General features: G+C 36.3%; 26 protein-coding genes, 6 long non-coding RNA genes and 2 pseudogenes across 80 annotated transcripts; 15 read left to right on the top strand and 19 right to left on the bottom strand.

The window, feature by feature from the left end:
- Positions 1 to 6581: 6581 nt before the first annotated feature.
- LOC127519813 (natural killer cell receptor 2B4-like) lies at positions 6582 to 17485 on the bottom strand. Of its 6 annotated transcripts, none has more exons than XM_051907425.1 (6): positions 17294 to 17485; positions 10656 to 10985; positions 10180 to 10497; positions 8912 to 9028; positions 8675 to 8742; positions 6582 to 7700 (listed from the first exon to the last, which is right to left on the bottom strand). In XM_051907425.1, exons 1-6 carry the CDS (start codon positions 17340 to 17342, stop codon positions 7650 to 7652), a joined length of 933 nt encoding a protein of 310 aa, XP_051763385.1. In that variant the 5' UTR covers positions 17343 to 17485; the 3' UTR covers positions 6582 to 7649. The 6 variants fall into 6 exon arrangements, with proteins under 6 accessions (XP_051763385.1, XP_051763384.1, XP_051763386.1 ...); XM_051907424.1 differs by lacking the exon at positions 17294 to 17485 and adding an exon at positions 11355 to 11792; XM_051907426.1 differs by lacking the exons at positions 8675 to 8742; positions 17294 to 17485 and adding exons at positions 8566 to 8650; positions 11355 to 11791.
- Positions 11797 to 174998, top strand: LOC127519897 (uncharacterized). Its single transcript, XR_007931946.1, has 4 exons — positions 11797 to 11936; positions 13056 to 13194; positions 14087 to 14187; positions 174885 to 174998. It is a non-coding gene; the product is annotated as an uncharacterized LOC127519897 (long non-coding RNA).
- Positions 21721 to 26317, top strand: LOC127519793 (zinc finger protein 239-like). Of its 3 annotated transcripts, none has more exons than XM_051907375.1 (3): positions 21721 to 21975; positions 23164 to 23319; positions 24519 to 26317. In XM_051907375.1, the coding sequence occupies exons 2-3, from the start codon at positions 23268 to 23270 to the stop codon at positions 25520 to 25522; spliced, it is 1056 nt and encodes a 351-aa protein (XP_051763335.1). In that variant the 5' UTR covers positions 21721 to 21975; positions 23164 to 23267; the 3' UTR covers positions 25523 to 26317. The 3 variants fall into 3 exon arrangements, with proteins under 3 accessions (XP_051763335.1, XP_051763336.1, XP_051763338.1); XM_051907376.1 differs by having other exon boundaries at positions 21966 to 22101; XM_051907378.1 differs by lacking the exon at positions 21721 to 21975 and adding an exon at positions 21982 to 22009.
- Positions 28242 to 36980, top strand: LOC127519768 (zinc finger protein 501-like). Of its 4 annotated transcripts, none has more exons than XM_051907308.1 (4): positions 28242 to 28307; positions 30643 to 30680; positions 31765 to 31922; positions 32511 to 36980. In XM_051907308.1, exons 2-4 carry the CDS (start codon positions 30664 to 30666, stop codon positions 33707 to 33709), a joined length of 1374 nt encoding a protein of 457 aa, XP_051763268.1. In that variant the 5' UTR covers positions 28242 to 28307; positions 30643 to 30663; the 3' UTR covers positions 33710 to 36980. The 4 variants fall into 4 exon arrangements, 3 of the variants coding, with proteins under 3 accessions (XP_051763268.1, XP_051763269.1, XP_051763266.1); XR_007931889.1 differs by lacking the exon at positions 28242 to 28307 and having other exon boundaries at positions 30382 to 30680; positions 32511 to 36126; positions 36684 to 36980; XM_051907309.1 differs by lacking the exon at positions 28242 to 28307 and adding an exon at positions 30382 to 30548.
- Positions 36691 to 38679, top strand: LOC127519787 (gastrula zinc finger protein XlCGF8.2DB-like). Its single transcript, XM_051907366.1, has 2 exons — positions 36691 to 36865; positions 37038 to 38679. The coding sequence occupies exons 1-2, from the start codon at positions 36790 to 36792 to the stop codon at positions 38087 to 38089; spliced, it is 1128 nt and encodes a 375-aa protein (XP_051763326.1). The 5' UTR covers positions 36691 to 36789; the 3' UTR covers positions 38090 to 38679.
- Positions 42019 to 48556, top strand: LOC127519772 (zinc finger protein 234-like). 12 transcript variants are annotated; one of them, XM_051907319.1, is made up of 4 exons: positions 42106 to 42162; positions 43022 to 43094; positions 46621 to 46752; positions 46861 to 48556. In XM_051907319.1, the coding sequence occupies exon 4, from the start codon at positions 46866 to 46868 to the stop codon at positions 48159 to 48161; it is 1296 nt and encodes a 431-aa protein (XP_051763279.1). In that variant the 5' UTR covers positions 42106 to 42162; positions 43022 to 43094; positions 46621 to 46752; positions 46861 to 46865; the 3' UTR covers positions 48162 to 48556. The 12 variants fall into 12 exon arrangements, with proteins under 12 accessions (XP_051763285.1, XP_051763284.1, XP_051763274.1 ...); XM_051907322.1 differs by having other exon boundaries at positions 46621 to 46782; XM_051907323.1 differs by lacking the exon at positions 42106 to 42162 and adding exons at positions 45753 to 45819; positions 45885 to 46016 and having other exon boundaries at positions 43024 to 45321; positions 46621 to 48556.
- LOC127519790 (SLAM family member 5-like) lies at positions 52225 to 67178 on the bottom strand. Of its 3 annotated transcripts, XM_051907369.1 has the most exons (6): positions 66889 to 67178; positions 66415 to 66744; positions 65865 to 66176; positions 65623 to 65745; positions 64294 to 64373; positions 63771 to 64172 (listed from the first exon to the last, which is right to left on the bottom strand). In XM_051907369.1, exons 1-6 carry the CDS (start codon positions 67073 to 67075, stop codon positions 64134 to 64136), a joined length of 1071 nt encoding a protein of 356 aa, XP_051763329.1. In that variant the 5' UTR covers positions 67076 to 67178; the 3' UTR covers positions 63771 to 64133. The 3 variants fall into 3 exon arrangements, with proteins under 3 accessions (XP_051763331.1, XP_051763330.1, XP_051763329.1); XM_051907371.1 differs by lacking the exons at positions 63771 to 64172; positions 64294 to 64373; positions 65623 to 65745 and adding exons at positions 52225 to 54639; positions 56980 to 57103 and having other exon boundaries at positions 66889 to 67155; XM_051907370.1 differs by lacking the exons at positions 63771 to 64172; positions 64294 to 64373; positions 65623 to 65745 and adding an exon at positions 52225 to 57103 and having other exon boundaries at positions 66889 to 67158.
- LOC127519801 (uncharacterized) lies at positions 67577 to 72835 on the bottom strand. Of its 3 annotated transcripts, none has more exons than XM_051907392.1 (7): positions 71168 to 72835; positions 70999 to 71049; positions 70432 to 70776; positions 69882 to 70190; positions 69343 to 69462; positions 69187 to 69254; positions 67577 to 68661 (listed from the first exon to the last, which is right to left on the bottom strand). In XM_051907392.1, exons 1-7 carry the CDS (start codon positions 71202 to 71204, stop codon positions 68611 to 68613), a joined length of 981 nt encoding a protein of 326 aa, XP_051763352.1. In that variant the 5' UTR covers positions 71205 to 72835; the 3' UTR covers positions 67577 to 68610. The 3 variants fall into 3 exon arrangements, with proteins under 3 accessions (XP_051763352.1, XP_051763353.1, XP_051763354.1); XM_051907393.1 differs by having other exon boundaries at positions 69882 to 70178; positions 71168 to 72833; XM_051907394.1 differs by lacking the exon at positions 70999 to 71049 and having other exon boundaries at positions 71168 to 72799.
- LOC127519889 (uncharacterized) lies at positions 76813 to 80138 on the bottom strand. Its single transcript, XR_007931936.1, has 2 exons — positions 78853 to 80138; positions 76813 to 78626 (listed from the first exon to the last, which is right to left on the bottom strand). It is a non-coding gene; the product is annotated as an uncharacterized LOC127519889 (long non-coding RNA).
- On the bottom strand, positions 83554 to 92911 carry LOC127519853 (CD48 antigen-like). 2 transcript variants are annotated; one of them, XM_051907516.1, is made up of 6 exons: positions 92659 to 92908; positions 91657 to 92511; positions 91182 to 91511; positions 90427 to 90705; positions 90201 to 90320; positions 83554 to 83848 (listed from the first exon to the last, which is right to left on the bottom strand). In XM_051907516.1, the coding sequence occupies exons 2-6, from the start codon at positions 91697 to 91699 to the stop codon at positions 83796 to 83798; spliced, it is 825 nt and encodes a 274-aa protein (XP_051763476.1). In that variant the 5' UTR covers positions 91700 to 92511; positions 92659 to 92908; the 3' UTR covers positions 83554 to 83795. The 2 variants fall into 2 exon arrangements, with proteins under 2 accessions (XP_051763476.1, XP_051763477.1); XM_051907517.1 differs by lacking the exon at positions 83554 to 83848 and adding an exon at positions 88368 to 89999 and having other exon boundaries at positions 90201 to 90226; positions 92659 to 92911.
- On the bottom strand, positions 94969 to 124106 carry LOC127519824 (SLAM family member 9). Of its 8 annotated transcripts, none has more exons than XM_051907451.1 (6): positions 123945 to 124106; positions 122326 to 122664; positions 121870 to 122166; positions 119890 to 120006; positions 119711 to 119778; positions 113354 to 114424 (listed from the first exon to the last, which is right to left on the bottom strand). In XM_051907451.1, the coding sequence occupies exons 1-6, from the start codon at positions 123988 to 123990 to the stop codon at positions 114371 to 114373; spliced, it is 921 nt and encodes a 306-aa protein (XP_051763411.1). In that variant the 5' UTR covers positions 123991 to 124106; the 3' UTR covers positions 113354 to 114370. The 8 variants fall into 8 exon arrangements, 7 of the variants coding, with proteins under 7 accessions (XP_051763415.1, XP_051763416.1, XP_051763417.1 ...); XM_051907452.1 differs by lacking the exons at positions 119711 to 119778; positions 119890 to 120006 and adding exons at positions 114648 to 114715; positions 114855 to 114968; XM_051907453.1 differs by lacking the exon at positions 113354 to 114424 and adding an exon at positions 116678 to 119460.
- On the bottom strand, positions 104521 to 106822 carry LOC127519844 (uncharacterized). Its single transcript, XM_051907503.1, has 5 exons — positions 106580 to 106822; positions 106073 to 106402; positions 105392 to 105688; positions 105159 to 105281; positions 104521 to 104977 (listed from the first exon to the last, which is right to left on the bottom strand). The coding sequence occupies exons 1-5, from the start codon at positions 106620 to 106622 to the stop codon at positions 104925 to 104927; spliced, it is 846 nt and encodes a 281-aa protein (XP_051763463.1). The 5' UTR covers positions 106623 to 106822; the 3' UTR covers positions 104521 to 104924.
- LOC127519871 (SLAM family member 5-like) lies at positions 145016 to 155336 on the bottom strand. The gene is made up of 3 exons (XM_051907541.1): positions 155015 to 155336; positions 145503 to 145802; positions 145016 to 145388 (listed from the first exon to the last, which is right to left on the bottom strand). Exons 1-3 carry the CDS (start codon positions 155298 to 155300, stop codon positions 145234 to 145236), a joined length of 741 nt encoding a protein of 246 aa, XP_051763501.1. The 5' UTR covers positions 155301 to 155336; the 3' UTR covers positions 145016 to 145233.
- LOC127519865 (T-lymphocyte surface antigen Ly-9-like) lies at positions 164590 to 170933 on the top strand. The gene is made up of 5 exons (XM_051907529.1): positions 164590 to 166194; positions 166863 to 167153; positions 167767 to 167877; positions 167974 to 168038; positions 168121 to 170933. The coding sequence occupies exons 1-5, from the start codon at positions 165915 to 165917 to the stop codon at positions 168151 to 168153; spliced, it is 780 nt and encodes a 259-aa protein (XP_051763489.1). The 5' UTR covers positions 164590 to 165914; the 3' UTR covers positions 168154 to 170933.
- On the bottom strand, positions 174562 to 178916 carry LOC127519785 (uncharacterized; annotated as a pseudogene).
- Positions 178917 to 182029: 3113 nt separating this feature from the next.
- LOC127519803 (gastrula zinc finger protein XlCGF8.2DB-like) lies at positions 182030 to 185648 on the top strand. Of its 2 annotated transcripts, none has more exons than XM_051907397.1 (3): positions 182030 to 182118; positions 183085 to 183248; positions 184729 to 185648. In XM_051907397.1, the coding sequence occupies exons 2-3, from the start codon at positions 183194 to 183196 to the stop codon at positions 185646 to 185648; spliced, it is 975 nt and encodes a 324-aa protein (XP_051763357.1). In that variant the 5' UTR covers positions 182030 to 182118; positions 183085 to 183193. The 2 variants fall into 2 exon arrangements, with proteins under 2 accessions (XP_051763357.1, XP_051763356.1); XM_051907396.1 differs by having other exon boundaries at positions 182034 to 182118; positions 183082 to 183248.
- A 55-nt stretch (positions 185649 to 185703) lies between these two features.
- LOC127519845 (gastrula zinc finger protein XlCGF8.2DB-like) lies at positions 185704 to 187205 on the top strand. Its single transcript, XM_051907504.1, has one exon. The coding sequence runs from the start codon at positions 185704 to 185706 to the stop codon at positions 186547 to 186549; it is 846 nt and encodes a 281-aa protein (XP_051763464.1). The 3' UTR covers positions 186550 to 187205.
- A 1132-nt stretch (positions 187206 to 188337) lies between these two features.
- Positions 188338 to 199147, bottom strand: strip1 (striatin interacting protein 1). 3 transcript variants are annotated; one of them, XM_051907239.1, is made up of 21 exons: positions 198963 to 199147; positions 197362 to 197431; positions 197183 to 197257; positions 196898 to 197032; positions 196674 to 196794; positions 196530 to 196598; positions 194769 to 194875; positions 194521 to 194648; positions 193815 to 193997; positions 193518 to 193738; positions 193368 to 193433; positions 193229 to 193292; positions 192244 to 192315; positions 192085 to 192159; positions 191890 to 191987; positions 190214 to 190340; positions 189807 to 189907; positions 189585 to 189651; positions 189401 to 189505; positions 189097 to 189301; positions 188338 to 188976 (listed from the first exon to the last, which is right to left on the bottom strand). In XM_051907239.1, exons 1-21 carry the CDS (start codon positions 199065 to 199067, stop codon positions 188726 to 188728), a joined length of 2445 nt encoding a protein of 814 aa, XP_051763199.1. In that variant the 5' UTR covers positions 199068 to 199147; the 3' UTR covers positions 188338 to 188725. The 3 variants fall into 3 exon arrangements, with proteins under 3 accessions (XP_051763199.1, XP_051763201.1, XP_051763200.1); XM_051907241.1 differs by having other exon boundaries at positions 196530 to 196592; XM_051907240.1 differs by having other exon boundaries at positions 188338 to 188973; positions 198963 to 199143.
- Positions 199148 to 199920: 773 nt separating this feature from the next.
- Positions 199921 to 203582, top strand: LOC127519911 (uncharacterized). Of its 4 annotated transcripts, none has more exons than XR_007931966.1 (3): positions 199921 to 201275; positions 201377 to 202785; positions 202870 to 203582. It is a non-coding gene; the product is annotated as an uncharacterized LOC127519911 (long non-coding RNA). The 4 variants fall into 4 exon arrangements; XR_007931965.1 differs by having other exon boundaries at positions 199921 to 201782; positions 201868 to 202785; XR_007931964.1 differs by having other exon boundaries at positions 199921 to 202615; positions 202693 to 202785.
- Positions 203583 to 203647: 65 nt separating this feature from the next.
- LOC127520221 (myosin heavy chain, fast skeletal muscle-like) lies at positions 203648 to 204634 on the top strand (annotated as a pseudogene).
- A 41-nt stretch (positions 204635 to 204675) lies between these two features.
- On the top strand, positions 204676 to 205988 carry LOC127520220 (myosin-7). The gene is given in 5 exon segments (XM_051908163.1): positions 204676 to 204857; positions 204939 to 205062; positions 205146 to 205232; positions 205689 to 205820; positions 205968 to 205988. Coding segments are annotated over 5 exon segments (546 nt in total).
- Positions 205989 to 206129: 141 nt separating this feature from the next.
- cacna2d2b (calcium channel, voltage-dependent, alpha 2/delta subunit 2b) lies at positions 206130 to 241512 on the bottom strand. 2 transcript variants are annotated; one of them, XM_051907233.1, is made up of 38 exons: positions 241203 to 241512; positions 237516 to 237597; positions 230900 to 231016; positions 230761 to 230820; positions 230147 to 230191; positions 229650 to 229773; positions 227715 to 227846; positions 227540 to 227597; positions 226354 to 226404; positions 226182 to 226281; positions 225834 to 225995; positions 224856 to 224966; positions 224588 to 224666; positions 224353 to 224402; positions 222800 to 222889; positions 222622 to 222687; positions 222465 to 222539; positions 220382 to 220456; positions 219280 to 219351; positions 219003 to 219074; positions 216886 to 216947; positions 216722 to 216798; positions 216570 to 216630; positions 216373 to 216470; positions 215008 to 215098; positions 214867 to 214929; positions 214688 to 214791; positions 213809 to 213907; positions 213614 to 213705; positions 213448 to 213495; positions 213284 to 213355; positions 212043 to 212195; positions 211874 to 211926; positions 211644 to 211699; positions 211141 to 211267; positions 210947 to 211056; positions 210721 to 210803; positions 206130 to 208590 (listed from the first exon to the last, which is right to left on the bottom strand). In XM_051907233.1, the coding sequence occupies exons 1-38, from the start codon at positions 241298 to 241300 to the stop codon at positions 208489 to 208491; spliced, it is 3270 nt and encodes a 1089-aa protein (XP_051763193.1). In that variant the 5' UTR covers positions 241301 to 241512; the 3' UTR covers positions 206130 to 208488. The 2 variants fall into 2 exon arrangements, with proteins under 2 accessions (XP_051763193.1, XP_051763194.1); XM_051907234.1 differs by having other exon boundaries at positions 211141 to 211264.
- A 1533-nt stretch (positions 241513 to 243045) lies between these two features.
- On the bottom strand, positions 243046 to 344150 carry LOC127520219 (uncharacterized). Its single transcript, XM_051908162.1, has 54 exons — positions 343830 to 344150; positions 338798 to 338926; positions 331100 to 331201; positions 327368 to 327472; positions 325116 to 325220; positions 323182 to 323266; positions 319936 to 320131; positions 318013 to 319840; positions 315769 to 315939; positions 315143 to 315316; positions 314798 to 314968; positions 314108 to 314281; positions 313721 to 313894; positions 313412 to 313582; positions 312133 to 312306; positions 310269 to 310439; positions 309505 to 309675; positions 301320 to 301493; positions 301005 to 301175; positions 300687 to 300857; positions 300281 to 300454; positions 299945 to 300115; positions 299637 to 299807; positions 298024 to 298197; positions 297724 to 297894; positions 297408 to 297578; positions 297002 to 297175; positions 291866 to 292036; positions 291387 to 291560; positions 287785 to 287958; positions 287512 to 287685; positions 287244 to 287417; positions 286716 to 286889; positions 286449 to 286607; positions 278650 to 278732; positions 266849 to 266947; positions 263552 to 263627; positions 262701 to 262760; positions 261573 to 261677; positions 260447 to 260531; positions 259178 to 259373; positions 257255 to 259082; positions 256540 to 256710; positions 253603 to 253776; positions 253240 to 253410; positions 252631 to 252804; positions 251685 to 251858; positions 250682 to 250855; positions 250154 to 250327; positions 248139 to 248312; positions 247487 to 247660; positions 245547 to 245708; positions 245133 to 245263; positions 243046 to 244674 (listed from the first exon to the last, which is right to left on the bottom strand). Exons 2-53 carry the CDS (start codon positions 338854 to 338856, stop codon positions 245140 to 245142), a joined length of 11331 nt encoding a protein of 3776 aa, XP_051764122.1. The 5' UTR covers positions 338857 to 338926; positions 343830 to 344150; the 3' UTR covers positions 243046 to 244674; positions 245133 to 245139.
- LOC127519762 (zinc finger protein draculin-like) lies at positions 271150 to 277493 on the top strand. The gene is made up of 2 exons (XM_051907295.1): positions 271150 to 271365; positions 274594 to 277493. The coding sequence occupies exons 1-2, from the start codon at positions 271335 to 271337 to the stop codon at positions 276087 to 276089; spliced, it is 1527 nt and encodes a 508-aa protein (XP_051763255.1). The 5' UTR covers positions 271150 to 271334; the 3' UTR covers positions 276090 to 277493.
- Positions 305786 to 309498, bottom strand: LOC127519922 (uncharacterized). Its single transcript, XR_007931976.1, has 2 exons — positions 308315 to 309498; positions 305786 to 308169 (listed from the first exon to the last, which is right to left on the bottom strand). It is a non-coding gene; the product is annotated as an uncharacterized LOC127519922 (long non-coding RNA).
- A 3826-nt stretch (positions 344151 to 347976) lies between the features above and the next one.
- On the bottom strand, positions 347977 to 365291 carry LOC127519789 (uncharacterized). Of its 2 annotated transcripts, XM_051907368.1 has the most exons (7): positions 365143 to 365291; positions 362895 to 363224; positions 357316 to 357440; positions 355107 to 355266; positions 353742 to 354056; positions 351955 to 352066; positions 347977 to 349203 (listed from the first exon to the last, which is right to left on the bottom strand). In XM_051907368.1, the coding sequence occupies exons 1-6, from the start codon at positions 365186 to 365188 to the stop codon at positions 351972 to 351974; spliced, it is 1071 nt and encodes a 356-aa protein (XP_051763328.1). In that variant the 5' UTR covers positions 365189 to 365291; the 3' UTR covers positions 347977 to 349203; positions 351955 to 351971. The 2 variants fall into 2 exon arrangements, 1 of the variants encoding a protein (XP_051763328.1); XR_007931892.1 differs by lacking the exons at positions 355107 to 355266; positions 357316 to 357440.
- Positions 365292 to 370989: 5698 nt separating this feature from the next.
- Positions 370990 to 373109, top strand: LOC127519850 (SLAM family member 5-like). 2 transcript variants are annotated; one of them, XM_051907512.1, is made up of 4 exons: positions 370990 to 371250; positions 371385 to 371711; positions 372172 to 372465; positions 372697 to 373109. In XM_051907512.1, exons 1-4 carry the CDS (start codon positions 371202 to 371204, stop codon positions 372855 to 372857), a joined length of 831 nt encoding a protein of 276 aa, XP_051763472.1. In that variant the 5' UTR covers positions 370990 to 371201; the 3' UTR covers positions 372858 to 373109. The 2 variants fall into 2 exon arrangements, with proteins under 2 accessions (XP_051763472.1, XP_051763473.1); XM_051907513.1 differs by lacking the exon at positions 371385 to 371711.
- A 9900-nt stretch (positions 373110 to 383009) lies between these two features.
- si:dkey-182g1.6 (uncharacterized) lies at positions 383010 to 389641 on the bottom strand. Of its 5 annotated transcripts, none has more exons than XM_051907358.1 (7): positions 389173 to 389641; positions 388010 to 388330; positions 386715 to 387011; positions 384919 to 385230; positions 384565 to 384687; positions 384010 to 384091; positions 383010 to 383635 (listed from the first exon to the last, which is right to left on the bottom strand). In XM_051907358.1, exons 1-6 carry the CDS (start codon positions 389216 to 389218, stop codon positions 384027 to 384029), a joined length of 1164 nt encoding a protein of 387 aa, XP_051763318.1. In that variant the 5' UTR covers positions 389219 to 389641; the 3' UTR covers positions 383010 to 383635; positions 384010 to 384026. The 5 variants fall into 5 exon arrangements, 4 of the variants coding, with proteins under 4 accessions (XP_051763318.1, XP_051763317.1, XP_051763316.1 ...); XM_051907357.1 differs by having other exon boundaries at positions 383010 to 383638; positions 389173 to 389640; XM_051907356.1 differs by having other exon boundaries at positions 384010 to 384042; positions 389173 to 389638.
- A 193-nt stretch (positions 389642 to 389834) lies between these two features.
- Positions 389835 to 408272, bottom strand: si:dkey-182g1.2 (uncharacterized). Of its 2 annotated transcripts, XM_051907313.1 has the most exons (11): positions 406917 to 408272; positions 400139 to 400468; positions 397706 to 398026; positions 397476 to 397595; positions 395344 to 397207; positions 394448 to 394777; positions 392867 to 393253; positions 392622 to 392726; positions 391936 to 391995; positions 391008 to 391325; positions 389835 to 390817 (listed from the first exon to the last, which is right to left on the bottom strand). In XM_051907313.1, the coding sequence occupies exons 1-5, from the start codon at positions 406960 to 406962 to the stop codon at positions 397158 to 397160; spliced, it is 867 nt and encodes a 288-aa protein (XP_051763273.1). In that variant the 5' UTR covers positions 406963 to 408272; the 3' UTR covers positions 389835 to 390817; positions 391008 to 391325; positions 391936 to 391995; positions 392622 to 392726; positions 392867 to 393253; positions 394448 to 394777; positions 395344 to 397157. The 2 variants fall into 2 exon arrangements, with proteins under 2 accessions (XP_051763273.1, XP_051763271.1); XM_051907311.1 differs by lacking the exons at positions 397706 to 398026; positions 400139 to 400468; positions 406917 to 408272 and having other exon boundaries at positions 397403 to 397595.
- Positions 400490 to 408837, top strand: LOC127519887 (uncharacterized). The gene is made up of 2 exons (XR_007931933.1): positions 400490 to 401350; positions 408297 to 408837. It is a non-coding gene; the product is annotated as an uncharacterized LOC127519887 (long non-coding RNA).
- Positions 408838 to 409181: 344 nt separating this feature from the next.
- Positions 409182 to 411016, bottom strand: LOC127520218 (uncharacterized). Its single transcript, XM_051908161.1, has 4 exons — positions 410941 to 411016; positions 410506 to 410730; positions 409895 to 410182; positions 409182 to 409815 (listed from the first exon to the last, which is right to left on the bottom strand). Exons 1-4 carry the CDS (start codon positions 411014 to 411016, stop codon positions 409631 to 409633), a joined length of 774 nt encoding a protein of 257 aa, XP_051764121.1. The 3' UTR covers positions 409182 to 409630.
- A 4545-nt stretch (positions 411017 to 415561) lies between these two features.
- On the bottom strand, positions 415562 to 418308 carry LOC127519868 (uncharacterized). Its single transcript, XM_051907535.1, has 4 exons — positions 417745 to 418308; positions 417008 to 417322; positions 416700 to 416834; positions 415562 to 416056 (listed from the first exon to the last, which is right to left on the bottom strand). The coding sequence occupies exons 1-4, from the start codon at positions 417791 to 417793 to the stop codon at positions 415839 to 415841; spliced, it is 717 nt and encodes a 238-aa protein (XP_051763495.1). The 5' UTR covers positions 417794 to 418308; the 3' UTR covers positions 415562 to 415838.
- A 1881-nt stretch (positions 418309 to 420189) lies between these two features.
- Positions 420190 to 423542, bottom strand: LOC127519905 (uncharacterized). The gene is made up of 3 exons (XR_007931957.1): positions 423438 to 423542; positions 421384 to 421692; positions 420190 to 420612 (listed from the first exon to the last, which is right to left on the bottom strand). It is a non-coding gene; the product is annotated as an uncharacterized LOC127519905 (long non-coding RNA).
- Positions 423543 to 427567: 4025 nt separating this feature from the next.
- On the top strand, positions 427568 to 442819 carry LOC127519752 (uncharacterized). Of its 2 annotated transcripts, XM_051907271.1 has the most exons (8): positions 427568 to 428276; positions 431928 to 432272; positions 434970 to 435293; positions 436772 to 436867; positions 437612 to 437935; positions 440605 to 440916; positions 441084 to 441404; positions 441492 to 442819. In XM_051907271.1, the coding sequence occupies exons 1-8, from the start codon at positions 428231 to 428233 to the stop codon at positions 441527 to 441529; spliced, it is 1806 nt and encodes a 601-aa protein (XP_051763231.1). In that variant the 5' UTR covers positions 427568 to 428230; the 3' UTR covers positions 441530 to 442819. The 2 variants fall into 2 exon arrangements, with proteins under 2 accessions (XP_051763231.1, XP_051763230.1); XM_051907270.1 differs by having other exon boundaries at positions 441084 to 442819.
- Positions 442820 to 445501: the final 2682 nt, after the last annotated feature.

Genomic DNA, 445501 nt, shown 5'->3' with positions numbered 1-445501 from the left:
GGGTTTAGAGAATGGTCCGAAAAAGAGAAATTATCCAGTGAGCGGCAGTTCTGTGTGTGAAAATGCCTTGTTGATGCCAGAGGTTAGAGGAGAATGACTGCTTTGGGCTGATAGAAAGACAACAGTAACTCAAATAAACATTTGTTACAACCGAGGTCTGCAGAAGAGCATCTCTGAACGCACAACACGTCCAACCTTGAAGCAGATGATCTACAGCAGCAGCAGAAACACCGGTGTCACTCCTGTCAGCTGAGAACAGCAAACTGAGGCTACAGTTCACACAGACTCACCAACACTGGACAATACAAGATTGTAAAAACATTGCCTGGTCTTATTTTTTTCAGGTAACAGATAAAAAATATTTTGATACACAATATTAGTCTTCACTGAATGTGTTGATAGTTCACAGCTGTCTCTGTTCTGCCCACATCCAGCAATGATTTCTGTTAGAGACGGAGAGAAACATTCATATCACAAATTAATAAGTAATCTGATCTATAACTAAAGCCCTGTTGAATAAGCTGTAACTGAGAACCAGATTTAAATTTAACAAAATATCCATGAGCCAAATGATGAGTGGTTTCATTCGCAGCTCTGCATTAATTTTTCCACCAATGTGGGCGAAAGTAGCCTATAGTATACTCTGACAGAGACTCCCACACAGAGTGATCAGATAAAGTGTTCACTGACCTGTGGCAGATCTCTCATCTGAAGACAGTAGATGATCTGTGTGTATTCAGACTCTGTGATTGTCAGATCTACAAACACATTAATATGTGGATCAGTGTGAGGAGAATTTGTGTATTTAACATCAGTATCAGACACTCATCCTGCTCTGATCAGCAGTTATGAGTAAATAAAATAATGTTTCCTTTGACATCAGAATGGGTTTGTGCTGCCATCTAGTGGAATATGATGGCAGACAATGTACAACATTTGAAATTTAAATGACTTATTGTAAGTGTACTTCCGTTTTCATATAGAGTTGAAAATTTAACTTGTAAGTAAACATGAATGTAAAATTTTAGTTGCATTTACAGTTGAATACTTCTCAATTGGTTTTAACATAAATTGCAGCACATTTTTTTTGACACTTTTCACCCAGAAAGTCTCACTGAATGAGTCATTTAATAAATAAAGTAACACTTGCCCTCTTGTGTTACTTGTTTTCAGTTCCTGCTGTTAAAGTATTTCACCAACACAACTACAGCTATGACCAGTATCACTAAACCAGCTGATATCAGTGGAATAAGATGTGACGACTGAATGACATCTGTAATGAATGAAGAGAAAACAGTAATACATATAAATGTAATTGATTCTTGCAATGACTCGATCAAAACACCATAGAACGCTGTAGATCTCACTATAAACCATCATCATGAAATAAAGATATTTAATTTGATGGAAACAGAAAAGACAAGTGGTGGGTACACAAATCAAGTACTTGAGTAAAAGTACAGATACGTATCATAAAATATGACTCAAGTGAAAGTTTTTAAGGCTCCTTTTCAATTTTACTTGAGTGAAAGTACAAAAGTACTGATTGATGAATGTTTATTTTGTAATTTATATAGGCCACTTTATAATATAATTTTATATTATATATTTTATATAATCCTATTTCTCAAAATAATTATGTCAAATATGTCAAATAGCCAGCACTAGTCAGTATGGATGGAAGATTAGTGGATGCAGATACATAATATGTAATGTGTATTGACAAACAATATAAAAACTGATGAAAAAACTGGCAAATAAAAAATTGCTACAGCAGTGGGAAAGATGAAAATGCATGTGTTATTTTAATTTGTGTAAGAGTTGCACGATTGAGAATCAAGATTTTTTGGTTTGTTTGTTTCAAATAGATATGATGATTCTCCCATGATTCAGAACAGACAACTAAACAAAACTGCGTATAATTATTTACTAGAGGACAAAATATTAATTGCTGCAGTCTATTTAAAAATATTCAATTTAATTTAATTATTTAAAAAATGGGTGAATCTTTTGAATGAATCAATCAATGTCAAATACATTTTGCGTCACTTTGGCGCCTCCTAGTGGCGTAACGATGTAATCGATACAACCGTTATTTGAAGCGGCAAGTTAGTTTTAATTTAAGATTTAGTTCAAAAACAACTGACCTAAATATGATTTTCAGTTACAATAATTAATCCTAAAATTCAACATTAGTAGGTTGACGGATCACTGAATCAGTGAGTTGTTGACTCGAGAACAGCTACAATACGATCAGTCCAATTCGAATGAATTGTGATTTGTGAACCGATTTAACAGGATGATTGAAAAGAATCAGTTCGTGCACGAATCGGACACCGCTTTTGCGTCTCTGACCGTGTGACGATTTCTTCATTTTAAAATAATGAGTAACGATATGTTTTATGAAATTTAGTGGAGTAAAAAGCACGATCTTATGCTTTGGAATGTAGTGAAGTAAAAGTAAAAGTTGATCAAAATAAAAATACTCGAGTAAAGTACAGATACTTGAAAAATGTACATAAGTATAGTAACGAAATAAAAATACTTCACTGTCCACCACTGCTAGAGTGACAGAATCTCCCTTCAGTCACTGACTTCACTCCATCTGGGTCACCAAACACACCTGGGGAAAAAAACAAACAAGTTGTTACAAGTTAAACAAACAAACAAACAAACAAGTTAAATAAAAAAACATTTAAGATTAAATGCAATATTTATGAAGATTAACTAGCACAAAATAATGCACTAATGGAAAGGGATTTGAAACTAATAGCATACTGTTAGGAATTGTCCCTGAACAAATAAACAAATAAAATAGAAACATGACCTGAGTTTTAACTCACAGTTCTTTTTTCAGATGATGTTTATTACGTACCACTCGATAGCAATAAACACAGATAGAAGAAAGATGCACTGTGAATCATTTTTCTGAACTTCTCGAAATAGGATCTAGGAGTTTACGCTGCACTTACATGCTCTCTCTCTCTCTCGATGACACAACCGTTTATTTGTGACCAGATATAATCCACTTCCTCTCTATTTGAAGGCACAGAAGTTTGCAGGGAAGTGCTGGTGAACTTTAGCTATTGAGTTTAGTGTGATTTTTTTATCCTAATTTCTGTACTTTTTCATAATTTACCAGTTTTTACCAAGAGTTCTTGCTTCCACATTACATCAGCATGCTTTTTCTCAATGTCTGTCAAAATTAATGAAACAGTAGATCATTGGATGCTTATGGAGTTCATCCATAATTCTGATCGTCTGTTTTGTTGCATCTCAAACTATCTTATTGTTGAGTTGAATAATTTATAAAGGGCCCATCAGTTCAATTTATTTTTATAGCGCTCTTGACATTACGCATTGGTCCAAAGTCGGTTTTCAAGAAGAGTGTTTTTAAAATGTTGGTGCCAGTGGAATGTTGATTTGTTTATGTAATGTACATAAGAAGGAAAACTTTGAGGACCCAGGGTTTATCTGGGTAGCCCCACACTCTTATCCTCTTTACACATTTTTAAACACATTTATACGAAGCATGCACACATAAAGGTTGTCTAATATTATATTGGATTATTTTATGTGTATTCAATACTCTATTATTGTTAAAGATCCCTTAGGGTCAGGCACAGCACACACTGAGGGACGACACTCGATCAAATGTGACTTTCTCACCAACATAGAATGGTAGTATGCTATTCCAAACAGTGACAATGTATGACCCCTAGACCACCAAGAAACCATAACAGCTTTATTCTTATCAGTTAACATCTAGAGGTTTTTTTTTTCCTTTGTCACTTTGGGTTCTGGTAGGTCACCATTTCCTTCACAGCTAAGGCACATGTTCAACCAAGGAAAACAATGCCAACAGAAGCAGGCAGTGGAAACAGCATATGAATCTCAACAATGGTGATAAAAATAAATAAACAGCTTCACACCACAATGCATGCTGGGTATCACCATAGGACAAAACTCCAAATGTACAAGTGCTTGCTGTGAAACACTATTGCAATTGCTCAAACGCAAATTATTTTAAAGACATAAAAGTGTCAAGAGCCCAACTAAAAACACTGACCACCATGATGGTGGCATAATTTTTTGACCAATAAAACACCAACATCTAAACCTCTGTTAATTCTCAATAAGAACTTCTCAATCAGTTGTAGTTCTTGTGTTTATCTTTTCTTCAGTGATTCTGCTTGTTAACAGCAGGTGTTCATCATTAATATTTAATCATTATTTAATTAATTGCTTAATTATCTCATTAACTTTAACTCTGCTTCAGTGTTACTTTAACACTATTTAGAGAGGGGACCATATGCACTCTGAGCAGAGTTGATTTAACTCTGTGGACTTTACTGTGTATGTATTCTAGTTCCCACAAGCACAAAGGCCTGGTAAGGAAGTTTCACAAGAGCTTTTGTGCAGAAGCCGTTCAACCGACTCATACACCTTATACACACTAACACTCAAGTGCACTCTTGTGTGCTCAAGATACATCAAACCACCTGCTGCATTCAACAACAACAAAACGCTCAATGCCCACACTCTGACCTAAATAGTTCTGACCACAGGTAACATTTTGACTCTGAACCCGACTAGTAAAAGCTGTACTAAAGGCACAAAGCAGCTCGTGTTTATTCTACGTTTAAAAAAGAGGCCTTATTCCCAGTCGCTTCAATGCAAAAGCACCAAGAAAAAAAATCATTTTTGTTATAAGCATGTCAAATTTAATATTTTTATACAAAATACTGTAATTCATGTTGTAGTGGCAATGCTGCAATAGCTATATTTTCGGCATATGAGATGTATCAAAAATTGCTGCAATGAAAAACAAAACTTGACTTCCCTCAAAAAGAACAAATATAACCTGACTAAGCAGTCTGAGTGACATAAACTCACCGGCCACTTTATTAGGTACACCTTTAGTACTGGGTTGAACCCCTTTTGCCTTCAGAACTGCCTTAATTATTTTTGGCATAGATTCAACAAGGTGCCTCAGAGATTTTGTTCCATATTGACATGATCGCATCACACAGTTGCTGCAGATTTATGGGCTGCACATCCATGATGCAAATCTCCCGTTCCAGCACATCCCAAAGGTGCTCTATTGGATTGTGATCTGGTGACTGTCAAGGTCAATAATTTTAGTCCAGTGAACTCATTGTCATGTTCAAGAAACCAGTTTGAGATGCTTTGTAACATGGCGTGTTAACCTGCTGGAAGTAGTCATCAGAAGATGGAACACTGTGATAAAGGGATGGACACGGTCAGCATCAATACTCAGGTAGGCTGTGACATTTAAATGATGCTCAGTTGGTACGGAGAGGCCTAAAGTGTGCCAAGAAAATATCCAACACACCATTACACCACCAGCAGCCTGAATCGTTGATACAAGGCAGGATGCATTCATGCGTTCATGTTGTTTAGACCAAAGTCTGACCCTATTACCTGAATATCGCAGCAGAAATTGAGACTCATTCACGACAATGGAACCGGAAGTGCTAATCTGCCAACTCGTTTCCAGGCTTTGTCCTACAAAAATACATCATCCTTCCAGCACTCAATTAGCTCTTATATTTAGATGGCGAGACTAATGTTGCCTTCACATGCTATCAGAATTATTGTAAGTATGAGTTTCCTAGTTAAAAATTGGACATGAATGCCCAGTCATATTTACTACAGGGAAGTTCAGGGATAATTTTGATACCCAAGTTTCCAAATTGGGTGAGCAATAAACTTTAAACATGGCGGATGGAAGAAGGATTGCTGCTGTGATTGCTATTCTTTATTAGTTCTTTCCACAACAGTTACATCACCTTGTTGTTAAAGTAGTGCATATTTACAAATATGAATAATCATTTGAAATGTATTATAAACATTTAAAATAGTCTGTATTTGACCGAAATTCCAGAATTGTCAGCTAGATAGTGTGGTGAATTTTTAGGCCTATATGGTTGACAATCAATGGTATTGCTAAATAAGTGTATAGGCCTATACAGTTCAAGTAGTGTTCAAACTGAAAATTCAAAAAAAAAAAAAAAAAAAAAAGAATATGCATCCTTTAAATAGGCCTACCCGGATAATGCATTTAACCAAAAAAAATTTCATTTGTGTGGAATGTTAGGCACTTTATGCACTCAACTGTGGAGGGAGACTCAAAATAACCAAATAAACTTCATGCACTAGACAGCTGGATAGTACAAGTGCATAGTGTGTTAATTGGGACACAACTTTTGTCCATACTTCAAAAATCTACCAGAAATAATTACCATCCAGGGACTTTGGCATACTCTTTTAAACATACAATGCTTTGGGACACACTTATTCTAATCTCACATACTACTTAGGATGGATAGTACGTACAGTACACTTGGACGCAGGGCTGCTTCAAGCTCGAAAAGTTGTCGAGCTCTGCTCCAACTCCTTCAAGTGTCACTGACATGAACTCACCCAATTATACAACTGACAGAGTTTACACACACTTTTGAGTTATGTACTAATCAAATAAATACTGTATATTAGTCCTTCCTTTAGAATATGACAAATTTTACCTGCTTGGACAGAAGTCAGTAAAAAGTAAAAGATTAAATTTTGTGCTAGAAAAGTTTTATTGGCACAACACTTATTAAACAATGTTTACACATGGAGTGTTCACTAGATGGTGAAAAAATACCAAAGGGTTTTGTTAAGATTGACATGTTACTACTCTATGACTTAAAAATAGTATTAGCATGTAAGTGTGAGTAGGGAACACTACACAAAACACTGAGGATAAGTGCACTTTAAGAACAGTTTTTACATAAAAAGCATTTTTTTTTTTCCTGCTGAGCTCAAAGCAAGCATCTTAAGGATGCAAAGATTCCTGCATTGAGCTCAGCTTTCATGAACATGTCCAATCTGACAAGCTTAACAACTAAACTAACTTTTTATAAAATGAGCAAACGACACAAGTTATCTGTTAGCATTGTCATTCATATTAATGGCAGTTTCTCAGCTGGAACAGGAATCAGAAGAGCAGAAACCGGATGGTGTCCAAAACATGATAAATTCAAACTTCACACTAATCTTGTGAAAACAACCAAATTTTTAGCTGGTGCTTAGAAATGCTGGTCTTAATATAAAAGATAGAGTAAATAACACATTTAAGAAAATATTGGTCCAAAAATCTATCAATAAAACATACAAAACATATATAAAAATGTACACAAAATGTACAAATATATATATATATATCAGGCATGTGATCAGGTAGAGATAAAAAAGTAGGAAAATCCGGCCACGTCCCCGTCAGGACATTTTTAAAAGAGCTGAAAGCAGTTTTTGTTAAGGTTGATGTGTAGTGCTACAGCAATTGACTTAATTGAGAGTAATATGATTGTGTATGTGTGCTTATAATATACAGCATGTATTGAGCTCACAGTTAAAATCTCAAAGAAGGGTGGAATGTTTCCATTAATGGAGCTGAGCTTGCATGCACATGTCTTGTCTAACAGGTAAGCAGCTAACTGCAAAACAAGTTAGAGCAGGATGGAAGGTCACTGTAGGACTAAAATGGATAACACTGTGCTTTGTATTAGTCACAGAAAATGTTGAGAAAAATGTCTCAAATAAAATAAAAACAGCATTTTTAACATGGACATGCAATGAATATGTCAAGTTAGATTAATACTCGAGTATATGATGTGGTCTTCTCCATTAGCTTTCTGAAAGAAAACAAAACATGAACAGAAATTAAAACATGTAAAATTAAAACAATGTGTATATGTGTGTATGTATGTAGGTGTGTGTATATATATATATATATATATATATATATATATATATATACACACACACACACACACACACACACCAACAGTCTGTTAATTTTCTTGTAATTCTTTTTTACTCTAAACGCAGTATAAACTGAAATGTGTCTCAAAAACAATGGTTGAACAAAAAGACAATTACAAGCACAGGACATGATAGCAGGAAAACATGATGACCTGTTTAAAAAGACTTTCTTAAGTTACTAATAACTTCTACCAAAAGGGGGTGCCTTCAAACATAGAATCACTTTTGCTTTTTGAATGACTTTTTTGGAAATTTTTGGGGCCTTATTAACAACACTTTCATTTTTGTTTGTTCATTGTTAATCATTGCTGGAGCTGCAAAATGTCAGCTGGTGGTTCCAGCACTGTTTTTCTTGCATTTGATAAAGCTGCCATTGAATCATCCATCCAGGGTTGATAAGAAATCCATGCTTTTGTGATTTCATGACTTAACACAATGCATCACTCTCTGAGTCTCTGTTCCAAATGACTGTGGTTTTTCAGACATGTAATCATGGTATACTGTTAGCTCCCTAAACCCTACTGGGCCTAAGAAATGAGAGCACATGTTTGTATGCTGAATTTCAAGTTTCTAAAGTTGTCTGATGTGGTACTGTGCCTTGGGGATGCTACTGTGCAGATTTGAAACCTAAGCCTAAGAAGTGCAAGCAAAACAGACATTAAGCAAAATAGAGCGCTTAAAAATATCTTAATTGTCTAAGGCCACATTATGCAAATAAAAAGTATGAATGCTTACATCAGCACAGGATGACACAGCTACTGCTTTGACACATAAGCGCAAACGGCTCTTTTCTGAGCATCTGTGGTAAAAGCTGAGGTTTCTGCACACAGATATAGTGTCTTACCGTACTGTGAACACTGCGAGCACGAAATGTTGTTTCGGTATAACATACCTCTTCCTCACAAGTCTGGACTGTTTTAATAATAATAATAATAATAATAATAATAACTACAAAATTAGTCTGAAATGGTGTTATAACATCTTTTTAAAACGGATATTGTGGCACATTTTTTGAACACTTAATTTCACTTATTTTTGAAAATTGAATGTTCATATCATTGATGAAAAAAGTATTACTTGCCATTTTGTGGTTGTGCTTGTTTGCTCTTCCTTCTGAAAAAGATTATTGCCGCCACAGCTAATACAGCCAGTATCACTAAACTAACCAATATTCCCACCCAATGTGATGACTTCAGTTCTGTAATGAACAAACAGAAAATAGTAATAATTATAAATAAATCCTGCAATGTTTGATTTCAACCAAGACATTGTTGAATGCCACAGAGTCAGGGGTGTCCAAACTGCGGCCCGCAGATGAATTTTAAACGGCCCGCAGCTTGTCTATTAAAATATGTGGCCCGCCATGCATAATTTACAAATCGTGCAGTTTCAAAAGGTGGCAGTACTAGATTTTAGGCCAGGGAAACAACACAAAATGAAACAGCGCTACTTTTGCTTAAAACTCACAAGGCGACTCACAAGCTCACAAATGTGTTTACTTGTCTTGATCACACAACCACTAAACAGCCAGTGAGAAGTGTTCGAGTTCGGAGTAGAGGTCTCAGGTACAAGCTGGAAATCTCTCTGTGATTTAATTTAGTTTAAAGCCAGTTGAAACAGCGCTGACTTAAATCAACAACACTAACGTGCAAATCAGGTGAAACAATGAGCCGATCCAGTTAGAATACTGTTCAACCAACAATTCAACAACATTTATCATGGATTTACTGTGGTAACACTAACTGTAACCGTGGTATTTTGTCAGAAATGTAGGTTAATAACTCATTTTATTTTAATTTTTAATGTAGACATGTATTAAATGAGTAATAAAGGCCAAATTACAGACTATTTTTGTCATAAACTTGCAGTTTTGTGCATTCGTATTTATATTAAATGTGTTTATAGACTAAATACCATAAAGCCATTCTAGATATAGAAACAATATTTTTACTTTTTACCATGTAGTGAGGTGCCATGTGTGGTTTTACCTGCGGTGATCTAATTGGAGTACTTTTTAATTTAAATAAGAGTAGAGTTCTAACTCAGTAATATTATTTAAATTTCACCCTTTAAAAACGAGGTTGTTAAAAGTTTTACAGATATTGTTTGTGTAATAAATTTACATCTCTGTGTCCTATCTAAAGCTACTCTACTGTCTATATATATATAAAAAATAGAAAAGGAACCGGCCCAGATGTGTCCACAACATCGAATCTGGCCCCCTTTTAAAAAAGTTTGGATACCCCTGCCATAGAGCTTATCTCACTTAAAATGTCTCTGTTGGAAATCTGTTTTAAACTAAATCTACAATCACTAATTACATAATCAATAATATCACTGCTGCCGTACCTGAACATGTGTGAGTCTGACAGAGTTGACTGATGTTGTCTAGATGTTTGGTCTGGTTGCTGATGGGATTGTTGATCACACAGCTGTAGGTGTTTTTATCCTGATATTCCACCTCCAGAGATAGAGAGAGACTGATGCTGAGATCAGACACATTGATGCTGGACAATAAACTGTTTCCTTTGTACCAGGAGAGAGTCACATGACTCACATTCACAGCTGAACACAGCAGTGAACATTTGGGCACTGATGAACGTTCAAATGATGAAGATGATGAACAGTTTGAAGAGTCTCTGATTATGACAGGAATCGGTAGATGAGCTGAAAAACATGAAAAATGGTTCAGGTCAGGAGCAGCACATTCATTTAATAATCATCTCAGCAATCACAAAACATAAAAAGCTGTTTATTTCCAACCCTCAATCCCCCATCACCACCCCACTATCTTGATTTATTGATCGTTGAACACTTGTACTCACCATAGACATTAACACTGAAACTCCTGTAGGAGATATTTCTGCTGAAGATGCTCAGTTTATAAAGTCCAGAGTCTGTGGTTCTGATGTTTCTGATGGTCAGAGATCCAGACTGACTGTCCATTCTCAGTCTGCCACCAAATGTCACATTACTGTTATGCATATAAACACTCTGTCTGTGGATTTCTGCTATACGAGTCTCTGAACTGCCAAGTCTATAAACCCACAGTATCTGATCATCCTTCTGTACTTTAACATCAGTGTTTAGAGTGACAGAATCTCCCTCCATCACTGACACTGATTTCACTTCATCCATATGAACACCAAACACACCTGAAACACAAACAGAAACATTTTTTTTTAAATTCAGGTATTAACAGTTTTAGAGGAAATTACATGGCAAAACCAACAATTGCAGAGTTTATTAACTCAAACACATGCTCATAATAATATACCATTATACAAAACATATTTGTTTTACAATTTTAACACAATTTCTTCATGAACTGAACTGGAGTCTGTTGTTTACTCTTTCACACGTTATGTTTTCCAGATGTTGAGTTTCAATGCTGAACAACATTCAAACATGTCGACACAAGCATGCTTTCCCCCCTGATTTCGCATTTCCTCCACCCTTACTAAAAGATAAAATGGCTACTTTTGGGAGTGAAACTACATTTAATAAAAGCGATAAACACTTACCACGTGAGAACCAAATCCACAGGCAGAAGAAGAAAGATTTATGAATCATATTCACAGTTCCCTGAATATCCGATCAAAAAACTCCTCATGATTTAGTAGAGCGCGTTTGTTTGATGAAATCCAAAAATGCGTTTTTTTTAAACTATGAAAATCCAAGTAGAAACAAAGACCATTTCGAAGAATTAGCTTAATAGTCCTAAAAGCTGTGAATTCAGTATCGTTTTCGCTTCTCAAGTTGGGATACACAAAGCCCGTTATGATGAGGGTACATGAGTTCCAGCTGGTAAAGTTCATTGAAATATAGCCTATAGGCCTATTCGCGATTCATTCTTCCATTAAAAAGGCACGTTTTTGCAGAAAAAAAAAAAAAAATGAAGAAATACAAAACCCCAAAACGCTACTTCATGATTTCAGTTTTCAGACTTCCAGATATCGTTAACTTTGTCTGGAAAAACGCCCCGCCCCTCAGGGTCCTCCTATTATTGCCTGAGTTCAGTTTAAGTTTTAAAGAGGCGTCTTTACAGTAACTACGAGCATTAGAGGAAAATTAGCTCATTCATCGACACAAACAGGATGGAGACTGTGAGTTGGGACTGTTATAGTGCAGATTTTTTACATGATTATGTGTACTTTGTTCTACTTGTGGTTTGTAGCTCTTCTCTAAGCATTTCAACTCCTTCCTGTCATTTTCCTGGCAGCAAGAAAAAGTATCAACTGACTGTAAACATTTTTCCTGCTCACATCAGCTCTGCTATCTCTAATCTACCAAATACGACGGGATTTTAATAGTTTTTATTATTTGCATATCAAACAAATCTCAAAGCTGCTGCTCAGCTAATAAATGACAGAGTCGGTTGACAGTTGTTCGAGTCTGAGAAAAGACAAGGAAATGTTGACATTATGACAAAGAAATACAGTGTTTAATATCTCAGCACATCCTGCAGCACAAGAGGCCATTAAATCCAATATATTTGAGATGTCAAATCAGCGCACAAAAGTTACATAAACTTATACTGAATAGTTTATGTCATTTTACTTCTATAGCCACTAGTTCACACTATCGAGTGATTTTCTGACACTTTGGGTTTTGGTTGGCCACTATTTCCTGTACAGGAATCTAGTTATGTTGAAAAGTGTGTATGATTAATGTTTGTGCATGTGGGAATAACAGACAGCACTATTCCTGTGTCTAACATACTTTTAGGAAATTCAAACGACACATTAAAAGGATGCTGTTTTGAACTCCATCCATAATGTTCACAGTCCTGTTCTACCAATTCGGATTTACAAATGCATCTGCACACATGCATCATGGTGTATTGTAGGAAATGTAATACAAAAATTCAGTGTTTGTTCATTGTATTTAGTCTCAGTCGACTCATTGTTCTCACTGAAGGTAGCATAAGGTCAAGGTCAGCCACCGTCCTCAATGCAGACTTTCATGACTTGCATGACTTCAAGTTTATGTAAGAGTTTCCTTCAGCTATATTTTCTCATCTCTAGCTTCTTCCGCTTCTTTCAGTTCTCAGCTCAGTGTTTTGCACTTTTCGTAACATCAAGTATGTTTCTGTTCAAGTCTACAGCCAGTAATTTTTTACAGCATATATACACGATTTCAGTTAAAAGTTCATCTTGTTCTGTTTTAATGTATACATATGATTAAGTATGTTGTTTTAATGTAATGCAACACATTTCTTTAAGTTGCAGGCCGTGGGTTCATCTGCAGACCTTCACCCACATGCAGCATTTCCACAGCACCTTTTGCATCTCATATCTCCAATAATAGACACCGTACCACATCTGACCAAAGATCACATACATCTCCTTCTGAGCGGAGCAGGTAACGTGTCACAGTACAGCATCTCGCATTCGATCTGTGCGTTAAAAAAGTACTTGTGCAGGACTGCAAAATAGAAAAAAAGCAGATAAGAAGCATTTTGTGGTAACAAAACAGGTAACGCTTCACTATAAAAGAACATGCAACCATTAAATCCTCTAGATATTTAAAAGAATACTTTTCATTTATATTTATTGATTTAAAAATCGATTTCCTCTAGAAATACAGCACACTGTATATCACTCCAAAGTTTCCTAAAAAGCCTAAAAAGGTTGAATCTAACCTGCAAAAATGGCAATTTATGACGTCAGAAATCTGAATACATTAATACATTAAATGAACATAATCAGCAACTTTTTTTATAGTAACTTGCATTTAGTTTTAATGTCAAAATGTGAGTGATTTGTAGATTTTTATATTCTAAAATGAATGAAAGAATCTATCTCAGTCATTGCTTTTGGGTGATTCGGTTGCTTCTGTGACTCACTGATGCTCTTCATCTAGACTAAAGAATTGGTGTTAGCGATTAATGGCACATTAAGAACTTTACTGTTAAATAAACATTAAAAAAGCTTTTTACAGTGATGTTTTTTTGTCTTGACTGTGAGTCTTGAATGTGAGCCAGGGCCATATGATTTATCACTACAGTTTAGATTTAAAATGATAAACTCTTGATTTCTGTGTTTATTATTGGTACATATGACTTGTGACAGACTAACTGGAACAAGCCACATCCTGTAAACACTCTTGAAATGCATGTGACCAGGAGGGGCATGTAAATGACAATCCACAAATCCATTACTTCTGCTTTAGTGGTTTATGACTATACAGCATTAGATGGTCAATCTGGGATATTGAATCCAGGCCTTCGTTTATCACAAGTCTTTGTTTGCAGAATAAGTGGCAGCTCGTCAACCTTCATGGCAGCCGAGCAGAAACTGAGATCTGATGTTTTGTTCAACCTCTCAGCAACAAGCAGCTGCTGTTTTAATACAGGTACAATGGGTCACCCTGGATGACAACTGACCTATATTACCTTCATACAAAGAGATGTCTGATGCGGGGAGTGTTATTCCCCTACAATAACACAAAACATCTGCTGTATATAAAGTGAAGCCATAATAAAGCATTAGAGAAGAATAGGGGACCACTAGGGGGCATTTACATAGAACTTGTCTCTTTGCAGGTTTTTAACAGTTTTTCTATGTAAATGTGCACTTCTTTGATCATTGCAGAAATTGGCAGAGACCCATAAAAAAATAATTGGTATATGGTTTTAAATCTGTCTGTAGCCTCCGGTGGTGTTTGTTTAATATAAACTCAAATGTATAACAAATCTGCTGCCTGAGGATTTCAAACACAAAGAATTTTAAACAAATTTTATTTTATTTTATTATATATATATATATAAAATTGATTGATGCAAATCTCTTCAGGTAACTGCTAAAAAATACACAAATTCATTAAATAGTCATTTATTACACAAATTGGCAATATTAAAAATAATATTAAATCTATAATACAAAAGACAATATAATTCAGTGACTCCTACAGGAACTCTGAATCCAAGTGATATTTTCTTCATATCTGCCTTTTGAGTTTCACCATGTGTTGATAGTTCACAACTGTCTCTGTTCTGCCCACATCCAGCAATGGTTTCTGTCAGAGACAGAGAGAAACATTCATATCACAAATTAATAAGTAATCCTAATCTGACCTATAACTAAAACGCTGTTAAATTGGCTGTAACAGAGAACCGGATTCAGAACTACTTCTAACACAATATACATGAGCCAAATGACAAACGGTTTTGTAAGTGGTTCTAAGTTCATTCAAATGTTGGGATACCACACTACATTCCCTCAACTATTTTTTAACGGTGCACCATTACTGAATGTAAAGCGGGATCAGTGTAATCTGACTCCCAAGTGAATGATTCTTATAAGCCGGTTCATTTCGGTGAATCAAAAACATTCAGGGCAACCAGTCTAATCTGATTCCTACCGAATGACTCGTATGAGACGGTTCTTCTCGTTGGATCAAAAACATTGAAGGCGACCAGGGTAAAGTCATTCCGAATGAGTGACTCTAATATTCTTTTTAGTGAATTTAAAAATACAGTGCATCAGTCCGACTCCAAAATGAATGATTCTTATGAGCCCAATTATTCAATTCCATTTTTTTCCTCTACAAACATGAAAAAGTAATTAAAATGTTTGTGTAAACACTCCTTTTTTAATAGATTTAGATTAAGACAAACAACAAAACTCATTCTCTCTCGCCCTCTCTGAATTTAAGATAATTGAGATCATTTGGAAATATAACAGGTCATCTATTAATCACGAATGTGAGATTAATGTCTGTCATATTTATTTACAATGATTTCTGTCCACTGACCTGTGGCAGATGTCCCATCTGAAGACAGTAGATGATCTGTGTGTATTCTGACTCTGTGATTGTCTGGTCTACAAACACAAAACGTGTGGATCATTGTGAGGAGAGTTTTTGTATTTATCATCCGTTTTACAACAGACAACAACAGACCGTTTTTTTTTTTTAAAAACAGACATTGTGGTACATTTTTTGAACACTTAATTTCACTTAATTTGAACCCTGAATGTTCATATCTTTGATGAAAAAAGTATTACTTGCCATATTTTGTTGCTTGTTTGCTCTTCCTTCTGAGAAAGATTATTGCCGCCACAGCTAATACAGCCAGCATCACTAAACTAACCAATATTCCCACCCAATGTGATGACTTCAGTTCTGTAATGAACAAACAGAAAATAGTAATAATTATAAATGAGTCCCGCAATGTTTGATTTCAACCAAGACATTGTTGAATGCCATAGAGCTTATCTCACTTAATATCTCTGTTGGAAATCTGTTTTAAACTAAATCTACAATCACTAATTACATAATCAATAATATCACTGCTGCCGTACCTGAACATGTGTGAGTCTGACAGAGTTGACTGATGTTGTCTAGATGTTTGGTCTGGTTGCTGATGGGATTGTTGATCACACAGCTGTAGGTGTTTTTATCCTGATATTCCACCTCCAGAGGTAGAGAGAGACTGATGCTGAGATCAGACACACTGATGTTGGACAATAAACTGTTTCCTTTGTACCAGGAGAGAGTCACATGACTCACATTCACAGCTGAACACAGTAGTGAACATTTGGACACTGATGAACGTTCAGATGAAGAAGATGATGAACAGTTTGAAGAGTCTCTGATTATGACAGGAATCGGTAGATGAGCTGAAAAAAATGAAAAATGGTTCATGTCAGGAGCAGCACATTCATTTAATAAATATCTCAGCAATCACAAAACATAAAAAGCTGTTTATTTCCAGCCATCAATCCCCCTTTCTCCACCCCACTATCTTGATCATTGAACACTTAGTTGTACTCACCATAGACATTAACACTGAAACTCCTGTAGGAGATATTTCTGCTGAAGATGCTCAGTTTATAAAGTCCAGAGTCTGTGGTTCTGATGTTTCTGATGGTCAGAGATCCAGACTGACTGTCCATTCTCAGTCTGCCACCAAATGTCACATTACTGTTATGCATATAAACACTCTGTCTGTGGATTTCTGCTATACGAGTCTCTGAACTGCCAAGTCTATAAACCCACAGTATCTGATCATCCTTTTGTACTTTAATATCAGTGTTTAGAGTGACAGAATCTCCCTCCATCACTGACACTGACTTCACTTCATCTATATGAACACCAAACACACCTGAAACACAAACAGAAACATTTTTTTTTATTCATGTATTTTTACAGTTTTAGAGAAAATTACATGGCAAAACCAACAATTGCAGAGTTTATTAACACAAACACATACTCATAATAATATACCATTATACAAAACATGTTTGTTAACAATTTTAACACTATTTCTTCTTGAACTGAACTGGAGTCTGTTGTTTACTCTTTCACACGTTATGTTTTCCAGATGTTGAGCTTCAATGCTGAACAACATTCAAACATGTCGACACAAGCATGATTTCGCATTTCCTCCATCCTTACTAAAGTATATAAAATTGCTACTTTTGGGAGTGAAACTACATTTAATATAAGTTTCACTTACCACGTGAGAACCAAATCCACAGGCAGAAGAAGAAAGATTTATGAATCATATTCACAGCATATTCCTATTTTTGCCCGAGTTCAGTTCAGTTAAGTTTTTAAAGAGGCGTCCAGTAACTATGATATGAGCATTAGAGGAAAATTAGCTCATTCATCGACACAAACAGGATGGAGACTGTGAGTTGGGACTGTTATAGTGCAGATTTTTTTACATGATTATGTGTAGTTTGTTCTACTTGTGGTTTGTAGCTCTTCAACTCCTTCCTGTCATTTTCCTGTGAGCAAGAACAAAATATAAACTGAATGTAAACATTTTTCCTGCTCACATCAGCTGCTATCTCTAATCTACAAAACACAACGGGATTTTAATACAGATTTTGTTATTTGCATCAAACAAATCACAAAGCTGCTGCTTAGCTAACAAATGACAGAGTCGGTTGACAGTTGTTTGAGTCTGAGAAGACAAGGAAATATTGACATTATGACAAAGAAATATAGAGCTATGCAGCGCAAGAGGCCATTATAATCCAATGTCTGAGATGTCAAATCAGTGCACAAAAGTTAAATAAATTACATAAATATTGAAAATTTTATGTCATTTTACTTCTATAGCCACTAGTTCACAATATCGAGTGATTTTCTGACACTTTGGGTTTTGGTTGGCCACTATTTCCTGTACAGGAATCTAGTTATGTTGAAAAGTTATGTGGGAATAATAGATAGCACTATTTTTGTGTCTAACATCCTTTTAGGAAATTCAAACGACACATTAAAAGGATGTTGTTTTGAACACTATCCATAATGTTCACAGTCCTGTTCTGCCAATTCTGATTTACAAATGCATCTGCACACATGCATCATGGTGTATTATAGGAAATGTAATACAAAAATTCAGTGTTTGTTCATTGTATTTAGTCTGATACAGTCTTGACTCATTGTTCTCACTTCAGTATAAGGTCAAGGTCAGCCACCATCCTCAATGCAGACTTTCATGACTTGCACGACTTCAAGTTCATGTAAGAGTTTCCTTGAACTATAGGCTATCTCTCACCTCTTCTGCTTCTTTCAGTTCTCAACTCACTTCTTTGCATTTTCCATAACATGTGAGTAGGTTTCTGTTGAAGTCTACAGCCAATCATTTTTTACAGCACCTGTTCATGGTTTTAGGTAAAAGTTCATCTAAACTTCTTGTTCTGTTTTAATGTATACATGAGATGAAGTATGTTGTTTTAACGTATACACATTACAATGCAACACATTTATTTCTTTAAGTTGCAGTCCGTGGGTTCATCTGCAGACCTTCACCCACATGCAGCGTTTCCACAGCACTTTCTGCATCTCATATCTCCAGTAATAGACACTGTACCACATCTGACCAAAGACCACATACATCTCCTTCTGAGCGGAGCAGGTAATGCGTCACAGTGCATGAAGCATTTCGCATTCGATCTGTGTGTTAAAAAAGTACTTGTGCAGGACTGCAAAATAGAAAAAAAGCAGATAAGAAGCATTTTGTGGTAAGAAAGCAGGTAACGCTTCACTATAAAACACAAAAAAATGTGGATAAAAGTTTGTGTATTTAGCGTCAGTTTTTCAGCTCATCCTGCTCAGATAAAATGCTCTGAGTAAATAAAGCAATTTTGTTTCCCTTGACATCAGAATAGGTTGTACTGCCATCTAGTGAAACAGTGGCAGACAATGTACAACGTTTGAAGTTTAAATTACGTATTGTAAGTGTAAACTCTTAAAAATAAAGGTTCTTTATTGGTATCTGTGGTTTCATGAAGAACCTTCAACATTCACAGAACTTTTGCATTACACAAAAGCTTCTTTATATTGAAAAAAAAGGTTCTTTAAATGTTCCTCACACTAATAAAAAATAAAGGTTATTTTAAGAACTGTTCACCAGAGGTGGAAAGTCTAGGGGTCAGAAAGTAAAAGTCCTGCCATATTTTTATTCCACCCACTGAAGCGGTGTTAAAGTTAATGAGATAATTAATTGAGTGATGATTGACCATTATTGAAGACACCTGATGATAAGAAGCAGAATCACCAAAGGAGAAAAATCACAATTTTAAGTCACCATCGTGGAGATCAGGATTTGCTTTAGTTGAGCTCTTGACCCTTGACTTTTTAATATTATATTTTGCTTCGCTGTTATAACTGAGATACAATAGCTAGACAAGCAAAGAAAAAAGGTGATCAGGTGTTGGTTGTTTTATCATAATCATTATTTGACCTGAATCACCAAACTAATTTAGAGCCCAATCTCAGAGTTAGATTTACATTATTGATTACAGCAGCACTGTGATTCTACAACAGAAGATCAGCTTTTACAATACAAAAGATTTCTTAAAAGTTGTTCTGATTAAAAAAAAAAAAAAAAATCTGTTTCATTTAGAGACACAGACATCAAGAATCAGCCTGTGACTCTCAACAGTGGTGAGAATAATAAAGCATGTTGCAGTGCATTCTGGGTGCCACCAATCAAAATTCATCCATAGCTCCCATCATGCATTGCTGCATGAATAAATTATGAGCTGAATTGTCTTAATAATTTCCTTTATTCTCATTATTTAATTTTTGCTGTTGTTATGTGACTTTTTATTAGCTTGTTTTCTAATGTTCAGAGTTGGGCTCTAAATGAGTTCAGTGATTCAGATCAAATAATGATTATGTGAAAACATAACCAACACCTGATCATCTTTTCTCTTTGCTTGTCTGGCTGTTATAACTTAGTTAAAACAACCAAGCAAAATGTAATAATAAAAAGTCAAGGGTCAAGAGCCCAACTAAAGCAAACCCTGATCTTCATGATGGTGACTTAAAAATGTGATTTTCTCCTTTGGTGATTCTGCTTCTTATCATCAGGTGTCTTCAATAATGGTCAATCATCACTCAATTATTTATCTCATTAACTTTAACACTGCTTCAGTGGGTGGAATACAAATCTGGCAGAAAAAAACAAAAAGTCCATGAAAATGAAACTAACTAAACATAATTGTGACACACCTTCCGGGAAGGTGTGACTTCGCGTCGTAAGAGAAGAAATAAGGGAGGGATGGATGGTGGGGTAGGGTGGCCCTTATTTTTGAACTTTTGAAATCTTCTGCTTTCACCCGCCCAGTCAACTTTCCTTCATGAGAAATGGAAGATTGGAGTACGTTTAGGGTGTGCTCAACAAAATTGAAATTCCGTCTTAATGACCATAACAGCACATAATTAATAATTATACAAGACCATTAGTAAATGTTGAATTAGTTTAAAAACGAGAACACAGTGTTGTTAGTCTTGAAATGTTAAATTACAATGCTGCAGATGAGAACTGATCTTTGAAAAATTGCGATCTGATCTAGATCATGATGACAGTCCACCATATCAACATGTAAGTTCTCGCAGACGTAAAAGCAGAATGTTAAAAAATTAAATTGTAAAGAAAGTGAACAAAACTGAGATCTGATCTAGATATTTACAGTCAGGACTTACTAAGCATGCAGTGAAAAATTAGCACTGAAAAGGTGTGGACAGTTATTTTTGCAGCTGACACTATTTGTAGGAGTTTCCCTTTTAGGTACAAAATTTATGGGAGGAAGACTATTTAAATGAATCACGCAACGCAATTTACTAATGTTTACTAAGGTTACACTTGTGATTACATGTCATCTGGATTATGTGAATTCAAATTCACGTCATTTCATATTTACATGCAATGCAGGGATTCCCCAACTTTTTTGCCAGCTGAACCTCTTTGACCTATTATATTTACTTGAAGTATCCACTGAGATTTAAAGTTAATAAGTTAGGTTAATAATAAAATTAAGTCCAGTAGAGTTAAATTCACGGTTCTCCAACGTATGTTACTGGTCGCATGAAGTTAGGCCTAAACAAATAAAATATTTTAGTTGTGTTATTGTTTTATATTGTTTTATTGTGATTATTTTACATTTATGATTTAATTACTAGCTTTTCATTAAACTCACAAAAACCCTGCAGCTCCATCACAAACCCCAGTCTGAGAAACCCTGACATATGTAATATTTAATGCACTTCATGTCGTTTTTCTTTGTATTTTTATATCAATATGGTACAAGATTATCCTATTCAAATCAATGTGATAAACGAGTTGGGTCAAAAGTAATCAAAAAGTAGTCAGATTATATTACCTTAAAAAAATGCGTAAAATTCTGAATTACACTTTTAAACTTAAGTATTGGGTTTTAACTTACTGAAATATCTAACGATACAAAAAAAAAAAATAAAGCAGTTAAAAATGTTGACATATCTTGCTAAGATGCGATTATAGTTTATTATAAGCAGAAATAGACCATGGTGAAAATATTTAGACAGATTGTGAACCCTGTTTTGTTTTAAGACAGTTGTTCTAGTACAAATGCTGCTCTTCACCTGCAGCTGTCACAGTTGCTACACAAGAACAGTCCTCTGTAGGCTGGAGTCCCATTTAACAACACTCAGTCCGACCTTCGCGGACTTCAAAGGATGCAGCCTTTGAATTGGGACATAGCCTGGATCTCAATGTGCATATCCAAATATGTGACATTAGTAATATTAAGGGTGGATAGTATGCACATTGGGATGCAGGGATAGCTTTGGTTTTTGATAAGTTGTCGAGTCGCAGTGATGACGTCGACCATAACGCCATCAGTCAGCATCTAGTCTTCTGAGGTGAGTCGAGCAGTTCACGGTGCAGCCTAGTAAAGTAACTATAAGATTTATGTATTTTTCCATCGGGTACAGCACTATTTTTACGTCTTTTCTGGCGACGGAAATAAACAGTTAGCAGGAAACGATGTATGTCAAATTCAGGATGGTTTTGCGTGTTTTGCGTTTTTCTTTGTACGTGTTTGGAGCGATTATGTTATTGTTTCCGCCGAATGTCATTTGTCAGTATGAACGTATGGAAGTGAGGGGATGGAAAGGGAAACCGATCTGAAATTTTATTCTACCTCTATTTATCTCATGACATTTACCTTTATTATTATCATTAGGATGAGGTTTTATGAAAATTGCTAGTTTGTGCACACTTAGCCTAAATTATGTAGTTCCTTTATTCTTTTGTAGGTATTAGAAAATCGAACTAGACTATATTTAGGTTTCGACTCATTTTGGACTGGTTATGCTTAGATTTATTTATTTACCTGTAACTTTTCATGAAATGCAGAAAGGAAGCAGAAGAATTGCTGTTAAGTGTCATGTGTATTTCTTTTGATGTAATATTTTATATATCTCAGATTGTTAGAAATACTATTATAGAGCACTTTTACGCTCATTCAGCATATATCTTGATTCAAATAATCTGTTTCTACCACAATCCTTTGAATAAAGTGAGATCTCTGCTGATGATGCTTTATTAACAGAGCAGTTTCACCTCGTTTATTGTGCTAATGTCTTCAGATCACCTCTAAACTGCCACTTAAATCTCATTTTATTAGTCAGCAGATTAAGCCAGACTGAACAAAACAATCACCACATTCAAGATTTCTTCACAGAATTGTATTCATTACAGTCTCTGATACATGTTTCATGGAACAACAATAAAACACTTAAAATCAATGACCAAAAAGTCTGCTAAATGACAAGTTGAATGAAGTTGGGATTTTAATTGTAGTATTTATTCATAATTTCAATATTTGTTTGTTTGTATGACTATACTTTAGATAAAGGTAAGAATAAAAAAATAGATAAAAATGTTAAAAATTGATAGAATATAATTGTAGAATATATTTGCTTTAAAAATACATTCAATAACTTTACCTTTTGACAGATGGATATACACAAAATTTAAATACTTAAAATGTGTGAATTAAAATAATCATTTTTAATAACTTATTTAATTATTTTTAATTTTACTAGATCTGCTCTGACTACTACACAGGAATTCCCCTTTTGTGAAGCTTCTTCTACAACAATTCACCAATAAATGCTGGAATATTTCCATTAGCTTACAAGTGAAGAACATGAATGATCCAGAACCCTACAGAATAAAACATGAAGATATTGAAGAACAAGGTTGGTGTTCATTCTTGATTCTTCATTAATGATGCTGAAGAACATTAAGGTTATAAAACTGTAAGAAGTTCATCAGATTTAATGGTTGTAGTTAGAAAATTCATAAGAGCTGTGAAATAGCAAAGGAGCAAATAATATACAGGACACTTTCCAAAAAAAGTGGTACAAAATGAGGCCTAAAACTAAGCTTTCTTTTCTTTAGTTGTAAACAAATGTAGTGTAAAGAGGTTTGAAAAACATTCATATTGATTGATAAAATCAGTGGGTCAGACTAGATAGGAACTGTTTTATTTTATACCTGTTTCACAATCATATTACTAAAATGCCTTGCTTAGTAACTCTTTTTCAGCCATTGACATTGAATTTTTCATCATTTATGAGACAATGGCTGCGTCCGAAATCGCATACTCCCTTGAGTAGGTACTTATTTTGAATAAGTAATTACTTCACAACAGCTAAAAAAATGCATTCTATATAGTATGAATGTAATCTGGAAGTACTACATTCGCCATGCTGTCATTATCATGTGACCTACCAGCGTCAGTTGGGATAGTTAAGTGTCCATTGTATGCACACTTCAGAATCTTGCTGGAAGAATTAGGTCATCCGGGTACTTTTTGCCTATTTTTCTTATGAGTACTGTTAATTCGGACAGACTTCTTCTTTAATCACATACTGTTTTTCTCCTACTATATAGTAGGGAAGTATGCGATTCCGGATGCAGCCAACATTTCCTGCCATTGATGGAATTTTCTGGCTTACGTGTATTCACTTAATCATTGTTCTGAATCTGATTCGCATGTAGTCTTTGAAAAAGTCAATTTTCAAGTAATAAAAAATAACATCCCAAATAATTTCTGGTGGGTTGAGGGCGAATGAGATAAATCATTAATGTGTTGATTTTACTAAAGACACAGAAGTCTCATTTCATGATAAAATGCAATGAAAGTGCATCACTCATTTACTTTCATTTTCAACAACAACATGTATCTCTTAAGGGAAAAACAGAAAACTTGCCTCGAGCACATCCTGGAGGTCATTATATAAAACACAAAGTGAAAAACCTGAGATATTGCTTAATAACTTAACAGCTTTAATTAAAAATATACACAAGCTTAATTTTTTTATAGCAGTTTCTGCTACTTTCTGCTATCATATCAATGTTCACCTGTATTCTTTTTTTCTCTCTTTCGTTTTAGACCAGAAGGAAGAATATGAAGAGAGTGAAGAATTTACTGAAGTTAAGGAGAAACAGGATGTCAAATCTGTAAAACAAACGTCAAGCCTCACACTGAAAAGAAGAGCCAAACAATCTTTTACCTGTACTCAGTGTGGAAAGAGCTTTTCATACAAACAAAATCTGAAACATCACACAAGAGTTCATAGTGGAGAGAAACCTTTCACGTGTGATCAGTGTGGGAATAGTTTCACACGAAAAGGATCTCTTGAAGATCACATGAAAATCCACACTGGAGAGAAGCCACACACATGTGATCAGTGCGGGAAGAGTTACAGACACGCAAACACTCTTAAATCACATCTGCGTTCTCATTCTGGAGAAAGACCATTTGCCTGTGATCAGTGTGGTAAAACGTTTTTAAGGGCTGAATCCCTGAAGAGCCACTTGAAAGTTCATACAAAGGAGAAGCCTTATGTTTGTTCTTTGTGTGGAAAGAGTTTTAGTCGACTGAACGCTTTTAAATTACACCAGAAAAGACACAGTGGCGTAAAGAATCACATATGTTTTGATTGTGGAAAATCCTTTATTAGAGATGCTGAACTGAAACAGCACCAGAAGACTCACACTGGAGAAAAACCTTACAAGTGTTCACACTGTGGGAAAAGTTTCAGTCAGGCAGGACACATGAAAATACATGAGAGGATCCACACTGGAGAGAAGCCGCACACATGCGATCAGTGTGGGAAGAGTTTTGCACATGCAAACACTCTTAAATTACATTTGATTTCTCATTCTGGAGAAAGACATTATAACTGCGATCAGTGCAGTAAAACATTTGTTAGGGCAGATTGTCTGAAGAACCACCTCAAAGTTCATAGAAAGGAGAAGCCTCACATGTGTTCTTTGTGTGGAAAGAGTTTTACTCAGCTGGTTGCCTTAAAATTAAACCAGAAAAGACACAGTGGTGTGAAAAATCATGTGTGCTTTGATTGTGTGAAGACATTATTACAGATGCTGAACTGAAATTGTACCAGAGAATTTACACTAGAGAAGAGCCTTACAGCATCTACAGGAGCCACGATAAAAAAGAAAGGCTGTATTACTGTGGGAAGATTTTTAGTAAATTAGCTTCTCTACTCAGTCATACAAAAAGCAAATTTCTAATGCATTAAAAGCTCCCTTACATATAAACTATATAAAAGTAACTGGACAAAGAACCGTCATCCAATGTTGCCAACAATTTCATCCTTGTGATTAGATCTAATTACTTGACCACTTCAGACATATTTACCAAATGCAGATGAAAGATTTACTATAATGATGGGGAAATATTTTATGATTTTGGTGTGTATAAAGGTGATTATTATTTTGTTATTCCTAATGCCATTACCATTTGCACATGTAAAGTATTACGTTCTAAATGAGGTATCATTAAATAATTAATATTTTTGCACACATTTGTTTTTGGTTAATGCTAATTTATAAATACGCTTTTGTCCATTGTTAGATTGTGTTCTCATTTATAAATCACTTCATAACAATTTTTAAAATTGTATTGTTATATGTAGAAATTTACATAAGATTTAAGTGTTTTAAAATTATTGTTAATTCATGTTAACTATAATGTAATATTTACAGAATATGATTCTCCAATGCACATTTATGAGAGCACCATGACGCATGTGTGTTGGGTTGATGCGAGAGATGTGTCAGCACAACGTGTGTGTGTGTGTGTGTGTGTGTGTACATGAGGTATTGTGTGAATGCGCATTGGAGATAACATTTTGTAAAGTGGTAATTTTTTTTTTTTTTTTTTTTTTGCACAAACAACGCATTTGCATCGCTTCATGAGGTTAAACCACTGGAGTCACTGGATTACTTTAATGATGTCTTTACTATCTTTCTTGGGTTTGAAAGTGGTAGTTGTGTAGACTGTCAATGGAGGGACAGAAATCTTTGATTTCATTAAAAAGATCTTTGTTTGTGTTCCGAAGATGAACAAAAGTGTTACGTGTTTGGAATGACATGAGAGTGAGTGATTGCAGGATTAGTTTACTTTCAAATAAAAATCAGCCCAAGCTTTACTCACCCTCAAGCCATCCTAGGTGTATATGACTTTCTTCTTTCTGATGAACACAATCGGAGATATATTAATAAATATCCTGACGCATCTGAGCTTTACAATGGCAGTGAAGAGGGATCACGAGTATGAGCTGAAGAAAGTGTCTCCATCCACAACTATCCATTATCAACATACTCCACACAGCTCCGGGGGGTTAATAAAGGCCTTCTGAAATGAAGCAATATGTTTGTGTAAAATATTTAACTTCCGCTAGACCGCCTTCTGTATTCAATGTATGAAGAAAGTGTAAAACTCTAGCAGTTCAAAAAGCTTACGATACGTCCTACACCTTCCCTATTCAACTTACTGAAAACTGGTGCAGTTGATTTTTATTTAAGATTGCGTTGTTGGAAGTCAGTTTGTTTGCGCTCATCTCTTTTTTTTTCTGTTCTCTTCTTAGTGCTTGCTTGTTAACTGATGTGTTACGGCTGAGATTATACTATATTTAATGTATACAAATTTTGTGGCCCAGATAAGGGCCACAGGAACATGGTTGGGAATCCCTGATTTAGCCTGCAGTAAAACACTACATTTCATTCCAAGTCATCTGAGAACATACCAGAGCATTGTGTCATATGGACTGATTTTATGGTGGGATATATAGTTCATCTTTAGTTAGGGTGACCATATGTGCCATTTTCCCAAGACGCGTCCTGTCCAGGATTTCTAAATTGCCTAAAATGGCTTGAGCCCTTGCCTCTTTAATCGTGAAAGTGGTCATATCGATGCACCCCGGAACGCGATTTAGGAACGCGATTTCTACACGGAGGTCTGTGCAAGCCACTGTTCTTATTGACAGTCTTCATGCAATGCAGTGCTTTGACCGGTCACCGTAGATCCAGCCTTCTCGCAAGCCACGATTGGTCGATTATGTATAATGCACACTATTGGTCAAATTATTTTTCATTTATTACCTTCTGCAAATATGAAAACAAAACCAAAACTGGGACATTTTTGGGACACGCGTCCTGGGAAAATGGCACATATGGTCACCCTATCTTTAGTGATATTAAACTGTCCCTGTATAGAAAAGAACTGTGTAAAAATTCTCCAAAATTCTGTTTGCTATGGACACCAATTATAACGTAAAGAAGAAACAGTCATTCCTTACGGCTGAGGATTAAAAAAATAAATACCATTTATATTTCTGTATATTGTATTATATTGTTAGTAAGTGATGAGAGAAAATTGCTCTGTGCATCGTGAGCTGGTGTGTTATGGTGAAGTGGTTTGCGGAGCAGATGTGATGGGCCGCTCTGTGCCAGAAAGTCCAGTGCCACTTTTACTTCTATTCCACCCCTGCTTTCAAAGGCTCCATATTCTGCTTGAATCAAAATAAATAATTGAATAATTTTAATCATGAAAGCTAATTTATTTTTGGGCTTTCGATCTTTTAAATTTCTTGGTATAGCTTTTAAATGCCTAATAAATTATATTTCACCCCATACATGACTTAAGTGGCCGTCTGTCTGTGATTCAATATCGCAATCCAAAATTCATTTGAAAACGTTTGTTCTGACAAGCAGCTCGACTCAGAGTGGAATTCTTTATTATTCCTAATTATTTTTGTTTCATATTTGTTTAGTATCTGTTTTGAGGATTTGGCGCATTTTTGATAACGTACGTTGTTGCCTCGCAGTGATGACGTCACCACTAACGCAGTCAGTCAGCCTCGAGTCTTCTGAGGTGAGTTGAGCAGTTCACAGTGCTGCGTGTATTTATTTAAATATAAAGTAGAAAATTGGCTTAAGCAGCCTTTAAAGGGGTGATTTATGTATTGTTTCTATTGTGTACCCCTCTATTTGTGCGTCCTTTATGGCGTTTACCGATGGAAATTAACTGTAAATGAAGCTGTCAACGATGTAACGTTATATGTGTTAAATTCATTAATGATCGATTTTGTGTTTTTCTTTGTTCGTGTGTTTCGTTGTGTGGAGCAATAATATTATTGTTAGCGAATCACATGTCGAAGTGTCACTTTCTGTTAATGGTGTAGCCCTAATTCCTTAATTGCTGTGTAGATATTAGAAAATCGAACTAGGCTATATTTAGATATGGACGTATTATGCTTAGATTTCTTTTTACCTGTATCTTTTAATGGAATGCAGAAGAACTATATATATATATATATATATACAGGTGCTGGTCATATAATTAGAATATCATCAAAAAGTTGATTTATTTCACTAATTCCATTCAAAAAGTGAAACTTGTATATTATATTCATTCATTACACACGGACTGATATATTTCAAATGTTTATTTCTTTTAATTTTGATGATTATAACTGACAACTAAGGAAAATCCCAAATTCAGTATCTCAGAAAATTAGAATATTGTGAAAAGGTTCAACTTTGAAGACACCTGGTGCCACACTCTAATCAGCTAATTAACTCAAACACCTGCAAAGGCCTTTAAATGGTCTCTCAGTCTAGTTCTGTAGGCTACACAATCATGGGGAAGACTGCTGACTTGACAGTTGTCCAAAACACGACCATTGACACCTTGCACAAGGAGGGCAAGACACAAAAGGTCATTGCAAAAGAGGCTGGCTGTTCACAGAGCTCTGTGTCCAAGCACATTAATAGAGAGGCGAAGGGAAGGAAAAGATGTGGTAGAAAAAAGTGTACAAGCAATAGGGATAACCGCACCCTGGAGAGGATTGTGAAACAAAACCCATTCAAAAATGTGGGGGAGATTCACAAAGAGTGGACTGCAGCTGGAGTCAGTGCTTCAAGAACCACTACGCACAGACGTATGCAAGACATGGGTTTCAGCTGTCGTGTCAAGCCACTCTTGAACAACAGACAGCGTCAGAAGCGTCTCGCCTGGGATAAAGACAAAAAGGACTGGACTGCTGCTGAGTGGTCCAAAGTTATGTTCTCTGATGAAAGTAAATTTTGCATTTCCTTTGGAAATTAAGGTCCCAGAGTCTGGAGGAAGAGAGGAGAGGCACACAATCCACATTGCTTGAGGTCCAGTGTAAAGTTTCCACGGTCAGTGATGGTTTGGGGTGCCATGTCATCTGCTGGTGTTGGTCCACTGTGTTTTCTGAGGTCCAAGGTCAACGTAGCCATATACCAGGAAGTTTTAGAGCACTTCATGCTTCCTGCTGCTGACCAACTTTATGGAGATGCAGATTTCATTTTCCAACAGGACTTGGCACCTGCACACAGTGCCAAAGCTACCAGTACCTGGTTTAAGGACCATGGTATCCCTGTTCTTAATTGGCCAGCAAACTCACCTGACCTTAACCCCATAGAAAATCTATGGGGTATTGTGAAGAGGAAGATGTGATATGCCAGACCCAACAATGCAGAAGAGCTGAAGGCCACTATCAGAGCAACCTGGGCTCAATAACACCTGAGCAGTGCCACAGACTGATCGACTCCATGCCACGCCGCATTGCTGCAGTAATTCAGGCAAAAGGAGCCCCAACTAAGTAATGAGTGCTGTACATGCTCATACTTTTCATGTTCATACTTTTCAGTTGGCCAAGATTTCTAAAAATACTTTCTTTGTATTGGTCATTAGTAATATTCTAATTTTCTGAGATACTGAATTTGGGATTTTCCTTAGTTGTCAGTTATAATCATCAAAATTAAAAGAAATAAACATTTGAAATATATCAGTCTGTGTGTAATGAATGAATATAATATACAAGTTTCACTTTTTGAATGGAATTAGTGAAATAAATCAACTTTTTGATGATATTCTAATTATATGACCAGCACCTGTATATATATATATATATATATATATATATATATATATATATATATATATATATCAGTGGTGTGCGGTGGTGTTTTAAAATGAGGAGGCAAAGTCCTTGATTTTTTTATATATATTATTTGTGAGCTAATGTTCAGCTTTTCTTTTTAATAGTCCATTTATTTTCAGCAGTCATCAAGCTTGTACACACTGGTCAGTGGTCACAGACATGAAGATGTACCTTTAATTTCCCCAAGCTGAGTGCTCACTAAAAACCCTGCAGTCATCATGTTTTCTGCCATTTCAGGTTTGCTTTTGATGTGACATAATGCGGTATCTAAGGGGGTGAGTTGTTTACTTACTTTTTAATTAGTCTTCACATTAATATGCCATCGGTGTCTTCATTCAGGCCAATTCGACGAGAACGTGCACGGAAACAAGAGGTGGGATTTATCGCACAAACCAATCATATCCAATCATATCCAGTCATAGCGTGATGGAGGCATTGCCTCCTCTTACATGACTTTCCCCCATTCATTCTCAATTACCCCCCACTAAATCCACCGCACGCTTTAGGGGTTCTGCTTTATTTCTATGAGCTGAAGGGAGGCACTATAAACACAGACTCCCCGCTGTAACTGCACCTGCGGGTGTCGCTGTTGGACAGTGTTTCTTTAGAAAAATGAGTGACTTTTACACTTTTTAATGTCAAATTTTGTAATATTTGCGTTGTTTTATTTTTGTAATACAGATTATTTTCTCATCCAGTTTTTTTGAAGAGGCACTGCCTCCCTTGACTCCTCAGAGGAAACGCTGCTGATATATGTATTATAATGCATAAAATAAATATACGAAGAAGTGTAAAAACAAAGCAAATAATAAATAGATACATAAATACTGAATGAATCAGTATTTGAATGAATCGGCTAAATTAATGATTGTACTCACTCGTTAAGACTTGCCGACACCTATTTATGTTTTTACCTCATTTATTGTGCTAATGTCTTCAGATCCCCTGTAATATGCCACTTAAAGCTCATTTTATTAGTGTCAGCAGATTAAGGCAAATTAAACAAAACGCAATCACCACTTTTGATATAGATATAAATTTCTTAACAGCATTTATTTCATTACAGTCTCTAATACACGTTTCATTTAGAAACAAATCACTTATTGAACAAAAACTCTGCTAAATGACAAGATAAATGAAGTTGAACTCAGTTGGAATGTTATTTTAATGGTGTTATTTATAATTTAAATATTTCATTGTTCATATGATGATACTGTAGAATATGTGAATTTGTTTTAAAAAATAAATTCAATAATTTTACCTCTTGACAGATGGATAAACACAAAATTTAAATGCTTAAAATATGTGAATTAAAATCATTGGTTTAATAACTTATTTAATTATTTTTCATTTTACCAGATCTGCTCTTCGTACTACACGGGAATTTCTATCTTGTAAAGCTTCTTCAACAAAATTTACCAATAAACGTCGGAATATTCCCATCAGCCTACAAGTGACGAACATGAATGATCCAGAATCCTGCAGAATAAAACATGAAGATACTGAAGAACTAATAGGTTGGTGTTTATTCTTGATTCTTCATTAATAATGCTAAAGAACATTAAGGTTGTAAAACTTCAAGCAGTTCTTCAGATTTAGTCGTTGTACTTAGAAAGTTCATTGGAGCTGTGAAATAGAGCAAATTTGAAAAAAAAAAAAAGCACTTTCCATTTAAGTGGTATAAAATTAAGCTTAAAACTCAGTTTTCATTTCTTTAGTTGTCAACAAATGGTCAGTGAAATGAAGTTTCAGACATTGATATTGATTGTTTACATCAGTCGGTCAGACTAAATATTATAGGTGCTGTTTTATTTTATATCTATTTCACAACCATATTACTAAAATATTAAACAGTTTTCAACCTACATTAAATGCAGTTGCTCAAACATCAAATATTTCTTACAACAAAAGTCTGCAATTTGTGGCTGAAATATTTTAAAAATAATAATTGGAAGATCAGTATGCAAATAAATGCATCAAAATAATTTTTATAGCAGATTTTTGCCACTTTCTTCTGTCATATCAGGGTTCACTTGTGTATTCTTTTCCTTCATATTGCTCTGTATGATTTACTGAAAATCAGACCTGTTTTAATTTCATTTTAGAAATGACAGAAGAAAACAAGGAGAGTGAAGAATTTACTGAAGTGGAGGAGAAACATGATGTCAAATCCATAAAAAAATCTTTGTCGAAAAGAAGTTCCAAACAATCTTTTACTTGCTTTCACTGTGGAAAGAGTTTCTCATACAAACATAATTTGAAACATCACATAAGGGTTCATAGTGGAGAGAAACCTTTCACATGTGATCAGTGTGGGAAGAGTTTCACACAAAAAAGAATCCTTAAAGAACACATGAAAATCCACACTGGAGAGAAGCCGTACACATGCGATCAGTGCGGGAAGAGATTCGCACATGCAAACGCTCTTAAATTACATCTGCGTTCTCATTCTGGAGAAAGACCATATAACTGTGATCAATGTGGTAAAATGTTTTCAAGGGCTGAATGCCTAAAGAGACACTTGAAAGTTCATAAAAAGGAGAAGCCTTATGTTTGTTCTTTGTGTGGAAAGAGTTTTTGTCAGATGGGTGCATTAAAAATACACCAGGAAAGACACAGCGGTGTGAAGAATCACATGTGCTTTGATTGTGGAAAGACCTTTATTAGAGATGCTGAACTGAAACAGCACCAGAGGACTCACACTGGAGAAAAACCTTACAAGTGTTCACACTGCGAAAAGAGATTCAGTCAGGCAGGACACATGAAAATACATGAGAGGATTCACACTGGAGAGAAGCCGCACACATGTGATCAATGTGGGAAGAGTTTTGCACATGCAAACACTCTTAAATTACATTTGCTTTGTCATTCCGGAGAAAAACAGTATAACTGCGATCAGTGCAGTAAAACATTTGTTTTGGCAGTATCCCTGAAGGTCCACCTGAGAGTTCACTCAAAGGAGAAGCCTTACATGTGTTCTTTGTGTGGAAAGAGTTTTAGTCAGCTGGGGGGTTTAAAAATACACCAGAAAAGACACAACGGTGTGAAGAATTATGTGTGCCTCGATTGTGGGAAGACCTTTATTACAAATGCTGAATTGAAACTGCACCAGAGAACTCACACTGGAGAAAAACCTTACAAGTGTTCACACTGTGACAAGAGATTCAGTTGGTCAGCATGTCTGAAAATACACGAGAGGAGCCACACTGGAGAGAAGCCGTATCACTGTCCTTCATGTGGGAAGAGTTTTAGTAAATTAGATTCTCTACGCAGCCATACAAAAAGAAAATGTCCATTGCAATAAAAGCTTCCTTCCATATAAATCTTTCCTAGCCAGCTGCAACAAGTGTCTGGACAAAGAACCGTCATCCAAAGTTGTCAGTGAGATTCTGATGCACAAAACGAGGCTATGACACTTTTAAGTGAGACGTGTGTCTGATATACTGTATATAAATAACATGAAAAAATACACTTTAAAAACACTCATTGGGACACTTTAAAAACATCCAATTCTTATTCCAATGTAGGCCATTTGGGAACACAAAGTCTGATGTGCTTTGTGTTTCATGCTAAGTGTTGCACTGTTGTCATTTAAATGCATGAGGCATGTCTCATCAGCTCAGTTAACAAACATATGCTGTGAGTTTCAGCTTTCAAGCTTACTCATTCTGGAGAAAGATCATTTAACTGTGATCAGTGTGGTATTTTTGTTTGTTTGTTTTTTTTTACACAAGAAAACACAGTGGTGTGAAGAATCACATGTGCATTGAGTGCGAGAAGATTTTTACTACAGATGTTGAAGTGAAACAGCACTTTTTTGTTTTTGTTTTTTGCACAAAGCACTCACGTCACTTCACAAAATTGAGGTTAAACCACTGGAGTCATAAGGATTACTTTAATGATGTCTTTACCATCTTTCTGGGGCTTGAAAGTAGTAGTTGCGTAGCTGTCAATGGAGGGAGAGAAAGCTCTCAGATTTCATCAAAAAAATCTGTATTTGTATTCCGAAGATGAACAAAAGTCGGAAAAACTGCAAATCACAAATCAAACCACTGTGTGTACCAGTGGAGCTTTGCTGACATCTATTGCAGAAAAATTGGTACAGCTCCCAATTTTTTAAATAACATAGGCCTACATTTTCGCCTTGCTGTGACAATGTCACCACTAGTGTCATCGCTCTTTGATGTGAGGCGAGCATTAAAGTCACCAAGAAATAAAAATTGACAATTCTTATTTTTATAGAATATTGCATATTTATTCTAAATGATTTATCTGTGCACATTTATTATTTTCTATAATCCATGTGCCCTTGTAATCTTTATTCGAAATATCATCTCCTCCCTCTTGCGTAGATTTATACAATCATAAATGCAATTTTGATTTCTTGGTGACTTTAATGCTCACCTCACATCAAAGAGCGATGACACTAGTGGTGACATTGTCACAGCAAGGCGAAAATGTAGGCCTACGTTATTTAAAAAATTGGGAGCAGTACCAAATTTTCTGCAATAGATGTCAGCAAAGCTCCACTGGTACACACAGTGGTTTGATTTGTGATTTGCAGTTTTTCCGACTTTTGTTCATCTTCGGAATACAAATACAGATCTTTCTGATGAAATCTGAAAGCTTTCTCTCCCTCCATTGACAGCTATGCAACTACTACTTTCAAGCCCCAGAAAGATGGTAAAGACATCATTAAAGTAATCCTTGTCACTCCAGTGGTTTAACTTCAATTTTGTGAAGTGATGTGAGTGCTTTGTCTGTGCAAAAAACAACAACAAAAAAGTGCTTTTTTTTTTTTTTTTTTTTAAATCAAAGTGTGTTTTTCCACCATTTACTAGAATATGATGGCAGAATAATGGACAAAGTTTGAAGTTTAAATGACTAACTGTACGCCATCTGTACTTCAAACATTATTTTAGTAAGACAGTTGGTTAATTCCCATGGGTATTTGTTTTCATATACTGAATTTCTCCAAAAATTCCAATTGCCAGTTAAACCAAGAGAGTTGCTGTTGTTCTTGACGCGATTCCAAAGAGCGTGACATTACTTTTAAAGAACTGTAGTTCAGTGGAAATCATACATGCTCGTCGAACATGTACATAAGAACTGTACGCCATCTGTACTTCAAACATAGTTTTATAAATGAGCAATTTACGCTGTATATAAAAATGAATTTAAACAGCATATATTGATCTGTTTTAACAAATGGCTTGGGTATAATGAGAATTATTGTAGCCTTCTAATTTAACAAAGAAAAACAAGATAAGACACATGACAGTGCTAAACATGGGAGACATGCACTAGATTTTAAATCTAGTCTATAGCGCCCTCTAGTGTCTGACTCATATAAACTCGATGTCTAAGATGCTTTTAATAGTTCTCGCTGAGCATTTCAGTTAGGCTACATGGCGTTTAGACAAAGTGACAATGCTCCTTTTGTTGTTGTGTTGTTTTAAATACTTTTTTATTTTATTATTATTTTTGGGGGGGTATTTGTTAAGTTTTTTATAAACTGATTTCGTCTCGTGGTGATGACGTCATCGCCAAGTCAGTTGCGAGTCTTCTGGAGTGAGATGAGCTGCGCGCGGTATATTTACACAAATATAAAAATATATATTTTTAGTTACATTGTTAAAATAAAATATATACTTTAAGCGTTACTGCTAAGTACTTCTAGCCTGTGAGGAGCGACACGCGATGTTTTAAATCCATCACGAGGTACAAAAAATGCGAGAATGTTGCAAAGTCCCTTTTAGACTTTGATGTGGGTAAATAAGAAAGATTTGACTCTGGAAACATTAAAATATTGCTTTGTGGTACAATTTTAACGAAGGTTTTATGATCGCTGTAGTTTCTAAACATTCAAAACAGTAACAATTTATTGATCTAATACCTTTGTTGTTATTAACATAGTTATTATTTAGATTGAAATGTACACAACTGCTGTACGTATGTTTACCTATTGTACTATACTGCCAACTGCTCTAAAAATGGGTGTCGTTTGTCTGTTTTGATGTATTTTTAATGTTTTATTCATCTCAAAACTACTCCCCACTTTTGATATCTACTATAGTTACATCTCTTAAGCATTTATTCAAGTGTAGTCTTTTATGTAGTCTTTTAGGCATGTTACATGTAGAAACAGCAATAACACTAAAAAGAAATGAGCAAATACTCAGCTAAGTGACCAGTTAAATTTGTGTTATTTATTGTTGCTTACAAATATGTACATTTATTTCGAAGTTTATTTATTCTTTCCTTTTCTTACATTATAGTTGGATTGTCCACCCAACAGTTCACCTCCTGTGAACCTTCTCCCTATGACATTTCAACAATAAAAGCTGGAATGTTCCCATCAGCCTACAAGTGAAGAGAGAGTTTATGAAAAAAAACTTTGAGAACATGAGTGATTCAAAACCCTGCAAAATGAAACATAAAGATACTGAAGAACAAAAAGGTTGGTGTTTTATTCTTGATTCTTCATGCTGAAGAACATAAAATTCAAGAATTCATGGAAAGCTGCAGGGACATGAAATTAATATATAAAAATAATAAAAATGATTATAATATTGTATAGCAGTTGTCTACTTTCTGCTTTTACACCAGATTAAAACTTCCTTTCATTTTAGTCCTGGTGAAAGAGAATGAAGAACTGAGTGAAGTGGAGGTAAAAAATCATCATGTCAAAACTGGAGAAAAATCTTGCTCACAGACTAAAAGTAAATTTTTATTGGAAAAAAGAGCCAAAAAATCTTTCACCTGCCCTCAGTGTGGAAAGAGTTACACATTAAAAGGAAGCCTTAGGGATCACATGAAAATCCACACTGGAAAGAATTTGCACACATGTGATCAGTGCGGGAAAAGTTTCACAAAAAAAGGAACCCTTAAGGATCACATGAAAATCCACAGCGGAGAGAAGCCTCACACATGTGATCAGTGCGGAAAGAGTTTCACATTAAAGGGAACACTTACGGATCACGTGAAAATCCACAGCGGAGAGAGGCCGCACACGTGTGATCAGTGTGGGATGAGTTTCACGAAAAAAGGATCACTTAAAGAACACATGACAATCCACACTGGAGAGAAGCCACACATATGTGATCAGTGTGGGAAGAGTTTCAGAAAGGCATGCACTTTTAAAATACACCTGCGTTGTCATTCTGGAGAAAGACCATTTAACTGTGATCAGTGTGGTAAAAACTTTTTTAGGGCAGATGCGCTGAAGGACCACATGAAAGTTCACACACAGGAGAAGCCTTACACGTGTACTTTGTGTGGAAAGAGCTTTAGTCAGTCAGGTACTCTAAATTTACACCAGAAAAGGCACAATGGTGTGAAGGATCATATGTGCTTTGATTGTGGGAAGACTTTTGTTAGAGATGCTGAACTGAAAAAGCACCAGAGAATTCACAGTGAAGAAAAACCTTACAAGTGTTCACTCTGTGACAAGAGATTCAAATGGTCAGAATATCTAAGAATACATGAGAAGATCCACACCGCAGAAAAACCTTACAAGTGTTCACACTGTGACAAGAGATTCAAATGGTCAGATTATCTGAAAAAACATGAGAGGATCCACACTGGAGTGAAGCCGTATCACTGCCCTCCATGTGGGAAGAGTTTCAGTCAATTATCTTCTTTACGCAGTCATACAAAAAACAAATGTCTGAAATCACAATAAGTAGTTCACCTTCAGATCCAGCGCATTCATACTGCGTCCTCACCAAACAAGACCCAATAATGCATAGAGCAATAAAATCTGTCTCTTCTATATAAATCTGCCCCAACCAGCTGCAAGAAGTGACAACACATCAAAACATCATCCGAGTTCAGACCAGCGGTTTCAAGTGTGAAATTAACATCAACCCCATGATGGTATTTCTCCAAAATAAACAATATCTAAAAAATATCTTTATTATGAATTTTGTTCAATTTATATTCTAATTTCTTATCCATATGTATCACTATTGAGGGCTTTTCACACATCATTCTAAACACCCCGGGTAAAGGAACGTTTCACACTTGTAATTTAGCACTGCTATTTACCCAAGGTTATGAAACCCTGCTCCGAAGCAGGTTTAGCACTGCTTTTGGGCTGTTAACCCCGCATTGTGGTGCCAGTTTGAAACAATGCAATGTTAGCAACGGACAACTAATAACATGCCTCATATTCATGTGATTTGGACATTCATGGAAACACCACGTTATATAAACAGTAGTTTCAGTTTGAGGGGGGAAATATCAAACGAATAAAAAAATGCGACAATTGGAGTTGAATAAGAGAGTTTCATTCTTGCCTTTATAGTCTGAAATGTCCATTCAGGAAAACTTGACAGTAAATTCACCCATGTTTAATATGAGAATGCTCAACACTAGAGCCCTTATGTAAGCAAATTGCGTGTGGCGTTCATCCAATCAGTGACAAATATGCAAATAAGGACATTATTTTGTTTGATATGTTATTTTGTAGATGTTTTCCCTGCAAACAAGCCTGAGAATTTGCCCATTTGCCCCTGAGAATTTGCTCATTTGCCCCTGAGAATTTGCTCATTGGCAAAACGTTGGCCCCTTAGCGCTGGCCCTGCACGAGCAGCCCTCATTTAATCTCCAGGAAGCTTTAGCACTGTTTTATTGAAAATAATAAAGTTTGAAGTCACCGTTATGGAGGTAAGGCTGCTGTAACTGTGTGATTATGAAGCACATTTGTTACAGCAAAAGTTGCATGAGAAATTTTGGTCAGATTGTGAAGGTTACTTATTGATGATCCAGATCTGCAGGAAAGACTTTCTGGCTCAGCTGAGACTCAAACCAGGAACCTTCTTGTTGAGAGGAGACAGTGTTTCCCACTGAGCCACTTGTGCTGCCCTTAGACACAGACATAAATCAGACTTTTTTTTTCATGTTTGTATGTAAAATAAATTCAAATAAAACATTTACAGGTACAAAACTGTTTGGATAGATGCTGTGTCTGTTGTACATTTCAGCATCTATCCAAACAGAGTTTTGTACCTGTAAATGTTTTATTTTACATACGAACATGAAAAAATATCTGTCTGTCTATGCATGCGTGCACAAGTGTCTCAGTGGGAAACACTGTCTCCTCTCAACAAGAAGTTTCCTGGTTCGAGTCTCAGCTGAGCCAGAAAGTCTTTTCTGCAGATCTGGTTTCCCTCACAATCCAAAGATGTGTGAGTTACAGATGATAAGTTATCTAAAGGTGTGAACGTGTGTTTTACTACCTATGGATGGATCCGTGGTTGTTTTTTTTAACCTTGTACGGAGGTTCCATGAACGTCTATATCGGACGTGCAGCAGACGTCTTTTCAACGTATGACTTTTGTGACAAAGACATTGAAAAGACGTCTTCCGGACATAACTTTGTTTAGTGGGAAGCAACTAGCTCCAGCTCAGGACCAACTTAGGACAATCATAAACCAGCTCAAACCAGCTAAGGACCAGCATGCATTGCGGGTCACTTCATGACTTTATTAGCAGAAAAAAACACATTATTTAAAAAAGGAGGTAATTTGTAACCCTAAGGACCAAGGGGGACTTGAGATCTTAGATTATAGTATACTTAATGACACTTTCAAAATGAGTATATTTAATACTCTAGGAGGCATAGACTTTTTGTTGAAATGTAATTTTCTGTCAACAAAATTCCTGTTAAATTGGCCGTTTTTCACAGACCAGCCTTGCTAGCATGGAAATTGGTATATAAGCACAATTTTTCACCCAAAATTATTTCATATGGAATAACAAAGTCATACTATTCAAAAACAAATCATTATTCTATCATACTTGGTTTAACAAAGGTATTTTTAGTAAGACAGTTGGTTAATTCCCATGGGTATTTGTTGTCATATACTGAATTTCTCCAAAAATTCCAATTACCATTTAAACCAAGAGTTGCTGTTGTTCTTGACGCGATTCCAAAGAGCGTGACATTACTTTTAAAGAGCTGTAGTTCAGTGGAAATCATACATGCTCGTCGAACATATACATAAGAAGTGTAAACAAATGTAAACCAAATTTTTCACATTTTATAAATGATTCTAAATTATATGTAAATCTTTTGGAACAAACCAAAAACAAAAAAGCACTGAAAACATGTAATGCTCTGAAAGCACTGAAATTTATGTACTTTTTTTCTTCCTCTTTCCTTTTTTCCCTGGCAGCTAATGTTAATGTGACAATGTGAATATGTAATACCTCTTCTTCTTGTGGCACTGAACGGTCTAACTCTACAATACTACATAGTTCACAGTCTTTGTAATGTGTTTCAGTACATCATTTGTAACATTTATAATGTGTTTAGAAACAATTAAACTCTCTAGAGCACGGGAAAGAGACAGAACTTTTTTATTTCCTGTTGTTAGAGGAGTGGGCCTAACCTCTAGGGAAGTGCACACCCTGGGAGGAGGGGAATGCTTATTTGAACTAATTTAGGAAATATATCAGTTGTGCAAATGACAATATTTGTGTATCTTTTGTCTGTATGTTGTATTCATTGACTGTTTTTAAACTCTTGCCTTAAACTATCATAGGAATTTGCTGAAATGTATTGTCAAAGGAGTCAAGGGTTAGTTTTACAGAAAATGGTATGTTCCAATTAACTAAAGGCGGGAACATTTTTGTATTTAAGTGTGTTCAGAAGTGAGAAAGTGTTTTTTTTTTTTTTTTTTTTGGAGCTTAATGCAAAGGTTGGTAATGCTGTGCAAGTATGAGAAATTTTGGTCTCCAACAGTTAGTGAGAAAAGTTGGTGCTAGTTTTTTAGATTGTTTTTGTAACCTTTGTTTTTATTTTTGCTCATATTCACTGTTCTATAGATCGTGTTGACTTCCTTGCCTTTAAAGTATTAAACTTCCTTTGGAACAACCTTCTAGTGTGGTTCTCCTTGTGACCACTCGGGTCTCTATCGTATGTTTCTACTGTAAATATATATTAAACTATTATGGGTTCACCTTCAACACTTTTAGAATCTTTACTTTTAAAAATAATTTTAAAAATCATATTTTATGATTTATTTTCACAAAAAAATTGCTTCATAAATGTTCAATACAAACATTTATTTTTTCTGCAATATTATGGGCGTAGTGGAATTTTTTTTCTTAAGGTGTGCCTTTAGCCCTGTTGTACCCTATCACTCTCAGTTCATTTACTCTCTGAAGGAAAGTAGAGCATTTTTTATAGGCCTACATGTAACTGTTCATTTTCATATCAGCAGAAAAAAATAATAATAGTATTTCTATGCTGGTGACACCATTGCCTTGTGCATGGGGGCTCAGGATCACATTTATGTACAAAATATTTCCAAGTAATTGTACTCTTACTGTCACTGATTACATAAGTACATTATGATTTCAGTGTTTTTACAAGGAAAATAAATGTCATCATTGCCACAACTTCAAATTTAGTCATTTTAAGCCTCAAAAAAATCCTGCTGGGACTGACTGCTTGAAGGATATCTCATTATAATTATATATTATAGACTTTTGACTCAATATATATTTTTTATTAATTTTAGCTATTCTAAAAATATATATTACAACAATTGTATTAGATGAAATAAATATAAAAGATTATACACAGATTACAAAAAGTGTAGAGTTTGCCATACTAGTAGATGTGACTTTTATTTTGACAACGGAAATCGTGGGTTTACGCGTCTACACGCGACCGTAATTTTCGCCTCGCAGTGATGACGTCACCGCTACGCGCGTTCTCTCCCTCAGTCAACGAAGTCTTCTGAGGTGAGCTAAATTACAGCGCTTTGTATATTTACACAATCATGACAAAAAGTTTGTATAAGCAACATTTTTAGCGATCCTTAACTGTCTAGTTTTCATTGGATTCAGCGCTATTTGAGCGTCTTTTCTGGCGTCCGACCCAGTTTAACTCTTTATTATAGTGCAGTTTTATCGTCTTTTTCAGAATATTTGTTGACTTGAATTGTCTGAAGTCTTTTTTATCAATAATTATCTGATTATTGATAAAATGATTATCTTTTTATTTCATGTCAACAGCTCCTGTTTTCTCCTCATGAATTAGATCACTTGTAAATTGTCTTTAAATCTCTTGTAAATTGTCACTTAAAAATAATTTCATTGGTGCAACAGACTGAGGCAAACTATGATCAACATTTTTTAAAACTTAAAGGATTAGTTCACAGAAAAATGAAAATTAGGTCATTAATTACTCATCAGCTCAGTATTGGCAGAGGCTGTTCACAATAATCAGCACGATGCATTCGTGTGATGCTGACGCAGGAGCCGGCCAATGAGTCGGCGATCTAAGTAATTTTCAAACTACTGTGCAAGATATTTAATAAAAAATTGTACCTCACCTTCAGCATTATGATTATTTTACCTGCGCCAGACAGAAATTGAGATTTTTCCGCTGCATGTCATGCCAAACCTCTCACGGCAGGCGCTCGTCAGCATGAAATTGGCCTTTGTAGAGACCGCCGATCAAACTTTCCAAAGCGATTATCGGCCGATAGTGACATTTTGATATAATATTAATGGAAAGTTTAAATTAACACATAAAAGCTTAAAACGTGTAACTCAATAACTGATTTATTTTTGCTGATCTTCTGCTCCCATTACACAGCAATTAACCTTCAGTGAAGCTCCTCCCACAGGAATTCACCAAAAAATGCTGCAATATTTTCATCATCTTACAAGTGAGTTTTCAGAACATGAATGGTCCAGAACACTGCAGAATAAAACACAAAGATACTAAAAAATTAAAGAGGTTGATGTTTATTCTTGATTTTTCATTAATGATGTTGAAGAACATTAGTGTTGTGAAACTTCATCAGATTTTATTGTTGTTTTTAGATTAGTCATAAGAGCTGTGAAATAAGTTAAAATAGCAAGTACTTTAGGGACACTTTCTTGGCAATTGGAAAAATAAATTGAAGTGGTGGATTTACAATCCCCTCTTTTATTATATAACAAATAGAGAATCATTCCTTAAAACCATTGCATCTATTCTAGAATTAAATGTTTTAGCTAATGTCTGTAGTTAACATCTGAGAAGTCTCTAATGGTCCTTTACAGGGGTCTTGAGCGTAGTTGACATGATTTTTGGCCTATATGTGAACAACACTCCAGACGATTTCAGACCCCTTTAGAGCGAACCGAACTGAGACCATCTAGGCAGGTGGTCTGGGTACGGTTCGCTAAAAAATGTCCATTGTGAATACAAATCAGTTTGGGCTCACTTGATTTTTCTATACGTGAATTTCAATGTAGTTCATCAGATGCCTCCGTACAAATCGGCTGTTCATCATGGCTGCTTCTTTTAGCAGACTTGCCACACCTTTTTCAAATTCAGTCATTTTAGGCCTCAAAAACCAGAAAAGTGTCTCGCTAAATCCTGGTGGGACTGACTGCTCGAGTGATATCTCATTATAATTTTTTCTGGCTTTGACTATTGACCATTTGAATCAAACCATGGTCTTATAACAAGCTACCAAGTCATGAATTATTCATTCACAACGTACACTTGTTTATTGTAATTTCAACCACTTCCAAACTGTTAGATGCGGCTGCGTGCCTTGCCAGTTAAAATGGTTTTACGAGCGCACACACCTAAAGCGCATACAGAGAAAGCCAGCTGTCACAGCGCATGTACTTAACTAAATATCATTAGTGTCTTATTGCATTTAAAGTGTTTAAAACACACAAGGTTCACATAAACAGTTGCTTTTGTCTTAAGTGAATGAAAGAAATCATGTATCTGTATCACTATATTGTGCATTACTCTAGTTCTTAAATTCACATCAGCCTAATATAAGAATCAGTAGAACCTGTATACATATTATTCATACAGTGAAGAATATGCAGTTTTATTTTTTCATTTGATGATCTCTTTTCTTACTTGAATGCTGCTTTTTGGTGTACCTGCTTTACCTGAAAATTTAAAGCAGTTTATTTCATTTGCATTATTGTATTTGTCCTATTGTTTTTTAAATATGCTGATGTTATCATCGTCTTCTGCAATAAAAAAACATGATTCAAGGAAAACAATTCAAAATTAATGTTATTTGCAAAGGTGGATGTGTGATATAGTGCAAGAATATGGATGTAGTATTGCAATAAAAAATTGTTTTTTTGCGCAAAAGATAAATTTTCAACAGAATTTGTAGCAATGTTGTTTTACTTCATTATAGAAGTAATAATTAATAATAATAATCTTTACAAACAAATACCTTGGTTAAGCATATACAGTGTAAGTGAATGGAATAAAATTTTGCCATAAGGTCAGCCATTAAACACTTAACTGGACTACATCCAAAAAACAACAGTATGAACACAAAGAGGTCTGAGACCACATTCCAAAAATGAATCTGAGCCCTCTTTCAGGGACAAGGACAGTGTGAACATAAAGAGATCTGGGTCTTGGTCCACGTTAGGGAGCCTGAGTTCGGTTCTTTTAAAGAGGACTCAAGTGTGAAAACACCTTAAAGGATTAGTTCATCCAAAAATGACATTTCTGTCATTAATTACTCACACTCATGTCGTTCCAAACCCGTAAGATCTTCGTTCATCTTCAGAACACAAATTAAGATCTTTTTGATGAAATTCAAGAGGTTTTTTTTATCCTCAATAAAAAGCAACAAAATGACCACATTCAAGGTCCACAAAAGTAGTAAAAACATTGTTAAAATAGTCAATGTGACTACAGTGGTTCAACTTTAATGTTACGAAGCAAGGAGAATACTTTTTTGTGCGCAAAAACAAAACAAAATAACTTGTCAAACAAATTTGTCTCTCCCCTGTCATTCTCCTACGCTGTTTATGTTGCAGCGCTTCCAGGTTCTACGATGCTGTTCACATGAGGAGCAGGACACATGCGTGTGATACTGATGCAGGAGCCGGCCAATACTGAGTCAGCGTTCCGATGTAAAACCTGGAAGCGCTGAACGTAAACGGCATAGGATAGGAATGACACAGAAGAGAAGATATTGTTGAATAAAGTCGTTATTTTTGTTTTGCTTTTGCACACAAAAAGTATTCTTGTCGCTTCATAAAATTAAGGTTGAACCACTGCAGTCATGTCGACTGTTTTAACAATGTCTTTCGTACCTTTCTGGACCTTGAAATTGGTGGTTAAATTGCTGTCTATTGACCCTTCGCTATGAGTTTGATTGACAGGCGATCTAACCAATCATAACCCTGAATCCACCGTTATGTCTGACAAAGCATTTAGGGGAGTTAGTAGATTAACGTCGGTGAACTTGAAAAATGGTTTGTAATAACATCTTTTCGCGGTTGAAACAACATTCCTTCTGATGTTCATTCATGTTTATTTGATGTTATAAATTAACTAGTAGGAAGAGATGATCGGTTCACGAGCCGCTTGAACTGAGGTGCTACAGCGATCTGTCACGACACAAAATGGTATTTACTGTTTAATATCAAAAGTAACCTGCTTCTGTCTTGTCTGTCGGGCTTGTCCGACATAGCAACAGTAACTAAAGGTGGCGGGTCTTTGCAAACGGTCAATTGAGAAGTCAGCTATTAGATTTCATCAAAAAATATCTTAATTTGTGTTCCGAAGATGAACAAAGGTCTTACGGGTGTGGAACGACACGAGGGTGAGTAATTAATGACAGAATTTTCATTTTTGGGTGAAATAACCCTTTAAATAAACATCATTTGCAAACTTTGTCTTCAGTAAACTCTCTGTCAGCTGATCAACTGAACCTCAGATTTCACTCCTGGTCTTCCATGAACATATTGATCTCATCAAGGGGGAAACAATGCATTCCCCAACAAAATATAGTAAAACCAATATCACATGATTTGAATGTGTACACAGAAATCTCTCTGTCTGTCTGCATAGAAATCTGCCCGTCAGAACCATGTATGACAACCAAATTTAATTCACTTTCACAAAGCAAGTCTTTAAATACTAGGATAAACGTTCATAGCAAAGCAACACTGCAAGGTTTTGTAAATGTAGCCATGATGGTAATATAAAATTTATTGCCAAATTTCTACTGGTTTATCTGTAAACCAAATCATAATTTAATTAATGTTCACCTTGAATGGCATGTTATCAGATTTATTAATGTTTTATTTATTTTTATAATTTTGTCACAAATACATGCTGACAGCACTATTTTTAGTAATTAAAGCAAAGCAAGTTACCCTATCTGTGAACACTGTAATCTGTGAACTCTGTGTGAATCAATCCAGTGTGTTTCCTCGCCTATGGTGTGAGACGCTGATAATATCCAGGATCGCTGTGACCCTACATAGGATAAGCGATTTGGAAATGGATATATATATCAGATTTCAGAAAATATCTGAAAAAAGGAGAAAAAATAGGTAATGGCTTCATTCTGATATTACATCAAGGTAACTTTTTTTGTCCTTTCCCTTCTCATTTTTCTACATTTTATGATTACTGAAAATTTAACTTTTCTTTCATTTTAGACCTGATGGAAGACAACAAGGAGAGTGAAGAACTGAGAGAAGCAAAGGAGAAACATCATGTCAAAACTGGTGAAAAACATTCAAGTCACTCACAGACTGAAAGCAATTTATTGAAAAAATCTTTCACCTGCCTTCAGTGTGGGAAGAGTTTTACAGAAAAAGCAAGTCTGAAGAGACACATGAAAATCCACGCTGGACAGAAACCACACACATGTGATCAATGTGGGAAGAGTTTTGTACAACAAGGAACCCTTAAAATTCACATGAAATTCCACACTGGAGAGAAGCCACACACGTGTGATCAGTGTGGGAAGAGTTTCACGAAAAGAAGAGCCCTTAATGTACACATGAAAATCCACACCGGGGAGAATCCGCACACATGTGATCAATGTGGGAAGAGTTTCACAAAAAGAAGAGCCCTTAATGAACACATGACAATCCACACTGGAGAGAAGCCGCACACATGTGATCAGTGTGGGAAGAGTTTCACACGTGTAAGCGCTTTTAATTTACATGTGCATTCTCATTCTGGAGAAAAACCATTTACCTGTGATCAGTGCGGTAAAACATTTTTTAGGGCACGTACACTGAAGGACCACATGAATATTCATACACAGGAGAAGCCTTACATGTGTTCTTTCTGTGGAAATAGTTTTAGTCAGCTGAGTAACTTAAAAGTACACCAGAAAAGACACAGCGGTGTGAAAAATCATGTGTGTTTTGGTTGTGGGAAGACCTTTTTTACAGATGGTGAAGTGAAGCGGCATCAGAGGATCCACACTGGAGAAAAACCTTACAAGTGTTCACACTGTGACAAGAGATTCAATCGATTAGGTTCTCTGAAAACACACGAGAGGATCCACACTGGAGAAAAACCTCACAAGTGTTCACACTGCGACAAGAGATTCAGTCAGTCAGGACATCTGAAAATACATGAGAGGACGCACACTGGAGAAAAACCTTACGAGTGTTCATTCTGTGACAAGAGATTCAGTCAGTCAGAATATCTGAAATTACATGAGCGGTTCCACACTGGAGAAAAACCTTACAAGTGTTCACACTGCGACAAGAGTTTCAAATGGTCAGAATATCTGAAAATACATGAGCGGATCCACACAGGAGAAAATCCTTACAAGTGTTCACACTGTGACAAGGTTTTCAGGCAGTCGGGAAACCTGAAAGCACATGAGAGGATCCACACTGGAGAGAAACCTTACAAGTGTTCACACTGTGACAAGAGATTCAGTCAGTCAGGAAACCTGAAAAAACACAAGCGAATCCATACTGGAGACAAGCTGTAACATTGCCCTCCATGTCTTCTTATCTTCTTTACTCAGTCATACAAAAAACAAATGTTTGAAATCACTGCAAGTAGTTCACCTTCAGATCCAGCACATTCAAATGTGATACTGTGTCCTGACCAAATGTGACCCAATAAAACATTGAGCTTAATGAGCTATAAAATCTCTTCTATATAAATCTGCCCTAACCATCTGCAACAAGTGAAAGGACAATGAAACATCATCTGAATTTGTTACAGAGTTCATCTTCATGCAGTTTCAAGTGTGAGATTCAGATCAACTCAAAGAGTTGTGAGTTGGCGTATATGTAATCTCTTTTCCCTTCAAGATTTGAGCTGACTCCTGCTCTTGACATTGTAAACAGCTTTCTTTCAAATAAAAATGTCTTCGATTGATTGGCTGTACTCCCTCTATATGCTTCACTTTTAGTTTAATTTACTCTCTTTCATGAAGGAAAATAGAGCATATCCCTGCAAACAAGCCTGCACTGGCCCTTTACGGGCCCACTTAGGGCTGATAGCGCAGGGCCCCTGAGAATTTGCTTATTGGCAAAACGTTGGCCCCTTAGCGCTGGCCCTGCACGGGCAGCCCTCACTTATCCTCCAGGAAGCCTTAGTGCTGTTTTATTGTAAATAATGAAGTTTGAAGTCACCATTATGGAGCTAATCGCTTGCTTTAGTTGGGCTCTTGACTCTTGACTTCTTAACTTTAATGTTTCTTTGGCTGCTGTAACTGTGTGTTTCTGAAGCACATTTGTTACAGCAAAAGTCGTGAGAAGAAAAACTGATCTGATGATTGAGTTTAATCTCTGAGGACATTATTTAGATTTAATAATTTCACATTAAAGTTCTCACAACTTTTCAGTGCAGTTTTCGTAATCTACTGTTGATTTCGCCTCCAATAATCAAGAATATATAGTGCACTCACTCGCTTCAGCGTTTAGCCAGCTCACTGTTTTTTGCATATTTATACAATCATGAAGATAATTTGCTTTGCCAACATTTTTAAAGTAGTGATTGTTGTGAATACTGTAAAATTAAGTACATACTCAGTGAGTATGTACGCAGCTTGTGTATAGGGTGCAGTCGCCTCACAGTGATGACGTCACTACTAGCGTGTTCTCCTATGCTGCGTTCCAGACGAGATTGTACATAGGAATATCCCAAATTAAATGTCCCACTTCAGACCTCAGTGTGTTTCAGTCAATCACGTCACATTCACATGTTGACAATGTGATGTCGCCACGAAACGAGAGCATATTGTGTTTTTCGGTCAATTATGACAAAAAATAAAAATAACAATCGCTATGAAAACAGCTGATGAAAAGCAAAAACAAAGGTACCATTATATAAACTTAATGTCTAATGTTAAAGTTTGTTTTTACGTTTATGCTCATTTGTTAAAGTTTCTCCATGATTTGAGGCATTTAAAGACAACTTTAAAATTTTATTTAAATCCTTAAAACAACTGAATGAGGAGTGCCTTAAAGCTCTCTAAATTACTGGCAATATATATGGATTAAATATGGACGAAAATACTTTTTGTGCGCCAACAAAAACAAAATAGCGACTTTATTCAACAATATACTGATGGGCGATAAAGCTTCGAAGCTTTACGAATCTTTTTCGAATCAGTGGTTCGGAGCACGTTATAAAAAAACCGCCAAAGTCACATGAACTATTGAAATTTTGAAACACTTATAACGTAACGAAGCCTCATGTTTTTAACCACTGATTCGAAACAAAAGATTCGTAAAGATTCGAAGCTGCATGAAGCAGTGTTTTGAAATCGCCCATCACTACATTGTTAAATAAAGTCGTTATTGTGTACTCACATTAACTTTTTTAATATGTTTTTAGTACCTTTCTGGGCATTGAAAAAGAAAATGATCTTGCTGGCAATAGAGGCCTTACTGAGCCATCGGATTTTACCAAAAAGATCTTTGTGTTCTGAAGATGAATGAATGTCTTACGGGTGTGGAACGACATGAGGGTGAGTAATAAATGACAGAATTTTCATTTTTTGGGTGAACTAACCCTTTAAGAAATTTCTCATGTAGGTTTTTTCCTATGTGTTCTATATAATGTCCACTAGGAGGTGATCTAGGCAAATGTTTTCCTGAAACGGTGAAATGCGAGTTTGTGTCTTTATTAAAAGCAGCACATTCATGATTTAACTCTCATCAGCCTGCGACCCACCCGCAATTAATTGGAATGTTATTTTTTATTACCCGACCCACGGATTATCCGCAGCGTAATATCACTAGTGTGGGTCCATGTACATGCTGAGTCAGATCAAAAGTGTTAAGAACAGTCATGAGTTCTTTTGCAGTAGCCTACTGGATTCAGCATTGTCAATGTGAATGTTAAAATCCCCAGCAATAGTCAAAATCAGAAGAGATTGCTGATAACAGTTCTGTAAAATCGTCAATAAAGGCTGGAGAATATTATGGAGGCCTGTAAATAATGATCAGTAAATTGCGTGGAGCACCTTTTATTGATTACAAAGGACAAGTAATCACCAAATGGCACTTGCTTGCATTGACAGACATCTTTAAATAGAGCAGCTACACCTCCACCTCTCCTAACCACTCTGCAGACATTTATGAAAGTGAAGTTAGGAGGGGCTGTTTTATTGAGGACTGTTGCACTGCAGCTGTCTTCTAGCCACATTTCATTTAATGAGCGGATGTTTAAAAGTGCCAACTTAAAACTGTCAGTTTTTTGACCCCACAGCAATCTCAGATTGATGTTTATTAGGTAGCAGATTAGATGAGTTTGTTGTACAATTTGAGAAGGCTTCAGACTATAAATCCAGGGTGTTTTCTCACCTAAGGCTAGAGACACTGATCTCCAGGATCGTTGTGACCCTACATAGGACAAGCGATTTGGAAATGGATGGATGTCAGATTAAGATAAAAGCTTAAATATCGTACACATGTGATCAGTGCGGGAAGAGTTTCCCATACAAACTGAGTCTTAAACTTCACATGAGAGTTCATAGTGGAGAGAAGCCATACACATGTGATCAATGTGGGAAGAGTTTTGCACGAAAAGGACACCTTAAGGAACACATGAAAATCCACACTGGAGAGAAGCCACACACACGTGATCAGTGCGGGAAGAGTTTCAAGATAAAAAGATCCCTTGATGAACACATGAGGATACACACTGGAGTGAAGCCGTTCGCATGTGATCAGTGTGGAAAGAGTTACAGAAAGGCATACAGTTTAAAATTGCATCTGCGTTCTCATTCTGGGGAAAGGCCGTTTTACTGTGATCAGTGCGGCAATACATTTTTTAGGGCAGATGCGCTGAAGGACCACATGAAAGTTCACAGACAGGAGAAGCCTTAAACGTGTTCTTTGTGTGGAAAGAGTTTTAGTCATTCGGGTACTCTAAATTTACACCAGAAAAGACAATGGTGTCAAGGATCATATGTGCTTTGATTGTGGGAAGACTTTTGTTACAGATGCTGAACTGAAACTACACCAGAGAATTCACAGTGTAGAAAAACCTTACAAGTGTTCACACTGTGACAAGAGATTCAGTTGATCAGATTATCTGAAAATACATGAGAGGATCCACACTGGAGAAAAACCTTACAAGTGTTCACACTGTGACAAGATATTCAAATGGTCAGATTATCTGAAAAAAACATGAGCGGATCCACACTGGAGAGAAGCCATATCACTGCCCTCTGTGCGGGAAGAGTTTCACTTATTTATCTTCTTTACTCAGTCATACAAAAAACAAATGTGTGAAATCATGTAAGAATTCATCTTCAGATTCAGCATATTAAATGTGACACTGTGTCCTCACCAAACAAAAAAACAAATAAAACTATAAGCAATAAAATCTATCCTATATAAATCTGCCCAAACCAACCACAACAAGCGACAGGACAACGAAACATTGAGTTCTTACTCTTTACTATAGTTTAATTTATCTGTATCTTTCATATTGTAATATAGTTTGGGCGAGCACTTTTCCTACTACTCTTCAAAAAATGTTTATCCTTATGAAACGTTTTGTTAGGATTGCAACCCGATAAAATGCATACAATTCATCTGCTACTTTATTTCAGAAACTTCAGGTTCTTACCATTTATGATATTAACATTTCTCAAATTTGTGTTTTCATTTATAAGATCAGGTGAAGGTAACATTCCAGAGCAATTTCAGATGTAAATTCACAGGTTCACTCACTGTCACTTAACTAGTCAATTCCATATTAAATTATGGAATGGTTTGTCCCATCTAGCAGAAAAATGTTCTTCTTTAATATGTTATAAAAGATGTATAAAGAATCATTTTATTGCTGCTTTGTAGTTATGCTTTTTTGTTTTTTGATGTTTGTGTATTTTATGCACCCTATATGGTTTGTTTTTGGGTTTTTGATATAAGTTGTAATTAACTTGTTGCAGTCATATACATTTATATATTTTTAATTTAGTTTTTTCTTTAATTTCACGACGAATTTCTTCTTTTTGTTGTTTAGGTGGAGGCTTTAAATAAGCCCTTTCAGGTTTTCTGCCTGCACAGTATATGGATTGTACTTTTTGTTTTTATTGTATATATTTTATATTTGTGCAAATAAACTAAACCAAAAACATCATCTGAAGTTGTTACAGTGAAGATCGGTGGTTTCAAGTGTGAGATTCAGATCAACTCAGACATGGGAGTTTCTCCCAAATCAACAATATCTAATGAGTTTTATTCTTGTATAAGAGCTTACTTCATGATATAATTCAAATTATCATGCTTTATTATGATTTTTATATTTTGTTTAATTTATATTTAAATATCTTATAATAGTTGAGGGAAGTGGATTCTTATGCTCCATCACATTCTCTTTGCCTTATTATATTCTTTTAGTCCATGTTTAAGCAGCATTTATTAATCTTTTTGGCTAAAGGCTTTAATTGCCTTACAGTGGCCTTGTTATGGCTGTTCTCATTGCATTTACAGTTTTGACCAGCAGGTGTCGCTAGAGCACAGTGTTCCGAGACCTTCAAAATTCAAAGCATTTTCTTCAGTCGACTCCCTTTCTGCAATCACTATTCTGCAGGGTGTTTGGAGTTCTAAATGATGGATTGGTTTTGCTTTGACAGTTACTGGTGTGTAGTTCATTTCTTCTGTGGCTACAACAATGCATCTCTGTGAAATAGTGATGTCAATGTCAGAGTAGAAATATACTCAAGATGTACTCTCTAATATAATGCTTCTGTACAGTTCTCTAGCATGAAAAGCATGTGCCTGCCAGAGAATGCTAAGAACATATCGCTGCAGCCCAGAGACCTCCAAGTGGAAGGAAGCCTATGCTGCAAGTAGGCAGAGACCCTCAAGTTGACCTTATATACAAACCGTTTGGACATGTGGTGCTCACATCCAGCTCCACCTCTCTAGATGTCATGGGTTGACCTTGACCTAGTCCAGCTCCACCTCTGTGTATCTAATAGGTGAAGGGATAGAGTTATGGGTAGGGTTAGGGTGTGGTTGGACCTTCTAGCTCCACCTACTAAAATTACATATTGAGAAGGGCAGCATTCCAGTTTTCCCGCCTTGAAGAACCAAACCTGTTGAAACATGTCCTGTTGTGCAGGAAAACTGCAGTAACTCCTGAAGTGATAGTTAGATTAAAGCAAGCTGGTTTTAATGTTAACTCGATGGAAGAATTCAATTCATTATTATTTTTTTGTGTAGTTTGGGGTTTGTTACATTAAAAGCTATCAGGGACTAGATTGTTTTAGGTTTGAGAAAATAGTATAAGAAAAGTGATTTAATAACAAAAGCTTTTAATAATAAAAAGTGAAATAAAATTGTTGATTGTGAATTCCATTCAGTACAATGTCCATGAAATAATGCTGAAATATTGTGAAACGCTGTTGCTTGTTTTTAAGGCAGCTGTAGCACAAGCTCAAGCATTCATTTCAGGTCTAGACAGGTTTTTTAAGCTTTGTAGATAGTTCTTGTGGGTTTATGAAGCTGTTTTTGACTCCACTCTTTCGCAGATCATTGAGGAACATATTAACTGACAATAACACGACAAAATGGCAGTGTGCAAATAAATAATTAAATAATACATTTTTACATTCTGCTTCAGTGGTTCTCAACTGGTTTCATTTCCAGACCCAAATTTTACATCAGAAATGGTTATTAATACCAAAGTCAAAGTAATAATACTAGAAATTCTACTATGGGTTAAGTTATAGTAATGCTTTCATCCATTTTCAAAACAACGTGTCCTCCCAAACTATTTCACTTACAGTATTCATGATTACAGTAAGATTAGTACCATTTTAATATTTGCATGCAGCATTGCTTCTCTCTGAGCAATATTTGGGTCGTGAGCCCCCAGTTGAGAAACACTGCTTTACACTGCAGTGAACCTGAATTATTGTTGACAAAATATTAAAAGTAATTTTGCTCCTTAGCTCATCACAACACTTGAGTACACTATGTCATCTTCTTCATTGCCTTTCTGTAAGAAAACACAAAAATAAAATCAGGAACAGCATTGATACCACAGCTACACATGCAAAACTGGATAAAGAGGTAAAACTTTCAGAAAATGTCTGTAAAATTACAGACAGAAAATCAATCATAAACTGTTAACAAAGTTGAAAGTAAGATGTTCTGCTCCCAAACTGCCGTTTTGCCTGAAATTTCTCTTTCAAGAACAGTGACGACTGATAACTTGACTCTAAAAACCAAAAAGATGTTCATCTATCCCTTTAATTCTCACCCAGTCTCACTCTTAATTACAGAGTCTGTGAATCTACATTCTTTTGTGTGTCATCATTGCAGAAGTTCAAAACATGACTGTTTTTGTGGCTCAGTGTCAATGAATGGTCCTTTTATACTGGAGAGGAAGTTCTGAGAGGGGCATTATGCCTAACAATGATGTTTCCTATAAAATCAGAATCCAAATCCCTGAACGAGATGGTTCACGCATCCGTCCAAACTGACAAATGACAAAAGAAAAAAAAAATGGTAGCAGAACATCTCACAACTGAGATGTCTATGAAAAATGAACCAAGTTTTCATGCATCTAGTCAATCTGGAACATATATGACAAGATCTGCACACTCATGATGTGTGATCATGCAAGTATATGCACACTACGAAGATACAAAAAAACAACAACTCACAAATCACAAGATTTTAGACATGATACAGTATAAGCAGCAAAGACAACAGCAACAAAGTCTCGCTTTTGATGCTCAATCAAAAGGAGTAAAACAGCATCTCTATAAGTTACGTATAATATCAACAGGGTTGCCAGGTGTTCACAACAAAACCCACCCAATTGCTACTCAAAACTAGCCCAATCGCGTTTCAGGCGGTAAAAATTGCGTTCCAGAGGGTAAAATGCGCATAAATAACATGTTATTTGTGGTCACTTCAACCCGTGGACATGAAAAACAACCCTCAGAAATAGTGTAAAAGTAGTCCAATTCCACGGGAAAACCACTGAACACTGAATATCAATATCAACGAAGCTTGATAGATTATATCTATTTTCGATAATAGTGATTAGAGTAATTGTGTCCTGTCTGATCTTCACAAAACATCCATATCTGGACATAAATATAAACAGCCAAGTAAACTAAAAATGGTTAATTTATTTACATGTGGCCATTTTGTGTCATTGTTTGGCAAGTACAAAGAGCAGGTGTTTGATGTAACATCACTGCAGTAGCCTACAGGGAAATTTACAACAATGCAAAAACATGTTGATGTAAATGACATTATTTTTTTAAACATTTTTTTAAAAACATTTATTCCTCAGAGTATATATGATGGAAGCTTGTTTCCATCACAGAATAAAAAATAAAAAAGGTATTTGCGACTTTTTATCTCACAATTCTTACTTTTTTCTCGCAATTGTGACTTTTTTCTCAGATATGTGAGATATAAACTCGCAATTTTGAGAAAAAAGTCAGTCTTTTTCCCCTTTATGAATCAGACTTTATATCTCGCAATTGTGAGTTTATCTCACACAATTCTGAGAAAAGTAGTCAGAATTGCACGTTATAAAGTCAGAATTGCAAGTTTATATCTTGCAATTTTTACTTTTTAACTTGCAGTTGAGTTTATATCTCACAATTAAAAAAAGTCAGAATTGTAAGATAAAAAGTCTCAATTATCTTTTAAATAGTTTTATTCCGTGATGGAAACAAGCTTCCATAGTATATGGCTTCTTTTCTTTTCTTTTCTTTGAGTGATTTGCAATCACAGGTAGAACAGGTTTTTTTTCCTTCTGTTAACTGAAAAACTGGTGTTTTTTTCAGTCTGTTGCTGCCGAGTTATTTGTCCTACTAATCTATTCCTATCCAGTCAGATTTGTAAAGATTTGAAAAACATAGTAAGAGGTGTAGATGAAACAGCCAAACCCTGTTAAGTATACTTATAGGGGTGTTCACATGCTTGTGATACAGATGACATCTTTAAATGAATCACTAGCATTAAAGCCAACATCATCTATAATTCATCTTAACATAGAGCAGAATCTTTGCTTAGGCTATGATAAGAAACAAGCAAGCACAGACAGGCAGTGAGATTTCATTTCTGAATGATCGTGAATGATAAATCAATGCACTGGTGCTGAGCTTCGTACAGGCAGGCAGCGAGACACAAATGCACACAGAAGTACTGTATCTTACCGTGTGGCGTAAATGACGTGTACAGAATGTTGTTGTAGCATAATGTATTTCTTCACTTTCAACTGTTTTAATAATAATCACATTTTAACTGTAAAAATTATACATAAACCTGAAATGGTGATACACAGACTCATTTCAACTGCAGTAATACTTGCCGCTTTGTGGTACTTGTCTACGGTTCTTGAAGTACCAGATCCCTCCACAAACTGCAGTTATGGCCAGCAATAACAACACACCAACTACCACTGGTATAGTATAGAAACGGTGCCTCTGTTCTGTAATGAACAAACAGAAAATAGTATGCAGCATACATTAGTCCTGCCAGTCTGACGAGACGCAAGAAAGGAGGATCAGGGTGATAAATTAATCTATTACACAACTGGAGAAACTCTTAACTATTTAGCTTGACATGATGCTGACCTGCCTTTGTTCAGAGAGTTTTAACACCAGGTGTTTAATGTAATGTAAGCCCTAATAGGCACACAAAACACAGTTAAAGAAAATTATTCAAAAATACTGACACTGTGTTAAGGTTACAGCTCACAAAGATAAACCTACACAATATTCCAATCAATACAGGTCAGGAGACTGTAATCTCAGTGCTGACGTACCTTCACATGTGTGACAGAGTCCACTGGATGTGAGATGTTGTGTCTGGTTTCTGATGGGATTGTTGATCACACAGCTGTAGGTGTTTTTATCCTGATATTCCACCTCCAGAGGTAGAGAGAGACTGATGCTGAGATCAGACACACTGATGTTGGACAATAAACTGTTTCCTTTGTACCAGGAGAGAGTCACATGACCCACATTCACAGCTGAACACAGCAGTGAACATCTGGACACTGATGATCTTGATGATGATGATGATGATGACGACAAACAATTTGAAGAGCTACTGGAAATGACAGGAATGGGTAGAGGAGCTGGAAAACATGAATGAACATGTAGGTTTTTTTTTTTTCAGTATTATTATTATAATCAGAAATCAATAACAAAAATAACATGATGCAGATGTTTTCTTGCAAGGCTAATCAAAAAGAAACCAAAAATGTAAATGCAAGGCTGAGAAAAAAAGAAATGCCTGCATCTAAACTAAGACACTGATTGATCATTTAAACAGCTATTGTGCATATCATCTTATTTCTTATTTTGACAATTTGTAGGTCAATTCGGCTGCAATTTTGGGCATTTGAAATGAATTGAATTACCATTTTAATTCTGCATTAATTAAACTATTATTGAGCACACTGAGTTCAGTCTATAATTAAAAAAATAATAATCAGTAATTATAGCATTTGTGACATAATTCAGTTTACTCACCATATACAGTAACAATAAATCTCTTCAGTGTTTTTCTACTGCTGATGACGGTCAGTTCATAAAGTCCAGTGTGTTCAGATCTGATGTTCCTGATGGTCAGAGATCCAGTTTCATTGTCCATCTGGAGTCTGTCTCTGAATATCCCATCATTACTGAGAAATATATAGTTTATTTGGTCTCTTTTAAAGATTTCAGCTATTCGAGTGTTTTGAGGTCCAAACGTCCACACTATCTGATCATCCTTCTGTACTTGAACATCAGTGTTTAGAGTGACAGAATCTCCCTCAGTCACTGACACTGACTTCACTTCATCCTCAACACAAAACACACCTGAAACACAGGTAATCAAACAAAGGAATACTATTTGTTTTTGTAAATAAAGAAGGAAGGACGTTTTTTTATATATATAAATTAAGTCAGAAGAGTTTAAATATGGTGTTTCTAACTTAAAAACAAACTCAACAATATGAATGACAAAGCATTTAAAAAGTACAAAATGTATTTTCACGTGTATTTACACTACATTTGTTGTTGGGCTGTTCCAGTCCTGCCCGCGTCGCATGAAATTAAATCCGACTTACCATTTGTGATCAGAATGCATAGACGTATGAAAGCAGTGATTAAAATCATATTCCTCAAAAGATGTCCAAACGATTTCTGATAAATAATGTCCTCATAGCGCTGTTGAGAACGTGTTTTCAAGCGGATAAACAACGATCTGTCCTCTTCAAAACTTCAGTGCTTCTCCCTTCACACAGAGGAAGAGATGACGAAAGACTCTAGCGTTGCTGCAGCAATACTAAACAGCGCTTACAGCGTTTATAGAAATGTAAATAGATTATTTGAAGAACTATTTCATTTCACCATAAAATTATATGTGACGAAAAAAAATCTTTGTGCAATATATCACTATAATAACGTCTCAGCTAGAATCTAGAAATCTAGTCAAAATCTGGCATGAACTGTTCCATTAAACGTTGTTTTTTTTTTTTTTTTTTTTATGCAGAAATAGAGAAAAAAAAAAAAACCACATATTTTTAGGCTGGACCACCTAATGTGCGGGCCTAAGCGAGCGTTTCTATGGCAACGCTTCTAGCTCCAGCAAATTGGCGACTGGCTTTTTTATTTAAAAGGTGGAATTTTTTTCCGCGATATTTCGCGTTGCACTTTCTCCCATTCATAGAAATACGAGTGCACCATATTGGTATATCTGAAGTCTTTGAATATATGCACTTGTTTATTTAAAAATCCCCCTATAGTCAATATCCCTGAAAAGTCATCTTTGATAATCAAAATGTCATATTTAAACTTTTTTTTTCCCCCTGTGAAAATAATTTCTTCATGTCTTAAAATAGCTTGATTGTAACTCTACACCTTTGCTTCATTAAGTAAATCCCATGAATATGCAAATTAGTCCCCGTCTCCTCTCAATCACAGCAGCTCAGAGATCCACTCGGTCAACTTTACTGTAGTAAACGCTGCATAATGGAAAGTGGAAATAGCTGCTGGTTTATTATGTTTGAACCAGAACTGATTCTGAAGAAGTGGAAGAGCACATGAATTTGCACATGGTTTGTCTAAAAATTTTCATTTCTTGATTTTCACCGCAGAGGGTCTTTAAAAACATACAAGATCAAAAAATATGGCCAATATTGTTTTTATTTGCATGAAACCATGTAGATTGGAAAAAAGAGAATGAAATTCATTTATTGAACTCAGCGAATGCCAACGTGTTCACACTTTCTAGAGATTTTTGACACATTGGGTTCTGGTAGCCCACTATTTCCTGTAGAACAATGTACAAGTAGCCTAGAGTAATGTGTTAAAGCTGTGTTTATCAGAATTAACAGATGTGTGATTGGTACCGAATATAATTCAAATAAATGGTTTCAGGCCTAACCACTGCATACAGTTATTATTAAAAGGAGACTAAGGCTGAAATCGGAACTGCATACTAGCATACTACACTTATTATTTATACCATAGAAAGATGTTGTAAAAGTACTATGAGTAGTATTATGTAGTATGGATTCAGCAATAGAAGTTTAAAAAATAGAGGAAAGTGCGCTATTCTGAACTAGGATATCTGTACTCATATGCCACCTGATGTTTTGGAGATCAAGGCTGAGCATTTAATGAATCTTTAACATCATACATTTAGCATGAAGCCTGAATATACTGATATAACTGACCTGAAAATCTCACATTATGAAGAAATACAGAAAAAAAAAGATTTAAAAATTAAATTAAACAAAGTACATTTTCAAACGCTTTTTGTGGAGGTCATGCAAACTTGAGCCTGAGAACAGAAGTGGCCCACTGCCCAAATGCACAAACACCAACCACATACATCCCATAATAGACAAGCTATCACTGAACTGCTGTGCATTTACCGAAAACATAACAAAACCACATCGGTTCAGTGCATGTGTAGACCCCTCACCTATATAAACCAGGCCACAGCGGATCTCGCTCTGACTCAGAAACTGAGTGTGTCACAGTGCATGAAGAAGAGTAAAAAAAAACAAAAACAAAAAAAAAAAACCCACCTGAGGCCTTGAGCATGTCCACTGAGCAGAAAAAAAACTATGTAAAATACCTTTTTTGTGTGTCTTTATCCTTATATCTCAAGGAAAACACCTGTTTTTCCAGCTTTCTGTATGGGCAGTGAACTTTAGATGCACATCAAGGACGTGGGAACGATTTAAGAAGGTGGTAAGACAAATGAATCCTTTTGGGAACATTCAAAATTTATTCATCCCCGGAGAAATAATGTTTTTGCATCTTCTGTTAAAAAATGGCATTTTAGTATCAACAATTTGATTACAAAATTAAATAATTTTAATTTAATCAAGCTCAAGGCCAGTTACTGCATTTTAGCAGTATGAAACTGATCAAAAAAGTACGTGCACGTGTCGCTCTGGTTGTGTTTTTTGTCATAACATTACTTCAAAGTTCTCCTGTTATAGACCTCCATGTTCAGGTTAAAAAGTTGTGAGAATAATATTTTCAAAACATCATTGCTGGATTAAAATCCGTTACTGACTGGCCTGGTGTTAAAAAAAGAAAAAAGCATTTAGCTGTTTATCATGTCATGGCAGTTATTTACTGTAAATTATACACTCTGACGTTTATCTCCAAACTGTTAAGTCAGCGTCAGATGATAGCCGTTTATCATGTGGGCTTGTTGCATCAACTGCTTGGCTTCAGTTTTTTGGTTTTTTTTCCATTGACGCTTGGATATTTTAACTCTCTATATAATTTTTTTACACTGCCTTGGTACACCACAACTTTCATAACAACATGTTAACTCAGACTTTTTCATGATGAAGAAGCAGTTATCTTTTTTTCTCTCTGGTCTTTCCCGTAATGCATTAGCTACTTGATAGCAGCTTTTATTTCACTCAGATGATTCACTAAAGCTCTTCACTCAGACGATCACAGGGCTTGATTACTTCCTACTGACTGGATTTTCATCTCTAAAAAGGATAGTTGAAGTTCCCCGTTTTTGATCTGAGTTCTCTAAAATCTTATAAATATTTTCATGACTGTGACAGTTGGAATAAAAACCACAGCATATTTAAAGCAAAGTAACTCTCTTTGAGAGTTGTTACATGAAGACATTGCTACATTTGCTAATATAAACCTGAAATCATTTGTAGGCTTATATTAAATTGTAGTCAGTCAAACAAACAGTCAAACTTTGCCATTTCAGCTCTGAGAGATTCATTTACTCCCTCCCTCTATTTCGGTTTCTACATCTTTCCATCTCCTACTTACAAACCACATCCTGACCACACTGTCAAGAGAAAGAGAATCAGCACGTGACTATAAAATGATAAATAACCAAAAAGAAACACTTATTTCAAATATTACATAGAATAGTTTTATCTCATTTTTTTTGTAATATTTTGTCATATTATTTACCCAACCCTACAATACATATGGAGAAATAGGATTTTGTCTGTGATAGAGTGCATTTGCATGAAATATAGTATATATGATAAGCCAAAACATTATGACCAGTCACAGGTGAAGTGAATATCGTTGATCATCATCTAACAAGGCTGCATATTAAGGTCTAGGTAGATTAGATGGTAAGCAAACAATCAGTTCTCATAATCAACGATTTGGATGCAGGACCAGGGCCAAATTGTTATGGCAAGGTGACTGGGTCAAAGTTTCTCTGACACGTCAAGGCTTGTGTGTTGCTCCCAGTCAGCAGGGGTGAGAATTTACCAACAGAGTCTGATGAGGAACAAACCACAAACCGGAACTGGACCTTGGAGCAGTGGAAGAAGGTCGCCTGGTCCTATGAGACCCATTTTCTTTTACATCACATGTCCACTGTGTACATGTGCTCTGTTTACCTAGGGAAGTGATGGCAGCAGGATGCACTGTGGGACGACGACAAGCCAGCGGAGGGATTGTGATGCTCTGCGATGTTCTGCTGGGAAACTCTGGGTCCGGGTATTCACGTGGATGTAAATTTAATAACTACCTAAGCATTGTTGCAGACCAGCTCCACCCCTTCATGACAATGGTGTTTCCTCATGGAAGTGGCCTTTTTCAGCAGGTTAATGCACCCCGCCACCCTGCACACATTGTTCAGCAATAGTTTGAGGAACATGATGAAGAGTTCAAGGTGTTTCCCTGGCCTCGAAATTCCCCAGATCTCAATCTAGTTGAGCATCTGTGGGACGTGCTGGTTTGATCCACAGCAGCTCCACCTCGCTAACTACAGGACGTGAAGGATCTGCTGCTAATGTCTTGGTGCCAGATACAACAGGACACATTCAGGGTGGGTCAGAGCTGTTTGGGCAGTGCACAGTCATATTAAGCAGGTGGTCATAATGTTTTGGCTAATCAGTGTATTATCTACCTTTTTCCTATGCCCCATGATGCTTTGCGCAAATTATAGGTGTAAGTTCTGTTAAACTGTAAACAATTAGTGAAAGATTTGCTCTTTTTTCATATTGTTACAGTGGAATACAAAAGGAAAAAATAAAATGATCATGAGGAAAAGAACGCAGTGATGAAAAGAGCTCTTGCCATAGATATTATTTTTTGTCACATTAAAATACCAAGCGTTACGTTATTCTCTTGAAGTCTAAAAACAGAACATGAAGGACATTTTACAGCTCATTCTGACGGATAAGGATTGTTAGTAGCGCAAACTTATAATTTGAAATAATTTATTTTAGTCTTTTTGAGTGGGACTTCCCCAAACTGAAAGTGCCACCCATTAATCTAAAATGCTGTAGGCTCGTTACTTAAAAGGTGGATTTAGTTTCAGGGTTTCTTCATGAGTGCATGTTTTACGGAAATTCAGATGGTGAGCAATAACAAATCCAGTCTCATTATCTGCTTCCTTCTATATCTTCCCACAGACTTGTGTATCATTTCTGTCAAATGACTATTCATGAGAAATGTAATAGCATCATCTCATTGTGCCTGCATTAAATCACTCTTGTCGTGTGTCTTCTCACAGTACAAAGGTCAGTAAAGTGATATGTGCACCTGGAGTTTATTTGTACTAGCTGGAATCAATCCACACATATCAAACATCTCCATCTGGTCTGCAGCTCATGATGATATATAATCAACAGAAATAAAATGTGCGAGGAAAGGGAGGGCTTTATTTCCAAACCATCACACAAACTGAATCTACAATAAAGAACAAAGTCCTAAAGGGCAGAGCAGCTGTCACGCAACTCAATGGAGCTTTTTATATGAGGTTTCAGCTTGGAGAAAAAACACGTGTGAATGGTGGAAAGCACCCATCAAACTGTATTCGGCATTATTTCATTAAACTCTAAACCTCTACAGGTGTAAAATGATCACAACCAATGCTTAGAAAGCATCTTACAAAGATTGTTGTTTGTCTTGATGTTCTTCTCTCCACTTTTACTGGGAATTTAGAAAACCATTCTCTTGAGATGTGCAGTTCGTTATATATTGAGTTTCACTGTTGTCTGTTGTTCACAGCTGCCACTTTTTGTCCACACCCAGTAAGGCTCTCTATAAGAAAGAAACATTCACATCATAATATAGATAAACTTCAAAGCTGACAGGAAGTAGGCCTTCATCTATTCATAAATGTGCGATATTTCAAGTAAAATCAGTAAAAGTGTTTGCTGACCTGCGGCAGATCTCCCGTCTGAAGACAGTAGATGATCTGAGTGTATTCTGACATGATTTGCTCTTCTGTGATTGTCAGGTCTGCAAACACAAAGGTGTGAGAGGAAATTACAGTTGAGTTGAGTAATAAAAACGCAATCATCTCTGCAACACTTTTACAACATTTCAAATCCCTCAGTTCTCACCATCACTGAAAAGCCAAACCTATGTTGATTCTTGTTTTATTACGAGTTCTGTCATATTCTCTTTTTGCCAGCAGACTTTCCTCTGTTCGGTGTTTGTTTAAAACAGGTGATTTCCCGGAGTTTCGAGATTAGCTGCTTCATGTCAACTTTTCTCGCTCGTTGTGACAACTAACCTATGCTACTCTCATACCTTACATGCTTCAAAGTAGCCGGAGTAACTGTCCTCTATTTACAGATATAGGCAGGAACACACCGACGGTCGGCCGTAGGGCAGTTTTTGTTCGTTGGCCGACTAAGTTTTCTCAGTGTGTTCCACACCGTCGGCTTAAGTTGGTCCTCGTCGGCTTTTTTTTCAGCTGATTCGACATGTTGAATCGGCGTCGGAGCTCGTCGGTCAGTCAGGCCATCTGATCATACTGATTGGCTGTTCAGCTACTGCCACCTGCTGGTACGGAAAGACTAATCTTATGCAGGCGCAGAACGGACATGCTACTTGGCCGTCGGCTGTCGAGCATTGGTTTGGTGTGTCAAGACAACTTTGGACCCAGACGCTGCCGACATGAGCCAACCCCGCAGTCTGCTTTCGTCACCACTAGTTTGTCGGCGTCGGCTTGGTGTGTTCCTGCCTTAAGACGAGACACGCACAGGCGAGTGATGTATGTATGCAATTTCCCGCGAAAACCCTCCGGTCAGGTCTAACATACAGTATAAACACTTATAATAAGCTTACCATAGTGAATCAGGGTGAGACAAAAACATGTTTTGGAAGAAGGGTTGATGACGTAATTGAGTCATGTTGTTAATTTTGAAAAAAAAAAAAAAAAGGTTACATAGTGCACCTTTACCATCAGTATGTTCTGTTGTTTCCTGCCATCTAGTGGAAAATAATAACATGAAAATGGACAACAATGGGAGTTTACATGACAGTGCTGAGAATTGTATTGAGAACTTGTAATACATTTTTATTTGTTTTCCCACCAAAAATACAATTATATGCATTTAAATAAACATAAACCATTTTATAAATTTAATAAAATGTTTTATATTATTTAATGTTATATATTTAATCATTTTTATATATATAAACAAAAGCGTATTAATATAATGCCATATGGCAAACTTTGTCAGTTGTTGGTAATACTTGCCTTTTTGCTGCACTTGACAGAATTTCCTGCAGCAACCGTTAATCAGTATAACAGCAGACATGAACACCAACAGACACACACAGACTGTTATTATCAGAGTAAAATATGAACGATGTCTCTGTTCTGTAATAAACATAGAGAGAAAAACTTTCAGTCTTTCCATTATGAATTCAGACATTAAAAATGACAGTCTATAAAAAGAAAATATCAGTCCTACAAAGAGGAATGATATGTTGACGTACCTTCACATGTGTGACAGAGTCCATTGGCTGTGAGATGTTGAGTCTGGTTTCTGATGGGATTGTTGATCACACAGCTGTAGGTGTTTTTATCCTGATATTCCACCTCCAGAGGTAGAGAGAGACTGATGCTGAGATCAGACACACTGATGCTGGACAATAAACTGTTTCCTTTGTACCAGGAGAGAGTCACATGACTCACATTCACAGCTGAACACAGCAGTGAACATCTGGACACTGATGATCTTGATGATGATGATGATGATGATGAACAATTTAAAGAGTTACTGGAAATGACAGGAATGGGTAGAGGAGCTGGAAAAAATACAGACAACAAACAAAAATAGGCCTAATGAATGTCAAAACAACTCAAATGAAATGATGCAGATCATTGTCTTAATCTTTCGAGTAATTGTCGAGTCTGAATGTATACTTTCTTGGAAAACAAATAAAGCAAAACATTGACATGTAAACGTGAAGCTGAGAAGAAACACAGGATGTGTACAATATAATACTAATAACATTTGTGACATGATTTATATAATTTACTCACCATAGACAGTAACAATGAATCTCTTCAGTGTTTTTCTACTGCTGGTGACGGTCAGTTCATAAAGTCCAGTGTGTTCAGTTCTGATGTTTCTGATGGTCAGAGATCCAGTTTCATTGTCCACCTGGAGTCTGTCTCTGAATATCCCATCATTACTGACAAATATATAGTTTATTTGGTCCCTTTTAATGATTTCAGCTATTCGAGTGTTTTGAGATCCAAATGTCCACAGTATCTGAAGATCTCTCTGTACTCGAACATCAGTGTTTAGAGAGACAGAACCTCCCTCAGTCACTGACACTGACTTCACTTCATCCTCAACACAAAACACACCTGAAACAGGAAACAAAAACAAAACAAAAAATACCTAAAGAGTGCAGTTTGAATTAAATAGTTTAACTCAGAAGAACAAGTCAAACATAAAATAGAACATAGTTAAAATCCATAAATACGTAAAATTAACTGAAATCCACTTACAATTTGTGACACACACACATAGACAGAAGACGGCAGCGTTTGACATCATATTCAAAATGGCTCTGAAAGCGACAAACTCCTCGTGTTGCGGTGTGATGAACAAACAACTACACACCCCACTTTCTAAAACTCTCAAACAGAATTGTAAAATCCTGAACAAAGTAGAACACACTGACCATGCAAACATCTAAGAAACAAAACGGTTTGTTAAGTAAGCTACTGACCTAAAAAAACAGACCAAAGATTTTACCGCAGATGTTGGCGTCAGACAGCATGAAACGTCACATAAAAAAAAAAAAAAGACAATAGATAGCCTACTTTTTCTGATTTTAGAGGTTTGAAATAATACATATACTACTTATTTTAATACACAAGCAATCTCAAGGATGTTTAACTTTTCCATGCCCAATGTCAATCTGGGTATCAAACTGTTACTTCTTCTCTTGTATACAAAAGAAGGAGAAAAAACCCTTCCTGTAAAATCAACCCACTGTGAAGTTAACATAGAAACAACAAGATTCATCGCACAGCCAAAAATAATGTCTGATTCTGATATTATAAACAATGGAATTAATGCCCATGAATTGCATGCACTACTTGATGAAGGCCTCTGCTTTACCACCTCATCTCTTCTCAGTGCGTCCAACACACACAAGTTATTGGAGACAAACACAATCAGTACAGAGTGAAAGTTCAGAAATGTTTATTTTGAAGCAAATACGCAAAACACAGCATATACAATAATAACATATATACATACATGTATTTATAATAATACTGAAAGCTTTGTAAAAACACTTTATCATGACATTACATGCGACCAGTATTTAATGTCACTTAATAGCAAAAAAACTAATAATCGCTGCAATAATCGCCTGGATCAAAGCATTCAGTAGTGAATGTCTCTGAATCTTCTTGCGTGATGATTGCATTACCATGTTTAAATTCACACACAGTGTGCATCATATACAATATGACAGTGTTGGGGGTAACACATTACAAGTAAGTTGAGTTACATAATCTGATTACTTTTCTCAAGTAATAACTAATGCATTACTTTCAATAATGCATTATATGTATATGCTTTTGCCCCTCAGGATGTCCAGTTACAGCTACAGTAACAGTAGAGACTACCTTGACCATGATAAGCAGCCAAATCCTGTGCGTAATCTCACAAACTGTCAGTAGAGGGAGCCCTTTACTACTACACATATTCAACAGGCTACTAAATGCATTTTGCTCTCATTACACATTATTCCTTAGTGAAACCTTGATGGTTGCATCTACTTTTCTGAGTTTACTTCCTTCTCTTTATCTCTTTTTGTCCTGTGATTTGTAATAGGATAGTATCATGTGGATGGCTGTATAATAACTAATACTAAGCACACAAACCATCTCTACTCAAGACTAGACATGACAGTTGTTATGAAGTCTAGCCAGGTGCAAACAAGATTGAGGTAAATGTGGTGTCTAATGCACTTGGCAGCAAGCCCCTCCAATAGCAGGACACCATATTGTCTGTAGTTTCTTTGGTCTTTCTTTCTTAAAAAATATCAAATTCTTTAGAGAGTACTTATTACACGCAACACTGAAATACAGTCACTTGCAGTAAACAGCGGCAGCAATGCATTTGAGGTTTAGCTTTGTTCAATTCTGACATGTGCTTCAACATGCTCTGTCTGTCCTTTAATGACTAAGCTCTACAATAACAGACTGTTATTATCATCTAAAAGCAACTCCTGAATACTCTGTCTGATCCCGTCCATCAGTCTCCTGTAAGAAAAGAAAGTCAAGAGAGAGATGAGAGAACAGAGCTGATACTACTATACATTCTTAAAGGAAAAAGATGAAAGAGCGAAGTCACAAAATAATATCAGCTATAAAGAAAATGTAGCACAAATGTTCCATGAAGACTGTTAAAATAGGGAAATAACTATATTAGTGTATTCAATGTATCACTATCAATATAATCCTAAATCCAGTCAAACGAGAGCTTCATTATCATGTAAGAACATGCACAGAATCCACAGAAGAACTGAACTGAAGCTGAGTCACATGTAATGCACTTAAAACCCACAGCATATCATAAGGGGGATGTGAGAACTCATTATGTTTAAACATGGTAAAATTATTTTTTTTATTACTAAGGCCACAAGCATCAGCACAATAAGAACAATTATTCATGACGTCTGAGTGTTAAATTATGCAACATCAAGCAGATACGCAAACAAACAATACTGACTCGTTTCTTTTTCTACCAGCAGACAAAGAGATTTGTCAATAACACTCGTATCTTACCGTATCTGAAGCTCGGTGTGTGGTAAATGTCACATCAGTATAACTGACCTGATCCTCAGTAGGCGGAGCTGTTTAACAATCAATTTAGAAATTTAGACATTTGTTGGCACTACTTATGCACAAAAAGATACATTGCAATCAATCGCTAATACTTGCCTTCTTTGCTTGTTTGTTTCGCTCGTTTGTAGTAACAATACATCAACACAACCCCCACTATGACCAGTACCAGCAATAAAACAATGATCAGTTCTGTGAGAAATGAATGTTGACTGTCTCCTGAAATGCATAAGAGAACAACAGCCATTACTGTAAGTATAAAAATGATGAGTATAAAAATACAAAGGGATCGAGCAACTTAATTAGACACAGGTGAAAACAATGGGTAACCATGGAAACAAATCAGCACATACTAGACACTATGGAAACCCATAAATATAACTAAATAAACACAGGAAACTCAAACTCAGACATAACAGAAATAGAAAAACTTCAAAATCTCAGAACAGAAATGATAAAACTTGGTAGTGACAATCAAAATATAAAATGTATGTTATGTAATGGAGAAAATGCCTCTCAAATGCATTAAATAACACATGCACCGAATAGGGTGTGATTAGTAAAATGCTTGAATGTGTACATTGCATGTTAATGTGAGTTCACGTACAAGATGCAGAGTTTGTTGAATGTTGACACACCTGGACATGTCCGACAGAGATCAGTGATGTTGAGGGGTTTAGTCTGGTTGGTGAATGAATAAGACACCACACAGCTGTAGGAATCATCCAGACACTGAATCTCCAGAGGTAGAGAGAGACTGATGCTGAGATCAGATGCACTGATGCTGGCCAATAAACTGTTTCCTTTGTACCAGGAGAGAGTCACATGACTCACATTTAACGCTGAACACAGCAATGAACAATTCTGACCTGATGATCTTTCTGATATTGAAGGTTTTTGTGGAGAATCACTGATGACAGGAACAGGTAGAGGAGCTAAAAAAGGAGCTTTTTTTTTAGGAAGAATCAGTCATAAAGATGTATGTAAAGATTCTCACTATAAAAAGCAATGCATCTTCAGATGCTCCAAAACTAATGAGGCATGAACAATGGCAACTTGACAGTTTTTGAAATACAAGATAATAGAATTTTTTCACTGCAAAAATTCTTCTCAAGAATAATTCCTGACACTAACAGCCTTCAATCATTCACATACTAGACGTCAATAAAGAATTTACAATTTACTCACCATAGACAGCAATATTGAAAGTCTTCTCTTTGACCACTCCAATAATGATCAGTACTTTATAAAGTCCAGAGTGTAATTTGTTGATGTCTGTGATGGTCAGAGATCCTGTCTGGTTATCTACCTGTAGTCTGTCTCTGAATCTCTCATTGTTCTCTTTATAATCATATATAGAGATGATCTGTTTATAGATTTCAGCTATACGAGTCTCTGAATTGTGAAGTCTAAATGTCCACAGTATCTGATCATCTCTTTGTATTTCAGTAACATCCGTGTTTAGAGTGACAGAATCTCCCTCCAGCACTGATATTGTCTCTGTTGTTTTATCTGCATAAACTCCAGACACGCCTGGAAGAAAATGCACAGCACAACAGTAACATATTATCACCTCAGATATCTTTCAGAGTTTATTTGGAAAAAGACAGAATAAAACACCACTATAATTTCTTAAATCTAAGAGTTTAAACAAAGTACATAAAAGCTAAAGGCTACAACAAAAAAGCATTGAGCTTCATCCTGACTTATAGTACACTGCAACCTAATGAATAAGATCTTACTAAATCATTTTACCATTTACTGTTGAGTCGGTTGGCTGAGGCTGCTGCTGTGTCAACTTTAAAACTACAAAACATTTTAAAAGTTTAATGAAACTGACAAACAATTACATAAATAAACCGTGAATTATGATACAGGACCATGCAAAATTACAATAACTAAATAACAAAAATGCATAACTTACCTCCTAAAAGCCATAAGCAAACAGATGTGTAAACCATCTTCTTTAAATAGTTTATAGCCTAAGCATAAAACGCAACATTATACAACAGTATTCTAGGTGTTTGGGGCAACGAAAATGAAATGCCTCTGAAAACGGTTCTCCAGTTAGGCTATTATGCTACATCCAAAATACGTACGTGGCGCCCCTGCTTGCAGTTTTGCCAGATTGGGCGGCTTCCGGCCCCGCTTTTGATCGGTGGACCGGAGAAAAATGCGTTAAGCGGGTGGAGAGGCTGTTTTTTTTTTTTTTTTAATAACTGGTGCAGAGAACAATGTATTTTTCCTCCAAATGCTGGGCTTGATCAGTTTTGCATTATCTTCTACAATATGTATAAGTTAAAGAAGTTAAAGCGCAACACAAAGGTAAATGCATTGTTTTTGTTGTTCTTTTTTGTTGTTGTTGTCGGATTATCGTACATTATGTATCAATGAATGACACATTTTTGGCTGGCATGAACGTGTGTGAAATGCCTGCTAATTACGTTGCTTATTCCGATCACTTATAGCCTACTTTTTGCACTTAAACTGGCTTATTCTTGCTCTTGCTCTTGAAAATGATGCATGTGCTATTCCGAGAGTTAAAGTAATCGGTTAATTTCTTGATTGCCGTTTTGACAGTTTCTACCTGGACATTTTAGTCATGTTTGCTAATTCTCTTTAATGTATTTTGCCCCTGTTTTGCCTGGGAAATTGATTTATTTTTATTTTATTTTATTTTCTCTTCTCATCATTACTTTGTTTTAAGAAGATAAAAATGGTACGTACAAACCTTGATTGACATGCAATAAAATTCTATCACATCATTATCTCAGTTAAAGTCCGCTTGAAATCAAAATGGAAGTTTTTTGGCTTTAAGTATGACTGTGTGCCATGATATGTGCCCGTGCTGGCAAAACGAATCACAACGAGCACATTTTCAAAAGAGTTGTTGTTATTTTCACATTCTCTAAAACCTTAACATTAACCCTTCCACACTTAAGTTTAAACTAATTTTGGTTGACCCTCCCAGTGTGAGTTTTTCAAGGCGACCGTTATTTAGAACGTATCATTTTATTGTTTCCATGGTGACACATCATTGCTTGTCATGTGACACACCGCAGCCACAATAGCACTGTATAACTGATGTATTTTTTTTTCCTTTTTTATTCAAAATATTCACAAACTTGTTCACTATAACATGAAATATGTGATATTCCGACTGTCAAATATGTGCAAGTGGATGTGTTTTGTTGTTTAAACACCTTCATAATGATCACATTAGTTGAGCTGTATGTGCGATGGGCGCCACCATGTTAGTTTGCAGTTCAGAGAATCGCATCTGTTAGATTTACAAATTCTACAATGCATAAAAGTAAGTGGCCGGTGAACTGGTAGAAGAATAAAGTAAACTTTGCAGTTACTTACACTATGTGTATCTGATATGAATAAACACGTTGTCTAATTATAATGGAAAGGATTGTTATTGCCGCTTCTATAGACATAAGTGTGTATTTTATAAACTTTAAATGTATTGTTTTGTTAGTTTTTAAGTGTATTTAAATGTCTAAAACCTAAAATATACATTATGTGGTTGAAAACACTGCATATTTGTGATATATGAAAAACACTGAGCGTGTCTGTCTCTGGCTCAGCGCCAGCAGAAGCATGAAAGAACATTTGAATTTGGCAGTTGATCACATGACTCACTGAACGTTCTAATCACACCGGTGTTATCGTAAGCTCCAGGGACCAGCCTAGACTGATCACACCGGTGTGATTGTACGCGTCAAAGGCTTAATGAAACACACAGCCTATATATTAAGACCTATTGTACCGCACGGGTCTATGAAAGGGTCTTCAACTGGGGGTCTGCCAATTAATGTTTGATCACATATAATTTTTTTGTTAAAAAATAAATAAAACATGGGTAAAAACACCACAAAGTCTAATTTAAATATAAGCACCCTTAAACAAAAGCAAGAGTACCCTCAAATGATACTGTAATATAATTTTATTGGCGAAACAGATTTGGCAAACACTGCATTGTGTTTTTGAGTTTGCGCTCTGGAGAATGTGAAATGTTCCGATTTACAGCATGTTCTTGCAGCGGTGAGAAATGTAGCCAATCACAAACATGTTTGTTGTTCTCTTGAACGCAATGTCCAATCAGAGGTGTTTAAATTTTAATTCAATCCTTTCATCGCTCAAATTGCCAGAGTTTTTGTTCAGTGCTGAGTTATGCTCGCTCTCGCTAATCTTCTCATTAACAAAGAAAGACACAATGTAAGTAAGAGAATCATTATGCAGTAGACAACTTTATTGATTTTAATGGAACATTGTGAGATTGTGAACTGAGATGAGTGACAGCTTTTTAGTGATTGTAAAGTGAGTGCTCTTTTGCGCTTTCAAGGCAATATAGCTATAATCCATTGAATAAGTGATTATTTTTATGCTGTTAAGAGGACCGATGGCCAATTGCAAGTTTTGGAAGTGACATCTACATATAAATGCAGGATTCACTCTCAAATTGCAATTGATAATAACTATAGCACAAGGCAAAAATGTAAAAATGAATCATTTGTTTCGAATCAGTACTGTATCAAACTGCCAAAGTCACGTGAACTATTGATGTTTCAAAACACTTATGACGTAACAAAGCCTTGTTTACTGAAATCATGTGATTTTGACGCTCTGAACCACTGATTCAAAACAAATGATTTGTAAAGCTTCAAAGCTTCATGAAGCAGTGTTTTGAAATCGCCCATCACTATATATTGTTGAATAAAGTCGTTACTTTGTTATTTTTGGTGCACAAAAAGTATTCTCGTCGCTTTATAACATTAAAGTTGAACCACTGTATTCACATGAACTGTTTTAAAGATGTTTTTAGTAGCATTGAAAAAGGGAGTGTTATTGCTGGCGATGCAGGCCTCACTGAGCCATCGGATTTTATCAAAAATATCTTAATTTGTGTTCCGAAGATGAACGAAGGTCTTACGGGTGTGGAACGACATGAGGGTGAATAATTAATGACATCATTTTCATTTTTGGGTGAACTAACCCTTTAATAATGTGCTTAATATGTAGCTCTATTTGACAGATTTTGAATCGGGTATCCCTGCTCTGTGTCTCAATCGCCTTAGGAAAACATTGCCCTGAAAAACATTGAAGACCCCTGATCTAATATAATGTTCACAGATGTTTTTCCCCAACAGTTAAACAAACGTTCACTTAAAAGACCTATTATGCCCCTTTTTACAAGATGTAGTCTCAGGTGTCTTTGTGTCTGTGAAGTTTGAGCTCAAAATACCCCATGGATTTATGGATTTTTTATTATACCATATGTTTTAACTGGCTATTTTTGAGTGGGAGAAAAATGAGCTGATTTGGTGTCTGTACCTTTAAATGCAAATGAGCTTGTGCTCCTCGCCCCCTGTGATTCCAATACACTGAGGCATAAAGAATACAGGAGAAGCTCACACAGAAAATATAACTCTCAAATATAACTCGTCAAAAATATCGATATTTCGATATGTAACAAAACGATTCCAATACTCCTTTTCTGCAGTATCGATACAAATGCACGTTCTTGCTCTCCTCTCCGACAGCAAGTTGACAAACCCTTCTCCTCTCATTCAGTCGTCTCATTCACTCCGGTTAAATAGCATTGGTGTGACTGGGTCTGAATTTCGGCGCAGGATTGCGCATAATTCTACTCATTCCCGCAGATTTCGCGCTCACATTTCTCATTTCTGAATACTACTGTTAGACCTACCTGAAAAAAATAAAGAAGTCTATTTTATTTGTATCTTAATTCTATTGCATTTATTTGTGCTATTGTTAGCCATTTGTTTATTTGTTCTTATTTTATTACAGTTTACTTGTCTTTTTTAAATCAAACTTCCTTGTGCTGTGTGTAAGCAATTGAAACAAAATCACAGAGCGGGGTCAGTGCATGCTGAGGTGCACAGTGCGCAGAAGTCGGCAACTTTCTGCAGAGTCAATAGCTACAGACCTCCAAACTTTGTGTGGCCTTCAGATTAGCTCAAGAACAGTGCGTAGAGAGCTTAATGGAATGGGTTTCCATGGGCTTGGCCCCTTAGTTCCAGTGAAAGGAACTCTTAATGCTTCAGCATACCAAGACATTTTGGACAATTTCATGCTCCCAACTTTGTGGGAACAGTTTAGGAATGGCCCCTTCCTGTTCCAACATGACTGCGCCCCAGTGCACAAAGCAAGGTCCATAAAGACATGGATGAGTGAGTTTGGTGTGGAGGAACTTGACTGGCCTGCACAGAGTCCTGACTTCAGCCTGATAGAACACCTTTGGGATGAATTAGAGACTGCGAGCCAGGCCTTCTCGCCAACATCACTGCCTGACCACACAAATGCGCCTCAAGAAGAATGGTCAAAAATTCCTATAAACACACTCCTAAACCTTGTGGAAAGCCTTCCCAGAAGAGTTGAGGCTGGTATAGCTGCAAAGGGTGGGCCAACTCCATATTAAACCCTATGGATTAAGAATGGGATGTCATTAAAGTTCATGTGCACTTAAAGGCGGCATGCCAAAACTTTTGGCAATATAGTATATATACCTCTGTTTGTTTGACAGTTATCAGCATCCCTCCTCCACCCCATCTCCTCACTTCTATCTATCTATTATTACCACATCCAGGGGAAGTACTCTGGGTTCGGGCCAAAATTCTGAGCTCGGAGCCCTCCCCCCAGACAACAGGCCAAATACGCTAAACTTTACTCTATTTAATTATATGTATATGTTGTGAATTAATTATATGTTGTGAATTAATAGACGCTGAAGCTGTGTCTGAAATCGGTCACTTGTTCACACATTTACTATTTTCTATATGGTGAATGGCACAGTGCACTAAATAGGGGATAGGGAACAGTGTAATAGTAAATAAGACAATAGTAAATAATGTAAATATGCTTTCCATTGGGGCAAATGAAGTCTGGTTTCACGCTAGTGTCATGAACCGCCGCAGCGAGCGCACAGTCTGCTCCAGTCCAGAGACATGACATCACAAAGCGGATCATACGAGTCGGTGCATACCAGAAAACTTACCGGACCCATTTGAATTTTGTACAGAATGCTGTATTAAGTGATATGGAGGAGATTAAGAGGAGAAATGGTTACACTGTAAAAAAAAAAAAAGATTGTTGGTTTAACTTAAAAAAGTAAGTTACGTGGTTGCCTTAAAATATTAAGTTCATTGAAATTAAAAATTTGGGTTTAATGAACAGAAACTCAAAATATATATCTGAACCACATTAATTACCTAAGGTGATTTGACAAAAAAAAATAAAAATTGTGATAAATTAAATTTTTTTTTTTTTTTACATAAAGGTCATATTCCACGTGAAGGATAAAGATCATGACCTGCAAAGCCGATTTAGCTTCATACCATAAACGCTGTTGTATTTATATTTTCAACATTAGTTTGCAGTAAGGCTGTTTACTCTGATGCTAAAGTTGAGGGACAATCCACCCTGCACTGAAACCCACCAAACCACCCACCCACATATATGCATGTACCCTATACAATCAATAGCCTTAAGACCACAGAACATCTCACTCTGACTCAGTAACTTAGTTGGAAAGTCTCAAAGTGCATGAAAAGCATGTTTATTTTGATCGCTGTAAACAAACAAACAAACAAAAAATACACAGTATATTCAAGAAATGTGCAACACAAAATGCACAAAACTGAGAAATTAAGCATTGCAGAGTATTTACATTTACAATTTAAATTTAATTACATTTATTCCACTTTATTTGTAATTTACATTTGTGATGTACAACTGTTTCATACTAAGAAAGTCAATGGGATCCAAAACTACTTTGACCCCCTTTGACTTTAATTGTTCTTAGAAAGAAAGTCATACAAGTTTATAACGGTTAATTTTTTGGTGAACTGTACCTGTAAGAGAATGGAAAAAAAAAATGCCTGTGTTGTGTGACTGACATTTCCTCCATCTCTCACTTACAAAAACCACATCCTTTGAAACTCTTGTGAAGTCATGTCACAAAAAACCATAAACCTATCACATTCTCAAAAAAATGTTGTCTTTATAAAAACATATACAACAATACATTATACCTTTATTTTTTTACTAAAACCATTTAAGCTAACATTAAACAAAATGAAAACAATAAGTAAAATACATAAATAGTCAATTTCATATTGTAGAAGAAAGAACATTGGTTTTTCATGCATTTGACATTAAAATATTGAAATAATAAATAATATAAACCATTTCATATTAATAACAGGTTAGGTTATATAATAATGCCTTGGGAAATATGTTTTAATATATTTTAAGTAAGACAAAACAAGCAACAAAATAAACTAAAAACTTTAGGTCAAATACTGAATAGACACCATGAGAATTGATAAACATAAATGGAAACAGCATGAGGTCAATCCATGCTACAAATGCTGAGTTCAGAGTGAAGAGAGTCCTCCTCTGCTGTCTCTAAAAATGTGCAAAAACATGTTTATCAGTCAGTTATTGCACAAGGTGAACCCTTCAGCTCTATGAAAACGGTTATGCAAATAACTTTTAAGATCCAAGTGAAAGTTTCATTTCTCAGGCTGCTAACAATTTAAAAGTCTATTATGCAAAAGCAGTTATGCAAAGTTTGTGCAAAACAACCATGAAAAACAACAACAACAAAAAAAATTCCATTCATTTATGTCATAAAATCTAAATGTACAATCTAAACTTATTCCAACTGCAATTTCTCTTCGAGACATACGTACAGATAAAAATTCATAAATGAACTGATGAAAATGTGCATCACAATTAATTATATTTTAATGACTAATAGATGGTGCACAAATTGTATTCAAAAATTGCATTCAAATCACATCAAAAATTGAAACACCAGGTTTTTTGTTTGATATTTAGCTACTGAAAGCTTTTAAAGACTTGCATGTTTACAGGCTCACATCGACCTACAAGACCAAAACAGCCCTTATGGAAACTACCATGATTTTAATTAAGTAACCACATAATTCCACCATACCTGCAGTAAAACGATGTACAGTATATGCTGATATACACAGTAACTAAACTTTTACCATGACATTTGTTGTAAAAGCATGACAATAACAATGTTAATGAATTTTGTGAATATTTTATTTATAATAACAAAGGCAATGAGGTTGTCACGAGTGCACCGGTCCTCTTTCACTGCTACGCTACCTCACTCACACTCTGGACTACAATTCCCAGCATCCCTCCTGGTTCTCACCTGCACTCATTCAGCCATCATCCACATCTGCATTTGATCTTCACCTCATCCAGACACACATATAAGCACACACTTCGCCTATCCTCACTGCCTGGTCTCAAGGCTCAAACGGTTTTTCCAGCTTTTTTTTTTCTCCCTCCTGTGTGCTACTCCTTCATGTTTCCAGCTAGGGATTGAGAAATGAAGCCTCTTAAAGCTCATCTCTAGTTGTTTCTGGAAAAATGTTCCATTTTCTGATAATAAAATTCACATATTAACGTGCTGCAAATAATTCAATGTAATAATAATAAGTAAATGGTGATCTAATTATTTTATATTCTTTATACTGCTTATATGGCAGAATATATGGTCATATAATATATGTTAGTAAATGGACTTGAACTTCCATAAACCTGTAAAATAGTGATCTGGGTTCCCAAACATCCCGACAGTGAAGCATTCACGTGACTGGAAATAAAGAGAAGCTACGTTTTTCGTTGATCACGTGTCTCTCTGAAAACAATACACACTTTGAAGCTTTAGTGTCACATAATCTCCAGCGTCTCCAGTTCGTCTACCTGTGTGTATTATAAGATTACCTTACAGCTATCAAGTCGAGGTGTGTGTATCCTCATGTCATCTCTTCTCATTCACGATCTCCACCATCAAACGGCAAAAACTGTAAACTCTATTACGATCCTGTTATCTTCACAAACTACTTTATTATTTAGGCTAACCGTTTTTTACCATCTGCTGCAATAATGTAGATCCTCATTTCCACTAACTATCGGTCTGAGTCTGATATCTCGTAACAGTAGTTTATAGTCATATAATTTATAATGTCAACAGAATATAAGCGTTAGTTACTCACCCACTGACTGCAAAACAAACAGGAAATAAAACTAACCGTTTATGATCATGTGATAGAAAGAGACCAATGAAAAAGGAAAAGGGGGGGAAAGAAAACAACCCTCGTATCTTATCCAGCCGCAGCCTATGTTGAACACACATATTAATTTCAGGAGGAGCATTAATGTAACCTAATCATCAGTCTGACTTTTTGTTGTTCTAATATTACATTGTACATATAGGCCTATATATATTTAAATAGCCTATACAAATCTGTATCAAAACGTTTTGTTTTGTTTATGTTTACAGGCCATCTTTCTGATCAACTCTCTCAAAAACACATTTTCCCATCAGGTTTTTTTAGTTATGTGCTGTCTTACTGAACTTTACCAGATAAACGAAGCTTTTCGACACTTTAAATTAATGGAATCAATTGCTTCGGAAAATGATTCCCTGTTTCGAAGCGTTCGAAACGCGACACGCTGGTGACCCCTGCTGGTCAGAAAAGTGAAAATGCAACAAAAAACTCAGCACATAAATGCATAAAAACACCTTTTACAAACACATTGCAAATGTTTTATTGAGAGTATAATCTATTCTGTGTAATTTACAAAGCACCTAATAATATGAAATGTCTGTATAAAAGGTTTTATAGGCATAACCATTGAAATTTCAACACGTTTCGAAACAAGAAAAAAACTCGTTTACTGAAATCACGTGACTTTTGCAGTTTATTTGATACACGCTCCGCATCACTGGTTCAAAACAAATGATTCCCAAACGTTTCAAAGCAAATAGTGTTTTGAAACGCCAATTTGATAGGCTGGTTTTTAGAGGTCCTTCAGTAAGACAGGTAGGCTATACAGAGACACCACCAGTGGGCGATGTTTTCAAATCTAACCACAGGCGCATTAAATAGATGTGTTAAAGGATTAGTTCACTTCAGAATTAAATGAAAAGTAATTTCCTGATAATTTACTCACCCAATGTCATCTAAGATGTTTGTCTTTCTTTCTTCAGTCGAATGAGATTATACAAAAGAGTATACATTTTGTAGTTAGTGAATAAAACCTTTGAATAAGATGAGTCTGAAGACGGACAAATAGTTCACAGTGATCAACATGGCGGCATTATATCCTCTTTGAAGCAAGTGGAATCAGCAGACAATACAAGTTGGACAATGACATTTGTGGATAAAGGAACAATTTTAATCAATGATTTATTGGTGAAGCAAATACAAAAAACATACGGATGAGATCTCAAGAGAGAAGTGAAGTACAAGTGTCATAAGTCTTAAGTGATGTAGCGAGTACTGCAAGATAACAAACAAGTTAAATATAGATAGATATGGGCCTCACTCGGAATTAGGTCAGTGTAAAGTTTTCTTGTTATTGTGGTTACACAAGGCCCTTCGCCCTCTTTTAAGTTGTCTAGAAATACTTTTACACCTGCACGAAATAAGAAAATAAACCAAGAGTGATACATCGGATATGGAGCGGACACTAGTTGAAAAATAATTGCAATAATTAATCGGCAATCAAACATGATATAGCTAAATGATAATGGAAATCATAAGCATACTAAATTATATAAAAAGAGTGTATTAAATCCATAATAAAATAACAATACTTCTTTTGTATTTTCTCATTCATCTCAACTATTTTCATTTCTTAAAAATCTTTAAGTCATATTGTAATCACCGTAAACATATGAAGTTCCTCTGATGTTGCTGAGGATCAGTAGTTTAAGTCCAGAGTGTTCAGATCTGATGTTTCTGATGGTCGAGATCCAGTCTGACTGTCCACCTGGAGTCTGTTTTTGAATTTCACATTACTGTTATGAATATTAATAATCGGAGTGATGATCAGTGGTGTCAGATCTGAAGACGGTAGATGATCTCTGTGTATTCTGACAGGTTTTTCTGATCTACAAACACAAACACATGGAGATTTTCAGTGTTTTTAACATCAGGTGCTGCTTTCTGACATTTCACACTGATACATATTTATATTCTATAATAAGCATACTTTTCATTTTAGAACTATTAAAATGTTTACATCATGTAAAATGTTTACAAAATGTTTACAAAATGTCAGTTAGTAATAATAGTAATACTTGCCCTCTGGTTTTTCTTGGCTGTATTTCCTGCAGCAACAGTAAAACACACATGCAGAAATGAGCAGCAGCAGCACACAAACTACTGTTATAATGAGTGTGAAATGAAATGAATTCTCTGTCATTTCTGTAATGAACAGAGAAAATAGAGTGATGTCCAGATGTTGAGTCTGGTTGCTGATGGGATTGTTGATCACACAGCTGTAGGTGTTTTTATCCTGATATTCCACCTCCAGAGGTAGAGAGAGACTGAAGCTGAGATCAGACACACTGATGCTGGACAATAAACTGTTTCCTTTGTACCAGGAGAGAGTCACATGACTCACATTCACAGCTGAACACAGCAGTGAACAATGTGATGATGATGATGATGATGAACAGTGTGAGGAGCCTCTGGTGATGACAGGAACAGGCAGAGGAGCTGGAAGAGATGACTGTAAAAAAAACTGAAGAAAAAAAAACACTTTTTTGGAAGTTTTACTTCCAAAATTTGAGATAACTTTTTTAAATTTTGTCAATTCAAATAGACTGGGTAAATAAACTGGTTTACTTAAATCTAAACATATTTTTTTACAGTGTAGACACTAGATTATAAATACAGTATAATTTCTTAGATTTATTATTGATGAAGTGTCTGAAGATTTTTAATAATTTCAGATCAATAAATGGAAAAATATGCACAGATTTGTCACAATAACTTCAAGATACTAAAGAAGAGAATCTGAAGCAGTTATTTTCAAAATTATAATTGATTTCTAAATTTATAATTAATTATAAAATTTGATGGATATTTCTGACTACAAGAAAAAATCCAATAGTAACACAGGAAGGTGAGTTTCTTGATGCATTTTCTTTTAGATTCTCTCTTTACAAAACAGTACCACATTAAAATAGTCAATTTTTTAATTAAACAATTAAATATGACATAAAATAATTCATTTTGTAGTTCCCTATAACCAATAAATAAAAATTATCGTAAGACATATTTTACTGTCTCTGCCGAACACTAAACTCATACATCAGAAAAAAAGTAAATTTTCACTTTACTCACTGTAGACAGTAACATTGAATATCTTGTCTGAGTTCCCTCTGTCGCTGCGGATCTGTAGTTTATAAAGTCCAGTGTGTTCAGTTCTGATGTTTCTGATGGTCAGAGATCCAGTTTGACTGTCCATCTGAAGTCTGTCACTGAAGTATCTTTTACTGCTAAACATATCAATGTCCTTCTTATAGAGTTCAGCTATTCGAGTCTCTTTAGGTCCAAACATCCACAGTATCTGATCATCTCTCTGTACTTCAGTAACATCAGTGTTTAGAGTGACAGAATCTCCTTCAGTCACTGACACTGACTTCACTTCATCTGTATCACCAAACACACCTAAAAAAGATAGTATTTTCAGACAAAGACTTTATATAATCTCATTTCCTGGAGTTTAATCATGTATAAGAGGTAAAACATGCATTTTTATCTCTTGTGGAAATGAATTTGTGTTTAAATAAATGCTTCTTTTTGCTGATTAAAAGTATGAAGAGTTTCTCACCGCTCAGGACAAACAGGATCAGAGCGCACAGATGAGAGGACATCGTGACAGAAACAAACGTCCAGCCGAGAGTCACTTCAGACACAGAAGAGCCACTTCCTGATTAAAAAGTTCAGCTAATTCTCAAGTCTAGATTACTAAACCAAAATCAAACTGGTTTTAGTCATCTTTGTCTCTGTCTGTGCTCTGTTGACTAAGTTCAATGTATTCTTTATCTTCCTCTTAATATTTCAGAAACTCACTGTGCATCTCAGACATAAAATGTTTCTTTCACAACATCATTCTGAATTGCTCTTCTTTAGAAAACTCTTATTTCAGGTTATTTCTGAGTCTAAGAGGTTCTCAGAAGGTTTGATTGTGTTTGTGAGAATAAACGGCACGTCTCACACTCTCATGAACACAAACACACATCTCACATATCCGGCCAGAACATTAAACCACATGCGCTCAGTTCAGTTTACTGACCTCAATAACACAAGATCTGACGACAAAACATGCTGTCAACATGTGCTGGAACTTCATGATGAATCTCTTTCAAATGTTTTGAATAAGTCATATACTGATTGGCTGAACATTAAATAACATTTAATTAAGGCATCATAAAACACCAAAATGAGAAATCAAAGGTTTATTGATTTAATTGTGTCTGTTTTAGTACAATTCATATTTTAGTAGGCAGATTCATCTACTGGCTGTAAGTTACATGTTGAACACATTTAATTTCATTATATCAGATGCATTTTACACTTTTATGTTAATGCACAAATCTAACCTAAAAACCTTGTTGTTTGTTAAAAACCGCATTATGTTTTTGGTGAAGTCAGTGTTGAATGAGGAGATGATCAGTGGTGTCAGATCTGAAGATGGTAGATGACCTCTGTGTATTCTGACAGGCTTTTCTGATCTACAAAAATGAACACATGGAAATTTTCAGTGTTTTTATCATCAGGTGCTGCTTTGTGACATTTCACACTGATCTCATATATTATAAATTATTATACGCATACTTTCATTTTAAAACTTAAAATGTTAATAATTAAATTTTGGATTTTTGTTGTAAAACTAATTTGCATATAAAGAGTATTTATTTGTCCTGTCAGTTAGTAATACTTGCCCTCTGGTTTTTCTTGGCTGTATTTCCTGCAGCAGCAGTAAAACACACATGCAGAAATGAGCAGCAGCACACAAACTACTGTTATAATGTGCATGAAATTTAATGAACTCTCTGTCATTTCTGTAATGAACAAAGAGAAAATGATCAATCCTTTTAGTCAGACTTCATCTAGAAATTATGAACTGCGCATTTAGAAATATTAAAAATATGTTAAAAGTGTTGCTGTTGATGTACCTGAACACGTCCGACAGAGATCAGTGATGCTGAGGTGTTTAGTCTGGTTGGTGAATGAATAAGACACCACACAGCTGTATGAATCATCCAGACACTGAATCTCCAGAGGTAGAGAGAGACTGATGCTGAGATCAGACGCACTGATGCTGGACAATAAACTGTTTCCTTTGTACCAGGAGAGAGTCACATGACTCACATTCACAGCTGAACACAGCAGTGAACAATTCTGACCTGATGATCTTTCTGATACTGAAGGGTTTTGTGGAGAATCACTGATGACAGGAACAGGTAGAGGAGCTAAAAAAATTATTTTAGGATGAATCAGGTAATGAACAAAAAAAGGGTAGCTGGCCACACACTGAATTCAATGAAGACTGGAAAAAATGAGGCATAATCAATGACAAATTGATGCATAAGTTATTGATATAAAATAACAAAAATTATTTTAAATTGACCAAAGATTCTTCTTAAGATAGGCTTATTCCTGACACTAACAGACTTCAATCATCCACATACGAGATCACAATAAAGAAATTATGATTTACTCACCATAGACAGCAATATTGAAACTCCTGTGTTTGACCACTCCATTCATGATCTGTACTTTATAAAGTCCAGAGTGTGATTTGTTGATGTTTGTGATGGTCAGAGATCCTGTCTGCTCATCTATCTGTAGTCTGTCTCTGAATCTCTTATTGTTCTCTTTATAATCATATATAGAGATGATCTGTTCAGAGATTTGAGCTAAACGAGTCTCTGAATTTTTAAGTCTAAATGTCCACACCATCAGATCATCTCTCAGTATTTCAGTAACATCAGTGTTTAGAGTGACAGAATCTCCCTCCAGCACTGATATCATCTCTGTTTCATCTGTATAAACAGAAACACCTGGAAGAAAACAGTCAACAACAACAAATCACAGATTATAGTTTTGAAAAAAACAAAAACAACAGCAACAAAAAAAAAGAAAAAAAGTATCATGATGATGTGAACTTAAAGTGTGCTCTTTGTTATGAATGGCCATTTTTGTGGCTGTGCATTTTTAAAAGAGCACCTATAGGATGCATTGCTGCTGATGATCTGTTTTTCAAGGTCAGAGGGATTGATTAGATAAGATTAGATAGATAAGAGTCCTTTTCTTTCCTCTGACACTTTAGAAACATCCTGTAACAGTTCAAATTCATCTAGCTAGATAGATTGATATGGAATTGTGCAGCACAAGTCAAAAATGTTTGATGAGTTTCATTATAAACTTTCTAAACAAAATTAATATAAATAAGAATGAGCTGCCAATAATTTACCAGTAAGGACTGTATTTGTGAAAGGAGCTAATGACTGGTGCTGTGTTTTTATTATAAAATTATGTAAAATATTGCTGTTGAAAAACAAATAACTTTGCTCAGTTGTAGCTGTAATAATATGGACAAAACAGATTTGGCAAAAACAATCCAGTGCGTATTTGTGTTTGAGCTCTGAAGAACATCACGTTTCTAATTACGTGTTTTTGCAGCGGTGAGCAATGTGTCCAATCACAGACATGTTTGTTGATCAACAGGCAGTCAGGGGTGTCTAATATAGTCAGAATACACTGACCTGTCAAAACACCAGAGTTTTTTTTTGTCAGTGCAGAGTTGTGCACACTCGCAAATCCTATCATGACATGATGTAAGTAAGAGATTCATTGTGCAGTGTAGACAACTTCATTGAAGTTTCGGAAGTGACATCCACACATAAATGCGGGATTCATTTTCGAAATAGCAATGATTGACGGACATAGTAATAACCATATGGACTGGACAAAAATATGACATGTCAAAATAGATACGCATCGAGCAACGTAAATGCAGACTAATAGATTCATAGAAAAATCTTCAAATTTTCGTATCAATATTTTTGAAATTTCAATTATTTGTAAAAGTAAATCTTAAATGTCTCACTGTACCCTGTTGTTATGGTGGAGCCGTTGCAGACACATTACATCTGCACTTTATTACAGCATCCTCACTAATTTCAGAAGCACCAACAGTATCTGATTCTGGACCCGGGCCTGCCCATAACCATAACTCACTGACCTGCCTGCGTTCACAGTGCAAGATAAGTGGGAGAGAGGAATGGGAATAAATTGAAGGACGGTATTAACATTAAGGTGCATGACATCTTACGCACATGCTTAGGGGCACAACTGAACATCCGGTTGTCATTGGCATGTGCCAGCGGATAGTGGAATGTGCCACTAAAAATTGTGACATTTGCCAATTGTTTCATGTGCCACTGACATTGTGCGGAGCGTGACGCTGTATGCTATAGGACCTCCAATACACATGCCACTGTCTGCTGTGCATTATGTAGAGTAGATGGTGTAACATATGCACTTAACAGCAGAACGACATTTAATAATAAGTTGCTTTCAAACATAGGGTTTATTACATCCCAGAGTTATTTTTTACAACAACTATTAGGCTTCTTTATTTTATATATGCCTCATGGCCCCTTGTGTATTTTTTTGTTCATATTTATTATTGTAATTTTCTTTTTTATACATCATTTTTTACAGTGTATTTAAATACATATTGTAAATACACATTTGTTTTTCTAACTCAACACATTGACAGTTCAGCTGTGTCATCTGGAATTATAAAAGAACTATTTAGATTGATAGCCACAACAACAAAAAAGAAATGTTCTAATTAAAGTGGTACGAACCAGCAGGGACATGTGCCACCGAATTGACACTTACCAATCAGGTGTTTCACATAATTGTAAACTTGCCTTAGAGAAAATGCCATACCATTCTGAAATTAATTATGAAATCTGGCACTGACCATTCAGAAGTGTGTTGGACCTTGAGACTGGCTCTTCACAAAGCGGTGTAGGTCTGTAGACAGACTACTATTAAACTGGATGTCTATTATCTATATTTATTTAGATCAATATCAGACTGTGATTAGGCCTACTTGGTTTTGTTTTTGCTACCATCTAACTCACAAATACACCACCTGTGGATCTACCTCAACTGTCGTACGTTTTAGTTTTATTGGTTTATCTTTTATTTTAGGATTTTGTCACTCTTTGTCAAGATCTCACACTTACCGTTTACTGTTGGTGAGCTGGTCGAATACGGTATTTTCACCGTATTTGACTGAAGTTGCTGCTGTGTCAACTTAAAATCTGCAAAAGATTTAAACAGTTCAAATAAACTGTCAAAAATGACATAATATAATATTCATACTATATATAAATGAATATATTATATATGACTACAAAAACTGAAGACAAACATAAAGGCATAACTTACCACCTAAAAGCCACAAGCAAAAATAGATAAATGTGTAAACCATCTTCTTTAACAGCTCAAATTTGGAAGCATAAAACTTGCAACCACTTCTGATGGAAAAGCGAAAGAGGTTGACTAACAGCAGACTTCATTCGACTCGATCGTGGTTGGGGCGGCGCAAGGGTTAGGCTTCCGAGGCTTAAGCCCAAATGTTTTTAGCAGCTAAAGCCCCAAATGTTTTTACCTATTTCTCAAATTTTCATGTCAGGAAATTTTTGTCAATTAAAAGAATTCAGCGCTGCAAAAAAATCTGCTGAAAACTTTTGTTAAAGGATTAGTTCACTTTAAAATGAAAATTACCCCAAGGTTTACTCACCCTCAAGCCGTATATGACTTTCATCTTTCTGATCAACACAATCGGAGATATATTAATAAATATCCTGACACATCTGAGCTTTATAATGGCCAACGAGTACAAAGGTGAAGAAAGTGCATCCATCATCCATCCATAAATGTACTTCACACGGCTCCGGGGGTTAATAAAGGCCTTCTGAAGCGACGCGCTGCATTTGTGTAAGAGAAATATCCATATTTAAGAAGTTATAAAGTAAAATATCTAGCTTCCACCAGACCGCCTTCTGTATTCAACTTACAAAAAAAGCGTAACTGACGTGACATAACATTGTATTTCTAGTTTCAACATTAGTTTGCAGTAAAGCTGTTTACTCTGATGTTAAAGTTGACAAGCTGCTCTTCACCTAAGCTCTCCAAACCACACACATGCAAACCCCATACAATCAATAGTCTTAGAGAAGACCACAGCACTTTATCTTTATCAAAACAACATTGGCCCACTTTGACTTACATTGTATGAACAAAAACACTGAGACATTTATCAAAATATATTCTTTATGTTTCACAGAAAGAAATTCTGAAATTTATGACAGCATGAGGGGTAGCAATAACATAATGGTCATTTTTGAGTGAACTATCCCTTTCAAAGAATGAAAAAAAAAAATCTGTGTTGTGTGTGACAGTTTACATTTCCTCCATCTCTCACTTTCAAACCACATCCTGTGAAACTCTTGTGAAACTGCTACAAAAAAAAGAAGAAAAAACAATTCTCAAAAAATTTGACATTAAAAACAATAATTATACATTTAATTTTTTATTAAAGTAATTTAAACTAACATTAAACAATTTGGAAATTGAGTAAAAATGCATAATAGTAAATGTTATGGTGTAGATGAAAGTAGGTGAAAGAGGACAAGTGGTTTTTCATGCTTTTGAAATAACTAATATAGTCAAACATGTTATATAAAATGCTTTGGGAAATATTGTGAATATTTGAAATGTTTTATGATACTTTAAGGGACTGTCATTTTGATTATGACAAAATTGTAAATAAACTTTTAGATGTAGTGATTTGCAACCAGGGCGTTACAGCAAATTTTCAAGGGGTCTCAAAATAACTGAAAATGGGGGGACTGTGGATAATGGGCAACCTTGAGTCAAAGAGGCTGAAAATCACTGCTTTAGATCTCAAGTTCTTGACATGTAACACTCACAGGTCACTTTATCATGTAGTGATTCATGCACATCATTTTAGTACTCGATTACACGGCTGTGTTTTGTTAGATTGTTGATGCAAGTGGAATCAGCAGACAGTACAAGTTGGACATTGATATTTGGTGATGAAGGAATTATTTTAATTAGTGATTAATTGGGGAAGCAAATAGAAGAAGAACACAGATGAGATTCTCAGGAGAGAAGTGAAATACTAGTGTAACGTCATTCTGAGTTTAGCATCTGCACGTGGTTACTATATGTCACAAATGATATAATGAGTACTGCAAGATAACAAACAAGATAGAGATAGATAGTTAGTAGATAGATATGGGCCTCTCGGAAGAAGGTCAGTGTGAAGTTTTTTGTTATTGTGGTTACACAAAGCGCTTCGCTCTGTTTCAGTTGTCTAGAAATACTTTTAAACTTGCACAAAACAAGAAAATAATTAAACCAAGGGTGATACATAAACATGATATGAATCAGAAACTAGTTGAAACATAATGCAATAATTAATAGGCATCCAAACGATGTCAAATGATATAAATGATAATGGAAATGAAAAATTATAAGCATACTAAATGATATAAAAAGAGGGTATTAAATGCATAATAAAATAACAATACTTCTTTTGTATTTTCTATATTTTAATCACCATAGACAGTAACATTGATTCTCTGAGGATCTGTAGTATAAAGTCCAGTGTGTTCAGATCTGATGTTTCTGTCAGAGATCCAGTCTGACTGTCCATCAGGAGTCTGTTTTTGAATTTCACATTACTGTTATGAATATTAATGATGAGTGATGAGTGGTGTCAGATCTGAAGACGGTAGATGATCTCTGTGTATTCTGACAGGCTTTTCTGATCTACAAGCACAAACACATGGAGATTTTCATCAGGTGCTGCTTTCTGTCATTTCATAATGATATATTTTATATTCTATAATAAGCATACTTTTCATTTTAGAACTATTAAAACATGTTTAAAATTCAATTTAGGCTCTTAGTTGTAAAACTAAATTGCATAAAAAAGTATTAATAATAATTATTAATAATAGTAATACTTGCCCTCTGGTTTTTCTTGGCTGTATTTCCTGCAGCAACAATAAAACACACATGCAGAAATGAGCAGCAGCAGCACACAAACTACTGTTATAATGAGTATGAAATATGAATGTGTGATCATATCTGTAATAAACAAAGAGAAAATGATTGCTCCTTTCAGTCAGACTTCATCTTGACAGTACTGTACATTTCAAAAGCAAATAAGTTGAAAATGTTGCTGCTGACGTACCTGAACATGACCGACAGAGTTGAGTGATGTCCAGATGTTGAGTCTGGTTGCTGATGGGATTGTTGATCACACAGCTGTAGGTGTTTTTATCCTGATATTCCACCTCCAGAGGTAGAGAGAGACTGATGCTGAGATCAGACACACTGATGCTGGACAATAAACTGTTTCCTTTGTACCAGGAGAGAGTCACATGACTCACATTCACAGCTGAACACAGCAGTGAACAATTTGATGATGAACATAAAGAGTTACTGGTAATGAAAGGAATGGGCAAATGAGCTGGAAAACACCAAAGAACAGATTTATTAGTATATATATATTATATATATTATTGATGAAGTATCTGAAGATGTTTAATAATTTTAAGTCAATAAATGGAAAAAATATGCACAGATGTGCCACAATAACTGCAAGATACTAAAGAAAAGAATCTGACACAGTTACTTTGAAAGTTATAATTGATATCTGAAGTTACAAATATTTGTAAAGTTTGATGGATGTTTCTGAGTACGAAAAAATCCAATAGTAACACAAGAGGAGAGTTTCCTGATTCATGTTTTTTTTTATTTTTATAAATCAGTACTACACTAAAATAATGAAATTATTTTTTAATCAAACATTTAAAATATGACATAAAAGTAACATCATTCATTTTGTAGTAACCAATAAATAAAAATGATCATCAGTGATGTTTTTCTGTCTCTGCCGAACACTAAACTCATACATCAGAGAAAAAGTACAATTTATTCACTCACTGTAGACAGTAACATTGAATCTCTTGTATAAAGTTCCTCTGTTGCTGATGATCTGTAGTTTATAAAGTCCAGTGTGTTCAGATCTGATGTTTCTGATGGTCAGAGATCCAGTTTGACTGTCCATCTGAAGTCTGTCACTGAATATCTTTTTACTGTTAAACATATCAATGTCCTGCTTATAGAGTTCAGCTATTCGAGCTTCTCGAGGTCCAAACATCCACAGTATCAGATCATCTCTCTGTACTTCAGTAACATTAGTCTGTAGAGTGACAGAATCTCCCTCAGTCACTGACACTGACTTCACTTCATCTATCTCAACTCCAAACACACCTAAAAAATATAATATTTCCAGACAAAGACTTTATATAATCTCATTTCCTGGAGTTTAATCATGTATAAGAGGTAAAACATGCAGTTTTATCTCTTGTGGAAATAAAGAAATGAATTTGTGTTAAAAGTATGAAGAGTTTCTCACCACTCAGGACAAACAGGATCAGAGCGCACAGATGAGAGGACATCGTGACAGAAACAAACGTCCAGCCGAGAGTCACTTCAGACACAGAAGAGCGACTTCCTGATTAAACAGTTCAGCTAATTCTCAAGTCTAGATTACTATATCAAAATCAAACTGGTTTTCGTGGTGTTTGTTCTCTGTCTGTGCTCTGCTGACTAAGTTCAATGAATTCTTTATCTTCCTCTTAATATTTCAGAAACTCACTGTGCATCTCAGACATAAAAATGTTTCTTTCACAACATCATTCTGAATTGGTCTTCTTTAGAAAACTCTTATTTCAGGTTATTTCTGAGTCCAAGAGGTTTGTTTGTGGTTGTGAGAATAAACGGCACATCTCACTCTCATGAACACAAACCACATGCGTTCAGTTCAGATGCTGCATTTACTGACCTCAATAACACAAGATCTGACGACAAAACATGCTGTCAACATGTGCTGGAACACACACAACTTCATGATGAATCTCTTTCAAATGTCTTTATGCAATAACTTTCAATTAAATTATAAGAGGAAATAAACTTATATAAAGTTCCTCTGCTGATGACAATTACTTTATAAAGTCCAGTGTGTTCAGATCTGGTGTTTCTGATAGTCAGAGATCCAGTTTGACTGTCCATCTGGAAGCTCTTCTCAAATGTTGTGCCAGTGGCATCTAGATGTTCTGTCTGTGGATTTCAGCTATGCGAGTCTCTCGAGGTCCAAATGTCCACAGTATCTGATCATCTCTCTGTACTTCAGTAAGATCAGTGTTTAGAGTGACAGAATCTCCCTCCATCACTGACACTGACTTCACTCCATCTGAATCACCAAACACACCTAAAGAGATTATATAAAAGTTTACCAGACACAAAATTATGTTATTTATACAGAGATGATCTATTAAACAAACTCTGTGTCAGTAAACACTCCACATATACTAATAAAAAGTGAACAAACTATAAAAGTAATTTCATATTTACTCACCGCACAGGAAGAGGAACAGATGAGAGAAAATCATTCTGATTGACACTTTACTCAACTACAACAGAGCACATTTAAACTGTGAGCTGATCTTTCACACACTGATGTTCTCATTATGAGGTTTATATGTGTTTGAGAAAACAAACCACACATTTTACACTCACATATACACACAATCGTGTTTTAACCCACATCTACACAATACATGAAAACACGTACATTGAACTCAGAGCGCAAGTCTGACTCTGAACGTCCAAACACAGTTGAAGATTGATGGTCATTACTGTTGTGACACTGACCTCTGCTGGGGAGAATGAGTTATTCTAGTGGCTGCAACAGGAGCTAATAATATTCGCCGATTATTACTCTTCCCTCCATCTGGTTGTTAGTGTAGCATAAGGTGGGGAAAATCATAATAATAAACGTAATCAGTACAGAGAGAATGTTTCAGAAAAGACTTTATTTACAGTCAATTTACTTCATTAATTAAAAAGAGAATTTAGTAGAGCTCTCCTTCAAGAGATTCAGATTCACCAAAAACTATAACTCTTACAATTTCAAAAACAGTTTTACAAGCATGAGTTTTGATGATACTATTCTCACTGGATTGGTAACAGCCCTGTCTTATGATTCTAATTGAATTTACTGATTGCATTTCAGAAATTGACATAAAAGATGATACATACATTTAAATAAGATTAGAATTCAAAGACAGCAGTAGCCTATATCATTTTATAGAGATACTGATGCTGTTTCCTGGTCAACCTCTACATCTGAGCTTCACAATCAGTGCAGAGAGAATGTTTAATAATGTTTGTTCAGTAAATACACAAGCCACTTCTTGCCTAAAATATCTAGTACAAAAAAAAAAAAAAAAGGCTCAAGAGCCAAAAAAATAAAAATAATAATAAAGAAGTGACAGGCAGCCATTGGGCCTCAGCACATTGCTAAAATTACTACACTCAAACAATCTGAATAAAGCTAAAACTAAAATCAGTCACATTAAATCACTTGAACTGGGTTTGTCACATTGAGACTCCTAAACTGAGATACTCGTTCAGATGTTACTGACGTTTATCATATTTTCTCAAGAGCTTCATCTGGTGTCCATAAATTAACCGCATTATACAAACATAAATAATACTGATGGACATTGCAAAAACTTTTTGTTAAATAGTGCACTATTTACCATGTTTTACATTACAACACCTTTGAAAATAAAAACTAAATGCATCACATTCATCAAATTCCTACACAGTTTACACCACATGACATCAATAATGTAAAGAATCTGAGATTACCATCTTAAACTGATAATTTACAAATACTGTTAGGCAGCAATAAATTAAAAATTACCTGTATTAATGATCTTGTCTTTAGTATAGAGCAGAGCTTTTGAAATGATTCAGTCAAATTATTTAAACTTTTGAAAGATGCTTTTTGTCCCACAGACAGTGGTTATAGTTATCTACTAGCAGAGGCTAACATGACCATGCTAACCAGCCAAACCCATTATAACATTGATTCCTGTAAGTCTCTCATACAGTCGGCAGAGGGAGCCATTAACACACATACAGTACTGAACACATTTGGCCTCATAATATGTGTATGGAGTCTCTGAAAAAAAGTGTCATATCCTTTTATCAGTTGTGTATTCTCCAGACATGTGTTCTTTCTTAGTAAAGATTCAGTTCTTTTAGAAAATGCTTAAAAATGAAATGCTGAAATTCAGTCATCAGTAGCAAACAGAGCTTCAATCAGTGCATTTGTACTTTAACTTTGAGGTTTTGAGCTTTGCTACATACTGACATAAACCTCAACATGATCTGTCCTGTAATAAACTGATCTGTATGATAAATGATCAAACAGCCTGAATATTCATCATCTGAAAATGACTTCTGAATACACCGTGTGATCTCGTCCATCAGCCTCCTGTAATGAAATGAACTTTCATAGGGATGATTTCATTACTCATTTCACAAAAGAAAACAAGCATCAGCACATTAAGAACAATTAAATACAGATTTATTTTTTTTAAATTGTGTATTATGTGAGTGTTTTAATTATATAACATCATGTACATAAAAAAAAAAGTAGACAAGACAAACAAATAAACTGTGGGCTACTTTCATATAAGAGAATAACATACGTATCTTACCATATCTGGAGCTCTGTGTTTAATAAATGTTGCTTCAGTATAATCAACCTCTTCTTCATTAGTCTGAGCTGTTTAATAATAATGTATACAATAAAAAAAAAGAACATTTAAAAAACTGAAATGGTGGTAACAGGATTTCTGAGGACTACTTTTGCAAGTTTATTTGTTTGTTATACGTAATACTTGCCGTCTTGTTTTTCCTGTGTGTATTTCCTGCGGCGACAGAAGATCAACATGACAAAAACAGTGAGCTGCAGCAGTAACAACAGAGATACAACAAGCAGAAAAGAAGTTTGGTTGGATTCTGCTGTGGATAAAACACAAACAGTCATTAAGCTACTGTAAGTGAGTCTCAACAAAGATGAAAAACAGCAGGTCTTAACTAATGCAATTAACAGTTATTTTGATGATCAGTTATTAATCCGTAATTTATGATTAACAAGACAAAAAAAAAAAATCTGTATTGAAAAAGCATATTATTCCAAATCTTGCTCAGTGTTCTCCTCCAAACTGAATAGCTATATCCCAGTTAACAAATTAGTTATACAAATGTTGTGGAAACACTGATTTCTGAAACATTAAAATCTCCAGTTTTCTTGTCATGATTAGAATGTCATTTAAAAGGTTACATAATGTTAGTACAACATTCTCCTAACTGTACTGTTACTCACAGTACAACATTCTTTGAACGTTTATTTGTAATTTTCCAAGAAGGTCAACATTAAAATTCATCAAGAACAAAATGGATGCTTCAAACATGTTGTTCTCAGAACATTTTCTCTCAACATATATCAAATATTAATAATGTTATACGAACATTCTATAAATGTTATTTAAAGAATGTTTTATCTTAACATTTACATAACCTTAAAACATTAACCTTAACCTTAAACATTAGTGAAAGACAAGATGTGGGAACTTTTCCTGTTAGCTGGGATGCTATATATTATGTGCTTTAAAACGCTTACTTTATAAAACAAAAGAGCAACTTTTCATCTGTTTGATGCGAGTACACACTCGACCATCTATGAAGGCTTGCTGTTAGTATGAGCTTTTCTATAAAATTAAAATTGAGCTCAAATGAAATTCTATAATTTATAGTTAAGAATATAACCTTCATATAATGTGCTCGGAAACCCTGTCTCAAATGCATTTAACAGCACATGCATGTAAACGGCGTAATTATTCAAAATGCTCAAATGTGTGAGAGATATCACAAGTTCAACCATCAAACATTTGAAAGATAAACCAGCATGACATTAACAGGACCAATTATGGACTCTAAGGGTGTGGTCACACTTCTAGTTCGGTTCGCTTGGTTCGTTTGTTCTGGACAAAAAAAAAACAAAAACATTTAGACCATCTTTTCAGCGGCCTCGGTCCGCTTGTTTGGTGTGCACCAGGGTTCAGATGGCTGCGTTCACACTTATTCAAACTGCACTAACAGAGCAATCGCACCAGGGTTCATTTTAATCCAGTCAAACATGCCAAATGTGAACACACCCTTAAGAGGGCTTTCACACTGACAGTTTAGTTCAAAACAGCATGAAAAAAGCACACTGTGATACCAAACCTGGAGCTAGAGGTGGCCTGAGTTCGGTTACAATGGAACTGTTTCATGATTCAGGTGAAAGTGAAAACGACTCGGACACAGTAAATGTGTAAATGTGCCCAGTGTGAAAACCCCCTAATACTGACGTACCTGAATTTGGCTGACAAAGTTCACTGATGTCCAGATGTTGAGTCTGGTTTCTGATGGGATTGTTCAGCACACAGCTGTAGGTGTTTTTATCCTGATATTCCACCTCCAGAGGTAGAGAGAGACTGATGCTGAGATCAGACACACTGATGCTGGACAATAAACTGTTTCCTTTGTACCAGGAGAGAGTCACATGACTCACATTCACAGCTGAACACAGCAGTGAACATCTGGATGATCCTGATGATGATGAAGAATTTTGCAAAGAGTCTCTGATAATGACAGGAACAGTCAGAATACCTTAAAAAACATGAAAGGAAAACATATTTCAGAAACAATCATTTACAGATATGTGTAAAGATCCTCAATCATCATAGATCAATAAATACAAATGCACATGGTCAGATTTGAATTTGATTTAAAATGAAAACTTTTTAACATGATTAATTCAGTTTACTCACCACAGACAGCAATATTAAAACTCCTCTGTTTGACATCTTCTTTCCTGATCAGTACTTTATAAAGTCCAGAGTGTGATTTGTTGATGTTTGTGATGGTCAGAGATCCTGTCTGCTCATCTATCTGTAGTCTGTCTCTGAATCTCTCATTATTCTCTTTACTATAATATACAGAGATGATCTGTTTATTGATTTCAGCTATAACAGTGTCTGAACTGTTGAGTCTAGAAGTCCACAGTATCAGATCATCTCTCAGTATTTCAGTAACATCAGTGTTTAGAGTGACAGAATCTCCCTCCATCACTGATATCATCTCTGTTTCATCTGTATGAACTCCAGACACACCTGGAAATAAAGAGTCAGCACAACATAGTCACAGATAATCATCTCAGATATCTTTCAGAGTTTATTTGAACTGAAAATAAAACTCCTTTATAATTTCTTAAACCTAACACAGGTTTCTATTGGCTTTTGTGCGACTTAATGTGACAAAAGCCAGTAGAACCCTTTATAATAAATTATTTTTCTACACTGAATGCGGCACAACGTGACAAATCCCTGACAGTAAACTGATGTCCAGTTCAATTTCAGATGTACTCTGAGCACTTTTGCTATTTCTGACACCAGTACAAATAGATATGCAATGATCGCTTTGTCTCATGCAGTGTAGACAGCCTCTAGCTGCTGTGAGACACGGTGTAAGAATTTGTACAAAAAAAACTAAAGGTAGAGCAAAAGTACAAAGCTTCATCCTGACATCTCTGGTCTAACAATACTGAAAAAAGATCACTTAAAGGGACAGTTCACCCAAAAATAAAAATACTGTCATCATTTATTCACCCTCATGTCGTTCCAAACCCGTATGACTGACTTTCGTATGTGGAGCACAAAAGTTGTTATTCTGTGTTTTCCTGTTATTCTGTGATCCCAGCATTCTTCAGAATAACTTCTTTTGTTTTCCGCAGAAGAATAACGTCATACATGAACAACATGAGGGTGAAGAAATTATGACAATTTTCTCTAAGAATAAATTCCATAGGTTATATATAAGTCAGACTTTACACAACCACAGTTGGTGAGCTTAAGATCTGTTTCAAGTAGGGATTTGGCAAGGGAAGTTGCTGGTGTGTCAGCATTAAATCTGCAAAACATTTAAAGGTTGAATGAAACTGATGAAAAAATCATCAATAATGATCATTGTACAAATAGCCTTATATTAACCAGAGAAAAATAACTTCAGTTTAAATAACTTTGAAATGTTTGCTTAAACTTTACATTTTTACCTGAAGCAACTTTCATTGCATTTAATTGGCTATAAACATTTTATCAGTTAAAACTGAAATATAATAATAACCATTTGATGTAACATTAATAATCAGTCAGATCCCCTGTTTTTGACCCCCAAAAAGTATATTCTGTCACTATTACACTCTCGTTGACCCCTACGCAGAAATTCAGTGAACAGTGAAGATGAGGCACTTTTAATTCACATTAATATTATTTTAACAAACAGGCTAAGCAAAGCACGGTCCCAAAGAATACATGTTTCCAATCAAACTTTAGGCTACTGGAACAGTCCGACTGAAGAAATGTATAGGCTACTACAAAAATTGAAGCCATATAGGCTAACTTACCACCCAAAAGCCATAGACAAAAACAGAAAAACGCATGAACCACCATATTCGTTAATATCCCAAACAGTCTGGAAGCCTAAAACGCAACATATCTGAAAACAAAAAGGTCTGTAAACCACACAGAAAAAGCGCTGTCTCACTAAAGCACCTCCACTGATTGTGTGTTTGTTTCTTCAGCTGACCGTTCATTGATTGAATCTCCTCCTCTCCAGGAAGCCGGTGCTATACACCAAATAAATTAAACTTTTTGACTGAATGAGGATGCAATTTGAGTAATTTTCCTATTTGAATATATGCCATATACTTTTGCCTATGAAGTAGATGTTCACGTACAGTTTTATTCTGAAAAATAATTAAATAGGCTACCAAATAAAGACTGTTCTGCCTCCACCTTTTTATTTTAGAGTTGGGAAGGTTATTTTTAAAATGTATTTCACTAAAGATTACAAAATACATGCTTTAAAAAGTAATTTGTTAAGTATTTCGTTAGATTACTCGAGTTTTGTAACTTAATCTATATAATTTAGAATGCTTTGGAATACTAATAAGGTATGTAATACTAAGGGTCCACCAAACATAAGACTTAGTTTTCCACTGCATATTATTTTTAACTGTTTTATCTGTTTTCCACAGTATTTCTTGAAGGAAATAAATGCAGACAACCTAAAAATAATTGATGCAACACAATGCATTAAGAGCTGGGGTGTGTAAACTTTTTGGATTGCAAGAACGGTACATTGTAATTATTTTGTCTTCCGGGAAACATGGAAGTATTAGCTTCTGAGGGCAGTACTAAATGCAAAAAAAAAAAAAAAAAAAAAACGGTGTTCTGAAACAACACGTAAATGCAAACGCTGTTAAAACAATAAAGATTGCTAATTTAATATAGACTACATGTATTTCTGTTGGAGGTTTTACAGGTATATGTGCACATGAGCCTGGAGGAATTCACCACTAATGCAGTGCAAATGTGAACGCATCAGCTTTCTTGCTATAAGCAGCTGTGTGCGTATTTTATTTTGTGTATCTGAGAGGCTACATAAAAGGCATTAGAGTCAGCAACCACAGAATGCAACTGAACACATTTACTTTTACAAGCACAAAGATATAATCTCGCTTCACACTTTCAAGACATTGTTTTCACATTTGAGGAGTTGTCGATATATGACAATATTTCCTGTAGCTTTACTTCTTTTTGCTATAATTGTGACATCTGTTAAATTTACACTGACACTAATACTTTAATGAGACTCAGATTAGAGTTACAGCTGAGTCACGTTCCTCACGATGTCTAATGTTCTTCCTGGGCTGTATTGAGAAATAAGAAAGTCAGGCAATCAATTAAATAAACAAGCATGTGGAAAGCAAGTGTCCAGATGACAAATATAGATAAAAAAAATTCCTCAAGCTTTCGTGTGCTGTAACTTTTTTAAAGCTTTTAAAACTTTTTATACAGCTTGTATATTTTTGTTGACAGAATTCTTTGCTTTGCATGACTTTTTTTCAGGTTAATTCAAACAGATTCCAGTATTTCGACCACATTTTGAACAAACTTAATTTGACTGATTCTGCATCAAGTTTGATTATCCTGACCTGCAAACTGATTTGGCTCTGGATGGTGAACTGCTGTACTTATAGCTCAAAACATCAGTTGTGAGCCTGTAAGGCTGTTTACTCTGTTTGAGTTGATGGACAAGTTGCCTTTCAGCTAAACTCAATAACCCCCCCACACAAACGTAACTGCTTAAAGAACACACATACAATAAACACCCTTCAGTCAATAGCCTGCATAAACCACAGCATATCTCACTTTGACTCAGAAACCCAGCTGGAAAGTATATCAAGGTGCATGATGACCCTCATGCGCTTTGCAAAAAAACAAACCAACCCGAGGATGCAGAATGGCACAAATGAAACAGCAGACAGCAATTGTTCCACTCATTCTGTTTCAACGTATGAACCTCAACAATGGTGACAAAAATTCAGATCAACTCTGAGAAACACAAAACAAGCTACAAAAGTCACAAAAATAAGCTTTTTGTTGATTGTCACCATTGTTGAGGTTCATACGCTGATTCTTGATATCTGTGTGAGTCTAGATGATTGTGTAGAACACTAGAGCTTCTATAACATGAAATTACTAAATCTAAACAAAGTTTTTAGAGATTGGATCAGTTTTTCTTCTTGCAATTTTCACTATAACAAATATGTTTCAGAGAAACATTGAAGTTAAGAAGTCAAGGGTCAAGAGCCCAACTAAAGCAAGCGCTTACCTCCATAACGGTGACTTCAAACTTTATTATTTTCAATAAAACAGCACTAAGGCTTCCTGGAGGCTAAGTGAGGGCTGCCAGGGCCGCAGAGGTGGAAAGTCCAGGGGTCAGAAAGTAAAAGTCCTGCCATATTTTTATTCCACCCACTGAAGCAGCGTTAAAGTTAATGAGATAAATAAGTGTTTAATTGGGTGATGATTGACCGTTATTGAGGATACCTGATGTTAACAAGCAGAATCACCAAAAGAGAAAAATCACAATTTTAAGTCAATTTTAAAACTATTTTATTTTTTGCTGTTTTTATGTGACTTTTTAGTAGCTTGTTTTCTAATGTCAGGGTTGATGCTTATCAGAATATGTTGCTTGTCACCGTCGTTGAGATTCATACACTGATTCTTGACGTCTGTGTGTGCCTAACGCAAAGTTATTTATTTATTCATTAATTAAGGCAGAGCAACTTTTAAAAAAATATTTTGGATTATATTAATAAAGCTGATCTTCTGCTCTAGAATCACAGTGCTGCTGTAATCAATAATGTAAATCTAACTCAGCGATTGGGCTCTAAATGAGTTCAGTGATTCAGATCAAATACTGATTATGTGAAAACACAACCAACACCACCCAATCATCTTTTCTCTTTGCTTGTCTGGCTGTTATAACTCAGTTAAACAGCCAAATAAAACCTAATATTAAAGACTCGATGGTCAAGAACTCAACTAAAGCAAACGCTGATCTCCATGATGGTGTCTTAAAATTGTGATTTTTCTCCTTTGGTGATTCTGCTTGTTAACATCAGGTATCTTCAATAATGGTCAATCATCACTCATTTAATCCCTTAATTATCTTATTAACTTTTACACTACTTCAGTGGGTGGAATAAAAATATGGCAGGACGTTTACTTTCTGACCCCTGGACTTTCCACCTCTGAGTTGATAAAATGTTTATATGTGAATATATTTAAAATCTTAAATTAAATCTGTTCATTATATAAAGCCGGGGACACACTTAATGATTGTAAAGCCGATTATGAATGTAATTTGATACGACTGACCATGCCCAAATGCGCCGAGTCAGAGCCAGTTGCGTTCAGTTGTGTTTATAGTCAGCATTTAAAAATCATATAGTGTGTTCAGTTCAGTCTTAGAATGTTTCAGCTAGTCGTTAAGTGTGTCCCTGGCTTAAGAGATCATATCTCTTCAGAAAATTTGGACTCTCAATTCATATGGATTAATTTTACAATCTCTTTATGAACTTTTTAAAGCGTCAAAGTGGTAGTTGCATAGCTGTCAATGAGGGTAGAAAGCTCTCAGATTTCATTAAAAAGATCATTATTTGTGTTTTGAAGATGAACGAAAGTCTTACGGGTTTAGAATGACATGAGGCTGAGTAAATTTCGGACTTTTGGGTGAACTAACTGTATACATATCTAAAGAACAAACCCTTTAATGTCTTTGTGGTTAGATTTGAAAACATTTCCCTCTCGTGTTCAGATGTCAGTCCAAATCCAATTTTTGTGCATATCCAATTGAAATCCAATTAGATTTAGCAAGTGTGAACAACAACACACACACAAAAAAAACATACATGAAATGTGATTTTTAGAAAGAAAGTTGCCGGACGTGCAGAAAATGACAATATAACGGAGACATGTTTTGAAACCAGAAGACAAACATATGCACATAAACACCCTGCTCTTCTCATTATAACGTTCATTTGTGGATGCGACAAAACCACATGTTTAAGACATACACTTGATTTGTTCATTTACCAGCAGAATAAACCACACGCTTTGAACAAAGACCCCTGATTTTCTGACCTCAATAACAGCTCAAAATTTTCCACCAAGGCATTTCACCTGCATGTCTTTAAAAAAAAACACACCGCAGTTCAGTTGAGTTGTTTGTGCTATAACTCTCAAACTTTGATACACAGAGGCCACATTTGTCTACTACAAATAAAACTTACTTGGACGTGTACTGCATAATCACAGATTAGTGAGTTAATGTCAAATACAAAGAGTTTCGTTGTTACAACCTACCCCACTACCCCAGCTAACAGAATTTTGTTATAAGAACATTCTTTAAACATTCAGTGTTGGTTCTGGGAACATAAAAAATGTCCAGTTTTCTTGATGTTAGAGGAACGTGTTTTATAAGGTTTGATGTTCCTCAAATGTTCTTTCAACTTAATTTTGATTTAAAATTCAACGTTCTAGGAATTGATTTGTAACATTCCAAGAACATAAAAATGTTCCCTTAATGTTAGTAGAATGTTGTTTAAAGGTTAGTATGATTTTCCTGAAACGTTCTTTCAATCATTCAAACACCTGCTGTGAACAAACACTGAAAGAAAGAGAAATAAGAACACAAACTACAATTTTCTTCAGCCACAGCCTTAGATGAACTGAAGATAAAAGACATTAAATCTCTGAAGATCTGATTAAACAACTCCACAAACAGCATTACCAGCTTCACTTATTACTAACCAGACTGACTTTATGTCACAGGTCAACATACAACTTTCTTAGTTCCTAAAACAGTAAAAGAAAACATTTACATGTGTACAAGGTATTACATGTTGTCTTTTAATAGTGAATAATTGAATAAATTAATAACCCAGTTCACAGTGAACAAAATCGCTGCATTATATCCCGTTTTAATATCGTAAGTCAGATTATTATGATCACAGACAGTGATAAATTCACAGAAGATGATGTTTAATAAGATGATGACCTTCAGTTATTTGATTTACTCACCATATAGTCACACTAAACTTTCATACGAGATCCCAGTGTTGCTGATGATCAGTAGTTTATAAAGTCCAGTGTGTTCAGATCTGATGATTTTTGATGGTCAGAGATCCAGTTTGACTGTCTATATAAATCTTCTGTCTGTGGACTTCAGCAATACGAGTCTCTAAACTGTCATGTCTATAAGCCCACATATAATCATCTCTCTTTCTTTCAGTAACATCAATGTTTAGAGTGACAGAATCTCCCTCCATCACTGACACTGACTTCACTCCATCTGTTTCACCAAACACTCCTAAAGATCACATAAAAATACCTTATTATCAGACAAAGACTAATCTAGAGACTAAATATAATCTAATTTTCTGGAGTTTAATCATTCATGTCTAAAAGGTAAATCATTCATTTGTTTTTACCTCTCATGGAAATGCATTTGTTCAAATAAATGCTCTTCATTTACTGATTAATAAGAGTTTCTCACTGCTCAGGACAAACAGGATCAGAGCACACAGATGAGAAGACATCAAACTCTTATTTGAGTTGTCAAAGTTATTTTCAAAGTTATTATTTAGGATTGTTTGTGTTTGTGAGAATAAACGGCACATCTCACACTCTCATGAACACAAACATCTCACACATCCGGCCAGAACATTAAACCACACGCGTTCAGTTCACTTTACTGACCTCAATAACACAAGATCTGACAAGACATGTGCTGGATCACACGCAATATAATCACGAATCTCTTTTAAATGTCTTTGAATGTGCTATATTTTACACAATATTGATTAAAATTATTAAAATATATTGTATACAAAATACAATACATTGTTTTAAATCAGAAAAGACTTAATTAACTTTATATAATGTTTAACATAAAACACTCACATGAGAAATGTTTTGAAAAGGTTTATTCTCAGCACTCTCGTGTGTTTGTGACACTGTTTTAGTACAATTCATTTTTATTGGGCAGATTCATCTGTAACTGACTCTAAATTACATGTTGAACATGTTTCATTTCACTGCATCAAATGCATTTTACATTTTATGTACATGTTGTTAAAGTATAAATCTGTAATCTTGTTAAGCTGCATCTTTTATACTTTTGGTGATTTATTGATACAATTTCATCAAACTGTGAATGAAAAATTATCTGTAATAACAATTCATGTTGTGATCCAGTTTAGCTTGATCTCTGGAAGCAGATGTACATGAAGCTTCATCATGAATAAAATGAATCGGTTATATTGGATGTAAAATCATGAGACGTGGGGATCATGAGTGATGATCAGTGGTGTCAGATCTGAAGACGGTAGATGATCTCTGTGTATTCTGACATGCTTTTCTGATCTACAAACACAAACACATGTCATGGAGTTTTTAATTTCTGACATTTCATATAATATATTTTAAATTATATATTCTTTTCATATTAAAATAATTAAAAATGTTTTAAAAAATAATTTTGGATCTTAGTTTTAAAGCTAATTTGCATATAAAGACTGTTTTTGTCTCTAATAGTACTACTTGCCCTCTGTTTTTTCTTGGCTGTATTTCCTGCAGCCACAGTAAAACACACATGCAGAAATGAGCAGCTTCTGCACACAGACTACTGTTATAATGGCTATGACATTAAATGAACTCCTTGTAATTTCTGTAATAAACAAAGATAAAATAGTCAATCATTTCAGTCTGACTTCATCTAGACAGTATGAACTGCATATTTAGAAAGAAAATAGGTTGAAAATGTTGCTGCTGGCATACTTGCAAATGTGTGACAGAGTTCCTTGGATGTGAGATGTTTGGTCTGGTTTCTGATGGGATTGTTCAGCACACAACTGTAGGTGTTTTTATCCTGATATTCCACCTCCAGAGGTAGAGAGAGACTGAAGCTGAGATCAGACACACTGATGCTGGACAATAAACTGTTTCCTTTGTACCAGGAGAGAGTCACATGACTCACATTAAACACTGAACACAGCACAAAACATCTGGACACTGATGATCTTAATGATGAACAGTCTGAAAAGTCTCTGGTTATGACAAGAGTGGAAAAAAAGGCTGGAAAACATAGTAAAAAAAAAAACATTTTTTTAAAACAAGGATTACTTACCAAATTTGAGATAACTTTTTAAAATTTTTCAATTCATGTACACTGGGCAAATAAACTGGTTAAACAGTAAATTCTATTTAGTTGTTTAAAATCTAAACAGATTAACAGATCTAAACCAATATAATTTTGGATTTATTATTGAATAATTGCAGATCAATAAATGGAAAATATGCACAGATGTACCACAATAATGTCAAAAAGTTGCTAAAGAAGATAATTAGTTATAGTTAAAATAGCTATTTTCAAAGTTATTGATTTCTAAAGTTATAAATATTTGTAAAATTACAATTGTAATGGATGTTTCTGACTACCATTTTATTCACTTTACTCACAATAAACAATAACATTGAATCTCTTGTATGAAGTTCCTCTGATGCTGATGATCTGTAGTTTATAAAGTCCAGTGTGTGCAGTCCTGATGTCCATGATGGTCAGAGATCCAGTTTGACTGTCCATCTGGAGTCTGTGTCCAAATAGCTCATCACTCTTATTTATATCAATGTTCTGGTTATATATTTCAGCTATACGAGTCTCTTGAGGTCCAAAAAACCACACTATCTGATCATCTCTCTGTACTTCAGTAACATCAGTGTTTAGAGTGACATATTGTCCCTCTCTCATTGACACTAACTTCACTTCATCTGTCTTAACACCAAACACATCTAAAAAAGATATAAAAATATATTATTATCATACAGAGACTTAATATATTCTCTTTCCCTGGAGCTTAAATCATTCACTTCTGAAAGTCAAGACATCTTTTTATCTCTTCTGGAAATGCATTTGTGTTTAAATAAATGCTGTACATTACTGATTAAATTGTATGAAGAGTTTCTCACCGCTCAGGACAAACAGGATCAGAGCGCACAGATGAGAGGACATCGTGACAGAAACAAACGTCCAGCCGAGAGTCACTTCAGACACAGAAGAGTGACTTCCTGATTTAAAAAGGCAGCTGTTCCTCAAATCTAGATTGCTAAACCAAAAGCAAGTTGGTTTTAGTGGTCTGTGTTCCCCGTCTCGCTCTCTAGACTAAGTTCAATGTATTCTTTATCCTCCTCTTAATATTTCAGAAACTCTCACTGCGTGGGACACAAACACACATCGTCAAACATCAGCTGAACATCCGGCCAGAACATTAAACCACATGCGTTCAGTTCAGACGCTGCATTTACTGACCTCAATAACACAAGATCTGATGACAAAACATGTGCTGGATCACATGCAATATAATCATGAATCTCTTGCAGATGTTTTAATTAAGTGATTAAAAAAAAACAGGGTAATCTTATAAATAAAAAAAGATTGTCTGAACTTTAAATAACTTTCAATTAAAGCATTAAACTCCCACATGAATTGTCGGATTTAGTACAATATTGATCATAGGCAGATTCATACAGTTTTTTCTAAATTACATGTTGAACATGTTTCATTTCATTTCATTATATCAAATGCATTTGACACTTTTAATGCATAATGCATTTAATGTCCTGTCAGTTGTAGTAATACTTGCCCTCTGGTTTTTCTTGGCTGTATTTCCTGCAGCAGCAGTAAAACACACATGCAGAAATGAGCAGCAGCAGCACACAAATACTATTATAATGCACTGTAAGTGATATGTTCATTGCACTCAAATATTACCGAAATGTGGTCATTGTGTCCGTTATGTGGACACAATGACTGAAACAGAACTCAAACTGAATGAGTTATAGAAAATTATAATTCCCAGCATAATAATTGGATAATAATTGTATAAGTAAGTTCATAGTAATAATATGCTCATATTATTAGCATATAATAAATATTAGTTTGTAAATTTAAATGGTAGTTGGTTTCTGCAAATGAAATGAGGTTTTAATTTAGTGCATGGTATCTTTACAGTAACATACTGTAGATTACAGTAAATAACTGTACAATCAACAGTAAATTACTGGCAACAGTGTGCTTAAAATAACAGTCAAACAACTGGCAGCAGTGGCTGCTGAACAAAAAACGTAAATACAGAAATATTTCACATGTATTTCCTGAATTAATTCAAATGACTGGCAGCAACAGAACATTAAACTGACAGATCTCTCAAGATCTCAGCATCTTTATGTACTTCACACTAAAGTTCGCATTGAGAGGTTTAGTTGTTGATGTCTTATTGAAAAAAAGTTACCATTATGGTGTTCAGTGTTTTCTCACCATAATGTTAACAACAACAACAAAACAGTTGTTGATGTCTTATTGTAAAAAAAAAAAAAAAAAAAAAAGTTTGCTTTAGGTTTAAAGTAGCTTTGGGGCATCAGTGTTAAGACAATCCAGTCTTCTGAATTTTTTTGGTCATTACACAGACAATGTTTTAAGCAGTTTATTTAGGGGCACAGAGACATCAATAATCAACATATGAATCTCAACAATAATGTCAATCAGCAAAGCTTTTGTTGTGACTTTAGTAGCTGGTTTTGGGATGTTCAGAGTTTTTTTTTTTTTTTTTTTTTTGATTGTCACCATTGTTGAGATTCATACGCTGATTCTTGATGTTTGTGTGAGTCTAGATAATCATGTCGAAACTTTTTATAAATAATACTTTCATAGAATCTTTCAGAGTATCACAGCACTGAGTATCACAGCACTGCAGTAGTAATATTAAACAATTTAATCATAAGAGATTTTGACATCAGTGAATCAGACCACTAAACAATGACTATAACATCACCAAAAAGTGACCAACAACATCTGATCATAGTTTATCTTTTTTGCCATAACAAATGTGCATCAGAGACAGTTACAGCAGAAAACGAAATAATAATGTTAAAGAATCAGGGGTCAAGAGCCCAAGTAAAGCAAACACTGATATCCATAATGATGACATCAAACATTAATATACTGATATTTTCAATAAAACATCCACATCTTCACTTCTGTTATTTCTCAATATAAACATTAGTATTAAAGAAATACTGTCTGGATTGTAATAAATGAAGATACTGAGATTTTGAGAGATCCATTACTGTTGGGATTTAAAGGGTTTCTGTTAAGTTTTGTGGGTCACCATTGTGCGGAAGAGTAGAGCTTCTGCTTCAGTCCAGGATGAGCCAGAAAACACTGATGTTATGCAGCATGTTGCTGTATTTAAAAGGCAGTAACTGCGTTATATAGTGTTACACAGCGATATATATATATATACAGGTGCTGGTCATATAATTAGAATATCATCAAAAAGTTGATTTATTTCACTAATTCCATTCAAAAAGTGAAACTTGTATATTATATTCATTCATTACACACAGACTGATATATTTCAAATGTTTATTTCTTTTAATTTTGATGATTATAACTGACAACTAAGGAAAATCCCAAATTCAGTATCTCAGAAAATTAGAATATTACTTAAGACAATACAAAGAAAGGATTTTTAGAAATCTTGGCCAACTGAAAAGTATGAACATGAAAAGTATGAGCATGTACAGCACTCAATACTTAGTTGGAGCTCCTTTTGCCTGAATTACTGCAGCAATGCGGCGTGGCATGGAGTCGATCAGTCTGTGGCACTGCTCAGGTGTTATAAGAGCCCAGGTTGCTCTGATAGTGGCCTTCAGCTCTTCTGCATTGTTGGGTCTGGCATATCGCATCTTCCTCTTCACAATACCCCATAGATTTTCTATGGGGTTAAGGTCAGGCGAGTTTGCTGGCCAATTAAGAACAGGGATACCATGGTCCTTAAACCAGGTACTGGTAGCTTTGGCACTGTGTGCAGATGCCAAGTCCTGTTGGAAAATGAAATCTGCATCTCCATAAAGTTGGTCAGCAGCAGGAAGCATGAAGTGCTCTAAAACTTCCTGGTATATGGCTGTGTTGACCTTGGACCTCAGAAAACACAGTGGACCAACACCAGCAGATGACATGGCACCCCAAACCATCACTGACTGTGGAAACTTTACACTGGACCTCAAGCAACGTGGATTGTGTGCCTCTCCTCTCTTCCTCCAGACTCTGGGACCCTGATTTCCAAAGGAAATGCAAAATTTACTTTCATCAGAGAACATAACTTTGGACCACTCAGCAGCAGTCCAGTCCTTTTTGTCTTTAACCAAGGCGAGACGCTTCTGACGCTGTCTGTTGTTCAAGAGTGGCTTGACACAAGGAATGCGACAGCTGAAACCCATGTCTTGCATACGTCTGTGCGTAGTGGTTCTTGAAGCACTGACTCCAGCTGCAGTCCACTCTTTGTGAATCTCCCCCACATTTTTGAATGGGTTTTGTTTTTTACAATCCTCTCCAGGGTGCGGTTATCCTTATTGCTTGTATACTTTTTTCTACCACATCTTTTCCTTCCCTTCGCCTCTCTATTAATGTTATTAGTGACACAGAGCTCTGTGAACAGCCAGCCTCTTTTGCAATGACCTTTTGTGTCTTGCCCTCCTTGTGCAAGGTGTCAGTGGTCGTCTTTTGGACAACTGTCAAGTCAGCAGTCTTCCCCATGATTGTGTAGCCTACAGAACTAGACTGAGAGACCATTTAAAGGCCTTTGCAGGTGTTTTGAGTTAATTAGCTGATTAGAGTGTGGCACCAGGTGTCTTCAATATTGAACCTTTTCACAATATTCTAATTTTCTGAGATACTGAATTTGGGATTTTCCTTAGTTGTCAGTTATAATCATCAAAATTAAAAGAAATAAACATTTGAAATATATCAGTCTGTGTGTAATTAATGAATATAATATAAAAGTTTCACTTTTTGAATGGAATTAGTGAAATAAATCAACTTTTTGATGATATTCTAATTATATGACCAGCACCTGTATATATAGTTCTGTAATGACAACTCTTGAAGTGTTTGGCATGGTAATGGGTATGACAATGTAGATGTGTTTGGTCTTGGCGGAATAGGTCTGCTACGTTGCTGCTGCTGCAAAGCAAGTATGGGACTTGATATTGCCAATGCATTCACGACACGTTGCTGTGAGCAAGTAAGACATGCTGCTGTTGTACAATATAGCTTACATGAATAACTCGTAGCAGATCTATACAGGTGGAGCTGGGGAAGGTGGAGGGTTTCTGAAGCGCGTTGCACTGCTAAGCAAATGCTAACTCATGTATTTAAAGACTGAGCAAGCAAGCTCATTGGCTACTAATACACCAGGAACCAATCATCTGTGTCCTATAGATAATGATGTGATTATGATCAGGTTGAGTTAAAGGACCTATTAGCCTGCCCATTAGAGTTTCATGCCAGAACTTTGTATTTACATTCATTCATGCATGTAATTAATTCAGCATATACCTATAAAATTACAGTGTTTTTCTTTAAATGTTTTTTAAACTAGGATGCTTTAATTTTATGGTTTCTGTTTGGCAGCTGTAGCTGACATTCATTGACCTTTTTTTTTTTTTTAACAGTGTAGATGTGGCACAGTTTTGGGTTTTCTGGTTTACTTAAGGCTGAGAATCAGTACCAACACTAAAACCTATTTAGGCCCAGTGCAGGGCCAGTTATGGGTTAATATTTGGCTGAGACTCAGGCCAGTTATGGTACATATGTGGCCCTTGTCTTCCAGATCTGGGGCACTCCAGGGGCATGCATGTGGGCCGAGGGAAAAGGGGCCATGTGAACAGAAAAACACATTTCACATTCAACACTGAACACACCAGTGAACATCTGGACACTGATGATGATGATAATGATGAAGGACAGTTTGAAGAGTTACTGGTGATGACAGGAATAGGCAGAGGAGCTGGGGGAAAAAATAACCATCAATGTCAGTTTGATCTGTGAATAAATGAATGGATACTGGATACTAATGTGAACTAGTAGGCAGTGGACATATTTTGTTTTAAATGTCCTCAATCAAGTTTATTGTGATCAGCTGATTAGTCTGACTAAATGTACATTAAAAATATGAACTTATACATGATGTTTGTAATATAACTGACCGATATTAGAGAAATTTTAGATCACAGTGAACTCACACTAAACGAACAGAATGAGAGTTTAACACAATGATTTCACAGCGGTCTCACATGAGCTCACAGTATGAGCACACAGTGAGTGCGCTGTGAGGTTACACTTTTAGCTCACTGTGACCTCATCATGAGTATACTGGGAGCTCATGGTGAGATCAAATTGTTGGCTGGGTAGAGTGACAGAACTGACGTCACTTTATCTGTATCACCAAACACAACTGAAGATCATACAAAAGTTTTCCAGACACAAAATTATATTATTATATACAGAGATGATCTAGTGCACAAACTATAAAAGTGTTTTCTATTTACTCGCACAGGCCGAACAGGAACAGAACACACAGATGAGAAAAAGTGATTCTGATTGACATTTTACTTCAACATAAAACTGTTATGAGAGCACATTCAAACTGTGAGCGGATCTTTCACACACTGATGTTCTCATTATGAGGTTTATATGTGTTTGAGAAAACAAACCAAACATTTTACACTCACGCACAGACACACTTTCGTGCTTTAACTTACATCTACACAACACACAAACCACATACATTGAGCTCAGAGCGCAAGTCTGAGGGCCCTATTTGAATGATCTAAGCACATGGTCTGAAGAGCATGTTGCAGGTGCACTTGGGCGTGTCCGAATCCACTTTTGCTAGTTTAATGATAGAAAAAATGGTCAGCGCGGCCGGCACATGGTCTAAAAGGGTTGTACCTATTCTCTTAATGGGTCATGGGTGTGTTTTGTGTGTAACGTGCATTAAACCAATCAGAGTGTCATCTTCCATTCTATTTAAAAGCCAGTTGCGCTCACACCATGGCAGATTGCTATTTATATGGCAGAATTTGCAAGCGGAAAGACTGAACGCTTCTCCAGAGAGGAATCCTTTTATTTTCAATATTTAAAAATGTTTGTAAGCTGCTGCGCATCCCTGTGTGTGTAACAAGCAGAGTGTATGTGCGTTGTGCACCTGCCTGTAGGCGCATATTACTAACGCAACCTTTAAATAAAAAAAATAAATAAATACAGCACCATTGACTTTAGACCAAGTTTCAGTTGGTCAGTGGCGCAGTCGTTTTCAGTTGCCTCAAAATAGCAACACACCAACAATGTGCCTGAACACACCTCGTTTTCAGACCAGCACACCCATGGGTGAACAGATGGGCATTTGCTATTTAAACAACGTTGCAACGTGAAAATGATAACTGCATTGGGCTGAAACTAGCAAAAAAACACTTGTGTCACGCCTGGCGTTGCATTGCACCGGGTTTATGATAGAGCCCTGAACGTCCAAAGACTGAAGACTGATGGTCATTACTGTTGTGACACTGACCTCTGCTGGTGAAAATGAGTTATTTGATGTGGATGTGTCTATGTGCAAAAGATTTCAACAGAGTTCTAGTGGCTTTAGCAGGAGCTAATAATAATTATTTTTTAGCTCTTTATTACTCTTCCCTCCATCTGGTTGTTAGTGTAGCATAAGGTGGTGAAAATCATAATAAATGTAATCAGTACAGAGAGAATGTTTCAGAATAAGACTTTATTTACAGTCAATTTTCTTCATGAATTAAATAGAGAATTTAGTAGAGCTCTCCTTCAAGAGATTCAGATTCACCAAAAACTTCATTATAACTCCTACATTTTTTTTACAAGCATGCTGATACTATTTTCATTTAAATGATAACAGCTGTGTCTTGTGATACTAATTGAATTTACTGATTAAATTTCAGAAATAGACATAAAAGATGACACTTTTTGGTAAACTGTGTATTAAATACAAATAAATCTATTCTACCTTCACTATTAATGTTTTAAACAAATGCTTAAGGTCTCTTGTATCTGCAGTTATGGTTTTTGAAGGAATATGGGTGTTTTTTTAAAAATATACAGGGATTCAAAAATGATAAGAGCCCTTTTTTGTTCTACAGCCATTTTCAGGTAAATTGGGACTGTGCAATTGGTAAAGTGGGACACATTTTCATCAAGTTTGTGCTTGGATAATAAAATTGCTTACAACAGGATATTGTACAATTATTTTTTTTTAATAGAAATTTTCCAAAATGTAGAATAATAACCTTATAAAAACATACATAATAGCGGATTGTGCTGATGATGTTTCATGCACAGCTCTGGGTTCCTTTTTTAAAATGTTTTGGAACCAGTAATAGCCTGCTTTGTTTTTGGTTTCAGAAAACCATTTCATTCCATTAGCTTTTCTATAATCAAAAGCTTTTTTTGCACATTTTGTTTTTTTTGCATCTTTTAAAACTTTTGAAAGATGCTTTTTGTCCCACAGACAGTGTAGTTATGGTTATCTACCAGCAGAAGCTAACTTAACCATGCTAAACAGCCAAACCCATTATACGTCTCACAAACAGTCGGCAGAGGGAGCCATTAACACACATACAGTACTGAACACATTTAGCCTCATTTTACATGTGTATGAGAGCCTGAAAATCCCTGAAAAAAGTAGCATCTCTTTTTATCAGTTGTGTATTCTCCAGACATGTGATCTTTCTTAATAAAGATTCAATTCTTTTAGAAAATGCTTAAAAATGAAATGCTGAAATTCAGTCATCAGTAGCAAACTTTGAGGTTTAACTTTGCAACATACTGACATAAACCTCAACACGATCTGTGCTGTAATAAAATGATCTGTATAATTAAAATAGTCTACATGATCAACATCTCAAATAGACTTCTGAATACACCATCTGATCTCGTCCACCAGCCTCCTGTAATGAAATAAACTTTTTTTTATTTCATTACTCATTTCACAAAAGAAAACAAGCAAGCACATTAAGAACAATTAAATACAGATTTTTTTTTAAATTGTGTATTATGAGTCTTTAATTATACAATATCATGTATATAGAAAACAAGTACACACAAACTTTACTAGCTTTAGCAAGCTTTCATATAAGAGATTTAGTGTAGAGAATAACAGGCATGTCTTACCATATCCTGAGCTCTGTGTTTAATAAATGTCACATGAGTATAATCAACCTCTTCTTCATTAGTCTGAGCTGTAATAATAATTTATAAAATAATAATAACAAAAAACATTTAAGAAACTGAAACTGAGGTTACATGATTTGTTGGCATTTCTGAGAACTACTTTTGCAATAAAATATTAATTTTCCTGTTGTACATAATACTTGCCACCTTGTTTTGCTTGTGTGTATTTCCTGCGGCGACAGAAGATCAACATGACTACAACTGTGAGCAGCAGCAGCAGCAACAACAGAGAAACAACAAGGAGAAATGAATGGCTGGATTCTGCAATGATAAAACACAAACAGTCAAAATGTTATAAATGTTCAAACGCTGAATAGTTAAAATGTCCTGTTTTCTTGTTGTGAATAGAACATTATTTAAAAGATTCTAATGCTACAGCACTCACCTAACCTTATTTTTACTCACAATTTATCAATCTTTGAATGTTTATTTGTAATATTCCAAGAAGTTCAACATTAAAATTAAGGACAAAATGAATGTTCCAAAAATGTTATTCTCAAAATGTTTTCTCTCAACATTATGAGAACGTTCTTCAAGTAAAAACAACATCATAAAGACGTTCCAATAACGTTGTTCTAAGAACTTTTCTCTCAATATCATGACAATGCATAGCAAACATTAATAATGTAATATATTACAAAACATTACTAAAAGTTGTGGGAACTTTTCCTGTTAGCTGGGATGCCATACATTGTGTGCTTTAAAAAGTTACTTAATACAACAAAAAAGCAGCTTTTCGTCTGTTTGATGCGAGTACACACTCGACCATCTATGAAGTTTAATGAAGACTCAATTGCTGTCAGTACGAGCCTTTGTACAAAATGAAAATTGCACTCAAATGAATTTATATATTTTATAGTTAAGAGTATGACCTTTAATAAAAACATTTGAGAGATAAACCAGCAGCAGCAGGACATTATTATTAAGATCAATTATGGACTCTAAGGAAACTTTCACACTGGCAGCTTAGTTTGAAACAGCATGAAAAGAGTGCACTGTGATACCAAACCGGGGACTATTGGAGGTTTGATTGCAATAGAAGTGTGGCACGATTCAGGTAAAAGTGAAAGCGACTCAGACACAGTTAATGTCCCCAGTGTGAAAACCTCCTAATACTGACGTACCTGAATGTGGCTGACAATGTTGATTGATGTTGTCCAGATGTTGAGTCTGGTTGCTGATGGGATTGTTCAGCACACAGCTGTAGGTGTTTTTATCCTGATATTCCACCTCCAGAGGTAGAGAGAGACTGATGCTGAGATCAGACACACTGATGCTGGACAATAAACTGTTTCCTTTGTACCAGGAGAGAGTCACATGACTCACATTCACAGCTGAACACAGCAGTGAACAATTCTGCTTTGATGATCTTTCTGATGCTGAAGGGTTTTGTGGAGAATCACTCATGATGACAGGAACAGGTAGAGGAGCTACAAAACATGAATTATTTAAGTTATCAGAAACATTCAAGTTTTGAAAAACATGTTTATTTTATTATTTCCTGGTGTATTCACAATTAAAATATGACACAAAATAACCTAATTAATTTAATAGTTCCCTTTAACCATTAAATAAAAATGATCAGTCATTTTTTGACTGCTGATCACTATTTTTATGAGAGATTTATGACTACTGAATACATATTTTATGACTATCTCTGTGGTCCAAAACGTCCACATATCTTATAATCTCTCTGAATTTCAGTAACATCAGAATCTCCCTCCATCACTGACAATTACTTCATGCCAACTGTGAACTGTATCAACTCCAAATACACCTGAAGAGCACATGTTTCCCAGACAAAATTTATACAGAGATGATCTATTAAAGAATCTAGTAAAGAAATTATATGTCAGTAAACACTCCACATAGCCTATAGATACTGATAAAAAGTTCACAGACTATAAAAGTAATTTCTATTTACTCACTGCACAGGCTGAACAGGAACAGAACACACAGATGAGAGGAAATCATTCTGATTGACACTTTACTCAACTTCAGCATAAAACTGTACATCACAAAACAAGCTACTGTCACAACAAAACAACAGCAAAATAAAAGCAAACATGAACAATCAATAAAAATTACAGGACAATTCAGCTGCATAATTTATTCATGCTGCAATGAATGATGGGAGCCATGGATGAGTTTTGATTGGTGGCTCCCATCATGCACTGCAACATAAAGCACTTTGTTTGATTGTCACCATTGTTGAGGTTCATATGCTGATTCTTGATATCTGTGTGTTTTTTTTGTTTTTTTTTAAAGAACTTCAGATTGTAATAGCACAGCTGGATCACAAGCTGTAACATCAGAGATTTACTGTAATAAAAAACTAATAAAGCTTCTATATAACCAGTTAATAATACTTGATGTGACCAGTGATTCAGGCCATTACACGATGATAATGTCATCATCAAAACACAACCATCGTGACCTAGCCTGCGTTTTACAAAGCACTGTAAGCCTAAGTTGTTTGTCAACTAATGTTTACCATGCTTTTAGGAAATGCAGACCAGATCATGTTTTCCCTAGCCATAACATATGTGCTTTACAAACACAAAGTGGAAGCAGCCAACTAATAATAAAAATTAAAGGGTCAAAAGCCCAACTAAAGAAAACACTGATAGCCATCATGGTGACTTGAAACTGGTTAATAATAAGTGTAATAATGTTTAATGGCTGGAAGTCAGTTGTAGTTGTTGTGTCTCTCTCTGTTCTCTTCTTGATATTTCTCTTTACTTCAGCGATTTGGCTTATTAACATCAGGTGTCACTACTAATGGTCAATCATCACTTAATTATTTCATTAACTTTAACACTGCTTCGGTGTTACTTTTAACACCCTATAGTGTTGACACATGTACACTGAGTGCAGTAAACTGTAAAAATAAGGTGGATAGGCATGCGCGTTTGGTGCAAGTGCTCTGTAAAAGAATGTGAAGGCGCGTAGTCTTTCTTTACAAAGTTACATCGTCTGGCATGCGTAATACAGCGTTTTTAGTAATTTTCGCAGATCCGTGTGAACGGGGATAGATTCGATAACATGTCATCTGTACAAAGAAAAAAAACTTTTCCGTTTTAGTACATTGTTGTCGTGTAAACGTACCCTGAGCGGTGTTAATTTAATACTGGGGATTTTGCTGTGTAGTAGAGCGCTTCTTCAAGAGATTCAGATTCACCAAAAATTTCACTATAACTCCTACATTTTTTACAAGCATGAGTTAGCACTTTTTTCATTGGATTGGTAACAGCCCTGTCTTGTGATTCTAATTGAATTTGCTGATTAATTTTCAGAAATTTACATAAAGGATCATTTTATAGAGATATTGCTGGGTTGCTGTTCCCTGGTCAACCTCTACATCTGGGCTTCACAGTCAGTGCAGAGAGAATGTTTAATAATGTTTGTTCAGTAAATACACAAGCCACTTCTTGCCTAAAATATCAAGTAGCCTACAAAACAAAAAATACAAATAAGAAAAAGGCTTAAATGCCACAAAAAAAGGGTAGTCATTAGGCCTCAGCACATAGCACATCATAAAATTACTATACTCAAACAATCTGAATAAAGCTAAAATTAAAATCATCAGTCACATTAAATCACTGGGTTTGTCAGATTAGAGACTCCTAAACTGAGATACTCATTCAGATGTTACTGACGTTTATCATATTTTCTCATTATACAGACATAAATAATACTGATGGACATTGCAAAATCTTTTTGTTAAATAGTGCACTATTTACCGTGTTTTACATTACGACACCTTTGAAAATAAAAACTAAATGCATCACATTCATCAATAACATCACATGTTGCCTAAGTACCTGGACTGAAGAGTTCACTACTTACTGAATGCAACCTTCTTTCTTGTCGATTACATTACATTGTTTAATGTGTAAATTCCTACACAGTTTACACCACATGACATCAATAATGTAAAGAATCTGAGATTACCATCTTGAACTGATAATTTACAAATACTGTTAGGCAGCAATAAATTAAAAATTAACTGTATTAATGATCTTGTCTTTATAGAGCAGAGCTTTTTAAATCATTCAGTCAAATTATTCAAACTTTTGAAAGATGCTTTTTGTCCCACAGACAGTGGTTATGGTTATCTACTAGCAGAGGCTAACATGACCATGCTAACCAGCCAAACCCATTATAACATTGATTCCTGTAAGTCTCTCATACAGTCGGCAGAGGGAGCCATTAACACACATACAGTACTGAACACATTTAGCCTCATACGTGTACAGTCCCTAAAAAAGTGGCATGTCAGTTGTGTATTCTCCAGACATGTGGCCTTTCTTAATAAAGATTAAATTATTTTAGAAAATGCTTAAAAATGAAATCCTATGCAGGATATTTAAGACAATATTGTCTGATTAGATGGCAATACTGTTTGCCAAATCTCAGACCTCAAATACATAAAATATTACCCATTATAGACATAGTTTTTGAAGTAAAGAGTAAAGGAAACACTGTACAGTACTTACTGAAACAACCAGTTCTTTATTTACCCTTGTAAATAAAGTGAAAATGTGAAAATGTGAAAAGGTGAGTTCTCACTGAAAGGTGAGGAGTTTGCATATATGTAACTTTGAGGTTTGACATTGCTACATACTGACATAAACCTCAACATGATCTGTCCTGTAATAAACTGAGCTGTATGATAAATGATAAAACAGCCTGAATAATCATCTTCTCAAACGACTTCTGAATACACCGTGTGATCTCGTCCACCAGCCTCCTGTAATGAAATGAACGTTTATAGGGATGATTTCATTACTCATTTCACAAAAGAAAACAAGCATCAGCACATTAAGAACAATTAGATACAGATTTTTTTTTTTTTAATTTTGTATGATGTGAGAGTTTTAATTATATAACATCATGTACGTAAAAAAAACAAGTAGACAAACAAATAATCTGTAAGCTATACTTGCTTAGCAAGCTTTCATATAAGAGATTTAGTGTAGAGAATAACAGGCATGTCTTACCACATCCTGAGCTCTGTGTTTAATAAATGTCGCATCAGTATAATCAACCTCTTCTTCATTAGTCTGAGCTGTTTAAGAACATTTATAAAACTGAAATGGTGGATTTGTTAGCATTTCTGAGCACTACTTTTGCATATTTTATATATATAGTTTATTGTTTGTTTGTACGTAATACTTGCCCTTTTGTTTTGCCTGTGTGTATTTCCTGCGGCGACAGAAGATCAACACGATTACAACTGTGAGCAGCGGCAGCAGTAACAACAGAGATACAAGCAGAAATGAAGTTTGGTTGGATTCTGCAATGATAAAACACAAACAATCATTAAGCTACTGTAAGTGAGTCTCAACAAAAATGAAAAACAGCAGGTCCAACGGGCTAAAATCTTAACGGATGCAACCAACAGTTATTTTGACGATCAATTAATCTGTAAATTATTTATGATTAACAAGACAAAAAATATATTCTGTATTGAAAAAAACATATTATTCCAAATCTTGCTCAGTGTTCTCCTCCAAACAAGCTATATCCCAGCTAACAAATTAGTTATACAAACGTTGTGTAACACTAATTTCTGAAACGTTAAAATCTCCAGTTTTCTTGTCATGATTAGAATGTCATTTAAAAGGTTACATAATGTTAGTACAACATTCTCCTAACTGTACTGTTACTCACAATACAACATTCTTTGAACAGTTATTTGTTCAATATTAACATTCATCAAGTACAAAATGGATGCTTCAAAAATGTTGTTCTCAGAACATTTTCTCTCAACATATATCAAATATTAATAATGTTATACAAACATTCTATAAATTTTATTTAAAGAGTGTTTTATCTTAACATTTACATAACCTTAAAACATTAATGAAAGACAAGATGTGGGAACTTTTCCTGTTAGCTGGGATGCTATACATTATGTGCTTTAAAAATGCTTACTTTATAAAACAAAAGAGCAACTTTTCGTCTGTTTGATGCGAGTACACACTCGACCATCTATGAAGGTTAATGAAGACTCGCTGTTAGTACGAGCTTTTCTATAAAATTAAAATTGAGCTCAAATGAAATTCTATAATTTATAGTTAAGAATATAACCTTCATATAATGTGCTCGGAAACCCTGTCTCAATTGCATTTAACAGCACATGCACATATACGGCATAATTATTCAAAATGCTCAAATGTGTGAGAGATATCACAAGTTCAACCATCAAACATTTGAAAGATAAACCAGCATGACATTAACAGGACCAATTATGGACTCTAATGGTGTGGTCACACTTGTAGTTCGGTTCGCTTGGTTCGTTTGTTCTGGACAAAAAAAAAAAAAAAACATTTAGTCCTGGTCCATACTGAACTTAAAGGCATAGGGATACGTTCACAATCTGATTGGTTGGCTTTAATTACATATATTTCGTGACAGAACTTACTGAACATCCAAAGCAATGCTGTGTGCTGGCCTAAATGCACTCTTTGTATGTGCTTAGTCTAGATATGATGGTATTTTGACCAGCTGAGAACTTGTGAAGAGCTTAAAAAAAAAAAAGAAAATGTGTAAATGAGTCAAAACAGCATCAGGAATCCCTCCGTCACACACACAAACCAAGATCTGCTGCGAGGAGAAGCGGTTCTGATGCCTGTACCGAACTCTGATGGCAACATTGCAACTATAACGAGAAAAAAACAGGTAACAGGTCCTTTTTAGGGTCTTCTTGTGACATCATGTCCTGTTTTTGGTATGTTTACATGTCTTTGGTCCGTGTTGCGTTCATATTTCATTCAAAACACACCAGAGATCGTTTGGAAGCAGACTGAGACCCATCTTTTCAGCGGCCTCGGTCTGCTTGTTTGGTGTGCACCAGGGTTCAGATGGCAGCGTTCACACTTATTCAAACCGCACTAACAGAGCAATCACACCAGGGTTCATTTTAATCCAATCAAACATGCCAAATGTGAACACACCCTTAAGAGGGCTTTCACACTGGCAGTTTAGTTCAAAACAGCATGAAAAAAGCACACTGTGATACCAAACCTAGAGCTAGGAGGTGGCCTGAGTTCGGTTACAATGGAACTGTTTCATGATTCAGGTGAAAGTGAAAACGACTCGGACACAGTAAATGTGTAAATGTGCCCAGTGTGAAAACCCCCTAATACTGACGTACCTGAATTTGGCTGACAGAGTTGAGTGATGTCCAGATGTTGAGTCTGGTTGCTGATGGGATTGTTCAGCACACAGCTGTAGGTGTTTTTATCCTGATATTCCACCTCCAGAGGTAGAGAGAGACTGATGCTGAGATCAGATGCACTGATGCTGGACAATAAACTGTTTCCTTTGTACCAGGAGAGAGTCACATGACTCACATTCACAGCTGAACACAGCAGTGAACATCTGGATGATCCCGATGATGATGAAGAATTTTGCAAAGAGTCACTGATAATGACAGGAACAGTCAGAATACCTTGAAAACATGAAAGAAAAACATATTTCAGAAACAATCATTTACTGATAGTGTAAAGATCCTCAATCATCATAGATCAATAAATACAAATGCACATGGTCAGATTTGAATTTGATTTAAAATTAAAACCTTTTAACATGATTAATTCAATTTACTCACCATAGACAGAAATATTGAAACTCTTGTGTTTGACGTCTTCATTCATGATCTGTAGTTTATAAAGTCCAGAGTGTGATTTGTTGATGTTTGTGATGGTCAGAGATCCTGTCTGGTTATCTATCTGTAGTCTGTCTCTGAATCTCTTAGCATTCTCACTATCATATACAGAGATGGTCTGTTTATAGATTTCAGCTATAACAGTCTCTGAACTGTTAAGTCTAAATGTCCACATTATCAGACGATGTGTCTGTAATTCAGTAACATCAGTGTTTAGAGTGACAGAATCTCCCTCCATCACTGATATTGTTTCTGTTTCATCTGTATGAACTCCAGACACGCCTGGAAGAAAAGAGTCAGCACAACATAGTCACAGATAATCACCTCAGATATCTTTCAGAGTTTATTTGAACAGAAAATAAAACTCCTTTATAATTTCTTAAACCTAACACTGCATCCACACCGGATGCGAGCTGCATGATTTAATGCGACAAAAGCCAACAGAACCCTTTATAATAAGTAATTGTTCTACACTGGATGCGGCACGACATGACAAATCCCCGACAGTAAACTGATGCCCAGTTGTATTTCAGATGTACTCTGACCACTTTCGCTATTTTCTGACACAGGTACAAATAGATATGCAACGATCGCTTTGTCTCATGCAGTGTAGACAGCCTCTAGCTGCTGTGAGACACGGTGTAAGAATTTGTACAAAAAAAACTAAAGGTAGAGCAAAAGTACAAAGCTTCATCCTGACATCACTGGTCTAACAATACTGAAAAAAGATCACTTAAAGGGACAGTTCACCCAAAAATAAAAATACTGTCATTATTTATTCACTCTCATGTCGTTCCAAACCCGTATGAATGACTTCCGTATGTGGATCACAAAAGTTGTTATTCTGTGTTTTCCTTGTCAATACAGTGAAAGTCAATGTTGTTTGGACCCCAATGTTCTTCTTTTGTTTTCCGCAGAAGAAAATTTTAATTAATAATAACCATTTGATGTTACATTAATAAGCAGTTGCCCTATTGATCCCCTATTGTTGACCCAAAAAAGTATATACTGTCACGATTACACTCTCGTTGTTAAATATGGGTTTATTCTCTTTGATGCTACTGTATGAATCACTTTTGTTGAATGTAAAAAAAAAGAAAACTACAAAATTCTTCTTTTGTGTTCCACTAGCACAAATTTGGAACTTACCAAATTATTAAAATGTGCATTTTTGGGTGAAACTATTCTTTTAAAGTGATCAAATATCGCATGTACATGAAGTTTTATATATTTAGTAAATATTTTTTATTTCAAAATGCTGTAAATTGCACTTTATAATAGCCTATATGGAAGTAAAATTTCATTGTGTCGTTAAAGCCGTTTTGAGTGAACTGGTCCTTTAACATCTCAGGAACAAAGGTTTGTTTTCAAACTCTACGCAGAAATTCAGTGAACAGTGAAGATGAGGTGCTTTTAATTCACGTTAATATTATTTTAACAAACAGGCTAAGCAAAGCACGGTCCCAAAGAATACATGATTCCAGTCAAACTTTAGGCTACTGGAATAGTCCGACTGAAGAAATATACACTACAAGAATTGAAGCCATAAAAATATAACTTACCACCCAAAAGCCATAGACAAAAACAGAAAAACGCATGAACCACCATATTCGTTAATATCCCAAACTGAATGGAAGCATAAAACGTAACATAACTGAAAACAAAAAGGTCTGCAAACCACACAGAAAAGCGCTGTCTCACTAAAGCACCTCCACTGATTGAATCTCCTCCTCCTCTCCAGGAAGCCGGTGCTGTACACCAAATAAATTAAACTATTTGACTGAATGAGGATGCAATTTGAGTAATTTTACCTTTTCAATATATAGCTACCATTTAGCCGATTTTTGCCCTATAAAGTAGACGTCCACGTACAGTTTTAGAATTATTAGATTATTAAAAAATAATAATTAAATACCATATAAAGACTATTCTGCCTCCGCCTTTTTATTTTAGTCATTTATAGACTACTTTTGAGTGAAGACCAGAATACACTTGCTTATACTCAAGCATCATTTCCGTTTGCATATATATATCCTTTGCCTTATTTCTGTCTGAGGATTTACAGATATGTGAAAAAAAATCACTATATATTTTATATATATATATATATATATGAAATAAAGAATAGAATAATGTAGAATGTAAATAAAATATTTGTGTGGCCAATTTTGTAAGGTATATACCTATTTTACCTGGTGTATCTATGATAGGCTACATAAAAGGCCAGCTGTGAAATTATTGGAGTCGGTAACCACAGAATGAAATTAAACACATTTACTTTGACAGACACAAACATGCTTCACACTTTCAAGGTATTGTTTTCACACTTGAGAAGGTGGTAGTTGTTGATATGAGCAAGGGTGATGACATTTATTTATATATTTTGTGTGCTGTAACTTTTTTTTTTTAAAGATTTTAAAAACAAAGTTTATAGCTTGTATATTTTTGTTGAAAGAACTCTTTCTGCATGACTTTTTTCAGGTTAATTTAAACAGATGCTAGTATTTTGATCAGGTTTTGAAGAAATGAAACCATTTCAGTTAATTCTGCATTAAGGCTGATCATCTTGACCTGCAAAACATTTGGCTCCAGATGGTAAACTGCTGTATTTTAACTCAAAACATTAGTTTTAAGCCTGTAAAGCGGTTTACTCTTTTGAAGTTGATGGACACACACACACACGCACGCAAGTGCTTACAGCACACCTACCACATGCAATAAATAGCCTTCAGCCAATAGCTTGCATAGACCACAGCACATCTCGCTTTGACTCCAAACCCAGCTGGAAAGTATGTCAAGGTGCATGAAGAACATCTTTCTTCTTTGCAAAACAAAAAAACAACAACAAAAACAAAACTGAGGTTATGTGCAGAATTGCACAAATGCAACAGCAAATCCAATGAAATAAAAAATCCACAGTTTTTCAAATGGCGACATACTTTGCATAGATGAGATCAGCTTTGGCAGTTAGCGCTTTGGATTTGCATGTACGTTTGTGATTGCTGTTTGGCCTGTTGAAAACAAGCTTGTTCTTATTTGTCACAGCCATGCAGGATCAGCATGAACTTTAAAATTTAGCAAGAGTTTGTAGTGGAAAACCTTCACATCTGTAGCAGTTTACTAACTAATGAGAAAAAACTGAATACAAGGAAGATTACTCAATAAAAATAGTTACTGAATATTATCTGTAAGTTAAATATTAAAAATGATACTTATTTATAAATTATTATTACTCTCACTGCTCTCTTTTAATATATAAGTCTACAGCAAATTATTTAAATGTTTAACACATTATTGATAAATAATATCAGAGAAAAGCATCTTAATATCAGGAAATGGCTCCATGCTGGTATAAACAGATAACATTTTGTCCACAACACTAAAAAATGTTTACAGTAAAATTTTAATTTCCTGAATCATCAATGTGTAGGCTCTTTTTCTCAGCTTCAGCATAATAACACCGTGGGTTTATTGCATACAGGTTTAATTCTGCTGACACAATGTTTGACAAAGTATCATAAGACTCATATCATATCAGCCATGACAGTCTTCTAAGACAACACACTCTCATGAACTGGAATAATATTTTTCCTGCATAGTATGTTGAAGTTAAGGTCGACTTGAAACAGAAGTAATGATAATCTTTTCTCCTCTATTGTGACGTATATCCGAGTGAAATGGCATCTCAAACAAGAAAAAATGTTGGGCGGGACTTGATTTTGTCCAGGGTGATTTGATTTGATTGGATTGTTGTGTTTTGGTCAATCTCATATGAGTGACAGGTTGTCCCGTCCTGCGCCAGTGCACTACCACAATGGACATAGCAAAAATGACTCAACTGACTCTATTTATTGCATGTGGTGTAGCGAAAATGGGCATAGCTCAGTTGAGTCATTTTCGCTATGCCCATTTTCGCTATACCCCCCTTCAAGTTTACCACCTAAGCAACCAGCCACAGTGGAGCAAACTATTTCATTTTGCATTTTGATTCTGACATTCAATCATTTTCACACATGAACTGGCACCTCTGAGTCCAGACCTTAAATTCACTGAAAGTCTTTGGGATGTGCTGGAGGAGACTTTACAGAGTGCTTGACTCTTGCATTGTCAATACAAGATTTTGGCCAAAAACTGATGCGCCTCTTCATGGAAATAACATCACAACATTTATTTCCATAATTTTTTAGCCAAGATCTTGTATTGACAATGCAAGAGTCAAGCACTCTGTAAAGTTTCCTCCAGCACATCCCAAAGACTTTCAATGAATTTAAGGTCTGGTGCCAATTCATGTGTGGAAATGATTCACTCTAAAAAATAACTGTTAAAAAAACAAAACAAATTTACACAGTAAAATTCCGTTTTCCATTGAAACAGTAATATACCGTATAATGCATTCTGAGTAATATTATTAGTCGTTTTCGAGAAAGTATAAGCTACCTATAACCTATAGGCTATAGGCCACTTTCTCGAAAATGACAAATATTACCCAGAATGCATTGTTTTAATGGTATATTGCTGTTTCAATGGAAAGCGGTATTTTACTGTGTAAATATGTTTTGGGTTTTTTTTAGTCATTTTTTAGAGTGTTCCTCATGCTCCCTCCCGACCATTCCTTCACAAAATGAATCTTGACATTGTCATCCTTGAATATAGCCATGATAAGTCTTCATACATGGTTGTTTAAGAAATGAAAAACTACACACTCCATCAATTAGGGTTTAAAGAACTGTAGCCAAACATATAAACATGCTAGAAACATAATAATCTATTAAAATTAAATTTAAACAGGTTTTTTTTTTTTTGGCCGGGAGAGTATAAAGTAATAAAGACATCTAAATGATATGATAACTGATTCTAAGTGGACAAGCATTGCTTTACTTTATGAGGATGGAAAACCCATGTCTGTGGGTTGCGTGACTGTTTGCATCGCCCCTTTACTTGTTTATACACCACATCCTGTGAAACCATTTTAACAACTTGGGTCTTGTCATGTCACATCAACCAAAAAAATAACAACAAACAAATCAAAAAATAACAACATAATCCAATCACATAACTGGGTCATTCTCCAAAAAAAAAAAAAAAAAAAGACTTAAGTTCAGCTTTCCTCCATTGTCCATCAGTAATTTTTACCAGGGTTGTACTTAGTACTAATGTAGTAAGACAGTGATATTAAACGACCAAATTCAGTAGGCTATACACCTTATTAATGATGCATACTATGTACACAAGCAGATGAAACCAGAATATAAACGCAACACATACTCGTTAAATGATTTTCATTATTGAGAAAACAGCATTTGGTGCATTGTGTTCATATTCTGGGCTCATCTGCTTGCTTGAATATAGTATGCATCATCAATAAGGTGTATACTGAATATGATCTTTTAATACCACTGTTTAATACATTAGGCACTTTTTTTTGATGTTGAGCATTTTAGAATGTCCTGCTGTTTTTAGTGATTGAAATGCAGCAGCTGCTGAATATAGATCACAAGTGTCCAAAACTGTCTTTGTTTTACTTCCTATCAGATGATATCAGTTCTGTGGATGTTTTGTCCTCCAGGTCTCTGCACCAGTCACGTGACTGAAAGATATTGCAAATGAGTTGCAAATGTAGAAGTGGTGAAAGGGTGTGGTTGGGGAGTTATCGGAGCCTTGTTCTCATCAGAGACGCTTTCCTGAACATTCACATTGGCTGCATCCGAAATCACATACTCTCTTGAGTATATACTTATTTTGAATAATTAAAGAGTATGTTCTATAGTGTGAGTGTGTGTATGAATGTAACCCAGACATAGGCTACTACATTCGCCATGTTGTCATTATCATGTGACCTACCAGCGTCAGTTACATTGCTTCACTGCCATTCACAAATCCTCTCCTGTGGCCTCGATGGATAGTAAAGTGTCCATCGAATGCACACTTCAGAATCCGAGTACTGTGAATTTGGGCATATTTCTTTTGTCACATACAGTTTTTCGCTTATTAGGAAAGTATGCCATTTACTCTGCCCCATTAGTATCTTCCCAACCCGGACCCATTTTTTTTCCATGAGCACTTGACTGAATCCTGTTGATGTTTTCCCAATATTAAAAAAAAAAATAATAAAAAATTCCAGACACCACATTTGGTGGTTTCAGTCATTCAACTTCAAAACACATCACAATACAATGGCCCACCTGCCGTCTGTGTACATTGCAGATGCTCTGTTGGGGGAAGGGTATTTCCCAAACCTGCGGGGCATCTAAAATTACAGATCAAATGAACATCATGCACACACTCCTAAAAATAAAGGTTCCAAAAGGGGATTTTCACAGTGATGCAATGGAAGAACCATTTTTGGTTCCTCAAAGAACCTTTCAGAGAACAGAACCTTTTTTTTCTACTATATTTGTCCACTATAAAAAACAATGTATGGGTTCCATGGATGTTAAAGGCTCTTCATAGAACCATCAATTCCAATAAAGAACCTTTATTTTTAAGAGTGAAAGCAAAGTCTTTTTGTGTGAATGTCAGATACATGCCCAAAAGGGCAGTTTTACAGACCTCAGTAAGGGAGAAAACCATATTTAAATTTAAACAAATCTGTGAGGGACAGAAGAGGCTCTATTGATCTACATTTTATAAAGCTGACCAAAGTGAAGAAGGAAAATAAAAGTGAAGGTAGAGGGGACATATCTGTGACTCATTTGATTATTTTATTCACAATGACAAAGGAAATGTTGTGCGTGTTCACTTACAGTGTGTCATAACAAACTCTTTTCAATATACAAAATATAGAAGTAGGCGTCTAAGCTTTATTGACATAATTCACTTTTTCACATTGACCTTTTAAATGGGCATTATATTCAAATGAACAAAAATGAACTCTAACATTTAAGATTTTTAGTTGTTTATTAATTATGAAAAACAATAACAACCAGATCCCACTGTTCCTAATTTTTCTGTTCCTAACTTTTTAATGAGTTTACAAGTGAATATAATCCTTAAGATAAGGGGAAAACACATTTAAAGCTACAGTCTGTAACTTTTTTTGGTTAAAAATGATCCAAAATCAATTTTTGAGCAAGTACATAACCAACAGGTGTTCAAAACTATCTCCTTACCATAGCCTGATTCACAACGGTAAGCTTATAATAATGTTTTCTATAATAAGAGCAGTACTGGTGGGTTTCGGCAGGAAATTCGAGCATGCAGCTGTTCGTCTTTGCTTCATTATGTCATGTCTGCATGATCACAGAGCATACATGTTTATATATTCTTAATCTTGTATTGTGCTTGGCAGGATTATATGATCATGCTTCTTTCAAACAATAGTTTCGAACTCCATTGAAAGTCATCTATCATTGGTTTGTTGTCATAACACATTTCGCATATTTTGAAGTGTGTAAATCTGTCTCAGAGGGTTTTTTGCATTTGTTAATTGGGGTTACAGGGAGGCGTATACAGAAACAGCATCATAAAAACATGTTGAAAACATCGCCCCCTGGTGTCCATTTACGTCCTATTTTACTGAACTCCAGAAGATCCAGAAGACGTCATAAACCACCCACCTCTCAGCAGCCACACCCACGAGAGCACACAACCAATCAGATCACAGCTTCAGTGAAACCACAACACTGGACAGAGTCTGAGGAAAGAAAAAGAACACACACTTTAACTCTTTCAGTTGTGTAAAGAGCACTAACATTAATGTTGATGAAGCATACCTGAAAATGTCTGACAGAGATCACTGATGTTGTTTTAAAATGTTTTATCCCCTCACGCAATATCATTTTAAACAGATATAGATCAATAAAAAAACAAAATGTAATTGTAAAATATGTAAAATGTAAAATACACACTTGAATGACCCACTTCACCACATTACATTACATAGCAAAAAAATAAATAAATAAATAAATAAATACAGACAAAGATGAGAGAAGTTCATCATGCTGGAAACCTCATTAGAAAATCTCACGAACTTATCTGAGCTTCACGCTGATCGTTCACACACTGCTGTACTCATAATGACTAAACTGTCTATTTATCACACGCCATCTTATGCTTTGTTCATTTACCAGTGGAATAAACCACACGCATTGAACAAAGACCCCTGATTTACTGACCTCAATAACAGCTCAACATTTTCCACCAAGGCATTTCACCTGCACGTCTTTAAAAACAGACACTGCAGTTCAGTTGAGCAACGACAAACTTTTATGAAATGTCAAATTGTAACTTGATTCATCCATATATGAATTAGTTCAACCAGTTTAACATCTAAAAAAAAACTTTTTTTTTAACACTTTTTGATCTACAAACACCAACACCAGTTGATTCAGTGCGTTCTGTCATTTCTGAATCATTGTTTAGATGAGCTGAAGGACAGACTGACCCTCTCGTCCTGTCCTTTTTGTGCAGATGAAACATCACAGCACAAATCACCAGAAACACAGCTGAGAGAGAAATCAGCACATGCAGAAGAGAAGATACTCTGACTGAAATAACGAGAAACCATTATGATGAACTAAATATAGCAAAGTAGAAATAGTTTTGATCTCATTTGTCTTTACAGTCATCATCATCACTCACATACCTGCACATCATCATCATCATCACTGACATACGTGCACTTTCACCATGCTTCTGTTTTTCAAATAATATCACACATAAGATGAAATCAACAGCTGCACAAGTATATTGGCTGAAGCCCTTGTAGGTAGGCTGTAGATTATTCTAACTGTACATAGAGATTTTCACAGAGGAAAAAAAACCCTGCTGAAAAAAACTATGGCCGTTTCCACCTGGTATTAAAGGTCACTTATTATGCTAAATCCACTTTTACAAGTTGTTTTGATATATAAGTGTGTGTTGGCAACAACCACCCTACAATGATAAAAAAACACCCACTCCTTTTTTTTTTTAAATCCCTATTAAACCAAAGCAGTCTCATTAGACAAGCCATTTTGATTCTCTGAGGAATGTGACATCACATTCCTCTTGCCCCGCCCACGGCCACTGACTGACAGTCCTGTATTACCATAGTTTCCGCCCTCAGCTAGCTGTAGGCTGTCCGCCATTTTCTCTGCGCTCAAGCAGCTGTAGCAACAACAATGTCAATGTCTCAAAGTAATTGAGATGTTTTGTTGTTGGATGTAAGAGTGAACATAACAGTCTTCATTAACTGACATCCGGGGCCCGTTCTTCATACGTCGCTAACTTGGTTAGCTGGATTTGATTGATGACGATTTGGCATGATCCTGGATTGTTCGGTTCTTCGATGCTCATCCTGGACTTGCTGCCATAGCAACAGGTCCGTAAGCTTAAACCTGCTCGGGAGCAGGTTTATTTCATGTAAACAGGATTAGATTGCATCTTTTTAAGTGGAATTGATACTTAAAATCTGTTAATTTACTGCTAATTCATTTCAAGAGTACTCTACTTATCCAGGGACAAAAATTTAAAATGATAATAATTTACTAATTAATTTGAAAATAATATTATAATGTTGTGTATTCTATAATACTATAGACACAGCCAGTTTTACTCATTGAAATTTATTAGTGATGGAATAATTACTTTACAATATGCTTGTATAGTCATTATGAGCTGTGCATTAATTTGAATTGTGAAAACTATTATGGGAGTGGCTTGATGCTTGCTTTGAACAAATTTTTAAAAAATAAGAAGGATCATGAAAATGGCAAGTTATTTTTTATTTAGTACTGTCCTTAATAAACTATTTCACATAACAGTTGTTTACATAAAGTCCACAAGAGAAAAAGAATAGCAGAATTTATAAAAATTACCCCATTCAAAAGTTTACATACCCTTGAGTCTTAATACTGTGTGGTTACCAGGATGATCCACGACTGTGTTTTTTTTTTTTTTATGTTTTGTGATGGTTGTTCATGAGTCCCTTGTTTGTTCTGAGCAGTTAAACTGAGCTCTGTTCTTCTGAAAGATCCTTCAGATCCTGTAGATTCATCAGTTTTACAGCATCTTCTGCATATTTGAACCTTTCAAGCAGTGACTGTATGATTTTGAGATCCATCTTTTCACACTGAGGATAACTGAGAGAGTCAAAACTATTACAAAAGCTGCAAACATTCACTGATGCTCTAGAAGGAAACATGATACGTTAAGAGTCAGGGGTGAAAACTTTGAACAAGAAGTTGATGTGCAAGTTTTGTTTAAAGAACATATTAAGTTCTGCCCTTTGGAAGCTACAAAAGATACTTACATGTTTCCCAGAAGACAAAAGTACAATTTATTCTGTTTATCCAATTCAAAAAGTTTACATCCCTGACTCTTAATGCGTCATGTTTCCTTCTGGAGCATCAGTGAATGTTTGAACCTTTTTTAATAGTTGTGTTTGAGTCCCTCAGTTGTCCTCAGTGTGAAAAGATGGATCTCAAAATCATACAGTCACTGCTGGAAAGGGTTCAAATATGCAGAAGATGTTGGAAAACCAAAAAATCTGCAGGACCTGGAGGATTTTTCTAAAAACAGAGCTCAGTTTAACTGCTCAGAACAAACATACTGACTCATGAACAACCATCACAAAAAAAAAAAAAAAAAAGAAAAAAAGTTGTGGATCATCCTGGAAACCACACAGTATTAAGAATCAAGGGTGTGTAATCTTTTGAATGGGGTCATTTTTTTTCTTGTGGACTTTACATAAACAACTGTTATGTGAAATAGCTTATTCAGTACAGTACTAAATAAAAAAATAATATGCAGTTTTCATGATCTTTCTTATAAAATGATTAACATTTTTATAGATTCTGCAAGGGGTATGTAAACTTTTGAGCTCAACTATCTATCTATATATATATATATATATATATATATATATATATACACATATATATACACACATATAGATATATACACACATATATATATATATATTACACATACACACACATATACAGTATCTCACAGAAGTGAGTACACCCCTCACATTTTTGTAAATATTTTATTATCTTTTAATGTGACAACACTGAAGAAATGACACTTTGCTACAATGTAAAGTAGTAAGTATACAGCTTGTATAACAGTGTAAATTTGCTGTCCCCTCAAAATAACTCAACACACAGCCGTTAATGTCTAAACCGCTGCCCACAAAAGTGAGTACACCCCTAAGTGAAAATGTCCAAATTGGGCCCAAAGTGTCAATATTTTGTTTGGCCACCATTATTTTCCAGCACTGCCTTAACCCTCTTGGGCATGGAGTTCACCAGAGCTTCACAGGTTGCCACTGGAGTCCTCTTCCACTCCTCCATGACGACATCACGGAGCTGGTGGATGTTAGAGACTTTGCGCTTCTCCACCTTCCATTTGAGGATCCCCACAGGTGCTCAATACGGTTTAGGTCTGGAGATATTAGCAAGGCAGAGGTCGTCTTGGTGTGTTTGGGGTCGTTATCATGTTGGAATACTGCCCTGCAGCCCAGTCTCCGAAGGGAGGGGATCATGCTCTGCGTAACACGATGGACCATCCACAGAGTGTTTCCTCGATGGGGCTCTCAATGGAAGCGGCACAGACTGAGAGATGTTCAGGACGAGGAGACGGAGGAACAGGAAGCTCAGAGAAACAGCTGGAGAAGCATGTGTCGCCCCACTTCAGGATCTCGCCGGTCTTCCAGGAGATGACTGGGTTGTGCTGCTCCAACCAGGGACGCCCTAGTATCATGTCAGCGGTGGATTCCTCCAGAACCAGCAGATGTAACTGTTGCACATGGAGGATTCCCACTTGCAACTGGATGGGCCCAATGCACCGATGTACTGATTTCCTGCTGAGAGGCTTCCCGGTCACTGAGTGGATATCGTAGGTAGACGGCGTGGCCGTGGTCTTGAGCTTGAGTTGCCGGCAGATGGCGCCGGAGATGAAGTTGCCTGCTGAAACAGAATTAAGGAGTGCGACCACTGGAAGGGAAACATCAGCAGCAGTAAGATTTACAACAGTGGTGAGTGGTTTCATCTTTGTTATCAAGGGAATGATGGCACTCACCATGGGATGAGAAGGACGGATTGGGCATGTGGAGATTACATGCCCAGGAGAAGCACAGTACAGGCACAGATTCTGGGTCAGCCGCCTCTGCCGTTCAGAAAGGGTGAGCCGGGAATTTTCCAGGAGCATGGGTTCGTGAGCTGGTTCTGGAGGGCTGACGGATTCTGGTCGACGGGGAGCGATGTTAAATAGTGACTGGCCCTGGTGTTCTTCAAGACACGACTGTATACGAGTGGCGAAGCGGATGGAGAGTTGGATGAACCGTTCTAGCCCGATGGAGTCCTCGTATGCAGCGAGATGCAACCGCACTCAAGGGTCCAAACCTTGACGGTAGGTTGTTATCAGAGCCTGTTCGTTCCAGCCACTCGAAGCTGCTAGCGTTCTGAATTGCAAAGCATAATCATTTACTGACATTGAACCGTTTCAAATTGTACAGTTTCTCACCAATTGAAGAGTTGGTTGCAGGCTTTCCGAAGACCTCCTGGAAATGAGCGACGAAACCCGAGTAGGACTGGGTAACAGGGTTGTTTTAGGACCAGATGGAATCGGCCCATTGAAGTGCTTTGCCTTGTAACTGTGAAATTATGAACACTACCTTAGAGGTGTATGTGGGGTAATAGTGTGGTTGCATCTCCAGGACCAGCGCACATTGTAGGAGGAATCCGCTGCAATCCTCTGCCGATCCAGAGTAGGGTGCTGGTTTGGCCATGGGACTGGCGTGCATGGGTGGTGAAGGAGTGGTGGTTGTGTTTGTAGTAGTGTGCTGTGATTGGTGGGTGTTGGAGCCTGGCGTGTCTGTGACAAGAATAAAGTTTCATAGTTAACTACTTTAGTTACCATGAATTAAGAATGAACAATACTTCTACAGCAGGTGTTAATCTTTGTTAATGTTAATTTCAACATTTACTAATACATTAAAATCAAGAGTTATTTGTTAACATTAGTTAAAGGAACACTCCACTTTTTTTGAAAATAGGCTCATTTTCCAACTCCCCTAGAGTTAAACAGTTGAGTTTTACCGTTTTCGAATCCATTCAGCCGATCTCCGGGTCTGGCGGTACCACTTTTAGCATAGCTTAGCATAGTTCATTGAATCTGATTAGACCGTTAGCATCTCGTTAAAAAATGACCAAAGAGTTTCAATATTTTTCCTATTTAAAACTTGACTCTTCTGTAGTTACATCGTGTACTAAGACCGACGGAAAATGAAAAGTTGTGATTTTCTAGGCCGATATGGCTAGGAACTATACTCTCATTCCGGCGTAATAATCAAGGAACTTTGCTGCCATACCATGTCAAGTTTTAAATAGGAAAAATATTGAAACTCTTTGGTCATTTTTTTAGTCACCTTCCATCATCATGATTTATTTACAGCTTTAAACTGTAACGGTTTAACAGTTTTGTCTGTACATCACAGCAGTGGAACAGAATTCAAGATTCCTGGTGGCAACAGCTCTTATAGCACTGGTGCTGGTGGTCATAGCTGCAGTTGCAGGTTTCATTTACCGAAGAAACTAAACAACCAGGAAAAAGTAATTACATGCAAAAATACATAAGCTTGAACATATTTTATTAATTTTAAATAGTGATTAAAAGCGAAATTTTAATCCATGTCTGATTATTATTAAACCAGTCAAGATTCATATTGAAGAGATGCATTATGCTGAAACAACATTCTCTACACATCGACTCCAGAGTACGGTAAGATAACTGAGCCTTTTCTGCCTGTATAAACCCTCAACCCCTCATCTTAATTTTAATTCTGATTCTGTTTTCTTGCAGGATGTTGTTGCAGAAGATCACACATTGTACTCAACTGTTGTGATATGAATTTAAGATCCAAAAGACATAGTCACTTAATATTTACCTTTGTATTTCTTACTTTATTTTATTTTACTTGTATTTCTTACTTTATTTTATTTTATTCAACAGTAGTGTTCAGTGGTATGGCAGATTTCCTGATTGTTCTGTCTATTCTTTGCACTTTAAGTTATTTAGTTTCCTTTAACACCATTATTATTGTATCTTTCTCTATTTTATATCTCTAATTATATATCTCAAACTTAGGTGTAAGTGTTAATTGATTATTGTTTATTACTAATTCGTTATTTTCAGTTGATTATTCACTGATGCCTAGAGTCTTGTACCAGCCATGGAAGTGGATCTCACAAACTCGTCTTGGTCAGTAGACAGACTGGCAGCTCCCTGTGTTTCCCCTTCTAAATAGTAGTTTGATTCATCTCAATAAATCATTATACAACTAATTAGAGCAACATTTTCAATAGTCAGAGGTTATACTGTAAACATGCACATGTGAATAAAGTCCTCTTCTCTACTCTGTTAAAAGTGATGTAAAGGATGTTAAATGCTGCCCCCTACAGCACACAGAGAGTAACTACTCATTTACACAGAATAAACCACATTCAAGTCTGAACTTCCAAAGTGGTTCATTACTGTTGTGATACTGACCTCTGCTGGTGAAAGTGAGTTAATGAATGTACATGTTTAAGTCTACAGTATAAAGTGCTGCTTAGATCTGCTCTACTAATGTCTTGTAAAAACTGGTTGTAACTTTTTACACTAATGTCTGGTTTCTATTTATTTATTACAGTATCCATTAAGAATTTATGTTGTAAATGGATGGAGGCTGTTGTTTTTATTTTGATTTGGCTATTTACAGCTGAAATGTAATTTTTCAATTGTTTTAATGCTAATAGTTATACTTATATATAAAGGGAATTACAGTTTTGGTCTAATAAAACCCTTGTGATCAAAAAGTTATAGTTTATTTTCAAATTTACACAAGAACAAATTGTAAAAGCAATATTAGTGTTGCATAGCTTAATCGAGGTTCTTCTGGTGCTGCCGATTGTCACTGTATAATATCCAGAGTCACTGAATCTGATGTTTGTGATGGTCAGAGATCCAGTTGGATGCAGCTTCAGTCGGTCTCTGAATCTCCCATCAGCAGCACCACCATACATATAAATGCTGGGTTCAGAGACTTCAGCAATATGTGAATTATCAGGTTCATACTTCCACGTTATCTGATCATTTCTCTAAAAAGTACACTCACCATGAACACATAAAACAGGACAACAAGCTCCACAGGAATTTTTTTTTTTTTTTTTTTGAAAGACTGACTAGTTTAGTGGCTTAAGCAGAGCACATAACAAAGGTGAAAATCTTCAGTCTTCAACAATCTGACTTATTTACACATATTATTATCAGGATGAAGTTTTAATCACATCCTGCAACTGAAACTATAACCACATCTTGTTTTGAGCAATTTGAAAGCAGCTGATTTTGATACTATCACTAATATGGGAGTTAAAAGGGACACTGAACCCTTATGGTCAATGAAAAACAAAATAAAGTACAGGCTATGTGACAGTATTTTTCATGAAAATACATAATTTTATTCTAATAATGGCATAGGAGACCACATGGTAAATGTGATAAGTAATTTGTCAAAAAAAAATAATAATAATATTAAATTATTTCAAGAGTTATGATGATTTATGAATTAGGCTGAATATTTTCAGATACATTATAGTCTATGTATCTGAAAATATTCAATAGTTGGTGCTCTCATAATCTATGATGTAAAAAGTCAAAAGCTTCTATCCCTTTTCCCCAAAATGATTGGTATGTGTGGGCCACGAGGGATAAAATGAGCAAATAATCCAGCAGTGAATTTATCCAGGTTAGACTGGCCTATGAGATGATTTCAAAAGCACAACACAACTACTTGTTAAAAATGTGTGAACATAAGCTTGAGCAAACATGCCTAGACAGACCGGTGTGGCTGCAAACATGATCTGGTTCCCCCACTTGTACGTTATATTCCAGTCACAGCAGTCACGACAGTCAAAGTTAAAGAGAGGATACTGAGAAACAGAGTGCTAGAGCAATGCTTCAACAAACCAGGTATGTGTAACCCTTATTTTCTGCTGTGAACGTTCCAGTCTCTTCAGCGTAGATAACATAAATAAAACACGGGTTGCAATGGTGATGATTTACGTTTCTTTCTTTAATCAGAAGTATCGGCATAACAGCATGAACAGCTGCCTAACTCACTCACGTACAACTCGCTTCTTCTCTTTTCCAAAGCTCGCTTCCTTAAAGGGGCCGAGGCACAAAATAACTTTCTAATATATACATAAAACTCTGCATAAGACACATGATGAAAATATATGAAAACATTTCTAAATAGATTATTAATGTCTTAACATCCACATCAAATTTTTTTTCTTTTTTCCTTTTTTAAAAAAAAAATAATAAAACCATGAATTAACAAACTAAAATAAAATAATGAATTAAACTGAAACTAAAATAAAATTATGAATTTGAAGTCCCCCTGTAGTCAATTATTTTATCCCTTAAAACTCATCTTTGATCACCAAAATGACATATTTAAAAAAAAAATAAAGTGAAAAAAATTCTTCATGCCTTAAAATAGCTTGAATGTAACTCTACACCCTTGCCTCATTTAATATACACGGATCGATGAATATGCAAATTAGCCCCGCCTCCACTCGCTCACACCAGCTCGGAGAGTCTAGTGTTGCTATAGTGACGAGCAATTTGTTGTTTGTGTTGTGGATATTTAAGAAAAAAGCTTGCTTCGCTTCGTATATTCAGTTTCATTTCTGACGCTTAAATTGTGTTTTAAATTATGAATTTCTGCAAAACGGTCTGAATCCACTTGCATTTCTTTGGACTGCTCTCTCAATGAATCCCCTGAAGCGATTTTTCACTAAAACAGACAGTATCGAGAGAACAAGCAGCCGTTTTCCTCTGTGAACTAAATGGATGTTTGACAATTTCGTTGCTTTTTGGAGTTCAGATTTAAAAAAAAACATTCAGATGAAATCCTGCAGGCACCCGTGCCTTCTCCGTACATGAAATAAATGCACATCCTTGAATAAGCGCGGATTTCCAGCGTATTTACTTAAAGTTATCAGGTAGGCTAATATCTATGGTTTGATCCATTTCAGAGGCGGACAAAATCAGAATTTATAATGGACTGAATAGCTCTCTCAGAACTTGACGTGCGATTCCACACTGACTGACATATGCACACGAATCCCGGTCACACAGACACGCCCAGAGCAATATTGTTTTAGTTATGTTTTATAGTATTAAAATATTTCGAAGGACAAAAACATGAACTTTATTGGCTTTACTTCAAGTCAGCTGTCACTTTACTTTGGCGCGAGCCCCTATGCGCTCGCACACTTGGCACAGCCCTTGCGACGGTTCTGTCATTAATTAGTATGAATTAATATAGATAGCCTTTTGCTTGACTATGTTATCAAACAGCTAATAATGTGTTGCTAATGTTACACACACCGTTCCTGTTCAGTCAAACAGCTGCCTTCTAACAATCAGTATCCTTACAAACGCTTTGAACAACTCAGAACGTGGAGAAGGGCATATAGTTCATCATAACATCGTAATAGACTCGCTATATTGCTAAATCTACACAATTTTTCATATCAACAGAAAATATACCGGGATAACCTGGCTTCTCTCGAGACTCCTGCTTTAGAGCAGTCATAGTTAATGATATGCTAAAGCCTACCGGCACATTGTTGTGATTGGTTACAAGGTAGTCTGTGATGTCACAAACACCACCGATTTCAAACCGCGGGTTTTAGACTGTCTTTGGTTTACTGCAGTTTCAAAAATAAAATACTCAGCAATGGTGCTGACTTATGAATTTGCACATGGTTTGTCTTAAAGCATATTAAAAACACTTTGGACATATAAACAACATTAAAAACTTAATTTTTACCACTGGGGGATCTTTAAGGTTACATATGTAACAGGGATAACAGGTTCATCGATTATGCGACCATTATGAAACAGCGCTGAGAAACGTTCAAGTTCGGTGCAGAATTCTTCGTTGCAAACAACACATTTTTAGATGATTTAAACTAGTTTAAATCCAGACAAAACCGCGCTGACATTCTCAACAGCAGCAGAAACGTTATTCCACGAAAGATTAGATGGCTTACTTTTTACCGTGGTAGAGAAAAGTAAGTAGGCTATCTGCTTCGTCACATTTTCCTCATTGCCAGCTTCTCATTATAAGCTCAGATGAAATTTGTCTGTGAAACAGAACATTTTATTCTTTAGTGCATTCTCACTCCATGCATCAAACTTTTGTGTCCCCTAGCTATAATTAACATAGGCTAGCATTAATTATTAGGCTATAGCAAGAAGCAATGAATAATTTTGCCTTTGGTTATCATGATCTACAAATGTATGATATATAGGCTAGAAGAACAGTTAGTTAACTTTAATAATTACTAGTTCCACCATCTGATGTTAGTCTGGACCCACTGCTGAAAAGCGGTACAGAAAACTGGAGTGGCAATGCCTTTTCTATAGGGCAAGTTGCCACCCCATGCCAAGAGATGCTCACTGCAGAGCCAAACGACTTCCAGCTCCCCCTATCTAAAGTCTCCTGTTCATCATGAATGGAACTTTTTTTCTAGTCCAGGACTCCATGCTATAGCTCCACCTGTGGGCTGTTCCAACTCTGCTGTGAGATTTTCACATTTCTGACGTCACACTTGACTCATTGGACGACCGCCGGCCGCTTCTCGAGCTCGTGGTTTTATTACAGATTCTTCCTCTTGGGCTTCACTGGACTCCTTGAATAAGTGCAGGCTGAGAAAATATCACTTTTCACTATGTTTGGCAGGATATTTGTTTTGTGTCGATACTTATTTATTGTAAAAGGTAAGAATATTTTTTCCCAATATCCATGAACTTTTTAGGTAAATGGTGCAGTTTGACACTTATTGGGACCGATAGCCTGTTTGCTTACGAATATGTTGGGTCTCTGCACGCATAAAATGTGACTGTTTTGATTGAGCTAAGGTGTTAGAGTTTAAGAACTGAATGTTTGTACATTGATTGATCTAAACTGAGTGTTTGATGGATTAGTGATAGATATATCTGATAGGATTTTGTTTCATTGTTTCATTGTCATTCATGAAATTGTAATAGGCCTAATAGCATATTCGCGAAACATTTAATGAGCACTGCGTAATTGTGTTTAAGCATCAAAGGTTTCTACAGACTTGAGCAATCAAGCCAATGTCTGTTGATATCTTAAACGCACTTGCCGGTGTTGGGCCGATTCCGATTTCTGACCCCGGCAGATTATTACCCCCATGAGCCCACAGTATAGGTAGGTTTAGGATTTGGTGTGGGTGGTCAACCAGGTAGCCTCAACGAAGGGGGTAATAATTTGGCAGGGAATTAAAATTTGACAAACCTGTTATGGTCGGTGTTTGCGTGTAGCCTACGACAGAGGCTGTCAGTCTGTTTTGTATACTTCAGTGGTATCAGAATCTCTTTTTGTAAAGCAAATTTTGTGAGCAGAAAATCAGCATATTAGAATTATTTCTGAAGGACCATGTGACACTCGAGACTGGAGTAATGATGCTGAAAATTCAGCTTTGCCATCACAGAAATAAATTACATTTTAAAATATATTCAAATAAAAAACATTTTAAATTGTACAAATATTTCACAATATTACTGTATTTTGGATCTAATAAATGAAGCCTTGGTGAGCAGAAGACACATTTTAAAAACATTAAATATCTTACCGTTCAAAAACTTTGGACCGGTAGTTTGTACCACAAAAGGCCACCAGGTGGCACCTGCAATCCATTTTAATTTTCTTTGGTGGATGCTCTTCTCACAACTTAATACTTACATAGCGCCAAGGTGATGATACGCGGGGCAAATTTTTGAGCAATGTTGCCATCAACGGGCAACCAGGTGAGAGACAGACTCCACGACCGATCTAAAATATCCAGATAGACATTCTCAATGGGTAGTGCCCAAGCAACATCGCTCGGCAACACTGCTCAAAAATATTGCCCTGTGTATCATCACATTCACTTCTATCAGTGGTCAAATATGGAACCTGGAATGTTAGATCTTTCCAATTATATGTTTTATCAAGATTAAAAAAAAAGTGCAAAAAAGTGCTGTTGCAAAGCTAAAAGGATTTAAAGTAGGCCTGCAGTTTTCGTGATCACATTGTCTTAATGAAAAATTCAGAAAATGAATTTTAAGATTTCAGACTTTTAAATGTTACCTTGTTTATGACGATTACTTAAATTAGAAATTAGAAAACATGCCAATAAATGTACGAACACACCACAGTTAATAGATAAATATAGCGAAGCAGTCTCCGGGTGTTAAAATACAGAGGCTAGTGTAAAAAGTGAATAGCCTTTGTGAATAGTTTCTATTCATCCAAAACTAACTTCCCTCAGTCTCGTTGACTTGGATGTACGTCATTGCTTACATTGCACGAGTGCCCACTAATGGCGGAACCCTTGCAATGGGCTGGTTTATGGAGCTGCCTGAAGTGTACATATGAAGTACAGGTGCATCTCAATAAATTAGAATGTTGTGGAAAAGTAAATTTATTTCAGTAATTCAACTCAAATTGTGGAACTCGTGTATTAAATAAATTCAATGCACACAGACTGAAGTACTTTAAGTCTTTGGTTCTTTTAATTGTGACGATTTTGACTCACATTTAACAAAAACCCACCAATTCACTATCTCAAAAAATTAGAATACTTCATAAGATCAATAAAAAAAGGATATTTTAAACAGAAATGTCAGGCTTCTGAAAAGTATGTTCATTTCTATTCACTCAATACTCGGTTGGGCCTCCTTTTGCATGAATTACTGCATCAATGTGGCGTGGCATGCAGGCGATCAGTCTGTGGCACTGCTCAGGTGTAATAGAAGCCCAGATTGCTTTGATAGCAGCATTCAGCTCATCTGCATTGTTGGGTCTGGTGTCTCTCATCTTCCTCTTGACTATAGCCCATAGATTCTCTATGGGGTTCAGGTCAGGCGAGTTTGCTGGCCAATCAAGCACAGTAACACCATGGTCATTGAACCAGCTTTTGATACCTTTGGCAGTGTGGGCAGCTGCCAAATCCTGCTGGAAAATGAAATCAGCCTCTCCATAAAGCTTGTCAGCAGAAGGAAGCATGAAGTGCTCTAAAACTTCCTGGTAGATGGCTGCTTTGACTGGACTTCAGAAAACACAGTGGACCAACACCAGCAGATGACATGGCAGCCCAAATCATCACTGACTGTGGAAACTTCACACTAGACTTCAAGCAACATGGTTTCTGTGCCTCTTCACTCTTCCTCCAGACTCTGGGACCTTGATTTCCAAATGAAATGCAAAATTTACTTTCATCTGAAAAGAGGACTTTGGACCACTGAGCAACAGTCCAGTTCTTTTTCTCCTTAGCCCAGGTAAGAAGCTTCTGACGTTGTCTTTGGTTCAGAAGTGGTTTGGTACGTGGAATGACAGTTGTAGCCCATTTCCTGAAGACGTCTGTGTGCGGTGGCTCTTGATGCACTGACTCCAGCTTCAGTCCACTCCTACTGAAGCTCTCCTAAATTCTTAAATCGGCTTTGCCTGACAATCTTCTCAAGCCTGCGGTCATTCCTTTCACTTGTACACCTTTTCCTACCACACTTTTTCCTTCCAGTCAACTTTCCATGAATATGCTTTGGCACAGCACTCTGCGAACAGCCAGCTCTTTCAGCAATGACCCTCTGTGGCTTACCCTCATTGTAGAGGGTCTTGATGATCGTCTTCTGGACAACTGTCAAGTCAGCAGACTTCCCCATGACTGCTGTTGGAATTACTGACTTAAACCCAGTATTTATGCCCTGAGAATGGTAATTTAATAGAACTTGAAATTAAACATTCTAATAATTTGAGATACTGATTTTTTGATTTTGATGAACTGCAAGCTGTAATCATCAAAATGAAAACAAAAAAGTCGGGAAATATTTTACTTTATGTCTAATAATCTAGTTTTTATGTACGCTGGGAAAAAAAGGAAGCGGCGAAAGAAGGGAAAAGAGCTTGAGGTAAGCAGTTTTAAATTTTAGCACCATGTCGCATTGAGTAGACGTAGACGTCAGTAGACATAGGTCGATGCAAACACACTGTGCGATGATCATACTGAATTTCTGTCAGAAAATGATCGTAGACTAATTTTGGTCGCAAGACCACGAAAACAGCCGTCTTTGACCCTCTCTCACTGTATGACACAGGACCACCAATTAAAGCCCCGGGTATACTTCACTTTCCGCGCCCAGACGCGTCTCGCGTGCAGTCGCTTCCGCGCGTCCTTCAAAGTATACTAAACCACGGATGCGCGCGGATGACCGAGTTTGACACATGCGCAGTACAATTTTTCTATACTCTTACCAGACATCGTGTCATCACCGGGACGTTAGCTGGGCAGGATCGGAGACGAAAAACAGTGCATCCACCATTGCAACATAGTTCAGAAGATACACCAAGAGAACAAGAAACAAAAACGATGGAGAAGGCATGCTTCTCGGTTTACTCGTCTTGTTTTTGAATCGCGCTTTACAGTTTCTTCTTCAACGACTACACATTGTGCTCAGTACAATTTGGGCTGCACGCGGACGGGGTGTGCAGCCGGCCGCGAGCCCTCCGCATGACGGAAATTATGTCATGCGGACGGTGCACAAACGTGGACGGCCGAAGTATACCCGGGGCTTAAGAGCCACGATCACAGAAATCGCCACAATTGTTTCATGATGGCAATCTTTCGTCTGGGACAGCCAAAAATCGTGCAGTGTATCCCGGGCTTTAGATTAAATACTACATGGCCACCAGATGTGTATATGCCATATGCAGCACAAATTAATTAACAGCCAAAATGTGTAGGCTACATTCACATTCAAACAACTTCATACTCATTATAAAGAAAATGAATATCCAAAAACATTAAAAAGTCGTTAAGGGACTGATGGTGACATTTCTGCTCTCAGTTTATGTCCAACACTAACGGATTTGAAGTGATCAACTAATAGAGCAACAGTAGCCACGCCCACAACAGCAGAGATGACCAGTCGGATCACAGCTTCGGTAGAACCACAACACTGAATAGGGTCTGAGGGAAGAAAAAAACTGAACTGAACTTTCCATTTCAACAAGCTTTTTCTTTCAGGCTTTCTTAACCACAGATTAGCTCAGTAAATTAACAGTAACATCACTGCTGCTGTACCTGCACATGGTTGACAAAGCTGCATGATGTCCAGATGTTTGCTCTGGTTTCTGATGGGATTGTTGATCACACAGCTGTAGGTGTTTTTATCCTGATATTCTACCTCCAGAGGTAGAGAGAGACTGATGCTGAGATCAGACACACTGATGCTGGACAATAAACTGTTTCCTTTGTACCAGGAGAGAGTCACATGACTCACATTCACAGCTGAACATAACAATGAACAATTTGATGATGATGATGATGATGATGAAGAACATTGTGAAGAGTCTCTAATGATATTGGGACCAGGTAGATGAGCTGGAAAACAACACAGAAGGAACAGAAAGTTCACAGAAGTGTTTTGTAGCTATCAAAAAAAAAAAAAAAGTTGTAAATGTGTTGAATTAGTGTTAACACAAAGTTGCTGTCCTTCAGATAAGACTTACATACAGGATAAACCTACATGTCCTCAGCTTTTTGCTGTGCAATTATAGAAATGATACCCCCTTCATGATGGTAAACTTTCAACACTTTCTGTGAAATAAGCACCCCTAGACAATATTAGAGACTACTTTTAGCACTCTCTCACTAATGCTCCCTATATGATATTGTAGAATGCAGTTTTCTCATAGAAGTCAGCACTGTTTGCACTATTTGTGTAATTAACACCAACCTATAAAACCTGTGGAAAGCTCCCAGTAAATAGAATTTCATTGAAAAAAAAAGTGTGTATGTTTATTTGTTTATTCTCTTGATCATAGCAGCAGTTTATTAAATGAAAGAAAAGTGTTTTACAACCAAGTATGCACAGTGTAGGCCAATGCACTTCTGGGATTTAAAGGAATTGATTTAGGAGTCTGAATTGTCGTGGTTCCTTTATTAAGCTGTGCAAATTGTGGTCAGCACTAATGTTTTTGGTGTTACCTGATTTCAGACATAATCAGTTAGTTAGTTCCAGTCCTCATATTTGATTGGCAGTGGGACTTTTAACTAATTTGTTTTCACTATATGTTTGTTCAGGTAGGTCATTAGTGCACTGTAGTGGGCATTTCCAGTCAGGTTTCTTTCTCCAGGCTACAACGTTCCGCCAGTACAGGTGGTGACAAGAGACTTTATGAGTGTGAGTCATTGACTCACGTTTCACAAACTGAGATGACCCATTTCCACAGTTATCAACACCTAGTTAAGTTTTTTTGTATTCTCATTCTTTCAATATGCATTTATAGCATAATACTTATTAGGCTACCTTGGCAGTAAAAAAAAAAAAAGAAGAAGAAAAAAAGTAATGCTGCTGCACGGGTGTTTCTAATACAATGGCTGAGGGAGTGATGGAAAATTTGACATTTATTCTCTCTTCTGATGGCAGTAATCAGGGGCACCTTTAGATAACCAGAGGCCATTGGGCTACAGCATTAAAGAAAGCCCAAGAAAAATATAACTAGGCCCTTATTCAATATGTAGACATTTAGATTTTTGTGCTCATAACTAGAAATTTTTCTTTACCATTTTTTTCTTGAATAAATTATATCTTTTTTTTCATCTCTCTTGATTCACATTGTTTTTTTATTTATTTATTTATTTTAATCAAGGCCAGTTTTGAGAATGATTGAGAATTTGAGTGTTAAAATATCGACATCGGCTGCAGCAGGATGCAACCAATCATAAGTAGTCTATAACTATGAAACTTTGAGACTGAATGATGACCGTCACCACGGTCTTACCTTGAATGACGGCATTCTGCTAGCTCTCCTCGAGACCTAATGTAAACAAAGTCAAATGACTGACCCCAAGAGGTTGGTTCCCTATAAAACATCCGGGTGAAGCGAACACTTCCTCTTGCCTGGAATGCCTCAGTTCATCCCAAGTGACAATAGATGGTGACGGTCATCGTTCGGTCTCATAAATCCATAGTTATAGACATGACTTACGATCTATTTCGACCTCACTCAGACCGTCACCACGGTCTTACCTTGGATGACTAATGCCATTAAGGTCACGAGGAATGGAAGCCTCCCCTGCTTTACATCCCTCTTTAGTGGCCAAAAGCAGAATTGTGGATCCAAGCGTAACTGGGTCTGCCACATTGACCCTGGTAACTGGTAAGCTCTGGCTGGAATATGCTTGTGCAATAGTGTCTACTATCCAATGTGATTGATGCTGTTTTGAGGCTGGTTGTCCAACACTTTTTTTTTTTTAAATCAAAACCAACAAAGAGCTGAGTGTGTGAATGTCTTAAGATGTAAGTGAGATCACACTCCGTACTTGAAAGACCAGGGTCAGGTTGAAACTCTGCCAGTTCGATTACCTGATTGATTGTGCAAGGATTTAAAATCTTAGGCAGGAAAACCAGGTTTGACCATAGAGAGACCCCTGAATAGTCTGCTTTCCACCTCAGACAGTCTTCACTTGATAACCCTTCCACAATACTGTAAAAATGAGAAATAGCCGCAACATAAACTCTTACTGTGTTGACTTTTCTTCCTGAGTCTAAAAGTGACTGGAGAAAGCATAAAACAGAATCAAGACCACAATTAATGGGATCCAGTGGGTTCTGTCCTGACACCAGTTAGAGAAAAAATGCCATTTGTTTGAGTAGTTATCCCAAGTGGAAGGTGCGTTAGTAAACATGCGTTTACTATTTCGGGTATGTAGATTGCTCTGAGAGAGGCAAGTCTGTGGTAGGCCCAAAACAGAAGTCTCTTGGTTTCCTGGATGCAGCGCAATGACCTGATGCGAAAGGCCAAAGAGGAGGACCTTGAATTGATATGCTTGGCCTTGGAAAGCAAAGTGAAGAAACTTCTTGTGATCTGGATGAATAGACACATAAAAGTATGCATCTTTGAGGTCTAGTGTTGTAAACCACTCGTCTGGTTCCATAACCTCCAAGATTTGTGCAGTGGTCAACATCTTGAATGGCAACACTTTTATGTACGCATTCAGACGTCTTAGGTCTAAGATGGGTCAGATTCCACCATCTTTTTTGGGCACAAGGAAATAGTTCAAATAAAACCCATTGTGCTGTTCGGACTGCTGGACTGAGTCCTTGACCACAGTCAAGTGGATCCCCGAAAATAGTGGAGGTCGTCGCCGGAACTGGATTCATTATCCATTCTTTACCGTAGTAAGTACCCATTGATCTGAGATTTTCCCCTCCCAGCTGTCCAGGCATAGCTGGGAACAGATTCCGGCAAGCCCCTGGGGTTCCGTTTCCTTTGTGGTGCATCTCTGATCAAGGTACGAGAGTGAGCCATTTGTGTGTACCGTGGTGCTTGTCTGACGCTTCTGCTGTTGTCAAACCTCCCAAAAATTCCTATTTTGTCTTTTGTCAAACTCCCATGGTCCTGGTCGACTAAAATGAGGAGACTGAGGCGGCTGACAGCATTGATATGACTGTCTAGTTACCTTTGCAGGAGCAAATGTGCGTTGTACTGATTCTCTTCTACTCCGTGCTTGCTCTGCTTTATCAAGCATCGTCTGGGTGAAACACACGCCCTGGTGTGACTGGCATGTACGTCAGTTCCTTCCTGATAGTATCAGGCAGTGAGGTCTGTGCTAACCAGATCTGTCTACGAGAAAGTATTGCAGATGACATAGAGGCCCCAATGTCCCTATGCAAGCTGGGCATGCGTAACCAGGGCTGCATCAACCAAACCCATAATGTCCCGATCATTCAGACTTATAAGTTTCCTTAAAGAAGCCAAAATTATGGCTAAGGCATTACCAGATCGGGCTGCACGTGTGGCTGAGTTGTAGGTTCGACACACTAATTTATCGGCCTTTTCACACTCTTTCCGGGGACACCGTGGGTCATCAGTCACCCGGTCTGGGCCCAAGGGTGTTTTAGGATGCCATTTTACGGTCCACCGCTGGCAAACCTCCCATGCCCGTTTCAGCATTGAACTGGGGTGCAGCTTTGGGGTTATTCCAAGCTTTACTCAGCATTTGTGAATAGTCTTCAGTAACAGGGATCAAAACAGAGGGTTGAGACTGGGAGACCCCAGCCCACACTCCTTGCACCACTGGTGCAGTTGATGTCTCAGCCTGCATTTCCAGATCTAAAATTTTTGCAGCGCTAAGTATTTGGGTAAGAATGTCAGGTTGTGTACTATCCCTATCATTAGCAGAAGACTTGGACTCACCTCCTTGATCTTCTTCACTCATATCCTGATCACTACTACCAAAAAGGAAGTAATGAGCATGGAGAGAAATAGTGTCAGGGATGTTACCTCTTTGTCCCTGATATGAAGGGAGATTGTCTTCAGAGATAATAGATGGAACTGAGTGCCGTTGTGAGCTTAACCCCATATTCTGGGGTCCAAAGCGATCCATTTTCCCAGCCAAATCTTGTAAAGTTGCTAGAATTTGCATCTGGGTGTCAGCTTGAGTGTCTGAAGCCCTTGACCTTTTTTCATCAGAACAGCCAGGATGATCCTGACCTTCAATAGGAGAATGTTCCTTTCTTCATTTAAGGGAGCGTGCATCCACAACTGATTCTGATGCCTGGGCTCCTCTATCACAAGCTGCTCGCTCGAAAAGGCTTTAGCAATATAGCAATAAACCAAAGAAATAAACATAATTTCACTCAGCCACTGTGAACAGTGGAGTCACATATGTGATTAAGTTTATAAATTATTACTTTTTATTTACTTTTTTTTTTAAATGAGGAAGTGTAAACACCTGTTCTATACGCGAACGCACTGATCAAAACAGGTGATAAAGTCCCCTCTGCTGCAAACAGCAGAACAGTGGGTAATTAAATAATCCAGCAATTAATCCTCTTTTTAACTGCTGTTAATAGAGCAAAACAGTAATCACGCTTCCCAAGCGTCGGAATATAAACCCTACAAAACAAATATAAATACGAATTAACCCACGTAAACTTGTAATGTAAACAGTACCAACCACTCACCTGAAATATAGAAGAAAGGGAAAAAAAATTACCGCAATCCTCAGGTCACCAGGCACCTGCACTATAGTGACAGATTGAATGGGTAAGATTTCCAAATATCAGCGTATACACGCGGATTCTCCAAACAGGTCTCAGAAGTGGCGAGAAAGGCAAAGAGGAAGTGTTCGGATGTTTTATAAGGAACCAACCACTTGGGTTCAGTCATCTGACTTTGTTTACATTAGGTCTCGGGGAGAGCTAGCGGAATGGTATCATTCAGGTAAGACCGTGGTGATGGTCTGAGTGAGGTCAAAGTAGATCGTCGAGAGTAGCCGCGTGCAGTCGGGGAGGAGCTGAAAATGGAGACGTGAAGTCGGACACTTTCTGCTTCCCGTAGTGATGCTCGCGCTGCATTTGCACAATTTTATCACAGCTGAAGTAAAATAAATGCAATATTTGACTAATACACTGTTTCAGAGACATTTTCATTCAATACCTTATGTACTGCTTACAGCATCTGTTTTTACAAGAATAAAGTTCAACATAAGCATATAATATTTAAATACCAATGTAGTGGAGTCTATATTTTTTTATCTGTTTTATTTTGATAAACATGATACAATATAACATTGCGACGACATGAAAAGAGCTTTAACTGTTATAAAAGTACAGATTTGTGAGCATTAGTGGAACTGAAGGCGTGAGAATAAACTCGAAACACACATGATCATTGTCATGCGGTGAATCCAGCCAATCGTGGAACAGCTATATCGTCATCTGAGCTTGTGCAGCTGCTCTTGAGAAACTGCACTGGGGTGCGTTTCCCGAAACCATCGTTAAGCCCAAAGTAATCTTCGGCCGCTAGTGCTGTAGTAGTCCATTTTTCTGTTGTCTCGGATTCGTTGGTATTTGCTCTCGGACTTGGTCATTGGTCTCGCCAAAAGTTCTAGTTGGTCTCGACCGACTCCAGCAGGTCAGGCTCACTACTTTCCTATTCCGAGCCGATCCGTTGTTACCAGCGGCGCCGCAGGCAATAACGTCAGCTGCGCGTTCTTGCTCTCTTCGCTCTGACGGTGAAGTGACACATGCGCGGGCGCCTCTTCTCTCTCATCTCATTCGCTCCGGTTCCTGCAGGTTTCGTGCTCACACCAAAAGCGCGCGCACCACTGATCTATATTAGTGGAGCGAGCAAGCCACGCTCAGTCTCAAACAGAGGCAGAAGTCAAACAGAGTCACAAGTACCAAAATGAATGTCTTACTGGGCTTAAAAGGTCAAATACATACAAGATTATGTCAAAATGCCCGTCTTGGCGATTATTCAGATAAACAGTCAGTTTTGGATCGTTAAATAGCTAAGAAAGAGAACGCATGTTGTGTAACAGTATTTTGGGTCCGTTCATAAACTCTTAAAGGGACAGCAGTCCAATATTTCTGCTGCTGTCTGTCATATTATTTAAAGAACAAAAGACAAAGAAAATCACTTTCTGCTCTTGACTGAATACATTTTATAACTTTATTGGTAAGAATAAATCTGTATTTAATATTTACAATAAGGAAAACAGAAATTAAGGTAACCACTGTAAAATAACACTAGATGTGTTATTTTACATTTGTTAACTTTAATTTCTGTAGTATTTCTTGAATAAAAACTTCCTTAACCTGAAAAACTTAGTTTCATAGCTCTCTATGCTACTGCAATTATTTGTGCTGTTGTTTGTAACATCTAGTTCCAACGAAAGCCACAGCAGAACTGCGACTCACATCCTGAGGTGAATAACACCTAGTAACACCTGAAGTGAATTTAAAAACAAAACAGGCAGCTAATATGCACACTTAATTATTAGTTTATTTATCGCAAGTCATCCTCATTGCAAAAAACCCCACTGGTTTATTATTTTAGTTACTTTGTAGGCCTACTATGGATTCTTTAGGACAAGTAATAAGTTCAAGAATGGGAACATGTCATTTTTTTTAGTGACACCTGTATTTTTTTACATTTTCCATTGGTAGCCAAAAATGTGATTGTTACACTATAATAAAAAAGACTGAAAATGTGAAGTTGCACTTCAGCTTTATGTGACTTTAGTGAAATTAGTGAACTATAACTAAAGTAAATAAAATGGCCTTATTTAATCCTAGAGTGTTGCACATGCTTTTTGATCATTACAAATAATAATGCGAAATGATTATCTTACAATAGAAGATATGCTGTCTCTCGCATCACATAAATTATCAATAGTTATGCACGTGGTCTTGAAGAGCATTCTTTTTTTTCTGTTTCTGTCTTGACTGTCTCATTTGGACTCTGTCTTGACTTGGACTCGAACCTCTTTGGACTCGGTCTCGACTAGTCCTGGACTTGGACTTCTCTTGGACTCCACAAAGATGGACTTGACTACAGCCCTATCGGCCGCACACCCCGTCCGCGTGCAGCCCAAATTTCGAGACCGCGTGGATGGTGCGCGTACAACAGCGCGTGTGCAAGCAGGACAGAGGAGTCTACTAGGTGGCAATACACACAGTACTGAGCACAATGTGCAGTCGTCGAAGAAGAGTGTGGAAAGAGCGATTCAAAAACAAGACGAATAAACTTAGAAGCATAACCTTCTCCATCGTTTTTGATTCATGTTCTCTTGGTGTATCTTCTGAACTGTTGCAATGGTGGATGCACTATTTTTCTTCTCTGATCCTGCCCAGCGAATGTCCCGTTGATGACACAATGTCTGGTAAGAGTATAGAAAAAAATGTACTGCGCATGTGTCGAACTCGGTGATCCGCGCCCACCTGTGGTCGAGTATAAGGATGAAGGATGTGCGGACACGTGTCCGGGCGCGGAAAGTGAAGTATGCCCGGGCCTTAGTCATCTATGGTTGTAAGTCCCATTGAACTCTATTGATAATGACGGAACTTGCAACCACAGTTTGCTTTGGGAAACGCACCCCTGGCTGACTCAGCCAACATATCTCGAATTGCTCTCGCTGTATTTTGATGCCATCCCAGATAGCAAGCAATGATCGAAAAATGTTAAATCATTGTTAATGTGTCAACGTTAATTGCACTGAATCAATAAATGAATCAATGGTGACATGCTTCATGCTGCAATGCATGCTGGGAGTCATGAGTTGTATGGTGGCTTCCAACATGCATTGCGGCATGAAGGATGTCACCATTGTTGTGATTCATATGCTGATTCCTGATGTTTGTGTGTCAAAATATATTTTTTCCCATAATGTATTTTAAAAAAAAATTAGAATGGGATCTGTGGCAAGAAAGTATTGTTGGTTAATATAATATTTTAATAACAAATAACCACTTTTGGTCAGGAACAACATTCAACTATTCTGCTTTACGATGATAGCTAAATCACTCGATCATTTTATTTCTGGCTTTCTTTGAAACTAATTATGTGTTTTGGTAAACACTGTTACAAAGACCACAAACTCACACAAAAAGCCAAGAGTCAAACTGCCCAACTAAAGGAAACACTGATCACCAAAATGGTGACCAAACATTTTCAATAAAACATCAACATCTAAACCTCTGTTAATTCTCAAAAAGATCTTCTGCTGAGATCCTGAGAGATTTATTGTCTTCTTTTATCTTCAGTTGATTTCAGGCTGTGTGGCTTTAAGTCAGTTGTAGTTGTGTTTCATTTTCTGAGAGTTCAAGCATGATGTTGAACCAACATCACATTGTAACACTGATTCAATGCCATTTTATTTTTGTTGAAATTTCAACATTTTTTCAACATTAATTGCGGGTGCAAAAGTGATATTGATTCAATACGGTTAACATTGACACATTAACATTGATTTAACATTAATTCAAACATTGCTTGCTATCTGGGATACATCACAGTCACGTGGTGTCGGCGCTGTCTCAAGTCTGACAAAATTTCTAACCGGCATGCACTGTTTCAAGTCAGCTGCCGATCGGTCTGTGCAGCTCTGCATGGAGTCAAACAAGCCTACAAACAAGGAAAACACATGGCAAAAGGGGCACATGGCAAAACTGGAAACATAACAATGAGATATGACTAAACTTCAAGATAACACATGAAACAGGAACAAAACCAAAACTATCATGTGTTTTGAAATCGGCCATCACTAAATAATTCGTTATTTTGTTTTTTTTTGGCGCACCAAAAATATTCTCGTCACTTTATAATATTAATATTGAACCACTGTACTCACATGAACTGATTTAAATGTTTTAGTGCCTTTATGGATCTTGAGAGGGGAAATGTCATTGCTCCCTATGTAGGCCTCACGGAGCCATCGGATTTAAACAAAAATATCTCAATTTGCATTCCGAAGATTAACGAAGGTCTTACAGGTCTGGAACGGCATGAGTGTGAGTAATAAATGACAGAATTTTCATTTTTGGGTGAACTAACCCTTTAAGCACTGCAAGCCATGGTCGTTTTATCTTGTCTGTCCGCAGTGCGTTCTGTGCCAGACAGGCATTCTTTCTGGGTTTCAAGATGATGATGAATATATATAATATTTGAGACCCATAATTGTTTTAGGACTGATTTATACCTCTGCATGAAAAAGTTTGGAAATCCCTGTTTTAGAGAATAAGACACTGAAACCCTTGTATCAGACCCCACCACCGATGATGGTTAGATTAATGTACTCACCATGAACAATAACTCTGAACATCTTGTCTGAAGTCCTTCCATTACTGATGATGGTTACTTGGTAAAGTCCAGAGTGTTTTTTTCTGATGTTTTTGATGGTGAGAGTTCCAGTTTGATTATTCATCTTCAGTCTGTTTCTGAAAATCTCATTACTGTCATATGTTGGGTTGTCCTGCTTGTAGATTTCAGCAATACGAGAGTTTTTAGGTCCAAACCTCCAGAGTATCTGATCATCTCTCTCTATTGCAGAAACACCAACATGTAGGGTGACAGAATCTCCCTCCATCACTGATATTGTATTGTCGGCATCTGAAGTCCTAAATGTACCTGAAACATGATGCAGATACACAGCTAGCAAATAGAAAGTTTACACAAACTTAGATTTGGACCAGTGCAAGCTTAAAAAGTAGCAGGTTTCTATTGTGTTTAAAAAGACGAATCCAACAGGAAATGGTTTCACTCTTCTTGTAATGACCTTAAACTAATGTTTTCACCACAGGTTTATCAAAATTCAACAAGGAAAGGAGCTCACACACTTAATGGTAGAAATTTTCTTACAAAAAAATATTAAGAAGCCAAATGCAAAGACAACATTTTTTCATTTACATCATCATCAGTGTCATGTACACTACAGGTTTAGAAATGTTGCAATAATCAGTATAACCGCACCAAATACTAGAAAGCACACAAAGGGTTTAGATTATCTGTTATTGAACTTCATAAGTGAAAACAAAATGCATGTAATTGTAGGTATAGTAATAGTAAGTAAGTTATAGTATAATGATAGTAAATATAATAGGAAAATCTCACCCTGTGCAGAGATCAAAAACAAGATGAATATCCACATGCACATTTTTGTAGGACTGTTGAGTTTCTGTAGAGTTAGGTGGAGTAGAGCAGTTTCAGTCAATGAATGCAACAGTTCTTTACTGCTACAAGGTGGTTTCTGAAATCACCATGAGATCAGACCACAGTGGGTGTTATACTTCAGCAACCTCTGACACACTAAAAGAGCAGTTTATTCTTTTGAGCACATTTCAAAAGCAACAATGATTGTTTTCATTATCATTTCTGTCTGTGAGAAAAAAAGTTACATTTTCCACAAAAGTATTTTAGCATGTTTTATATTTTATATTAATTTTAGCATGTAATGTTTTGCACCTGTTTATATGTCGTGAGAGAAGAAACAGTGTTACCCACTACTGTGGTTAGAGGTTCTCATCTACCTCCTGTCCACAAGTGAAACAACAGGCACATTTTCCATCAGACACTTTGTAGAGTTTTCTTAAAGCACTTTTCTTACACTGGCAACATGAAATACCTCAATAATTCATTTGGATTTAACACTTTATATTTAAGGCCGGCTTTGCTTAGGTTTTTAATTATACTTTTTTCTATCTGTGTGTGTGTGTGTGTGTGTGTGTATAATAAATATATATATATATATATATATATATATATATATATATATATATATAACTGTAATAATCTTTATAGAGCAGCCTGTACTTAATTGTTTTACAGAAGGGCACAGTATAAAGAATTATGGTTAAAGTTGATAAAATGCATCTTCTGGAGTTTAAACTAGCAATCACTGTTAACCACTAAGTCACCACTATTATTGTATCTAGGCCTGGTTTCACAGACAGGGCTTAGATTAAGCCAGGATTAGGCTTTAGTTCAATTAGGACATTTAAGTAGCTTTTTTTTTTATAAATGTGCCTTAGAAAACAAAACACATTGCTGGTGTGCAGATAGAGATAAAACAATGGCACTGAAATATTTTAACATTTGTCAGCGCAAGTTGCTTTCAGTTAAAGCAGCTCAAACATGCTTCTTTAAGCCTTGTCTCTGAAACTGGGGGCAAATGTTTTTGCATGCTACTGGGAGAGAGACTCTGATTGTACCTCTGTTTAAATATTTATGACAATGTTCAGACATATAATCAAACTTTGAAATAATCTAGCACAAAGATCTCTGTCATTATTTCAGTTGTCACCACTTCCGTCTGGTGATGTGTGGGCGTGTTGAGCTCAGTGGAGCTGAATGTAAGCTTCAATGTTTGTTGTTGTTAGGGCCTGAGCACCGATGGTGTGAGGATCCTGTTGTAATTGTTCAGTCAATTCTTCTTCTTCTCTGAAATGAATCACATTTTTGAGGGCCTAAACATGCTCAAAAACTCATGAAACTTTGCACACGCGTCAGAAGTGGTGAAAATTTACATCTGATATGGGTTTCAGAATTAGGTGTGGCAAAATGGCTCGATAGCGCCACCTACAAAATTTCAATTAAGCATCCTTCTCACTACGTTTCACGGACAAGTATGAAATTCGGTAGACAGATGTAACAGCCTAATACAAAAAAGTCCCTGGGTGCAAAATCTGAAAAGCCAGCAGGAAGTGAGATATTTTGAATTTTCTCTGCAAAATTTTTGCAGTTTTTGCCATTTCCAGTAACTCAGGCATACAATGTCCGATCTGCCCCAAACTTCACATGTGTGATAAGAGTCCTGGTCTGAAGACATCTACATGCCAATATTCAATTAGTTATTGCACCACCTGCTGGCAACAGGAAATAGCATGCTTTACACTGTAATTTACTCCCAGAAACACATTTAAATATGCCATGAAGTAACAAACATGCTAGAAACACGTTAAATCTGCAACACTAGCACTGCAACGCTAAGTGCTAATGTATGCAATTAACGCCACGATACAGGAAGTTGTTGCAACCCGGGTATAGGGGAGAGCGGGGCACAACCTAATGCTTTTTTGACTTTCTCAGTTTGTGTAAATGTACTTAGGGTTCAGATCATTTCTTTTGTTCCACATTAATTTCACACGTGTCTGGTACAAATATGTGGCTTTGTTTCATTAATACAGTGTATACTTTTTTCTTTATTTACCCCGAAAGAAGGGAAGGGAAATGTGACAACATGCCCCATAGGTGGGGCACATTGTAACATGTGATGGGGCACATTGTAACATGAACATATGACAACTAAAAATGTTATCTGATTTAATTAAAAAAATATACACGACAAACTAAAATATTTTGTCAATAAAAGACAATTATTATTTTTTTCATATAAAATAATGGCATTTTTTTAGAAATTCAGATTTAAATAACTTTGTGGTTTGACAGTGAACACTCTCACAGAACACGAGATAAATAGACGAGCCAGTACAAATGCTGTAAATTTCTTGAAATAATATTTTCTGAATGTTCAGGTTCTTCCTCTCAATCTTTATTCACCTTTTTTCCATGGTTTCTCAACAGATATTCATAAAAGTTGATTATGCCAGTTGTATCGTAACTGTATAGAATAGAATAGTTCTAATAGTGGAGCACATTGTAACGCAGAGTTACAACGAACCCTATCTGCGCAACTGGAATTTAAACCTGGTTAGTGTCTTCTGCTAGTTAGTGAAGCATTAAAGAACTACCCAAACTGCTAAACAACAGATTGGAGTTTAAAATAATATCAGATTTGTCTCATTTTAAATAAACACAAAAAATATAGATGAAAAATTATCTTAAGAAATTTACTTTTGCTATTGTTAAATAAATGTTCAGTGATATCTTCCAAATATTTCTGAATTTTGGCGCAATTTTTTCTATATATATTGTCGATATGGCAACTAGTAAATATGCTAAGTTTCTTCATGCTAGCGTGTGTGGAAGTATTTAAACCATGCGTGTTACAACTATATATATTTTGTGCCCCGCGCTCCCCTACAATGTCTGATCTGCTCCAAACTTCACACGTTTGAAAAGAGTCCTGACCTGAACACATCTACATGACAATATTCAGTTATAGTAATAGCACCACTCACTGGCAACAGGAAGTGACATGTTTAACACTGTGATACTAGCTACATACTAAAATATGCGATTGAGAACTATACATGTTAGCAACAATTAGCTGAGTGCTAAAGCATGCTATTATCATCATGAAACAGGAAGTTGTTGTAACTCAAGCATACAATGTCCAATCTGCCTCAAACTTCACATGTTTGATAAGTGCCCTGGCCTAAAGACATCTACATGCCAAAATTTAGTCATATTCATAGTGCCACCAGCTGGTACCAGGAAGTTTGGCAAATACAAATGACTGACGTTGTCCTCCTATATTTATATAATTAAATGCATATTGCCCACTGTGCTCGGTTTTCTTAAAACCACCGGGTGGTGGTGGCACGGGTCTGAGGGCCCTTTCATCACTGCTTGCAGCTTTAATTGTTGTTGTTGTTTTACTTTTATATATTTAGTAATAAACTGAGATTCTGAATTATACATACTGTACTCCCAAAATTTTGCAGCGTGTATGTAGCTGTTTTAGTTTTTTTTTTTTCAACTGTTTAAACACATTTTCAAAACTTTGCCTCTTTTTTTTCAAAACTTTACACACAAATCCAAGAATTGCACACACAAAATGCAAAATGCCTCACATCTCTTGCAAAATGAAGCACTGCATTCAAAATATCACAAACACATCTCAAAAGCAAACATTTGTCTTACGTTGCAAACACATTTGCCATAATATTTTATTTTTGGATATATCATATACACACAGTTATTCAAAACCTAAAGCTCTTCTTTCATGAGCTCCTATGTACATTTCTGTACAAGATTGAAAGTAATTGGCAGAGAGATGTTGAAAAATTCACGGTAAACAAGAAAGCAAGATTGAAACCAAACTATTTATTTTTCTACTGTAAGCATTTGTGGTTGTGAATACAGTATTATACAGTACAAAAGAAAAGAAATACATCAACCATGTGTAGTTGAAACATACATCAACCATGTGTAGTAGAAACATTGGTTGTGTTTGAAAAAGGAAATCAAGATACTTCCTGTTAGAATTTTGTGTTACATAGAGAATTGTGTGTTGTGTTTTGCAAAAAGTGTTTTGTGAAATTGAAAACTGAGTCGAGGGCCAAGAATTAGTGTATGGTTTTGCAGATTTGGTGTGTGGTTCTGCTGTTTGAGTGTCAGGTTTCAGAAATTGTGTCATGAGTAAGGATTTTGTGTGTAAGCAGTTGAAAAAAAAACCTGTAAAGTAACAGATTGTCTAAAAACCAAATTCAAATGTCAAACTCCTCTAAAAATCAGCTGCTGCCGAAGTTTCAGGATATTGGTTTGAGTAGTCTGAACATGATTTGTAACTCTTTTTTTTTTTTTTTACAAAGCCTTTTCATCAAAGTTACTTGAAAATCTCTAGTCTCTCTTAATTTCAACAGTTTTTGTTTTGAACATAGTGCATACTTAGTGCATTTGTTTTGAACATAGTGCATACATAATTTTTTTGGCTAGGTGTTTTGATTGTTAAATAAAACTCTTTTGACACTGTATACTTTCAGTAAAAATCCAGTTACATTTTACACCCATTCATAATACTTTTATTAGACAAATGTATAGCCTACTTCATGACACGCCTGTCACTCACACGCCAGTGAGTGAGTCGGTGTGCTTACAGGGAGGACATGGTTGGGAAAGGAATAACATGCAGAGATCGTATTCAGAACGACTTCCTGTAAACACAGCCTTATAAGGAAGGAGATTCTCCGTAGGAGTTTTCCAGTCTAATTGGCAGAGCAAACAGCGCCGGCTTCCACATGTGTCCTATTCAACGTGAAAGTCAGTAAACGGGCTGAGCGGCTGTCAAGAACTTCATGTTAGCCTAATAAGGATGATGTGCAAAGTAGTTTTCTTCTGCCTCTGTCTATCGTTTAAAAAAGGTAAAGTGCACTTTTAATTCGTAGCCTAATTCTTGTTGTTTTAGCAGATGCAGAGACTTTTTGGGGGGCTGGTAACACTAAACAGCTAATCTTGTTGGATAAATAAGGACACCGCTGAATTAAGTTTTAAAAATGAGTCTTTCCAACAGTGGTGCGATACTGATGTTATACGTGGTTAGAGGGTGTGAATTGTGGAATTGTTTGACTCGTAGGCTATAGACAAAGTTTAAAATTTGTATAGGCTATAGTTCATTGCAGCACCTGGTTCGGGAAAATAAATGCTGAAATTAAGTGATATTCTAATTGTTTTTAGCGACGATTTGTTAGTGTTGTATCCAGACCAGCTGATTTAGATGTACACTGTTAAATTCTCACGCATACACGTGATGCATTAAGGTAAAGTTTTCGTCATTTGACATTACTCAACTTAACCGGTGCTGATATGAAGTCAACTCGGTCTCCTTTATTTATAGTCTATCGCTTTATACAATACAGGGCTGCGTTAAGTTGATCGTAAAGCAATTGCCACTAATGGTCTCTACGAACAACTTGCACTACTTTTGGGAAACGCAGCCCATATTTGAAACTATATTTTATACAATACAGCTTTGAAACAATCTGTATATTTTTATACAACATGCTGTCAAAAACGAAGTCATGTGTCCTGATAATGCCACACCAGTTTGTAATATCTTCACTATAGCCTACTGACAAACATCTTTCACTACTTGAATTTAGGAAATATCAGTTTGTGTATTTTTGATGAGATATATATTCAAATCTATATAATTTCTCGGTCATGTGACCTGACGATGTTACACCAGGTGTAGAGCTGCACGATTCTGGATAAATTGTGAATCATGTTGTTGTTGTTTAAAATAGAGATCACGATTTTCCCACGATTTAGTTTTTTAGTAGACAACTAAAAAAAATGTAATTTACTACAAGTTCTGACAAAATGCTAGGCCAAGTTACTTTCAAATGATGATTAAATGTAGCCTAGCTATTTTGATCACTACTGTAGATTTTTTTTTTTTTTTTTTTTTTTTTATCCGAACTATAAATCTTTACCAAAGTACTTCTTTGATAATTTGACTTAATTATAGCCTAATGATATATTGTGTGGTTGAAAAGACTGTTTGTGAAGCTGTTTAATACCTGTACATGTCAAATGCTCTCTCTGGATCAGTGGCAGATTTAAATGTTTGCTGTGATCGCACAGGAAGGTATAAATCTATAAAGACATGGACGAATCACTGCCATTAGGAATAAGATGGGTTGAGACGAGTTCACAGTCTTTGAGGGCCATGGGCCAGCTGTTCAAAAAGTTTAATCTAGACTACGTAACCATGTTTTGCTGTCCAGGATCAGATATCCATCCCCAAACATCCAGGGTGAGGCAAAATTCAGCCCTGGGACTGGACCCACATTACCACACCCACACAGCCCCACCCACAGACACACGCATTCCCAGGTGAAATAGAGCTTGAACCATGAATAAATAGAATCCATGAACTTGATAAATGTTGCAGATATGTTAACGATTGGCAAACAAATGCCTTTCAACTCGCGTGTGCAAAATTCAGAATTAAACGAATGTGCTGCAATTTACAAATGGGTACATTTTCGTGATACAATTTTTTTTTTTTTTTTTTTTTTTGTATCAGTGTGTCATAATTTGCGCAATGCAACAAAGATGTGCATTTGTGGATCAGGTGACACGTGCGTTCATTGACGTCTTTTGAATCTATCTCATTTGATTCATATTATTTTTATTTTTTTATTTTTTTCTCGCGGTTTTCAAGCATTTCACAACCCACACACAAACAACTACCAATGAATAAGCCTGGTGCTGATTATTAATGTGTGCACAACTACCCATTTATTTAACAAATTCACAAATGTGTTTTTAAGATTTTAACACATTTATTGACTGTATACTGATGAGAATGTTTCACGAAGAACAGTCTTTTTTTAAATAGACATTTTGGAAATGTCTTCAAAATGTTTATGATTTAGAACTATAGCCTATCTGCTTTTTGAAAGATACTTATCAGATGTTTGCACACAATAGTTAAAATGTGATGCCTTTTAGACATCTTGGAGAAGCGGATTCTAGCATAATAGTGGTTTGTCAAATTCTGTCTTTTAGTTATTCTGTACTTCTCCCTTTGAGACTGTATGCTATCTGATTGGTCCCTGCTTTGCTTGACAAAGTTGCTAAACTTGTTGTTAATGCAAGCAAACTAATCAAACTAAACACAGCTAGGCAATTTTGGATAGTTACTGGTCTTTTAGGTTGCTAGACTGTTGATCTGAATGGCTGTCAGGGTATTGTTAGATGGAGAGATAGATTGCTTTGTCAAGTTACCATAATTTTCAGATTAGGTCACTTGGTGTTTGTATCTTGTTTTTATTTAATGACTTGACATTTGATACCCTGCAGATTTTTGCACATGGTTTGCCATATTGGAGACTGAGTGAAAGAGTTTTACCTTGCCTAATGCATTCAGTAAATTTAGTTATAGCATATTTCATACACGGGTAATTCAAAGTGCTTTACAAAAAAATTATTTTAAAATGGTTATCATAAAAAGGTTAAATACAAAAAAAAAAAAAATCAAAATTTAAAAAAAAAATATGAAAATTAAATAAAGGTAATCTATAAGTAAATTCATTGCATTTCTGGTTAGAGAGCAGTCCACTTGGGTAGTCGATTTGGAGAGTTAGTCTGTCAACTGTAGCAAACAGTAAATGTGTTACTGATGATTTTTTGCAATGCAAAGTCCCATACTGTATGGATGGTTCAAAATTATTCTTAATTATACTTAATTTGTGTTCTGAAGATGAACGAAGGTCTTACAGGTTTGAAACGACATGATGGTGAGTAATTAAAGGATTAGTCCACTTTCAAATACATTTTTTTTTTTTGATAAACATTCCAGGATTATTCTCCTTATAGTGGACTTCAATGGCCTCCAAACGGTTGAAGGTCAAAATTACAGTTTCAGTGCAGCTTCAAAGGGCTTTAAACGATACCAGACGAGGAATAAGGGTCTTATCTAGTGAAACGATCGGTCATTTTCAAAATAAATGTAAATGTATATGCTTTATATAAACACATGATCACCTCCAAGTGGTTCCTGTAATTTTGACCTTCAACCGTTTGGAGGCCATTGAAGTCCACTATAAGGAGAATAATCCTGGAATGTTTTCATCAAAACCTTAATTTCTTTTTGACTGAACAAAGAAGGACATGAACATCTTGGATGACATGGGGGTGAGTAAATTATCAGGAAATTTTATTTGAAAGTGAACTAATCCTTTAATGAGAGCAATTTCATTTTTGGATGAACTAACCCTTTAATGCATAAACAATAGGGAACTGCACTAGCCAGACAGGATTTAAACTTTGTTGGCTGAAGACCCAGGTTTGGTTTCTCAGAGCAGAAACAAAAGCTGAGGCTCTCTGTGTTTTTCCGTTGTCTCTCGGCATGTTCATTGGTAAATTGCATGAACTTATTTTGTCCATTAGATTGAAAGATCTGGGGGAAAAAAAAAAAACATAAATTTTCCCACACATAGACCCTCCTCCCGAAGAAATCAGGACAGAATTGGATAAAAGGTATACAAAAGAGGCAGATTAAAACAACAGGTGGAAACGGCCATGTGTCTCCCTTTTCTACTTGTGATTCAGTCGACAAAATGAATCTTAATACCAGGTGGAAACGGCCTTAGACAAGTATAATCTGTCTCAAGACCCACCAAAACAAATTTAAAGCATGAATGTGGGGTGGGGGTGGGGGTGGTTTGGCAGGCATTAGTTATCTTTAGAGCAGTTTTTATTTTCCTTGTCATAGTATGAATCCTCAAGTTTAGTTGCAATACAAAAAAAAAAAATTGATAACGATTAAAATAGCACCCTAATGGCTATGTTGAAATGATGTGCATAACTGAGCAGTTTCAATCTCCTGCCTCAACATATATCAACAAACAAATTTTAAAGAAATGGGGGAAAAAAGTAGGTTACTGTAAGCTCAATCTTAACCAAAAGTTTGATATGACAAAAATCTGAATATAAAAAATAACAGGCTAATAATTGTATATGATAGTAGGCCTACAACTGTAAAAGTTCAATACTAATATTTACAGTTCAATTTCTTTATTTACAGAGAATAAACTATCAAGCTTGTCCTGGCATGTCTGGAAATTTTTGCCCACATGTATAATAACTTGAGTGACAGACTGGTGGTTTGTCGGTATGCTGTGACGTTAGTCCTTATTTAAATCCGAAATTGGTGCTTGGGGCAGGCAGTAAGAATGTGATTCTCTAAAATTGTGACAACCCATGGGTCTTGGTCCCTGTTTATGCCATTGGTATGTATTCTCTGCTGTGTCAGTTAATTTTGGAGTCTCTATTGCAGGTTTATCTATATAGACTCGCATACTAGAGGCTGTTTACAGGGTGGGGCTCTCCTGTCTGTTCTGATTGGGGTGGCACTGCTGCAAGTTGTTTTTTTTTTGTTGTTGTTGTTTTTTTTCCTCTCGAGTGATTTATCCTTTTTTACAGTCAAAAATCCAGTCCGTTTTGGTGTCAGAGCCGGTATAGCCAACTACAGAATGTTTGAGCACTGTTTGTGCTCCGTCAATCTGGAACCAAATAGAAATACTAAAGGGAAAATGGCAAAACACGTAGTGCAGAGCAGAAGCATCTGAATGGTAACAGAGCCAGAAGCAAAAAATAAATACACGAACACATCTCTTGCTTAATTTAGTGCAAACCTGTTTGTTTAAAGTAAACATTATGTCACAGTATAGATTGGGTGTAGGGTGTTTAATGCAACAGGCTATTTTTTAATGAGTAGATGTCATGGCGATCAGGAAAACATTAAGAAAATTATTGTACTATCTAGTAATTTCTCTCATTCATAGTTTTATTCATATTGACTAGCCTGATCTGCTTGCCTCATACATCATAAATAAATGTAATTCCGGTTAAATTACAAACTGCATTAAATAATTGATGAGCAAATGTATATACTGAATTTTTTGGGAATTATTATTATTATTATTTTATTTTATTTATTTATTTATTTTTTCCTAAATCTGTTTCAGGAGTGTTTGGTGTTAAGACGGATGGAGTGAAATCAGTGTCAGTGATGGAGGGAGATTCTGTCACTCTAAACACTGATGTTCAAGTACAGAGAGATGATCAGATACTGTGGGTTTATGGACCTCAAGACTCTCGAATAGCTGAAATCCACAGACAGAACATCTATGTGCATTATAGTGAGATGTTCAGAGACAGACTCCAGATGAACAGTCAAACTGGATCTCTGACCATCAGAAACATCAACAAGACGCATGCTGGACTTTATAAACTACAGATCATCAGGAGCTCAGGGACAAAGAGGAATAATTTCACAATTTATATTTATGGTAAGTTGAAGATTTCAATAGATTTTTGACAGCCTCGTCATATTCATGTCATATCATATTGTCGTTATTATTCATAAAGACTTTGTTTCTGTTTCAATCAACATTGTATGAAACTGACTGCTTAATTTCTGTTGATAGTAAAAAAAAAAAAAGTACATTTCAGATTTTATCTGCTGCCTGTCTTTTATTATTGTTCATTTTATGAATGAAAGTTGCTTTAATAAGTGCAAATGAAGTTAGATGCTATTTACACTCTTCAAATAGTAGATAATTTTGTATACATATAAACAATTAGCGACAAATGATTACATTTAGTGTAAATAGTGATAGTTGTAAGGAACCACCCGTCGGCCCAACAATGGAATCCAAAGGTGGGGGCGAAGGTATAATGCATGTAGGTCTTTTCAGCATTCTAGTGATGTTAACCTAATCTCAGTTTTCACTTAGTTTCAATTTTACTTTAGTGCCGAGCTTAATCTGACTCCACTTTCGAATGATTATTGAATTTAGATTGTGTTACTAATTAGGAACTAATAAAATAATAATTATGCATTAATTTATAAAGTAATATGCTAGTTATGGCTATAATCTGGGTGGAGTTTGCAATAGCCAGCTTGGCTTTTAAATTTAAAAACAGCAGCATTTATTGTTTGGACTTTTCTTTCCAGCTCCTCTGCCTGTTCCTGTCATCAGTAGAGACTCTTCACAATGTTCTTCTCCAGAATCATCAAATTGTTCATTGGTGTGTTCAGCTGTGAATGTGAGTCATGCGACTCTCTCCTGGTACAAAGGAAACAGTTTATTGTCCAGCATCAGTGTGTCTGATCTCAGCATCAGTCTCTCTCTACCTCTGGAGGTGGAATATCAGGATAAAAACACCTACAGCTGTGTGCTGAACAATCCCATCAGCAACCAGACTCAATATCTGGACATCAGAGGACTCTGTCACACATGTGCAGGTATTGACTGGTCTGTTATCCTGTAATTGTTATAAATGAATCAGAGTTGTTGTGTTTTGTAACTTTTAGTTCATGCCTATTAACTCTGATCTACAATATATTCTAATTTATTCCAAAATTTAGCAAAATGTACTTTCAGCAGATTTACAGCCGATCCTAGTAAATTGATGAAATATTTTTTTCATCTTATACAAATGTTATGATAAAAATAAAATGCTGTAAAGAATGTCTCTCCTCCTAAATTATAAATGAGAACTGTGTGTTTCTAACTAGCAAGTAGCAAATCATGGTCTGATATTGTGTATTTAAAAAAAGTACGAGGGTTTTAATTTGTCCCATGCTTCCTTTAAAAACATGCTCATGTCTCTCTGAAGAAGTGTAGCCCAACATGTTAGGTGTCACTGTGTGTGTGTGTGTGTATATATAATATATATAATATAATATAATATAATATTTTATATATATATATATATATATATATATATATATATATATATATATATATATATATATATATATATATATATATATATATATATATATTTACAGATATAATATATATTTACAGATTTAACAGATTTTACGGTTTAACAGTTTTGTCTGTACATTACAGCAGTGGAACAGAATTCAAGATTCCTGGTGGCAACAGCTCTTATAGCACTGGTGCTGGTGGTCATAGCTGCAGGTTTCATTTGCCTAAAAAAATGTAAACAACCAGGAAAAAGTAATTACATGCAAAAATACATAAGTTTGAACATATTAATTTTAAATGGTGATTCAAAACAAAGTTTTAATCCATGTCTGATTATTATTAAAACAGTTAAGACTGATGATGAAGAGATGCATTATGCTGAAACAACATTCTCTACACAACTCCAGAGTACGGTAAGATAACTGAGCCTTTTCTGCTTGTATAAATCCTCAACCCCTCATCTTAATTTTGATTCTGGTACATTTTTTCTTGCAGGAGGTTGTTGCAGAAGAACACACATTGTACTGAACTGTTGTGATATGAATTTAAGATCCAAAAGACTTCTGTTACCAGGGGCGTTTCCTCTGTGGAGGCAAGGGAGGCAGGCAGGCAGGCAGGCAGTGTCTCCTCAAAAAAAACTGGACAAGAAAATAATATTATAAAAATAATATATTTATGGGGGGTATAATCCGTTATGATTAGATATGATTGGTTCATGCGATAAATCCCACCTCTTATTTTTGTGCACATTCATGGATCGGCCTGAATGAAGATAATGATGGCATTAATGGGAAGATTAATTAAAAAGTAAGCAAACAACTTTGATATCACTGCTTCATGTCACGTCAAAATCAAACTTGAAATGGCCTAAAAACATAATGACTGTGGGGGTTTTAGTGAGCAACCGGCTTGGTAAAGTTAAAGGTATATCTTTGTGTTTGACCAGTGCGTACAACTGTAACAGACGTAGTCTAATAAGAGCTGTGCGTGTAAACCTCAAATTGATTAATCTCAATAAATCTTTACTACCAAGCTAATCACCAGTACCCAGAACTAGTTGTTACACAGTCCCCAAATGGATACATGAACAAACAACTGAATTTGCATGCCTTGTGGGGAACAGGAGGGATCCCTAAGCTATCATTTGTTTTTTGTACATATGAGATCATTGTATCAGTTACACTGAGATATTCTGAATAACGCCAAACATGAAGCTTACTTGAATTCATGAAGAGCATTATCTTGCCTATACCTTCACAATTGGGCTGTGGAGACAGATGTCTGTATGTTAATTCTGCAACAAAAAAAACCTCTGTCAAGCTCCAGAAGTTTGCAGATGACACAACAGTCGTTGGCAAGTCATTCAGGTTCCTGAGAACCACCACCTCTCAGGACCTGAAGTGGGAAAATCACATAGACGCCATGATGAAAAAGGCCCAACAGAGGTTATACTTCCTTCACCAGCTTGGGAGCTGCTGAAACCATTCTATTCCACCGTAATTGAGTCTGTCCTGTGTTCATCTAAAAGTGCCTGGCTTGGTTCAGCTACCAAATCAGACATCAGTGGCCTGTTGCATGAAGCTTGTTTAACAAACTCTGAGTTTCAGAGTAGGTTTGCAGTTGACAAATCCAGATAAATCCAACCTGGTTTAGATCAGGATCAACTGTTGCACAACGCTTGGTATAAACTTTCTCTGTCAACTCAGGTTTAATCCAGAGTTTGCAAAGTGCGTGCACCTGAAAGTGTGACACGTGCGGCAAACAGCCAATCACACGGAACAAGGAGAACGTCAGTTTGATTCACTTCTCACAAGAGAGCCGCGCAATTCATGTCGTTTCCGAAGATTAAGAGATCATTATGAAAAATATGAAATAAAACGCATTTACAAAGCAGGAATAAACACTGATGCAGTGAAAGTTTGAGAAGGCAGCTGAAAGAAAATATCTGACTATATCAATGCATGTGAATTAAACAAATAGACCAAATAATTAATATAGTTTCACAAAGAGCTCAAAAGAATACATGTAAACTTAATCTGTTTAAAAGCTTTATATATTATGCATGTATTATATTTAATTTAAAAGCAAAGTTTAATATTGTCAATTAATATAATCGGCCTAATTATATGAATAGGTCATGAATTATTCATAATTTTAATTTATTTAATATAAATATAATGAATAATTAACAGCAAATGTTGAGAAATTTTGTCTCTAAAATGTTTTCACTATAAACTGATTTAATTAGGAGCGAGAGATACAGGAGGAGTGGCTTTATTGCATCAGACATGTCACTTTACTCACAGCTGATTGGTCGAGTTTGGGTCTGTGATCTCTAACTCAGAATAAAACCTGCTCCGGAGCAGGTTAGCCATGTAATGTCAGTTACCATAGCAACAAACCCTGCTAAAAACCAATCCACCTTCATAAACCTGAAAAACCAGAGTTTGCTCAAACTAATCTTGAACTTACCTGGGTAGAAACTGAAACCGGCTTTGTGCAACAGGCCACAGGAGACTACAACGTATAGTCAGGATGGCTGAGAAGATTGTTGTCCCCCTGCCCACCCTCCAAAATATTTACACCTCCAGAGTGAGAAAAAGGGCTAAGAAAATCACTTTGGACCCCTCACACCCTCAGCCCACTTTGTTTTCGAACTGTTGCCCTCCGGCCAGAGTTACAGAGCACCGAGCATCAGAACAGCCAGACACACGAACAATTTTTTTTCCCCCCCCTAGGCTATATTACAGGGTTTTTTTTTTTTAGTGTATGGTTTGCAGATTTGGTGTGTGGTTCTACTGTTTGAGTGTCAGGTTTCAGAAATTGTGTGACAAGTAAGGATTTTGTGTGTAAGTTGAAACTCTCATAACTGTACATTGTCTACCATAACTGTACATTTGTGCATAACACCTAAAATTGTATATCTGTAAAATACATAATAAACTGTATACTTGTAAATAAATAACATCTGTACATTCATTAAAACTATGTATTCACTAAAACTTTTCTCTATATATTTCTACTACTGTATTATATTGCGTTATTTAATTTTTTGTTTCTTATATATTTCATTTCTATTGTGTAATTCCTATGTATGTCTGCACCAGGGGCAGACATTATAAACCTTCAGGGCTTTTGAAAAATTACTTGGGGCTTAAGCCCAAGAAATCACCCCCTTGCTCCGCCCCTGGTCTGCACTATCATATGTGTCTACACTGTCTGTACTTCTGCACTGGAAGATCCTGTCACCAAGACAAATTCCTTGAGTATGTAAACACACTTGGCAATAAAGCTCATTCTGATCCGGATTAATAAATAATTTTTTTGTCTCTCTCAAGATCAAAGCAGCTGAGGTTGTTCCAGCTATACAACTTGTTCCAGCCATAAAATTAATTCAGTAGGCAAAAACAAATGTGTTCAATTTTGTAGGCCTCTCACTGTTGACATTTCGGTCAAGACAAACATATAAATTGTTGCCTGTTTGTAGTCTTTGTATATTTTGAAAAAATAAATAATATAAATAATATAAAATAACTCGTGGATGTAATGAAAACAAAATGGTTCATGAGTTGGTGGAAGAAAGCAATTTCTACAAGACAATCACTGGTGTCCTCACTTGTGGTAGAGATTGTAATATTTTATGAGTTTCCATCAGGCCATTCAGGAGATTCACAACAATTACTGTCACATTAAGACACAAACCATCCATGATGTGCACTTTACATGTACATGTGAATAAAGTCCTCTTCTCTACTCTGTTGATAGTGATGTAAAGGATGTCAAATGCTGCCCCCTACAGCACACAGAGAGCACACATTTAAAAAAAAAAAAAAAAAAAAGTCATATTTGATAAACATACATAATACAACAAATAGGATGGCAATTGATGTGATTAAGCATTATTGTGATTCAAATAATATTAAATTAGCATACCTGTTGCTCACTCATTAAGTCATGCAAACTTCTATGGGATCAGTGGATAAAAAATGACAAATGTGCATTAGGCTTTTTCAGTGTTTTTGTTTTGTTACCTCATCCAATCTTCTGGATTCTCTCATTTTCACCCTCCATGTCCCCAGCTTTATCATAGTCCATAGTGCTGAAGAGCTTCTAAAGCAGTCTGAAGATGTTCAGGTGAGCAGCTGCTTGGTGTTCTATAGACTGTGTTCATGCACTGCTAGATTGCATCTGTAATAAGGGCAATATAAATTCATAGTGAAGAAAACAGATGTAGAGGAACTATGAATGTGTCGGTTCAAATGAACACTCAGTTTTGTCCACTGATTGGCATTAAAACCAAGTTTTATTTTCTTGAATGCAGAGGTTAAAAGCCAAAAAGGTCTTAAAATAATGTTCTATTGACTTCATATATTTATTTATGAATGTTTACCAACATATCAAATAGTTCAAAATATGGTACTACAGAACAGGCCATCTAATAGGCTACATCACTTCTAAAACAGACTTCTGATATGGTTGCCTTTATATTAAATTATCGGTTCAAATGGCATGTTCAGAAAAATAAGCATGAAATTTACATTGACAAATTGCTGTCTGGATACAGAGGCAGACAAGAGAAAATCATTTTGATAGATGCTTCATTACACCCTGTTGTTCTCATTATAATGGTCTTTTGTGGTTGTGAGCCCTACTTTTCAGATTCAGCAGATTAAACTACATGTCTGAGCTCAGACACCTCACCTGTTATGAAATCATGATTTCACCTCGAAGGCCTTTATTAACCCCCTGGGGACATATGGATTCATTTTTTTATGGATGGATGCTTCTTTGTTTTTTTTTCTTTTTTTTTTTGTCTTCAGAATTTGGGCTGCCATTCACAACCATTATAAATTTTAGAGGACTAAGGATATTTTTAAATATATCTCAGATTGTGTTTGTCTGATAGAAGACAGTCATATACACCTTGAGGGTGAGTAGATCATGGGGTAATTTTCATTTTTGGGTGAAATATCCCTTTAAAGTTAAAGCTGCAGAAATTTTTGAGCAAGCAAAATCAATTTTTGAGCAAGAAAACAGCCAGTATTCAAAACTATCTCCTTACCTTAGCCCGATTCACAACGGTAAGCTTGTAATAATGTGTTCTAATTTGAGTAGTACTGTAGGTTTCTACGGGAAATACGAGTGTCTGTTTACATATGGAGTCCTGGCTAGTAGGCTATGTGAGGATGCTGCAGGTGACGGATCATTTATAGCCTTTTCTCACAGCAGCTGGAATAATTAAAATGGTGTGCATGGTAATGAAACACGTGTAAGTGACTGAAGCTAGATTATGTTCCAGTTTTAAATGTGCATCTGATTACAGATACATGTGATTACATTATACTTACAAAAGCTTTGTATTTCAAAGAGAACAAGTTCTAAGGAACATTAAATTGCTTTTTAAAGAAAGGACAATTTCTTTAGTTAAAATTCGAATGGTATGGCAATTAGAGATTAGCCTAGACCAGGGTTGGGGAACTTTGATCCTGGAGGGCCGCTGTCCTGCAGAGTTTAGCTCCAACCCTAAATAAACACACCTGAAGCTAATCAGGGTCTTCAGGATTACTAAAGTTACAGGCAGGTGAGTGTTTTTTCAGGGTTGGAGCTAAACTCTGCAGGACAATGGCCCTCCAGGATCAACGTTCCTCACCCCTGGCCTAGACTGTACAGAAAATCTTCAGATAACGCTAATACACATTAAATACATAGTCATGCAATGTTGAAAACATTAACAATTTAAGAATAAGGTATAACAATAATAATAATTTGCATGATTTGACGTGATCTGAGCTAACTTTGCGATCGTTAGATTAAATCACCACTGGCAGTGCGATTTATTGTAAATCTTTTTATTTTCTCAGTTGGTCAGAACAAAAGTGGCAGACTTATTACTTGTTCAGCGAAACTTCTTATTTTGGACTTATTTCCGAGACATAGTATCTGTAATTCTGAAGTACAGTGGATATATCCACACTTGTGCGTTGACTGACAGCCCATACACTGCAAGACATTAGATTCATCCATGCTGAGGGGCCGTGCCGATGCACAACTCACGGAAGATAATTCCGTAAATAACTGCAATTGCAGATTTCAAACAGAGACGGCGACAAAGAGGCGAAACTTACGGACTGCAGCTAAGAGAATAACTGATTGATTGATTGATTGATTGATTGATTGAATCAGTTGTCTGACTCATTCAGATCACTAGATCACTGTGCTCCACAGAAGAAAAACAGACCAAAGGTGCATTCACGCCGTATCATAATTGCTGTAACTACGAGATTCTGGCTCGTAAAAAGCGTTCATGTCCTCATAGAGCTCGTAATTACAGTAAGCTGGGAGTTTTCTGAAAGCTCCCACATGTACCACGTGGCCGCTGTACCACCTGACCGCTGTAGATTCATTTAGGCGTTGATAGTGGTGCCATAGAAACACATAATTTCCAGTCAAAGGACGTGAACAGCTCCGAATATAACGTCACGTGTTGTCATCTCAAGATTCCGGTAAATACAAGGTGGTGTGAACGCAGCACAACTATCCCTTTAAATATAATTTACTGTTGCATAGATGCATTTAATCTTTCTGATACTTCAGTGTTTCAATTTTCATTTGTTTATTTATAACATTTCCAGACTCCACAGACACAATGAGGAGGAAGATATGCTTTAAAAAAGAATATGAAATTTGCAACACAAGAGTTCCTACAATATACATTTATCCACACAGCATAAAAAAATCCAAACAATAGTTCAAAATATAAGTGTTTTTGAACTCTATTGATAGGATGCTGATATGATGATATGTAAACTGACATTGATATGCAAAGCATAGAGAAAAACTCTTCTAATCAGTGCATCATTTGTAAGAGTTGTTTAACTTCGCCACCTAGTGACCACATGGGAGAATACATGATTAATCAGTGAGGAACTGATGGTGGTCTGTTTCCTCATCTTCTGTTCAACTTTCATCTGAAGTGATCAACCAATACAGCAACAGTAGCCACGCCCAACAGAGCAGAGAGGACCAATCGAATCACAGCTTCAGTAAAACTACAACACTGGACAGAGTCTGAGAGAAGAAAAATAAAAACACTAAATCATTAGTGAGCTCAATACCTTATAAAAGTTTTTTTTTTTCCTAAATGATGCATCACTGCCTGGAAATTACCATGCATTGACATAACCAAACAGGCTTGACAGAGTTCACTGATGTTGGCCAGATGTTGAGTCTGGTTGCTGATGGGATTGTTGAGCACACAGCTGTAGGTGTTTTTATCCTGATATTCCACCTCCAGAGGTAGAGAGAGACTGATGCTGAGATCAGACACACTGATGCTGGACAATAAACTGTTTCCTTTGTACCAGGAGAGAGTCACATGACTCACATTCTCAGCTGAACACAGCAGTGAACATTTGGACACTGATGATCCTGATGATGATGAAGAACAGATTGAAGAGTTACTGGTGACGACAGGAAGGGGAAGATGAGCTGGAAAACATGAGAATTTTTTATTTTATTTTAGGACCACCAATTATTAATAAAAGACATAATACATAATTTTAAACACATCAAGATTTTCCAGAATAAATGTAACAAGATATTAAGACAATGTGTGGATATTAATTGGAAAATTAATGGTTCTGACTAGATTTACTCACCATAGACAGTAACATTGAATCTCTTGAGGAAGATCCGTCTGCTTCTTCAGACATGTACTTCATAAAGTCCAGAGTGTTCAGATCTGATGTTTCTGATGGTCAGAGATCCAGTTTGATTCTCCATCTGGAGTCTGTCTCCAAATATCTTATTACTCTTAAACATATAGATGTTCTGATTATAGATTTCAGCTATGCGAGTCTCACGAGGTCCAAACATCCACCGTATCTGATCATTTTTCAGTACTTCAGTAAAATTAGTGTTTAAAGAGACTGAATCTCCTGCAGTCACTGACTTCATTTCATCCATATCAGTGCCCAACACACCTGAAGAACACATAAAAATACATTATAGAGAGACTTAATATAATCTATAATTTCCTAGAGTTTAATCATACTTCTAAAAGGTCAATTTAATCTCTTGTGGAAAAGCATTTGTGTTTAAATAAATGCTCCACGTTTGCCGATTAAAAGTATTAAGAGTTTCTCGCCACTCAGGACAAACAGGATCAGAGCGCACAGATGAGAGGACATCGTGACAGAAACAAACGTCCAGCCGAGAGTCACTTCAGACACAGAAGAGTGACTTCCTAAAATGTGCAGTTATTTCCTAATTCTAGATTATTAAATCAAAAGCCGTCTGGTTTTAGTGGTCTGTGTTCTCTGTCTCGCTCTCCAGACGAAGTTCAATGTATTTTTTTTTATCTTCCTCCTAATATCGCAGAAACTCAGTGTATCTGTCACAACCTGTGTGTTATTTTTATTATTATTTCATTCTCTGTATGGACTACTTGCACAACTGTTTCCTTATTATTACGGCTCAGGCGTTCAGTAACAGCATTCAGCGCATAGACAGTTACTCAGGAGAATGCAGATTATTACTGCATTTTAGGGCTGTAAGTTGAGTGAAACAATTGATCATGTTCTTTGTGTTAACATGAATTATACTGAACCTGCTGAAATGTCCCTATAAATATATTTTCCTTCACAAATGTGCATTCTGAATATTAAATAAATATATTTTTGCCCAATAACCTGCAGCAGCCCAGCACTTGTCTTCTCATTAAAAGTGTTTTTCACTTACTGATCATATTTCATACCTGTTGAGTTTCCAAAACAAAACTTATAACCTTTAAAATAGCATAATAGGGGCACTTTACACAGCAAAATCCTCAGTGTAAAATTAACACTGCTGGGGTTTATATGAGTCCACACCCAGAGTGTGAAAAGGTAACACTGAATCAGTATTGAAGTTAAGTAGATAATTAAGTGATTAATTAAGTGATGAACACCTGCTGTTAACAAGCAGAATCACTGAAGTAAAGAGAAACACAAGAACTACAACTGACTTCAGTTCCAGCCTTAGATTAAATCAACTCAAGATAAAACAAGACATTAAATCTCTCAAGGTCTGATTAAAAAACTCCGCAAACAGCATTACCAGCTTCACTTATTACTAACCAGATTTACTTTATTTCTGTCAGATGTCTACAGCAGTTCTTAATGAGAATTAACAGAGGTTTAGATGTTGATGTCTTATTGAAAATAAGAACTACATTGGACCATACATTTATTTGTATTTATTAAACTGGAGATACTGTTCAAATACTTTATATATGAAATTTAGCCGATTTAAAAAAAATCTGTTTAAAGATGATAAACAACACTGCAATACAGTTACTGCCTTTTAAATTAATCAACATGTAGCATATTAACAACTCTTGTAGGTCTCCTTCTGGACTGAAGCACAGGCTCTACTCTTCAGCACAGTGGTGACCCACAAAACTCAACAGAAACATTTAGGCCTACGTTTTTGACCAACGTTTTCCACTTCTAATGGCATTTCTAGCGAGAAATTACTATTGTAGTAATTAAATATTTGGTAAGTTCTCACCAAAGCTCTATTTTTCTATTTTCTATATTTCTCTATTTTGCTGTAGATTGTTAAACTGTTACGCTGCCTCAGAAGTCTGTCCAAAATCAGTTTTGTGAGGTACCTTTGTGCGCAAACGCTGCCTGCAGTGTCACTGCCTATACGTTTTCGGATGCAGCCCAGGAGAGTAAATGTTGACTGCCTTTACAATTACCGGAGAAGTGGGAACGATATGTGTCGCTCGAGACCATTATGTTTTGTCCAGTGACGAAGATAGACAGCCATGCTTATTTGTGAACTTAGTTCGACAGTGGGGATGGTATAGGAGCGCTGGCCTTTGGTTTTTCCTCTGCTTACCTCGGATGTCTGCTTACCAACACTGACATATGGCCCTTTGTCTCTGCCTAACTGCCGTGAGTTTGGAGAAGGACATTTATCTTTTCAGTCGATATGCGATGCACACTTTTGCCAAGCATTTTTCATACTTACACAAGAACATATTGTAAAAACAATATTAGTATTGCACAGCTTAATTTAGTTATGTAGATTCATTTGCTTATAACAGCACATACATACAGTAAATACATGTGAACATACATTAATTATTTCAGTTTTCATTTATTTATAACATTTCCAGACTCCACAAAATATTTAATAAATATTTGCTTTAATAAAGCATATATATATATATATATATATATACAGAAATTTGCAACACAAGAATTACTACAACACACATTTCTCTATATAGCACACATAAAAAAATTAAATTAAGACTTTAATGGGACTCACCTTGATCACTTGGAGTTTGACTCGCTTCGATTTCTGCGATTGTAGTAATGACAGGTGATGTGACATGTGCTTTAAAACACAAATAAACAAATTAAAGAGACACTACAAAATTCATGTAAGAAAGAGAAATAAAGGTTAAAAAGACAATGTGACAGTGATATTTAACTCACCATAGACAATAACCAAGAATATCTCCCGCGAGGTTTTTCTGGAGCTGCCGATTGTCACTGTATAATATCCGGAGTCACTGAATCTGATGTTTGTGATGGTCAGAGATCCAGTCGGATGCAGCTTCAGTCGGTCTCTGAATCTCCCATCATCACCAGCATACGTAGAAATGCTGTGTTTAGAGACTTCAGCAATATGTGATTCATCAGGTCCATACTTCCACGTTATGCGATCATTTCTCTGAATGTAAGTAACATCACTGCGTAGAGTGACAGAATCTCCCTCCATCGCCGATATTATCTTTATTCCATCTGCTTCGACATCTGAAATATATATTTACATAAAAAGTGTAAATACAATTGTGGTTTGAGAGCCATGGCTAAAAATGTTTAAAATGTTTTAAAAAGGAAGTGTACATCAACAGAAAATGTTTTGTTCTTTTTTCTAGAATTAATATGTTCTTAGTTACCATCATTTTTCACTGCATGTTCTTAAATATGACAGTTACCGCTATTGAACTGCAACACAAATTCTAGATAGCATGAAAGCCAAGAGATATACCAGATAGCCTAGAGATTCATCAATGCACTTGCAAAACACATTTATTAGAAGCAGAATAACTAATAATAATAATAAAAATTTACGCTTACCATGAACACATATAAAACAAGTCAACAAGCTCCACAGGAACATTTTTGAAAAACTGACTAGTAGAGTTTAGTAGCTTCAGCAGAGCACAAAAATATATGTCTGATAACCTTCTCACTGTTTTGAGAAGGTTTCCACTGAAAATGACCACAAGATCAGAACCATTGGGGTCCTAAACAGTCGCTGACTTGCAGAGTATTATCAGACTGAAGGTTTAATATCAGGTCATCATCACACACCCACTGCAACTGAAACTAAAGTAACCACTTCTTGTTCTGAGCAACTTTCAAAAACAACAATGAAAGGTCTTGTGTTACTATGACTATCAATATTAGTGTACTATTACTATTGCAAGCCATATAGCAAATAACATCTGGCCTAGTTGTGGCCCACATCTACCACATTCTTCTGGCCTACATACCGCATGGAATGATGCCGATAACTCAGCCTGAGTGTGGCTGGCAATTGCATACATTTCCTGGTCTCATCTGGGCCAACTATGGCACATATGGCTCAGTTCTGGCAGTGGCAAAGGTCACATGGGCCACATCTGGGCCATACACAGCAAGTTACAACTCACTCTAAAACCGGCTTCATGTGTGTGGGTCAGATACGGCCCCTATGACCTTTCTCGCTGCCAGAACTGAGCCATATGTGCCACAGTTGGCCCAGATGAGGCCTGGATATGTATGCTATCTGGAAAAGTTCAACTCCAAGAAATTTTATATATAAGTACACTAAAGGCACAATATATAAGATTTTTGGATTAAAATATCCTAAAACCACTATAACCATTTTATATATTTTGTTGACTTGTGTACGTACATTATCCCAAATGTTTCCAAGAATTTTAACCAGGACACAGACCGTGTCCGTGCGTCGCCTATCAATGACATCATAACCGCGTTACCCTTGTTTTCCGGTTTTATTTTGTAGAAACCATGGAAACACCAAAGACGATTTAGTATATTATGTGTTTTATTAGACAGGTGAGCAACTATTTGGATACATTTATAGACAGAAAACTAATTGTTATATAGATCAACACAGTAAGTCTTATTGTTTAAATCTCGTTTTCTTGATTTACCGCGAGTACCATGTTTTACCATGCCTAATATCGATCTAGCTTACTGCAGTGTGCAACAAGTGTCTCATAGTAGCTGCCGAGCGAATGCAGAGTAGCATTGTAACAACTTTCAACATGCAAATGTGATGAAATGATCTGATAATATGATAAAACAGCGCTGCTTTACCCCACATATGCTTGACAGGAAGCGACTGTGGCATAATAAAAGCTCCACTGCTCTCAAGCCGTGTGTCACGCTCGTCTCTCATTAGCAATCGCTCCAGTAGCCTCATTCTGCTCCAACGGCTTTCAGCCACACCCAGCTTCATACTGCAGTAATGTTAATAAATCTTTAATACATTAGCTCATCCATGAATATGATTTCTGCCCGAGTCCCGTCGGATTCTTTCCACTGGCTGTAGACGTGAAGACAACACCTTCCATGATTCTGCGAAATCAAGACGTCATCAAGCTACTCCTTTGTTTTCAGTAAGCGACCTCTAGCGGCAAAAATTACATATTGTGCCTTTAATAATGAAAATAATCAATGTAGTAACTGAGAAAAAATGTGTTTTCTTTATAGAACTACATCTATATAGATTTTTAGAATACAGTCACAGATGTTACAATATATTTATTTCCAGAAATATTTGGTTCCAGTGGTTGGCAGTAACATGAATGTTTATGATATTTCAGAGGACGTGTCCTTGAGACAATGTGCAAACGAATGGAACTTAAAATATTGATGTACACACCTCAAATCACAACTTTTTAATGGATTATTTTAAAACAGTAATAAAGTTTCAATGTTCACACGGGTATAGCCAAGACCAGACAAGTGCTCCTCAGCATTAAATGCTAGAATGAGTCGGTCTTGTAAGTGCGCATTGCTACATCACATGTTCCCGCCCCCACGGTCACGATGTGAAAATACTATCAAAACTTCATTTTGGAAAAATGCTTTGTATTAAAAATGTACTGCTATCTATTAATGCAACAGTGAATAACAACTGTCTGTGGTGTCCCAGTGGATTACATGATTGACAATTTAGTGTTAAGTGATTAATTTACACCAAAACAAAAGATAACATGTATGCCAAACATTATTTTTGTCTTACATTTCATAATGAACTCAGATAAGCTCAGTGCCGACTCGTTTTCTATCTGTTCTTTTTCATCAATTGGAATGTGTGTAAAGGATTGTGGTTGATTTAAGGACGCAAAGGATACACCTGATATCCTTCGGAATGAGCTGAATGAAGGATGCAAAACGAAGGCCTTCCAAGGATCCTTCAAATAGATACAGCCTTCAGCAGCGCTTAATGTCTTGGCAGCTGAGATATGCAGACTTCCTTTTGAGAATCACCCATTGTGAGAATCAGTGCGCCCTGATTTTCACAGTGTATTGTGGTACTTTTTAAGAAGCAAATGTTTCAATAGGATTTTGTGATTTAAACAGCCCTTAAAATGGAAGATTCCCTGATCAGTGCCCAGACTGCTGAACTAGGGAGCTGATTGAGACGCACCCAAACTCAGCGCACAGCATGAAAAGGAACAGAGGATGAAAGGAAATCATTCTTACGATATTCTGGATAAAAAACTCTACACAGTAGGGGAAAAAACAAACTTGCATTCAGCTCTGAACAATTCTGAATGTAGGACTACAAAGACAATTGAAGACTAATGGCCTGTATTAAAAGGACAATGACCTCTGCTGGTGAAAGTCAGATTTAAGATTCAAGATTTATTAGTCACCTACAGAATACAACTTGCAGTGAAATTGAAACCAGGTAATCTACCTAGACTGTGCATATAAATAGCAGATAAATTGGTAAAAAGAAAAAAAACGTAAGAATGAACAATAAAACAAAATAGCAATAATTATTTAATAAGATTTGAGCAGTCAAATACAGGGAATGTGAAAATAAATCAATAAATAAACAAACAAACAAATAAATAAATGTAAGTCGTAGAGAGAGTAATGTGGGGCTCAGTTAGCCTACTGGTTGTGGATGTGATACACATGACTGAGATTGAATGAGATTACTTTTCGTCTAAAAACCCAATTTACATGTTATTTAATTGGTTCTCAGTAAATATCAAGTCAGAAAAATGAAAAGCACTCAGTTTTTACACTGTCTTCATCGACTTACATAAAAATCAGCGCGGCTTTACTTTTTGTTTTGTTGTTTTTGTCGGTTGGTGGGTTGCAGTTGATTTTGCCTCTACGTGATGACGTCATCGACGCCAGCGCGCTCGCGAGTTTTCTGAGGTGATTTGAGCAGAGAAGGGTGAGTTTCGTGTTTACTATAAAATACACTTTATAGTTTAAAAAAAAAACATTTTCAGATGGTTATTTCTGTGTTGTCCATCGGATACAGTGCTATTTCTTTTTCGTTTCTGGTGTTTGCTGGCTGAATAGGCTGTATAGAAGGCAATCAAGCCAAGGAATCAAGCATGTGAGGAACGTAAAATCAAAGACTGACTTTGGGTGAAACCCACCATGTCGCGATTGATTTTGTATGTTTGTGTATGATTGTTAAGAACGAAAATGTTACTGAATGACACATTATCTTTTTTTAAATGGGTTTTATCATTGCTAGCACACATACAAAATCGTAGTAAATGAATGGTACTAAGAAGCAATATTTAGATTCATATGGACTTATAAGCAGCTTTATGGTATTTTCTTTACACGTAAAATAATTAAACGGTCTCCCACACAGAAAGGAGGCAGAAAAAATAATAAAGTCAGATCTGTGCTGATGATCCTGTAAATTGTTTCAGAAGTGTCGCTATTAACAGAGCTGCTGAAATGCCTCTATATTTCATGTCAAATGTTTTTTTTTTTTACCTCGTTCATTATGCTGATGTCTTCAATCACCTGTAAACTGCCACTTAAAGCTCACTTTATTGGTGTCAACAGACAAAAACAAACTACACCATTGCCACTTTTGAAATCTACACAATATAGGCTGTAAATCTTCTGTTATTATTTATACATTTTTATATTTGAAAATGAAATCTTTTAATTATGCTATTTATTTATACTTTCCTTATTCTTTGTCCATTTGTTCATATGGCAAGAGTAGTTTATATTAGATCAACCCACACACAAAACAGAAATACATAGAATGTGAATTTGTAACTTTATCTATCTATCTATGAAAATGTAAACACAAAACACTGAATGATTAAAATGTGTGTAATAATGAAAACAGTTTAATAACATAACAGATTATTTTTTATTTTAGCAGATCTGCTGTTCCTACCACAGAACTTGAAGCTCCTCCCACAACAGCTCACCAATATATGCTGGACTATTCCCATCAATCTATAAGTGAAGAAGAGAGTTGAACAGAGAACATGAGTGATCCCGAATCCTGCAGAATGGAACATGAAGATACCGAAGAACAAAGAGGTTGGTGTTTATTCTTGATTCCTCATTAATAATTAATGAATATTAAATTCATAAATCGTGTAGTTAAAAAGGCCACAAGAGCTGTGAAATAACATAGTTTAAGTATCAAATAATATACAGCACACTTTCTATGAACTGGGTACAAACTGGAGCCTGAAACTGAAATCTTTTCTCAACAACTGGTAAATGAAAGGAGTTGTAAATGAAAAAATTGGCTCAGATAATATCTGAGCAGTTTTATTTACATTTCTTTTACACCTGGTTTAGAATTTTTTCAACTGTTACTAAAATTTTGAAGGTCATAAATTAAGAAAAACCTGATTTATAGTTAACTTCAATAGTTTTATTATTAACTCTTTCCCCGCCAGCGTTTTTGAAAAAATTAGCTAGCCATCATTTTCACAAAATTTTCATGGCCCCCAGAATATTTTGTTGTATGAATATCTGAACATGCAATATGTCAAAAGAAAGAACAGAACCTCTGCTTTTAGACAACAAAAAATGTTTTATTCCAGTTTCATAAATACTTTTTTATCGACACTTGAATGTGGGTAAGTTTCATAAAAAAGCAACATTTAGAGCAAAAAGCTGAGAAAATTCAGTTTTTGTCAAAAAACACATCTGGATCATATTCAGAACAACAGTCAAAACATAGATGGAGTAGATCGAGTCCATCAACACCCCTAATGCTTGCACAGTCCTATAGCTCGTCCTGGGTCGACATTTCATTCAGTATCATTCAGCAGTTTTGCTTTATATGCTGTTTAATATTAATGATAACATTATTTTACATATGTATATGATTACATATGAGATTGCTTTTTTTTGTGTCATCTTTGCCTGTGTTTTGATCCGGAGATTCAGTACTCAGAAAATGTGTTTATAGCGCCCCCTACCATATAACACCGTAAACACGGAAAGACGGAAAATTACATCAATGGTGGGGAAGCGTTTTCTCACAAATGATGGACATTTCTGTCAGTGGCGGGAAAAGAGTTAACTTCAATTTGTCTTAAATTATAGAAGTTATTCAGAAGTAATTTTTAAACTTTTGGTAACATAGTTGATGAATGCAGTCAAAACAGTTTGTGTAAAAGCTAAGTTTGGGTTGAGATTCAATGGGTCAATGCTAATAACTGGAAAATTCAAAATTGATTTTTCATGAACTGAATTAAATACCTGAGAGACTGTGCCAGAAACACTGAATTTGTGCCTATATTTAAAAAAAAAACAGGAAGATCAATGTGCCCAATTCATGGAAAATTCTAGGAACATATAATTGATTTATAAAAAAAAAAATTAAATTTATTGTAAAATTGTATTGCGGTTGTCTGTGTTCTTCTGGTGTTACATTAGCGTTCTCTATGTCATTTCCCTTTTTTTTTTAATGACATACAGAAAACTCCCTCATGACTCTACATAGGACAAGTGGTTTGGAGAATAGATGAATAAAAATATAACTTTTTTTATTTTATTTCAGACTTAATGGAACAGAATGAGGGGAGTGAAAAACTGGGCAAAGGAGATGAGAATCATCATCATGTTAAAACCGGAGAAAAATCTTTGAGGAGGGCCAAGAATCACTTAAAAATCCACACAGGAGAGAAGCCTTTTACATGTGATCAATGTGGGAAGAGTTTCGCACAAAAAGGAACCCTGAAGAGACACATGACAATCCACTCTGGTGAGAAGCCTCACACATGTGATCAGTGTGGGAAGAGCTTCACATACAAAGAACACCTTAAGGGACACATAAAAATTCACACTGGAGAAAAGCCGCACACATGTGATAAGTGTGGGAAAAGTTTTATACATAAAGAAAACCTTAAGAAACACATGATAATCCACACAGGAGAGAAACCGCACATCTGTGATCAATGTGGGAAGGGTTTCACTCAAAAACAAACCCTCAAAGAACACATGAGGGTCCACACTGGAGAGAAACCGTACCCATGTGATCAGTGCGGGAAGAGTTTTGCACAACAAAGACATCTTAAGGTACACATGAAAACACACACTGGAGTGAAGCCATACACATGTGATCAATGTGGGAAGAGTTTTGCACGAACAGAACACCTTAAGGGACACATGAGGATCCACACTGGAGAGAAGCCGCACACATGTGATCAATGTGGGAGGAGTTTTGCACGAACAGAACACCTTAAGGGACACATGAAGATCCACAATGGAGAGAAGCCGTACACATGTGATCAGTGCTGGAAGAGTTTTACACATGCAAACACACTTAAATTACATCTGCATTCTCACTCGGGAGAAAAACCGTTTTACTGTGATCAGTGTGGGAAAACTTATTTTTCTGCATCATCCCTAAAGGTCCACCTGAAAGTTCATTCAAAGGAGAAGCCTCACATGTGTTCTTTGTGTGGAAAAGAGTTTTAGTCTACCGAGTGGCTTAAAAATCCACCAGCAAAGACACAGTCGAGTGAAGAATCATATGTGCTTTGATTGTGGGAAGACCTTTGTTATTTATGCTGAATTGAAACGGCACCAGAGAATTCACACTGGAGAAAATCCTTACAAGTGTTCATACTGTGACAAGAGATTTTATCAGCCAGCATCTCTGAAAACTCATGAGAGGATCCACACTGGAGAGAAGCCATACACATGTGATCAGTGTGGGAAGAGTTTCACACAAATAGGAAACCTCAAAGTTCACATGAAAATCCACACTGGAGAGAAACCGCACACGTGTGATCAGTGTGGGAAGAGTTTTACACTAAAAGAAGGCCTTAAGGAACACATGAAAATCCACACTGGAGAAAAGCCGCACACGTGTGATCAGTGTGGGAAGAGTTTTACACAAAAATCAAGCCTCAATGAACACATGAAAATCCACACTGGAGAAAAGCCGCACACATGTGATCAATGTGGGAAGAGTTTTACACAAAAATCAAGCCTCAATGAACATATGAAAATCCACTCTGGAGTGAAGCCGCACACATGTGATCGGTGCAGGAAGAGTTTTACACATGCATACACTCTTAAATTACACCTGCGTTCTCATTCTGGAGAAAAGCCATTTAACTGTGACCAGTGCGGGAAAGCTTGTTTTTCAGCATCAAACCTAAAGGTCCACATGAAAGTTCACACAAAGGAGAAGCCTCACATGTGTTCTTTATGTGGAAAGAGTTTTACTCAGCTGAGTACTTTAAAAGTACATCAGCAACGACACAATGGTGTGAAGAATCATTTGTGCTTTGATTGTGGGAAGACCTTTGTTACAGATGCTGCACTGAAAGTACACCAGAAAATTCACACTGGAGAAAAAGCTTCCCAGTAATCACACCATGACAAGAGATTTGATCAGTCAAGACCTCTGAAAACACATGAGAGGATCCACACTGGAGAGAAGCCACACACATGTGGTCAGTGTGGGAAGAGTTTCACATAAAAAAAGGATACCTTAAGATTCACTGGAAAATCCACAGTAGAGACAGACCACATGATTTACACATGTAAGCACTCTTAAGTTACATCTGCATTCTCATTGTGGACAAAATCCATTTAACTGTGATCAAAACAGAAAAGATTTTTGTGGTATTATCCCTGAAGAACCATGTGAAAAAGTTTGTACAAAGGTGAAGCCTTGCATGTGTTTTTTCTCTGATCTTCCTACTGAGTGTGAAACTCTGTGAATGTTTACATGTCTTTAGTTCTCATGACTAGGTGCTACTTAAACCATTTGGGATACTGCTATCTTTAATATAATCTTAAGGATTATCTACTAGGTTTGCTGGAGCTTGCAGTTAGGGGTAATTCCCAGGATTGCCTTTAGATGCTTTGGTTAAGTGGTCATTTCTGAGGCTGTGTGTAAGGTTAACGTCTTTAATGACTGCCCACTGAATGCCTATAAAATACAATGTGTCACTGCCTTAGTTGGACTTTATGACTGCAGCATCAAACAGCACATTCTCAATAAAGAATCTTTGCTTCTGAGTTTCCTACAGTCTTTTAACTAAAATTGCACCAGAAAATTAACACTAGAGAAAACCCTAAAGTTGTACACACTGTGAAAAGCAGTGGTGGTCTAGACCATAGAAACTCAGCTCAAATGAATCTATCAAGTTGATTTTGAGAAGTTGGCTAATCTTGTATTGTGGTGTGATGAGCAGTGATGAACGTTTCTAACATCTATGCTAGGGCTACACATTTAGGACAAATTATAATTGTCGCTTAATTCCCTTGATATTGTAATTTTTGATTTACAACAAAATACTTTTTTGTGAGTGGCAACTGCATGTCATATGTCGATTTCACATATCCAAACTGGCCAATACAGGATGGTGTAACTGAATAGAAATCAATAGAAATGCCAATGATAATCACACAAAGAAGAGTTCTGACCTTCGGTTATTCACTTCACTCACCATAGACAGTAGGGGTCACTGCACAGGATGCGCTGAGAGACGTGCACTTTGTTTGATGTTGCTGTGCGGAGTCTCGCCCGTCGGTATTTTCCTTACAAATGCTCTACAAAGGCATCGTTCATGTCGTTTGGAATGCAATGGACTTATATATTTAAAATATGAAACTCACTTACAGAAGGCTGCTTTTAATTTCAAATGCTGTCGCTTGTGAAGAGTGCTCGCGCATGCGGCTGAGCGCGACTCCATTTAAATGGTTTGAGTTTGCGTCTCAAAATGGCTTTATGACGCAAAATTAATGTAGCCTATACACAGCCAGTTTTGTCTTACGGGATTAAATAAACAGGACAAACCGCATCACTTATCGTATTTCAAAAGATAAAAGCGTGAATGCAACTTATTAGATCTCCCGCTATCCATGATGTAACAATCAAACGACAGTAAACATGAGAAAGAAAACGTTCAGATAATCTTAAATACTGAAAACACTCTTTGATTATTGTATGCAATATGTTTTATTGCTCCTCTGTATTATTTGCTACTTGTATGTTTTGAAGTTATTAGTTTAAAATTCTTAACATACAATTGTTTGTAATTATTTTAAAAAGTAGGCCTTATTATAATTACTAATGTAAGGATTTTAAGGTTTTGAGTTGCTTTTTCCTAACTTTGACTTTAAACCCAAATGACAAAAACAACAATGGTTCAGAGAAGATTGTTGTATTGCATTTAGTACTGTATACAAAGCCATACAATGAAAAACACATCAAAACACTCCAGGATAAATACAGTCTTTCACAATAAGATCAGATTTAATACTCAGTTATAAAGAATCAATAAATCAAAAGCAGCAAAAACAAACATAAAAATGACCTCTTAGCACCTCTGGCTAACAAAGTTCCCTTTCTAAGTGTAAAAAACAAAACAAAACAAAATAAATGCAGATTTACTACAGACGAGCCGTTATATTACACAAACAGACACACAGGAAATGGTCCCTGTTGTTGAACTCTATGAAGCGTAGTGTTGTTAGAAGAGTTTTACTCTGGTAATGGTCATTTTCACAATTGCATTAAAACGCATTACAGGCATTCACTGCAGGAGCTCTTCCCAGGAAATTGGTTTGGAAAAGACCTCACGCTCCAGCCAGAGGTCATAGTTCATTTGGAAGTCTTCTGGAAGGTCGATCCGCTGTCCAAGCACACTTTGCAGGCAGTTGTCCACCGGGAGGAATTCCGGGTTGCTCTGGGTCTTGTCATAGCGTCGGCTGTTGAACCGTTCAATGTTGGCACGTAGGGCGCATTCTTCTGCCTGAAAGTCCCAGGGGCGAGCGTCCAGGTCTGCTGTCGGATACAGAGGACAGGTTTAATTCTGACACCTAGGGGTTACTAAAATTTTAGGTTTAATAGTGACACATCAAATTGTTTAGTGAAGATCCCAGTCCAGTTTCTTAATCTACTCACCGTTTCCATAGGCCCAGTCGTCGTTGAGGCGATGGCGCACCTTCTGGTATATCGCTGACATGGTTTTCATGTTGCTCTTCCTCCATTGCCGCCCCAGATACTTCGTCTGGACTTTGAGCAGCTTGAGAACATAGAGCTGCATCATGGCCTGCTTAACCTTCAGCGCCCTCTTCAGGATTGGAGCCGATTTGAACACCACCAACATCTAGAAATAAGCAACATTTCAGATGACCACTAATGGATGGCTCTCTCCAGGTACATTAGATGTTCTTGATTTGCATGCTTGGTTTGTGTAGGATCTTACCATGGTCCTGGAGTGCTTCCATTTGGTGAGTTTATTGAGGATGCGCAACAGATTAATACAGGAGAACAAGTTCCTCCAGCAGAACTGATTATTATCACCAGCTTCCTGTAATCAAAACGCATCAAACAGCTCAAAGACTAGCTCATATGAGCTTCAGACACATTCCAGTGTGTATTTTTCTCACCAGACTCTCAGCGGTGAGCTCCGGAAGCTCGTGAATGACGCAGTGCGGGAAATCCAGAGCCGAGATACTGCCAAAGAGATATGACAGATGTCACTTCCCATAATACATCACATGAAAAATTAACATCGGTTAAAACGAGTGCAAAGAAGTAATGCACTCTTCATGCTCATGAACAGATATTTTGTGAATTTGAAATGAACAAAGGTTGACTTGAAGTTTCACCTGTTTTTAGCAGTGATGTAGGACATAATGTTCTGGTTGAAGAACTTCAGGATCAGCGGGATGCAGTTGGCAAACACCAGATGCTGCGCCATGTACTCAAACTGCAGGAAAAAAATTGCGTCAACATCCTCACAAAATAAAGGTTTTACTTACAGCTGTTTTACTATAATTATGGAGCCCATTAATAGTCAAAAATATAAAAATATCCTCATTACTATGGCGCAAGCTGTCAAAAAGGGAGTCGGACCTCACTATTTAAAAGGCTTACAAATGCCTCAAATCACATTTTGTACAATATAATAATAATAATGTTAAATGGTTTGTGTGAGTTAGATGTAGGGTTATGGTTAGGGTAGAACAAACATCTACAAAAGCTCCTCACAAGCTTCAAAAACGTGTTTGTGTACCTGATAGACATGGTTGAGTTTGAAGTGTTTCAGTAGCAGCAGCAGTATGGCTGAAATGGCTTTGACGATGATTTCTTTATGGCGATTCACATCTACGCCCAACTTCATACTCTGAAGAACCGTAGTGCTAGAAAGAGATACCAGACAGGCCATTGTCTATAGTTAATAACAGAGTTGTATGAAGCACAGCTTACACAAAAGTCACTTTCAAACCAAGCAGCTTTCTGTTGTTTAGTGCGTAGAATTCATGTGACCTTGAAACTTGAAAATAAGCAATATTTGCATGAAATGGAACTTTTTGGATCACATGGATTCGTATTGGAACAAAAATTCCCAACGGTAAATGTGATCACAACTTTAGTACAGATAAGTCTATGAAAAGTGGTAAAAATACAATTACACAGCTTAGTGACATTTTAGTTTTTGTATTCGTGTGAAACTCACAATCAAAAACAACATAGTTATATATATTATAGCTTTACATCTAGTGATGGGCGATTTCAAAACACTGCTTCATGAAGCTTCGAATCAGTGGTTCAGAGCGTGTATCAAAGTTTCAAAACGTTTCGAAACACTTATGACGTAACGAAGCCTCATTTACTGAAATCACGTGACTTTGGCAGTTTGATACATGCTCCGAACCACTCATTCGAAACAAAAGTTTCGTAAAGCTTTGAAGCTTCATGAAGCAGTGTTTTGAAATCGCTTATTGCTAGATATTGTTGAATAAAGTCGTTTTTTGTTTTTTTTTGGTGCACAAAAAGTATTCTCGTTGCTTCATAACATTAAGGTTGAACCACTGTAGTCACATTAACTGTTTCAAATATGTCTTTAGTAGCTTTCTGGGCATCTGAAAGTATTAATTATCTTGCTGTCAATGCAGGCCTCACTGAGCCATCGGATTTTATCAAAAATATCTTGAATAAAATATCAGATTATAGCCTGCCAATCAAAAGGGGGTGGAAAAAACATGTTTTTGAGACTGCAACTCATACTGTATGTTAAGAAAATCTCTCGTGTTGAATGTAGGACAATTTAACATTACAATAACGCATTAAGAGTTAAAAAAAATTGTGACATAAACCTCTAATATTATAGTTATATTATAGTAACCTCTAATGAGAGGATTCCCTGTACAGTTTGCAGCATTATTTGGGAGAGTTGAAAAATATAGTATCAGTATCAACTCTAACTAATAAAATGACAAAACCACAACAAAATTACTAAAACATTAAAATGTAAACAGAACATATAAAAAATGAAAAAAAGGATTTAATATATTAATAAAAGCTACAACAGTATCTCAATGATACTGAAATAGCCCTGATTTTAGGTACACTCACATTTGACCAATCACAATCAATTATTCCAGAGCGAATGTCATGAATATTTATTACCCAGGAGATATTTTTACAGCATCGGATGACATGAGCTCAATGTTGCCATGGCAACCAAGTTGAGCAGTGGTGAGGGGAGTTTGTGTTTGGATATGACTCACCGATTCAGCTTCAAGCACACACACAGACTCAAGTTGTTAAGAGAATCACTTTGATTCAGTGAGTCAGTTGTATGACTCATTCAGATCATTAGCTTACAAGCTCCACTGAAGAATCATTCAGTTTCATTCACACAAAGCACAACTACATCTGCAACTGTTCTGTTTAACAGTGTCTTACGGCATTTCCTCGGGCAGCACGTCTGCCAGGATGTTGATTGAGTCGGTCTTAGCTTTGGATGTGGGAGCAGCAGCCAACAGGATCTTGAGCAGTGCGATCTGAACATACACACACACACACACACACAAAAGGTCTGTCAGAATGAGTTTGTTCCAAATGCAGTGCAAACTGGTGTGTGAACTGACAGTCTCTCACCATATACTGTGGTAAACTGGGTAAAATACCCTGGTACAAGAGCTCTGTGGCACACAACTCCAGCTCTTCCTCACCCTGAACACACAAACAGACACAGAGGGTGTATTCAACTCATCATCAGATGGCATTTTGCAGCTGTATCAGTGTATGGACACTCACGCCAGACAGAGGGGTCTTCTGATACTCCTCTTCTTTAGCGATCTGGACCTCAGCGATGGACACATACTTGTGCTAAAACAAACACAAACTAAATGTTACAATGTACACAAATGCATCTCATTAGAACAATGAGACACAAGAGCAAGTGTTACAGTGATTTTACCATAGTTAGAATGTGTAAAATCAAACAACAGCTTGTTGAAATGGTTTACTGCTTTTACAAAATGGTAACAACAGTAATATGATGAATAAAGTAATTATATGATGTAATATGATGTTCAATAAATAGTTACATTAATAATATTAATCAATAATCACAACAAACAATTTTTACACCAAATAATATTATTTGTTAGTCTTACAATTTTAACTAATAAAAAATTTAAATTGATTTATGACTAATACAAATTTTCACTTAATTTTATTTTTACAAAATACAAAATGGTTACGAATATTTTATTAATTAAATTGAATTAATAATTTTGTTTATAATACTGATAACAACAACAACAATACTACTACTTATAATAATATTCACAATAGTTCTTCCACCAAGGAATATTATTCATTAGTCTTACAATTTTAACTAATAATGGACATTTGACCAAAATAATGTTTTTTTGGTTGTGAATATTTTATTATTAATTTAAATTTTAACAAATATTTTATGGAGGACTAAAAATGCCTCTTAAAAAGACAATGAAAGAATCAATGATCAATTTGTTCATTAAAAAGTAAAAATTTGAATAAAACACAAATGACAAATAAGACATTTAAAAATTTTTTATATAATAATAACAAACAGACAAAATTTAAATAAGTCAGACTGATTATTGGGCTTGCCTAATTCAATCAGATTTAACATAAAACTATTCATTTCATAATCACACTTTGACAAATCAAAGTAAGTAATAGTGTGTGAAGAAAGGGTGGGGTTATGTTAATAAGTCATAGGTGATGTGGTGTTAGGGGCATGGCCAAGTACCTGTTTGAGAGTTCTGATGCTTTCGTGTATGGGTCTGGGCAAACCGACCACTGTATCCGTGTCACTGCAACACAAACACAAACATGCATCACTGAGGCTCACAGGAAATGAGCAACAGAGTAGCATACAACAGACTCACTTTCCCAGCGTGTAACCGATGAATTTACTCCTGCTGGACTCCAGGAAGTTCTCAATATCCTTTTCCCTGTTAAAATGAACACAGATACAAACTTATATTTGATAAAACCATCAAAAAAACCACATCAAACGGATGAAGTCGAGTTTCTACCTGACTTTCGGAGCCCACGGCAGACCCTTGGGAAAACAGACCCTCTCAGAGGGGGGGTGCGGGATGGGTGGCGGCATGACCTCATCGCGCTCCAGCGGGAAAGGCTCCGACTCTAGAGAGTTGTCATTGTCGTCGTTTTCCTCTTCGTCCTCACGGGTGTCATCGGCTTTATATGGGTCCTTCTCGTTAAACGCGTCCAGATTGTCCTGCTTTATAAGAGCCTGAAGAAACAGGGTTCATTTTATCATTTTATTTTCCACTCCACAGGTTTTCATCAAATATCTATGCGTCAGTGACCTTGTGTTCTCTCCGGGCACGTCTCTGTTGTTGCTCAATCAGGTCAGAGGCGGACGCCGGCGGGGACGCAGCTCTCATGCTCCGCACCACACGGATACTGTCCTCTGGCAGCGGCGGGAGACCCAACGCCACCCGTTTACTGACCTTACAGCACTGCAGCTGCTCAAACCCTCCCAGAGTGAACTGGGATGCGACAGAAAACACACAGACCATAAACCATAAACACTAGGGCTGTTTAATTCTGAAACTCCAATTCCTGGTTCTGGAATCAACAGTCAATTCCAAAAAAATAGATTTCTCACTGTTGTTTTCCAATCACTTAAAGAATTATTATTTTTTTTTTTAATGTTCACCTCATCTCACTGAGACAACATAAGAAGGCTTACCTAAAGTATTCATTGAGCATTATCAGCATCTATCATCTCTTAATGTATTCAACATTAAAAAAAAAAAAAAACCATCCAAAAGTACTGGTTCACGAAAATGCATCAGACCTTGCATCACTATTAGCGAGTGGCTGAGAGGCCAATTAATAATTAGCTCTATTGAACTGAAAAAGGCTGTTAAAGAGAAACAGATTCCCTTTGATAGAATCAATTCCATCCTTCATGTCTTGGAATTCTTTTTGGAATTGATTCCCAGCTTTAATAAACACAATAATCTGTCTAAATCCAAAAATTCAAGTTAAGAGCTCTGTCAATCTAACCAGGATGGTCTTCCAGAGCAGCAGCAGGACTTTCTTCATGGGGAAATGGGGCGCGTGGCCACTGCAGAACTTGGTCACCATCCCGAACAGCATGACGGAGACGGGCTCGTGGTTATAGAGAGGAGAACCTGCCAGGAAGCATTACAGGGAGATTCACAACATTTCTACTTTTCCACACTCAACACATATCTTCAAACAAACCATAATTTTTCAGTTAATCTTACTCTCTAACTGAAACACACACTGACCTAGTTCAGATTTGAAGGTTTCTCTAATGGTTCTCCACTCTGGACTGTCTGTGGCTTCTTCACGCTGGATGGTCTCCACCATCAGATACATGATGTTCAGCAACACCCTGAAAACACACGCATGCACAGGGTTATGGAGGACTAGGAGTGCGTCTTAAAGGGATAGTTCACCCAAAAATGAAAATTATCCCATGATTTACTCACCCTCAAGTCATCCTAGGTGTATATGACTATCTTCTTTCAGGTGAACACAATCAGAGATATATTTAAAAATATCATTGCTCCTCACATTTTGAAGCAAAAAAAAAAAAAAAAAGCATTCATCCATAATCAAAGTAATCCATACGGCTCCAGAGGAACGTGTTTTTGTAAGAAAAATATCCATATTTAAAACTTCTAAAATTCAAATAACTAGCTTCTGGCGGACGTCCATACGCAGAATGCGCAAATCAGTTTGCGCCAAATGAGTAACCCCCTGACGCAGTGTATGACGAAGGGTGTAAGACAGGGGTGGGCAAACTCGGTCTTGCAGGGCCACTGTCCTGCAGAGTTTAGCTCCAACCCTGATAAAACTCACCTAACTGTAGCCTTCTAGTGATCCTGAATGAATTGATTAACTGGTTCAGGTGTGTTTTATCAGGGTTGAACCTAAACCCTGCAGGACAGTGGCCCTCCAGAACTGAGTTTGCCCACCCCTGAAGTAGTAGACTTAAGACGCCTCTCGCGATTCAAACAAATAGGGCTGTGCAACAAACTCAAGCAACTCTTATATCAAAACTCTTATATCATTCTCGTTTTAGACTTCTAATTTGTTTTGCTCTATCCTATGCGCTTCCGCATTCGTCATTGCGTCAGGTAGGAGGTTGCTCTTCCGCCGCAAATCAATGCGTACAGCCGTCTGCTGAAAGCTAGTTATTATAGTTAATAAAATTTTAAATATGGATATTTTTCTTACAAAAACCAGAAGGCCTTTATTAACCCCCCTGGAGCCGTATGGATTACTTTTATAATGGATGGATGCATTTTTTTCCCCTTCAAAATAACCATTACAACCATTATAAAGCTGGGAGGAGCAAGGATGTTTTTAAATATATCTCCGATTGTGTTCGTGTGAAAGAAGATAGTCATATACACCTAGGATGGCTTGAGGGTGAGTAAATCATGGGATAATATTTATTTTTTGGTGAACTAACCCTTTAAAAGGTGCATTATATAATATTAACAGCTAGCGGTTAAAATGGGTACTGCAGTCCAAATTCGAAATATTTGATATATAATACTGTTTCCCCCACCTCCTCAGGCTTGACCCTAACGTGGGTTGCCAGATTGAGGACACGCAACAGGAATGAGCGCAATTGACAATAGAAAGTGATGAGCCTTGCGCTGTAAGTTGATCAATGTATATGTTTGCAGTGTTTTTATTCCTGAGGCTTTTTAGGCCAGGTAGAAAACTGCGATCTCTGACCCAGTTTGTTTGCTGGCTTCCTTGGCTGTGTTTTCTGCTAACTATCAACCCGGTGTGTCGAAATACTATTGGGTAAATTTGCAGAGGGCGGGATCACCCGGACCAAAACAAAAACAGACATTCCAACACATAACACACATTTTTATGGTGCCCGTAAGGGGACATGGTGATGGGAAAAAAAATGAGATGTGAGGAAAAATAATAAGTCAATGCTTTTAAGTTCTTTCACAAATGTCACACGGAAAGTGCGCGGACAGCTGAAGTCTACTAAATGCATGTAACGAGTAGTGTCGTACCTGAGGTCAGTGCTGTCGGCCAGTGAGATGGCGGGTTTCCTGACCGCACTGCTGCACGCAGCACTGTTACTGAGAGACATTTAACAGAGTTATTTAAGTTTTCACATGTGTAATATGATTGTTTGTATGTGCAGTTCATCTCACTCAATCTCCATGTTGAGCAGCTCCACTAGCGCAGTGAACGCTCCCACATCCAGCAGCAGGAAGACGTTATACCTCATCCAGTGCTGCACCTCCAGTTCTGAAGAACACTCACCAAATGTACCTTAAAAAAACAAAAAACAAAAAAAAAAAACACCATCAATCCAAGTCAGAGCTTATTAACACAAGACTCAATCAAATTAATGCATATATAATGGATAGTTTACCTTGAGCCATGTACAAGATGGCTCTGGCAACTTTTAATCGGCGTTCTCGGCCGATCACGTCCAGTCCGTCCAGCAGACGCATGGCATGAGCTCTGTGCTGAACCAAATCCAGTTCGGTCCATTTCTGATCGGGCACTGCAAAAGCACATGAACATGCTGTTTTGTGACATACTGATCAGGCAAAAATTCACATCTTAGATGCACAAAAACAAAATTTCAATAATGAAACATGAGTTTGTCTAACTATGAAACAATCGAGTGAAAAATAACTAGATCAGTACTTACTATGAGTGTGGAAATCTTCTTCGAAACACTTTCTGTTGAGTAGAAACTCTGGTCCCTCTGTGTAACTGTACAACTCTACAAACAGCAAGGAAAACAATGCGTTATTGTAGTCTGCAGCTGGTTAATGAAGGCTGATATTAGTACAGAAGAAATGAACAAACCAAACAAATCACTCTCACCTGACAGTTCGATTGTCCATTTATCGGAATCTGAATATTCAAACTCCAAATCGGGAGCTTCCGATAATCCCTGAGACACAAACACTGAGTCAGTGTAACTGTCCCAACATGAGCTGACAATTCAGTCATTGATAACGGGACAACATTTAAAGACAGACAGAATAGGCTGCATTTACATTACATGGTTCAAATGACCCAGTTCCGATTTTTCCTCTCATGTGGCACAGATCGCATATGACCCACAAACGTGTAAGCAGGAAAAAAGCACATTGATTCAGATATTCTCAGATCAGTTAAATCTGATACATGCATTTGCGTCTGCCATGTAAGTGGACAGATCAGATATTCTCGTCAATGCAAATTGTACGTCATTGAAAACGTGACAGTGGCTAATGACATCAACTCAGGTAGACACCAACCGCAATCACATGACTCTTTTCAGTGCCGCAATAGAGAACAAAGGCTCAAACCACTTAAGAGACCAATGTTTTGCTGACCTTTGAAGATGGTGCGGAAATTGTGCAGTTTTTACTCCCTTTTCGGCCTAAGCTTTTCCAAATCAGCATGTCTACCTTGGGTTGTTTCGCCAAGTGTATAGTGTAAATGCAGATATCAGATTTATTTAAAAGTGCACTTATAAAAAGTGTATTTTTAAATAAATCTTTAAATTTAACATTATTACAAAGTACATTTTAAATTATTGTTTTAATAATCTTTTGTTGTGCTTTAAAGTACATTTATTTTGCTGTATTGACTAACAGTTATTTGATACTGCATTTAAAGTCAATATATTTTAAACGCACTACGTTGCAACTTCCTCATTAGAAATATGTAATTCCTAATATATTTAAATACATGACATACAAGTTTCAATAGAAATGACATTAAAGTATATTTTAGTGTACCATAAATGCTGTACATTCAGCAGTACACTTTAACCATATTTCAAAGACAACAGAATTATGAAATTACATATAAAGAAGTCTTATTTAAGCATGCTGAAAAACACAATCTTACTATAATACATTTTCATCTAATTGCAAATAACATGCAAATGCGTGTCCGAAAACATTACATTTATTCCGGACTCAGGTCTATATTCTTTTAAAGTATAGTATTTCCGTAACAAGTGCTCTAAGTCTGCTAAAGTGTACTTTTTTCACAAGAGCAGACAGACCGATGTTCCTCAGTCAGTCAGCTGATTATCTAGTGTTAAATAATAACCGATCAGGATCAACACGAAGAGAGATGAACTTCACAATGCATCATTATTAATGGACGATATTAATTACATTTATCAATCTTTTTAATGTGTTTTTTCATTAACGAATAATAATAGTGGTTTCATTATGAATATTCAAAAATAACTGTTTAATTAAGGAGTTAATTAATTACTAAACATAGTTCATGAATAATTCAATTCTAATATTTGATTAACGATGCTCTTTTCATATTATGAACTGTTGTTTATTCAATCAGCGTTGTTTAATCACTTTATACGTTTTATTTTTTGAATTACTGATGATTATTGCTAGCATTGCTGTCAAAACAAACATTAGACTGCAATCAAACGGATTTAAACAGCTTCGTTTGACTCTTACCTCAGAGTCTTTCCTCTGATTTCTGGTGAACTCGCCTCGCATTTTATTCGGCAGCATTTGATTTTGTTTCTGTTTGTTGTTAGCACTTAATCCGACACCCTCCATCTTCACCGCACTTCCTGCTGCCGCTCACCTCTCGCGCTACTTGCATACATCTCGCGATGTTACAGCCTGTGGCGTAAGCGGCCACTGACGTGATGTTTCAGACTCAGATTTTAGTTAATATAATTATAATTAGTTAAGCATGTTTTATTCACGCAGATACTTTTCATAATATTTCAGGTTGCAGGACATTCCTTCAATGTAAAACATTTGATGTGCGAAAAAATCGGTGCTCACAAAAATAATTTCGTTTATTTTAGTTTGTCATTCCAGCCATATTCAGTTAGACAGTTGAGATGAACAGGCTACTGACAGGACAACTGACACACGGTAAATAATACGCAATGAATATAACACTCAACACAAAAATTAAGTATGAATATAGTGTAGCCCAGAGCCGTTCAACGTAGGTGTAGCCTACATTCATTGCAAAGTGTAGCAGGAAGCTATTAAAGATAATTATGAAGAGTTTGTACGATGAGAAATTAATATTTTACTCCTGTTAAGGGTTCAGTTACATTACCTATATAGGCCTATATTTATATATGTTGTTGTACAAATTTAAGCATAAATCATATTATTGATGGTATAATTCATTTAATTTTAATGAATAATTAAGTGATTTTTAGACTTTTATTTAGGCCTAATACTTTTTTAAGGGTTTGTATGATGAGAGATTAGTGTTAATTTAAGGGTTAGGCTACTTAATTCAATTTCATGTTTAACAGTTAGGCTACATTTATATTTTTATATGAATTACTTTTTTATATTTATGCATTTGTTGTACAAGTTTAAGTGTAGGGCCTATATCATAGAGGTGGATCAATTCATTGAATTTTATTTCACCAATATAAATAACACGCGTAAAAGAGAAGTTACACCTCATCCAATAACATTTAATGGTTCTATTTGTGGATTTTTCGGCTGTACATTAAAGATCACAGTTAATAAAACAGATGCGAATCCATTTTTGGTATGTGTCTGTGAAATACTCCACTGACACCAGAGCTCTTCTCCACAGCTCTGCGGCACTTCATAAAAATCCTCGACAGGACATTTGGCACATAAATTCTGCTATAAATTACACAACTCACATGTTGAAACCTTTCTTTAACTTTTAAACACTATATATTTTATATATTCACTATAAGATATATTGTTTAATTTGAATCAGTGAGCACTGTGGGATGATGAATTGTCTACTGACTTGATGGCAGATCCACTTTTGAGATTTTATCACCATGAGAGTATGTGACTGTTCAGGAATCTGAAACCATAGACATCTAAAAGGATGCAAAATATTTTTATAGCCTGAAAAAAAAAAAAGCACAACCAACTCTATTAATATGTATTCATTAATTGTTTATTAATGAATCATGATAATCATTTAAATCATTTTAATTTCACAGTACACAGCATGAATGGTGTGCAAATGCATATCAGTTGTTTGTAATGCTTGTTATTTCTGTTTTAAAAACAGTATGTGAGATAGATTGTTAACTGAGTTACCACAATAAATAAATTAAAATATTATGACAATGCTAAGTTATTAAAACACTAAATGTCAAAGCTGTTTTGCAAGTAAGTGATTAGTAATTGGGTTAAACTCAACATTAACGAACAATATTACATTTAATAATACTTAATAGAAAAGTTAGTGTACAGTCACATTGTTAGAAATATCAACTATGATTTATTAAATAAAATAATGTCATTCTTATTTAATTTGTATATGTCTGTAAGGCCAGTGATAATTAATAAAAGTATAAAAAAAAATGTAATAAATTAATAAAAAAAAATGTTAATTAAAGTTGCTAAGTGTTGCCATTAACTTACTGTATATGAAGGACACGAGGAGTTAAATACGTTAATGACAAATAGAGGTCTATAAATGGGTAGCCAAGTGGCACAACCTATAGAGCAAATTCACATGACCAAATAGAGTGTGAGCTTTCTGCTGAGTTCACTTAAACATCTCTATAAAAGAGGCCGTCTGAAAGTTCCTCAAGACCTGACAGGGATCCATCCACGGTAAGATAAAGTTCACATACAAATGCATATTCTACAAACTATATTCTGCATTGATTCTTTGGACTTGTACACATTTTAAAATCTTGCAAAGAAGATTAGACACATTAAATATTTTATCAACTACTTCTTTATTTTCACAGATCATACATCACTTCTCTGTACTAGGGCACTGAAAAAAAGGTAAAAATGTGTTAAACATTTTTATGAATCTGCTGGCATTCACAGAAAAAGAACATGTTTCAGTGAAAATCATGATTTTTTTGTTGTTGTAACACTAACAGGAACTCGCTGTCATGGGAGATGGTGAAATGGAGTGTTTTGGCCCGGCGGCCATTTTTCTCCGGAAGCCAGAAAAGGAAAGGATTGAGGCTCAAAACACCCCGTTTGATGCCAAAACGGCCTACTTTTTGTCAGAACCCGAGAACATGTACCTGAAAGGTACTCTTGTTAGTAAAGAAGGTGGCAAGGCTACAGTCAAAACCCTGTGTGGGAAAGTAAGTCCAAAAAAGAGACTGCAATTGTCCATCATATTCCAAATAAGCTGTTGAGTTATAAAATGTTGTTCATTCTCAGACCCTCACAGAAAAGGAAGATGAAATCTTTCCCATGAACCCACCCAAGTTTGACAAAATTGAGCCCGCTGTGCTCTATAACCTCAAAGAGCATTACGCAGCATGGATGATCTACGTAAGTCACATAATACTGTATTCTTGGAAATAAAGAGTGATGGGAATAAAGGGTGGCAAAAATCTGGATTATCTCTCCATTTCAGACCTACTCTGGCTTATTCTGTGTCACCATCAATCCCTACAAGTGGCTGCCCGTGTACGACGTAGTTGTGTGACTGGATACAGAGGCAAAAAGAGGATTGAAGCTCCACCCCACATCTTCTCCATCTCTGACAATGCCTACCAGTTCATGCTCACTGGTCAGCTATTCAACATCTATATCTGTCTGAATGTGCAGCTTTAAAATCAACATGAAATCAAAACTGACCTGGCTTTCGTAAAACATATCCCTGGAATTGTTGGGCATGGTATTCCTACAAGACAAAAATATTTGACATCAATAATGTGCTTTTACAAATCACATATATTTATTGATTTTAATATCAAGTCAGGTTTCATGTATGGAATCTATCACCCACTTTCCACCATGCAATTAATTCCGAATGGATAAAATAAAGCCTTGTTTCATGTTGTTTATGTTTCATGTTGAATAAATTGTTGATTTATTGTGCAGCTAATCCTAAATGAAACAAAGTTCAGATCTAATTTGAATATAAATATTCTTACAGATCGTGAGAACCAGTCTGTCCTAATTATTTAAGTTATGATTCTTCAGACACTTTATCATTTTTTTTTTTTTTTTTTTTGTATAAAAAATTGCTTTACCATATTATCGTTTCACACTCCAGCGGAGAATCTGGTGCAGGAAAGACCGTCAACACCAAGCGTGTTTTCGCGACAATCGCAGTGTCTGGACAGAAGAAGGCAGAACCTGTCCCAGGCAAAATGCAGGTGACTACACTTAATAAAAAACAGTCAAAGTATAAAGAACTTTTCTACATAAATTAACATACTTTTACACCCACCAGGGGTCGCTAGAGGATCAAATCATTGCTGCCAACCCTCTGCTGGAGGCTTATGGTAATGCCAAGACTGTGAGAAATGACAACTCCTCTCGTTTTGTAAGTCGATGAGGTCATATAAAATAAATTTTTGCATTTCATTAAACCCCTGCAAAAAGTTCTGAATCATTTACTTCTCCTTAGGGTTAATTTATCAGGATTCACTTCAGATCCACTGGAAAACTGGCTTCAGCTGATATTGAAACTTGTGAGTCATGCTTTTTTGAGACAAAAATGTTTTTTAGTTGGGATGACAAACTGCATATTCAAAGTCAATGTTTTATGTAAAAGATCTGCTGGAAAATTCAAGAGTAACATTCCAGTTGTCTGCTGAGAGGAGCTACCATATCTTCTACAAGCTCATAACTGGACACAAGCCAGAGCTGCTTGGTGAGAAATCTACAGTATTTTGGTGTAAAAACCCCATGAAATGTCTGATGAGCAGTCTTATTGCTTATAGCCTTTAGCTTTACCAAACATTTTACGTTACAGCCTGGAAAAAAACTGATTTAAAAGCAACAAGACACTTTAAAAATTCATAAACTCCAGCCACTTACTTCACAACCAATCGATGGTCAGGTAAAGAAACAATGCATAAGCTTTAATGCAATCAAAAACACAGTTTGCTACTTGTTATTGCTAGTTGGTGGCACCTGGTGTTAGGTAAATATTCTTCTGATAGGACAAACTAACAAAAAAAAAAAAATGGACTTTGGATTTCATGGGGTTCTTAAAACAGAAAACAGTAGTCATGTCTTGGAAAGCGATTAACAGTGAATTTGATGCTTTAGAGACACCGCTTATCACCACCAACCCTTATGACTATCCAATGATCAGCCAGGGTGAAATCACTGTCAAGAGCACTGTAATCAAACGGTTGTAAGGCAGTGGTCTCGAACTCAGTTCCTGGAGGGCCACAGCCATGCAGAGTTTAGCTCCAATCCTGATAAAAACACCTGATCCAGCTAATCAAGGTCTTTAGGATTACAAGAAAATTTCTCCAAAAGTTGAGTTGGAGCTGGTTGGAGCTAAACTCCGCAGGGCTGTGGCACCCCAGGAACTGAGTTTGAGACTGATAAATACGAGACTGATGCCATCCAACGCACCGAGGAGCTTGAGGACGCCAAGTATGTAAAACATTTAAGTGAATGATTGCACAAACGACATTGAATAGACTAAGACATAACACTTTCCTCAGGAAAAAGCTGGCCCAGCGTCTACAGGAGGCTGAAGAATCCATTGAGGCTGTAAACTCCAAGTGTGCCTCTCTGGAAAAGACCAAACAGAGACTGCAAGGTGAAGTGGAAGACCTCATGATTGATGTGGAGAGGGCAAATGCATTGGCTGCCAAGCTTGACAAAAAACAGAGAAACTTTGATAAGGCAAGAAAGTAGTGAATCATCTACAAATCTACGCTTACATCCATGGACCTTCTCATGTATCAGTGGCCCTATTTCTTTCTCAGGTGCTAGCAAATGGAAACAGAAGTATGAAGAAAGTCAGTCTGAGCTGGAAGGTGCTCAGAAAGAAGCCCGTTCTCTTTTCAAAATGAAAAACTCCTATGAAGAAGCTCTTGACCAGCTGGAGACCCTAATGAGGGAGAACAAGAACCTACAACGTGTGTGAACCAAACATGTACATTCAAACTTTTCAAATACAGATGATAAAGACAGTAATGTATTTCTGTTGTATACACAGAGGAGATATCTGACCTGACTGAACAGAGAGACTGGAAAGACCATTCATGAGCTGGAGAAAGCCAAGAAGGCAGTGGAATCAGAGAAAGTTCAAACTGCTCTTGAGGAAGCTAAGGTGCTGTATTGGTACTGTTCATTTTGGTTAAAAATGTCTATAACAATGCAAAAAAAAAAAAAATTGACTACTTTTTCTATTCTACTTTTAATATAACAGATCTTTAAAAAGGGTGTCTTACAGTTTAGTTAATCTTATATGGCTCTTTCTTTTAAGGCCACTATGATGGCTGAGGAGCTGAAGAAGGAACAGGACACCAGTGCCCATCTGGAGAGGACGAAGAAGAACCTAGAGGTGACTGTCAAAGACTTACAGTACCGTCTGGATGAGGCTGAGAATCTGGCCATGAAGGGTGGAAAGAAACAGCTCCAGAAACTGGAGTCCAGGGGTAAGTTCACAAAGAGAAACAGAAAGAAAAATGTCCCAGTGCAGTTACCGCCATGTCCAGTCAATTAGTGAAGTGGACTAACTTTATTAAAGGTACGTGAGTTGGAGGCTGAAGTTGAAGCTGAACAGAGACGTGGTGCTGACGCTGTTAAAGGTGTGCGCAAGTATGAGAGAAGAGTGAAGGAGCTTACTTACCAGGTACTTCCTATCTGTGCAGTGGAATCAACAGATTGAACAATTTACAGTGCTGGATATGGTTTTAAACCATTTCACCTTTACAGACAGAGGAAGACAAGAAGAATGTGACCCGACTGCAGGATCTGGTCCAGCTGAAAGTGAAGGCCTACAAGCGTCAGGCTGAGGAAGCTGTGAGTGATAATTCTTTGTCATAGCATAAACTTTCATGCTGATTTGGTCTCCTTTCAAAGCTTGATGATAGGGAAAACTTTCATAACCAATCCTGAAACTTTAAACATTCTTTTGAATAATTTTGAGCTTTCTTATTTGCTGCGGTCAGGGTTTTGGAGATGGGGAATGTTGTTAACAAAATGGCCTTTCCCTTATATAAACAAAACCTTTCTTAACAAGGGCTCATAATTGCACCTACTGTTTAAAATAAACAATTGAAAAGTGCATATTAACACATAAGCTACCTGTGTTAGCAGTGCCAGTTAGCTGGCCACGTTATTTACCACATAAACAATCCCAAGTTAGTTAACAGTAGTTCCTTACTGAACTAAGCTTGATTACCTTTATATGTAGTCACAAAAGAAGTGAAAAGATCCCAGATTCTAGTAACCCAACATTTGTTCTCACACAAACAGGAGGAGCAGGCCAACACTCACCTGTCCAGGTACAGGAAGGTGCAGCATGAACTGGAAGAGGCTTAGGAGCGTGCTGACATTGCTGAGTCTCAGGTCAACAAGCTGAGAGCCAAGAGCCTTGATGCTGGGAAGGTGAGCGCCACCTACCGTCTCTAATCTGAAACAAATTTTACTGAATAAATTTATATATACTGTATATATATATGTAAAATATAAACAAATAAATAAAAATATGAAAATAAAAATATTAATAACTAAATTATTTCTTTTTCTTTACAGGGCAAGGAAGCAACTGAGTAAAGCCTCAAGCCTAGATCACCACAGGAAGTAATCATAAAATATGATTACTTGCAATTGTTTGTCTGCTGTAATAAAAACCTGCTGTTCTCTTTCATGATCAAATACATATTTCTAGAGTAAAAAATAAAAATCCATACAAAGTTGACGTGAAAAATATGAATGTCTTTATCTCACCAATTCTCTTATAAACATCTCCCAGAAGTGAATAACACAATATGATACAAAGTTAGCCTTTCTTGATAGATTTGTGCCATCTGTACAAAATGAAGTGATATGGAAGACCGCAGAAAGGGAGGAAAAACCCTTTCACATAGTTAACAAACATCTGCAGAACAACAAAATAAAAAAAACAAACAAAAAAACAAAAGAATTAAAACATTCCTATTCACATCATTTAAATTCATTGTAACACAGAGAGAATTTTACATAAAGACAATAGTATAAATACTCTTATTGGCATTAAATAATTCTGTTAGAACACTCATAGCTCACATACAAACATTAAGCCGATATTCAAAGACAAGCCTGAATCAAAGTCATCCAAAGAAAGCGGCTCAATACTGATTTCATGCTCTCCTTACACTAATTCAGTAGCGCTCACTTGCATTTCAGCGTAGTCGATATAATTCAAAGTATTGCTCAAGCCATTACGATACAAAACACGTTGAGCGAAACCCTTTCAGTCCAATTCAGAAGAATCTCAGTCCAGTCTGATTCATTTGGAAGTACAGTTGTTTTGGAAGTGTGGCCACATTGAAAGATGAAATACCACAAACTATTTTTTTTTTTTGTCTAAATGGACCTTTGTTAGAGATAATCACTGAAAAGCAACAAAACATCTGCGATAAAAACCAAAACATTTCAAAAGCATAAAAGCGTCTCAAAATTCACACTTGATACATTTCGCAAGCAATATACATACCATCTTTTAAAATAAATAAAAATAAATACATATCGACCCTTCGATAGCATCTATGGACTCAATGAGAAGACAAAATTGGTCCATCGAATGGCTATAAGGGTCGAGTGTCCTTCCAGTAAATGTCCTCAAATTACTATGAAGTTTAATAGCAGTTATCATTTTTTCCCAGCATGCAGCAGGACAGCGAGACATCAGCTTGCATTCCATTTCATTAAAACACATGGTAACACTTTACGACAAGTTTACATTTGTTAACATTAGTTAATGTATTAACTAACATGAACTAATGAACCTTATTGTAAAGCATCACCAAAGACACTGAACTAGATCAACTCAGTGTGGAATAACCATATTTACATAAAAAAATTTAAAACCATTTGAATGCCTTTCTAAAGACAGAATCAGTAGAACATGTATAGTAAAACCCATACTGAACGCCAAAGGACTGTGCGCAGGTGAGTCTCACGAGAAATCACCCCAAAATTAATAGAAAAACACCCCAAAAAATTATAAAAAGAAAATGAAGAGTACTTGTAGGAACATTTTTTTCATATATATTTTTTTTACTGAATTAGATTAAAAAATTATTTAAATAATCACAAATTAAGGCAGTATAACAATTCCTAAAATCTTAATTTTTTTTCCACATTACGGTAATGATAAAGTTTTTTTCATTACAGTAATGAGAATTGTAAGGAAAATGTGCTTTATTATTATTTTTTTTTTAAATCTTAATGGTCCTCAAAATATGCTTCATTTTCTTTATGAAATCTTTTTTCTTTTGATTTTGGGGTGAAATAGAAACGTTTGCCATGTTTCGTGACATTCACCCTTATACTGTAAACCAAATCAAGTTAACATTCAATACCGTGTCTTTCTCCAGCATTCATTCAGGGTCAGTCGAATCCACGTCCAGTGCTATTGTTGGTCCATTTGGACAAGTGCGCCAAGGCACTGTTGGGTAACAAACCAGGCAGCAGTTTTTGTACACAATATATGCCCTTAAAACATTCGACAAAGCTGTAAATAAACACAAAACGTAACTGAAATTTTTTTCTTCTTTTCCTAAACAAAGCAGTTTGCGATAATACGGCATTCTCTTTTGGCAAGGAAGCCTCGAACAAAATATTTCAACGAAAGCGGCGTGTCCCCCGCGTTTGAGCATCCACATATATCAGGGTTTGGCACTAAATCCAGAACAAAGCAAGACTTAAATAAACACTCAATGCGAGATTGTGATAATAACCGTCAAAACTTGTGTCGTGTTTCAGGTCCTTTCCTGTTTTTGGATTTGGCAAGCAAAAATACTTCACGGCAGCAGAAAGGTTTTTTTTTTTTTTTGTATGTTTTCCTAATATAAAGGTGAACGATTTAAGACAGTTTCGTTTTTTTCTTTTGGATCTGCAGAATGTCAGGGGTTACTAAGACACATTTTCCCATCATGCTCTGCTGTAACGGCACACAGCTGGAATGCACCTCACGATGAGACAGAGAGCTGGAAAATCAGAAGGATGTCAGGAGAGGACCGGAGCGTCGTACGGATGAGGGACAGGAACACCAAAGGCAGTGGGACTCAGATTATGATCGTAGAATGAGGTAAAGTGACAATAACTGAATCCAGAGCAGAGCTCCCATTGGACAGTGTAAAGAATGAGCGCTCCCACACTCAGACGTGTTCTCCTGCGGGAAACACAGAACATTCAGCTCAACGTTCACTATAAACTCACTATCACAATGCCAGGATGTTTGTTGCTGGTTGCTAGGGTGTTGCTTTCTGTTCCAAGTGGTTTTAGTGCATTGCTATGTGGTTGCTTGAATGTCCTTGGTAGTTGCTAGGACAATGTTATGAGGTTGCTAAGGTGTTCTGGGTGATTGTCAGGATGCTGCTATGTGATTGATTAAGTGTTCTTGGTGGTTGCTAGGACAATGTTATGAAGTTATTAGGGTGTTCTGGGTGGTTGCCAGGATGTTGCTATGTGGTTGTTTAAGTGTTCTTGGTGGTTGCTAAGACAATGTTATGAGGTTGCTAAGGTGTTCTGGGTGATTGCCAGGATGCTGCTATGTGGTTGATTAAGTGTTCTTGGTGGTTGCTAGGACAATGTTATGAGGTTGCTAAGGTGTTCTGGGTGATTGCCAGGATGCTGCTATGTGGTTGATTAAGTGTTCTTGGTGGTTGCTAGGACCATGTTATGAAGTTATTAGGGTGTTCTGGGTGGTTGCCAGGATGTTGCTATGTGGTTGTTTAAGTGTTCTTGGTGGTTGCTAGGACAATGTTATGAGGTTGCTAAGGTGTTCTGGGTGATTGCCAGGATGCTGCTATGTGGTTGATTAAGTGTTCTTGGTGGTTGCTAGGACAATGTTATGAAGTTATTAGGGTGTTCTGGATGGTTGCCAGGATGTTGCTATGTGGTTGTTTAAGTGTTCTTGGTGGTTGCTAGGACAATGTTATGAAGTTATTAGGGTGTTCTGGGTTATTGCCAGGATGCTGCTATGTGGTTGATTAAGTGTTCTTGGTGGTTGCTAGGACAATGTTATGAAGTTATTAGGGTGTTCTGGGTGGTTGCCAGGATGTTGCTATGTGGCTGTTTAAGTGTTCTTGGTGGTTGCTAGGACAATGTTATGAAGTTATTAGGGTGTTCTGGGTGATTGCCAGGATGCTGCTATGTGTTGTTTAAGTATTTTTGGTGGTTGCTAGGACAATGTTATGAGGTTGCTAAGGTGTTCTGGGTGGTTGCCAGGATGTTGCTATGTGGTTGTTTAAGTGTTCTTGGTGGTTGCTAGGACAATGTTATGAGGTTGCTAAGGTGTTCTGGGTGATTGCCAGGATGCTGCTATGTGATTGATTAAGTGTTCTTGGTGGTTGCTAGGACAATGTTATGAGGTTGCTAAGGTGTTCGGGTTATTGCCAGGATGCTGCTATGTGGTTGATTAAGTGTTCTTGGTGGTTGCTAGGACAATGTTATGATGTTGCTAAGGGGTTCTGGGTGATTGCCAGGATGCTGCTATGTGGTTGATTAAGTGTTCTTGGTGGTTGCTAGGACAATGTTATGAAGTTATTAGGGTGTTCTGGGTGATTGTCAGGATGCTGCTATGTGATTGATTCAGTATTCTTGGTGGTTGCTAGGACAATGTTATGAGGTTGCTAAGAGGTTCTGGGTGATTGCTAGGATGTTGCTATGTGGTTGCTTAAGTGTTCCTGGTAGTTGCTAGGGCAATGTTATAAGATTGCTAGGATGTTCTGGGTTGCTATGTAGTTTCTAGGGTGTTCTGGGTGGTTTGCAGGAAGTTGCTATGTGGTTGCTGGAGCATTCTGGGTGGTTGCCAGGTTATTGCTATGCAGTTTCTTGGGTGTTAGAGCTAGTTGAAAGACATTCCTATGTGATTTCTTGAGTGTTCTGGGTGGCTGCCAGGAGAGTGGTATTTGGTTGCTAGGGTGGTTGAGGTAGTTGCCAGGGTGTTTCTATGTGGTTGCCCAAGTGATCAGGTAGGTTGCCAGAATGTTATGCGGTTGCTAGGGTGCCCGCCAGTGTGTTGCTATTAAGGGTGTTTTGGGTAGTTGCCAGGACATTGTTTTGTGGTTGCTGGAGTGTTCTGGGGGTTTGCCAGGACGTTGTTATGCAGTTCCTAGGGTGTTCTGGGTGACTGGCAGGACATTGCTAATGCTATGCAATGTTCTGGGTAATTGCTAGGATGTTCTGGATGGTTGCCAGGATGTTGTTATGTGGTTACATTTTAAAAATAATCTTTACAAAATATCAAATAAAGAAGCAAACAAACAGTGTTTGATCAGAGCAACAGAGAACGCTTCACCTCCAAGTTGTAGTCGAAGCATTTGTCAGGTCCTTTCCGATAGCGGGCAGAATTTAACACATCACATGGGTTCTCTTCTTGAGCTGGAGAAGAAAACATTAAGGAAATGCCACAAGCTCTGTCTGTCATCCATCCATCAATCAAACAGACAATAGAGTATTTCAGGGTTAAAAGCAGATCTGTTAGTGTTGCTCTGTGAGCAGGGGATCATGGGAAGGAAGGATACACTTTGTTCTGACAGGTAGGAGTTTCTCGATCTCGCAAGAGCTGCAAGGCAGCGTCTCAGCCACCACAAACAGCAGGTTTGTGTTTTCTATACGCTTGGCGTGGAACAACCTGACAGAAAAAGTGTTTGTGTTTAGAAAAGTGTTTAAATGTGTTTAACAAAGGATGTTTGCACACACACAAACACACACACACCTGGAGCAGTTCCCACAGTCCTGCAGCACGTTGAAGGAGTTGGTGGTGTTGGTGAAGTAGAACTGACTGTGAACCGTCACGCAGCTGCTGCTCCCTTTAGTGTCTGAACTCTCAGCCCAGGCGTCTACTAGAATACAAAAATGGGTATAATGCAACCCCACAATGCCCAAAGCTCATTTATAAATGAATTCTATGAAGTATCAATAGACAATGTCTAATTAAAATCTGTGCGCTGTTATCATTAGTTTAGCAACATGTTAATGTTATTTGTGTGATGCACATTGTTGCTTTTAATCAGCATTTCAGATGTTGAATCACGGTTAGAATGCGGCTTTAAAAGGTCTTGAGGAGAAAAACATCTTAAACCAGCCTAAGCTGGTCTTAGCTGGTCTCCCAGCCTAAACAGCTGAAACATGCCCAATAAAACAAGCCAACAGACCAGAATGACTGGTTTAAGATTTTTTTTTCTTTTAAAGATATGACAAAATCAGAGAAACACAAACCTGTGGTGAACCAGCTGCTGTAGATAAGTCCATACAGGAACTGCTGGAGAACAGACCTGAAAGAGACCAGCGACATTAACGCATGGGGATCTGAAACAACATTATCAAGACATGAACTGATTTACCAAATCAGAATGTCATTTATTGTATATGACGTAACACATATCTACTGAATGTTGTTCTAACAACCAACAGGGAATGTTTTAGCAACGTTCTCCAGATGTACTCACCACGCCGCTGCTGACGTCCACCAGGCCAGACTGAGAAAATCAGCAATGGAGGGCTAATGACAAAAATACCAAAATACTGCTGCATTTTATCAGTTTTCCTACATGAGATTCAAATGGACTGTAGCATATTTAATCAATATCTTTCAACATGAACGAATCAGTTTCTCACCACGTAGAATCCTCTGTGCGCGGCTCCCGTGTGGCTGCTGGCCGTCGGCTCGCAGGCCGACTGATACTGGAAAGTCTGATGGCGTGCGTAGATTGAGTTGTTATAGAGGGCGAACATCAGGTAGGGGTCGACCTCGCCAAAAAACAGTCCCACCTGAGCCAGACGTGGACATAAAGAGGTGCTCTATTTAAACTATGGCTCACAGCAGATTAATAATGAAACATGAAACATGATTAATCTCAGGAATCTTGTAGGTTTTTGTAGTTAACACAAATGTGAATAATATATTAAACATATGACAATGTATTACAATGTATACCCTATATATATATATATATAACATTCCCTGTTATTATTAATATTTATTTTAAAATAAAATGAATATTAAATAAAAAATATATATATAGTGTGGAAGCTAAAGTATAGCGAGCTTTACTGCACAACATGGAGGCGTTGGCGATGATCACTTGCATTTCTTCAACTTAAAATACTTTGTGATTTTTGGTCATACAGATCAGAGTAATACATAATTCCAAACTGTAAAAGGTTACTTTTGTGTAAACTCACAACAACAACAAAACGTTGTGCTTTTGTAAAATAAAGAAAACAAACAGGATGCGCTTTCTGCTTTCTCTCGGTCTCGCTGAACTGGAGCGCGTCACATAAATGAACCGAAACTCAGCATATAGGCTTCTTGCCTCACAGACTTGAGAAATACATCTATAGAAAGCTTGTAATGTCTACTTTTAAATTAACCAATCGAAAACAAATACTGTCTGTATATAAATACTCTTTCTGTATGAAAGGTGCATTTCTCTCAATAGGCGCGTCCACTGTGGAGATGAAGAGTCAGCATTGTCAACTTCATCTTTGCAGCCGACTCAGAAAACACTAGTTTATTAATATGCAATTAAACTGTCTCCTAGCTATTTTTTCCAACACAATTCATAATCATTACTTTTACTAGCGCTTTGTGTCAAGCTTTATGTGTGCGCTTGAGAGCGGAACAGGCATATATTCCACCCCCAATATATATTTAAGTTATTAAATTAATTTAAACATGCAATTAGTCAACTAATGGCTTAAATGAACGACTACTAGTCAACTAGAAAATTTTTTAGTTGAGGGCAGCCCTAGTGAAAACACTACATTAGATATAATATAATATAATATAATATAATATAATATAATATAATATAATATAATATAATATAATATTTTTGGTGTTTCGGCGCATCTACCTTTTTCCAGTGATCTCTCTGATTGGACATCACTAGGAAACCACCATCATCAATCAGGTAACACAGCAAATCCTGAAACACACATTCAAAACCAGATTAACAAACACGCGTACAGCCAAGATGATCTGTTATCATGTAGGGATTAAGTGTGCAGGTTTTCTCACATCACTGTTCACTTCACAGTCCATCTCACAGGATCTGGATGGGCCGCACTGCTCAACACAAACAGGAAGTTACAACATCTCACCACACTCATGCCAGTACAGATGAACATAATGTGAGAGGGGTGACACTTTTCTTCCATAGTTCCTCTTTTCCAAAAAATCTTACCTTATGTGCTGCCTGTCTGCTGTCTGATACGTTGCTGGCGAGGATCTTGAACTTGTCAACCCAGGCCTCTAAATCCAGCTTAACGCCAACCACTAATAACAGGAAAACATGATAAAGATCATCAGAGTACAATGTGATTTTAAACCTCCTGGTTAAGATTTATCAGCTTTGTGTCAAATTTTCTGAGAAACACACCAGCAGGCTTCATGGTTTTGCCTCCAATCACGACCTCCACAGCGGTGGTGACCAGAATCCCCACAGTGCCGTTCTCTGAGATTAACAGATCATCCATTGCTAGACACAAACAGAAGAGTCATTAAAACAGGTGAAAAACACTCATACAGGGCTGAATATCATCCATACTAACGTATAAAGTCAATGGGAAAATCAAAATGGACTTTATTAGTTTCTTAACAAATGTTCCTGATTTTATTGCACAAAAATGTCTTCATAATCTTTAGTAATTACTTGTGCAACTTCTGAAACTGGTATGAAATGCCTACTTTTTACCATCTAATCAATTTGTAGACCCGTCCAACTTTTTTATTTTCTTCATTAATATCCTTACGATCAGAAATATTTCACAGTTAAATGGGTTGCAGACATCATTTTATAGATGACTCTGTTCTTTTATGGTCGATAGTTATGATTTTGCAATAGTGTTTGCCCAATATGGGCTCATATCTACAAAACAGGGTAGCTGATAGCTGTTTTAATGATGATAAATTTAAAATCCAATTTAATTAACAATAACAAAAAAAATAATAATTCATTTTCATAACATTTACTCAAAAACATATAAAAAAATTGCAAATTTTTTTTATTTATTTCAAAAATTATTTTAAATGATTAAATAAAATTGTAAAAATTATTATAAAAAAAGATACATTTTTAAATTCAGTTTCGTAAAAAAAAAACTATTCTCTGACATACTGTAGATACCAGTACATTTTGCGGCAGAGACAGTTATTGTTATAAATGAAAAAAAAAAAAAATATATATATATATATTATACATTGGTTGATTTATTGGTCTGCCACTTTTTGCTTAGTGTATGTAATTTATTGGGCTCACAGGTTCGTGTTGGTGCTCTAAAGATGTAGCCTTTGTTGTCCAGACTGCGACGGAAGAAGTTTGAGTTCAGAGGCTCGGGGTCCTCGTCCCATGATTCAGCAGCCCTGAAACACACACACATATTACGAAGCTTCTTGTAATTGTAATGTCATTACAGTACCAGTAGCATCATCACTCACATGTTGGGGTAAACGCGTGTGACGCCTCCATTGGTGGATGCGAACAGCGCCAGGAAGCCGTACCTGTAGAAATCAGACTGTCAGATGAATAGTTGAAACCACTTAAAGTAAGTCAACAGACTCTGATGGGTCTGATCTTACGTGTTGAGGTCCTTGTTCTGCCAAACGCGTGTGGCAAGCTGCCAGAGGATCCCAGAATCCAAGATCAGGTTATGAATGAGACCCTGATCACCTGTGAACACAGTTAAAAACATTAAACTATGATGGATTCAAATGCTTCAATAAATTCATCCAAGTCTTCATGAGAAAATATAAAATGGTCTATTAAGACTTAGCTTTAGTTCATGAGGATTCATTATTTAAAGCTGCTGTAATTAGTTATTGAGCAAAATCAAGACAAAAGCACGCACATCACCGGCAAAAATATGCTCAAAGATGGGTGCTCGACCAAAAAAATGAATGAAAAACAGAAAAAAGTCAGCACACCACTGCGTACTCAAAACGTAACCTGTGTGAGTCTTAAATTAAAAAAATTTCGCTTATTTTTGGAACTTTGGTGTGCTGACTTTTTTCTGTTTTTCTGTAATTAGTTATTGCAAATATAATACTTTCATTGTGGGTGCTGTAATACATACTGTATTTTTTTTTTTTGAGATGATGTAATAGCAGACCTGTCACATTTAATAATCAATACTAGCTATAATAATAAGTAATCAGTGCTGTTATATGTAGTCATTAGCTGTAATATTTAGAAATCAATATGTATTAATCAATATAGTCATATTTAATAAAAGCTGTAATATTATTTAATATTGTAACACTGAAATATTTAGCAATCAATATTGTACTATTTAATTAGAGTTGTAATATTTAGAAATGAATGCTGAAATATTAATACATATACTGTAATATTTAATTAAAGCTGCGTATTTAGTTATCAATGCTGTAATATTTATTGTAATATTTAATTAAAGCTGTAATATTTAGTAATCAATACTGTAATATTTAGTGATCAACACTTTAATATTTAAAGCTGTATATATATATATATATATATATATATATATATATATTTACTGTAATATTTAATTAGAGCTGTATTAGTAGTAATAAATGTCATTATATTTAATTAGCCCTGTAATATTTAGGAATCAATACTGTAATATTTAATAATAAACGCTGTATTATTTAGTAACAGTATTATAATATTTATTAGAATTGTATATTTAGTAATAAACGCTGTAATACTTATTAATCATTACAGTAATATTTAATTAGAGCTGTATATTTCGTAATCAATGCTGTAATATTTATTTATCAATTTTGTAATATTTAATTACAGCTGTAATATTTCATAATGAATGCTGTAATTTTTAATTAATAGAGAACTAAAAAAAATAACTGTTGCTATCATGTTTAAATATAGATCTGTAATGTTTAACAATAAGTGCTGTAATATGTTATAATCAGTGCTGGGCTGGTGTCGTCCAGGTGAAGGTTACTCACAGTCTTCAGATTCAGGTGAGATCTCCACCATCAGAGACAGGAAGTCCGCCAGGAACTGTGTGTTATTCTCAGCCATCTGCAGACGCTTGCAGTATTCTCTACACAAAGAAAGAGAGAGAGAGAGTTAGTGAACACCCATACATCTGCACAGTAATATCTAACAGAGGAAATATCATAATGGATCTATGTGCACAAACCTGGGGGCCAGAAACACGTGACCGGCAGACTCAAAAGAGTTCGGCAGCAGAGACTGTAAATCTGAGAGAGGTGCAGGAGAGATTATTTAGGATGAAACATCAGGATTGCTAATCTTACACAAGACATCATCCGTATTAAACGAAACACTCACACTGCAGCTGTAGCATGACATCACTGAGATCAGCCTGGATGTAATATTCACTGTACGGAGGAAGCACCAGACCCAGACTGCAGAGGGCGACACATTAAACAAACAATGAGTTCAGCATGTTTAACGTCAAACTGTACGATCAGAACAGCCGAATCGACTCATACCTGTAATCAGTGTCGTTAATTGGTGTCCAGGAGTACATGCGTATGACCTCATCAACGTAGCGCTGCAAGAAAACATTTGATTATTAGTCATTTTCACACAAAGTTTTAACAGTGTATTGATGGCGTTTACTAAGATGTAGCAGAAAATTGCACAGATCTCTTCCAGTCTGCTGTATTTTCTTTCTCAGGGGAATGCAAATCTTTTGCGAGTGATAGCTAACTTTATTTGGGGGAATGCAGTTTGTGAGAGCGAAAGCAACGTTTCTCAGGGGTATGCAAAACTTTTGTGAGCAATCACAACATTTCTTGGAGGAACTCAAAGGATTTGCGAGCAAACGCAAAATTTCTCAGGGGAACGCAAAACTTTTGCGAGTTTTACCAATTGCAAATTTTCTTAGAGGAACTCAAAGGTTTTGAAAGTGATCTCAAACTTTCTTGGGGGAAAGCAGTTTTTGAGAGTGAACGCAAAGGTTTTGCAAGCGAACGCAAAGTTTCTCAGGGGAACACAACATTTTTGCGAGCGATCGCAAAGTTTCTAGGGGGAACGCAGTGTGGGGAGCTGCCAGAGGATCCCAAAATCCTAAGATCAGGTTATGAATGAGACCCTGATCACCTGTGAACACAGTTAAAAACATTACATTATGATGGATTCAAATGCTTCAATAAATGCATCAAAAAGTCTTCATGAGAAAACATAAAATTGTTTATTATGACATGGTTTTAGTTTATGAGGATTCATTATTTAATTAAAGCTTTAATTAGTTATTGCAAATATAATACTTTTATTTCATTATGGGTGCTGTAAATAATTTTTTTTGAGATGATGTAATAGCAGACCTGTCATATTTAGTAATCAGTACTAGCTGTAATATTAAATAATCAATGTCATAACGTAGTCGTTAGCTGTAATATTTAGAAATCAATATGTATTAATCAATATAGTCATATTTAACGTAATGAAATATTTAATTAGATCTGTAATATTTAGTAATGATTGCTGAGATATTTAGCGATTGATACTGTACTATTTAATTAGAGCTGTAATATTTAGAAATGAATGCTGAATTCATGCTGTTTAATTATAAATGTTTTTGAGAGTGAACGCAAAGGTTTTGTGAGCAAACGCAAAGTTTCTCAGGGAAACACAACATTTTTGCGAGCGATCGCAAAGTTTCTCAGGGGTATGCAAAACTTTTGAACGATCACGTTTTGCAAGCGAACATGAAGGTTTTGAGAAGGAAAGTAAAGTTTCTCAGGGGAAAGCAAAATTTTTGTGAGCGAACGCAAAGTTTCTTATTAGAACACAACATTTTTGTGAGCGATCGCAAAGTTTCTCGGCAGAATGCAAAGGTTTTGAAAGAGAACACAAAGTTCCCTTTCGAATGGGAACTCGCACTGCATCCTCTAGTGGACACTACGGGGAACGCCCCAGAGTGTCCACTAGAGCACTTTGCATGTCTCCATTCTGTGACACACCCCTTTCATCTCTTGGAGTCTCTACTAATGAGCTGATGACCTGGATCAGGTGTGTTTGATTAAGGAGACATGCAAAATCTGCAGTGTTGGGGTGCCTCCAGGAGCAGGATTGGGAACCACTGCCCTAGAGGACACAGTGCCTCATTCCCTTTCTCAGGGAACCATGGTTACATGCGAAACCTGAGACATTTCTCGGGGGAATACAAAAATTTTGTGAGAGAAGGCAATAGCATTGAAATAGATTTTTTCCCCTTTAGCGGCTCCATATAAAATGTAAGTATTTCATATTAATTTTAACAATGAAATGTATCTAGATTTTAAAATTTTCACGCAAACATGCAAATAAATTGATTTGTGGTTTTAAGCTGTACTTTTATGTAAAAACTGGAGTACTATCTAACTACATGCTCAAAAACATGTACTTTAACATTAGTGGTGAAGTATATAATTATATTGCATATGTGGGCCATAACGCAATTATGCAAATTGGCAAGCAGCTAATTAATGACATCGTTTGGGGCATCGTAGACATGTACATTTGAAAATTGAATCTGTAATTTTGAGCCATTTATAGAAAGTCATGTCCCAGATATCACACATGTCCTGGTTTCATCTGACACATTAATTGCACACACACTTGCCTCATCCATTGATTTAATTAGTGTTTTGATCGTCATCTCTCCTGATCGGCCATCAATCATTTGCCGACGAATCTGAAAAGGATAAAAGGCAAGTTATCCATGAGCTCCTGCTGATTTAACATAAATGATCAGACAAATGATTCAGCCAAACATCATATTTAACACATGAAGTGAGTGTGCCAGTGCCGCCCACACTGAAAACGAATCATTTATTATGAACAGCACAGAAATATGTGAGTTCATTTGAGGACAATTAGTGCTTTAGACTAGTAAAGACCTCCTGTTTGCTGCTGTCTTCTACTTCTGCGTCCAGGAAGTCCAGTGTCACCGGCTCTGGCAAATCCTCCTCCTGCAATGAAACAAACATAAGAAAAAAACAGTGTTATTGTCGTTAACTAAAACTAAAACCACTACAAAAACATGTTCGTGACTTGAAATGAAATAAACAGTAACTGAAATAAATTATTGTTGCCAAGGCAACCAAAGCAATGTAGTTGTCAAAGCAATGTCTATTTTTATTTAGCTTAAAGGGATAATTCTCCCAAAAATGACAATTCTGTAATCATTTACTCTCATACTCATTTACCCTCAAGTTGTTCCAAGCCTATATGAATTTCTTTCTTCTGCTGAACAAAAAAAAAAAAGATATTTTGAAGAATATGGGTAACTAAACAGTTGGTGGGCCCCATTGACTTCAATAGTATGGTAAAAAAAAAAAAAAAATACTTTGACAAAGGCAAGTGATTGTGCAGTCATAAATCTCATATATATTTAGATTTATCTTTCTTGACCTGCACCTCGGAGGGTGTGCGTTTGTTTATGTCTTTTTTTGATTAAAAAAAAAAAAAAAAATACTATGGAAGTGAATGGGGCCCAACAACTGTAACCGAAATTCTTCAAAATATCTTCTTTTGTGTTCAGCAGCAGAAAGAAATTCATTAACAGGTGAACAGAATTTTCATTTTTGGGAGAAATATCCCTTTACGAACTAAAATAACTAAAAGTAAAATAAAAAAATAATTAAAAAAAACTAAATAGACATAAAAAAAAATAAATGGACAAAAACGCACAACAAAATAACTAAAACTTTAACTCAAATTAAAACGGAAACCATAAAAATAAAAACTCATTAAAAATATTAATAAAAAAAAATATATCAATGATACTAAAATAACACTGAGACAAGCACACAATCATGAGTATGAAGAATCTCACAAAACCAGTCAAGAACATATCTGGCTCATATTGCATTCCCTAAAATAATAAAAAAAAACAATGGGATTTTTGGGTATTATGTTAATGAAAATGAAATTATTAAAACACAAATGAGAGTGATTGTTTAGTCATTTTGGTTTGCACACAGACAATCAGACTCTCACTCGAGGCTGCAGGTTCGGATGCATGAGCACGTATCCATTTGGGTCAATGGCGAAGATGTATCCATTTGCTCCCAGCTACACACAGAGAACGAGAAAAAGAGTCTGTGATGATGTTTCCTGTTTCTCATATTGAAAAGGTAAAAGACTAGTGCGAAACAGAAGTTTTCATATAGCCACTGGGTAACACAATTACAATATACACTGATGAGCCAGAACATTATGACCAGTCACAGGTGAATATCATTGATCATCTTCTAACAAGGCCACATATTAAGGTCTGGGTAGATTAGATCGTAAGCAGAAAATCAGTTCTTGTAATCAATGTTTTGAATGCAGGAGAAATGAGCAGGAATAAAGATCTGAGCAACTTTAACAAGGGCCAAATTGTTATGGCAAGGCAAATGGGTCAAAGTTTCTCTGAAACGGCAAGGCTTGTGTGTTGCTCCCAGTCAGCAGTGGTGAGAAGTGGCCAGAAGATGGACAAACCACAAACCAGCGACAGCATCAGAACTGGACCTTTGAGCAGTGGAAGAAGGTTGCCTGGTCTGATACTTTAGGCAAAGTTCTGCTGGGAAACACTGGGTCCGGCCAGTCATGTGGATGTAAATCTGACACTTGCACCTACCTAAACATTGCTGCAGACCAGGTACATTCCTTCATGACAATGAAGTTCCCTGGTGAAAGTGGCCTCTTTCAGCAGGAAAATGAACCTGTCACATTGCACACATTGTTCAACAGTGGTTTGAGGAACATGATGAAGAGTTTAAGGTGTTGCCCTGGCCTCCAAAGTTTCCCAGATCTCAATCCAATTGAGCATCTGTGGGATGTGCTGGGCCAACAAGTTCGATCCACAGTGGCTCGACATCACAGCCTACAGGACTTGAAGGATCTGCCTTGGTGGGTCAGCGCTGTTTTGGCAGTACGCAGAGGACCAACGGCATATTAGGCAGATGGTCATAATGTTTTGGCTCATCGGCATTTGATATAAATCAACAGTCGCAAATAAGACATGCACAAATTTGCTAATATTAAATGCATTAAATAATTATTTTTTACAATTTACTAAAAGGCCACTCCAAATATCTGATAAAATGGTAATCATGCTTTAACCTTTAACCTAAAGATTGTGAAACAAACACTTTTATTGATTGGACAAGCAGTCTTTAACAATATAATATAATATAATATAATATAATATAAAATAATGTTTTATCAGTTACACAATTTTTTTAAAACCTCCTTATCCACATTTAGAAAAACACACAAATACATATAGATGTTTACAATATAATATAACGTCATGTTTACAATGTAATATAATAAATTATTGTTAAATCAGTTACATACATTTTTAAAAAACCTTAGCCATTTAGAAAAAAAAACATACAGTATTATGTTTTTAATATAATATAATGTAATATAATAAAACATTAATATGATTTATCAGTTACACAATTTAAAACCTCACTAACCATTTAGAAAAACATATAATACAAATTATGTATGTAATATAATATAAAAGAATATATGTTTATAATGTAATATAATAAATTAATACATATTTTATCAGAAATATGTATTATCACAAATTTTTAAAACCCTTAACCATTTTATCAGTTACACACATTTTTAAAAACCTCATTGACCACATTTAGGAAAGCATTAATAATATAATATAATATAATATAATATGTGACCCAGGACCACAAAACCAGTCATAAGGTTCAATTTTTTGAAATTGAGATTCTTTACTCAATATCCTAATGATTTTTGGCAAGAAAAATAGATAATTTTGACCCATACAATGTATTGTTGGTTATTGCTACAAATATACCTGTGCGACTTATGACTGGTTTTGTGGTCCAGGGTCACATATAATATAATATAATATAATATAATATAATATAACATAATATAATAATTTCAAGTGTTTCATGTGGTAACATCTAACTTTTTTGTTGTTTTTTTTGTTTTTAAGGCATAAACAAAATTGAATCAACCTAAAATGGCTACACCAACAAAACTAAAAGTTAAAAACAGCTCAAGACAACAACTGCAGGTTGTACAGTGTAAAAGACTTTACCTTGTACTGTGGTGTGAGTCTCTTCAGCTCATCCAGATGAACGTCGACCCCCATCACCCCTAAAATCAGCTGATTCTGAACACACAAACACTGACATCAATGATCTGCACACAGCAGAGTTCAGCGTGATGATGATCCATCAGTAATCGAGCATCACCTGAGAGTTTCCGTCTACGGTGAGGTTGAAGACTGGCATCGTCCCCGTCACCACCAGCCCCAGACCCTGTAAGCGAAACAGAAACTCATGTTTCTTGTTTTATGAGGCATCAGAGTACGATGGACCCAGAGCAGCCCATATGTTTCACAGACAGCATGCGGGCCGAAGCGACTCTCACCAGAGCATCCTGATAGACGTTGGTCCATTGCACCTGTTTGGCACTTCTGCCTGCCAGAACCATGGGGCGGCCCAGTACGTCCAGATACTCCTGTGACACACATTCATTTAAGCATTTTACCTTTCTGAAAATACCACCATTTGTGTCTGAATTAAGGCCGAGAGATTTGGCCAAATAAAATAAAATATATTTGATCTGAAATAAAAAAAATTTTTTTGCCATTCTGAGAAACCATAATAATTATATGCGCCACTACAACAATACATACTAATACTTACTTGATGCACACAAATTGCATAAAACAAATTATTAAAATAATTTGTTGCTCTCATACTTACAAATTGTGAAACAAAGAACATTTTTGTGTAAAGCACAGGTTGTATAAAATTCATCAACTAAAATAAATCAACTTTAGAACTCAAATGTTGTGTTTGCTGTGAATATTGAATCAATTTGTATCACACTATTAAAGAGTCTCTGATTTGTGAGATGCGAGACAATATTTTTGAGTGAAGCACATATGCCGTGTAAAACAAATCAATTACGAATCGATTTGTTGAAATGGACACTTTGAACTGATTCACAGAAATTAATAAAACGTGCCAGCTCAAATGTTGTTTGAATCAGTATGAATCACACTATTAAATTGTTTTGTTGCTCTCAAACTTGTGGGCTGCGAGACAATAAACATTTTTGAGTGAAGCAAATACGTAGTATAAAACAACTGAAACAAACACATTTTCACTGAAATTAATTAAATGTACTAACTGAAATGTCAATCAGTTTGAATCATGGGTGTTTTGTTTCTCACAGTATTCTTGCGAGACAACAAACATTTTTTAGTGAAACACTTCATATAAAACAAATCAGTTACAAACTGATTAATTGAAACACTTTTTCATGAATCGATTAACTAAAACACTTTTTCACTGAAACAAATTAAATGTACCAACTCACTGACTGAATTGTGAATCAGTTTGATTCATACTATTAAAGTGTTTTGTTTCTCACATATACTTGTGAGACAACAAACATTTTTAGTGATGCACGTAATATAAAACAAATAATTTATCGATTAATTAAAACACTTTTTCACTGAAATTAATCAAATGTACCAACTCACTTACTGAATTGCGAATCAGTTTGAATCATACTATTAAAGTGTTTTATTTCTCATATTCTTGTGAGCTGTGGGACAACAAACATTTAATGAAGCATGTCACATAAAACAAATCAATTAAGAATCAATTCATTAAAAATGAACAATTTGAACTCATTCACAGAAACGTATCAAACTTATCAGCTCTAAGATTGTTTTTACTACTGAATCTTCAGTTACACTATTAAAGTGTCTCATATTTGTGCTAGACAATGTATAATTGTGAAAATAGCCTCTTGTCTTTAGTAACCTTGACTAAATAAACCAAGGCGCATTAAAAATCATAAAACACATTCATAATGTTGCTAAATTTGATATTGCCAGCCATAACAGGGAAACCTGCACACATTAATGTGTGTGTGTGTGTGTGTGTGTGTGTGTGTGTGTAACTCACCTGGGTGTTAATCCTTATAGCACAGATGGAGCGGATCTCAAAATAGTATCCTGCCGAGACAGAGAGACACTTAGTGTGATGTCACATGTAATTTCTGTATATTTCAACATGCATCAGCATATAAATCTACTCATAGCATCAATGTAAGGGCAGATTTTTTTTTTTTTTGGAAAAAGTCACATTTTCACAGGAAAAATCTCCACTAGCATCTTTTCCAAATGAGTACATGTCTCACCCTTATTAGCACATGCGATCCACTGCAGTGGAGTGACATCATAATTGTGCTGCCCCACCGAGAACGTGAACACACGGACCTGCAGAGACCATCACATATCCCACAATTACCCCGGCAAATTAGACAGGAAACAAGCTGTTTCACTGGAGGAAAGGGCTAATTATGAGGAACATGCACTTCCAGAAGACAACAGCAGAGCAGAAACACAAGACGCTCAACATAGAATAAAGATATAAATCATATCATGTCAGGAAAGTGATGATCAGACCGTCTTATTGGGCCAGTTATACTGCTCAAAGATGTCCTGAGCTCGGTCCTCCCCTCCGTCAGTAAATAACATGATGATTTTATTGCAGTTGGCTCGAGGAACATTTGTCTTCTGTGTGAGAATGAGAAACAAAAAGAGAGAAGATTATAATACTGTGTCCAAACCAATAAATCATCACATCTCTTTAATTAAATGAGCTGTGATTTTGTCACAGTCTGGTTTGTATTTCTATTGCGTCAAGCTGGGTAGCTCCGCCCACAGTAAAATCTCATTGGTCCAAATTCCCGCAAAAAGCAGGTGTATGTTAAAGACATATTCTGGAACCAGTACAAGTTAAACTTAATCTGCAGCATTTGTGGAGTGATTTTTTAATAAATTAAATTCTACTGGGTCAAAACTGACCCAGGATGTCAAAAAGTATATGCAGATTTTAAAGGCAACATGAGAATAAATCATTATTATTTTTTACAGTCGTTTTAGGTTTAAGGTGTTGAGTTATAGAAATTGTCTGTTAACACTCATACTGTTCAGATCTTTTTGATTGTACTATTAAAACAGTGAGTAGTTTTAAAGGGTTAGTTCATCCAAAAATGAAATTTCTGTCATTAATTACTCACCCTCATGTCGTTCCAAACCCATAAGACCCTTGTTCATCTTTGGAACACAAATTAAGATATTTGTGATGAAATGCAAGAGGTTTTTTAATCCTCAATAAAAAGCAAGAAATTACCACATTCAAGGCCCAGAAAGATAGCAAAGACATCGTTAAAATAGTCCATGTGACTGCAGTGGTTCAATCTTAATGTTATGAAGTGACGAGAATACTTTTTGTGCGTAAAAAACAAACAAAAATAGTTACTTTTTTCAACAAATTCATCTCTCCCCTGTTTTTGGGTGAACTAACCCTTTAAGTTTTTATAAGCCACATATTACGCCACAAATGCTGTCGATTAACTATAAAATTATGTTCAGACTCACGTTGAGCAGCTGGTTGAAGGCGAAGTGAAAGCCGGATTTGTAATCGGTGGTTCCTTTGGCCTGCATCTGCTGTACTGCCTCTTTAAAGATCTTTTTATTGCGTACATTTGCCTGTACCAGGTGCTTAAAGCAGGGCACCACTGCCTCGGCCTTCTCATTGAACTACAACAGAAAGAGACAGGAAATACAGCTCAATTAAATGTACAGGTTCATGAATTAAAACAAAAAACAAAAAAACAACTAACTTAGTAGCCTTACATAACAGGATTTTAAGAATATTTTATCAGTCGATTAACAAAAGGGTCAATCCAAAAAAACTTTATGGTATGTTCAAAATAGCGCACTGACCCTAGCCACATTGACATAATCGTCGTCAGAGAGCGTGTCGAGCATCTCTGTGACTGAAGCTTTGATGAGTTTGAGAGTGAGTCCACTGACGCTGCCGCTCCTGTGGACGGAAAAGATGTCAATGTTGAATAAACAATGCAAACGCACAGCACAAAAGCACGCACATACTCACACATCTACCAGGATGACCATGTCTTTCGGCGATGACGCTCCTTGAATGTACCTGAGGAAAACAGAGACACAAGTTTGAGTATCAAAATTCCCTAGGCCACGCCCACAAACTGACCAATCAAAGACAGCCAACTGTTTCTATAGATGTCTATAGATGAATAATCTTATTTAGGTTGATTTTACAGTTTGACATAATTCAATGTCTCCAAATTAATATTATCATCATGCATAATAAAGGTGACGTTGCTGCCTATGTGTGCTTCAGAAACCCTCAGATTTCATCAAAAATATCTTAAATTTGTTCCCAAGATGAACAAAGGTCTTAAAGGTTTAGGACAACAAAAAGGTGAGTACTTAATGACAGAAATTACATTTTTGGCCAAACTAACCCTTTAAGTTGAAGTACCAAAATAAATAACACTAAGTAAAAACTATATAGAAATATTTAAAAAAAATGCAAAATTCAATTATTTCTTTGAAGAAAGCAGCTGCGATGTGCCACGCATTATGTAATCACACTGGAAAGGTTACGCATGAAGTAGGTGGAAGTACTGAGGAAGTGTTTACAAAGTGAACGTGCAAAAAGACTAAGTCAAACAGCCTTTACCAAAAAAAGTGTAAAACAACAATGTCGGACGATTTTGAAGTTAGAGGAGTACTTCTGCCTACGTCACGCATGACCTTTCCAACGTGATTACGTAATGCGTGGTGCATCGCAAAGCTAGTGCAAGACGAGCATTTGTGATTAAAAAGTATATTATTTTTATTTTCGTTTCGCTAGATAAGATCCTTATTCCATGGCTGGGATCGTGTAGAGCCCTTTGAAGCAGCAATGAAACCGCAATTTGGACCTTCAACCCGTTGAACCCTGTTGAAGTCCACTTATATTGGAGAAAAATCCTGGAAGGTTTTCCTCAAAAACCTTAATTTCTTTTCGACTGAAGAAAGAAAGACATAAACGTCTTGGATGACATGGGGATGAGTAAATTATCAGGAAATTTTAATTCTGAAATGAACTAATCCATTAAGTAGCAGTTTATTTCATTAATATTATGTAATTTGCACGTACAGTTTTTTAAATATACTTTTAAGATTTGAAGTACACTACAAGTGCAAATTCAGTACAATTAAGTACACGTTTTTCAAAAGGCAACTTATTGTATCTAAAGATACAGAAAGTGGTTTACCAGGGTCTCCGTCGCACGTCATAAAGGTCTATCTTATCCGGCGCTCTCCAGGGAGCAGCTAAAACGTGAAATGTAACATAAAAGAGCATATTCGGGTAATAATATATTTATGCAAAACAAACTGTGATCGGTTTTCAATCAGATACAGAAATGTATGCACAGGTGAGCATGGTACCTGGGTAATATCTTGTGACCCCCGTGGCACTTCCAAATGCTTGCCAGAGTAACGACGGGTCATCTCTGCTGTTCTCCATGAAGACTCGCTCTAATGCTTGTGTCCAGTTCAGCTCATTCAGAATTACTGGAGCTACAGACAGACAGACATAATATAACTAGGGCTGTCACTAACGATTATTATGGCAATCAAGTAATCAGATTATTTTGATGATTAATCGAGTAATCTGATCATTTTTTGTGGTAATAAAAATAGACCTAAGTGAACAATAGCTTTTAAAATCACTTAAAATACATGTATAATAACAGTAAGGCAGTAATAATTGGTTAAAATAAAATATCAAAAGCAAGTAATCATATGGTTTTATAGAACAGCACTGTTAAAATACGTGACGTAATATACATATACACAATGCCTGCATAGGGCGCTAACAGCCTGGATTGTTGTTGTTACACTTTACACACCAGGATCAAATTCTTGTTTAATATTGGCCAAACATTTAGTTCAAATATATTTGGCCAGAGAAAAATTCTACAGCAACTGTAATTTATAGAACAAGAACATGTGGACATCACAACATACAAACTCAGAGCAATGGTTTAAACTTTTATTTTGAAATCTTGATGAACAACTTGCATATTTAGAAGCATTTTGATGTATTCTCCTGTGTTGGCATAGGCTTATAAATGATTTACGTTACAAATCTGATGAAATGGCGCACGTTGCGTTTCCAGAATAACATTATAAGTAACCCAAACTCAAAGCATATGCAGAGATGGAGTTTGTTAAATGAGCAGCTGAGACGCGCTCCACGCATGTAAATGATAACAGTGCAACACTTTGCTATGAAACACAAAACATGTCAGACTTTATATGTATTCACAAATGCACGTTATAGGAAACCCCAACAAACAGCGCAGAGACTGAGTTCACGTTGAGCAGCATTTACTGTGAACGGAGCCACTCTGACACGCTGGAATAAACACGTAACCTGCACACATGTAAATAATTAAAGTGCCACGATTCACTCTGAAACCCGCAGTGCACATATTTATTTAATGGAATCGCAACCTTTGTGATTTCACAATAGCATTATGCTATATTATGATTTTTAAATGGTTTTACAATATTGTGCAGCCTTAGAAAATGGTCTAATAATGTAGTTTATGGATTCTTGTCCATGGAATGTACCACTATTTTCACGGTAAATTGCAATCGAGATTTTTTTTTTAAACTGAGCACTCAAATTTAATTGAGGAATTGTGACAGCCCTAATTACAGCATTCACATAAAATATAGGTGGATAGAAAAATGCTGGATGAAAAAGCCAAGATACACATAAATTCTAAAAAATGTGCAGCAAAAATATGTTCTCAATTAAGGGGGATAATTTTTGATCCAAATAACAAGACGTGTATAACCTATTATGGAAACACATTTGCCGAATAAATCCCTCGATGTGCAACAAAAAAAAAAAAAACTCAGGCAAATGACTTTGCCTCAACAGAGAATGTGATAGGATAACTGGACTAACTAGCGGACCAAGCGCATTGCACAGCATCTCAAATGTTGGTTTGGTCTTCATTAAAAGTCTGTGATTTGGTGATTTGGTATAATCACCTCCCAAACCGTCTCACTCGATTACATTCCCAAATATCAGTCATCTGTCTCAGATAATATGATAGCATTTATTACATTTTGTCTGCGCAAATCATTTATGATATACGAAAAAAGAGCTTTGGGGAAGCCTCTGATTACAGCAACTTCCATTTTCTATTACAGATATTTTGCGCTAATTTCGCAGAAAGTGATTTTGAGAATGGCAAAAGTTTTATGCGATATTCTAAATTTTGTGCATATGTTAAATCCGCAACTTTGGATGGAAACATAGCTATTGGCTCTTAGAGATATAATAGCATCAGACTGGTTCCTCACCGCCTTTGTAGATGTCTGTGGGGATCTGGACGGCAGTGTGTGAGAAATTCACATGATTCTTAAAGATCGGGTCATACACGAACTCCAGTTTCAGCGACATCTGAGAATCGATGTCCTCACCATCCTGATGAGAATAAACCATATAATCAGATACATTCACACACGCATATTACATATGAGTCCATCGTTTCAGCTTGAGTTTGATTGTCAAAATCATAGTCATATGGTGATAAATGAATATGCAAAATAGTAGTTTCGAAGTTAGAAGTTTGAGCAACTAGCTTCTAAAAAGAAATTGTGTATGAATGCATGAATATTTCCTATAAACATGCCAAGAAAGCGTCATTTTCAATTTTCATTAACATTACATATGCTTTTTCTAAAATAGTACAAAATGTTTCATAGAGGCCCACTTTCTAAAGCATGTAAATCTATATATTAAAAACTTTTACATGTTTTTCACATCGGCGATAGATAGAGATGTACTCAGTACTCACATAGTCCATCTCTGCTTTAGAGTTATAATATTCAATATTTTCCTCCTGAAATAAACACACAGAACAAAAATACAAAAATCTGCTGTTTAAAATCAGTTTGTGTATTTGAAGAATCAAATACAGATGTCCTCCACATGACAAACGCTCATTTAAGCACAATTCACTCATATGAGCATGTGTGTTGTCATTCGAGCTGAACATCTCTAATGAATCAAATCAGTCAGAAAAACGAGATGTCACAATCTATTGGGCTTAAACAGACCCTCCAGCTACAGACTCACAGAAATCATGACTCACAGCGAGTGTGTGTAAAGCTCGTATCTGGATCAGAGATACACGGATGTGAATATGAGAGGACAAGGTGCATCAAGGATATACACAGATGGAAAAAATGGAAAAAGGAGACAGAATGAATCGTTCTATTTGTGCGATTCATTTTAATGAATCAGTTGAAACAACATGGGAATCATCGTCTGAATCAACTTGGATCACACATGCAAAAGCAATGTTAAAAGTGAAATGTAAAACTGTGTGAAGAGTCTGGAAAAAGTGCAAAATTATTGCGAAATGCACACTGAGTCTAAAAATTAATAGTGCTGTTAAAACCACCTGACCTTGATTCCATCCTGCCAGCGATGATCTTTCTGAAGACGCTCTGCTTCACTCGCCAGTTTCTGACGGAAAGCACAGATGAGAATCGTCAAGGGTAATCCTGAAGGAAGAGCGTGTGTGATTGTGTGCATGTTTTCTTACCTCGAGTGCTTTGCGTTTCTTGGCCAGCAGTCTCTCAATGTCAGTTGCTACTTTTTCTACAATGTCTCGAGGGTTGTTTCTGACCAAACTGAACTGTCTTCTCTTCTCACTGTAGATCTGAAACAACATTAACATCCCTTTGATATATATATATATACAGTGGGTACGGAAAGTATTCAGACCCCCTTAAATTTTTCACTCTTTGTTATATTGCAGCCATTTGCTAAAATCATTTAAGTTCATTTTTTTTCCCTCATTAATGTACACACAGCACCCCATATTGACAGAAAAACACAGAATTGTTGACATTTTTGCAGATTTATTAAAAAAGAAAAACTGAAATATCACATGGTCCTAAGTATTCAGACCCTTTGCTGTGACACTCATATATTTAACTCAGGTGCTGTCCATTTCTTCTGATCATCCTTGAGATGGTTCTACACCTTCATTTGAGTCCAGCTGTGTTTGATTATACTGATTGGACTTGATTAGGAAAGCCACACACCTGTCTATATAAGACCTTACAGCTCACAGTGCATGTCAGAGCAAATGAGAATCATGAGGTCAAAGGAACTGCCTGAAGAGCTCAGAGACAGAATTGTGGCAAGGCACAGATCTGGCCAAGGTTACAAAAAAATTTCTGCTGCACTTAAGGTTCCTAAGAGCACAGTGGCCTCCATAATCCTTAAATGGAAGACGTTTGGGATGACCAGAACCCTTCCTAGAGCTGGCCGTTCGGCCAAACTGAGCTATCGGGGGAGAAGAGCCTTGGTGAGAGAGTTAAAGAAGAACCCAAAGATCACTGTGGCTGAGCTCCAGAGATGCAGTCGGGAGATGGGAGAAAGTTGTAGAAAGTCACCCATCACTGCAGCCCTCCACCAGTCGGGGCTTTATGGCAGAGTGGCCCGACGGAAGCCTCTCCTCAGTGCAAGACACATGAAAAAACACCTGAAGGACTCCAAGATGGTGAGAAATAAGATTCTCTGGTCTGATGAGACCAAGATAGAACTTTTTGGCCTTAATTCTAAGCGGTATGTGTGGAGAAAACCAGGCACTGCTCATCACCTGTCCAATACAGTCCCAACAGTGAAGCATGGTGGTGGCAGCATCATGCTGTGGGGGTGTTTTTCAGCTGCAGGGACAGGACGACTGGTTGCAATCGAGGGAAAGATGAATGCAGCCAAGTACAGGGATATCCTGGACGAAAACCTTCTCCAGAGTGCTCAGGACCTCAGACTGGGCTGAAGGTTTTCCTTCCAACAAGACAATGACCCTAAGCACACAGCTAAAATAATGAAGGATTGGCTTCACAACAACTCCGTGACTGTTCTTGAATGGCCCAGCCAGAGCCCTGACTTAAACCCAATTGAGCATCTCTGGAGAGACCTAAAAATGGCTGTCCACCAACGTTTACCATCCAACCTGACAGAGGAGAGGATCTGCAAGGAGGAATGGCAGAGGATCCCCAAATTCAGGTGTGAAAAACTTGTTGCATCTTTCCCAAAAAGACTCATGGCTGTATTAGATCAAAAGGGTGCTTCTACTAAATACTGAGCAAAGGGTCTGAATACTTAGGACCATGTGATATTTCAGTTTTTCTTTTTTAATAAATCTGTAAAAATGTCAACAATTCTGTGTTTTTCTGTCAATATGGGGTGCTGTGTGTACATTAATGAGGAAAAAAAATGAACTTAAATGATTTTAGCAAATGGCTGCAATATAACAAAGAGTGAAAACTTTAAGGGGGTCTGAATACTTTCCGTACCCACTATGGGTACGGAAAGTATTCAGACCCCCTTAAAGTTTTCACTCTTTGTTATATTGCAGCCATTTGCTAAAATCATTTAAGTTCATTTTTTTTCCTCATTAATGTACACACAGCACCCCATATTTACAGAAAAACACAGAATTGTTGACATTTTTGCAGATTTATTAATAAAGAAAAACTGAAATATCACATGGTCCTAAGTATTCAGACCCTTTGCTCAGTATTTAGTAGAAGCACCCTTTTGATCTAATACAGCCATGAGTCTTTTTGGGAAAGATGCAAGATTCAGGTTGGATGGTAAACATTGGTGGACAGCCATTTTTAGGTCTCTCCAGAGATGCTCAATTGGGTTTAAGTCAGGGCTCTGGCTGGGCCATTCAAGAACAGTCACAGAGTTGTTGTGAAGCCACTCCTTCGTTATTTTAGCTGTGTGCTTAGGGTCATTGTCTTGTTGGAAGGTAAACCTTCGGCCCAGTCTGAGGTCCTGAGCACTCTGGAGAAGGTTTTCATCCAGGAAATCGCTGTACTTGGCCGCATTCATCTTTCCCTCGATTGCAACCAGTCGTCCTGTCCCTGCAGCTGAAAAACACCCCCACAGCATGATGCTGCCACCACCATGCTTCACTGTTGGGACTGTATTGGACAGGTGATGAGCAGTGCCTGGTTTTCTCCACACATACCGCTTAGAATTAAGGCCAAAAAGTTCTATCTTGGTCTCATCAGACCAGAGAATCTTATTTCTCACCATCTTGGAGTCCATGCGGGCTTTCATGTGTCTTGCACTGAGGAGAGGCTTCCGTCGGGCCACTCTGCCATAAAGCCCCGACTGGTGGAGGGCTGCAGTGATGGTTGACTTTCTACAACTTTCTCCCATCTCCCGACTGCATCTCTGGAGCTCAGCCACAGTGATCTTTGGGTTCTTCTTTACCTCTCTCACTAAGGCTCTTCCCCCACGATAGCTCAGTTTGGCCGGACGGCCAGCTCTAGGAAGGGTTCTGGTCGTCCCAAACGTCTTCCATTTAAGGATTATGGAGGCCACTGTGCTCTTAGGAACCTTAAGTGCAGCAGAAATTTTTTTGTAACCTTGGCCAGATCTGTGCCTTGCCACAATTCTGTCTCTGAGCTCTTCAGGCAGTTCCTTTGACCTCATGATTCTCATTTGCTCTGACATGCATTGTGAGCTGTAAGGTCTTATATAGACAGGTGTGTGGCTTTCCTAATCAAGTCCAATCAGTATAATCAAACACAGCTGGACTCAAATGAAGGTGTAGAACCATCTCAAGGATGATCAGAAGAAATGGACAGCACCTGAGTTAAATATATGAGTGCCACAGCAAAGGGTCTGAATACTTAGGACCATGTGATACTTCAGTTTTTCTTTTTTAATAAATCTGCAAAAATGTCAACAATTCTGTGTTTTTCTGTCAATATGGGGTGCTGTGTGTACATTAATGAGGGAAAAAAATGAACTTAAATGATTTTAGCAAATGGCTGCAATATAACAAAGAGTGAAAAATTTAAGGGGGTCTGAATACTTTCCATACCCACTGTATATATACATTGATATATATATATATATATATATCATATATATATATATATATATATATATATATATATAATCAATCATATATATATATATATATAAAATCAATCATATATATATATTTCAATCATGACTCTCTGAATAGTTTTAGCATGTTATTGAATATGGCTTGTTAATATGGTACTGCCGTTGATTATTGCTGAATATATGGACTTGCTACTGCTAATAGATACACAGCAAGTCTGTGAGCATGTAAGATATGCTGCTGCTGCATAAATAGACATACATAAATCCCGTAGCAGATCTAGGCAGGTGAAGCTGGGGGAAGTGGAGGGTTTCAGAGGAACTCTGATAGCGCACTGCAGAACTAGCAGCATACAGTCAGAACTACACTGCAGCATACAGTCAGATGACAGATACAGCCAGTCACAGCACAGGCAATCCACACTCCAATCCAGAAGGGGGCGTGTGCGGTAATGCAACGCTGTTTGCTAACCACCACAACAGGAAAAAGAGCAGAAGTAGAGACAATCTATGCACCAACCCAAAACAAGTGGTCAGATGGCGCTCAAGAGCTTGCTAGTAGCCTATACGCTGAGTTTTGATTAATTTTTGTGATGCACTCCACAAGCTTTACTGAAGCTTTCAGCACATTTCACAGATGCTCGATTGGATTGAGATCTGGGGAATTTGGAGGCCAAGTCAACACCTCAAACTCATTGTTGTGCTCCTCAAACCATTCCTGAACCATTTTTGCTTTGTGGCAGGGCACATTTTCCTGCTGAAAGAGGCCACAGCCACCAGGGAATACCGTTTCCATGAAAGGGTGTACATGGTCTGTGACAATGCTTAGGTAGGTGGTACGTGTCAAAGTAACATCCACATGGATGGCAGGACCCAAGGTTTCCCAGCAGAACATCGCCCAACGCATCACACTGCCTCCGTCGGCTTGCCTTCTTCCCATAGTGCATCCTGGTGCCATGCATTCCCCAGGTAAGTGACGCAGCCATCCAGATGATCTAAAAGAAAACGTGATTCAACAGACCAGGCCACCTTCTTCCATTGCTCCTTGGTCCAGTTCTGATGCTCACGTGCCCACTGTTGGCACATTCAGCGATGGACTGACTAGTCTGTGGCTATGCAGCCCCATACGCAACAAACTGTGATGCACTGTGTATTCTGACACCTTTCTATCCGAACCAGTATTAACTTCTTGAGCAATTTGAGCTACAGTAGCTCGTCTGTTGGATCGGACCACACGGGCCAGCCTTCCCCACGTGCATCAATGAGCCTTGGCCGCCCATGACCCACAACAGTTCCTTCCTTGGACCACTTTTGATAGATACTGACCACTGCAGACCGGGAACACCCCACAAGAGCTGCAGGTTTGGAGATGCTCTGACCCAGTCGTCTAGCCATCACAATTTGGCCCTTGTCAAGCTCGCTCAAATCCTTACGCTTGCCCATTTTTTCTGCTTCTAACACATCAACTTTGAGGACAAAATGTTCATTTGCTGCCTAATATATCCCACCCACTAACAGGTGCCGTGATGAAGAGATAATCAGTGTTATTCACTTCACCTGTCAGTGGTCATAATGTTATGCCTGATCAGTGTATATATAAAACCCTTGCTGAATAAAAGTATTATAAATATATTGCTTACCCCCAAACTCTTAACGGTATATTTATATACCATCAAGAGGACATTCATCAGCTGAAGGAAACAGCGAGCGAGCTGCATGTTTGTTTTGTACATTATTAATGCTCATCGCTGGGAAACCCGTGTAACTTCCTGTCAGATGTGACGCACTAAAAATAAACTCATTTTACAGTGATTTCTCCTCGTGTAAATGAGTGTTTGCGCTCCAGCGTGAGGTGTGAGACAACAGCTGCTGTAACCCAGTGGCGTGACTTAAGAAGACGAGCCTCATTAACCCGGTAAATAACCTCTGAGTCCAGAACAAGAGCTGTTTAGAGCTCAGATCAATACAGGAACATCAAACACACGCTCACTTACACACTGACAACTTGAGCCAACAGACGCTGCATTAAAACTAGACAATGAGTCAAGATGAAACCCATGAACTTGTTATTCCAAAAAAAAAATGAAAATAAACCAATAATATCTTAGCACCTGGTTTTAAAATATGCAAACGTGATATGAGCACAAAATTAGAGCCAAATGCGATTTGCTTGCCACAATTTCCCAGCCATCTCTTCTCTTCTCTGATTATGTGTTTACTAGAATGAGGGCGGGACAACTTGTCACTCACTTGAAATCCACCAATAGCAAACAACAACCATCCAACCAGCCAATCAATTCCCCATGGACAAAATTGGGGCCTGGCCTACATTTTTTCTTGTTTGAAAAGCAAACTCAGATATACGTCACAATACATTAAAAAAAGACTATTGCAACTTCAGTTTCATGCCGACTATGCGGTGTATCAAATAAATCAACTTATTTGTAATTTGTACTTGATTTAGTCTCATAGTCATGAGAATGTATTTTATTTTACTTTCAGTTTTTCCAATTATGATGCTAGTCCTGACTACTCTGAAATGCATCACATCATAAAAATGTAACGAATTATGAGTAATATAGTATTTCATGCTGAAAATGTGAAAAATGTTAAAAATGCAAAAGGAAATCTGACAGAAAAATCCTCTGCATTGAGCGCATGAGCACATCTCACACAGACTTTCACTGATGAAAGTCGAGGTCAGAGGTCAAGTGTTAGAGTCAAGAGCATTAGCTCAGGGTCAGGATAGTTCAAAAGACATGGCGATCACATGGAGTGTATTTCGGCTTTATTTTTAATCTCAGCTCTAGAGGTTTTCATCAGAAGATCCTTAGCCATTATTAGAAACATGTTTACCTCAAATAATAATAATATTAAAAATAATAATATGAAGATGACCGGACAAATAATACAACTACAAAGGTGCTGTCATATGCCTGTATTGATCATCAGCAGTGAAGCGTTCTGTCTACAGCACTGTGGCATTCTGGGTAAATGAATGACTTTAGCATCAGAGGGGCGAACCATCTGTTCTCTCTCAGTGATGTGAGCAGACACACAGACACACACACACACACACACACACACACAAAGAGCTTCAGGATGCATTCAGACGCTGCAGCCTCTCAGTGGTGGAATGGCAGGATCATTATATTCTCCAGCACGGATTTTGTGTCTCAGTTCCTCATTGTTTGTGGGTGTTTGACATGCGAGCCAGACCCACAGTAATGAGCAAACGCTTGACAGAGATACTGGAAAAGCCACACACACAGTCTTACCCCCTTCAGTTGCTGAGCGCCGCTGATGTGCTGCAAGACTCTGTCAATCTCCTGTTCAATGCGACGAGCCCAGTGCATGATCCTACACAACACAAACAACACAACCGTTACACAACAGGAAAAAAAAAGAAAAAAAAGTACAGTTTTGCTGTAGGTTTCATGACAGACATCAGTGATTTATATCACTGTAGCTGAATATATTATTATTTGTATGCTATTCTTACTGGAAATTCAAAGAAATGGACTTGTTTGGATCGCGTTTAGCAACAAGCAAGCGCATTCTCAGCAATGCACGTGTGGTGAATTATGGGAGCAAAAAGTGTCGAAAAGTTGTGAAGTACTGAATTTCAAGTTGATTATTAAAGTATTAGTTCACTTTAAAATTAAAATCACCCCATTATTTACTCACCCTCAAGCCATCCTAGGTGTATATGACTTTTTACTTTCTGATGAACACAATAAGAGTTATATTAATAATCACCCTGATGCTCCCAATCTTTATAATGCCAGTGCACGGAAATCACCTGTTTGAAACTCAAAAAAGTGCATCCATCCATCATAAACATACTCCACAAGGCTCCGGCGGGTTAATAAAGGCCTTCTGAAGCGAAGCGATGCATCTGTGTTAGAAAAATATCCATATAATGTATAAAAAATATCCATATTTAACACGTTATAAAGTAACCTCCAGACCTCCTTCCATATACAACTTATGAAAAACGCGTTTTGTAAGTTGAATACGGAAGGCGTAGGACGTAGCGTTAGCATTTTGAACTGCGTGAGGTGTTACACTTTCTTCCTAAGTTGAAGAAGGAAGGCAGTCTGGCGGAAGCTAGTTATTTTACTTTATAACAAGTTAAATATGGATATTTTTGTTACACAAATGTATCGCTTCGCTTCAGAAGGCCTTTATTAACCCCCCAGAGCTGTGTGGAGTACGTTTATGATGGATGGATGCACTTTTTTGAACTTCAAACAGGTGATTTCCGTTCAGTGCCATTATAAAGCTTGGGAGCATCAGGGACATTAATATAACTCTGATTGTATTCGTCTGAAAGAAGAAAGTCATATACATCTAGGATGGCTTGAGGGTGAGTAAATTCATTTTAAAGTAAACTAATCCTATAAGACAAAAAATCTTTAAAAAATAAAAATTGTATTGATAATCGCAGCCCAGACCTCTATTTTGAGCTGGAGCCTTCCATGCAATTGGCACCATCTTGTGTCTCAGTTTATCGAGTGTAGTGAAAATCTCAGAGGAATTTGTACATTGTAATCATGGATTATTTTTTCATGTAACAAAAGCTATTATCCAGGTAAGATTATAAACTTTCACCTTCACATCAATATTTGGGTTGCAGTGTAATAGTCAGCCGGTTATTATCGTAAAATAAATCTCCTCAGGATGTTACAACTGCGCGCTCTGCGATATTACCAGGCTGACTGTACCTACATTATCAACGATATGATGATGATTATCTGAAAACATTAACACATGATGTATTTCTCTGCGACACTGGAATGGGTGGTTTGTACAGCATGTTTTCACATCTTTTGTGAAAGAAAATTGATGCTAAAATTGAGTTGATAAATACATATTCAGTGACCTCAACTGAACTGTCCTCATTCGTACAACACACAGTATCAGTGACAGAATATGATATAATATCCTCATAGTCGGCTAAACCGATCAATATAATCAATGTACAGAATGTGATGTGTTTATACTGTCGACAAACACACAGGCTACAAACAAACTGTGCTGCTCAATGAAACAGCCCTGATCTACAGATGCAGATGAATTATTTAATATCTGTGAGGTCTTGTTCAGCACACACGGGTCCGTTCGGCTTCATTAAACCGTCCTGTTACAGAACAGCATGTACGGTTAAATCATAACCCTGCAGTCTGATCATAAATATCACCTGTTTCCACGACAACAGAACAGATCTGCAAGTGATTACAGCCCGACTGCAGTTATGCTATATTACGTAAGTTCAGGTTGTTTAGCATCCATAGCTCAAACCTAATTAAATCGTAACTGTCAATTAACACATGGAGATCATAACGAGCGAACGCTAAGAGAAATCTCTTCGGGTCCAGCATTTAATAATCAGTGTTAATTGACAGGATGAGATGAGTTTGGGGTGCACAATATATCAGTAAATATTAACAATTTTTTATTATTGGTATCAGAAGCATAATGTCAAGGTTTATTTTTGGTAAAACCCTTAAAACATTTTTTTTTAAACTCTAATTTTTTTTGTTTTAAAACACTTGAAATAGTATAAATTTATATCAGCCATCATATTTATATCGGCCATAATAACATAATAGTCTGATAAAAGTGTGAGTTGCATCTTTGTTTTGGTATGAGACTTATTAAACAGCACCAATGATTACAAAATTGTTTGCATATTGGTATACTGATGCTTTCTTATTGCTTATAGCTGAAATGTTGACTTCACTAAAAAGGGATAAATACTTTAAGTGAAGTCACTTGGAAAATGAATAGGCCTATCATGGACGAGATTTCATTATTCTAGAGGAAGTCAGTAAGATTTCACTTTCCATCACAGCTGCTGTAAACACACACACACACACACACACTGGTTCACTGCACATTTAGCATCATATATTACACAATATGTAAAGGTGAGAGTGTATCAGGGTGTGTGTCTGTGATTCAGGCGATCTAATGCACTCTCAGCAGCTGATCTGAGCATGCCCAGAAACACACACACACACACACACACACACACACATATCTGAGATGTTCCCTGCTGCCTATTACCTGACACACACTCCCTAGAGACAGACAGAGAGATACAGGGAAATGAGGGGCTGTTGTGACCCATATTCACATTACTGAGATCAGCTTTAAGCCACAGAAGACAGACTGTGAGCGTGTAGATAGATAGGTAGATAGATAGATAGATAGATAGATAGATAGATAGATCTGACAGTAATTACTTTGTAATGTTCTGAGAATTATTGAACCAGCGTATAAATCTGCTCTGTCTGCCAGAAGACACTGACCTTAAATATACACACATTCATCTATCTAAATGAAACAATACAATAGATTGTTATATAAAAAGCTAATTATAATGAATTCCCAGTGACATTATAAGAAAATATTTGCATTTTAGAATATCAATTTTATTTTATATTTTTTTAGAAAATGAAATTTCATCAATGGTAGATGTATAGCCATATGTAGCTCACTTCTGACTGACTTGGTAAACTCGCATTTACCCTAAGCACGTATGAACAAGTTCATTTCGCCATTCATCCTAATGAGTTTTTCCTATTGTGTAATGTTGTGGTAATTAATATTTTGAAGTGTAACATTGAGAAAATATGCTTTACACATAATGTTGTGAAAATTATTCTTACGTGTAATATGTGAAGCTCTTTATGCTGTGGAAATTAGTATTTCTTAAATGTAACGTGATGGAATGAGCACTTCTTATGTGTAATGTTGTGGAAATGAATGTTTCTGACATATAATGTTGTGGAAATTACCTTTTTACGAGTAACGTTGTGGAAATACATTTTTTTCTTACGAGTAACGTTGTGGAAATTAACATTTCCTTAGGTGCAATGCTGTGGAAATGAGCGTGTAATACTATGGGAATGAGTGAATATTTCGTGTAATGGTGTGAAATTGTGAGTGTTTCTTACGTGTAATGCTGTGGAAATGTGAGCGCGTCCACTGCGGTCCACGATCCACTGAAAATCACCATCATCAGCAGCAGACACGCGTGAGCCCATCTCGCCATTTTCCATGAAAACACTCCAATCCAGCGGCGCAAATATCCTCACGGTTATCCAGGAGTGCAGAATATCCAGATATGACGCAGTAGTAAAGGCTCTTTTTGTCTGAGAAATAAAAAGTAAGTGAAATGAAGTGCTGTCTGTGGGCGAAAGATGCTGCGCGTGATGATGCTGCCGTGCACGCGCGCCCGTGACACCCCACAGATCTGCGCGCGACCCCATTCATTTCCCAAACACACTGAAACACAGACCTCATTATCAGAGAAAAGACATTCACATCTCCTACAAAAATATCAACACATTCTGAGTAAAGAGAAAACACTACAACACAAACCTTACATCGAAAATAAAATGAATGGAAGTGTGTGAATGAGCAATTTTAATTTGTTGAACAATTTGTTAATGAGGAAATGTCCTACATCAAGTCGTTTTGTCAATAATTATCTCTTTTTAAATCAAATTTTGCTACTGACCCTCTGGCCTCCTGGTCTTACGAACGAATCAAATAATAAGTTAATTAGTAGATTAAAATATAATATTTATAGGGTGAATTCAGGTTGATTATAAACACTTTTTCCAAGTCATCTCAATGGCAAAAAGATTATCTAATTCATCTGCATAATTAGTGATTACTGTCTAATAAAGATAATTCATGCATTCATTACATAATCTGTACACTTGCCGGGGAAAGTCTCAGCAGTGGTGAGGATCAGGGAATATGGTGGAGTACAGAGTGGAATAATGGATCACAGCAGGAAAAGCAATCACACACAGAGCTGTACGACACGAGTTCTGCAAAAGATTTGTATGTCAGTTAAAGGGTTAGTTCACCCAAAAATGAAATTTCTGTCATTAATTACTCACACTCGTGTCTTTACAAACCCGTAAGAGCTTCGTTCATCTTCGGAGCACAAATTAAGATGAAATCCAAATGTTTTTTTATCCCCCATTGAAAGCAATGTAATTATCGCCATTCAAGGTCCAGAAAAGTAGCAAAGCAGACATCGTTAAAATAGTCAACGTGACTACAGTGGTTCAACCTTAATGTTATGAAGCGAGGAGAATACTTTTTGTGCGTAAAAACAAAACAAATCAGCCGGCTCAGTATTGGCCAGCTCCTGCGTCAGCATGACATGCATGCGTCATGTTGCTCACGTGAACAGCATCGGCCAATTCTGAGCCACTATTCAGACATAAGCACAGAAGCACTGCACTGCGTCAACTGCGTAGAAGACTGACAGGGTAGAGAAGACATTCTTGAATAAAGTCATTATTTTTATTTTTGCAAACAAAAAGTATTCTCATTGCTTCATAACATTAAAGTTGAACCACTGACTATTTTAACAATGTCTTTAACACCTTTCTGAATGATGGTAATTACGTTGTTTTCTATGGGTGATAAGAAAAAACCTCTTGGATTTCATCAAAAATATCTTAATTTGTGTTCCAAAGATGAACGAAGGTCTTACGGGTGTGGAACGACATGAGGGTGAGTAATTAATGACAGAAATTTAATTTTTGGGTGAACTAACCCTTGAACACAGATAGCTGTCAGTGAGATTACAATGGGTTCTATAACTTCTGCTTTCATATAGCCTAATATTCAGGCCAGCATGGTTCTTCTCAAAGTCATCTCATACTGCTGTGACTGTTTAAGTTCGAGACTACAGATTTAAGCAGGACAATCTCTCAGGAGAAACTCTAATATACTTACAACTGGCTAGTGAACCAATGAACTTTTCAAACAAAATAAAATGATCAGGTTTTCAGCTTTATATTTTCAATATGCCAATTCATTTTACAATACAATACAATGTCAAAAGTGAATATAATCACTAAATTAAATGCATTAGACTATCTGGTGGGAGAGAAAGCAACAACTTCAAACGAGGAGGAGGATGGGTACATAAATGCTGTGAATTGCTAAATACTGAAGCTTAATTAGTCTGGGCTGGTATAGGGAGAAGAGGCTCCTCGAAGCATTAGTGTCTCATGTACAGAGTACCAAACACAATGAAATTCTTATTTTGATGCTTATTTGAGGAGTTGTTTTGCTTGGATGTCTTTGCAAGACAACACATGTGAGCATTAGTAATATAGACATATAACTAACTTAATACAAATTAAAATATAAATATACATATCCAGTATTGTTAAGGATTTTTATTTATTAATCATAACTAACATTTCTTTTCTTGCAGGATTACCATTTATATGCTTTTGAAAACTAAATATCGCCAGCACTTGGGCCAAAGTTAGTGTGTCTAAATATAACAAAAGAGGAAACAAAACTAGACTAGATCATTTTCTGGAGTCTGTCTGATTACTGCTGCGCAGCAGGCTAGACACTAGAGATCTTACTTCTATTCTCAAGTGATAGTGTTCAGTGGAGCACTACAGACCTTATTTCCATTCCCAAGTGATAGTGTTAATAAGGGGCGTTGTTTACAAAGTGCTTTACAGAATAGAAATACACAAAGAAAAGAAAAAAACATACATACACATATAGAAATAAGATAATACATTGGATAGAAATAAGTTCATAAAATGAAATATAGACAAAAAAAAAAAAAAATAATAAAATAAAATCACATAGGTGTCGAAGTGGAGACGCCAAGTAGAGTATACATTTGTAAGTTCCAGGGACACCATGTTAATTTAAAGGATTAGTTCACTTTCAAATGAAAATCACCCCAAGCTTTACTCATGCTCAAGACATTCTAGGTGTATATGATTTTCTTCTTTCTGATGAACACAGTCGGAGAAATATTAATAAATATCCTGACACATCCGAACTTTATAATGGCAGTGAACGGGACCAATGAGTACAAGCTGAAGATAGTGCTTCCATCCACATCCATCCATCATAAACGTGTACTCCACACGGCTCCAGGGGGTTAATGAAGGCCTTCTGAAGCGAAGCGATGCGTTTGTGTAAAAAATATCCATATTTAACAAGTTATGAAGTAAAATATTGGTCCTGTTCACTGCCATTATAAAGCTCGGATGTGTCAGGATATTTATTAAAATATCTCCGATTGTGTTAATCAGAAACAAGAAAGTCATATACACCTAGGATGGCTTGAGGGTGAGTAAAGCTTGGGCTGATTTTCATTTGAAAGTGAACTAATCCTTTAAGTCAGGTGTGTAGGGGAATTTCTACCACGGAATATAAAGTGTAAGAGTGATAAAAGTAAAATGTCAAAAGAAATTGTTATAAAGAAACATAAAAATTACATCTTGATAGTATAAATTTGAATCTGTATATGTAGCCCACAATGATTTTAATCTCAATATTATGTTTTCAGGCCTTATACTAAAGACTAATAATCCACCTGGTCTGAGCTCTGACCACATTCTTCTTCTTCCTCTGTTCCGCCTGTACATAAAACAAAATTATGTATGAATGCTAAACCAACATTAATCAATGTATTCATATGTATTAATCAGTATTAATAGTAATACATTAAAGCTGGTATAGCAAACGACATCTGTGAAAGCAATGCTACTTGAAGCAGATTAAGTTTGCTGTCAAATAAATGCATGTGTGTGTATGAACGCATTGAATTCATAATAGCTTTAGGTTTTGAACAGTGTTTGTATTTATGAATTGCTGTTTGGCATCATCTCACCAAAAAATCCTGTTCTGACAGTGCTGTTCTCAAAGATTTAAAACTCAGATGAATTTTCTTGTTTGTGTGTGTGTGTGCGTGTGTGTGTGTATAATGTATATTTTAGATATTTTAGATTCTGGTATACAGACAACACATCATCACACATATTCATTTATCCTCATAGGCACAGTACTATAGTAAAACTCTTCTGATGATCCCTCACCTGATGTTCACTGGTCTTGTTCTGTTGATTTCACAGGTTCCTGAGCTTTAGAAAATGATGTAATCCATCCACCAATGCTACCAATGAGGTTTACACCAGCTCTCCAGCTAAACCAATGATCTCTCTCTAGGCTGTAAGAGGAAATCAGAAGAGAAAATAATCAATGTTGGGTGGAACAAGTTTCAAATTCTAATGACTTCTTTTGAGTGAAAAAATGTAACATTAAATTAACATAAAATTCCTGTAGTTAGATTAGTTACTGACTTCACTGACATTAAATTACAGTATTTGGAGCATACATATTTTTAAAACAATATTTGTACGTTTTAAATATGAGTTATTTAAAACACATATTACATTCATGTGTTTGTTTGTTGGTGTTGGCACGACTGCAACAAAAAGATGTTTACTCACCTCAGTTTACAGTTTGAGTCTCGTAGCACGTCAACGAGCTGCCCTTTTGAGTCTCCTATGTTATTTTTACTCAGATCAAGCTCTTTTAAAAACTGCAGTGCTTTTGTGTCACCCAAAGACTGAGCCAAACAAGCAACATCTGTAATGCCACAGTCATTTAGACTAGAAAGAGACAAACAAACAGAGGAAGAGAGAGTTCACCAAGAGTTTAAAATTAATTTTTTAAGGTGTGGTCATATTTACCACGAAAAACAAAGAGTGTCAGAGGAAGAAGGTTCTGCAGGTACACATATATTCTGCAACTTTTAAATCATATTTTTCTGTAAATGTTTTTCTCATTATCTCATTACTCTTATTTCATTACAGTTTGTGTTATTTATAATCAATTCTCAAATTGTACAAAAATTCATTGCCAAATATTTAATCAAAATGCACATTTCAGTCAATTTTTTGCACTCCTTCATTTTCTGTGCTCTGTCTGGTTGGGAAAGTTGGGTTGTGCAGTTATCCCACTGTAGTTTGCCCAAAGCGTTTCATCATACAACGTTTTTTTACCATTGTAAGTGACATTAATGACTGACAGAGAATATTAATGCCACAGCAGACATATCCAGCTAATTTATAATTACCTCCTTCCATAGTGGCCTGTGACACTGTGAAATTCACTTGCCAAAAACACTGGTAACACTTTATTTTAGGGTCTTTTAACTAGTTGCTTATAAGCTTGCATATTACTAGCATATTGGCTGTTTATTAGTACTTATAAAGCACATATTAATGCCTTATTCTGAATGACCATTTTCTACATCACTTAATCAGCCAATACCTAAACTTAAAGTCCCCCTGTGGTGAAAATCAAGTTTTTAATGTTGTTTATATGTCTATGTGGTGTTTGCTTGAAGACAAATGCTTTGAGACAAACAATGTGCAAATTCATAACTCAAGACCATTGCCAATTATTTTCTGTTTAAAACTGCAGTGATCTTAAAGACAGTTTCAAAAACACGTTTTAAAATAGCTGGTGTTTGTGACATCACAAACTACCTTGTAACTTATCACGTCAACGTGCCGGCGGGCTTTAGCATATCATTAACCAAGAGAAGCCAAGTTATCCCGGTATATTTTTCTGTTAGTATAAAAAAAATCGGGTAGATTTAGCAATATAGCAGGACTGTGATGTATATTACGATGTTATGATGAACTATATGCCTTTCTCCACGGACGTTCTGAGTTCTTTAAAGCATTTCTAAGGATACTGATTTTTAGAAGGCAGACTCAGATGGCGAATGAGAACATGGTTTGTGTAACTTTAGCAATACATTAGCACCTTTTCGCAGCTGTTTAATAAAGTAGTCAAGCAAAAGGCTAATCATATTAATTACCATTATGTGTCCGACATTGTGAAAAGCGAAACCATTGTGCAGCGTTTACCTTAGTAAGTGAGTGAGTGGAGGCGGGGCTGATTAGCATATTCTTAGATCTGCATATACTTAAATGAGGCAAGGGTGTAGAGTTACATTCAAGCCATTTTAAGGCATGAAGAAATTTTTTTTCCACAGAAAATAATGTTTAAATATGTCATTTTGGTAATCAAAGATGAGTTTTAAAGGATAAGATTGTTGTCTACAGGGGGACTTTAAAAGATACAACAACTTTCTAAGGAACTATTATTAAGCAGTAAATCAGGAGTTTATTGAGGCAAAAGTCATAGTTAATAGTGAATATGTGTTCCCTATACCCCAAAAAAAAAAAAAAAAAAAAATTGTTTTTGTTAATTTTGGACCCTGCTTTCACTAGATCACAAAACACATCACTAAAGTGAATAATTTTTCAGAAATATAATGTGAGGCTCATTGTGAGATATTAAATATAATGTGTCTTGGTTTAAACTGTTGAAGTGATTGCTAAACATTTTGATTTTGTATGTGAATATTTCTCACCTCAATCTCTCCAGTTTACATTGTGAATCCTTCAGTACATCACATAAATAATTCACTCCTGTGTTTTTTAGTTCATTCCCACTGAGGTCCAGCTCTCTCAGGTGTGATGAGTTTGATTTCAGAGCTAAAGTCAGGATGAGAAACTGTTTTTCTGTAATGCTGCATCCACACAGACTGAAGATAGCAAAAAGAGAAAAGAACAATGACTCAGTTCAATGTTAAATGCACATAATACACCACTAGACACCTGGAAACACCTGCACCCAAAACAGGAGCATAACTAGGATTTGAGGGTACTAGTTACAGCTCTATGTAGGGTTATTAGTATTACCACAAAATTCTGGAGTCATCCTGCAATTTATCAATGCAGATTAAGATATAGGATCAATAAAGGACCAATTGAAAATCATAAATAGTTTGTACATGAACCACAATTTAGTTTAAGTTTATTTTAGAGTTTAGTTTACCATCACTAAATACACATCTTTACCAATGGAAAAGTACCATTAGTAAAAACTTTGCATGGTTCCTGTAAAAGCCATGCAAATGTCAAAATAATGTTTCAAATACTTCAAAGTTTAATGCTCTTTCTACTGACACACTACAGTCCATAATAAGCTTTAACCACACTGTACAGCATAATGATACCAACACTAGTTTTTCCAGGTTGCATTCTGGATTACTCAGTAGATCACAGAGGTTTTTCACTCCAGAATCTCCTAGTTTATTCCCGCTCAGGTCCAGCTCTCTCAGGTGTGATGGGTTTGATTTCAGAGCTAAAGTCACAGCAGAACAACCGTCATCTTTCATATCACAGCCTCTAAACCTACATAGAGAGAAATGAAAGAAACAAACTCTCATTCTCTAAAGTTATAGCATTTTCATGACAAAGAAACAGAGAGATTCTTTATTTCACTAGATCACAAAACACATCACAAAGGTGAAGATTTTTTTCACAAATATTATGTAAACTCACAATCTTTACAAGACTATATTTCAGCTTTCAACACGGTGATTCCATATAAGCTCACCAATAAGCTTTACTTCCTTTGTGTGCCACCAACCCAATATAATTGGGTTTAGGACTTTAAGCTCTACACACTCTTCACTAACGACTGTGTGGCCTACCAGAACAACACCAGTATCATCAAATTTGCTGATGATACAACAGTCATTGGACTGATTACAGGAGGTGATAGATCAGCATACAGGAGAGAAGTGGCTGACTTAGTGAAGTGTCAGGATAACAATCTTCCCCTAAATGTTAACAAAAACCAAGGAGATGATTGTCGATCTAAGGAGGAGGAAGGATCAGCACTCAGCACTGTGCATTGGTGAGACTGAGGTGGAGAGAGGGAGTAGTTTCAGATTCCTGGGTGATCACATCACTGAGAATACAGGAGTGTTAAAGCCAGAACATCAAGGCTGAGGAACAGTTTTTTCCCCACAGGCCATTAGGCTGGTGAACAACATCCACTGCTTCTCTCTCCATCACTGTGGACACAGACTAACCTCTGATCTGGAGAAGCGATGACCCTTGGAGAAGCGATGACCCTTACCCCCCACTTCCCTCACTCTCCCCTATATACCATATACCCTATATACCGCTGGGTGTGGTGTTTTAGAGGAACATTTAAATATGTGACTCCAGAACAGAAGGGAACATTGGGAGCATGAGCTATGCAGTTTTGCATCCAAGAAGCATCTCATTCACCAAAATATAAAAGCTTCGCTCATGCCACCTGTTCAACAGGCTGAGGTAGAGTGACAGGCTCGTCAGCCCGAGGCCTGGTTGGACCATCAGGGACGAACGAGACTTGGAACTAGACAAAACCTTCAGCGACAAAGTAGACTTGGAGCTGGGCGGACCCAGTGGTGACAGGAGACCAGGCACAGCTCACCCTCAGCGATGGGAGCATGGGCAGAACTCCACTCCATGACATCATACTCCACTAGGATGCTCTCCTTGACGGACGTTGTTACCAGCTCACACACCTGGTTTCTCTGTGGGGCTAGGGTGGGATCAAAATGGCCTCAGTATTAAGCTCAGACGCTGTCTTCATGACGGGCTCAGGCTCTTGGTCGATGGGAGTGTGACTGAAGTCTGGCTGGGCTCTGGTTTTGGAGTGGGACCATTGTTGTCCTCTTCCTAGATGCAGATGGTAAAAGAGGATCCACACTGGACCAGTACACACTCCACATTCCTTAGTTCACTTATTCAGGCTTGTATGGAAAAACACAAGAGGGAAAAGTCTCTTGTGTGCTCAAGGGCACGATCCAGGCAGAGCAGGTGGACAGCTGGTAAGTCCATGTTTATTTTTACTTTTCTCCTTCTTTGGATGCAGTGTTCTGTCATGAGTTGTACCGTGTAGTATAATTCACAAGGAAAGATGTGTGACGCCAGCATATAGATACAAGGAGGCTTTAATAAACATGAAGAAACTCAGAAAACATACTACACTTCCACATAAGCGTTATGAAACCAAATACAGAACAGAGAACTCAGGGCTTAAATACACAGGGATGGTAATTAACAAAACAAGAACCAGGTGCGTAACTTAATTGGAAACCATGGAAACAAACGAGAAATCAGGAACAGAAACAGCGAAAACCAAACTAAAACACAATGAAACTAAACAGCCCTGACAGTATGTGAATGTTACTGACCTCACTCTCTCCAGTTTACAGTGTGAATCCTTCAGCACATCACATAAGTGCTTCACTCCTGTGTTTTCTATTTTATTTCCACTGAGGTCCAGCTCTCTCAGGTGTGATGGGTTTGATTTCAGAGCTGAAGTCAGGATGTGACACTGTTTCTCTGTAATACTGCATTCACACAGACTGAAGACAGAAAGAGAAAAGAACAATGACTCAGATCTATGTTAAGTTCATGTGTGAGTTCTCATGATTAAATGCCATACAGTACACTAATACAGCATCAAACACCTGAAAATGTAATTATATGACCATAAACCAATAAAGAAGCATAACTAGGATTTGAGGATACTAGTTACAACACACATCTGAAGCCATCTTCACTCAAAAAAAGTTGCATTATCAATGTATCTTCAGATAGTAAAGTGCAAGAAAGTGCAGTGTTATACATGATGCAACTTAGGTACTGTTGTCTTAAAATAAATAAATAAACTGAACTTTAAACACATTGTAGCCGCTGTACAGTATAATGATACTAACTCTAGCATTTTTAGCTTGCACTGTAAATTCATCAGTAGATCACATATGTTTTCAGCTCCAGAGTCTCCAAGTTTATTCCCGCTCAAGTTCAGCTCTCTCAGGTGTGATGGGTTTGATTTTAGAGCTGAAGTCAGAGCAGAACAACCATCATACGTCATATCACAGTATCTTAACCTACATTGGGAGAAATGAGACAAACAAACACTTCATTATGTTTCATTGAAATATCATCTTTTTCATGTACACTCCTGTGCAAAAAACAATGGGCTAAGCCCAAAATAGCTAAACACCAAGCTTTTAATCGTCCTAACCACAAATTATTGGTTAGGAAATTAGCAAAAATTTAAGCAAATGCACTACTTAAAGCTATTTCAGAAAAACACCAAAGTTTTTTCTGTTTTTGGCAGAATATGGTAAGTTTGGTGGTTTAGCAGAGTTGTGTGGATTGATGAATCACCATGAAGCAAGGGGCTCCAGAGCGGTGTCTTTGAAGATCTGGTGAGAAATATAATAAGAAATGCATCTCTACCGTAAAGCATGGAGGAAGATGTGTCACTGTGTGGAGAGCCTTTTTAGTTGTTTGCCAAAGTTGTTATCTTTCAACAAGGCATTGTTTCTGCCCAAATTACAAAGACAACAAAAAAGTGGCTTGAGAAGTCCATCAGGGTCATGTTTTGACCTGGCTAGAACCCTATAGTGAATATTTGGTCTCGAATAAAACTCAAACGACCTGGGAGACATTTTTCAACTACTTGAAACTATTTTAATGTTTGAAACCATTAACATTGAGTGGAACAACACTGACTCCTCTTCCTCTAAAAGCTGTCTGCAAGTTTACCCATATGGCTTAAACATTTAAGGAAAACAACTGGAAAGGCTATTTCAAGCGAAGTTACTTTATCTAAAGTATTTGTGCAATTCTTGCTAATTGCCTGACCAGTGATTTAAAATAAATATGGTTAAGACCATTAAAAGACCAGGAATGTAGTTGAATGTTCCTCACCTCAATCTCTCCAGGTTACAGTGTGAATCTTTCAGTGCATCACATAAGTGCTTCACTCTTGTGTTTTTTAGTTCATTCCCACTGAGGTCCAGCTCTCTCAGCTGTGATGGGTTTAAACGCAGAGCTGAATTCAGGAGGTAACAATGTTTTTCTTTAATACTGCATCCACACAGCCTGAAGACAGAAAGAGAAAGGACAATGGCTCAGATCTATGATTACCAAATCCAGCCAATTTTTAATTGCAAAATAAACCCTGACAGGGTGATCAGGACCCTGATTATTTTATGTCTCTTTATTTATTGTAGCAGCAGATACGAATCTCATTGTATTAAATTATTTCATTTTTCTTAATTTCCAGTGTGTAATATTTAGGAGGATCTATTGACAGAAATGCAATATAATATACATAACTATGTTTTCAGCTGTGTAGAAAATAGACAATTATGTTTTTATTACCTTAGAATGAGCTATTTCTATCTACATACACCGCGGGTCCCCTTACATGGAAGTTGCCATTTTGCGGCGGCATGTTTCTACAGTAGCCCTAAATGGGCAAACTGCTCTACAGAGCGTGTTTCGTCACTATGTTGTTGTTCTTCTTCCTTGGTGTTTAGAGGCAGCTTGCATCGTCACCATGTTAAATACGCACAAATAAGAAGAATACGACGTAGTAGTAGCAGTCGTCGTTGTCTGGTTTATTAGAAGCAGAGACTGTTCTTTGTTAGAAGTAAGAAGAAACCTTATTGCTTGACTGGCTACTTTCTTCTGTCTCAGACGACGACGTCTTTGTCCTTGGTCAGCCACTGTAGCTACTCTATGTGCTTCAAAAGGGAGGAGTGAGCAGTGCAATTCGCAACCTAGATGCCGATAAAATTTACACACTGCACCTTTAAAGACACTGTGTGTAAAACACACTTTAACTACTGTACAGTACAATGTTACTAACTCTAGTTTTTTCAGTTTGCATTGTGGGTTCATCAGTAGATCACAGATGTTTTTCACTCCAGAGTCTCCTAGTTTATTCCCACTCAGGTCCAGCGCTCTCAGGTGTGATGGGTTTGAGTTCAGAGCTGAAGTCACTGCAGAACAACCTTCATCTGTCATATCACAGTATCTTAACCTACATTGGGAGAAATGAGACAAACTCTTCATTCTGTAAAGTTATAGCATCTTCACAACAAACATACAAACAGACAGAGAATGAGATTATCTTTTTTTTCACCAGATAACAAAATACATCACGAAGATGAAGAATTTATTTACAAGTTTAAAGTGAACTGGGACTCTTTACAATAGATTGAGAATAAAGGCTGTGAGATATTGAGCATAAAAGTCATTCTTCGCTCAGGGGTAAAAAGTTCAAAACAGCTAAGCAGCGGTATACTGATGCAAATATTCAGATGCCTCTCACACCACTGGTTAGTTTACACATTCACTTCACATCAAGAACAGGTTTTTCCTTGTCAGTGTCAGCCTTGGTTTGCTCACTGGGGCAAAAACACAACGCATTTCCCTAAGTCTAAGAATGTTCTGGTAAATAATGTGAAATACTCACTGAAGTGTGTTCAGTTTACAGTGTTTATCCTGCAGCAGAGCAGCGAGCTTCATCACATTTGAGTCTCCTAGTTCACGATCACTCAGATTCAGCTCTCTCAGGAGTAACAGATTTTTACCCACAATTCCTCTCACATACTGACACGCTTCATCTGCAGCAGGACTCAAAAACCTGCAGAAAGGAAGATGAAACAGGATTCAGTTCTCAAATAAACTGAGAATTAAAAAACAAACGATGGGGAAATAAAGTGTTAAATGTTTTATCTTGAATTTACTTTGATGTAACATTGTATTAGTGAAATAATATTTCTATAAATAATTTACTTGCATATCATTTATTTTGTATCATGTCACCATGTCTCACCTCAGTGTCTTCAGCTGACAGGTTGGATTCTGTAGTAAATCACTGAGCTCCTTCACTCCTGACTGTCCAGGATCATTTCCTGTGAGATCCAGCTCTATCAGGTGTGATGGGTTTGATCTCAGAGCTGAAGCCAGAGCTTTATAACCTTCTTCAGTGATATTGCATTTTGAGAGTCTAGAAGAAGAATGCAAATGTAAATGTAGGTTTGTTTAGCTGATTAATCAGTTATTCTAGAAATCCCCTGAACATTGTAAATCCCTAAAGTGAATTATATTTTATTCCTTGTACAAATTAATTAAAAGTTATTTGCAAATCTAAAACTGACAACTGAATATGGAGGCAAACAAAAAGCCCAGGGAACTTTTATATGGTAGACAACAACTTACCTGAGAATCTCCAGTTTACAGTCACTTTCAAGGTTTCTATCATCTAAAACTCTACAGGTGTGAAAGTCTTTGATCTGAATGATCAGCAATGTACAAGTAAATGTACCTCAGAATGGAACACATGCCATGATGATGATTCATTGCAATAGAGCAATGAATAATCTGAGGACAGTGACATACATATTTAACATTTTATGAACTAAATACTCTTTATATGACCCATATCAATGATTGGAAGAATTAATATAATTAAAATGTCTATTATGCCTAATTTATTATATCTTTGTCGATCATCAACTCTCAATCCACCAACTTCTCTATTCAGTGTGCTTAGAAAATTATTTACAAGCTTTATATAGTGCAATAACCATCTTAGAATAAAACTGACATTATCTTAAAAAAAAGGTTGGAATGAAGTTTTGTCTTTTTTGGAGAAACATTACATTCCTCCTGTTACAGCCCCATATGTGGGATTTTTTTTCTTCCTGGAAGGTCAGATTTAGGTTTTAAATATTTAAATCTTGGTTAGGTTGGGATTAGGTAAGGTCTGCGACCAGTGGCTTAGTGCAAATCCTCAGTAGAGATCACGTTCCGGGGAGGTTGGGGTCTTATGGCAGGGCTCGACGCTAAGGATTTTTTTCTACTGGCCACTAACATAACATAACATAAGGAGGTGTGGGTACTTTCACGTCTTCTTGTAATGCAGTTTTCTTTAAAAAAATTGAAGAAAACTGCATTACTAGAGTGGAAATAATTATGGACCAATATGTTGTATAATAATGTGATGCTTCTTTCTCTGCTAACTTAAGTGTATGTTTTGCTGAAGAACAGAATTTTCCGCATATTAATATAAATACCATAAAATATTAGCATTACTCTTTAATAATACGGGACTGCATTCTTTAAAGGAAAAAAATAACAAGATAAAGAAAAACTTTTATTATTTTATTTTTTTGGGTGTGCGATATTGCCAAAAAAATATATCTCAATATTTTTTGAGATTTTATCGATAATGATAATTAGATGATATTTTGCTGAGTGTGTAGGACTGCCATGGACCACTGACTCCTAAAGTTTTTGGATATTCTTCATATTCTGTGTGGTGGTCAGTTCGCAGCAGTGACAGAAATTGTCTTTTCCAATAAGTTTAAATTGATTTTTACTTTTTTAAAGCAATTTTTTCTAAACTAATTAAATGTATGCATCATCTTTTGTGTCAAATTCTTGCATGTAATCAGTAGTTCAGTTAGCGTAATAAGACACAATAGGGCTGTTACCAATCAAATGAAATCAATATAAACAAAATTCATCTTTGCAATGCAGAGGAAACAGAGAAGCTGCATCTGAAGTGGCATTTAGATGCATTTACACAGTTTAATGCAGCTCAGAGTGGACATCAATTAATTTCACCTGCAGTTACAAATGCATAAATAATGTTTTTATTTTTTAAACATAAAATATTGAATATTGATAATTGAAATTATTTTAAAAATGAAAAGATACTTTAAATGTGAAACTAAAACCGCAAGTAGGTGGCAGCAAGTCACTATTAATGAGTAAGTCATTGATTCAACCGATTCATTCAAACAGCTGATTCATTCAGAAACAAAGCATTTGACTGCCTTAATGAGTGAGACATTGAATCATTCTTTCAACCGATTCGTTCAAAAAAGTGGATTCATTCAGTAAGGAAACACTTGTTTCCCAGAGACACAAAACAATGCTGTGGCTTTGTTTGGAACCATTTTCGTTGGCGAAAAACAGGCAACATGTCTAAACTTTAAGTAACTTATTATTAACTTCTTGTTTATTGAACTGTTGTATAAAATTGATATCACATTTGTTATCATGCTGATATTTGGAGAAAAAACGGCATTCTTTACGTGATACTGGTTAACTATATTAAATGATATAAATATAAAAGACATACTGTGACATTTTTGCCCCTTATCTTGAATTTTGGGGGGATTCTAAATGCATTTTAATAGACTAGATCACGCAGAGAAAATATGCACTCTACATTCGCACACGCACTCGTCTAACCTACTAGACTACATCACAGAATGTATGCATGCACTATTGGTGTGTTTTTGTTTCCTTTTTGTAAAATGAGGGACATACTCGATAATGTCAGATTATTAAAACAACAATTAGATATTACTGTACATAGACGATATAGGCCTATATATTGCACACCTCTACGATGCAACACTGGCCCGATTGGGCAAGTGAAAGTTCTGCCAATTGTCCCGAGCATCGTCCATGCTGGGACCGGGCCATTGGACAGTCCTTATTGTCGAGCCCTGTATGGGTTTGGAACGACTAATTTGGAATGAGTGTTAATAATCAGAATTTTTACTTTTGGGTGAACTATCCCTTTAAGGATTTTGCATACTGTCCATATGATGGAAAAATTGAAAATTTATCATGTCTATTTAATGTACATTCAAAAAATACAATCCCATATATACATTTTCTAAATCATATCTTAAAGAAATCACTTTCAGTTTTGCTTGAGCTCAATTTTTTTGTCTGTTGTCACACAACTTACCTCAGTATCTCCAATTTACACTTCATATTCTTCAGTCCACTGCAGAGCAGCTTCACTCCTGAATCCTGTAGATTATTATTGTTCATGTTCAGCTCTTTCAGATTGGTATCTGATCCAAGAACTGTTGCCAGAGCTGAACAGCTTTTGTCTGTTAAATTACAATCATTTAGTCTACAAAGGGAATAAATTACATAACAGAATTAGACTGAATATAATACATTTGCTAAATACAAATATTAAATATATGTTCCACCTATTAAAAACTAATATTATTACAAACTTGCTAAATAAAACAAATAATAACTTTAATAACAATAAGTTATACATTTGAAAGTGCTAACTTTATCATGACTTGAGGTGTAGAATCTGGACGTTAATAATTTGAGCATTAAGATTTATAAGAGTGTATGTCCTCTATATAAAAAAAATCGAAGAAAACTGCATTACTAGAGTGGAAAAAATTATGGACCAATGTGTTGTATAATAATGTGATGCTTCTTTCTCTGCTAACTTAAGTGTATGTTTTGCTGAAGAACAGAATTTTCTACATATTAATATAAATACCATAAAATATTAGCATTACACTTTAATAATACGGGACTGCATTCTTTAAAGGAAAAAAATAACAAGATAAAGAATAACTTTTATTATTTATCTGTGCAGATAACTATGTTTACCAGATGAGGGAAAAACTTGACTTTGTTAAATGACTTACAGAGCTCTTTTGGAGGTTTTGATGACTGCCGATAGTCTAATGAGACACTCATCTGATTTCTTGAATTTCTGAAGCTCAAACTCCTGTAGCTCTTCCCCTGATGTCAACAATACAAAGGCCAAAGCAGACCACTGGGCAGGTGAAAGGTCACCATATGAGAGACTTCCTTTGTTAAGGTGGGTCTGAATCTCTTTCACTAGAGTTTGATCATTCAGTTCAGTCAGACAGTAGAACAGATTGATGGATCTCTCTGGAGACAGATTATCTTCAAATTTCTTCTTGATGTACCAAACTATTTCCTTTTTGCTCTGGTCATTGTCGTCTTGCTGTGTCAACAGACCTTGTAAGAGTCGCCGATTGGACTGGAGTGACAGACCGAGGAGGAAGCGAAGGAAAAGGTCCAGGTGTCCATTGTCACTCTCAAGCGCCTTGTCCACTGCAGTCTTGAGCAAATCAATCATGGTTTCATTTTTGTTTTCTTGTTCTATAGACTTTTGATCAAATGCACTTTTCTTGTTGATGTCTTGAAACAGATGTGCATAAAGGGCTGCAACAAACTCTTGAATACTCAAGTGAACAAAGCAGTACATGGTTCCAAAAATGATCCCTGTTTCCTCCATAAAGATCTGGGTACACATGCCTGAACACACTGATGCCTTATAGACGTCAATACCACAGGCTTCCAGGTCTGTGTCATAGAAGATCAGGTTGTTTCTTTCCAGCTGATGAAATGCCAGTTTCCCCAGTGAAAGGATGGCATCTTTATCCCAGGAAACATCTGGTGAGTATTTTCCATCATACTTCCGGTGGCTCTGCTGGATCTGAAAGCGGAGAAATTGTGTGTACATTTGTGTCAGCGTCTTGGGAGTGTCTTCAGTATTTGATTCCTGCAGTGTTTTAGAGGCATCATCAGCCTGATTGTTTTTCACATAATTTCTTTTCTCCTCCAAAATGTTCTGGAGAACAGTGGCTGAAATCCAGCAGAAGACTGGGATGTGGCACATGATAAAGAGACTCTGTGATTTTTTAACATGATCAATGATTTCATTGGCCATTTTCTCATCAGTTAATCTTTTTCTAAAGTATTCCTCCTTTTGTGCATCATTGAATCCTCTTATCTCTGTCAGCCGGTCGATACAGTCAGGAGGAATCTTACTGGCAGCTGCTGGTCTGGTAGTGATCCAGATGAAAGCAGAAGGAAGCAGATTTCCCTTGATGAGATTTGTTAGGAGAACATCCAGAGAGGCTGGTGCTGATACATCACGCCACGTCTCATTACCATCAAAGTTTAGAGGAAGTCGACATTCATCCAATCCATCAAGGATAAACAGGACTTTGAATTGATTCCTTCTTGTTAGGTTCAGTCCTTTTGTGTCTGGGAAAGACTCACTTATTAGGCTCATCAAGCTTTGTGTTTCTTTCTCCTTTAAGTTCATCTCCCGAAAAGGAAGAGGAAATATGAAGCTGATATCTTGATTTTCTTTTCCTTCAGCCCAATCCAGAATAAACTTTTGCACAGAAACAGATTTTCCAATGCCAGCAACTCCTTTTGTCAGTACGGTTCTGATCTCCTTGTCTTGTCCAGGTGCTTCAAACAAACTTTTGGATTCAATTGGTATCTCTTGTGAGTCAAGACGCCGGGAAGCCACTTCAATCTGTCTTACCTCATGTTCAGTATTGACCTGTTCACTACCACCCTGAGTGATATAAAGATCTGTGTAGATGTTATTCAGAAGAGTGGAGTCACCATGCTTTGCAATTCCTTCAAACACACATTGGTACTTATTCTTCAGGTTGCATTTAAGCTGATGAATGAAGGCCAGCTCATCTAAACACCCAAATAAAAATACAGATATTTTTTATATTAATTTTCTCTCCTACATTTAAAAGTGACAATCTGACAGATGTTAATGAGTCTCTTACCTTCTAGAGTATCAGCAGCTTCATCTTGCTTCATCTCTCTCAGGTAGTGTAGTGTGAGATCAAGAGCTGCTTCTTTGATACTGCATCTATTCTCATTAAAGTCCTTCACAAAATATTGTGTGTTCTCTTTTTGTAATATTTTCTTAAACATTCCCAGCTCATTCTTCAGAAACTTGATTATTTTGCTCTCAAGATCCTAAAAACAAAGCAAGAAAAAAGAAACAGAACAACAAAATGTAACCAAATCTTACACCATTTTTTGGTCAAAACTATTTATTCAGTAATTAAAAATGTATATAAAAAAATCCAGCCAAAAGACAAACATATTAATCAGCTGTCATTTTTTACAAGTAAAAGAATACATATTTTTTAAAAGTTTCATTTTTATTTTTGGGGCTCTTAAAGGGTTAGTTCACCCAAAAATGAAAATTACCCCATGACTGAAGCCCAAAAAAGTGCAATTATCCACCATAAAAGATACACACGGCTCCGGGGGGTTAAAAAAAGGCTTTCTGAAGCAAATTGATGCATTTGTTTAAGAAAAATAGCCATATTTAAAATTAAAAACTAAAATAACTAGCTCCTGAACAGACAGCGCATCGATTTATGGCGAAAGAGTGAACTCTGACCCGACGCGTGACTATTGACGAACGCGGAAGCGTAGAAGAGAGAGCAAACCAAAACAACGGTCACTAATTAGAAGTCTAAAATAATAATTTTTAAAGAGAAATGTTGGAGGATTTCTATTTGTATGAACAGCAAAAGGCGTCAAAGCTTACGTTACTCCTACATCGCGTTAGGGGTACAACCATCTGCCGGAAGCTAGTTATTTTAGTTTTTAAAGTTTTAAATATGGATATTTTTCCTACACAAACGCATTGTTTAGCGTCAGAAGGCCTTTATTAATCCCCCCAGAGCCGTGTGGATATCTTTTATGATGGATGGATGCACTTTTTTCAAAATCTCATCCTATATTCACTGCCATTATAAAGCTTGGAAAAGCCAGGACATTATTTAATATAACTCCGATTGTATTCGTCTGAAAGAAAAACGTCATATACAACTAGGATGGCTTGAGGGTGAATAAATCATGGGGTAATTTTTGGATGAACTATCCCAGCCTCACATGCTTGACACACAAGGAATTAGAAAATAAATTTCTATTGAGTATTTTTGAGAGGATGCTTTGTACAATAACCTATTGTTTCTTTTTGTTTTTTGTTTTTATGTTATTAATAAAAAACATTCAGGAAAATGTGTTTTTCCTACCTGGAAGATCCACGGGAGATTGTCTTTGAAATTCTTGTGGTTCCTGTGAGTCTGGAAATCTGAATCTAATGACTCATACTGAATGCTATTAATAAATAAAATAAAATAAATAAAATAAAATACTACATTTTCAAGCAAAATATAAGAGAAATCAAATTTTTTTAACAAAGGGTAAAAGAAAGCATTAGTTGTTTAAGTTCACATTGTTAAATGGTATTTTGAGTTCAATTTTGAGTTAAATTTTTCCATTTTGAGCTTTAAATGATGAATAGATTTAATTTTGGGTTTTATTCACATATAAACATCGATCAAAAGACATAAATAAAGCACATAAAATATTGTCAACTGCAGCTCAGCCTCACATGCTTGACACACAAGAACAAATCTCACTGGTTCTCACGCATCAAGCATGCACATTTGAACCTCCATTTACTATATTTGATGTGCTCTATGTATGAGCGTTGATCAATGTTTATATGTGAATAAAATCCTAAATTGAATCTGTTCATCGTATAAAGCAGGGGTGGGGAACGTTGATCCTGGAGGGCCATTGTCCTAAAGAGTTCAGCTCCAACCCTAATTAAACACACCTGAAGCTAATCAAGGTCTTCAGGATTACTAAAGTTACAGACAGATATATATATATATATATATATATATATATATATGCACACTAACTATAAGGTTGAACTATAAGGTTTCGTGATAAATACTCACTGAAATATGTTCTAACACATGAAGTACCCTATAGTAGACATGTGAGCCTGATCTTTCACTAATGACACAAAAAGCAGAGAGAGAAAAAACACTTTACTACAGAAGATTCTTCAGTCTCATTTCTAGAGCTTTGGTGTCATTGCAGTACATAGCCAAACATTTGTCCATCTCATGGCCATACAGATGTATGTATGTATGTTTGGTTGCCTGGTGTCTTTCCATGGTGAATTTATGTCTAGAGACTACCTGTGTAATTGTATTAATGGAAAGTAGCTCTAAAGTTCATTAGAGAGAAGCAGCTTACCAGGAATCATGTTCTTAGATTAATTGTTTAACTTAGTCAAGTTATATCACATACACCACAGTGGAGAAATTTGCTAATGCAGGGCTATAAAGAATAACGACATACCTTTTGGTAGATGATGGTGTTTTCTCACCTAAGTCCGGTGGTTTATCTTTTGAACAGTCACTCTTCACAGTCACAGAGCTGGACACATGTGAGCCTGATCTCTCCCTAATAACACAGAGCACAGAGGGAAAACACTTCATTACAGGAGATACTTTGATAATAATTTGGTAATTAAAAGCAGTATAGCTGTTCATTTGTCCTTCTTATAACCAGTGTTGGGGAAAGTTACTTTTTAAAGTAATGCATTATAATATTGTGTTACCCCCTAAAAAAGTAACTAATTCTGTTAGTTACTTTTTATGAAAAGTAATGCATTACATTAGTTTTGCGTTACTTTTTCTCACCTGGGCTGGGCTTGCTTGTTTGTTTTTTAATAACAACAAAAAAGTTATATTTTTGGCAAATGTTAAGGCCCTTTCACACCAAAAGTGAAATAAATAAACCTCAGGCTGAAGGAAATGCATATTTACACTTGCACAAATCATATTTTGTTACTTTTTGTTCTGCCACAATATAAATGGCCCCTTTGTCATCTGTGCAAGTAGAGCAAGGAAAAAAGGCACACTAGCTATTTCCTGCATTCCACTACTTGACTCTAGACAAGTTTCCTGCCTACATCCTTCCTCGATGTTTATCTTTGACTTCTATAGATTCTTCTAAATAGAATTTATTCTAGACTTGGGTTTCAAGATTTTCCCCTGTCACCCACATCACCTACTTTAGTCTCAGGTGAAGAGATTTAGAATTGCAAGTGGTTTAACACAAAATATGTCTTGGTCTGAGACTTCATCCTAAAAACTGATTAGGCCTGAAACAAAGGACGGATGGGTAAATTATACAATTTCCAGAGCAATTTCCACTTCATTGAAAACATGTGGTTTTAAAATGTTGCAAAAGTGCATCCAGATGCGTATCACTATCCGAAAAGAAAGTATCACCTAAAGTACTAAAAACAAACTAACATAGTAACTAGTTTTTTAGTACTGAGTGTACTTGAACTATGTGCAGTGAATGAAAGGCTGAGAAAAGAGACAAAAAGCTTAGTCTCAAAACATCGACAGCCATGGAAAAACCTCAGTACATTACTTAGTTATTAACTTAAACATTGTCTATAAAGAGCAGTCTTACCTCTGTTTCTCTGAGAGACTCGTCTCAGAGGGAAAGACTTTTCCTCGTGCCTCTGACATACTGCAGAAAAGCAATGTCAAAAGAGATCTGGAGATGACAGTATGTTACCAAGATAACAGTTATACAGTTATTCAAAAAGAAAAATTACTAATGTTGAGTTAGCCGAATATATATAACTCAGTTTGGCTTTCATATCCTCAAAACTCTACACATAAGTAAATTGCAAAGCAGGGAATAAACATTATAAACACTGACTGAACCTTTTATTACTTTCTGTAATGCAGTTTACATGATTTTGCTCAACTGGATAATTACCTGGATAAATTATAGTTCTTTTCATGTGTCACTTGATCATTGCTTCAAGTTCACAATCTAGCCTTCTACTATTTTCTAAAAATAACTGAATAATTGAGGTTAATAATGTTCACATACTAGAATATTTAATGAATTAGGCTACTATGTGAAACAAATATTCTATTTAGTCACCGCTGATTTTCCTTACATATTTCTTTGACAAAAACTAAATACATGAATGCACACTCACCTTGAAATCTAACGGTCTGATTTAAAAATGCTTTTGATTTTGCATAATCACAAACCAACAGTCTGAAATGAAAAAGGAGAAAATGGAGGAAAGCAAAACATTCAGTAACGTATTATTTGTTTTCAGTACCCTAGCGTTTTTCAATAAATCTCATGTTTTAATATCTGTGGTCGAACTGATTTCTAGCAGATTCTGAACCTGAATAAAAATAGGCTTACTCTAACTTCGAATTTAAATCACAGCTTACATATATCACATTACTACTGTTTCACCAAATAACTGTAATCGAGGAAGAATAAAAACTTACGTGCAGCCTTGCCCACTAAGAGAATTTAGAAGAATTTGAAACACGTTCAATGTTTTTCTGTCTTTTGCGTTTGTTGCTTGTCACGTGGTACGATTCCAAAACAAAAAAGCCCATACCTCACATGTTCGTAAATAAAACGAATGAACGAGTGTGAATAAACAAAAATAAATTTTATTTTGTGAGCAATTTGTTACTATGAGGAAATATTGTACATAGTCGTTACATTTATGCATAAATTGCTTATTTAATTAAATTATATTACCGACTTACAAATGAATCAAATCAGTTAATAAGTAGACTAAATGTAATATTTATATCTAGTTAATATGCATAATTAGCGATCCCAGTCTAATAATGATAATTAATCTGTACACTTGCCAGGGAAAGTCTCAGTGGTGATGATCAGGGAATATGGTGGAGCACAGAGAGGAAAAATGGATCACAACAAGAATAGCAATCATGCACAGAGCTGTACTATAGTTCTGCCGAGGATTTGGGCTAGTGGCATGGCCTGCGTCTCAATGTGCATCCAAATAGTATGTGACATGAGTAATATTCAATACTATGTAGGGCGGATAAGAAGGATATTATGCACACTAAAATTGTTGCTTGTGCATTACATTATGTGATGGTGTGTTGACCTCTAGTGGTAAGCTTGAGAAACCGCAGATGTCACTTTTTCAGCAAACTTTTTCAGCAAACTTTGAGCAGGAGAATCTCTGCATCTACTGCTGTATCTCCAGTAGCTGGCTACTGCTTTAATGAACTCTTCAAACAGAATAAAATTAAGTTCTTATTTGTGTATTTACAATATGCCAAAACATAACAATACAAGAGAAGATTAAAATACCTAAACAAAAAGCATTAAAAAGACTACTTGTGAAAGTGAAAGCACATAATAATGGGTACTTAAATTCTGCCAACTGGCAATACTAAAGATTACTGGGCTATATATATTCTGTTTATAAAATGTAATAGAAATAAAATGTAAAACATAATATAATATGACATATATAAATACACAATTAATTTTCATTTTAGACTTTGTTTATATAATTTGCACCTTGTACGTCAATTAAAAAAAGTTACAGATAGGTCCATAGAGGAGAAAAATGTCCGTGTCAAAAAACTGTGATAAAAATTTGAAGCTTGGGAGCACAGACTTAAGTTTGGTCAATCTTGTTGAATTAAAAAAAAAAAAAGAAAGAAAGTAAAACAATGACAAAAAAGGTTATAGAGGTTTAAGTTTATGAAATTGATTTATGAACAATATTTTATATAAAATATTTATTCTATGAAACATTTTGAACTTCTTACGTGGTCTGATATGCTGCATTATGAACACTTTGTAAAGATCCATTTTGAGAGTTATATTAGCTGTGTGAACTTTTTCAGTATTATTTATCCAATGTTTAATGGAGTCGCGAGCTTGGGGGCGGGGAGCACAAGCATTTAAAGGTGTACACACACACACCAAATCAGCGCATTTTTAATCCCACCCAAAAACAGGCAGTTAAATAATATAATAAAAAATCTATGGGGTATTTTGAGCTGAAACTTCACAAACACATTTTGGACACCTTAGACTTATATTACATCTTGTGAAATATAGATTCTAGGGGACCTTTAATAACAAATATCAGACATGTCTCACTTAAAAGTCTTCTTCAGCTTCCTGAAGTATGAGCACAATAATGTTCGGTACATGTAAAAACACTTCTACGTTCCTTCATAAAAGAACGTACGAATGAGACTATGAGTTATGAGATGTCATAAAATCGCATCATAAATTGAACAATACAAAAATCATATTACAGCATAATGCTTTTATTTATATCATAAAGCAAAGTGATATAAAAAATAAAACTGTCTTGTTCTTTTGGGAGAAACTCCATCTTTGAGTTAATCTCAATCTCACACTTGAAACCACTGGTGAACTGTGTTCACCGTGACCATTTTGGGTTATGTTTATTTGTCCGCATGATGCATGTTGCAGCTGGTTAGGACAGATTTATATGGAAGCGAACTTTTATTGCTTCACATATTATTGTGTCACATTTGGTGAGGATGCAGGAACGCACTTTAAAGTGCTGGATCCTAACATGAACTGCTTTGATTTCAGACAGACATGTCTGAGTAGAGGAGATGATTGAGTAAAACTCTTCCCACATGGAGGGCAGTGATACGGCTTCTCTCCAGTGTGGATCCTCTTGTGTATTTTCAGAGTTCCAGACCGACTGAATCTCATGTCACAGTGAGAACACTTGGTTTTTCTCCAGTGTGAATCCTTTGGTGCAGTTTCAGTTCACCATCTGTAGCAAAAGTCTTTCCACAATCAAAGCACATATGATTCTTCACACCGCTGTGTCTTTTCTGGGGTTGTTTTAATTGACCCAGCTGACTAAAACTCTTTCCACACAAAGAACAGATGTGAGGCTTCTCATGTGTGTGAACGTTCAGGTGCTTCTTCAGGCAATCTGCCCCAAAAAAGTTTTTACCACATTGATCACAGGTAAATGTTTTTTTTCTCCAGAATGAGAACGGAGGTGTAATTTAAAAATGTTAGACTGTCTGTAACTCTTCCCACATTGATCACATGTAAATGGCTTCCTCTCGGTGTGGATCCTCATGTGTACATTAAGGTTTCCTTGATGTGTAAAAGTCTTCCCGCATTGATCACATGTGAATGGCTTCTCTCTAGTGTGGATTTTCTCATGTGATTTCAGAGAATCTGTTCTACTGAATCTCTCGTCACAATATGAACACTTGTAAGGTTTTTCTCCAGTGTGAATTGTCAGGTGCTTTTTCAGTTCAGCATCTGTAAAAAAGGTCTTCCCACAATCAAAGCACACATGATTCTTCACACCACTCTGTCTTTTCTGGTGTAATTTTAAAGTACTCATCCGTGTAAAACTCTTTCCACACAGAGAACACATGTGAGGCTTCTCCTTTGTATGAATTTTCTGGTGGACTGGTGAAATTTTTTGCTGCACTGATCACAGTTAAATGTTTTTCCTCCAATATGAGATTGCAGATGGGTTTTTAAAGTGCTTACATATGCAAAGCTCATCCCACACTGATCACATGTGTGTGGCTTCTCTCCAGTGTGGATCCTCATGTGTACATTAAGGGCTCCTTTTTGTGTAAAAGTCTTCCCGCATTGATCACATGTGTACGGCTTCTCTTCATTATGACCTCTCATGTGAACTGTAAGACTTTTCTTATATGGGAAACTCTTTCCACATTGAGGGCAAGGGAAATTTTTGTTCGCTCTTCTTCTCCTCAGTAAAAAATTACTTTGAGCCTGTGAGCGACTCAAAGATTTGTCTCCAGTTTTGACATGTTTTTCTTCCACTTCATTCAGTTCATCACTCTCCTCATTCTCTTCCATCAGGTCTAAAATGAAAGGGAAAAAAGGCAAAATTTTCAGTTTAAAATGCAAAAACTTCAAAGCCAGAAATGTGAAGGGAAAGGACATAAAAGTGAAACCTCATGTAATAGCAGAAAGACAATTGATACACAAAAATATGATCTTTCTGATTAATTTTTTCTATAAATTACATCCATGAATTATATAAATTGATCTTCCCATTAGTATTTTTTAAATATAATATCCTCAAAACCCATGTTTTTGTAGTGCTTATTGGATGTGTTTGATCAACTACAATGATCTTATATTTTTTAAAAAACTATACAATAGTGGCATAACTTAAAGGAACACGCCACTATTTTTGAAAATAGACTCATTTTCCAACTCCCTTAGAGTTAAACATTTGAGTTTTACCATTTTTGAATCCATTCAGACGATCTCCAGGTCTGGCGGTACCACTTTTAGCATAGCTTAGCATAGTTCATTGAATCTGATTAGACCGTTAGCATCTCGCTCAAAACTGACCAAAGAGTTTCAATATTTTTCCTATTTAAAACTTGACTCTTCTGTAGTTACATCATGTACTAAGACCAACGTAAAATTAAAATTTGCGATTTTCTAGGCCGATATGGCTAGGAACCATACTCTCATTTTGGCGTAATAATCAAGGAACTTTGCTGCCGTAAACGGTAAAACTCAACTGTTTAACTCTAGGGGAGTTGGAAAATGAGCCTATTTTCAGAAAAAGTGGCATGTTCCTTTAATTCTTTGATCTAAAAACATTTTTCACTAACTAATTTCAAATAACTATTTTGTTATCAATAGCATTGTTCAGTTAACCCTGTTATGACACAACTTTCCTCCTTTCAAAAAATTCCCTTCTTCTCTGAAGGGAATATTCCAGTATTTATTGGCGACTTGCTGTGGGAGGAGCTTCACTGAAGATGGTAGGTGGAGCAGATCTGTAGAAACCGAAAATAAATCAGAAATAAAATTAATGTTTTAATTTTAATGTTTCATTGACAAATTTTAAGCATTTATCAAAATTTAAAGTTAATGAATTTGTTTTTTAACATTCTGTGTATTTCTGTTTTGTCTGTGATTTATCTTTTACTTTCTTTTATCTTCAATATGGACATATTGACAAAGTAATATAGAAAAATATGAATAAGCACCACAATTAAAAGGATCCATTTAAACAAAAAAAAAAAAAAAAAAAAAAAAAAAAAGTAAGAATTAAAATAAAAAAAAACAGAAAACAAATTCTGAAATAAATGTAAAGTTTTGATAGCAACAAATAACACTTCAGTTAAATTAAACTACACTTAGTCGTATAGCTGAGTTTTTGTTACCTAATTTTTAATTTTTTGTTGTTTTTAAATGAAACATTATTTATCACAAACTATAATGAAATACTGATTAATGATAATAGGGTAGTTTCCCTCAGTCTGTTGACAAATGAAACAAGCTTTAAGTGGCAGTTTACAGGTGATTTAAACACATCAGCATAATGAATGAGGTGAAAACAGGAACTATTGACATGATAAAAATGTTTTTTTTTTTTCGTTTTGTTTAGCAGCTTTTTAGCAGCTCTGTAGTGACATACCTAAAACAAACCTTACATGATCAGCAGCAGATCTGACTTTATTGTTTGTGACAGAAAGAGATTATTTGAATCAGGATATATGCTGAAAGACTAGTGCGTGCAGAATTATTAGGTACGTTGATTTTCTGATCATATGTTTTGTTTCCAGGCACATCTTACCAATTCCAAACCACATTAATCTTAATAACTACTATTAATTTTGTATTTGAATTATTTATAAGTGATATATAATTGTTCATGAAGGCTGGAAATGAAAAACGCCTTATATTCAGGTGTGCATAATTATTAGGTAAGTTTCCTTTTACAGTCAAAATGAGCCAAAAAAGAGATTTAACTCAGACTGAAAAGTCAAAAATTATGAAATGCCCATGAGAAGGATGCAATACTAGAAATTTCAGTTAAGGCATGACCATTGGACAGTGAAATGCTCATTGGGTCAGCAGGGTCAGACAAAAACAGGTGGAGAAGACACACGTTAACTGCAAAAGAATTAAGAATTAAGTGTTAATTAAGAAATAAGTGTGAAACCATAACCCTTTTGTCTCCAGCGCCGCCATTTTCCAGAACTGAAACCTACCTGGAGTCTCCAGAAGTAGAAGGTGTCAGGATCTCAGAGACTTAGGTTAGGTAAAGAATCCTAAAAAAATGACCCTCACTTAATAAGAATCACAAGCTGAAGTGTTGGTAGCTACATGAAGACAATGAGGGTTTTTATAGGCTTTAGACAGACAGATTGAGAGTGACTCTTGAAGGACTAGCACCACATCCTCTTGTACCACTGTTTGAAGAATTCATCCTCCAGAATCTGGCAGTAAGTTTTGGGAGTTCATTTTTAGTCCATCTCCTACCCTGAAGTCTGTTTTGAAGAGATGGACTAAAAATGAACTCCGTATAATTTTTATTCTGCTTAAGACAAAGGAAGATCTTTGGCAGAATGTTTGTAACCAAGCAGATATCGCACCCCATTGACTACCATAGTAGGGGAAAAAAATACTATGGTATAATATGTTTTCAGTGGTGTATAAAGACCTTGCATAATGAACCTTTATGTTTTTATCACCTTAGAATGAGCCGTTTCTATCTATATACACTGCGGGTCCCCTTACATGTTAAGTTGCCATTTTGTGGCCTAAACAGACAAGCTGCTCTACAGAGTGCGTTTCATCACTATGTTGTCTTCATTGGTGTTTTTAGAGGCAGCTTTCATCGTCACTATGTTGAATACGCATGAAACAGTAATAGTAGTAGTCATCTGGTTAATTAGAAGCAGAGACCTTTTTGTTAGAAATAAGAAGAAACCTCATTGCTTGACTGGCTACTCTCTTCTGTCTCAGACGACGACATCTTTGTAATAGACAGAACTTTAACATGAATTGAACACAAATGTGAAAACTTGCCATAAAAAACTCACCAAACATCAGTTACAAGCAACAAAGCTAAAGGAACAATGAAATATGAGGTCTATTTATACACAAAGACTAATTAATAAACAGAAACACCTGAGAACAAATAAATGAGAAAACAGAACTGAGAAACACATGACCAAAACAACCAATCAGAAAGGGACACACTACACATGGGGAGCACATGGCAGAGGAGGAAGCAGAAAACATAACCATGCCAAATGACAAAATAAGAGACATGAGAACAAGAACGTGAAACAAACCCAAAACCAAATGTGACAGTGATATTGATATATTTTGTACATTTTATGGTTTACATGCTGAAACATTCTTTCATTTATTTTGGAGTTGTCCTCATTCAGTTTGTTTTTGGTCAGATCTCTGTGCTTTTATTAAGGCTCTCATCATGCCCAGGTTTCAACTGCTTTTTGAAAATGTTTTATTTATTTATTTTTCTCTTATGAGATGTCTTTTCAAAAGGAATATTATTTAATTAATCAATTACTTCTTTTAGCTAAATTTAGTATTAATAAATGTAAATTTGGGGGTAATAAGCATTTGTTTTTAAAATCAGAAGTCCAACAATTCCTAAAACAATATTATCTTTGAAAAAAAAAAAAAAAAAAAAAAAAAGATGTAAAACATTTTCATATTTTTATTTAAATTTATTTATTTATTTTAATTTTTATTATTTTATTTATTTATTAAATCTATTTTATCTATTTTTTCTCAATTTATTTATCTATTTTATCTATCTATTTTTTCTGAATGTATCCCATATATATCTAATTCTTAAAAAAAAAAAAAAAAAGAAAGAAAAAAGAAAGAAAAAAAAGAAAAGAAAAGAAGCCTAAAGTAGTGATGGGAGAAGTTTTAGAGACCACATTCTGGCACCTACTGATCAAAACGGTGTAACAGCGAAACATGCATAAAACACCTTTTACAAACCAAATGTTTGCATGAATGGGTAAATGCAATCTACAAGGCAGCTGCCATTAACTTCTATTATTCCTTAATAGGCCTACTAATGTCTAATTTTAATATCTACAAACTTATAAAACTGACCAGAGATCAGGGAAAAACCATAGACTTCTTCAATGGTTCGCTGCTGGGGGCGATCTCAGTAAATCCGCATCATGATTCATGGGTTAACAGAGATCATCGCCCCCCAGCGGCGAACCATTGAAATTTCGAAACAGTTATGACGTAACGAAGCCTCGTTTACTGAAATCACGTGACATGGGCGGTTTGGTACATAGGTTTGATAGACGCTTCGAACCACTGATTTAAAAAAAGATTCATTCGGAAGGTTTCGAAGCTTCATGAAGCAGCGTCTCGAAAGCGCCAGGAATAACAGAAATCTGCAAAGACTGTGGAAAAAGAAGTGATCCAGAGACCTTCAAAATGAAGCATGAAGATACTGAAGATCAAAGAGGTTGGTGTGATTCTGTGGAACATTAAGGTTATAAAACTTAAAGCAGTTCTTCAGGTTTAATGGTTGTAGTCAGTATAATGTAGCCTAAATGTAAAGATACGTCCATAATATGTAAATTGACGCGAGCAAAGGTTAAGGTTTCTCATTAGAAAATATTTAGGTAAAAGTTAAAATAACTGTTTTAGTATCAAAAGATGGGAATCGTAAAAATTGTATCGATGGCAACCTAGCTGAATGATGATTGGAGTCTGTTATGATATGTTAGTAGCTTAGTTAAAGGGATCGTTGACAAAAATAATAATAATAATAATTTACTAACTTTCATGGCATTACAAATCTGTATGAATTTCTTCTTCTGCATAACACTAACAAAAATCAGTTTCCCCCTCCATACAGTGAAACTAAAGGGATCCAAACATTGACTGATCAACTATGTTTTTCTTTTTGTCCTTTTTTTTTGTGCTTTGCTGTCACAAATGTAACGAAACGATCTTAAGTAAAAGTTTTTAATGTTCTCACAATATACAGCGTTAAATTAAGATAAATAAAGTTTGGTACTACATTAAAAACACATCTAATGCTTACAAGGATACATCTTAAAATATAATTAGAGGTAATAAGCATCAAGCTACATTTCTAAATTTATATGATTATTAAAGTATTTGCTCAAAACGCACTTTAAACCATCATCAAGTTATTGAAATAACCTCTGATTATGATCTAAAGTGGGTTTTGATTCGATAATGGGCAGACATGCATTCTTCTTTGTATGTTTTATAATGATTGAACGCTAAATCTGCTTATCATTTGTCATAAACATCCTTTATTGTTATAAAAAAAAAAAAAATACCACGAGCTGCATAAAAAACACAGAAAACACATCGCCATAATCATATCTGCCTTCATATTTCATCTGTAGAAAAATGTGTCTCTCAAATTTTATAGCCTGTATGGAAGAGCAGGAGATATGATTACATGATTGACAGATCTAAAACACGTTTTTATAATCATAACACTCACGCACATGGAAGAAAATGGACAGTGATCACATAATTCAGTGGAAAATTAATAGAAATGATATATGTATAAAGAACATGTGAGAATAAATCTGTTCTCAGATACCAATAATAATCTCCTCCTGGATACTCTTCTTCGGTGTTTGTTTACAATAGTTTTCGAAACAGCGCCACCATTCTCGCTCTTCTCTGCAACAGCAGCTGCTCCGGGCACGTGATGTAAAGCTCAAATCTAATTGGACGGCCTGTTTCATCGCGGAGCAACGGGGAAAAAATCGACACATGGATCGAAAAAAAAAAAAAAAAAAATCCTCGCTTTCTCCAATAGTTTTTTTTTTTTTTTTTTCATGTTAATGTTATCATATAGATCTCACCTAACTGGATGAAAATTGTCTAAAATGGGATTCACTTCAGAATCTTGTTCACATTGCACATAAAATAACCCAGACACATATGTTCACACCCCTTTGGTATTGCACCCCAATTAAAAAATTCTGGGAAAATGTCACCGAATCACTCTGTCCTTATGGGAATTCACATTCCAATGTCCCCCTCCCTTTGTTCATTAGGTGACGAATCCATAATCAATCTAAACAACATAAATAAGCAGTTACTTTTAGTGGCACCAAGAAAACTATCCTCATGAACTGGAAATCAAGGAATTCCCTACATATTGTATCCTGGAAAAAACTTACTAATAAAATACATCTCGATGGAAACACTAGAACTACACCCCTCCTTGTCATCTCTCATTGCCATCCAACAGTCATAAATCTGCTGACCTTCTTTGTCTGAGACCAACCACAACAGCACACTTCCACTCACACCTATGATTCAGGGGAGGGGATGGGATTAGGAAGAGGTAACAACATTGATTATAATTTAGTCTAGTTACCTACAGTATATTTAACTAAGATCTTGCCTCAGGTCATTAGTGGGCCTGGGTAGGGTTGGGGGGTTTGGTGTGGGTCTTGGGCCTTCCTGCCATCCTCCTGCGCTCTCTTGTCCGGGATTTCCTGCCTTGGCTGGTTCTGCTTTGCATGCCTCGCCTTTTTAATGCATCACACATTAGTTGCGATACATACACATTTGGTAATTAAGAAAGTACACATCCAAAAAAAATCACAAAAAAACAATGAGGTCAAATGTGGCATGTGTGATGACCTGGCCCCTGTCCGGGGGTGGTTCTGCATGGCATGTCCCTCTTTTTTATATGCATCACAAACTACTACATCTACACATTATTTATAATTTTAATAGTTTGAAAAAGGAGGGAGGTACGCTGTAGGCGTGGCATGTGAGTGGTGGCCTAGGGTGGGTGGTGTCCTGGAGGAGGGGTGGAGGGGGGCCTTAGGCCCTGTGCCCTGCAGCGTCTCTCCCTGACACCTTGTTGTGGCATGATATGGATTGGGGTCTAATTTACTGTATGTGGTGGTAACGGATGAATTAGCGCTAACCCTATAATTAATTATTACTATTTTTTTTTTTTTTTTTGCCCTCTACCTTATCCTCGAACCCTCCCCATTTCTTAACAACATTATTATTATTATTATAATTAATGTTATAATTACTATTATTATCATTGTTGTTGATAGTATTTGGTGTCCCTACTGTTTTATTGTTACACTGGTTATATCTGTTATATGTCTGTTAGATATTCCCTGCTTTATATTTAATTCATATGTCCTCACCTTAACACCCAAATACACTCACACACACACACACACAGAGAGACACACACACACACGTACAGGAGTTATTGTACTAGACTTGTACTTACTGTTGGCTGTTAGTATTTGTGTTTATAATGTAAATATTATCACATTCTAAACTTGTTAGTATATGTGTTTGTAATGCATAAAAAAATGATAATAATGTTATTGTTATCGATCTGATAAGAAAATTAGACCGATATATTAAAGCCGAAAATGTATTATTTATTTCAGCTCAGACACTTCAGGTGTGCATTGTTCACCATGATGGTTTTAAATTTCTTGATACAGTGCAACATGTGCAGCACAAATCTGTCATTTAGGTTCTTATAACAAAATTTTGTTAGCTGGGTTTGACATGTAATTCATTTAAAAAAAAAAAAAAAAAAAAAGCATAATTTTGTATAGCAATTGTAGCAAATGTCCTTTCCCTTCACATTTCTTTGACTTTTTTTTTGTGATATACTGAAAATTTAACTTTTTTTAACTTTTCATTTTAGACCTGATGGAAGAGAATGAGGAGAGTGAAGAACTGAGTGAAGTGGAGGAGAAACATCATGATGTCAAAACTGAAGAAAAATCTTTGAGTTGCTCACAGATGGAAAGTAAATTTGAACTGACAAGAGCCAATAAAAATTTTACTTGCTCTCATTGTAGAAAAAGATTCTCATGCAAACAAAGTCTTAAAAATCACATGACAATTCATACTGGAGAGAAGCCGTACACATGTGATCAATGTGGGAAGAGTTTCAGACAAAAAGGGGGCCTTAATAGTCACATGAAAATCCACACTGGAGAGAAGCCGTACAAATGTGATCAGTGTGGAAAGAGTTTCCCATACAAACCGAATCTTAAATGTCACATGAGTGTTCATAGTGAAGAGAAGCCGCACACATGTGATCAGTGCGGGAAGAGTTTCACACAAAAACAAACCCTTAAGTATCACATGAGGATCCACACTGGAGTGAAGCTGCATACATGTGATCAGTGCGGGAAGAGTTTCCCATACAAACTGAGTCTTAAATATCACATGAGCGTTCATAGTGAAGAGAAGCCGCACACATGTGATCAGTGCGGGAAGAGTTTCACACAAAAACAAACCCTTAAGGATCACATGAGGATCCACACTGGAGTGAAGCCGCACACATGTGATCAGTGTGGGAAGAGTTTCAGATTGGCAAGTTCTTTTAAAGTACATCTGCGTTCCCATTCTGGAGAAAGACCATTTAACTGTGATCAATGCGGTAAAAAATTTTTTTACGCAAATTCCCTGAAAAACCACCAGAAAGTTCATACAAAGGAGAAGCCTTACATGTGTTCTCTTTGTGGAAAGAGTTTTTCACAGATGGTTGGTTTAAAATTACACCAGGAAAGACACAGCGGTGTGAAGAATCACATGTGCTTTGATTGTGGGAAGTCCTTTTTTACAGATGATGCACTGAAAAAGCATCAGAGAATTCACACTGGAGAAAAACCTTACAAGTGTTCACAATGTGAAAAGAGATTTGGTCGCTCAGAAACTCTGAAAAACCATGAGATGATCCATACTGGAGAGAAGTCATACACATGTGATCAGTGTGGGAAGAGTTTCAGACTAAAAGGACACCTTAATGTACACATGAAAATCCACACTGGAGAGAAGCTGTACACATGTGATCAGTGCGGGAAGAGTTTCACACATGCAAGCTCTTTTAAATTACATCTGCGTTCTCACTCTGGAGAAAGACCATTTAACTGTGATCACTGTGGTAAATCATGTTTTACAGCATCTTCTCTGAAGGAACACCTGAACATTCATTTAAAGGAGAAGCCTTACATGTGTTCTTTGTGTGGAAAGAGTTTTTCATGGCATAGTGTTTTAAAAAAACACCAGAAAAGACACAGTGGTGTGAAGAATCACATGTGCTTTGATTGTGGGAAGACCTTTTTTACAGATGCTGAACTCAGAAAACACCAGAGAGTTCACAAGAAAACCTTACAAGTGTTTACACATTGACGAGAGATTCAGTCAGTCAGAAAAACTGAAACCACAAGAGAGGATCCACACTGGAGGGAAGCCGTATCGCAAAATGTCTGATTGTTATATATAATTTTTCTTTATGATGTAAATTGAATCATTATGCTTTATTATGAGGTTTATTGTTGTGTACATTTCCGATAATGCATATGTGCCCCTTTTAGTTTATATATATATATATATATCAGTCTTATTATAATCAGGGTCTTTTTATATTCGTAACAATACAAGATATCATATTGTTACAAATATAAGAAAACCCTGATTATAATATGACTCCCCTCTTTCAAAAAGCTTTTTGTTAAAGAAAATTAGGCTTTTTGATGAACATTTTGATAATACTGCATATTTTTCATATAGTAATTTTTTGTATTGGAAGTATGGTAAATACTAGTGAAATGTACCAATGATCACATTTAAAAATAAAAACTTTTTGGCATACCATAAAATAACCTGTAGCCCATCTGAATTATATAACAATTAGGCTATTCATTTCATATATGGTGAAAACATTAGCCTACCAAAATGTCATTGAGTAAAAGTGAAATCTTATAGTAGTTTTGAAATCATGTATGCGGAAAAGTTTGGTCTCGTCAGCGAGGCACGCAAAAATGACAGTCACATGGCTCTTAAGGCCCTTGCACACTAAGAATGAAAACTGTAATGATATAACGATAACTATATATTTGCGTCCACACCAACGAACAATAATAGTCTGTTTTATTCTAAGCTCACACGCTGCAGTTTCAAAGTGTGTACAACATGTTTCTGCTGTTCTTGTTGCATTTACACAGCTTTAACCAGCAGATGTCCTCAGCATGCCTAATCGAATGAATAGCTAGTGTAATCAATCTAATCTAACAGAGAATTTAGCTGACAAAGTCAATATAATGGAATAATTTTCACTGCAACTTCAAAGGAATCAAGACAGTGTTGTCAAAACTAGCACTGGATACCTAAGGTAATTTTATGTTACACTGTTTGCTAGCCTGGCATAATGATTATGCATAATGCACTTCTCACCATTTATTCCGAGGGCATGAACAGTTGTTTTCCATATATCCATTTTCTTTAAAGTATCCTTGAAAAGGGGGTTTGGCTTGTCAAGCAGTGATGGCTTTTTCTGGACCTTGGCGATTAACTTCTCTGCAATTTCCTGCTGGCACACTCGTATTTTGTGCTATGTATTGTTGCGAGTGTATTGTTGACATAGATGTCTAGACCCTGAATATAAGACGAGCCCGTATTTCAGATGCATTTCTAAGAAAAAAACATTGTCTTATTCTGTTATATTCTGAACAATCCGTATTACATGTACAGAATGTTAATGTGCTCACATGTACTTTGGGAAGCTGAATAAAAAGCTATAACACTTTTAAGAAAGACATGTCTGATATTTAACAGGTGTATGTGTAAGACAATCATTTAGCTTTGCAACTGGATTTCTTTCTCTTCTTCTCATGTTTCTTTTTGTATTTTGTAAGCCAAATAAAGAAAGAAATATCTAATTCGTTTTCACTTTTATTTAACTTTCACTTTTATGTTTGTTCACCAACTAATTAAATAAAATTGTTACTCATTTTATAAACAGCTTTTTACTGTGGGACAAGCTAAAAATATGAGAGTGGAGGAAAAACTACATGCTTGCAAAGGTTTTGCATTCCCCAAGAAACTTGCATTTTTGTGTTCCACCATATACGTTTTGTTCACTTGCAAAACTCTTTCATGTGAATGCACAGGTTTCTAAGAGGAACTCTAAACTTTTAACAAGCAAACAATGCATGTTCATACAAAAAAAGGCATTGTCCCATAGTTGTGAAGTGAACAAAGTTCATTTTCAGGACCAGCCATTTCAACTGTCATCCAAGAGTTTGTTTCAGAGTTGGACTTTGTTTATCACACTAGAACTTTTGGTGGGGATCCAAGTTCATGTTAGATTTTGGTTTCTTTAAATAATGTAAATTCTGTTTTCCGAACTTAGGTGTGCAATTGTGGTACCAAACACAAAACCACCTGTAAGAGGTGGTCTGAATTCAGTTGTGGCCATAAGTGATGTCAATCCTAGGAAAATTTAAGCAATTTGGGTGACCAAATGGATGAAAAGACAATGCAACTGGAGCCACACGAAGATAACGCAGAGTCTTTGATCTCCAGATCAAAAGAGACAGAGAGACAATGCAGACCTGTTTCTCTGAGTGACACTGTGGAAACTTTACAGAAAAACCCAGAGACTGTTTCTCCAACTAAAACTGCATCGAAGTGTTCCAAAACAATTCTAAACTGACTTATCAAACATCGTTCAACTGCACAAATTTTATATCATGTCTACACATCTTACATGTGACCAGTTATGCTTTAGAACACTCACAGTTCATTTAAATGTTATTAACTATTAAATGTAACTATTAAATGGTTGAATGAAAGTATACCTTGTGTGATATGAATTTAAACCTCTATTCCTAATTCAGAGTATGGCTTGAATGAACTCTGTGTAAAATGTATCATATTCTGTTTAATAGAAATCATGTCTAAACTGTACTCTCTGTATTCTCTGCCGAGAGCAGGAATTCAAGAGACCCTGAGATAACACTTAGTTTATGATCATGGGAGGAGAAAAGCCACCTTTGAAACAAGACAATACACACATCACTAAGACAAAATCGGAATAAAGAGAACAAAAGAACAAAGAAGAAGACAACAGAATAATATGGCTTAAGACAAAGAACAGACGATTAAGGGCAGACAAGCAGATCATTCAAGCCATCCGACTTCTTACTCACTTTCCTTTACGTTTACTTTAACTTTCCTTTCTTTTTACGTTGAGAGTCTCGTGTTCTAAGTTAAGTGTTGACGCAAAGTTCAACCAATGACTCTTTTGCTGCCTCAACTTCAAACTTCAGCCGCGAGAGACTCCATTCGTTTGCCAGCACATCAATCCGGACCCGAAAGGACCGGAACAACCCAACTAATTCGGAAATCCATTTTCTACAAGCCAAGGACGCCGACCAGCATTCAAAGACAAACAACAAGCAAAGTACCTCCAAATTCTAAAGCTGAACTGGTGCATTAAATTAATGATTCATGGTTCGTTCAGGTCAGGTCTTATGAAATGCATATTTTGCTAGAAATCATGCTCATCATTTCATTCTCTCTTAAAACTCTTTCCTTCTCACTTACTTTCTTTCTGCAACGTGTAAGAACGTGTGTGTTTGTGTTAGATATTAATTTGTGTTAAAATAATCAATAAAGTCTCCTGGAGTTTTTTTTTTTTTTTAAAGAAGTGTATTGTGTTATGTGTTTAAATTTGTCTTAAACTGCCGATCTTAATGTTACCTTGCTACTAAATAGTGTTTTCACGATAGTTGGCTATTCATATCCGCTACAAGAGCTTATTACGGCCCGAGCAAATGAACGCTGGACAATTCAGTTGCTCGGTCTTAAACTAAGTGACTCTTTATAATTCCCTATAAATTAATTAATTATTTCATTTGAGCTGATTTGTCTTACAGAAGAGATGACCCAACACCTGTGAAGAGACAACGTAAACTCTGAATCAACATGCACCTATACTAAGTTTTCTATATATCCTTATTTGTTTACATGTATTCATTACTTCAATGAGCTCATTGTTTCTACCTTATAATTAATACATTGTTTAAATTAATACATTATTAGCTAACTGTGTGATTTGTATATGTTAAACTTTTGAAAAACATAACTTGGACACGTTAACTGAATTTTGTTAATGTTGGGTACAAAATATCCAGAATACGAACTAAAAATAATTAACTAAAAATGTACTGTACTTTATACGCAGAATTTTTTCTTTCTCGTGATAAAAAAAAATTGTTAAAAATCCACTGCCTCTGTGTTTTCTATTTAAAACCCTAATGCATCTGAAGGAATTAAATTGACCCATCCAAGTACACTTTTTTTTTCTTTAAACTCAGAAATAGTGTTATGTTTTAGGAAATCAGATTAGCAAGACATCAGTGAAATGCTCTGGGAGAATACCAGGATGATGACCTGTGTGAGACAATTTCACTTGAAAGGTTTCTCACCACTGTGAATTCTCTGATGCCTTTTCAAAATGCCAGCCATAGCAAAAGTCTTCTCATAATCAAAACACATCCTTCACACTTGTAGCGTCTGGACCAATCAGACACACAATTATTCATTATATTTAATGAATTATCCAGAAACTCACTCTCTCAAAGTTCTGTGAACCCATCCCCCTAAAACTGCAACTAGCATCCCAAACGTAGCTAACACAGGCAGAACTAGGTGTCCTGTTACAGGACACAGGAAAACTGATAAGAACTTTTACGATCAGAAAGAATTTTGCAGAGACTAGTGACTCTGACTTCATTCTTTCTGAGAAGGACAAATAAACCCTCTTAATCCTATATATTCTATATATAGCCACTTGAAAAAAATGTATAAACATGTATCCAATTTTCTCATGACTTTCCTTTTTATTAATGTTTCAGAGTTGAAAATTTATGGTTAACTAAAATCACATGGGTAGCACGTTTGGTATCAATGGACTCCAACTTCCGTTTCCTATTTGTTAATTAATGTTACATGTTGCTAACTCTGTGACACATTAGTATTATAAGAATCTAGAAGGTTCTTCTCTCATTCATCCAATCCAGTGACTTACGCTAATATCCTGCCAAAGGCACAAAGACTTGTAAAGTTTCATTCGAGGGGACAACTCCTTATTGGCTCAGACACCTCAAGAGAGTGTGACATCTTCACCCTTTAAAATCACTGATCGCAAGATCACAGTATCTCTTCTTCTCTTTTACTGAGAAATGCTGATGTGAAGATGATGCTAAGAAGCTAGAAGCTTCTAAGGAACCCCAAGCTTGTGCCAGGCTTTGGCCTTGTCCTTCCATTCACCAAAGATCCTCTGAATCCAACTGGTTCTTCCTCATCAAAGACAACATCAGCAAGGATCAACTGGAGCCTCAACAAATTGCATCAGGACAAGTTTAATTCAAATTGTCGAGACATGCAAGTATCAAACTTAGTCTCATTATTTGATACATTAAGTATCCTTATCCCTTTTAAAGAAGGGCCTGTTAAAACTAAACTGATGGTTTGCTCAAGGCTGTTGATCTGCTGAATTTCAAACAATGCTGTAACTTCTTGCTTTCCTGTGTTCTGCTTCAGCCCTCTCTTTCCCTTGGTAAACTGTATGCATGTATGTGTGTGAATGTTAGAGTAGTTAAGTGTTTAGTTAATAAAGTCTTGTTCATGTCACACGTAAAGTTGTCCGTGTTATATGCTCTCATACTGGAGTTCCTAATTGTGCCGATTTGCTCTGAGTAGTACTGTACAATAAGAATGTTATTTCCCATAACCTGGAAATTAACATTTCTTAGAATTAATCAACAATTAACACTGTGTGTTCATTGGACAACAGGTTAATTGATTGTAATATTAATTTTATTAACTGCTTTTGATCTGATGTAACTGGAGTATAAGGTTAGACGATGCATTAGGCGAATGCTTGGCTAAAAAGATGCGTCTAGATTTAAACTGGGAGAGTAAGTCTGAGCCCCGAACATTATCAGGAAGGCTATTCCAGAGTTAAGGAGCCAAATGCGACAACGCACTCCCTCCTTTAGTGGACTTTTAAGTTAATTTTATTAACTGATCCAAATATTTATAATTAATTATAACTAGTTATGATTAATTATTCATATCTCTTTTGAGCTAATTTGCTACACACTGCTGTGACTTTTCTGGCATATTTTAAAACTATCCATTCATGAAAAACTCTTTCCACATGAAGAACACATGTGAGGCTTCTCCTTTGAATAAATGTTCAGACAGTCCTTCAAGGATGATGCTGAAAAACATGATTTACTACATCACAGCTAAACTGTCTTTCTCCAGAGTGAGAATGCATATGTAATTTAAGAGTGTTTGCATGTGAGAAACTCTTCTCACACTGATCACATGTGTGCGACTTCTTTCCTGAAGGACTGAATTGCAGATAACTGTAGGGGAATTTACAGTTAAAGATTCAAGGACCAGATATGATGAATGAAGACCAGGAGTCAAGAGATACAATCAACTGAAGAAAATTTTACTGAAAAATATTTTGCAGTTTCATCAGAGGTCAGCTTCAACACTCAGCAAGGAGTTCAATGGCCGCTTTGCTGTACATTCTCAAAACAACAGCAATCATACTTTCACAAAATCACTAAGCTACATCAACATTTCAGGTTGAATGATTCTGATTGGTTAAGGCACAGATAAAATTCCCACATATTGCTGTGAGTTTTTACTAATTTCACATTATTATATTCCTTGTATAGTAGTCATTGTTTCAATTAGATAATTGGCTTTTACTGTCACTGAAGTCAAATCAAATTATTATTTTACCATATTATGAACACTTAAAAGGCTTTTCTCCAGTGTGAATTCTCTATCTTCTCAAACTGCTTTCACACCGGGATGTATTTTTTACTTTAGAAGCGCGCAGCCATGTAAAACTTTTCCCACACAAAGAACACATGAAGCTTCTCTTCAGTGTGGATCCTCTCATGTCCTGACTCACTGAATCTCTTGTCATAGCGTGAACACTTGTAAGGTTTTTCTCCAGTTTGAATTCTTTGGTTGTGTCTGAGTTCACCATCTGTAATAAAAGGTTTCCCACAAACAAAGCCCATACAATCCTTCACACCACTGACTTTTCTGGTGTAATTTCAAAGAGATAAGCCATGAAAAAACTCATTCCACACAAAGAACACGAGAGGCTTCAATTTTGTATGAATTTTTAGGTGGTTCTTCAGGGATTTTAAAAAAAAAAAATTACCACATTGATTACAGTTAAATGGTTTTTCTCTAGAATGTGAATGTAGATGTGATTTATAAGAACTTGCCAGTCTGTAACTATTTCCACACTGATCATATGAGTACGGCTTCTCTTCAGTGTGGATTGTCATGTGATTTTTAAAGCTGTTTGTATTGTAATCTTTTTCCACACTGAGGGCAAGTGAAATTTGTGTTAGCTCTTCTTTTAAGTATTTGAGCGACTGCCAATCAAGTTTCCCACCAGCATTTAAAAAGACGCCAAAATGAATGCAAGACAGTCACATTGGTTCTCCTGCCACTCTGCTCTGTGTTGCTCTTTTCTATTATATTAATTAGTGAAGCAAAGTCCGATTCATTATTGAAACCAGTTCTTTTTGGACAGTTTGTCTCAATGAACCAGTTCAAAAAGTTGATTCATGGGTTCCTGACATCATCATGCAATGATGTCACTATGCATTTCTTTTCTAACAGCTCAGTGTCATATTGATGAAACATTCAAATAAAGTTAGTGGCGTTCGTGTTTAAGATTTAAAAATATTATTCAAAAGTATTTTTTTCTCATTTTACAAGTATACATACCATTTCTGATCTTCAACATTGTAGGGCAGGGATTCCCAAACGTTTTTGTCAGCCAAACTCTGTTGACCTAAAATATTTACTCTATTTGATCAAGGAACTTTGCTGCCGTACCATGGCTGCAGCAGGCGCAATGATATTACGCAGCATCTCTCACAAATGTCTCCATGGTTGCAAAGCACGCTCCCTGTGCAAGCAGGGGGTCACAGGCGCTGTGTAATATCATTGCTCCTGCTGCAGCCATGGTACGGCAGCAAAGTTCCTTGATTATTACGCCAGAATGAGAGTATAGTTCCTAGCCATATCGGCCTAGAAAATCACAACTTTTCATTTTCCGTTGGTCTTGGTACACGATGTAACTACAGAAGAGTCAAGTTTTAAATAGGAAAAATATTGAAACTCTTTGGTCATTTTTTAACGAGATGCTAACTGTCTAATCAGATTCAATGAACTATGCTAAGCTATGCTAAAAGTGGTACCGCCAGACCCGGAGATCGGCTGAATGGATTCGAAAATGGTAAAACTCAACTGTTTAACTCTAGGGGCGTTGGAAAATGAGCCTATTTTCAAAAAAAGTGGAGTGTTCCTTTAAGGCTGAATCTCAAATGGCACACTTCATAGCACTTTCGGTCTTGTGGGCTTACAATGGCTGCTGCGTGCACGTGTCAGTTAAGTCCACGAGACCGTAGGGTGTCCCATTCATCATTTTAGGTTTCAGAAGCAAACGCCCCCTTTGCGGCCGCTATGTGCCCTCAATAAGCACGTCAGCTGAGCCCGCAAGTTTGTGAGCTATGCAGAGGACTTTACCCGGCAGTCAAAGTGGCATTACATCGCGAAAGTGCAGACTCAGAGGAAGACCGTGAGGGTTTAGGGTGCCATTTGGGATCCAGCCTAAGGCTATAGGCAGTTTTTTTCAGGGTTATCTCATAAAACCAACCCCTCAGTCATATGTGGAGAAAAAAGAGGGTGAAATAGAATAGGTGCATGAATGATTTATTAAGCATGTGTAGCCCCTCCAGTTCGCACCTGCCCGCTCCAAACGGGACGCGAACTCGGGCCCGTCCGCATGGGAGTCGGATGCTCTAACAAGGAGGCTAAAGGCTGCAACCCCTAGCGTCAGTCGCTAGAGCGTCTCTTGAGATCAGAGGAGTGAGGTTTACTCGCACAGCAACTACTAGCTGGCCTCCGTTACACATGTACAACATGTAAACCCAAAACAATCATGGTGCTTCATGGCTTTCAGATATTACAAAAATTATGAGACTGAAAAAAATGAAATTAGAATCAGCTGACAATAAAAAAAAAAAAAAAAAAAAAAAATCAAAAGTAGTTAATAAAATAAACGAATTTAATCAATTAATTGAAGCAACTGCAAAAATCATATGAAAGACCAGAATGAGAACGCAGATCAATTTGAGACATTAAGTCTATGTGAAACTCGTCCACAAGATTATTGTTGTTCAACATTCACTGCACTTTAAAACATGACATTCTTACTTGTTCAGGACAAACTGTGTATCATTAGAAAGATTAAAGACTCCAGCTTCGATATTTGACCACTGTTTATGATAAAACTAGGTTGCATTGACACTAATTTCTTAATTTATGACACAAGTACAAAATAATCAATCTGTAATGTTTTATATTTTGAATAGAATATCAACAGGCATATGATTTCTCTCACGTCTGCTCTGGTTTATTTGTGTTCACATAGATTCACTGTCCAAAAGTACAAAAGTGAGCATATATTGATTTATTATGATGTTTGCAAAATATTTCATCATACAGAATATCATTTCTATTCATTTCCCACTAAATTATGCGATCTGAAGAGCTAAAACAGTGGTTGGGAATGCGGTTGCGACTTCAGCTGTTTGATCATACAGATGAATGAATATATTCAAACAGCTATTTGAATCTGAATGAACAAAACATTTCAGAATTCACACTTATAAGCCGTTGCTGCTGTTATCCCAAAAAGTGACTGAACGCAGCAATAGTAAACACCTTTCCTAATAAGGCCTACTCTGCATACACTATCTTTCGTGATAAATAATATCATTAGGTAAAAGTTCATACATAGATTTGTTACGGTTATTAGCTATTTATTGGAAAATGGTTGGTTATTATTTATTGACCAATTAATCAAAGGATTAATAGACTTTTCAGAAAATAAACAATAGATTAATTGATTGAAAAAAATAATTGTTAGTTGCAGCCCTAATATAGTGCACCCTTTTTTATTTTAATTTTTGTAAACAGTCCACCAGTGTGATTTGAAACAGCTCCCAATGCAGTCAATTAACCGTCTAATCTGTAAGGAGGAATTAGAGGAGAAAATAATCAGTGTTGTCTGTAAACAGTTGTAAATTAGTTACTATATTTCAATTCAAAAAGTAAAATGAAGTGTAACACATTAGACTAAGATGAAATTCACAGTAGTTAGTAATAGTTACTAGCTTCATTTTGCACACACATTTCTAAAACAATATTCGGGTTTTAAATATAATCAATTTAAAACATGAATTAGGTTTCCATGCTTGTATGACTGCAGAAGAGCCTGTGACTCCTATTGAGTAAATGACAGTACAGGAGAAACACATGATGCTGATATGTGATTGATGACAAGGAGCAAATACAAATGTTTTTCTGAATCAAAATAAAAACATTTTAGTGAAGTTAAAGTACTTTGCCCTCTAGTTTAAACACTGTTTGTGTTGGTGTTAGTAAATAACTGAAAGTAAAGTAGGCTAAGTATGAAGTAATATGACGTGTTGCTCGTCGAGGAAAAATAAAAGGTTTTGAACATTGTTCTGACACAAACTCTTGCAATAAAGCTTAATGAGAATTTCTTTTCCATATACATATATTTGTGGATGTATAAAAGGTAAATGAAGCTCTCTTTAATACCACAAAGATAAATTTACTCACTTCAGTGTACAGTTTGAGTCTCGTATCACATCTCTGAGCTTCTTTGAGTCTCCGATAGTATTGTTTTTCAGATCAAGCTCTTTTAAGAACTGCAGTGCTTTTGTTTTTGTCAAAGACTTAGTTAAAGAAGAAACATCTGTAATGCCACAGTTCTTTAGACTAGAAAGAGACAAACAAAAAGACAGAATCAAAAAAATCATAATGAATAATTGTAAAATAATATATAATATGAACTTATGTGATTTTAAGCATTATGATGTTCCTCACCTCAATTTCTCCAGTTTACAGTGTGAATCCTTCAGTACGTCACATAAGAGATTCACTCCTTTGTTTCTTATTTGATTTCCACTGAGGTCCAGCTCTCTCAGGTATGATGGGTTTGATTTCAGAGCTGAAGTCAGGATGCGAAACTGTTTCTCTGTAATACTGCATTCATACAGACTGAAGACAGAAAGAGAAAATACATTGACTCAGATGCATGTTAAGTTTTTAGACTTGTCACTTCTCTCTTGTTTTACACCAAATGTGTCAGATTTCAGCATATGAAACTATTTTACAGCCACCAGGTTTCAAATGCCAAATATTCAAATATTCTTTATACTGATACACAGACATACTGAACAATCAGTAGCCAATAGCTAATTAGCTAACAGGAGTTTTGAATCTTTCTTTAAATGAGGAAATGCCAGAAGATGCAGCGCTATAAATTATGTGACTTGAGTGTGTTGTCTTAAAATAAACTAAACAGTAAACTTTAATCACACAGTAACTGCTGTACAGCATAATGATACTAACTGTAGTTTTTCCAGCTTGCATTGTGGGTCCATCAGTAGATCACTGAGGTTTTTAGTTCCAGAGTCTCCTAGTTCATTCAAACTCAGGTCCAGTTCTCTCAGGTGTGAAGGGTTTGATTTCAGAGCTGAAGTCACAGCAGAGCAACCTTCATCTGTCATATTACAGTATCTTAACCTACATTGAGAGAAACGAGAATAATCATCTGTTTCATTCTGATTCATTTAAATAACAAAACACTTTTTTATGCTTGTATGTCAATGTTACTGACCTCAATCCCTCCAGTTTACAGTGTGAATCCTTCAGTATGTAACATAAGTGATTCACTCCTGTGTTTTTTAGTTCATTCTTATTGAGGTCCAGCTCTCTCAGGTGTGATGGGTTTGATTTGAGAGCTGAAGTCAGACTTAGACACTGAGTCTCTGTAATACTGCATTCATACAGACTGAAGACAAAAAGAGAAAAGACAATAGTTCAGATCCATTTTAATTTCAAGTGTGAGTAAATATACACTGTAACTGCTGTACAGTATAATGATACTAACTGTAGTTTTTCCAGTTTGCATTGTGGGTTCATCAGTAGATCACAGAGGTTTTTCACTCCAGAGTCTCCTAGTTTATTCCCACTCAGGTCCAGCTCTCTCAGGTGTGAAGGGTTTGATTTCAGAGCTGAAGCCACAGCAGAACAACCTTCATCTGTCATATCACAGCAGCTTAATCTAAAAGGAAAGAGAGCATTAAAAAGAGAGCATAAAATAAGAAAACTTATTTAGTAAAGTCATAAAACAGAAAAACAAATAAACAGTTCATTTATTACATATTTGACACTTCTTTTCTCTGTGTAGGTGTTCAAACCAGTTTCCAGAAATAAAGGGATAAAGTTGTTTTGATCTCTGATCTCACAAATCATGAACATCTGTCAGACACGCTTTACAGGGCGGTAACCAGAGCCGTTTGGGGGTGGGGTCACATTACTAGGCATACACTACTTTACTATACATTATTTTAATTTATTAATACAATGCCTGTTTTCTCTCAAACAACCAGAGCTCATCTTTTCAATTGATTTTTTGTCATCACAGTCCACTATATTTGCCTCCTTAAATTGATTCTTTTGATTTGATTTTTTTTTTTTTTTTTACCTTTTACCTTTATAGAGGAAGATTTTCTAAATCTTACTAAATGTGTCATTCTTTTATTGTCAAATTCTTAAATTTAATCAATTTAATCAATTACAATGGTAACACTTTACAATAAGGTTCATTAGTTAAACATTAGTTAATGTATTACCTAACATGAACTAACCATGTTAACATTCGTTAATGAAAATATAGTTGTTTATTGTTTGTTCATGTTAGTTCACAGTGCATTAACTAATGTTAACAAGATTTTAATAATGTGTTAGTAAATTTTGAAATTAACATCATTAATAAATGCCTTACAAGTACCTTCATTCATTATTAATTCATGTTAACTAATGTTAACTAATGAACCTTACTGTAAAGTGTTACCATTACAATAAGATGCTCTAGGCTGTTACCTGATTTCTCTCAAATGAAATCAGTATCAACAAAATCCATTTTTGCAGTGCAGAGGAAACACATCTAAAGTGGCATTTACATGTTTACAATAAAATAAAGTAAAATAGAATGCAATAAAGATATTAGCAAATAACATGTAAATAGTTTTGTCTGTAAATTGTGCATATATATATATATATATATATATATATATACACACACAAACCCGATTCCAAAAAAGTTGGGACACTGTACAAATTGTGAATAAAAAAGGAATGCAATAATTTACAAATCTCATAAACTTATATTTTATTCACAATAGAATATAGATAACATATCAAATTTTGAAAGTGAGACATTTTGAAATGTCATGCCAAATATTGGCTCATTTTGGATTTCATGAAAGCTACACATTCCAAAAAAGTTGGGACAGGTAGTAACACACACACACACACACACACACACACACACACACACACCAATTATGGAAACTCAACTATGGAGACAATTTAGATTCTGCTGTAAAGCATGTCTAAAACACAATAGTGACATTATTCAGATGAGGATTCAGTGCACTTCAGTAACAGTGTTGATGTTGTATGATGTGATTCAGAAGACAAAAATATCATCATCAATCCTAATATCATGTAGATAATATTACTGAAAGTGAAGTGAGGTTTACTGATTGGTTTGTATCCTTGACAGACGTCACTAATTTTTCAAACTGTGGTTACAGCCCTGGATTACAGTTGCCCTTTTTTATGGGTGAAATGAGCTGTTTACTCAAATTTTGGGTAAAATCTTGAATTTGACCTGATTCACCAATCTTAATAGAAACACAAAGCACCTTTAATCTCAATCAATCTTGTGGAAAAAGGTGTTAAACCGTGCAAACAACACTTCCAATAAGTAACTAAATTGATACCTTTCAAACTCATCCTTTCCAGTCACCCTACTACCGGTCCGCTTGATCCTATACCCACTCATCTTCTTCAAGCCATTTCTTCTTCAGTTGTACCTCCACTCACTTATATCATCAACACCTGTCTTCACACTGATACCTTTCCCACAGCATTTAAGCAGGCTCGGATAGCCCCACTGCTTAACAAACCCACTCTAAATCCAGCACTTCTAGAAAATTACAGACCAGCATCCCTTCTTCCACTCATTGCTAAGACATTTGAATAAGTCATGTTCAACCAAGTCTCTTCCTACCTTACACAGAACAACCTCCTGGACAACTACCATTCTGGTTTCAAAAGCGGACACTCAAATGAGACTGCTCTGCTCTTGGTTATTGAAGCAATAACATTGACTGGCAAGAGCAGCTTCTAAATCCTCTGTACTTATTATGCAGGATCGGTCTGCTGCTTTTGATACAGTTAACCACCAGATCCCTCCTGTCAACCCTCATGACGAAGGGCATCTAAGGAACTGCACTCTTACCTCTCAGGTAGGTCCTTCAGGAGGAATGAGGTGTCTAAAGCTAGGCTCACACTACAGGAGTTTCAGGCGTCCATGACATTGGTCGTTTCTGATGTTCGGCCCAGATTATCTGGTAATGTGAGGCATTTAAAGATTGAATTTTTAACCTCCCGATTTGTTCGCAGACATATCGGGCCACCCGATTTTTATCAAACATTTAGGATTTTAATTGGGAAGATTATGTCAGTTCTTTAACAACAGCCAATGAGAGTGCTTTTAAAATTGTGACCGCAAAACCAGCTGCTGTATGGGTCCGTTACTTCCGTGTGGAAGTGTTGCAACAACAAGACTGCTTGAATAACGTGTCTTCAATAACATGACACAACCATATGGACAAAGAGAAAAGCTGGTGAGAAATCGCTATAGTTTTGAACATACCAGGTGAGTGTAGAAAGCTGCTAGCAAGTGTAAACATTATCTGTTTAGATGTCAGCGACAATCTGCTACGTATATCATTTTTACATCCTCTTCCCCATGAGATCACGTGAGGTGCTCCTCTGGGCATGATAATCTTAATAATATTCTGTAGTGTATGCTGCGCTACAATTTCCAAATCTTGTAGTGTGTGCATGTTTGAGATTTGCGGAAAAAAAAATCTGTGAAGATTCTCCTTATGTGCGTGCTGCAACCAGCTTTCATAATCAGTTAGGATTTAAAAACTCCTGTAATGTGAGCCCGGCTTAAGTCGCAACATCTAGCTACTGGGGTGCCTCAGGGCTCAGTGCTTGGACCACTTCTCTTCTCCATCTACATGTCATCACTAGAATCTGTCATTCAGAAACAAGTTTTTTTTTTTTCATCACTGCTATGGTGATGACACACAACTCTACCTCTCATTCCAACCAGATGATCCGTGTCTGCTCGCACCTCAATCTGCCTGGCAGACATTTCTTGCTGGATAAAGGACCACCAAGTCAAATATGTAATAAATTAATGAATTATTAGGTTTTTTAAGGACAAAAGCAAGAAAACAAATTATCTAAAAGGTACACAGACTGAATAGAGAGATCATCATCTTGATTCCATCAGATCGCAAAATACTATTTTGAATTATTTACAAATGTTATGCAAACTCAAATTCCTCATGAAATATTGATAGTGATTTTAAATCATTTTGATTCTTGTATGTGAATGTTACTGACCTCAATCTCTCCAGTTTACAGTGTAAATCCTTTAGTGTGTCACATAAGTGTTTCACACCTGTGTTTCTTATTTTATTCATACTAAAGTCCAACTCTCGCAGGTGTGATCGGTTTGATTTCAGAGCTGAAGTCAGGATGAGACACTGTTCCTCTGTAATACTGCAATTCCACAGACTGAAGACAAAAAGAGAAAGAAAATAGGTCAGATCTATGATGACAATTTATGGTTTTGGAGAATTTGTTTGTAATGTCTGACAGTAATTTGTCACTTTAAATTCACATTTACAATGCTGTAGAACAACTCAAATTACCACTACAAGTAGATTACAAATACCACTAAGATATGACAAAATAATGTGAAAAACACTTTGTGTGATGCTGAGAAAAAAACTGCTCTAACTCAAATGAGAATTATCAACTACTGTATCATTACTAGTAGTCATGTAACATGTGATTGTGAAATGATGCAAGATACTCACTTGAGTGTGTTGAGTTTACAGTGATTATCCTGCAGCAGAGCAGCGACCTGATTCACTTGTGTGTCTCCTAGTTCATGTAAACTCAGATTCAACTCTCTCAGGAGTAACGGGTTTTTACCCACAACTCTAATCACATACTGACAGACTTCATCTGCAGCAGGACTCAAAAATCTGCAGAAGGGAATTTAAAGCAGGATTCAGTTCAATGTGCATTGCATTACAAGACAAGTTAAGATTATCAAACATTGTTTGTAATGAAAAACTCTAGTTACTTTTAACAGTTTTACATTGAACATTTAAATACACAAATAAATAATTTTAGAACACTGTAAAAAAAGACAATTATTTCAAAAGAAAGTCTTACTACAAACTTAGGAAGACAGAAACGTCCCGCAGAGCAAAAGGGCCCTAGAACATGATTCTCAAAAATGGACAGTGGAATTAGTGTCTCAAGATCATTCTGGCTTTTAATCAGGAGATGAGAAAAGTTAGCAAAGGGATAACTAGCTTGTGACAGCTAAGCCTTCATAGTGACGTTGCTTGTTGCTCTTTCAATGCTGGCTCTTCCTACCATTATGTAGCAAAATACAACAAGCGCTGGATTGTTCCTCCAGTAACAGGGAACATCTGAGTTTAGTTTTACTCTACTGATGTCTGTATTGATTCAACAGTAATCCTGCTCATTATAATAGAAATGTCTGGGTTACTATTGTAACCCTCATTCCCTGAAAGAGGGGACAGAGACGTAAAGTCAATACTGATGTACGGGGTCTCACTTGGGAGCCCCAATCACCTCTGAGTAGTAAAGAAAAGGCCAATGAGAATTAGCCAGTGGAATTTGCATGGCCTGCCACTGCCCTGGGCCCATATGTATAAAACTTCTCAGAAATGCTCTTAAGAATAGCCTTAAGTTTTGACTTAAGTGTCAAAAAATTCTTAGTAAAGAGTAGGACTTTTCTAAGAGTAGTAGACTGTTATAAAAAGCTAAAAGCAACTTTTAGTAAAGCAACTTTTAGTTAAGACTGATTCTTAAGTGACTGAAGTCGTACTTAAGTGTTGTGAACTAAGGACTACAATGATGTCAACTCAAAATGGCTGCCCTCAACCTCTGAATCAGCCAATAGCGAGTGTGCAAGGGTGAAGTCACAGCAGCATGACACCAATCATTTAATGTTATTATAAAAAAAAAAATCATTGAAAAAAAACACTGAAACGTTTTAATATTTTAATTTATTTTTAAAAATAGCTTTGCATTGTGCAAAATTATCACAAATTAGTATTTATGGTGTGGAATCTTTTTCTATTGATGTAAGTCTCCTCATTTACAGTTAGAGCAATGATGTGAACATGAGTTCCATCAATGGCTCCAACAACTCCAGGGAAGCCCACTATCAACATAAAAGTGGCTTGCTTTTGCCGCATGGTTTGATGGTCAGTTGGAAAGTCAATGAACTGCCATAGAGTAGTGGCCAAATGTGATGTCCAGCCATATGAAAATTGACATCTTCAACCTTAATTCAAATATTTTTTTTATTTTTTGCTTGGAGTCAATTGTTTCATGTGTGATAATGAAATGAAATTTCAAATTATTTTTGGCCAGGCTGTCATGCAAAGTAATTATGAACACATGCAAAAACAAGAGAGAACCAATGAAATATTAAAAACTGATTATGTTGTAGTCAATGTTATATTTTAAAACATTTAAATAATATAAACATAAAAATAAAAATATTTTCATATTTTGATGGTTTAAGCAAAATTGTAAGGTCATTTAAAAAAAAACTTTGCACATCAATTTTGGCCACTATGTTTGGTGTGGTAAGTTTACACAATACTAAATAGCTCAAAAAAATCTCACTGCAATGAAGGTTTATGACTGGGCAAGCGCTTTAGGACCACGTTTATATTAGAAAAGCTTTCCAGCGCTGGAGAGAGCTAAGCAGGAAGGCCTGAAAACAGATGCGGAGGCTGCTTTGATTCCTTCTCATGTAAGTAACACTAGGTTTTGATTGTCTGGAGCTTCTGTTCTTTTTTTGTGCTTCCTTGTCATTCGTTCATCATCTGCGCTTTATTTTTCACGAAGCATTTTGTTCCACGTCAGCTGTGATAAACAGACATCCACTCTCATATTGCGTGTGTAACAGCGGCCAAATAGTGAGAGTTGTGCGGTTAAAGTACTGCACACTGACGCCCGCTAGAGCATGAGGTGTTTAATGTCATTGTTAGTGCACTCGCCTCGCATACCAGCAGCATTCGGGCTGGGGTTCGAGACTGACTCGGAGCAGGGTGATTAGTATTGGAGGCGGCATAATCAAGAGAGGGGTGTGTTTGTTTGGGTTGATTTCAAATATCAACAGTGTTCAACAACGAATTTAAGAAATCGCATACAGCACCTTTAAATGTATTAAAATGCATTAAACATATTAATTATTGTTTAAGTAATATTTATTAAATTTATTACATTTATTTAAAGTTATTACATTTCTTATTAGGTCAGTTACAAAAAGATGCATGCAGCATGCAGTTCAAGGTTGTGGCAGGTGGGACATAACATCTCCGTTCCCTCCTTGAGGAAATGAGGGTTACAATAGCAACCAAGACTTTCTCTTTCAGTCAGTCATGTTCAATGTTATGTTGATACTACCATATGGTGTCTTTATTGAAAGCACCACAACCAATTAGCAACTGTCCACACAAGCACATAACCTTTCCAGTGCCCCATGTAAGCAGAATAGTGCTTTCATACCTGTTGGGATCAAATAGGCCAGACTTAGCATAGGGTGCAGCTGCTGTTCCTTTACGAAGAAAACTTTCAAAGGAAAGAGTGCTTCATGCCTTTCACTAAATTCTTCTGATTACAGTCGTACAGACGGCACTCGGAATCCAGTGGTGCGTAGCTTAAGACATGTTCCATTTCATAGTGCTAGTAAAGGAAAATCCTTTCACTAAAAGTAAAGAGCTGTCTACAGTTGCTTTCATTTTTGATCCTCTTGGATTTGTCACTCCATTCTAGTTGAGGGAAAAAAACCTACAAAGAATGTGTCAAGAAAAGATAGGCTAGGATGAACCTCTTCCTAATGACCTCGAGCCGCACTGAGAAGCTTAACTGTGAGACCTCCATAAGGTAAAGTGTATCTTCAGTAAGGATATCGCACTGTTATGTGCCATCAACATTCAAGAATGTTCAACAATATGAGCTACAACATTTCTCTGATGCCAGTGTATCAGGTTAAGGAGTATGTTCATACCAGAACTGTGACCATGTCTGGAGAAGTCTACTGCACTCTTGTTATGGGTAAAGCTAGGGTTGCCCCAACAGAGGTAACTAAAAACTCAAACCTGGAGCTTTCAGCTGCAGTGGTCGGCACAAGAACTGGTAATCTGCTCTAAAGAGAACTAGAATTAGATGACATTCGTGAATACTACTGGACCTACTCCAAGGTTGTCTTTGGTTATATTAACATTGATGCAAGACAGTTCCATGTATTTGTAGCCAATGAATTCAGCAGATCAGGGCAAGCTCTGAACCTAGTCAATGGACATATGTTGTGTCAGATCAAAACCCAGATGACCACGCCTCTTGTGGGCTTACTGTAAAGGAACTCATGGGATCGAACAGGTTTATTGGTCCAAGATTCTTATGTCAAAGAGAACTCCCTAAGGAGGACAATAAGGTGGAAGAGATTAATGGAAACCCTCATGCTTCACCCTCATGTCAAGCATCCAACCATTCTTCCAAAAGGGTATCTCGTCTATGCATAAAACACTTCCATGAAGAAGGTGCAACATCGAAGTCGTGACATGACCATCAATGAAATTCGCTCCAATGGTATTTGGATTTTGGGATGCAGTAGTGAAGTGTCTCTCATCTACAAATTTATTAAGTGTAGGAAGCTAAGGAAATGCAACCATGAGCAGAGGATGACTGACCTGCCACCAGAAAGGATCATCTTAACACTGATGCCTTTCTTAACACATTGCATTGTTTTATTGCTATATGTGTCAATTCAAGTCAACTGCATCGGGATCAAGGGTACCAACTTTATTAATGCAAAGGGAGAGTTCCTGGAGTTGAATGGACCAAGAATGTTTGAAAGAGTTAGGCTGTACCTTTGTCATGACCCTACCTGCTTCCAGTCACATCGGTGGTGTCTGGGAGAGACAGATCTGGACTGTATAGTGTACTGGTGTCCATCCTAGACTAGTCTAAACTGGACAGTTCTTCCTTAAGAACTTTGTATGAATGTATGAAGTAATGGCGATAGTGAATATTCGACCATTGACCTCAGAACACACCAATGATTCTGTGGGTCCAGAACCATTGATGCTGAATCATAAACTAACAATGAAGTCCACTATCCTTGCACCACCTCCTGGAGAGTTTGTAAGGGAGGATCTCTATCTTAAGAAGAGATGAAAGAGAGGTCAGTTTCTGGCAAATGAGTTTTGGACCAGGTGGAGAAAGGAATATCTGTTGAGTCTGCAGCAGAGAAGTAAGGGGAATAAGCACAGGAGAAATGCCAAGATGATGATATGATATTTTTCAAATTATGATATCAGTGGAAGCTAGCCAAAGTGGTAGAAGTTTCCCAGGAACTGATGGTAGGGTGAGACTACTTAAACTTCTTGTTAATGATGCAACACTAGATGCACAATTAAGTCAGTCTACCTAGAAAGACCTATACACAACACAGTGATTTTTGAACTTTATGATCATAAGCCATTCGATCAAGAAACTTCAAGATACAAACACCTCTTTTTACCCACAAGCACGCAAGTGTTCTATGGCAGGGGTTCCCAACCACATTCCTGGAAGCCCCCCAACACTGCACATTTTGCATGTCTCATTAAACAAACACACCTGATTCAAGTCATCAGCTTGTTAGTAGAGACTCCAAGACCTGAAATGGGTGTGCCAGGCAAAGGAGACATGCAAAATGTGCAGTGTTGGGGGGTCTCCAGGAACGTGGTTGGGAACTACTGTTCTATGGTGTTGGTGTACAATGTTAGTGAACGGTGTATGTCGAGTGCATTAAACATCTGTGAAAAAACCTCAGCCTTCACATTGTGACTTAGGGCGGAATAAAATAATTCACCTGCATATTATTTATTTTGTATTATTTCATCGTGTCCCACCTCAGTGTCTTCAGTTGACAGTTTGGATCCTGTAGTACATCACTGAGCTCCTTCACTCCTGATTGTCCAGGATCATTTCCTGTGAGATCCAGCTCTATCAGATGTGAAGGGTTTGATCTCAGAGCTGAAGCCAGAGCTCTATAACCTTCTTCAGTAATATTGCAGTTTGGAAGTCTACAGAAAAGAAGTTTGAAATAACCAAATCTATTATAAAATTAATATCAGTGAACATGTTTTATATTGTAAAACCTCAAATGCACTTCATTTATGCTCTCTTCTGGTCAGAGAAGGTCTGGTCTGGTAATAGAAGCATGTCTTTTCATTTTCCTCAGTTTACTACAGTAATTTTAACTTTGAACAAAAGAGAACAATATTATTAAAACCAAACAATGGTTCATTAAACCACCTGAGTTTCTCCAGTGTGCAGTTTGTATTTTCTAATCCATTCTGGAGTTTCTTTACTCCTGAATCCTGCAGATTATTGTTGCCCATGTCAAGCTCTTTCAGACTGGGGTTTGATCTCAGGATTGTAGCGAGAACTGAACAGCTTTTCTCTGTTAGATTACAATTACGCAGCCTAAAATGATAAACATGAGAGAGAATTTACAAACACAAAGTTCTTGATGCCAATATTAAGTGATTACTGAGGATTAATGTGTTTTGGTCACTTGAATTATTTAAGATACTTTAAATGTCCAATAAAAAATGAACAAAATACTCACGTCAGTGTGTTGGGATTACAGTGTTTATCCTGTAGTAGAGCAGCAAGCTGATTCACTCCTGTGTCTCCTAGTTCACATTCACTGAGATTCAGCTCTCTCAGTAGTATCGGGTTTTTACCCACAATTTCACTCACATACTGACAGGCTTGATCTGCATCAGGACCCAAAAACCTGGAGAGATAATAAGTACTTTGACATTACCTGCCATTTAATTTCAAAAGCTTGTCAAAGAATTTTTGGCAGGTTAATAATATTTCAGCTAAAACTGTTTTAAAACTATTGCACTCTAAGAAAACTTACCTTAGTGTCTTCAGTTGACAGATTGGATCCTGTAGTAAATCACTGAGCTGCTTTACCCCTGATTGTCCAGGATCATTTCCTGTGAGATCCAGCTCTATCAGGTGTGAAGGGTTTGATCTCAGAGCTGAAGCCAGGGCTTTATAACCTTCTTCAGTAATGTTGCAGTTTGAAATTCTACAGAAAACAGGTTTGAAATCATAAAAAAATACCTAGTAAAATTAGTATTAGAGAATGTGTTTTATATCATAAAACCTCAAATACACTTCATATATTTCATCTTCTGATCAGAGAAGGTCTGGCCTGGTGACAGAAGCATGCACAGTAAATTCCCCAGTGTTAAATTAACACCGCTCTGTGTTCAAATGGGAATCACAGTGTTACTTATAATTAACACCAAGCGGTGTTAATTATAAGTAACACTGAAGCAGTTTTAAAGTTACTTACACCAACAGAACCATCATGATACAGAGCAGAAATAGTGAATTTTTAAACACATTGTGGGGAAAAAAGATTAGATACACCCACAGACATCAAGAATCAGCATATGTTTCTCATCAATGGTGACATATTTCATGCCGCAATGCAGGTTGGGAGTCATGAGTTTTATACTATGGTGGCTCCCAACATGCATTGCAGCATGAAGTATGTCACAATTATTGAGATTCATATGCCGATTCTTGATGTCAGTATTGTCTTAAATAAAAAAAAGACAAAAAGAAATACAATTTGAAAACAAAAAAAATGTAAGAAATGGTGTAACGTTCAGACACAGACATCAAGAATCAGCATATGTCTCTCATCCATACTGGGAGCCACCATAGTATAAAACTCATGACTACCAGGCATAAAGCATGTCACCATTGATGAGAAACATGCTGGTTCTTGATGTCTGTGGGTGTGTCTAATTTTGTTTCCCCAAAATATGTTTAAAAATCAAAATTTCTGATCTGTGGCATCAAGGTACTTTTGGGTAAATAACTTAATAATAAACAAGCACTTTCAGACAGTGATGGGACTAGACAATCAGACAGTGATGGGACTAGACAATCAGTTTTCTTCTGATATCACCAATTGCTCTTGTTTATGGTCTGCTTCGTAACAAATTATGCGTTTCCATAAACACTGTTACAAAAACCACAAACTCATAAAAAGTCAAGAGTCAAACTACCCAACTAAAGGAAACACTGATTTCAATAAAACAATTTCAATAAAACATCATCATCTAAACCTGTTAATTCTCAAAAAGAACTGTAGACAAATGACAGAAATAAAGTCTGTTTGTAATAAGAGAGATTTAATGTATTTTCATCTAAGGCTGTGGCTGGATGTCAACTGTAGTTCTTGTGTTTCTCTTTCCTTCAGTGATTCTGCCCATTTTCATCAGGTGTCTTCAATAATCAAGCAATCATCACTTAATTAATTACTTAAGTATGTAATTAACTCTAACACTGCTTCAGTGTTACTTTTAACACCCTGCTGGTGGTTCCCATATGAACACAGAGTGGTGTTAATTTAACACCGGGGAATTTACTGTGTGTCTTTTCATTTTCCTTAGTTTACTACAGTAATTTTAACTTTAAACAAAAGAGAACAATATTATTAAAACCACTCACTTAAGTTTTTCTAGTGTGCAGTTTGTATTTTGTAAGCCATTTTGGAGCTTCTTCACTCCTGAATTCTGCAGATTATTGTTGCTCATGTCAAGCTCTTTCAGACTGGAGTTTGATCTCAGGACTGTAGCGAGAGCTGAACAGCTTTCCTCTGTTAGGCCACAATCACGTAGCCTAAAATGATGAATAGGAGGAGAATTTACAAACACAAATTACTTGATGCCACTATTAAGTGATTCCTGAGAACTGATTTAGGTCACCTGATTTAAGATATTTAAATGTGCAATAAAAACTAAACTAAAATTACTCACATCAGTATGTTGAGTTGACAGTGTTTATCCTGCAGTAGAACAGCGACCTGATTCACTCCTGTGTCTCCTAGTTCACATCCACTCAGATTCAGCTCTCTCAGGAGTAACGGATTTTTACTAACAATTTCTCTCACATACTGAAAGGCTTCATCTGCAGCCGGACTCAAAACCCTGGAGAAACAGGAAATACATTGATATATTTTATTTTCACAAGCTTGTGAAAGGGCTTTTGATCAGTTTAAAGCTTTTGTAATAGTCTTTTTTTGACAGTTTAATTCTCTTTAATCTAAAACTGGTTTAAGACTATTGAACATTATTTATTTAAAAAACATTCACCTCAGTGTCTTCAGTTGACAGTTTGGATCCTGTAGCAAATCATTGAGCTCCTTCACTCCTGATTGTCCAGGATCATTTCCTATGAGATCCAGCTCTATCAAGTGTGAAGGGTTGGATCTCAGAGCTGAAGCCAGAGCTTTATAACCTCCTTCAGTAATACTGCAATTTGAAAGTCTACAGAAAAGAGGTTTGAAATAACAAAATCTATTCTAAAATTAATTAGTGAACATGTTTTATATCATAAAACCTCAAATACACTTCATTTATTCTCTCTTCTGGTCAAAGAAGGCCTGGTCTGGTGACAGAAGTCTTTTCATTTTCCTTAGTTTTTTTTTTTACAGTCATTTTAACTTTAAACAAAAGAGAGCAATATTATTAAAACCAAACAATGGTTCATTAAACTCACCTGAGTTTCTCCAGTGTGCAGTTTGTATTTTCTAATCCATTCTGGAGTTTCTTCACTCCTGAATCCTGCAGATTATTGTTGCTGATGTCAAGCTCTTTCAGACTGGGGTTTGATCTCAGGACTGTAGCAAGAGCTGAACAGCTTTCCTCTGTTAGATCACAATTACTTAGCCTAAAATGATCAACATGAGGGGGAGAATTTACAAACACAAAGTACTTGATGCCAATATTCAGTGATGACTAAAGATTATTGTGTTTTGGTCACTTGAGTTATTTAAGATGCTTTAGATGTCCAGTAAATAATGAACAAAATACTCACATCAGTGTGTTGAGTTTACAGTGTTTATCCTGCAGTAGAACAGCAAGTTTATTCACATTTGAGTCTCCTAATTTATGCTCACTCAAATTCAGCTCTCTGAGGAGTAACAGGTTTTTACCCACAATTCCTCTTACATACTGACAAGCTTCATCTGCATCAGGACTCAAAAACCTGGAGAGAGATAAAGTATATGGACATTCCCTGCCATATAATGACTTTTTTCACAAGCTTGTCAAATACTTTTTGTCAGTTTAATACTGTTTAAGCTAAAACTGTTTTAAAACTATTGCACTTCAATTTTAAGAAAAAACTTACCTCAGTGTCTTCAGTTGACAGTTTGGATCCTGTAGTAAATCATTGAGCTGCTTCACCCCTGATTGTCCAGGATCATTTCCTTTGAGATCCAGCTCTATCAGGTGTGAATGGTTTGATCTCAGAGCTGAAGCCAGAGTATTATAACCTTCTTCAGTAATACTGCAGTTTGAAAGTCTACAGAAAAGAGGTTTGAAATAACCAAATCTGTTATAAAATTAATATCAGTGAATGTGTTTTATATCATAAAACCTCAAATACATTTAATTTATTCTCTCTTCTGGTAAGAGAAGGTCGGTGATAGAAGTATGTATTTTCATTTTCCATAGTATACTACAGTCATTTTAACTTTGAACAAAAGTGAACAATATTATTAAAACCAAACTCCCCTCATCACAACAGGAGTCCCTTTTCATCTGCCATGATGAAAAGGATAGGGCTCTAAAACTCACACCTCCAAAAGAAGTTTCACAAACAAAGAATTAGCTGGGCTAGGAGATAAGCCTGCAAAGACAATTGCCAAGTACCGTTTGTGGAAGGGAAGAAGGATGACATTAGCATGTAATTGATCACAGACTGATCCCATCACCATTTGGCCATTGTTCACCCCAGTCCCTCAGCCCTGAGACCATGGTGTGAATGACCACAGACTCTCAGACTCAACCCAACCAATTTTGCCATGTGGATTGAGGCCACAAAGGATGGATTTTCTATGCAAAATGGACACACAGTGGACAAAATGGAAAAAATCCTATTCATATCTATTTAAGGAACTGTATATTCTTAACGAGTGTTGTTTGTGTACATGCGAAATATACAAACGTACCTATTAAAGTATACAAGAATGCATGTGTAAAAAGTTCAATATTACCCAATGATGTTTGGTCTTTATGTTTTCAGCACAATGTCTAGGTTAATCTGGAATTGGTCTGGAAAGTGAATTATGCATAGGAAAATCCTTAAAGACACTGTTCTAAACATGAACTTTAGGTTATGCAAATGAACCTCATGCCAGAGAGGGGCCATACGATGGCCACCTCTGACAGCATGAGCCAATTAAAACATTGGATCTGAAAGGTGCCAATTTGCAATTCCCTCCTTCTCAGGAGAGATTAAAAGGCTTTTCTCTGACAGAGAGTTGTTCCAGTTCTGGGTTCCAGTTCTGAGTTCCAGCTGTGGTTCTAGCTCCAGTTCTGGTTCTGGTTCAAGGTTCTGCAAGAAGTGAATTTGTGGAGTTTGAAAACAGCAACAGAGATCTTTTCAAGATCTTCTGCACCAACTTCAGTTTCTCCATCTGCGTGTTCCAGATCGCCTGGATCTTCTGCACCAAATTGCTGCTAAATTTTCATATTTCCACAACAAGATCAACAGCGCTTCAAACACACGCACACTTTTCAAAACATTCAACTCTCTCATCTGTCACCCTCCACCACCACCCACCACCTCTTCAACTGCTGATGATTTTGGTAATTTCTTCATTGACAGAACAACAACCATCAGCAGTCAGTTCTCAGCTCCACACACACAAAAACACTGACCAACCACATCCACAAATTTTCTCTCTTCCTTTCTCTCCCCTCACTGAGGCAGAAATATCTAAACTCCTCCTCTCCAGTCATCCTACCACCTTCCATCTAGATCCCATCCCCTCACACCTTCTACAGGCGATCTCTTCTACACTTTTACCAGCACTCACACACATTATCAACACATCTCTCCACACTGGTATTTTCCCTACCGCATTCAAGCAGGCTTGGGTAACCCCACTGCTTAAAAAACCTACATTAAACACATCACTTGTAGACAGTTACAGAGCTGTCTCTCTCCTACCATTAATAGCAAAAACACTTGAACATTTTGTTTTCAACCAGATATCATCTTTCCTCTCACAGAATAACCAGCGGGCTATTCAACAGAGACTGCACTACTGTAGGTCACTGAATCCCTGCGTATTGCGAAGGCTGATTCCAAATCATCAGTTCTCATTCTGCTTGATCTATCTGTGGCCTTTGACACCGTAAATCATCAGATTCTTCTGTCCACCCTGTCATCACTGGGCATCACAAGAACTCCACTTCACTGGTTTGAATCCTATCTCACAGGTAGGTCTTGCAGGTTTTCCTGGAGAGGAGAGGTATCCAAAGCACATCAAGTGATCATGGGGGTTCCTCAGAGTTCAGTTCTTGGACCCCTCTTCTTCTCCATATACACTACATCACTGGGTCTCAACATACAGGCACATGGTTTCTCATACCATTGAAATGCTGATGAAATGCAGCTCTTCCTTTCGTTTCATCCAGATGATCCTACAGTAGCTGCACGAATCTCAAGCTGTCTGGCAGACATCTTGGCATGGATGAAAGAACTTCTACTGCAGCTCAACCTGGCAAAGACTGAGCTTCTGGTCTTCCCTGCCAATCCGACTCTAGTCAAGTCACCTTTATTTATATAGCGCTTTTTACAATGCATATTGTGTCAAAGCAGCTTTACAGTGTTAACAGGAAAATAATTTGGCTGCACAGCAGCTCTAGAAGAAAATTATGTCATTGTCCACCTTAAGTAAGTTCAATATTGATTTATTCCACTGTAAAAATCTTTAGTTATTATTTTAGTTTATTTATCTATACAGCAGTTCTGGTGAAAACAGTGATGTCATTGTCCAGTTCAGTTCAGTTCGCATACAATGGTGTCAATGCAAGCAGATCAAAAACATTGTTGAATATCAAGTGGCTCTACAGCATGATTTCACCATCCAACTAGGTACATCATCAATTACCCCATCAAGGTCGTCCGGAAATCTTGGAGTAATCTTTGATGACCAATTGACCTTCAAAGACCACATTGCAAAGACAGCTCGGTCATGCAGATTTACACTACACAACATCAGGAAGATCAGGCCTTTTCTAACAGAGCATGCAACACCACTTCTCCTCCAGGCTCTGGTAATTTCTAGGCTTGATTACTGCAATCCTCTTCTGTCTGGACTGACATCATGTGCAATCAAACCTCTATAAATGATTCAGAATGCTGCAGCATGTCTTGTCTTTAATGAGCCCAAAAGGGCCCATGTCACACCTCTCTTCATCTCTCTGCACTGGCTTCCACTTGCTGCTCGCATCAAGTTCAGGGCACTGACGCTTGCTTACAGATCTACCACAGGCTCAGCACCCTCCTACTTCCACTCACTCTTATGAGTCTACGTCCCAACCAGAAGCCTGGAATCGCTAAACAAGCGAAGGCTCGTGGTACTATCACAGAGAGGCACAAATTAGCTCTTCAGAACATTTTCGTTCACTGTTCCTGGTGAAATTATCTCCCCGCCTTCATCCGGAATGCAGAATCCCTGGCAATACTGAAAAGACAGCTGAAAACTCATCTCTTTTGAGAGCACTTAACCTCATCATAAGAAAAAAATGCTTTCACTTCCTTTAATCTCTCCCTATTGTAGCTTATGCTACTCTAAGAAATGTCTGAAACTTGTATTGTGAGCACTTCTTGTGTCTACTTGCCTCTTCACAATGAATCGCTTGTTGTATTTCTCACTTGTAAGTCGCTTTGGATAAAAGTGTCTGCAAAATGAATAAATGTAAAAATGTAAATGTAAATTCAGAATCTTCTCTTCAAGGATCCTCCATCTGCATGTTCCAGATTATAAGGATCATCTGCACAGACATTAGAACCTTCAACTTCAAGGCTCCTTCATCTGCGTGTTCCAGAATAAGGACCTTCTCTGTGCTCCAGGAGTTCAACGTTCACAAGTATTTCATGTTCAAGGCTGTGAAATGGATTCCCATCTTCCTCTCTAAATACCATAAAGAGAGCTTGGGAGGAAGACCTTGACAGACCACTTTCTGAAGACACATGGAACTGTATTCTCAAACAGGTCCACTCATCGTCAATGTGTGCTTGCCATTCACTTATACAGTTCAAAGTAGTACACAGAGCTCATATATCCAAAGTTAAACTAGCTAAAATATTTCCTCGTACTAGCCCCATATGCAATAGATGTAAATGTGATGAGGGATCATTAATTCACATGTTCTGGACATGCCCCAAATTAGAGCGTTTCTGGCGATCAATATTTCACACCCTTTCGGCGGTTCTTAAACACAGTTTTGAGCCAGAACCTCTGGTGGCATTATTTGGAGTAGCTCCAGAGGAGTCGTGGCTGTCAGCGTCTATGTGTAAAGTCCTTGCTTTCTCTTCCTTGTTAGCACGTAGAGCGATACTATTAAAGTGGAAAGATCCCTTCCCACCCACACATACTCAATGGATTAGTGATATGATGTCTTGTCTCTCCCTTGAAAAAATTAGGTATTCATTAAGAGGGTCGGAAAAACATTTTTTTTTTTAAGATGTGGCACCCTTTTATTGACTATGTTGATAAGTCTGTTTAAATAATGCCCTGTTTTTGGCTTCTTTTTTCTTTTCTTTTTTTTTTTTGATTTTTTTTTAAATTTATTTATTCATTTATTTATTTATTTTTTTTCTCCAGAGTGTATGTGCATGTATCTCTTTTTATATATGGCTGGAGGCTGACATATGTTGACGTATATATGTATGCTCGGTTCTTCTACTTACAATTCTTATCTGAATTAATGGACAGTATGGATGCTGCGCTAGTTATTTGATGGTGAGGGTTGGGGGATTGTTTCATGTGATTTATAATGTAAATATCAATAAAAAAAACTTTGAAAGAGAAATGGATTCCAACTCCTTTCATCCCACTGCAATGTGGCCCAGCTGTGAAAGATGTCACCGCTGGGACTCACCAGGGAACACCAACCACGTCACCAGGCAGAAGTAAATATCACTATACCAAACCTCTTTCCAGAGACCAAGACATTAGTGTATATTGTCAGTAAATGATAATATATTGTAAGTATATGATATCTAATTTGCATTAGATTTTGCATAGCTGATAATAACAAATAGCAGTTAATAACAAATAATCTCTCGATTTATTTGAATTCAGAATAAGATTTACCTTATTTACTTCCAGAGGAACCACTGTTTATCTTTCCATAAGATAACTTGTAACTGCCTTAGTAACATCCAACTCAAGTCACTTGAATTTATCAATATTTTTCCATTCAGTAGTTGTTAGTTACTCTTGTCTATACTTTTGCTAATAAAATCCTTTTATTACACGTGTCTTCCTTGTGTTGATCATACAGTAAGAGGCTATACAAGTTAACAATATTTCACAAATCCTTCAGATTGGTCAGATGACGAACTTATCCAATTTATCTAATTCTAATTCAGTCCACAATCTCCCATGATTCTTTACTGTTAAGGTGAAATTCCCTGGCTGGTGTTATAAGCCCAGTATATCCTGAAAAGGAACTCGGTGCAGCACTCGTGCTAACTGGCACACTGCCAAAGTGCGTGCACAGAAACCTGCCTCAGAAGGCGATTGCGAATTAGGGTTGTGCTCGATGTTAAAGTGTTATTAAGCACAATAAGTACGGGATAAACTGGTAGACACGATTAGCTGGTAGAAATTTGTCAACCGGTAGAGATTTTGGACTATCGTCTTTGTCGCGGTTACACTCAGGTGAGGTTGCTATGCTGCGCGGTCATGAAAGCTTACAATTTGCATGAGTTTTTAAGCATTGCGGTTTAAAAACAAGTCGTTTTAAACTGTTAAAGCGCAATTAGCAGTGAAAAATAACCTAGAGAGCTTGAGGACTGAACTGAGTGCTTTTGGGGCTTGAATGGTTAAATACACATACCTATGTGTCAAAGTAACCACGCATTTATAAGTAAACAGGGCCATTTATCTCTTAAGTGAAGATACTGTTGAGAAAGACAAGGCTTGAGTATAATGGATCGGCGCAGTCAGTCTTAAAGGGACACCATCCAAATTTACCTGGTGTCATTATAAATGCTAATCAAACTACAAAAAAGAGAGAAATCTCTCACTGCTTGCTTTTGTAACTTTAATAAGTATAAATGTATATTTAATTTACACAGTAAAGACTGTTTTGCATTTTTTTATACCTTTGATTACTTTATACATTTTATGTAGTATTTCTAGTGCTTGAAGTTTTTCTGGTTGGTCTATTTCATCTGTCTTTGTTCTATTGTAGTTTGTTTTCTTTGCTCTTTCTTTATCAGTTCATTTGTCTTTTTTTATTTTTTTTATTTATTTTTTTTTTTAGAGTTTTTTAGGCTAGTATTAATTTTTTAAATGATATTGAAATTGGTGATAAGAATTATGAAATTTCAATGGTTTGAAAAATTTTATCATCATAAAATCGTACTTAAAGCAAAAATAACTATATCGTGATATATATTGCTATCGTGATATAAAATTACTCATATCGTGATACAAAATTTTGGTCATATCGCCCACCCCTAGAATATAATCAGAAATGGAAACAAAATCAAATTTAATCGATCTGAACAGAAACACTTATTTTAAATGCCCATTAATAATGGTTAATAACATTATTTTATCATTCTGTTTGATATTTTGTTTTGGCAGTCAACCAATCACGAATTCAAATAGAACAGCCGATGCAAATGTGACGATGACACATCCAACGTGAGTGAAATACCCGTGCTCAGGCTCTAAAGTGAGTGAAATGCCCGGGCTCAGACTCTAAAGTGAGTGAAATGTCTGCGTCCAGGCTCAACTGTCAAGTCATCATAGGTTAGGTAAGTGACAATGGCAATGCCCTGGCATTAGTTTTTCTGAAGATATATGTCACCCACCGTCAAGCATTAGGCCTACATTTAGGTGAAAATGAAGTAATATGCAGCTTGTTGTGTTTTGAAACCAGTGAAAATTGCAGGATAGTGTAGAACATCAGTTCACACAACGTCACATCACGCACCTGCAGCGCTTCTGTGAACGGAGAAAACAAAACTATACATAACACTCCAAAGATCTAGAAAATTAAACTGAGATATTCTGCTTGTTTTCATTATTTGATTGTCTTTTGTAAATTTATGAATGATGTCTTGCTTTTACATGTATGAAAATAAAGTACCGAGTACAGTTTACTTTAAAAATCCAGCGGTCGCACCGACACCTCAAGCGCACACAAAAATTCTTGTATTGCTTACTTGATATCGCAGCCTGTTAAATATTAAAATAAAATACAGTCAACCAAACATACAAAACGTTACACTTCTCAATTTAATAATCTGTAATCCAATCTGTGCCATTTACCACCCGTGACCACCGCCTCACTGTGCTCTTATATGTGAAGGATGATGTTTTACATTGATAATGCTAGTGAAGGACAAAGATTACATAATAAATAATTGATTACATTGAGTACATACAAAATAGTTCAGCATACGTCGCGAAAATATAAACAGTTAGATTTGTGCAAATGAAAAATGTAGGCTTCAGATACATTTAAAATTAATCTGTTTTGCATCTTATTTAGTTTTATTTCTAATAAATAAACCTGTTTCTGACTGTGAATATAGCAATAGAAGCTGGAATGGCATTAAAGAAAAGAGAATTTTTAAAATTCGTTTTGGCTTGACATTTATATAGCCTAAATAGGCCTACTGTTAACTTTATAGGTTTTGTTGTGGAGTGCATAGTGGAAAGTAAATTAGGGCAGTTTTGTTCATAATTTATGTTTACAAACATTATAAACAAAGCTATATAGGCTAGGCTATTTGTAAACATTCTACTTTATTACTGGCAATTTACATTATTTCTGAACGTAATAATAAAATGTGTTGTATACAAGACTTATCTTTTTTCCTCTCATGAGTAGCGCATTTTTAACCATGCAGCAAACATTTGAAAATATCTTGAAAATACACTTTAATTTAAAAACCGTTGATAGTTTTTCCTTTCGTTTAATAGGTTTACATTTGGACAGAATCTTGTTATAAAAGATAATTGTATTGGCTAAGACGGCAAGACTCGCTTTGTTTTTGAATAAAGAAAATGCTGTACGTATTATTATTATTATTATTATAATAAAGTAGGCTACATACAAAAAAAGGTTAAAAAATAATGTTATTAACCAGTGTTTCGGAACATTAATAATACAGAAAGAACGCAGGAACAGAAACATTAAAATACTGATTCTGCTTGGAGTGAACTGATTGATTTTTTTTTGTTTTTAAGTCCTCATATTAATACTAAATATCAATATTAGTATTAATATATAAGACTCTAAATCACTACAAAACAATAGTTCATTAAATTCACCTGAGTTTCTCCAGTGTGCAGTTTGTATTTTCTAAGCCGTTCTGGAGTTTTTTCACTCCTGAATCCAGCAGATTATTGTTGCTCATGTCAAGCTCTTTCAGACTGGAGTTTGATCTCAGGACTGTAGCGAGAGCTGAACAGCTTTCCTCTGTTAGACCACAATTACAAAGCCTAAAATGATGAACATGAGAGAGGGAAATTATAAGCACAATGACTTGGATGCAAATATTAAAGTACTCGCCCCGTAAGACCTTTGTTCATCTTCGGAACACAAATTAAGACAATTTTGATGAAATCCAAGAGGTTTTTTATCCCCAATAGAAAGCAACGTAATTACTGTCATTCAAGGTCCAGGAAAGTACTAAAGACATTGTTAAAATAGTCAACATGACTACAGTGGTTCAACCTTAATGTTATGAAGTGACAAGAATACTTTTTGTGTGCAAAAACAAACAAAAATAACAACTTTATTAAACAAATTCTCCTCTCCACTGTCAGACACGTGAACAGCCTCAGCCAATACTGAGCTGTCGTTCAGACATAACACAGAATCGCTGAACTGTGTTCGCTGCATCAACTGCATTCGAGTTTGACAGGGTAGAGAAGAATTTGATGAATAAAGTCGTTATTTGTGTTTTGAGTACTTAATGACAGAAATTTCATTTTGGGGTGAACTAACCCTTTAAGTTGATTAAAGAGGATTAATGTGTTTCGGTTATTTAAGCTACTTTAAATGTATAACAAGAAATAAACAAAATACTCACATCAGTGTGTTAAGTTTACAGTGTTTATCCTGCAGTAGAGCAGCCATCCGATTCACTTGTGTGTCTCCTAGTTCACGTTCACTCAGATTCAGCTCTCTGAGAAGTAGTGGGTTTTTACCCACAATTCCTCTCACATACTGAAAGGCTTCATCAGCAGCAGGACCAAAAAACCTGGAGAAAAAGGAAACACAACCCGAATTCCGGAAATGTTGGGATGTTTTTTAAAATTTGCTTAAAATGAAAAATAAAAGACTTTCTTATTTCGATAGGTGAAAGATCTGAACTGCAGGCAGGCCAATTCAGCACCCAGACTCTTCTACGACGAAGCCATGCTGTTGTAATAGCTGCAGTATCTGGTTTTGCATTGTCCTGCTGAAATACACAAGGCCTTCCCTGAAATAGACATCGTCTGGAGGGGAGCATATGTTGCTCTAAAACCTTTATATACCTTTCAGCATTCATAGTGCCTTCCAAAACATGCAAGCTGCCCATACCATATGCACTTATGCACCCCCGTACCATCAGAAATGCTGGCTTTTGAACTGAACGCTTTTGAATGGAAGGTCTCCCTCCTCTTAAGCCCGGAAGACACGGCTTCCGTGATTTCCAACAAGAATGTCAAATTTGGACTCGTCTGACCATAGAACACTTTTCCACTTTGAAACAGTCCATTTTAAATGAGCCTTGGCCCACAGGACATGACGGCGCTTCTGGACCATTTTCACATATGACTCCTTTTTGCACGATAGAGATTTAGTTAGCATCTGCAGATGGCATGGTGGATTGTGTTTACCGACATAGTTTCTGGAAGTATTCCTGGGCCCATTTAGTAATGTCATTGACACAATCATGCTGATGAGAGATGCAGTGTCGTCTGAGGGCCTGAAGACCACGGGGATCCAATAAAGGTCTTCGGCCTTGTCCCTTATGCACAGAGATTTTTCTAGTTTCTCTTAATCTTTTGATGATGTTATGCACTGTAATTGATGAGATTTGCAAAGCCTTTGCAATTTGATGTTGAAGAACACTGAACATTGTTCATAATTCTGAGAGACTCTGCCTCTCTAAGACATCCCTTTTATAGCTAATCATGTTACAGACCTGATATCAGTTAACTTAATTAGTTGCTAGATGTTCTTCCAGCTGAATCTTTACAAAATGTCTTGCTTTTTCAGCCATTTGTTGCCCCCATGCCAACTTTTTTGAGACCTGTAGCAGGCATCAAATTTGAAATGAGCTCATTTAGTGGATAAAAGTGTAAAGTTTCTTTGTTTAAACATTTGTTATGTTATCTCGGTTCTATTGTGAATAAAATATTGGCTCATGTGATTTGAAAGTCTTTTAGTTTTCATTTTATTCAAATTTAAAAAACATCCCAACATATCTGGAAGTTTCTCAGAACAGAAAACAAAATGGCCATTAAGTTCCAGTTTTAACCGGTTTCACACAGACTACACAGCATTAGGTTACATCTACTACCCAGCACTGGGCTGGTGTGTGAGGGCACCCCAAACTACCCAGCACCTGGGTAAATATATTAAAAATAACCCAATAAAATTACCCAGCAGGCTGAACCCAGCATTTGGGTTAAAAAAATAACCGAACATTTTCAGAGTGACCCAGTACACGGTTAAAATAATAAAAATAACCCAATAAAATTACCCAGCAGGCTGAACCCAGCATTTGGGTTAAAAAATAACCCAGCATTTTTTTAAAGTGTACATTGACATTACCTGCCATATATTTTATTTTTTACAAGCTTGTGAATGGGCTGTTGATAAGTGCAAAGCGTTTATAAACATCTTTCACAGTTTCAGCTAAAATTGGTTTAAGACTATTGAACATTATTTTAAAAAACACTCACCTCAGTGTCTTCAGTTGACAATTTGGATCATGTAGTAAATCACTGAGCTCCTTCACTCCTGATTCTCCAGGATCATTTCCTGTGAGATCCAGCTCTATCAGGTGTGAAGGGTTTGATCTCAAAGCTGAAGCCAGAGCTTTATAACCTTCTTCAGTGATACTGCAGTCTGAAAGTCTACAAAGAATAAAAATAAGAATTCAAACTAACATTGTGGTTCAAATTCATTCATTACTGCACAAAATATTATACTATCACACTACTGAATACTCTAAAGAAGTTCAAGGCTCAGGGAAGAAGCCACCTCATGGGCAACTGCTGCATAAACAAACAAAATTAGAAACAAAGTCCCAGGTCTGGTCCTTTTTATTCTTCCACTGTTGTCACTCCTTTTTTTATCCCTCCTTTTAGCTCCTTGTGGGACTCACTTCACTTCCACTTGTGTTTGCTTTAAAGAGATCATGAAATTGATTTTTTTTTTTATTATTTTATAATGTTTCCTGAGGTGCACTTATAATGTTAATATGATTTTTACATCAAATAATTGTCATAATTTAGAAATTACTATTTTCAACCCTGATTTTACCCCTCTGATCTGAACACTCTGTTTGAAGGGGTGTGTCTGCTGTGAGACTTCGATGTAAACATACCCACTGCTGTGATTGGCCGACATCTTGCAATTGAAATAAGTATTACATGTGGAATCCTTTTGAATAATTTTACCACATTTTTACTATTACAGCTGTCGAGATTAACAAACTCTAAAGAAATGCTTTCACCATAACTAACAATGCAAACATGATTTAAATACAGTGAGAGATTAATAGTGTAGTGTAAGAGCGTCACTATAACGGGAGTTTTGGAAAGTGTCCAGATAAACTCGCGCTGCGTGATCGACAGCTTCAGCCATTATAAAGAGAGTGTTCTTTGAAGTAAAAATACAAGTATTATTCAATATGAATTTAACTGTCATTACCGGTTTAAAAATGAAATTTGTTATTTACAGTTTGCGGGGTCCTTGATGATACAAAAACCTCTTCTATGCCAAAAGACCAAGGAAAATTTAATTTCTCATGTCATGACCCCTTTAATTTTAGTACAGTTAACAAATATTCTTTAAGATTTCATTTTTGTTAGAAAACCAGTAATCTTACATTTTTTTCTGCTTCTGGAAGTGGACAGATTCAACAATATATAACATTCCCATCATCAGCCAATGTGCAATATTCATCTCACTGCTCATATCCTTTGTTCAGTGCAGCTGATGGTGAAATGTACTCACTTCAGTATCTTCAGCTCACACACAGGATTCTTCAGTCCCTCACAGATCTCTTTGACTCCTGAGTCCAGCAGACGGCTGTTGTTCAGGTTCATCTCTTTCAGGATGGTTTTGGAGGCGAGAACAGCAGCTAGAACTGAAGAGCTTTTCTCTGTCAGCTCACAATTATTCAGCCTAAACAATAACAGCATTATTTATTATTCACCATATATTCAACACACATCAGATCAACAGGTCTCCATATCTGCTCACACATGCGACTTAGTCATTTATAATGAATAAACAGAACATTTATAACTCATGTTCACTCACTTAATTTTCTCCAGTTTGCTATGAGAGTCCTTCAAAAGAGCAGAGAGCTTCTCCCCATCCAGGCCTCCTAATTTATCTTCACTCAGATCCAGTTCTGTTAGTAGCAATGGACTTTTACCCAAAACTTTTGTGAGATACTCACACGCTTCCTGTGCAGAAGGACTTTTCAGAAACCTACAGGAAGTAGATCAAATAATTTATGTTTTTACATTTTTTTTTTTTTTGTCACAAATTCAGTTGTGTGCCTGTTGAATTTCTCTGAATTGCAATTTAATTCCAGTTCATGTCATTCATATTCCACACTGGTCCATTTGACCCCTCTATCTATTTTCATACAGCTGATTTCACATCACTCATTCAGTTTTAAATATTTCAAGGTTTTATCACCTGATGGTCTTTAATTTATAGTGTTCATCCTGTAGTAAATCATTGAGCTCCTTCACTCCTGATTGTCCAGGATCATTTCCTGTGAGATCCAGCTCTATCAGGTATGAAGGGTTTGATCTCACAGCTGAAGCCAGAGCTTTATAACCTTCTTCAGTGATACAGCAGTCTGAAAGTCTAAAATAAGATGTCATTACAAGTACAAGTTCTATGCTTTAAAAAAAAAAAAAAAAAAAAACTGCACCACGGGACTGTTAAAACAAGATGCAAACACTCCAGCGACCTCAGAATGCACACAAGATGTATATAATCTGAGACATAACCATGCAAAAATGAAAAACGTCAAATTGACATTTCCTGCAAAACCTGACAGCTCAATTTATAAATCATTATTATTGGATTACTTTTGTGAATCAAGGTAAGATCTGACATACTTGCTTACATATTTGCATACTCACTCAATAACTGATTTTTTTTCATTTTTACAAAAAAAATCCATAGAGTACCTTTAATATCATTACTTAAAATAGACATTTACAAATGCATATTGACATGTAGAAATGTACATGATTGCAATTACACACTTCAGTTTTCCATTCTGCATTGTGGATTGTCCAACAGAAAACAGATCTTCACTATTCCTGAGCTTTCTAGTTTATTCTCACTCCGTATCAATTAAAGTCAAATACTCACATCAGTGTGTTAAGTGTACAGTGTTTATCCTGCAGTAGAGGAACAAGCTGTTTCATGTTTGAGTCCCCTAGATTACATCCACTCAAATTCAGCTCTCTCAGAAATAATGGGTTTTTACCCACAACTCTATTCACATACTGACAGGCTTCATCTGCAGCAGGACCCAAAAACCTGCAGAAGAGAAGATGAAGCAGAACTCAATTCAGTTCTTAACCAAATTTGGTGAAAAACAGCATTCTGTTAAAAAGCTGTTACAAATTTTACTTTAATGCAACAGTGAAATAATATTTCTTTAAATAATTCACCTGCTTATCATTTATTTTGTATTATTTCATCACATCTTACCTCAGTGTCTTCAGTTGACAGTTTTGATCCTGTAGTAAATCATTAAGCAGCTTCACTCCTGATTGTCCTGGATCATTTCCTGTGAGATCCAGCTCTATCAGGTGTGAAGGGTTTGATCTCAGAGCTGAAGCCAGGGCTTTATAACCTTCTTCAGTAATACTGCAGTTTGAAAGTCTAGAACAAAAATGTAAATGTAACATTCAACAAATTAATCAGCTATTCTAGAAATTACCTCAACATTATTAATCCATAATGTGAATTATATTTTGTTCTTTGTACTAAAAAATTGCAAAACAAACTTAAAAGTGAACACAAAAGGCCAGGGACCTTTAATATTTTAGACATCAACTCACCTGAGAATCTCCAGTTTACAGTCACTTACAAGGTTTCAATTATCTAAAACTCTACAGGTGTGAAAGTCTTTCATCTGAATGATCCACAACATACAAGCAACCTCAAAATGGTTGAATATCAAGAAAATGAAAATATTGAAATGGCCTAATTAAAGTCCACACTTAAAACCCATTTCACTGAGCTGAAGCAGGTTCTGTGGCAGATTAACCATCTCCAAGTTAACAGATAGATCTGAGTTCTGACTCAACACTAGGGATTGTCACATGACTTACCTCAGTATCTCCAATTTGCAATTTACACTATTCAGTCCAGTGCAGAGCAGCTTCACTCCTGAATCCTGCAGATTATTATTGTTTATGTTCAGCTCTTTCAGATTGGTATCTGATCCAAGAACTATAGCCAGAGCTGGACAGCTTTTGTCTGTTAAGTTACAATCATTAAGCCTACAAGGGAAAATAAATCACATCACAGAACTAGATACATGTAATATATTTGATAAATACAAAGATTAAATTTATACCAATTATTTTTATATGAACCATAAATATTCAGTAGTGTGAGCTACAATGAAAAAAAAAGTTTTATATTTTAGTGTCACAACCACCAGCTGGAGTGCCCTGGATTTCAACCAAAAGGCACTCCTCCCTAATCCACTGCCACTCTATCATGAACTGCATTTCCCAGAACCCATTGTTCGGAGTCATTATGCCTGATTGTTTTCACCTGTTGCTCATTTTACCTTGTTAAGCCTAGCCTATATAAACCCTAGGTGTGTCTCAATCAGCTCCCTAGTTCGGTAATCAGGGCACTGATCAGGGAGTCTGCAATTTTAAGGGCTGTCTCAATCACAGAATCTTTCCAGTGCACTGACACGTTCGCTCTGTAAAAAGTCACACAATGCACCGTGAAAACCTGGGAGCATCAATGCTCACTATGTTCCTTTAACAGAAGTTCTGGTTCTGATGGTGTCTAGTCCAGTGCTCACAGCAATTTCCAGTCCGGTTGTCCCAGGACCAGAGCCTCCAGCCATCATGGCCACCACACCACAGCCTCCAGCTGTCAAGCCCACCACGCCAGAGCCGGCAGCCATCATGGCCTCCACGACAGAGCCTCCATCCATCATGCCTGGCATTCCAGAGTCTCCAGCTTTCAAGACCGCCACGCCAGAGTCTCCAGCAACCATGAATGCCACACCAGAGTCTCCAGCCATCATAGACCGCCATGCCATAGTCTTCAGCCATCATGGACACCACACCAGAGTTCCTAGCCATCATGAACATTGCACCTGGTGTTTGAGACTAGCTTCCAGTTTGGTGGACACACTGCTGATATCTGTGTGAGCAGCTGACATCTCTGTCATGGCATCTAGTCTAGAGGTCCCAGAAGTTCTTCCACCTGTATGTCTGGGCTGCATATATTTCTGCAGAGGCTGCGGCACCTGATCAAGTGTTGCCTGAGGCAGCGGCATCTGCTCATGAAACTTTCTGTTTGCCCTGATATAACTACAGTGGTCACTCCAGAACTCACTGCCTATCCTGATGTGACCACAGAGGTCGTCCCCAAGTTTCCCGTCTGTACTGATGCGACCACGGAGGTTGTCCGTGACAGTTTCCTGTCTGCCAAGATATGACCATAGAGGTCATTCATTAACTTCTGCCTGCCCTGAGATGATCACAGAGGTCAACCTGGACACCCTGCCTGTCCTGTTATGACCAGGGAGGTATATAAACCCTGTGTATCTATTCACTCTTTGTGAAGCCTTATATGTGTTAACTCAGCATTTCTGAGCGTTCTTATGGTTTCCTGTTCCATGGTTTTGACTCTTAACCGGTAATCCAGAAAACAGGTATCCTGCCTGTTGTTTGTTTTGGATTGTTTGCATGTGTTTATGACCTCTTTCCTGATTACTGGATTACGTATTTGGATTACCCTTTATTAAAGGCTTTATTAAATGCCCTATATTAAATTTACTGATTCAGTGACAAATTTCTTTGATAAAAAGAAACTAGCATGCTTGAATAAAACAGGAAAATTTAAGTTTTAAAAGTGCTTTTCTATCATCTTGATGAGTGTCTTAAGGTGGATAATCTTGGGATTAATGTTTTGAGCATTTGAGGTTATGTAAGAGTAAATGTTCTTCATAGCCAAAGTTGAAGATCATTGCATACTGGAGTGGAAATATCTATGAAACAATGTGTTTTATAATAACATGATGTGCTTCTTCCATAGCTAACTGATAAGCTTGTTTTGCTGAAAACAGAAATATCTACATAAAACATACATGTAAATATAATACAATATTAGAATTACACTACTTCCAATGGACTGCATTCTTTAAAGAAAAAGATAAACAAAATGTGTCATAATTTAACCATAAAAGAGTTATACACTTATATATTGGTATATGGTTAACAATCACTATAGATCAAGGGTGCCCAAACACACTTAAGATCAATGTAGTTAAATGGAATTTTAATATGAAAGCAAAACATGAAAAAAATTATGAAATTACTTACAGAGCTCTTTTGGAGGTTTTGATAAGTGCTGATAATCTAATGAGACACTCATCTGATTTCTTGAATTTCTGAAGCTCAAACTCTTCCAGCTCCTCCTCTGATGTCAACAACACAAAGGCCAAAGCAGACCACTGGGCAGGTGAAAGGTCAGCAGATGACAGACTTCCTTCTCTAAGGTGGGCCTGAATCTCTTTCACCAGAGTTTGGTCATTCAGTTCATTCAGACAGTAGAACAGATTGATGGATCTCTCTGGAGACAGATTATCCTCTAATTTCTGTTTAATGTACTGAACTACTACTTTTTTGCTTTGGTCAATACCATCTTGCTGTGTCAACAGACCTCGTAAGAGTAGTTGATTGGACTGGAGTGACAAACCAAGAAGGAAGCGAAGAAAAAGGTCCAGGTGTCCATTGTCACTTTCAAGTGCCTTGTCCACTGCAGTCTTGAGCAAATCAAGCATGGTTTCATTTTTGTTTTCCTGTTCTGTAAATTCATGAACAAACACACTTTTCTTGTCAATGTCTAGAAACAGATGTGCATAAAGAGCTGCAATAAACTCTTGAATGCTCAAGTGAACAAAGCAGTACATGGTACCAAAAAGTATCCCTGTTTCCTCCTTAAAGATCTGGGTACACATGCCTGAGTACACTGATGCCTTATAGATGTCAATACCACAGGCTTCCAGGTCTGAATCATAGAAGATCAGGTTGTTTCTTTCCAGCTGATGAAATGCCAGTTTCCCAAGTGAAAGGATGGCATCTTTATCCCAGGAAACATCTGGTGCGTGGTTTCCATCATACTTTCGGTGGCTCTGCTGAATCTGAAAGCGGAGAAAGTGTGTGTACATCTGTGTTAGTGTCTTGGGAGTGTCTTCAGTATTTGATTCCTGCAGTGTTTTGGAGGAGTCATCAGCCTGATTGTTTTTTATATTATTTCTTTTCTCCTCCCAAATGTTCTGGAGAACAGTGGCTGATATCCAGCAGAAGACTGGGATATGGCACATGATAAAGAGACTCTTCGATTTTTTTATGTGATCAATGATTTCTTTGGCCTGATTCTTATCTGTGAATCTTTTTTTGAAGTACTCTTCCTTTTGTGCATCATTGAATCCTCTGACCTCTGTAACCCGGTCGATACATTCAGGTGGAATTTTACTGGCAGCTGCTGGTCTGGTGGTGATCCAGATCAGAGCAGAAGGAAGCAGATTTCCCTTTATGAGGTTTGTTAGGAGAACATCCAGAGAGGCTGGTGATGAAACATCACACCACGTCTCATTATCCTCAAAGTTTAGAGGAAGGCGACATTCATCCAATCCATCAAGGATGAACAGGACTTTGAATTTATTCCTTCTTATAATGTTCAGTTTTTTTGTCTCTGGGAAAAACTGACTTATAAGGTCTATCAAGCTTCGTGTTTCTTTCTCTTTTAAGTTTAACTCTCTGAATGGAAGAGGTAATATGAAGCTGATATCTTGATTTTCTTTTCCTTCAGCCCAGTCCAGAATAAACTTTTGCACAGAGATGGATTTTCCGATGCCAGCAACTCCTTTTGTCAGTACAGTTCTGATCTCCTTGTCTTGTTCAGGTGCTTCAAACAAATTTTTGCATTCAACCTGTATCTCTTGTAATTCATGATGCCTGGAAGCAACTTCAATCTGTCTTATCTCATGTTCAGTATTGACCTGTTCACTACAACCCTGAGTGACATAGAGATCTGTGTAGATGTTATTCAGAAGAGTGGAGTCACCATGCTTTGCAATTCCTTCAAACACACATTGATACTTCTTCTTTAGGCTACATTTTAGCGGATGAATGAAGGCCAGCTCATCTAAACACCAGAAAATAAATATTAATATTTTTATCAGAATTTTCTCCACTACATTTTAAAAGTGACAAAATGAAAGATGGTTATAAGTATCTTACCTTCTAGAGTATCAGCAGCTTCATCTTGCTTCATCTTTCTCAGGAAGTAGAGTGTAAGATCAAGAGCTGCTTCCTTGATACTGCATCTATCCTCATTATAGTCCTTCACAAAGCATTGCGTGCTATCTTTTTGTAATATTTTCTCAAACGTTTTCAGTTCATTTTTCAGAAATTTGATTATTTTGCCCTCAAGGACCTAGAAAGCAAGAAAAAGGAGAAGTGATTAGTCAGTGGAGAAAAGGGGGAAACGATTAGTCAGTGGAGACGTCAGTAGAGTGTAGTGTTTGCTTAATACCTTGTTTCTGTTTAGAATATTTTGTGCTAGGAACGATTTATTTGTTTACTGATTATTTCTATTTTCTACTTTCATTATTATTTGTATTTTGGCTGCACTTATTCGTAATTAGAATAATAGCTATTGACTATAAAGACCCTATTTTTTTATTTGTATTGCTCCTTACTGCACCCCCCGCTGTAGTTTCGATTTCAGTCATTTGCGTGTTATAGGCTTTTGGTGTGCTAATTGTAAAGGCATCCACAGCTGTAAGTGTTGATAGGCTGTATATTTATTTGATAGCCATTCCACTCCAGCAGAACGCTCAGCATCCTCGTGTGAAGGCCAACGAGTCTACCTGCGCAAGGACACAGACAAGGCACTAAAGCATCTCTTTTTTTCCCCTTTCTGCTCCCACTATCTTTCCTCTTTCTTTCCCCACATTTAACATGTGCTTTTAACACATTCCTGTTGTCTCTCAACAGCACACTAACATCACAAGCAAAAGACACCGAAATCCTACTAACCAGCATTCTATCTGCACCTCCTCAAGTACACCTCTCTCTATTTCTGTGGACCTCTGGAATTGTCAGTCAGCTGTCAACAAAGCTGACTTCATTCCGGCTGTTGCTACTCAGTCAGCTCTTAGTATCTTGGGCTTGACTGGGACCTGGATTCAGCCAGAGGACACAGCAACCTCTGCTGCTCTCTCTAACAACTTCGTCTCTTACACCCCCTGTCAGGTTGGGAGGGGTAGGGGTACCAGTCTTCTCATTTCTAATAACTGGAAATACTCTACTAAAAAAGGCCTTCTGAAGCAAAACGATGCGTTTGTGTAAAAAAAATATATATATTCAGATATATATTATATATGTATATTATATTCATTCATTACACACAGACTGATATATTTCAGATGTTCATTTCTTTTAATTTTGATGATTATAACTGACAACTAAGGAAAATCCCAAATTCAGTATCTCAGAAAATTAGGACCAATACAAAGAAAGGATTTTTAGAAATTTTGGCCAACTGAAAAGTATGAACATGAAAAGTATGAGCATGTACAGCACTCAATACTTAGTTGGGGCTCCTTTTGCCTGAATTACTGCAGCAATGCGGCGTGGCATGGAGTCGATCAGTCTGTGGCACTGCTCAGGTGTTATAAGAGCCCAGGTTGCTCTGATAGTGGCCTTCAGCTCTTCTGTATTGTTGGGTCTGGCATATCGAATCTTCCTTTTCACAATACCCCATAGATTTTCTATGGGGTTAAGGTCAGGTGAGTTTGCTGGCCAATTAAGAACAGGGATACCATGGTCCTTAAACCAGGTACTGGTAGCTTTGGCACTGTGTGCAGGTGCCAAGTCCTGTTGGAAAATGAAATCTGCATCTCCATAAAGTTGGTCAGCAGCAGGAAGCATGAAGTACTCTAAAACTTCCTGGTATATGGCTGCGTTGACCTTGGACCTCAGAAAACACAGTGGACCAACACCAGCAGATGAAATGGCACCCCAAACCATCACTGACTGTGGAAACTTTACACTGGACCTCAAGCAACGTGGATTGTGTGCCTCTCCTCTCTTCCTCCCTGGTTTCTAAAGGAAATGCAAAATTTACTTTCATTAGAGAACATAACTTTGGACCACTCAGCAGCAGTCCAGTCCTTTTTGTCTTTAGCCCAGGCGAGACGCTTCTGACGCTGTCTGTTGTTCAAGAGTGGCTTGACACAAGGAATGCGACAGCTGAAACCCATGTCTTGCATACGTCTGTGCGTAGTGGTTCTTGAAGCACTGACTCCAGCTGCAGTCTACTCTTTGTGAATCTCCCCCACATTTTTGAATGGGTTTTGTTTCACAATCCTCTCCAGGGTGCGGTTATCCCTATTGCTTGTACACTTTTTTCTACCACATCTTTTCCTTCCCTTCGCCTCTTTATTAATGTGCTTGGACACAGAGCTCTGTGAACAGCCAGCCTCTTTTGCAATGACCTTTTGTGTCTTGCCCTCCTTGTGTAAGGTGTCAATGATCGTCTTTTGGACAACTGTCAAGTCAGCAGTCTTCCCCATGATTGTGTAGCCTACAGAACTAGACTGAGAGACCATTTAAAGGCCTTTGCAGGTGTTTTGAGTTAATTAGCTGATTAGAGTGTGGCACCAGGTGTCTTCAATATTGAACCTTTTCACAATATTCTAATTTTCTGAGATACTGAATTTGGGATTTTCCTTAGTTGTCAGTTATAATCATCAAAATTAAAAGAAATAAACCTTTGAAATATATCAGTCTGTGTGTAATGAATGAATATAAAATATACAAGTTTCACTTTTTGAATGGAATTAGTGAAATAAATCAACTTTTTGATGATATTCTAATTATATGACCAGCACCTGTATACACCTAGAAAAAAGAAAGTCATGTACACCTAGGATGGCTTCAGGGTGAGTAAAGCTTGGGGTAATTTTCATTTGAAAGTGAATTAATCCTTTAACTGCATCCTACTGAAAAAAAAAAAAAAAAAATTCTCTATACTATTACTTTTCCTTAATCCCTCCCTGTTCTAGCTTGAACTTTTCTGAACGAGGTCTGAAACTTTGTATTATGGGCACTTCTCTTGTTTATTTGGCTCTTTTTGATGAGTTTCTTGTAGTATTCCTCATTTGGATAAAAGTGTCTTCTAAATTAATACATGTAAATGTAAAAAAAAAAAAAAAAAAAAAAAAAAAATGAGAGACACAACAACAAAATTTATCCAAATCTTACACTCACATTTGGTCAAAACTATTTAATCAATACATATTTATAAAAATGAAAAACATACATATTCATTAGCTTTCATTCTTTCATTCAAATTCTAATCGGCCCTTAAAAGGAAAAGTAATTTTAAGTAATTGAATTGAAGAACTTTGTTCAATAACCTATTTGTTTGTTATAATAAACATTTTAATTAGACATTTATGAAAATGTGTATTTTCCTACCTGGAAGATCCACAGAAGATTGTCTTTGAAATTCTTTTGGTTACTGTGAGTGTGAAGGTCTGAATCTAATGTCTCATACTGAACCCTGTTAACAAATAAAATGCAGAATTTGCAGGCAAAATATTAGAGAAATCTCCTGCATCTAACAAAGAAAAAGAAAGCATTAGCTGTACATTTCTTAAATATAGAATCTGGGTACCTATTTTTTCTTTAGCTCTTTAGTTTCTGTCAGTCCTCATGGCAGAAAAAACACTTATTCAATGAATAACATATAGCCACGAGACAAAAATTTCAAAACAAAAATTTGAACTCACTCATAAGGAACCGATAAAGCAGACTATGCAAAAAGGCATAGTGATACAGCATAAAAACCTGTGCACTTATCTTAGATGTTGATTTTCAGAGGATTTCTGAAAGTGTGCTGCACTGCTAAGGCAAATGCTATCAAAGTATTTTGAGGGTTGAGCATGCAAGCTCATTGGCTACTGATACAGCAGGAACCAATCACCTGTGCCCTATAGATAACGATATGATTTATCTTTTAAGGCTGTTATTTGTCACCTATGGTATCGATTTAGTATCAATATCAAGGTATTAGATTCTTGTATCATAACAAAGGCAGAGTTGTGGTATCAAGCCAACCCTAATCAGCAGACTTTAAAGTTAATGGGAAATGCAATTTTACAATGCAATAACAACAGCATATCAATGAGACACAAAACATATCTGGCATTTATTTTAATGAACTAGCATATAACTAATAATTATTAATATATAACTTATTAGTATATAACTATCCTTATTAATTCTCATCTTTAAAATCACCTTCAAAATCATTTTGTCATTAATTGTAATAATCCAGTGAGATTTTTGTATGCTCAAGGAGTCTGACAACAGCCAGTATGCTCATCATCATCGAATCCATCTGTGATTACATGAAGAAACAGATGAAACTGAGACAAACTAAATCCAGAACAACTGTGGCCGTGTCTCCAAGATGCTTGAAGAAAATTAACTGCAAAGCGACCTGACAAACGATGTGCAAGTGTGCCTGGACAAGAGCTGTTATAAATGCAAAGGGTGGTCACACCAAATATTGATTTGATTTAGTTAATAGAAGTTAATTGATAAATAAAATCCATTTATATCATAATTTTTGAAAGCATCCTCACTTTAAAGCATTTTTACACATGTGCATAAAACTTTTCACAGTTCTGTAGCCTTGCAGATAGGTTTCTTCCAGCGTCTTCTGGATCGTTGCCACAGTTCTTCTGGATTTAGTCTGTCTCAGTTATATCTGTTTCTTCATTCTTCATGCACATAGTGCACTAGATAGAGGATAGGGAACGATTTAGACAGTGTTAAAATGCTTTCCATTGATGCAAATGAAATCCGTTTTTGCATTAGTGTCACGTGAATCGCCACAGCGCAAGCACAGTCTGCTCCGGTCCAGAGACACGAGAGCAGAGAGCAGATCATACGTGCGAGTCGGAACAGACCATAAAATGTTCAGACACATTTGAATTCTACAATGTTATAATTTAAAACAATATGGAGGAGAAACATTTAGAGATTATGAGGAAAATTGGGTTTTACAAGATCAACGGCTCTGGCTAAGCTGTGATCGAGGCGAAACTATTTTTTATTTTGAAAAAAGGGGAGGAGCTTCTAGATATATCCCACCCTGTCTTCCTGTATCATTGGAAATTACATCAATATTGAATAAAGCTGCGCATTCCAAGGCACTTCAGATTTTTAATGTGAACTCCACAGTATATTTTGTCTATATTTTGTCAATAATTTTGGAGAAACACATGAAATATATTCTTGTAGGTGCAGTTCTTCACTATATTGAAGCTGCTAATCCAGTACAACAAACACAATAAACACAGAAATTAGCTAACAGAGCAATGTAATGTAAACACATGAAATACCTTTTGGTAGCTGATGGTGGTTTCTCACTTATCTGCGGTGGCTCATCCATTGAAAGGTCACTCTTCAGAGACACAGAGCTGAAAACTTCAGAGTCTGATCTTTCACTAATGGCACAAAGACCAGAGAAAAAAAAACAAAAAAAAACAACATCAGTCTCATTTGAAGAGATTGAAAGTAATTAAATACAATATAGCTATACATTTGTCTTTCTCACTACTATGATTGGTTGTAATTGTGTTTTTGTGTGTGTGTGTGTTTTTTAGGGGTTCAAGCGCATAGCTCTAAAACCCTATAGTAATTGTTAAGTTTAACAAGGATCAGCATTCTCCCCTACAAGTGATCGGGCAGACCAAGGCCTGTATGTATAAAGCCGCTCAGAGTAAAATGTTAGTCTTAAGTGTGTCAAAATTCTAAGAATGACGTAATTTTACTCTTATTCCTAGACTTAAGAATTAGTATGATTCATAAAGGTTCCTAAGTGTCAAGACTAGGTCTCAGCTCCTAAATTATTTAGGAGAGCTGGAGAGGTCTCCTAACCCAGTCAGGAGTAACAAGATGGCAGCAGAGAAGAGGAGACACATGCTTTCCAACGAAGATATGATGTATTGGAGTTATATGATGACATGGAGTTGATAAAATGATTTTAACTTGATTGACAATTCTTTTTGTAACTGACCTAATAAGAAATGTAATAACTTAAATAAATATAATTAATTTAATAAATATTACTTAAACAATAATTAATACGTTTAATGCATTTTAATACATTTAATGACTTTGAATAAACTTTGAATAACTTTAAATGTAATAACTTCTCCCACTCTACAAATCAATGCTCAGACTGTAGAAATTAAATAGTAATTACCTTTTTTGGTAACTGGAAAAATGCAGAAGTGCACCAGTGATGACTTGGACCCATCAGTCCACAGTAAACAGGCTCTTAAATAGTACTATTGCTAAACTTACCACACCAAACATGCAAGTGGCTAAAAATGGTGTGCAAAGTTTTCTTTACTACAATTTGGCTTAAACCATCAAAATATGAGGAAAATATTTTTATTTTTATGTATATAACTAATAATTATTAGTATATAACTTATTAGTATATAACTATCCTTACTGATTCTCAACTTTAAAATCACCCTCAAAATACTTTTGCCATTAATTGTAATAATCCAGTGAGATTTTTGTATGCACAAGGAGTCTGACAACAGCCAGTATGCTCATCATCATCGAATCCATCTGTGATTACATGAAGAAACAGATGAAACTGAGACAAACTAAATCCAGAACAACTGTGGCCGTGTCTCCAAGATGCTTGAAGAAACCTAACTGCAAAGCGACCTGACAAACGATGTGCAAGTGTGCCTGGACAAGAGCTGTTATAAATGCAAAGGGTGGTCACACCAAATATTGATTTGATTTAGTTAATAGAAGTTAATTGATAAATAAAATCCATTTATATCATAATTTTTGAAAGCATCCTCACTTTAAAGCATTTTTACACATGTGCATAAAACTTTTCACAGTTCTGTAGCCTTGCAGATAGGTTTCTTCCAGCGTCTTCTGGATCGTTGCCACAGTTCTTCTGGATTTAGTCTGTCTCAGTTATATCTGTTTCTTCATTCTTCATGCACATAGTGCACTATATAGAGGATAGGGAACGATTAAGACAGTGTTAAAATGCTTTCCATTGATGCAAATGAAATCCGTTTTTGCATTAGTGTCACGTGAATCGCCACAGCGCAAGCACAGTCTGCTCCGGTCCAGAGACACGAGAGCAGAGAGCAGATCATACGTGCGAGTCGGAACAGACCATAAAATGTTCAGACACATTTGAATTCTACAATGTTATAATTTAAAACAATATGGAGGAGAAACATTTAGAGATTATGAGGAAAATTGGGTTTTACAAGATCAACGGCTCTGGCTAAGCTGTGATCGAGGCGAAACTATTTTTTATTTTGAAAAAAGGGGAGGAGCTTCTAGATATATCCCACCCTGTCTTCCTGTATCATTGGAAATTACATCAATATTGAATAAAGCTGCGCATTCCAAGGCACTTCAGATTTTTAATGTGAACTCCACAGTATATTTTGTCTATATTTTGTCAATAATTTTGGAGAAACACATGAAATATATTCTTGTAGGTGCAGTTCTTCACTATATTGAAGCTGCTAATCCAGTACAACAAACACAATAAACACAGAAATTAGCTAACAGAGCAATGTAATGTAAACACATGAAATACCTTTTGGTAGCTGATGGTGTTTTCTCACTTATCCGTGGTGGCTGCTCCATTGAACGGTCACTCTTCAGAGACACAGAGCTGAAAACTTCAGAGTCTGATCTTTCACTAATGGCACAAAGACCAGAGAAAAAAAAACAAAAAAACAACAACATCAGTCTCATTTGAAGAGATTGAAAGTAATTAAATACAATATAGCTATACATTTGTCTTTCTCACTACTATGATTGGTTGTAATTGTGTTTTTGTGTGTGTGTGTGTGTTTTTTAGGGGTTCAAGCGCATAGCTCTAAAACCCTATAGTAATTGTTAAGTTTAACAAGGATCAGCATTCTCCCCTACAAGTGATCGGGCAGACCAAGGCCTGTATGTATAAAGCCGCTCAGAGTAAAATGTTAGTCTTAAGTGTGTCAAAATTCTAAGAATGACGTAATTTTACTCTTATTCCTAGACTTAAGAATTAGTATGATTCATAAAGGTTCCTAAGTGTCAAGACTAGGTCTCAGCTCCTAAATTATTTAGGAGAGCTGGAGAGGTCTCCTAACCCAGTCAGGAGTAACAAGATGGCAGCAGAGAAGAGGAGACACATGCTTTCCAACGAAGATATGATGTATTGGAGTTATATGATGACATGGAGTTGATAAAATGATTTTAACTTGATTGACAATTCTTTTTGTAACTGACCTAATAAGAAATGTAATAACTTAAATAAATATAATTAATTTAATAAATATTACTTAAACAATAATTAATACGTTTAATGCATTTTAATACATTTAATGACTTTGAATAAACTTTTAATAACTTTAAATGTAATAACTTCTCCCACTCTACAAATCAATGCTCAGACTGTAGAAATTAAATAATAATAGCCTTCATGTTTTTCAAGTGCATAAAGCATCGCGTGATGGTAAAACTCTTCATTCTGAGCAACTTTGCCTCTAGGACTGTCATTGTCCATCGAATCATTCGTTAAATATTGAAAATTATTTCAGAAACCAACTTTGGCGAACTAGTCCAAAGTTTTTGGCTCAACCTCGATAAAACCACTGCACAATTCTCGGGACTCTCAATAGTTATCAAAAAATGTTGAACTTTGGCTTTTGGATAGCTATAGCAGGATCGTTTGAGAAACAGGCATGGCCAAGTCTACCCAAAAGCCTATCGTTCCTAAATGGAAACTCAGAACTTCGCATCATTACGTGAGCACTTACGACACATGATTCTAAAGAAGCATGCATACTTTTATGGAGAATCCCATGAAATGGCTGAAAGTGTCCCTCTTCCTGCCTGATATTCATTTGGTGAACCAGTCGTAAGTTTTTGGCTCAACCGTGATAACTGTTAAAAAGCTTTACAAACCATATATTTCCTATGGTTTTGCCTGTAAAATTGCCTGTAAATGGTCTTTTCCATGTATGATCGAGATGGTTAAAGGCTTGCTAAATAAAACTAAAAATCTTTTTACGTATATGGTATATGCTTAAAGGCCTTAAAAAGCTTGAACCCCATTAATTGCTGCTTGCAGCTCTATATTATATATATATATATATATATATATATATATATATATATATATATATATATATATATATATATATATATATATATACACACACTCACAGTGGGTACGGAAAGTATTCAGACCCCCTTAAATTTTTCACTCTTTGTTATATTGCAGCCATTTGCTAAAATCATTTAAGTTTATTTTTTTCCTCATTAATGTACACACAGCACCCCATATTGACAGAAAAACATAGAATTGTTGACATTTTTGCAGATTTATTAAAAAAGAAAAACTGAAATATCACATGGTCCTAAGTATTCAGACCCTTTGCTGTGACACTCATATATTTAACTCAGGTGCTGTCCATTTCTTCTGATCATCCTTGAGATGTTTCTACACCTTCATTTGAGTCCAGCTGTGTTTGATTATACTGATTGGACTTGATTAGGAAAGCCACACACCTGTCTATATAAGACCTTACAGCTCACAGTGCATGTCAGAGCAAATGAGAATCATGAGGTCAAAGGAACTGCCTGAAGAGCTCAGAGACAGAATTGAGGCAAGGCACAGATCTGGCCAAGGTTACAAAAACATTTCTGCTGCACTTAAGGTTCCTAAGAGCACAGTGGCCTCCAAAATCCTTAAATGGAAGACGTTTGGGACAACCAGAACCCTTCCAAGAGCTGGCCGTCCATCCAAACTGAGCTATCGGGGGAGAAGAGCCTTGGTGAGAGAGGTAAAGAAGAACCCAAAGATCACTGTGGCTGAGCTCCAGAGATGCAGTCGGGAGATGGGAGAAAGTTGTAGAAAGTCAACCATCACTGCAGCCCTCCACCAGTCGGTGCTTTATGGCAGAGTGGACCGACGGAAGCCTCTCCTCAGTGCAAGACACATGAAAGCCCGCATGGAAGGACTCCAAGATGGTGAGAAATAAGATTCTCTGATCTGATGAGACCAAGATAGAACTTTTTGGCCTTAATTCTAAGCGGTATGTGTGGAGAAAACCAGGCACTGCTCATCACCTGTCCAATACAGTCCCAACAGTGAAGCATGGTGGTGGCAGCATCATGCTATGGGGGTGTTTTTCAGCTGCAGGGACAGGATGACTGGTTGCAATCGAGGGAAAGATGAATGCGGCCAAGTACAGGGATATCCTGGACGAAAACCTTCTCCAGAGTGCTCAGGACCTCAGACTGGGCCGAAGGTTTACCTTCCAACAAGACAATGACCCTAAGCACACAGCTAAAATAATTAAGGAGTGGCTTCACAACAACTCCGTGACTGTTCTTGAATGGCCCAGCCAGAGCCCTGACTTAAACCCAATTGAGCATCTCTGGAGAGACCTAAAAATGGCTGTCCACCAACGTTTACCATCCAACCTGACAGAACTGGAGAGGATCTGCAAGGAGGAATGGCAGAGGATCCCCAAATCCAGGTGTGAAAAACTTGTTGCATCTTTCCCAAAAAGACTCATGGCTGTATTAGATCAAAAGGGTGCTTCTACTAAATACTGAGCAAAGGGTCTGAATACTTAGGACCATGTGATATTTCAGTTTTTCTTTTTTAATAAATCTGCAAAAATGTCAACAATTCTGTGTTTTTCTGTCAATATGGGGTGCTGTGTGTACATTAATGAGGAAAAAAAATGAACTTAAATGATTTTAGCAAATGGCTGCAATATAACAAAGAGTGAAAAATTTAAGGGGGTCTGAATACTTTCCGTACCCACTGTATATTGCCTGTTCTGTCTTTCAATAGTGAATTTATGCACCCTAGTGGCTTCCTGTGTAATTGTATTAATGAAAATGAAAATTTAATGAACATGAACTTGCATTATAATAATTAGATTTGAACATATTGTTAATGAATCCTTATTGATTCTCAACTTTAAAATCACTATTCAAAGTCTAAATTTATTGTATTGTTCAACGTACACTATACTGTAAATGCACCAATGTTTTGATTTTGTTTTTCCCTTTATTACAATGTTTGCTTTAAATGTTTCAACATTCTATTTATTTCCAGGATTTGACTTTGAATCCTAGATTTTTAATATGAACTCCACTGTATATTTTGTCTATACATTGTCAATAATTTTAGAGAAACACATGAAATATATTCTTGTAGGTGCAGTTCTTCACTATATTGAAGCTACAAATCTAGAACAAGAAACACAATAAACACAGAAATTAGCTAAAAGAGCAATGTAATGTAAAACACGTGAAATACCTGGAAGATGATGGTGTTTTCTCACTTAAGAACGGTAGTCTTTCCATTGACTGGCCACTCTTCACAGACTCAGAGCTGGACACACATAAGCCTGACTTTACACTAATGACACAAAGAACAGAGAGGGGAAAAAACATATTACTACAGGAGATACTTCAAATTCATTAAAATAGATTTAATGTGATTAAATCCAGTATAGCCATCCACGAATTTGTCCTTCTCATAACTATAGATGGATGGATTTATATTTGGTTGCTCAGGTGTCTTTCAATGGTGAATTTATGTCCCCTAGTGACAATATTTTCTGTGATTTATTGTTTTATTCAGTTAAGTTCCATCGCATTTACCACAGGGAAGAAATTAGCTAATGCAATGCTATAATGTTAGAGGGATAGTACACCCAAAAATGAACTACTTGAGTGTGAGTAAATGATGACAGAATTTTCATTTTTGGGTGAACTGTCTCTTTCTGAAATACCTTTTGTTAGATGATGGTGTTTCCTCACTGAAGATCTTTCACTAATGACACAACAGCCTTGTTAATACGTAGGTATTAATACATAACTTTCAAAGACACAAGACATAAATTTTTTGTACGTTTGGATAGGCGCTGAAACGTACAATATTGGCACGTATTGGCATTTAACATAGCATTGTTACGTTTTTACAGTGAAAAAAAATATTTACGAATCTTTCATGTCAAAGATATATGACTAATTTCCTTTTTTATCATTTTGTAAATAAATGTTAGATCCCTAAATGTCGTGTCTTTTCTTCTTAGTAAGCAATAATGACCACTGACGACTTGAATTAAAATAAACGAACTGTTTAATGAAGTTTATGAACTAGATTGCACAGATGCAGTGCACACACATTGAATCAGTCACATGTTCTTACTGCGCGCTCTCACTTGCTCACTATGCATTATGGGTAGACTTTTCTTAAAGCTGAACAACCTAATATATAACAATTTAAACTTTACCTGTTATTATCAATGATAATTAATTAAACATTCTGTTAATGCTATTATTACTCTAATTAATTCACAACATCCTCCCCCCATGAACAACTGTTCATTAACTTAAATCTCTAATGCATAAAGCAGTTGAATGGGTCTCTTTAACACAGTCCTTGTGGATGTGCGAACAGCACAGGATCTAACTTTTCCATCTCTGCCTTGAAAGAGCTCTTCAATTCTTCCTAACTTCCAGCTTTGTCTTGGCATGTTGGCATCTCCGATGAGAACTATGTCACCTATCTTTAACTTAGTAGGTTTTTGTGTGTTGCAGGAATGTGCAGATTTCAGGTCTAGTAAATAGTCCTTTCTTCCGTGATTCCAGAGATTGGTCATGAGTCGGTTCCTGTATCTCCACCGTTTTGTCATGTCTACTTTACTGACAGTGGGATGATCATGGTCTGCTGGAAATGGTTTTGGGGGCAGTGAAGTAAGTCGCTCACCAACCAAGAAGTGTGCAGGTGTTAGTGGTTGTGGCTCATCGATCTCATTGTGGACAAAGGTAAGGGGTCTAGAATTCAGTGTGGCCTCTACTTCTGAGAGGAGTGTAGACATTTCTTCAAAGGTGAGTGATGCTCTTCCTAGCATCTTCCTCGGGCACGTTTTCACAGACCTTACAAGCCTCTCCCAAAATCCACCCCACCAGGCAGCTCGTTCCACAATGAAACGCCAGGTGATGCCCTTCCCTGAGAAGTATTCCAGCATTGGTGGATCTTTGATAGCTTGCCACAGCTCGCTAAGGTCTTGATTTGCTCTTTTAAAGGTTTTGGCATTGTCTGAATAAATGACTCTGCACAGTCCTCTTCTGGAAACAAATCGCTTGAGTGCTAACAAGAAACTTTCAGTCAACTGACTCGAAACCAGCTCCAAATGCACTGCTCTAGTGACGGCACATATGAACAGAGCAACATAAGTCTTGCATTGCACACGATCATTCTTCACATACAGTGGACCTGCAAAGTCTACACCAGTTACTTCAAATGGAGGGCTTTCTGTTAATCTGTCTCTTGGTAATGGAGCTGTGTCCTGCTGTGCGGGCTTTGCCTTGAATCTTTTGCACACAGAACATTTGGACAGAATACTCTTCACAATTTATCTGCCTCGCAAAATCCAGTGTATACTTCTAATTTGTACTAGCTTGTCTCTCAGACCAGAATGCATGATAAATTCACGGTTGTGCTGAACCAGCAGCTCACAATATCTGTCTTTGCTGTGGAGAATCCATGGATGTTTCTCTCTGTAACTAAAGTCTGACTGCTGCAGTCTGCCTCCAACACGGAGCAATTCATCTTCGTCAAGGAATGGTTTTAGGTCTCTGATTTTTGAATCCGAGTTCAGGGTTTTACCAGCTTTCAGCAAATTGATTTCATGGCTAAAGCTGCTATCTTGAGTCACTTTTATCCAGTACTTCTCAGCCTCAAACATTTCATCGACAGTCAACTCACAGCATCTCTTTGAGCTTGAACTTGCATTGTGCACGAACCGTTTGATCCAAGCAGTGACTCGCAATACTGTCTTCAGTTTGCTGTACTTCATTAAATCAAGCACAGGTTCCATTCCCTCTTGGTCACTGCTGCTACTGAGTTGCACGGTGATTTGCTGATCTTGCTTTTGCTCATTAGTGACATCTTCATTGCTTTGTTCTTCATTGCTCTCTTCCAACAGATTCGGTACAGTCAGAAATTAAGGTCCCTTCCACCACAGTTCACTTTCCTTCAGTTTAGCTGCAGTCTGACCTCTGGTGGGGAGGTCAGCCAGATTGAACTTGCCTTTACAGTGAGACCACATTGCAGGGTTGGTTAAAGACTGGATTTCAGATACTCTATTTGACACGAACTGTTTCCATTTGAGAGCTGAACTGCGAATCCACTGCAGCACAATCATCGAATCTGTCCACATGCTCCAACTTGATGGAGCTCCATATTAACAGGCTGGTTCCTAGTCTTGCTCCAATCACTGCTCCCATGAGCTCAAGACGAGGCAGTGATATCTTCTTCAGGGGGGGCTACCCTGGACTTTGAAGCGACAAGGCATGTGGTCTTTGTTCCATCATCAGCTACTCGCAGCAGGTAGGCAACAGTACTGTAAGCTTTCTCGCTTGCATCACAGAACACGTGGAGTTGTTGTGCATCGTGTCTGTGCTCAGATTTTATTCCATACCAGCGAGGAATGATGATGTGGTGGATCTGTGGAAGTTCTGAACACCATCCTTGCCATTCTTGTGCAAGATCTGTGGGCAGCTCCTCATCCCAGCCAAGGCCTCGTATCCACATCTCTTGGAAAAGGCATTTCACTCGCACAGTGAATGGGGTAAGAAAGCCAATTGGGTCGAATATGCGAGCAGAGAGCTTTAGAACACTTCTCTTGGTATTTTCTCTTTTAGCTACAGCATCCAGCAATGCCGTCAGATCAAAGACGAAATCATCTGTTTTAGTTCTCCGTACCAAGCCTAGTACCTTCAACACAGATCCATGAGTTTCTGTCTCCTCTGCGAGTTCACTCACTATTGTCTTCCATTTCTCCTTCAATGCAGCACAGTTAGTTGTCCACTTGCAAAGGTCCATGCCAGCTGCAGACATAATCTTCCTTGCACCAGTAGTTATGGAGAAGGCATTTTCAACATCACTTGCACTTGAGATTAAGTCATCAACATAGAGTGATTCTTTTATTATCTTTACTACCTCAGGTAGTTGGGCTTCATACCCCTTCAGATGCTTTCTCACTGTAGCTGCCAGGAGGAATGGGCTGGGGCACACCCCAAACACCACTCTCGTCATCCGAAGCACACACAGCTTCTCACCTGCATCTTCATGGGGTGGTGCAGTGAACCAGAGGAACCTTACTGCATCTCTGTCCTTCTCAGCAAGAGAAATCTGCAAGAAAGCCTTCTTGATGTCTGTGGTAAATGCAATCTTATTCAGCCTGAATTTTATCAGTATGCTGAGCAGATCTGGATTCAGGTTAGGACCAGTAAGTAAACACTCATTTAGTGATGGAGAGCCAATGTCATGTGATGAGGCATCAAACACTACTCTGAGCTTTGTGGTTACCTTGTCTTCCCACAGAACAGCATGGTGAAGCATGTAGTACTTCACAGCATTTGGAGACGACCTGCCCTCCATCACGTCTTCGACGATGCCCTACTCAAGGTAATCGTTTACAACTTCATTGTATCTGTGATACAGCACTACATCTGACAGCAACTTTCTTTTAAGTCCTTCAAATCTTTTCTTTGCAATTCTGTAGTTATCTGGGAGTTCTGGTTTGTCAGGTCGCCATGGCAGCTCCACTTCATATCGACCATCTTTGTACTGAGTTGTCTCTTCAAACATGTGAAGAGCCTCCTCCTCTTCAGGGCTGTCTGTCTGCTTCATGTTGATGCCAAGGGACTCGATTTCCCAGAAGGCCTTCAGACGTTCTGAGACCAGTGTGTCTTCATTAATTTGTATGTGCAAGCATGCTGCGTCAGAAACACTGGACATTGTGACTGGGCCCTGCACTGACCATCCAAAAATGCTTTTAATGGCCACAAGTGCATCTGTGATTCTTTCTACTTGGCCTGACACTATACTCCAACAATAGTCTGCACCAATCAGCATTGACAACTCTGTATCACAAGTGCTGGGGTCTGGGTAGCCTGCCAACTGCAAGCCTTTTCGTTTCAGCTCTGCTTGGATGTGCTCAACTGGAATCTTCATCACAGCGGTGCATACTTGGGGGGTCTCAAGCACTTCTACTTCAACTTTCTGCTCTTTGTTCCAGATGCTCTGCAGAATTACTTTCACTGTGTTGCGCCTTGATGTTATTGGTTATTATGCAGAGTGAATGCTTCTTGTTTAATCACAGGTAATTTCAAAGCTCTTACTGTGTTTTCACTGATGAAGCTTCTCTGACTGCCACCATTCAGTAAGCAGCGAATGCTTTTACGCCCACCAGGTCCTTCTGCCCATGCTCTTACAGTCTGAAGCAGCACAGTGTTGTTCTGTTTAGTGGGCTGTATCTTAACAGAATGTGAAGCAAATGAAGAAACTACATTGTCTTTGTCGTCCGCATCTGAAGTGTGTGTTTCTCTTTTCTCACACACAGCACTATGATGTCTGCCTCCACACGCATTACAGCACACTTTGGCCTTACAGAATCTTGCAATGTGCTTTGGCCCAAGACAAACAAAGCATTGTCCCATTTTCATCAGTTTTTCTTTTCGTGCAGCAACATCAGTTTCTGGACACAGTTCTGTGTTGTGTGCTGCATTGTCACAGAAAAGGCAGTTCGATATTCTTTGACTGGTGGTTTGCAGTACTGCAGCTGACGGTATGTGATGCTTTTTCTGCTTCATTTCAATTGATGTGTCTGGCCTTTTAAATGGTTTGTGATAGCTCTGACTGTCTTTGGAATTACCTGGCTTAATCAGTTGCATGGCTCTTTCTCTGCTCAGAATCTCTTTCTGCAGAAATTCCATAACTTCTGAGACCTTCCATTCATCACTGGTTCCTCTTTGACGACTGTACTGGAGAGCAATGTCATCTGGAATCATATGCCTCTGAAACGACACCCAGCGATTCTAAGCTACGGATCTGCACTTCACATTCATCGTAAAGTTGTCTCAGAGCAGCGACATCATATGATTTCTTTACTGGGCAGAGATTCAGCAACTTGGTCATATGCGCATTAATGAGCAGATCCGGTTCTGAACCAGATCGATCGCGTGATCATAATTGCCGTCTGTCATTATCAGTCCCGCTATTGCCTTTGAAGCAGCGCCGGTTAGATACGTCTTTAAGTAATTAAACTTCTCTGTTTTGCTCAGCGCGTCATTTTTGTGAATAGCGGTTTCAAATTGATTCCAAAAGTCTTGCCACAAGCTAATTTCACCACTGAACTTGCTGATTATTAACTTGGGTAACTTAACTGTTTGTCCGCGCTGCGAGGGCTCTGTGTCACTCGGCCTGCTGTTTTCCCGGTTTCTCTGCATCACACGCTTCACGCGAGCCTTCGCGCTGATGATTCGCTCTCCATATTCCTCGACATCCGCGACTTCATTCTCCAGATCATCAGTGTCTATCCTTTCCTCTATTTCACGGTCTAACTCCAGCAGTGTTCCCTCTTTTGCAGATAACAGGGCCAACAGTTCGCTTAATCTGTCAATGATCGGATCTTCTTTGCTAACCTCTGTTTCGATGTCTTGCAAAAGTCTCGTGGTGGAACCGCGCACAGCTCTTCGTTTTCTGAGTAGTCTTTCAAGTCGCTCCGCCATTTCGGACATTGCTTGCTAGTTTTCCCGGGTTTCGGCACCAAAGACCTGTCTTTTCTTCTTAGTAAGCAATAATGACCACTGACATCTTGAATTAAAATAAACGAACTGTTTACTGAAGTTTATGAACTAGATTGCACAGATGCAGCGCACACACATTGAATCAGTCACATGTTCTTACTGCGCGCTCTCACTTGCTCACTATGCATTATGGGTAGACTTTTCTTAAAGCTGAACAACCTAATATATAACAATTTAAACTTTATCTGTTATTATCAATGATAATTAATTAAACATTCTGTTATTGCTATTATTACTCTAATTAATTCACAACAGTTCCTAGCCATATCAGCCTAGAAAATCTCAACTTTTCATTTTGCTAAGCTATGCTAAAAGCTATGCTAAAGCTAAGCTATGCTAAGCTATGCTAAAAGTGTTACCGCCAGACCCGGAGATCGGCTGAATGGATTCGAAAATGGTAAAACTCAACTGTTTAACTCTAGGGGAGTTGGAAAATGAGCCTATTTTCAAAAAAAGTGGAGTGTTCCTTTAAGGAATGTTTCTTTGTTTGATAAACAGACTCCTATTGAGTAATTTTTCTACATAGTTACAAAAAATGAACTTGTTTGAAACTCAGTAGAGATTTATTTATTTATTTATTTATAAAGAAATTAAATCATAATGAATGTGTATTTTCATACAAAACAGTGTTAAGATGTTATTACATTGGAGACTAACAGAGCTGTTTTATTCAATTGTATGTTTGATATATAAAAATTTCAATGTTCAAATAAATTCATAGTCTCTTGGTTTTCAAAAAATATCTATAAGTTTATGTTTTCAATTTAATCTGCATTACCATTTTAAAATAAGTATTTACAATATTTACATTAAATCAACGTTAAATAAATACACTGGGTGTGTGGGATTAATCACCATAAAGTGTTAAATATGTATACTTACAAGTAATAATTTCTCAACACCTTGAGTGATTAAAATGAAACACTAACACAGTGTTTGTATTATAAATACTTTCGTTCTGTTTATCTGAGAGTTTATCAGCATTCCTCCTCCACCCCTCCTCACTTCTAGATCTATCTATTTTTACCACATCCAGGGAGGAATGCTCTGGGTTTGGGCCAAATTTCCAAGCTCGGAATTCAAGCATTTCAGAGGGGCACATAATAAACATATTTATCTGATATATAATATAAACGTTCCTTTATATTAAATATTAGATCAGTGTAAAGCTGTTTTTAACCTGCAACAATCTAAAAAAAAATTAATAGGAAATTCTATATTGAAGTTTTGCACAGCATTTGTAATGACAATAAGTGAGAAAATCATTCCTTGTTGAAAAAAAAAACAAAAACAAAAAAACCTTAAACTTTAATGTTTAAAAATGCTTCTCTGAAAACAAATACAGTCTTACCTTTGTTCCTCTGGAAGACTCATCTCAGAGGAACAGTCCTTTCCTTGCTCCTCTGACATAACGCAGCTAAACCTCCAGTCCAAACAGATCAGCACTTGTTTGTGAAAACAATCCGCCGTTCAGTATGACCTAGAGATGACAATATGTTACTGAGATGAATAACATGATAGTTCAGAGTGATAAATGATGAAAAACTGAGACAAAGCTATTTTAAAATAAAATAGGCAGCAACCATACAACAAATTTGCAATGTATTTTAATGACTATATTTCAACAGATTAACAGACTTGCCTCAATCTCCTCACAACATAAAAAAATATGTATGCAACTACGCTGGGAATAAACATGTAAGCACTTTTTACTTCCAACACACACATACACACACATTTTATATATATATATATATATATATATATATATATATATATATATATATATATATATATATATATATATACACAGTCACATCAATTTACACCACACATATTTTTGATATATTTTTACTAGTGGGTGCAGGACACTATAGTTCATTTATGTAAGTGAGGATAGCAAAAACTGTGACATATTATACCCAAAAATTATTCATACAGTGGACTACCATTAAAATTGATAAAAATTTGTAACCAAAAATTATTCAGACACTTTGACCCGACCATGTTTTGCTTAAGTGTTATCTGACATAATTAAGATTAATTTTTTCTGACACAGTTTAACTCTGAGATCTTGTCATATTTTATTACCATTTTTTTAAACTACAGTGAAAAAACTGAATTAATGAATAATGAATGATATATATATATGTTTATTTATATATATGTGAATATACACACACAATATATATATATATATAGTACTGTGCAAAAGTCTCAGGCACATTAAAGAAACCCACCTGCAAAGTTACCTGAAAACTGTGCAAGTTTACCTGGACAAAAGCTGTTTTTAACGCAAAGGGTGGCCACACCAAATATTGATTTGATTTAGTTAATAGAAGTTATGAAAATAAAATCTATCAAGTTCATAATCTAAAGCCGCTTTTCCACTGTCAGGCCGAACGGTTCTTAGAATGATAAGGAAGGTTTCCAGTTGTGTCTCCGTTGGAGCCTGGTATGGCAAGGCATGATTACAAACCATTCTCGGCCCGGAATTCTCGGCACGTCTAACCGTGCTGAATCGTGCAGGTAGAATCCAGGAAGTGTCCTCGACACACAAGATTGGTCACTTGTCTGTTGCCTGGCTACCAGTTTCTCCGTAGTTGGCTAAGCGCTTTAGATTTGAGTGACACAAACACAAATGAATAATAAAATTAAAAGATACATCCTCCATGTAAAAAAAAAAAATCCTAATTTTACGGAAAATAACTGATTTTTTTTACGGCCATTTTCTTTTATTTTAAATTATACTGAAAACTCTGTTAAATTACAAACAATGTATGTAAATTAACAACTCACCTGTTATTTTAAGTAATATGACATTAAAGAACAATTACAGTAATTCACATATTTTTTATACAGTATTTTTATGTTTTCTTAAATTACAAACAAATGTAGCCTAAGTAACTAAACAGTAACAAAACGGTTAAATGATAAAACAGTCAAATGAATGTCAGCCAAAAAACCCGTAGAATTAAAGTAAATGTCCTAATTTAAATAAACCGAAAAACACTTACTTTACAGCTAATTCCTGAATTATTACAATGAAATATCTTCACTTAAAAAAAAAAAAAAAAATCATAAAAAAATGCAGCAGTGGCTGCCAAACAAAAACCATAAAATTAAAGTAAAATATTCTAATTTAAATAAAGTGCAAAAAACTTTAACAGAAATTTTCTTTAAATATTAAAAAACACTGTTATTTTACAGGTATTTCCTGATTTAATTCAAATGACTGGCAACAACAACTTTAAACATTAACAGATCTCTCAAGATCTCAGCATCTTCACTTATTACAGACTTTATTTCTTTTATACAAAGGTTCTTATTGAGAATTAACAGAGGTTTTGATGTCTTATTGAAAAAAATGTTTGAAGTCACCATTATGGAGGTCAGCGTTTGCTTTAGTTGAGCTCTTGACCCTTGACTTTTTTATGTTAGTTTTTCTCTGACTGCTTTAACTGTGTGTTTCTGATGTGCGTTTGTTATAGCAAAAAATGCAGGAGAAACTCTGATCAGATGATTTTGGCTGCTTGATGATGATAGAGTTATCATGAAGTGGCCTGATTTACTGATATCACATGATGTCAAATCTCTGAGTATATTAACTGTTAATTTCATATGATTTACTGTAACCTTGTCATATTGTAGAATCATATAATGATAACCTGGTATTCTGATTTTTAAGTCATTAGGCAGAAAATGTTTTCAGTTTTTTTTTTCTTTTTTCTTTTTTGAGAGCAGAGACATCAATAATCAACATATGAACCTCAACAATGGTGACAATCAACAAAGATTTTTTGTGACGTTCAGAGTTGATCTGAATTTTTTTTTTTTATTGTCACCATTGTTGAGATTCATACACTGATTCTTGATGTCTGTGTGAGTCTGCATGACCTTGTCAAAACATTTTCTGCATAATGATTTAATAAAATTATTTATAGTATCACAGCACTGCAGGAGTATTGGCATGTGAAATTACAACTAATATTAAACTATTTAATCAGAGATCAGACTCTGGTATCAATGAATCAGACCACTTTATGATGACTATATCATCACTTAAAAAGTGACCAATATTATCTGATCAGAGTGTTTCTTGCTTTTTTTTTTCTATAACAAACGTGTATCAGAAACGCACATACAGTCAGAGAAACACTAATGTTAAAGAGTCAAGTGGTGACTTTAAACTTAATTATTTTCAATAAAATATCAACATCTAAACCTCTGTTACTTCTCAATGGCCCGGTTTCACAGACAGGGCTGGATTAGGTCTTAGGATATTTAAGTAGCTTTTATAAACACTAAAAACTCATCTGTTTAAACTTGCATACACATAACACATTATCTACTTCTATAATTCAAATCATGTAAATTGTTAGGCTGCATAGATTAGGTCAGCTGGAACCAGGAACACTTCCCATAACACCTGAGGTACTCGCTGCATCATAAGAAGAATGGCGTCTACACTAATATTAGTCTCTCTCTGTTTATCCTGAGGTTTGCCGCAGCCTGCCAGATCCAGGCCATATCCAGATAAGATGAAAGACCTGCATCTAGACATGATGATAACGCAGCCCTGATGTTTCAACTAATCTATCCCCTGAGAAGGCCCATTTCCCTTTCCTTTCCCTATGTATAGATAAAACGTTATCAAAATTATTCCAGTTTGCATAGATCCGCGGACACAACTAATTTTTCTGTATTATGCGGACCAGACAAGTAATTTGGCAAAAATCACTTTAAAAAAATAAAAAAAAAGACCAAGCTTCTGCGCACATACACACTCAAACACGCAAACCTATAGACTAAACAAATGAATGGCAAAAATGCATTAAAGGTATTCGTTTTTTGTTTGTTTTTGTTTTTCAGTAGGAAAGGTGTCATTTAAGCGGCCCCTAAAGTAATAGCTAACAATTTTTACAACTGAAGTGATTCAATCAAAAACCAACTTTAGCTCGATAATAATTTTCCTATTGTCACTGTGGAGCTGCTTTGAAACAATATGTATTGTGAAAAGCGCTATATAAATGAAGATGATAAACATACACTAGAAAAATACATTACTGGAGTGCATCTTGAGACAAAACATTGACACTGACATATTTTAAGATATGTCAGTAAAGTTTCTTTCAGTTAAAACAGCTCAAACAAGCATTTTAGTCTAGGACTAGCTTAAGCCTTTTCTGTGAAACTGGGGGAATAAGAACTTTAGTATGAAATAAGTGAAGATGCTGAGATCTTGAGAGATCTGTTAGTGTTTATAGTTCTGTTGGGATTTAAAGGGTTTCTGTGTAATGTGTTTTGTGGGTTACCATTGAGCTGAAGAGTAGAGCCTGTGCTTCAGTCCAGGATGAGCCAGAAAACATTGGTGTTATGTTGCATGTTGCTTTATTTCAGAGACAGTAATATATAGTTACATTAATTCATTCATGTGTGCTCTTTCTGGTTAAATGCAAGCGATTCACATTTTACAGTAAATGTGTTTTGTTAGTAACAATTCAAGATATACCTGTAAAACAGTTTTTTTTTTTTTCTGGGTTTTTTTTTTTTTTTTTAAGATTATGTTTTGCAGTGAAGATGAAAAATAAGAGTGTTTTTCTGTAAAAAAAAAAAAAAAAAAAAAAGTTTAATGAAAATTTCTGTTAAAGTTTTTGGCACTTTATTTAAATTAGAATATTTTACTTTCATTTTAAAGTTTTTGTTTGGCAGCCGTAGCTTGACCATTTTTTTACGATTTATTTATTTTTTTTACAGTGCGGTCAATCTCATATCATCAGTAAACCGTTGCATTACCATGACGCTTTTATCTTACATTCCAAAGAGCGGCCGTTATCAGCCCTACAGTGAAAAATGAAACCGTAACCATACCAGCAGGCCCGGATCGGCACGGAATGGAACCATTAGGCTATGCAATGAGAACTGTTCGGCCCGACGGTGGAAAAGCGGCTTATTTTATTATTTTCAAATGCTCCTAAAATAATTGATTAGGCTAATTGTGAATTACCATGGTCATGTAGAATATGTAATTAATTAGGCTACTATGTGAACCAAAATATTCTATTTAGTCACAGTTGATTTGTACATGCTTCTTTGAAAAAAAAAAAAAAAAAAAACTAAATAGGAAAACACGTCCACTATATGTTTGTGTTTGTCTAACGGGCTGATTTCGCAGCCTAAAATGAAAGAGAAAATTTAGGGGCAAAAACATTCAGAAACGCATTTTTCGTTTTCAGTAACGCTTTTCAATAAACAATGTTTTATTATCCGGGCAAAAGTTAAATAGCAGAACTCCGGAACAAAAACAAGCCTACACTAATTCGAATTTAAAACACGCTTACAGCAAATACCAGTATGCTAATCGAGCAAATATTAAAACTTACGTGCAATAAGAATTCAGAAGTATTTGAAACACTTTCAGTGCTTTTCTGTCTTTGACGCTTGTTGATCGTCACGTGGCAAGATTCCAAAACTCCAGTCTCTGGAGTCAGTCTGTCTTCTAAACTTTGGGGACGATTAACAGCAGTGCCAGCCAAACTTACGTCTTCATTTCCCATAGCAGGTCTTTAGTAGGTGATCGGTGCTGAGCGCGCGTTGTCAAACATATGTTTAACGGTGCGTGTACATTGCAGCGACAGAAATCCGCTCAGTGCTGCTCAAACGCCAGAAATCCTCAGCTTTGGGGTGTGTCTGTCACTCACGAATGTAGGATGTGTTTAGCCAGTGGCGCAAAAATGGGGTATGCAGTATATGCAGTGCATAGGGGCGCCGCACGGAGGGGGGCGCCATTGTGCCAAAACGTCTTTGAAAATCTTTTTGAATAAAACGTTTAAAATAAATTTAAAAATGATGTTTGTTGAAAAAATAATGTTTGTTGCTGCTCACCATTTCGACAAGAGCCGTTGCTCTGTTACGGACAGTCACATGTCCAAAATGGACAGAGGAGGGAAGCGTTTCTGGGGCGCAGAACAGAAAACAGAAAACGCAAAAAAGAAAATGAAAAACAGTGTCTTAAAATGAGGACATCAATGTCCATGTGGATAACGAGAAATTGGTAAGCGTAACCTATATCACTGTAAGTCTTTGATGTCTTACACCGGTCGGTCTGCGTGTAGCGCCGCTTCAAGTCTTTTATGAATGATCCGCTATATCACTTTTGTTACATTCAAAACGCAGATTCAGAAATGAAACACTGCTGTGTGTTGCGTGGAGACGAACAGTTCTGCTTTGTCTTTATAGTTTCATTGGCAAAATTGAACAGACCAGACAATATTTTGTCTAAAATAACACAATATAAACTTATTTTAAACTTACGTATAAAATAAGTATTGCATGTTGCACTCATTTTATTTGGGACAAAAACAGCACTCGTGTAATATTGAAGTCCGTTACTTTTGTGATACTGTGATACCCTTTGTTCCAGCAGCTCTATTTCCACTGATTGTGTGAAGCTTGTGAATTGTCGCAGAGGTGGGACCGGTAATTATTTCCGTTTAGTTAGGAAAAAACTATTGTTTAAAATAACAGCTGTGACACAATGATCCCAAACTGGTGCACATCAACGGTCTAGAACAGATGCTTTGAAATGTATATTGGGTCAGTGATACTGGATATCAAGGTTAAAACAGTTAATAATATAGATAGATAATAATACTACAATCTAGACATCTCATTCAATCTCAGACAATAGGGTGAGTTTCACCAATAAGGATTAAATTGAGCAAAGTACAAATTCTCAATACAAATTTACTTCATGTCTGTGAGCAACTTAAAGATTTTTCTTCAGTTTTGGCATGATGTTTCTTCTCCAATTCATTCAGTTCTCCACTCTCCTAATTCTCTTCTATCAGGTCTAAAAAAATTTTTTTTTAATTTTAAATCAATCAGGAAAACAGACAGAAATCACAAAACTTTTGTAAACGTAAATTTTTAATTAATAAATTTAGAGCGCTTTAAGAGTGAGTGTTGCACCTTTTTTCAGTTCATATGCATTTTGATTTTTCAGTTCACATGCATCTTCATAAGCATTTTGATTCAGAATGTTATAAGTAAAATATTTGGGGTATAAAACAACATAATGCAATGCAATTACGATTTTAAAGAAATACACGTTGATGGGACACTATAACCCCAGTCATTTCAATGACAAAAATTGTCAGAATCACTTGATTTTGTAAACTATCCGATACACAATACTCATTGATGATTTCAAATATAAAATTTAATCATAAGCTTGGTGAACAGCTTTGAAGAATGTTTCTCTGTTTCTGTTTCTCCATTCAAAGAGATAGGATCTGTACTTGCATGACTGAAAGAGCTGCCCAAGAGGCGTTTGAAAGATGGCCGCTGAGTAAAATGACTTGCTTTAAAGGGACATTCTTAGAATTCATTTTTGGGTGGCTTCTAGAGGGCACGCTATGAGTCTGCACAGGATCTGCTTGTTTATATTTTTGACTACTCTCAATATAGACAAATCATCACTTGAAAAGAACAGATCCAGTCCTGAAATCCAGAAAGAAAAGAAATGAAACTTTACTTTATCAGATTATACTGGTTTTTGAAGTGTTAAACTATGTACTCTTCACAATCCAGAACAGTAGGTGGTGGAAATGCACATTTTTTTTTACGTTTAACACCAGAAGATGAAGACGAACTGCTGTTTCAAAATAAAAGATTTGCAGCATTTTTAAGCATCACGTTCACAATTTACAAGTAAAGCCATGCATTCAGACTATCGGTGCTTGAATGACTGAAAGAATGTTTCAGGAACATCATACTAACCTTTAAATAACATTCTACTAACATTTAGGAAACTGGGCATTTTTATGTTCTTGAAATATTACAAATAAACGTTCCTAGAATGTTGAATTTTAAATCAAAATTAAGTTGAAAGAACGTTTGAGGAACATCATACCTTATAAAAAACGTTCCTCTAACGTCAAGAAAACTGGACATTTTTTATGTTCCCAGAACCAACACTGAATATTTAGAGAATGTTCTTATAGCAAAATTCTGTTAGCTGGGAGGTTGTTCTGTTGTTACACAAAGTGCCTATCATTCAGTTACAAATGACTGCACAAAATGTGCATACTAATGAAAACATTATAAACTATTACCTAGAGGTAAACAACTGTAGTTTATGCATGCATTTAACACAAAGAAACACACATTCAGTCAACAGTGAAATCACTCACAGCATAACAGAACTGAACTGTTCATCATCACACTGGACCTCTTGATTAGACAACTCCTGCTGGAAGCAAACAAAGATTTAAAGGTGCAATGTGTAAATTTTAGGAGGATCTATTGACAAAAATGCAATATGCATAACTATGTTTTCAGTGGTGTATAAAGACCTTACATAATGAACCGTTTTGTTTTTATCACCTTAGAATGAGCCATTTCTGTCTACATACACCATGGGTCCCCTTACATGTTAAATCACCATTTTGCCCCGGCATGTTTCTACAGTAGTCTAAATGGACAAGGTGCTACAGAGCATGTTTACTTGACTGGCAAATCTCTGCTGTCTCAGATGATGACATCTTTGTCCTGTTGGCCACCCATAGCTTCTCTATATTGCAATTCGCAACCTCACCGCTAGATGCCGCTAAAATTTACACACTGCACCTTTAAGTAACAGACTTGGCAGCTTAAACCAGACGAGCATCATTATCGGGAATAAGAAGTCAATAAAGCGATTTAGTGTCACTGTTTATGTTGAGTCTTCATTCGTGTTGTAAATATATAAAATCTTTCTAGTTTTGTTTATTTTTGGTTCCCTTTATTTTCTTGTGTTTACTAGCACCTCTGCCAGTTCCTGTAATCTTCAGTGACTCTTCACAATGTTCTTTTATCAGCTGAAAGATCGTCAAGGATCGTCCTGTGTTCAGTGGTGAATGTGAGTCATGTGACTCTCTCCTGGTACAAAGGAAACAGTTTATTGTCCAGCATCAGTGTGTCTGATCTCAGCATCAGTCTCTCTCTACCTCTGGAGGTGGAATATCAGGATAAAAACACCTACAGCTGTGTGATCAACAGTCTCATCAGCAACCAGACTCTGGACATCACTCAACTCTGTCAGATATGTTCAGGTACTCTGAATCCAATTAGGTGGATTTTGGTGAAAGATTTTTATAATGCAATTGTTCAGTGCTCAACTTAATGTTTTTCCTCAGGCTGTTCCCTCTGTTTTGACTCTACTGAAGCTGTGATCCGATTGGTCGTCACTGCTCTGATGGGCGTGGCTGCTGTTGTTCTGGTGACAGTCATGTACATAATATTGTATAGCAATAATAAACAGTCCTTTGTCTAATTTCTTTCTCCTTCTGCCTCAACATTTTTTAAATATTTCTTGCATTATTTAGGTCAGTGTTATTGTCTGATGCCAATGAGATCCCATTAAAATGTGTAGATGAGCCACTCCTACTGATAAGACATGTTAATATCCTGCATAATCTTTCTTTATGACTTGGCCAATTTCAACATACAATCCATCCACCCTGTTCACTCTGACACCACATAATAGTCTCAGTTTTAGCCATTGGCTTTATTGTGTATTTGCACATATATCCATGTATGAGCACTGTATGAACATATTAATGGAACAGAAATTACACCTATAAGATCAGTCACAAATCTCCATGCAAATAATCTTAAGATTACACTAAGAAGAAACACCAGTTTCAGATTACTCATGATATAGGCGTATGAGCTTTACAAATACCCGTGATACAGAAAAATTATAAACAAAACACAAATACAAATACCTGTGATACAGAACAATTATAAATGAGGATTCACTTTTAAGACAAAATTAGGAAATGTATGCAATGAAATGCAGTCCACAATAAAATTAATTTAAAAAATCAGGGATTCATGAAATTCAGAAAGACTATCACATTTTCTTTTGATTAATTATAAAAGAGCTTTAAATATGAATCAGTGTTTGTTCATAGAGTGCAGAAAAGATCAAACAAGATCATATAAAACAGCAGTATATCTGCATTCATGTCCACATGGGTCTCAAATAATCATTTTGAATTCAGATCATATTTTTAGATTCACATCTGACTAGGAAACAAAAAGGTCAGTAGTTCATAAAACAGAAAACACTGTCAGACTATAATGTTGACAATTTTCCCTTTTGTTCTAGTAATCAAGCATGAGGCAAAAAAAAATACATTAAGCGTGATTTATGTCAAAAATATGTACATTTAAAAAAAAAAAAAAAAAAAAAAAACCTTCCAGAAACTCTAGATGAGTTAAGGATGTCTTTAAAAGTAAAATTCAGAAACCCTTGTTATTAGCTACACCAGTGGCCATTAAGTTAAGACTATAGTTTAAATTAACCCATTTTTTTGCATGACACATTGACATTACAGTACAGAACAGCTCTTTCAGCATTGTCCTAAACATTTATTTCATGTGTCATAGAATGGAAGAGAGGCTCTCGGGAGCGTGTGTAAACGTCACATCCTTTGGATTTTTGTCTTTTGCATAAAAATTAGTCTACAGGCTTTCATAGACAACCTAGGAAGTTGTGGAAGGTATCGTTTTTAAGTTTCATTACAATCTGTTCACACATTGGCATTAACAATAAAAAAAGATTAATACAAGAAAGTCTTACATATAGCCCCTACACTGATTAGTATGTCATGCAAAGCCCATGTTTACATTGTTACAGATTATTACAGGTTGATTCTTCTCATTATTCATGCTCATCCTGAGTTTGATTCACTTTTTCTTCCATGAAACCTGTTAAAAAAACAGAAAGATTCACAGTAAAAAGTTAAAAACAAAATGAAAATAGTAATGAATAAATAATAGCGTTGATAATAATGATGATAATAATTTTAGCTATATGTTCTCCTGCGTTACACTTGTTTTTGTTTAGGAGTACACCATGTATTACACACTGTGGAGAATATGTTGTGATTTGTGAATGTTAATTTAAATGTAAATTTAGTCTTTGTTATTTAAGGTACGTTTACACGACAACAATGTGCTAAAAACAGAAAAGGTTTTCCTTTGTGAAATTACAGTCTATTCCAGGTTAATCCACGAAAATGACTAACGCTGTATTATGCTGCAAGGCCGGTAGTTGGCGGTGTCACTTTTGTCACTGTTTTCACAAATTTGCATTTTGGTAGTTTACAAGGAGATGATAACGGTGTCGTTTTCAAAAAATTGAAACTAATTTTAAAAAGTTTGTGTTTTCAGGCCCCCGAAACGCCGTTGGTGTGTAAATGAATAGCCAAACTTAATGAAGCCCCATCATACACAAACAGACACAAACATGCTGCAAATGCTGCTGAGATCAATCGCATCATTTAGTGTTTTAGTACACGAGAACATTTTTTGAAGGTCTTGGTCTTGTCTCAGTCTCGACCGCATTTGTACTCAGTCTTGTCTCGGTCTCAGCCTAAAAGAGGACTCTGGATTTTATCTCAAGACCAGTCAAGATCACAACTGTGAGGATATCACTAAATTGTTGGTACATTGTCTGATTTATCTGTTAACATCATTAATGTGATTTGATGTAAAACTTACTGCTTAAAATGCACTCAATATTGCGTTATTCTCTAAAAAAGTAATGTATTACATTACTTTTACATTATGTTTTCTCACCTGGGCTGGGTTTGCTTATTCGTTTTTTAATAACAACAAAAAAGTTCTATTTTTGGCAAATGTTAAGGCCCTTTCACAACAAAAGTGAAATGAATAAGCCTCATTGCTGAAGGAAATGCATATTTACGCCTGTACAGTAGAGGGCACCACTCAAACAAACCTTTCAGCTGTGCTGCCATTCTGGATTAAAGAAGAATAGGATACAGGAGAAGGAAGTTCAACACTCTTATTTCTAAATCTAATCTATTTTAATTTTTGTGTAAGGTCCGCCCACTGGTCCAAGGACGGTAGCTAATGGCACGGTAGAAGGGTTCCTGCGTGTTACTGTTTTTCCTTTACGCAACATAACAGGATCAAATTAAATACATTTTCTTGTATGTATTAACCCTTTGTTTTATCTGACTCCAATAATAAATCATTTCAAGTGAAATTTAATAATCATTGAATTTAGGTGTATAAATGTTTGATTATTCTATTTAACTCTTTACTTTATATTTTACTTGTTCATTAGATATCTTTGTCGCATTGAGAGCCTCGCAACGGCCGTTTAATGCGGGCCTCACGATCACAAACTGGTCAGTTTTTGATTACTAGACAAAGGTAATTGACTATATTAGAGTGCTGCTCTCATGCTTGCTTTCTCTAAAAGTATTTTGTTTAGTCCCCATAGATCTGTATACACTTGAATTAAAGCAATATTAGTTCTAGTCAGAGGTCACGACCACTACTATAGATATAAGCTGACCAATATTACTTTCTCTGATGGTAGTTTTGGTTTAGTCATGCCATGGTTTCCCATGTACACTTAGCTAGAGTAACATTACATCAAACAGAGGTAAGGCACACCCTATTTAGGTTGGTCGATCAACATTTTGTTGTCTTAAACAGAAATTCCCATTTTAGCCTTTACAGTCTAAGTACACTTGAACTAGTACCAAATGTTAGAGAACTCTAAAATCTCCAGCCACAAAACTGGGCTTTAGTCCATTACTAACCTGACCCAGATTTGCAGTAACATAAACCTTCACTTAATCTACTTGAGAAAATAATTTCAGAGTAAGTCAGAATAAATTCAAACATAGAAATTTATTATCTAGGCAATTGAAATAATAAAGATTCAACTCCAATTCAAATAGTAGTAAATAAAACATTCAATAATACAAATGAGGAATTTGAAAGAATTTACCTGGCAATGAGAACTACACACAGCGATCGTGCGGTAAATCTGTTTACAGATTCCCTGAACCCTTTGCCACCCTCCTTTAAATATCCAGATAATTTATGAATTTACCAAATGGTGTTGTATTATTATAATCATTTAGGGACTTCTCTTTGGGGGATGCAAGTTAGTGGTGAGAATTCATGTTAAATGTTAACATTTGCTTATTAGTATGGTTGAATTAGATAATTGAAGGTCAGCAGCATAGGCATTTGATAATAAAGTGTGATTAAATACATAAAGTATATTTGTTTAATATAGTTAATTATTACAGGTTTGCGTAAAATTCTGAGATTGCATTTCACCATTTTTATTCATTTTGAGGAATACTGAATGTTTTTGTGCAAGTGAGATGAATAGATACATGTTCACATTTAGTCAAGAACTACAATAACCATCATGTTCACACAGTGCACACAACACCTCTGCTCTTTATTTCTCTCAACATGGGGACTGACTAAGCTGTCAGTCAATAAATGTGAAAAAGCAATTTGCATTACTTATTTAAAGAAACTAAAGAAACTCAAGTTACTTGTAATGCGTTACCCCCAACACTGTCAATTATGTGTGGAAATAAAAAAGACTTAAAAAATGACTTGAACGACTGAATAATTTTATATTTGTCTCTTTGCTATTTGATTTGTATATGTAATACTTACGCATTTGCCTTGGTTACTCATACTTCTTGCAGTAAAAAAACAGTTACAGCCCAAACCACCAGACCAACACTGGCACTACATATCCTTGATACAGCACCTGAATTATGTGAATCTGTAATGATAAAGAAAGACAGTCATTAGTGTGAATGCACTGTTAAAAATTTTAGTGTGAAATTACAGTATATTTCAGGTCAATAATTGCATTACTTTGACAGTATTTCTCTTGTATCTAACTGTACTCTCAAAAATTACTGTAAACAAACAATATCATACTGTATTTCTACAGTGCATATTTATTTTATTTTTATCTGTGCTGCTGAACTTATTTTTGGTTCACTTTTAGCAGTTGGCGTTGTTTGTTTATTTCGTAATGTTCAGAATTGAAAACGCTGAAAAAGATGAAAATGCTGAATGTTCAGAAAAGAAAACGCTGATCACCATCATGGTGACTTGAAACTAAACTTTTATTAAAACATTAACATCTAAACATCTGTTAATTCTCAATAAGAACTTTTGTTGATGAATGACAGAAATAAACAAAACTGGTTATTAATAAGTGTAATAATGTTTAATGGCTGGAAGTCAGTTGTAGTTGTGTCGTTTTTTCTCTTCTTGTTGTTTCTCTTTCCTTCAATGATTCTGCTTATTAGCATCAGGTGTCACTACTAATTGTCAGTCATCACTTAATTAATCACTAATTATCTCATTAACTTCAACATGCTTCAGTGTTACTTTTAACACCCTGTAGTGTGGACACATATGTACATTGAGGGGTGTTAATTTAACACTGGGGATTTTGCTGTGTATGCATCATTGGGTGATGGAAGAAAAAAATCTTGTGTTTCAAGATGATGTCACACCTTTCAAAGATAAATCTTAGCAGCTGCTTTACTGTTGTGAAATATCCATCAACAAACAATTATGAATTTGAAATAGGATATTGGTAAATCTTTATGCTGAAATAACGTTAATAATAATTTAATTTGAGCAATTTACAATTAAGCCAATTAGCATATTTTATATTATAGTGTGTCATTGTTTTATCAAATCTTTTTATTTGTCACTTTTCTGACTTGGCTAGAACCGAAATTTGAATATGAATATACAAGGTCCAAGATTCCAATCAAATGAAACACTAATCACCATTACTGTGACTTTGAAACAATTACAGTACTAAACAATATAACATGGTTAAAGACAACTTTATAATGTGAATACACAGTAAAACAAGAGCAGTAAGTTATTGTGATGTCAGCATCATTTTGCTGTTGATTAACCGTAATTGGTCCCACTTTATAACCACCCCTAACACCCTAGCAACCCCCAAGCAACCCCATAACACCCAAGCAACTGCCTAGCAACCACCCATAAAACATCCACCAAGCAACCTCCATAACACCCTAGCAACTGCACAGCAACACCTTAGCACTTAAAACTATCTTAAAACTACTAAACTAAAAATTAAACAATTTCAAACTGAAAACCTTCAAACTTCAAGCTTTTAAAATACTTCAAACTTTCTGGCTAGGCTTTTTAGGGCAACTTAAAGTTTGTCTACAAACTAGTTTATCTAGTTTTATGTTCATATGCTCACAGAGCTGCTTATAGTGATCAAGGTCTACTGGCTAAGATGTTTATAAGGGTCTGCTAATTGTCACACATTTAGAATGTGTTGTATATGTTGTGAAATGTAATTATTTCATGCATATGAAATCACGTGTCACCATTTCAAGTGTAACATTCTAAATATCTCAATAATAGAGCACAGATAAATATGATCTACTCACCAGTGACAGAAACACTGATGTTTCTCTGTAAGGTGTGTGAGCTGCTGCTCATGTGTAGATGATAATCACCAGAGTCTGTGGTTCTGGAGCCACGGATGGTGAGAGATCCAGATTGGTAATGCAGCTGCAGTCTGCCTTTGAATCTCCCACCAGCATTGTTGTCATGTGTTAAGAACCGATTGGTCTCTTTTTTGATTTCAGCAATGACATCGTCTTTAAACTTCCACAATATCAAATCATGTCCTTGTATTTCAATAAGACCAGTGTATAAAATGCTAGGTTCTCCCTCCATCACTGATACTGTCTTCATTTCACCTGTCACAGCAACAACACATATGAAAAACATTTGATTACACATATGAATAATATTTTAGCATCTGGGTGACTGACATTAAAAGTAGTTAATGCCCCAGATATTACTGTTTTGTTATCAAATAAATCATTTGTTTTGTTATATTTTGTGATTTCAATGACTTGATGAACTTGAATTGTACAGCACTACATATATCACTTCTATCCCAGCTGCACCTTTAGATTAGAGAAGCTGATGTTTGTCTCAATGGCAGACAAACAACGGAAGCGAGAGGAGGTGATGGGAAGGAAAGCAAAGCACAAGTTCTCTGGAAAAAGTTACCTGCTATGACACTGTTTATTTTCAGACAGGGAGGCGAACAAAAATTAGACGTGCATACCATAAAGTAAAACCTGAGCTTGTTCCAGCTTGTTCCAACCTCTTGCAAATGCTGACTTGCATATAAGCATTCAATTTCCTTCAAGCAGTTCTTATATTTTGTCCATTTCAAATAAAAACAGGACCATGAATGTCCCCACATGACATTTTACATAGGTAGTAGTATAATATGCAGGTAAATGGTAAATGAAGGTGTATGTTCTCGTATGGACATATGGTATTCAATTTTAATTGTTCAGGTCTTAAAAAGCATTAAATTTGATATTAAAAATATAGCAGCAACCCTGAATATTGATAATGAAAACTTGAAATTGAAAACACAAGACGTGTTAGGTACTTTTGTCATGTGTTTTCTATGAGGTGCAAAGTTGTTCTTTATGCAGGGGGGTGGGTCACAGCTCAAAAAGATGATTTATATTAAGCCATGTTACAGTATTAGAACAGTATTAGTCTTACTGGAAACATTTAAACATAAAAAGAATAAACATTTTAAGATATTAATTTCAAAGTTTAGCACATGATAAACAAATGGAAATCTGTCTCAGCAAATTACTAAATAAATCCTGCATGCATACCCTGCATCTTAATGTAAACTTATGAGTTAATTTGAGCATCTATAGCTGTTTGCAATTCATCACAGAGTCAATATAGAATTTAACAGAACAGCTACTCACCAACAGCCATATAGAATTTTCTGTGTAAAATCATACTGATGTTGTTGATCTCCACTTTATAATCTCCAGACTGATCGATTTGGATGTTTCTGATGGTGAGGTCTCCAGTCTGATCATTCAGATGAATGTTTTTCCAGCTTGTGTCAACAGGGCCGTTTAATCCATTAACTTTCGCGAGACCATGGCTGGTTCCGAGGTTTGTAAGTTAACATTTATTGAATGATTTTACTATCAAAATTTTAATATTATTAAAAAAAATACGTCATATGGAAGTTTAAAGGCTCAAGCATTGATATTTATGATTGTAATGTCACAGCGACAACATAATTTTAATTCATATTAAGAGTTCGCAACAATACACGCAACATCGAATCTGAGAGTTCTGAATTATTTTTGTCCAGAGAAGATGGCAGACAAATTAACAGGCATAGTTTCAAAGGCAAGAAAGCAGGGCATGTAATCATTTAAGACATTTTAAAAATCATCATAAAAAGTGTTGATTTAAGAGGAAAATGTTTAATAATTAATCTGATATCGTTTACATAACATGTCTTCAGATTGAATAATAATCATGTCAAATTTCCAGTGCATTACGAACACCAATGTTGTTTCAGTGGTGAACGCTATATTACCATGTTTTTTTGAGTCTAATGAACACAATAGCCCCGCCCCCAGCGTTCTCTGTGATGCGCTGATTGGTCAAACATTCAAAACATTCTAACAGCGTCACCAGCTGTTGGGACATCCAAATATGGCCGACTTATAACTGCACAAAAAAACTAGTAAAGTTCTGATGGATGCAAAATGTAGCCAGCAAATATTGTTACGGAGAATTGTTTGTATTCCGCAATCAGTTTTTTGTAAATTTTCGAGTTTGTATAGCCTATAGGTATTTTAGTATTGTGTCCTTACTCTGGGTGTATTAAATAATTTATGCACGACTGGTTTAACAAAACTGATTTACAAAAATAATGACTGTAATCAAACATGTTTTCTGAACACTCCCCCTGTCTGGCAATGACTGTATTGCTGGTTTTTCCAAACAGGTATTCCCGCCCCAAACTCACTTCATTGGTTGAGCCAGTGTTACGATCAGACTGCTCTAGATGTTTCAATGTTTGATAGTGCCACACAGTCACAGTGTTAAACGTTTCAGGGAATCAACCAATACAATTGGCTTATTTTTTTGTCTAGTCTGTATATTAAATGGGGACATATTTTAATAATGAAAACACTCATTACCTTAACACACATCACTTCAAACTGTTAAAATCAACATGAAATGGATTTCAAAACCTATTTTACTTACATAATGTAATGCATTACCAAATAAAACAGGAAATTAATTGAGGAAAAAATAGGGCAGGACTTGGATTTATACATCAGAATAGATTGGATGATGAAAAGTGGGTATTCCATATCAGAATGGAGCCAGACCTGAGTTTGCTAAAACAGTGTGTAAATAGTTATTTGAAAAGTATAGCTGAGAAAGGTTTGCTGTATATCTGTCATAATGCAAAAGTGTGAATATGAGAAGAGAAGATGACAAAAGAACTGTCTGGAATTACAGATTTGAACATTTAGGTAAAATATTTTAGATTTAATTAAGAAAGAAAGAGTAGGAATAAAGGACAGACAGAAATCTCCAGTCATGTTTGTGACTGTGCTTTTTTGTGCCAGCACGACTGTTTCAGAAAAGAAAATAACAACAACTGTTTTTGTTAATAAATTGCTGCTTCAACAGTTGTGTTCAATTGTAAATAGTGTTGTACTGCATTTCACCACATATTGATGGTATCTCCAAGTGTCTTTTTTTAAGGTACTTTCACTAAGAAAAACAAAGCTTACAGGAACCTCCTGTTTAGTGCTGCCCCTTTAAATTTAAATGATATCTTGTTCAGACATGTGGCTTTAATGCCACTACTTTTTTAAGTTGCTCTGGCACATTTTCATACATGTATTCCTAAACATCTTTTATTTTAAATTAATGGATCAGTACTGTCCAAAATATTTAAGCTTCTCTTACTGTTTTTCTATAGTAGGGTATTTAATTTTGAGACTTGAACATCAAACTGATATCTCTCACCTCTCTAAAGAGACCTCAGTTATACCTGTAGTACAAACAGCTCATGAACTGTGACTGTTTTAGTTTGTGTATGTCAGGTTTGGGTTTGAGCTCAACTAGTGGGGGCGACTGTTAACTGGTTAAGTCAGCAATGAGGCTGCCTTGTTCTCCAAACTTCCACACTATCTGATCATCTCTTTGTATTTTAGTAACTCCAGTGTGTAGAGTGACAGAATCTCCCTCAGTCACTGACACTGACACCACTTCATCTGTCTCAGCAACAAACACATGAGAACAAACACAAAAAGAGATTAAGCTTATAATGCTGTAATTTCCACACAATTATACTTTGAAATATACATGTGAAGAGGAGTCTAAAATCTGAGACTGAAAGTTTGAACAGACTTTGCTCCTATAACAATATTTTTCTGTTTCAAGAAAAACTGCAAAAGCATTTCAGATTCAGCTCTTTAAATACAGATTCACTTAAGGGAAATAATCAGTCATCTGCATTTCAGCCAATCAGAAAATGATGGCGCAACACACCACATGTCTTCATTTTTACAACTACAGTTTTTTATTGTTTGAAAAATACAAAACACCAGAAAGGGTTAAAACACACCTACTGGATCTTAGTCTTAGAGGCTTAGTTGACTAAATTTTAATTAGTCAGTTATTTGCAGAAAAAAACTCTCCATGCGGTAATATGTCGGGCAGAAGATCCAAAGTGTGGGAACATTTAGGATAATGACCACACAAAGGCAATGTGCAACCTTAAACATGACTTATTTAAAACATAAGTATAGACAGGGTTTTATAATCACTGAGGTCCCAAATTTGAGGTAGTTGGGGGGGGTTCATATGCTCCCCTGAGAAAAATTTTATTTCTCTGATCTATATATATATATATATATATATATATATACAGGTGCTGGTCATATAATTAGAATATCATCAAAAAGTTGATTTATTTCACTAATTCCATTCAAAAAGTGAAACTTATATATTATATTCATTCATTACACACAGACTGATACATTTCAAATGTTTATTTCTTTTAATTTTGATGATTATAACTGACAACTAAGGAAAATCCCAAATGCAGTATCTCAGAAAATTAGAATATTACTTAAGACCAATACAAAGAAAGGATTTTTAGAAATCTTGGCCAACTGAAAAGTATGAACATGAAAAGTATGAGCATGTACAGCACTCAATACTTAGTTGGGGCTCCTTTTGCCTGAATTACTGCAGCAATGCGGCGTGGCATGGAGTTGATCAGTCTGTGGCACTGCTCAGGTGTTATAAGAGCCCAGGTTGCTCTGATAGTGGCCTTCAGCTCTTCTGCATTGATGGGTCTGGCATATCGCATCTTCCTCTTCATAATACCCCATAGATTTTCTATGGGGTTAAGGTCAGGCGAGTTTGCTGGCCAATTAAGAACAGGGATACCATGGTCCTTAAACCAGGTACTGGTAGCTTTGGCACTGTGTGCAGGTGCCAAGTCCTGTTGGAAAATGAAATCTGCATCTCCATAAAGTTGGTCAGCAGCAGGAAGCATGAAGTGCTCTAAACGGTGCTCTACGGCTGCGTTGACCTTGGACCTCAGAAAACACAGTGGACCAACACCAGAAGATGACATGGCACCCCAAAACATCACTGACTGTGGAAACTTTACACTGGACCTCAAGCAACGTGGATTGTGTGCCTCTCCTCTCTTCGTCCAGACTCTGGGACCCTGATTTCCAAAGGAAATGCAAAATTTACTTTCATCAGAGAACATAACTTTGGACAACTCAGCAGCAGTCCAGTCCTTTTTGTCTTTAGCCCAGGCGAGACGCTTCTGACGCTGTCTGTTGTTCTAGAGTGGCTTGACACAAGGAATGCGACAGCTGAAACCCATGTCTTGCATACGTCTGTGCATAGTGGTTCTTGAAGCACTGACTCCAACTGCAGTCCACTCTTTGTGAATCTCCCCCACATTTTTGAATGGGTTTTGTTTCAAAATCCTCTCCAGGGTGCGGTTATCCCTATTGCTTGTACACTTTTTTCTACCACATCTTTTCCTTCCCTTCAACTCTCTATTAATGTGCTTGGACACAGAGCTCTGTGAACAGCCAGCCTCTTTTGCAATGACCTTTTGTGTCTTGCCCTCCTTGTGCAAGGTGTCAATGGTCGTCTTTTGGACAACTGTCAAGTCAGCAGTCTTCCCCATGATTGTGTAGCCTACAGAACTAGACTGAGAGACCATTTAAAGGCCTTTGCAGGTGTTTTGAGTTAATTAGCTGATTAGAGTGTGGCACCAGGTGTCTTCAATATTGAACCTTTTCACAATATTCTAATTTTCTGAGATACTGAATTTGGGATTTTCCTTAGTTGTCAGTTATAATCATCAAAATTAAAAGAAATAAACATTTGAAATATATCAGTCTGTGTGTAATGAATGAATATAATATACAAGTTTCACTTTTTGAATGGAATTAGTGAAATAAATCAACTTTTTGATGATATTCTAATTATATGACCAGCACCTGTATATATATATATATATATGCATTTTAAGACGTTTGAAGGCCAAAAAAAGGATAACAATAACTTTAAAACCATATCAGTGGGCAGTAGATTATTTGCCAATACCTGCTCTCTCCTCTTCTCCATCATCTCTATCACTCTTTCTTTTTCTCTGTCTACTTATCTTGCTCTGTATCTCTTCCCCCCCTAAAGCTGAGCTTTGAATCAGTCAAAGTCTTTTAATTTTTGTCTGTGTCAGAAAGTTAACATAAGGTCAACTGATATTTATATGTTTTATGAATCATTTTATTAGTTAATTTACTGAAGGCTACCAGGAAAGTAAATTACGTAAATTATATAGGCCTGTCTAATTTCAATTTAAAATGGCAAAATTTGATGGCTTTATTAGTTTGCATCCCTCATTATTTTTGTTGGCCATTTAACATTTCTTTTGTAAAACAGCTGTCAAATACGAAATGTTTAGTTTAGCTACTTACATTTTATCTCGCACTTTATGACCATTTATGAACTGAAGCGTCACACTGGAATTCGCGCTCAACAGCTTCTAGGAACATAAAGACCCCCTACCTTGATTTGATTGGACATCTTATATATTTTGACTTTGACGCGTGGTGACAGACTGCAGAGGCAGCTCAGATGAGAAGATCAGTTATCTTGGTGCTGTATCCTTGCAGCACTAAAGTAGAGTTAATAGAGTGATGCAGGTATGACATCACTTTGTAGGTCAAAACGGGGAAACGAGTTAGCATTTTTTTAGCATTTTGGTTAAATGGCTGAAATAAGGTCTGTGATGAAAACAAGCTCAAGACACTTTTACGTTTTATTCTACGACATAAAATAGTTCAGAATTACCCCACTCGTGATTTTTTAAGCTGTTACGTGTCTTGAAAAAGACAGTTGCTAAGAAGTGACTAAATGGGACTACAGAGGCTGTCTGGGAGATTAAACGTCATCACGCCTAACAGGTAAATTCAGTCCGATTTTACAGCCTCATTATGCTTATAATCGCGCTCTTATAAACAATTCTATCTCAAACTTTCTAGGAAAATGTCTTCAGATAAAAAAAAAAAAAAAAAAGAAGCTAAGTCAAAAGCTTAGTGATGATGACGTTGAAGTCGTGTGATCATGGTGTAGTTCATTTATAGCCTACCTAGCTTTTTACTTCTGGCGACTGCATTTATGCTTCAAAATTCATAAAAGTTGCGTTCATCTGCTTCATACCTGTACCACTCTATACTATATTAGGCAATTATTTCACAACCTTTATGATATAGGGTACAACGGGGCTAAAGGCACACCTTAAGAAAAATGTGCTTTTCACTACTCCCAAAGTGTACGATAGCAGAAAAAAAAATGTATTGAACATTGATGGAGCAACAGATTTTGTGTGAAAATAAATCATAAAAGGGTTTGTTTTGTTTAAAAATCTTATGAATGTGTGAGGTGGTGAGGGGGGCCTTTTACCCCACAGACACACAGGGTAAAACCAGCATGGGGCAAAAGGCACACAGTATTTATACAAATACTTTAGCTAAAATAATATGTTTTTTAGAATGTCTAAGGCAATACTTGTTCAAAACAATCACTTTAGCAAAGTTTGTACTCTTTTCTGTTTATTTTGATCAATAAAATAATTCAGTTTTGTTCAATAAATATACTGTCATTAAAATATGTTAATGTAAAAATATATTTTAAAAATACAGAAAATTACTAGTATTTAAATCTACAACATTTTAAAAAACATCAAATATTAGATCAGATTAGCACAGAATTAACTTTGCGCTGCTGTCCGCGATTGCATCAAGGATCAGCCAAATTTACATGTGCATCTTGAAAAGTGGATGTTTTGGAAAGTGCTGCAGCAAATTTGTGTGCCATCTAGTGGTTTAGAGGGAAATAAAATCAGAGGCGCCTTTTACCCTGGTGCGCCTTTAGCTCTGTTGTACCCTACACCTCGCAGACCTCAGTGACCTCATAGCTGGCTACGGCTTAGGTAAATGTGTGCTAATATTAGGAGCATATGCAAAACTTATTTACGAGCCTAATGCAACATTTATCTAGGTTAACTTTAGTGCGATCAGCGATGTAAAGTGGCTAACGTTAGGCTATAGGCTACTTATGTTTTAAATAACTCATATATATGTTTGTCTTTCTGAAGATAATGTCTTAAAGCCATAACTTTTTTGTTTTTTGTATCTTATACCAACATGAATGCTTCATATTTTAAAGATACCTCATTATTATCATCATTATATTTATTTTCTTATAAGCACTTTATTGAACACCAATAAAGTCGTCACTACGACCCCTAAGGCATTGGTCCTGCCTTCTGTTCACAGAGGATGTATTTTGGGACCGATCCCAGCAATGTTACTAGGTTCCCATCCTGGAATCAATCCTGTAATCAATCCTGGGACATGTTTGCATTCGCAGAAGGCACTATGGCAATTTTCTGGGATCAATGCGCTGTGCGAAAGGGGCTATAGAAACTGGATTAGGTTGTAAATAAAAATCTTGGATCTCTCATCTTGAATGTACTTCTAGTGTTTAAACCAACATTATAAAAGGATTTCAATATAGCCTCACACATGATTTAAAACAAATAAAAGGCTTTTTATTTCTGAGAGTTAGAACAAATCTCCCTTACAGTAACCCATAGTCTCATGTGGTTAAAGAAAAAGATGAAATAAAAGAATGAGAAATTAATAAACAAATTGTAATTCAATACCATTTTGATTTTGTAACATTTGGAGACATCTGATTTGGTCATTTAAAGTTAACATAAACCTCTTCAGATAATGTGAAGTAGCCTATTTTTAAAGAAATTATTCTCATTTTGCTCTAAATTAGCATTAGCACATCATTTTTCCAGTTGCTGCTGTTGTCTTTATTCCATTTTTCAAAAAGAAAAATAAAGCTTAACCCATAATAGTAAAACTTGTAATCATTCCACAGCATCTAAACCAGGGATGGCCAGCTTCGGTCCTGGAGGGCCACTGTCCAGCAGAATTTATTTCCAACCCTGATCAAACACACCTAAACCAGCTAATCAAGGGCCTCAGGATTACTAGAAAGCTACAGGCAGATGAGTTTTTATCAGGGTTGGAGCTAAACTCTCTAGGACAGTGGCCCTCCAGGACCGAAGTTGGCCATCCCTGATCTAAACTGTTTGATTGGCATGAGTTACTCACCATGGACAGTAACTTTGAATGTCTTCAATTTTGCATCTGTGCTCTTGATGTCTACACTATAAAGTCCAACATGTTCAGTTGTGATGTTTGTGATGGTCAGTGATCCGGTCTGTGGGTCCAGCTTCAGTCTGTCTCTGAATCTCCCATCAAGAACATCATATGTATTAAAAATTTTCTCTGCTTCATGAATTTTAGCTATGGTTTCCTTATCAAACTTCCATATTATCTTATTATCTCTCTGTATTTCAGTAAGATCAGTGTGTAGAGTGACAGAATCTCCCTCCATCACTGACACTGACTTCACTCCATCTGTATCAACACCAAACACACCTGAAGAACAAATAGAAACAGTGCTGTAAATACAGTATATTGTTTACAGCTCTACTGGCTCTATTGACTATAGTGCTCCGCTTCCGGGCTGTCTGTGTTGTTGTACAGTCTGTTTATGACACCATTTGTTGTGTGATCATTGTGCAGGATTGTTTCTCCATGCTTCCTTTTGTCTCTAATTGGGTCACACCCAGTAAATCAGCAGTAAATTTACATAATTTTTCACAGTGTCTGTAATTCAAGTAAACAGATTTATTGTGATGTGTGTCTCTTGAAAATTAAGCCTAATTTGGCTTGTAATTTCTACAAGACATGCAACTTGTAAAAAGTATGTGGCTGTATGAAGATTACATGCCAACCAAAATATGCAACAACAAAAAAACAATGAGTAATATTAATTTAGACTGCCTGAAAGTATACTGTGTACAAAAAAAAAAAAAAAAAAAAAAAAAAATCCAATGTTACTTTTAAGGTTAAATGTCTCTTACACACCAGAATATTTTTTTCCAGTTAAATCTATTATGATTCTTATTCTGAGATATAAATAAAGTAAAATTTCGTGACTGGCTCATATTTGGATTTAAGTCAATGGATGTTACAGGAATGCATGTTACAGGGATGGATGTTTCGCGCGGACACGCAAAGAAAATTTTGATTTGCTGTTTTAATGTAGGCTAAACTATTTCTTTTTATTTATTTATTTATTTTTTACCTTTTTTTGGAATAAACACGTTTAAAACGTAATAAAGTTAGGTTGGGGTGGCATAGCTATACTAAAATATACTATACCCACCCTAGTTAATGTTTAAAGGACAGGTTGCAACAACAGCAGTCCTTTCGCGATACGAGCTTAATGTTCGTTGGCAAATAGACCTTCTATTTCCGTTGTAGATCTAGCCGCACCCTGCCAGAATGACAGTGAGAGTAACTCAACCTAACTAAAAGACCAATAGATTGTGTGATTGATTGAGAAAGTGATTCATTTTTTTCGTTTTTCTGTTCCGTTCCGTTTAAACAGTAGGCAACTGCCGTTCAAACAGTATGCTGAGAATTTTACAGGCCGTCAGCGCCCTCAAGTGTTCACTATCAAACAAACAAATAACTTGCCCCTAAAATCAAGTACAGGTCTCTGCAGGACAGTAATGATCAGTGGGCGAGGCCATAAACAGAGGGGCGTTTTTGAGAGCGTTACCTGATTTGCCCACGTCAGAGTGTGGGTAGGGTTTAGGGGTGGGGTCGGGTGAAGGGGATCATTTTCATTGCATGATATATAAACACCCACCATTTTGAAAACACCCACAAATACAGAAACGTCCACTTTTGTTCCGCAGAGACCTCATACTCCCTAAAATACACTTGAAATGTTGCTGTCATCTGTCATTATTCGCAGTGTGATTTATCACGTCTGTTTATAGAAAAATGATGGGATAGACCGTGTACAGTTGGAACAGAGGGACAGTTGAAACACCTTCAATAATGCTGCCTTCACGTGCTATATGAAAATCGAAAATTCCCACTTCTGAAGTCGTGATTAACGAGCTCATCGCATTCAAGTTTCGAAATAGGAGGGCGTTCATGTGCAGTTTTTACCTAGGAAACTCGTATTTACAATAATTCAGAGAGCACGTGAAGGCAGCATTTCTCTTTGTGAATTTTGTTCCATCTGCATAGTAATTTTCCATGATCAGAGGATGCTAACTACGCATGTGTGGGGCAAAAATCACGATTAAGGAGGGATGCACAGGCAAGTTATTAACTGTCCCTCTGTTCCAAATGAACATGGTCTACCCTACATGTTTGTTTTAAAAAACTGTGTATATATATATATATATATATATATATATAAACCGTTAACAGTCTGTTTCCGGTTTATATTGAAACCGAAAGTGTTGAATTAATAAACGTAAAGTTGACTCACCGTCCACGAGTATTAAAACCCAAAAAATGAAAGTATTGTTCCTCATATTGATGTTGCTTCTGACCGCGTCTAAATCTACAACAACAATGATTCAGGTGCTGATGGGCTCGTATCAAACCTTCCAAGTCACGTGATTTCTCGAGAAAGCGGGTGTGTCAAGTCATACATTTTCGAGGTGTTCCAAAGTGAACCTTGACTTTTTAGAGATATGGAGACTACATGTGTCTTTTGTAACTTAGAGGAAGAATCCATAAAACATTTATTCTATGAATGTGTGTTAACACATTTTTGGATTGATATTGAACATCTAATATTTAAACTCAAAAAATTAAAGATTCAGCTATCTGGTAAAGATTTTATTATATAAGAGTAAGAGTTTGGAGCAAAAGTTGGTGACTAATTTAATACTTATGTATGGAAAATACCATTTACACAAACAAAAATGGACAAATAATAAACCTAACATTATATTATTTAAAACTTAACTTTTTATTGGTCCCTAAAAGATGCAAGAAATAAAAAAGCAAAATGGATATATAGAATTTTTTTTTTTTAAATCCTTTTATCTTGGTAATTTCTTGTAAGTTATACGCTGTATAGTTTTTTTTTTTTCTTTATTTCTTTTCTCCTGTTTTTTTCTCTTTTTGATGCTATTATGAATGTAACAGTTGAATACATTGTTATCCTCTGAAAAAAAGCGAACCTTGACTTCATATGTATATATATATATATATATATATATATATATAATCTGCTTAACAATCTTAGTATCATAATAAATAAAGGTTTTTTTGTTTGTTTTGTTTTTTTAAAGTATTATTGATTAATGTGGAGGCGGTCTCTTTTAACCCCCTGCTGCTGTTTAGTAATTTTTGACCGAAAAATTGTACGTTTTTTGTTTGTTTGCTTGTTTGTTTGATTATTTTTTACTTCATCGGTACGAAACTTGGTAAAGGTTTTGGCACTGGCTGTGTGAACACACACACACAAATCATAGACATGATTCGATATAATAGTCAAAAAAATGTGAAAAATAATCACATTATTTAACATCTATTGGTAACATTTGGTATTGCGCACAAAACAATTCTTACTGAAAGCAATTTTTTTGAGATATCAACCTCAAATACAGCTTGTTTAGATTTATGGTTTGATTTTCTCACAATTTTAGAGTAAAACGTGTTTTGGAAAATATATATTTTATATAAAAATTGAAAGTGGTATTTTTGTGCATTTTTCATAACAATAAATGTAAAAAAGTTTGCTTTTTAAAACTTGTTTTACTTCTGCAATAATCTGCCAAGTGTCGTCTTTAAAAAGAGACCAAGTCTGTGCTCCAAAGCATTCAATATTTATGACAGTTTAAGTTGGAAATTTCATTTTCAGGTCCATGCTCAAAAAGTGAATAAATGGATTGTAACTACTGCATATATATAATTTAGTACCATAAAATCCAATAAAAATACAAAATATTAATTAAAAAAACATTATTGAACTAAAATATAGTACAATCATTTCATTGAAATAACAAAAATCTGTCATTTTTGACCCAACATGCCAACAGTACCAGATACCAGGGTTAAAGAAGCATGATGCTAAATAATATATGAACAATAAAATATATTCCACTAAAAAAAAATAGACAAAATAAGAGACAACAAATAGAAATATATAAATAAAGAATAAAACTATTTACATCCACAATTATTCACAGAGCAGTAAATGTATTTATGTAGCCTATATTATTTGGTAGAAAGTTTTTATAGATTTGATTACCAACCCATGCTCAAAGAAGAGGTAAGTTAATTTGAAAAATATGCTAAAAATTTGCTAAACTTGTACATTGTGAAACAATGCAGTGGGCTAGATGCTTAGCAACCGACAACCAATCGCGTTCCTCATATGCATGTGCTTTGGGCAGTCACAAAACACAACTGGACCTTTACAGTCTGAAAAGCCCATTAGCCTATAAGGATAAATTTGATAGCAATATATAGCAATGGGATGTGCAATGCTATAGCTTTATGTAAACATATAGCGGGCTGCGTTCGTCCAATCAGTGACACTGACACTGCAAATGTGCAAATAAGGACGTTAACCCCGGGCTTATGAATGTACAGTGTGAAACATCAGCTTTTGAATAGGCTACCCAGGATTAATTGTTAACCCCAAATATAGTATTTGCAGTGTTTGTGAAACATAAAGAAAACCCAGGATTGCATTTAGAATGACCCGGGGTTATATCAAGTGTGAAAAGGCCTAAAGTGTCACAATAATCCAGTACAGACACTCAGAACATTAAGGGCCACTGTGCATCTGCTGAGACAGATACTATCAAAACCACTCTACAGGATGTGGTCTACTGGATCTCAAAGTGATAAAATAAGCTTCAGTCACAGAATAATGTGTGTGTGTGTGTGTATACACTGCAAAAAATAGCCAGGAATTTACAGGATTAAAGAGTATTATTTTACAATAAATTACTGAAATTTACAGTGAAATGAATGCATACTGGGTCATTTTCTTATGAATTACTGTTAAAGTGTTAGTTCACACAAAAATGAAATTCCTGTCATTAAAGCTGCTGTCTATAAGTTTTTTTTGGATAAAAATGATCCAAAACCAATTTTTGAGCAAGTACATAACCAGCCAATGTTCATATCTATCTTCTTACCGATTCACAAGGGTAAGCTTGTAATAGTGTTTTCTAATTTGGGTGGTACTGGTGGATTTCCGTGGGAAATTTGAGCATGCCATCGTTCATCTTTGCACCATTACATCATGTCTGTTTACATAAAGAAGGAGTCCCAGCTAGTAGGCTATATCATGTGAGGATGCTGAAGATGGCGGATCAATTGTAGCCTTTTCTCACAGCAGCTGGAATAATTAAATTTATTTTGATGGCGGATTGTATGGTATGACAAATTAATGTAGGAGATTAGACTGTACAGAAATTGAAATCTACAGGCTAATACACACTAAATACACATAGTCACGCAATGCTGATGTTGTTAACATTAACAATTTGAGAACAAAGTATAGCAATTATAATAATTTGCACAGTTTGATGTGATATGAGGTAAGCGAACGTTAGATTTATTCACCATTGGTAGCGCGATTTATTGTAATGCTTTATTGTAATACCTTTTTCAGAACAAAAGTGGCAGATTTGTTACTTGTTCAGATGACATTCTCAGGTGAAAATTCTTATTTTGGTCATACTTCCAAGATGTAGAATCTGTGATTCCGAAGTACAGTATCCACACCGATGTGGTGACTGACAGCAAACATTAGATTAATCTAAATTGAGGAGCCGTGCCGATGCACAACCCACGTAAAGATAATAATTCCGCAAATAACTGCAATTGCAGGTTTCGAGCGAAGATGGCGACAAACAGGCAAAACTTACGGACTGCAGCTTTAAGTACTCACCCTCATGTCGTTCCAAACCTGTAAGACCTTTGTTTATCTTCGGAACACAAATTAAGATATTTTTGATGAAATCCGAGGGTTTCTGAACCACAGATTGGCAGCAACGTCATTGCACCTTTTGAGGTCCAGCATATATAACTGAGTATATAACTGTTTTTAACTTAGTTTATTGATGTTCAAATACATTTCATGGGTGTGTCTTTTTATCTTACACCTTTAACCCTTTCAACCCCACAGGAACATCCTCTAGTGTCCACACTACAAAGGGTAAGAGTAACGTTGACACAGTGTTGCAGTGAGAGAATTAAGTGAATATTTAAGTGATGATTAAGCATTAGTGATGAACACCTGCTGTTATCAAGCAGAATCACTGAAGGAAATTGAAACAACAAGAACAGAAAAAAGAGAATAGACGAGCAGAAACACAAGAACTACAAATGACTTGCAGCCATTACACATTATTACACTTATTACTAACCAGTTTGACTTTATTTGTGTCATACGTCTACAGAAGTTCTTATTGAGAATGAACAAAAGTTTAGATGTTGATGTTTAATTGAAAATGTTTGGTTTGATGTCACCACTATGGAGATCAGTATTTGCTTTAGGCTGGCCACAAGATTTTAAGCCCTATTTTGAGAACAATTTGCAATCAGGGGGCGTGGCCTGATTCAAGGCTTGTCGGAAATGACTTTTTGTCCAAAAAATCTTCTATTGTGTGGTGTCATTATGATTTTACTGCACCTGATCACGTCGGAGCGTACCTGATCTCAAATCATAAATATCAAACATGTCCTCTGTCGTGATACCCACGATAGCCAATGTGAACGAGCAAGCGTCACCTACCAGATGTTGTGTGCTTTTATAACTGAAACTTGGAAGCCACAAACATGCCACGAAAGTCTTGTGTTTCTGTTCATCTCTTCTCTTTTTAATGGTCTTGTTTCTCTGTCTTTCAGTGATTCTGCTTATCAGGTGTTCATCAGTGTCTGAACTCACTTCTTTTCATTCACTCTGTCAAGTGTACTATATTAGTGAACTAATGCAGGGAATAGTGAATGAGGGTATAGGGTGTAATTTGGAACACAGCCTCTGAGTGTCCACTTTGAGCGCTGTTAATTCACAGTATATTCCTGTAGGCTATTTTCACGAAAACAACATATATTTCCCAGAATGCATTGTTTCTATGGTATATTACTGTTTTAATGGAAAATGGTACATTACTGTCAGAATTTGGCCATTGTTTTACAGCAAGTTTTTACAGTGTGACAGTGGACTATTCAACTATTTCACTCAAAAAGGCTGCTTCATTCAGGAAAAACAATGCTATGGTTATCACAATCAATGCAATTGCAAGAGTGAATCCCACATTTATATGCAATGTCATTCCTGAAACTTTTCTGCATGTATGTGGCCGTTGGTCCACTTAGCAGAACGTAAAACGAAAGTTTTATACAAATTCTGAATGGATTATATAGGGCATAGAAAGCGCACAAAGAGCGCTCCCTTTATAATCACTAAAAAGTTGTCACCTTAGTTCTTGCACCACGAAGAACTGGGCCTATTAATAATAAAAAATGAGTAAGGCTAAATGATCCAGTTTATGTAAGGAATATAAAAGCCCTGACACTGAGTGGATAAATATAGTAGAAAGATTGAAAAAGTGAAAATTACCAGTAAGAAGCTTTCTCTTGCCCACTCCGAATGGAGTTTATTATTCTCCATTTTTTTCACCAGAGCAGCACAAAGCAAGCAGTAGCCTAAATGATGTCATGTGCTTATAGCGGTCTTTAGATGTGGGAGCATTTACATTTTAAAGATACATGACAACTAGCCTAAAAACAAACTTCAGTCACTTGAATGACTGTAAATAATGAACCCCCATGAATGACCCCCCATTCAAGTAGTGCACAGCACCACTATTAGCACAAGGGCTGTGTGTCAGGGGTCACTATTCACTAAAATCACAGACCTGCATGAGTTTCTTTCTTCTGTTGAACACAGAATATATTTTGAAGAATGCTGGAAACCTGACAGTTGATGGTATAGCAAGACCCAATATTATTATTTTATTAATACAAGTCAATGGCTACCTTCAACTGTTTGAATACCAACATTCTTCAAAATATCTTCTTTTGTGTTAAACAGAAGAAAGAAACGTTTACAGGTTTGTATCAACATGTGGGTAAGTAGCCTAAAATGATGACAGAATTTTTATTTTAGGGTGAAATATACCTTTAAATATATAACTGAATAACAAAGCTTGTTTCTGTGGAAACAAGCTATAAACACAGGTTACAATTGCATGGTGTTATAAAAGGCTAAGTAATAAAAAGCGAGATGTGAAACTGAGCAACGACACCAGTAGTTGCTGCTCTTACCGACGCGTTCACGTACAATCACGCGCATCACGGAAGCGCGCAGACTGATTTTTTTTTTTTTTTTTTTTTTTCCTTTTTGGCTAAAGTTTTTTTTTCTCTCTCTCTGTTTGACTCACTGCAAATTATCTACACTTAATATTCAAGATAATGAAACGATGTTAAAGACGCGATACTGTCGTGTTTCATGAAATCCACTTCAGTTTTTTCAGACATCATAGTTGGATTTATCTCAAACGGTTGAAGACAATGATTCACGCGCTTGTCTTGTTCTGTTTATGTTTTTTCCCTCTGATTGGTGAGTTCAAAATGTATTTATGGCTTCACTGTTAGTACAGATTAGACTTATTTAAATTATTCAAGGAATAAGGGTTTACATTATTAAAATATTTACGTTTACATTAGACATTTACATTTAATTTTGATCTCTAGGTGCTGAGACCGATGAGATAAAAGTGTCAGCGATGGGGGGAGGTTCTTTCACTCTCCTTACTAATCTTACAGAAATACAGAGCGATGATGAGTTTGAGTGGAGGTTTGGATCGAGCAGAACATTTATAACCTCAGTTGTGAAGGGAAGCATTATATATAGTGATGATGAGAGATTCAGAGACAGACTACAGCTCGAAAGACAGACTGGAGATCTCACCATCACAAACGTCAGTAATGAACACAGTGGAGTTTATGAATATGAACTAAGTAGGCCTATCACTAGGGGATTTAACGTGTCGACCAAAAAAATAAGCGTCACTGTTTATGGTGAGTATTACAGATGTTAATAGTACTAATCGGTTTTTTTTTTTTTTTTGTATAGGCTAGATACAAAATAAAAAAAAATCTTGTTTTGTGAATGACATTGCAATCCCTTACCAAAATGAACCATGGTTTTACTACAAATAAAAAAAACCTGCAGTTAAACCATGGTAACAAAAATTAACCGTGGTTTTGCTACACTAACCATAGTTTAACCATGTTTTTTTTTTTTTTTTTTTGTAGTAAAGCTGTGGTTAAATAAATGGTTATTAATCCATCAAAAACCATGGTTACTACACTTTTACTATAATAAAATCATGGTTAATTTTCGTAAGGGTATAAACTCACTGTCATCACAATAAACTCTCTAAACACATTCCAATACTGATAGAAAGCACCGCTCTTACCTACTGTCAATTGTACTTATTCTTGGATTTGTTTGTTTGCTAATCTACTGTGTCTCCAGCTCGTCTGCCTGTTCCTGTCATCACCAAATACTCTCCTCAAGGTTCATCGTCATCATCTGTGTCCAAAAGTGTGATGTTGTGTTCAGTGTTGAATGTGAGTCATGTGACTCTCTCCTGGTACAAAGGAAACAGTTTATTGTCCAGCATCAGTGTGTCTGATCTCAGCATCAGTCTCTCTCTACCTCTGGAGGTGGAATATCAGGATAAAAACACCTACAGCTGTGTGCTGAACAATCCCATCAGCAACCAGACCAAACATCTGGACATCACTCAACTCTGTCACACATGTGCAGGTAGGACAGTGGTGATATTAGTGTTTCTTCACAGTGTCTCACTTCGGCTACTGATACCTTCTTACTCGCTTGCCATCCATTTACAATGTTTATTCAGATGTTTATCAGACTTTTTTTTTTTTTTTCTGTTGGTTTTTGAAAATAAAACAGTGAGTGTATAGAGCTGTCCAAGTATATTTGAAGGAGTTTTTATAATGCAATTTTTACAGAAGTGCCCATTTCTTTCTACAGACTGTGACCAGTACTGGACTGGCAGGACCGAAGCCGTGACCCGATTGGTCGTCACTGCTGTGGTGGGCGTGGCTGCTGTTGCTGCTGCTGTTGTACTGGTTTATGACATCAGATCCAGAAAAATTGAACTGGAGAGGAAAATTAAGTTCATCAAACAGTAATGTGTCTGGCATTGTAAAACAGGAATATACAGTCTCTGTCTTTTTGTTTCTCTCTTGTTTTAAAACAATATCTTTTTATAATTTATTAATGTATTTTACAGAGAATATCAATATTCATAATGATAATGGTGCATTACATAATTTGATATTCTGATACATTACAATTGACACCATGCTTCGAAACAATATGCCTGCTTTGAAACGATATGTATTGTGAAGTGCGCTATACAAATAAATGTGAATTGAATTTAAGTATAACAAAAGTCATGAAATAATTGCCTATAATAACTATCCTTTGCAACGGCATAATTGATTTTGTCATCTCAGCTGCCTCAGGGGAGGGGGGGAGGGGGTAATAATTTGGCGGGGGTCAGATTTCAGCACAACACCTGAAATGTTTTGTTCAGTTCAGTCTCAAGCCATCAGACATGGAGACGATTGAAATGAAGCAAAAACACAATTACTTGTCACCATCTCCTGGAGTAATTATTTAATTCTGTAGAAATTGACACACAACAAAATAATTTTTAAAAAGGTCCCGACGAACCCCTAAACTGGGACCGCCCTCATTTTACAGAAATTACAAGCAACATGGCAAATAGCTTAAAAAAAAAAAAAAAAATGATACCACAGAACATGCTTTAATGTTTAGTCACTAGAGGGCTCTCAAGGAGCAAGACCAGTATCCAATCTGAGGCCTGGAGTCAAAAAAAAAAAAAAAAAAAAAACTGTCCGAACGCAGTATAGTAAAAAATACTAAGGCCTTGTCCACAGGAACACGGGTATTTTCAAAACCGCAGCTTTTTATGCGTTTTTAGAAACTCATGTTACAGCGTTGTCGTGTAGACGGTGAAACCGGAGGTTTTGGCCAGTGAAATGGTAGTGCGCGCTGTTATCTAATTTGTTTGACGTCAGATTGTGCAGTTCGCCGCTATCTCCTTTACGTGAGGATAGTCTGTGCAATGAAGGACGTAGTCAAAATATTGCTGCTAATAAGTGTGGTAACAGGGCTTAACGTATACAGATACGTGCACAGTTCTCCCACTATATTGCGGAACGAGACATCAGAATGCAATACTACGCAGGTCTGCTTATGACAATGTTTACTTTGAATGAATGTGTCTCATTGAATTGTTCTGGTTTATATAGAATTATAATAATAGTAGCCTAATAAAATGCTTAATAAAACGACAATGTTGTTAGCCTACTGAACCGGTAATAAACTTTTTCCAGGCTTCTGATTGGCCAACATGGCTTTTGACTGCGCTTCATAGCGCTTTTTTGCGCTTTCATGTAGACGGAGATTTTTTTTTTAAAACAGTGGTTGTGTGGACGCGATTTTAAAAAAAAACAAAGGAAGAAAAACTCCGTTTATAAAATACCCGTGTACATGTGGACTAGGCCTAAATGTAGTTTCATAATATTTTAAATTATAATATAATAATAAAACACAATACAATAAAAATAGAAAAACTACACAACTGCAGCATTGTCCCCACAGAAATGTAATTATCAATAAAAAAAAAAATTAAAAAAAAGATTATCAGGGCTGAGTGTACTTGTGGTGAATAAATACATCATCCAAACTTTAAAAGCTCACTAAGTGCATAATAACAACATTAAGGGTCAGTCTGTGTCTGCTGAGATACTGTCAAACATCTCTACAGGATGTGGTCTTGAGAGGTTTTGTTAATGCTGTTGTTCCATAGCCAGAGCCTATAACTGCAGTAAACAGAAGATGCTGAAAATTAACCATAAGAACCAAGACATTCTGCAGTCATTACATTCAGATCAAAGAACAGATTTCCTTTTAAGATGACTTACATTCAATTACTGATTTTAAAACAATTCTGAACATGATTACGGGTCTGGGTTGTTTGGACTATTGGAATTCAAAGTGGAAAAAAATCAGATGTCTGATGTTTAGTGTGCATGAAGTGCATCTTTTCCTGCTATCATTAATCTCAAGATATGAGTTCCCCTCAAAACAGCTCAAAATAAATAGTCAAATAAAATTGCTATTCTTCTCATGCAAGAAACATCTTGTTTCCACTGTACACTCTAGCAGCTCAGTTTCTAAGTCAAAGTGAAACCTGCTGCGGTCTAAGTATATTTCAGGTTTGTTTAGTGTCAGACTGACCCAGTGAATGTGGTTTCTGTTGATTGGACAAACGTCTTGCTCCTGTTTACAATTGCATGTGTGCGGTTGACTGATGGGTAAATGGGAAAAGGCATTATTTTCCTTTACATCAGATTTCCACTTTACCCAGATTAATTGTAAACATAGTACTGAATCTGGGAACACCGACAACCCTTTGTGCATCCTTGAACAGCTCATTTTTCTACATCTCAGAATATATTGCCTAACATAGCAATACACCGAGTCAACAAGTGCTGCAACATTCTGGAAAGTAAATGAGAGCTATGAAACCGAAAGTAAATGAACGCTATGAAAGCTATGTGTATGTGGTCAAAAAGCAAAGAAAAAAAAAAAATTACATTGAAAAAATGTTTATTCATCCAATTAAAAAAATTTAGGGTAATGGTTCACATCTATATTTTATAACTTGAGCCAATGAAAAATAAATAACTTGCCCTAAACAGTATTTTCTCTGTCTATGAAAACTATTTTATAAAACCTGGCACAAAGTATATTTTTCTTGTTGAAGAAAGTCAATTAATTTAAATTCTATTTTTGATCTAAACAAAAAGATATAGATTTAATCAAAACAAAAATTCTCATTTAAGAAATACTTTTCTTTTTTACTTTATCAAATCAAATAGATATAGACAATTTCTCATTTTTCTCTTTTTTAAAAATACAAGTTAAAAGAAATTATTTGATTTAAACAAACAAAAGGATATGGATTGTTACGTTAGCTAGTGTTTGGCCGATAGATGATGCCATCATCCATCACGATGCTGACAGACATCAAAATGTTGAGCTGGCATCACGCATTCTCTCTTTCTCCAGACGCGTGCCACATTAATGATGAACACCTGCTGTTAACAAGCAAATTACTGGAGGAAAGAGAAACGCAAGAACTACAACTGACTTGGGCAAGTTTATATAAAGAAGGCGCCTTCGTCTTTTTCCCCCGGTGTGCTCTTTGTATTAATACGCATTTCATTTTCATGCAGTAACAAGGATCATGGGGGCCCATCAGTTGTACCCTTCAAAATCCTTCATTCCGCAGAGCCCTTTGAAGTGGCCAGTTTTGAGCACTTCAGTTTGGAACGACCCTTCAGTATGGCAGCCATGATTGTTTCCACTCCGAAGTGCCCTTCGGAGGGCGATATATCCCATTTGGAACTCACCACAAAACACGATACACAACCCAAAACCAAATGTGACAGTTTACTGCCACCACCTTTGATTCTTTAAGCCAGTGTGATCTGGCACAAGGAGACCACACCAATCTCAAAGAAATACATTTATTTAACAGAGGCCTGGTTTCACTGACGGGGCTTAGATTAAGCCAGGATTAGGCCTTAGTTCAATTACAACATTTCAGTAGCTTTTATAAATATGCCTTAAACATGTCAGTGCAAGATGCTTTCAGTTAAAACAGCTCAAACAGGCATTTTAGTCTGGGACTAGACTAAAACCTTGTCTGTGAAACCAGTGGAGAGAGAGATTTATAGGACAGACTAAAGCCCGGGATACACTGCACGATTTTAGCAATCCTATAAGATCATTACAAATCACACTGTGCAACATGGATCTATTAAACTTGCATAAGACTGTACGATGATGACACCTATTGACTCATAGGCTACGATGCAAGTTTCTATAGCATACGCTAGTGGTAAACAAAAAGAGCATATTGAGGCACACTTTGGCAGATGTAGTTTATATGCGTGCTGAAAAAAATAAGGAAGCGGCGAAAGAAGGGGAAAAAAAAAAAGCTTGAGGTAAGCAGTTAAGTTTTAGCGCCGTGTCGCGTTGATTTCATGTCACATTTTTATTTGCTGGTCAGTAGACGTAGGTTAGTAGCAGCAAACACACTGTGCGTTAATCATGCTGAATTTCTGACATTGCCAGAAAATGATCGTAGGCTATCTTTGGTCGCAAGACCGGGAAAACGGCAGTCTTTGAATCTCTCTCACTGTACGACATAGGACCACTGATTAAGAGCCACGATCACAGAAATCGCCACGATTGTTTCACGATGGTAGTCATCATTCACATGGAGGGGGGAAAAAAAAAAGTACCTCTTAGTTTCATCTCGACCACCCCAGCTTCACCTTCACCCACCCTTACAATCTCACTGTACATTTAAATGAACAACTTTGATTAAAATCAAGTAGGTCCATGTATTTTAACACTTAACTCAAGCCGTGTGTCATCAAAAACAAGCTGTGTCTCAACGGTTTAGTGACCATATTAAATTCCATGCATTTTAAATTCCATGAATATATCCAAGTCTACATAAACACCACACTGTACAGAACTCTGCTTCAAAAAGGGCAAAGGCCAGTAGTTCTCTTGCACACTTTGGTGTTTCAATAGAGTCATCACACTGAGGAGCAGCAGAACTCCTACAGCCTTGTCCCAATCTACACTCAAACAGCACCCACTTGTTGCCTTCTTTGCCGGTGACCCTAAATGACAATCCCCTCCCGACTAAGCGAGTACTAATGTGCGCAGGTGAATGACAAAAAACGGTGACAAGGACAAGGCCTCACGCTCACTCTTTTTGCTCCTCTTAAGAATCTTACCAACCCCACTGTTCCTTATTCCACGTCAGTCACTGGAACGAGATTCCAAAAAAAAGAAAATTTCATTATCTCACCAAATCGGGAGTCTTTAGAAACATTTAAACTGTTCTTAAAAAAAACAGTTTTTTTTTAAAAATCTATATTAAACCAATTTTTACACATACATTACTCGCATTAGCGTTAACCTGCATAGTTGGTTTCATTTCTGGTAGCATTGTACTTCAGTTCAAGGCTTCCATTACTTTTAATCCCTTTTTCTGCCAAGCTCCTGGAGAAAGACGTAATAAATAAATAAAAACCCCATGCACAAACACAGGAGGTTTTACTAAACTATGATATTTGGTGAAAGTAAGACCTCAAGTATGGTATGCAAGAAATCAGTCTGCCGAGGACGCTTTCTGATGGTTAAATCAGCACTGTTAACTGCATGCATGGCCCAGGGCAGCACTTCTGTCTGGCAGGACATTGGCCATCACGGTAACAGTTCTTAGCACAAAATCGGTTTGAGACAGTCACCAGGCTTCACAGCATGGATACAGAAATTCAGCTTTAGTCTGTCCATACAGCAGCATTCAATCTCAGATACACAGCACAAAACCTGAACAAAACATTTTACTTATAGAGCGAATTGTATTTCTAATAATATTAGGGGCCAAGCACCAAAGGTGGCTAGGCACCTATTGCTATCGTTAGTGTTCTTATTGTTCTTCCACTCTGGAAGAATATGGTAGCACAAAGAAACCTTATGGTAAAAATTGGTGAAATTTGGCACACTGATAGAGGAGAGTCTGAACATTAACCATAGCAAATTTGGAGTCTCTAACACAAACCCTTTAGCGCCACCAAATGTCTAAATTTGCACTCATATATGTCATGAAAATTTCCACCGTTTTGAAATCTGGAGAAAAAAAAAAAAAAAAAAAAAAACAACAACACTTTTTCAGACTCCTAGATGGTTCGCCTGGTTTATGAAAATCAAATCAGATCATCTTCAGACCACGCTGGCAAAAAGCTTTTTGATAAAGCTACCCATTCTTGAACACACAAAGAAATTAACGTAGAGCACCCCAAACTGAACGCGAGGCTGTATCTCTGCAACGCTGTGGTGCAGTGGTTCTCAAACCTGCCCTAGAGTACCACCAGCCCTGCACATTTTGTATGTCTCCCTAAATCTGACACCCATTTCAAGTCTTGCAGTCCCTAACAATGAGCTCATGAGCTGAATCAGGTGTGATATATGAGGGAGACATACAAAATGTGCAGGGCTGGTGGTACTCCAGGACAGGTTTGAAAACCACTGCTGTACCGTATTCAGACCAAACTTGGTCCATGTCATTACAAACATGACCTGAGTTTACATGCTGCGTTTCGGCACAGTGCCACCTACTGGTTCAGAGATACACCAAAAAAAAAAAAAAAAGTTTTTTTTTTTTGCTTATAACTTCTGAAAGGTTTGTCCAAAAAATCATTAAAGTGGTCTCTTAGATTCGAGGCAGCATGCAGAGTCGAATGATATCCAATTTTCTCATATCTGCCATTTTGAAATGTAGTAAAATACTGTATTTTATGAAAGCATTAGCACATCATTACGAAACTTGGTATGGGTCATCATCGGCACAAGGCAAATGAGCTGTTCCAAAGTCATTTCTCTTCAGTATGCATTCAGATAGGCTACACATGTGGACATTATAAAATCATTTTTTGGTAAAGTTTTAGTATTTTTAGTTTGAATTTTGAGCATTTTTAGGTTTTTTCTATGAAGCATTCCTCTCAATCCATTTATTCCCAAGGGGGTCCCGCGATGAAAGGATTTGTTACTTTTTTATTACAGCCACATAAACTCCTCAAATCCAGTAAAAAAACATTTTGTGTATTCATGTTTCACAAAAGAAGACAAAAGTCTTAAAGTCGTCATGAAATCAAAATTGACCCTATTTACTTACATTTACTTATTGTTAGCACATATTAGGCTACTAGTCTTGTGGTGAACAATTAATCCGTGCAAGTTAATACACAGAAAAAGAAAAAAAGAAAAAGTTTGTCGTGGTAATCTTTATTCAAAATCTGAAAAGTTACTTCCTGTCTGGAATGGTGTTCTTTCTCTGATGACGTCAGTTTGACCGCTTGGGTTGAAAACGCTTAAACCACTCCCCTCCAAACCGTTAGTATGTCTATTTGGAAATTACAATGGAGGAGATCAGTCAAAAAGTAAGGCTTTTTTCTGCAATAAAAGCATCACAATAAATCTGTACAGACACTTAGCATGATACAGCATGAAGGATATGTACAAAAACACACAGCAAAATTACAAGCAACATGGCAAATAGCTTTAAAAAATGATACTGCAGTAAATGTTTTAATGTTTAGTCACTAGGGGGCGCACCAGGACCGAGACCAAAAAAAAGAGATGTTTTTTTCCAGATATCTGATGTTTAGTGTGCATGAAGGGTTTCTTTTCCTGTTAATGAATCTCAGGATATGAGTTCCCCTCAAAACATAAAAGTTTTACTCTTCTCATGCAAGAAACATCTTGTTTCCACTGTACACTCAGCTCAGTTTCTGAGTCAAAGTGAAACCTGCTGCGATCTGAGTTTATTTCAGGTAGGTTTAGTCTCAGTCTGACCCCAAAAAATGTGGTTTCTGTTGAGTGGACACATGTCTTGCTCCTGTTTACAATTGCATGTATGGGTTGACTGAAGGGTATGGGCAAAGGCATTATTTTCCTTTACGTCAGATTTCCACTCTACACAGGTTCATTGTAAACAGTGAATCCAGGAACACTGACATCCGATTCTTATCCTTCGTGCATCACTGAACAGCTCTTATTTCTCTACATCTCAGGGCATATTGCGTAATACAGAAGTAGATCAGACCAAACCAGTGCTGCAACATTCTGGAAAGAAAAATAACACAGCACCTCTGCTGTGTCAGAGGTCAAAGGTAAAGTCGTAATAAATTCTGTGTTAGAAATGAGTAATTAAACCCAGATTGTTGCGTTTCAGATATCAATATTCTGCATATGAAACACAACAATGATGATCTGCTTCATGCCAGCATACAAAACACGTTCATAGCTCCCAGCATGCATTGCTGCATGAATAAATTATGCAGCTGAATTTTTTTTATTGTCACCCTTGTTGAGGTTTGTATGATGAGTGCTGATGTCTAAGTGTGTCATATTTAACTTTTAAATAGTTTTGGACCATATTACACAAGTCACTTCAGTGTTACAAATGATTTTGATCACCTCATTTGAGTTTATTTTTTCCTGCTCATATAACATTTCAACTCCAAAAGTAAGCAAAACTACAGAAAAAACAGTTGTTTAAGCTACTTTAATGCAGTCATTCGTCTGTTATTAAAATAGACATGTTGATCTGCTTTATCAATTTTTCAGAAATGTTTTCTGAAAACACCTGCAATTGCTGAAAAAGCAGCAACTCAACAAAAGTCAAGGGTCAAGAGCTCAACTAAAGCAAACACTGATCTCCATAATGGTGACATCAAAGAAACATTTTCAATAAGACATCAACATCTAAACCTCTGTTAATTCTCAATAAGATCTTCTGTAGACGTGAGACAGAAATAAAGTCAGTCTGGTTAGTAATAAGTGAAGCTGGTAATGCTGTTTGTGGAGTTGTTTAATCAGATCTAGAGATTTAATGTCTTTTATCTTCAGTTCATCTAAGGCTGTGGCTGAAGAAAGTTGTAGTTTGTGTTCTTATTTCTCTTTCTTTCAGTGCTTGTTCACAGCAGGTGTTTGAATGATTGAAAAAATTCAAGAACATCATACTAACCTTGAAATAACATTCGACTAACATTAAGAAAACTGGACATTTTTATGTTCTTGGAATGTTACAAATCAACGTTCCTAGAATGTTGAATTTTAAATCAAAATTAGGTTGAACAAACATTTAAGGAACATTATACCTTTAAAAAACGTACCTCTAACGTCAAGAAAACTGGACGTTTTTTATGTTCTCAGAACCAACACTGAATATTTAGAGAACATTCTCCTAACAAAATTCTGTTAGCTGGTTGACGGATTTACGGTTGAAGGAAATGATTCATGCTGTTTTCTTCTGGATGGTGAGTTGTAAATACATGACTTATGTACATAGTTACTCTTTGGAGCATTCAAATTATTTAGATTTTTTTTTACATATTTATGTAATCTAATCTTGTTTTTCAGGAATGTTGGCGTTGAGACCAATGAGATAAAAGTGTCAGTGATGGAGGGAGATTCGTCCACTCTCGTTACTAATCTTACTGAAATACATAGCGATGATAAGATCGAGTGGAGGTTTGGACCGAGCAAAACTCGTATAACCAGAATAGCGGCGGGAAACATTACTAGCCTACATATGATGACGAGAAATTTAGAGACAGACTGCAGCTCGAAAGACAGACTGGTGATCTCACCTTCACAAACGTCAGTAATGAACACAATGTTCATATCAGCTAAGCATCATTATCAAGAATAATAAATAAATCACGCGATTCGCTGTCACCGTTTATGGTGAGTTTTCATTCGTGTTGTAAATAATATAAAATCTTTCCAGTTTTATTTATTTTTGGTCCCCTTATTTTTTTTTTGTGAGTGGTATACCGGTACACTCTAAGAAGAAATGTGTAGAAAAAGGACACATATTATGTGTAACACTCTAGTTTACACATTTTGTGTCAATATTGCATAAAAATGTGTTGGAAGAATTAAATTATTTTACACATATTACGTGTAGTTTTAAAATTAACACAACCTGTGTATTTGTTCACAGAATCAACACAATCTGTGCAGCCAAGAACAGCTGTAATGTGTTAATATTACACATTTACACAACTTTGTGTTAATTTCAGAGGTGAAGACCAGACCTCCAAAACCAAGACCATTCAAGACCAGTGGTGTGGTCGAGACCAGACCTTCCAAGACCAAAACAAGACCATTCAATCAAGATAATTAATTAATCGTGTGACTATTGAACATTAGTGATGAACACCTGCTGTTAAAATCACAAATTTAAGTCACCATCATGGAGATCAGGGTTTGCTTTAGTTGGGCTCTTGACCCTTGACTTTTTAATATTAGATTTTGTTTGGGTTGTTGTAACTGAGTTGTAACAGCTAGACAAGCAAAGAGAAAAGATGATCAGGTGGTGTTGGTTATGTTTTCACATGATCATTATTTGACTTGAATCACTGAACTCATTTAGAGCCCAATCTCTGAGTTAGATTCACATTATTGATTACAGCAACACTGTGATTCTACAGCAGAAGATCAGCTTAAAAATCACAAACAGCCTAAAGATCACACAAATGAGAACCATTTAAAAGACAGAAATATAATTAATTTCACATTATTACTCATGATTTATTTCTCCTTACTTGTTCATGTTTTGTTGAATGAAAAAACAAAAGAATAACCAGATGGAATAACCTTAGCACAAGAATACAGCATCTGAATTATGCTTTTTTTTTTATTATGCTCATTCATATACAGTGCATATTTAGCTGAAGGCTGGATGAATATTAGCTTCATTTTCTTGACTGGTTTATTTCAAAAGCGTTTGTTCAGCAGAAATGATCAGACAGTACAACTATTTATCTGAACATTCAGTTCATATTTAGGATTACAGATTCACAACTTAAACAAAACCGTAAGATTTAGTTCCCCAAACAAAATACAAAACAGTAAAAAAAAAAAAAAAAAAAAAAAAAAAAAATTATCTGTAAAAATGATCAATAAACAAAACAGTAAATAAAAAAATCTAGAAAAATGTGTAGAATTAAAAAGTAATAAAAACAAAGTTCTCATACTAAAAGTAGTGCTCAGCATTACACTGGATGAGTCAAGGATCTGTAAACTGTTTTTTTTTTAAATGTAATACAAACTATTACATCAAACAAACCTTGCTTCTCTGTTTCTACCAAATACAGCTCTTGTTAATTTATACAGTTTAGCTCACATTTGTATTATTACAGAGGTTAAGCACTGTTGCAGTTGGGTTACTCTTAATTATTCTGGATCCTGAGATTTTTCCCTTCATCTTCACTGAAGTCTGCTATAAAAAACACAGTAAGAGTCAGTAAAAACTTGTGTGATCTTAGATTCAAGTCAGTGATCTTATACACCTGCATATAAAAGCTCTAGCTCAAGAGCATAACCTGCTTAACAATTTATTTGAATTAATAATTTGTTAAATTAAATAACGGTGATGTCCACTGAAGTGAAAATTACTAATATAGGCTTGTTTGAGATGCATCGGCGCTGTGCAGACTGATCGGCGTATGACATCAAAGTACCGCAAGAGCGATTCAAAAGCATAAGGAGTTGTATGCTCTACAATCGCTCTCGCAGTACTTTGATGTCATAATTACAGATTCACGAAATTAATCACAAATTATCGAGAAAGGCCATTGATCAGTATCTTACCACATTGGACACTGTGATTAGACGACGTCTTTGCTGGAAGCAAACACAGAATTGATTTTAGTGTCAATCCTGAACTTTAACACTGGCAGAAAAATATGTAATCATTAGACACACAACAATAGCATGTTTACTTTCAGTGGTCTGGCTCTTTTTTGATACAGCACTACCTTGATATTTTACATTTAACTCTTAAGGGTAGCTGTAAAACATTCTCCCTATCCCAGGACATGCAAAATGGCAAACTTTACTGCATACTTCTATAGCATGTAGGCTACTGTTTTCTCTTTAGTTTAAAGTAAAATATCAGTGCTGTATATTTCTGTATTATTGTTATTCCTTTGTGATGATATTTAATATTTGAATGGACAAACTTCACACAGGTACATCATTTACAAACACCAACAGACACAAAACAGTCTAAAACAATGCTGAGATCAAACAGATCATATTTGCAGTTTTTGTGTGAAGTTTTCTCAGATGCAGCTCACAGTATTTTAATGTCTAACCATCTGTTATCATCATCGTCATGCTATATGAACTATGGGTTATACTTACTCCTGCAGCGACGGTAAATCACAAAACCAACAGCCACAAGCAACAGCAAAACAAAAACACATATCAGTCCCACATAACCTGGGTGAAGACCTGAATCTTCAGTGCGGTTTTCTGTTTTAAAAGCTAAAGAGAGACAGTGTGCATGAGTAAAAGTGTCAGTCTGATCATATTATAAGTAATTTTTTTATTTTTTATTTTTAACAAATGTCTCACTTTTGCATATCATTTCTTTGGGAATGTCTTATTGTTTGTCATAAATATATATTTTTATGAAATGTTAATTGGATTTTACAATATCTAAATTGTTCACAGAGCACAGATGTAAATAAGACATTGCAGATTTGATCTACTCACCCTTGACAGTAACACCAATGTTCCTCTGTAAGGTGTGTGTGCTTCTGCTCATGTTCAGATGATAATCTCCAGAGTCTGTGGTTTCAGAGTCACTGATGGTGAGAGATCCAGATTTTTCATTTAGCTGCAGTCTGCCTTTGAATCTCTCATCTCTGCTGTCTTCTAATATGAACTGATTGGTCCTTTTATTGATTTCAGCAATGAGATGGTCTTCAAACTTCCACAATATCAGATCATATTTCTGTATTTCAATAAGACCAGTGCGTAGAGTGACAGATTCTCCCTCCTTTACTGATACTGTCTTCATAGCCTCTGTCAGCAACAAACACATATGAAGAACAAATGGGTTACTCAGAGAATAAATTCATATCACACAGGATGCGATATTGATTCATTCGGGAATATTTTAAATACACTGTCAATAATGTGCACTGTTACTATAAAAGTAATTCTCAACCTTTCTGACTCATTGTCCAACACAGTTTTGAAGCCTAGTATTTCTGCTGTAATAATGACAAAGCTGTTTGTTTTTTAACAGAAACTGGGAGTATTGATATATTAAATTAACTACCCATGATTTTTAGCCATGAGTTTGGTCATTTTAATATATTAATATTCATTTTAAAACTTTGAAGTCATCCTGCAGCCTGGTCCTAGTCCCTGGCCCACTGGTTGAGAACCACAAGCATTTGAAAATAAGCAACTTAGAGTTCACCTTATTTTCACACTTGCATATTTCCAAATAGTTTGAGCAATTACAGATTATAATACAAAGATAACACAATAGCTCAGTGGAAATTACAGAATATTTGGAATGAGTAGCATATCAAAATCTATTACCAAACTACAGACAAAAGAGACTCAAGAGGCTTCATTCATTTCTTCCATAAATTCTTCTTTCTATTTTAGTTTCACTTAAAAAGAAAAGACATAGGCTAAATCCAAATAGTGAGGATCTAATCAGGGTACCTAGACTGAAAAACTACACTGCCATTGAAAGATAACCATACAATAGCCTACAAAATATTCAATTTGAACATGATCAGCCATTCTGAATTGTTGATATTGGCTGCTGAATTTTTACAGGCTGATGATGCCCATTTTTACTTGTACATTTGGTATTTTGTGATGTTAATAAGACATGATGATTTTTGAACTCTCTCGTTTAATTGGCTGGCTATGAAGATTGGATTAGTTCTGATCCAACCTGACCATTTGATGATGGGTAGGCTATGAACTGAAAGACTGTGTTCTCAGAACAGGTGTATTTGTGACCGATGATACACGTTATCGCGTTTTAAATGTTACAGGCCTACATTAAAAATATCTCAAAAAAAAAAAAAAAAAATGTTTGGACGTTTAATGACCGTTAAAAAGACATCCCTCTGACACGTCCCGTCATGTTTGAAAAATAGTTTCAAAATGAATTTTGAACGGACGTCTTTGACGTTATTTTATTAATTAACATTAACTACACGTAGCTAAAACTCAAAGTAACAATTATATATGCAACCCCAGAGAATTGTAGACATGTACAAACGTATCTGAATGCATTTTTAGGATTTTTTTTTTTTTTTTCTTTTTTACCGATTTATGCCGTACTACCGCGACTATTTTTGGCCAGGGACACTTGTCATTGGACCAATGTTTGCTGGGATATTATTAGTCTACTAGCTATACTGGCTGCAATTAAAATTCGGTTTAATTTAGTGTAGAGTCATAATATGATAGCAGAAAAAAATCTAATATGAAATCTTATAGCTAAAGCTTAGCTTTAGAAAAACTGAGCTACTCACCAACAGTAGGCCTAATATGGAATTTTCTGTGTAAGATCATTCTGCTGGTGTTGATCTCCACTTTATAATTTCCGTACTGATCTCTTTGGATGTCTCTGATGTTGAGGTCTCCGGTCTGATCATTCAGATGAATGTTTTTCATCCTTGCGTCAACAGGGCCGTTTAAGCGAGCAATGAGGGCGCCTTGATCTCCAAACTTCCACAGTATCTGATCATCTCTCTGTATTTCAGTAACACCAGTGTTTAGAGTGACAGAATCTCCCTCTATCACTGACACTGACTCCACATTATCTTTGTCTACAACAAACACATGAGAAAAAATAGGAACACTTCAAAACAGAGATTATAACACTAAGCAATTTTCAAAAACTTTTACTTGCAAAACAATATGTATACAGTGAGGTGTAAAAAGTATGAGACCACATTAATTTTGTTTTACCCAAAATTCTATTTAAATCTGGCAATAAACATTTAAGCATTAAAACAAAACAAAAAAACAAAAAAAACAAAAAAAAAACAGCAAAATAGCTTTTATGTAAAATGTTTAAAATGTGCACTTCTTAGGTTAAGAAGTTAAGTAAATAAACATTGTTGATCATGTGGCAGTCACTGAATCTCAAGGTGCTCACAAATCATCACAAATCATATTAAAATAATAATTTTTCAATTTTTCACTCCAGCTGTTTTGCTGATGAAATTACTTGCAATGGACAAACAAAACAAACAAAAAAGACTGGATTGAAGAAAAAAAAAATATACTTGACATTGGTAACAACTGAATTTATTTTATTTATTTATTCATTTTTTCTCTCTCATGAGTTGGTGTCTGTTCTTTGTACCAAAAAAGGTTCCAGACTTCAGATTCAACAGCATGGCACTTAATCTGACCTGCTTATAAATCATTAAATAATAAATATAAATTTCTACTTCTGAGTATCTGAAACTACAGGCATCTGAGCTCAGAATAGGTTATCTGGATTTCAGGAAATGATAACACAACATAGAACTTCTTTTGTTGCAATTGGAGTTTTTTATTGTTTGAAAAATACAAATAAATAAATAAACTGAAAATGGATAAAATCATAAAAGAAGTATCTGTGATCTTATTTTGAATGTACTTTTGGTATAGTCAGATAATATTTATGACTCTAAACTCCGACTCAGTTGCTGCTTTTATTTTTCACTGTTCAATATACAAATAAGTAAAAGAAATAAACAGTTAAATCTTTCCACAGTATTTAAATTGTGCTAATTATTCCATACCAATATTACACTGTAAGACTTGAGTTACTCACCGCGAACAGTAACCCTGAAGCTCTTGGATGTCTCATATATGCCACTGATGTCTAGTTTATAAAGTCCTCCGTGTTGTTTTTTTATGTTCTTGATGGTGAGAAAGCCGTTACTGTCCAGCTCGAGTCTTTCTCTAAATCTCCCATCAGAAAAATCATGTATTGAGATTTTCCCCCCTTCGATTTGAGCTATGATATCTTTTTTTTCAAACATCCATACTTTCTTATCATCTCTCTGTATTTCAGTAACATTGTATATTAGAGTGACAGAATCTCCCTCAATCACTGACACTGGCACTTCATCTACATCAGCACCAAACACTCCTGTAGAACAAACAGAAACAGGTAATGCAAAGTGAGAGAAACTTATACATCATTGTTAAAATATGTGCAGTGAGTGTAGTAGCCTATATGGCAGCAAATTCTCGAACATTCGGTCACTTTACCACTCCTCAACCATAAACAAAGACGCTTTCAGTGTTATTACCACATCAATTCAAACCAACCCCACAAGGCTGTTCTACTTTCGCTAATAGCTATAGCAATTACAAGTCTGGTGGTGCTTTATTGAAAAAAACAAAAACAAAGCTGTTTTCTGTTTTAAAACAACCAACAGGGTTATTTCATCTTAAATTAAAAACAAACTCATATTGAAATGGAGTTCACAAACATCTTTATGAATAAATGTGCTTTATTTGTCTATTCTGAGTTGCACCCCGACTGATAATGACAATAATTCACAAAATCTAAATAAAGAATGATCTTCTGTTCTCTTCCGCTTTAAAGGGATAGTTCACCCAAAAATGAATAATTCTGTCATCATTTACTCCCCCTCAAATGCGTTTGTGTTGTCAATAATAGGCCTATTACCTACTGATGTAGAATGACATGACAAGCGCCCTCTAGTTTTCACTAAAAAGCACACGTGCACAAACATGTAAGTTCCAAAAACCTTTATAATGGTGCAGTCATGTGTCATTATTCGCAGTGATTTATCACAATTTATAGAAAAGTAATAATCGTTTAGAATGTAAAAAACAAACAAACAAAAAAACAAACACCGGATATAGGCTATAAAACAAATGAAAGAATAACAGCAAATGCGCATTATAACTGTTTGCAGTTTATAATGAAACCGAAAGTATTAGATAAATAGGCTAACTCACCGTACACGAGTAATAAAATACACAGAAGGAAAGAATCGTTCCTCATGATGTCGCTTCTGACCGCATACAAACTCAACGAAAGCAGTGATCCAGGGTGCTGATGATGGGCTCGCGTCAGGTCAAACCTTTCAGGTCACGTGATTTCTGAGAAGGATGTGCTACGTCATACCTAGAATAAAGTCAAAGGTCAAATATTTTCATACACTGAGCTTTGATCAAATAACTCTCCGTGATTATTAGTGTAATTCACAATCTTTTGATGATTGACTTTTAAAGTGTGACTGTTTGAAAATGGTGGCTGTCCAGGGGCCAGTTAATAAAATGATCTGGCAAAGTTTTTTTTTTTTTTGTAAAGTTTACTAGTCACCGACCATTTTCGTAACTAAATGGGAATAAGCCTTAATCAATAAAGATAGTACTAATAATACCCACTTAATGCTTGAATTTATGGGCAGAATCGATCTACAACAAACTCGGTCTACAACAAACAGTGAGCATGGATATACGCGTGCACACCATAAAGTTGACGCGCGCATAGAAAAATCGGGCTGCAAAAAACGTCTCTCTCTTGCCTGTTTGGAATATGTTCAGTGTCTTTTTTTAAGGATGTCATTAAATATTTAAAATGTATGAATATCAACGAACAAACACAAAGACGTAAATCATTCGCATTAGACATTTATTTATCACCATAATTCTTATTTACATATACATTCACATGATATATTTAAAAGAGCTGAAAGTAAAAACAAACGCAGCGTTCCCAGTAAGAGCATATGGATCAACAGTAAATCAGTCTCAAAAAAACTACACACAAGACCGCGTCACATTTCATAATCAAATCTGATCGTATGACAAACTGACAGAGAACACAGAATATTGTCAGTTTCTCCAGAAGCATGAGGCTATAAATAACGTGTATTATTTTATACATGTATTATAAGAAAAAAGCACCAAAAACCCAAATGGAAATTTACAATTAAGACAAAGTGTTTTCATCCACATTTATTAATTGAGCAGCAAATGTTTTATCAGATGCGACTTAAAAAATAAACAGTACTGAATTTCAAGTGTTTCATAATAGCACAGAGGTAAAGCAGAAATGAATGTACAGAACAGCAGAGACAATAAGTGTTTCCTACTATTATTATTTGGCTACACAGCCATAAAGTGCCTTTATAGATACAATTAAGTAAGTTAAGCACTCACAAAAGAGGTATGTCTATTTGGAAATTACAATGGTGGAAGTCACTCAAAAAATGGATTATTTCTCCAATAAAAGCATCACAATAATCCCGTACAGACATTTAGTATGATACAGCATGACGGATATTTACAAAAACACACAGCATTCACATTCATTAGCTGCACTTTTACTTATATGAGAATATCCACAGAAATACAGTATACACATCAGTCAGTGAAAGACATGTGGTGTATATACAATCTCTTATATTATCTATACAGCACAAGACCTTTCACATATGGTCAGTTCCTAATCATTTATGAGTGTGAAATGTTTCTAGAGGCACATAACAGTGTATGTATTTGTATATTTATTATTCCACCTCCATACAAGATCTGCTGCGTCTCTCTTCACCCAGCAATAGAGTTTCTGAATCACTTTGTCTGTTTTGACTGGAATCTATAAGAAAACACAAAATAATAAATTATTGTCCTGCTAAGTCATATATATATATATATATATATATATATATATATATGTGTGTGTGTGTGTGTGTGTGTGTGTGTTATGCTACATTTATTTATTATATTTGTCAACTTTTTATTTCTATACTAGATCTTAGATTCAAAAGCAAACCTGGGCTACTCACCAATGACAAAAACATTGAATTTTTTGTTTGACTGCACTTTTCCATTGTTGGTAATCAGTAGTTGATAATCTCCAGAGTCTGTGTTTCTGGTGTTTGTGATGGTCAGAGATCCAGTCATACTGTTCAGCTCCAGTCTGCCTCTGAAACTCCCATCAGCACCATCATACGTCTTCTTATTGGTCTTATTGGCCACTCTACTGATTCTTGCTATGACGTTTCCTTTAAACTTCCACTCTATCACATCGTCTTTCTGTAGTTCAGCATGTTCAGTGTCGAGAATGAGAGGTTCTCCTTCCCTCACTGTCTTCGGTGTTGATTCTGTTTTATCAACAAAGGGCCAGAATTCCATTAAGCAACATTTTGTCAAGGAGAACTAAGGAAAAAATCCATATTTTACACTATTATAAATAAACTTTTCATTTGGTTAAAGGATTAGTTCAATTTAAAATGAAAATTACCCCAAGCTTTACTCACCCTCAAGCTATCCTAGCTGTATATGACTTTCTTCTTTCTGATGAACACAATCAGAGTTATATTGATAAATATCCTGATGCATCTAAACTTTATAATGGCAGTGAACAAGACCAACAAGTTGAAGAAAGCTGAAGTAAGTGTATCCATCCAAGAAAAATATCCATATGTCCGTATTTAACTTACGAAGAAAGCTTAACTGACACGACGTCAGTACATTTTGCTTTGGATGGATGCACTTTCTTGAGCTTTATACTCATTTGTCTCGTTCACTGCCATTATAAAGCTTAGATGCGTCAGGTTATTAATATTTCTCTGATTGTGTTCATCTGAAAGAAGAAAGTCATATACACCTAGGATGGCCTGAGTGTGAGTAAAGCTTGTGGTAATTTTCATTTTAAAGTGAACTAATCCTTTAGGCACAGGAAGCTCATTATTATCTGAAGGAAACACTCACCCATTTCCTGTGGCCTCTTTGATTGACAGCAGTTATATGACCTCACTCTCCCTAACAAAACTGAGAATGAAGGTAAAACACTGAACAATAACCACAGAGCATCATGTTGTGCATCTAAAATCATTTAAAAATTAACGGTCATTTCGTTTTACTGATTGAGTGACATGTTTATTGATCTCTTTATTGGATAATTACTTATAATTAATATATATATAGAAGAGTAAATAGGGATTTCAGAAAGATTTGACACATCAATTGAAGAAAACATGATGTTAACAGAATTTTTGTTTACTAACCAAAAGTATGATGTCCCGCTAAACTGCTCAATTCAGTGGTAAGAAATGAAGTAATGTTATCCTAGTTAAAGTCAGATCATTGTTTATTCATTTTCATGAATAAATTCCATAATTTAAAAACCCAGGATTGTGTTAAAGTTGTTATTTTGGTGCTGAAAGTAAAATCTTGGTTATTGTGGTACAAGCTCTACAAAATCTTAATTTTTTAATGGACAAATGTAATCTTATTTAATCCTCCATATAGTGATTTATGTGCTTGGATTATTTCTATTGACAAATACGCTTCTCAATACTAGGTGTAAACAGGGCCTTAAAGGGCACTACTACAGCCATCACAACTAACAAAACATTCAGAAATCCGTTCAAAAGATTTTCATTTCTGTTACTTACCATTCCAGTTTTTAATGCCCGCAGCCAAACACCCAACCGCCATCATCAACAAAAGTATTAGAGCAATTGACATCCAAACTGTACACGAGTGGGATTTTGTAACGGCTAAAAGAAATGATCTGAAATTAGTGCAGTGTTGGGAAACAACTTCTCATACTGGCACAAATTCAATAAGGATATCAATTACCTGCAACTTTTTCAAATAAACTACACTTAACAGAAAAGTAAAACCAATACATTCTCACCACGGACAGTAACGTTGAATCTCCTGTATTTGGTCCCAGTGTTGTTGCTGATCTGCAATATATAAAACCCAGAGTGTTCAGTTCTGACGTTTGTGATGGTCAGAGATCCGCTCATTTTGTCCATCTTCAATCTGTTATTAAATATCTCACTGACACCAGGATCTAATGAGACCTCCCGAGTTTCTCCATCAATTTTAGCGATGGCAGTCGCGTCGCTTAGACACGGGTTATGATGAAGCGGATTATATATGCAACGTTTTGTGGCTCGTGCAAAGCTCCACAGCATCAGATCATCTTTGTGTAGTTTAACATCAGTGTTTAGAATGACAGGATCTCCCTCCATCACCGACACTGGCTTTATTTTATCTGCATCTGGATCAAACACACCTGGAAAAGTTTCACAGTTGATTATTTGCACTGCGATACATCATGATAATGTACATAGGGGATACCAGAGCATGTTGTCATACTTTTACTTTAATTTTCGTAGAATGAATAGAACCTATTTCCACTGGCATTAATCTGTAATAAAGATGCAGTTCATTTAATACACGCTGACCCTATAGCAGGGTTAAAAACAAACATATCTGTATTTAAAATGTATTATAGGATAATTAATGGCTTTATTTTATCTAAATTTAGCGTTAACAGTAGTACAATTATGAATCACTTCACAAATCATAATATTAAACTAATGCTTTGGTCAACAGATATTGTAATTAATAAATGTATAGAGGTTTAATATACAAAACACTTGTGACAATTTGCCCCAGTTACATTTCCATAATAATTACAAACCAGATTTGTGTAATCTGACCACATAATAACTATTACAATGTGGTCCAAAAACTCCCAAACTGTGGGCTTCCTAATATGGGACGGAGCTGGCAGGTCACATGACAACAAAGAGAGAGAGTTTGAAGGGCAGACAGGGGGAAGGAACTGCACGACCCTTGAGAGAGACATTTCACCACAGAACAACGGTAGGAATCTGAGACTGATCGTGACGGGACCTTCTTTCACGTATGGATTAAAAAGTTACAATGGAACAGCCAATCGGGTGAGATCACTGTTTTCTGTCATTATTTTTGCTGTTGTTGTTTCATAATCTCTGTGACTTTCTAGTCATGTATATTAGTTGACTGTAACTGTTAGTGAACTTTATAATCATCTTAACATCTTTAAACTATTAATGCAATGACCCACTTAAACCCTTCTACATCATTTTAAAAACTCCAATCTCACTGAAAAAGTCCAATTCTCACTATTAACTGTTCTTTTGCTTCAATTAACTCCAATAAACTACTAATTACTGCTTATTAATATAGTTAGTAAGGTAGTTAAGTGTAGGTATTGGGTAGAATTTGGTCATGCAGAATAAGGCATTAATATGTGCTTTTATAAGTACTAATAAACAGCCAACATCTTAGTAATATGCATGGTAATAAGCAACTCGTTAATAGTGAGAAGTGGACCCTAAACTAAAGTGTTACCCAAAAACGATAACAAACCACATATTAACAGATAAATAATCAATGTGTTCAAATCGCTGGTAGATATAACCATTCGTGCGATACTCACCAATTACAGTAACATTGAATCTCTTGTTTAAGGATCCACTTGTGCTGATCATGTCCACTTTATAAAGTCCAGAGTGGTTGGTTCTGATGTTCCTGATGGTCAGAGATCCAGATTCAAAGTCTAGCTCCAGTCTGTCTCTGAATCTCCCATCAGCACCATCATATGTGGAAGATGTTTGGTCTTTGTTGATTTGAGCTATGAGAGCATTTTCAAACTTCCACAGTATCTTATCATATTTTTGTATTTGATTAAGACAAGTGTGTAGAGTGACAGAATCTCCCTCCATCACTGATACTGACTTCACTCCATCTGTCTCAAAACCAAACAAACCTAGAGAACAGATATTCACAGTTAATCACATATTAAACCACTGAATATGCACACAGGTTCAACTCAGATCGCTTAATTTTATCTAATAATCTGAAGAGACTTGCTAAAATATGTAAAACTAACTGAACAACCACAAAATACTTCAAGCTGAACAATACAGAATCAAAATTTGACAAAAAAAAAAGTAATTTTGTTAATAAAAGTAACGAAGACACATTAAATCTTATTTGAACATTTTTGTTTTTATGTTAATATAACAGGTAAATAAAAGCGTGTATGCATTCACCACAAAATGCAAATACACCGACAATGCAAAAAAAACTACAATTGCGTCACGACGTTAACAGATCCGCGCACGCACACTGACTACACGCAAAGCACACGCGGTGAATCAGGAACTATAAATGTATTGTGTCGATTCATTAATGAAATCCCGCCACCAAAACAAAAACATTATTACACATGTAAACACCTTAAAACACACAAAACCGTGTGTGCATTCCACTTCCGGTTTCTATGTCTTGAAAACGAAAGTGATGAATAATAAACAGAATTGAACGACTTACCTTCAGCGAAAAATAAGAAAATAGGGAAAATTAGGTTATTCATATTTTCGAACACGACTGTAAAATATGACTTCTAGAAGGCGATTATTTATATAAATATTTGCCGTTTCTGAGTGTTATAGTTCCCGAGCCGCTCCCCACTGACAGAGGATTATAGACTGAAAACCCGACTGAAGACCGACAGAGAGACCGAGATTGAGGGAAGATTTTTCATAACGATGTCTCTATAATGCTGAAAGAAATCAGTGTGTTTGTGTTTGAGGGAAAAGGCGCTAAAGAACATCTGCTGGAAACAGCAGCATATTCTAGTTATCGATTAGCTGAACAGCGCCACCTAATGAATGGAACTAATAAATCTCGTTAAGGTGGTCTGATATTTATCTCACCTCAATCATCTGTGAACACAATACCAGGAACTGGACTATTGAACATCTAGGTACCACCTCTTGTACCTTCCTTTGACCCGCAGATGTTTCCAGTGTTTATTCAGATAAAATGACAGTTATGTTTTCAAATTGACATTCTGAGAAAGTTTAAACTTTTAGAGAACAGAAGAACCTTGACCCAGACACAACAAAGCAAAAGACGGAGCAGATAAATGGTCAATTGCTGGTCCTAAGCAACTAGCTCCAGCTCAGGACCAGCACTTGACCGTCTTAAACCAGCTCAAACCAGGCAGCTTCCATGCTTCAAAACATACCTAATCAGTATATGCTGTTTTTTTTTCAACAGGGAACTAGATTCATGTTAACAAAATCAAAAACCATAATCTGAAACCATTAATTTTACATGCCCTCTAAAAGATTAACATCATATATTAATCAACATATTAACCAACACAAGATTACAACACAAACTGCACCATATATTAATATGTAGGCTAGTCTATCAAATACGTAAATAGATGCTGTAAAAACTAAGCTTTGAGATAGAAAGTCATGTTTTTTTTTTTTTTGCAATTAAATAGTTGTTGCGCTGCTGCACATATTTTCCCATTTTATTATTCCAAATATTTCCCAACATACAACAAAAAGGCATCAAGACATGATAATTTTCAATTACAGCCTAGCAGAGATTTGTATAACAAAAAATTTGGCTACACATCAAATCAATTAGGCCATTCAATGGCTTTACAATAAGTGCAATAACTTCGACATTCATTTTAATTGCAAATCCTTAATAATTTCACATTAAAACAATTATGTGGGCCTCCATAACTGGAAATATTCAACACCCATATCAGCATTCACTAAAGGCAAGTAAACAGCAGTTTATCATAACCTACCCTAATGTAAACAGAGTATCAGAGTGAGTAAATTACGTATCTTAAAATATACTTACAGAGCAACAATGAGGCAGTTTCCATAACACTATGAAAAAAAGACTTAAGAAAATAAGCATGTGCATATTATTACCCCCAAAACAGGCTCGTCCTGCACATGAAAAAAAGCATCAATCACACAATTCCCTCTTTAGCCCTCTAAAGCATGATTTGAATCACTAAGGAAAACAATCTTTTTAAAGATGAAACCTGCCGTTGTTGTCATTTGACCTTGAAAACATCCACCTTAAAAAGCTGCAGTGAACAGTCCCACCAGCCAACATGATTATGTACTGAAAACAGGTAATTAAACACTTTTAAAACAAAGAATTGTACCATAATATAACAGGATCATTGATCAACATGTAGTGCAAACCATTCCAGCAAATGCACAAAATATATATTCTCGGTTTATGCCAAAGAAGCCGTTCACAGAAGTTCACAACTGGTTGATTTCAACCACAGCTCGTGTTCATGTTACAGAGGCTCTGAACTACTGCTGTCCTTTCAATGGATCCTGTACCCCATTCCCTTTATCTTCATCTGAAAGAAGACAAAGAATGAATAAAGACGATATAAATGACTCCTTACTGCAGCTATACATATGAAATATTTGATAAACAAAAAATTCAAGTCTTTACACAATCAATGAACCCATTTAGTAAAATACTGTAAATATCATTTGATCAATCACAGATGTCATTAAACAACATACATGATACAGTACAGAATGCTTACTCTGCTTTCGCACAATAACGTTTAGATTTTCCTCATTGTCGGAACAGATGAAGTTAATATAGGTCGTGCTGACCTTGTGGTGTTCGACTTGTTTCACGTTGTTTCTTCCAACACCAAATCCCAACCACCAACACGATCAACGCAATAACACACACACATATGATCACTATAACACCTGTGGGCAGACCTGATTCTGTAATGGACAAAGAGAGAGTTCAATAATAAATCATGCGACAAGCATCTTGCATTTATATGAACCTTCAGTCAGTTATAAACATGACTAGCATAACTTGATCTACTCACCACTGACAGTAACACGGAACGTCCTGTATTTGGCCGCTATGTTTTGACTCTTCACCTGTAGTTTATAGAGTCCAGCGTCTGTGGTTTTGGTGTTTGTGATGGTCAGAGATCCAGTCTGATCCAGCTGCAGTCTGTCTTTGAATCTCTCATCAGCATCATTGTATGAGGGGTTTTTACTGGTCTTTTTGTTGATTTGAGCTATGGGAGTCTCTCCATCTTCAAACTTCCACTCGATCACATCGTAAATCTCTATATCAGCAATATCATGCTGTAAAGTGACAGAATCTCCCTCCGTTACTGACACTTTCTTAGGGATCGCATCTGAAATACGTATACACAAAATGCACAGAAATAACAGACGTTAATGATTGCATTCAGACAATAATCCTATACTATTAAAAAAAAAAAAAAAAAGTTCAATATAATTATATTATTATAAATCTTCATATACACCAATCAGGCACAACATTATGACCACCGACAGGTGAAGTGAATAACACCGATTATCTCTTCATCACGGCACCTGTTAGTGGGTGGGATATATTAGGCAGCAAGTGAACATTTTGTCCTCAAAGTTGATGTGTTAGAAGCAGGAAAAATGGGCAAGCGTAAGGATTTGAGCGAGTTTGACAAGGGCCAAATTGTGATGGCTAGACGACTGGGTCAGAGCATCTCCAAAACTGCAGCTCTTGTGGGGTGTTTCTGGTCTGCAGTGGTCAGTATCTATCAAAAGTGGTCCAAGGAAGGAACAGCGGTGAACCGGCGACAGGGTCATGGGCGACCAAGGCTCATTGATGCACGTGGGGAGTGAAGGCTGGCCTGTGTGGTCTGATCCAACAGACGGGCTACTGTAGCTCAAATTGATCAAGAAGTTAATGCTGGTTCTGATAGAAAGATGTCAGAATACACAGTGCATCACAGTTTGTTGTGTATGGGGCTGCATAGCCGCAGACCAGTCAGGGTGCCCATGCTGACTCCTGTCCACCGCCGAAAGCACCAACAGTGGGCAAGTGAGCATCAGAACTGGACCACGGAGCAATGGAAGAAGGTGGCCTGGTCTGATGAATTACATTTTCATTAACATCACGTGGATGGCCGGGTGCGTGTGCGTTGCTTACTTGGGGAACACATGGCACCAGGATGCACTATAGGAAAAAGGCAAGCAAACGGAGGCAGTGTGATGCTTTGGGCAGTGTTCTGCTGGGAAACCTTGGGTCCTGCCATCCATGTGGATGTTACTTTGACACGTACCACCTACCTAAGCCTTGTTGCAGACCATGTACACCCTTTCATGGAAACGGTATTCCCTGGTGGCCTCTTTCAGCAGGATAATGCACCCTGCCACAAAGCAAAAATGGTTCAGGAATGGTTTGAGGAGCACAACGAGTTTGAGGTGTTGACTTGGCCTCCAAATTCCCCACATCTCAATCCAATCGAGCATCTGTGGGATGTGCTGAACAAACAAGTCTGATCCATGGAGGCTCCACCTCGCAACTTACAGGACTTAAAGGATCTGCTGCTAACATCTTAGTGTCAGATACCACAGCACACCTTCAGGAGTCTAGTGGAGTCCATGCCTCGACTGGTCAGGGCTGTTTTGGCAGCAAATGGGGGACCAACACAATATTAGGAAAGTGGTCATAATGTTATGCCTGATTGGTGTAAATTGTACATAAATATTTCCAGTTTGACACTTGGTCCCTATACATTCAATTTATGAAAAAATAAAGACTTTTCCATATTTAAATTCGAACAGTTCATATTCTTTATCTGACACGTTACATTTGTGTTCTGTATTACCCAATGTGAGGGAACATTGTTCAGAAATGTTTAAAGTAGATTTTGAAACCCAAAAAAGTGCAACCATCGATGATAAAACATACTCCACACGGCTCCGGGGGGTTAATAAAGGCCTTCCGAAGCAAATCCATGCATAAGACAAATATCCTTATTTAAAACTTTATAAAGTAAAACAATGAGCTTCTAGCACGTGGAGTACGTTTTCTCATCAATGGATGCTCTTCTCAGGATTTAAGTATTAATTTACAATACTAACAATCCTTGGCAAATATTTTTGCATACTTTAAAGGGATAGTTCACCCAAAAATGAAAACTCTGTCATCATTCATCATCATTTACCCAAGTTCAAATTGTTCCAAACCTGTATGAATTTCTTTCTTCTGCTTAACACAAAAGAAGACATTTTGAATGATGTTGGTAACCATTGACATACTATGGAAGTCAATGGGGCCCATCAACTTTTTGGTTACCCATATGCTTCAAAATATCGTCTTTTGTGTTCTGCAAAAGAAAGAAATTAATACACATTTGAAACAACTTGATAGTAAGTAAATGACAGAATTTTCATTTTTGGATGCACTATCCCTTTAATCACAATCATCCATCAGGACTATATCACCATTGACTACTTACTAAGGACAGTGACACTGAATCTCTTGTGTATTGTTTGGTTGGTGATATTGACGATCTTCACTTCATAAGTCCCAGAGTGTTTGGTTCTGGTGTTTCTGATGGTTAGATCTCCAGTTTGACCGTCTAGATGTAATTTGTCTTTGAATTTTGCATCATCAGTGTCATATAATAAGACATTATTAGTCTTGATCGTAGCTATGACATGATGCATAAACTTCCACTCCACTTCATCATCCTTCTGTATTTTGGTAACACACGTTTCTAGTTTGACAGATTCTCCCTCCATCGATTCTATTGTCGTCAATGCATCTGCCTCAGCACCAAACACACCTGGAGAACAAACAGGAACATATAAAACTCCAATATAACAGATTCAGCAGAGATCATCAAGTTTTATCTCATTTCGATCAGTCTACATGTTTCTACTATTCAGAAATATAAATGGGCTTTACTCGTCTAAGGCCATGCATATATCACTAAATATACACTGACAGGTTTTCTAAAATGAAATATAAATGGACAAATTATTCAAAAATATTCAACATGATGGTTAAACAAAACGTCATTTAATGCAGACTACATGTAAGCTACCTGTCTGAACTCTAAATATGGATATTTGTTAAATTCCAATATTTACATACATATTAATATTTCAAATATATGTTGCATATATGCACAAATATACATTCTATATCACTGAAAATCATAATACATGTACTATACATGTTCATTACATATATTGTATGATATATGGGAAACAAACTATGGACGGACCTCTATGTTTAAATGACAGACCATTTGAGGAAATCTCAGTATAATATGTAAGGCTGCGAATAAAACAAACTCTCACTAGATATAAACAAGCAGTTGAGTTTTAAATGAAATCTCGCGAGATAGAGGACGAGCAGAATGCGGAAACTGGTGTGCGATTGTGTGGCTACGATATTAAAATTGAAACTGGATCATACAGTAGCGCTTTGTAAAATATATAAAGACTATATTTTTCTCCGGATAAATCAACTAATAAGGGATTTACGTTATTGTTGCTTTTTGTTTATCCATTTGGAAGCTAAGCACAGCTGTAATTCATTTATTTATGAAAAATAAAACGTTGATAGAAACCTATACGCGTTTAGAAACTATTGAGAACCGAGGCTGTGGATAATGCATTACATAGAACCTACGTTGTGACGGATAGTCACCAAAATACGGGTAAGGAAAATATTTTTATATACACTGAAGCCGTGTTGTTTTTGTGTTCTACACCATGAAGGAAATTCCTTGTATAATGCCATACGTTTAGACAGATCTGTCATCGGACAAAAATGGTGGATGATATGAATTCACTGATAAAGTTTTGGTAAATAATCAACTGTCGGGTGAATTAGTGCCATACGCCGGATTAACTTGACCAAAGCAACAATTTACATTGATATGTCAAACAATTTGACAGGCAGGGACGTTATTTTTCTCGTTACGTTGACATTATTGCTCCCAGAGCGGACTTGACGCCCTTTGGACGGTTAATGTTGTTCCCACACAAGTCGGTCTCTTCCACGAGAGGGCGCTTCACGGTTCAGAAGAACGATTTCTCCACTGAGTAGCATACAAATCTCTGGAGGGTTTTGGGCTTATTAAAGGCATTTGTTCAATAAAAACTATAATTATTTAAATATGTTAGTAACAAGAATAGGTACTTTTAAATAAAATAGAATCCCCGTCCCTGCTATTGCCATACAATTATTTTTTAAAAATCCGTATCATGTAAATCACAAATTGCCTTGATTAGTTCATCGTAATCACCGCTTAGAAAAGTAACAGGTACCACGTGACAACGCTATCACTGACCGGTCTAGACAATGATTTACTCGAATTATCACACTGAGAAACTTAAATAGCGACTGAATTGCCAACAGAATTCTGAAATAAATGCAGAGCTAACAGAGACGAAATAAATAAATAAAAAGTGACATTATGGAAATGAAAACACCAAAACAACAACAGACTACAAGAAAAAAAAAAAAAAAAAACGGAACAATGGGTTCATGAACTATGCTCGCAGGACATTTCAAGGCTATTGTAAATTGTGTTAATCATTTCTAAGCATGTACAAGCTTGCACACGTTTTTCATTTTCTTTTCAGTCATTGAGAAGAATTTCAAGTGTCCTGCTGTGTAACAGGCTGTAGTCTAAAACTATTTTAAACTATTTTCTTATTTCTGTATTACATTCAATCCATATGAATTTAAATGAAAAGTACAATTATTTCATGTAGCCTCCCGAGTCTGATATGAGGCCATGGAACTGCGTGCACAACACTCATATAATTATGAGTAATAATTCAAGTTGAAAAATGCTGTTTAAATTACTTTGAATGGAGTTTAGCATGTCCACCGCAGAGCATTTTAAGGTACAGTGCCATTTTAAAGCAGTGTTTCTAACAGTTAAACTACCATATGCCGCATCCAAATAAGCATGCAATTTAATGCCATGCCAGGTTTTTTCAAGGTGAGAAACAGATTAATCCAGATAAATAAGTAAAACTTTAACTTATTTTGTGTGTAATAATACTAAATATGGGTGAAAGACATTTTTCGGGTGATCTATCCCTTTAAGTGATTAGCTGTTTCAACACAAAAGCAGTTGTTCAGCATGTTGAGGCCTCTCCTCCACTGACTTCCATTCAAAACAGAAGGGCCTCTTTTCTCCCTGTTATGTTACGACTTTTTATGCCAACATTGAAGGCTGCTACTGGGGGAGGGGCTCTTGAGAAACTCTTTCATAACTGCTGAGCCTCAAAATGTCAAGCTTCCTGTTGAGAACAACTTTTTTATAGATCTACAAAAGATTGGCCAATTGGAAATTAAACAATTTTACATGCATTCATAAAATTGTTGAAAATAAACCACAATTAAAAAGACAATTGGCACTAACTTAAAACACAATTTGAATAAATGATCATATTGATGGACAAAATTAGTGTTCTTAGATATCCAGCTATAAGAGAAAATATTTAGCCTTTTGCAGTGAAGAGTAAAAGCCAGTTCACATCAAGAACGATAATGATAACTATATTATTGTCCACACCAACGGACAATATCGTTCTGTTTATTATAAGTATGTGCTTCTGTTTTGTTGTCTGTCACTTTAAATGCTCAAGCTCTTTAAAGCAGGATGGATTCTGATTGGCTGTCAATATTTTTATTGTTCATCAGCTAAAAAGAAAAACCCGTTCTGACAGTGATTCAAATGATATTGTTTCTCTGTGCCGTTATTGTTATAGTTGTGGTGTGGACTCTACTATTTTCCTATATTTAGACGATCTCTAGAACTGTATCTTTATCGTTACAGTTATCGTCTTTGGCGTGAATGGGCCTTAATACAGTAAAATTATGTCATGTGTCTCAACTCCTCATATCTGAAATTAAAGTAATTTTGCTGGTTAAATCATTATTAAAGGGATTGTTCACCCAAAAATGAAGATTCTTTCATTTATTCACCCTTACGTAGTTCCAAACCTGTATGACTTTCCTTTTTTTTATCCCCATACAATGAAAGTCAATGGGATCCAAAACAACACTTGCCTCCATCAAATCAGTTATGCAACTAGGTGAAGGTTATACAACAAACATGTCTTTAGTCAAACTATAGCAGCACACTGCACTACAATGTCAAGGTCATGGGTTTGAATCCCAGAGAACAGAAGTATAAGCATATTTAACTACAGTATCAAACAGAAAACCATTAAATTTGTACTGTAAATAGTAAATTATTTTACTATTTTGTTGTATAAATAATCTGTGTGATTATTGTATCATGATAGTTTAGATGGTTAATCACTTTGTATTTCCCTGACCATTAAAACCCAAAACATACAAAATCTGAACAACAATAGCAAATTGCAATAGCATACTTAAAGGGTTAGTTCACCCAAAAATGAAATATCTGTCATTAATTACTCACCCTCATGTCTTTCCAAACCCGTAATACCTTCATTCATCTTCGGAACACAAATCAAGATATTTTTGATGAAATCCAAGAGGTATCTGAACCACACATAGGTAGCAACGTCATTGCACCTTTCAAGGCCCAGAAAGGTAGCAAAGACATCATTAAAATAGTCCATGTGACTACAGTGGTTCAACCTTAATATTATGAAGCGATGAGAATACTGTTTGTGTGCAAAAACAAAAAAAATTTTCTCTTCCCTGTTCTACGTCAAAACACTGACTCATTATTGGCCGGCTCCTGCGTCAGCATCACACGCATGCGGCGTGCTGCTCATGTGAACAGCGTCGGCCAATACTGAGTCAGCGTTTTGAAGTAGAACCTGGAAGCACTGCACTGAATTCACTACATCAACTGCATAGGAGAATGACAGGGGAGAGAAGAATAAAGTCGTTATTTTTGTTTTTTTGCACACAAAAATTATTCTTGTCGCTTCACTACATTAAGGTTGAACCACTTGTCACATGGCATATTTTAGCATCTATTTTAAATGTCTTTGCTACCTTTCTGGGCCTTGAAAGGTTTAATGTCGTTGCTGCCTATGTATGGTTCAGAAACCTTTCGGATTTCATCAAAAATATCTTAATTTGTGTTCCAAAGATGAACGAAGGTCTTACGGGTTTGGAACGACATAAGGGTGAGTACTTAATGAAATAAATTTCATTTTTGGGTGAACTAACCCTTTAATGGCAGTGTTTCTACATAAAAATATGTTGATCTTACAAAAGAAAATTGGTCAGTTGAAATGCTCAAATGATCTTGTGACATTTATTTGATAAACCATGCATAAATTATATTTATATTTATGAACTTGGCATATGTTCATCCAAATCAACTGACAATGCATTGAAAGTATAGAATTTATCAGCTCATGGGTTCTCTGGGAATAAAATCCCATGACCTTGGCCTAGTTTTAATAAACTGTGCATCAGTGGATTTTAGAAGCACACATTTGTTTGCATCCCATGGATGAATAAAACGTAAATGGATTGCATACTGAAAAAAAGCATTGCAACCCTATGTCTGTATCCACTGCTGTGCTGAAAAACCACAACAAAACATCGCAAACTTCAAAAACCACCACTCATTATAACAAACTAACGAAATGCACTGCGGTTTGTCACTTGCTTTGCATTAGACAATGCCTGGAGCAAGCTATACTTCCAGTTTCAACCAAAACAAGTCTTTCATAAAGTGGCGGGGACAAAAACAGCCTTAGCAAACAATGGAAAAAAATAAATAAATATGTCCCCACCATAAAAGACACATCAGGGCAAACCCGCGCCGTTGCATTCTGAAACGCTTCGCAAATTCACAATCAAACTCAAGAACTCGTTGCGTTGCCAGATACACTATAGCGAAAATCTGTAAACGTATCTATGCTAACTAATGTCGTGGCGAAGTAAGAGTTTGAAAATAGTCTTTATAATGAAGTTATACTCTATTTATTAAGTCGATGTGTTTATAGAAACTCACCTGAATAATAAAACATCCGGTTTGTTGTCAGAAATGTACCTCTATCGCCCCCTTGAGTACTGAAGTCTGTTACACAACGCAAGAGCGCACACTATCCTCGCGAAAATTCTATCACACCTGATGTCATGGTGAGGTTTATGCCTGCTAGATCTTCAATGCAAACACATTAATGTAAAGATATGTCGTTTTTTTTTTTTTTTTTTTAACAAACACGTTTTCTGTTAAAAATCAGCTGCATGGCATAAATGCTAATAATGGCACAGATGCTAATAATATCGGCAATAATGTATAAATGTTCCTTCAAAAGATATTATTTTAAACCAAATTACAGATGCACAGAATTATTTTTTTTACTAACGTTTATTGTCATTTTACTCAATAATTTTAGTAATAGTTAATTACTAATAGTCTAATTCCACTATTTGCTTATCAAGAATTAGAATTAACGCAATAACGCATTGCTTGTAGATATATAGGCCTATATTATTTTCATACGGCTGATTCAGCTTTAAAGCTGGCTTGACATTTTCACGACACTTCTAAACATGAAAAACTGGACCGTGCAGCTTAACGAACACCATCACCCGCGTCATGAACTGGCGTAACATACAAGAAATATAAATGACGCATTTCACCATCATGTAGTCTGCGTTTAAAAAGCTGTTAACAAATTATGATTACGATACCTCTGAGAAAAATAAGGACATAGGCTGAAGTACAACAGACATAAAGCAAAAAATGACAGCCTAGTCTTCCAAAACAGCATTGACTACCTAAAAAATTGTATCAACCAAAACCCCTAAATCTTCAATTCCTAAACGTAAATATTCAAATATTTACAATACAAGCGACATCAGATACACAGGAATTAAGGCCTATTGGTATCTCCGGAAGTTGGCCTATATATAAAAATATTACACAAAAAGCATGAATAGATCTCGAGTAACATAAATTTAATTTACCTGAATAGCACAACCGCATAAAATATAGTTCCCAAAGACCTGACGTGATTCGGACATCCATCTCCAAAAATGTGATAATAATTGTCGCAAGGCCTGAACTTGAAACCCAATGGTGTCTGACGCTTCATAAAGGTAAATAAATCAAAATAAAAAACACACACCATTTTCCTACTCTTTGTCTTGCATCTTAATAAACGCGAACGCTATGAACACGTTACGATCCACAAGGAATAAGAAAATACGTGTATAAAAGCAAATACGCATTATTTATTTCCGGTTCTATTAATTAAAATCGAAAGTGTTATAGCTACATAAATAAAATTACTACTTACCCTCCACGGATAATAAGACAATAAACATTAAATACGCGTTTCCCATTTTGATTGAAGAATTCTGTAATTTCTGAAGCTTAAAAACGATGAAGATCGTAGCTATAAATATCCATATAAATCCGTCGTGCTGTAGTTTCTCAACCGCACCCAGCCAGATTGATTGCGACAATTACTAAAAAATAGCTAAAGAATGACCGAGACACTTTTATGTTGACTGCGAGTTACAGTTAATATTCCTTAAGATATGTACGATGTGGAAAATGGGTTACGTTCCCTAAAGGGTACAAATACAAGAGAGCGCAGAACTCGCTCGAAATGGCTGAATCTTCCGTCTGGCAGGTAACGTGACGCGGGACGACACAGACTCATAACGCCACCTACCGTACAAAAACCATACATACGCAACCAACTTGCCCCCCCCCCAAAAGATCCTTGTGCACCTGTGCTGTCTGGACAACATGAGTGGACATTAGTCTCAGTTTCGTGAGAAATACTGTGAGGAAATCTTGAGTTTTAATTGTAAGAACTCATAAGAAATGAAAATGTCATTAAGAATAAAAATGTACTATTAAATGCTACTAAGTACTATTCCAGCTGGGCCTATACTTGTCAAAATACTTATTTTAGCACTTGACTCGGACAGCATCTTTTAGCATTACTTAGCACTGCATTTGGCCCTATAGATCATGACTTTCTTTTGAGAATACTTAAGAATCATATTGACATTTGTGAACAGGTGCTAGCCTGCTTAAGATTTTATCTGTCCGACAACTACCAAGTTATTTTTGTAAATGAAAAGATGTCCTGTTTAACACGGATAAAGTGTGGTGTGCCTCAAGGCTTAGTCTTAGGTCCTTTGTTATTCTCAATTTACATATTCCCTTCAATTGATATCATTTGGATACTATTACATAGGTGAAATTCAGCTTTATATTTCCTCCTTTAAAGCTGGTGTATTGCACTAAGCACATTATAGACTAGATATTGATTTATTTACATATGATCAATACAAATAAATTGTGTTAACTAAGTAGTGTTGGGCCTGATTGGACCTAATGTCCCTATTAAAACTTTCGTATCAGAAATATTGCCATGCTATGGATTCTCTCTCTGTTAATGAATAGAAAAGTTAGTTTATGTATTCATAACTTCAAAAATAGATTATCGTAATGCACTATTGCCTGGTTGTCCCACAGTCTTAATTAAAAAAATGCAGCCCATTTTAAAATCTGCATGTCATTATGAGCATGTCAGTATATCTAGTCATAATTTTATCTACAATTGCTATCAAATTACATGTATACTATTTTAAAACCTTTTATTTCTACAAATGTATTATATGTAAGAAAATCCTGACCACTTTTTCTATCTTTTCTGCAGCCATGAACATCAAGGTTCCAGCAGCACCTGACATCTGATCAGTGGAGACTGGAAATGAGTTCTGAAATTAAGAAAAAGAGACATTTATTAGTGTACCTGAATGTGTTAGCTTGATCTATAACAAACGCTATGAAACATCAGCAGATCTGCTTGTAATTCTTTAATAAAAAGTAGAACATGTAAGAGAGTCACTAATGTAGAATGATGTGTTATGCATGTGTTCATAAATTAATTTCTTCTGTAAAAAAATTACCCTTAATTACATTGATGTCAATTGAGGTGCTTGTTTTTGTTTAAAGTCCAAATATGAAGGATGTTAGTGAGGAATCTCAGAACATTTGTAAATCCAAACCAAATGTTTATACATTTTGTTTGTGTTAATATTATCTATGGCCATGTATAGACCGCTTCTTTTGATTCTCCTATCATCTCTATATTAACTCTCTAAACTTTAATTTTGAGTTTGCTGTTTGTCAGTTACGTTGTATGTGTTTTCTGTTGTGGTGTTAACAGAAAATAAAATACATTTCTATAAATCCTGCACTTTGTCCTGTTAATTTATAGTATTCTAATGTGTTGTAATAGATTACAGAAAGAAGTTTTGGTCGGTGCATATAAAAAAAAGTATGATCCAAATGAAATTGTTGCATGATTAAAACTGAATTTTATCAAAATAATCTTGTAAATGGATCATTAAAATAATTTTCTTATAGTTCTTTTGGGGTGCAAAAAATGTGCAAGTAGAGGAACTGTAATAATGCTGACCCATATCTAAAAAAGAAAGAAAAACCATACCAAACTATAACTAAACAACATGAGTATGCAATATACTGAGCAAGACAGCCTTATAACAGGTTAATATATTCATGAAACATTCTCCAGAAATTTTTAGCTTTAATGAATTTGCAGGATGTTACAGTAATTCATATGTAAAGCTGAAGATACAGGGGAAAAAACATGAACAACAGGTACTCAAATAAGACAGTTTTCATACATCAAGAATTTCACATGGCAACACTTAAAATGTAAATACAAAAACTTTATGAACCAATAAAAAAAATTCTTGGTATAAAAAAAATATACAATTTTACATTAAAAGTAAAAGAAAATGTTTGGAGCAACAGTAAAAGCAACACAGTAAGCAAAAACAACCTGCAAATGGCAATATGATCAGTTAAGACACACTTCAAAAAGTGTCCATTGTTTTTTCATGTTTTCATTCTGTGTATTTTATTATTCGCTGTATGACTGACAGCATGCAATTTGTCAATAGTTTGAGATGCCTGGTATATTCCTTATTTACATTCCCGAGGGACATAAAGGACAACACAACATCATTGCCCTAATACAACATCATCATATTCATCTGCATGTGATGGCGAAGGCTGCTCTCTCCTCTTTTGATAAGCTCTTCTGGATCTGATGTCATAAACCAGCACAGCAACAGTAGCCACGCCCACCAGAGCAGAGCCAGCCAATCGAATCACAGCTTCGGTGAAACCACAGCAGTGGGCAGGGCCTGAGGAAAGACAAAAAACTACTGAAAAAAGTTCAAGATCAGCATGCTTGATACAGTTCTAATATCACAGGTTATGTACCTGAACATGGCCGACAGTGTTGAGTGATGTCCAGATGTTCGGTCTGGTTTCTGATGGGATTGTTCAGCACACAGCTGTAGGTGTTTTTATCCTGATATTCCACCTCCAGAGGTAGAGAGAGACTGATGCTGAGATCAGACACACTGATGCTGGACAATAAACTGTTTCCTTTGTACCAGGAGAGAGTCACATGACTCACATTAAACACTGAACACAGCAGTGAACAATTTGATGATGATGAAGAACATTGTGGAGAGTCTCTGCTGATGACGGGAATAGGCAGAGGAGCTGGAAAACGAGTGAATGAAGAGAAATCTTACAAAGAATTTACTTTAAATATATATGTAGTCTTGTTAAATGACACATTTAGATGTTCCACAGACTCTTCTTTTTTACATGTGGTCTAAAATTGTAGTGCACCACAACATGCAGTTTGTAGGGAATAGGCCTATTGGTTACTGCAGCTACTGGATTCACACCTTTTTAAACAATCTTATGCATTAGAATTAGACAAAATATAGGGAAAAAAATATAGTTTATTTTACTAATTTAGTAGCATTACTGTAAATAGAGTTGCATACTAAATAAGAGCTATATCACAACTGTTGTACCTGGACATGGCCAACAGAGTCCACTGTTGTCCAGATGTTTGGTCTGGTTGCTGATGGGATTGTTCAGCACACAGCTGTAGGTGTTTTTATCCTGATATTCCACCTCCAGAGGTAGAGAGAGACTGATGCTGAGATCAGACACACTGATGCTGGACAATAAACTGTTTCCTTTGTACCAGGAGAGAGTCACATGACTCACATTCACAGCTGAACACAAGCAATAAACAGTTTAATGATGATGATGATGATGAACAATGTGAAGAGTCTCTGGTAATGACAGGAATGGGCAGACGAGCTGGAAAATGAAGTTAAAATAACATTAAATAAATGTTATAATGTTCACGATTAATTTCATTTTAAAAGGAATTGTGCCCAGAATTACAGTCTAACAAAAAAAACATAACATGAAGAATAATTAACACTGTATTTCTCTACTCACCATAGACAGAAACTGTGAATGTCTCATATGAGACTGTATCACTGATGGTCTGTAGTTGATAAACTCCAGCATGTTCAGTTGTGATGTTTGTGATGGTCAGAGATCCAGTATCATATTCCAGCTCCAGTCTGCCTCTGAATCTCCCATCAGCACCATCATATGTGTTGAAGACTCCCTCCTTCTTTTTAAATTGTGCAATGAGAGTCTCTTGAGGTCCAAACGTCCAAAGTAGTTCTTTATCTCTCTGCTCTTTAATGTTTAGAGTAACAAAATCTCCCTCCATCACCTTTTTTATGTCACCCGTCTCAACACCAAACACACCTGGAGAATAATGGAACAGGAACTGTCACTCAGTAGCAGATTATTTAGTCCAAATTTGTCATTTCTTGGTACAGGCTGGTAGACCATCTTAGAACAGCAACAAACCACTTTAAAGTTTTTTTTTTTTTTTTGGTAAAATGGTAGCTATGACCAGTTTGGTCGAAAACAGCTACCTCTACCGGCTTTTTTCGGAAATGTATTAGAATTTTTTCCAAGAGGATTTTTTCCCCCTGATTTATGGCATAATTCTGACTGGTTTAAAAAGCTTATTACTCTCTAATGTGAAGAACTTATACCATAAAAACACGAATTACTTACCAAACAGCCGTTCATAATAAAAACAGAACCAAACAATTGTATAAAACAATTTCTTTGACTGAGACGTCATTTCTTAAAAATTAACGCAATAAAAACGAATTCCCTAAAACTTTGCTGAGGATAGCTCTCGTGTTTATTAAGATATTTAATCTTTTATATTTAAAATAGTATCTGCATTTAAACAGAAGCTTAAAGATTCGTGGTCTGTAGCGAAATAAGTAACTAACGTCGAAGCTCTCAGTCAGAGGATCTTAAGTTCTCTGCGCGCCGCCGTGAGTGCGTGCGCGCGCTCGATTGTCAGGAAGGTTTCACACAACCACACACGCACGCACGCACGCACGCACACACACACACACACACACACACACACACACACACACACATATATATATATATATATATATATAGGTGAAGAATATATATTAATTGAATTAATTTTATTGTATACATATATATTAGGCCTACCTTTTGTTGAATTTCATCTCTCTCTCTCTCTCTAGTCATCTTAAGTCATCATAAGTCATCAACGCTGACCAACAGAAAACATCTCAGTGGTTTTCTTGTGAATAATGATTGTCAAAATCTCAGAGATGTCTATATTTACAATTGGAAGACGTATTTTATAGAGTGTTTGCTCATCTGCAATAAGCCTATATTTCCTGTCAGATGTCAAATAGATGTTTAGAAAATGTCTTTAATACGTTTATGATTTAGAATGTATGTAAAACTTACATCTTAAAGACATCTATGTTCATCATCAGATGAAGATAGACGTCTACCCAGAGAGCACACGTACGTCTGCAAGATGTCTGTTAAAGATCATTTCATCTGGAAAGCATCTGCTGTTTACAAACATCTGATAGAAGTGTTAAAGATGTCAGTTTCACATACATTCTAAATTATAAACATCTTAAAGACATTTTCTAAATGTCTACTTCACAGGAAACATCCTATAGATTATTGCAGATGAGCAAAAAAATTCATCTTCCAGATGTAAACTCACACATCAAATAGAATGTCTCTGAGATGTCCACGTGCTATCAGGGTATCTTCATCATTAGATGAAGTGATCTTTAACAGACGTCTTGCAGACATGTTCAGTTTAGAGTCAAAACGAAACCTGATGTGGCCTGATTCCTTTAGATCTGGAAAGAAATGTGTTTTTGGTCTGATAGATGGACACATCTTGTAGAGAGTTTCTATGAACCTCTTCCTGTCCTGTTAGAATAAACCTCACAGACCTATTTCCTTTTACATAACAAATACTATAGTGTTAAAACAGTCAAAGGTAAATGAGGATGTCAGAGAGTTTGAAAATAACATCTATAATGAAGTATTTGGTGAAGAACAGAAAGTTTGAGTTGTGTAAGACATGCAATATGTAAGGAGAGGAAAGGTGCAACATATATGACTGACACGCATGTGATTCAAGATTATTGAATGAAAACTGCAGAAATTTTTGTAATCAATGTAGTTTAAATGTTGTAAATTTGAATTCGTCCCAGATATTGATAAACAAAAACAGGACATGTTCTTCTACCAGAAGGTAGGCCTACACTGCAGGACATGGGGTCTAGGTGTGATTTCAAAAATAGTTTTCTGGAAAACAAGTTCTGCTAACCTTTGCTAAAAATAACTACTGAAACTAGCATTGCTGAGGATGAAAGGTCAAGATTCTTTATGTGCAGTTTAGAAAGATGCATAAATCACAAGCACAAAATATAGCATATAGCAAATATATAACATATTTCACCTTAACATTTTTTTTTTCTTTTTTAAAAACTGAATTTTCCTGGAACACACATAAGTGTGCATATTTTAAACATTAGTTTTTAAAAGTGTTTTACAAAAAGTATGTTTTTTTTTAACCATAAATATCATGAATTTTCTTGGGGTTTTATCATATAGCATATGAATCTAAACTAATCCTTCATATTATAGATATCTTTAATCATTTTAAAGAGATTTACTGACCTTTACACACTGTCATCAGGGTCTACAGAGGTCCTATCTCTGATGTCATTTCCTGTTTTTTTTGGTTGTCACATTACAGAAAAAAATAGCTTCCTACATCACGTTTATACCAGAGCGACTCTCTGGTGCAACAGACCGGAAAATACTGCATGCTTGAGGAGCACCAGTCAGAGTGTAATATGATGTTTCAGAGTTGCATGTTGCAGGTCAAAGGTCGCAGGTTTACAGCCTGTCCGTCCAGATGGTTCCCATCAACATATCAGTGTTTGGTTGGTTAGCTGCTGGTAGAAGCTGTAACCACACCATCAGGACCCACAATGCATAATTCTTTATTCAAAACATATGTTTATACCAGGGGCGTCCAAACTCGGTCCTAGAGGGCCGCTGTCCTGCAAGCATTTTTGCAAGCATCATATAATACTGGAGCTCCTCCTAGTGGTTTTAAGTAATAACAAAATCTGATCACATGCAAATTTTACTACACATGATATGGGACAGTGAGTACCTAACTTTTTCCCTATAATAATAAATTGGCTGATACATCATCATCCTGCACATGCTAAACTTAAATCTAAATATGTTACAATTTAACAGTAAATTCATATTGTTCTTAAGGGGGCATCTTCCATCTTACCCAAGAGCAGGTGGTTACCATAACTAATAAAATCTAAGGTTTTAAAAAATAAAATGGAAATAATAAATGTAGATATATAATATGTTCAAAATAAAAGTCAAAAATTCAAACATCATAAACATACTAATGGTCTGTTAGCACAGTTAACAGACAACTTCAAGCGTTAGTTCACCCAAAAATTAAAATAATGTCATTTAATACTCACCCTCATGTCGTTCTACACCCGTAAGACCTTCATTCATCTTCGGAACACAAATTAAGATATTTTTGATTAAATCTGATGGCTCAGTGAGGCCTGCATTCACAGCAATGTCATTTCCTCTCTCAAGATCCATAAAGGTACTAAAAACATATTTAAAACAGTTCATGTGAGTACAGTGGTTCAATATTGATATTACAAAGCGACGAGAATATTTTTGTGCGCCAAAAAAACAAGATAACGTCTTTTCAACAATATAGTGATGGACCGATTTCAAAACACTGCTTCGGAGCTTTACGAATCGAATCAGTGACTCGGACCGCCAAAGTCAGCAATTTAGCCGTTTGATAGGAGATCACTGACGAGTCACTGATTCGATTCGTAAAGCTCCGAAGCAGTGTTTCGAAATCGCTATATTGTTGAAAAGTCGTTATTTTGTTTTTTTGGCGCACAAAAAGTATTCTCGTCATTTTATAATATTAAGGTAGAACTACTGAACTCGCATGAACTGTTTTAAATATGTTTTTATACCTTTGTGGATCTTGAGAGAGGAAATGTCATTGCTGTGAATGCAGGCCTCACTGAGCCATCGGATTTAATCAAAATTATCTTAATTTGTGTTCCGAAGATGAATGAAGGCCTTACGGGTGTAGAACGACATGAGGGTGAGTATTAAATGACATTATTTTCCATATTCATCTAAAAATTAAAAACTCACGGGAACATCATAGTCTGCAAGAACAGTAGTCCTATTATCGTATCTGCTATTCAGTATGCTTTAGTCATGATGTCCAGTTCAGGTGTCTCCTGAAACAAATGACACTGCTGGATCGCCACCTAGTGGATGTAAGTAGTAATATCTTTATCTGGCAGAAATATTGTATGCAGTTCCGAAATCTGCATAAAAGTTTGCTTAATTCATATTAATCAGGTCTGTTGCCTTTTAACAAATTAAACTGTTTTTCATTTCCCAATATCCTTAATGCTTCTACTAGTTGGACTCTTTCACAAACAGTTTGTCCAGCCATCAGATCAAACCACAGCTGTACAGATGTAAATAACTGAGAGCACACAAGGTTTTGACTTAGAATCTGGAGCTACTCACGTGAATTCAGTGAATCACATGCAACCTCTATTTGAACTATAAGGAAGTAATAAAAGTGGACAATAGTTGTTGTAAAACTAAATCTTTATTAAAAGTAACCACAAACAACGTTTCAACAGACACAAGAGCTTATGAGATAATTCTATGGCGCCATATGTGATGCTAATTATTATTTTGTTTAGGGTAATTATGTTTGGAGCCATGAATTTAATTTAATAAATCAATAAAAATTATATTAAGTGCAAATACGATCAAAAATGGAAGAAAAATAATCTGTTAATAAATAGCTGTGTAAGTATAGGAAATCTGTACAGTTTTATTTTCGTGATTATACCAGCAAACTTCAGCAAACATATCTGGAACTAAACCTTCTGCTCATTTCATACTGGTCTGATTTTACTCGATGGGTCTGACGGTGATGTCTAGTCTCTTCCATCCTGTTCAGCTCACTTCTTGTAGATCTGATGTCATATACCAAAAAAGCAACAGCAGCCATGCCCACCAGAGCAGAGACGACCAATCGGATCACAGCCTCAGTAAGACCACAACAGTTGATGTGGTCTGAAAAAAAGAAAAACGCTGAATCAGGATTGTGCATTTTGCTCCTTTTCAAATATGTTTTGTGGGTTATTATTAGGATTTAAAGCATCCATTAATGCAAAGTCTTCACAAGCTTGACTGTTAGCTCATGTTTGAATGTGCTTTTGCTTAGCCAAATAACATTAGCTAGAATTGTTTAATATAACTCTAGAGTCTTCTAAAAGCTTAAGCCCCTTCTTTAACTTCAGCTCTCCTAGAAACTTATGTGATTCTCTCACCAATATCTTTTTTTTTTTTTTGCCTCGAGCACTGTTTTCTAAAGCAACACCCCTCTCACGCTCACACACAAACACCTGCTTCATGCCTCTGTCGCAATTCTGCGGTCTGTTGTCTGTCCCAGTTAAAACACAAATGGAAAAAAGCAAATGCAATTGTGTGCACAAACAGTTCAATCTTTCTCTATGAATGCATGAGAAAGTAAATGTTGCAGTTTTAATTGGTTTATGTGGTTGATTGTTTAGCACCCATCAGCAGTAACATAAAACAACACCTATGAATATGTTTGGCCACATCTGCACGTGTGGTTTCCATTCTGACATAATCTTTTAAAGCTTTACAAAAACTAATATTGCACTGTTTATCAGAGTACGTGCGAGTGACGTACCTGAACTTGGCTGATGGAGTTCAGTAATGTTGACATCCTCAGTCTGGATGATGGTTGAATCGTTCCCGGCACAGCTGGACGGCAAAAAGTTGGAGTTTGATGATCTTTCTGGAGATGAGGTACTTTGTGGAGTCTCTGATAATGACATTAGTCAAATTACAAACACTTTTTATTTTATTTATATGTTTTTATTTATAGTAACCAATATTTTAAATGGAACTAAAGCCATTGAAAGATTATAAAATGGAGGAATAGTGAAAAGAACAGAAAATAAACATTTAAAAATATTACTATTATTCTCTACTCACCACAGACTTTAACACTGAAACTCATGTAGCTGGTCTCTTTGCTGATAACTGTTACTCTATAAAGTCCAGAGTCTGTGGTTCTGGTGTTTGTGATGGTCAGAGATCCGGTTTGATCCAGTTTCAGTCTGTCTCTGAATCCCTCATCAGGACCTTCATACGTTGAGTTGGTTTGTGTGAGCCTGCTGACTTCAGCTATTCGAGTGCTTCCGAACGCCCAATGTATCAACAAATATTTCTGTGTCTCAGTAACATCAATGTTTAGAGTGACAGAATCTCCCTCCATCACTGACACTGACTTCACTCCATCTGTCACATCTACAGAAAAAAAGGAACATATTTTGTAACAGACATGATGTTTGTTATTTATGAGCTGTCGTGATATGTATTATGCAGATATCTTCTTTAGTGAATGTTGAATGAATTGCAATAAACTTTTAAAGAATAACAATAAAAGTTCAGGAGTTCAGTGCCAGGGTGTTTTTCTCCAGCATTTACTTTCATGTGCAAACAGAAGTGAAACAACAACAATTATTTTTGCATCAGGCAGATTTAAAACCACACTTCAAATTTTGTTCTGGAATTCCACTAACATTTGTGGATTGTAATTGGATTGGATTGTCGTTTGTAAATATACTAAAGCGATAAGAAATTGAGAAAGTTTTTAAAACCACCATAATGCAAAGAGTTTGTTTATAAAAACTAAAGGGACGTCATAATTAAAAACATTAATAACTTACCAACCAGACGCCACAAGCACACAAAGAACAAAATAAAAGCATTAACCATGTTCCTTGGTCGTTTGTCAAGCACTTTAATCACGCAGTAAGCCTAAACCAATCTAAAACCGCCGCTCACATCACAATCGACCACTTTATCGCTGCATGTCGCCAAATGCTGACACTGGCAGGGTCGCTAGTAGGCGTTTCCTTGGTTGCCCAGCTAGCGGATGTCATCTTGTTGACATAGGCTTGTTTGAGATGCGCCTCGCCTGAAATGTAGGTGAGAGCAGGCGGCCACAGTGAGGAGAGGAGTGAAAAAAGTGCGGGCAAGACGGACAGTTCTCTGTTCTCATAGTGGATCAGAACCTACGAGATCAAAGGCGGATATCGCGGGATTCACACTCGTGCACTGTGTTGCTATGAACTGGATGTAATTAAAGTTCTGTTGCTTATATGAAAATAAATATGATGAACAATACACCCAAAATACTTGTTATTTATTTCCATTCGAAAGATGTGTGCATCAATCATTTTTACTTTAATTATTACATGTTATATATATATATATATATATATATATATATTTTTTTTTTTTTTTATAAATGACATCACATAACCCATAGAGAGATTGCACTGTCAGAAAGTTTGGGAATATTCACACAGGAGCCCTAGAATACTACTGCATGAAATTTTGTCCTGCATATTTTGAACATTTTTTAAGCCATTACGCAGAAATAATTTGGACATGTAGACTCGCACAATGATCCAACGTTTTGCCAGTGAGCAAATTCTCAGGGGCCCTCGCAGGGCTTGTTTGCAGGGCACACTATATATTTTTCTATATACTCTATATTGCGAAAAGTTTTGGGACGCCTGCCTTTACGTGCACATGAACTTTAATGACATGCCATTATTAATCCGTAGGGTTTTACCGAAGCTGTGATTCGATTAGTCGTCTCTGCTCTGGTGGATGTGTCTACTGTTGCCGACCCTTTGCAGCTATAACAGCCTCAGCTCTTCTGGGAAGGCTTTCCACAAGGTTTAGGAGTGTATTTATGGGATTTTTTGACCATTCTTCTAGAAGTGCATTTGTGAGGTCAGGCAGTGATGTTGGCGAGATGGCCTGGCTCGCAGTCTTTGCTTTAATTCATCCCAAAGGTGTTCTGTCAGGTTGAGGTCAGGACTCTGTGCAGGCCAGTCAAGTTCCTCCACACCAAACTCGCTCATCCATGTCTTTATGGACCTTGCTTTGTGCACTGGTGCGCAGTCATGTTGGAACAGGAAGGGGTCATCCCCAAACTGTTCCCACAAAGTTGGGAGCATGAAATTGTCCAAAATGTCTTGGTATGCTGAAGCATTAAGAGTTCCTTTCACTGGAACTAAGGGGTCAAGCCCAACCCCTGAAAAACAACCCCACACCATAACCCCCCCTCCACCAAACTTTACCCTTGGCACAATGCAGTCAGGCAAGTACCGTTCTCCTGGTAACCGCCAAACCCAGACTTGTCCATTGGATTGCCAGACAGAGAAGTATGATTCTCCAGAGAACATGTCTCCACTGCTCTAGAGTCCAGTGGCGGCGTGCTTTACACCACTGCATCCGACGCTTTGCATGCACTTGGTAAGGCTTGTACCACGCTTGAAATCACTGAGCTCCTGAGAGCGACCAATTCTTTCACAAATGTTTGTAGAAGCAGTCTGCATGCCTAGGTGCTTGATTTTATACACCTGTGGCCATGGAAGTGATTGGAACACTTGAATTCAAATATTTGGAGGGGTGTCCCAATACTTTTGACAATATAGTGTATGTGGTGGTTGAGGAGATTCCCCCTTCCATATGTAAAGCACTTTGAGTACCCAGAAATGTGCTATATAAATGTAACAAATTATTAATAATTAGTATTATTATACTGCATGAGTAAGTATATCTGCAATATATTTATATGCATACAGCCGACTACATTTCAAGCGAGGCGAGGATCATCTCAAACGAGCCTAGTGTTTCCATATTCAGTCAAAAGGGGGAGCCAAAACAACGTCTTATGCATTAGAATCATTGGTCATGCTGTTGCAAAAGAATGAGTTTGCTTAAATCTCATTAATCAGACCTGTTTTCTTAAAGTAAATTAAAACAGTTTTGGATATGTAGGAGAATGTGAAGTAGCAGGTTTTCTCTTTCTCGAGGAATTATTGAACATAATTCCTCGACTACTAGCTGGACTCTTTTACAAACAGCAGCCATCAGATCAAACCACAGCTGTACAGATGTAAATAACTGAGAGCACAGCAGGTTTCACTTCACCTCACAAACTGCAAGTGTATCACGTGCATTCAGTGAATTACATTTCCACTCAACTGCTGTTTGAATATTGTCTTGTGACATTATGAATGTGGACAGGACAACAGAGAAAACACAAGCTCTACACCTTGTAAAATCAAATCTTTATTAAAAGTTACCAAAAATGCAGATCATTCGCCTCTGTGAGTCATTTCAAGAATGCAACAAAATTGAGAGCTTATAAGATCATTCTGTGCCATTATTTGTTGCTAATTATTGTTTTGTTTGGGGCAGTTGTGTTTAAAGTCATGTATTTAATTTTATAGATTGATCAAAATCATATTCTGTGCATATTATTAATATAGAAAATTGATATGTTTTGCTTTATATCTAGGCAAATCTGGAACTCATCCTTCTGCTCATTTCAAACTGTTGATCTGATTGTTCTCCATGGGTCTGATTGTAATGTCTAGAATCTTCCATCCTGTTCAGCTCACTTCTTGTAGATCTGATGTCATAAACCAGCACAGCAACAGTAGCCACACCCACCAGAGCAGAGACGACCAATCGGATCACAGCCTCAGTAAAACCACAACTGTGGATGTGATCTGAAAAAAAGAGAACACTGAATTAGAATTGTGTGTTTGTTTCTCTATCAAATAGACTTATAGGTACCAAATTCATTGGTTTGAATTCAAGGTAGTGAATCCACGAGCTTTACTGTGTGCCTGTTTGAATGTTTGCATAGACACTTTCCTTGCTTAACCAAATAATATTAACAAGGATTGTTTGTGTAATACAGGCAATTCTAGACTCTTTAGCCCTGTCCTTCTTCTCAGCTCTCCTAGCAACTGTGTGGTTATGTGATTCTTTCTCCATGATCTTTTTCGCCTTGAGTAATGTATTCAAGAGCAGCACTGGTCACCACTCACACACTTGAATCTCAGACTCTGGCTTCACTTCTCTGTTGCTTGTCTGTGGTCTATTCTCTATTCCTGTAAATATAAAAAAACAAAACAAGCAAATGCACCCTAACCCCATATCCATAAACATCCAGCACTGATCAAATGTAAACCTTTAATGCAATTCTAGTCGCTTGGATAAAAGCATCTACCAAATGCATAAATGGAATATCAATGTAAATATTTGAATTGGTTTATGTGGTCGATTAAAGCACACCCACCAGCAGTAATATGAATTAACACCTATGAACCCTGACAGCAACATAGTGTCGGCCCAGATCCGGCCCACATCTGGTCTGCGTGTAATCTGGTAAACTGGTTTTACTTCAATCATGCAACTATGAGCTAACAGTGGATTTCAGTGGAGGAAAAAACGGCTTTTAAAGGAGACCTATTAAGCTGTAGTTCTCTACTCACCATAGACTTTAACATTGAAACTCATGTAGCTGGTCTCTTTGCTGATAACTGTTACTTTATAAAGTCCAGAGTCTGTGGTTCTGGTGTTTGTGATGGTCAGAGATCCGGTCTGATCCAGCTGCAGTCTGTCTTTGAATTTCTTATCATCATACATTGAGTTGCTTTGCGTGAGTCTGTTGATTTCAGCTATTCGAGTGCTTCCGAACATCCACTGTATCAACATAAATTTCTGTACTTCAGTAACATCAGTGTTTAGAGTGACAGAATCTCCCTCCATCACTGATATTGTCTTCATTTCGTCAGTCACATCTACAGAACAAACAGATGTTTTGTCACACACTAAAGCAGAAAGTATACTTCGTTTTTTTTTATGCACAGTTGAACGAACAGCCTTGCAAAGTATACTTCACTTGATTGATTCGTACGTGTACACAGGCGTTCGATGAATGCGCATTGTGACAAATTGCAATACCTCTATGAGCTACAACCCATATAAACATCTTTGTATTCTTTCATGCTAGAGTTTTACAACTTTCTAACCTCTTCGCACAATCTCTCGTTTAACATTGTGGAGATTGGACTCATATAAACACTGAGCAGTGTTCACTGAGGATTTTGCTGTGTATGTTGTACATTTCAGCATCTATCCAAACAGAGTTTTGTACCTGGAAATTTTTGTTTTATTTTATATACAAACATGAAAAAAGTCTTCAATAGTTTTTAAAAAAAATAATTATTCTACAAGTATGTGTACAGTATTTGATGTCTGTGTCTAAGGTCAGCACAAGTGTCTCAGTGGGAAACACTGTCTCCTCACAACAAGAAGGTTCCTGGTTCGAATCTCAGCTGAGTCAGAAAGTCTTTCCTTCAGATCTGGTTTCCCTCACAATCCAAAGATGTGTGAATTACAGATTCTAAGTTGTCTAAAGGTGTGAACATGTGTTTTATTGCCTATGGATGGATCCTTGGCTGGGTATTTTTGTTGTTGTTTTTTTAACATCGTATGGAGGTTCCATGAACGTCTATATCAGACGCACAGAAGACGTCAAAAAAAAAAAAAAGACCTCATAAAAACGTTCATTCTGGCTCCTCAGTGGACGTCTTTCAGCGTGTGCCAAGCCATCGAAAAGACGTCTTCTGGACATAACTTTGCTTAGTGTAGAGTTCAGTGTTAGGTGATGTTTCTTCAGCACTCACTTTCATGTACAAACAGAAGTGAACCATAAAACACTCATCTGTGGGTTATTGTTGGGCTAATTTTAACATCTCTGATTGGTCACTGCATTTATGAGCTCATCAGGCTTGTCTGTGATTGGTTATGCCTGTTACTGGGTCTGTTTTTGTTGCACCGCTAACGCTGAATCGCTAACCAAAACTGTCAGTGAAATCTTGAATAAATTATACACAGAAAGTGAGAAGCCATTCCTTGTACAGGCAATGGTGCACACATTAAATCAGTATCTGTGCCCCCATGTCAAGGGCCCCTGGGCTTTGGCCCCAGTCCATAATACATAATACATCCCTGTGTACAATAAATATCTTATTATACCATGTCTATGCCACTGATTATAATGACAGCATTTGCTGGAGTGAGTCAGCTTGCACTGAACAAAACTTAAAGAAGAGCTGCGGCACTCACTTTCACATGCAAACAGAAGTGAAACATAAAACACTCACCTGTGGATCAGACTGCTCTAACTTTACTCATTTGACCATTTATAGTTACTGACTGGATCATGTAGTTATTTAAATTTCATACTGAGAAAATACAATGTTATATACATCATTAAGCTGCATGTTAAAAAAGTAGAATATTATTACATTTATTTTAAGTTCTTTTGAAGTTGTGAAATTAATTTTCAGTGTTTTAAAACAAAATAATAAATTTGATTGTGGTACATTTCTATTAGATTTTATATTAAAGTGATTGTCTGAGAAACTTTTTTTTATGGGAATAACAGAAATGTTATGCGCAAATCCTGATTGATTTTAAACAGAAGCTTATTACTAAAACGGTAAGAAGAGAAGTCATAAAAAACACATTTATAACTTACCAATCAGATGCCACAAACACAAAGAGAACAAAACAAAAGCATGAACCATATTCCCTGGTTGTTTGCCCACCACTCTAATAACCATGTTCATGTCTGAAAATGACCCGAACACAAATGCAGTCCAGAAGGTTGGGTTGTTAGTAGGCGTTCCCACGACTGGCTGCCTATAGTACTGTTTGTGACATTAGCCTATGTCATACCATGTTGTTGACATAGAAAACGTCTTCTTACGGCTACCACTTACCTTATTTTGGAGGGGGAATATTGTATATAAATAGAATAAGTCCATAAAATGATAAATATCAAACATGAACTAGGAACAATGTGTGCTCTTTGCCATTGAGGGTGTCACTACCTGAATGCCTAATCCTAATGCCACATCGACTGTTTTAATGATGTCTTTAATACTTTTCTGGACCTTAAAAGTGTTGATTATATTGCTGTCTATGGACAAGTCATACACCTCTCGGACTTAATCAAAAATATCTTTTCGTTCCGAAGATGAACAAAGGTCTTACGGGTTTGGAACGACATGAGGGTGAGTAATTAATGACAGAAGTTTCATTTTTGGGTGAACTAACCCTTTAAAGAAGTGTGGATTCTTCCACATAATTTCTTCTTAAAGCTGCTGTCCGTAACATTTGGTTAAAAATGATCCAAAATCAATTATTGAGCAACCAGCCAGTGTTCAAAACTATCTCCTTACCTTAGCCCGATTCACAACAGTAAGCTTGTAATAATGTTTTATATTTCAGGTGGTACTGGTGGGTTTTCGTAGGAAATTCGAGCATGTCGCCGTTTGTCTTTGTGTCATTGCGTCACGTCTGTATACATAAAGAACGAGTCCTGGCTAACTAGGCTATATCGCATGTGAGGCAGATCATTTATATCCTTTTCTCACAGCAGCTGCAATAATTAAACTTATCATTTTGATGGCGAATTGTATGGTATGACAAATTAATGTTAGAGATTAGACTGTAAAGAAATTGAAATCTACAGGTAACGCTAATACACACTAAATACACATAGTCACGCAATGCTGATGTTGTTAACATTAACAATTTGAGAACAAAGTATAACAGCAATAATAATTTGCACGGTTTGATGTGATCCGAGCTAAGCGATCAACAGATTTAATCACCATTGGCAGGGTGATTTATTGTAATGCTTTTTTTTCCCTCAGTTGGTCAGAACAAAAGTGGCAGACATGTTACTTAATTGTTCAGATGACATTTTCCAGTGAAAATTCTTATTTTGGTCATGCTTCAAGACTACAATCTGTGATTCCGAAGTACAGTATCCACACCGATATGGTGACTGACAGCAAACATTAGGTTCATCCGCGCTGAGGAGCTATGCCGATGCACAACAAGATGATAATTCTCCATATAACTGCAATTGCAGGTTTCAAACAGAGATGGTGACAAAGAGGCAAAACTTACGGAATGCAGCTTTAACTAACAAAGTAAAAGAGATTTATTTAAAAATAATTCACAAATATTACCTTGCAAACTATTACTTGATTTTTTTATTTTTTATTAGGTACATCTGCTCCAGTTGTGCTGAATCTGTTATTCATTTTTTAAAAAGCTTTGGAATTTATTAGGAGGTGGATGGATTTATTAGGGCCCGAGCACCAAACGGTGCGAGGACCCTCTTGGAATTACTCCGTTTATTACTTAACGTTGATTTGTAACATTCCAAGAATTTAAAAAAGACCACTTTCCTTAATGTTAATGGAATTTTATTTAAAGGTTAGTATGACATTCAAACGCCTGCTGTTAACAAACATAATCACTGAAGGAAAGAGAAACAACAAGAACACAAACTACAACTGAAGATAAACAACTTCAACTGAGGCTAAAAGGTTTCTTTCAAACATGTACAAAAGATCTTATTAAGATAAACAGAGGTTTAAAGGATTAGTTCACCCAAAAATGAAAATTATGTAATTTATTACTCACCCTCATGTCGTCCAACACCCGTAAGTCCTTCGTTCATCTTCGGAACACAAATTACGATATTTTTGATAAAATCCAATGGCTCAGTAATCGCCAGCAATAACACTCCCTTTTTCAATGCCCAGAAAGCTATTAAAGACATATTTAATACAGTTCATGTGACTACAGTGGTTCAACCTTAACTTTATAAAGCGACGAGAATACTTTTTGTGTGCCAAAAATAACAAAATAGCGACTTTATTCAACAATATCTAGTGATGGGCGATTTCAAAACACTGCTTCATGAAGCTTTACGAATCATTTGTTTCGATTCAGTGGTTTGGAGCTTGTATCAAACTGTCAAAGTCACGTGAACTATTGAAGTTTTAGAACATTTATGATGTAACGAAGCCTTGTTTACTGAAATCATGTGATTTTGGCACTCTGAACCACTGATTCAAAACAAATGATTCGTAAAGCTTCGAAGCTTCATGAAGCATCGTTTTGAAATCGCCCATCACTAGAGATTGTGGAACAAAGTCGCTATTTTGTTATTTTAGGTGCACAAAAAGTATTCTCGTCGCTTTATAATATTAAGGTTGAACCAATGTAGTCACATAAACTGTTTTAAATATGTCTTTAGTAGCTTTCTGGGCATTGAAAAAGGGAGTGTTATCGCTGGCGATGCAGGCCTTACTGAGCCGTTGGATTTTATCAAAAACATCGTAATTTGTGTTACGAAGATGAACGAAGTTCTTACGGATGTTGGACGACATGAGGGTGAGTAATAAATGACATAATTTTCATTTTTGGGTGAACTAACCTTTTAAATGTTGATGTTTGCTTGAAAATAAGTTTTGTTTGAAGTCAGCATGATGGTGAATATTATTTGATTTAGTTGAGCTCTTGACCCTTTTATTAACATACTTCTCTTTCAGAAATTGCACTAATATTTGCAGTGAACATTTAAGCATTGAACAAGAAAGAGAAAGATGAAAAGCAGATTGACACGATGATTGGTATAAATAGTTAAGTTGAAGTATTAATGATTAAAAAGCACAAATTCAGTTGTAGTGACAGAACATTTCCAAGACATTACATTATACACACACTTAGACATCAACACGCATCATACAAACCTCAACAACGGTGACAATCAAAAAATATTCAAATATAAATAGAAAAATTCAGCTGCCAAATTTATTCATGCTGCAATGCATGCTGGGAGCCATGAATGAGTTTTGTGTGTTGGCATGAAGCATGTCACCATTGTTTGGTTTCATATGCCGAATGTTGATGTCTGTGACAGTTTAAAAATTACACCATAGTTCTTAACTTCATGCTCACAATATGGTTTAATAATTTTTCAGAATTTTCAAATTGCCACAGTAGTATGGTCAGCAGCACAATGTTCAAACGAATTAACAAAACACTTCTGATCAAACTTCAAATGCGATCAGTGAATCAAAACACTTCACTATGACATTAATTAGCAGTCAACATCACCTGCTGCTGTTCTGTCTTTTTCACTTCCTCTGATGCAGCAAAATTGTCTGAACACACTGTTAAAGTCAGAATAAAACAGTCAATAGTCAAGAACCCAACTACAGGAAACACTGATCACCACAATGATGACGACTTCAAATCTTTGTTCCTCTTTCCTTCAATGTGTCGTCACTAATGTTCAATCTTCACTTAATTATCTAATAAACTCCAGTACTGCTTAAGTGTTATTTTAACATGTACACATATGGACACATATGAACACTGAGCACTGTTCATTAAACACAATATTTTGCTGTGTAGCATCCCACCATTTTATTAGCCAAAAAGTTCAGTGATCCTTAATATTTAAAGAACAATTGAAGAATGTTGTTCCAAGAATGTTGTTCTGTTCCTGTTCCTGGAGATCTAGCATAGTTTAGCTCCAACCCTGATAAAACACACCTGAATCAGCTAATTAAGCTCTCTATGAGCACTTGATAATTACAGACAGGTGTGTTGAGCAGGGCTGGAGCTGAACTGCAGGAAGGTAGATCTCCAGGAACAGGGTTGGGCACCCCTGAGCTAGAGTCTGTTCTCAGGCAAACTGGAGCCTGTCGCGCACCAGCTGCGTTTTTTTTTTTTTTTTTTTTTTTAATGCTTTAACAACAATTACAAAACAGAAACAAATATGCCAGGGTTAAAAATACAAAAATATAAAAATACAATATCAACCAACTGAAAAAGTAAATAAAAACAAACAAACCAAATAGACAATAAAAGGCTTTGCTATTTCACAAAATCTTAAATGTATTGAATAGATTAACGGTTTTAACAGCTTTTTTTATTTGTACTGTCCTTAATAGAAACCATATAGCATTTTATATGCCTAATTTTCCAGACTCTTTTCAAAATTGAAAAAAAAAAAAAAAAATATATATATATATATATATATATATATATATTTATTATGTGTTCGTATAACAAAAGAAAACTGCATAATTTGCATCGGCCGCGCAGACTTGAGTAACAAACAGTGACGTAAAACTGTGTTGTTTGCATTATGTATATATATATAAAAAAAAAAAAAAAAACATTGCGCGTCTGCTCATCCCGGTGTTTGTGTAGGCAGTGCTGTTTTGCTGTTCACAGCACCGGGAGTGATTCTAGCGGGCAGCTCGCATAAACCGCTGGTACTCCTTTTCAGAGACAGACTGAGACGGAAACTCGCTCTCTCGCTTGTCAGTCGGTTTGGGTGCGGTTCAGGAATTACGAACACATCCAGCGGAACAGAATAGGCCTAATATAAATAGGCTAATCTCCATTGATTATCTTCATTAAATTCAAAATCTACGCATCTCTACATAAGACATGCAGAGCACATTATTGCTTTTTCTATTCTTATTATTCATGTACGGTAAGTGGATTTCTGTCGGTTTCATTTTAGACACCAATTCTGTAACAAATGCATGTGAACTGACAGTGAAGAAACGTCTAATATTTTAAATAGAATGACTGATTTGATATTTTACATTAGTGATCATTGATATTAATAAGAATTATCAAATGTTTTATATTTGTTTAAATAAAATGTATATAAAAATATATAATTTTAACTTCTAATATATGACATGTTGTGCTATTACAACTAAATAAGCATCAATAAGTTTCTATTTATTTCCTACAGTGAAATTTTTTTTTTCATTCATCCAATTAAAAAAAAAAAAAATTAGGGTAATGGTTCACATCTAAAGCCTATTTTATGACTTGAGCCAATGAAAAATAAATAACTTGCCCTAAACAATATATTGTCAATGAAAACTATTTTAGAAAACCTGGCACAAAGTATATTTTTCTTGTTGAAGAAAGTCAATTAATTTAAATTCTATTTTTGAGCTAAAAAAAAAAGATAAAGATTTAATCTAAACAAAAATTCTAATTTAAGAAATATGTATTAGAAATTATTTGCATTATCTAATCAAATAAATAAAAATTAAATTACACAATTATTTCTTTAAAAAAAAAAAAAAAAAAGTTAAAAGAAATTTGATTTAAACAAAAAAAGATATCATCTAGGTTACTATTGTAACCCCCGTTCCCTGAAGGAGGTAACGGAGACGTTACATCAATACTGACGTAATGGGGTCTTGCTTGGGAGCCCAATCACCTCCAAATGGTACAAAGCAAGCCAATGGGAATTGGCCAGTGAGATTTACATGCCGGGCCACACCCCTGGCATCCTGTTATAAATAGGACCGGCATACTCACTTCCATTCATATTTTGCTGAGGAGCCGAGATAGGTACCCGGCCGTTCAGCGGTGACTCAGGGCTATGGCAAGGGGAAGTAACGTCTCCGTTCAGGGAACGGGGGTTACAATAGTAACTTAGACGTTCCCTTTCAGTCAGTCACGTTCGACGTTACGTTGATACTGACGTAATGGGGTCCAAATGGAAAGCGCCATAGCAACTGAGCCACGTTACGAGTGTTAGGGAAGCAGATGCTGGCAAGCTGTGGTGTGCCCAAATGCAGGTGCTACCACAGAGTCGTAACCCTCCAGCGTCCGGAGTAAGCCCGAAAGGTCTTCCATACCAGTGGGATGGAGAGAACAGGGCATTACTCAGGGGATGGTCAAAGCTGCTGTTCCTTACCCCCAGGGAAGAGTGCTTCGGGACTCAATTCCCATGTTTTCAGCCATGACCAAACGCCAGGAAAGCGTTCCCCATTAGGAGGGGAAAGCTACGGAGACCACACCCTGCCCGAAGGGAGGTGACGTGTGGAAGACACATATGGTACGCCAAGGCGATGGCATCCACTATCCAGTGGGCCAACCTCTGTTTGGAGACAGCCTTTCCCTTCTGCTGACCTCCAAAGCAAACAAAGAGCTGCTCAGAGCTTCTGAAGCTCTGCGTGCGGTTGACGTAAACATGCAGGGCACGAACGGGACACAGCAATGCTAGGGCTGGGTCTGCCTCCTCCAGGGGCAGCGCTTGCAAGTTCACCACCTGGTCCTGGAAGGGAGTGGTGGGAACTTTGGGCACATATCCAAGCCGGGGTCTCAGGACAACGTGAGAGTAGGCCGGGCCGAACAGGAGCAGGACAGGAGCGTTGGGGCCTGTCACCAAGGTGAACAGGACACCGCTGAACCTGGGGGGACGCCTGGCGAACTGAATCGCATAGCCGAGTCTGACTGTCCGAATGCACTGCAATCGCACGCTCCACCTGTGGAATGTCCATGTAACCCTTGGCGGCCCCACCATCGAGGGTAGTGAGAGTGGAGGAGGCAGAAGTTCGGTTTCTGGCAGTAAAAGGTGCCTTCCACGTCTTCTGAACCTCCTCATGCACCTCCGGGAAGAAAGGAACTGGGGCGGGACGTGGCTGAGAACCACGGCCCGCACCCAGAAACTAATCATCCAACCGCGAGCGCTCAGGACACGGTGGAGGGTTCCACTCAAGCCCAATGCCCGCGGTGGCCTGGGCAAGCATGGCTGTCAACTCTGAATCCGATTCGGCCTGAACGACCACCCCGGAGGGCAGGAGTTCGGCCTCCTCATCCTCTTCAGAGTCCAAAAGCCCACTCCCCGATGCAGTGATCGACATCTGATCCGGAGCACCGAAAGTGATGCGGGGAACCTCCGCAGAGGGTCCCGCGGCAGCAGCCGGCAACTCAACGGCACATAGCGTGCTAGAGGAGTGGGAGGTTCGTGGGGGTGGGCCCAACGAAGAAGCTCCCACTGTGACCCTCAGATCTTCCAGAGTGCTAACCAGACCAGCAGCTTTTGAAGCTGCGGGTGACTGGGTAGCAGCAGAGGGGACTCGTACCTCCGTGTTAAAGAAGGAGAGTCGCGATCGCAACGCCAACATGGACATGCCCTCGCAGTGAGGGCACGTGCCATCCACGAGCGCTGACTCAGCATGCTGTTTACCCAGACAAGTGAGACAGCGATCGTGGCCATCAGACCAGATGTGGAGATCACTCCAAGCAATTAAAATAGCTGTTTTTGCTCTTTCTAGAAATTCACTCTTTGAAGGTGAGAGAACGATCACACAACCGATCGGCTCCGAAGCAAAAGATGAATGGAAGTGAGTATGCTGGTCCTATTTATACCCGGATGCTGGGGTTGTGGCCCGGCATGTAAATCTCACTGGCCAATTCCCATTGGCTTGTTTTGTACCATTTGGAGGTGATTGGGCTCCCAAGCGAGACCCCATTACTGAAGACTAATATTTGCATAAAATGAATTAAATATATAATAGTGACGTAAATATCTACCTAAGGACATGTCATTAATGAATAATGCATATAAAGGTGACATGCCATCGTATGTACCATAGCACAAGGTTGCATGTCAGCGCTATCTATGGTCACATCATAATGACGTTGTGTTATGAATGAAGGAGGAGGAGGTATTTCAAAATACAGGCGGCAGAGAGGTACCATGGCTTTGAGAAATTTTGTGAACAATTTCAAGCGAATTTTTCATAAATGTGCTCACGTGTCTATCAGATAAACATGGGCACCTAACATTTTTTAATCTCTGTATATTAAAAAAAAAACATTCCTTCAAAAACAATAGTTGGAAATACAAGAGACCTTGAACATTTATATCACCCTATTTCTATGCTCGAGACACCATTGTTTTGTGTATGTTAAACAACATCATACGACCAAGAGTGCCGTTTTCCTAAATACCATCACGATTTGAAAATGTGACACTGATTTCATAGAACAGTTCAATACACAAATAGTTAAAATTAAGTCACTTACATTTTAGATGCAATATTGACTATTTTTGTTCTGTTTCAGCAGCGAAAATAGTTCCAATATATTCAAATTGGGCTTAAAATCGGGCTTAAAATCTTCAAGTATGTGGCCAGCCTAAGACCGTGGATGGAAGTCAGTTGTAGTTCTTGTCACTCTTTCCTTCAGTGAATCTACTCATTATCATCATGTGACTTCAATAATCAAGCAATCGTCACTTAATTAACCACTTAAGTACCTAATTAGCTCTATAACACCGGGGAATTTACTGTGTGTGTCTGTAAAATTGTTCTTCTATGTTCTGCAGGTTTGTCTGGTGCAGAGACAGATGAATATGAATCTGAGCCTGTGTCAGTGATGGAGGGAGATTCTGTTACTCTACACACTAATCTTACTGAAATACAAAATGATGATACAATTCTGTGGATGTTTGGACCTAAAGACTCTCTCATATCTCAAATAACGAGAAAGGCTGATTTCACTTCATTTTTTGTGACTGATGATGACGTGGGATTTAGAGGAAGATTGCAGGTGGATCAAAACACTGCATCTCTCACCATCAGAAGCACCAGAATCAGACTCTCAGGACAATATAAACTGACCATCTCTAGAGAAAAGACTAGGTACAAGATATTTAATGTTACTGTCTTTGGTAAGTATCTCAAGTCTTTCAATATAAAAGTCATCTTGGATAGATCAGCATTGTGTTAATTTGTTTATTATCAGACGATCTCTATGAACCAATGAATTATGCAGATTCACTGAGATCATCCCCCAGCGGCGAACCACTGAACAAGTGTCTATTGGTTTTACCTGATCTGATCAGTTTTATACATTTGTACACGTTTTAATTTGACATTAATATAATTAAAATGATTAGTATATAGTTATTCTCTTATTGGCCTATTTAGCTGAGCCATTCATGGAAAAAACAAAACAAGCCCTCAAAATTGATAAAAGAACACATTGTACAGACACTTGAAATTAATTCTTATTAGATGATTAGTTAATTGCATTTGATAGATTTTACTTGCAATAGATCATTTGCAATGGGTTTGTAAAAGGTGTTTTTATGCATGTTTGCAATTTGTTGCAATTACACTGTACTGACCAGTAGGGGTCACTAGCATGTGGTGTTTTGAACACTTTGAAACAGTGAATCATTTTGCGAAGCAATTTGTTCACCTGATTCGAAGCCTTGAAAAGCTTAATTTCTCCCATCACTACTTCTGACTTGGCTAGAACAGAAATTTGAATATGAATATACAAGATCAGAGATCCCAAGCAAATGAAACACTAATCACCATTACAGTGAATTCAAAACAAATACAGTACTAAACAATATAATTTCTTACAGTAGCATGGTTAAAGACAACTTTATAATGTGAATTCACAGTAAAACGAGAGCAGTAAATTACTGAGCTCAGCATCATTTTGCTGTTGATTAACAGTTATTTGTAAGAAAATGATCCAGCATGCATTAATTTCACTGTAAATTTCTGACTACAGTAATTTGTTGTAAAATAATACTCTTTAATCCTGTAAAAAAAAATTCAGTTTTTTACAGGGTGGTTGGAAATCAATATTTTCATGACTTCAGTGCTGACAGTTTCTCTCTACACAAGGGCTTCATAAGGGGTCCAGCCCACTTTAAGAATAATTAGTGTGATGTTTTAGACAAGGTTAAAAGTGGCCTTAACATGATGAATAAAGGGCTTAAAAAAGGACCCAGCATCTCACTTTTCTTAATAACTAAAAAACTATTAACATTATCTACAGCTAATGTTTTAAAGCCAAGGATCAAAGAGCCCAACTAAAGCAAACACTGACCACCATAATGGCGACTTCAAACTTTTTTATTTTCAATAAAACATCAACATATAAACCTTTTTAATTCTCAATAAGAACTTTAGTATGAAAGAAATAAAGTCTGGATTGTAATAAGTGAAGGTGCTGAGATCTAGAGAGACAGTGTTTAATGTTAGTGTCTAATGTTCTTTTGGGATTTAAAGGGTTTTTGTATCGTCTGTTTTGTGGGTCACCATCAGGGTGCGAACTACGGGGGAGCTAGGGGAGCTAGCTCGGCTCCCCTTAACAAGACTTGGGCTCCCCTGAAAACATGATTTGTGAAATTTTGGGGGGTCTCAAAAAATACTGACAATGTGTTATTTTGACGTGCAATTTCAGTTTTGTGTATTGTGATCATCGTGGATTATTATGTGTAAAATTGTAAAAATATTCAATCATGCATGACGGTGATTTAAACCTAATTCACTTCAATAAAGATAACTATACATGCTATTCTTGTCATGAGCATCAAGGTGTGGGGGCGCTGCGGTGCAAATTGCAATCATGTTTAGTACATGTTAACTCGAACAGCAAAGGAAGCTGACCCCAGGCCTGTGTTAAGGTAAGGGTTGTTATAAGTCTGCTTGACTCTCGATGTATTAGACCTAATTGAATGGAGGAATTATGGCATTCTTCTGTAGCCTGACGAGTAACTTTAACCGTTGTTCAGTTCATGTGAACTCAAAGACAGCCTGATGCTTTTTTTATAGACTATTTGTGGGTGGCTGTTTGTTGTTTCACCTTTCAATTCGTGTCGATAAAGTATAATAGGGTAAATCCTGTATAGTGATTGATCCTATATAGTGATATACACCATTGTGCTGAAGAGTAGAGCCTGTGCTTCAGTCCAGGATGAGCCAGAAAACATTGGTGTTATGCTACTTGTTGCTTTATTTAAATGGCAGTAACTCTGCAGTTGTTGATGCAGTAATATATAGTTACATTATGTATAGAGTTAGCTGCAAGAGATTTGCATTTTACAGTGAATGTTTGTTAGTAATAATTCAAGAGCTACATGTAAAATAATAGTGTTTTTCTGTAAAAAAAAAAGTTTAAAGAAATTTTCTGTAAAGGTTTTATGCACCTTATTTAAATTAGGATATTTTACTTTGATTTTTTTGAGTTTTGTTTGGCAGCTGTAGCTGACAGTCAATGATTGTTTTTTGTTTTGTTTTTATAGTAGATAAGGCTCAGGTATGGCTCAGTTTTGGGATTTCTGGTTTATTTAAGGCTGAGAATCGGTACCAACACTAAAACCTATTCAGTCCCAGTGCAGGGTTGGTAATTGGCTGAGACTCTGGCCTGTTATGGCCCATGTGTGGCCCTGGTCTTTAATCCAGATCTGGGCCACTCCAGGGCCGTGATTTTTTTGCAGCATGTGGGCCGAGGGAAAAGGGGCGGTGTAGACTGGAGCTGGGCCAGATAAACATTGCTATGTGGGAGGTGGCATGAGGGTTTATAAATTAATCTCTCTCTGATAATCCATTTCTGTTTGTTTCAGGTGTGGTTGGTGAGACAAATGGAGTGAAGTCAGTGTCAGTGATGGAGGGAAATTCTGTCACTCTAAACACTGATACTGAAATACATACAGATGATCTGATAGTGTGGAGGTTTGGAGATAAAGGCATCCTCCTAGCTAAAATTTATGTAGAGACTAATGAGACCTCATTAAATTATGCTGATGAGAATTTCAGAGACAGACTGAAGCTGGATCAGACTGGATCTCTGACCATCACAAACACCAGAACCACAGACTCTGGAGTTTATGAACTACAGATCAGAGGCAGTCAGAGCTCACACAAGACATTTTTCCTTTCTGTCAGTGGTGAGTACTGTAACTCCAAATGTTTTGTCTTTTAATGCAATTACACATACAGTAAACTTAGACAAATGCACTTTAAGAAACACTTTAGATAAAAGAAAAGTTGCCTGGACGTGAAGTTTGTGATTGATTTGCAAATTTAACAGTATTTTAAGGGTTAGATAAACTGACTTTTTGACACTGGACAGAAAACCCCTTAAAGTAGAAATTGGAGCAAAATATTTCACTTGCTTAAATTCGCATCATGTTGATTATTTTGATCACATGAGTGATCATGTCAATATGATCTTTAGTACATAACAGTTGTCAAAGACACATTCACTCACACTAGTTTATATAGTGCTGATGTTTATAGTGTTTGTTACAGATCAGACACATTCACACTAATGACTGTCTTTATCATTACAGTATCAGGGGCCGTATTCACGAAACATCTTAAGGCTAAAAGTAGCTCCTAAATTGCCGATTTAGGAGAAACTCTTAAAAATAATGGGTGTGTCAGTCCTAATTTTAGGAGTCCTAAATTTTTGCTCTAAGAGTATTTCACAAATCATTTTAGTGCTAAAACTAGCTCTTAAATCTGTGAAACGTTAGGAGTAGTCAAGAGGACTCCTAAGTCACTAAAACCAAGTCACAAACAGTCCTAATCCACCTAAAGACACTGAACACCATTGAGGCAATAGTGATAGAGCCTTGGGTGCTGAACTTTTTCTTCATAAATGCAATACATTTTGATTTATAGATTTGAATCTACGATGAGGTGCTAAAAATAAATCTTGGAATCCAGACCCAAAGTTCTCTCCATATCCCCAGCCGAGAGTGAGGGACGGAGTGGCAGAGGGATGCAGAAAACCGTCAAAGTAACTATAGGCGAGTCGGCTCTCATCTGTGTATATATTCCTCCTCTCGAGCTGATTAGAAAGACCGTTTGAATGTGTTCCTCCCAAACTTTGTTTATAAAACATAATTTGTTGCTCATTCTGCATTCTCTTGAGATGCAGACATCCAAGATGCGGACAATTAACTGTATATACTAGTTTAATTAGTGACACTTAGCCTACATTTTTAAAACCTTTATTTGAATATGGCAACATTTGTATTTTAAAACCTTTATTTTAATATGGAAACATGACACCTCATTCTACAAAATTTCTATGATTAAATCGCTGACTCCTCCCCTATCAGCCAATCACTGTGTGTAAACTCCATAGCAACGAGGTCAACCCCACCCTTACTCTTAGCTTAAGACTTCTGTCTATTCCTTAGTAAAAGTTTGTCTCAGCAGCTTTGTGAATGGGTTTTAAGAGAAAACTCTTAGCTAAGAACTTTTACTGCTATTTAGGAAAACTCTTAGTGGTAAGATAAGATGTTTTGTGAATACGGCCCCAGATCTTCACTCAGGTTATATAGTGTTGATGTTTATAGTGTTTATTAGAGATCAGACACATTCACACTAATGATTGGTGTCTTTTTCTTTACAGATTCAGATCTGTCTCCATGGGCTGTAACAGGAATATGTGTTGTTTCTGTTTTTCTGACTGCGACTATAACTGCCTGTTGCTATCACCGGATAGCGGGTAAGCTGTTACATCAGGAAAAAAACATAAACATTATTATGCAACAGTAGAATCTAAAAGTGTAATTTTCAGTTGTAATTTCAGCTTTTTTACCACAAATTCTGCTTGTGTCAGCGTATGAATCTCTACAATGATGACAATCAACAAAAAGCTTCATGCTGCAGTACACTTAAGAAAAGCCAAGGGTCAAGTGCTCACCTAAAGCAAACGCTATACATTATTATACACTATAATGGTGACTTCAAATATTTTAGGATGATTAAACACCTCCAAAAACAGCTTTACCAGCTTCACTTATTACACACCAGTTTGACTTTATTTCTTTCGTAAGTTGTTTCTGAGAATAAACAGAGCTTTAACTCTAATTAATATTGATTTTTTTTTTTTTTTTTTTTTTTTTTTGAAAAATTTTGAAGTCACCATTATAGTGAAAAGCATTTGTTTTAGTTGAGCACTTGACCCTTGGCTTTTTGTACAAAGCTTTTTTTTTTTTTTTTTCTCTCTCTCTCTCTCTCTCTCTCTCTCTCTCTCTCTCTCTCTCTCTCTCTCTCTCTCTCTCTCTCTCCAAATTATCATTTAAATGACTGTTTTAAAGCAGATACAGAAAATTCTTTTTTTTTTCTCTCTCTCTCTACAGTGCAGGTATTGTGCACACCTTTTAAATTTTTGATGTTTGATCCTGTAACTAAGATAACCAACACACTCATGAACACATTTCTGTTCTCTGTTTCTATGCTGTGACAGGCAAAGAGAAGAAAGTGTCAGTGACAGAGGGAGATTCTTTCACTCTATGCACTGATGTTACTAAACTACATAAAGATCATACGATACAGTGGTGGTATGAAGATGAAGACAATCTCATTGCTGAAATCAAAGGAGGAACCAGTAAGAAACATGATGTTGCTGATGAGAGATTCGGTGACAGACTGACGCTGAATGATAATACTGGATCTCTAACCATCAGAGACATCAGAACCATTCACTCTGGACTCTATAAACTAAAGATCAGCAGCAACACATGCGCCGGTTGCATCGTCCAATGCAAGAGATTCATTCTTACCGTAAATAGTAAGTAGATCAAGTCTTTTATTGTGTTAATAATCAAGTTCTCAAAGTACTCAAAATGAACCCAAATTTTATTTACATGTCTGCAACTAGGAAAAGCTAATTTTTTTTTTTGTTGGATTAATTTGCATCAATGTATTACATGCAGTTAAACCTAGTTTAGCAAAGATTAAAATATAGTTTATTAGTTTATATAGTTTATAGTTTTTGATTTAAGCATTATTAATATGAAATATTTACTTCCTATTGATTAATATTTAAATGTTTTTGCCAGTTTGATGCAAATTTCAGCAGGTGTCTGTGATTTCAGGCAATCATGGACAACTTTACCAAAATATATACTTATATACACTGTAAAAAAAAAAAAAAAAAAAAAAAAAAAAAAATCTAAAAATTCATTCACTCTTCTTAGGTAAAAGTTGTCTTTAAGTTGTCTTAAGTTTTGCCGCAAAGTTTAATCAAGTTTAATCAAGTAATCAAGTTTAATCACTCCAACAACATGTTTCCAAATGCTCATCTGCACTCATCTTGCAGTCAGTGACTGTTGCCCTGGTATCAGCACCCCCTGCTGGACTGGAATTACAGCTTTTATATGAATTTTTCCCATTGCCTGCAGGAGGAGCACACACTAAGAAAACATAACTAAATTGAAAACTTTAATAACAAAACAAATATAAGTTAAAGAAACAAAAATTAATATGGCCCCTACACACCGGCCCCTAATTAAAATGTGTAAATCTGTAAACAAATAAGGATCCTTCAAAAATTTCACTTTCTGTTTTAAGTGCTATACAGGTGCTGGTCATATCATTAGAATATCATCAAAAAGTTGATTTATTTCACTAATTCCATTCAAAAAGTGAAACTTGTATATTATATTCATTCATTACACACAGACTGATATATTTCAAATGTTTATTTCTTTTAATTTTGATGATTATAACTGACAACTAAGGAAAATCCCAATTTCAGTATCTCAGAAAATTAGAATATCACTTAAGACCAATACAAAGAAAGGATTTTTAGAAATCTTGGCCAACTGAAAAGTATGAACATGAAAAGTATGAGCATGTACAGCACTCAATACTTAGTTGGGGCTCCTTTTGCCTGAATTACTGCAGCAATGCGGCGTGGCATGGAGTCGATCAGTCTGTGGCACTGCTCAGGTGTTATAAGAGCCCAGGTTGCTCTGATAGTGGCCTTCAGCTCTTCTGCATTGTTGGGTCTGGCATATCACAGCTTCCTCTTCACAATACCCCATAGATTTTCTATGGGGTTAAGGTCAGGCGAGTTTGCTGGCCAATTAAGAACAGGGATACCATGGTCCTTAAACCAGGTACTGGTAGCTTGGCACTGTGTGCAGGTGCCAAGTCCTGTTGGAAAATGAAATCTGCATCTCCATAAAGTTGGTCAGCAGCAGGAAGCATGAAGTGCTCTAAAACTTCCTGGTATACGGCTGCGTTGACCTTGGACCTCAGAAAACACAGTGGACCAACACCAGCAGATGACATGGCACCCCAAACCATCACTGACTGTGGAAACTTTACACTGGACCTCAAGCAACGTGGATTGTGTGCCTCTCCTCTCTTCCTCCAGACTCTGGGACCCTGATTTCCAAAGGAAATGCAAAATTTACTTTCATCAGAGAACATAACTTTGGACCACTCAGCAGCAGTCCAGTCCTTTTTGTCTTTAGCCCAGGCGAGACGCTTCTGACGCTGTCTGTTGTTCAAGAGTGGCTTGACACAAGGAATGCGACAGCTGAAACCCATGTCTTGCATACGTCTGTGCGTAGTGGTTCTTGAAGCACTGACTCCAGCTGCAGTCCACTCTTTGTGAATCTCCCCCACATTTTTGAATGGGTTTTGTTTCACAATCCTCTCCAGGGTGCGGTTATCCCTATTGCTTGTACACTTTTTTCTACCACATCTTTTCCTTCCCTTCGCCTCTCTATTAATGTGCTTGGACACAGAGCTCTGTGAACAGCCTGCCTCTTTTGCAATGACCTTTTGTGTCTTGCCCTCCTTGTGCAAGGTGTCAATGGTCGTCTTTTGGACAACTGTCAAGTCAGCAGTCTTCCCCATGATTGTGTAGCCTACAGAACTAGACTGAGAGACCATTTAAAGGCCTTTGCAGGTGTTTTGAGTTAATTAGCTGATTAGAGTGTGGCACCAGGTGTCTTCAATGTTGAACCTTTTCACAATATTCTAATTTTCTGAGATGCTGAATTTGGGATTTTCCTTAGTTGTCAGTTATAATCATCAAAATTAAAAGAAATAAACATTTGAAATATATCAGTCTGTGTGTAATGAATGAATATAATATACAAGTTTCACTTTTTGAATGGAATTAGTGAAATAAATCAACTTTTTGATGATATTCTAATAATATGACCAGCACCTGTAAGTATGAAAGTAAATACTTACCTTTTAACTTTTTATCCAATATGGATTGGCTATTCATTTACAGGTTATGTCTTCCTCAATTTCCAGTAAGAGGCAGAGTTTGGTCACCGGTCTTTCGAAAATGCAAGTCTTTGATTAAAAAATGCAGATTAAATGATTATTATAAGCACATGAAGAATCACAGCATCTTCTCAGTGTTTCTGACATGTTCACCTACGAACTCACTTACAATCTCCTCATTTCTGTTTCTATGTGCTGCTGTAACAGATGAAGAGAAGATGCCAGTGAAGAAGGGAGAATCTGTCAACCTGAAGACTAATACGGAAATACAGAGAGATGATCAGATACTGTGGCTGTTGGGATATGAAAACACTATCATAGCTCAAATCAAAGGAGGGACTGGAGAGATCATTACAGATGATGTTGCTGATGAGAGATTCAGAGGCAGACTGGAGCTGAACAATAGGACTGGATCTCTGACCATCAAAAACTCTGAAACTGAAGACACTGAAGTCTATAAACTAAAGATCAGAAGTGATAAAGGAGCCACAAACAAGAGATTCAGAGTTGGTATCTATGGTGAGTAAGGTATCACATAATTGAAGTGCAAGTCATCTGTGCAGCTTGTTCTTGCTGACACACACACACACACACACACACACACACACACACACACACCCTCTCTGTCTCTTTACTGACTTGTTATAAACTCCTCATTTCTCTGTTTCTATATCTTGCTGTGACAGATGAAGAGAGGGAAGTGTCAGGAAAGGAGGGAAAGACTATCATTCTAAACACTGATGATGAAATGCAGAAAAACGATCAGGTATGGTGGCTGTTTGGAGAAGAAAACTCTCTGATAGCTGAAATCAAAGGTGGGACCGGAGATATCATTACATATGGTGGTACTGGTGGGAGATTCAGAGACAGACTGAAGCTGGACAAGAAGACTGGATCTCTGACCATCACAAACATCAGGTCCACAGACGCTGGACTTTATCAAGTATGGATCAACAGAAGCAGCAGCAGAAAGAACAAGCATTTGAGATTCACTGTTTCATTCAGACGTGAGTATTTCAAGTCTTTCAATGTAATAATGTTCACGATTCTTCCTTATAAATTCAGTTTTTTTTTTTTTTTTTTTTTTTTTTCAGAGCACAAGATGAGCTGGTGGAGTTGGTTTCAGAGTTGAAGTTGAAAAGTTAAAGGTGCATTTCTTGCACAGAATCAGATCTTTTCTGTATTTCACTCAGCATTGAAAAGAATATTGCTGTGAATCTCCATCTGTTTTCAGTGTTACAGTTTGTCTAAATTATCAAATTTAGCTAAAACTTGTTGAGTCGCTGACCCGCATGCACATTAGATCAGTTTTGAAGCAAGGACGATCATTGCATTGAAATTAACATAGATTTACACTGGAGTGAAACAGAGCACATTGTGTTATTGTAATTTGCCATTCATATTTAGGTTTAAAATTGTTTTAAAATAACTGCAAATGTTCAACAGTGTAAGAAAATGTGGCCTACAAATATGTTTAATGAGGTACTGGATGAGACAAAATACTGCTTTCTGTACTGATATTGTCCTTTATAAAAAAATATGCAGAAGACATTTGCTGTATTTATAGTTTTATCTCCTCATAAATTGAGCTTCTTGTTAAAAAAAAAAAAAAAAAAAACTGAACATCTTGAAAGGCTTTATGTCGGTGTTCAAACATCTTTAGTTCCTGCATGTTTCATCCCAGCTAACAATTTTTTGTTCTAAGAACTTTTCCAAATGTTCATAAAATGTTTTCTTGATGTTAGTGGAACCTTTTTTAAGGTTAGTATGATGTTCCTGAAACATTATTTCAATTTAATTTTTACTACCAACTCAACATTATAAAAACGTTGATTTGTAACATTCCAAGAACATAAAAATGTCAATGTTAATAGACACATAATTTAAAGATTAGTATGACGTTCATGAAACATTCAAACGTCAACAAGCAGAATCACTGAAGGAAAGAGAAACAAGAACACAAACTAAAACTGACTTCCAGCCACAGCCTTAGATGAAATCAACTGAAGGTAAAACTCAGATCAAGATCTCAGCAGAGGAGGATTAATCATCTCCACAAACAGCATTACCAGCTTCACTTATTACTAACCAGACTGACTTTATTTCTGTCACACGTCTACAGAAGTTCTTATTGAGAATTAACAGAAGTTTAGATGATGTTTTACTGAAAATGTTGTAGAGAAAGATGAAAAGCAAGTCATCATGTATGCTTTACTTACAGTCATATGACTGCTTTTTCTGTAGTTTCATGACCTGGTGTAAATAGTTATGAAGTTGAATCATTAATGAATAAAAAAAGGTAATAAATTTAACAGTTATGACACAAAGATCACTTGTAATACTGAAGAGATTGTTTGAGAGTTTCCTAAATCATTACAACTTCTAACAATCCAAAAATAATAAAATATAAATAGTAAACGAATACAGCTGCATAATTATTCATGCTGCAATGCATGCTGGGAAGCCATGAATGAGTTTTGTATTCTGCATTGTGGCATCGTGAGAGGTAGGGTATCACAAAAGGGTGGATTGCTTCAGTCCAGGCAGAGATCAAGCAACTGGTTTCCTTTTTTTTTAATCAACTCAAACTTCAAACTTTACATAGAAAAGAAAAATGCTATTCCAGCTTCTCTGTATCCAGACACACACAGTCTCTTTGTCCTCAGCTCATTAACAGCTTTTCTCCTTCACTTGCAACAGCTGTGCTTCCACCGACAAGGAACCTAGTAATTGTAGTCCCGGACCATGTGGCCATCTTAGTTTGTAGTCCCCATGCTGCAACCATCTAGATGGCACATACCTTCCCTCTATGACACACCCTCTCACGATGCCACAGCATGTATTTGAATGTCACCATTGTTGAGTTTTATATGCTGATTGTTTATATCTGTGAGTGGCACTGCAGTTAATAATTTTATGCTCACAATATGGTTTCATAATTTTTCAGTATGTCTGATTGTCAGGAATATCACATGATAAAACAGATTTCTGATCAGTAAATCAGACCACATCATGATGACATTAATTAACAGCCCACATCATCTGACGTTATTCTGCCACGACTCCTTCTGACACAGTAAATATGTTTTCTAAACACACTAATACAGCAGTCAGACAAAATAAACAAAGCAATCAAGAGTCCAACTTCGGGAAACACTAATCAACATAATGGTGACTTCAAATCTTTGTTCCTCTTTCCTTCCATCACTAATGTTCAGTCGTCACTTAATTATCTAATAAACTCCAGCACTGCTTCAGTGTTACATTTAACTCTGTAGTGTGGACACATGAACACTGAGCGGTGTTAATGAAACATTTTGCTGTGCATCATCTAACCTTAAGCCATTTTTAAGCCAAAAAGTTAGTGATCCTTAATATTTAAAGGACATTTGAATAATGTTGTTTAAACAATTTTTTCTGTCAACATTATGAGAACATTTAAAAAACCTTTTGAGAACATTATTAAGGACCAGATAACATTAAACAAATGTTCTATTAATGTTACTGGAAGAACGTTTGTTCATAACTTTGGCTAACTTTCTTTCAAGGTTCTTTCAAAGTTATGAGAATGTTCCCTGTCAGCTGGGATGATAAGTGTTTTGAATTGAGCCAGACAGCTATTTCTAATTATGTGATAATTGTGTCTAATTAATTTTTAAGTGTTGATAGGCTTGTTCGAGATGTATCGGTGCTGCACAGACCGATCGGCGTATGACATCAAAGTACTTTGATTAAGAAAGCATCTAAATGTCACTGATTGACCTTTTGGCTAAATACAAAGAACAAAAAATATTTAAGCTGAATGTTTTGCAGTGTGTCATGCTCAAAAACTAGTTACTGCATCTTTAGGCCTCTATGGGCAAGTATTACAGCTGATACAAGCTAGACAACAACAATTTATGCTACAGTAGAGTTTAAAGGGTTAGTTCACACAAAAATGAAAATTCTGTCATTAATTACTCGCCCTGATGTTGTACCACACCCATAAGACCTTCGTTCATCTTCGGAACACAAATTAAGATATTTTTCATAAAACCCAATGGCTCAGTGAGGCCTGCATTGACAGCAAGACAGTTAACACTTTCAATGCCCAGAAAGCTACTAAAGACAAATTTAAAAGTTCATGTGACTACAGTGGTTATATGATGTTTCAAAATGGTTTCTGCTTTCTGATTCATCATATTGTTCAAACATCAAAAACGTCATAACATCTATACAACTACCAGCAAAGACAAAAACAGTATTTTATCTTAATTAGTAGGTTAAATATTTTATATAGAAATCAACTGAAACCCACACAGTGATGGTCTACATCTATGTTAGCACAGATTAACCAATCTAAACATAAAGTCTAATATACAAAAAACATTTATTGTAATGTAAGGATCTTGTCTGCTTTTCAGTATTGCGCTGTCAGTGGTGTACTGTAATGATGAACAATTTTGAATGTAAATGACACTGCTGGAGCGCCACCTAGTGACTGTAATTGGTAATAGACTCTAATTGAACTATAGGGGGAGCCAAAGCGGCATCTTCTGCATTAGAATAATTGCTGTTGGAGAAGTGAAAGTGAAAGTGAAGTGATGTGTAGCCAAGTATGGTGTCACATACTCTGAATTTGTGCCCTGCATTTCACCCATCCAAGTGCACACACACACACACACACACACACAGCAGTGAGTATTGAACATACACACACCGTGAACACACACCCAGAGCAGTGGGCAGCCGTTGTTGCTGTGGTGCCTGGGGCGGGGAGCGATTGGGGGTTAGGTGCCTTGCTCAAGGGCACCTCAGTTGTAGGTAATGAGAGTGGAAGCGAGCGCTGTTCATTCACTCCCACCACCTACATGGATAAGTTTGCATGAATCTTATTAATCTTATTATGTCACCATTATTAAGATTCATATGCTGATTTTTGATGTCTGTGTTTTCTTTAAAAAAAATATCGACTGATTGCTCTTAATTATGGTCTCATTTGTAACAAATTACGTGGTTCCATCATTCAATTAATCATTTAAGTATCTAATTAACTCTAACACTGTTTCATTGTGGTGGTTCATACCTAGCGGTGTTGATTTAACCCCGGGGAATTTCTGTGAAG

Source organism: Ctenopharyngodon idella, chromosome 10 (genome assembly GCF_019924925.1).
Source record: "Ctenopharyngodon idella isolate HZGC_01 chromosome 10, HZGC01, whole genome shotgun sequence".
Taxonomy (NCBI): domain Eukaryota; kingdom Metazoa; phylum Chordata; class Actinopteri; order Cypriniformes; family Xenocyprididae; genus Ctenopharyngodon; species Ctenopharyngodon idella.
Note: the sequence above shows the minus strand (reverse complement) of the source record. Positions and strands in the feature narration are given on the sequence as shown.

What these genes read in the sequence shown, in the direction of transcription:
- LOC127519813 (XM_051907423.1), bottom strand. Translation starts at nt 17,342, where the DNA reads ATGATTCATAAATCTTTCTTCTTCTGCCTGTGGATTTGGTTCTCACGT. An exon ending in TCAGACTCACACATGTTCAG is followed by an intron (nt 15,958 to 16,136) that starts GTACGGCAGCAG and finishes TGTTCATTACAG; the next exon opens with AACTGAAGTCATCACATTGG. An exon ending in AGATGGGACATCTGCCACAG is followed by an intron (nt 14,851 to 15,588) that starts GTCAGTGGACAG and finishes TGTCTCTGACAG; the next exon opens with AAACCATTGCTGGATGTGGG.
- LOC127519793 (XM_051907375.1), top strand. Translation starts at nt 23,268, where the DNA reads ATGAATGATCCAGAACCCTACAGAATAAAACATGAAGATATTGAAGAA. An exon ending in TGAAGATATTGAAGAACAAG is followed by an intron (nt 23,320 to 24,518) that starts GTTGGTGTTCAT and finishes CTTTCGTTTTAG; the next exon opens with ACCAGAAGGAAGAATATGAA.
- LOC127519768 (XM_051907308.1), top strand. An exon ending in AGATACTGAAGAACTAATAG is followed by an intron (nt 31,923 to 32,510) that starts GTTGGTGTTTAT and finishes ATTTCATTTTAG; the next exon opens with AAATGACAGAAGAAAACAAG.
- LOC127519787 (XM_051907366.1), top strand. Translation starts at nt 36,790, where the DNA reads ATGAAAAAAAACTTTGAGAACATGAGTGATTCAAAACCCTGCAAAATG. An exon ending in AGATACTGAAGAACAAAAAG is followed by an intron (nt 36,866 to 37,037) that starts GTTGGTGTTTTA and finishes CTTTCATTTTAG; the next exon opens with TCCTGGTGAAAGAGAATGAA.
- LOC127519772 (XM_051907314.1), top strand. Translation starts at nt 43,067, where the DNA reads ATGCTGCAATATTTTCATCATCTTACAA. An exon ending in ATATTTTCATCATCTTACAA is followed by an intron (nt 43,095 to 46,860) that starts GTGAGTTTTCAG and finishes CTTTCATTTTAG; the next exon opens with ACCTGATGGAAGACAACAAG.
- LOC127519790 (XM_051907369.1), bottom strand. Translation starts at nt 67,075, where the DNA reads ATGTTTGCATGGTCAGTGTGTTCTACTTTGTTCAGGATTTTACAATTC. An exon ending in ATGTGTGTGTGTCACAAATT is followed by an intron (nt 66,745 to 66,888) that starts GTAAGTGGATTT and finishes TTCCTGTTTCAG; the next exon opens with GTGTGTTTTGTGTTGAGGAT. An exon ending in AGACGGGAGATCTGCCGCAG is followed by an intron (nt 64,173 to 64,293) that starts GTCAGCAAACAC and finishes TCTTTCTTATAG; the next exon opens with AGAGCCTTACTGGGTGTGGA.
- LOC127519801 (XM_051907392.1), bottom strand. Translation starts at nt 71,204, where the DNA reads ATGGTTTACACATCTGTTTGCTTATGGCTTTTAGGAG. An exon ending in TTGCTTATGGCTTTTAGGAG is followed by an intron (nt 71,050 to 71,167) that starts GTAAGTTATGCA and finishes AATGTTTTGTAG; the next exon opens with TTTTAAAGTTGACACAGCAG. An exon ending in TTTCAATATTGCTGTCTATG is followed by an intron (nt 70,191 to 70,431) that starts GTGAGTAAATTG and finishes CTAAAAAAAAAG; the next exon opens with CTCCTTTTTTAGCTCCTCTA.
- LOC127519853 (XM_051907516.1), bottom strand. Translation starts at nt 91,699, where the DNA reads ATGTCCTCTCATCTGTGCGCTCTGATCCTGTTTGTCCTGAGTG. An exon ending in GATCCTGTTTGTCCTGAGTG is followed by an intron (nt 91,512 to 91,656) that starts GTGAGAAACTCT and finishes TATATTTTTTAG; the next exon opens with GTGTGTTTGGAGTTGAGATA. An exon ending in CAGCCAAGAAAAACCAGAGG is followed by an intron (nt 83,849 to 90,200) that starts GCAAGTATTACT and finishes TCATTTTTGTAG; the next exon opens with ATCAGAAAAGCCTGTCAGAA.
- LOC127519844 (XM_051907503.1), bottom strand. Translation starts at nt 106,622, where the DNA reads ATGTCCTCTCATCTGTGCGCTCTGATCCTGTTTGTCCTGAGCG. An exon ending in ATTCAATGTTATTGTTTATT is followed by an intron (nt 105,689 to 106,072) that starts GTGAGTAAAGTG and finishes TATGTTTTCCAG; the next exon opens with CCTTTTTTTCCACTCTTGTC. An exon ending in ACTCTGTCACACATTTGCAA is followed by an intron (nt 105,282 to 105,391) that starts GTATGCCAGCAG and finishes TGTTTATTACAG; the next exon opens with AAATTACAAGGAGTTCATTT.
- LOC127519824 (XM_051907451.1), bottom strand. Translation starts at nt 123,990, where the DNA reads ATGGTGGTTCATGCGTTTTTCTGTTTTTGTCTATGGCTTTTGGGTG. An exon ending in TTGTCTATGGCTTTTGGGTG is followed by an intron (nt 122,665 to 123,944) that starts GTAAGTTATATT and finishes CTTTTCTTCCAG; the next exon opens with GCGTGTCTGGAGTTCATACA. An exon ending in AACACAGAGCTCAGGATGTG is followed by an intron (nt 114,425 to 119,710) that starts GTAAGACATGCC and finishes ATTTCATTACAG; the next exon opens with GAGGCTGGTGGACGAGATCA.
- LOC127519871 (XM_051907541.1), bottom strand. Translation starts at nt 155,300, where the DNA reads ATGGAGGGAGATTCTGTCACCCTACATGTTGGTGTTTCTGCAATAGAG. An exon ending in GTTCAGAGTTATTGTTCATG is followed by an intron (nt 145,803 to 155,014) that starts GTGAGTACATTA and finishes GTTGTTTTCCAG; the next exon opens with CTCATCTACCTGGTCCCAAT. An exon ending in GCTTTGTCAACCATGTGCAG is followed by an intron (nt 145,389 to 145,502) that starts GTACAGCAGCAG and finishes TTCTTCCCTCAG; the next exon opens with ACCCTATTCAGTGTTGTGGT.
- LOC127519865 (XM_051907529.1), top strand. Translation starts at nt 165,915, where the DNA reads ATGGAGGGAGATTCTGTCACTCTAAACACTGATGTTCAAGTACAGAGA. An exon ending in ACTCTGTCACACATGTGCAG is followed by an intron (nt 167,154 to 167,766) that starts GTATTGACTGGT and finishes TGTACATTACAG; the next exon opens with CAGTGGAACAGAATTCAAGA. An exon ending in CTACACAACTCCAGAGTACG is followed by an intron (nt 168,039 to 168,120) that starts GTAAGATAACTG and finishes TTTTTCTTGCAG; the next exon opens with GAGGTTGTTGCAGAAGAACA.
- LOC127519803 (XM_051907397.1), top strand. Translation starts at nt 183,194, where the DNA reads ATGAGTGATCCCGAATCCTGCAGAATGGAACATGAAGATACCGAAGAA. An exon ending in AGATACCGAAGAACAAAGAG is followed by an intron (nt 183,249 to 184,728) that starts GTTGGTGTTTAT and finishes ATTTTATTTCAG; the next exon opens with ACTTAATGGAACAGAATGAG.
- LOC127519845 (XM_051907504.1), top strand. Translation starts at nt 185,704, where the DNA reads ATGTGCTTTGATTGTGGGAAGACCTTTGTTATTTATGCTGAATTGAAA.
- strip1 (XM_051907239.1), bottom strand. Translation starts at nt 199,067, where the DNA reads ATGGAGGGTGTCGGATTAAGTGCTAACAACAAACAGAAACAAAATCAA. An exon ending in TACATCACTGCTAAAAACAG is followed by an intron (nt 189,652 to 189,806) that starts GTGAAACTTCAA and finishes TCTCTTTGGCAG; the next exon opens with TATCTCGGCTCTGGATTTCC. An exon ending in GGAAGCACTCCAGGACCATG is followed by an intron (nt 189,302 to 189,400) that starts GTAAGATCCTAC and finishes GCTTATTTCTAG; the next exon opens with ATGTTGGTGGTGTTCAAATC.
- cacna2d2b (XM_051907233.1), bottom strand. Translation starts at nt 241,300, where the DNA reads ATGGCGAGATGGGCTCACGCGTGTCTGCTGCTGATGATGGTGATTTTC. An exon ending in GCGCTCAGCAACTGAAGGGG is followed by an intron (nt 231,017 to 237,515) that starts GTAAGACTGTGT and finishes ATGTTGTTTCAG; the next exon opens with ATCTACAGTGAGAAGAGAAG. An exon ending in GGTCACAAGATATTACCCAG is followed by an intron (nt 227,598 to 227,714) that starts GTACCATGCTCA and finishes TTCACGTTTTAG; the next exon opens with CTGCTCCCTGGAGAGCGCCG.
- LOC127519762 (XM_051907295.1), top strand. Translation starts at nt 271,335, where the DNA reads ATGAAGCATGAAGATACTGAAGATCAAAGAG. An exon ending in AGATACTGAAGATCAAAGAG is followed by an intron (nt 271,366 to 274,593) that starts GTTGGTGTGATT and finishes TTTTCATTTTAG; the next exon opens with ACCTGATGGAAGAGAATGAG.
- LOC127520219 (XM_051908162.1), bottom strand. Translation starts at nt 338,856, where the DNA reads ATGTCAGAGGAGCAAGGAAAGGACTGTTCCTCTGAGATGAGTCTTCCA. An exon ending in TGTGAGCTGAAGATACTGAA is followed by an intron (nt 312,307 to 313,411) that starts GTGAGTACATTT and finishes TATTCTTTGTAG; the next exon opens with ACTTTCAGACTGCAGTATCA. An exon ending in TGCAAGCTAAAAATGCTAGA is followed by an intron (nt 250,328 to 250,681) that starts GTTAGTATCATT and finishes TTCTGTCTTCAG; the next exon opens with TCTGTGTGAATGCAGTATTA.
- LOC127519789 (XM_051907368.1), bottom strand. Translation starts at nt 365,188, where the DNA reads ATGAGGAACAATACTTTCATTTTTTGGGTTTTAATACTCGTGGACG. An exon ending in ATTCAAAGTTACTGTCCATG is followed by an intron (nt 357,441 to 362,894) that starts GTGAGTAACTCA and finishes TTGCTGAGACAG; the next exon opens with ATGAAGTGGTGTCAGTGTCA. An exon ending in AAGGCAGCCTCATTGCTGAC is followed by an intron (nt 355,267 to 357,315) that starts TTAACCAGTTAA and finishes AAAGTTAATGGA; the next exon opens with TTAAACGGCCCTGTTGACAC.
- LOC127519850 (XM_051907512.1), top strand. Translation starts at nt 371,202, where the DNA reads ATGATTCACGCGCTTGTCTTGTTCTGTTTATGTTTTTTCCCTCTGATT. An exon ending in ATGTTTTTTCCCTCTGATTG is followed by an intron (nt 371,251 to 371,384) that starts GTGAGTTCAAAA and finishes TTTGATCTCTAG; the next exon opens with GTGCTGAGACCGATGAGATA. An exon ending in ACTCTGTCACACATGTGCAG is followed by an intron (nt 372,466 to 372,696) that starts GTAGGACAGTGG and finishes TTCTTTCTACAG; the next exon opens with ACTGTGACCAGTACTGGACT.
- si:dkey-182g1.6 (XM_051907355.1), bottom strand. Translation starts at nt 389,218, where the DNA reads ATGAGGAACGATTCTTTCCTTCTGTGTATTTTATTACTCGTGTACG. An exon ending in CTTCAGGGTTACTGTTCGCG is followed by an intron (nt 387,012 to 388,009) that starts GTGAGTAACTCA and finishes TGTTTGTTGTAG; the next exon opens with ACAAAGATAATGTGGAGTCA. An exon ending in GATTTACCGTCGCTGCAGGA is followed by an intron (nt 384,043 to 384,564) that starts GTAAGTATAACC and finishes GTTTGCTTCCAG; the next exon opens with CAAAGACGTCGTCTAATCAC.
- si:dkey-182g1.2 (XM_051907311.1), bottom strand. Translation starts at nt 395,386, where the DNA reads ATGAATAACCTAATTTTCCCTATTTTCTTATTTTTCGCTGAAG. An exon ending in ATTCAATGTTACTGTAATTG is followed by an intron (nt 393,254 to 394,447) that starts GTGAGTATCGCA and finishes AAACTTTTCCAG; the next exon opens with GTGTGTTTGATCCAGATGCA. An exon ending in GGGCATTAAAAACTGGAATG is followed by an intron (nt 391,996 to 392,621) that starts GTAAGTAACAGA and finishes CTTCATTCTCAG; the next exon opens with TTTTGTTAGGGAGAGTGAGG.
- LOC127520218 (XM_051908161.1), bottom strand. Translation starts at nt 411,016, where the DNA reads ATGCTGGAGTTTATCAACTACAGACCATCAGTGATACAGTCTCATATG. An exon ending in ACTCTGTTGGCCATGTCCAG is followed by an intron (nt 410,183 to 410,505) that starts GTACAACAGTTG and finishes CTCGTTTTCCAG; the next exon opens with CTCCTCTGCCTATTCCCGTC. An exon ending in ACACTGTCGGCCATGTTCAG is followed by an intron (nt 409,816 to 409,894) that starts GTACATAACCTG and finishes GTCTTTCCTCAG; the next exon opens with GCCCTGCCCACTGCTGTGGT.
- LOC127519868 (XM_051907535.1), bottom strand. Translation starts at nt 417,793, where the DNA reads ATGGTTAATGCTTTTATTTTGTTCTTTGTGTGCTTGTGGCGTCTGGTT. An exon ending in GTGCTTGTGGCGTCTGGTTG is followed by an intron (nt 417,323 to 417,744) that starts GTAAGTTATTAA and finishes TTTTTTCTGTAG; the next exon opens with ATGTGACAGATGGAGTGAAG. An exon ending in TTTCAGTGTTAAAGTCTGTG is followed by an intron (nt 416,835 to 417,007) that starts GTGAGTAGAGAA and finishes TGTCATTATCAG; the next exon opens with AGACTCCACAAAGTACCTCA.
- LOC127519752 (XM_051907270.1), top strand. Translation starts at nt 428,231, where the DNA reads ATGCAGAGCACATTATTGCTTTTTCTATTCTTATTATTCATGTACG. An exon ending in ATTCTTATTATTCATGTACG is followed by an intron (nt 428,277 to 431,927) that starts GTAAGTGGATTT and finishes TATGTTCTGCAG; the next exon opens with GTTTGTCTGGTGCAGAGACA. An exon ending in ATTTAATGTTACTGTCTTTG is followed by an intron (nt 432,273 to 434,969) that starts GTAAGTATCTCA and finishes TGTTTGTTTCAG; the next exon opens with GTGTGGTTGGTGAGACAAAT.